Here is a 474,730-nt window from a genome sequence, read left to right on the forward strand (position 1 = left end):
TGGCAAATTCTTATATGAAGAATAATATTATTTGCTTGTTGAAATTTATTTTCTGATATCAATTTTTATTTCTGCAAATACTGACATTATTGTAGATATCAACGGAGTGGCACAGTGGCTCACAACAAAAAGGTTGCTTTTTAAAGTGTTTTAAAACTAATAAACTTTTTTATCGTCTAAAATAATATAGTCATAGATTTTCTGAATATGCCGAGGATGGGTTCCCCCTATTGAGTCTGGTTCCTCTCAAGGTTTGTTCCACAGGAAGCTTTTCCTTGCCACTGTCACCATTGACTTGCTCACTGGGGGTTTTTGAAAGCACTAAATTACTGTTGATGCAAATATGTTGCATCGTATTTTACGGATGCGGTTGATAAACATTTATTACCATCCCACGTCTTCTTCAGCATGTCGCACATGAGCGCCACATTTTTTAGATGTTATGTCAAGATAAAAGTGCTTTAAAACTAATACACTTCTGTATCGTCTAAAATAATATAGTCATACATTTTCTGAATGTGCCAGCCAGAAGAAGATGGGCTTCTCCTGTTGAGTCTGGTTTCTCTCAAGGTTTGTTCCACCGGAAGCTTTTCTTAGCCCTTGTCGCCTTTGGCTTGCTCACTGGAGGTTTCTGAAGGCACTGAATTACTGTCGATGCAAATATGTTGCATCTTATTTTACGTATGCGGTTGATAAACATTCATGACCATCTCACATCTTCTGCAGCATGTCGCACATGAGCACCACATTTTTTAGATGGCATGTCAAGATAAAAGTGTTTTAAAACTAAGACACTTTTGTATAGTCTAAAATAATATAGTCCTAAATTTTCTGAATGTGCCATCCAGAAGAGGATGGGCTCCCCCTGCTGAGTCTGGTTCCTCTCAAGGTTTGTTCTACAGGAAGCTTTTCCTTGCCACTGTCGCCTTTGGCTTGCTCACTGGGGTTTTTTGAAGGCACTAATTTACTGTTGATGCAAATATGTTGCATCTTATTTTACATATGCGGTTGATAAACATCAAGATAAAAGTGTTTTCAAGAGTTCACACTTGGCTGATGATTGATTATAAAGCTAGTTTGGCATTCTGTCCCGGGAGAGAGCCCTGGGCTCATAAGATCCTCGAGCCTGATGCTCCCTCCCGTTTGCAAGTCAAGAGAGGAGTTTGAGCTCAGGTAGATCTCGAGAACTCCCCTGCTGTAGTAGCTAATGAACAGATAGTGATTGCTCTTAAGAGATAACTACTTACCAGGAGCATGTCTCTGGTGCCAATTTGGATTAGTCAATGAACTTTAGTTGCATGTTTTGGATGGTAGGAGGAAACCGGGGAAGCTGGGGGAAACCCACGTGAGAACATGTAAACTCCAAACAGAAACGTCTGCTGGCTTGGTAAGGACTAGAACCAGTGACGTTCTTGCTGTGAGGCAACAGTGCTAACAACTGGGCCACCATGTCATCCATCTAGGAAAGGAGGAGTAGGGGTGGATGAGGGCATTCTTCAAAACGAAGATGCTGTTATATGGAACTTTCGGTATTTATAGTGGCTTAGGAATTGTCTGATAGGTGAATCATGAATTGGATAATGCGGGACCAGTCACAATCAATCATATGTACGTGATCCTCGAAATTATTTTAGAAATAAACTTCACTTAAAACTAATACACTTCTGTATCGTCTAAAATAACATTGTCATAATATTTCTGAATGTGCCGGCCAGAAGAGGATGGGCTCCCCCTGCTGAGTCTGGTTCCTTTTAAGGTTTGTTCCACTGGAAGCTTTTCCTTGCCACTTTGGCTTGCTCACTGGGGGTTTTTGAAGGCACTAATTTACTGTTGATGCAAATACGTTGTATCTTATTTTACGTTTGCGGTTGATAAACATTCATGACCATCTCACATCTTCTGCAGCTTATCGCACATAAGCGCCACATTTTTTAGATGGCGTGCCAAGATAAATGTGTTTTTAAAACTAAAACACTTCTGTTTCATCTAAATTAATTTAGTAAATTTTCTGAATGTGCCGGCCAGAGGAGGATGGGCTCCCTCTGCTGAGTTTGGTTCCTCTCAAGGTTTGTTCCATAGGAAGCTTTTCCTTGCCACTGTCGTCTTTTTTCTTGCTTACTGGAGGTTTTTGAAGGCACTAAATTACTGTTGATGCTAATATGTTACATCTTATTTTACCTATGCGGTTGATAAACATTCATGACCATCTCATGTCTTCTGCAGCATATCGCACATGAGCGCTACATTTCTTAAGATGGCATGTCAAGATAAAAGTGTTTTAAATCTAATACACTTCTGTATCATCTAAAATAATATAGTCATAAATTTTCTGAATGTGCTGGCCAGAAGTGCATGGCTTCCCCTGTTGAGTCTGGTTCCTCGCAAGGTTTGTTCCACTGGAAGCTTTTCCTTGCCACTGTCGCCTTTGGCTTGCTCACTGGGGGGTTTTGAAGGCACTAAATTACTGTCGCTGCAAATATGTTGCATCTAATTTCAGCGGTTGTTTTACATTTAGCTTAGAGACCAAACCGCAAGCTTTACACCATGCTTTTGACCTCGAAATTGTATGTCTTCGGTCGTTAGCAGATAGTGAACTAGATCGCCGTGCACACACCTCACCTGAATGGTGTGTCTTTCATCCCATGCCACGTTTTGCATAAGGCTTTGATGGATGGAGACTTTATTACACCCGAGTCCTCAAAGGCATGACAGGTATCCCCCCAAATACTCACTGGTATTTAATACAGCCCATCGCGACTGGGGATGGCAACTGGCGCATCCGAGATGCGGATCAATGCACCTATCTCCATTTGGGAGCAGTCTTCCGAGCTATGATCCGCACCACCAGCACATCGCCCCAGACCTCTACGCTGCACCCCTAGTGTGAGTAGGCCTACCAGATTGGGACAGAGAGAGGGGACCAAAAAGGATATGGCCTGTGGGGGTGGCTCTGTTCCGCCATCTTTGCTACCACCCCAGTTGGATGGATACTGCAGCTGCTGGGCACTGGGTCTCTCCATGCTGGCAAACCTCCTGCTGGGCGCTGGTTGGGTTGGTCCGAGTGGTCTGGACCTGGGTGTTAGGTAGAGGAGGAGAAAAATGAAAACGGAGGCTGAGGAGGAGGAGGAGCCACAGCCTCTAAAACACACCACCAGATGATCCTCCACAAGCTGGAGGGCCTACTCAAGTGGGATTTGACGCACTCCAATGTTTGAGAGGAAAGGCGGGTGATAAATTGTCCAAGCACCATGGTGTTGATGACCACCTCGATGACCCATCTTTTGTAGGTTGATGGGAGGTGCGGTTGTAGATGTCTGCGCGGTCTGAACCTCCTGGTCAAGTAGCTTCTGGAACAGCTTGCAGTACTTTTTTTGAGCCTCCACAATCATCTGGAACCTCTTCTCTTGCTTGTTGTGAAGTTCCTGAAATGCCTGATGTTGTTCAGTGTGAAGGGCTGCAAGCACCTGGATGACTTCCGCAAATGAGCTGGCAGCTCCTTAATACCGTTTCTTTGGCCCAATTACTGAAAAATGTGTTAATAATCTTTTCCTTATTGGCTCTAATTTTGTGCAGGTTGTTCGACAGCAACCCCCTTGTGGCAAATTCTTTATGAAGAATAATATTATTTACTAGTTGAAATTTATTTTCTGATATCAATTTTTATTTCTGCAAATACTGACATCATTGTTGAGATCAAAGAGGTGGCACGGTGGCTCACAACAAAAAAGGTTGCATTTTAAAGTGTTTTAAAACTACCTCACTGTTGTATATTCTAAAATAATTTTGTCATAAATTTCCTGAATGTGCCAGCCAGAAGAGGATGGGCTCCCCCCTTCTGAGTCTGGTTTCTCACAAGGTTTCTTCCACAGGAAGTTTTTCCTTGCCACTGTCGCCTTTGGCTTGCTCACTGGGGTTTTTAAAAGGCACTGAATTACTGTTGATGCAAATATGTTGCATGTTATTTTACGGATGCGGTTGATAAACATTCATGACCATCTCACGTCTTCTGCAGCATATCATATTAGCTCCCCATTACTTGCACTTTTTTAGAGGACGTGTCAAGATTAAAGTGTTTTAAAACGAATACACTTCTGTATCGTCTAAAATTATATATATATATATATATATATATATATATATATATATATATATATATATATATATATATTTATATAAGGAGAAATTTCGACCCTGAGGCAGTGAAGTGTCTGGGAGAAGATCAATCTTTAACTCCTCACATAATCAGTCACAGAATGCTTGCCTTGTTTAAGGAACGCCAGCACCCGAGAAGCATCCTTAACAAAAGTACGATCAGTATGATCAAAAACTTTAATCATCTCTTCCTTTAAAGCTGAAAAATCTGAACAGCACCAGGCTTGGGATTCCCATACTGTCATGCCCCAGTCACGTGCCTGGTCAGTCAGAAGTAAAATGACAAATCCCTGAAAGCAAAACACCTCCTCACACTCTATAAAGGAATGACACTGAGTGGACTCACCGGTATAAACGGGTGAATTATTGACTCACATCTCTGCAGTGGGTGGACCATATGATGGGGCATGGGTACATTAACATTGAAACAAAAGGATTTTATTTAAAATGTTTAAATAAATGAGCAGAGGCTCGCAACCCAAAAATGAATAGTGAGGTGATTGCTCAATGTGAGTGGATGGCTAAGAAAGCGACCAGTGTTCAAATTGGCAGGCGTGTGATAGAAGTCAGACAGGCAGAATAGAGGTCGATTCATAGATGGATATGGCAGCGGAGGACAAACAAGCTCAGGGTCAGACAGGCCCTGTCAAAGGTAGGTTGCTGGCCATGGCAATCAATCAAAAACTGGGCAGAGAGGAAAAACAGAGTCAAAAACATAAACAAATAAATGATAACAATTGGAACGACTAAGACAAGGTGACTTCGCAAGATAACCTGAATAAAGACTGAATACACAAGCATCTTGAAAGTGGAAAAAGAAGAGCTTAAATGGAAAGAAAATTAGAGGAGACATGTAACTGGCTGAGGTGTGCGGTGTAACTGGCTCAGTAATTGACTCCTGCGGGAGTCGAAGCTTGGGGTAACACTCCTGCAGGAGTCAGAGCTGCCGGGCCAGTTTTTCCTGCCGGGGTCGAGAGCGGGAGGGGGCAGTGGGGACTGGAAGGGGCCGGGGCTGAAAAAGAGCAGAGAAAGCAGAGAAATTTGACGCTGAAAAGGAAGGAAAAATAGGAGGAGGTGGAGAGACTTGACGCTTTGAGGGAGCGGAGCACTCGACACTGAGAGACAGAAATAAAGTGGGGCGGAGAGACTCGGCGCTAAGATGGAGCAGAGCACTCGATGCTGGAACAGGAAGGGGGGGTGGGAGACTCAGACGCTCGAAGGGGAGCAGAGCACTCGACCCCAGAAAGAAAAGTAGGGGCGGAGAGACTTTCTGTATACCTTTAATGAGGAGGTTTGTTTGGGAATTAGATATGGCATCAGAAGGGGCTCCGTAAATCAATTTATGAAAAAATTGCATGCCGCTTAAATGGAGCTTTTGATGGAGCTAACTTCAAATTTCCTTGATATGTGGAGGTATGAGTGAATGAAGTGATGGAGAGGAGGGAAAAATCTGGGAAATGGATTTTATAGAATGAAAATGTTTTAATGAATTCCAAGCTGTGAAGTATGATTGGAGAGTCCTGGAAGCCACGGCTTGAAGAATGAGAGAAATGGAGGTTTCATGGAGTTTATGGAGGGGGTGGTTTATGGCAATATCAGTTCCGAAAAGTGAGGGACAGGGGTTGGATGAGGGTCCGCCTCTGGAGCGAGCTGCCTAAACCTCTGGAAACAGAAACGAGAGAGAGAGTCAGCGATTAGATTTTTAAAACCTGGTACATGTTTAGCAGTTATAATGAGTTGCTTTTTGGCTGCGGTTAGACGTCTTAATAAAGGCACATGAGCGAGGTGGAGTGCGAGTGCCCTTTATTAATGCATTGCAAGGTATAGCTTCGTTATTGCAGTATACTAGAATGCTGGAAGCAGATCATTCGTCGCCCTATAAAATGGCGACCACGATAGGGTATAATTCGAAGAGGGCGGATGAACGTAGATTTTTAGGGGGGTATAAAGCATTTGGGGGGCCAGGGCGCAGCGAACCAGCGTCCTTGGTAAAAACCCCCGAAACCAACGGAGGGGTGGGGGGGTGTCCGTGAATAATGTCGACGGGAGAAGAAATTAGGTCGGAATAGAAAAAGGAACAGCCGTTCCAGTGCTGCAGGAAGGATATCCATGATTTTAATTAGTCTCAGCTGGAGTTAGACAAAAAAATGGGTTCTCCTAGACTGTGGACTGAGCTAGCGAGCTGAAGTAAGTGCGTAATGAATGGGCGTCCTTGAGGAATAATACGCATAGCGAAATTTAGATGCCTGAGAATGGAAAGGAGCTCGCGTTTTTGGCAAACTTGTTTTTCGAGAAAGGCTGCCGAGAGTGAGATGATGCGGTCAATTTTCTCTTTGGGGAGAGATACTTGGAATTTGTTCGAATTTAGGTCAATGCAGGAATTCGATTTTGGTGTCGGGACTGGAGGTTTTCTCGGGGGCGAGGGTATGCCGAGATCTGCGAAGACCTTTTGGGGGGTCGCAAGATGTTTAGCCGGCGGCGCTGACGAAGGGGAAACGATGAGAAAATCATTTAAGAGATAGATGAGGTAAGGGATGTCGTAATTATTTGACAGTATCCAGCATAGGGCTTTGGAAAGCATGTTAAATATTTTAGGGCTGCTTCAGCAGCCGAACGTTAGACGAACTGCAAAATAGAATTTAGAGCGCCACTGGATGCCAAAGAGGTGCCAGAAATTGGGATGAATAGGCATGATTTTGAATGCTGAAGTAATGTCTATTTTAGCGAGCCATGCGTTGCGGCTGGCAATTTTGGTTAAGGTGATGGCTTGGTCTATGTCGTTGTAGAGGAGAGAAAATTCCTCGAACGGAATAAAACTGTTAATACTTGGAAAGTATGAATTATGCGGACATGATAGGTCAATAATTTGCGAGTGGCGATGCCAATTGGGCTAATGCAAAACACGCTAAACGGAGGAGTGGACAAAAGGCCCGATCATAAAGTCATTTTATATTTCTTTTATAATTAGATGGTCTACAATTTTGGGCTCTGCGATAGCGGACTTAAGGTTAGGGCAGACTAGGTTATAAGCTGGGAGAGCTGAGATGCCAGGGTGGAATCTGTGGGTTAGACCTGAAACGAGAAAATCAGAAAAGTTAGAATCAGGATGATTGCGTAGTTCAAAAGACAATTGAAGAACATTTACAGGAGTCGATAAGTAATTTTTACAATTTTTATTTGCTCTAGAGATGGGGCATACGGTGCATGCATGCACGCTCCTACAGTAATTGCAGAGGTGGAGGTATTTGCACGGTTGCCTGAAGTATCTGCCAATATTAAAATTTTGACAGTTTGCATTCGAGAAAGAAGAGGAAAGGAGAGAGGTTATGTTGGAGCTGGGAAGGCGGGGAACATAACTGTTAGATTTAGGTGCTGGACGGCCTGAATCGGAAGGGTAGATAGTGAAAGGGCAGGAAGTGGTTGGGTGCAGACTGGAACGGCAGACCGCACAGGTTAAATTGCGGCAACCTAAAAACATTCTGTTGTGTAAATCGGTGTCGAGGGCTGCCCAGTAAGATCGCTGATTCCACTGGGTGAGTCAAATGGCACTTTTTGCAGAAAAAAGCTTGTGGTAAGTATAGCAATGAGTTCCCCCATAGGAAAGCGCAAGCTCTGCGATAATGGCCATATAGTTATTTAACTCACGCCTCTTATGGGGGAATATGGAACAAATTATTTCTGTGAAGCGTAAGAAGGTGATGTTAAATTTGGCGAGTGATTAAGTACGAGATTGAGTGTTAGCGGGTGGTTTGAGGGGGATTGAAAATTCGCTGCAATCCACCTGTTGCTCTGCCGAGGGGGGTGCGATGGGTGGAAGGAGTGTGTAAAGACCTATGTCTGCACCTGACAGAATCTGATTCCTTGCTGTTTTTGAGACGGGGGGAGGATCCAGCGCTAGAACATTAGGTGGAGGAGGAAGGGGTGTGGTGGAATAGAGAGTGAATGGAGGACGTGCAGTAGAAGGTAGTGAGGGATGCTGGGGTGGAGCGATGCTAGTAAGAAGGGGGGGGGGGTGGATGGGAGTGAAGAAGGGAGAAAGGCTGGAAGAGGGAAAGTTAGCTGGAGGGGGTGGGCCGCTAGAGAAGGAGCTGGGGGGGAGGGTGAGGAGGAAAAAGATTAAGGGGTTTGTAGCCATAGGGGCGTCTTGGTTTTGTGGGGGAATAAATGGGGTGGGGAGAGTGGGACTGGAGGAGAAATTTGAAGGAGGGGCTGGTGGCCAGATAGGAGATCAGGGATTGTCCGTTTGAATGTCTTGGTGGTGAGTGGAAGATAAATGGTGGAATGTGGTCTGTGTTTCCTGGGGGTGATGACTGGATGACGTGCGGCTGGGGGCGTGGCTTCTTGTGACAGTCTTTTGGGTTGCTTATAAAACTGGGTTGCTTGGAGAGAGTTCTGGTGGAGCATACGGGGTGTGACGTGTTTTGGTGTTCCAGGGTTTCCTTTTTTGTGACGTAGGTCTGGGATTTTGTAAGTCAGTGGTGGCGCTGTGCCACAATTCAAGTAGTTCCTTCTTGTTAAGGGAGCGGGGAGCGTTGATGCCAGCGTTGGATAGATGGTCGCGGAGTTCCTGGATGGTTAGGCTTTTGCTTAGATTGAAAGAGGAGACTGAGGAGTAGGAAGAAGCGGGTGAAGTGATGTGCATTCTGGAGGTTGATAGAGAAGGAGATACTGCGTGGCTGGGTGGTCTTGAGGAGAAAGAGCGAGTGAGGCAGGGGCCTCGAGCTGGAGCCTCGGACTCTACTTAGGAGCCTGGCGGGGCTTGGTGGCACTTGGCCGCGGCTGGGTTTTCCTGGAGAGCGGGTCTCTTGGGGATGTTGTGGTCATCGTCCATGGGATTAAGTTGCTGCTTCGATGAAGTAACGGGGTTATGCGAGGTTGCTTCTTCAAGAGGAAGATGACTAAAGGTAAGATGCTTGTTATTTATACTGAGTTAGGAATCTTCTGATTGGTGGTTCGTGCATTAGTTTGACTCGGGGCCAGCCGTGTCAATCATAAGCACGTGATCCTCTCGAAATTAGTTTATAAATAAACTTCACAACGATTAGCTGTGTGAAGCCCGCAAAAATGAAAAAAGATGAGAAAGAAAAAAAAGGGGAGAGAGATCAAACCCTGACACAATCGTGGTTTGTTACACTACTTGAATGTATATTTGGCTCACATTGGAGTGAGATTGTTTTTACACACAATGAAAATGCAATAAAACCAAAATGAATAAACAGCTTTAAAATGTGTTGCCTGTGTGGGCTGTAATTACACGCCCCCTCTCCGCTCATTGGTCAATCAAACCGTGCCGTCATTAGCTGTCAGTGGAATAACAGATATTTGGCAACCTGTGCTTGTCTTAAAATAATATTTATACCATACTTCGCATGTGTAAACCCATCAGTGTTGTCAACTTAGCGACTTTGTTGCTATATTTAGCGACTTTTCAGACCCCCTTAGCAACTTTTTTTTTTTTTACGCGACTAGCGACTTTTTGTGTGTTACTGGAGATTTTTATAGACTTCCATATATCCATACCATACTGTACTGTCCCTACTCTTCTCAACGAGCTACGATTAATGCCATCGGCCCCTCCCTGCCTCAGAGCACTGACAGACGGCCCAGTCCTCGTACAGCAGTCACGCACACCTGCAGCCTGAGAGCAGATCATCTCCCTACGTACCGACGGCAAGTGATTTAGCACTGGGAGTGTGAGGTATTTCCATTGTACAGTCAAACCGATCTGCTTCTCCTTTATTTTAACAAATTAATTTCACAGTTTATTCTTCTCTTATTCACTATCACATATATTTTATTGACAATTTCAGAACGTGTCTGAGTATATTACGTCTGGGAGATTGCTGCAAATTAACTACACATCTATACTGTAACTGTAAACAACAATAAATTTAGTTAAATTGACATGCAAATATAAAGCGTATTGCCAATATAAATACCCCTTTATTAACCATAGGCTGTTATACAAACAGAAACGGTAGAATGTGATGTCAGTAATTTGCAAATTTACCTTGTTGCCTACTTTCAGTATTATCTGTAGAATCCAACTATCATTGTATCAATCGAATCACCAATCGAATACCATTTTAGATGCAGATACTTTGCCACCTATGCAGCATAAAATTGCAATAGAAATCACTTAATAAATTGATATCAGCATATATTATTCTGATTAAATGGTAACTTAAGCTTTAAAGAAAACATTCTTAAGCTGCCTTTCCACTGCACACGACATTTGGACACGACTGTCGTAATACGCTCCCTTGTGGCAGTCGTACAGAATTTTTTGTTTTGTCGTGCACCATGGGAGAGAAGCTGGATTTTCGCTGTGTCCGAAATAAAGGAGTGCAAGAGCGATTACTATCTGTGCCATTAAACCCATAGACTGCTATCAATTTTAGAGGGAATGTGGAGACAACATTTAAAAAAATATATTCTTTTATTACTCATTTATGAATAGAAATGTTTTTTTTATATAAACTTTTTCTGATTCAAAAAATAACGAAAAAACAAGTATTTCTCATTTCGTGTGCACAGATCTGCTTAGAAAACACTGGAATAAATTACATCCTGTCAGCCGGTTGCATACGGTCTAGTTGCAGGAGTTCAATTATTTTAACGGACAGAGATGATCAGAACACCACACAGCTCCCTGACTATTCTCCATTGGAAATGACGGTCTATCGTTTGTCGTGTGCCGTGGAAAGGCGGCTTTAGAGTCCAGAGAAGAAAAAAAAATGAACCTCATCAAAAGCATACTGACATTTGATTGATGTCCAAAAATACACTGTTAAAATATTGTTAATCTCTCTGGCTTTATTATTCCAAGTGTTATTTCATGGATTTTATCTGTTCTTAGCTAAAAAAAAAAGCACTTCCTATGTTATGTCTTAACTATAGGTGTATGCTGCATATTTTTTTTTCTATTTTTGTAAAGTTTTTGTCAGTACTTAAATCACTGAAACGACAGCACTTTTAACTCACCAGTATAGCCTGCATTTCCGAATAATAACCAAAAGATATACCCCAAATTAAAAAGATAAACAATTACTGTGGAAAGACTTGTGCGTCAGTGACATTACCAAAATAATCATAATCTTCCAAAAATCGATCACTTTTCTAGTAATTAAAAGGAAGCATTGCAAAACTGACAAACAGCTGATGACACAATGATTTGAAGTTTAGTCGACCAATCAGCGAAGATGGGCTGTGTAATTCCCGCCCACACAGAGAACAAATGTCCATTCTCACAAGGTGTGTTTGACTTCAAGCAGCGATGTGGAGATCTTAAAGTCAGATCTTAAAGTCTTAAAGTGGAGCATGCCGGTTAGACGTTTTGTCTAGCTTGACGCTGCGCAGACACTACATGACTGTCACATGTGGCATCATGTGGCATCGGGTTTATAAATGGACACATTTCCATTTTTAGTAAATAACAAAATATGAACTCAAATAAGTGTTACAGACTTGTAATATAATAGTCATTCTTGATCACGGCACAAATTATTATTTTAGAAAATCGAAAATAATTTATAAAATAGTTTATATATTTATAAAATAATTTTATCCTGTCAAGCTGTTTATACAGAAATTTAAAAGTAACATTGATATATCTTACTTTGTCTGTGAAATTTCTACTGAAAGTGTAGCTCACTTATTTTTGGGAATGCCCATTTGTTCAATGTTATTGGATTAATGTGAATGCTTTCATTATCCAAAATAATTTAAATCACTTATTTTATTTATAGGCGATGCAGTGGCGCAGTAGGTAGTGCTGTCGCCTCACAGCAAGTTGGCTTCATTCCGTTTGGCGACCACGGATTGATAAAGGGTCTATAAGCCGAGAAGAAAATGAATGAATGAATGAATATTATTTATAAATGATGTTATTCATTTTCTTTTCGGCTTAGTCCCTTTATTAATCTGGGGTCGCCACAGCGCAATGAACCGCCAACTTATCCAGCACATGTTTTATGCATGTTCCGATGCCGTTCCAGCTGCAATCCATCTCTGGGAAAATAAATGATGTTATATATTTAATAATTTTTATGTTATATATTTTATAAAATTTTATATTCATATATATAAATAAATGTAAACTTCTTTATAGCATATTCAAACAAGCTGGAACGGTATTAACATACCATTCAACATTTAGTAGCCTAAAGAGTGGTTTAAACTCCTAGAATTTGTAGTTATCGCTTTGTTTACTAGGTCTATTCATTAATATTTATTTCCTTTTCATATGCCCTCTCGTTTTTTCCTTATTTCTCAAAATATACTTTTTTTAATAGGCTACTTAAATGTAATTAATAATTTTAACTCTTTTGTTGTTGTTGCAATAAATAAATAAATAAATAAATAATTGATCTTGCCATGTGATCTGTCATCATGAAGTGTCTGACCTAATGGCCTCGTTTTCAACTCTGCCCCGCCTGCACTCGGCTAATCTCGTTGATTGCCATGCTTCGTCGAAAGCACCTATTGTTTTGTCTTGTCTGTTTTTTGTTTTGTTTTTTGTGTGTGTATTAATAACATAAAAATGAAAATATGCAATTCAAAAAATTTATCTCAAGCTGTGATTAAAAATAAAGTTGTCCCCCAGAGAAGGGGGGGTGGTGGTGGGTTTGTTTTTTAAAAAAAAGATGTATTTTCACTGTCTTTTCATGTTTCTCAGCGTCTCGTCGATGTGCATTTGTTTAATTCAGAGTATTTCTACACTCTTTTAAAAAAAAAAGTATTTTGTGTGTATAAATGCAAAATCGTATCCGGATCATACATTACGTGTACATTACATTATGATCATACATTAAGTTTGCTTATTCTCTTTATTGATTTTTAAGCTTCTTCTGCTTATAATTGTGAGACATTGGATGATAGATCAGTCATCAGTTCCTTATATGTTTGCATTATTTTTTAATATTTTTTTTTTAATATAATACAGTTTCTTTTACATATAATCAAATATTTTCATTCATTCATCTTCCTCCGGCTTTGTCCCTGATTTATTAGGTGTTGCCACAGTGGAACAAACCAGCAACTACTTTGGCTTATGTTTTAAACAGCAGATGCCCTTCCAGCTACAATCCAGTACTGGGAAACACCCATACAGTCTCATACACACTCATACACTACGGCAAACTTAGTTTATTTAATTTATCTGTAGCGCATGTCTTTGGACTGTGAGGGAAACCGGAGCATCCAGAGAAAACCCATACAAACACAGGGAGAACAAGCAAACTCTACACAGAAATGCCAACTGGGCCAGCCAGGACTTGAACCAGTGACCTTCTTGCTGAAAGGCGACAGTGCTGTCACTGTGCTGCCCCAAATACTGTTCCTTTTTCATCAATGTAAAATTTAACATTTCATCTCAATGTTAAAATAATGCTTCTAAATCATCACATTTACAGATTTACAGATCTTTTCAGTTTCAGGTTTCTTCTCACTTTTGAGAAGAAACAACTTTGTGTTTCTTTCTGTTTTTTTCTTGCTGTCAACGGAGCAGTCTGGCTGAATGACAAAGAAAGCAGATCCTGATTGGTTCTCGTGGGTGTATTCGAAATGCTGATTGGCTCACAGAAAGAACCTAGAGCCAAGCTAGAGTTCAGCATTGTAGATATAACCTTTTTTTGTTTTTTTTTAAATAAAAAGTCTTAAATTGTAAACAACTAATACAAAAAAAAAATCACATAATCTCAATAAGTTGTCATTTAAAAAGAATATGTGAATAATTCAATTTTGACAAAAAAGTCAGCGAGAACCTTATAATTCTAAGGTGGCGATATCTTTATAAACCAAAAATGCCCAAAAGGGCCCGCGGACCAAAGTTAGCCTATGGTAACCTTTGATTTGACACACCATCTGAGAAGAGACGGCGAATGATGGGGCTGGTTTAGAGATTGTCAGTTCAAGTTAAACTTTTATTTGTTTGTCATATTGTTAAGCTGCAATAATTAAATGAAATGTTTCAATTTAAATGCTGTAATTTAGTTTAAAATGAACATACTGTCACCTGACAGAAGACAGTGTAAAGACTTTGAGCAAATCAAGGCAAAGGCAGATTCTGCTTGACTTGTGTATTCAGCATTGAACTCCACTGAGTTTGAAATGTGATTGGTTTTATTGCAATAAGTTATCATTAAAACAGTTGTACTGCATTAGTTAATACGATCCAAAGTGATGTTTTTCTATTTATTTTTAAATATTACTTAAAAAATTAGGAAATTACCCATGACAACTTTAATGTAAAATAGTTTGATATATCTATCTTTGTCCCAGGCTTTAAATTACTGTATTTTTTGGCCCTTCATACGAAAACGTTTGGGCACCCTTGTCATAAACGCTCTTTAAATGCATGTCTGAAAAGCTGAAAATATTCATTCCATAATATTCTGTATCCAGCTCTAAAGTGGAGATAAAGAAGCCGAGCACGGACAAAGAGGAGCAGATCAAATAAACGAACCACAGTTATGAATTTTTTTACAGTATTTAACTGTAAAATGAACTGTATTTTAAAATGTAAAGTTGCATTGTTAAAAAATTACTGTATAGTTTACAGTAAAGATGTACAGAAAATTCTGTAAACACACATACAGCATGGTGCTGTAAATGTGAATATTTTTGTTGTAATTGATTTACAGTAAGTTACTGGCGAATTGCTCCCCGTATTTTTCTGTAAATTCTACAGGAAATTGTTTACAGTGCAGCTTATTTATAATTGACAGGATATCAGTGAACTGCCACAAAAAAAAGACATTTTCATATATGATTTTCTTCTTTATTTGTGTTGTTAGTGGCACTGTTTATTAAAAATCAGAGATCAACAGAATCCATGCTCCTGTGTCTCAAATTCCAGAAATCCATTATGCTGTAATGAGATGTTCTCGGTCTCTGTTAAGACACTGGCTGTATCTGAAATCAGTCTCTATACCTTTACATAGTGCACTTTTTAAGGTAGCTGCTATTTGTTGTAGAGTTCGAAACCACTGTGGACGTTCTGGCGTGCAATCATCAGTCAGGCTCACAATTCACCTCATTAATGAGTCCTATAAAGTTCTAGAAAGTCCTTGGTTTTCAAGATGTCTTTATAAGTCTTAATTTTACTATTGTGACGAAGAGACGATGCCAACCATTGAAGACTTTGAGGACAATACATACACTTAATTCACAAATACACTTCAATGAACATCTACACAATAACATCACTTACAGTATTTACTAAATAACTGCAGGTTAACTATGCTTATGTAATAACATTAACTGTTAAAAGCTATTAGTTAATCAAAGTAATTAGCAACTAATGAAGTTATGGTAAGTAATGGCTTTTCTGATTTTGATTTGCTGTTTACAATATACATGCTACCTCTGGGAGACATTATTAGAAGACACATGATAAGCTTTCACTGCTATGCAGATGAAACTCAATTATATATTTCAAGAAAACCTGATAAGACGTCTGAACTGTCTAAGCTAACAGAGTATATTAAAGATGTTAAAGACTGGATGACCAACAATTTCTTCTCTTAAACACAGACAAAACAGAATTATTACTTATTGGGCCTAAATCTTGTACACAGCAGATCTCACAACTCGACCTGCAATTAGAGGGATACAAAGTTAGCGTTAGCTCTACTATAAAATATCTGGGTGTTATATTAGACAGCAGTTTAACTTTTGAAAATCGTATCTCCCATGTCACAAAAACAGCCTTCTTTCATCTGAGAAATATTGCTAAGTTACAAAGGATGCTATCCATGTCAGATGCAGAAAAGCTAGTTCATGCGTTTATGACTTGTAGGCTGAACTACTGTAATGGTCTGTTTGCTGGTTGCCCAGCATCCGCTATTAATAAACTTCAGTTAGTACAAAATGCAGCTGCCAGAGTTCTTACCAGATCTAGAAAATATGATCATATCACCCCAATTTTATCCTCCTTACACTGGCTGCCTGTTAAGTTTCGTATTGATTACAAAATGTTGCTTCTTACCTATAAAGCTTTAAATAATCTAGCTCCTGTTTAGCCAACCTTCTGTCTCGCTACAATCCGACCCGCTCTTTAAGATCTTAAAACTCAGGGCTTCTGGTAGAATAGGAAATGTCGAGTAAAGGAGGTCGAGCCGTCTCATTTATGGCTCCTAAACTCTGAAATAGCCTTCTTGATAATGTCCGAGGCTCAGACACACTCTCGCAGTTCAAAACTAGACTAAACATATATCTTTTTAGTAAAGCATAAACACAATGCATCGCATAACAATATGATGCAAGAGTGAGCTCCACGCGGGTGAGCCGGCCTGACAATCACTTGTAGGACAGCCTCCTCCTGTCTAAATGCACCAGACATTTTGTTAGAAATACTTATATGCTTCACATGTTTGTTTCTATGTCTGTTTATATAACTGCTATTTTCATTTATAACACTTCATTTTTCAATCCTGTTTAAATACACTATGAACAGCAGCTACGCTAATTATTTTCTTTATTCTCTATTTCCACTTGGGGATACTCCTCCCGAGGCCCCCAGATATTATGCAGCACCCTTGATGTGATCCGAGACCTGTGAAGAAATTATGCCAAGCTCTCTATAATCCTGGGCCAGGCCTTATCCTGAGCTGATGCTATGGTGGTCATGGAGGAGGAGTGGAGTGCATGAGACTGATTCCTGAAAAACCCCAGTGACAGATGAGTCTCTGCATTGATCCTGTGGGCCAGCTTGATCACCCGCCAGTGACCTGCTCACACCTGCAGCTTCTCCACGATGGACGTCCAGCGTTCTCCAGCGTCCGCCTCCTAGACTGCAGCCCTATACAGGAAGTTTGGCCAGAGGAGATATGGTCATGCCCAATGAAGCCTGGTTTCTCTAGGTTTTTTTTTTCTTCACTTCGTCAATTGGTGAAGTTATTTTCCTCGCCACTGGCTTGCTTGGATTGGGACTTGTGGAGCTGCCCATTGATGTATTTGCTCTTTAGTGTTTGAACTTTCAACAGTGAAAATTAAACCACACTGAACTGACCTGAACTGAACTAAACTGAACTTTAACTTTAAAATCTTGACTTTACTAGAACTTATTTGTCAAGCGGCTTTGAGACAATCTACTTTGTTAAAGCGCTAAATAAATAAACATGAATTAAATTGAATAATGCAATAATGTGCACCTTTTGTAAAGCTGTTTTGAAAAAAATAATTATGAAAAGTGCTATTCAAATAATCTTGAACAGAACTGAATTAGTAGACTAACCAAAGGTACATTTGATGTCCATATAGGAAACAGCTAGTATTTGTAACTCAATACTACGATAATACATCACATTTTAAAGAAAACCCTATTGAACAGGATTTGTGTGTCAAGGTAAACACCAAGACTAAGAAAATATAGTGACTGGCAAACTCCTAATAAGTTTCTTCTCACTGAGCTGTCATATTCTGAGCTATTCTTTGTTTAAAAAATGTCTTAATAAAATAAAAAAGGTTTTTGAAAAATGTTGATTTCATGCCGAACATTCAAGTTCATTCAAAAGCAGACCTTTATTAACTTAACATTAATTCAACAGTAGAAGGTTAAATCTTCAGCAGTATATCTGAATCAGGTTTGACCATCAATTAATGTTTTCTTTAATAATAGAAACAGATTCAAGAACACAGTGTTACTGAGAGCTGATGATAAACTGTTAACAGGCAGAATCACTAAAGAAACAAAACTTTATTACAACTTGATCTATTTTTCATCATTGAAATAATATTACTTGATTAGGCTGTTTGAAGATTAGCTCATTAAAAAGCCCTTCACCTGCATTAAATCAGAACTCTGAAAAATGTGTGTGAGAGAAATTACTGCACATGAAATCTGATTAAATCTATTATTTTGTTGTGTAGTTCCATTATAGTCCATAAGTATGAATGTATAATGTTGTGTTTGCTTTTTACTGAAACAAGAAATGGTGTGGTCTATTCACACAATCCATGTTCGTGTTTTATTGAAGTTTAATGAAAGGAATCATGCAACATTTTACACCATTTAAAAATGCTGCTTTTGACTAAGTAACATATCTATATCTTGAAATGCTTTTAATCACATAATAATAACACAATAAAATCGTAAATCATCTATTATTATTATGCCTTTTTAAAAAATGTTATATTTCTTTATACAAAATAAAAAATTAAAACAATTTCATAACATTATAAATGTATAAAACCTTAATAGCGCTTACAAATGCAATGCGCATTAAAACTGTAAGCCCGGACAGGTTGATTGAACTTAATAAATTTATGGAAACTCGTTGCCCTAAAAAAGCTAATTTCATCTTGTTAAATAAACAACACTTTTTTAGTTTATTGTACTTATGATTTCAAATGCATTTAATTAAATATTTAGTTGACTGAAATAAAGGTTTTTAGTACAACACTATTTAAATCTTAGGTACAATAAACCTAAAAGGTGTTGTTTTTTCAACAAAACAAAATTAGCTTTTTTAGGGCAACGAGTTTCCATAAATTTTTTAAGTTCAATCAACCTGTATAGGCTTAATACATAAAATCTTGACCTGAATGTTGTGACAGAAATAATTTAAAATTTAGCCATTCACTATAAATGATTTAATGAAAATACACCTACATTACAAACAAGGACAAAGAATAAAAATTTACTTTACACTTTATTCAAAATCATTTAGGAATATCAATCCGAAACAAGTGACAAAACTAGAAAATGCCTTGTACAACAATTAGTCAATATTTATTGTTATAAATCGTATTAAAACAATTACTTAAAATCTTTTAAACTATTTTTACAAACACATACAAATCATAAACAACCACAGTATTTTATTAAATTGTAACATTATGGAATATTAATACTTGCCAAACACTAAGGCATAGTTTAAATTTTTTTTATCTCACAGTTAGGACAGCAAGCCTGAAGGAATATGCCTTTTCTGTACCTTTTTACATGGCAAGTTGATTTTTTTAACAGCCAGAATCTTACCCTTCAGCGTCTTCTTACCCAAACTTGTTGAATGAAAACAAGGGTATTGTCCATGCACTTTGGGTAGCCTAGGTGTAGTTCATAGGTTAATCCAAAAAGTTACATGGCCTGGGGTATATTGTCCATTTCAACATTCCCCTCCTAGATGATTCCCACTGAGGATGGGTGGAGGCGGAAGGACAGGGGTTGCAGAGCCACATCCTAATTTTCTCGGTTAAGAAATCCAGTGGGCACATGTTGGCATGAGTCTCCATAATCTGAAGCTTACAACAAAAAATAGATAACATAAATAAATCTTAGAGGTGTACATTTTATTTTAATATATATTAATTGTATTGAATGTTTTAGTTCTATGCAAACATAATTGGTTAATTGTATACCCAAATAAATCCAGTATTCAATAATATATAAAATATGAAAATACTACAAAACACTAAATACATTTTTTTGTATACAAGTCATTGCATATTCTACTTATCATTTTAGAGTTTCAAAGGTGTTGATCATTATTCTATTTATTAATGAACTACAATAAGTCATTGTTCAGGGTGATTTATTTATTGTTATTGCTAACATAAATGCACATTAAGAAACATGATACAAAAAACGTATCTAAATATACAAAAACATTTATTAATGATACTTACAAAACATGCTTTGAAGAACTCAGTTGGGTCATCACCAAGAAGTACTGGAAGCACTCAATGGCAACACAGTGAGACCTCTCTTTGACCTGAAGATCTGAATCAGCTGTGGACCGTGATGATCAAGAGACCCATAGAATTCTTGCTTAAGATTCTTCCTAACTATCTGGTTGAATTCTTGATACACCTGTAGTAGTAAAACACACACACACACAAAAATTAATTAACATCAGAGAAATGTCAAAATTGACCAACTGTCAAATTAACATGTTATCATGTTTATCAATGCTGTACTCATTTCATTACAAGTACATTCCTGATATATGCATGGAAATGGCTGGTTCTTGCATAGCTCCCATGTTTAATTCTCTAATGTTTTAATAATAATTCTCTTTTGTCACAAGCAAATGTGCAATACTTACATTTTCATCTCATCCTGGTTGGCCTTGCTTTGATCTTTATAGAATCTGCAGTTACAAAAATATACATTAGATTACTAGCTGACAAAAATATTTACATATTTTGATCTGTTTACTCCAAATTTCTCCCAAACAGATACTGTTAACCAAAAGAATTAGAGCTATTTATTTATGTAGATTTTCATTTTAATAACCTGAAAATGCACTTGCTAAGATCATGTTGATTAGCACGGGGTTACATATCTTTAAAAACTGCTGACTAACATGGATTCCTATTTCTTACATGTGAAGAAAGAGGCAAATCTCAATGTATTCTAGTCTGTTTAATGCTGCACTTACAAAGAAACATTAAAAAAAGCTCAGGTTAATGTTATGCTAAACATCTCTGACGATACATAACCACCACAGAAAAAATAATCAATTTACACAACAGATAACGCGGATGACTCATCGAATACAACATCAATATTAAATTTTACATGTGACGACCTCATAAAGCATGTTTTCACGTACAGTAACTGTAACGTTAAGTTATAATGCGGCGGCCGCGATCGGTTATAACCCTTATAACGTAGCATAAATGAACACGCTAACACAGGCAAAACTTACATTAACTTTTTTACAAATTATATGTTCGATGTCACGATCGCATTACGCTCGTCTTTGCACTTTGCACGTCTTAGAACTGTATATAAATGTGGTAATGGCGGTTGCGATTGACCGGAAAAATAACCTGATCCTAACGTTAGACACAGCTTAATCTTACATGTAGCTTTCTTGTTAACTGTTACATACTTTGTTTATTAAAGGAAAACAATGTATGGGCTGTTTGAGACAAAAATATGAAATTGTACTCACAGTGATCAGCAGCCATTCGAAAATGCGCGCTCACGCTGTATCCACCAGTGACGTCAGTCCAAAGACAAAGAGCCAATCACATTTTCCCTTGCACATCACTACTTTGACAACAGACTAGAATAAGCATTCAATTTAAACATTCCAGTAGAATCAAAAATATCATGCAAATCGTACAAAAAACCAAACAAATTGAGTAACTGAGCAAAAAAAATGGTATTTATGTTTATTGAATCTAGGTATTTTGAATTAATACAACTTTAGGGATAACAGTGGATGTAGCTAACAAGCTAGTCCAGCAAAAACTAGAGCTTAAAATTTAGCTAAATGCAGTATTTAAACATCATAGTTACATAATAAAATGAGTGTGTTTATTAGTTATTTTTGAGAAAAAGAACCACCCATTTCACCAAGCTGGCTATGTCGGTCTGTTCCTAGTTATAAAACCATCATGGGAACTGGGGGCAGTGCAAGTATCCATGGCAACGTCCCATCAGCGGATCGTGTGTTCGACTCTTCGGTTCTCGTTCGGCTAAGCTCGTTGTTGTTAAACAAGTTCTTCTCGGTAGAACAACTTTTTAATAGTCATGGCTTTCTTCGGAATCACGTATCTAGGTTACCAGAACCCCTTCGGGGATAGGATGCTACATTCTACCCGAAACAAATTAAATACGCGAGGTATGGCGACTTTTGTCCGACTGTATTGCAGGCGCTGTCGAAAACCCTGTAGTACATCTGTTTCTATACATTAGTGAAGTCTAGTAGGTTTGTTTTCCCTTTCAGACTCTGCAGACCTGCATCTCGGCAGCCAGAGCAGATATAAGGATCATCTGATCAGCAGACACGCTCAGACTCAGAGGTGTAAGTTAAATAACGCCACATAAACTCTCACATATCAACGGCACATAGCCTAAGTTCCTAGACTCTAACGTTAGCACTTATAACTAACTAGGGCTAGATGGATACTCGTAATTATTCGTTAGATACCTCTAACGTTAGTATTTATTTCAATAGTATCTTGTAAACATTCTATTGTTACTAGAACAAATAAGTAAAAACGTACAAGAAGTCTATATAAAATGTTTTAGTCACAAATAGGAATATGTAAGTACAGTAAAACCCCAATAGTAAATGCTTGAATTTATAGTTGTAGTTTTCTACAACTACTACAATACAATATGGTCTACTGGAGTAAAATCTAAAGTATAGTATTTAATACAGTTTAGCACTTTATTATAGTTATTTCATACTGCAGTATGACGTAGCATTCCTTAACAAAGTGTTGTCAATAGTTTATTACTTTACTATAGTATGTTACTGTTGTATTTTATCATGTGACCAAGTGTCTTTAGGTATCTAAATGGAAAAACATTGTTCATTTAGTTATGTTTGTGTTTGAGAAATGTTCTATCATTAAGTGACATATATAAGCACACTACCCAGCAAACATTGGTCGGACGACGACGTGCTTTCCCCGGCCAAAAGATGTCGCTCCGCGACGGCATCAATTGTGTACTGATGGTCTGAAAGCGACGTGCTTTCCACAGCCAAAATTCGTCGCGACCGCACGGCACCAATGCACAACATGTCCTAAAATGCATTAATATATGCTTGTATACATTTAAACATGTCTATTTATATTGGGGTTGCGTGTATTTACGATTTTATGTACATGTAGTTTAATATATACCATGTCCTGATTAAGTCCACAAATGACGTCCTTTACACGTGCATTTATAGTCCATCATATACCCTTGCTGAAATTATGAAATATTAAAAAGTATTGCACTTACATCTGGGTATACACTTAATATATGTGTGTCCCAAGTGGGTACGTGGACAGATTTCAGGCATCTAAACTCATTAAAAACAGATTTATCTTTATGAAATACAGAAATCCCTTTTATTTACATCTTGTGAACTGACCAATTACATTCATAAAGTGTCCTGTGCGGTGAAAGGATAGTAAAGTCACTGTTTCTAAAACCATAATGCAATTTTATTTATGTTTTGCGCCTTACGCTAACAAATCTCGCGATATCCCGCGGGATTCTAGGGCGCTGTTTTCAAATTTCATTTTCTTCCGGTTTTGTCCAGCACCACGAGAACATGAGGACGCGGCGAAAAGTTGGACAATGATCACAAGACTCCTACCGTGTAAGTACAGTTTGTATTCGTTTAATAACATTATTGAGTTTTACACGAAGGAACTGAAATAAATGATGCACATTGCCAGTAGCGATATTGAGTTGCTTTGATTAGGCTAAAATTAGCCGTTATGCTAAAAGTAAGTCGCGTTTGAGCAATATGTCATGTTATTACAGGAATCTGGCGCAGTTTATCAGGGGTTCCCTACATTGGTCCTCGAAGACAGCTGGTCAACATGTTTTCCAGCATCTCTGCCCATCATCCACCTGCTGTGTGTTCAGTCAGAGCTGAAAATGACCATTTCAGGTGAGTTTGGAGTGGAATGGTGTATAAATAAAACAATTTAATAATGATAATAATGCACGAATTTGTTAGAAAAGCTAACAAAAAGCTATATAGTATCATTCTATTGTAGACATGTCTCCAGCATTAATTACCATACCAGTATTAATGATTTAGTTTAGCCTACATTAATAGGCTGTCATTAACAATAAGAGCAAAACTTATGAGCATGTATATAAAAAAGTTATTTACTTAATATTTTACACTAACATAAAATGGTAAATATATGCATGTAGGTGTTATTAGCTCATGTGGAGATTTAACAGGTAAAGTCTAACCACTTTACATTTAACTGCTCCTGTAAAATAGTTTTTGTACTGTAATTAATTAAACTGCATTAAGGTTCAAATTTGTCTTGCAGGGTGAATAACAGTCAGTCATCTGTCAGACAGAATTCAATACTCTTTCTCCAGGCCAACTGTAAGAATCATATAAGGCTTTGCATTTATTTATTTGCCGTTCATTAAATAATTTCATTATTACCTTTCTCACTATTGTTTTGTTTGTCTGTAGAATTGTCTCCAGTGCAAATGATCCTTTGTCATCCCACTCCCTGAGGACACTCCAGAGTAGGTGAGAAACTTGTTGAATGCTTAAAAGTGTATTTAGGTGTATAATGTGTATGAGTTCACATTTGCAAACCTAGAGCTAGTTTTTATAACTGTGGTGAGTATTGTGATCTTATTACTGCGTATCCTGATAAACGCTTTAGTAAATAATTGCAACTAGAAACGTTAACGTCATCATAAGCCTGATGTTAGCTATTGCTCTGTTACAGTAATTGTCATTGTGGACTCCAGCAGGTCTACATGTTCTGTTAAGAGACTGGATTCTGAGAGCGAGATCCTGTGAAGTGTTCATCAAAGCTGAAGAGAAGAACTGCATCTGTGTAAGTTTGAAATGTGAAAGAATGTGTGTCTCTGTCTGTCTGGATCGCTCTGACTGTGATTTTGGTGTCACATTTAGGTTCAGCAACTGTCTGGAGTTGGTGGATGTTCTGTCTGAGCCTGATTAAAAGATTGATAAACAGGTACATATTTATCTTGCATTGTTTGTGTTTATTTCTGCACAATATTTCAGGAAAATCTGTTTTACTACCCCAGCAATTAACCCCGTATGTTATATTATTTAAACTATCGATTTCATTTATTCATCATTGTACCTCTCCTTATAGACATGCCTAATGTTCAGATGTTTTAAAATGTTTATACAGACTCAGGCTGTCAAGCAGACTAAAAATATTACATTATAATTTTAGTGTAAGCCATGAATGACAGTCTTTGCTTGTCACAAAACTGTGGATATGGGCAGTTGTAAAATGATGAGTAGTAGGGAATGTGTATGTATTGACATTAGATACTGCTCGGCGCATTGCTGTTCATTCACAAAACATGACAGTAATTCTTGATATATTGTATGTTTTTAGTTGTAGGATAATACAAAATCATATTCTCCTCCCTCAGATGCCGTGAAGTGAGTCCAGATGCTACAGACACAGAAAACGATGCCGCAATGGAGGAACACAGCAAGCACCTTCCAGGAAGAGCTGAAGAATATTAGAAATAAAGACTCTAAAATAACATTTCACTTGTGTTGTCCATATTTCTGTGTTGTTGCTTTGTTTATTCTTATTAGATGTGTCTGTTTAACAGTGATGTATATCTGTTACTATATGCACAATAAATAATTTGCTTAATTGTAACACTATTGCATCCTTACATAATGTATTAATTATGATGTACACGTGATTACAATGCTATAAAGACGTTCAGGTATAACTGGTCTGAAATTGGACCTGATTGCATTTCACAGCTTTAAATAATAAGTTAGATTGTTTTATATGTATAATTAGGCTATTAAAACACTTATTATAAAGAAATAACACGTTTTAAAAACGTCCAGAACATGACATATTTCGACGTGCAGGGACCGTGTAGAAAAGACGTGCGATTCACGGCCAGAAGACGTAAAAGACGTCGGTTGGATTTTCATTCTGGCACTACTTTTCAACCAGGACGCAACGTGGCGGAGCGACGTCTTTTCAACGGTAATCGGACGTCCAAATGTTTGCTGGGTATGTAAATTAGCACACTATGTAGGCTACATCATGTTAAATATGCATTTTTAACATTGCGTAAAATCACAATTTACAATCTTTATTTTGCTAACTCTCATTGTTATTCTTAAGGCAAGTAATTAATTCCTGCAGGTTAGTTCACTGAAAAAAAATTGGTTTGTTTTGGTAATCTTCAATCAAGTTTGACCATTTGCTTACGCATTTGAAGTGGCTGTCCTTCTGTTGAAGTCAACCCGAGGCTTTTCATAGCAACTGCATATTAATACCATCTCCTACCATTAGTATGCTATGAGGGAATGATGCAGAAAAAGAAAGCCCTGCCTCAATATAATGTATACTCAATATTTAATTGGAAGTACATCAACATACTGAAATAAAAGTCTCAGCAACTTCTGGTTCACGTTAAGTGTGATTATAAATCATTTACTCTAGATCGATAATTGATAATTGGCAACTTTCTTCATGGTAGTGTGACTAACGAGATTTTGAGTTTGTTTTTCAGCTCCGAAAGACGTGTATCGTGTACCTGTGACAGAAAACCAGCAGTACGGTTGGTGGATTCCCACTGGTGTCGTGAAAAACCAGGAGCCATGGACTCAAACTCGCCACTTCCCACGCAAAAACAGTGAAATGACCAAGTATGAAGAATCATAAACTGTGTCTATGTGTGTGTGTGTGTGTGTCTGTTTGCTAAATTCATATAGGGCTGCACAGAGGAAAAAAAACAGTGTGTCAACTAATGATTAAAGTCTAATGCTTACTTATTTTAATCCATTTCTCAGGTTTGTGAATGAGATGTCAGTGACCAACCCAGACTTCAGTTTGTTTTGAACCTCACTCCATGAAAAAATTTGCGATCACTGTCCCATAATGCCTCCGTACTGCAGTCCATCACTTCGCCTTGCAGAACAGGAAATGCAGTGGACACACAACTGACATTAATGCAAGGGTAACATGTAACTGTACACATTTGTCACTGTGCCATATTGTTTATGTACCAAGCTGCATGTGCTAAATGTTATTCTTTGCACATACCTGTAATATGGCAGTCAAGACTAGTTTTAGTGAATAAATTGAAACCAATTTTGACATTTTTGATTAGAAAGATTTCCTTCTGAGTTAAAGTTCTTTCATTACTATCAGAAAGCAGTTACAGCTGGATGAAATAACTGATCCTGGAACAGATTGTTGTTACCTTAACATTGGTATTTGAATTACAAAGCGGCTCAACTCACCAAATGCATAAAATATTTACTGAGCAATGGTTTGTTAAGTAGACTATCAAAAAATATAGCTTGAAGGGGATAATAATTTTGACCTTAAAATGTTTTTGAAAAAATTAGAAACTGCTTTTATTGTAGCCGAAATCAAACAAATAAGACTTTCTCCAGAAAAAAAAATATTATCAGACATACTGTGAAAACTTCCTTGCTCTGTTAAACATCATTTGGGAAATATTTAAAAAAATAAAAAATAAATAAAAAGGGGGCTAATAATTCAGACTTCTACTGTACATAAAATGTTTCAAATACACCAAAGCATAATTGAAACTGCGATTTAAGACCTGTTCACACCAAGAATGTTACCAACACAATTTTTTTGGTTTTATTGTGTGGTGTTGTGTTTAAATCTTTATTGGGATTGCAAAGATGGAGCAAAAAATTATGCTTTCTGAATTTCAGTTTTTTCACTGGTGTCATTTTTCTAGTTTATTTTGTTATTGAGAGGAAAGAGTGCTAGACATATTTAACAAATGGTAATGATAAAAGTTTACAAAGCGATGTAATACTTTCGAAAATCATGATCGCAACATATCTATATCTATCTATCTATCTATCTATCTATCTATCTATCTATCTATCTATCTATCTATCTATCTATCTATCTATCTATCTATCCATCCATCCATCCATCCATCCATCCATCCATCCATCCACCCATCCGTGTGTGTATATATATATATATATATATATATATATATATATATATATATATATATATATATATATATATATATATATATATACGTCTATGCCTAATATCCGATGGCCAAAAAGTGATTAATTTTTTTGAAATTGTTAAAATATTGGTGTCTGTGATGCAGAAAGTCCAGAGACTGTTGTATGCACCATTATTTTATAGAAAATTCACTTCAATGTGTGATATGACTAAAAACTTTTCATATTTTCTCAATTCAAATGAGTAGTTACTTGGTCCCGGAAACAGTATTCCTTACGTCACAACTTAACAAGCGGAGAGTCCCTTAAAAACAGGATGGATGCTGATTGGCTGTGAATGTTTTGTTTTTTTTTATTCATAAACTGAAAAATAAGTTATGCAAATGATGTATTTGCTGTTGTATTATCAAAATAGTTGTCTATTCTTATAAACTCAAACAATTTTTCCTTGGTGTGAATGGGTTTTTCAATGACACCACAATTAAATAAAATCAATCACAAAAACCAACTAAAACAGATATTTTTTTATTTTTAGAGGGGAAAAGTTTGTCTATATTCAAGAGTCTTTTCTCAACTTTTTCGTTCGTAAAGTTGAAAAGCACGTCCCTTTTCTATATCTTCGGCAGAAGTAAAAACAAGAATGAAACAAAAAAGTAAAAGAAAAGAAAAGACGATCAGGATTTGACACATACTGTCAATGTGAGAGTCAGTAGTACTTAAAATACACTCCTGCTTGTCCAACTGATACCGTCTTTGTTTCCCTCACAACGAGGCTGCGTCCGAAACTGCATACTTCCATACTATACAGTACGCTAAAAATCAGTGTGCGAGCTGAGAAGTATGTCCAAATTCATAGAATTCGAAAATCAGCATGCGAGAAGTACCCGGATGATCTACTGCTTCCGGCGAGATTCTGAAGTGGCATCCCATGCACACTGAGCTATCACATGATGCCCTGCAAGAGAATTCATGAATGGGACTGGTGAAGCAACGCAACTGACAAAGGTAGGTCACGTGACTATGACAAAATGGCAGATGTAATATGTCCGAATTCCATTCATACTGTATAGAAAGTACTTTTCTAACGGCCGAGTAGTATGTTTAAATTCAAATGCAGTACCTACTGAGTAGTAGGCGGTTGCGGACGCAGCCCGTATCTTCATTCATGTACACTTTTATTGCACATACTGGACGGAGATAACAAGGCGCCCTGCTATTGGTACGAACGTGACCAACTGACATGCAGTGACGAAGCTAATACCAAAAGTTTTCAACAAGTGAAAAATATAGCAGGGAAAAAGAAACACTGTGCTTTGGTCATCTTGCAAGCCAATCTACTGAAAGAGTTGGCTGAGTTATAAACATTGCTGCAGTGCGTTGCATCTAAAATGTGACCTGCATAATTTGCAGACTGTGATACAAAGAGGCACTGTCATATACAGAAGTTTGTTAAATTAAGGCAAATGCACTGCATGTGTACTGAAATTCTGTAACTGGCTAACAACTGTTTAATTAAATGCTATGGAAATGTATGGGTTTTATAGACATTTCCCCTTTTTTTTCTTAGGCTGTTTGCACCTGGTATTAAAGTGTGTGTTCGCCAATCTGAACGAAATGACCCACCAAGCACTTTTGTGTTTAATAGATGTCCTGGCTAAAACAAGGCTAAATTTGACCTGTCAATGGAAATCTACACTGTAAAAAATGCTGAGTTCGCTTATTCTAACTTTCTTTTTTTTACTAATTTAGGTGGATTGAACATAAAATAATAAAGATCTCCCCCCCAAAAACTCCAAAATTGTGTTTCAACAAGTAGTTTCAACAAACAGCAAACATAATTTTTTGAGTGGGATGGACGTCTAAATATAATAAAAAATAGATCAGTCATCAAATAGATACCACACGTGTGGTCATTCATTCTTGAGTATTTAATGGCTGGTCTATTGCTAGATGTATAATTTTAGCTAAGATATCTGTTTAGATGTCTATTAGATATCTATTAAACACCAAAAATGCTTATTGGGTAAACACAGGTGTAAACATAGGTGTAGGTGTACCACAGGGTTCGACATTTGCGCATTCCGACAACATTTAATATCGGATCTGGACTACAGATTATTTGCAACTTATATAAATGTGTATTTTGTATGTGTTAAATGCTAGCATTGTCTACATAGAAATCCATTGTCCTTGTAGCTTGCACACATTCTTATATGTTGCATTTTGTTTCCCCCAGTTTTTCTTCGACTACTTTGTTAATTGATGCCCACAAGACATGTTGCCACCTTGTGGATAAACAATTTACTGCGAAAAAATTAAACGTGCAAAAAAACAACAAAATTTTGAATATCTTATACCTGTTTAAATTAAGTATTTTTGGGGCTTAAACTATAGCTGTCCAATTGCACTGAAACAAGGTATTTTTCAACACCCAAATCAAGTAAGCCAGTAAACTAAGGACAAAACATTTTCAGAACTCCCTAACTGGCAGCTAGCTCTCTGCAACTCTCACATGGTCGCCCACTGAAGCTAAGCAGGGCTGTGCCTGGTCAGTACCTGGGGGAGACCACATGGGAAAGCTAGGTTGCTGCCAGAAATGGTGTTAGTGAGACCAGCAGAGGGTGCCCAACCTGCGGTCTGTGTTGGTTCTAACGCCCCAGTATAGTGAAGGGGACTTTATACAGCTCAGTGAGCGCCATCCTTCAGACATTATTTAAAGTGATTCTTTGATGTATGCTCATTTGTTCACTTTACTTATTAGTTTGCTTTTGTTTAGTTAATGTACACTATAAAAACTTGGGGACCAATTGGGGATGCGGAAGTTTTGGGTTTTGATACAGTAATCCAAGTTCAAAAGACCTCAGTGGTCAGTGTGGGACATTTCACTATCCCTTTTCCACAGTGGATGAAAGTGTTCACAAAAGACACATTTGAAAATTTGTTAATACCAAGTCGAAACAATAACGAGTCTCAACTGATCTGGGATCAACTCACTTAAAACGCATGTTAAATCATTAGTTCACCCCAAAAAATTATTATAATTGCTATTATTTACCCACCCTCATGTCGATTCAATGCCCTGAGATATCTTCGAAACATAAAATAAGATATTTTAGATGCAATCCGAGAGCTCCACAGATAGAAAGCGTCCAGAAAGGTACCAAAAACATTGTAAAAACCAGTCCATGTGACTTCAGTGGTTTAATCATTATATTATGAAGCTATAAGAATACTTTTGTGCGCATATTAAACACTGATGTATACCCTAGATCAGGGGTCCATTATACATTCAGCATACCAAAACATATATTTTTGAATCACTATCATTGTTATGCAGTCGCATATAGCCACTTGTGGTATTTACCCCACCTACTGTACATTTAAAGTACTGCAGTATATGTCCGGGTTACTTTCGGTTTCTTTCAGTGTGCGGTCGAAAGTAACGCACATGCAGATTATTTCTGGGGCTGATTTTCTCTATTTTTGATAATATTCAAGGGTCGTTTGATTATATTTAGCTTTATACCACCTGTATTTTGTTGTACAAACACTTCTTCATGGCTTACACATTTTGCTGGTGGTGCAAAATGATCATCTTGTTAATATTCGATTCAAATGGTCTCATTAATAGATTTTTCTAATTTGCATATTAACATTTGTATAAAAGTGCATCAATTACATCAGGTTTCCACTTTTTTGTTGTGCTTAAATGTTAAAGCGACCCTCCTATGAATTGCCAGTCACTGATATGGCCCCCTGTCAATTTAAGTTTGAGACCCCTGCCCTAGATGATTGCACATGATTTCAGTGCATTAAAAGTGTGGGGTATACACCATTGCATTGTACCCTCAAATGTCATAGAAGAGAAGAAACTGTTAAATAAAGTCATCATTTTTGTTGTTTGTGCACACAAACATATTCTCGTAGCTTTATAACATTACAATATATCCACTGATGGCAGCACATGGACTGTTTTGAAGATGCTTTGGTACCTTTCTGGACTATGAACATCTCAGGACTCTTGCTTTCTTTGGAGGATGAGGGAACTCTCAGATTTCATCGAAAATATCTTAATTTGTCTTTGACGATGAACGAGGGTATCAGGGGTGACCATTGACATGACAGCGAGTCATTTTTTGGCTGAACTAACACTTTAATATCAGGTGACAAAGTGGGCAAGCACATTTTAGACCTTGCAAACACCTGTATTTAGCAATGTCCACTTGAAAGCCCATTGAAAATAAAGCAAGGTATAATTAGGGCCTTCCAGAGGTAGTCAAAAAGGCATTTCCCTCATATGGGCGGATGCTTTCCAACACAATAGACCATCGACTCTACAGCTACTATGAAACACATGATCATTACTGAACATGTTGTAAAAAAGTGCACCAAAACAAGTGTTGTACCAAAAGACACTGACCAAAATTGCAGTTGTCATCCACATCCTTTTCAATTGTCTTTTTTCATTTAAAGGAATAGTTCGCCCAAAAATTACAATTCTGTCATCATTTACTTATCCTTCTTCTGCTGAAAAAAAAAAAAAAATCAGCCATTGACCTCCAAAGTATTTCTTGTTCCTACTACTGATGTCATGGCTACTTTCTGCCAACATTCTTCAGAATTTATTGTTTTGTGTTCAACAGAAGAAAAAAAAAGTAAATGGTCAGGTAATTCTCATTTTTGGGTGAACTATGGCTTTGATAGTACTCATGCGCATTCATCCAAAGCTGACGTATAGCATAACCAAGTAAAATGGAAGGACCTTAATGAAATTTGAACACATGCTATGCTAATACCAGGTGAAAACCATAATGCCACTGAAAACACGAATACCATTCATCAGTTCATACGTCACTGACTGCAGTTGATCAGTTTGTACCAACTTGCTTAAACATCTCAATTCGGGTCTTTGTTCCCTCTCCTAAGCTGGAATGGAATCATAATCAAATATATAAGAACAACCAGAATAGGAATTAAAAAAAGAATACAGAGGTGATACAAAACACCCAAACATTAAAACTTCAGGGAATCAAACAAACGAAAATCGTAGAGAAGATACCACAATCAGACATGCTTTTGAGCTGTTTAGTTTGGCAAGAAAGCAGCTAGTCGTATCATAGAAACCTCACAGTGAAAAGAGTTATGCCCCTTCGAGATTACAAAGCACAGTATTCAGTCATAATTTATAGATATATTTCTTTTGTTTTTAAAAAAAAGTCCTTCTAGAATGAATTGGATCTCGATAAACTGTCTTGTACCGTGGTATCCAATATGCCGTGGCTTTTCCCCAGATGCCTCCAAAAAAAAAAACACCTCTTTTTTTTCCTTTTAATTCATTTTGTACCAAAAATACTTCTTTGAAAAAAGAAGAAATGGTTGAAAGAACACAAAACGAAACTGAAGTCTTCTTTGAGGACATGTTGAAGGCCCAGACCTGGTTGTACTTCCAAAAAAAAAAAAAAAAACTTCCACTGAATTTCATTTTTCCATCTAGAATTTCAAGTTCTAAAGGAAAAGCGAGAGTTTAAATTAAATAACTGAGTCCTTCATATAAGCCAATCACCCAGATTGCTGGTCAATCGATCAGTGTTATTTACTTGAAATGATAAAACATCAAAAACACAAGAATAAAAAAAAAAAACGTCAAGGGGTGAGGACGTCAGCATGACAATATTCAAAACTTCCGCAAATCTTTTGACAGCTTTTTTTCTATTAAATACTTTGGTCTTTGGTCAATAGTTCTCGTAATTTATACAGTTACTGTATTCGTACACACAAATATACAAGCGTACGCGTTTATGTACGGTATAAATGTGTATGCGGTTTTTTTTATCTCCACACTTTTCCCAAAGGACTTTTTGCACAAAACAGCAAGATCAAAATAAATAATCAATTCCGAACAGAACATGAGTACCTGTATTTATATTCTCCTGAAATCATAATAATAAAAAAACAAAACTAAAAAAAACTGGAGAAAATGCCTTATGTACAGCGTTTTTCTTCGGCAAATAAAGGCCTTTATTAAATAAACAGACTTTGCATCTTTCAAGCAGCCTGAGGCTTAAAAACAATCGTCCTTCAAGGTGCACAGCCATATCCACGACCGCCACAACTCTCCAATCTGGAGTCTGCTTTGCATTTTTTGTTTTGTTTTTTCAATTATCTTCATTTTTTGTTTTGTTTTTGTCTTCAAGTGATGGCGATGGCTACTTGTTTGTCTTCAGCTTGCCTGGAGAAATCCTCTCCGGGGGAATAGTGGGAAACCAGAGGACTTGTAGTGCACTGCTAACTGTTTGGAGGTCCTTCGTTCAGGAAGTAAGTGGTCATTTCACCCTTGCCCTTCACCTTTATGACCCCTCGACACTCCAGCTGGTAACCTTTACTGTGCAACACCTGGTGTAGATCTGTGGTCACCTGTAGGACATCCAGTAAAAAAAAGTGCTTTTAATCAATAAATTTACATGGACATCAATATTCTGAAAAATAAAATAAATTTTTGACACAGTTATTTTTTATGTGACTAATAAATCCGTGCAAGTAAAAAAAAGTTACGTTTTGGTAATCTTCATCAATTTCTGAGCATTTGCTTTTGCCTTTGGAGTGGAAGACTTTCTCTGATAATGTCAGTTTGACAGCTTCTGCCATAATATTCTTAACCACGCCCCTCTTACCTTTAGTTTGCTATGAGGGAATGATGCGCAAACAGAAAGCCTGTCCCCTATTCAACATTCCATCTCAGACTGCGTTCCAGTCCACTTTTAGACATGACTACAACTCGAACTCCCCTTCCCCTGTTCCCTTTAAGTAGGTATCGCTGCAGCCCGGAGACCTCCAAGTGGGAGGGATTACACCGCAAGACTTAAACCACAAGAAAGTTGGGTTTAGGTGGTGTAGGTGGAGCAGATATTAATAAAACACATCAGGTTACTGTGAGGTTGGGTTTAGGGTTGGGGTAGGTGTAGACATTCATAAAGCACAATATTGGACTCTGTGTCATGTACAAGACATTAAATAAATAGAAAGTCCATGTTTGTACAGCCCACTTGGAGCTTGAAGGCCCACCCACTTGGAGCTCAAGTCCCACCCACCCTTCTTGTTCCCTTGGGAAAATCCCCAACACCATTTTGAAGTGTGTTCCACTTCACCAGGTGAACAAGGGAAACTTACATGGAAATATCCTCAATCCCTTGATTTTGACCAAGGGAGTAAGTCGGCTCCATATGTGATAGTGATGTCACAACAGTGTAGTTCCCAAGTGCTTAAGGGTTTAGGGCAGGGTTACCTAATCCTGTTAGATCTTTTTGGAGATCTACCTTCCTGCAGAGTTCAGCTGCAACCTTGATCAAATGCGCCTGTCTTTAGTTACCAAGTGCTCCTTCAGATCCTATTTAGTTGCTTTAATTGTTTTTGATCAGGGTTGGAGCTAAACTCTCCAGGAAGGTAGATCTCTACTAACAGGATTGGGGATCCCTGGTTTAGGGCATTCCATTTAAATCCATTCAGATGTTCCGCCAGTAGTGGACACTTGCCTAACGTTGTCAATGGTGTACATCGAGGGAACGAGACAGAGGGAGTTTAGTGAGTTAAGGACATAAAATTGGACTGGAATGCAGCCTCAGTGGGAAGTACATCAACATACTGAAATAAAAGACTCAGCAACTTCTGGTTCACACAGACAATGCTCTGAAAAGGAATCTACCATGTAAACAAATCTTTTTGATTACTTTAATCCAGCTCAAGTCATAATTTCGTCAAATCAAATGGATTGTTTAATAATGGATTCTGTTTAAAAATATTTTGTATAATATATAAGGGGATTTTCAGTTCATTTTATTTCAGTTCAGAAATTCAGTTCACAGTTCACCTAAAATGAAAATTCTGTCATCAATTACATGCCCTTTACTTGTTTCAAACTTCTTTTTTTTGGAATTTCTTCTTTTAAAAGGAGGGCTGGAAACCTGTAACCAGTTCCTGTATTTGTTTTTCCTACTATGGAATTCAATGGTTACTGTTTTCAGCTTTCTTCAAAACATCTATTTATATTGTTTTCAACAGAAGAAAGAAATTCATAAAGGTTTGGATTGATTGAGGAAGAGTGAATAGCAAGTAAACTTTCATTTTTGGGTGAACATTCCTTTTAATTTATTTTTTGAGGCTTGTTTCTGTTATGCTGTAAACTTATTTGCTTTTTATATTTTCTAAAGCAGCTTTAAAAAAGAATTAAAATCTGTTTGGCATATAATTAAATGCACTTTTGCTTTCGAAAAATGAAAAAAAGAAACACCTAAAACTGAAAATGGTACATAAAGAAGATGAACTGTATGTCGATGCATACAATTCTGAAGGGTTGGATGGTGTTGATTGGGAACGTAGTGATGTGTGTCAATAATCGTTCTATAACATCTCAACCTGTAACATGACAGGACTATTCTAAAAGCAACACATTTAAACGCCTTTAACATTATTTATCTTATTCAGAATAAGATAAATAGCTTGATTTCGGTTGTTCATGTAAACTGAGCTATTGTGAGACTTTCAACTTTACCTGAATACGGTCTGGGACTCCTGTACTGTCCATCCGACTGGCCACGTTTACTGTGTTTCCCCAAATATCATACTGGGGCTTCCTGGCTCCAATAACACCTGCAACCACTGGCCCGATGTTCAGTCCTGCACACACATACAAACAATCACATTTCATCACTCATATTGGCTTTATAGGATTTTAAAACATGTCCATTATCAATTAATGTTCCAGTCATGAATAATGTTGAATGAATGTTTCTGAATAGTTATGTGTTTGAAAGCAGTTTTTAAACCTTAAATGACACCATGTGTTGCTTTTTATTTCATAAATAATCATTTTAGAAGACATTTCCCAAGGTCATTTTACTGAATGATAATGGTGTCAAATTGTGAAAGAATTAGATGCAAATAAACTTTGACACTACTGTGTGTGTTTTTTTAATGTTTAGTGACATCAGTGCACAGCATAATCACTTTTAAATTTAAATGAAAAAGTTTATTTAATTTCCATTTCATTAAATGATTCACTTACTCATACAATTTCATGTTTCATTGCTAGATGTGTCATTTTTGAAGAACTATTCAGTGGCATCATCATTATCAATTTTTATTTTGTTTTCATTTTTAAAAAGAATTATTTTGTGCCTCATACAGTGTATGTGGAGAAATTAAGAATTGAGCACATCATTTTTTCAGAAAACATATTTCTAAAGGTGCTGTTGACTTGAAATGTTCTCGGATGTTGGTAACAACCAAAGAAATCCATATATGCAAAGAAAACAAATCTAATTAGTTTACAAATGAACTTATGCATAATAAAATGAAATTATGCAGGGAAAAAGTATTGAACACATGAAGAAAGGGAGCTGTAGAATGGCAGTGAAAGCCCAGACAGCAGCTGAAATTTTTTAGTAGTTCTTCAGCAACCCTCTGCCCTTCGCCATTGTACATTAATACAAGCTGCTTCAGTCCAACACCTGCATTAGCAGGATGATGAAGATTAAACCAGGGTGGACATTTCAGGAAGACAATGATCCAAAACACAGCCAAGGAAACTCTCAAACCCTTTCAGAGAAAGAAAATCAAGCTGTAAAATGGCCCAGCCAGTCAGCTGACCCGAATCCAATAGAAAATACAAAATAAAGCTCAGATTTGATAGACGAGACCCACAGAACCATCAAGATTTTTACACTCTGTTAAAGTCTGTGAAAAACTCACATCTGAGCAATGCATGTGACTAGGGCTGGGCCAATAAACGATATATTGAATCATGATAAAATTTATGTCAATGACAATGATAGGCTCTAAACTTTTTTACTCAATATTCCTCTCAGAGCCAATCACACAGCAGAAATGTGTAACAATGGAAATCTAAAAGTGTGTTTATTAGAGATGTACTAAATTTTCGGCCACAGAAAATTTATCGGCAGAAAATGTTATATTATTTAGTGCAGTGTTTCCCAACCCTGTTCCTGAAGGCACACCAACAGTACACATTTTCAACCTCTCCCTAATCAAACACACCTGAATCAACTCAGCAGAACATTAGAAAAGACCCCTAAACCTGACACGAATGGGTCAGATAAGGGAGACATACAAAATATGTACTGTTGGTGTGCCTCCAGGAACAGGGTTGGGAAACACTGATTTAGTGGACCCTCAAATTTTTTGTGGATTCAGTTATTGTTGAGGTACTCGTTTAAATCTGGTAGCATTAACAACTAATGTCAAAATATATATGAATATCCTTCAATATGGATAATTATTATCAATATTGCATTTTTGCCATATCGCCCAGCCCTACATGTGACTTCAATCTCCATATGACAGTGGTCTTTAAGCTGCCATCACCAAAAAAGCCTTTTATACAGTATAAAGTATTAAATATGTTTCAGTAGTTCAGTACGTTCTCTTTTTGTGTCATCTCATTATTACTACACATAAGTATTTTTTCAGGTGCTTTTTTTGTTTTATTTTAATTTTATGTTAATTTTAAGACACACGCATGACCTGTGGTTGCAGCACATGACTTTGATTCAACAGACCAAATCTTTTCAAATTGTCTAGAAGGCGATAATCAGTGGACTCACCAATCTTCATCTGGAAGTTGTTGAAGGAATGCTCGTTGATGTATTTCATCTGTTCGCGGAGGTGCATGGCATAGTCGGCTAGCGCAGTTATATGCGAACGGCCTTCCTTGTCATATGTGGAGTCATTGAGGCCTGATGCGGCCATGTAGGTGCTGCCAATTGTCTTTATTTTCTCCAGCTGCCTGTATTTATCTTCACTGATGATCTGCAGTAGAGGAGAAGACATGTGATGATTTAAGATTATATGTTAGCATTTCAACATTTGGTGTCAGTTAACAAAATAAGTTACACATAAGGCATTCAGGTCTGTTTTGACCTGACATAGCCGTTTTGCTCACTTCTCACTTGTTCCAAACTTTCATGAGTTTCTTTACTCTGTTTTGTTTATTCTATTTTAAACACAAAAGAAGATGTTTAGAAGAGAGCTGGAAATCTGTAACCATTGAGCAGTTAATGGTTAAAGCTTTCTTAAAAGTACAACCAGGCTCATTCTGAAAACGTATCTCTATATACATTTCTGGAGCGCGCCAAATACGACCCAGGAGCTATGTTTTTTGCACTTTTTGTTTTCACAAATCCACCAGAAGCCACTGTGTTCTCTAACGAGTGCCATTCGTGCCTGCTATTCTCGTGTAAATCCACAAGAGGCCGCTGTCAACCTACTGTTTGACTAACTGAATGACTGACCAATCGACTGACCCACCCCGCTCCTTCCCTAAACCCAACCAATTGTATTAATTGACCTGAAATGTATATAGGGCTACGTTTTCAGAATGGAATGTTGTAAAAATACCTTGTTTTGTGTTCAACAGAATAAATAAACTCATAAATGCTTGGAACGACTTGCAGGAGAGTAAAAAGTGAGTAAATTTCCTTTTTTTGGAGTGAACTGTCCCTGTAATTAAGTTCCATCCTTTCCATTTGAGGTTGCTATGAGTAATTCTCAGATTATGTGTTCTTTTATACAGTTGAAGTTATAATTATCAGCCCTCTTGAATTATTAGCTCTCCTGTATATTTTTCCCCAATTCCTGTTTAACAGAAAGAAAACTTTTTCAAAGGATCATTTCTAAACATAATAGTTTTAATAACTCGTTTCTAATAACTGATTTCTTGCCATGGTGACAGTAATTAATATTTTACTAAATATTTTTAGCTTAAAGTGCAATTTAAATGCTTAACTAGTTTAATAAAGTTAACTAGGCATATTAGGGTAATTAGGCAAGTAATAACGATGGTTTGTTCTTTAAAAAACTGAAAACAAATATTGCTCAGAAAATTAACCTTAAAATGCATTTTTAAAAATAAAACGGCTTTTATTCTAGCTGAAATAAAACAAATAAATAAAACTAATAATAATTTTGACTTGCTCAATAAAAAATGCTGATAAAGTTAACTCAAACTTTATATTCATAAACAATCTTTAAAATGTTTTCACATTGGATGCCAATCACACCAAACATGCTTTTTTGTTCTGAGAACGTGAGGTGTGAAAGTGAGGTTTTGTTGACAAGAAAAAAAGAAGTGTGCTTTGCATTTTCTGTCGCTAAATAACGATTGAATCAGCTGCGTATTGTTAACGAGCGTTGCTCTTAGAATTGTAATATTAAATAATATAGTGATAGTCAAGCTTTGTGAAGTCATACGGCTCCGGATAACTCGAAGCGGCGACCACAAGTCTCTCGTCCATTTTTAAATCTCTCTGTAGTCGTCTTGATAACACAAACACTGCTGTCGCCTCAACGGAAACCCTGCCTCTGCTTTCATTTAATTGGAGATTGAAAAAGACCCGACTGATGTAGCATGCTTTTTCTGAGTTAAATTTTTTTAAACTGCAAGCACACGCAAGGCAAGCAGGGTGCATAAGCAGTGTGCAAAACGATAGCACCATAAGTAAATCTTTTTAAAAATGCAATGCAAAAAGCGTGTTCGGCGTGATCAAGGCTTCACCAAGGCTTCAATGTTTACCAAGCACCAAATCAGCATGTTAAAATGACTGAAAATCACGTTTGGAATAGTGATGTTGACGATTCCTCTCTGACATCACAGAAATAAATCACATTTCAAAACAGATTTTTTTTAAAAGAGCGTCTATTATGGGTTTTTTAAACCTATTAGCTTCCATGTAGTGTGTAACACAGCACTAAGTGAATGACAGCATCCAGCTAAGGGTTAAATCTGAAAGTGCACCATGTTTAAAACTATTGATTCTTTAACGAAATAGTCGACTCAAAGTCGAATAAAGGATTCGAGTTGGGTTTGAATCTTTTGCTTTTACTTGAACGCATTGACGTCAATTCGGTACATCACCAAATATGACATGCTGGGTCCGGTAAAACATGAATGCACCTTTCCCTTCAGACACTAGCAAACTCGGGGGATCACAAGACTGATCATGACACTAACATTCACTTAACAGATGGAGATTCGGCTGCGGGGAATAAAGAGTTAAAGTTAATTTTCACAACAACATCACAGTATAGTCAACCTAGTGCTGTGTTTGTTCCTGTAATTGTTCTGATTTTTTTATTCTACACTGCAACGTGAGATTCATTAGCCATTTGCTATTAAAGGAAGAAGCAGCAGAAACTATTATGTATGAGACTTTGACAGGGACGTTGTCAGTAATTGTTACAGTTCAAATGGACCAGTTTCTTCTTCCTCCGGATCATAACATATAAGTGTAATTAAAGTGGTTGCCTCGTTTTGTGTAGTTTGCAAAATATGTGTTTAATTGTGTGTTAGAAGTTGTAAAATCGCTCCTCGCAGCTTGTAATCACATATCTATTATAGATCAGTGCTTGTACTGTATCTCTCAGATTAAATATTTATGGGCTATTGACATATTACATCCAAAACCACGTTGAAAATGTGACGCGTGCTTCTTCATTTACTGATTTAAATGCGTTTGTGAGCTCGTGATCCTCTGCTGTTTGCCTTTGCTAAGGCCACCATCAGCTGTTTCTCACACAAATGGTGCAGTAATTTTCAAAATAGTTCAACTTTTGCCACTGTGTGGATTAATACTGAATGTGTGTCATTGTTATTACTTGGGGTTAGCTTTAAGAGTAGAGTAATATGCTGGTGTTTAACTGCATTGCATTCCTGCATTGGGCTCTCACTTACTCTCTGGCTGCTACTTCATAGCTGTGGTGAGCATTTCTCTCTGTCTCGCACTAAACACAGTCAACCAATCATAACAGGGTGTCATCAGTCCAATCAGCACAGATTAGCATCGGACTAAGGAGGGGTTTGGGAACAAATGAATAGCTGAACTAATCATATTGGACTCGCTGGGGTAATTAGGTAAAAATAAATGCAGATTATAAGACAATGAAAGTGTTTTTGACCTTGAATGCATATCAGCCTGTTGTTGGAGAGCCCAAAACCAAAATATGACCTTTTATAATGCAAAATAGGGGCTCTTTAATTGTTCTGCTACTTATAATAATAATTCATAATATTACTGTTGTGGGTTTATTTGCCCTTTGCGAACACGAGAAAAAAAAAAATCAAACTTGCTCCGAACAGTAGATATAATAGTCAAACAAAGCATTGTTATAACATAAGATCATCTTCAAATATCAATCTCAAGCCTTTCTAACCTCATCGAAGTCAGCGATGATCTCATTGAGGAGCCTTAGACACTCCACTCCCTCGTTGTTGGCCTCCAGCTCCACGTAGAACTCGGAGAAGTTGCTGATGGAGGCGAACATGACAGCCACACACTCGCACGACTGATAATACAGCTCGTCATTTCTCCGCTCCCGGGCCAGAAAGTGCGCAGCCACGTCTTTGGGAAGGATGTTGTGGAGAAGCCGGCGGTTGTAGGCTTGAAGTTCCTCCATCTCCTCCTTCTCTTCTGTGGCCTGTGGAGGAACCGATTAAACAAGATTGCACATTTAAAGAGGGATCCTTTGGTGGCCATTTTACAAGATGTAAAAGTGTGCTATATTTGTGTGTGTCTCTTTAAGGGGGAGCTGAAAATGTCAGTATCCTTATAAAAAATATTCATTTTGGAGTACTTCTCCAACAGTTGTTACGCAAACAACAGAAAATAACACTCAGCGTGAGAAAAACGTCTCGACAGATACGCACCCTAAATGCAAATCTGCTGCTTTCTCCCCTCCCCTTTCCTAAAGAGGGCGGCACCTTTACAGCTCATACCAACATTTCTCCAGGAACAACAAAAAAACATGTGTTTATCAAATATCTACATGTGTTTGAAAGTCAGTTTAAACTCCAAATAAAAAATGTAAAAATCTGGGTAGGTAGACTGAGAAGAAATGTGTGCATTTCGGTTTGTACCAACTGACAAATACAAGGTAATGTCAAAAGTACAGAAAAGAAAAGTTCACATGATGTTGGTTATTTGTGTGAATGTACAGTGTCACTTGAATAAAGTGACAAGACAACACGCACTACTAGGCCGTCTCAGTGGTTAGCACTGAGTGTGGGTTTCTTTCGAGAGCTCCGGGTAAGCTAAATTAGTCGTAGTGTACAGTATCAGTGTGTGAATGCGAAAGTGTATGGGAGTGTATGAGTGGTTCCGGCTGAAAGGGCATCCTCTGTGTAAAACATATGGCGGAATAGTTGGCAATTCATTCCGCTGTGGCGACCCAAGATAAATAAAGCCTCATTCACATTATGAGTGACACATGACTCGCAGCAGTTTATTTCAACAGAGAGAGTGATATCTGCCGACCTCCATCTATACGAGCAACAGCGACCGCTGGTGACCAGGTGAGCGTGTTGAGCGAAGCTACAAAGTTGAGAATCCTTCAAGTACATGCAAATGAAGAGCGACAGCCAATAGCAGCACCAGAAAAGCTCATGTGATCCTCTCTCAGCTCCTTCAGAGGCCGGTTGTATTCTCTGTGCTGTATAGACCTACACAGACCTGCATTTGCAGCAGATCGCCACCCAGAGCTACAGGCAGCTACAAAGCCACTGCTAGTGTGAATGAGGCATAAAGGACTAAGCTGAAAGAAAATGAATGAATGAACACGCTCAACTGAAACAACTCAACTCAAAGTCAATTATTCAAATTCAAGATATTCAAATATATGTTGTTAGGAAAACACAGGAAATAACTTATTTTTTGAATGACTGCATTTTGTATTTAATTCGTGAACCTTTTTCATGCCCAAATAACAACATGACACTAAAGCAGTGGTTCCTAGCTCTTGACTGTTCAGTTTATTCATGTGGCTAATTTGGTGTTGTTGTTTTGGATGTCTTTTTTCTTTCTGACCTCCATGAATTAATATGAGATTAGACTTAATTATGTCAAAGAAGCCGGAGTTCCAAAACACACCCACTGAGAATGTAATTGCCATGGACTCAAATCCGTTTAGAAGCCAAAACGAACTCCCCCAAAAATGTAACTTTGGTCAGCTGTTTCGGACTGCTGAAACAAAATCAAAACGAACTTCGTTTTGGCCGGATTATGTTTGAATATATGTCATTGCTGAGGCCTTAATAGTGTCCCTTAAAATTCAAACATTCTGCATGGTTTCTATGAGCAAACTGTTGCACATTGTTGATATTATTTGTGAGATTCAAGACCTGTGAAAAGATGATGCCAAACATCGAAGACTTCAAGGAAAACACATACAGTTAATACACAAACACACTTCAATATTGACTTAGGCCTTGTTTACACTGTCAGGTCTTGATGCCTAATTCCGATTTGTTGCCTATATGATTTTTTTGCCTGTCTGTTAACACGTTCTTTTAATTGAGACCCATATCTGATTCATGTGTTTACACTTGCCACACAATTTACGATGTCAAGCATGCGTAAAGGTGGGTTTAAGCATCTGCGCCACACTAGCCATGATGGAAGAAATTGTCTTGCTTTTAGCTCAGCGAAATATGCGAAGTTCATCCAACTTTAAAATGATTTTGAGGAGGAGGGAAAGGGTCTTCATCGCAGCTTGGTTTATATTTGGTGTCCTCCACCATTCAAAAGAAATTTCTGGCTACGAGAGAGATCTCAGGTCTGCAAATTGTTGTGGGATTTAAAGAAGAACAGTGGGTTCGAAATTTTAGGATGAGCACACACACACTCTTCCTTTTACTTCATTAAACTTCGCAGAAGTATCACATTATTGCAATTTTTATAAAGTACAAAACAGATAGCCTTGATAAATCCGATCTGCCCGTTTACATGATTTTATTTTATCTCCACATATGAAGGAGGCCTGAAACTGATCTCTGAAAATCCGAATGCATAGATTTTTTTTCATGTTTACATGGTCATAGAACAGATCAGATCTGTGTCACATATGAGCAAAAAAATCGGAATTGGGTCAAATTTAACTGGCAGTGTAAACGAGGCCAGAGACATCACCTATTTGCTATAAAACTGCAGGTTAACTATGTTTATATATTAGAACTTTAACTGTTAAAAGCTATGTTACTAGTTAATTACTTAAAGTTTTTAGTAACTAATAAAGCTATGGTAACTAATAATCTTATCTTTTCAAAAATGTGCACCTTTTGTAAAGCTAAAACAATAATTAGAGTGAAAAGCACTATACAAATAACCTTGAATTGAATTAAATATTATTATCATGCATTAACACCAGCAAAATCAATGCAGTGTAGAGGTTCATTTTTTATGTTAGGCTGGCATTATTCAAATACTGACCTGAAGCTTCCAAAGGAAGTCTAGACGGGCTGTTGACTCCACTTGCTGGGCATGTAGGTACAGTGCTAGTACAAATACAGTGAGGATCACTGGGGTCATGACCTTTAGGGACACTTTAGTCACCCTGAAAGTGCTGCAACAAGAGAGAACAGATCAGCCACACGGATCAATTATTCACATCTCAGCACGATGGATGTAACAGAATACAGCACACAGATACGGTCAAAGATTCAGAAATTAACTTCAAACATTAAAACCAAAATAAAATCAATTAAAATACTATGAAAACAAATTAAAAATATTAAATAATTACATTTATTTATTAATACATACCACTGTTCAGTAGTCGTACTGAAATTGGACCTGTGTGAAAACCATGAAGATTCAATATTTTTTGCATTTGCGAAAACAAACTGAATTGTGAAGCGTAAAAGATGAATGTAGATCTCACCATAGTAGAGTTTCATTGAAAACACTAAAAGAGAAGAGAAAGAACACTTGTTCACATAATTATAAATATGCATAAAAATTCAGTGTTAAAGTGCACATTCACAAGAACTCTTAATATTACAACATTTATTTTATACACAAATATACAAAGAGACACAAAATCAATAAAATGAAAAATAATATAACCAGTGTTGCCAGATAAAGCCGACTTTTTCCAGCCCAAAGCTGTCCAAAACCCGCCCAAACGCACACAAAAAAACAAAAAAAATTGGATTAATATTTTATTTAATTTTAATTTATTTAAATCGAAATTAACCTAGTTATTTTAACTGTCCTGATTTTAACCATACAGTTAGGAATACCAGTAGTCAAAAAAGCACAACATAACCGGATAACATCGAAACACCACCCCCTCTCACCACACACTGCACTTAATGTTGTGTACATTACACTACCTATTAAAGTATGTTTTACTTTCAAAATGGAGTGTAAACTTATTCTATTTGGCGTTTTAAATTCTTTCAAACATAATTGGGTGCTGCTTGTCAAGCAGACAATACTTCTATGTTTGTTCTAGCTATCAATTGCGGACAAAATTATTGATAAGTGTCATGATAAACCGCTGTGAGTTTAACTGCAGGCGCTGTGTGATGCACGTGCATGCGAAGGGGGGTCGGATTTGTCTGGGAAGTCAGATTTTAATACAACTTTTCTTCTCCTCTTCTTGCGAGTGGGCCAGGCCTGGATTGGCTAATCGGCAGGTCCGGATCGGTCTGTTTTTTGGCAGCGAGGGCTGGTGTCCCTAGCTGCCTGCAGTCTCAGCAGTCGAACTTTTTATTCATTAATTAATTAATTTATTATTATTTCATTTTTTTAACCATGGCCTCACTCTTTTTATTCATTATTTTATAGCAGCTTCACTCTTTTTTTTTATTTTCTCGCAGCCCTATGAGCAAAATGCAGCCTGCAGGTTAATGATGACATAATTATTATTCGACTCCAACAGCGGCAAGTTGCTCATCAGCAAAATCATTTAAGAGATACGTGAGAGATGAAAAATGGATATTAAAAATCGCAAAAGGTGGTGCTGAAAAGGCCAGAATTTAAAAAAGATAGCTCTAGAAACTGACCAGGGCAAACTAAGCTGAGTACATTTCTCGTTAAAACCAGCAGCAGCAAGAGTACAGCAACACATGCAGACGATGAAACGGCCAGTGAGTTAATATTAAGCGAGTTAGGAGCAGTGCAAACCAACGATGTCCACAAACCACCGTTTATAACAGTGCAATACTTCGTTTATTCTTTATTTGTGTTTATTTGTGATGTTTAAAAGAATAGTGTTGGAGATTTAGCTACACTTTAAAGAGCCCCTATTATGGGTTTTTGAGAATGACCTTCCATGTAGTGTGTAACACAGCTCTAAGTGAAGTGAAATATCCAGCAAAGGCTTAAATCTGAAAGTAGACAGTGTTTAAAACTATTGATTCATTTATAAAAGAGTCGACCCCTAGTACTTCAAATGAATCATCTTGATAACGAGTCTTTAGCCGTTTCAGCGTGACGTGGATACGATACTTAAGCCCCGCCCACTTGTTGCGAGCGCAAACCCAGGAAAATTGAAACCTGCGGCCCCACCCAACACAGTAGCAAAGAAAAAGAGGCTAGACACGCACTGTAGCAGACGCCAGTTGAATGAAGTCACGTTGTGCTCAGCTGGATATTATTGGAAGTGTGAGGGAAAGTTAGTGTTATTTTCTCTACCCAAAGATAAAGCTGTGAACAGTCAGTGGTTAAGGTTTATTTTTGCAAAAATACCTCAGCATTATAGCCCCGCCTTGTGCTGTTCGAGTGCTTCTGGAATCTACACACAACGGAGGATTCGTCAGCTGTTTGTTAAAGGAAGGATCAGATAAAACTATTAATGTAAGGGATTATGTCAGTACATGGATCATGGACCAGTTTCTTCCTCTATTTCAAAAGTATAAGTAAGTGCAATTAAAATGGTTGCCTCCTTGTTTTCTTTAGCTTGCAAATTATGTATTTAATTTTGTTTTGTTACTTATGACTGCTTGTACTGTATCTGGTTAACTCTTTATATTCTCATATCGCGTCTTAATGCCACGTTGAAAACGCGAGGCGAGTGGCTTTGTTTACGGATTTAAATGCATTTGTGAGCTCACGTTCCACTGCCCTTTGTCATTGCTACTGCCATCGTCAGCTGTTCTTACACACGTGCGGCTTGTCAAGTTTCAAAGTAGTAAAGCTTTTGCTGCTGTGTGGATTAATACTGAATGTGTGTCATGGTTAAGAATAAAGCAATATGCTGGTGTTTTACTGCATACACATAGCTACCAACATCTGTCCCTGAAAATCGGGGAGAAGGTTCGGGGTCAGGTGTTAGAATAAGACCCAGGGCCGGAGCAAGCTGAACTGGCACTCTTGGCGAACAGCGATCATGCCGCCCTCAACCCGAGTGAAAAAGAAAGGGACCAGTTCGCGGATGAAAGTGAGGACCAGGAGGGAGGGGGTGGGTGTCGTGGATGAAAGTGAGGACCAGGGGGTTCGTGGACACCACCCTCACTATTCTGCTGCCCAAGGCGGCTGTCTAGGTCACCCCTTTGGACGCACCGTCCCGGATAACACTGGTGAGAACAGGGTACTGTGTACTATGGTGTTAGTAATTGCTATGAAGCGTGTTTCGGGCGGCCACTGCAATCGAATCCTATACCAATGTTGGCAACCACAGTTGTGTTTCATAGACCGTACCAAAATGCTGAGGACCGGGTGGCGGGTGGTTGAAATTACGGGAGTTTTCCAGGATAAATAACAAAATGGGTGGGTGGCTGGAGATGGGTCTGAAATACGGGAGACTCACACATACACTCTGCACTCTGACTACTTCTATATTGTTGATAAGCTGTGCTGGGCATTTCACACTGTCTCACGCTGAACGCTGTCAGTGTCGACCAATTGCAACAGGCTGTCATTGGTCCAATCAGTGCAGATTAGCTTCGCGCTAAGGGGGGGTTTGGGAACAAATGAATCGCTGAACGATTTATATGGGAGTCACTGGAATAATTAGGTAAAAATAAATGCAGATTATAAGACAATGAAAACGTTTTTTGACCTTGCATGCATATTAGACTGTTGTTGGAGACTCTTACAACCAAAATATGACCCTATTTCATGTATAATAGGGGCTCTTTAATGTTCTCATATTTATGAAACATTTGAAGTTATAAAGCAGCTGTTACCTTAAAAAAGACATGATAGTGTCATTAGAAAATTCAATATATTTAATTTTATTCTTTATTTTAAACATAAAGCTTAATATTTTTTTGTGTTTATTTATTTATTTATTTTTTATTCATTTCAAGGTTTGGATATTTATGAGCACTAATTCTTACAGAAAATAGATTCTGATACTGTTTAACATTACATTGAGTTAACTGTTAAATTTTCACTGTGAAGTACTGAATTGGAAATTATGTTATTTTAATATCTTCAGTTATGAACTGAAGTGGGCCGGTCTAAGGCTTGAGACTCACGCGGTTTGTGCTAGCCACTGGTCGCTACTAACTGAATGGAGTAGGAGCACAGTTATGTTTTGTTAAATAAATTGCATATAAAATTTACATTTCAAAACTCCCCAAATTTTGTCAACTAGCCTGTGCCATTTTTTTTACCCTGCGAAATCAAATTCAAAACCACACACAATTGGGCGGGAAAACACCCAATCAGGCAAAACTGAATATAACCATGTTTCCCACAGGGAACAAGAAATATCATTTTTTTTTAATGTAATTATTACTGATCAGTTTTGTTAATAACTACAGTGTAAACTATAGTATAAAATCTAATTTCAAATACCAATGTCAAAGATGAAATATAGTTTATAAGCATCAAAACAAAGTGTACTACGGCTTTATATAATAAAAAGACATACAGTATATTTTCATACAGTTGAAGTCAGAATTATTAAACCCCCTGAATTATTCGCCCCCCTGTTTATTTAATAACTCATTTCTAATAACTGATTTATTTTATCTTTGCCATGATGACAGTAAATAATATTTGACTAGATATTTTTTAAGACACTTCTATACAGCTTAAAGTGACATTTAAAGGCTTAACTAGGTTATTTAGGTTAACTTGGCAGGTTAGGGTAATTAGTCAAGTTATTAGTTTATATAAGTATAATGATGGTTTGTTCTGTAGACAGTCAAAAAAAATAGCTTAAAGAGGCTAATAATTTTGACTTTAAAATGGTTTTTAAAAATTAAAAACTGCTTTTATTCTAGTCGAAATAAAACAAATAGGACTTTATCCAGAAGAAAAATATTATCAGACATACTGTGAAAATTTCCTTGCTCTGTTAAACATCATTTGGGAAATATTTAAAAAAGAAAAAACAAATCAAAGGGGGGCTAATAATTCTGACTTCAACTGTATATATAAAATATATTTCAACTGTATATATATATCAAATATATTTGCAGCATCATTTACAGAAGACATTCACTAAAATGTCAATGTAATCATACAGTAACTTATATAATAATAATCTTGTCAGCTCAGTTCATATTCAGAAGACTCATTTGATGACTTATTAAAACTCCATTTAAGTATCACTATTAATGCCACAATTTTATATAAAATGATTTGTAAATATCAGTATGTTCAGAAACAAGAATAATATATCTTATCTTAAACCCATTTAAGAGTATTTAAAAGTATTATCACTAATATTATGATACTGCTATTGTAAAATCACAATCGACAGGCCACGGGTCTTCTGAAGTGAAGGCTTTTGTTGCCCTCTAGTGGCTGGCAGTGGTACTCACAGGGCATTGGCAGTGACGAAGAGGTCTGCGTTGTCGAACAGCGCCACCTCTGGCCACTCCACAAGCAGCAGGAAGGTGAGCTGGATGAGCAGCATTAAAGCCAGCTTCCCTATACTACTGATCTGCAGAAACACCGAGCAGGCCAGCAGCGTCAGCAGCACACTGTAGCTGAAATACTGAAAAACAGACAGAAGACAGTGTGTTCATATCCTGCCGGAGTATATCGGTAATGTGTTCAACCAGAAACCAGAAAACTACTATTGCGTATATTAGTGTCTCTGATCACTTTTTCAGTATTGTTAGTTCCAGAAGTGTGTTTCCCAGTTATGGTTATATATATATATATATATATATATATATATATATATATATATATATATATATATATATATATATATATATATATATATATATATATATGTGTGTGTGTGTGTGTGTGTGTGTGTGTGTGTATATATATATATATATGTGTGTGTGTGTGTGTGTTATATTTATAATGTATGTAAATATACACACATACATAAAAATTATACAAAACAACATTATTTTCATAGATATTTAATGTTATATATTTTATAATTTGTATTATATAAATATATATTTTATGTCTAAATATAAACAAACATTCACTTAAATATTTGCACACATATGTGTATTTATATATACTGTACATAATAAATATACCATTACACACACACACACACACACATTTTATCTAACATACATTCATTAATATTCTTTTCAGCTTAGTCCCTTTTTTAATCAGCGGAACGAACCGCCAACTTATCCAGCATATGTTTTACGCAGCGGATGCCCTTCCAGCCGCAACCCAACACTGGGAATCACCCATACACTCTCATTCACACACATACACTATACGGACAATTTAGCTTACCCAATTCACCTATAGCGCATCTCTTTGGACTTGTCGGGGAAACCGGAGCACCCAGAGGAAACCCACGCGAATATAAGGAGAACATGCAAACTCCACACAGAAACGCCAACTGACCCAGCCAGGGCTCGAACCAGTGACCTTCTTGCTGTGAGGCAATTGTGCTGCCCACTGAGCGACTGTGACGCCCCCATATTATGTAACTTATATTAAGTAACTTTCATATTATGTAAATTAAAACAAAATATTTCAAACTTTAATTTTGCATCAAATAAAAGTTAAACATTATGGGCTACAAGGAGAATCACAACATTACATACTTTGATTAGAAGTAAAGAATTTGTCACTTTAGAATGATATGGTTCTATTATTGACATATTCTTATTAAATGACAACTTATTTACATTATGTGATGTGTTTTTATAAGTTATTTACATTTTAAGATTTTTTATTTAAAAAACAAATGTTACATACATACGGTTTGCTATATGGAATGCAAAAACTTTGAAGCTCAATAACTCAAAATCATTCAGAATGAACCTTAATCATTCCGATAGAATCTTATAATTCCAAGGTGATGAATTGTAACTTCTATAAACATTTACAACTGAACTTTTATACAGTTTAATGATTTCACTTTTAGGTAAAAATATAAGTTAACAAAAAAATTGAATTGTTTTCATTCTATTTTATTTACATTTCTTATATTTACATTCATCCTTCCTTAAATTGGGTCTAATTATTTTATTCATTTTTATTTTCTTGAATACAAAATAGTATTTTGTAATTTGTATTTGATAGCGTTGATGAAAATGGCTCAATATTTTGTATCAAAATACTTTAGTGTCTTGTATTTTTGCATTTTTATAATACTTTTTAAGTTGTCAACATGATGACATCATAAAAATGTGGCTTTTAAAAGTGGTGCTTTCTCAGTTATTTGCCAAGGCTTGAGATCAGACTAGAAAAGTGATTAATATTGAAGAAGTTGATCAATGCTTGAAGTAAGGATGGAAATGATGCATAACATATAAACAAAGTAACAGACAAATAGCAGGGGTAGATTTTGTGGCAAGCTAAAATAAGACAAACAATAAAAAGTCTTACAGATACCTACAAAACGTCATTGGCTGTTTCAAATGCCAGCATCTGATCTACAGGTGCTTTGTATAGTTAATTACAAACTTTGGCACAGTTAATCAATATGAAACAAAAATATTTAATAATACTAATGTACAGACTGGTCAAAAACTCTCAACTCAGGTTTTATGACAGCAAAAACAGATAGCTATTTATTTTTTTTTAAATATGTTTTATATTGTGTTTTTTTAGTACAATAGCAAAAAAACAACATGATTTATGGAAATTACTAAAACTGGAGATTTAAGAAGTTTTCAGAAATCATGATTTTACATTGAGTATTGAAGATGTCAATTGCAAAAATTTCGAAACACAAGACTTTTAAGAGATGGTGGCCAGGGGTGTTGCTAGACATAAAGCTCTACTGGGGCACGCACCCCTTTCCTCCCACAAAGAAAAAATAAAAATATAATAATAATAATAATATATGTGTGTGTAATGTTAAGACACAACTGGAGTGATGCTAAGATCATTTAAGAAATCTTTTGCATAAATATTAATTTCACTTGAATGAAATTCTATAGACAATTCAATAAAATACAAAAAAAAAAATGTTTTATAGAATAATCCGTTGTCTTAGACTTGACACATGGCAGAGAATTAGCTTTATTTCAGAATTACCACTCTTAATAAATACACTTGCATATGAAGTAATTCATATCTCAATGCTATTACTGGGGCACGTGCCCCAGTAAATTGGGTCTAGCAACACCCCTGATGGTGGCCATTTTCACAATCAAGAGATATTGTACTACATTTCAGCTCATTATCTGCATTAAATGGTTTTTACAGTGATTAAAGAGATCATCTTCAAGACAGGACTTTCTGTATAAAAATTTGTACAAAATCTAGACTAATTTCAAAGAGAAACACGAGTTACATTTTTATGAATACCTCATCGTGTACAGTAGAGGTGAATAAGGTGTAGAGAAGCTGACTTAAACTTGCTCAGAGAAAAGCTGTTGTTATTAATCATTGCTTCACTAAATAAGTTTAATGGTAAAGGGAGTGATTGAATATGCCTATTGAGGAAGATTTGTGAAGATTTTAAAGTATTTTCAAAATACAAAGTATTTTATTTTGATGCTTGTTGTGGCTGCTGTATATTGTAGTTAATTTTGATACATGTAAAAGAGAGGTATTTGGTATTTTATTTTAAAATACATTTCAATGTATTTTTGCCCATCTCTGGGTGTGACAATAGGTTTCCACAAATAAAATAGTAAAAGCTTTTATAATAGCATCTCTGCAGATGTCACACTTGCTTCAGAATGTTTGTAGTGCATCATTCCTTCACACATATGCACAAAACAAGAATAATGCATGTATTTTATATTTAAATGGTGTTTTTGTGGTTTAATATTCACACGCACTAGTCTATATTGTGATTTGATTATTTGTACAGCACCACTTTTGATTTATTAATACAAACTCTGTGACAGGATCCTGTCTGCATCTTCCATATCACAGAAATCATAGAGCCTTATACTGATGATTATCCCAGCAGATAATCTCTTGATGTCAAAACTACATAAAACACGTCAAAAACCATGTCAAAAATGTTAATTTATTTGATATAAATCGATTCTGTTGATGGCAAAATGACAAGAAAGTTTACATCTAACATTGGCGTCCAAAACACATCACAATTACAGTCCTATCACCAATTTTGACACATTTTTTGACACCAACATTAGATGTCAGTTTAATGTCGTTTTGACATCAAGGCAGTTTACATCCATTTTGTATTTGTAATTTAAAGCTTTCAAATAAATAAAACATTTCTTTTGTTATATGTCTTGGTTATATGGCATCAATATGTAGATGTCAAATAGACATCAAACTTTTGTCGTCAAATCGATTAGCATTTTTGACGTATTCTTTGACATCATGCTTGATTTGATGTCGTTTCAACATCAATGTGCCCACTGGGATCCTTAGTGCCCATAAAGTTTACAAGATGTTAAATAAATGTAGAGAAAATCATTTCCAAGCAAATGACACTTTTCTACAATGGTTTTACCTCAGGAAAGGGGCAGGAGGGAGTGTTGTTGGGACAAATACTCAGGCCATCGGCTACAGATCGAGACATGTTGTGAATGATACAAGGAGTCACCATCTCTGAAGACCAGTTCAACTGCTTTGCTACACAGTCCACCAGCCTCTGCGTATCACAGGAAAACTGCAACACAAAAAAACACACTTAGGGGTCATTCACACAGAACACGCTTTCCATTTAAATGCGCTACTTTTCCTTTATTTTTCTGTGCTTAATGAACATCTTTTGCAGTGTCTCACACATGAGGTTTTTAAAATGCATTGTCAAGTTCAAAGAGTTTCATCTTTTCACGCAGCGCCGCTTATTAATGTCAGTTCTAAAGAAGTGGACCAATCAGAAGAACTCGGGAGGCGGGGCAAGTGTTGTGAGCTTCTGTTTACAGTAGCAAGTTGTCATGACTACTGTTTTATTTGACGTTAACATGTTAACAACATCAACATCTCATGTTTTTAAACGCAAAGATGTGTTCTGTGTGAATGGCTGCCTGGGCTCCAAAATACTTAGGTAAAAAAAATTTAATTAAAGATACAAGCAGTTAAAAGGATTGACAAATTAACTCATTGCACTATTTTTCTGCCATTTTTAAGCCTGATAGGGCCAGACGGAATCTGCGGACGTTTTTTGCTATTTCTGCGCAGAATTTTGTTAAAAATCTGCGGATTTTTACGGAATGATTTTGGGAGTATGACAACTAAAACCTTAATATATGAACTAAAAAGTAATACCTTTTAACTTGTATTTACAATGCAAATCCAATTAGATCCACTGTATTTGGTAAACAAAGCAAGTCTTCTATATAATATATCTACTAAAAGACTGATAATATTATATTGTGAATAAATTATATTAACATTTTTATATTAGTCAATAATATTACTAAAATTATTTAAAAAACTGAATAAATATGAATTTACACACATTTACACAAGTAAATAAACAGAATCAATGATGGGCTAAAAATCTGCGGAATTCTGTGTGCACAGATTCCGTGTGGGCCTACTGATAACTAGGGCCAGACGGAATCTGCGGACATTTATTTCTATTTCTGAAAAAAATGTCTGTGTAATTATTTTTGGAGTATCATAACTAAAACCTTAATATATGAAATAAAAAGTAATACCTTTTCAACTTTTATTTAATGTTTAAAATGCAAATCCAATAAGATCCACTTTATTTGGTAAACAAAGCAAGTCTCTCATCTAATATATCTACAAAAAGACAGAAAATATTACTTCACAAACTGCATTGTACATAAATGGGATGAACATTTTCATATTAGTCAATAATATTACTGTCAATAATTGATTTAAAAACTGAATAAATATAGATTTACACACATTTACTCAAGTAAATAAACAGAATTAATGATGGGCAAAAAATCTGCGTAATTCTGTGGAAAATCTGCAGAATTCTGCGCGCGCAGTTTCCGTGTGGCCCTACTGATATCCCTGGTTATCATTTACCTGGGTTATCCACCCATTTCATACACCCCATGATGCTTCGCAAGAATCATGGGAGCAACTTCTGTTTATTCATTCATTCATTCTCTTTTCGGCTTAGTCCCTTTATTAATGCGGGGTCGCCACAGTGGAATGAACCACCAACTTATCCAGCACATGTTTTACGCAGCAGATGACCTTCCAGCTGCAACCCATCTCTAGGAAACACCCATTCACACTCATACACTACGGACAATTTTGCCTACCCAATTCACCTGTACCGCATGTCTTTGGACTGTGGGGGAAACCAGAGCACCCGGAGGAAACTCACGCGAACATAAGGAGAACATGTAAAATCCACACAGACATGCCAACTGACCCAGCCAAGGCTCAAACCAGCAACCTTCTTGCTGTGAGGTGACAGCACTACCTAATGCGCCACTGCGTCGCCACAACTTCCGCTAAACTGTTAAGAATCAGTGAAATGTTTTTTTTAAAAAGTAATGTAATTGTAAAAAATGTAATGTAATGTAATGTAATGTGTGTATTTATATAGCGCATTTATTATGTATGCCCATACGCCCAAAGCACAATGAGGGGAGTCTCTCCACACCACCACCTGTGTGCAGCATCTAATTGGATGATACGACAGCACAGGACAACAACGCCAGTGCGCTCTCCACACACCAGCTATAAATGGAGTGGAGACACAGTGATAAAGCCACTTCAATGCATGGGAATGGTTGGGAGGCCATGATGGGTAAGGGCCAATGGAGGGAATCTGGCCAGGACATCAGGGTTATACCCCTACTATTTACGAGACGTGCCATCATCATAGAGAGTCAGGACCTTGGTTTAACATCTCATCTGAAAGGCAGCACCCATTACACACTTTACTGGGGCATTAGGACTCACACAGATCGCAGGTTGATGCTCCCTGCTGGCCTCACTAACACCACCGCTAACAGCAACCTAGTTTACCCATGTAGAAGCCCATTCAGGTACTGACTAGTGGTTAGACTCTGGTTAGCTTCAGTGAGTAAACGGTCTTGGGCTGCAGAATGATATGGATGTGGCCGTTAATTGGTCAATCTTGACCAATTAAATGCTATCTAGTATCTGACATGCCCCACCCCTTTCAAGAAGCTACTCATTTGCTCTCAACCACTCTCACTCGCAGAGCTATGATGAAAACGAAGCACAATTGGCTGTTTTTTTTTAAAGAGGAGGGTCTACTCTATGTCCTGCCTTTTCTTTTCTTTTTTTTATTGAGATTATGTTAAACATGAATAAAAATGCCAATTTTTTATTCATGGGACCTTTAATCTCTTGAATTTGCTTATTCATCTAAGACATACCTCTCAACCCTCCCGTTTTTCCCGGGATTCTCCCGTATTAAACAGTTCTATCCCGCTATCCTCCTGTAAAAGTATTTTCCTGTTTTTCTCCCGTATTTTCAGTCTTTCTCTGAAGGGTGGCAAATAAACATTAAAGAGCCGATCCTCCCTATAAGCAACCCATACCGCTGAACCACCAGGGGCCGCCACCTTGCTCTTAAATGCGAATATGTTCTGTGCTTTCACTTTATTTAGGCATGAAAACACTTTGAAATAAATATAAAAATGGCAGGATTCCCTTTCTTTTCATTACAGGTGCCGTAGCCCCTTCATATGCAATTAACAAAACAGTCATATAGTGGTGTGTGACTGTCAGATGCGCTCCATAGTGATAAATAGATGCTGTTTCCTAAACAGATTCGATTTGAAGCGGAGTGAAAGTCTGGGTTTTGGGTGCGTGTTTGAACAGATAAACATAATTAATAATAATAATAATATCTAAAGATGTCGATCTTGGTGGGTTTTTTTTCAAAAACAACTAATTTTGTCCTAAATGAGCATAAAAATTTAGGAAAGCATTCGAAAGCTTTCATTATACTGTTAGATCTGTGCATTTTTAAAGTGACACCTGTTATTTAATGTATTGAAAATAAAAAAATCTAAATAAATAAGAGATTCATTCGTTGCTCTTTAATCAGAATGTGTAAGTTATACAGTGAAGAAACGGCTAATGAGATTTGATAGCTTGATTTTATTTCATTATCATAGCTTTTAATTTTAATAAGTTGAACTGTTTGCTAATGTATTTGCTGCTAATGTATAGTATTTATTTTTTCTTTAGTAAATAATGATAATAAAACATATTACTGACCATTAAACTGTTTATTTACAATGAAACCATTTAAAATTAACATATTTAGTAATCTGGGGAATTTAAAAAAAAAAAAAAAAGGGGGGGGGGGTATTATGGTGAGCATATTCCTTATTTTCACATCCCAATGTTGACAGGTATGATCTAAGAATAGTTTTTCTTTGCTAAAACTTTGCGTTAATAAAATATTCAAACTTATTAATGTCTATGTATCAACTTAAGGCTGATTTATACTTCTGCGTCAAGCGCAGGCTACACACGAGTGGACGCATAGCCCTCGCCTTGGCCGTCAGCAATGCTGACACGCACCTCTCAAAAAATGTAACTACACGTTGCAACGACGCATAGCGCAAGCTCTGTGATTGGTTGGCTTGGTAGCGCTGACGATTGTGAGCAGAGGTGAGAGCCGCGCGAGCCCGATGGAGCGAGTGTTTACAAATGTTGAGTCCCGTGAAGGAGCTCAAGATGGATACTCTTGTTTTGTGTTTACCTTAGGACTAAAGTTGTTGCACGTCTGCCGATTCTATCCTCAAAATGAGTGAATTTGAGCCACTTGTACATTTAAAGTAGCGTTCAGACAAGACAAAACAAAACAAGTATAAATGCATGGCTACGCGCATTGCGTGCGCCGTGGGTCACGCCAATCACTCCACGCAGAAGTATAAACCAGGCTTTACTCGTCAAGTCGCCATACAATAGGTAACATTATATACATCCAGCTGTAGTTATAACAAAGGAACAATCCTGTCAGGATTTATTTTTGCTCAAACAGCTAGGTTGTACGTTTACACTTATTTTTTGCATATAAAAACATCACTTTGGATGTTTGGTGAAATTCTCTGTTCTGTAGATGAAAGACATTCAAAATCATACATGTTTGGAATGACACAACGGTGAGTAAACAATGACAGAATTGTCCTTTAAAGTAACATTTGCGATCATACGGAAAAAATAAGATTGTTAGGCGAAGTGTTAGAAACACTACTGTTGTGTGTGAAGTGTTTTGGCAGCTCTGCGTACCATATTGACAAAGGCAGATATGAAGACGAGGATGATGGTGAAAACTCCCACCAGTGTGCTGTTGGTGCGAGACTGAACAATCTTCTTGGACACAGTCTGCATGGCAGCAGGGAAGAGCTGTGAGACAGAAACATACAGGTCAATCTGAATAAAAGCAAACTATTGTAACACAATGAGGAATAGCATTAGTAGAGCACTTTACCTTCACACAGGAGTAAATGGCACAGATGAAGAGGATGTTGGCAAGAATGATGAAGATACTGATGTAAATTCCCAGCATGACCAGAGTACTGTTGAAAAAACAAGAGGATTCAGACTCATTAACCATTATGTGGTCTTAAGACCCTTTATATTCAGTTTAACCTTAATTTATTTCGTATCCTCAAATGTATTTTGCATGTAGAAATAACCTCATCTTCAACACAAACTCTGCAAATGTGTAGCTTTTCCCTCATCACTGCGCTGTATTTCATCAATGTTCAATCATTGGACTCTACTCGTTTTTTAATAAATTAAAGGTTTATATTTTGTAATGCTAAAGGTGCCTACATAGATGTATAATTGTTTTCAGCAAGACAACATTCATAAAAGTTAAAGCAGCAGATTAAAGCAGGGTGTGTGTTGTAGTATGCATGTGTGAGCCAGTAGTTTTTGTGGTGTAAAAAATGGTTTTATAACTGACAGGTTAAAATTGACCCCTAAGACAATTGTTACCCTGTATGTGTACATCCTTCATGAAAATAGAAAATAGTTATTTTTTTCTAATGTTGGGGTCATTTTAGAAAAAGTCATCAAACTTCAAATGATAATAACTTTATACATTTTTGGGGGGAATATCCTCATCCCTCACCAGTATGCAGCACCTGGATAACGGCAGCCATATTGCGCCAGACCACACACCAGCTGATTGGTGGAGAGGAGACATGAATAAAGCCATGAGCGATGTAGCCAATTATGATAGACATGGTTAGGAGGGCATGATGGACAGAGGCCAGTGGCAAGTTTGGCCAGGATGCCGGGGTTAAACCACTACTCTTTTTCAAAGAACATCATGGTTTTTAAAGACCACAGAGAGTTAGAACCTCGATTTAACGTCTCATCCGAAAGACTGCGCTCACTGAGCAGTATAGAGTCCATCAATATACTTGGGCATTAGGACCCACAAAGACTGCAGGTTGAGCACTGCTCTCACTAACGCCACTTCCGGCAGCAACCTATCTTTCCCATGTGGTCATGTGCAGCCCTTCTTAGCTTCAGTGGGCGACCATGTGAGAGTTGCAGAGAGCTATCTGATTTACTTTTTTCTGCTGTTAAAATAGTGAATCTGCGCACGTAGATTTGTGTAAATACATATTAATTCAGTTTTCATATTCATTTCAATAATAATACTGAACAATATGCAAATGTTTGTACACTTTATGCATAATAAAGTTTGTAAAATAATCTTTTCTTTTAGTAGATATATGAGCCATAAGGCCCGTTCACAGTGGGGCGCATTTTGCTTGCGTTTTCTGTCGCCGTTTAATGCCTCATGACTAAATAAAGGCCGCGATGTGATCGTGCAAAACGCCAGGTGTAAAAACGTCATCTTTAAAGAAACGCCTCATGCTTGTTTTTTTTGTTTTGGCGCGCCGTGTCAAAACCTTCTCTACCAATCAAATTGGCACTTTTGTTCACGTGCACGGAGCTGCTGAAGTAAACAGCACTTGGAGGCGCTCAAGCGCAAAACTGTCAATGCAAGCGCACATTGAAGAAGAAGCCCAGAGGCGATATGAACGTGGAGCTGCTTATTGCTCTGGTGAACAATAATCATTTCTTCATCGCTGGAGCTGGAGCTGCAACCTGAACCATCCATGCTTGTTCGAACTGCCAGTCACTTTACCAACAAGCATGTTAACTTTCTGTTTTCTTCTTCTGTGTTGCAAGCGGATGTCAGAAGCTTAAAGTTATGTAGCACCATCTAACGTCACAGAGTGATTTTGCATACTCTTCTGCTTGACAGTAGTAAAAATCGCTTGGGTTTGAATGTGGAAAAGCGTCTCGAAAAATGCTGACTATAAACGCAAACGAAAAGCGTCCCGGTGTGTACGAGCCTTTACTTTGTTTACCAGAGGATCTAACTGGATTTGCATTTTAAACCTTAAATCAGGGGTAGGAAATCTATAACATAATATTATAGATACTATATAATAAAGTAAAAAACATACGTCCCTAAGTCAGAGTAACGTTTCTGCCTTTGAGGTTCTCATCACTGATAATCATGGTAAAAGGCAAGAAAAGTAGATGCAGAATGTCGCGCTTTTCAAGAAAAATGGACAAGCGGTTATTTTTTTGTTGAAGTCAAAGGCAACCCAGTGTGCCTAATCAGTGGGGATGCACTTAAAGTGATGAAAAAAATCCAATCTCGAGCGTCATTACAACTCTAAGCATGCTAAACTCAATGAACTGCAAGGACAAATGTGCTTGTATAAACTAAACACTCTTTGACAGAGTTTGGGTACCCAACAAGCAGCTTTCACAAAACAGCATTCCGACAGAGAGCATGTTATTTGTACAAGTTTTGGATTACTTTTTGAAAAGTTAAGTGGCCTTGCCACAGAGAAGCAGTTCCAATCATGGCGTTAGAGAGGTTAGTGATATATATATATATATATATATATATATATATATATATATATATATATATATATACAGTATGTTGAATAATTTAGTATGGCCCCTAAACGATGAAACAAAAATGTAAATGGCCCTTGATAGAAAAAAGGTTTCCCACCCCTGGCTTAAATAAATGTTACAAAGATTTTTTTGATGTATTATGCTTTTAGTTACTATACACTCAAAATCATTCCGTTTTATAAAAAAGCAAAAAATGTTCACAGATTTTGTCGGCCTTGCCCATAAGAAAATGGGAGGGTTTGTGTGTGACTGTGTGCACCTGTTCCAATTGTGTTGGGCTGCTTTAAACACTAATTCTTAAAATTTTGTGAATTTTCTAATTTTATGTTCATGGATGCACATTAAAGTTTTAACACATCAAATTCTTTTGGAAAAGCTGTACATTTTTTATTTAGATAACTGAACTGTAAATGTCAAAAAAAAAATACAACATCAGTGTAAGGGTCGAATTAATTATTGGTTCTCATGTAATTCGTACAAAGCTGACTCAAATTTTTCATTTCAATAAAATAAACCTCTATTGAGAAATCTATTCTAATGTGCTTCTAATGTGTTAATTCTGCTGCCTTCGAAGTCATTTTGACTTCTTGTTGTTGTGAGTTATTTGTGGATACGCTAAATAATATATAAATAACTAACTTTTTTGTCATGGATACTAGCAGTTACTATTTGTACACTGCATTAAATCCTATCTGACATTATTTATACTTGGTGTAAGTAGTACTTACCGCTATTTGTGCTTGGTGTAAATAGCATTTTTGTTACATTTGCTTCTCAAACACTTATGAGGGCAGAAACCCTTCTCATACTTGTGTTGTTGAAACAGTCCAGTAATGGAGATCCAAAAAAAGAAAAGCAAACAACTAATAACATCCTTTGGCAGATTCTTAGATGCTGGATCTCAGCTAAATAAAAGAATTTGTGAACTCCTCTTCCTAAAACTACCGTATCTTTCATTCAAAGTACATTTTTATATTGGATTAAGTGAAAAATATGGTTTCTAATTTTAACCTGCTTTATTTTATTCAATCCTAAAAAAAAAAATCACGCTAGGAAAAATTAAAAGCATTTGTATTTTTACTTTAAACCAGCCATTTTCATTTTTCAAATTTAGCTCACATGTTGAAAATAAGTAATTCAGTTAATCTGTGTTCTCTAAAAACAATATTTTACCTTTGAGAGAATGTTTTTTTGTAAATATTTAGATTAATATTTTAATTTTCAACCAAGTCCAAACTATAATTTGAGCAAAGCTGTAACAAATAACAGTACTTTTTTTAGGTTGGTCCAAAGCAAAACTATACTTTGTTGAAAGGGTAAACAAGATAAACTGTGGTCTATATAGTACACAATATGCTTACTTTGTGCGAAAGTAATTTTTTTCTTGACCACAATAACTTCTTTTTTTTAATTTAGGATTTAAAGTTTTAAATTTTAACCAAAGTTATTTTTTAAATTTTAGCTGTCACAAATTACAGTGATTTAAAAAAAAAAAATTAAAGTATAATTTTTTAGTGCAATAATTGATACACTGTTTTACAATAACAAAATTTTGATGTTCTGTGCATTGGTATCCACTATTTCTTGACCAAAATTGGCATTACAGCAGCCAAAGACTTGTCATGTATGTAAGAACTCATAATTTAAACCAAACAAATGCATTGTTTCTTTATTTATTTATTTTTGGATAGACTAGAAGAAAAGTGTTTGATTGAAGAGTTGCCATTTTTACAAATTATTATTATCATTTTTTTTAATGAGATTGGAAGTATTTTAGTTAATTCAGTTGTAGAATGCTTTTGCCCCTGTAAATTAAGAACTTTGTGTTTACAGAACAGGATTAATGACTAAAAGGTGAACTGACAGCTGAATTTAAATACAATGTGTATGTGGCCACAGAAACAAAAGCTAATTTTACAGAGCAACATAAAAGTGACCATACCTTTACATATCCACAAACTTATCCATCATATTTTAGATGTGCATCTGGCATGTGTTTGTATGTGTTTGTCAGTGTATGTACAGTATATGATCATGTGTGTGTGTGTGTGTGTGTGTTTATAACATATGAGCACACAAATGTGCATGATGACATGAGTATGGCACAGGTGTTACAAGGAGAATGTGACTTATGAAGACCATTTTTTCAAAATGCTTATAAATCATTTTTCAGAAAGTATAAATGCACACAGTTTCCTGTGAGGGCTGAGTTTAGGGATAGGACTGTGGTAGAGTGATAGAAAATATGGTTTGCACAGTATAAAACAATGGAAACCTATGGACAATCTTCCACAATTCACAAAACAGACATGTTTGTGTTTGTGTGTGTGTTTGTGAGTGTGTATGCTGATCACTCACTGAGGGAATACGACGATCTGAATAAAAGAGATGAAACAGAAGACCAGAAGTGTACAGGCCACGTAACCACCAAAACGATCATCTACCTTCTTAGCATACTAGAAAACAGACAAGAAAAGATGTCAGAATTGACCAATCTGTGACAAGCATGAATGCTGAATGATATTTTTGATTGCTAAGACCACCCTCAAACAGACATATATATTAAAAATAAATTAAAGGTTCAAGACAACCTGGAGTACTTTTTTGAGATTTTAACAGCTTTAATTGTAGGGAAAATGGATAATTTTTAGCTTTTGTCAGCTAATTTCAACTTCCGGGTTTAAAATCATTATTGGTGCGGGATCAAAATCGATGACGTAGCGTGAATCTGCTAGTGGAGTGATGTTGTGTCAGTTTCTCATTATTATTCATAATGGAGTTTTCTTATCCTATAAGAAGACCCTGCTTCTTAATTATTCATGAGAGCACATGCTTTCCAAAGGAAAGGCAGATCTGCTGGGCTGTGAGTCCAAATGGCTGGGTGAGACCGCGTCCGTGGACGGCACAGATTGTATGTGTTTGCTTCCATGATCCACGCGGTTTGTTGCATGTTTTCCCCCATGATTCTGTCAGGGTCAGGTTTGCAGCAAGCATTTTTGTCAAGAGAGCTGTAAGAAAATTGGAGAATGGTGAACTTTTATCAGTTGAGTTTGTTACCATTCAGACACATCACCTATACCTGTGCTGCTGTGCTCACCATATGTTTAAAATCCTCCAGATTACCGGCAGGGTTAAAGGTTGGAATAGACAGGGCAAGAGACCTGCTGCACTGCTATCCACTGTGTCTGCATTCAGACCCGGGGATTCAGGAGGAGAGAAGTCCTCCTCATTACAGTGTTTATATAAATATGATTACTTTATGATTGATATAACAAATTGGGTTATGTGTATAGAAATTACGAATACAAATGCAGCAGGACATTAAATTACTCACTGTTTATTTATTTGCATTTTAATTTTGTAAACTATAAAATCATGGCTCTCCTCACGGTTTGTGTCTCATTTTGTGAGCCAACTGACAACAGTTGTTTGCTCCCCTTTTTTCCCCCTGCTCTGCCGGCCACGCCTACTTTTCCATCTGCTCGCAGAGCTCCACACCCATCTTAGAGCATTTTTTTAAATTCTGAGGTAGACTTGAACTGAAAAAGGGGGTTTCATGGTCCAACAAGTGAAAATGTAGGTTATTATTTGCAAACAAAAAAGGTGTATGGAGGATAGCTTTCATTTCAACTGATTAAAGTTGTTGCACGTCTGCCAGTTCCTGCCTCTGAATGAGTGAGTCTGAGATACTTGTACAGTAAGTTATCATTACAAGTATTTCCAATGTAAACAAATCACCCGCAAAGACACTCGACACAGAGGAACATAGAAACCCTACTGCTAGCTAGAGTTCCTAAAGTGTTATTGCAGAGCAACACAATCAGAATGCAGAAGTATAAATGCATTGCTACATGCAAGGCATGCGGGTTACAGCAATCACTCGACGCAGAAATATTATTCAGCCTTTAGGTTTAGAGCCAAATTCTTGTGTTAACAACTACCCTGAACTGCCCAACTGAACTGGCTAAAAAGTCTCCAAAGACAACTCCAAAAAGAATTCAATCTTCCACTTTTCTCCATCTTTTGTATTCAAACAAGGAACTGGAGAGTAGGGCTGCATAATCACAGAACAATGATAATCATGATTAATAATGATGAGTATTCCTTTGTTTAGGAACTTTATTCGCATGTGTTTTCTTTTTAATCTTCACAGCCACAAATACAGAAAAAATAAACAGGAACAGAACATGTGCTAGGTGACACGATCACCAGCAATCTAGCCTATGACTACCACAATTTGATGGCATGCGCTATAGGTGAATTGAATAAACTAAATTGGCCGTTGTGTATGAGTGTGTGTGTGAATGTGAGAGTGTAACGGTGTTTCCCAGTACTGGGTTGCAGCTGGAAGGGTATCCGCTGCATAAAACAGTAGTTGGCAGTTTATTCCACTGTGGCGATCCCTGATATATAGGGGACTAAGCCTAAGGAAAATGAATGAATGAAAGTTATACATTTAGCTGTAACAAATTACAGTACTTTTTAGGTTGGCCAAAGCAAAAATATAAGGGTAAAAAAGATTTATCTAAAAGCAAAAAATAATAATAATAACTGTGGTCTATTTAGTAACAAGATTTTTTACTTTGGTGGGAATGTCATTTTTTTCTTGACCACAATATATATTTTTTAAATTTAGGATAAATTACATTTAAACGTTTTAACCAAAGTTAAATTATACTTTGTGAAAAAAACTACAAATTTAGCTGTAACAAATTACAGTAAGTTGGTTCAAAGTATAATATGTAGATCGCTGGAGAACTACACATCTGCCACCACATGAACTACAACTACCATGATGCTGTGCGCCAATCAACAATAATCTGGACACACACACACAGCTGAAACTCGTAATCAATGACTACCTGGACTATAAAGACACCTCTCATTTTCACACACACTGCTGAGTCTTGTTTTCTGTAACATCACAAAGCGTTTCTTTGTCTAGTCTTTCCGTGTTTCGATCCCTGCCTTATTTTAGCATTGATATTGATTCTTTGCCACCTGTACTGACCAGTCGCCTGTGACTTTGACTACGCTTCTAGATTACCTCTATGATAATGTTTATACTCGTTTGACCTTTGCCTGCCTGACCATTTTCTGTTTAATAAACTGCATTTGGATCCTCAACTGCACTAGGGTTGGAAATCAAAATTACTATTTGAATTGGATTTTAAACTGAGGATCAATAAAAATTGAAATCGATGTCAAACCATGTTAAAGGGAAACTTTCTGTGTCTTGTCAACATGACTGGTAAAAGCTTCGGAAAAAAAATAATTGCTTCACAGACACAAGAGACATACCTGCAAACAGCTCGAAATGTGTACTTTTAAACGAGCCAACTCATTTTGCCAACAAATATTTTCTGGTTTAGTAATGCATATGGAAAACATACATGCTTGTGACACAGTACAATCCTTAAAAAACGGCTGATCGTGGTTCACAAATATCGTTATCAAGATAAAAATGTAATTAATCATGCAGCCCTACTGGACGACTCATCTGTCAGGTTCATCAGCTAGAAGATCAGCTCTACTACATAATTCTGGAAAGGGTGTAAAGATCTGGACGGCAAGCTGAAGGACAGCTAGAGTCTGACCTTCTTCTCCAGGCTGGAGGTTTGGAAGGTGAGGAGAAACTTCTTGACGTGGTCTTTGCGGAGCTGGTCAATACTGCGAGCATCAATGGCACGACCCAAAAACTCATCCACCTCATCCTCGGGGTTCAGCGCCTCCTGAGCACCACGGCTGCGTTTGAGAGCAGAACAACAGTTGGAGGAGCCTAATATGATGCATTTACTCCCAGACAAAGACAAGAATAAACAACTCACTTGTCTTTGCTGGAGGTTTCATCAATGCCCTGTGTGAAGAGAAGCAACATATGCAAGTCAGCAATGATCATAAAGATCTGAAATTAGTGTAGGAGGGGAGAAATGAAACAAAAAAATTTTCAGGTAAATATTTTTTTAAAGGATTAGTTCACTCAGAGATGAATATATTATTATTAATAATTAATTTACTCTCGTGTATTCAATGCCCTGGGACCCTGGTTTATCTTCAGACACAAATCCAGAGAGCTCTTGGATTTTATCTAAAGTATTTTAATCTGTGTTCTGAAGGGGATTGAAACAACATCAGAGTGAGTAATTAACAACAGAATTAAAATTTCTATGTGAACTATTAAAAGTGTGGACTTTTCAGGACATACTATACTAGTTGCTATTGCTATACTATTGCTTCTTACATATACAGCTCTAAATAATCTAGCTCCTGTTTATCTAACCAATCTTCTGTCTCGCTACAATCCAACTCGCTCTTTAAGGTCTCAAAACTCAGGGCTTCTGGTAGTACCTAGAATAGCAAAGTCGAGTAAAGGAGGTCGAGCCTTCTCATTTATAGCTCCTAAACTCTGGAATAGCCTTCCTGATAACGTCCGAGGCTCAGACACACTCTCCCAATTTAAAACTAGATTAAAGACTTATCTGTTCAGTAAAGCATACACTTAGTGCACCACTTGGGGGCTTCCACACAGGTTATGCATCTTGTTGATATACACTGTGAACATCAGCTACGCTAATTATTTTCTTTATTCTCCATTTCCACCTGGGGATACTCTTCCCGAGGCCCTCAGACTATGCAGAGTCACTGATTCGATCCAAGACCAACGACGAGATGATCCCAAGGTTTTTATATCCTGGACCTGGCCGAAGCCTGAGCAGCTACTGTGATGGTCATGGAGGAGTGGAGAACATGAGACTGATTCCTGTGACGCTCCAGAGACAGATGAGTCTTCGCTGAGGCCAGCTTCCAGCCTCCGCCACTGAGACTACAGCTCTGCACAAGACGTTTGGCCAGCGGAGAAATTAAAATGGTCGTGCCCAACTGAGCCTGGTTTCTCTCAAGGTTTTTTTTTCTTCACTTCCGCCTTTAGTGAAGTTTTTTTTCCCCTCTCCGCTGTCGCCACTGGCTTGCATGTTTCGGGATCTATAGAGCTGCGCATCGTTGGATTTGCTCTTCAGTATTTGGACTCTCAGTAGTGATTATTAAACCACACTGAACTGAGCTAAACTGAACTAACTTAAACACTACAAACTGAACTACACTGTTCCTATTTACTGTGACCTTTTATGTGAAGCTGCTTTGACACAATCTACATTGTATAAGCGCTATACAAATAAAGGTGAATTGAATTGAATTGAAATAGTTGGCATCTTGCAACTAAATAACTTAATATAATCAAATGTAGGTTAGGCTTCATCCAGTCTACTGGAGCTAGTAACTAGGACTCAGATCAATGTTTGGTGTCTAATTGTTTAGTTTTGTGTAAATCATAGGTCTCAAACTCAATTCCTGGAGGGCCGCAGCTCTGCACAGTTTTGCTCCAACCTTAGTCAAACACAGCTGATCCAACTTATCAAGGTGTTCAAGACTACTAGAGACTATTAAGCAGGTGTGAGATTGAGGCGGTTGAAGCTAAACTGTGAAGAGTTGCGGCCCTCCAGGAATTGAGTTGGAGACCTATGATTTACACAAAACTATACAATTAGACAAAACATTGATCCGTAGTTACTAACTCTAATAAGACGTAAAGCTGACAAAAAGCAAGAAAATAGGCTGGATCAAGCCTAACCTAAAGTACCATTGGTGTAAAGCATCCTGCAATGTAATAAGCAGGATAATGTACATGAAGTTGCATTCGCAAAATAAAGCCCTTTAGTCTTATATAAACCTGATTTGCAGTGTGAAAACCAGCCGGATGTACATTATGCCTTACTTCTTACACAGCTGGAATACTCGATTCTGATTGATCAGTCGTGACATTCATTGATATGTTATTCCGAGACAACCGCTGAATAACATAGGCTCATCCGAATCACCTTGACCATCAGTGAATACGTTCACATCAATATACTTACATCCACATTCATATGTATTTACTCGTCTATCATGCAGTGGTTTTAGACTGTTTGGTGCAGTCCTGTGAATGAATACGTAGTTTAGTATATGTGTTAACCAGCTGGTTTTATTTCTGTCAGTGTTTGTCTGTTGTGAATAATATGCAGAGTAGTGTATACTCCATCGGCTGTTTTGATTTCTGTCAGCTATGTGTTTAATAAAAAAATTTATAAACTATTAAGGCTCAGAAATGGAGAGGTGGACTCTGTTTTTATTAACCTCTGCACTTGAAATAAAACGTTCACTGATTTTTTTTTTTTTTGCAATATCAACAGCATTTTGAATCTATTTGCACTGAATTAGGAATAGAATTGATTTGAGAATCAGAATCGGGAGATCTGAATGGACCTCAGGTTAAAACTCATGTCAGATTGAGCATGGGATGGCTTGCATGGCTCTCACCATCTGTCTGAAGACTTTGGAGTCTTTAGTCCTGGAGAAGGATCTGTCAGGCACCCACCGCGGCACCAGAGCTTCATTAGAGTTGGTCCTCGTGCGCTGCATCTTGGCCATCATGGCCTTCTCGTCTTTCTAAAACAAACAGGGGCACAAGCAATACACAGTGGTCAAGAATCAGATGCATTGATATTAATTTGACTTTCATGTTATGACAGAATATATTTACAAACACTGTATTGTACAGTAATGTAACGCGGTAGAGTATTATACAGTGTGTGCGAGTATTGAAATGATTTTCATGTTATGGCCCATAACCAATAAATCATCATTACAGATTCTGCACTGCAAATAAATAAATGCAATAAATGAGTAAAAACACCTATCAGAAGTAGAGTATTTTGACATGATGCTTTTAATTATATTTAAAGGAATTCTCTACAATGCAACAGAAGTCTTTGCTAAATATAAATAAAAATGGCATTTATGATACCTAATGTTTTCCTGTCAGATTTAACTAAGTCTAACTAGGTAACTAAAATAAAACTAAACTCAAAAGACTAATCAATAACTTGCAAAAAATAAAAACATTTGAAAAATGAGGAATTTTAAATTCATAACTTAAAATGTTTCAAATGAATCCTGCCATTTTCAAAATGATGATGTGCTGTATAACAAATAGCCATTTATTCAATCAATTAAAAACAAAAAGTAATTAAATATTGCTAAATTAATTCAACATTTTCCTTGATGAAAAAAATCTGATCGATATTAAGTTTAGAATATAAATGTTTTGCAGAATAGAAAATATCTATAATAAATAACAAAGTACATAGTCTTAGTACAGTACAGTAGAGAAGTACAGTATTTTGACATAATGCTTGCAATAAGATTTAAAGGAATTTTCATGGTCAGTCTTTGATACAGTAGATATAAGTAAAAGATCATGACACTAAAATTTGTTCCTGTCAGATTTAGTCTATCTAGATAATTAAAAAGAAACTAAACTCAAAAGGCAAACCACATAATTAGAAAAAATATAAATTAAATGTTTGGGATTTAAATTAAGATTTTTTTATGTTACAAAAGATTTAAATAAAATTTTCTAAATTAATTTAATATTTTCTTGATTAATTATATTAAATAGAAAATAATCTGATTTGTATTAAGATTATAAATGTTTTGCATAATAGAAAATTTCTATATTAACAAATAACTAAAAATATAAATAATATTAAAAATGATCAGAAGTACAGTATTTTGACATGATGCTTGTAAATAGATGCAAAGGAGTTTTACAACGGTGCAACAAAACTCGCTTCAAAAGATTTTTCAAAATTAAGATGTGCAGTATAAAAATTTGCTATTTATTTGATCAAATTAAGAAATACTTTTAAATTAAACATTCAATGAAATACTTTCCTGAATTAATTAAATTAAATAAAAAAATCTGATCTGTATTAAGTTTAGAAAATGAATAAATGTTTTGCAGAATAGAAAATATCTACAAGAATATATCCACTGATAGCAGTGACGTGTGTAGTCGGTGGCATTTGAAGAAGGTAAAGGTTAAAGCGCGAGCGTCTTTTAAAATGTTTGATCATGAACTCAATCTGACTGACCCTCTTCTGACTGCAGCCCAGCACGAGGAATGTCTCAATGCTATTCTCCTTCAGGTATGCGTTTCTCTCCCCTCCGAAACCTGGCTCCACCTCATAGTCTCCATTCAGGTACTGTAGAGTGGCTTTAGTGATGTGGATCCTCCTGAGAAATGACAGCAGGGTCAGCTTGTGTGTTTTTGTGAAGAATTATTAGCCCTCCTGGATTATTAGCCCCCCTGTATATTTGTCCCCCAATTTCTTTTTAACACATTTGTAAACATAATAGTTTTAATAACTCATTTCTAATGACTAATTTCTATTATCTTTGCCATGATGACAGTACACAGTATTTTTCAGTATACTAGTATTCAGCTTAAAGTGCCATTTAAAGGCTTAACTAGGTTATTTAGGCATATTGAGGTAATTAGGCAAGCTATTGTATAACAGTGGTTTGTTCTGTAGACTATCGAAAAAATATATATTGCTTAAGGGGGCTAATAATTTTGACCTTAAAATGTTTTTTCAAAAAAATACTTTGCTTTTACTCTAGTCGAAATTAAACAAACAAGACTTTCTCCAGAAGAAAACATGTGATAGGAAATACTGTGAAAATTTCCTTTATTTGGGAAATGTTTGAAAAAGAAAAGAAAAATAAGTCACAGGAGGGCTAATCATTTAACTTCAGCTGTATGAAGTGTGTTTGTAAGCGTACCCAGCTTTGCCTCCAGCCTCCATGTGGTTGGCGAGTGTTACGTCGTTGGACCACACGTCGAATTGCCATTTTCTCAATCCAAGAACACCACAGTGAACGCGGCCGCTGTGAATACCCACCCGCATGTTCACGTTCACCCCCGTCACCTCTCGCACCAGACTACAGCCAAAACAGAAAATATGACACACAAAAATCAGTCATGCTACTATATTTATACAATTATAAAACTTATCAATGATTTATTTAAACTCTAGTTAATTTTAATTCGAAAAAAATATAGAGTTTAATAAATTTTACTTAAATTCTATTTTATTTTAAATTCTAGAAATTTTCATTGTTGCCATGAGATTACATTTTTACATTTTACATTTAGCTTTAAATATAATAATAATAATAATAATAATAATAATAATAATAATAATAATAATTTAAAAACAAATTTAATTTAATATAATTTGAGAATTTTTTATTTGATAAGCCCACATTTTTCATCTAATATCCATATTTTATATCATTTATATTTAGCTTTATTTCAATAAAGTAAATATTTCTTGACTTTGACAGATTGTAATGGTTTTATTTCACTATAACAAACCTGGCAGCAATTATTGGAATTGATAAAAAAGTAGTTATTAATAAAAATTTATTATAAAATAATACTGTTTTGACACTGGCCATTTTAAGAGTTCACACTTAGCTGATGATTGATAATAAAGCTTGTTTGGGACTTTAACCAGAGACATTCTTATTGTGAGGCAACAGTGCTAATCACTGGGCCACCGTGTCGCCCATCTGGAAAGATATTAAGATAAGAAAACTCTGGTTATTTATAGAAAGTTAGGAATCATCTGATTGGTGAATCAATCATGAGCTGATGCGGGACCAGTTGTGATCAATCAGAAGCAAGTGATCCTCTCAAAATTAGTTTATAAATAAACTTCACTTATTTGACTATAAATCTGAATCATTTTCATATCACCTATCTCTTTTTTATAAGCTAATAATAATAATAATAATAATAATAATAATTCTTTACATTTATATAGTGTTTTTCTAGACACTCAAAGCGCTTTACACATTTCTGGGGGATCTCCTCATCCAACCCCAGTGTGCAGCATCCACCTGGATGATGCGATGGCAGCCATATTGCTCCAGACCGCACACCACACACCAGCTGATTGGTATAGAGGAGACACTGTTATTAAGCCAATTATAATATGGGAATGGTAAGGAGGCCATGAGGGACAGAGGCCAGCGGGCAAATTTGTTCTGGATGCCGGGGTTAAACCACTACTCTTTTTCAAAAGACATTCTGGGATATTTTACGACCGCAGAGAGTCAGGACCTCATTTTATAATCTCATCTGAAAGACGGCGCTCACTGGACAGTAAAGAGCCCTCATCAATATAAACTGGGGCATCTGTTGTCTCACTAACACCACTTCCAGCAGCAACCTAGCTTTCTCATGTGGTCTCCCATCCAGATACTGACCGGGCGTAGCTCTGCTTAGCTTTAGTGGGCGACCATGTGAGAGTTGCAGAGAGCTAGCGGCCGGCAAGCAAGCTGTATTTGTATAATAATCTACTGTATTTAACTTCTTTTTTTATTATTATTATTAAAAAAACTAGTTGGTTAGGTAACAATTCTGATATTCAGCCCAGTTTTTAAAATTAAATTAAATTTTATTTCAGCCTTTTAATCAACAAAAGATTTACAGATTTGAATCTTTTAAGTGTCTACTTTAATGTTTCAGATACATTTTATAAACATGAAAGGAAAGAATATGAATCAAATAATATTCCATCATCATTCAACCGAATATATTCATGTTAAAATGAAATGACACACTGTATCTGACATGTACACAAACTATATAAAAGAAAGAGTGAACAGTAAATGTTATTATATTTTATTACTATACAAAAATCTTCTTGTTTGAAGGATAATTGCAAAGAATTCACATTTAAAATAATTAATTTTGAGGAATCTATCAATTCTGCACTGTAATTTTTTGACATATAAACTATTGTTACACTATTAGAGATGTCACTGCCTGTATATCCTGGCAAAATTGTATGATATTATTATTTGTTTTTAGCTAAGAAGAAAGTTATATCAAAGACTATAGAATACACAAGACATGTCACTCGTATAATTCTGAATGGGGAAAAGCGTAACGGTCAATATGGTGAATGAAGCCCCGCCTGTTGGTACAGCAGCCAATCATCGATCGCTATAGACTGACGGAGAAGCTTGGACCAGATGTGTGCTTTTACGACAGTTTTTGTGGTCAACAAACGCTGGAATCTCAGAGAATACTTGCTTCACAGACATAAGAAATATATCCAGATAAATAAATAAACCAAGTTTACTTGGTTTTGTAACCTGTATGAAACGAACACATGGTACAGTCTATCCTGTCAAACACACATCACATGACAGCAACTACTTGTACACCCACAAACTTGTAAACAAAGAGTCGCTGTCATTTCTGGAGGAGATTTGGCATCAAGACCAAGTTGTGAATTACTTCAAAAGAGCAACACGATCAGAAGATCATTATTCAGAGTGCAATAATGTGTAGAACGGCCATAAATGAGGTTGGTGTCGTGATCTCGTTCCTTTCGATCTAGCATTAACTTGGGCAACCTGAAATATGCAGATTTTGTTTGATTCACACGTTTAGAAACTAAACTTATGAGACAATTGTTGCTTAATTATATTGGTGATTACAAAAATGTAATGTAATCGTAAGCTTGGCAAACAGTCTAGGAGAATTTGATGTTTTCCCCAAGAATGCCTGAGCATACTGCCCGAGAGGAGTTTCAAAGATGGTCGCCGAGTGAAATCACTAGCCTTAAGAGGACTTAGGTTATATTTTCCTATCCACTTTCTAATGTTTGATAAAAACCATACTACACTTTTACTGCTGGTTTTAAGGCATGTACATGAACGGACAGCAAAGCGAGACTCACGAAATGGCTTCGATCATGTCGACCCCCATCTCCACACAGCAGTGAGCGTGATCTGCTCTGGGCTCTGGCAAACCAGACACACAGTAATAACAATCCCCTAGAATCTTGATCCGCAAGCAGTGGTTCTCCTGCACACACACACACACACACACACACACACACACACACACACACACACATACACACAAAGAGAGAGAGAGAGAGAAGTTAACTATAAAGCTGGTCAATCTGCAAAGCAAATGATTTGAGCAAACGATTCAGTGACTCGCTTATAATAACAGCTATTTTGTAGGTTCCTGAATGAATTACTGTTTTTAAATCAATCATTTGAGAAAACGATTCAGTGACTCGTTTATAATAACTATCATTCTTTAAGTTCCTGAATGTAATATTGTTTTTAAGCCAATCATTCGAGTAGATGATTCAATGACTCACCCTTAGTCACTTGTAAGGATGCTGAATGAATAAGCGTTTTAAACAAATCAAAATTAATTCAACGACTCACTTATAATGGCCCTGTTACACTTGATATTAAAGAGCCCCTATTATGGGTTTTAAAAAATTACCTTCCATGCAGTGTGTAACACAGCTCTTTGTTTTCAAGTGAAATATCCAGCTAAGGCTTAAATCTGAAAGTGCACCGTGTTTAAAACTATTGATTCATCTATAAAAGAGTCGAATCAGAGTGGTTCGAATGAATTGTTGTGGTAACAAATTTTTAGCCATGTTGGCATGACGTCGATACGGAACTCAAACCCCGCCCATTTGTTGCATGCGCAGACCTGGGAAAATTTAAACCCCCGGCCCCGCCCACAAACACTGTAGAAAGAGAAAGACAAACACTGTAGCAGATCCTGGGTGAATCAAGTTGAATAGACGCTGTGCTCTGAAGTGTGAGGGAAAGTTAGTGTTATTTTCCCTACCCAAAAAGAGGCTGTGAGGAGTCAGTGGTTGACGATTACTTTTGCTAAAATAGCTCTGCATAATAGCCCCAGCCTTGTCATTTTTCTGACGAGTGCTTCATTAATCTGCACCCTTACAATGGGAGATTCATTGGCCATTTGTTAACGGAAAGATCAGGAAAAACTATTGATGTATGGGACTTTGTCAGAGCTTAACAGGAACTTTACAGCACACAGTTCATGGATCAGTTCCTTTCTCTATTTCACAAGTGTAAGTAACTTAAGTGCGATTAAAATGATTGCCTCCTTGTTTTCTCAAGCTTGCAAAATATGTATTTAATTGTGTTTTGTTACTTGTAACTGCTCCACGTGGCTTGTACTATATCTGGTTAACTCTTTATATTCATATATCGCATCTAAAACCACGTTGAAAACACGACGTGTGCAGCTTTATTTACGCAGTTTGTGAGCTCACAATTCCCTGCCGATTGTCATTGCTATGGCCACCGTCAGCTGTTCCTACACTCGTGCTGCAGTCAGGTTTCAGAATAGTTCAGCTTTTGCCACTGTGTGCATTAATACTGAATGTGTGTCACTGTTTTTACTTATGATTAAGAATAGAGCAATATGCTGGTGTTAAACTGCACTGCTTTAATGCACTCCTGCATTGGGTGCACACATACACTCTGCACTCTGACTACTTCAAAATTGTTAATAATCCGTGGTGGCCAATTTTCTCTGTTTAACACTGAACGCAGTTGACCAATCACAATAGACTAGGTCATCAGACCAATCAGCACAGATTAGCATCGCACTAAGGAGGGGTTTGGAAACAAATGAATTGCTGAACAAATCATATGGGAGTTGTTGGGATAATTAGGTAAAAATAAATGCATATTATAAGAGATTGAAAGTGTTTTTTGACATTGCATGCATATCGACTGATGTTGAAGACCCTCAAAACCAAAAGATTACCTTTAATAATGCATAATAGGGGCTCTTTAAGATGTGTGTTTTTTTTTTTATATAAATCCAATCACAAGTGGACAATGCTAAATGCAAGTGTAAATGGGGTCTAAAATATTTGCAAGCAATTTGAGTACTGATCATTCATGCATCACTAAACTGTGACCCTGGCCATCGACTTTTGCTTTTATGCCAAAAGTCATCAGAATATTAAGTAAAGATTATGTTCCAAGAAGAAAATTTATTTATTTTACCATTTATCTTTGTAAATTTAATATAGTACATATATTAAAAACTTGATTAGCTAAGGACTTAATTTGGAACTTTATTTGACCCTTAATTTCTGGCTTTGTGGTCACAAATATAGATTTCATTGCATCACAACAGTGAAAAAATTATTCAGTTTCAATTCAGAGTGATCAAGCTGAAAAATAGTCATTCTTACCGATGCTAGTTTGTCAAAGCGGGCGAAGAGCTCGTTTAGAGTCATGACCAGCTCCTGAGCAGTGCACTGAGATGCCAGACTAGTGAAGCCCTCAATGTCAGCAAACAGAATACTAACACGGAGAGAGAGAGAGATTAAACAAAATTACAAACAAAATTATCTTGTGTACATCGAGTGTTCGAGGAACATTCATCTTTAAACATCTGAGTTTTACCCAGCCTCTGGGTCTGCCGAGAGCACCTTTAGCATAGCTTGGCATAAATCATTGAATCTGATTAGACCATTAGCGCCTCACACAAAGACGTAAAAAAAGAGTTTAGATAATTTCCCTATTTAAAGCTTGACTCATCCATCATTACATCATGTACTAAGACTGACCAAAAATGAAAACTTGCTATTTTCTAAGTTGATATTTCTAGGAGCTATACTCTCATTCCAGCGTAATAATCAATGATCTACAGAAGCTTTATTATAAGTCAAGCTTTATTATTAAATACGTTTCTGAAATTCTTTGAGCTAGGCTAATGGACTAATCTGATCCAAAATAAACCTTTTTGCAAAAAAAGGAGTGTTAAACATTACTAAAAAGATCCTGTATTGAAATGCTTTTATAATATAGAGCAGGAAACAATCTTTCCAATAAAACAAAATTAGTTAATAGAGACACAACATACTTTACAAAGAAAAGTTTTCATTTAAGGTCTGTTGGGTCAATAACCATCTTTTTTAGGGTGGAATAGCTATCTGAGAAATGTGAATCCCTTGAGCTGTTGCATTCACTATGGCTGTGTAGTAGCAGACGCTGTGGAGCACTTTAATTGAATCACGGCTTCATTTCGCTATCTTCTGGGGTTAGCACTAGCCTAGTGACTGATAATTAACTATTCCCTCTCTCACCATCATTAGCTGACCACCTTTCAAAAGAAAAGCCCCACTGCTCCCATTAGCAGCTGCCAGAGCTGAAAGAGTAGAAGAAGCTCAACAGAAAGAGTGAAGATAAGAAAAGAAAGAAACACATAGCAACAAGAAATGATAAAAGCAGATTAGCTTAGCTAAAGGCTAACACTAATAGTCAAAGGTTGCTAATGCTCTTCAACAATAACATGTTTGATTGAGTAGGATACTTATTTACAACTTAAACTTTTTTTTTCTGAGATAAATATCTCAAATGTGGCTAGTAAACGACTAGCAACCACCCAGATGATCATCGCAAATACAAAGCAACCACCCATTAAAGCCTAACAGCATGTACTACTTCAAATCTATCCATTCATCTAGTAACCACATAACAATGAACACATAACAGACCCAAAATACACCACTTAATATTCATATAAACAGCGAATAGTTACATGCTAATAATGATAGCTAAGTATACTTAAACAGTAACGCTAAAAATGCAACATGCATTCAACACTCTAGTAACCACCAGTGAAACAAACACCCTATCACTTGCCTAACACTCCCTAGTCATAGGATAGCAACCACCTAAGCGTGCGTTTCCGAAAACCATCGTTAGCCAATTAAGGTAGCAAGTTGTGTTGTTACAAACATAGTTTGCTGATTTGGCATTTCCCATCGTTTCAGTGAACATTCGCAAACTGTGTTGCAAATTTTAATGCTCGCGACTACAACTCTGGAGCTGTAGTTAGAAACATAGTTCCTGGCTGTGTTCTATTCCCAGTTAGCCCCCCTATGCCCTATTCGTTTAGAACATTCTAACATTTAAATTTGGACTCTAAGGTCATCACTCTTAGGTGTAATTTGCTTTCAAAGTATTTTTACAGTTCAGTTTTAGCGATCTTCATGTTTACAATTGCTTTCCCTTCATAGTGCACTTTTAAAACATTAATGTCACTTTGAACACAGCCGTGGTTCATGACTAAAGCTATAGGTGATCTATTATTTAAAAGCGGAATTTATGTTATGTCTCCAAAAATTATGAAAACAAAAATCATAGCAACAATTAATGCTTTTAATTTATAGTAGGTTATTTATGAAGTATCTGTACTGTATATGACATGGGCCTGTTGGTTAAAACATTTCTGCAGTGGTTTACATGTGTCAAATTGTAAAATTAGACTTTTCAAAAAATAAATAAATAAATAAACAATAGGTGCGTCCCAAATCGCATACTTATGCACTATTCTACGCCATTTTGTAGTATAAATAGTGTAAGTAGTGCATTCACTCTGAAAACACACTGAAAAATAATAAATGCACTTAAATTACCCGGATGATACACTCATTCAGCCGATAAAATGAAGTGTGTAATAATGGACACTTCACGCACTCAACGACCGCAGCTTTGCTCAGGTAGTGGAAGGGGCGGAGCTATCAGGTGCACATGTTGGATTACTTTATTTATTTTGAATTTGTGAAAGAAAAATTCTCCTACGAGAGTGATTATAGCGCCTCCCGATGGTGAATGCGATTCATGGCAGGTATTATTTGGTAGTTTGGTCATTTATTTCACTACTTTGGTAACCGTCAAACTTTATCAGGGAACGGTTTTAATTTGCGATTAGTAAAAAAACACTAGTGTTCCATTTGGGACGACACTACATACATATACTATGCTTTTGAGTAGGGCTGTGCAAATAATCGAAAATCTGATCTCGATTTTGGTTTCTAATGATTATGAAAAATCATTAATCGAGATAAACGATTATTGCATCATATACCACCCCCTTTCCAGTTGTACACATTTGTTGCTCTGCAAAGCTCAGTTCCACGTGAACATTACTAAAAGCATGTGTTGTAATGTAACTTTTGCAGCACGGGACGCGCATTAGTCATTGATGAACATTCGAATCATTCATGTTTAAAATCGTGAACGAGACCGCATGCTTCTGTGTGTGTGTGCGCGCTTGGCCTCAGAGATGAGCGGAGAACACGCATCTAATGCCATCTTAATGTGAGCGCTTTAATGGTCAAATACATGCACATTGTGTCAGAGTGCGGTGTTTAGTAAATATTCATATTAACTAAACATGAATAAACATGAATGTCAGAGCGCGGTGTTTAGTAAATATTCATATTAACCCTCATTTGTGTAATAAACAAACAAGTTGAGAATCAAAAGACATGTGAAACTTAAACCATATCCGAGCCGCACTATTCTTAAAGTGACAGCACGCTATATTCCTGCTGCCGCCTGTTTCTATTATGAATCAAACAACAAATGGAGAAAATCCCTTACTGCTCTTGACTGCAGGACTTTTTTTCTTACAGTGAAGATGCTTAAAGCACAGCTTGTTTCATATTTTTATTCTGTTGCATTTATTTCCCTTTCCTTATTTACAGGAAGGAAAATAACTGTGCATATATACTGTTAAAGTCAGAATTATTAGCCCTCCTGAATTTTTAGCGACCCTTCCCCCCAATTTCTGTTTAATGTAAAGATTTATTTTCAACCCATTTTTAAACATAACAGATTTAATAACTCATTTCTAATAACTGATTTCTTTTATCTTTGCTATGATGTAAAGTACATTATATTTTACTAGATATTTTTCAAGATACTAGTATGTAGCTTAAAGTGACATTCAAAGGCTTAATTAGGGTAATTAGGCAAGTCATTGTATAACAGTAGTTTCTTCTGCAGACAATCAAAAATATATATTGCTTGAAGGGGCTAATAATATTGACCTTAAAATAGGTCTCAAAATATTAAAAACTGCTTGTATTCTGGTTGAAATAAAACAAATAAGCCTTTCTCCAGAGGAAAAAATATTATAGGAAATACTGTTAAAAATTCCTGTTAAACATAATTTGGGAAATATTTATATATATATATATATATATATATATATATATATATATATATATATATATATATATATATATATATATATATATATATATATATATAAATCACAGGAGGGCGAATGATTTTGACTTCAACTGATAATCGTTTTGAATAATCGTGATTACAATTATGACCAAGATAATCGTGATTATGATTTTTCCCATAATCGAGCAGCCCTACTGTTGAGTGTGTAAGTGCATAAGTACAAAAAGTTCAGCCGCGAGTTACGTTGTTCTTTAGGAAACGCACCCCAGAAGGTCTTGGCAACAGTCTAGCAACCAAACAGAACATAGCAACAGCCTAGCCACGTACACATCTATGGATTTTACACTTTCTAGCTGTTTCAGACTTGACGATTTCAAGATTTCAAGATTTGACAACTATTTCAAACTTTCTATCTTGCCAGGCCAATAGAAGAAACCCTTGGCATGGTTTGACATGCGACAGCGATGCTCACCTGACATTGTCGTGCTTCTGTATGTAGATCTTGTGAAACATCATGTCTTCTTTTTTAGCGTTGATGTCAGCCTTCATTTCCATGGCAACATGCCTCGGTAAGACAGACAGCAACAGGCGCTCCTGAAAATTGTAGAGAAGAGAAGAGAAGAGAAGAGAAGAGAAGAGAAGAGAAGAGAAGAGAAGAGAAGAGAAGAGAAGAGAAGAGAAGAGAAGAGAAGAGAAGAGAAGAGAAGAGAAATGAGCAAAACTTTCTACAAGGCACTACTGACATCCTAGCTAACAGGGAACATTCCTATAACTCTTAATAATGTATTTAAAGTCACTGTGAAGTCAAAATAAAGTTTTTAGATGTTTGTATTACTATGTTGGTCTTAAGGATATCTATAAGCTAGTGTGCTCCAAATACAATTCGCATTGTAAGATTTAAACATCCAAAGCTTGCAGTTTGTCACTTCCATCTAAATGATTAAACGATTAGTTTTTGATGTCAACTCATGCTTTAGTTTCTCATTAAATCTACTGACCAATCAAATGCTCTCTAGTAACTGATATGTCCCACCCCTTTCACAACGCTTTTGTGCTTGAGCTCAACCACTCTCACTGGCAGAGCTGTGATAAAATGAAATGCTCTTGGCTGTTTTTGGAGAAGCTTTGTCTTGCCCTGTCTTCATGTTTCCATTCAATTTAGGCCATGCATTGAACAAGCACATTTCAAAGCAATAAAAAAAAAAACTTTAAAGGTTAAAGGCAAAACATTCTTTAAATAAAGGCTGTTGTCATGATTACCAGCGATCTCTAACCACCAGAGGTCGCTGGTAAGCACTCACCCTCACAATAACCTATGGACTACAAATCCACCATTCATGGACTACATTTTCATACATGCACTCCGTTCCACAAACACACATGCTTCCTCATTTTCACTGATTACACTTGCACCAGCTGAGGATTGTCAGAGACTGATTACACACACTATTTAAACATCACACACACTACCTGCCTTTGCTGAATCTTGTTAGCTGTAAAGTGATATTACAACGCATTTCTCCTAGTCTGGTTTCTCCGTGTTTTGATCTTTGCCTGGTTTCCCTTTCTCCTTGTCTGTCGCCTGTCTACCGACCTCTCGCCTGTGTTTGACTATGATTCTGGACTACCTTTATACATCTGTTTGCACCTGTGTTGACCATTGCCTCCCTAACTTTGAATACACCTGCATGTGGATCCTAAACCTCAGTTGTCTCTGTCACTCCCCGTGTTACAGCTGTGGAGCACTCTTACAGCATTGCTAATTTTTAACATACATTAAGACAATGCTAAGAATAAATTATTATTATTTTAAATTTTGATATAAATAAATGGATTGCTTCTCTATGGCCAAACTAAATAAACAAAGAAACAAAATGAATGAAAAATTCTGACCATTCAAATATAGCATCCCAATGATTTAGCATCTCAAAATGATACAGTTGAACATTCTGCTAATTAAGTCACATGACATGCTGTGTTTTTCTGTAGCGCGATTTCTGACAGACTGCCTTTTATTGTGAGTTGCTGAATGCAAATGTAAACATCAATAAAAACAAAGGATCAAATTATGTCAGATGCACAAAAAATCTGAAACATCTCCTCCAGTAAGTTATGATGACATATTCAATTAGATTAAATTAGTTTTTTGTAAATCAATCAAATGGCAACAATGTGCAATACTGGAACGTGCAATATTGCATTGGGTTAGCTAGCTAGCAAAGTCAGCCGTGAACTTTTAACAACATGAAAGCTAGTATTATAATGTTGATTAGTTGTATGTTAATGTCATTTGCATTATGGACAAATTTTAATGGCAGTACTACTTTTGAATAGATATGAATACAGGGAACAGAGTATTAGCGAGTACCATTATGTTCAATGGTAAGTGAAACAAGAAAAGGACAGAACTGGCTCTACCTGCAGGTGAAATTGAGGATGAGATGGGTTTTATTGACCATGAGAATGATGCAGACTGGACATTTGATAGAGACAGTTCAGGTAAGTTAGCTCAGAGGCAGATAAGACAGGCGTAGTATAGTATATAGTCTACTTTATAAGTATTGTTAGCTAGGCAGAATTTAATGTTGCTTTAATTTTTGACTATTAAAAATGTTCTTTCAAAATAACATTCAAAAATAATTCTGAATGATTTTTTCATAAGTTTCAAAATGTCAAAAAACAAACATTCTTAAAATATATGTTTTCGAATGTTGAAATAACGTTTACATTCTAATGATGTGTTCAAATTAATTTACACAACATTAACATTCACATAACCAAAAAAAGGGGCAATGCAGTGGCGCAGTCGGTAGTGCTGTCACCTCACAGCAAGAAGGTCGCTGGTTCGAGCCTCGGCTGGGTCAGTTGGCGTTTCCGTGCGGAGTTTGCATGTTCTACCTGCGTTCGCATGGGTTTCCTCCGGGTGCTCCGGTTTCCCCCACAGTCCAAGACATGTGGTACAAGTTAATTGGGTAGGCTAAATTGTCCATAGTGTATGTGTGTGAATAAGTGTGTATGTGTTTCCCAGTGATGGGTTGCAGCTGGAAGGGCATCCGCTGCGTAAAGCAAAGTTATAAGTTGGCAGTTCATTCCGCTGTGGCGACCCCAGATTAATAAAGGGACTAATCCGAAAAGAAATTGAACGAATGAATGAATAACCAAAAAGAAGCACTCTTGATACATTCGAAATTAAATGTTTTGAATGTATAAAAACATTTTAATAACCTAATTAAGCATTACAAATTTTAACATACATTAAGACAATGCTGAGAATAAATAGTTTAAATATTAAATTTTTAAAATGTTGAAATTAACAAATGGCTTGCTTCTGTATGGCCAACCTAAATAAACAAAGAAACAAAAAAAGTTTCATAGATGATATAAATATAGCACCCCAATGATGTTTTCAAAATGATACAATTGAACATTACGCTAATGTTCACATAAGCAAAAATACTATTGATTTATTTATGGGTGTTGTGAATTTACCATTCTCATGTCTTCAAAATTATGGAATGTTCCCTTATTGTGGAATATTTACATCCCAATACAGTTTTAGTAGCAAAATCTTCAAATGTAATATGTAAAAACTTCAGATGTTCATAAAGTAAAAAAATGTTAATCTAACATTAACATAAAAAGTTGTGAAAGTAAAACATTGCATATTTTAAATGTCAAAATTCAAGTTTAATATTATTGTGATGTTAATAAAAATGACAGAATAGTGTTCACATAACTTTCTTCAATTAAAAAAAATTAAGTTTTATTAAAAAAATTTTAAATAAATGTTTGAATTTTTGACTAGTTACAGCTTCCTTTATAAATTAAAAATGACATTTTTAACATTTTAAAAATAATTAGAAAACAAAAACAAACAAAAAATTGATGTTTTCGAATTATTATTATTATTATTATTATTATTATTATTATTATTATTATTATAGCTCAGGGATGTTCAAGGACAGCATGTCTGTGCACATTCTAAAGATTTTAGATCTGTTTTTGAATAAAGGGTTGGAAATGAATGCTTTTCATCGATTAATCAAAAAATTAATCCACCGATTAATTTATTATTAAAATAATCATTAGTTGCCACCCTAAATCTCATAACATTATAATAAATAAATTTAAAAAAATGTTAATCAATATTTTTAGAACTTGTTTTTGTTGAAAATATGTTCCTAAGCATTTTAAAATATATTCATAGAATAGGCTATTTTTATAGAATTTCATTTTACCTTATGAGACACAACTTTTTGGAAGTTACAGCATGAAACTCACAGGAATGTCATGCAATAGAAATCACCGATTATTACAGGAATTCCATTCAACTAGGACTGTCACACTGTCACTACAAAAATAAAACATTTATAAATTATTTTGATTTAAAAAAACATTATAAATACTACAAATTATGGAAAAAATATCAATAACTTCCTAAAATATGTAAAAAAAAATTGTTGTCCAATGTAACTTGAATAGAGAGGCAGAGAGAGAGAAAGTTTGTAACATTGAATCCACTGAAGGCAAACTGAACCCAAGTGCAGTTTATTTTACAACTGAGCTAATTCAAAACAAACAGAACTAAGCGATGACGTGAATTACACTCGACCTAAACAAACCCGACCAGAAACTATAACAGAAGTCATCAACAGCAAGCTACAGTCAACAAAGCTCAACAAGAGGCATGGCAAACATGAGGGCTATAAATATACATGAGCTAATGGGTTAACGAGGAACACCTGAAAACAATTAAGAGAAGAACAGAAACACGATGAGCACAAAACTGCACAGAAGTCTTGCCCTGCATACAAACATACTTCTCTGTTTTACAGTGTGCAAAAAAAAAAAAAACAGTATGTCCGCAGAGTAGTACATTACAGATTTAAAGGGGACCTATTATGCACAAGTCACTTTTATAAAGGCTTTAAACATAGTTGTGTGGAAACAGTGTGTGCATATAACCAGTTTCTAATGGTAAAAATGTATTACTTTTATTTTTTTATAATCACACTTGATAAAAACAGTCTGCAGAAACACTTTGATTGACATTTTCCATTTGTACGTGTCATCAGAGGGTGAAAGCTCCGCCCATTAATGACAATCTCTCCCTCATTAGCATCGGATGTTAGTCTTGTTTTCCAATCTGCCGCTATGCTGACACACGGGCATTTGTAGCTCTGCGCTCTTTCGAAAAGAGCACAATCTCATTTGAATTTAACATTTGACAGTCACCATAATGGCACGATTAGCATCAAAGCCTAGAAGGGCCAGTTTCAAACAGTTTTAAAACATTCACCTACACACACTACAAACTGAACTACACTGTTCCTATTTACTATGACCTTTTATGTGAAGCTGCCTTGACACAATCTACATTGTACAAGCGCTATACAAATAAAGGTGAATTGAATTGAATTGAATCTAAGGACAACAGAGAGTTATTTTACATCTCATAAGTGGATGACTTCAGGTGAAAGTCATGACTACACCAATACATTGAGATACTAGTAATTTTCCATTCATTCTAGTACTTATTGCATAGCTACTAGTGCTCATTCCTTAAATACCAGTTCTTATTCTTTAGGTACTGGTATTCATTAGATAATCCTTTTTATTTATAGATACTATTAAAATATTATATTGCATATTACTTAGTAACCTGACACAAGTACTTTTTAGTAAGAAGTAAAGTCCCATTCAGAATAGAGGCGTGAGCATCGCTGAAGCAGCAGTGCTGCGAAAATTTCAGCGTTGGGTCTATTTTAGCCACGCTGCTCACGCTCAATTAAAGTGACAGTGCATTGATAATGACCAAAAACACATTGAATGACAGTAAAAAGTAACAATTTTACCCAATAAATGCACCGATAGAATCCACTGATTTTTATAGTCAATCAAATGAACTTAAACGATTAAAAACGGCAACAAATATTTATTTGGGCCCTAACTACAAAACCAAATTCAAAACAATTTTAGTAAGAGATTTGCTTGGTAAGTTGCATTAGTTTGATCATGTATAAATATCACTATAACTATATTGTATCGATATTATTATAACTATAGGCCTACAGTACATCATCCTGACAATCAAAAATATAATGACATGATAACACAGGCGATTGTCCTCCAAGTGCACCTTAAAAGACATGAATGACACTTCTCAGAGGGTGAGAAGCATACAGTTCTTTAGGATCTATACAATTTGTAAAATAAAGAGTTGCAGGTTAAGGAAACAGCATAGGAGGGAATTGCCGCGGGCCTTGGTGCAGATGAAAAGTTTTAATAAAGTGTATTCATAGATAGATAGGAAACTAGATGGAATAGACAGAGATAGATTGATCTCTGCAGCAGCTGCCGATGAGTTGCGTGCTGCAGAAGCAGTCGGTGTGAAAGGCAAATGTCTGCACGCTGCTTCTTTTTTTTCATTTTTCGTGTTACGCTTTCAATGGGCAGTGTGTATTTCGGAGACCCTCCTCCACCCCAGCGGGGTGACTACATATATATTAGGGGACTACATATATATTATGTTTGCAGCAGCATCGTGCTATAGCCTCAGACTGTGTGTTTGTGAATATACTGGCAGTAGCAAGTCTCGGTTCTTGCTCTGCTATAATAATCAAGCAGCGTAACAGATTTATGCCACCAAGACTAAACGCATCAACATTTCCATATACATATTACCATACTAAATCTGAGAGTTTTCATGACAGAATAGTATCTAATGAATAAGTACTAGTATCTTAAAAAGTATTAGTACCTAAATAAATAAAAACAGATACTAGGATGCTGTATATATTTGACAATAGAACTATAGTTCAAATGGCAGCACAACTCTTTGCTTCAGTGGCATAGGGAGCTCAAGCTCAAAAGTTGAAATTGGTGAAAAAGTTGAAATTGGCATTTTCCATGTGGTTTTAGATGCAATATGTGTACAGTCCCTAAAGGTACTGCTGGCAGTGGAAACACAAGCCTGCATCAGGGTGTCCTATACTGAACCATAATGTTAAAGAACTACATTTCATATAGTACACTATATATTCATAGAGAACTATATTTTAAACAGGATTCAATCAGAAGGTTTGAATGAATCTTTGAATGAAAAAAACTGTCATTAAGAAGAGACTGGTTGTTGTCCTTTACTGACCTGCTGTTGGTTTTCTCTCTGCAGGTGCAGTCGGGCCTGGATGTATCCACGTGTCTCCTGAAAGGCCTGTCTCTGAGACACCTCTGCTGGGTAATGTGTGCAGATCCCAATGATGTTGGTGCACAGGAAGATCAACACGTTTGCGCTCAGCTGTGGAGGGAAAACAAAAAACAGATTCAGTGTCAATAGCTATCGTTGTTTTAATGCACATTTTAAAGTATAGCATTAGAAACAAATTATGCAAATGCAGAACAAAAAGATCACTAACACTTAATAAAAAGTACATTTGTGTAAAAAGCTGCTTTTTAACTGACATAGCAAAAAATGTCACTAATGTGACTCATCGACTGCTTTTACTGATCAGTTCCCAGATTATTAAATCGATCAAACAACTTCATCGAAATGTAACTTCACATTTGGGTTTGTTTCTTTAGTATAATAAAAAGGAAATAGTTCAGTAGTAAATACTTTTATTGAAGAACTCCATTGCAAATTTATGTTCTTATAATGGAATCATACAAATAAAACTTTACAATAAAAAATTTAATTGGAGAAATAAAATGTAAACAATAATAATAACAAGACAAAAACAAAATCAATTCAATGGTAAAAACTGATGAAGGCAAAATAAACATACAATCATAGGTTTGTAGACGATAACCCAAGTATCAATCACAAACCTATTTTCTTGCATTTTGGAGGCAAGTCCATATACAAAGTATTAATTGTGAACAATAAATGCAGCACAATGCATGCTTTTTGTTATTTCAGCACATTGAGTACCAACAGCTTGTGCAAGAGCAGCGGCTGAATCTGGGTTTGCAAGCTTACAAAAAAAAACTAGTCATTTTGCCAATCAAATCTGCCCATTGACCTATCAAAACTAGCCTAAAACCAACCCAATGACCAATTAAAACCAACCCAAATGACTAATTAAATCTAGCACAAAACTAACCCAGCTGCCAATCAAACTTAGCCGAATTTTCAATCAAAACAAGCCCAAAGGCTAATCAAAACTAGCCCAAAGCTAGCCCAATGGCCAATCAAACATAGCCCAATGATCAACGTAAAGAAGCCCATAACTATCCCAATGGCAAATCAAAATGAGTCCAATGACCAATCAAAATCAAAACTAGCCTAATGGCTAATAAAAGCAAGTCCAATGACCAATCAAAACTAGCCCAATGGCCAATCAAATCTAGCCTAATGATCAACCTAAACAAGCCCAAACCTAGCACAATGGCCAATCAAAATCAAAGCTAGCCCAATGGCCAATTAAAACAAGTCCAATGACCAATCAAAACCAGCCAAATGCTAGCCCAATGGCCAATCAAATCTAGTCCAAAGATCAACCTAAACAATTAAACAATTAAAACAATGGTCATGCAATGGTCGGCGCAATAGTCTAGTGGTTAGCGCGCTGACATATGGTGCATTAGCACTTCAGGACATCTCGAGTTCGAATCCCGGCTTGAGGACATTTCCCATCCCTAACCCCTCTCTCTCCCACTTCACTTCCTTGTTGAAATACTGTCCTATCCACTTAATAAAGGCAAAAAGGCCTTATAATGAGCAAATCAAAACTAGCCAAATGCTAGCCCAATGGCCAATCAAATCTAGCCCAGTGGTAAACCTAAACAAGCCTAAATCTAGCCAAATGCCAATCAAAATGAGTCCAATGACCAATCAAGATCAAAACTATCTCAAAACTATCCCAATGGCTAATAAAAACAAGTCCAATGACCAATCAAATCTAGCCCAATGATCAACCTAAACAAGCCCCAAACTAACCCATTGGCCAATCAAAATAAAAGTTAGCCCAATGGCCAATTAAAATGAGTTCAATGACCAATCAAAACTTGCCCAATGCTAGCCCAACGGCCAACCAAATCGTGCCAAATGATCAACCTAAACAACCCCAAATCTAGCCCAATGGCAATCAAAATTAGTCTTATGACCAATCAAAATCAAAACTAGCCCAATAGCTAATAATAACAAGTCCAATTACCTATCCAAACTAGCCGAATAGCCAATCAAATCTGGCCCAACGATCAACCTAAACAAGCCCCAAACTAGCCAATCAAAATCTAAACTAGCATAAAACTACCCCAATGGTCAATCAAAATCAAAACTAGCCCAATGACCAATCAACACAAATCCAATGACCAATAAATACTAGCCCAGTGACCAAACAAAACTAACCCAAAACTAGGAAAGCTTTTTCCACAATTAACACACATAACATAAAATGAGACAGACTAAAATATATGAATTGACAACGATCACACAACGAAAACACATTTGAAAATATTTTGTGTAATTTGCACTTGGGAAAATGAAGCCTATATAGTACTTTAGATCTAGAGAGCTGATTGAGACGCACCCCTAGATTTTTTCTAATTTTCAAATGTTATATCTAATGATGACAAGCAGAGCCCAAATAAGCAAAAAGGGGGTTGCTTCTTTTTTTCTGAGATTTCCTTCACATTAGGATGAAAACTCAGCTACTGTTTCTCAGCTGAACCTTTCAACAAAAAACAGCTTTAGCTCAGCGCTTTGGAATCCTGGGACATCTGTCGTCCTCCGCTGCAGTATGGGAAGAAAAGGCCACCTCTGACCCGCAGAGGCTCTTCCTGTGGAGGAGTTTACACTCGGGGAGCCAGAGAGAAGAGCTAAAAATGGAGCCTGAAGCACAGCCAACAGTGTGGCTTCCTCTGGCTGAAGGAGAGCAGGGGCTGATGGAACGGTGATGAGGGTTACTGCAGGTCACATGGTTCACACCAGCACACTGACTGCCAGACACTTGGTGGGCTGTTTCCTAAAAACTCCTTTTAAAATGTATGCTGAATTATTACTTCCGGGTCACTAGGACAGGACATCTATATATTATGTGGCTGCGAGAAAGCGAAAATAACCTGGAAAACATCAAGAAACAGGAGCTTCAACATTTCTGTGCCACATTACTTTTAATTAACAGGTTTTAATAGTTTACGTGCAAACTTATTAAAATTTATATATTTTTTAATTATTAAAATTATTCATACAGTTCAGCTCATTTTATTATTTTTATTAGCCACCCTGACCAATTTACATTTTTTAAACATGGTTTTACATGGTACAGTAATAATAATAAGCCATATAATACATATAATATAAAACGTTTTTCGAGAAATCCATAATGCAATTCGAAAGCACAAATAAACAGAAAATTGTCATTTTGGCTTAAAATGTTTGGTGCATCCCTATTTTGATCAATTTAATGCATTTAAGAATAGAATTCTTTTTAAAAATGAATGAAGGAATAATGACTAATAAATAAAATGCTGACCTCAAACTTTGGAAATAGTGTATTTGCAACAAAATAATAATAAAGACAGTAGTAATAAAAAACACATATAAGTTTGCCCAAATATTTTTTATCGTATGTGTATAAATAAATTAAGAATTAAAATATTTTGAACACTGAAAAAACACTCCTTTAAAATAAAATACCATTACATAAAGAAGGCTTCTTTCTAATATTTTTGTTATTTCACATTAAGACACTACTTGACAAAAGTCGTATCGATCCCAGTTGCAAGAGCAACAAAACTTGACTTCTAGTTGATCATTTGGAAAAGTGTCAGAAGGTAGATTTTTCAGAAGAATCATGTGTTGAACTGCATCCCAATTATCACACGTACTGCAGAAGACCTAGTGGAACCAACATGGACCCAAGATTCTCACAGTTACATTCAGTTTCGAGGTGTGTGAGTGGATGGCAACATCAACAACCTGAGGTATCAAGACATTTGTGCTGCCATTACATTACAAACCACAGAAGAGGGCAAATTCTTCAGCAGGATAGCGCTACTCACACGTCAGCCTCCACATCAAAGTTCCTGAAAGCAAAGAAGGTTAAAGTTCTCCAGCATTGGCCAGCCCAGTCACCAGATATAAATATTATTGAGCATGTCTGGGGTAAGTTTAAGGAGGAGACATTGAAGATGAATCCAAAGAATCTTGATGAACTCTGGGAGTCCTGCAAGAACGCTTTCTTTGACATTCCAGATGACTTTATTAATAAGTTATTTGAGTCATTGCAGAGATGTGTGGATGCAGTCCTCCAAGCTCATGGGAGTCATACACAATATTCATTCTTTCTCCACTACACCAAGACTTTATATTCTATACTCTATTTCTGTTAAGTTCTGCAAAGTCAGACCTTACTATCCTGATTACATAATTCAAAATCAAGACATGATCATATTTTATTTTGGTAAAATAATCATAATCTAGAGCCATTTGCCTCTCATATACGCCATTTCTGATACCAAATGATCAACTAGAAGTAAAATTATTATTTGTTGATCCTAAAACTTGGATAGGCGACAAGACTTTTGTTAGGTAGTGTATATCTGTGACATTAAATAAAAAAGAATCATTATTTAGTCTATAATTTGACATTTTATGTTTGCAGGTTTAAAAAAAGCTATTTACTTTATATACTATTTACTTGCATTCAATATGTTTGACCACATACAGAAAAAAAAGTAAACATAAAAATGAAATAAAATTAATTACAGTCTTGATCAAACTCCTCTTGTCTAAATGATCTACTTTTATATCTAGCTTCAAAATAAACAATAATAGACATCATTTCATATCTCCCTAACTCAATATTTTTGCATTAAGCGATCAGTAATCAGCACTTAGAGAAAAGATGGTCAGTAATCAGTCAAAACCAGTCAATCCACAGGGTAAGTCATGACCATCTGATATTAAGAGCACACTATAAAGGAAAATAATTTCTCAGTTCTACTTTACTGTGTCAAACAGGCCCGTTTATTAGCAGCCGTATTAATCTAATAGGCTCTTATGGCTGACTGGAGTGTTACGAGTCTGAATTTATCTGAAGGGATAGAGATGCACTGTTGTACTGTACACTGCATAAAACAATACACATAAACATAAAACAATAGACTTGACAAACAGCTCTGCATAAGAAATGAGAAATGTGTGTGTGTGTGTGTGTGTGTGTGTGTGTGTGTGTGCGTGTGTGTGTGTGTGTGTGTGTGTGTCTCTGACATTAGGCAGATGGCTGTGAGCTCTGTTTACATTAGACTTTCTGTTCAAGCAAAACCAGGTCTGGTCTTTATGTGTGTGTGTGTGTGTGTGTGTGTGTGTGTGTGTGTGTGTGTGTGTGTGTGTGTGTGTGTGTGTGTGTGTGTGTCACAGAAAAAAAATTATGTATGCTTTTAGTCATGCTCTCTGACCCACACAGCACCTAAATGCACCACATACTGTAAAATGTGTTGTGCTCAAATATAGTGCAATGTGTAAAAGAAAACATGGACTGAGAAATATTTGAAATATTAATATAAAATATTAAAATATTACAAGAAAAGCATAAAATGTTTTTATTATATAAAACTATTAGCAAAAATTTATAAATGTTAAAAACAGGCGGAAATATTGAATAGTGTTTAATATGATATTTAACATTATTTAATACTTTGCAGTTTTTTTGTAGTTATCATTCATGTATATATATAATATATATATATATATATATATATATATATATATATATATATATATATATATATATATATATATATATATATATATATATATATTAGGTGGGCATATATACACTTATTTTGTAATCAAGATTAATCTCACTGTAATCTTGGAATTAATCTACATTAAAATGGTTCATTTGAATTCTGCCGAAGGCATTCAGAATATGTGTGCTACCCAAATAATAAATCTTTGAGAATGAGTTTCTCAAGCCAGGTGGTGCCTTAGACTAGGGGCTCATCTCCTATTTCCAAAATGCATCACAAACTGCTTGAGAAACTGTTCTACTATGAAAATTGGTGATGAAAATAAATTATGTTCAATAAGATGTACTTGTGTTTACTAACTGCTTATTCAGTTAAACATGAATTTTGAACTGTAGGTCTGCATGAGTTCGAAACAGCAATTTTTGATTACCTTAATGCGACTAAAGTCATAACTGAACTAAACAGAAATGGAATTAAGACATGTGGAGTATGCATATATTAGTGGCATTATTGAAGTAAACACTGCAATCTAACTATTACCACCATGTAGGACTTTTTGCCATATTTTCTGACAAGATTCACACACGCGGCGGTCAGTAAAGGACCACTCAGACATACACACACCAACACACACACATCGCGAAATGCAGAAGTTTTTTTCTTTCCATTCGGCGTACGTTGTTAAATTCCATAACACTCTCACCTTACTCCTTTTTTTGCGTCTAATACAACAGTCACGGGGGAATGAATGAAATATTCATGAGTTAAAGTGAAACTGAGATGAGCTAAAGTGAAAGTCACCCAAAATTACAGGAAACTCTTACATGAAAGCACTTCACGTAAACACCTTATTGTCTATTAAGGCAAATAAATAGATTACAGATGTCCATAACGTAGTCAGTAGTGTCTTCGAAGTAAGTGAAAGATCAAGAAGGGCATCCTGCTAATTTGATTCAGAAGGGCACTTGTTTGTCAGACGGCTCACTGGTCAGGTATACATCTGCGCTAAAATATCAAGGTGAAAGTCATCATAGCTTGCGTAGAGTAGACTCAGCGCCCAACCCAACTTTGAGAATAGATTAACGGCGATATTTTTTTTTTATTGCCCGATAAGAGTCTCACATTAACGCAGATACATACATATATATATATATATATATATATATATATATATATATATATATATATATATATATATATATATATATATATATATATGTATATATATATGTATATATATATATATATATATGTATATATATATATATTTATATATATATATATATATATATATATATATATATATATATATATATATATATATATATATATATATATATATATATTAGTGGTGTAACAGATCACAAATCTCACGATTTGGATCATACCATGGTTTTTGAGTCACGAATCGGAAAATTTTTTGCATCAGCAAAAAAGGGAGGAGACAAATGTCATTTGCTTTCCATTTATACAAAAACATTACTGCAAAAACCATTAGTTTTAACAAACAGAACTTAGAACCTGTAATTTTAATAAAAAATACAAATCAACGTTGGTGCCAATAGCCTAGTGGTTAGTGCGTCAACACATAGCACCAAGGTGCTACGGCGACCTGAGTTCGATTCCTGGCTCGAGGTCCTTTGCCGATCCTTCCCCTCTCTGCTCCCCATACTTTCCTGTCTGTAAAATCTCCACTGTCCTATCCCAATAAAGGTGAAAACCCCTAAAAAATTATTATAAAATAAGAACCAAGAAAGAAACAGCTGAAAAAAAGGAAAATATTCAATACGAAATATGTCCTTTGCTATTGTTACTGATAATACTAAATATAGAAATCTAACATATTGTACAACATATCATATTTATTTTTAATGAATGATTCAACAATTCACACATAAAGCTTCATGTTTCATTATAGGTGAATCATTTTTGAAAACCTATTCAGTGACATAATTTTGATGGTTGTTTGTTGCCACCCATTGGTTATACATTGTAATTGCTACAACATTCACCAGCATCAAGTTCCATTAAACCAGGGGTCTCAAACTCAAATTGGCAGGGAGTCAGATTAGTGACTGCTTCCTAGAGTTCTTCCCTAGAGTATCAAACCTCCTTTTTGTTTTTTGTTGTAAATATTGAAGGGGTAGTTTTAATTGCTATAAAAATACTTCAATTTAACAATAGGCATAATAATATAATAATAATATGATAATAATGCATATGAAGAATAATGAGACCATTTGAAGTAAATATTAGCAAAATGATCATATCTACACCACGAGCGTAACAGATAAGCCATGAAGTGTTTGTACAACAAAATACAGGCGGTATAAAACTGATTATAATCAAATGTAGCTTTAGTAAAAACATTTAAATCAGCCCCAGAAATAAACTGCATGAGCATTACTCTCGACTGCACACTGAGAAAAACTGAAAGTAACTTGAATACATAGTGCAGTATTTTAAATGTCCAGTTGGGAGTCAAAACCACAAGTGGCAATATGCGACTGCACAACAATGATAGTGATTCAAAAATGTATGTTTTATTGGGCTGAATCTCGTTATATTTTTAACATCAGTTGCGGGTTGGATGGAGGAGGAGGGGGGCCGCAAATGGCCCGCGGGCTGGCAGTTTGAGACCCCTGCATTAAACAGTGATTTTAATCTTTACCATAAAAATCTGTGTTTATATCTAAACTATAAACTGTTCTCCCAGCACTGCTGTGTTATTTAATTGTTTGAAGCTAACTGAAAAAGTGTAAACTCTGAATCTCTCTCGAACATACACAGATTTGAATGCGCTTCGAAGGATTAATAAACATATGCAAATCATTATCATTTATGTTGGCAGGTTTGAATTGAGATCACAACCTTTTAATGTTTAATTGTGCAGTTTTACACTGAATGCATTAATGCAGGCTAAACAAACAGTGACAGAAAACACCTTAATTAATAGCCTAAGAAAGCACCACAACTTTTTTTCATTGTTATATCGTCATCATTGTATTTCACAGGAAAGCCCAAATGCTTTCATAAACGTGATTTTAATGACGTGGGAGGTGATCTCTCTGCAATTGTTATTAAATGTTGGATTAACCTGCAAGTTCAAAAAAAGTCATTAATACGTGGGTCACATGTGTTCCTAACTGTGGGTTTTGATTCGTACGGATTACGTCATTAAAAATACGGATTATGTGATCCGTTACACCCCTAATATTCAGTTGAAGTCAGAATTATTAGACCCCCTTCAATTTTTTTTTTCTTCTTTAAATATTTCTCAAATTATGTTTACCAGAGCAAGGAAATTTTCACAGTATGTCTGATAATGTTTTTTTATTCTGGGGAAAGTGTTAATTGTTTTATTTCGGCTAGAATAAAATTGTACATTTTTTATGAACCATTTTGAGGTCAATATTATTAGCCCCTTTAAGCTAAATATATTTTTTTGATAGTCTACAGAACAAACCATTGTTAAACAATATATTGACTAATTACCCTGACATGCCTAGTTAACCAAATTAACCTAGTTAATCCTTTAAATGTCACTTTAAGCTGTATAGAAGTGTCTTGAAAAATATCTAGTCAAATATTATTTACTGTCATAATGGCATACACAAAATAAATCAGTTATTAGAAATGAGTTATTAAAACTGTAATGTTTAGAAATGTATTGAAAAAAAAAAAAAAATATATATATATATATATATATATATATATATATATATATTTTGTTCAATCAAGTTGAATCAAGTGAGATTTTCTAGTCTATCTCAACTTAAGCATTTTAAGGTAAACCTTATATAACTAACTTAAAATAACTTACACATGCTTCAAATTTGTTGTCATGACTCATTTTTTACAGTATAGAATGCATTCTATTATTTTAATATATTAACCAACCGCAATATTTTTTTTATTATAATACCACCATTTACATTTATAATTATCAGCCATAACATAAAAATAATGACTTGTTTTCAATTATTATTAATAAATTAATCAATTTCATTTACACCAAGCTAATACTAGTGCATCTCTAATACTGTATATAGACTTCAAAAGCCCTATAATAACAATATCTGACTTATCTGTCACAAATGTTATTTGAATAAAGTTTAATTCAGCTCATTTAAAAATGTTTAATTTAATAATTTACTAAATTAAACTGATTAGAAGTTCTAACAGAAATAAGCAAAACATGCTAACTGTTCTCATTATTGTGACTGAATATTTGCTACCATTCTAGATGGCTATGACCAGTGTGTGTATGTGTGTGTTCATATCACATGGAGTTCCTAATTGCTGGCTCTTCACCAGAGGGCGAGGTCAGTGAGTACACACACACACACACACACGCACACACACACACACACACACACACACACACACACACACACACACACACACACACACACACTTGGCCAGTCTGTTTGCGCAACTTGACACCTCTCTCCTTCACGCTACAGATTTATTAGCAATAACCATCAGAAGCGCTGGAACAGAGAGACACCGTTCAGCTCCTCACTTTCTGTCAATCCTTCCTTCAGTTTCTTTTCCTTTGACTTTCCCTCACAAATCATCCAATAAATATAACTCCCTCACAAGCGTCCTGATCCAGCAGCTTCACATTCGCTGACACCCAGAACATCTCAGTCCATAAAAGCCAATGTTTGGAGATCCTTCTTGTGTCTGCCAGATCTGTCCAGTAAAAGTCAACAAGTGTGCAGAAGCCTTCATAAAAACTTTACTATTTCTTTGAATGTTTACTCACTCCATTCTACAAGTACCATTAATAGAGCATTCATTCTAGTAGTTTTAATGTTCTCTGGTAATGTTATTTGATATAGTTATGAACAATGGACAGTAATCTTCGTAGAATGCTCATGGTGGGTATTAATGTTCTCAAAACGTTCTGGTTTTGTTATATGAACACATTCTACTGGTAATGTTATGTTAATCATATGTAGATACTTGAAAACTACTTAGTGAAAGCGTTGATTCATAAAACGAAGGTTTAGACCAAGTCTGCACAATTACGGTAATGTTCAGATTGACTGCGTTTACATGGACATCAGTAATCTAATTATTTGTCCTAATCTGAATAAGACAATAATATGATTAAGGTGTTTACATGAGTGTTTTACATGTTATAGAACATAGTTTGGTTAACGTCATTACATTACCATTCAATGCTAGTTTACTCACCAAAGACTATCGAACACACAAGACGTATCACTCATATAGTTTTGAATGGGGAAAAGTGTAACGGTCAATATGGTGAATGAAGCCCCGCCTTCTAGTACAGGAGCCAATCATCGATCGCTATAGACTGATGATTCTCCAGGGGAGGGGCTCATACCAGACGTGAGGTTCTGCAGATTTTGTGTTATTCGAACATTCAGAAAGGAAACTAAAGAGTTGTTTAATTTTATTAATGTAAAATTTAATCGTAAGCTTAGCAAGCACTTTTGCAGAATTTGATGTTTCCCCATTCAAACAGAATGCTCAAGCATACTGCCCGAGGGGTGTTTCAAAGATGGCCGCCGAGGGAAATGACTTGCATTAAAGGGACTTTGACGCAACAACAGTTTGTGTCATCATGGCACCATATGTGATTTTATTTTTAATTTTGCGACAAGTTGAACTGCAGTTAATTTCTTATACTATGGGCTCTATTTTAATGATCTAGGCTAGAGCTGTAATTGCGCTATAAAAATTAGGCCCGACAGGGCCCGAGTCCGACAGAATTTGGCCCCAGCCTGACAGTTACATTTTGATTGACAGCTTTATAAAGCCCGAACATGTTTTAAGACCAACATTATTCAAATGTGCTAATAAACATGGCTCTTTTGCCTTTTTTCAAGAATGAGTCATTTATATGTTTTAACAATTTATTCGTAACAAACGTAGGGTATAGGCCACTTGGAAGTTGGAACAAAGAAATAAAATAAGTCCTCTGTAACATCGTAACATCTCAGCACTGCAAATAGGCCTAGGTACATTCACTTAGCCTTTAAATTGGCCAACACACCAATGAAAAGAAGACTTTCTTAACAAATTAAATTAAAATAAATTCTAAATTATGACAGGTACTTGGCAATAACGAAATTAAGATAAAGGCTCTGTGAGATTTGTTTCGCCACTTCTCTTCACAATCTGCATTAAGGCGCAGTGAAGCTGAATAGCCTAATGCCAACATTAGCCTGTATACTTTGTCTACATTATGATTTTATGGTTTAATTAATATGTATTTATAATTTAAAAATACTTTACTTACCAAAATTAGGCTATGTGTTTTTGTGGAGGAACATTATTGAATCCACTGTAAATGACTTTAGCGCAGTCCTGCGCTCAGGATGGTGCATCCAGCAGCACCGAACACCCTTTCACTGCTGCTGCTACTGGCCGAGATGCACAGTTCTGATCTGGCTAATTTTGCAAGTCTTGGGTAGGATTGTTTGTTCATCTTCTACCAGCCAAGAACATCCATTTAATTTTCCATGACAGTGGTTTCAATGTAGCAAGTGACCTCGTCATCTTCCCTGTCAGCTTGCTGTATATACATTGCTGTTTAGTGCTCTACCATAATACGCAGTGTATAAGTGACCACCAAAATACTTTTGCGGCTAGAATGACCATTCTTTTTGGACTGGCGGCTAGCCTGATCGCAGTCAAAATTCGCTCTTTTTGACTTCTCCATCATCATTTGCTTCACCTTTGCAGGGAGGTATTTTAATGTTGTAACAAACGATTTGATTACTTTCTCACGTTAATCGAAATGCATCACATGACTGTTCATTTACTGCGAAAGCCAAGCCTGGCCCAGCCCGACCCTGTCTAAAATGATATAAATTAAATCCTGTTAGGTTCCGCCGGGTCCCGTCGGGTTCGGGCAAAGATCTACAGCTCTAATCTAGGCGCAAAAGCATTAAGGGCGTGTCCGAATCCACTTTTGCTATTTTAAGGACGGATTTTGTCAGTGTAAAAACTGAACGCTTCACTAGCGAGAAAACAATTAAAAAGCCCCCAGAGATGAAGAAGGCATGGAGACAGTGGTTTTTATATTTATGTAGAAAGCAATCATTTTTGTAATATTTTAATCCTTTAATTATTTTTCATTTGTAAAAATATTTGCGTATTGCTGTGCATCCTGCTTGTTTTAAGCAATGTGTAGGCGAGGCGCACAACTAAAGTGCTCTGCGATGGACTTTAGACCTGCTCTCAGCTGGCAAATGGATTTGCTATTTAAACGTGGCGGAAATCAGGAAAATTAAGGTTGCGTTGGTCTGAAAATAGCAACACATTGGGGCAAACATGCGCCTTATTGCGCCGGGTGTATGATAGGGTCCTATGTGTGCAAAAAGGGTCCTATGCGTTTGCATGTTTTCCCTGCATTCTTGTGGGTTTCCTCCGGGTGCTCCGGTTTCCCCCACAGTCCAAAGACATGTGGTACAGGTGAATTGGGTAGGCTAAATTTTCTGTAGTGTATATGTGTGAATGAGTTTGTATGGATGTTTCCAAGAGATGGGTTGCAGCTGGAAGGGCATCCGCTGCATAAAACATGTGCTGGATAAGTTGGCGGTTCATTCCGCTGTGGCGACCCCGGAATAATAAAAGGGACTAAGCCAAAAAGAAAATGAATGAATGAATGAATGAAAATAGCAACGCACCAACAATGCGCCTTAACACACCTCTTTTCTAGACTGAAACACCCATGAGTCCACAAAGTGGCGCAAATGGATTTGCTATTTAAACAACGTAGCGGAAATCAGGAAAATTAAGGTTGCGTTGGTCTGAAAATAGCAACAGGTTGGGGCAAACATGTGCCTTATTGCGCCTTATTGTATGATAGGGTCCTATGTGTGCAAACAGCCGATGTCGGATGGAAATATTCAAGCAACATGCCACCTATGCCATTTCATTCACAAGCTTTTCATTCCTGTCCTCGCAAAACAAGTAAATAACAGAAAAGTACTACAAAAACGTAATAGTTTGATTGCGGTGTTTATATGTCTGTACTGCACATCAATAACACAACATCAAGACAGCTGACAGGCAGCAATATCAAGACAGCCGATCTCAAATGTGATATAACTTTCAAGAGCTATTCAAGAGAATTATGCTTTCAGTTTATTTTGGCCTGAAACCTCTTTGAAAGGAATCAAAAGGACCGCATTTCCTTCATTTGCATTACAACCATGCTTCGTCGTCCTTCCTATACAACCTTCGAATTCCTCAATTCATGTAGCGGTGCGTGACACACGGATGAAACTTTCAAAACGTAGCCCAATGTATACTTCTGGAGATCGCAAATTATGTAGCCAGAGGAACATATTGCTGCATTTCCTCTTTAAAATGAATGCTATGGGGAGGTATGATGCTGTTTCTATTCATGCTTACCAACTGACTGCATACCTCCATATGAACAGCTTTCCTGCTGTTACCAGTTTGTCAGGTAGCTCGACATATGCATCGGCAGACTTGAAGTGCAGAACAGAGTTAACTACGACAACGGGGTTTGAGTACGGTGAAGAACGGTTCCAGAAAGCAGGTGAGACAAAAACAAAAGCTAAAAAATTAAATAAAAAGTTTAAAAAACAGAGGGAGAATGTGGTAAAATCTGAAAACATTTAGGGAAGGGGGTGGGCGGATCAAACTGTGCTTTTTAAAACACTATTGGCTGGGTTTAGGGAAGGAGAAGGAATTGGTCAGTTAGTCAGTCAGTAAATTAGTCAAGCGGGTCACACACCGGATGCGCCACGACATGACGCACACATTACAGTTGGAAGTATAACACATCAGACGCGCACATTCGAATGTTATTTAAAATGAAACTATTCAGATGGCGCTCTGTGGCGTGGCAGAAATATGAACATTGTCGCCGCCAATAGCCAAGTGGTTAAGTGCGCCGACATATGGCACAGTGGTGCTCACGGCAACCCGAGTTCGATTCCCAGCTCGAGGTCTTTTGCCGACCCTTCCCCTCTCTCTGCTCCTAATACTTTCCTGTCTGTAACTTCCATTGTCATTACATTAAAGGTGTACATTACAGGTGAAAAAAGCCCTAAAAAAAAAAAATTGAAATATGAACATTGTCCTGAGTCGTGGCTGGGCAATCCTATTCTAAAATGCATGGCGCATCTGGTGTGCGACCTCTTCAGTCAACAGTGGCCTCTGGTGGATTTACGTGAGAACAGCAGGCGCGAATGGCACTTGTGAGAGAAATTTGTGATCTAAAAAAATGTACACAGTGGCGTCTGGTGGATTTGCGAAAACAAAAACTGCAAAAAAGTAGCTCCCAGGACTGTCCAGAAATGTAAAAGGGGGTACGTAATCAGAATGAGCCTGGGTTGGTCGGACGCGCTCAGTAATGATTAAGACATTGTTCAAATGGGATTTGAAAAGGCACGAAATTGAGATTTAGGTGTGTGCTTAAACAGACAAATACACATAATAATAAGTAAACATGTCCGTTTTGCTGTGTTTTATTTTAAACACAACTAATTTCACCTGATGAGCATAAACAGTTATGAAAGTATTTGAATACTTCTGTTATTTAACGTTAATCAAACAAAAAAAATTTAAATGATAGACTGATTTGCTGCTCTTCACTAAGGCCATGTTTACACTGTCAGGTCTTGATGCCCAATTCCAATTTGTTGCCTATATTAGATCTTTTTGTCTGTCCGTTTACACATTCTTTTAATTGAGACCCATTTCTAATTCATGTGTTTACACTTGTCATACAATTTACGATGTCGTGCATGCGTAAAGGCGGGTTCTGGCATCTGCGCCACACTAGCCATGATGGAAGAAATTGTCTTGCTTTTAGCTCTGCGAAATATGCGAAGTTTGCCTAACTTTAAAATAATTTTGAGGAGGAAGAGAAGGGTAAGGGCAGTCATCGCAGCTTGCGCTTATGGTTTATTTATGGTGTCCACCACCATTCAGAGGAATTTGTAGGTGCGAAAGAGATCTCAGGTCTGGTGGGAACAAATTGTGGCAGGTTTTAATGAGGAGCAGTGGGTTCGAAATTTTAGAATGAGCATGCTTCCTTCTACGTCATTAAACCGCAGAGAAGTCGCAAGTTTAATGACGTACAAAACGGAATGCCTCAGTAAATCTGATCTGCCTTTTAACATGATAGTCGCATTGTCACATATCCGTTTTATATCTGGTTTATTTCCACATTTGAAGGAGGCCTAAAACCAATCTCTGAATAACCGAAGGCATTCGCTTTTTTCGTGTTTACAATTACGGAATTGGGTCACATTTAACTGGAGGTGTAAACAGGGCCTAAATAATTATAGTAACTCTAATCAATATTAAAATTATACCATAGAAAAAAAGTGAATGTTATTTGATAACTTGATTTAATTTCTGTATCTAAGACCATTCATTTTAATAGGCTAAACCTTTTAATGTACTTGCATTGTGTTTCTCATGTATGCCATGTATTCTATTATTTAACATTTCATTTCCCACATATTAAGAACAGTTTCAACTATATTTATTTACAATTAAATTGCTCTTAATTAATAAATTCAGGAGACTTGGATATGTCTGGGGTGGGGTTTTTTCCCCTTATGTGGGGTATACCGTGTTTTACATCCCAATCTTGAAAGGTATGGTCTTTTCCACAAGAAGCAGAGAGAAAAAGAGAGAATATTGTTTTGTGATGTTGATTAGGTTTTGTGTGCAGACCCAAACAGGACACACAGGAGGATGCAAATCATTTTATTTGGACATTCTCATTCATTCATTTTCTTTTCAGCTTTCTTTTCACCACAGCGGAATGAACCGCCATTGGACGTTCTTTTAGAGTTTAAATGTTACCACTTACAGTGACTATTCAAAAAACAACGAAAGCAATATTCCTAAAATGTTCAATCGGATTTCAGACAAATCTGGTGTAGAGAAGTATGAAACTGCTGTATGTGTGTCGGCTTTTTGTTCATTTATTAGTTCAGCACTTCCGGGTATTTGTGATTTTTGTGCCTGTCCTCGTTTCTCTGCCGCTCTGTGTTTATCTACCTGTGGCTGCTCCAGATATTATATAAAGCCATTATGATCATTGCAGATTATGTGCAGCTTTTGCGAGCTCTGCGATGCCACTAGAAGGGGAGGGCTGGACAATACACCATGCAAACCTGTGGAAACATCAAACTACTGTCCTTTGACAAAGACTTCCTTTACATGTGTAGAAAACTGTAGCTCAGAATACCTCATGTTCATTTTGAGGATGAAGTGAGAGGGATGGAAATAAATCCGATGATGGAAAGATGATCTACGATGAACATTCAACTGTACATATTTTACAGTTGACATGAAGTTTTCGGTCACAAATATCTTACTTCATAAAATTTGATGAAAGAGTAATGGAATTCAGCCATATGTTGTCAATTTACCAAGTCAATCCGCCATTATAACATTATATTGTGACTGTTGGTCACTTTTGTCAATATGTATGGTTGCTTTTGTCATTATTGTTATGAATTTGTTGTGCTGTGATGTTACAGTTACTTTTTCAAGATCGAGTCAAAAACAAGCTTAAATCTAATTTTATTAATGTAGCATTTTTTTTCCAGTAACCTTTTTTTCATAAAAGAAAAAAACCATAATTTCTTGTTTCTTTGAGTTGCATTTGGCAAATCATATTTAGGTGATGCAATAATTGAAAGTAAAGTATTTACACTATACTGGAACGGTATTTTTTGTATGCAGATAAACCTTAACATAGTACCGTATGTAACCATCTTTAAAAAACAACTGGGAAACAATATAGCCACATTTTGCAACAAAATAACAAATTATTTGCTATATAATATATAAAGTCAAGCCTAAAATTATTCCAACTCAGGCTCATTCTGATTGCATACCCCTTGTACATTTCTGGAGAGCACCAAATACGTCTCATGAGCTACATTTTTTGCAGTTTTTGTTTTGTGAATCTGCCAGAGGCTGCTGTGTATGCTTTTTGAGGTCTCAAATTTCTCTAGCGAAAGCCATTCACGCCTGCTGTTCTCAGGTAAATCCACCAGAGGCTGCTGTTGACAGACTGACTAACCAACAGTCTGACCCCATCCTCCTCCTTCTCTAAACCAGGAGCGTTGCTAGACCCAATTTACCAGGGCACGTGCCCCAGGAAAAATCGCCAGTGCCCCAGTAAATAGTTTGAGACATGATTTACTTCATATGCATGTTTATTAAGATTGGTAATCCCAGAATAAAAACGTTATTCTCTATGTGCAACCGAACCAACGCTGATAAAAGCAATGTGTTTAATCAAAAGGCAAACTGACGCATCTCTGCATGTGCGTATAGAACCATACCCGCACGCCTCACAAACCGCTCCTGTGAGTTTCAGTTGTTAACATGCAGAAAAAGCACTTGTGAAACCGGTGTAAGAGGTGACGGCATGCAGTGAGTTTTGCAAGTTGAAAAACTGAAGTTTTAATAATACACAGGTGATACTAAGCATGCCTCCTGATAGATTTTTTTGTATAAAGTAAAAAGGAGGAATGACGAGTCAGGGAGGTAAGACTTAATTGCCATGTGTCAAGTCTAAGACAACAGATAATTCTGTAAAACATAATTGTATTCTTTAGAATTGTCTGTAGAATTTCGTTCAAATTAAATTATTGTTCATGCAAAAGATTTCTTAATTTTTTTATTTAATTTTTTTTAGGGGAGGTGCGCCCCAGTAGAGCTTTATGTCTAGCAACACCCCTGCTCTAAACCCAATCAATAGTGTTTTAAAAAGCACAGACTGACCACCAATTGACTGGCTCCCACGTACCTAAACCGACAGTGTTTTGAAAAGCAATCCAGAAAAAGAAAAGCCCACGCGGCAGCCTGATTTTTACCGCATTTTCAGATTTTACCACATTCTCACTCTGTTATTTACTTGTTTATTTTATTTTTTTGGCTTCTGTTTTTGCCTTACCCACTTTCTGAAACTGCTCTTCACCAGACATGAACCTCCTTGTCATGGTCAACTCCTCTCTGCGTCCCAAATCCTCTGACGTATGCGACGAGCCACTGGACTAAATGGTAACAGTGGAAAAGCTGTTCATTTTAAAGACGAAATGCAGCTATTTGTACTTCTGGCAACATAATTCGTGATCTCCAGAAATGTATATGGGGCTACGTTTTCAGAATGAGCCTATGTTAAATTATTCATACTAGGGCTGTGCAATTCATTGAAAATCCGGTTTTGATTTCGTTTTTTGGCTTCTAACGATTATGAAAAAAATTCTTCGAGATAAAAGGATTATTCCATCATATACCGCCGCCTTTCCAGTTGTTCACATTTATTGCTCTGCAAAGCTCAGTTCCATGTGAAAATGACTAAAAGCATGTACTGTAATGCACAGGATGAACATTATTCATTGATGTACATTCGAATCATTCATGTTTTTAAAAGCGCGAAAGAGCACATGCTGTTGTGTGTATGTGCTGAGCCTGAGAAACGAGCAGAGCAGACACATCTAAAGTCATCTCTATGTGAGTGTTTAATGGTCAAATACATGCTAATTTGTGTCAAAACGCAGTGTTTAGCGATTATTCATATTAACCCTTATTTGTATAATAAACTAACGAGTTGAGAATCAAAAGACACATCAAAGTGAAACCATTAATCAGAACTGCACTGTTAGACACGCAGCTGAACACTATTGGTTTACAGAGATACGTTGTTTGCTTGTGCAACAAGCCAGAATGAAAACAAAGGAACCGCCATCTTTTAAATACACAGCTGAGAGATAATATACACCGTAATAATATATACAGTAGGTCAGAGTTCAAAGTGACTATTACCGCCGGTCCTTATACCGCCGCCGTTTGAAATAACTGCTGCTCTGTTTTTAGTGTAGGACCGCAGTTTGTGAAAAAGCCGCCAGGGGGCGCAAAGGGACGGGATGCGAACGGAAAGAAATAGCCTTTACAGCAGCTTTAAATATGCTACTGTACTTGTAAATGATATTAAACAATAGGTCAAAGCATTATAAGTCCTTCATTAATCATTTAAAATTTGTTAACACACTTTATTTTAAACTTTTTAAGTGCATATAATAACGAGCCATGGTCGACCCCAGTTCTAACAAACCTTGTCATCATCTTGATGAACAGCCACAATGCCAAGAATGATCTGCTGTGCCCTGTTGTTGTTTTTCGAGCCTGTCTAAAAGTGCGAGCGGTTTCACTTTGTCTAGAGAGCTCACGATCTCGTCTATATTTGAATTAACAAACTTCTTGAGCTCCTATTAATAACGTGCCTGTCAGAAAGGAACAAACGTGAGAGTGAAGCGTGAAAAAACAAAAGAGAAGCCGGACAAAAACAGCAGCAAATGATGCGTCAGCAACCTAAAACATGAACAAACTGCTATGTTTAACTGTTATAATCACCTTTTGGACTATTATGAACTGGGAATGACGTAATTACTTTCTAAAAAGAGGTTTCATGTGCTGGTGAAAATTACAGACACAGATGAGAGGTTTTCACTGACTGTGGGCTATATTTTGTGTTGTTTTTGAACCCACATAAGGACTAAATGTATGCTGTGTGTAGTTTTTCTGTAATTGGTAACATATCGGAGACTGTAAGGGTCTGTATGTGTTCATTTATGTTACATTTATTTATTTATTTTATATAATCAAAGATGTTACAGTAGGCTATTCCACAATATCATTGATCTGCAGTTATAATCAAATCATGTTCATAGAAAGGTTAGTAATGAACATTTATACAGAGGTATTTATGTGTATAAAGCATCTGTTTTGTGAGAAGTGCTTCTCATATGATATGTGAACAACACGTACAGCTTTACAGTAGACATTTCCGCCAGCGAAAATGATGTCGACTGAAACTTTCTGTCTTACACCACGCCCACCAAAAGAGTACCATTGGTACCCTTTTAGCAGTGGAAATGGAAGCCTTGGACCTTGGACCCATACCAACCCGTACCGTACCGTACTGTACCACTCAGTGTAAACGAGCCATTAAAGTGAAAATTCCTTAAAAGCAAAATTCCTGCTACCGACTGTTTTTATCATTTAAACAACAAAAGGACAAAATTACTAACTGCTCTTGACTGAAGGACTAAGTTTTTTCCTTACAGTGAAGATGCTTAAAGCAGTTTGTTTCATATTTTTATTCTGTTCCTTATTTACAGGTAGGTAAATAACTGTATATATATATATTTGAAGTCAGAATTATTAGCCCCCCTTTGAATTTTTTATTTTTTTTAATATTTTCCAAATGTTGTTTAACAGAGCAAGGAAATTTTCACAGTATGTCTGATAATATTTCTTCTTCTGGAGAAAGTCTTATTTGTTTTATTTTGGCTAGATTAAAAGCAGTATTTAATTTTTAAAAGCCATTTTATGTCAAAATTATTAGCCCCTTTAAGTAATTTTTTTTTGATAGTCTACAGAACAAACCATCGTCATAAAATAACTTGCCTAATTACCCTAACCTGCCTAGTTAACCTAATTAACCTAGTTAAGCCTTTAAATTTCACTTTAAACTGTATAGAAGTGTCTTGAAAAATATCTAGTCAAATATTATTAACTGTCATCATGGCAAAGATAAAATAAATCAGTTTTTAGAAATGAGTTATTAAAACTATTTATGTTTAGAAATGTGTAATCTTCTCTCCCTTAAACAGAAATTTAGGAAAAATTAAACAGGGGGGGCTAATAATTCAGGGGGGCTAATAATTCAGACTTTAACTGTAATCGGTTTTAATAATATTTATCATTGGAAGCGTGTACTGTGGCAGTGGCAACCTATGTTCCTTTTTTGTATATATATTTTTGGATCATTACTATATTGTTCCTAAAAATAAGAGAAAAGAGTGTTATTAAGAAATAATTTATCAGTATTTATTTTTAAGGGGACTAAACAAATGAGATTATTAAGACAAACCAAATCTAACTACACGAGTGGTTAAATGTTGAAATACTGTGTGCAAAAGAAAAACGTATAACAGAGACACATTAGAAAATGCGGGCTCCACACAAATCCTTCATGTTGTCCCAACACAAATCAATTAAGTTAACTTATTCGTTTTACAAATTGAAGTGGATTCAACATAAAACACATAGGTTGTTCCAAAAACAACTTAAGAATTGTGTTGTTTCAACTTATTTTAAATAAGCAGTTTGAACAAGCAGCGAAAGTCTTTTTTAAGTACAGAGCAACAAATTTTTTGAACAAGAAATCTGTAGTTGCCTTGATGAATTTATTGGTTGAATGAGGCATTTTGTATTTGGCAAATGTAAATTAAACTGACCAATTTTGCATTTAATGATACGAAATGAACAACTGAAACAAACAAAAAGTCTTAATAAGAATTTCTTAACAATTCCCTTTATCCAGTGTATTAACGCAGGGGAAGAGTGGTTTATTAAGCAAACTATTGTGAGTGAGTGTCCACCTGAACTGTGATCTTCTACACATGTGAGAGGTTAGAGACTATGTGTTAACTCTGTGGCGCAGCAACTGAGCGGTGGCAATATTTAACACTGAGCTAATGCCTCCGAGACCTCCTGCTGCTGTAGTTCAAAAGCTGGAGAAGTGGAGAAACACAGCTAACCCTAAACTAAACCTAATTGAACTGTAAAACTGATCCTTAAATTTGCATGAAAGCATTATACTGCCATCAATCATGTGTACATAACTGCTTTAAGTCAAGACCCTGCATGCACAAACACAGTTTTTCAGTCGATTTTGAGATTTTTGTGGCTTTTCATGAAGTTAGGATTCCCACTCTTTCATGAACAGCAAATTCAAGGACTTTCTAAAGCACCATTCATTTTAAATCAAGCACCTTTGTAATTCATTCAGTCATGTTCAAAGAACTGTAATCAAATGTGCTGAAATCAATACAGGTAATATACAAATGTGGTTTCTGAAATATTGATAAAATATGCATTATTTGTCAGTGTTACCAGGCTCATTCTGAAAATGTAGCCCTATATACATTTCTGGAGATCGCGATATTGTGTAGCCAGAAGTACGTATGGCTGCATTTCATCTTTAAAACGAACGCTATGGGGTGGTATGGTGGTTACTAGTTTGTCCAGTAGCTCGCCATGTACGTTAGCAGACTTGAGACGCAGAGAGTAGTTGACCACGGGGTTCGAGTTCAAGACAAAAACAAAAGCCAAAAGATTCTGTCAGTCAGTAGACAGCAGCCTCTGGTGGATTTACGCGAGAACAGCTGGTGAGAATGGAATTTGAGAGAGAAATTTGAGACCTCGAAAAGCGTACACAGCGGCCTCTGCTAGATTTGCAAAAACTGCAAAAAAAAAGTAGCTCCTGGGACAAATTTGTGCTTTCTAGAAATGTATATAGCCATATGTTTTCAGAATGAGCCTGGATTGGTTTTTGTATAAATTTATGATTTTTCAATTAAAATGTCTATGTTTTTCATTCTGTTTTTACAGCAGCACAGTACCACTGTTGAAATTATACCATAAACAAGTGCTTTCAAGGACCTATGATAGTATTTAAGTACTTTAATCCAGATTCAAGCACTTTCAAGAAGCGTGGGAACCCGGTACAATGCTTTTTTCTCTTTTACTTTTTTCTCTCTTACTTTTTTAAGTAGCGGTTAACCGATAAAATGCTGTGATCAATATATCGGCCGATATTTTTTAAATATCGGTATCAGCTGATAAATCTTTTTGATTTATATTTCCATATCCTGCATTATTGCTTTTTCTTTCAGATGTGAATCCAGGACCTGAGGAACAGTAAAATTAATATGTGAGGATGCCAAGCAGTCACGACTTTGACTTTCTTTCAGCGACTCCATCCCAAATTCCTCAATGTCTTTCCAAAGACTCGCATGAACTCACCGCCAGGCTGAATATAAACTATAGTCTCAGGCTACAGTCAATTCAATGATGATTATACTGTTAACAAACCTTCATTATATTCTAATTGACCTGCCACTAAATCACGCTAGAATGAAAAGCCAACTGTGTTTGGTCAGTGTGCATCATGTGACTCAAGTGGCCATTTCTGGGCCAGAAAAGCTGCAAAATGGAGCACATGGTCTAGAAAAATGTTCACAGTGAAGCACCAGAATTAAATGGAAATGCAGTTTTGCTTACTGGCAGCGGCTTGCCGTTTTCATCAGAGTATCAATGTCACACATAACAAGATAATAAGTTCCCCTAGTTTGAGAAATGTGTTCGGATTATCTTATCTAAACGTAATGTCCGTCTGCTAATGTTCTGTCAGGAAATGAATGCATCATATTTTCATATGAAATGTTTTTTAATGGAGTGCATGAGGCCATGATCTGGATTGCATAGGAGTCAATGACATGATTCTCTGCTGACTTATTGAAAAATACATGAAAAAAACATATTCGTACACAAGACACCATGTAATAATATATATATATATATATATATATATATATATATATATATATATATATATATATATATATATATATATATATATATATATATATATATATATATATATATAGTTCTTATATATCATTCTTTTAAATTTATAATCAAGAAAAATTATGTAATGAATTTTTATCAAATCAATGCAGACTTAATGATGAGCAAAACATTAGAGACTTCTTTCAAAAACATTAAAAATGTCACTAACCCCAAAACATTGAACAGTATATATCAAAATATTCTCAAAAAACTTAATAGCCATAAAAAATAATGAAAGATTGGAAAATTGCAAAAAAAAGTCATTTCCTCTCAGGGTAATGACTGATAGGACACAGTTTCTCAAGCTACTTCCTGTTTCGGGCAACGACTTCATGGAAGCATCTGGAAGTTTAATTTCTGAATGTCATGTTTTCTGGGACAGAGTTGTGTTTCTTTCCCCATATTTCATTTTTTAGCTTATCTTATCTCTCTGAGTCACACAGAACTAAGTGATGAGACTCCACCACAACTAGTCTTTTATCACACAAACGTTTAGCGAGATTGTCCATAAATAACTGACTAAGCTGTCACAAGTAGAGACATCGATCCAGCACTCAGTTATAGAAGCAAACAATCAATGTATATATTAGACACGTACACAGACACACTATAAACAGACTGTATAATAGCCTTTAGCTAACTAGGCTAACTCAAACAGGCCTTTCTGGTTCTAATTTAAACACAAAAACACACACTGACTACGAGCAGTAGAGCAGGACTAGGTGAACAGGATGTATATTATATCCTGTTCACCTATATTCACCTATATTTTGTGATCACTGAGGTTTAAAATACATTTACAGAACATTTAATAAAATTATAAGCTGATGCTAACCAAAAACATGCAGTGCGCTGGAGAGTGTACTATAAAGCAGAGGGTTTTCAAACTCAGTTGATCATTTCAGACATCAGAGTTTACCTAAACAGTCTGACTGTAAAAGTCAATTGTTAAAATGGCTAGTGAAATCAAAGAAAATTCTTGTGTTTACAAAAGCTGAACATGAATTCCAGTGCAATGCTTCTGTTTCCGCAGGGAAGTATAAAGCTAGCTAACTAACTACTAACTTCATCAATTAATTAATCAGTAAATTTTTTTTTGTAAATTAAAAGCCCCCTAGTCTATAATGAAAATCATCTTTTGTAAGCTGTTTGAACAGAACTGTGTGTAGGTACAGTAGTGTGTCCACAGTCATAGTGGAGTGATCTAACAGGGTATATGTAGAAATCCTAAAGGTAATGTCCTTTAATTTCCTTTAAGGTAATACCTTTTTAAGACTTTTTAAAGACCTTCTCAAAATATTTTAAGACCTCATCACCACTTCAAGTTCCAATCAGTATCAAACCTTTAACAGTTGTTAATAAACAGTTGTAGTTAAATAAATCAAATGTAGCACAACCATGCAACAGAACTCAGATAAGCTCGGAAAAAACAAAGCTTGAAAGAATAAATTACACGGTTGTTTTCAGCAACAGGCTTCGGCCACTGTTTAAACTCGTCTTTCTCCAACCAGGAGTACATAAACTTACATTTTCCCATTTGGCCATCTGTTTCTCTCTATGGTTTCGCTACATGTGGAGAGCGTCACATCACCTTCCCGCGTTCGTCACAAATTACATGACAGATAGGAGCTTGGCCGGACACACCCCAGCCCGAACCAATCGCATGGATCGAGCATGCTATTGTTAATATTCCGAGGAAAATAAATATTTGTATGCTTTTTTGGAGTCAAGCACTTTGGACAATGCTTAAACAAAATTTAAGACCTCGCGATTAAGACTTTTTGATAACTTTTAAGGGCCTTAATTTTCTCATAACTAATTTATCAACATTTAATATTTTTAGAAACCCCGTGGACACCCTGTATAAAGACAATAAGTCTCTTTTTTTATTTCCTGAGGTTAAAATAGGATCCAAATCCCTCTCATTTTGAGGCCCACTGCAACGTGACGTATAAGTGCAGTTTTCCCCACCCATCAAATTGATTGACAGACTTGTGTTAACATGTCTCCATAGTAACGCATATAATCATATCCACAAGAAAGGACATGCGCAAAGCAACTGGGATTAAAAGATCTGTTCAGCTCTCTGTGATCATCAGCACCTCAAGAATGAGTTTCACAAGTTTAAAATGTTTTTAAAACAATGCATGTTTGTAATAAAGACAGTAAAATCACTACGTAATTCATCACCACAGCCGCATAGTGTCAGTCTATTTATAAAAGTAGACGCTTCAATCCCGGTTTGTGGTCTTAAATCAGGATTATTTTGTACATTAACATAACAGATGTCCATACAGCAGTGTACTTACATGTATCCTTTCACATTTGCCATGCAAAAACAGTGCAAAGCTAAATGTGTGCAAATTTTATAAAGATATTGTGTGTGACTCATCGTTGCAGAAAGGCTTGAATTAACTCTAGACTTGTCTGTCACTGTGCTGTTTATCTGTGTGCAGGCTACTCGCATCAGAACAATACAGACAGATCTCTATGGCTCTAACACGCACATGGGAACAGTGGGTAGGAAGAACTAGCTCATTTGTATTAAATGCACAGGCAACAAAAACAGCTACAATGTCGTAACAGCTTAAATTTCCCAGGTTTAAAAAGGTGTAATAATTAATCTGATGTCTGTAAAGCTGAAACATTACAGACACATTCTGGAGACACAAAAGACATATCTTAAATCTTGAAAAAGACGTAAAATAGGTGCTCTTTAAACTAAGATTGTTTTGGTAATACAACAATCTTGATTTTTTGCATTTTTCTCAGAAAGATTTGGCCAGCTCTGATACTGCACTTTAATCACAATCCAAAAACACATAGTTTAGCATGAGTAGTAATTAGATTGTAATATTTCATAATAGCAAAAACAAAATAGTCTGACTTTAGCTTTGTGAAATTATGCTACATAAAAACAAAACAAAAACAGTGGACAAGCTGGATAAAAATGCTATTTCAACATGAAAAACATTTTAAAATATAATTAAAAATGTAATAAAAATGCACAGAATTTTTGTCCACCAAAAATAATTAGCTGAAAATAGAATTTTCGTATTTCGGTCAATATTACTTATACGCGTATACTGTACATATCTTTACACTAACCACACATGCTCTCCAGAAAAGCAAAGTCTAGTCAAATAACACACTTCATTTCACATGTAGAATACCTTTTCCAGCTGCTTACAATAGCTTGCTGCCATGGAAATGCTAGTAAAATGATGCCACTCTTAATAAAACGTGGTTATTTTATTGGCTTGTTTTTCAAAAAAAAGTTAAATGTAAATGTAAAATGTATTACTATATATATATATATATATATATATATATATATATATATATATATATATATATATATATATATATATATATATATATATATATATATATATATAGTAATATATAGTATATATATAGTAATAGAGCTGGTTGGAGCTAAACTATGCAGAGCTGCGACCCTCCAGGAATTGAGTTTGAGACCATTGATCTAAACTTTTCTGAAGACAGTGGGTTTTCCTTATAGATATTTAATGAAACCTCTCGTCTGTAATTTAATACTTCAAAAAAAGGTCACAAGCTTACATAGGGCTGTCAACTGTCAGAACTGTCATAGTGGCATGCAAAACTTCCATTCAATATTTTTTCTACATACAGGTGATGGACCAGCCGACAGCACCACTGCAGGAAAAAGAGCTTATATTCATAAAGTAATTAAAACTCAATTTCCAATGCAGCTGCAAAGGTGAGTCATGTTAGCTTGATTAATGACGACAGCTATAAAAGGGCTCCCACAATTAGCATTGTGTTGCGTGACTGAAACAAAAACTATCAGGTTCAACAGTTGCCCAAATTTCAGAAGAATCACTCACTAAAAATGCTGAATAATTGAAGAAGTCAAGGGGCTAAAACATGTACAAAATATAGGTTACCATGGACACAACAAACTGACATGTATATTTGGCACAAAATAATAAATATGGCACAATCTGTACTTGATATATATCATATATATATATACTCACCGGCCACTTTATTAGTTATAACTTACTATTATCAGGTTGGACCCCCTTTTGCTTACAGAACTGCCTTAATACTTCATGGCATAGATTCAACAAGGTACTGGAAATATTCCTCAGAGATTTTGGTCCATATTGACATGATAGCATCACACAGTTGCAGCAGATTTGTCAGCTGCACATCCATGATGCAAATCTCCCGTTCCACCACATCCTAAAGGTGCTCTACTGGATTGAGACTGGTGACTGTGGAGGCCATTTTAGTACAGTGAACTCATTGTTATGTTCAAGAAACCAGTCTGAGATGATTTACACTTTATGGATTACGTTATCCTGCTGGAAGTAGCCATCAGAATATGGGTACACTGTGGTCATAAAGGGATGGACACGGTCAGCAACAATACTCAGGTAGGTTGTGGCGTTAACATGATGCTCATTTGGTACTAATGGGCCCAAAGTGTGCCAAGAAAATATCCCCACACCATTACACCACCACCACCAGCCTGTACCTTTGACAAGGCAGGATGGATCCATGCACTCATGTTGTTGATGCCAAATTCTGACCCTACCATCTGAATGTCGCAGCAGAAATGGAGACTCATTAGACCAGGCAACATTTTTCCAATCTTCTATTATCTAATTTTGGTGAGCTTGTGTGAAATGTAGCCTCGCTTTCCTGTTCTTAGCTGACAGGAGTGGCACCCGGAGTGGTCTTCTGCTGCTGAAGCCCATCCTCCTCACGGATGGACATGTTCTGCGTTCAGCAGGGCCGGATTAACCAATGGGCATTATGGGCACAGACCCAGGGGCCCTTGCGCACTTGGGGCCCCTGCGAGGGGAGAAAAAAAATGCTGATTTTGGAGTGTCTATTAAGGCTAGGTGTAAATAGCGCACCTCGTGGGAATAAAGTAGTTAAATGATTCACGCCGAGACAATATAACTAAAGAGCGTGGCAAACAGCAGCGTGAGTGGCGTAAAGCACATGGCAACATCTTTTGACGTAGTCAATCATGAACCGGTTTGAATCCAGCGTCTGATGAACACGTTTTTCTTTTTTCCCCCCACTACATATCAGATTTTGCCTACTCTTCATCATGAGAAAGACAAGTAGGAATCAAGTGTGTGTATTATGGAGGACTCAGATTTATAGAACTGGATTGGAGAGATGTTATATCTCAATCATATGCAATACAAGTTTGTAGAAGTTATACATTAAAAATACCCTAAAATATAATATAATATAAGTATATTAATATCCATTCATTTTTACTAGTTGTATTAGTATTTTTATTTAAAAGTGTGCTTTAAATGCTTTAAAAATAAGTTTAATCTTTGGAGACTAGAAATATATGTACTGCATTTCATTTTTTTTTTTAAATGCAGTGGCGCAGTAGGTAGTGCAGTAGCCTCACAGCAAGATGGTTGCTGGTTCGAGCCTCGGCTGGGTCAGTTGGCATTTCTGTGTGGAGTTTGCATGTTCTCCCTGCATTCGCGTGGGTTTCCTCCAGGTGCTCCGGTTTCCCCCACAGTCCAAAGACATGTGGTACAGGTGAATTGGCAAGGCTAAATTGTCTGTAGTGTATGAGTGTGAGTGAGTGTGTATGGATGTTTCCCAGAGATGGGTTGCAGCTGGAAGGGCATCCGCTGCGTAAAACATGTGCTGAATAAGTTGGCGGTTCATTCCGCTGTGGCGACCCCAGATCAATAAAGGGACTAAGCCGAAAAGAAAATGAATATATTAACTTATTTTCTAATTCAACTATGGGAAGCAGCTAGGTAGGGGGCCTACAGGACATTGTGCCCAGGGGCCTCTGAATTCTTAATCTGGGCCTGGCGTTCAGAGATGCTCTTCTGCATACCTCGGTTGTAACAAGTGGTTATTTGAGCTACTGTTGCCTTTCTATCAGTTCGAACCAGTCTGGCCATTCTCCTCTGACCTCTGGCATCAAGACATTTGCGCCCACAGAACTGCCGCTCACTGGATATTTTCTCTTTTTCAGACCATTCTCTGTAAACCCTAGAGATGGTTGTGCATGAAAATCCCAGTAGATCTGCAGTTTCTGAAAAACTCAGACCAGCCTGTCTGGCACCAACAACCATGCCATGTTCAAAATAACTTAAATCACATTTCTTCCCATTCTGATGCTCGGTTTGAACTGCAGCAGATTGTCTTGATCATGTCTACATGCCTAAATGCATTGAGTTGCTGCCATGTGATTGGCTGATTAGAAATTTGCGTTAATGAGCAGTTAAACAGGTGTAACTAATAAAGTGGCCGGTGATTGTACATTTGACATTAACTAAGTGCAATTTAATTAATATCCACTCCATAGATTGTGCCATATTTATTACACAAAGATAATTACACAAAGATAACTATAGTAGCAATATAATCTTGACAATGAAATGTTGAAATGAGGAATGTGGTGAGGTAGAGTATGAAGAGAAACCTCTTCTGAGACATACACACACACAAGCTTAACATTCAGATGGCCATTTCTAATTCCTCATGGTTTATACAGTTTCAGTGAAGCACATGCTTTGTCTTCATTCAAAAAAAATGCACCCCCTCCATCCGCCACCCCCTCAAAAACATGAGCAACAATGTGCAGCATTCATGTTGGTGAGAGAGAGCCACTTTCCCACTGTCCCACCCTCATCTTCCACATCTCAGACTAATGAGCGCCAGCATCACCATTAAACCATTGTTTCAGCAGATCTACACGAAAGCCAGCCTCGCTTTCTTTCACAAGGAAGCAAACAAAGCACAGTTTACACTGGAGTAACATGAGCTGCTTGTACAAGCTTTGCACAAGTTACAGCCTAAACTAGTTGTGTGAGTAAAATGGGAACAAAGTTACAACCTGTCTACATTAAATGACACAGTTTACAACCAAAAAAATGCACACTTTTATTTGTTTATTTACATGACAATTAAATGTGTCTATTACGGGTATGTATAGATCTACATTTATTCATTCATTTTTAGAGGTCGACACAGCGGAATGAACCACCAACTATTCCAGCATAAGTTTTACACAGCGGATGTCCTTCCTGCTGCAACCCAGTACTGAGAAACACCCATACACACACACCCATTCACATGCACACTCACACACTACAGACAATTTAGTTAATCAATTCACCTGTACTGCATATCTTTGGACTGTGGGGGAAATTGGAGCACCCACACCAACACAAGGAGAACGTGCAAACTCCACACAGAAATGTCAACTGGCCCAGGCGGGACTCGAAGCAGCAACCTTCTTGCTGTGAGGTGATAGTTCTAACCGCTGAGCCACCATAAGTTGATTTATTTTCATGTTATAGCCAACAATAGACATCCTAGATAATAGAAATGTATACAATATTAAATAAATGTATGAACAAACAAACAAGTAAATAAACAAACGAATGTTTAACATCAGCTCATACATTATCATAATGCAGGTATTTTCATGTTACAGTAGAAGAAATAACTAATAAATAGAATATAATACTATATCTGTATCTACAGATGTCACCATTTCAATATGTTCCCTCTGCCGCCATTCTTACCGCCACCCAGGGGCGTCGCTAGACCCAATTTATTGGGGCACGTGCCCCAGTAAATATCTCCAGTGCCCCAGTAAATGCACTGAGATATGATTTACTTCATATGTAACTGTATTTATTAAGAGTGGTAATTCCGAAATAAAGGCGTTATTCTCTATGTGCAAACGAACCAACACTGATGAAACCAATGTGTTTAATCAAAAAGCAAACTGACACATCTCCGCGTGTGCGCAGACAACCCGCGTGCCTCTCGCATGCGCTGCTCTTCTGCCGGTTCGAGTCCCGGTAGTTAACATGCGTGCCAAAAAAAGCATGCTACTTGCTTGTCATGCACCGCTCATGCGTTGTAAAACCGGAGTAACAGCCTTTTTTGTTTAGCTAGTCGACAAAACTAAAGTTTAAACAATATGACAGTGATCTTACTAAGCATGCCTCCTGATAGATTTTATTGTATGAAGCAAAGAGGAGGGATGAGGAGTCAGGGAGGTAAAGACTTACCAAATTCTCTGCCATGTCAAGACAACAGATAATTCTATAAAACATCTTTTTTTTTTTTTGTATTTTATTGATTTTTCTATAGAATTCTATAGAATATATATTTATTTATTTATTTAAAAAAAAATTTAGGGGGGGGGGGGTTGCCCCAGTAGAGCTTTATGTCTAGCAACGCCCCTGCCGCCACCGCAGAGATTTTGACCTCTGGGTGGGGCTTTAACCATAGATTTTTAGCTTTGCCTTTCCACAATGCTAGACAGGACGATAGTGTATGTGTACCTTATGTGATGTGATGTTCAATTAAAATCTAATTTTGTTTGTTTAGTAATAAACATGCTTTTACACTATACTGTATGTTTTGGAAAAGATACAATACATGGTGAGATGTAAAGCCCTTGGCTGCGAAAATTAAGCAAATATAAGAATTAAGTTCTTTAGCCTTTATAGTGCCCTGTTAAATTGCGTTGGGGTGAAAAGAATGTTTAGATTTTTTTTAGGACTGCAACAACGAATCGATTAAATCGATAAAAGTCGATTACTAAATGCGTTGGCAAAGAATTTTGTAATCGATTTATCGTGTCGCGCTACGCAGAGATTTTTGATTATTAAAAGAAAAACTTTAATTCAGCAGGGAGCGGAGCAAACGCGGTCTCTCTCGCGGACTGATGCAGATTTCAGCACCTCAAAGACAGGGATGAGGAGGAAGGGAGTTCAACAGCAAAGCAACAGCAAAGTAACAGTAAATCATTACAGAATCCTACTTTTGTTCCATTTTGAAGTGAGGAACGTAAAGTCCCTTGTGCTGGTGTTTACTTGTTATTCAGCTTGACAAGCATGGCAAGTTATCATTAGCTAGTTAACTCATTGCGGAAACTGAAAAATTCAAACTGAGCTTCGGCGCGTTGGCTGGCACTGAGCCAAAGAAAGATGTGTCATATTATCACAATTATGCAGTGTTTTAACCACCTAATGCTTATTTTAGAAATGTACACACAAGTACTAGTAAAACAATGCATTTAGAGTTTGTAAAACACACAAGAAAGGCTATGCAAGTCTAACAATCCATTCAAATATAATTCGCCAATGTGTATTATTCAAATCAGACACACATAGTGAAAGTAACTAAAGTTCAATCTATTCTTTCCTATGTTCACCAGCCACTTACTTGCATGTATTTTAGGAGTAACTAATAAATTTACGCGCTGAATGCATATTCCGTTTTTATGAATGAGGCAAACGCGCGGCCACAAGTAAACATGGAAATGCCCATCTCACGTCATAGATCAATATCATTTATACCACCTTTAAAACCACAATGCACACATTTTTGTGAATTGGAATATCAAGTAGTTGATGACATGATGAGCAAGTGTGTGAATATTCAGAATTTAAATGGAAAAAACAATAAATATACATCTGACATACAGCGCTATTGTGGCTGCTGTCACGTGACAAACATGATGCGTCGCCATGGAAACATTGAGGGTAAACGTTTTAAAATAATGACAAATAATAATAACAAAACTCACTTTCCAGTTCCAGATAGAATATTTTAAACTCACCAGTGAAAGGGTTAATAACAGAAGTAAAGCAGCGGTGGTAGAGTTACTTTGCATTGCAAGACTAAAGACTAAAGACTAAAGACACGTTTTTATTCACTCGCCTTTTTTTGGATCATTCATTTTTCAATCTGTCATCATGTATAGCTCCACTGCAAAAACAGCTTTTCTTACTTAGTAATTTCATCTCATTTTCAGCCCAAAATATCTAAAAAATCTCAAATCAAGACTAGACAAGTGAAAATGGCATGGCAATTTCATGTGTCTAGTATGTATCTTGATTTAAGATTTATTTAATTTTTTTTAGATATTTGGTATGAAAACAGAACAAAACTACTTAGTCTTTTTATTTATTTTTTTATTTATTTTTTGATTATTATTTTAACATCTCAGGGATGAGCTTTTTTGAATAAAGGGTTGGAAATGCTTTTCTTGTTGTTTTTTTTAATCCGATTCATCGATTATCGAAAAAAAAAAAAATAATCGACAGATTAATCGATTATTAAAATACTCGTTAGTTGCAGCCCTACATTTTTTTGACCATCATGGCCTTAAATCTTAAATGTGACCACACTGCAAGATATGAAAACTGACTACAAAATACTATTAAGATTATTGTGCCGGTGGATCACCTGATTGTTATATAACTTGCTTTATCAATAATTTTATATTTATTACAGGCTAGGTTACAAATTTTTGACCAACTGCTAAAACACTCTCATGCACTCAAAGTAGGTTCCCTTTTGCATAGCTATTAGTGGCGGTTATGAATTTAATAAGTGAGCTGCATTTTACTTATCATTGTTCATTTTTCTCTGTATATTTCTCTTTCACATGCATGCAGAGAAAGAAAAACATTCTTGTTTAAAAAAGCGCATTATTTCCACTAATGTATAATAATGCCGGGATGCCTTGTGCTTTGACTGGATATCTAGTCCAAAAGCAAAATTGTTACCTGTTGCACAGCATAGGCTAGCTTATAGTGTGGAAAAAATATAATTCACTACCTGGTCTGCAGTAATCTCTCTCTGGAAAAAAAATCCTCTTATAGCCGGCCTATTTCGGTTTACAGGAATGAATGTTTTTTTATAGTGTATGCTATTCTATCCCCTGTCCTAAACATAGCCAACATAAAAATATAAATATTTAAATTTTCTAAAAGCACATTTTAATGTTTAAGCACTGTTTACTGGCTACATATCTGGGTCATAAATACAGCACACACAAAATAATGCGTCTAATAAAAAATATATAATTTAGGCTCATTATAAATTAGATTATATATATTTATATATTTGTTAAAACCGACATGATTCTTCCCAGCTATTTTCTTTATGTTTGCAGGACGTTATTACAGCCATGAAGGGAATTACTCTCTTTATCAAAAGCCTATTAATAATTACTTACAAACTTTGGTTTCATAAGTGCATACAATATATAATAATAATAATAATAATAATAATAATAATAATAATAATAATAATAATAATAATATTAATAATAGAATTAATAATAGATAATAAAATTTTGCATGTTTATCAGGGTAGGCTATGACATGCAGGGAGTGGATAATTCAATATGCGCAATATGTCTATCTGAATCTCTCCACTTTGCTGTGATGGCTGTGCTGTGTTTAACTGGCAATAGCTTTTAGATTACTAAATGTTTAAAAGCGAAATTGTTACCTGTTGCACAGCCTTTAAAAAACATGTTAAGAATTGAACAGAACATTTATTTAGTGTTAAATACAATAATGTATAATAAATGCATTTTGAATTATTTATAAAAAAAAATTAAGCAATTTATTACATAAACAATTACTGTAGGCTAAGACTGACAAATAAAAGCAGACAAAAGAAAAAAATCTTTTGGTGTGAAAAATGATCTATACTGAACTTTTACTTTATTTTGTCTAAAGTAATCAAATAAACAAAACTAAAATGATCAAATATTACAAATACAGTAATAAAAGTGGACATGCCAATCAGTTAATGTCATGCTTTGACTTTAACAATTAATTAAATGTTGCTTTAAGGTTAAATGAAACACTAGAAAAGACTGAAAGCTTCTTAATTTACTGGAACTCAACACAACACAGTATATAAATGACCCGCACGTCTGTTATCCAGCATTCTACGCAAAAGAAAACAACTTCCATGATAGTAAAGTGCAGAGTCAGAGAAACTCTGGCCTGCTAGTCAACAGATAAGACTGTGTGGTGAAAATATTGACCAAAACAAGCAGCTGGTTTCTGGAGGAAGAGAGAGACTTTCACCTTGACACCACCACAGTATCTGAACTCAAAAGTTCAGTTTATTTCCTCGTGTTCTGCTATGAGTACATCAACTCACACCAGAAAATGCTAAAATTGTAGTTATTCAAATAATAGGATAACATAAGCAGTCAGAATCAACTGCAACATTAGCTACACTGCTAACGGTTAACACATTAGCTATTGTAGGCCCATAGATATTTACATTAGATGTCGCCTACCCTGTTGTTGTCTATTGGAAGGAATGTGTCAATAGAGCTGCCATTTTAGCACAGGGTAGCACAGGGTATACATACACATAAATGCCTATATCTATGATTGGGACATGTTCCTGGGGCCCAGTTAGCTAAATTTTTTAGGAAAATTATAATTTTACATCACTTTTCTACATCAAGGTATTAGTGATCGCACGGGCATTGTCGACAAATAGTTTGTGTTTGTGTGCATGGAAATGTATTATCCTCCCTACCTGTTAAATTTAATATAATCCATGTCCTGAAACACATTCTCCTGCTTTCACTTGTAATTCCAACGAAGGGAGTGAGTCGTTTGAGAATGAGTCTCCGTTTTGAACAACTCGTTCACTTAGCAGACAATAATACAAGTTACTGGCACCACAGCATCTTGTCATATTTCATTTACATTGTTTGCTGATTTTATTCAACAAAACTAGCATAAGCCTAGAATTTGGTGCAAGTTGTTGCTACTTTGCCTTATGGTCAGTGCAGTAAGTGACTGTATCATAATCAATAACATTACTTGTTAAGCACAAAAGTTCATAACATACAAAAAGGAAATCTTACCTATGAAATGTTTTGCCTTTATGCTTTATTTTCTTTGTTTGCTCATTACTACACCCGTACGCAGCGCTAAAGTCCAGCATCTTCACATTGGCTTTAGTCTTGACTAGTGCAGTTGAATGACTTTGGTGCTGGGAGCACTGTACAAATGTGGCGGCGCTATTGACGCATGCTCAGGGTCCGTATGCGATATCTATGCTGTAGGCCTATGTGAAAAAAAACTGGAAAACTTTTAAATGAAAAGGCATCAACTAACTTGCTATATAACACAGGTATTCAGAATCAATTGCAACATTAGCTACACTGCTAACAGCTAACACATTAGCTACTGTAGGCCTAATGTCCATATGAAAAAAACTGGAAAACATTTAAATCCCTGCTGAAAAATCCAGCTTAAACCAGCCTAGGCTGCTTGGCTGGTTTTAGCTGGTTGACCAGCCTGGTTTTAGAGGTTTAGAGGTTTTGGCCATTTTCAGGCTGGTTTCCAGCCATTTTCAGCCTGGTCTTAGCTGGTCAGGCTGGAAAATGACCAGCCTGGTTAAAGCTGGACATAGCTGGTTTTGGCTGGGCTCCCAGCCTGTCTAGGCTGGCCAAGCTGGTTTAAGCTGGCCGTTTTCCAGCCTGACCAGCTAAGACCAAGCTGGAAATAGCTGGAAACCATCCTGGAAATGGCCAAAACCCCTCTAAAACCAGGCTGGTCGACCAGCTAAAACCAACCTACCAGCCAACCAGCCTAGGCTGGTTTAAGCTGGTTTTTTTCAGTAAGGATGAAAAGATGCCAATCTGAAACATCAGCTAACTTGTTAAATAACGCAGGCATTCAAAAACGACTGCAACATTAGCTACACTACTAATGGCTAACACCTTAACTACTGTAGGCCAAATGTCCACTTGAAAAGAACTAGAGACTTTTAAGGTCCAAGTCCAAATCTGAAACATCAGCTAACTTGTATATAAGTATCTTATAGTAGCCTATATGTTAGTTATGCTTAGGCTTTTTAGCGTTTATGTCCAGTGTTGTGTTTGTGATTCATTTAGTACGGTTGTCCAGCGAGACATGACATTTCGTTCCCACACATGTAGTGGAATGACAATAAAGCTTGACTTGACTTGACTGCAACATTAGCTATACTGCTAATATACTGCTAACACATGTAGGCCTATACCAATATGAAAAAAAACGGAGAAATTTTTAAATAAAAATGTCAATCTGAAACATCAACTAACAATTGTTATATAACACAAACATTCAGAATAAATGGCAACATTAGCTAACGGCTAACACATTAGCTACTGTAGGCCTAATGTCCATATGAAAAAACTGAGGGACTTTTAAATAAAAAGATTCAAACCTGAAACATCAGCTAACTTGTTATATGACAATATGAGATTATGTTTGAAGTAATTAGTACTTTTATCACAATATAAATTTTTACGATATTGACATGAGCTGCAAAAAGGGTTATTATAACATATATGCTCACTAGAAAATAAAACAAGCTTTACTTTTTTATTTAATACTTTATTGTTTATACATGTTCAAAGTAAGCAAATGTTTCACGCAAATTAAATTACAAAAAGATTATAAAATACAACAAAAAAGCAACCCTTTATAATGATGTCTCATTAGTAGCCATTAGTTAAAGCGATAATTACTATCAACAGTGATAAAATATAAATAATGCAACACTTAATGAAAAATAAATCATTAATAAAGTATGAAAACACAATTATTAAGCAGATTATAAATGTGTTTATAAGTCAAGAATACAGCACTAGTAGCTGCAGTTATAAACTGCTTACTAACGTTTATTAATGTAAAGTTATTGCTTAGCAGATAATGAATTCACTATATGCTAATGCTTAATGAATGATTTATATTGTGTAGTTATTATGAAGTGTTACCGAAGTAACAATTAGAATTGTATTTTAATTATAATGTTAACAAAGATTAATAAACACTGTATTAATGTATCCTTTATTGTTAAAAACATTAAATAATGTCAACTAATGTTGTGCGGTAGTTATTGTATCATTGTTGTAGGACAGCTAATATGTGAACATGTTTATATGTTTGAATAAACTTATAGCCAATACAAAAATGTAAATATTCTTAAATTCTTAGTAATTTAAAGTGTCCACAATAATCATATCCTACATGGTCATTCATTATCATAATATAATGTAATATTGCCACATGTCTGTAACAAAAAAGCTGAAACAATGATCGTAATCCAAAGAGGATTCAGGATGGACATCACTGGGTCTGTTAGCATCTGCTTAACTCTGTGCTAAAGACACAGATTATTTATTACAGAAGAGAGTATCATATTTACACCAAACCAGGGACTACAGCTCCCAGCATGCCCTGCTCTAGTGCTGCATATCTACGGGCTACATGCCAGATAGATGCAATACTCAATTTAAAGAGACGGTTCACTCACATGTTCCTGGCTAAATTAAATATTCCTAATCTAAAAATATCCCTAATGGACTGAACTAATGACCCAATTTACACTTACTATTAAATTCATGCAATTTTGCAATCTTTACAGTAATATTTTTAGGAAATCATTAGTATTTTGACTACTTTTCTAATCCACACAAGCCAAACATTCCACCATTTAACATGAACTCAAAAGCAGCAAATTACAAACAGAAAGGCTTAGAAACCAGCGATTGTTCCACAGAGAACTGAATTAGGCATTTCTGAGTGATGCAGTCAACATTTACACATCATTCATTTATACTGCTAACATGATTTGTAATTAATAAAAGGTCTGAACTGAGAAATGTAGTTGTGTTTGGTCAGAATACACACACATGCACCCAAGCATGCACACACATGTTTTTTTTAATGTTTCATAAGGACTTCCCACAGAAGTAATGGTTTTTATACTGTACAAACTGCACATTCTATACCTAAACCCAACCCTCACTAAAAACAATAATAATTTTTATATTTTCAAAATACTTTATTCTGGATTATTTATGAGCCATTTTCCTCATGGGGGCACAAAAGATGTTCTAACAAGCTAAATGAATACTGGTAATGCTATACTTCTAGGGACAACAAGTTGAATTCCAAAACCACACATAAACACACACATGTATATGGACAAAGAGAGAGAGCTGAGGGAGGGTGTTGGCTGGAGGAAACAGGAGACTCTATTGTGTTTGTTAGGTTCTGGTGTGTTTTGTGTGTTAATTGGTTTCAGAGAGAGAACAGCGGATCAGGGCTTCAGAAGATGAATGACCACAGCAGAGAGAATGAATGAAACGTATGAAAAAAAAGTGAGAGATATAGTAGGTAGAGCAGAGAAAGCCAGTGTTCTTCTGTCTTCTTTTGTTATTATACACTACCTGACAGAAGTGTTGTTGTTGATCCCAGTTGTAAGAGCAAAAAATAATATCTTGACTTCTAGTTAATCATTTGAAAAAGTGGCAGAAGGTAGATTTTTCAGATGAATCATGTGTTAAATTGCATCCCAATCATCACAAATACTGCGGAAGACCTAATGGAACCCGCATGCACCCAAGATTCTCACAGAAATCAGACAAATTTGGTTAAGGAAAAATCATGGTTTGGGGTTACATTGAGTATGGGAGCGTGTGAGAGATCTGCAGAGTGGATGGCAATATCAACAGCCTGAGGTATCAAGACATTTGTGCTGCCATTACAATAAAATCCACAGGAAAAGGCAAATTCTTCAGCAGGATAGCAGGATCAATCTAAGTTCCTGAAAGCAAAGAAGGTCAAGGGGCTCCAGCATTGGCCAGACCAATCACTAGACATGAACATTATTGAGCATGTCTGGGGTAAGATGAAGGAAGAGGCATTGAATATGAAACCAAAGAAACTTGATGATTTCTGGGAGTTCTGCAAGAACGCTTTCTTTGCCATTCCAGATGACTTTAATAATTAATAAATAAATAAATAAATAAATAAATGACTTTGCCTTTCATATTAGCAACCTCTGATACCAAATCATCAACTTGAAGTCAAGTTATTACTGTATTTATTGTTCCTAAAACTTGGATAGGCGACAAGACTTTTTTCAGGAAGTGTATATCTAGAAAAAACTACAATATAACATCCCTATAATAAATTAAACTGAAATTCAGAGCAAACATCATATTCTTGTTTTGAGACAGAATTGCTGACAATGACACTGCAGAAGCCAAATCTTTACCACTGTTATTAACTAGAAAATAATATTTTATTTGTTTAAGAAATACCTCAGTTTATATATGTAAAATAGTTATCATTAAAGGGATTGTACACCCCCCACCCCCCAAAAAAGAAAATGTCCTTACCATTTACTCACACTCAAGGAGTTTTAGAATGAATTTCTCAGTTCAATGCAAAACAAGATTTTCTGAAAAATGTAGGGAAAAATTGGAAATTTCCTTTCTTGGTAAACTATTCCTTTAAATTGTGTTAGATCAATAACATTAAGATTTATGGATTACTAATGTAACATTTTTTTAATTAGTTACATTACTATTTATTATGTTTTGAAACGTGTATTTACAAGAAAATTCAGTGAGTTTAAGATATTAATTTATTGAATGAATAAATGAATGAATGAATAAATGAAGAAACAAATAAATAAACAAATGAAGGAACACACAAACAAACAAATTCTTTTAGGTAGCACCTTACAGTGTATCTGTGCAAACAAAGTGCTAAACTCACAATAGTTTTGCAAATATCGCCGTTGTTCTGATACATTTTGAGTGTTTCATGTAAGAATATGTGAATATGCAGTATATTTCTCTGGATAGCACCTGTTTAAAAATGTTTTCACAATTACAGGAATGTGAGTTCAGAGCATTAGTGTTATGATCACCAGCAATCTAGCGGCCTCCACTTTAAAGGACTGTTAAAAAGTTCCATCATGCACCTCGCACACAGCTGTTGCTGTTTCAGTTTGATTACACGCACATACACAGCTGGAGAATCGTTATGGACTGATTACAGGGACTTTAAATACAGCGCACACACACACACACACACATCTTTGCTGAGTCTTGTTTTACTATTTGTGACATTACAACGCTTTTTCCCTGCCTTGTTTCACTGTGTTAGACCCTTGCTTTGATTTATTGTTTATTCCTGTCTGCTGCCTGCCTTTTGACCACTCGCCTGTTATTTTGACTACAACTCTGGATTCGCTGTATGTACCTGATATACCTGATATTGCCCCTGTGTTGACCGTTGCTTACCAGACCATTCTTGTTAATAAACCTGCATTTGGATCCACACCTCTTTTGTCAGCCTCCCCATCACATTACAATTAGAAGCTCATTAATCATGAACTCCGGTGAGAGCAGCCTTACCACAGACATTTATTCTGGAAACTGATGTATTTCTCAATAGTAGATAAAAAAAATTATAAAAAGGGGTTTGGTTATTTTAAAGCAACAGTTGGCCTTAATCAACTGTTATTTGTTTAAGAGCAAATAGATTTGACTATATACTTAACTATATATCTATTTGAATATAGATTATTCTATATCGTAACACACAGCCATATCATAATGCAGCCATAACTGAATTGCTTGGCATGTGTTATTGTTGCTTGTATTGTTGTTCAATTAAAGACATTTGTTTTGCTTTATAATTTATAGAATAATACATATGTAACTTTGAGTGGATTATTGAATTTATTTTTATGACAAGTTACATTATAAAGCCAAATAAACCCATAATTAAAACACAATGTTAAGCCACGTCAACGCTAAAAAAAATTAGTTCATCGTGACTTTTGTCAGCATAGAGAAACAAAGATATATATGTATATATATATATATATATATATTACACAAGAAGCACTGCTATTTGGCTGTATATAAACACTGAGTAATACACACAGGTGAAGAGGTCGGAAAAGAGCTGATATAAATTATTTTTATTGTAATTTTTAATGTATTTCCTTAGCAGTGTAAAACTAATATGATAAAAATTAACCTCTCAGCATTATTTTGTCAAGTCATTTTCCCAAAGAAACCGCACAGCTCTCTGATAATCTGCTCTACCTTTCCAAAAGACTCTGGGAAATCATCACTTGTTTTATAGTGTCCCATAGATCATACTGTGAAACTGGTCAGATTTAGATTTAAGGTCGGTCTCTCTAGTTAATCTTCAGTGAGTGTGTCCATGAGCGAGTGTTGGAGGAAACTCTGTCACAATGAAATACTAGACAGGAAGAGAAAGGAAATTCCCCAAAATAAACCAACTCAAAACAGATGGGATTCTGCAGGCTGAAGGTGACAAGAACCAAGACAAAGGGCAGACTTTTTATTATTATAATTATCATCATCATCATTTTCGTCATTATTATTATTATCACATAAATGTTCTCTGCTATGTTTTTAATAATGAGAGTATAATGTCAGCAGACACTGACAAGGGAGTGCGGATACAAACGCAGGTTTATTGATAGTCAGGCAAGTAACGGTCAATATAGGAAAAAACAGATGTATACAGGCAAATCCAGAGATGTGGTCAAAGGCAGGCAGACAACGTAAAACAAACAAAACAAAGCAAAGATCAGTACACGGCAAAGGAACGCGTCGTAATGTTCACTGACAGTATAACAAGGCTCAGCACTGAGATGTGTGTGTGTGTGCTGTATTTAAAGTCCATCTAATTAGTCTTTGAGCAGCTCCCAGCTGTGTGAGTGTAATTAATCGTGATCTGGTACAGGTGTGGGTGTATGGTGCATGACTGGATCTTGTAGTCCATATACCAGCAGATTTATAGTCTGTTAGCGATCTGCACAGGCTGGATCGCTGGTGACCGAGACAAACTGGCTCTTTTGTCTTTTATGTTCAGACATTTAAATTAATTTACATATTTTATGATGACATATTAAGTGCGATTTAAAAAATGTATAACTGTACCACACCACAGACCACAACTAATAATAATAATTACCATTAAATTACAAATTATTTGATGCTGTAATTGTAAACTCAGTTTGGAAATTTCCATGGAATGTTTATATTTAGGTGGCCTGAAGAGTTTTGTTTTACTATATTAATATTACATGAATAACAATAATGGGTGACACAGTGGTGCAGTGGGTAGTCCCCTCACAGCAAGAAGGTTGCTGGTTTGAGCCCTGACTGGGTCAGTTGGCTTTTCTGTGTGGAGTTTGCATGTTCTCCTCCGTGTCTGCATGGGTTTCCTCTGGGTGCTCCAGTTTCCCCCACAAGTCCAAAGACATGTGCTATAGGTGTATTGAATAAGCTAAATTGGCCATTGTGTATGTGTGGGTGTGAATGCAAGAGTGTATGGGTGTTTCTCAGTGCTGGGTTGCGGCTGGAAGGGCATCCACTGCGTAAAACATATGCTGTATAAGTTGGCGGTTCATTCTGCTTTGGCGACCCCTGATAATCAGGGACTAAGCCGAAAGAAAATGAATGAATGAATGAATGAATGAATGAATAAATACAATACAGCCAATACAGTCAATACAGCCCCTTCAAAATACTGTTCATCAAGCACACACACACATGCATGAAGATACGCATGGATATATAGACAGAACAAATAAAAAAAAAACAAGATGCACGCTAATATAAGCCTTAAAACTGGATTTCTGAGTCATCAGCCTTTCCACATCCATGTACTACAATTAATCCGCAGGGGAAAAAAAAAGACTTGCACATGCGGCTTAAAAATAGATTTACGACTGGATGAATTGTTCTATAAATAGGAGCTATCTATAGTTGCGGCATTAACAACACCCAGCTGTAATTCTTGTGGTCAGTTTGAGCTGGTCTGCAAACACACGGCGGGTCTCAGATCATACAGCAGCAGGTTTAATGAGTCACAGAGGAAAGGGGAAATGCCTGTATGCGGTGTCCACAGCGCAGGATAAATTGGCCCCGTATAACAGTATAACGCTGCAGCTTTCTGAGAAAGCTACACGCAGCCCCGCTTCAACCTATTAGAGATAAGTGCAGGTGTCATCAGTGCTCGCTCGTTCTTAAATAAAAAAATTGAATAGATTGACAACAAAGGTCACGGTGAAGAGATTTATGAAGAAAAGCAAGGAAGTGGTTTCTGATGTACTTGACACATCTTTATTGGGAGATTTATCATTGTTTTAACTTCCTTGTAGTTATTCTCACTCTCATTCACTTACTTTCTGGCTTCCTTATCAGCGGTTGCCACAGTGGAATGGTTATGAAAAAGATTTTGTTTTGTAGCTAGTATCAGATTTTTAGATTTGATTGTAAGTGTATTTTAGTAGGGCTGTTAGTATCTAATCAATATAAACATTAGTAGCTTACATTTTTAAGGCATTCTTTTTGTTACTTCTTATGTCATTCACCTTGTTACTTTTTATGAAAATGAATGAAAAACAGCTATTGTCTTCCATGGTAGTTTTTTGTTCCTATGGTTTTTGACTCTTCTAATGCATAATAATAGCATAATATGTTTGCAGATATTCAAGAAACATGCTAAGTGAACATTCTTGTTTATCTGAAAAACAATACTGAAGTCAGATATTCTGCTTTGAAAATCTTCAAGTCTTTGTTTTCGTTCCTTTAACCCATCCAATGCCAGTTTAGCCAATTATATTTCAGCACCCTGGGTTGCCTTGCTGGAAAACCGCGTATTTCATTCATTCAATCATGAAGGCTCTCAAAGTGTGCATCTGTGACCGAAATGCAACCTCCAGTAGACAGTAGCAGCCTCCGAAATGAGATGCAGATTCAGAGCTCCACGTGAGGTGGTTATTAATTAGCAAATAATATAAATATTCTGAACGTAAACATTAGGTGAGCAGGTTACATTGGGAACGTGATGAGATTTGCAGTGATAAGCAATTGGGCTGTTTGCACCAGACGAAACACGACAAAAATTTATATACAGCCATTCAGAAGCACAGAATAGTGCACTTACTGCACTGCAACAAAATGGTAAGGTTTGTAATCTAATTAATACATATTAAACCTCTTTAACAATATTAAATGCACACGCTGACTCACTGATATGTGTTGGCTTGCACTGAGTAACAGCTCTAAAGTTCAATTTCAAATGGTTTATTTTATTTTCAAGATCTGAGGTGAACTATCTGCTGCTGCATTCAGTAGTATGGCAATAAATGTCATGTAAAATGCCATTCAAACTCACATTATTAGCATTTAACACTGAATAAAGCACATGAGGTGTACCTGAGGTGAACATTGTCAGTTTTCTGATGTTCAGCTGCAAGAAATAGAAGCCGTTTCTAAAATTTAAATTTCAGGTGTAGGTTAGGACAAAAACTCATTTTAATATGGAAAATATTCCTTCTATCATGTGTCGTTGCTTTTATTTAGAACGAGACTCAAATCAGCCTTCAATCAGCCTTTATGTTCGATAACCAGGCACACTCCTGTTGGTGTCCTCAATCTGGCAACCTGTGCTTGCATGTGTTTCGAAACAGGAGTGCAACACCTAGTTCAACCACTGGGTGTCAAACTTACTTACTGCACCTTTAACAGAAGAAAAACATTTTTTTTAATTAAATGTGGTTTAGAACCACTTTAGCAAGTTTTAAAATCTTCATTTTTGGTGTAAATATCCCTTTAAATGTACTAACCAGCTACCTGAAAATTTCCAAACACATACCGACCAATGCAAATATGTGTAAAAGATGTCTAATAGACATCTAAACATAGATGTGTTGGCTAAAACAAGGTTAAAGTTGGGCTGTTGGTAAAAATCTAATAGATGTGTAACAACAGCCCAAAAATAGACCAGTCATCAAATACACTGTAAAAATTAAAGGTTCCTGGAGGCACTTTTTGGGGGTTTTCACATTGCCACACCGGCGGAACCCTCTAAAGAACCTCTAGGCACCATTTAAAAAAAAGGGCAGTTCTTTGAGGAACTTCAAGGGTTCCTGGAGGAACCCTTTTATTAACACTGTAAAAATGAAAGGTTCATGGAGGCACTTTTTGGGGTTCTTCACATTGCCACGCTGGCGGAACCCTCTAAAGAACCTCTAGGCACCATTTCAAAAGGAGCAGTTCTCTGAGGAACCCTCTTATTAAGAATGACCAGGAACCACCTTGAGTGCTTTGAAGCACCATTTTTTTAATGCTTGTTTTTCCTATCTCTCTTAATTTATGGTTTGTGCAAACATGTTTAATCACAAATTCAATAGACATCTATCTATCAATCTATACATGTTTATAGATTTTTAAAAAAATACAATCGCATTTTTCATGAATAATTACTTTTATTAATCAATATACATCACAATTACATTCACATAATATGATTAATAATGTAATATACATTTAATGCAAATAATCAAATTTAAATAATGTCTAGTAATAACAGCCAGCAACATCTTCAGCTGTCCACTGCTTCACATTGGAGGTGTCCCTATTAAAGTAAATTAAAAAGTAGTTAACCTGAGAAGTTATGAAAACAAAGGAAATTCACAATATTCCCAGAGCCATTTTTTTTACTTATCAAGACATATTCACAAAAGATATGCAGAACATTTCTGAATAACAAAAGGAAACATCAATAAAATTAGGAATTGTCTTAATTTATATAAAAGGATTTTTTTTTCACTGCTTGCAGAGTGCCCATATACATCAATAAAGGCAAAATCCATAGAATGTAAACCTCTCAAATATCTGAGCACAAGCAGAAATAAGACAACACAAAAGCTGTGTGAAACCACTCCCTCCTTAGTGCACCCCACATATTTTCCCACACATTCACACAGATAATGCACTATAATTTTGAGTGTACTGCATATGCGATATTGTTATTTTATTCAGGTTGTAGTTATCAGCTTTTTTTTTAATTAACCATTAGTTGATTAAAAACACATTAAATAAAAAGAAAATTATATGAGTTAAAAATTTAAATAAATTATGCATGAAGGTCAAATATTGTTTTTGGACTAAATTTAAGCGGCCTTCAAAATACAGAAATTAATATTACAGGGCTCAACAATAAGTTTTTACAATAATACAATGTAAAAACATGTATATACAGTACTTAATAAGTGCATTGTACTATATTATTAATTTAACTTTAAGTACTGTGGTTAAGGTGCCTTAATATAAAGTTGGTCTTGTTTTTTAAAATATATAAATGAAAGTAAAGCAGTCTGTCAAGTTTACATTATTTTGCGAATTGTTTTCTACTTTAATGAAAATATATATTACAAACTCGATTAATGTAACCATTTAGAAGAAAATGCCATGTTTTACTGTAGTTTTTAGAGCTAGGGTGCAGCTATTTTGGAATGTCGCTGTGTCTGACGTCACGGGGTTGGTTCCGTTCCCTCAACTGAAGTGATATTGTGGAAATAATGGACTGAACATGAAGACTGAAAAGCCTAATTTAACAATGCGTGAAGTTGTGGACATGCATCGCAGAGCTGGTACAAATACAAGGAACAGACTTGTGTCTAAAATCTAAACTTTTTTTATATGTTTACTATTTTTCTTTTTTTTTTTAAATACTGTTCATTTGATGTGCTTTGGTCTACTCTCTCACACTGGTACAGCGCTGCCTGGGACGGTGATTTACATTCAGACTAATGCAACGATTACAATAATCTTTCAACATTGAATATGAAGCACGACAAAAACTGTGAAGTGAAAAACGGCACCGATCTTAGTTTGGTTTGAACATGAACAGAAGTGAGGGGCTATATAGTAAAAAGTGAAAGTTCCCGCCTCCATTACGTCAGGTACCAGATCTTGTTAAAGACATTGAGGGCAGTCAGGCATCGTAATACAGAGAGTGGACCAAAGCACATCAATCGATCAGTAATAAAAGAAAAATGTAAAAATGTATAAATGTATTTTTATGTTTCAGACGTACAGTTCAAGTCAGAATTATTAGCACCCTTGTTTATTTTTTTTCCCCTAATTTCCAAATTTTAACACATTTCTAAACATAATAGTTTTAATAACTCATTTGTAATAACTGACTTATTTTATCTTTGCCATGATGACAGTAAATAATATTTACTAGATATTTTTCATAACACTAGTATTCAGCTTAAAGTGATATTTAAAGGCTTAACCAGGTTAATTAGGTTAACTAGGCAGGTTAGGGTAATTAGGCAAGTTATTGTATAACGATGGTTTGTTCTGTAGACTATCAAAAAATATAACTTAAAAGGGCTAATAATTTTGACCTTAAAATGGCTTTAAAAATTTAAAACAGCTTTTATTCTAGCTGAAATAAAACAAATAAGACTTTCCCCAGAAGAAAAAATATTATGAGACATACTGTGAAAATTTCCTTTCTCTGCTAAACATCATTTGGGAAAAATTTAAAAAAAGAAAAAAAAAAAATTCAAAGTGGGGCTAATAATTCTGACTTTAACTGTAAATGTAATGCTTGTATTTGCACCAGCTCTGTGATGCACATAAAAAACTTCATGCATTGTGTTAAATTAGGCTTTCCAGTGTCCGTGTTCAGTCCATTACTTCCACTGTATCTGTTCAGCTGAGGAAACGGAACCAACCTTGTGACATCAGTCAGTGATATTCCAAAATAGCTGCACCCTAGCTCTAAAAATTTAAACTATTGTAAAACATGCTCTTTTCTTCAATAATGGTTACATTAATCGAGTTTGTTTATTATATTTTCACTAAACTGGAAATCAATTTACAAATGAATGTAAACTTGACTGAGTGCTTCACTTCCACTTTAAAGGGACAGTTCACCCAAAAAATTTTATTCTGTCATCATTTACTCAACCTTCACTTGTTCCAATCCTGTTTAAGTTTCTTTCATCTGTTGAACTGAAAACAGAAAACCTATAACCACAATCCATACTTTTGTTATACTGGTTATAATTTATTTTTAACGGTTAAAAATGTTCAGCTTTAATCAAAATATAATCTTTTGCGCTCAACTAAAGAAAGAAAATCCAACAGGTTTGGAACATATTAGAGGTGGGTAAATAATGACAAAATTTTAATTTACTTTAAACCATGTTTATTTGTGAGGTGGTATTAACTAACTCACTACTCTGTAAAAAAAAAAAAACTATAATTTGGTGGACACTTTATAAATACTATTTTAATTGAACAACTATTAATTTTAAATGTATTACCCAAGCATTATGTTGCTTTATCTAATAATAAATATAATTTAATTAAATTCAAGTTCAACGCGGTTTTGTTTTAAACTAACATACTGTAGTCATTTTGTTTAAGCCAGGTTTCAGTAAGACATTAAGATTAGGATTATTAGTGCATTAAGATTGTTGTCTGTTCATTTACAATACGTGCTTTAGGTGCAAGTGGCCTGACGTTTAGAAGACCGAACTTCAAAAAAAAAAAAAAAAAAGTATTTTTACTTATTTGCCATTTTTCTGGTTTGATTTTTAATAGATTTTTTTCTAGAACACATAGTAAATTTAATTCTTGATCTAATAATACGAGGAACAGACAGTTTCTATGGAGTTAGCCAGATATGCATTACTGTGATTAAAGTGGGACGAGCAAAAGTCTACATGGCTAAAATGTGGATTTTCACTCACTGGTCAAAGCATCCTGAAGATGTTTTCTAACAGGAATTCAGCTCCAGTACTGCTGTGGTGCAGCCCATCAGCATGGGCAAGCCTAGGACGATCCTAGAAAAGATTCCAATTGTTAATAAAGAGCAAATTTTGTTCTTCACACTATGTTAATAGCCATTCATTCAGAGCAAAAAGTCTGCTGAACCTTTCATGTCCACAGCAGTAAGTAGAAAGCTGTCCAGAAATGATGATCTGCATTGCAAGTGAAGTGCATCGGACCGTTTCAATCTGGCCCACTGCTACCTGGATTTGATACAGCAAACTTTAAATTTCTAGTCTATATCTGTCACAATGATTTACACCTAATATGGATACATCAGAAACAAGCAAAAGAGAAAATAAGTGAGTGATTTTAGACACTTAAAAGGTTAAAAGTTTCATGTCATTAGTTCAATGTTACCCAGCTGGACAATGATTATCAAATATTGTTTGTTAAATGAAGTATTTTTACATTTATTTCCAATTCAGTTAGTTACTTAAAAAAATACTTGCATTTGAGGTGACTCAAACGGCTGTTTGAGAGAATACTGAACAATTTCAGGGTTTATGTGAATGTTCTGAGAAGGAAAAAAGCAGGCGTTATGTACATTATTTGTGTAAATGAATAAAAGATGTATTGAAGTACATAACTTAGACACAATTTGTCACACAGGTAACTGTTTAAGAAACGCAAATAATAACAAAAGCGTAATATTACTCACAAATATAAGGAAAGAATATTAGATAGCATCGCGGCTAGAAAATAATATAAGCAACCCTGCTCAAGACACTTGCTACACACTGTATATGTAAGGGAAGACAATAAATAAATAAATAAATAAATATATTTGTGGAAAAAAGCGTCTAATAAGTACGAATATATCACATCTGTTTAATTTGAAATTAACGGTCGCTTGCAATGGCTTTCATGGAAGCTTCGTGTTCAATGACAATAAAATATTTCGACATAAATCAATATTTTATATCAAATTATTTATATTTGTGTGAGGTACACGTGTAATTTGAGTGATTATGTACATCCAGCCGATTGTTATTATCGCAAAATAATAATTTTTACCCAATCTTATACAACAGCAATCGCTTCGCGAGACGTTCCTAAAACAGGTTACACGACATAATGATGCGTGTAAGTGTAGATATTTGTGTGCAAATCGTATCTAATTTGTATATTTATTTTGCAAACTTACTCACCTTCCGTGTGTTAGAGATGACAGCAGTCATGAAATGGAGGAAAGGAGCCGTTACAAATCGATATTTGAAAACGCTCCTGCGACCTGCACCTGCGCGTGCACGATGATGCGCGTCCGCGTCATGTTTATATTATTTTGTTAGTTCCGGTTAATATTTATTAATTTTTTTTGGCAACACAATTAATTCCATATCATTAATCCAAGAAACAGATGAAAAAAAAAACATTTATTTCAGAAAAATAAAAATGTACAAAATACTGCATTCATTAGCAAGTTATCTTTGTTGGTTTATCAAAACAAAGTGGAGAAATACTTTTTATTAATAAACCAGAGCCCATAGCCTATATACTTAAGTTTAGTAATATCTTAAATATTTTTCATGAGTGGATTTTTAAAGAACTGTGTTATATAGTTCTATTTTTATAAAAATAACAACAACAACAACAATAATAATAATAATAATAATAATAATAGCTTAATATTTATTATTATTATTGTTAATATTATTATTGCAGCAGTTGTTGTTACTATTATTGTTTTAAATGACAGAAACATTTACAGAAAATTTAATTAGTCCCCTATAATAATTATCATTTTCATAATTGTACAAGCCTGTGCATGTTTTTGTCTCTTTTTTTCCCTCTGTTGTGGCTCATTTGTATTTTATTCTCCAAAATTACTTTTACATTTTCAATTTTTTTCACAATTTCCCAGTCAGCCTCCTAACTGCAATCAAGTTAACATTTCTAATCATTGATATTCTTGTGTTCACAGTGAGTGCCACACAAAAAAGAAAAACAAACACCAAATTTCATATCATTCTAAAAGCACAAATAACTAAGTAAATATTAAGTAAATGAACATCCATCTCATTTTCTGGTCTCCACAATTGTCTATTTAATTATGACACAAAAAAAATCTCTTGGTTCCTTTAAGTGCTAGCTTTTAGATGAGAGATCCACCAGGAACCATTATATAAGTTCATAGATCTTTCAGTAACTCTTTTTTGAAAATTGAGTTCCTCCAATAACTTTCAAAGTGCTTTGAGGTCTTAGTGTAAGGAAACAGTGACTCCAGAACCTCAATATTGACAAAAAAGTGCTTGTAGGATCCCAGTTACTGCAAAAGGGTCCTGCAAGCACTGCAAAGACTGTCAGTGGTTCCTCAAGGAACCCCATTTTGAGAGAAAGAGCTTTGAGGCACTTAAAATACATTTTAAAGTTCCTTGAGTACTCAACAGAGTACTTGAAGCACCTTTACTTTTTACAGTGTAGACAAACAGACAGACTTCACGTGTGTTCTGGGTGCGATTTACAGGGGGGACGGACTCCCTAATTAATGTCCCCTAGAACATTAAAACAAGATGCATGGGGGGTCAGCCCTTTAATTGTAAGAAATAGCTTTCTCTGATCACTGATCTATATTTTAAACATCAATAATTAAAATGTATAATATAAATATACATTTTATCCCCCCATAACGGTTTATACCATTGTGAATGCATAATGCACCAATCGATGCTAGGAAAAATATCATTCAACAGTCTGAAACTGGCAGTTCTAGAGCACCGATAGACATCTGATATTCTAGTCAGACATCTAGTATACATCAGTATTCACAAAACACGTTTCTTGTAGAATAGGTGTTTATTTCTGCATGTAGCCTAAAAAATTACCATACATAATTTGTCTAGTTTGACCTATATTAACCTCTAAAATAGTCACAAAATATTCCTCAAAACACTTAAAACATATATATTTTATTAAACACCACCCCCCCACCCCCAGGTACTAGTATATTATTGGGCTATTGTTCGACATCTATTAGAATTTCACTGATAGCCTGCATTTAGCCATCAATGTTTGGATGTCTCATAGACGTCTTTTAAACACAAAAAATGCAAACTGGGTAAACATGACTCTCAATCATTTTCAAATTGATCCATTTTGGACAGCCTATTAAAAATGATGTTTTCATTTCCTAAAACTGCAGTGTGAATATAAGGCCAAAACGGAGAGAAAAATATGTTTTTGAGAGAAAACGTATTGGTGTGAACATGCCTTTATCTGCTTTTTTGGAGCACAAGTTGGCAGAGATGACACTTAATCAACTTAACCACACCAACAGAGCACTAGTTTAGTTATTAAGCTTATTAATTTTCAATATGCCATACATTTAGCTTTTTAGAATTTAAAACCAATTCCCCTGGTGAAGATCAGCTTGTATTTCCTTGTTTTTGTCCATTATGAAAAAAAGTTTGTTCTCATGGAGAAACATTATAAGCTAACAGCTAGTGTTTGAAGCTTTTTGGTTTGAAGGGAAATGCACGTTCACATGTTACCGGATCCAGAACGTCTCTGAGCCAACTCTTTTTCTAAAAATATCTATATTTTTAAACAAGGTGCACTTTCAGATTTAACCATCAGCTGGATGTTTTCATTCACTTAGAGCTGTGTTACACACTGCATGAAAGGTCATTGTCAAAAACACATAATAGGGGCTCTTTAACTAAGCCTGAGCAAGACTATTAATTCAAATAAAAATCTGTGTTCTCCCCAAACAATGAATTGCTGTTTTTATAGTGTCGGAATAAAATTGAAATAAAAAAAAAAAAGTAAAAAAATTATGTAATAGGGTTCCTAAATTAAAATGTATTTTTTTGTTAAATTCTCAATAAATTGTTGAATTGAATAATAATAATAATAATATCTAATATTTTTTAATCCTGAATAATAAAAATAATCAAATTAATCTAGAAAAATAAAAAGGAAAAAAAGGAATTTCAGTGTTAAGAAGTGTTACATGGCCAACCAAGAATCTTGAAGGCTTAAAAAACATAACTAACAGCATTTTTTGACACGGCCAGTGCGTATCGAAATCCTGAAGAAAAAGAGTGGGTAAAAAAAAACAAAACAAGTTAAGCTGTTTTGACTAGCACAGAAATTAATTTCCACTCTCTTACCTCAGAAAAACAAACAAAAGAGTTTGTGTACAGAAATGACTCACTCCATTATTATCGCCCGTTAGACTTCCATTGTTCACGACTGTCAACACATATTTTGTTTGTTTTCAGAAACACGCAGATGAGTTTAAATCACCTCATGTGTTAATGAGCCCAGAATATTCTGCAACATTTGCAGATTCTCTCTCTTTGAAACAAAAATACTAAAGTCAACCTGGAATAGAAAAAAGGCCAGTCACTTTAACATATGCGGTTGACTTAAGCAAATATTTCAGCTTCCGATAAACGCCACATGCATTCAGCAAACACTGGGAAGTGATGCAAATAACTACTGCAGCCAGATATACAAAGTCAAGTAATCCTCTTTAAAAGATCTGCTGGTCGTTTAAATAACGGATGGAAATGTGTCCTAAGCAAGCGTTCCTTCCGGCAGTAATGGGGCCAAACGTTCTGCTTTGTCTCTCTGATTGTTTATAATGAAATGACCTCCTGCTCACATTCTCTCCCACTACTTTGTACAGTTGAAGTAAATAACTGTGGTCCTACAGTGACCCGCTGGTCAAGACCTCACCCTCATACACCCCGACCTCCTATGTTCCCAAACACACGCGCACACAGAGAGGCTGGAGGAAAGCACAAAGCGTCCCTTGTGTGGGTGACAGCGCTTAACATGATGCTGATATTTTCATGGGAGGAGAGAAAAGGATCCGCTCATTCAGCCTGACCTTCATCCTACCCCGAGGTCCTTACCATTTCACAGACACGCATACGGATGATACATGCTAATGCTAACAAATAGAGCACAAACCAGTGCAACAACTGACAGCTTTGAGTGAATTTATTGGGGGTTTTTTTACAGAACATTCTTTGCTGTAAGAACGTACCTTCTGTCTACAACCCCGCCCACGCCAACCAGATTTAAAGATTTGAGAATGTGCAAACAGATTTAGCCTATGTATAAAGAGGATTATTATCAGAATATAGGAATTCACTTGTTAAAATTGAATTATCTGTAATAATAAAAATAAACATTAATGATAAAAAATTAGGAACACAAATTTTGCCCTAATTTGAATCCATTCAGCTGATCTCCAGGTCTGGCGAGAACAATTTTAGCTTAGCTTAGCATAAATCATTGAATCAGATTAGACCGTTAGCATTGCTCTGAAAATTTTAAAGCAATTTTCCTATTTAACGCTTACCAGCAGGCCTTAAAAATATTACGCAGCACCTGAAAATAGCTCTAGACTTCAGCTAGGTAACTAGATAACAGCGCTGTTATATTGTTAGGCTTGCTGTAGTCAAAGAACGGGAGCAAAGTTCCTTGATTATTATGCTGAAATGGGAGTGTAGTTCCTAGCTGTATCAGCCTAGAAAATAGCAACTGTTCATTTTCCGGTGGTCTTGGTAAACAATGTAACCACAAAGCTTTAAATAGGAAAATTATTCAAACTATTGAATTTTCAGCCTGTTGTTGGAGACCCTCAAAACCAAAATATGCAAAATAGAGATCTTTAAGATCTCCTTGTCTGGTGGGGCCCCTTTTAGCTTAACTTAGCATAGATAATTGAATCAGATTAGACTGTTAGCATCTCCCTCTAAAAATTCTATAATTTAAATTAAGAAATTCGCAAGATAATAATTTTTATTTTTACATGGTGCAAGTGAATGTGCATATATATATATATATATATATTATAATGAACCTAGGATAATGAAAACATAATAATTCTATTTTTAACAGAATGGACTTTAATGTCAAGCTGCACTTGCCTATTCCTTGACTTGCTTACTGATGACTTCTGAATTGTGCTCTATCTGTTTTGCAACAGTCTGCTCATTCAAAAAAATCAGATTCTTTCACAACAGTTAATTGAAACATTTAATGTAAATATGCTTTTTGTAGCTTAACAATGAATCAAACAAATGAAAAGTTACGTTAAATTTAGAAATGACAATGTGTATTAAATGCGTTACCCCCAACATTCTGCCTCACTTGTCAGAGGGCATGGAGGGCCAAATCAAAGGTTATGCATGGGCCCCTAGTTTGGGCACCTCTGCCCTAAACTATTCTTATTAGCTAACCAAGCACAGGCTGCTATGTTTTAGGTTAGTATGTAGCTTGTCAATAAATTCAGTTATCATATATAATTTGTAATATACTTTTTTTAAAAACATAATTAATAAAAGGCTTCAATTAGACCCTGTAATTGGTGATCGTGATCGGTATTGGTATCGGCCGATATGGCTTCAAGTGATCGGTAATCGGTGATCGGCCCCAAAAATCCTGATCGGAGCACCTCTAACATATATTATATATAAAATATACCTCTAACATATAAAATATATACATTTCTTTACACATAAAATAATTAAATAAATCTAGGAAAATTCAAATGAAAAAAATGAAATTTCAGTGTTAAGAAGTGTTAGTGTCTACACACACACACAAACACACACATACACACGCACACGCACACACACACACACACACACACACACACACACACACACACACACACACACACACATGACTGAATGATAAATACTGCAGATAATAGACTGGTAATATTAGAAAGTCAGAGTAATGTTTCTTTTGTTTGCTTGCTTTAATATTAAAAGCATAATACAGAAATTACAACACCGAATATTAGTGTATTGTGTATTAGTGTTAGACAACCCAAGCCATTTTTATAAACTACTGGAACCAATAAGGGTTTATGCAGTGCAACAACAGATGAACAGCATGACCATTGTCCACAAAGCAAGAATGTGGCATAAAATCTGTTTTAGGATAACATTTTCAAACTGTTATAACATTGTTTTCACAATATTTAGTCAATCAGCAGCCTGTCATAATGACTGATTAAGATGATTAATCGGTCAATATATGGACATTTTGAGATTCCAATCAATACAAGTGTTTTCAAAAATCATTTAGTTTCAAAATCCACCGAAAACCTTGTCAACTGATGATGCACGAGAACAATCTGAGTACATGCTGAGGAATACAACATTTATATCCAGCAGTTTTTTTCTACATCTCATCCGCCATCATCCACATCCGATCCAGCACCTCCCAAAACCATCAAAAACCATGCAAATTGGCAAAAACAATGGCACCAAGAGACTTTATAACCTACTTATGCTTAAAATGCTTCAAGATAAACACATCTCTGAAAACCCCATATTGGTTCATTCTAAAATGACTTGTATGACTTGTACAGTTATAGATTAAACACAGCTTGTCAAGCAAGTCAAGTCAATATCATGAAAGCAGAAGCCTTTGCTAGGAGTGTGTGTGCTCTGAAGATGTTAACCAGTCACTGAACACTGCAGTGCCCTATCGATTCAATAAATGAATGGCTACCTCAGCAACAGGTGACCATTTAACAGATAAAATAACACAATTCTCTGACAATAAATCATTATTGGATGATAAAAAGAGTCTTCAAAACAATTGCGAAACTGTTTTTCCCACATAAATACAGCTATGGAAAGAAAATGATAGAATAAAAATTCTCAGGTTCTCTGGATTTACTGAATTCATAGGTACAAGTTTGAGTAAAATGTCAATCAGTTCCTTCAGAAACACAAAAGAGAAAAAATTGCAATTTGTCTATAAAGCTGGGTCTGTAATCTGCTCTGAATCTCCACCATGTGTGTTCACAATCCAGGCTCATTCTGAAAACGTACCCCATATATATCTCTGGAGAGAGTCAAATATGTCCCAGGAGGTACAGTATGTTTTTCTGCAGTTTTTGTTTTCGAATCCACCAGAGGCTGCTGTGTATGCTTTTTGAGATCTCAAATTTCTCAAGCGAGTGCCATTCGCGCCTGCTCTTCGAATCCACCAGAGGCAGCTGTTGACTGACTGTTTGACTGACTGACGGATGACTGATAGACTGACTGAATGACTGACTGACCGACCGATCGACTGACTCACCCTCCTCCTTCCCTAAACCCAACCAATAGTGTTTTCAAAATTACAGATTGACCAGCGCCCACCCACTTCCCTAAACCCAACCAACAGTTTTAAAATGCAATCCAGAAAAGAAAAGCCCTCGCGGCAGCCTGATTTTGACCACATTTTCAGATTTGCCCACATTCTCACCCTGTTATTTACTTATCTATTTTAATTTTGGCTTTTGTTTTTGTCTTACAAGCTTTCTTGAACTGTTCTTCGCCGAACTCGAACCCCATCGTCATGGTCAACTTCTCTCTGAGGCTCAAGTTCGCCAACGTACGCGGTGAGCTACTGGAAAAACTGGTAACAGTGGAAAAGCCGTCCATACGGCTTACATACATAACTGGTAAGTGTGAAATGAAACAGCATCATGACACCCTGTAGCGTTCGTTTTAAAGACAAAATACAGCCATATGTACTTCTGCCTACATAATTCGCAATCTCCAGACCTGTATAAAGCTACGTTTTTAGAATGAGCATATGTTGCGTGTTCAGGACATTTGGAGCCACATTTACTACACAGAACCATAGTTTTCTGCTAAGCTACGCAAAATACCGCATGCGATATCAAATAATCAATTACTTTGCGATATTGACAGCTTTTAGAGTAGGTTTTCTGTGAACTACCTCTGTAGTAAATGTTGCTGATGTTAAAGCTAAAAGCATATCCAAATATCACATATAATGATGTTTTGACCCAAAATAGCTCCTAAAATTGAAATTAGTCCTTCTGAGAAAATGAGGCTGTGCCCAAAATTGCCTACTATTCAGTAGCTACTACATTTGAATTTAAATGTACTACTTGACCATTGGTAAAGTACGTTCTATACAGTATGAATGTAAGTAGTATGACTTGAACTCTGAATTTGTAATGAATTATACTACATCCGCCATTTTGTTATCATTACGATACCTACTCACGTCAGTTTCATTGCTTTCAGCTAAATCCAGCTAAAACCAGCCTGACCAGCCTTGTTTAAGCTGGACATACTGTAGCTGGTTTTGGCTGGTCATCTCCCAGGCTGACAAGCTAAGACCAGGCTGGAAGTGACTGGAATTCAGCCTGGAAATGGCCAAACTCCCTCTAAATCCAGGCTGGTTGACCAGCTAAAACCAGCCAACCATCCTAGGCTGGTTTAAGCTGTTTTTTTCAGTAGGGGGGACTTTGCTAGCAAGCAGTGTTGTGATCACGTGGGCTTTGCATGCTGCTGGATAGAATAGCTGTAACGAGTAGCTGAGTTTAGAGCATTTAGAGTATAGCTGAGTTTAGAGCGCAACGAACTGCTTATATCGGAGATTTTTAACAACAGTCCATATCAATATCGGATCGGGACATCCCTAATAGAATCACCAAGAGGCGACACTCTGTTGTTGTTTGGGAAACAGCCATTTGATGTCGCTAGTGTCACACGGCGGCCATTTTGGAATGAAAATTTCAATAGAACAACAGCATATTATAAGTCTGTAAAATAAACTATTAAAGGTGCTAATGACTGTAATAGTAAGTGTTGTATTGTTGTTTTTAAGGTTGTATTTAAGCTTTAATGCGCTTTTTTTTAAAAATAAATAAAAAAACTAACCAGCTGCTTGCCATCGTGACAGCCAGAAGATCCAATGGACAGCCAATCGCTTTCACTCCAAAATGGCGGAATGACGGGGCTGTTGCTGGGCGCTGCTGTTGCAAAGGAACGTTCTATTGAGTGTCGCCTCTTGGTCATTCTAAGCTCTTTGGTTGTTCTGTGCGACTCACGAGAGAGAGAGAGAGAGAGAGAGAGAGAGAGAGAGAGAGAGAGAGAAAGAGAGAGAGACAGAGAGAGAGAGAGAGAGAGAGAGAGAGAGAGCACTCTCTGGCCTTCTGGAGGAGATTTACTGTAGATCACATCACTGTACTTTCTTCACATGTTGTGCAAGACAATGGCAGCTTTTGCTGTAGAGTATATATAAAATTATGTTGATTTAACATTCAGCCCTAATATTGGTGTCTTTTTTACATCAAGAACTGAAGCAAATAATGCCATTAGTTTTGAGAATAAATCATTGACAAAATCATTTAGGTCATACATATAAAGTAAAATGTTAATGTTTTTATATGTTAATGTCTGATAACATCCAAATTTCAAATAAAAATTATGTCAAATGACAAATGTTTTCATTTGATATGATTGAAAATTAGGGTTATTTCACCAAATATTAATTTCTTGAAGGTGCTGCTTGTAAGTTTCAGATTACATTGTAAACGTGTGTCATAACAACCTGCTACATGGCGAGATTTGCAGTGATAAGCAATTTGGCTGTTTGGACCAAATGAAACACAACATAAATTTACATACAGCCATTCAGAAGCACAGCAACAAAATGGTAAGGTTTATAATCTAATTAATACATATTAAACCTCTTTAACATTATTAAATGCACATGCTGAATCACTGATGTGTTGGCTCAATTTCAAATGGTTTATTTTATTTTCAAGATCTGAGGTGAACTATCTGCTGCTGCTTTCAGTAGTATGGCAATAAATGTCATGTAAAAGGCCATTCAAACTCACATTATTAGCATTTAACACTGAATAAAGCACATGAGGTGTACCTGAGGTGATCATTGTCAGTTTTCTGTTGTTCAGCTGTGAGAAATAGAAGCCATTTCTAAAATATAAATTTCAGGTGTAGATTAGGACAAAAACACCTTTTAATATGGAAAATATTCCTTTTATCCTGTGCTGTCGCTTTTATTTACAACGAGACTCAAATCAGCCTTAAATCAACCTTTAGGGTCGACAGTCAGGCACACTTCTGTTGATGTGGTCAATCTGGCAACCTGCTCTTGCGTGTGTTTTGAACCAGGAGTGCAACCACTGGGTGTCAAACTTACATACTGCAGCTTTAAGTCATCAGAAGTAAAAAAAAAAAAAAAAAGTATTGTGTTCTATAATAAAGAAATTTAATTATGTCTGAAAACATTTGACATTTTCTAAAAACAATGCTCAAAATCACACTATTTCTATTTCAAAGTTGGCAGAAATGTCATGAATCATTTACAGAATAAAACAACACATTTTACTCAAACAAATGACTATAAATTGTAAACCAGAGAAATTTTGTAGTGATCTCTTAATTTTTTTCATAGCTTTATATGTAAAAACCAAATGGCAACTAACAGACACTGGATTCCAAAGCAAGTGAAATATCCATACTAAAGTCTGTCAATAGTATCAATGCAGTAAAGAGCAAGTCAAACAAACTCACAGATGCCAGCACTGTGGGTGGAAGTGTACATATGATCAGGTGACTGAGTGTGGAATCCAACTCTGTTTGCATAATTGACGATCCTCTAAACAGCATGTCTTTACACTTCCAGGCATGAGAAGTTGGACAAAGTATAATATGGACAAGGGAAGTGGTCAAAACAGAGCACTCATTAACACTAGCACTAGGTACTGCATTTGAATTTAAATATGCTACTCGACCATTTGAAAAGTACGTTCTATACTGTATGAATGTGAGTGGTATGAATGGAACTCGGACGTACTACATCCGCCATTTTGTCATCACATGACCTACCCGCAGCAGTTGCGTCACCTTACTCCAATTCATGAATTCTCTCGTAGTGCATCATGGGATAGCATAGTGTCCATTGGATGCGCACTTTACAATCTTGCTGGAAGTAGTACCTCATCCGGGTATTTCTCGCATACTGTTTTTCGAATTCTGTGTGTTCAGACTTACTACTTTGCTCGCATACTGTTTTAGCGTACTACATAGTATGGAAGTATACTATGGACACAGCCTAGAACTACCAAGGTGCCCGTGTTGATGGGTTTTAAATTTTGTAATTTAATAACTTTGTTAAAATAAAACCCACGTCTATAATATCAGACTTTTCTAAATGTGTGTATTTTTGTTTGTTACATTGTTATTTTACTCAAATTACAAAACACAAAGTAGTTTTGAGTACGACTACCTTCAATACCACCAAAATGAACACATACATTTCATCGACTGCCACTTTTTCTGCCACTTTTTCAAATATGTTTGCCTCTGTTACCTAGCAACTTCCTGCTAAAATAAACAAATCTTTTTGATAGCAAAAATATAATTTTAGTTCAGACACATCTTTCAAAACAACATTCAGTGCCACGAAAAAAGCTCTCTGCTTGTAAAAGTGAAAGTGAGGTGCGCAGCTTCGCAAACAGTCTAGTAACTCATACACATTTATAAACTGTACTACCAAAACAATCGTTTTTTTAGGGTAATGACTTAATTACTTAATTTGCAATTAGCGCTTAATTTGTAAATGAATAATTCCTGGAACAAAACCAGATTAACATGATGTCAATAAACAGTGATAGCACAAAAAAAGAGCATCACATTTCTGAATGGTGGGTAATTATTTTGTGCTATATAATGTTATACGTCAGTCATGGATAATAAAAACATGTAGCTACAAACATAAATCGTATGAACAATCACCATTCAGTTCATTTACTATTATTGTAAAATGACAAAAATAATTAAATTGGTCACTCTATCTAATATTCAAAAAGATCCCACAGTTAGCGCTTCGTTCATGTTTTCTGGCTGACTTGAGATTGTTTTGCTTCTGTCTCCTGCTATCCTGATCTATTTGCGCAGTTTCATCTTCACTTTGCCATTATTTATTTTCACTGCTCTCTGCGCGCTGAACAAACACCAACCAATGAGAGTGATTGTAAACATAAGAAAGCCGACTGGCTGAAAATATTGTTGAGGGCCAATAATTAAACGTAACTTAACTTGTGCATGGTAACTACAGTCATGTGTGCACACACACAATCCACAAAGACTTTGCTAGTGCTCCTCCACATTCTGTCTCTCACACGCACATGCGCGCATAGGTATTCCCCACGCACAAGTTAATGCCAGATCCGTTAAAATAAATACCGGAACGCAAAACACGAATATCTGACATTTTCCAGAACAGGATCCAACATAGTCCGGCTCAAATTAAGCACTGGATGAAAGACATTCAAAGCTTAATTCTAATATCTCAAGAGCTGCAAAGTAAATATGACATGACAATATGACGCTATTCTAGTAGAAATACAATTCTGGTAGCTGAACTGAAGTAAAATCATAAACAGATGAAAACTCACAGACACATTCTATATAGACCAACATCTTAAGAAAAGGACTGTAATATGTCACCTTTAAACTAAAGGATTCACAATTTTTCACATACTCACAACTCAACCTTAGTCATCATACTCGAACGTAAAGCCGAAACACAGAGAAATCAGCTTGGTTGACTCACCTGTTTCCAGAGGAACTCATCGTCCTGATTGATCCTCCATGTGGTGAGGAGGTGTATAGTGGACAGCACTCCTCCGCTGAGCACCGCCGCTCTCATCCGCACCGGCAGCAGCGTATAGATAATGTAGATGAAGAAGACGGACCACCAAATCCCCTCTGAGGCACTGCGGGGAGCCACCATTAGCACCCCGAATACCTGCACTATGATTAGCACTCCAATTACCAGATAGCTGACCATCCACATGTAGTCCTGGTGGAAGCCATTTCGATTGCACACCACCATAAGTGCTAAAAACAAGGCCATGGCCACGGACAAAACTGAAGCGTAAACTACGTCTGGTGGGCCATGGATGCAGTGGAAGGTGAGCATGACCCCGCAGACGATCACCAAAACGCCCATTAGCATTGTTAGCGAGCTCTGGTTGAGCCTGAAGAAGTAGCGCTGGTAGAGACGCTCCAGTTTGCGTGACTGGAACTTCTTGGATTGGAAAACACGAACCACCCGCTGCCAGCAGTCGGCAGCCGTCACTGACCCCGTACCACTGGCGGTGTCCTCGCTGGAGCCGTCCCCACCCAAACCATCCCTTTTCCGCCCTTTAACATCGCCATCCTCGAAGCCCAGGTCCACAGATTTAAGCCCCACACCCTCCCCCCCGCTCCCCATTTTGCCGTAGTGGTCTTCCTGCCACCCGCAGCGCATGCCGAAGTTGCCTGTTCCCCCTGGTCCCCCTCCTGGTCCTCCTCCTGGTCCTCCAGACCGAGTGGCCTGAGTGTGGGGCAGCTGGGGAGGAGGCTCCATGGCTTCCACGTCCCGCAGGCAGCTCATGTAGCGTGGGTTGCAGAGAGAGGAGCCAACCTTGCGCTTGGACTTCTTGCCATTGCGCTCGCCCCACGCGGTCTTTCGGTCATCCACTCTGGCCACTAGGAAGCCGTTGATCCAGGACATTCTGTGAGGACATGAGAGAAAAAACTGACAATGATAAACTGACAATATTTTTGATTAAAAAATCTAGTTTGAAAGACATTTTGGGCTCTATCATACACCTGGTGTAATAAGATGTGTTTGACGCAATTTGTTGCTATTTTCAGACCAGCACAACCCTAATTTTCATGTTTTGCGGCACGTTTTTTAAATAGCAAATTCATTTGTGGACTCATGGGTGTGCTGGTCTAAAAAGGAGGTGTTTTAAGGCGCATTGTTGGTGCGTCTTTGAGGAACTGAAATAAACAGCGCAATTAACCAACTAAAAACTGGTCTTAAGTCCAGCACAGAGTACATTAGTTATGAGCCTGTGCAGTTCCAAACGCTAACACATTACTGAATACACACAGGATGTACATCAATACAGGATACAAATAAGGATCAATACAAATAAGGATTAAAATAAAGGATTAAAATGTTACAAAAATGATCATTTACAACATGGATACAAAAACCGCTACCTCGATGCCTTCTTCATGTTGGGGGGGCTTTTTTCAGTTTATTCAAGACAATCTGCATTTGTATAATGTTATTATTATGAGCAGCATTATTTATTATATGCATATTTATATTTGTTTTAATAAAAACAAGTTTAGATTTGTCCATTTGTCTGGTTTCGGAGACGTCTGCATTATCATATGGGGCATAAGAATAGGAAGTGTGTTTGGATATAACTCAGATTTTTATCCACACTTCGTTATTATTGTTCATTTATTAGTTTGCTGGAAATTAGTACTGAATTTAGAAATAGTTTTGAAACAAATCTTCAGTGGAGTGTGCACAACATTGTTTCGTTATTTGCAAAAGTAAAGGAAGTAAAGAGAAATTAAAGAGGTCGAATGGAGGAGGCTTGTTCTTTAGTCTCGCGCTGCAGATGCTCTGTTTAACTGTTTTTACTAAGTCTGCCATGTGAATAGCAAATACGTCACGGCGCGATGCAACTGACTTTTAAAGGGAATGGGAGATGAGACTCTGATTGGTTTAATGCATGTTATGCTCAAAACATACCCATACCTCATTAAGAGAATAATCACAACCCTGTTAGACCATGAGCCGGGGTGCAAAGTGTACTTTTCTGTCCTTAAAATAGCAAAAGTCGATTCGGACACGCTCTTATTGCTTTTGCGCCATGTGCTTTAGACTTTGCGCCTAGATCATTAAAACCTATGGAAGAAGCGCTACTTCTTCCATTTTTTTAATTGGTCTTCATAATATGAATCCATTTTTAAATGTAACTAAAATGAAACCATTAAGTAACTACAATTTAACTATATGTAGCCTTTGAGTATAAACATTTTCTGTATAGCTGCTTAAACCTGATTTAAATAATTAATTTAAAATCCATAACAGGGTTTCTTCGACTTATTTCTTAGCCGCATATTTTAAATAATATGTCAAAACAAGCAGAGCTTAGTTGCATACAGTACAAACATTTTTGTCAACATAACTTAAAAAAACTTCTTTAAAAACTAAATGTATGCACAACAGACTGTTAATATTAGTTATGAATAGTTATATTGACTTTTGAATGTTGAATATTTGACTGATTGAATGTGTGTTGAATCAACTGGGTACCTTTACTTAAACAAAAGAAAAATTAGGACTTTTAAAATGATTTAAGACTTACAAGACAATATTTCAGTGAATTTAAGACTTTTTAAGGCCTAAAATTTTGTTTTTGAAATTAAAGTCATTTTAAGAGCGTGGATACCTTGTTTAAATAGACATTTTAAATAATATTATTAAGTAAAAAGTTATTTTAAGTAAAAGTATGTTTTGTGTGTATTATTAACTAACTCTGTCACAGTCACCAGCAATCTAGCCCATGCAGATCACTGGAGAACTACAAATCTGCCAGCAAAAGAACTACAATATCCAGTCATGCACCACTCACACACCTGACCTAGATTCTGTCTGATTGCAAACACTCACAGCTAAAGCCGCTCATGAACTGATTACATGGACTACAAAGAGAGCACTCACACACACATCTGTGGTAAGTCTTGTTGAACAGTTTTGTGAACATGACGTGGTTTTCTTGCCGTGTTTTTGACCCTCGCCATGTTTGTTTATTTACGTTGCCTGCTGCCTACCAGTACTGACTATCGCCTGTGTATTTGACTACAACTCTGGATTTGCCTACATACATTGCTCCTGATTGTGACCGTTGCTAGCCTGACCATCTCTGTATAATAAACCCTGCATTTGGATCGGCACCTCTGTTGTCAGCGTCCGCTTCAATTTACAAAAACGTAGCACTTTCTGTATAGCTCGATCCTTATATATACTTATTAATATATGAATATTAACATTTTAAATATAATTTTTTATTTGTATTTTTAAAGAAGAGCTTGGAGATTACATTTTAAGAATGCTTATATTTTGATAAAACATGCATTGAATTGCACACATCAACTATTTAAATCCACTTTAAATAAATACATGACCATTTAAATATTCATGCTAAAAATTGAAACAAAAATATAGCTATTTTAAATTGGAATAAAATTTCACAATAATACAGTTTTTACTGTATTTTGATCAAATGTAACTTTGGTGAGCATTCAGAAAACATATAAACTATTTTAATAAACCAATTAAACTTTAATTTTATATAATTTTATACAATAATGGTAGAATGTGTGGATGTAATGTATTATGTGTTCACCTGTGTGGGTTCTGGTCTGCACCCCAGCCCTGATCTTGCCGTCTGAGACACTCATTTAGAGCAGTGGACGAGTGAAAGCAATAATGTAGACTTCAGAAAAGTGACTGATGGCTATCAGGGAGTCCAGTTTGGTTTAGTTACTGTAAACTGGCCTGATGGATCTGATGGTTTGATGTGGATTCTTCAACTGTATCTTCATAACATCTGGATCTGTTGAGGGTAAATCCAAAATAGAGGCAAAATGTCAGATGATCAAACCCAATAATACAATCTGGACAATATTACATATTTTCTTTTTAGTAAAAACAGAAGATTTAAGTAGTATTTTTCTACTTCAGCATCCATTTGTTTGATTAGTAGTTGGTTTTTACACCAAATATTTCCAAATAGTTAAGTATTTAACAGCCTGAAATTACAGTGCACATAAACTAAGTAATAAAACAATCGCCACAATATGAAAAGTACCAGGTAATTTTCCTAAACTGTCACTGTCTTTCTAATCGACTACCACCAGCTCTTAAATCAATACACACTTTACTTCCTTATCAGTAATGATTAACATAAATATGCAAGTTAAATACTTAAGCAAGTTAAGAAGATGCAAAACAGTAGGTGGGCTTCCTCACTGTGTGTTAATGCTCATTTTGAAGTATCGCATGACAAACGAGTGATGAAAATGACTAATTTCGAGTAAAACGGGTTTTTTATGTATGTAAAGGGGTTAATGGGAATAATTGGAGATGGAAACACATTTGATGAATAAACTCTGACCTAGCGAACGTTTCAACCACATGACCATGAGCTTTCTCCATTATGGGTAGTCTAGATAGGATACAGCTGAGGATACTCACATTAATATAGCATAATGTTTGTTACATTGAACAACAATAATTCATATATTTACATTAATGTGATGGTTGGATTTAGGGTTGGGGTAGGGGTAGACTTTATTAATTATTGGGTAAATTTATAAATAATATGAACAATTCTAAATAACTTCTGTCTGCGGCTGTATCCCTTTTAGCAAAAACCTCCATTATGCTTGCCTTGTTGGTTACTAGGTTAACAATACTACAGTTAGCCACTCTAACAACTTGATGGACACCCATCTTGTGCACATTTTAGGACTATTTCTTTTCCTTTTTTCACTTCACTTTAAGATGGAAAGCCATGAAGGCACACAACATCATTAGAGGTTAATATTAGGTTAGATTTAGGTCATGACATCGGGAGACCAAAATTCAATGTCTAGCCAGCGTCTAAGAACAACGTTATTTTGATGTGAAATAACGACGTCAAATTACGTTGATATTTGGTTAATTTTAGGTTGTGTTGGTAAGTGACCAAAATCCAATGTCTGATAGATGTCTGATGATGTTCATTTCCAAACAAAATCCAACGTCCTCACAACGTTGTGGTACGTTGGGGTACAATGTCAATTTAACGTCATGTTGACGTCCTGTGCCTGCAGGGAAACCCTTCTAATAACATTCAGGACTTCACATAATGCTAAAAGTTTTTTTTTTGACCGGACAAGTAAGAAAACTAAGCAAGCACTGAAATTTAGTCAAGAGTGATTCTGATTGTTTTACATTCAGTGTTTTCAGATTTTTTTTGTGATTTTTCGCGATAAAAAAAACAGATTATGCAATTAAAAAAAAAAATCATCAAGCGTTTTTTCTTGTTAACTGCAGGGAAAGAGTTAAACGAAAACATTTGTTGAATTGACTTAATACCAGCCATACATGTAAAGCAAAATAATGTCCTTAAATTCAGTCACGTCCAGCAGCCGTCATCCTTGAACCAATCTCCATGATTGTAAGCTGCTTGCTGTTCTGTCTGTTCCATTGCTCCGTTTGTTAGATGTTTCCCATTTTCTTTTGCAGTCTAAATTGTGTCAAATGCACAAAACGCCCGATTCGCACCACAGGATATCTAATCTTTGCATGTAATGATTGACGATGCAGGTAAGATGTCATTTTTTGAGAGACACTCAAATACATCACGTGGCTGCGTAATAATTGTATGCAACAATTATTTACATTTGTGATTATTTTGTGTTTAAATTAAGAATTTTGTAGCATCGACAAAATTTGTGACTTTTTGTTGATCTTGCGTTTGATTCAGTGATCTAGGATCTAGAATCTAGGGGGTCTGGTTAATGGTGATTTATACAGGATAACTTATTGACAGTGAAATGGTTGAGACTCAAAGTATATTTATATTTATTCTGACACTGATTTTATACAAATGTTCAATAAATGAGTAGCTAAAAATGAAGTGACGCTTGTCAATCATCAACATTTGCTCTGGAAACACTTCCAAAGAAAGAAATTCTCTGTGTTTTTTCTTTCCTAAATGATTTAGTGTTTTAATCAAATCAGTTGAGTCAATGATTCAATGACTCATTCACTGTTGAATGATTCAGCAGTTGGAGGAATCGATTGAAGTAATGACTCAGTATGGTTTTCATTACAGATTTGTGCGAAACATGAAGACTGCAGAATGATGGAGTTTCTATTAAGCATTGATTTCTCCTCTACCAATAAGTCATTCATTCCAAAAATCAAGATGACAAATGCTGGTTGGTTCATGTATGTATTTCACAGCAATGCATTTGATTAAAGGACATGTAGATGTGCTATTAAAGCGTTAGTCAAGAGCCAAGTACAAGAAGACATTTATTCCCACTGCTATTGTTTTAAATAGGATCTTAAAATGAAATGGGTACATCTGAATGTATTTTCGCTTATATATTTTTATTTATTGAATTTGTATTGTTGTGTGTGAGCCTCTGTCTGAAGACAATTTTCTACCCCCCTTTGGGTACAGACATTAAAGTTTGTTTTTAATTAAATTGAATTGAATTGAATTAATGTAGAGGCTAGCCCTTACACTTAAAAGTGGTTTAGAGTATGCAATTTCAAAGAGGGACTGTAGATTCAGAATTTCCAAATGAACTCAAAATTGTGTTGTATTGCAGTTTTACTGAGAAATATTATTTTTTAAATATTTTATTATTTATTTATTATCATTATTTACACATATATATATATATATATATATATATATATATATATATATATATATATATATATATATATATATATATATATATATATATATATATATATATATATATATTTGAAATATCTTGTGTGAAAGTGAATAAACGTATTTCCAATGTGAATTTTTGTGTTTAGAATATATTGTGTTTTCAATTTAGCATTTTAATTTACGCAAGAGGAATTTTAAGGGAATGGGAGACGAGACTCTGATTGGTTTAATGCACGTTATGCTCAAAACACACCCATAACTCATTAAGAGAATAAGTACAACCCTTTTCCATCCTTAAAATAGCAAAAGTGGATTCGGACACGCCCTTAATGGTTTTGCAGCATGCGCTTTAGACTTTGTGCCTAGACCGTTAAAATAGAGCCCTATATGCAGGTTAACTTTGTTTATGCTACTGCCAACCCTTTACACAACTCCTTAACTTTTCTGAATTTGGCTGTAATGATGTCCACATTTTGTGAAGCTGCTTTGTAACAATAATTATTGAATCAACACAATTCTTAAGTTTTTTGGGGGGGACAACTTAATTGTTTTATGTTCAGTCCACTTAAAACAAATAATTTAACTTGATCGATTTGTGTTGGGATAACATTAAGAAATTGTGTGGATTTTTATAAAGTGAATGACCTTTTTTACAATATCGTGCAACCCTAGTTTGTATTGTCTAATATATGTAATGTACACTCTCAGAAAAAAACATGATGGTACAAATAATGTTCCTTGAGAAACAGTTTTGCACCTTTGTAAAAGTTGTACCTTATATGGTACAGACAACTTTTTCATTACAATATCTATGAAAATAAATATTACTGAAAAGGCAAAGTGATTTTATGAATAATTTCTATATTAAAACATGAATCAGCATTTAAAAGCATATGTTTGAAGAAACTCATCAACATAAATTATTAAGTTCTATATTACAATAATACAAAATAGCTGGTAAAACATAAAAGTATAGGTATTGTAAACATTTTAGGCATTTTAAACAAATGTTTGGTAAGCATTTTTGACACCGTTAATATACAAAGTGTCTTGTTACTGTGGTGGTACCTTTGTTGATCAGATTTGTACCTTTGATGAAGGTATTACAAAATTGTATCTGCAGTTTTTACAAACCAAAGGTACATTTTGGTTTCCCGTGGTACAAATCATGTCCTTAAAGATACAAACTGCAATGGTACAAATTAGTTTCTTTGTCTTAAGGTATAATTCTGTCCCATAAAAACGTACTGCCCCAGTGACAAGGGTTTGTACTGTCTTTGGTACAACCTTGTACCATTTTTTCTGAGAGTGTAGTCATCAAGGTATTTTATTTTTTAAATGTAGTATTTTAATGTAGTATAAAAGTATTTCCTCCTCTGCAAATGCTAATAACAACCCTGCAATTAAGGTTTTAATAAACTCTACATATTAACAGTATGACAGCTTAAAGAGATCATTACATGTTCTCTGGAATACTTAATTTGCATTAACCAAATGACTGGCAATCATCAGTCTAATATCTCTGATTAACATAGTTTTATGACTTTGCACGAATCCCCATTGCCAAACTACCCAAAAACTTCTGTCTGACATTGCATAGTGTTGTGTATAATACAGAATTTTAAGCACTGTTCAAATAACAATGAAGCCTCTTCCAGTCTCTGATAATTGTTTGTTTAATCCGAAAGCAGCAGTCCTGGTATATCCAGTCTAATCAGACAATCACAGATTATCAGAGGTAAGACGTGATCATTTTAAACAGATCATCCGGCCGTCAATCACTCAGTCCTGGTTGGCATAAACTGGTGAACACATAAATGAACAATATTTGTACACAAACCAGCAAATTAAAGATATTTGTCTAATGTATTTGTAACTACTAGACTAGCTGGTTATGTTGTAAGGTATTGACATATAGAACCTGTCGCTGTCTGTTTTAGACCTTTACATATTCGCTCATACTCAGTTACAGTTGTTTATTAAAATATTAAAGTAAAAGCATATTTCAAGAATTTCATGAATTTGCTTTGAGCCATGGTTCATGTGTGTAATAATTATATATTAAAGCACTGTAAAAAAAATGTTGGGTTCCACACAATCGATTAGTATTGGGATAACATGAAGAAATTAAGTTAACGTATTAGTTTTTACACATTTATTTAAGTGCAATGAGCACGAAACACTTAAGTTTCCCCCCAAAATTCTCAAGAATTGTGTTGTTTCAGCTCATTTTAAATACCTAGTTTAAACAAACAGCAAACATTATTTTTTGAGTCAGGGTTATTTCACCAAAAATTCATCATTTACTCACCCTTTATGAGACAATTCTACTAGAAATGTATATTTTCACTTCACAAATGTGACAGGGCCTGACCTTAAAGCTTGTCCTCTTCAAAAAAACATCATACAAAAAAAAGCATAAGTTTATACAATTCAATGATAGAAAGCATCTTTGATCAGTGTCAGATTCTCCTATGTCAAATGATGTCACTTCCTCTGAGTCATAGCACACATTTTATGTTAAATTTAAAGGACACCTATGGCGAAACATCTACTTTTCACGCTGTTTGGACAGACATATGTGTAGGTATAATGTACCGTCATATATAAATATTGGGGTGATATAAACACACCCAGTCCTTTATTTCAATTTAGCAACATAAAAACGGTGGACCAATTAGAGCGGTTTTGAAACCGACCGCAACTTGACGTAGGAGTACGGTCCCCCCGCCCACCGAATTGATTGACAACTGCGTATTAACATGTCTCCGAAGTAATGCGTATAATCATAACAAGACAGGACGTGCGCAAAGCAACTGGGAATAAAAGGTCTGTTCAGCTCTCTGTGATCATCAATCATCATCAAACATGATCAAGAGTGAGTTTTACAAGTTTAAAATGTTTTAAAACAGAGCATGTGTGTAATGAATTACAGCCATTTACTTCAGCTTTACTTCATCACCACAGCCGCGCGTCTACAATTATAAATCATGTCAAATTTGTTTCTTTGTCTTAAGGTATAATTCTGTCCCATAAAAACGTACTGCCCCAGTGACAAGGGTTTGTCTTTGGTACAACCTTGCATCATTTTTTCTGAGAGTGTAGTCATCAAGGTATTTTATTTTTTAAATGTAGTATTTTAATGTAGTAAAAAAGTACTTCCTCCTCTGCAAATGCTAATAACAACCCTGCAATTAAGGTTTTAATGGACTCTACATATTAACAGTATGACAGCTTAAAGAGATCATTACATGTTCTCTGGACTACTTAATTTGCATCAACCAAATGACTGCCAAACATCAGTCTAATATCTCTGATTAACACAGTTTTATGACTTTGCACGAATCCCTGTTGCCAAACTATCCAAAAACTTCTGTCTGACATTGCATAGTGTTGTGTATAATACAGAATTTTAAGCACTGTTCAAATAACAATGAAGCCTCTTCCAGTCTCTGATAATTGTTTGTTTAATCCGAAAGCAGCAGTCCTGGTATATCCAGTCTAATCAGACAATCACAGATTATCAGAGGTAAGACGTGATCATTTTAAACGGATCATCCGGCCGTCAATCACTCAGTCCTGGCTGGCATAAACTGGTAAACACATAAATGAACAATATTTGTACACAAACCAGCAAATTAAAGATATTTGTCTAATGTATGTGTAACTATTAGACTAGCTGGTTATGTTGTAAGGTTTCAATTGACAAATTGAACCTGTCGCTGTCTGTTTTAGACCTTTACATATTCACTCGTACTCTACATTTTGTAATTATGGAAAAAATCATCTGAATCAGTTCTTCCGTATGACTCTTCTTTGCATCATGACATTCTAGCATGACAAATAAATTCATGTTTATTCCAGCTTTTATTGGTTTTTGTGGTTGAGTTACAGTTGTTTATTAAAATATTAAAGTAAAAGCATATTTCAAGAGTTTCATGAATTTGCTTTGAGCCATGGTTCATGTGTGTAATAATTATATATTAAAGCACTGTAAAAAAAATGTTGGGTTCCACACAATCGATTAGTATTGGGATAACATGAAGAAATTAAGTTAACGTATTAGTTTTTACACATTTATTTAAGTGCAATGAGCACGAAACACTTAAGTTTCCCCCAAAAATTCTCAAGAATTGTGTTGTTTCAGCTCATTTTAAATACCTAGTTTAAACAAACAGCAAACATTATTTTTTGAGTCAGGGTTATTTCACCAAAAATTCATCATTTACTCACCCTTTATGAGACAATTCTACTAGAAATGTATATTTTCACTTCACAAATGTGACAGGGCCTGACCTTAAAGCTTGTCCTCTTAAAAAAAAACATCATACAAAAAAAGCATAAATTTATACAATTCAATGATAGAAAGCATCTTTGATCAGTGTCAGATTGTCCTATGTCAAATGCTGTCACTTCCTCTGAGTCATAGCACACATTTTATGTTAAATTTAAAGGACACTTATGGCGAAAAATCTACTTTTCAAGCTGTTTGGACAGACATATGTGTAGGTATAATGTACCGTCATATATAAATATTGGGGTGATATAAACACTCCCAGTCCTTTACTTCAATTTAGCAACATAAAAACGGTGGACCAATTTGAGCGGTTTTGAGACCGACGTAGGACGTAGGAGTACGGCCCCCCGCCCACCAAATTGATTGACAGCTGCGTATTAACATGTCTCCGTAGTAATGCATATAATCATAACAAGACAGGACGTGCGCAAAGCAACTGGGAATAAAAGGTCTGTTCAGCTCTCTGTGATCATCAATCATCATTAAACGTGATCAAGAGTGAGTTTTACAAGTTTAAAATGTTTTAAAACAGAGCATGTGTGTAATGAATTACAGCCATTTACTTCAGCTTTACTTCATCACCACAGCCGCGTGTCTACAATTATAAAAGAAGGAGTTTCAATCCAGGTTTGTTGACGTTAAATCATGTTTATTTTGTACATTAACATAACGCATATCCGTACAGCGATGGATTTTAACGTGTATCCTGTCACATTTGCATGCAATAAGAGTGCAAAGCTAAACAAACGTGCTGTGTGTGTGTGTGTGTGTGTGTGTCCATGTTGTGTGTGTGTGTATCTGTGTGTGCGCGTGAACTTTGTAACGACATTGTGTGTGGCTCATCGTTGCAACTCCACAACAAATGCATCAAATACTCATTGGTAAAGTTCTTACTGTAGTATTTCTCACAAACGTTATGTGAGATCTGCTTCCTTTATGTCTGTCTGTTGTCTGACGCACCCGAGGGAGGAGATTGAGGCACGCTGACAGGCACGTGGAAACGGTGGGCGTAAAGGACTAGCCTTAAAGGCGCAGTACACAAAAACCGCTACTTGATGCTCAGTGCTATAAAATAGAAACTTCTGAAAGCTATAATAAATAATCTAATGGGTGTTTTGAGCTGAAACTTTACAGACACATTCTGGAGACACAAAAAAACCCTGAAAAAAGGGTAACGTAGGTGCCCTTTAATGCAAATTTGACAGGGCTGACAGAAACATGGGGACAATTTTAAAATAGTATTTCTTTGTAGAATGTCTTTATAATTTCATGTTTTTAAATCAACTGATGTGAATGATAACAACTTAAATCTGCTATTTCTGTTTTTTAACATAAGAAAACTATTAAAGCTGTAGGTTCATTTGGGCTGAGGACAAGGACAATGACAGGGTTTGTCCATTTCTAAAGTGTTTTTAATGAAGAAAAAAATCTGAGAACCAAATGAATAACATATTCCTTTACAGAACAACTCACAGAAATCAACTATCAGTCCATTTTAGAATTTTTTGGGGATGAAATGCTTTTTATTCACTGTATTTACGTTTTAATTTAAAGGAAAGATAATGTATGTTTCTGGTAGAATGTACTTTACTTATTCCAAAATTGTGTGAGTTTCTTTCTTCTTAACAAAAGCACAAAAGAAGATGTCTTAAAAAATGTGGATTGTTGGCACCCATTAGCTACGTTTCCATTGTCGCGCCTAAAACGAGAAAGCCAGTGTGAACCAGATGCATTTCCACAGTAACTTCCGGGGCCTGATCAGGCCAAAGTGGGCTTCCTTGGGGCCAGGGACCGGCTTTTTTGGCCCACCGAATACCTTGGGTCAAAGCAAGCCAGCTGTGGCTTGAGGCGAAGTAAAAGCAAAGGTGTTTGCCACAGTCTGGTAAAGATGGTCACCATTACACTAGTTTTCCGCTCATGCACGAGTAGGCTATATGCGCAAAAAAATAAGTATAAGGAAAAAAAATTAGCTACTGGAAGATATATTTCATAAAACACCTTATAATTTTTTGTCTTACTATGGAAGTCAATGGAGCAATCATATGTTCAACAGAAGAAAGAAACTCAAACAGGTTTGAAACCAAATGAGGATGAGTAAATGATGAAGCAAGTTTCATTTTTGGGTGAACTATCTCTTCAAATTTACACACGAAAAATGTACGTGACTTGAAAATGTTACAAAAACCATCTTTCACGTTTATTTCACATCATTTTAACACGTCATTAGATGTGACGCTTGTGTTTTTTCTCATTATAACAACACTTGTTTTAGGATCTCTGTTGATCACATTCTGCACTGGTTACTTTTTGCCACACACACAAAAAAATCAGGGTTTACACAATTCCTTCATGCACAAAATTGATTAAGTTAACTTCATAGTTTTTACAAATTTAAGTGGATTGAATATAAAATAATTAAGATGTCCCCAAAATAAGTTAAAAATTGTGTTGTTTCAATTTATATTAAATAAGTAGTTTAAACAAGCAGTAAAAGTATTTTTTGAGTGCTGGTTTTCTACTAAATATGAATATAGTTATGTTAAAGGCCCCAGTATACTTCATACGAAATCAGAAAATGAATTGAAATTATGTAATTCCAGAGTGTGTTCCAAAGCAAACTTTTCGGGAAGTTCATTTAGGCTCCTAAACACATTTAAGCTACCATCGTTCTCTGTCGATTATGATTTTCCGTGGAATTTTTCACTCAATTAGTTAGTCATTTCACTGAGGTCAGACAGGAGAACAACATCCAAAACATCAACACCAAGTTGACAATAAATACATTTGAGGGTCGAGTAGCAGATTTAGCGCTACACGCAAGCGTCATGACCAAGCGGCAACCTCCTGCTCTCCCTCGGGAAGCCAATACAGTAGTAACTGAAACTGCAATTCATCAAAATTCTGCTAGTCCTGGCTCCATAATAGAGCAAATTGCAATTGAGCCCACTGTTAGAATGGCCAACTTTACAACAAAAAAAAAGGTGTTTACAGCCTGGTACAAAGAACGATTTTGGGTCATATAGCTATTATTACCCTCCATGACAATTGTGAAGGGGGTGAATTTTTTATAACTCATCCATTTCCTTTATATTAGGTTATATTAAGTTTGCATAATTAAGGGCGTGGCCACTTGAGTGACAGCTAGGTCTCGCTGGACGCTGTCACTTCACCTCAACTGAATCTGGCAGATTAGCCACTGATCTCAGCATATTCATCGTATTTTTGTTTTGTTTTATGTGGCTTTACACAGTCAGTTTCCTTTTGGACTTATTTCTTACAATTATCAGATGATATGGGATGCTGTGTGCATTTAATTGTGCTCACAAACCATTCACGTGGCCTCCGTTTCCAATGTGAGTAAAGTTATACACTTATATACCATCTCTATAAATGTATTTGTTTTATTTAAGATCATTTATCATTTATATTTTTCTTTAGACCCGTAAAGCACTCCAGAATGTGACAGATTGATTAGCTGTAGGCTAGAACAGTCATCTGAAGCGGTATCATACAGTGTTATGCTGGAGTTCATCAATAGTCTTGCATTTACTAACACACACTATATCTGAAGTGCTTGGAAGTAGTTTGCGTTTTCCTCCTGTAGAAAAACGTCATAAGAACAATGCTTAGTAGCTCAATGTATTACTACAGTGTTTTTGAAAGTCTAAACACTTTATTGATATAGTGTACAGCCAAGCACATGTGGTCAGAACACAAACGAGTCGCAGGTAATAAAGTATCAAGTGTTTCTCCCAAAGTAAAGTCTGTCTGCCAGGTCTAAGCAAAATGCCAGCACGTGTCTGTAGCTCCGCTCACTCTCCGCCTCTTTGCCCTTGTTTGGTATCCTGCCGTGGGTGCGATGACGCCCGAACAAAATGGCGACGGTTGGCCGCGCCTACTTGTAGCTTCTTTTGCAGTGTTCAGAAACCTATGGGTGACGTCATGGATACTACGTCCATATATTTTACAGTCTATGGTCATGACACATTTACAACCCTGCCTACTAGGGCTGCAAAATATATTGTTCCAGCATTAAAATCGCAATGTGCGAATATGCAATAGTCACATCGCGGAACCTGCAATTTTGTCATTATAATTAATCAGGAAACAGTTCAGAACACAAGCAAAGTTTAACCCTACTACAGAGAATTAGGCATGGGACGATAACCATTTTCAAGGTATACCGAGGTTTGGAAAAGTCAAGGTTTTAAAACTGCCAAAAAAAATGTGTTATATCGTTCCTAAGGTATGGGTACGATTTTTTATTTTGTTTTTTGTTAGTTTTTTAGGACAATAGTATCTCGAGCAGAAAATATCTGTTGTAATACCAGAAAAAATGCTGTTTTAAATTGTAAAAAAAATTGTGTTTTTGAAACTAGTGAAGACAGCAGAGGTCAATGATTCGTTTTAATTCTTTAGCAGGACATGTTTACTGCTCCAAATTATTTTAAATATTTCTCAAAATAAAATATATTGTGTTCAAAAGGGGAAAAAGTTTACCCAGACATTTAAAAATAACATATTTTAGAGCAGTAATCACAATACCGTGAAACCATGATATTTATATCCAAGATTGTCATACCGCCAGAATCTTATACCAGCCCATAATGGTTGAATTGTATGAATTGTATTTTTTATTACAATGAAGACTACAAAGCAGGGGTGTCAAACGTATGGCCCACAAATAGGTTTAATCCGGCCATCGAGATGACACTGTCAAGTATCAAAATGAGATTAAATTTTTTAATAAAATAAACTGCTGTTCTAATTGTGTCCACTGGATGGCGGAATCTGTTAATTTCATCCAATCCAAATGCCTGAATCAGCGTCAGTATGACAGCCTTCTCAGAGAGAAAGACCACATCTACTGTATGCCCTGCCGTACCACACTGAGGTGTTCTCACAGGGAAACGTAACTATTTCACGTTTGGTCGGTTTAGTGGCTAATTCGTATCGATTTCAACAAGTACAATCTAGAGTTCAGTCGTACAAAAATGTACGATATAAAAGCACACCCCTAAACCCATCATTGGTGGATAAGCAAATCATACTAAATAGTACGAATGAGATCAGACGAATTCATATGAATTAACCACTAAATCAAAAAGTTACGAATTGCTGTGAGATCGTGTTGCCCTTGGGTCCAGCTTTATGTTTTATGTTGATCATATTAAAACAAAGAAAACAATCTGAAGTTGTTGTTTTTAAGTTATATATACCATGATTTTACCAGTCCGACCCACTTGGGAAAAGATTTTGCTCAATGTGGCCCCTGAGCTAAAATGAGTTTGACACCCCTGCTATACAGAGTTATTTTACACTCTGTTAAATGGTTTGATTACATTACATTGTTATTATACGTTTGACCTCATTATTGTTAGAATATCTAGAATAGCGCTGTCTAATTCATGTGTATGTGTTCTACTGTATTGATTTATGCTTGTATACTTTATAATAAACACACTCCCTACACAATTATCTCAAATGTAAAATTCTGAAGTCTTTCCTTATGGAGTTATTTAAATGAAATGACATTAATATCACATAATATCACACGTAATTTAGCCCAGTATATGAATAAATCCGTTTGTGAACAGATTCATTTACAAGATCCAACCTCTAAATTCGGAATCACATACTACTTACATTATTTATGCCATATATAGCAAGACATGGTAAATGCAGCAGGTGTGTAGCATTCTAGCATGTTGTTCAACAAGTGATTCCCTCACAATCTAAGCATGGCTCATTTGGATGCCATAACACACTAATATAGCCCCGGTTGGAGAATAAAATGACTGAGGGTGGTTCTGGAATTAGCACAGGTGCTCTAGCTTTATCTATACTGACATATGATATATTTTTGTCCTCTCCATTGTTATAATTACATGTCAAGCATCGCAGCCTATATTTGGGCCATCTGACACAGTGTCATAATAAGCTTCTAATTAATGTTGTTCACTTTCTCAAACAATCATTTCGCTCAATGTATCATCAGGAGCAATGTACTTATTTAGTGTTTCCTGTTAATGTGTTTTTGAATCTGAAAGTGCCAGTAGGTTTATTCATTGTGTGAATCACTAAGGGCCAGTTTCTAATTAAATCTATAATAATCACATTGCATGATGAAAATAAACAGCATATTTTAATTATTTTGTGCATCATCCCTATAAACATCTCTGATTGGCCGTTATGCTCGAGAGATCAATGGATGTTTTTGATTGGCTGCTTTACTCATAGCTGCAAAAACAAGTCATTAAAGTCTTTGTGAACCAGACGTTTTATTTCAATATGTTTATGTATTTCCAACTGAAATGGTTGGTATATTGAGTATGGCAGGGTTTTCATTTTTGCGCATTATTCCCCATTAGCAAACTAACAGTTAAGGGGGCGTTGTTGAGGATATTGTTAATGAAGCTGTAAAACTGATCATCAGAGAAGGACCACCACTTCAAATGTGGAAGCAAATGGTCAGACTTTGATTGAAGATTACCAAAACAAACTGTTGTTTTTTCTGTGGATTAACTTACATGAATTAATAGTTCACCTGAAGAATAACAATAGCCCCTTTCACACAGTGATAACGGTAGATATCTGGAAAATTTCCAAAACCACTTTATCGGTAAATTCAAAAAAGCACTATTCACACAGGTAAAGACAGTCTGGAATTTTTCCAGAAAAGACCGTTCACACATCCATTCCAAAATACCGGTAAATTCTGACATCATTAACCAAAAATTTGCTCTAAATGGCTGCGCTTGTATTTTGTAAACATTTGACTACAATACAAATTCTGTGGATGGATAAGTTTTGAGAACAACTTCGATGAAAAACATATGGAGGAACACTTTCACATGTCAAGATGTACATATGTGTGTGTGTGCTGGCGCTCACCGGCTGCTTCACGTGCACACGCGTCAAGCAACTGAAGCATAGCTTGAAGGTGAACAAACAGCGGTTTATCATAAGCATTGTATCAATATTTTTACACAGTTGTCATTAGGAAGAAACATAGAAACATTATCTGACTAACATCTAGCAGCTAAATGTGTCTGGAGAAATATTAAAAGGCTGTTATTTTTCATAAACAGCCCAGATGTGAATGCGTCTGAATGCTCTGATTGGCTGGAGTAGACATCTCACGTCAGCATGTTCAACGCGCTCTTTCCAGCAATTTACCTTCTGCGTTTACACAGCGCAGCATTCGGTCTTGATTATTGACGTGCTTTTGAAAACCCGATCTTTTCAGAAACTGACAAATGTGAGAGTGACACGTGAAAAAGGAGAAGCCGGAAAAAAATGAGCAAATTATTTTTTCAGCAAACGTGAACAAACTGCCATGTTTAACTATTATAATCACCGTTTAGACTATTTTGAACTCGGAATGATGGAATTATTCTCTAACAGAGGCTACATGTCCTGCTGAAAATTAAAGACACAGAAGAGAGGTTTTCACTGACTGTGGGCTATATTTCGTGTTGTTTTTGAACCCATATAAGGACTAAATGTATGTTGTGTGTAGTTTTTCTGTAATTGGTAACAAATCGGAGACTGTAAGGGTCTGTATATGTTCATATATGTTGCATTTATTTATTTAATTTTATATAATCACAGATGTTACAGTAGGCTTTTCCGCACTGTAATTGATCTGCAGTTATAATCAAATCATGTTCATAGAAAGGTTAGTAATGAACATTTATAAACAAGTATTTATGTGTATAAAGCATCTGTTTTGTGACAAGTGCTTCTCATATGATATGTAAACGCAGGGGCGTCACCCTCACTTTTAGAGACAGACCATTTAGAAACAGGTGACTAATAATTATATGAACGTATGATCTCATATAGCCGTCCCCCCCCACTTTTAAAATGTTCGCTACTCCCCTGTGTGAATGCCCCATACAGCTTTACTGTAGACATTTTCTCGAGCGAAAATGACTTTGACTGAAACTTTCTGTCGTACACCATGCTCACCAAAAGAGTACCATTGGTACCTTTTTAGCAGTGGAAACGCAAGCCTGATAAAGGTGACCCGTACCGACCCGTCCCGTACTGTACTGTACCATTCAGTGGAAACAGGCAAATACAGACCTTTCCAGAAAATTGCCGGTAATTTTCCGGAAAGGTCTGTATGTGTGAAAGGGGCTAATGTGTAATGTGCTAGCAAAATAAACATTGTAAATGTTGATTCCACATGGACAAAACTTTGACATTTTCCACAAATGGAGTGTTTATGCTTTACAAAATATACTTGTTTTGTTTCAACTGAGAGTGCGATTGCTTTCATGGTGTTGAGCCTATTCTGTATGTATTAAAGAGATAGTTCATGCCAAAATAAAATTCTGTCATCTTTTACTCACTCTCAGATCTTTCATTCATCTTTGGAAAAGAAATGCAGCCATCATATTAGAGTTTCTGATGAGGTTTGTTCTTGTGTGTAAAGCAGGTATATGGTTGATTTTCTGTTCTATGTCAAGCTGCTTTGACACAATCTACATTGTAAAAATTGCTATAGAAACAAATATGAATTGAATTCCCCTTAGTCGGTCACTCCGAGTTAAGTCATAACGACATATTAGGAGAATCCTCTAATGTTGTTTTGACGTAACATCTCAATTCCCGCCTTCAGGGAATGAGGATTCCATCAATAATTGAGACATATATATTTACTGATCAATATTATTTGTAAATAATAAAAGCCCAAATTAAATCTCTTCATCATATGGAGTGATTGTGTGTCTGGGGAAGACTTGGATTAAACCACTTCCCAGCAGGCACACAACATCATAAGACGTTAATATTAGGTTAAGTCATGACGTCAGGAGACCAAAATTAAAGGTGCAGTAGGTGACTGTCTTCAGAAACATTTTTTGTTGTGCTGGTTGAAAGTCTCTTTCCATTCCAATAGTAAAGATTAAAGTAAATGATCTAAATATATTTATATGTATTTTTATATTTTGGGTAAGGCATAAAACTAAAAATATTTATCCAATTAAATAGTGTCAGACCGACATCTCTCATAATTCCGATAAGTAGCCCAAACTGTCTGTCAGCAAATGCAGATTTGAACTATTGAAGGACTGTGGTTTAGAGATTTATGCTAACAGGTTACCATTGTGGAAGATCGTCTACCCCAACAAACACACAACATTGCCTCAACGTAGCGACCTTCCTACAATGTTGTACCAATCTTGTAAAAAGGTTGAGGATCTACGATGTTGCTGAAGGTTGTCAAAACGGTGTCATAATGTTGCCATTTAAACGGCCGTTGCTTTAGGTTGTGCTTAGGCAGCATAGACGACCACCTGTACAACATTTACTCGTCATCAATGAATCAGTTTAAATTTCAACATACCTTTCGGCATCTCATTCAACAACGACTGAGGAGACGTGAGTATTGCTTTATGTCTTCTTGCTAAATAAGTCATCAGTGGTCATTTGTGTAGTCCTGTTGTGTCAAGCTCTGATCTGTCCTCTCTTGTTCACTGCCTATTCTGACTTGTGGCTGCTGTGGATCCATCTCTGAAACTGGATTCTCCATACTACATCTGGCCTTCGGCTGCGCTCTACGGGCTGCTGTATTCTCTAGTCCAGTACTTCGATACCTAGAGTAAGTAAATTATTTAATGTAATCTAAACCTCATTTTATACTGTTTGCTTACATTTATATCTGTACTGTTTGTATTAAATATTGTGAAGTGTATAATAAAAAAGTTTGATTAAATTCATTTGTGTGGCATTTTTACACTTAAAAGTTTACATTTGAAGTTATTAAATTAAAAGGGAAAAATGAATTAACAATATTTAAAATTATTACTGCTTATCCTGCATTCTGGGCAGTATTGATAAACTGCCAGGAAAAACATTAATACATGTAGTAAGAACGTCATCTCACGGTTGCTGAATGTCACACAACAACGTTGCTACAGCCTTCTCACGTCTTACATTTCTCCGTTGTAACAATGTAGCGAGCACGTAAGTGGTGACTTTGCCTTTGAAAAATGACAATGTTGTACAGACATTGCTACAATGTAGATGTGTTTGTTGGGACTGCACCTTTAAATGTCTAGCCAGCATCTAAGGACAATGTCCTTACAACCATTTTGACATACAATAATGACGCCAAATTATGTTGATATTTAGTTGATTTTAGGTTGCGTTGGAAAGTGACCAAAATCCAACATCTGACAGATGTCATAGTGGTAACGTCCACACAACGTCAAGGTGTAACATGATTAGACGTTGATATTTGGTTGATTTTAGGTTGGACATTGGACACTGACGTCGGCCTGATGTCAACCCGATTTTCATTTCCAGACAAAATGTACAACGTCAATATGACATCATGTTGACGTCCTGTGCCTGCAGCCTACAGGGTTAATTCGTGTGGAATTATTTTCTACTGGACATTTCAATCCGTCAGAGTTTGAGGTAAGTAAACTTTCAATGGAGCAACAGAAATTTTTCAGATATTCTTACAAACACTTTCATTGTGTTCTGAACATGTTTGTATAGCAACATGAGGAGAAAGCAAACGAAGACAGAATTTTCATTTTAAAATTTTCAATTTTCACCCTTTAACTCCCATATAGCCTACTCTCGAGTCATTATTTTAGAAGAGGCCACACTTAAGAGAAGCACTGCACAAATACACACACCGTGGTTGTATCGTACATCCTCTCCTCGCTGGCTCTAGTCTATCGTGCCGTATTCCTCCGGGACGTTTGCACGACATTTCAACAGCCGCTCGCTGATGTTACATAATGCAAATTCAGAGATCACAACGTCGCATCATCCACAACAACACAATCGTTATTAATCTAAACCCCGGTTTCCTCTCACAATAAAAGAGCTGCTTCAATCAGATCACGCTGCCTTATCCTAAAAATATAATAATCCGCGTATTTATGCTAGACAAGCATTGACGCACATATATAAACACACCACCGACTGCTCTCCATTGCCATAACATATGCATGCTGCATAATTTCAGTGCTTCATCGATGGCTCATGTTGCTAGAAGAACTATGCAGCATTTCTCCCATAGGCCGTTTGGAGATGTTTCGTTACATAACACTGACTGTGAGTGTGTGTGTGCGTGTGTGTACCATATTCGCAGCAGTGACCGTGTCGAGGCTGTTACAGTAACAGTGTGCGGATACTTGTGCAACACAGCATGTCACACCCGACCGCCAAGTCTGGGCTATACGGTCCTGTCCTTCACCCGGAGAGCTGAATTATAGCGCGCCACAGGCCGTGAACGTGTCCTTATCTGCGGTGGACATGCTATAGAGATCACACCGTGCAGACATTCCAACGCACCAGTCACCATCGCCTTGTTTTATAGAGGCAAACATCCGATCAGATGGACATCCTTAAAGACTCGCGCATGACATCTATTAACACCGCCGGCTGTTGTTTGGCTTGTTATTTCACATTATTTTCGGGGGAGCGTTCGACCTTTAGAGAAACATAACAGCTAAGATGCGGAGGTTTAATCTTGAATATATATACATCGTTGGTGTGAATGGAGAGAGAGGGGTGTTGCATTTTTTTTCTTCACCATGTCAAAACTCAGGGCTAACGCTGCGTTAAAGCCGTCCACAAGCACGCATACGAATGTCCTCTGTAAAAGGCAAACCGCTTGTATAACGTTTGTCCATTTGTAAGCGGGCGTACATAAAACATGACTGATCACCCAAGAAAAAAGCTCTGACTCACCGTGGACATCTCTGCGTTTCGGGCGCTTCGGCGGCAGCGGCGGCGGCTCGAGAGCGCGCGGTGCTTCGGTAGCTCGGTGTCCTTGTTATCGGTCGGGCGATGTGTTTTATGCAGGCATCGAGGACGAGGGGACAGAGGGCCACAGACGGTGAAGCTCTGCCTTGCTTGTGCTCCCGTCGTTTCCCAGCCTCTCCCCCTTCACACAGACGCGGTGCCAGTCTCAGTCTCCACGCGTCTCAACACTCCCCCTAAAGGCCTGCGAACATGCAGCTCCGCACAGCCAGCTGATTTCACCTGTCCTCCTCCTTCCTCCTCCTCCTCCTCCTCCTCCTCTTGGTGCTTTTCTGCTCTCATGTGGAGAGAAAGAGCCACAAAGGTGGACGTGGAGAATAATTCTAATACACTCAAACAGGTTATCTATCTATCTATCTATCTATCTATCTATCTATCTATCTATCTATCTATCTATCTATCTATCTATCTATCTATCTATCTATCTATCTATCTATCTATCTATCTATCTATCTATCTATCTATCTATCTATCTGTCCCTCCCTCCCTCCCTCCGTCCATCCATCCATCCATCCATCTATCTACTGTATCTATTTATATATCTAACTTATAAATAATAAAAAACTTTAATAAATTAAAGTAAAAAAAAACATTTGTTGTCTTGACTTTTTTACAGTTTATCTATTGAAATTACTTTATCTAACAAAATCTATCATTGACTATTTAAAAACAACTTCATGTACTGTAGTTTGGGAATGTGTTTTTATGCTTATAATTTCTGTCTTATACACTCATGATATGTCCACTCACACCTACTGAAAGAGATTTAAAGTAGTTCACCCAAGAATGAAAATTCTGTCATTATTAACTCATCATCAAGTTGTTTAAACCTTTGAGATCTCTTTTTTCTTCTGCTGAACACAAAAGAAGATATTTTGAAGAATCTTGGAAACCTGTAAGCATCGACTTCCATTGAAAAACAAATATGTTTCCAAAAAAATTAAAAATAAATGAATATATATATATAATAAATGCATTAAATCCAAAGTTCAGTGCTTGTTAACATTAGTTAATGCACTGTGAGTTAACACGAACTAACAATGAATGGCTTTATTTTCATTACCTAATATAAACAATACAGATGAATAAATACTGTAATAAATGTATTTTTCATAATAGTAGATGCATTAGCTATTTACAGTTTTTCTCAGAGGCTTTGGTGCATTTCTCACAACACTATTTACATTTGCACAACAGTTAATGTATTTTTCAAAACAATTAGTCATCTGTGCACATCATAGTAGCAGTTTCTCATTCCTTCCAACAAATTGCAAATGCTTTTGGACATGCATCAATTGCTTTCATACAGCTCTCTGCTGTTTCATAGCATAATCATTTGCTTATGTCATGTCAGTCAAAATTAACTAAACTTGTGAATGCTGAATAGTCATTTTATATAAAACTAATAGTTGGCAAAATCTGTCTAGCTAATTTTATAAACATTTTAAAATCTTTTTTTCCTGAAAATGTCTTCTAAATGGAACAATTTCATGAATGATTTACAGACCTGTGTATGTTGTAGGTTCAGTTCCAATATGTACTGCAATATTGTTTACAGTAGTGCAGAGCTCTACCCAAAGGAAGTTTATGTTTGTTGTAAATATGGGTGAATTTATTCTTTTGCACAATGCTGTGAATAAATTAGATTTGCAAAGAGTAAAAATGTAAAACATATCGCTGGTTCGAGCTTAAGCTGGGTCAGTTGGCGTTTCTGTGTGGAGTTTGCATGTTCTTTGCATGTTCTCCCTGACACTGACACTTTCATTGACATAAATACTTGTTTTTTAGGAATGAGCTATCCTTTTTGAGCAAATGACACGCTTTTGCAGGTTATCAACTAGGTTTTGCAGTTTGTACTAAATGTTTTGAGAAATGCATTAACTGTTGTGCAAATGTAAATAGTGTTGTGAGAAATGCACCAAGGCCACTGAGAAAAACTGTAACTAATGAAACCTTATAGTAAAGTGTCAACAATATTTCACAGTATTACTATGTTATGATCAAATAAACACAGGTTCTGTGACCAAATGATCTAAAAGTGGACTTCTCTGAATTATAACCTGCTGTTATCATTCCAAGTAAGCGATGCCATATCTTTGTTGTCGACAACATCGACTGCAGGTCAAACTGCTGCAGTGACTCAAACTGAATGCCATACTGAATTATGCAACAACTACTGTATATAGCAGTCTCATTTGAGTTCAGCCATTCCCAGTTTACCTAATCAACAAGTTACCTAAGATATAACTCTTCACATAAACAGCTTTTATGGAAGAAATATTATAGAGGCAATGAGGTCTTATCTCACGCATTTGGGAATTGAAGTTGCATACTGTTTGTGCTGAACTATTCTGCTCAGTGGAAACGAGCCATGTGTAGTATCTAATAAATGAGTGCTTGCATCTAATGAATAACTACTAGTATCTTTTAAAAGGTACATAAGGAATAAGTTCTAGGCTTCTAGTAGCTTATGAATACACTGTACAATGGTCCCTCACTAAAACGCTGTTCACCTTTTATGGCCTCGCAGTTTGGCGAATTTTTTTGTGTGCAAGTTGACATGCTATTTCCACAGCTCATTGTGTTCTGTGTCCTGATTAGCTGCAGACCATTCAGCTTCAGACCATTCCGTTCAGTTTGCCAAATTTACGTAAATATTCGATTGCTAGCAGTGTGACTCTGAAGTGCTGTACTGTGTGTTTGCAAGTTTTCTCCCCAACAAACCCCATAATGTCGACGAAACATTCTACACCGTTAAAGGCACCTGTAGTAGCACCCAAAAGGCAGAAGAAGATGCTAACCATCGCACAAAAAGCTGGACTTCTGGACATGCTGAAGAAAGGTAGAAGTAATGTGGTTGTAGGGCGCCAATATGGAAGAAATGAATCTTTGGTTCATTACATTCAGTTTCACAGCCTTAAAACATCTATAATAACAATAAAAAAATAAATAAAGCTGATTAATTCGCAGATTTCGACTATTGCGGGATTTCTTTTAGAATGTAACTCCCGAGATTAACAAGGGATCACTGTAAAAACAAATTCATAAATGGCAGCTGTGGCTGCCAGAATTAAAAATACAGTAGAAACCATAAAATAAATTTCAACATTTTACAGTAAACAACTGTATTCCGTTCATTTATTTTTATTAGATGTAACATAAAACTGTACTACAAATATAAAGATCCATAGTAATGTCAACAAAAAAAGCATAAAAAGTTAAGTGTCATGTAGGGAATTTGGTGAAAGGGATTTTACGGTTATTTACTGTATATATTAAGGAAATTTACTGTTAACCAGGTTATTTATTTTTACTGCAGCATTCAAACATCTTTTATTACCATTGAAATCATGGTCATTTTTTACAGTGTAAGTACTAAAACTTAAGGGAAAAGATACCAGTGGCTAAAATACTAGTGATACTATAGTAAAAAAGACAGTAAAAAAGGCAGTTTTACAGCATAAAGGTTAAAATGGCTTGCCATACAAATCTGTTTCGTTTTTAACACAACACACCCATTGCTTAAGAAGTGCAGGAGGATGTATGTCTTGCAAGCATTAAATGATGTGTCCTGAACACACATTTGGACACAAACGCAAGCGGTTTGTTTCTCATTTGCACAAAAGCTTGGAATGGTTTCTGTCTGCTGTGTTTACACAATTGTAATTCAGTGCTGCTGTTCGCTGGTTGCTGCTTTGCTGCAGACATGAAAAAGGGTAAAGTAAATACAGGATTATTTGTCTAATGCTCAGCTGACAAATAGGTCTGGATAGACTGCCAGATCTCTGCCCTTCATAGGTTCCTCATCGCCTTAAGGTAGGGCTGTGCTCTCTGTGTTATTTAAACCTGCGCTGGCGTTTTTTTGATTCAGACCACAATGGGGAAATACTGTAATCTAGCTCCTGTAATGGTGAATACTTAATGTGATACACCTTTTACAGCTTTTCTGCTTTGGATATAACTGTGTTACTTAACTCTATAAAGCCTAATATATAATCATAATTGACAAAATATGTTTATAAATTGATCCAAATGATAATTCTGTCATCTGAATGAACATTTTCAGAAACTAAAGTGCTTTTTGAAATTAACAGTTGGATGTGCCAAAACTGTCTTTAGTTAAACAAAGAGAAAACTGAACCCATTACATTTGGCAACAGAGATAAAAAACAAAAAAACAAAAAATAAGGTCAAGAATCTTGGCGTTATTCTGGAGTAAGATCTGAGTTTCAGTAGTCATGTCAAAGTAGTTAGTTAATCAGCACACTATCATCTCAAAAACATTGCAAGAATCTGATGCTTTGTTTCCAGTGAAGACTTCGAGAAACTTGTTCATGCTTTTATCACCAGCAGGGTGGATTACTGTAACGGCCTCTTCACGGGCCTTCCCATAAAGACAGTCCGCAGTTACAGCTCATCCAGAATAGTGCGGCCAGGATTCTAACCAGAACCAGAAAATCAGAGCACATCACACCTATCCTCAGGTCTTTACACTGGCTCCCAGAAACATTCAGAATAGATTTTAAAGTATTATTACTTGTCTATAAATCACTAAATGGCCTAGGACCTCAATATATTACAGATGTGCTCACTGAATACAAACCTAACAGATCACTCTATAGAATCATAAAAACTCCAAGAGTTCAGTCAAAGCAAAGTGAATCGGCCTTCAGCTACTACGCCCCTCACTGCTGGAATCAGCTGCCAGAAATGATCAGATGTGCTCCAATATTAGGCACATTCAAATCAAGACTGAAAACACATCTGTTTAGCTGTGCCTTTACTGAATGAGAACTGTGCTACGTCCAACAGATCGCACTATTGTGTCTTTATTTTCCTTTTCATTCTTTTAAAACCTGTTTTAACACATTTTAATCCATTTTTAAAATTTGTTTTTATTTTCTTATTCTTGTCTCTTTTATTCCTGTTTATGTAAAGCACTTTGAATTGCCACTGTGTATGAAATGTGCTATATAAATAAATTTGCCTTGCCTTGACTTGCCTTTTGGTATAATTATAATAGATTCCTGTTTAAAGGGGACCTACTACGCAAAAACACTTTTATAAGGGGTTTAAACACAGTTGTGTGGCAACTGAGTGTGAATTCAGCCAGCCTATAGTGGTAAAAATGTATTAATTGCTATCCTGCTATCAGTTACACATCAATTGTCAACACTGACTGTGTAATTTCACTGTCTCACCATTACTGGCTGTCAGACGAGGTAACATTCACTTGATTGACAGGCTAATTTTGCTTTATTGTGACGGTGTACACAGGAAGGAAGAGCCTATGGACATAACATTGAAAAGAAAGCTTATGTTATAAATCTTAATAATATTTGAACGTCCATATTCATCGAAGCATACTTACTAAACAGAAACTATATATATATATATATATATATATATATATATATATATATATATATATATATATATATATATATATATATATATATATACATGAGCAATATTACATGAGCGTGCGTTGGCTCAAGGCCGCAGGCTGAGTGCCTTAGTGCACCCACCAATGCTGATATACAGCCATTTTGCATTGCTACTCGTGTGATATTGCGTTTATACAATAATTCTACGGCCTAATTGTGTATATAAAAAAGAAAATCAAACACAAACCATTTTGTATGAGAAACTACTTTCTTCCGCTCCTCGTGCACATCTGCAGCTGACGTCAGAACAGCAGAAACCATTGCCAGTTCACAAACATAATTTTAGAGCTATTTAAATGATTCTTTAATGTAACGTCTAAAGTGATGACAAAACAGGTGATTTTTGCTCATATTTTAAGATTATAAGGCTGAATGGCATGAAATGCCATTAATCTACAGAGGTTTTCCAGTATATCACTTTTGCAATTGGGATTTCACAATAATCCCGAAAAAGGAGAGCAAAGCAAACACTACTAGTTTCTGTGGTATAAATACAGCACTACAAAATATAAAAGAAAGAGATTTAAACCTGATGTAAAATTATTAGTTCAGCTGTAGTTTGAAATTTTCAATGAGAAAATGCAGTTTTTCTACTCTAAGGACTTATTATGTGGTCTCTGTCGCCATCTTGTGGCGGCATGTCAACCATCACTTTCTTTGGTCTGACTGATGGATTTGGTCTTTGACATACTGATGGCGACAATGCACTGAATCCGATGATCCGAAATTATAATTATTTTAAATATTTAAATATATATTTAAAATAATTTATAAAATATATTTAATATATAAATAGGCACTATCTTTATGAATAAACTGCATTGTTGCAATCTAAACAACCACATTCTCAACTAAAAAAAGCCTCAAAAGTACATTATGTTGTCCAACAGCAGCAATATTTGTCAAACTGTAGTGTCATCCAATCAGATTCAAGATATACCATATATATATATATATATATATATATATATATATATATATATATATATATATATATATATATATATATATATATATATATATATATATATATATATATATAAAGCTATTAAAGCTATTAAAAATTATTGTAAACCCACAAGGCCTATACTCTATTTAACATTCATACCTATTCTTTATAAAATGCTTTCTTTTTCTTTTCTTTTTTCCTTTTTTTTTGGAGCATTAATAAACAAATAAAAAAGAGACCATGGACATGAACACAACACTTTAGAATAATTCCAGTTATACCAGCTTCACGCAGAACATCAGCATTCACAGCTAATTAAGATTATTTGCTAAAACTAAGACTAAAACTATTGGTCAGAAAACATTTTGTCAAGTGAAATAAAATAAAAAATATTCACAATGAACGAAAGTAATGAACTAGATATGAAACTAACAACAGTCACTAAAAACGAACTGAACTAAAAAAAAAATATCACAAAACCTAATCGTTTTCAGGGACTCTATGATGGAAAGTTTTGATATATACCTCTAGATGGCGCTTTTACACATCAATCAAGCACATGATAATTTACCAAAAACATTTTGAAAATTTCTCATTTCTTGCACTGCCAAAAAAAGTTAAACTACACTTTAAAAAAATCTAATTGATCAATTAGTCATGACAGCATATGTTTTAGCTTATTGTGACTTATTAAACTAAGTTAATCATGTACTAACTTAATTTTATCAATTACGCCAGCTGTTTTCAGTCAGTTTAACATAATATAAGTGCGATGACTCGTTAATCTGATTCAGCTTAAAAATGTAAGGATTTTTTTATAGTATAGGCATGTTTAACTACATATATTATATATTACATATATGCAATACTTAACTTTTTTTAAAGTTGCATTTTTATGGTTTTTGGTTTAGTGTCTTTTCAGACACTATTTTGAGGTTTGCACAAGAGAAAAAGTAATCTGTGCCTACATTAAACTTTGCTCTGGTTGACGCTGGATGTGTTTTATTAGCTTTTTAAATTAGTTTCATTAGAATTACTAAAATTAATCTGAAACAAAATGTTCACAAAAGCGAAACTAATAAAAACATTAATGAAACAAACTAAAACTAAACTGAAATTTAGAGCAAATGTAAAAATAGTATCAAAACTAGTCTAAAATACTAAAACTATAATAACCTTGCTACTTGTTCAGTCATATTGTCAAATGCTTTAGTTGAAAGTTTATGAAAAGGTTATAGCAGTCTATAAGCAATTGTTTCAAAAAAGTTCAGTCAGGTTTCTATCAGGACTCTGGGCTGCCATTTCATTATTTCATTGTTTTCAGCTACAAGGAACTGCTTTACCTTTTTTTCTTTTTTAGTTCATTGTCCTTCATGAAGATTTTGGCTGATTGTTTGATGAACACAGGGAAGAAAACACATATCAAAATATCTAAATGGGAGGAAGTGCTATTGTTCCTAATATTAGGAGCTACAGTATATGTGACTAGCAAGTGTTTAGCAATTCAACAAACGTGAAGTTAACATGGTGACATTTTAAAGTGCAATATTGCTAGTTCATCTTTTTCCTGACATTGAATCCTGCACTTCTTGTGTCTAACAAATAAGCAGTTCCTAAAAATAATAATAATAATAAATTATCATGTTTTCGCATCTACCACATATCATAACATATTATCATCATATCTATCAGCTATCATATATTAATAATGGGTAGGGATTTATAACAAATAAGCAGCATCTACTGATAACTAATAGTAACTAATACTTGTATCTTAAAACAGTAAGTGCTAGTAGTTAATGAATAATGCCTGGTATATTAAAAAATTGCAATAATTAGTAAAGTATAATGCATATGAACTGGCATAAAAAAATGAATGTGCCATACTGTATTGATTTAATAAGTTAAATTGTTCTTCGATATCTAAATAGGTACAGTATGTGTCATCGATAAGGTAAACAAATCTTCAGAAACAGTTTTATATGTGTATTTATATTACCCTATAATATACCTCTAGTATCAGAAGCTCCATATTGACCATATTTGGAACAGTCATGAATATTAATGAGCTTTATGTACTCTGAAAAACGTTGTACTTTTACTTGGCTATGTATGCTTACTTGTAGGTTTAGGGCTAGTACTTTATCTACTGTACATGAAGTGAGATGAGATAATGTTTAATAAAGTCTGTTGCTGTTTTTTCACTTCATTTAAATGATAGTAAGACCTGAGTGATACGATAGGATTCTTAAATCTACATGTGTATGTGTGTGAAATATACGCAGCAAATTTCCCAATAAACATGATCAATTAACAAAAGATACAGTTAAACATAACTTATCCCTCTTTGGGGAATAAATTATATAAATGTAATCTGTATATCCTGCATTTTGTGTCCTGATGCTCATGCGAACAGATGGCTCGTGGAGTCATTGCATAGCAATACAAAGAAAACATACTGGTGTGGCTGATTTCAAAATAAAAGTCACACATACACAGTAAGTTAACACAGCCTGGGGTGTGCATCACCCTCACTTTTAGAGGCAGACCATTCAGAAACAGGTGATTAGGAATGTAAACTTTTGGATTTCATAAAGCTGTCCCACCCAATTTTAAAATGCCCACTACTCCCCTGCACACTGGGACGCTTTTCGTTAGCATTTATCATCAGCATTTTTTAAGATGTTTTTCCACATTTAAACCCAAGCAATTTTCACTGGTGTCGAGCAGAAGAGTATGCAAAATCACTCCTTAGATGACGCTACATAACTTTAAGCTTCTGACACCCGCTTGTAACACAGAAGAAGAAGAGAAAAAAGTTAACACGCTTGTTGTTAAAAGTACTGGCAATTCGAATAAGCATAGATGGTTCAAGTAGCAGCTCCAGCTCTAGCGATGAAGAAATAATTATTGTTCTTCAGTGCAATAAGCAGCTTCACGTCCATATAGCCTCTGGGCATCTCTTCAATGTGAGCTCGTTTTGCGCTTGAGCACCTCCAAGTGCTGTTTACTGTAACTTCAGCAGCTCTGTGCACGTGAACAAAAGTGCCAATCTGATTGGTGGAGAAGGTTTTGACACGGCGTGTCAAAAAAAATGACGTTTTTACGCCTGCCGTTTTGCGTGTTGGTGTGAACAATCACATTGGCGCCCTTTAATTAGACACGAGGCATTAAATGTCGACGAAAAACGTGAGCAAGAAGCGTCCCGATGTAAACGGGCCTTATGGCTCATGGTATGGCCATTTTCATATACTCTTCTCTTATGATACGACTATGCATAGGTATACCCAGATTTTTTTTATAGTGCACCTTTAAAAAGGTGTTAGTTCCTAAAGATTAAGCACAAGTAGCTAGTTAATAACTTAAAAATTATTGTTCGTATGAAAAAAATACTAGTATTTTTAGATTAAATGCTAAAACGGCTTGCCATACCCAATTGATACTGTTAAAAATATATATATAAATGATAAATAATTTTTGCTAAATATATATTTTTGTAAACTTTAGGCTATACACTTTTTAATCAAACGTTTTTCGCATGCACAGCTATTGTGTGAAATTATTTTATTGGTGTTTAATTAGTATGAGTTTGAGATTATTATTTTATTAGTTTTACATTTTATTAAAGAGAAACGTTTGAAGGTAAATGCTTGGAATTTGCACTGTTTTGATATCAGTTTTCCTCTCCCCGGTGCAATGTGTTTAGGGATTATGAAAGTGCTTAAGATCTGCTGTCATACAGTAAATGTCACAATGGCTTTTAGCAATTTAGAGGGTGTGAGTTTATGATGAAAAACCACACCTTGGAGTTTCGATGTAGTTATAGTTACTTATAGATTCCTCCCACTGAGCCAAGTTCTCTTCAGAGCTGTAATTATAAACTTCCCTTAGAATTTTTTTTAACTTCCCATTTCCGTGTTGACATAACTCATAAATCTGCATTGGCCGTAAAACTAGCAAACGATGCTAGAAAAGCCAAAGCACATGTGCTAAAGTAATGCTCGTAAATTTATAGGTAATAATTATGCAATGGCAATGTTGATAGATATAATTATAGATATATTAAGGCACCTTATTATGAAAACACTTCCACGGTCTTGTCCTCGTCTAATTTTTACAGCATTTGCTCCAAAGCCCCGGAAGAGGGCACTATAGTTTACTGCTTTTTCAGAGAAGAATCCCGTAATATGTAGTGTCAGCTGTAGATTATTTACGACCACAATTATGTTTCAGATTCTCCACAGTATCGTTTTCATGTCTCTTTCTACGTGCCTTAAGATAGGGGACTACATTTAAAGCTTATACCAGTGTACAGAAGAGGGTATGTATGAAAGAGTATATCAAAAAGAAAAGAAAAGAGGATAAAACAACTCGGTTGAACTTTTTTCTAGTCAATTTCTTCGTCGATAATTATATATTTTTTAAATACACGTATAGTTTGTTTACATGGTTTTAGGGGCACAGGGGCCTAAAACTAACTTGGATTCTATATGACTAACCAGACTATCTAAACAAACTATTAATAAAATGTTCATTAAATATCCGCATTAGCCAAGTCATTATTTAAAGAAAGACCTAACTGTTAATACACAGAACCAAAACAAGAACAACAACCGGTCAAAACAAAAAGAAATAAGAGTAATAACAAAAGAAAAAAATCTATAGTCAGAGGAAAACAATAAAAACAGAAATATCTAAAAATAAATAAAACTACATTTTGGCAAGCTGATTACTTTTCCTGAATTCTCAGAAAAAGTATACAGAATACTCACAATTTTTTTTACAATTGCAAAAAATGTGCAGTTGGTATATAAAGAAGATAACAATAAATCAAATATGTGAATCTGATTTGTAAATAAAAAATCACTTTAAAAGTATTTATAAATACATTCACTGGCCAATTTATTAGGTACGCCTGTCCAACTCCTCGTTAAAGCAAATTTCTAATCAACCAATCAAATGGCAGCAACTCAATGCAATTAGGCATGTAGACATGGTCAGGATGATCTGCTGCAGTTCAAACCGAGCATCAGAATGGGGGAAAAAAGGTGATTTAAGTGACTTTGAATGTGGCATGGGTGTTGATGCCAGACAGGCTGCTCTGAGTATTTCAGAAACTGCTGATCTACTGGGATTTTCATGCACAACCATCTCTAGGGTTTACAGAGAATTGTTAGAAGAAGAGAAAATATCCAGTGAGCGGCAGTTCTGTTGGGCGCAAATGTCTTGTTGATGCCAGAGGTCAGAGGAGAATGGTCAGACTGGTTCAAGCTGATAGAAATGCAACAGTAACTCAAATAACCACTCGTTACAACCGAGGTATGCAGAAGAGCATCTCTGAACGCATAACACATCCAACCTTGAGGCAGCAGAAGACTACATCAGCAGAAGACCACACCGGGTGCCACTCCTGTCAGCTAAGAACAGGAAACTGAGGCTACAAACCGCACAGGCTCACCAAAATTGGATAATAGAAGATTGGAAAAATGTTGCCTGGTCTGATGAGTCTCGATTTCTTCTGCGACATTTGTATGGTAGGGTCAGAATTTGGCATCAACAACATGAATGCATGGATCCATCCTGCCTTGTATCTACGGTTCCGGCTGGTGCTGGTGGTGGTGTAATGGTGTGGGGAATATTTTCTTAGCACATTTTGGGCCCATTAGTACCAATTGAGCATCGTGTCAAAGCCACAGCCTACCTGAGTATTGTTGCTGACCATGTCCAACCCTTTATGACCACAGTTTACCCATCTTCTGATGGCTACTTCCAGCAGGATAATGTCATTAAGTGTAAATCATCTCAGACTGGTTTCTTGAACATGACAATGAGTTCACTGTACTCAAATGGCCTCCACAGTCACCAGATCACCAGGTTAAATTCCAGCAATCACATCTGCTTATTTACCGTAAATTGTACAAATTTGTAAATTTTATTTTAACATGATTTTTTTTTTCTTATTTGTTAATATATGTGTGAAAGACCAAACTCAGGCGACTCAGTGGTTACCACTGTCACCTTACCAATAGTATCTGGATGCAGCCTTTATGATGCAAGCTGAGATTGCATCACTCAATGGAGTGAGTGACGTCACTGTAACGGGTAGGGTTAGGGTTAGGTGAGCGCATTAAAAAGCATTGGATGCACAGATTGCACTGCACCAGGTCTGCATCCAGACCCCTCTCCACCTTACAGCAAGAAGGTTGAAGGTTCAATCCTTGATGTTTATGTGTGGAGTTAGCATGTTCTTCCCATGTTCGCCTGGGTTTCCTCCGGGTGCTTCGGTTTCCCCCATAGTCCAAAGACAAGCACTATAGGTGAACTAAATAAACTAAATTGGCCATCGTGTATGTGTGTGTGAATGAGTTTCTGTGCAACAGGAAGGGCATGCACTGTGTAAAGCATATGCTGGATAAGTTGGTGGTTCATTGCACTGTGGCGACCCCTGATGAATAAAGTAACTAAGCTGAAGGAAAATGAACGAATGAATAAAAAACCAAACTTAAATTAATTTTGCATAATGCTTTGATTTAAAAGATAATGATGGAATAGATTTTCTATTAATATATATTACAAACAAGGTGGTTATTAAATACATCACCAGTTTTTGAGAAACACAAAGTTGGGTATAATATGGACAAACCCAATGTTTGGGTAAATTACTAATAAATTAACCTAACTGTTCATATTTTACACAAATTTGTGTCGAAATGTCCAATCATGGGCATCACGGTGGTGCTGTGATTGGCAAGAAGGTCACTGGTACATACAAGAAGGTCACCGGTACATACATTAATTAAATAAATTACAATAAATACATAAAACTAAATAAATACAAATAAATTTATTAATTCAACTCAAATTTTAATCAGTTGGGAGAAGGTCGCTGATTCGAGTCCCAGCTGGGCCAGTTATTATTTTTATGTGGAGTTTGCATGTTCTTCCCGTGTTGGCGTGGGTTTCCTCCAGGTGCTCCGGTTTCCCCCAGAGTCCAAAGACATGCGGTGTAAGTGAATTGGATAAACAAAATTGGCCATAGTGTGTGAAAGAGTGTCTATGGGTGTTTCTCAGTACTGGGTTACGGCTGGAAGAGCATCCGCTGCATAAAACATATGCTGGAATAGTTGGCGGTTCTTTCCGCTATGGCAACCCCTAATAAATAAGGGACTAAGCTGAAGGAAAATTGACCTTTGTCATCTGTCTGGTTAACTAAGTCCAAAACCTCTGGGTTATTTTAAAGAAAATGTAGGTCAGACCCTCAAAATTATTTAAAATTTCATTCTTAACCTAACTGTTGGGTTCATCCATATTTGACCCAGATTTGATCGTTTATATATAACATCTGTGTTTATATTCATATTTAAAATATTTATGAATTTATTTTAAATACAGTTGAAGTAGAAATTATATTTTCCAAACAATGTTTAAAGAACAAGTAAAGTTTTCACACTAGTTCATTAATATTTTTGTATTGTACTGTATTTTGTATGGTACTGTATACAGTTCGAAGTAAACTTGTATAACTCCGCAGGTCCTACACCACACAAGCCACTCTGAGCTGAGATCGAACCAGCGACTTTCTGCATGTGAATCGGTTGCTCTACCAAGGAGGCTAAAGACCATGGCCTCTAGCATCGGTCGCTAGAGCACATGTAGAGGTCAGAGGAGTGAGGTTTACCTGCAAAGCACTTCACTAGCTGGCCACCGCTACACTCATCCCCCTAAACCTCACTCCCATCTGGGTCATGGCACCAATTTGTAGCGGACTTCGCCTCTCGCCACAAAGAATTCCTCGACACCACCAGCTCTGGTGGATCACATCTGCAATTTATTAAAGACAGGACAGTGATAATCACCATGTGTGTACGGGGCTTGACATTAACGCCCGTCAACTAGCCAAATGCAGGTAAATTTCAGTTGTGGCAGGTTAGATAACCACACCCAATTTGGCTGGTTAAAAATACATTTTCAATTGTAGTTTTCTTAAAAGCAGGGTTCGACAATGAAGATGCCCATCGAGAAGCAGAAAACAACTGTGACAAAAACAACTGTGTTTGCACAAGCAAAAGAAACAGGTGAATACCGAATGAGAAGATGATCAGGCGCGTGGAGAGGCTCTCAGTGTCTTCAGTGTCATGTGCACAGCTGATGTGATGCGCACAAGTGTTTATGCTTGCGCGCTTCTGTTTCCTTGCGCTAAACAACCTGGAAACGCAACTGATGCAGTCAGTTCCCTTTGAAATAGACTGGACAAAAGGCAATGCTTGAGAGTTTGAGATTCTTTAAAAAAATGTGGAAGCAGCAAAGGTTGCCACTTTCGCTTTAACCCTTATTTGAACAGATTATTAACAGGCCTAACGTTAACCGTGTGCACGTGATCATCCTTTCATTACTGCACAGAGTATGGTTTTTTATCTGCTTCCTTTTACAGTTATTTTTTTAATTCGTGGTTTAATTATCATCCATTGTCATCCAATAGCATTGCTTTAGGAGAATAACTTGCCATTTATGTATAGTGAACTGGTGATCTGGGATCTTTATAACCAGGACAGACTACTGTGCAAATTTATACATGACAATAATCATGGTGATTATTAATGTCAAGCCCATATTAGCCCCCCTGTTTATTTTTCCAAATTTCTGTTTAACAGAGAGAAGATTTTTTTTCAACGCATTAATAAACATAATAGTTTTAATAACTCATTTCTAATAACTGACCTTAAAAAGGTTTTTAAAAAATTAAAAACTGCTATTATTCTTGCCGAAATAAACCAAATAAGACTTTCTCCAAAAGAAAAAAATATTATCAGACATACTGTGAAAATTTCGTTGCTCTGTTAAACATCATTTGGGAAATATAAAAAAAAACTGATTTCAACTGTATATATATATTTTTTCTTTTTTCCCCTCCTTTAAATTGGCTAAAGATATGGAAGGCTAATATACAAAAGACACAGTACAAGAGAGGCAAATAAATAATGCGAGGGAGAGAGAGCGAGAGAGAGAGAGAGAGAGAGAGAGAGAGAGAGAGAGAGAGAGAGAGCGCATGCACAAGAGACAGACCCATTGCATTTGTCCACCTGGATTACTACCTTGATTTACGAAACCCAGCGCGAGGGTATTAATCTACGGCTCCTTGCGAATGCAGTCAAACAGAGGCTTTTTTCTGTTCAACCGTGATACTCCCTTCTTCCTCGGCGGGCATGTGTGTTTCGCATCGCTGTTTCTTCCAGTAAGCACCAATGCATGCATGCACCCGCCTCCCTGCGCTCTCAAATAGATGGTGCAAGTAAAGATGTCCAAATCTTCCGCAGACCCTCTGTCTGGTGTAGAAAGCGCTTCTCAGTCGCACTATTTTCAGGTAAGACTTTTGGGGGGGATTTGTATACGTTGTCGCAAATGGTTAATTTCCTGCTACTTGTTGTTGAGCAGTCGTGCATTAAAGCGCTTCATATATCCGCAGAGCGCTACAGCTATACAATCTGCCCATGTAATAACGCCTTTATCGCGCTTTTAATCAGACGCGCGCAGTTGTTTTTAATGAGGCGAGATGTTGATCAGATGTGTTGATGGTTCTCCATCCGCCAAACTCACAATTCCTGTTTTTTACCCCCCTCCGCCCTGAGATTTCACATCGCAACCGAGGCCTCATCCTTCGGGCCAGGCATCTGTAGACATAGTGTTCATTTAACAGTTCAAACACAGTCAATTACTACTGATTAGTATTGACAAACGTGGTTACAGTCTCATATAATACGCTAATGGTGGACCCTTGTCGGTCAAGGGTCTCACCTGTAGCCAACATCCGTCCATCGGTCACCTGTTCCTGCATGAAATCATAGAGTAAGCTAGTTGCGGTGTTTTTGAACCTGTTAGCTGGTAGGTCTGCGTTAGCTATATTATTTGGTTAAAAACAGCATTATTTGGTCCATAAATCTCATCCGGATAGACCACTTTGGACTGGCATCAACACTGTACCAGCTGGTCATACTGGGGTTCAAGAGGGTTTTTGGGAAATTGTATATGGTCAGCTAGCAAGTTAATCACGTTCCTCAACAGAGCTATATATTAACCTGATTTTATAATACAGTCTCAAGACAGTTTTTACTTGTTTGCCATTTTGGTGAACTGGTGGATAAGTTTTAATCCACTAGCTATGGAGTTAGTCAAGAGGGTTAGCCTTAGATTTTGGATTCAAATTAGACACATTTTGCTGTAACTGACACAAAATAGTTCTGAATGGTCCTAAAGAAAAACATTAAATGACTAGGACAAAGTACTGTCAGAATCTAGGGATTGGTATTGATAAACAAAGTTTAAAAATCCCTCATTTAATTACCTTATGGTAGACCCTTACTGGTCAAAAATCTCACTTGTAGCCAACACCAGTCCATTGGTCACCTGCTCCTGCTTGAAATGCTGTAAACATTTGCTGTACAGTCAGAAACCAGAGATTTGTGTTGATAAAGTTTAAAATTCCCCCATTTAATTGGTTGACCCTTGCTGGTCAAAAGTCTCACTTGTAGCCAACATCAGTCCATCGGCTATCTGTTCCTGCTTGAAATGGCAGATTAAGCATGTTGCATTGTTTTTGAACATGCTAGCTGGTTTCTATACACCTAAATTGGCTATTATTTGTTTAAAAAGAGTAAATATCTGGCCCAAGCTTGTCTGTAGACCACATTGGACTATCATCAACAATGTACCAGCTGGTCATACTGGGGTTCATGAGGGTTTTTTGGAAATGGTATATGGTCAGCTAGCATGTAATCAAAAGTTAATCATGTTCCTCAACACAGCTACCATCTTAACCTGATTTTACAATACAGTCTCAAGACAGTTTGTTAATTTTGACTTATTTGACCATTTTGGTCAACTAGTGGCTTTGCCAACTAGCAGTTAGTCAGGAGGGTTAGCCTTAAATTAGACCAATTTAGCTGTATCTGACACAAAATAGTTCTGAATGGTCTGCAAGAAAAGCATTAGATGACTAAGACAAAGTACAAGTAGAATCAAGGGATTGGTATTAAGAACGTTTAAAAATCCCTCATTTCATTTCCATATGATAGACCCTTACTGGTCAAAAATCTCACTTGTAGCCAACACCAATCCATTGGTCACCTGTTTCTGCTTGAAATGCTGTAAACTTTTGCTGTACAGTTAGAATCCAGGGATTTGTGTTGATAAACAAAGTTTAAAACTCCCCCATTTAATTGGTTGACCCTTGCTGGTCAAAAGTCTCACTTGTAGCCAACATCAATCCATCGGCCATCTGTTCCTGCTTGAAATGCTAGATTAAGCATGTTGCATTGTTTTTGAACATGCTAGCTGGTTTCTATACACCTAAATTTGCTATTATTTGGTTAAAAAGAGTAAATATCTGGTCCAAGCTTGTCTGTAGACCACTTTGAACTGGCTTCAACACTGTACCAGCTGGTCATACTGGGGTTCAGGAGGGTTTTTGGGAAATTGTACTGTACATGGTCTGCTAGTTATCAGCTTGTAATTAATTGCCAACATAAATCATGTTTCACAACACAGTTACCACCTTAACCTGATTTTACTATACAGTTTTTGAATTTATTACTTATTTGTCCATTTTTTTTTTTTTTGCTGAATTGGTGGCTAATTTTTATGAATATTTACCATCTCATTGGTATGAGATTGGCAGACTCATTCAGTCTGCTTAACACCTCAGTGACAGTTATGTTTAGGATTTTTATGCTTTATTTTCTGTAAGTCATGTTTTCATAAATTATTCAAATCAATGAATTTAAATTAAATCACCGCTGTTTTGGACTGTGTTTTCTTTTGAAAATATAGCCACTATTTTAAGATCTTTCCTTAAGAACTAGTCTAACAAACTAGCAGTTAGTCAAGATTTAGTAAGCCTCAGATTTTGTATTCAAATTAGACCAGTTTTGATGTAACTGACACAAACAAAAAATATAAATGCTCCTTAAGAAAAAAAAAATAGATGGAAAGAAAGAGTTTGTTTATCAGTTCAAAACAGTCAGGTATATGGACTAGAATTAATAAATGACATAAAAAATTCTTATACAGCCTTATGCTTGGACCTTCAGTGGTCAAGGGTCTCCCTTGTAGCTAACATCATTCCATCGGTCACCTGTTCCTACTTGAAATACTAAATTAATCTAGTTGCAGTGTTTTCGAACATGCTAGCTGGTTTCTGTAGATCTGAGTTGGCTATTAGTTAGTCCAAAATGTTTATAATCTGGGCCAAGATGGACCGGTAGACCATCTTGGACAGGCAACAATACCAGCTGGTCATACTGGGGTTCAGGAGAGTTTGGGGGAAATTGTGTTCGATCAGTCAGCTAATAACCAGCTTGTACCTTGTATTAATTGCCATGTTAGAGGATTTAACCTAGATATTACAACACACATGTATGACAATTTTTATCTGTTTTACATTTTGGTTTGTGGTGGCTGATCCCTACGCATTTGTACAAGATTATCTGTATGACCTGGCCCAGTTCTTACCTTCCTTCTTTTTAAAAATAACGTCAGCTAAAATACCATACACTTGCACCAGTTTGCACCAGACACTTTCTTACAATCACTCCACATGTCTGTGTATAGATATATAGCATGCCTCACATAGGTGAGTGGGTTTGACAAACCACATGTAGAAACACTCTCTCTCCATATGCACAAGACACTTTACTTAGACACTTTACTGCCTCATTTAGTTTGGTTGAATCGCAACTAGAGTTTGTTTTCCCTATTGGTGTGGTTCGTTTGGGCAGGTGTGAATGTAGCAATCGTAGTGGAGTGCGCACCAAAAGCAGACCAACAAAGTATGAAGAGGTGGTCTCGGTACGCTTTCAAATGAACCCTGAAGCGGTTTGTTTGTGGTGAGAACATGATCCGCACTAGAACAGACCCAACCGCTAAAGTACTGTGCCTTTTTGGACTAATCCAGCTGCCGCAGTCCGATGCACTGTGCATTATGGGATGTGGAGGAAAGATATTTGTTGACAGCGCTTTGCCAACAATTGAGGGAAAAACATTACCTGATGTATCGTTGTTAATATTTCCGGAAGATGACCATGTCGCAGTTTAGCAAAATTATTTCAAGAAGTGACCTCCTGAAGTGACTTGCGATGCACCTTCACCGTTTGCCATGCATTAAAACATTGTTTTCCAGCTGCAGCTGTGCTTCATTCTTGAAATGTATAGTTTGTCTAAAGTGATGTATACAAACCTTATAGTATACTACGAGCAGGGATACAATCAGCCAGCGCAGTTGTCCCTCCATAGTAAAAAGCGTCATTTTGTGTCTGCCGGTTTGTTTACTTGAGGGAATTCCATTGGCATTTTCCCGCACCTTAATTCTGACCAATCGGAAAGCAGTTTAGGAAATACGTTCAGTAACATCTGGCCATTGAGTGGTGTGGATTTTGTCACATGACTGCATTTTGGTTCTTTTCAACTGGTTTGGACCAAAGCAATTAGTGTGGTGTGAAAACGACCCAAAATCCACAGAAAAATGTAAAAGTATTCGGTCTTAGGTTATGTGTACAGTTTTATAGTATAGTTAGATTACTGATATATTAGTTATGTATGTTTATTGTTTATGTAGTGAAACACGAGATTTCGATTTATTGTATGTCTAGCAAAAAGACAATAAAGCTCAACTTGACTTGTTTCGAGATTGTGATGGATTTTCTAACAGCTACAGTGTCTAATACAAATCTCAGAGCATCTTCTTCTGGAAATGATTTTAAAAACTAATCTTAAAAGGATAGTTCACTCAGAAATAAAAGCCTCAGTTCGTTTACTCACCATCTGGCCATATAAGAAGTAGATGGCTTTTTGCTGAGGCTGATGTTTAGGTGCACAGTTTTTATAAGTCTTCACCTTAAGGCCTCAGCACTTGTTTTATGAGGAGCAGAGAGCAACAAAGAGCATCTTATTTTCAAATCATCTTTTATTATTACCGTCTGAGCATTTGTTTTGATGTGCTCGTCTCCTACAGCTTCCACGAAAGTTGCCGAAACGCAAGGGTCGTTTTAAACGTTCAGATGGCAGCACATCTTCTGATACCACCTCCAGCTTTATCAAACGACAGGTAAGAGTCGGCTTTATCCATCAGCGCTTCTGAATTGATCATGTTACCGATGCCAATGTTTTGCCTCTGTCATTATCTGAGTTTGTTTGTGTGATCGTGCATGCTCTTGTTTAGTAGAGCATATAGTGACTTTTTCAGTAGCTGCTGAGGTTGTGTAGTTGGAAGATAGTACTTGCAAAGACTGTGCGCATTGGTTTGGTTTTATCGGCTTGAAACTAGGGCTGTGCGATTAATTAAAATCGAATCGCAATTGCAATTTGAAATGTTGCGATTAGTTAATCGCTAGAGGCTGCAATATAAAATATATATTATGTATTATTTAATTTCCCTTGCCCAGAGCAAATGTGTGTGTAACAGTCTTACTAGCCAATTGAGTGAGCACACTTTGGTTCAGCCCAATCATAATTACACAACCAAACTATGTGGAATGCCCACAATTTTTATTTATTTATTTATTTATTTATTTATTTATTTATTTATTTATTTATTTATTTATTTACTTAACATGGACATCACAATTACACTGGACAACCAAATGCATTTGTTTAAGTGTTTTAGCAAACACCTGTCCACAGGAGGCTTGACAAAATTGGCAAAATGGAAATATAATAAATACATAAACACAACATTATAATTCTTTACATAAAATTACTGAAGGCAAAAGCAAAGGCGACATGATCCAACAAACTAATAGTAGACTACTTGTGAATTCGCTGCAGTTTTGTTTTTAACCACTTTTTAAGAACACTATTAAAAATATTTATATTACTTTCTAATTTTAGGCTAACAGGTAAATCATTCCACAGTTTGGCTCCCTTTACAAAGAAAAGAGATTGACCAAATAAGGTCTTACACTTTGGCACTAGACAGTCACCATTAGCAGTTGCCCGTAAACAGCATTGGAACATGATTATTTAAACATTTAAAAAACAATTTAAGATAATTAAATTTAATAAAACTATCCAAACTAAAAAGGTTTTGTTTAACGGCTTGTGTATATATGTAGTTCAAGAGGCTTGTGACCATGATGTAATGCAATAAGTCAAGTGACAGAATATCATTGTGTGCATGTATAATTTTGCAGTTTGATATACCTTTGATATACCTAAAACGAAAACAGTTTAGACTTGGCTTAACTTTCTTACTTATATTTTTAACATGACTATCAAATTTCAAATTAATATCCAGAGTTATGCCAAGATACAAAAATTCACTTCTTTAATAACTTTCTTTTTAATCAGCACCTCAAATGTATCTCGTACAGGCCTATTTCTTATAGAGAAGCACATAGAAAGTGTTTTCTTGACATTCAATGTTAAATGAGACCGAATTAAAAATGAAATGAAAGAATAAAAAAAGAAAACAAACAGGAAAGCGCTGACAAGTGGGATAATGGCGTCTGCTGCTTCAGAAGCATTAACAGATGAATTAATATCAAAGAAAAACAGCATATCGGTAATTTGGGATTATTCTGGTTTCAAAGTCACAGACACTGAACAAATACAGGGATTTTTTAAGAGCTTTTACAGAATTGTTGCCACGCCTTACAAATTATTTAGCTGAACAAAATTAAATTGTAAATCAAATTGCAATCGCAATATCTGTCAAAAAAAAAATCACAATTAGATATTCTGCCCAAATTGCACAGCCCTACTTGAAACTAATAGCATCCTGGTTGACAACCTAGTTGAGTCGGTTCATCCATTTTATGTAATACATATGATACAATATAATAACAGTATATTTTTATTCTATGAAATAGGATCGCACTTTGCAATGAGGGCCATCACATAACATTAGCTGCTGTAGCGTACAGCAGTGTATTTTGTACATTCATTATTAATTTTCTTTTCGGCTTAGTCCCTTGATTAATCAGGAGTTGCCAAAGCGGAATGAACCGGCAACTTATCCTGCATATGTTTTACGCAGCGGATGCCCTTTCAGCCACAACCCATCACTGAGGAATGTATTTTGTACAGTGTTTGTTCATTTTTGTTAACGTTGTTCATAGTATAATTTAGTTCCATTTCATTACCGTTTATTGTTAAAATCGATGGTTGCATATTTTACTAATGTTAATACATGGAAAATTATTGTAAAATATGACCTAAATTATTATGTTCACAGCAAGAAGGATGCTGGTTCAAGTTGGGCCCGTTGGTTTTTTTGTGTGGCATGTTCTCCTTTGAAATGGTCTTTGAATTGGGTAAACGAAATTGGCTGTAGTGTATGTGTGTGTGTGAATGAGTGTGCATGGGTGTTTCGCAGTATTGGGTTGTGGCTGGAAGGGCATCCGCTGCATAACATATGCTGGAGTAGTTGGTGGTTCATTCCACTGTCACGACCCCTGATAAATAATGGAAATTCGAAGGCAATTAATAACATAATGTTTAATATTTCATAGCATATTTTTATAACATTTATGGTGATGTCAGTAACAAAAACAATTCATGGGAAAAAAATATAATATATAGAATGTTTCAGAATAATTTTGTTAAAATAGATGGTAACGTTTAAATTATTTTTCAAACATGCATTCAGTTACCTTTTAAAGTACTTTAAAAAGAGATTGTAATATGTACATAATTGTAATTGTAATAAATAAATAAAAGTTTTATTAAAATGTATGGTAACTGCAATACATTATTCATAAATTCATATATACTTTTATGCATTCATTCATTCATTTTTCTTTGGCTTAGACCCTTTATTCATCATGGGTCGCCACAGTGGAATGACCCACCAACTAATCCGGCATATGTTTTACACAGCGGATGCCGTTCCAGCTGCAACCCAGTACTGGGAAACACCCATACACACGTATTCACACACATACACTACGGCCACTTTAGTTTATTCTCGCTGTAGGCCTTCTTGCTGTGAGGCGACAGTGCTAACCACTGAGCCACTGTGCCACCTACTTTTATACATACAGTTGAAGTCAGAATTATTACCCCCCCTGAATTATTAGCCCCCCTGAATTTTTTTCCCCCAGATTCTGTTTAACGGAGAGAATATTTTTTCAACACATTTCTAAACAGGATATGTTTTAATAACTCATCTCTAATACCTGATTTATTTTATCTTTGTCATGATGACAGTAAATAATATTTTACTTGATATTTTTCAAGACACTTCTATGCAGCTTAAAATGACATTTAAAGGCTTTACTAGGTTAATTAGTTTAACTAGGCAGGTTAGGGTAATTAGGCAAGTTATTGTATAATGATGGTTTGTTCTGTAGACTATTAAAAAACAATATAGCTTAAAGGGGCTAATAATTTTGACCTTAAAATGGTTTTTAAAAAATTTAAATCTGCTTTTATTGTAGCCAAAATAAAACAAATAAAACTTTTTCCAGAAGAAAAAATATTATATCAGACATACTGTCAAAATGTCCTTGCTCTGTTAAACATCATTTGAGAAATATAAAAAAATAAATAAATCAAAGGGGGTGAATAATTCTGACTTCAACTGTATATATGTAATTCTGATGACTAAATGTCAATTGTTATAATACATTTATTTCAAAATGTTATAATAAATATTAAAGACTTTAATAAATAAAAGAATAAAATAGTTGTTATTGCCTATCACATCTATTGAACTTTACAATATTTTAATTTCTGTCCTTAAAAACAAAATCTAAATAAGAGCATGCTGATTACAATAATTCTGTTGAACATTTTTTTGTTAAATTGATTTATTATTTTCTTTTTATGACAATTACACAATACTTTTTTGTATTTCTGGTGTATTTCATTGTTATGAGGGTAATAAAGGTTGTTGGCAGGTTTTAAACAGCAGGCCTAAGTTTCCTCTTTTTTTTAAAAAACTATGAACTACTGACTGCTGCCTATTAATACTAGAAATGTACACAAACAAGTAATTACAATATCAATATGCAATAATTTTAACAAAAAACTATAATTTTTATTATTATTATTATTATTATTATTGTTATTATTATTGTTGTTGTTGTTGTTGTTGTTAAACCTGTTATTACTAGAAAAAGCCTAAAAGTCTACTTAAAAAAAACAAGCCTCTGCGTCTTTGATTATTATTATTTTTATAGAGTTGTGTATATACTGTCTAAACAACTTATGTAATATGTAAGTTATAAATTAATTGCTGATTATAGTTATAAGAATATAACCTAAAATGTCACGGTTTCATTTACACTGTAATTCAGGACGTGTCCACCAGATGGAGGCAGCTCCTTTACCACTGCAGCATTCTCAAACGTTTTTTAAGCAAATCTTTTGAAAACACCAATAGGAAAAAATGGGTTATGATGAGAAGCGCACTGAATTTTTTTTGGCACGCTTCAACATCTATGTCAGCTTCGTTACATCAATTAATTTCCTCTGTAATGAGTGACCCAAATTCTTCGGTTTGTTCTGCTCTCACTCTTTAAATTGAGCCTGTGAAATGTGACACTCTCAAAAATCTACTCCAAATCCAAAGACAAGTTTATAGGCAAGGTATTAAAGGGCGTAAATGAGGACATTGACTGTCTGGACATTAAGTTTGTCTATGCGTGTGTGGGAAAAAAGGAGACGGCATATTGAGTGGATTGTTCATACTTGTGATCAGGAGGTCATGGCAGTTTCAATTTTCTCCGAAAATATAACAGTTCCTAAAATATTAAAATAATGAAATATTAATGGAACTCATTTGGAGTGGAGGCTGCTGGCGAATGTAAAATTCTCACGTTCCCTTTGTGTTCATAAAACCTATCTTAAAATTAGCACCTGTGACGTACATTATGGGATCCTTACATTTATGAAGGGGATGTGCTGTATTTCATAAAGGGACGGTTAACTTAAAGGGACGGTTAGCTATAAATCATCAAAGGCTACGACAGTTCAATATATTATAGTCATAAAATGTAGCTATTGTTAAAAGGATAGTTCACCTCAAAATGAAAATTTCCCCATCATTTACGTAGTTTCAAACTTTTATGAGTTTCTTTATTCTGTTAAACACAAAATAAGATATTCTGAAGAATGTTGGAAAACAGCAGCTATAGGCCTTTTTCACGGATGGTCAAACGCACATCCTGTAGAGCGATAGTTGCGTATCCATACTTCCAGCTGGAGCAACGGAGTCAGATACAGTTTTCACTACCTCTTTGAAAACTTTGCCAATATTTACCATTTACAGCAGATGTTTATTGTCTTGTGGACTGACATTCTATCGCTCCACACTCTAAACCTAATAAAAGATATACGTTTTTCCACAAATATTGCATTTTTAATTACGAAGGTGGGTGACGATCCATACGTTAGCATGGTTTAGGAAAGGCTGTTTACATTTGCGTGGTATGTACATTTATCATAGCGTATGCTTTTAGTTTTAAACCTTTAAGAGATAGAAGGGAGCTAACATATATAATAAATGTTTAAATACATGAATAATTAGTAAATGTATAATAAATATGCGATGTAATAAATAATTGAGGAGAGGGAACCTGGATCTTTATTATTTCTGTACGTACATGGATGAATATCTTAAGAGAGGGCAACAGGCTTCATTTGACTCATGCACTTTGTAAATGTATAACATGTTAATACTGCTGAAATAAGTCAGTCTAGAATTGTTTGTACATGTTTTTTATTCAATGTATTGTTTTCAAGATTCGTATCCTACATTACATAAAAATACATATGCGTAGGCGTGCGTCTGAGCTCCAGCCAGTGTTGCCAGACGTCCGATAATTATCGTATTCGTATTTGTTGATTGTTTAAGCAATAAAGTTTTGAAAAAGTAGTGCTCAAAAGGAAGGTGAGAAGGACATGGGAGTTTGCCCTTGATGTTCTCATTTTTCCCTATTCAACCCTGCTGAAAAAACAGCTTAAACTGGTTGGCTGGTTGACCAGCCTGGTTTTAGATGGGTTTTGGCCATTTCCAGACTGTTTACCAGCCATTTCCAGCCTGTTCTTAGCTGGTCAGGCTGCAAATGACCAGCTAAAACCACCTTGACCAGCCGGGTTTAAGCTGGACATAGCTGGTTTTGGCTGGGCTCTCAGCCTGGTTAGGCTGGTCAATCTGGTTTTAGCTGGTCATCTTCTAGCCTGTCCAGCTAAGACCAGGCTAGAAATAGCCGGAAACCAGCCTGGAAATGCCCAAAACCCCTCTAAAACCAGCTTACCAGCCTAGGCTGGTTTAAGCAGTTTTTTTTCAGCAGGGAAATGCGTCATGTGACCATGTTTTTCCAAAGTTAATATTATCAAAACAAAGCCACGAAATGGGATCATTACAGATACTGTGAATGGGCTCATGCACACCTCAGAGTATGTTAAAAATTCGGGAGGGTACACCGCTTTCAAGCCAACCAGCACTATGTTGCGGTGAATTACAGCATCTGAGTTGTTCCCCAAAATGAATCCCTCAACATCTGGCAACACACGCAGGACAGCGACTCAGAGTTGGAGTTTGAACTTTCCACTAAGGTATGCGTAGTTTTGTTTTTTTACGTATAATGGTAATTTGTACTTGTCAAAGCGCTATTTGACTAGACAATAGCTGTATACTCTTCGTTTGACTCGTGTATGATAATCTTCCTCCAAATATGATAATTTTGAGGTTCTGGTACGATACTTTGACATTTCCAATATGGCAACACTGGCTCCAGCTGTCACGGGTGCTTTGAGCACAAAACCCCAGAGAGCAATGCACGTCGGACAGTTTTTCAAGGATGTACCGCTAGATCGCTTCTCAAAGTAGTTGTTTAATATAATATTTAATTAATCTTGTCTCCATCTAACGACTCTTCAGTCTTTTGAATCTATCAGGTAACGTGTCACAGTGTCAGTACACTGTTTCAATCTTTCGCTTTCACGCTTGTACTTGGTAATTTTAGCGAAAACCTCAGATACCGTTGTTTGTGCACCTTTTCACCAACCAAGTTTATCGATGTCATTATAATGACACAGATCACTCTGTGTTGTTATGCCAGAGTCCCGTGGAAAAAGTGATTGGCAGGTGGTAATTTGTGTGTAACTTATGTTTATTTATTTATGATTTGGTTATGGGTAAAAAAATGGAAGACATGTGGTTGAAACGGTAGGCTACAAATAAGTAATTCATTATGAATTCATTAATTATTTATAAATAATTAATTCACCGACTCCTACAACGAAGATGCTATCGTCCATCGTGATGTTTCAAGTTAGACACCAAATTGGTCGACATCGTCCAACCCTAGTAGGAGCAAAAATTACTATGGAATGGCTATTTTTTCCCCTCCAACATCCCTCTGTTTACCTTCCTTTGTGTTCAACAAAGGAAAGAAACTCAAACAGGTTTGGAACAAGTGGATGCTGAGTAAATGATTCCTGTCCATTTAAGAATGAAACAGTAGTTTATGGAAGTAAATTGGTTATTTGTACAGCGCTTTTACAATGTAGATTGTGTCAAAGCAGCTTAACATAAAAGTCCTAGTAAATTGAAACTGTGTCGGTCCAGTTTTCAGAGTGGAAGTTCAGTTTAGTTCAGTTCAGTGTGGTTTAATTTTCACTGCAGAAAGTCCAAACACTGAAGAGCAAATCCATCAGTGTGCAGCTCCACAAGTCTCAAACCAAGCAAGTCAGTGGCAGCAGCGGTGAGGAACAAACGTCACCAATTGACGAAAGTGAAGGAAAAATCCTCGACAGAAACCAGGCCCAGTTGGGCACGACCATTTCTTCTCTGGCCAAACTTCTTGTGCAGAGCTGCAGTCTATGCGCCAGAGGCTAGAGAATGCTGTACGTTCATCGTGGAGAAGCTGCAGGAGGGAAAAGTCACCAGCTGGCTTCAGGATCAATGCAAAGGCTTGTCTGTTTTACAGGAATCAGTCTCATGTTCTCCACTCCTCCATGACCACCACAGCAGCTGCTCAGGATACGGCCTGGTCCAGGATTATGAAAACCTTGGGAATAATACAAACAGACTAACAGCACAGATGCCATTCAATTTAGAATGTCTTTTGGGAAGTGTTCCCAGCACCGGTTGACAACTGATAGCTACTTTTGAAGCACTGCTTCATGAAGCTTCAAAACATTTACAAATATTTTTTTTTTCAAATAAGTGGTTCAGAGTGCGCATTAAATTGGCAAGATTTCAGAAAATGGGGTTTTGTTACATTATAACTCTGTGAAAAGAAATTTATTGATTCTCTTTAGCAATTTGGCATCGTACGATGTCTAACTTGAAACATCACGATGGACGATAGCATCTTCATTGTAGGAGTCGGTAAATTAATTATTTATGAATAATTAATGAATTCATAACAAATTAATTATTTGTAGCCTACCGTTTCAACTACCTGACCCGCATGGTCTTGGTTTTACCCATAAACAAATCATAAATAAATAAAAATAAGTTACACACAAATTACCACCTGTCAATCACTTTTTCTGCCAGACTCTGGCATGAATAGGCAGAGTGATCTGTGTTGTTATAATGGCGTCGACAAACTTGGTTGGTAAAAAAGGTGCCCAACCAACAGCAACCAACCAACAGAATCTGAGATTTTCGCTAAGATTACTAAGTACAAGCGTGAATAATAGCTTGATAATGTTATGACTAAAGGCATATGGTCTTGAAGATGTTTTTTGGTACAGTTCTGGACTTTGAACAAGTTTTGAGACCATTGCTGTCTGGGGGGATAAGGGAGCTCTCAGATTTCATCTAACATATCTTATTTTGTGTTCCGAAGTCTCACATTAGGGTAATTAATAAGAGCATTTTAATTTTTGGATGAGCTAACACTTGAGAAAAAAAAATCCAAAGCACATGGTGGAGCCATACCATGAGTGTTTTTAACAAATGTAAGCAAAAACCTTGCATATTTATCAGCCTTTGTGAGCAAGTGCTGCTTTCAGAAGCTTAAAATAAATATGTTTGGTCTTCTTTTTGTGTGTGTGTGTGTGTGTGTGTGTGTGTGTGTGTGTGTGTGTGTGGATCCGTACTTGTGCTTTGTTTTGGTTTGCTGGCTTTGACTTCCAGAAATCTTTGCTCTGTCACGGGTGGGGTTTTTCTTGCTGGATTGTGACTCATCTCTGCAGGAGAAACAGTGGCATTTACCTGCTGCTGTTGAGTGTGTCTATTTCAAGACTCTGTCCCTGCCCATCTGCTTTCTTATGGGATGAAAACACACCCCATGTCAAACGCCTCTTATATGAGGGCGGCGTATAGGGGTTCTCATTTTTACATGGAAATTAATATTGATTATAAGCATGTAGGTGTACGGAACTGTGGGTGTTAAGCCTCACAATGTACACCGTGTTTCTCTCTGGTTTTCTTGTGTTTAGGTGTTGAATCATTTCTTCTTTGGTATATTTATTCACTAGAAAAATGTAAGATTCTTGACTTAAACATGAGGAGTGTTTATGAGATTCTAGCAGCACCATTACTTCTAGCATTAACAAATGCAATGCATTTGATGAAAAATATGTAAGAATCATTGTGTTTCATATCATCGTAATTTAAATAGCAGCTATTTGTTGGTGAGAAAAATTTGATATCACTTAGCAGTTTTATAATGATTTGATTAGCTGTAGTTTAAAATTAGGCTGGGTTTTTCCTCCGCTAGTGGCTTATTATGGTCTCTGTCGCCATTTTGTGGATGGCAATGCATCTCCGAAATTATAAATATTTAAAATAGGCACTATCCTTATTAATAAACTGCATAGTTGCAATCTAAACAACTACATTGTTGCCTAAAAAGGTGTCAAAAGAACATTATGTTGTCCAACAGCTGCAATATTTGTCAAACTGTAGTGAGTTTATTGATCTGCTGCCATTATGTGGTAATACAGAAGGGTGAGTAGGCTGTAGGAGTTCTTATATTGCAGAGAATCACACTGCTATCAGCCAATCAAATTCGAGAACCAGACAGAACTGTTGTATAAATATATATATAAAATCAGCCACACTCCTTCAATCCTTAGTTTGTTGCGAGTTAAGATGAAAGGAGAAGCTCAGAAATAATGCCCTGCCCCAACTTGATATTAGGTGTGTTCTACTTCATGCAGTGCTGCGCAGACTGAAATTTTTTCCGGCTTGACGCTGCGTAGATGCCACGTGATTGTCACATGTGGCATCAAAGTACAGCGACAGTGCTCCGATATCAGATGAGTGATTCAGCTGGTGCAGCATCTGAAGAGCGTCTGCAGGAGCTGCGATTTTGACATCAGTATTACACAATTGACCACGTTCACCGCATGACAACATCCACGTGTGTTTCCGGTTAATATTGGACAACTTCCTTCTCAAATTTCAAAACAAACAATTAACATTTCTGGCATCTTGTACACATCATGCTTATTGCAAGACCCTTCACTGTGTACAGCTTCATATACGATTTAATTGATACATTTTTAGTGAATAACCAAATATCAACTCAAATAAGTCTTAGAGACTTGTAATATAGTCATCATTGATCATGCCTCCCCCATAACGTTTTCTTAACAAATTGAGATAAATAACTATTCTCTCAAATAGTTCTAAAATAATTAATATATTTATAAATTATAGTTTTATCCCGTCAAGCCGTTTATATAGAAATTTAAAAGTAACATTGATATATCTTGCTTTTTCTGTTAAATTTCAACTTAGTGTAGCTCACTTATTTTGGGAATGTCCTTTTGTTCAACCTTTTCGGATTAATGTAATTGGATTAATAAATAAATAAATAAATAAATAAATCATCGATCTCGCCATGTGATCTGTCATCATGCAGCAATGTAGGAGCCCTGAGGTGTCCAACCTGACAACCTCATTTTCAGCTCCGCCCCTGCCCGGCAAATCTCGTTACAGCCGTGGTTCAAGTGGAGCGCGCCATATTCTGTTTCTGCTGGAAATGCATCATCATACTGACTATATATATATATATATATATTTTATGTACTATATAATTATGATATATATTTTATAAATTTCTTGTTCTGATTAATTGCTGAGGCATTTATTACAGTATACGGTATTATCACGATTTTGACCTAAGCTGCAAAAAAGTCACTTTATTTGGTATTAAAACCACAATACTTCATTTATCGCTTTGTTTAGAATTAACAAATGTTTCAACCAAATTAAATAGGAAAAAAGTGAGAAAATGCAGATTTATTACAGGTACTTAATGTTTAATTACTTTAAAACACAACTTATTTTACTCCATTTATGACTTGTAATCAGAATATCACTTGTAATCAATTTTAATAGGTTATTAGGTACTGACAAATAAATGAACATAATGAACCTAATGTTAGTAAAAGCTTTTGTAAATGTTGTTTTCATGGTGAGTTTAAATGAACTAATGTTTACTATTGGAGCCTTATTGCACAGTGTTGATATAAAATAGCTCCATAAATAGTCACAGAATTTTCTATGAATATTTTTTAATGTATGTGAAGCCTAATTAACATGTGAAAATGTCCACAATTTAACTATTAAGCTACCAATGACTGTAAGTCTCCAAACATTTGGAGTTGTTATGAACACCACTGCAAATACATAATGTGAATAATAGATAATTATTTACAGTATTTTAAAGTGCTAACGATATCAATAATTTGCATGTTCATATCACGATATATTGAATATATATATATATATATATATATATATATATATATATATATATATATATATATATATATATATATATATATATATATATATATATATGTATAAATTCCTTTGTTTATTTTATTCTAGTGTTTTACATAATTCTTCAGAAAATAAGTTAAAAAGTAATTTTTCAGGTTTATTAGTGCTTAATAATTATTACGAATGGTTTTTATGAAAATCGACATAAAAATAAGTTGCTGCTCTTTATATTTATGGAAATTGTAATGTGTTTTCCAGAATATTGTATGAATATTTTATTTGAAACGGGATTTATTTGTTTAAATGGCTCTGCTTTCACTTGAATACATGTAACGTGTTGATTTAAACACACATACATGCACACACAGGGGAGGATTTAGTGATGTTAGGGTCCTAAGCAATTCCAGCTATAGAGTCCAAGTCCTGAAATACACCCTTTGTACTTTTTATTTTTTATTTATATTGCTGTTTTTTTATATGACCTCAATCTTCTTTTCGAAGATTTTCATTTTTAATTCATGTAATCTCTACATTTTGAATGATTATTTTTCTTAAAATGAATTTACAACTAAAAATAATATATTTCTTTTAGAAATTTGACTGCTGGACTGCTCCATGATGGATATTTTATTTTGTATTATTATTATTATTATTATTATTATTATTATTATTATTATTATTATTACATAACATTACATTATTATTATTGTATTCCTTTTTATATTAAGCATTTATATGTCACTTTAAGCTGTATAGTAGTGTCTTGAAAAATATCTAGACAAATAATATTTACTGTCGTCATGGCAAAGATAAAATAAATAAGTTATTAGAAATGAGTTATTAAAACTATTATGTTTAGAAATGTGCTGAAAAAAATCTTCTCTCAGCTAAACAGAAACTGGGGGAAAAAAATAAACAGGGGGGCTAATAACTCTGACTTCAACTGTGTATATATATGCGTATATATATATATATATATATATATATATATATATATATATATATATATATATATAAATATAAATATATATATATATATATATATATATATATATATATATATATATATATATATATATATATATATATATATATATATATATATATATATATATATATATATATATATACAGTATATATTACCTAAAACGTACTTCTAAAACGTTTCTTGATCACCAAATCTGCAAATCAGAATGATTTCTGATGGATCATGTGACACTGAAGACAGTGGTAATGATGCTTAAAAATACAGCTTTAAATCACAAAACTAAATAATTTTTTTAAAATATATTAAAATAGAAATTAGTTATTTAAAACAGCAATAATGTTTCACAATAATACAGTTTTTTTTTGGTATTTTTAATCAAATTGATTTACCTAAATTATTTTATTGAGCACCTGTAGCAAAGTGCATGTGGGTGTTAAAATGATTGCATATTGATATTATTATCATTTGTTTATGTATTTTCCAAATAATATCTTCTGAAACCATTATTGTATCACCATGCAACCACTGTAGTTTGAAGTGAAGGAGGACTCTTGATGTGAAGCCTTATATAACATGTGCAGAGAGTCCGTCCGTCCTTCAGCTCATCCCACTCCACAGCTCTTCCGGACACTTCTCTGCTGCTCATTATCTTTCTGACACCTTCCTAAACACACATTGCATAACAAACTCTCAAGTCCTCTCAGGTGCTTCAGTTTGAGCATGCAGAGTACAAATCGGTGTTTGTATTATGATGGGTACATACAGGTAATAGACACATGCTGATCAATCTCTGTTGTCAAAAATTTACAGGAAAAAAAAAGGCTAAATGAAACAGTTGAGTGGTGACACAGTGGCGCAGTGGGGAGCACAATCGCCTCACAGCAAGAAGGTTGTTGGTTCGAGTCACAGCTGGGTCAGTTGGCATTTCTGTGTGGAGTTTGCATGCTCTTCCTTTGTTTGCGTAGGTTTCCTCAGGGTGCTTCGGTAGTGTACGAATATGAATGAGAGTGTATGGGTGTTTCCCAGTGATAGGTTGCAGCTGGAAGGGCATGCACTGTGGACAAGTTAGCGGTTCATTCTGCTGTGGCGACCCCTAATTAATAAAGGGACTAAGCTGAAAAGAAAATGAATGAGAGAATGAATGAATAAACAGTTGAGCTTTATTATTCTTGAATCCATTCAGCCGATCTCTGGGCACTTAGCTTAGCATAAATCATTGAATCGGATTAGACCATTAGCATTTCACTCAAAAAGGACCAAAGATTCCCCGGTTTGATGAAGTCATGTGATTTGAATAAGGGGAGGAGTCTAAGCTGTAACCTAGAGCTGAAGGCCAGATCAACAGTCTGTACATTCAGCAGAATAGAGTTTGATGGAAAGACATGAAAATATAGAAACATTTACACCATTGTTTTTCCTCACTGCCTTTTCTGCTTTTGTTAGATCATTAAAACTGCTGCATCGCAATGTCTGAAGAATACACTGATAAATTACTAAGTATTACCAGTTAAACTCTGCCGTCATCGACTTTCTCTTTAAGATTTAAAGGGAAAGAATTGCACCAGACCTGCTTAAGTGGTTTCGTTTGAAAGTGTAGAATCTATATTTTATGCACATATGCATCACTTTGGTTTTTATTCTACTGTACAAAAGTTATTTACACTTAAATACACAGTATTTTGGATACCCGAGCTTGGTATTGAACATTGGTTCATTTTTATATTTTTCATATGGTTCATATACGACACATGTACAAGTTATAGCTCAATTGAAAGCTCTTGCCGGTGCTCATACGATTCTAGCATTCTTTTTACTGAATTATATTCTCATATCAAACAGTTGTCGAATGAATCGCAGTGTTTCCATGGCGCAGAAGTGAAAAAGTACATTTATGATCAATAAGCAGCTCCAGACAGCACTGACAGATGTCATCTCTTACCTTATGCTGTGCACTTCAGGGCCATTTCTCCTCTGTTTTTGAGGTGATGTGCATAAGTAATCCTTTTATATGTCTGACGTGGTCCAAACACAGTGAATTATGTTTGATCAAACAAAAGAATAGTGAAATATGAAAACAATGACCGGTCCCTGACCTCTCATCAGTTGGAATAGATTAACTTTTGCATAGATTATGGTAGAGACATTTTTCTTTTTTCATATGATTACAGACATGTGCAGGAACCACCAAAATTAATTACAGCAAGCTAGACCACACAGAACCTAAAAGGTACACTTTCAAATTTGAGATTATAAAAAAAATACAAAAACCGCCTCTTTTTTTAGGTGTTTATTATAAAAAGACAACAAATACAGTTATTTTAAACACTTTCAATAGTGTTTTATGAACATTCTAAGGGTTTTCTTTAAAATGATACCAAATTTTTACATATACCCCTCTGCATGTGGATTTGGGAAGCTTTTAAATTTGGGTAGGCAAAATCCAGGTGGAAATCCCAAAATAGCACTAAAGTTTAACTGGTTAATTACTGTCTGGCTGTTCGCTGTTTATTTAATAATGCAAAGGGATCTTGTTGTGGATGATATTGATCAGTGCTCTTTTTTGTACGTGCGCTTGTATGTCATTATAATTCCTCTGTGCTAATATCAAAAAGGAACATGCAGTGCAGTTGCTGTGTTAAAGGGGGTTCAGAGTGTATTTTTAAGGCTTGGTTGTGTTTATAAGATGCAAAGCAATGTGTGCTCATGCTTCATTTGTAAAAAAATCAGGTTAGTTTTTCATATATCTTACTTTGATTATATACAGTTACTTGGCTAAGGTGAAAACGACTCATATTTTCTAGTTCCTGCATAAAGCCCACCCTCAAGAGTCCCTGATTGGTCAACTAACAATGTGCTGTGATTTGTGGATCGGCTCCACGTCACCAGGAAGCATCATGTCTCTACTAGCACGCGCTTTGCCTCTACTGTGTAAATACTGTCAGTCAGAGTAGCTGTGTCAGTGTGAGTCTGAATCAGGCAGAAAATGAAGGGCACAAAGCTGAACCTCATGCCTGCTCTTTAAAATTAAACCTGACGAGTGTCTTTTATATATATTAAAGTTATAAGCATGTGTAAGTAATATGAACCAATTACATATCTTTTCCGAGTTCAGTTTTTGAGATGTAGAGGGCAGGGGAAGCGGCCGCATACAGAGACACTGCAGTGCTGCTGAAGCTTGTGGGTGTTTACAGCGGTTTGACTCATAATTATGAATTTGTAGCTAAATTGTTAGCGGTGCCAAACAGCATTTCCCATAATTTACATCCTTGTTTACATCCTCCCTACAACATATCTTTAACGCTAGACAGTATGCATGTAGTAGATTAATTTTAACAAATAAAACTTACAGGTTGTGGCTTCATCTATTATGCTTCAACAGCTTCATCTATTATGGTTGGAGCTGCTCCTTCTTTGAGGAGTTTTTAGCCGAATCCAGCACTGAACTGGGAGAGATTCTGGAAGCTCTCATTTGTCAAATGCTAGAGCTATATCTTTTTTATAATTCTCTGGAACATAATTAAAATTAAACTGTAAGCTCTTCTCTCTTTGTGTCATGTCCTTTGGAAGACCAAATACAGAAACAGAACAAGTTTTGTGGAAATAGGAGCGTTTGGACAGCATTTTAGCTTTCTCCACTATAACATTACAGCACCTCTGACCACGCCGGTTCGCTGCGCATGGTGTATGCATGTAACCTGAAGTGCTTGTGATCTCATTAACCCGGATGGATTTTTTGTAGTCCTCAAACTTTGTTCACTGTAGTCCTTGCTAAGCTAGCTCTGTAAAAGCCAATGTCTCCCTTTAGACTGAACTTTGAGTATTACATCAGAAATGTTGTTTATGTTCACACATCTACATTACACATAAACTAAAGTTTAAATATGATATCATAGTGGACCACCCCTTTAAAGCATGTTTTATATAGTAATAAGATATTACTATATTCATAGTGGACTAGATTTAAAAGCATTTTCAAAATTTCGTTGAGAAATAGTTCTTTTATGATCCTTTATCCAGAACATAGGGCCCTATCTTTGTGAATTGAAACAAAAAACAACTCATTGTTATTCAGCCATAAAACAGTTTTTGAATTTAAAAAAAATCACATTCATATTATTATTATTATCTGTTCTTGTCAAAATAAGACCTTATTTAATTTTTTGGTTTATTTTATGTTTTATTATTTTATATGTTTGAAAGCTTGACAGAAAATGTAAACTAATAAAACAAATGTAATTGAATATTTTTGATTATTTAGAGTATATATATCTTTTATTTAAAAAAGTGACAAGCTAATTATAGCGTACAGTGTTTCTTAACCACGTTTCTGAAGGACCACCAGCACTGCATGTTTTGGATGTCTCCTTTGTCTGTCACACCCATTACAGGTCTTTCCGTCTCTGCTAATAAACTGATGATCTAAATCAGGTGTGCTTGGTTAAGGAGACATGAGCTGTGTCTCATTTCAGAGGCTGCAGACTTTAAAGGCAAGTCCTTCGAAGTCCACACAGGCTGAACTGAGCATTTTGAAATGAGACGATCTTGCCTACAGAAGACAGATCTCGTCACCAAGCAACCGTAACAGCTGCTGTTAATAAGCGCTGACAAAATTTGTACTGACTTTTTACAGAGTGATTTTAAAACATATTTTAAGCGATCTAAAGGCAAAACAATTTTTACAGAAGCTGGAAATATATTTCCTTTGATTCATATATGTACACATAAAAATGTAAACTGTCTATAAAATCACTCTTAGTAAGACATGCCATACTCTTTTATTTTTTTTAACATGTGTTTAGATATTCAAGTAAAATAAACTTAAAGGGCACCTATGGTAAAAAATCTACTTTTCAAGCTGTTTGGACAGACATTTGTGCATGTATGGTGTATAGACTGTCATATTGGGATTATATAAGCACACCCAGTGCTTTTTTTTTAATTTAACAACATAAAAAATGGTGGACCAATTGGAACAGTTTTCAAACCGACCGCAACTTTACGTAGGAGTGCGGTCCCCCCGTCCACCAATATTGATTGACAGGTGCGTCATTAGATCCTCAGTTTGTTGATTCATGTCCACCATTTTCAGCGTGAGTCGAAGCGATATCACTAAAGGAACACCCTAGCTCTATTTTTAGATGCAAGGCTCATTGGGCTCAACACAAGATCAGTATTCTCCACATTATCGCTCTAATCTGAATTATTGGTTGTATCTTTAGGTTGGTTTGCAAACATGTGTACTTCTCATTGAGTCTACCTTATACTTCAGCCGTTTACTTCAGCCATTTCTCGCGATCCCAGAAGCTCCCTGTGATCTTAACTAGCATGCGTTTTAGAATTCTAAACATAAGTTTCTATCAGGGTACACTCAAGTCGACAACTGGGCGCCGCGGACCGCTGCAGACTTGAAGCGCCGTTGTGTGTACCCTGATAGAAACCTATGTTTAGAATTCTAAAATGCGTGGCGCGACGATTCGGGACACTTCATGTTTCTGCCGTGCCACAGAGAGTGTCTGGGTGTGCCGTGTCGCGGCTTCATGTACAACTGAATGCGGATCCTCTCCTCCTGCTCCTCTCAGTCTGCCTCTGTTGCATACACAGAGCGGGTGAGCTCATGGTTCCGCCCCTTTGTTACATTGGCGGGAAGCCGAAACTAATTTACATGTGAAGCAACACACCCCTAAATCAGCGAACTGTGGACACGTCCCTAACATGACACTTTTTAACACATTATAATAAAAAAATCTGAACTGTGTTTTAAACGGAACTTAAACTGGCACACTCAGAAGAACCATAATATTAATATTAAATCATAAAAAGAGGTAAACTATGTGCCCTTTAATTCATACATTTAAACTGGAGTTTTCTTTTAAAAACGTCATGCCGTTATCAGTGCGCAATGAATCTTGGGACGTTTGAGGCAGCGCACTTCGAGTGCATATTTCGTAGGATGCAGCCTCTGAAATGAGACTCAGCTATGGAAAATGTGCAGTTACTAGTACAGTAACTAAGTAACTTTTACAGTGCTCTTTAATAGTTTGAAAACATTTTTATTTTATTAATTTTAAAGGTTTAGTCATTTTGCTCAGTGTTTTGGTCAGTTTTGTAAGATTCTTTGGGATGTTTATTTAGTTTTATTTGAAATGTTTTAGATTTAACTAAAATAAATACTAAAACTAATAAATAAAAGTTCCACTAAATCAAAACGAGAATTATTTTCAGCAGCCGGTATTTTTAAAATCCCTATGAAAAATACATTAAAGCTTTATTACATGATTACACTAATATGTTATATATTATTATAACTTATATTATGTATTATTATAACAAAACTTAGATTAAGCATCAAAATGCAAAACATTTTACTTTCTCGGTTAACATTTATTTTCTAAAAAAATATTTTGTTTTTTACTTGCACATCAAAATAAGGTCACACTTTATTTTTAAGGTCCATTTGTTAAATTTAAGTTACATTGCATCTACATGCCAACTAATTCTCATTAGATTATAAGTAGACTGTTGGGGTTAGGGCTAGTGTAAGTTTCTTATAATCAAATAAATGTCTGTTGAAGCACAGTATCAACAGATATTAAGCAGACAGTCTATTAATACTCAAATGAACCATCAAAATAAAGTGTTACCCAAATATCTATAATAAAACATAATATAAAAAATATACAGTAACTTGTAAACATTTTCTGTAGTGTTTTAATATACGTAAAAATAAAAACCTAAACATTCATTCATTCATTCATTTTCTTTTTGGCTTAGTCCCTTTATTATTCCGGAGTCACCACAGCGGAATGAACCGCCAACTTATCCAGCACATGTTTTACGTAGTGGATGCCCTTCCAGCTGCAACCCATCTCTGGGAAACATCCATACACACTTATTCTCACTCATACACTACGGACAATTTTAGCCTACCCAATTCACCTGTACCACAGTCTTTGGACTGTGGGGGAAACCGGAGCACCCAGAGGAAACCCACGCGAATGCAGGGAGAACATGCAAACTCCACACAGAAACGCCAACTGACCCAGTCGAGGCTCGAACCAGCAACTGTCTTGCTGTGAGGCGACAGCACTACCGACTGCGCCACTGCGTCTCCCAAAACCTAAACAAACAGACATAAAAAACATATATTTACTTATTTTACCCTGCTAGTTAAGATTTCTAGACAAAATAATTTTAGTGTTTAATACCAACCCTGTAAAACAACTAAATAATTTGAGCGTTCAATAATACCCCTGTAGTAAAGTTTGGACTAAGCCTGTATCTGTATCTGCTGACTAATAATCAGACGGGAATACTCTAAATTTAGGCTGAAGAGCCGTCTTTTATATCCGACAGACACACACACTTCCAGCTCCTCCTGAACACAAACACACACCAACTCACACAATAAAGTCTTCCTCCTGCTCCCTTTTGACAGAAAAAAACTGATGATGGTGGTGTTTTTCGGTCAAATGTGAAGGAAGCATCAGATATTAGTTTCACTGTGAGCGCTGCTGAAATCCATCGCATTAATAATAGATTGCAAATGGCTTCCCTGACAGTTCACAAACGGCCATAACATCGTTAAGGATCACTTAGCAGGAGCACTTTTACCGCTTGTGCCCATAAACACAGAGAGGAGTGATGTGTAGATATTATACGACCGCTTCATTTCTCTGTCTGCCTCGTTTTTGCTTCCCAGTATTGTTTTTTTTTTTTGTATGTGTGTCTTTTGTACAGTATGTCTGTCGTCCAGCATTGTACGCAATAAATCAAAAGCCTTTTAACAACTGCTGCCTTTATGAATACAGGACACTTTGGTGTGCTGAAATGTTTTGATTCATTAATTAGGGCTGTCATTTTAACACGCTAATTATATTTAGAAAATATGGAAAAAGGTAACGTGTTAACTAGGCCTGTCACAATAATCAGTATCGGCTTATGATGTAATACATGGACATGACCTCAATAAATTTTGGCCACTCATATATATCACATATTCATATGTCGCCACAGTGGAATGAACCGCCAACTATTCCAGCATATGTTTTACACAGCGGATGCCCTTCCAGCCGCAACCCAGTACTGGGAAACACCCATACACTCTCACATTCACTCACACTCATACACTACAGCCAATTTAGTTTATTCAATTCACCCATACATACCGCATGTCTTTGTACTGTGGGGGAAACTGGAGCACCCGGAGGAAACCCACGCCAACACGAGACAAACATGCAACCACACAGAAACACCAACTAGTCCAGCTGGGATGGGAACCAGCAACCTTCTTGCTGCGAGGCGACAGTTCTAACCACTGAGATACCATGCCACCCTTAAGATTTTCACTGACTGCAAATTTAGCCTTGTTTTAGCCAACACATCTGTGTTTAGATGTCTATTAGATGTCTTTTAAACATATAAGCTTGGTGTGTCCTAACTGCATTCTTAGGCTTCGTTACTAAACAGATTGTAATCCTTATAAGTTTTGAACAACATAAATATGTATAAATCTTCTTAATGCATTTTGTTTTTGCTTAGAGTTTTGACCTATATAAACATATAGCTAGGAAACGATTTCAAAACAAATCAGGTTTTACATTGTTTAGACAAGATGGCTAGTGGTTTGTTAAACTTCTGTTTACTATAGCTAATATACACTTACTAGCCACTTTATTAGGTACACCTAGGTACCAGAGACTCTTTTCCCTTCAGAACTGCCTTCTTCATGGTATAGATTTAACAAGGTACTGGAAATATTCCCCAGAGATTTTGGTCCATATTGACATGATAGCATCACGCAGTTGTTGCAGATTTGTCGGCTGCACATCCATGATGCGAATCTCCCATTCCACCACACCCCAATGGTGCTCTATTGGATTGAGGTCTGATGACTGTGGAGGCCATTTGAGTACAGTGAACTCATTGTCATGTTCAAGAAACCAGTCTGAGATAGTTCACGCTTTATGAAATTGCGCTTTATCCTGCTGGAAGTAGCAATCAGAAGATGGGTACACTGTGGTCATAAAGGGATGGACATGGTCAGCAACAATACACAGGTAGGCTGTGGCGTTGACACGATGCTCAATTGGTACTAATGGGCCCAAAGTGTGCCAAGAAAATATCCCCCACACCATTACACCACCACCAGCAGCCTGAACTGTTGATCCAAGGCAGGATGGGTCCATGCTTTCATGTTGTTGATGCCAAATTCTGCTCCTACCATCCGAATGTTGCAGCAGAAATGGAGACTCATCAGACCAGTCAACGTTTTTCCAATCTTCTATTGTCCAATTTTTTTATTTTTATTTTTTACTGTGCGAATAGTAGCTTAATTGTAGTCAGTTTCCTGTTCTTAGCTGACAAGAGTGACACCAGGTATGGTCTTATGCTTCTGTAGCCCATCTGCCTCAAGGTTAGATGTGTTGTGCATTCAGAGATGGTCTTCTGCATACCTCGGTTGTAACGAGTGGTTATTTGAGTTACTGTTGCATTTCTATCAGCTGGAACCAGTCTGACCATTCTCCTCTGACCTCTGGGATCAACAAGGCAGTTGCACCAAACTGCCGCTGAATGGATGTTTTCTCTTTTTCTGACCATTCTTAGTAAACCCTAAAGATGGTTGGGCATGAAAATACCAGTAGATCCGCAGTTTATGAAATACTCAGACCAGCCCATCTGGCAACAACAACCATGTCAAGTTCAAAGCCACTTAAATCACATTTCATCCCCATTCTGATGCTCGGTTTAAACTGCAGCAGATCGTCTTGACCATGTCTACATGCCAAAATGTAGAGTTGCTGCCGTGTGATTGGCTGATTAGAAAATTGCGTTAACGAGCAGTTGGACAGATGTACCTAATAAAGTGGCCGGTGAGTGTATAACATGTTTTTTTAATGCTGCCTTTGCAATCAGCAGAATCTATGTGTTGTGTGTGTGTGTGTGTGTGTGTGTGTGTGTGTGTGTGTGTGTGTGTGATGTTTACTGCAGTGAGCTGAGGTGATGTTGTCAGGATCATTCGCTCTCATTTGGCCTATTATGTTACATCTCCACTGCAGAGCTGCCCACAGATGGTGTGTGTGTGTGTGTGTGTGTGTGTGTGCGTGTGTGTGTGTGTGTGTGTGTGTGTGTGTGTGTGTGTGTGTGTGTGTGTGTGCGTGCGTGTGTGTGTGTGTGTGTGTGTGTGTGTGTGTGTGCTCCTGTTTATTTAGTCAGAGTTTGGGGACAAATTTGTTCCCAGAAGTGAGCTAAATAAAATTAAACCTGTCTTTGGGGACTTCCAGGGATGTCCTCAATCGGAAAACACACCAAACATTATTTTTATAATCAGCACATTCATCTTATTTTCTATTGGAAAAATCAAAACATTGTCAACATAAGATAAACGTTACCCCAAGAATGTGTAAGATATGTTATTTTAAAAGTGGGATGTGTGTTTGATACTGTCCATAATAATATTACAATATGAGTCGCCTTAAGATATTGCACCTTAACTTATTACCTCAGCTCACTGAAGTAAACATCACACACAGCACAGAGATTTAGATGTTTGCCAAGTTAGCATCATTACATTAAAATAATGTTGTACACTACTTATTATGTTAGTGTCCAGTTCATGACAACAGACCAGCCCCAGGATCTGCATCCTTCTTTCTCCACATACGAGTTCAGGAGTTCAGAAGCTTTTAATTTACTGGCTGGAACCTCAACCCTAAACCCAACCATCATTGTTATTAAATCTACACCTTCCCCAAACCTAAACCCAACCATCATTGTTATTAAAATCTACACCTTGCCCAAACCTAAACCCAACTATCATTGTTATTAAAATCTACACCTTCCCCAAACCTAAACCCAACCATCATAGTTATCATCGTCTACACCTACCCCAGCACTGAACCCAACCATTATCCTTATTAACGTTTACACCGGCTTGACGGTATCCAAATTTTGATACCATCAATCCTCCTTCCTATTTTACCTCGGTATATGGTATAATGGTGCATAATAAAAAAAATTATGATGTTATGATGTAAGGCGTGGACAGTGTCACTAAACTGTTGGCTTGTGCCTAAACCATTCAGAAACTGAATACCGTATATGCGACCTTGGGTTCGCGGTGACCTATTTGTCTTGTTCGTATTAGAGATCTGCGCGGGACGCTCTATCTCATTCACACACACATAAACCGCATCCACGCAGATGCGCGCATGCTCGCTCGGGGTCGATATTGTTAGACAGTGCGCCCGCTCCCGTTCAAATTACACCAGTTACAGACCACTCTTGCGCTTTATTCAGAAATTTATTCCTGCACCGCAAGAAATCTGGTCGGGTTTCGCGGCTCCCATGGTACAGCAGCGGGAATGCAGACCTCTAGTTCTCATTTACCTTGTCTCCCTTCTCGTTCGGTCAAAAACTGAAATACTGCCAAACTGCAGAGGTTGTGTTCTTTTTCGAAACAGGTCATTTGGTGCGCGACTCGCCATCTTACCTCACCTCTCTCTCTCCTCCACACTGTCTCGTGATGACAATCACGCATAGGCATTTTTAGGCATTAAATAAATTATATTTCATATTTAATACTTGTCTCCTATTTAAGTGCATTGTTTTTTAAGACTGTATAACAGTATTGAAACTGACACCTTTGCTATTTTTAGATCCTACGGTATACCATATTACCGCCCAAGCCTAAAACCTACCCCAACTCTTAACCCAATCATCACAGTTATTAACATCTACACCTACCCCAACTCTTAACCCAACCATCAGTTATTAACATCTACACCTACCCCAATTCTTAACCCAACCATCAGTTATTAATGTCTACACCTACCCCAACACTAAACCCAACCATCATAGTTGTTAACATCTATACCTACCCCAACACTAAACCCAACCATCATAGTTGTTAACGTCTATACCTACCCCAACACTAAACCCAACCATCATAGTTATTAATGTCTATACCTACCACAAACCTAAACACAACCAGCGTTATTAACCTCTGCACCTACCACAACCCTTAACCCAGCCATCCTAGTTATTAACGTAAAGCCTTGAGTTGCAGGGGATTTCATACTTGACGAGCTCACCATTGGACAGTTATTTACAACCACAGAGGGTAACACAGAGTAGGCTAACTGTCATGGCAAAACTAATATAGAAGTCAGCAAGTGGCCAACAACACCTTCAATGGGATCTCGATAACTACAAGTTACGCCTCTAAATTACTACAAGTTAAGCAACTTCATGTTACACCCCTGTCTCGGATTCTATTCTTGCCACCCCATTCCTCGCATCAAGCACTGCAAGTGAGAGACACTTCTGTGCTTTCTTTTAATTATTAATTCTAATTTAATTTCTTTATATGTCATTTATTATATGTATTAATATATTAAAATAGTGACTCATATGATATTAAAAATTGTTATCTATTTTCTGTTAAATTATTGCTTGCTGCATGAGAAAATAAATACATGCACATCTGCATATCATGCGGGTGTGGTTCAATAATATCCAGCTGCAGCCCCGCAGACCCACACACGTTTCAGGCACACACAATCCAGCACACACAATCTAGGCAAACCATAGATGGTTACGACGGATGTTAATGTTATTAACGCCTTCTTGGATATCGTCATCAATATATTTTTATATATATTATTAATAAATATTGTACACCATAAACAAAAGTGTATACTATTTCACAAATATGGCGATCGAGACGGGCGAATGGGGAACATCGTTTCCGATCGCCATTCAGTATAATAGACTGAACAGTTTTCTATCAGTCATCAGTTTAGTTAAAGATAGTTTATCAGTTTATAACTATATTAATTTTAAATTATTAACTATAGCAATTCATTTCAATGTGACACATTATTGTTTGTAATTTTACTACAAAATAATTTTAACTAAGTATTACAACATTAAGATCCTGAATTATTTATTAATCCTACAATTAGACGTCTATTATGTTTTCTTTGTGTGTGTGGATTCGTGAATAAAGTCATAAGTATTTCGTCACCTTGGAATTATAAGGATCTGCGTTCTGAATGATTTTGAGATATTGAGTTTTAAAGTTTTTGCATGCCATATAGCAAACAGTATATTTGACAAAAATGTCAGATAGAACCTTATAATTCTAAGGTGACGGTTTAACTAATTATTTTTATTTACATCATTTGAATTTTAAAACTGCACAGATGTTAAAATAATTGTTATGATATAATAATGAAATAATGACTGAAATGGGAAACCCTAAATTGTTCACAGTCTAATGAATGGCAATCGTAGCATGGGCGGTCTAGATCGGCATATTTCATCACCTTGAAATTATAAGGTTCTATCTGACATTTTTGTCAAAATTGAGTTATTCACATATTCTTATTAAATGACATCTTATTTACATTATGGGATGTCTTTGTATAAGTTGTTTATATTTAAAGACTTTTTATTTAAAAAACAGAAAAGGTTTATCTACAAAGTTGAACTCTAGCTTTGCTCTATAAGGTTCTTTCTGCGAGCCAATCAGCATTTTGAATGCACACACGAGGACCAATCAGGATCAGCTTTCTTTACCATTTTGCCAGACTGCTCCATTGACAGCGGGAAAGACCAGAAAGACAAAATCACACAAAATCAGAGTCGACTTAATAATGCACCACACAAAATTGACAAGTGTGTACATGTGATGATTTAGAAGCTTTTTTTGACATTGAGATGAAATTTGACATTGTTGAAAATGAAATGAATGTTAAAAAAATTCTATATTAAATGTGAAATATTTTTATTGGTTTATATATAGTCAGTGAAACATTTTTTAGGGTTTATTAAACTCATTTGCTCATTGTCTGTTTTCTTTTAGTCTTTAAGTTTAATATTAGGCCTTGAAGGGTAAATACTTAATTTAATCCATAGGGCATATAATTCACTCAATATAATTCAATAATTTATGTAAAGCATAAATTGTTATACATTTTAACATATTAATTAGATGTAATAAAATTGACATCTGCACTGGACAAAATATTTAGCACAGCCTTGTATGCTTAATTTTACCATGAAATAAATGTGATAGAAAGCAAAAATGTAACTTTCTCAAGCATCAACATATTGTTACAACACCAACTTGTAGTAGTAGATCGTACCTGAAACGTGTTTGTGTCTGCAGGTCTGCAACTGGATATATCTTGTGTGGTTCGGGTCGTGGTGTGTATGTCAGACGTGTAGAGTTGGGTACGGAATGATATTAGTGCTGCTGTTGGTGTTCTTTTAATTATTGCGAGTGCGGGTTTACCAAAAAGGACCTGTGCAGCAATCTGCCCCACCCCTCCTGTGACCCATTGTGTGTCTGTGTGTGTATTCAAAGCCAGTGAACAATGGCGTTTTATAATAATAATAAACAAATAAATGATAAAAACTGTGTTAATGCATGATAAAAAAACTGTCTGTGTTAATGAATTATCATGTTAACACTATAATAATGCATTAAATTGCCCAGCACAAACAACTGCATTGTTTAAAATTGAATATCAGCAGCAAAGTGAGACATTTAGATGGAAAATCTTGCTCATCCTAATATGTAATTGAGAAACAGTTGTTGTTTGGGTTGTGCGAGAGCATCTCAAGAGACGTGTCCTTTTTTCATGGGACTTTTGTACTCGTTGGTCTCTGTCTCTCTTTCCGTACCTCTCTCTCTCTCTCTCTTTCCTCTCTTCTCTCCCATGTGTGCTGCTCGCTTTGTTTGAGTCTGTTATTTGGAGCTGACAGAATCAGGGCTGAGTTTCAAATATAGGAGGAAGCTTCGCTATGGCCTCGCCAACCAGAAGAACATCTTCCATCGGCATTGAACTTCCATTCATTTTCTGCTCCACCTTTTCTCACTATACAGTTTCCACCTTTATTATTCCTCCCCAAGCAATGTGGTTTCACACAAGGATGAAGCATTTGCTTATCTTTACATTATTATGCCTCATCTAGGCATTAGTATTTCAGCTGACTCAAAACAATGAGGTATAGTTTGGTAATCTCAAGCACATCTTAGTGTTAAAATATGAGTGTGTCTGATGGATATAATGAAATCTGAGATACAGTGGTGATTACACACTGAGAGGGAGATGATCTATGCGCTGGAAGGGGAAAGGAGAAGCCGGGGGGTGGAGGGGGGATTGTGTGCTATATTTGGTGTTGCAGTGAAAGGAGGAGTGGGTGTGAACCAACTTCATCTGCCATCAGAGTCTTGCTAAGAAAGGGGGTGTAAACATCTGCACACAGCAGAGTTAGGGTTTTAGACGTTGTAGGAAAACGAGGGTGTGTGGATAGGGTTAGGAAGCAAGTCAAGTTCCATTCTTTTCCAAAAAATTGTGCCAATGTCATGATGGAAGCAGATGACCAACCCAATAACCAACATTTAATTTGTAAAGGAAATAATTATTGCAGCTTATTATTGAAGCAAAGCCCTATAAATAATATTGTATACTATGTATATAAGTTATATTACAACAATATAAGTCATGGACCCGAAATTACCCAGTAAGCAGGCATGAGATGATAACCGTTTCAAGGTATACCGCGGTTTAAAAGTCAAGGTTTTCAAACCACCAAAATTTCTGCTATATCGTTCTAAAGGTATGTGTGCGACTTATTATTTACATTTTTAGGGTTCTTCTTCTTCCCTAGAAGTGGCGAAAATTTACGTTTGTTATAGGTTTCGGAAGTGGGTGTGGCAAAATGACTCGACAACGCCACCTATGCACATTTGACGGACTGGCCCCTGAACTACGTTTCACACACGCATACGAAAATTGGCACACACATCAAACATGCCAAAACCTACAAAAAGCGGTCCCTTTCATCGCTGCTTGCATCAACTGTTATTTATGACAACAGTATCTCCAGCAGAAACGATCTTCAAAGATGCTGTTTTAAATTGTAAATAAATCAGTGTTTTTGAAACTACTGAAGACAGCAGAAGTCAGTTATTCATTTGAATTATTTAGCCTGACATGTTTACTGCTCCAAAATAGTTGAATTGTTTCTCAAAATAAAATATATTCTGTTAAAATTGATGAAATTAACAGTTGGATGTGCCAGAACTTTCTTCAGTTAAACAAAGAGAAAACTGAAGTCATTGCGTTTGGGAACAGAGATGAGGTTCTCAAGGTGAAAGTGTACCTTGGCACCAAAGGTCAAACAACAAAAAATAAGGTCAAGAATCTTGGTGTGACTCTGGAGTCAGATCTGAGTTTCAGTTGTCATGTCAAAGCAGTTAGTAAATCAGCACGCTATCATCTCAAAAACATTGCAAGAATTAGCTGCTTTGTTTCCAGTGAAGACTTAGAGAAACTTGTTCATGCTTTTATCAGCAGCAGGGTGGATTACTGTAACGGCCTCCTCACGGCCCTTACCAAAAAGACAGTCAGACAGTTACAGCTTATCCAGAACGCTGCGGCCAGGATTCTGACCAGAACCAGGAAATCAGAGCACATCACACCTGTCCTCAGGTCTTTACACTGGCTCCCAGTTACATTCAGAATAGATTTTAAAGTATTATTACTGTTCTATAAATCACTAAATGGCCTAGGAACTCAATACATTACAGATATGCTCACTGAATACAAACCCAACAGATCACTCAGATCTTTAGGATCATATAAACTAGAAATTCCAAGAGTTCAGTCAAAGCAGGCTGAATCGGCTTTCAGCTACTATGCCCCTCACTGCTGGAATCAGCTTCCAGAAATGATCAGATGTGCTCCAACATTAGGCACATTCAAATCAAGACTGAAAACACATAGAGCAGTATCACAATACCATGAAACCGTGAGGTTTTTATCCAATGTTATCGTACTGTCAGAATCTTAGACCAGCCCATGCCTACTACACCTAACATGCAAATCATTGTGCTAAAGGAATCAATCAAAAAACAAACAATCATAATAATAAAAGAAGTCACCCTAGCGATTATATTTCAGTGTGATAAAATAAGTCAAAAAAACCCAACAACTACATAGTGAATACTTAAAAACAGCCAAACTGAAAAACAGCCAAACAATTTAACCACACCACCACAACATAACAGTGAATATCAGCAGGTGTTTTAATATTACCTTTTTTAAAAAATGAATTGTTTAAAGATTAAATTGTTTGGCTGTTTTTAAGGGCACTGCTAATTAGTTGCTGGAATAATCTGATGAATAATCAAGGTTATCACAATTATAGTGCAGTCATTAATTTTAAAACACTACTAGTTCAGTAAACCAGATGAAAACTCTTTATATTTAAAAGTGTTATTTATTGGTGCTCAGTAACCAATTAATACAGCACATAATAATAATAATAAAAACAAACAATAGTCCACTTCTCTCTTTGGACTTAAAAACAAGTTTAAAAAGTTTTTGACTTTTAACATAAGTAATAATTTTACACTGAAAATAAATAAATACATAAATTATATATAAAAAAAAAAACCCAGCTGCATGTCTCTATTGGAAATAACAAACTTGTGCGTGCAGAAGACTGGATATGTGAACGGCCCTTAGTTAATAGCCTCAGTCTTGTTAAAATCAGCCATTAATCCAGTGTGCCTGCGTATTATATACAAGCTCGGAACTTCAAACTAGCACACAGTTGACATAACTTTGTTTAGTTGCAGCACTTTTGTTCCGTGCAGAAACATGGTGTTGAGAAGCCTTTACGGTTAATTAACCATGACGAATGAAAGCGCGGTTATTAGTGAAATCGTTTAATCATTGCATCCCTACCTAGCAACAATACGTGAATATGATAAAAGTCGAAAAACCCTAGCAAATGCAAAGTATTAAAGTCAAAACCTCCTAACAATGACATATCAAGCACATATACAAATTCTAATAAAACAGTCAGAATACCTCCACAACTGCACTGATGTGATAAATCTCTGTAAAACAGCCTAACAACCACATATTAATGTGCTACAAATATCTGAATATCCCAGCAAGCACATATCAATGTGCTGAAAGTACAACCCAAACACCCCAAAAACCACACAGCAACTAGTTATTACAATTCTAAAGAAACCGACTGAATACCTCAGCAACAACCTAGCAAAGTGTGAAAAGAGCAGCCAAAACCTCATATAAACACACAGAAACCACATAACAGAATTCCAAATGAACAGTCAGAATACCCTAGCAACCACATATCAGTGCATTAAAAAAGTTTTTTAGTGATAGTACAACCAAAACACAGTGATGACTGATCAATATAAAGTACAACAAAAAAATGACAACAGCATAGCAACCACATATCAATGTGCTAAAAAAACTTTCAGAATATCCTAGCAACCAATGTAACAAAATGGTACAAAAATAAAAAATCTAAACACACTACACTGAAAAAAATTATTCAAAGATGATTCCTTGGATTTACTCAATTTTTTTACGTTAAGTGGTTGTAACCAATTTATTTGGGCTGAATTTAAACAAACAAATTAAGTTGAACATTGCTCAATTTAATTTGTTTGTTTGAATTCAACACAAATAAATTGTTTGCAACAGTTTTGCATGCAACACTTTTTTCAGTGTAGCAACCAAAATAAAACCAAAATATAAGTCAAATACCCCTAACAACCACTATAGCAACCACACAAAAATTCTAAAAGAACAGGCAAAATTCCCTAGCAAACAAATACGATGTGATAATACCGTAATGGTCAAATATCAAGGTACCATAGATATTTACATTAGATGTCGCCTACGCTATTGTTGTCTATTGGAAGGAATAAGTCAATAGAGCCACCATTTTAGTACAGGGTAGCATTTTTTTAATTGAATATGGGACCAAAGTGCAGTGGAGAACTGACCATCCGAAGTGATAATATATACACATATATCTGTGATCGGGAGTTTTCTCGGTGGTCAGTATGCAAATATTTTTTTAAATTATGAAAATGACGGAGAGAGCAATTCGTTTGTGAATGAATCTCCGTTATGAACGACTCGTTCTCTTGGCCAACAATAATACAAGTTTCTGGCACTGCAGCATCTTTTTGTCATATTTTATTTACATTGTTTGCTTATTTTATTCAACAAAACTAGCATAAGCCTCTACTTTGCCTTATGATCAATGCAGTAAGTGACTATATTATCATCAATAACGTTGTTTAGCACAAAAGTTTGTGACGTACAAAAACGTAAAAAACGAAATCTTATCTATGAAATGTTCTGCCTTTGTGTTTGTATCAATGTGTACAAATGTGCCAGTGCTATTGACGCATGCTCAGGGTCTGTATGCGGTATCTAGTGTATATATCTATGTCAAGGTGCTAATAGAACTGTCAAATAATAAATCCTAGATAAATCTGAGTGCTAAAAGAACAGTCAAAACACAATTTAGCAACAGTCTACTAATTTGCTGGCAACCGTTTGATTTACAAATACAGTACAAATCTGGATTATTTTGTAAAATTGACCATAGACATTTCATTGAGCAAGCCAATATATCTCCATCAAATTAGTCTCCCTCACCAAAAACACAGTAGTTCTCGAAATACTCCATTATGTATTTGAGGAAGATTAATTGCTCATTTTGGATGAACGCTACACAGTGGCGATGACACACAGCTCACAAAGAAACAGCTGAGTCTGCAGAAATAAGCCTTCTGTTCAGAAGCGGAGAGAGTTAAATATGCTAATGTCTGCACTTTCTCGCCTTTTTCTTCTGTCGGCTGTCATGAATACAGTCGATAAGTGTGTGTGTGTGTGTGTGTGTGTGTGTGTGTGTGCGTGTGTGTGCGTGTGTGTGTGTGTGTGTATGTGTGTGTGTGTGTGTGCTTTACCTCATACCTCATCAATATGGTATTGTTCAAACAAAATGCTAGACTGGGTTGATGGCACACACTTTCATATGCTTTATGGTGAAGTCAAATATTATTTACTGTCATCATGGCAACGATAAAATAAATCCGTTATTAGAAATGAGTTATTAAAACTATTATGTTTAGAAAATGTGTTGAAAAAAATCTTCTCTCTGTTAAACAGAAATTGGGGGTAAATAAACAAGGAGCTAATAATTCAGTGGGGCTAATAAATCTGACTTCAACTGTATATATTGTCAGGCATTTAGAACACAAATTATTTCAAATTATTTGATGAAAAGTGATACATTTTTATATATTTTGTAATGAGAATGGGAGAGAATTAGATTAATCATATTATTGTCTTATTCAGATTAAGGCAGATAATTTGATTACTGACCTCCATGTAAACATTGTCACTGTTACAAATGTTCCAGGTACTTACTAAATTAATCACAACTAATGATGGAAATTACATGCCGCTAACCCTAAGCTGCATTCCAACCCTTATTATTCAGTAGGTACATGTAATTAATTATTATTTCTCAGTAGTTAAATGAATAGTTACACTGTAACAAAGACACCTTAAAGCAACCATTTTATAAAATATGCTAATTTAACAAGAGTTAAACAGTTGAGTTTTATTATTTTTTCGCGCTTGCTGCAGCTGTGGTACGGCAACAAAATTGTTTGATTATTACACCAGAACAAAAGTATTGCTGCGTCATCATAAATAGTATTCATCAATATTCAATAGTATATTCATCATAAATAGTATTAGAAATTAGAGTAGAATTCAAAAATAGAATTGGTATATCCCAAATTGTAGTATGTTGAAAAGAGTGTGCCAAAGGTTCCCGGATGGTCTACTATTTCTGGTAAAAATTCAGTGTACAACCATCTGTACTTTAACCGCTAATTTTCCCCACAGTGCATTGCGCGTTGGACATGAATTCAAGTAGAACTACAAACTCAGGTAAAAATTGTAAACAAACTATAAACATGGCGGACGTGCGAGACCAACCATCAAGTAGAGAAGCTTCGGTAAGGTTGTTTGAATGACTGTTAATTAATATTTAGCCAACTTAAAAATATTTAAATTCGATTTTCCGTCTAATATTTAATCTGGAACGAAAACGTGGAGTTGTATCAAGATATGTTTGGACATTAATTTCTGAATGCATAATTATCCAAACACCTGGGGAGATTTCTCTCCATGAAAGAGACTTCCAGAGTTCATCAAGATTCTTTGGATTCATCTTTAATGCCTCCTCCTTTATCCTTCCCCAGACATGCTCAATAATTTTCATGTCTGGTGACTGGGCTGGCCAATCCTGGAGCACCTTGACTTTCTTTGCTTTCAGGAGCTTAGATGTGGAGGCTGACGTATGAGTAGCGCTATCCTGCTGAAGAATTTGCCCTCTCCTGTGGTTTGTAATGTAATGGGCAGGACAAATGTCTTGATATCCTCAGGCTGTTGATGTTGCCATCCACTCTGCAGATCTCTCACAAGCCCAATACTGAATATAACCCCAAACCATGATTTTGCCTTCACCAAACTTGACTGATATCTGTGAGAATCTTGGGTCCATGCTGGTTCCAACAGGTCTTCTGCAGTATTTGTGATGATTGGGATGCAGTTCAACAGATTCATTGGAAAAATCTACCTTCTGCCACTTTTCCAAATGATCGACTAGAAGTCAAGTTATTATTTGTTGCTCTTACAACTGGGATCGATGACAAGACTTTAGTCAGATGTAGTATGTCCCAAAGCTTGCATACTCTTCTGTTAAACACTCAAAAGTATGTACTTTTCATTTACAAAAAAAAGTACATACTTTTAGGCTGTAGTACAAGTATACAAATTGGGACGCAGCATATATTTCCTAGAGATATCAGCCTGGTAAATGGCAACATTTCATTTTCTGTCAGACTTAGTACACGGTTTAACAACAGAACATTAAAGCTTTAAATAGGAAAATTTCCAGAAAAAGTGGAGTGTAACTCTGTTTTGTTACTTTTTTCTATGTACACACCTCCTAAATTAGCATATTATAGCATTTTGTTTTAATCTATATTTAGAGTGGTCATTCAAAACACTACTATAGTCCATAAATGAAGGCAGTAAGGTTTTCGGGGCAACTTTTGAACATCAAATATGGTTGTTTTAAATACTAATTAAGATAGAAATAAAAGAAAAATGCTGACACGAGTCTTTGGTGTCATGGTGGACACAACTAAAAAGGGTTGTTGTTGGTAATGTTGGTAAGCTTCCAATTTCCAGCCATATTCCCCTAAAGCGTTGTGCTTACTGCAGCTCGGCTAGTCCTGAGGTGCTCATTTTCAACCCTCCCTCCATTTTTTTCTTCTTCTAACAGCTTGTACCGCCTGCTCGCATTTTCATTTGTCTCCCGAGTCTCTCTCTCTCTCGCTCTCTCGGTTTTTCCTCCCTCCCTGCTGTGAGGCTCTGAGGCCAGTCATCATAACCGCTCTGTTTTGGGTGCTGGATCTCGCTGTTTTTGACTAGCATTGAGCACCGGTTGACCGCAGAAAAGTACAAGACCTCAGGAATATGCTTTGAGAGTAGTAGGGTCTCTTACTCGCTCAACTGACAGAATGAGATAACGTTAAAACACACCACTAACCATTGTCCTGACGAAGGTAGGTGGAATTTACCTGGTTGTGGATTCTGCCTTTGGATTGTGGGGTTACTTGTTAATTTGTCAGATCATATATTTGCGAGGGTGTTGGTCTGGATGACTTATGAAATTAGAAATTAGAATTATTGTTATTATTGTAATGTATATGGAAGATGTTGGCTTTGATTTGAAACATAGATTGGGCTGTTATTGGCATATTTGTGTGATTTTGTTTTATTATTTATTGTTGGGCCATTGTTGTGAGCCTTACATGACTGCCTCGGGCTCAACGCTCTAGTGCTGTAGTAATTTGTCACTTTAGAGGCCCTACAGATGAAATTGGAAAGTGTTAGGATGTCAATGCCACATATCCCAATGAATTATCATTATTTGTAGTTTACACACTCCTTGTTTGCCTCATTGGAGTGTGTCTGTTATGTGTTTCTGTGAATAGTTTAAAGCTGGCTGTGCCTGTTAGGACTGTAAAGACCACTGGAAACGCATTTGATGACTCACTGACTATAAGCGTTTTGCTACAGTGGTTGAATGTACAGGAAATAGAAGTGTCTTAAGCTTTTCTTCATCACTAAACACGATTAAATGAATATTTTCCACATGCTATGTGTTAATTCTAAAAGTCATTCAATTTGGCCTAGTAATGTTGTAAAACAGCTTACTGTTCACACAGTGTTTTGTTTGTTATTTTGTGTGTAATCTGACATCTCAGGTTCTTAAACCTCAATATTAAACAGATATTTTGAAGTGGAATGACTTTACATTTTGTCATTAATTAATATGTGCTAATTGTTCAATGAAAGGGGTCATGAACCAGCTTTTAAAATATATATCTGTAGGTAATAAGCTTTTTTCTACCCTGGTTTTGAGGCTCCAGAGGTACTAGTTTTAGTAATAGTCCGCATTTAGGTTTTTAAAGAGGGTGTATGTAGCATAGACACTCAGTGGTTGAACTAGGTATTGCAGTCCATACTCAAAATACAGAATGGGGTTTTTGCACCCTGCCCCTTTTCCTCAGACAGTTTGCCAGATTGTCAACACCAACAGGAATGAGTGTACACTGTAAGCTGCTCAGCTAATGTTTACATTTGTAATAATTGCATTGTTGTGAATTTAAAAGCACCTCATGTGGATTTTTGTAACTGCCTCTGCTTTTGTCCTCCTGAGGCTGCGTTTATGGCCACGTCTGCATATGTTGAGGCAGCCTTAATGACTGAAATGAAATAAGCTGTGTTGTCCCCCAAGGCAACCTGGGGTGCTGAATTATAATTGGGTAAACTAGTAGTGGGTGGAGTTACACAGACCAAAACAAAGGCATAGATATTTTGATTTCCGCAGGTTTCATCAAGTTCAATGTAAGACTTTTTTAAAGACCATTTTCAGACCATTGTGAATGAAATTTTAGACATATACATATAAACACGAATGATTATCTATAATGGCCTGGTTGGGCCAATGGATTATTATAATGATGTTTTGCTTGTCACAAAAAAATTAAATGTAATTATTTCTTGGTGACATACTTTAATGTGTCAAAACAAGAAAACTCTAGTTGTATACACTATTTTCAACATTATATATATATATATATATATATATATATATATATATATATATATATATATATATATATATATATATATATATATATATATATATATATATATATATATATATATATATACAGTGTTGGGAGTAATGCGTTACAAAAGTAATGTATTACAGTAATGTATTACATTTTCCTGTAACGCAGTAGTGTAAGGCATTACTTATACATTTTCAGTAATATTTACTCGGTACATGTTCAGTAACGCGTGCGTTACAACAAACTTTTCGCCCGCAAGACATTACCAAATAAAAAATACCGCAAGTAAGTTCTATTTTCTGTTCGTGGTTAGTGAATATATGCGCGTGTTGTCATTAATATGCCTCTGGCTATTGGAACTTTTTTACTTTGAACGCGGAATGATTTCAGCCTCTGAGCTCGAGGTCCGAGGCTATTGGCTCAGCCCGGTTCACAGTAAGGTCAAGCCCTGACGTGCAGCGGAAGAGCGACAAAATAGATGAGCAGAAGACAGTACATTCGCGAGATGGACGTATGTGCATATGGCGTTATTTCACTGACAACAGTCGTAAGCGCAGTTTTACAAGAGCGCATTCATGTAATTCTTTGTTCGTGGACAACTCGACCGCAATTTTTTTTTCGCAGTCGCATGCACTCAAAACACGGCTGCTCACGTGCGAATGATCTGCTCTGGCTCCGTCAGATGATGCAGACTCACATTTTGTGCCTCATGTGTCCTCTTCTTTTTGTGCTTTTGCTCTCCAGAGATCCTTCTGTTCAATTGGTTATCCCAAGAATGTTGATATGGTTTATATATTGCTACAGTATTTATTAGCAATACACGAAACACTAAAAGGTTATGATAAATTCTATAATAAATACTTGTGTTTTTGAGTGTTAGATATACTGCCTATGTTTTAGGCTAGTATTATTTACAATTTGTTAATGAATGCTTTAGCATACTGTAGTATTAAGAATAGTCAACTGATACAATGAAATACAAAGTGTAGTTTTACTACAGTAAAGTGTGGTGAATTGTAGTATAGTATACCCTATATTGTAAAAAAAAAACTACAGCACTGGGTAATTTGTTTATATTACGCTTGTGTTACCATAGCAACTAGTATTAGCACAACTGATTAATTGAAGTATTTTACTGTAGAACTGTTCAAAACACTGTACATGACAGGGAAAATGTCCTCCACAATCTCATCAGCAATGTGGAAGACAACAGAGACGTGTTCAATTTATTTTAGTTGCCATGATAAAATGGGATTGATAGTGAGATTTATTTGAGGAGTGAATAGTTCAGTAGGCTATAATACCTCATCAAGTTTTCCCCTATTTTTATCGGTTACATTTCTGCTTGCATTCGTTATATTTTTGTTTAAATGTTGTTTTATTTGATTAGTATGGTGCACCTTTTGGATGTTTAATAAATGTTTTTTAAAAATGTATTCTTTGCATTCAACTTCTTTTCTCTGTGTCTTAAGTGTTTGAAACTGGAAATATTTCATCACATAACAAACAACAAAAAAGGTTATAGTGGATTAGATTAAAAAATGTATATGTAAGTCTATTTTAGTATTTTGGTTATTGTTAATAAATAGTGTACAAATATAAATTATATCAAAAAGCATGAAAGGAAGAGGGAACACAAGACACAAATTGTGAGTCTGCATATAATCTCACTGAGCGAGTAGTGTACTGTGAGCGCACAAGAAATTTTGTGTGTGAGCAGTGCATATTTGAGAGAGCATGAGAAAATTTGCACGCGAGCAGCGTATATTTGAGAGCTCACAAGCAGTTTTGTCCACAAAGGAAATCGGTGCACGAGCATTATATTGAGAAAGCTATGTTCATCATGCTCACTTTGTGCATGACAGTTTTGTGTTGTGAACCTGAATTTAAAGTGAATAGAATAATGGCAAGATTAAGAAAAAAATGCATCTCGTCATGGCATTGGAGTTTACATATAGGCCTGTTGTGTCTAATATGAAAATAGCCAAGCTATTCACAGATATTGCCAGATAATCACTTACTTTCAACAGACTTTGATCATTTGTGATTCTGGCTCTTATCCTTTCTTGCATTGTCTTGAGCCTTCACATTGCCAAATATATACTATATTGTTAGTAGCCTGGATAGGTCACCGTCATTCTGCTACATCATATTGGTTTCTACTGGATGTAAAATGCTCTGCAGTACATTTAGTCATTTTAGAATGTTAAGTTCTAATTCTGTAGTTATTTTGGTGAAAGTAACTAAAAAGTAATATAAGAGTAATGTAACATATTACAATTTTGAGACAGTAATATTGTAAGGTAAGGGATTACTTTTAAATCACAGTAATAAGTAATCTGTAATGTATTACAGTTTGGAAGTAACTTGCACAACACTGTATATATATATATATATATATATATATATATATATATATATATATATATATATATATATATATATATATATATATATATATATATATATATATATATATATATATTTAAAGGACAAGTTTAACTTTTTTAGAAGTATCTTTATTGTGGAGGCTATTGCATAAGGTAACATAAAGGGATAAACTTCTCTGTTATTTTCATAAGGAACTGTGTAATTGTTTTTGGTTTTCTCAGATGTTGGCCTAATTGAGTCGCTATACTTGGACAGAGGATAATTAAGACCTGTTTAAAATTATTTAAGACATACAACACAATATTTCAGCGAATTTAAAACTTTTTAAGGCCTAAAATTTTGTTTTTGAAATTTAAGACATTTTAAGACTTTTTAAGACCCCGTGGATACATTGGTAATGCACATTTTCAAAGGAGAATAACATGATACTTTGCTTTTGAATGTGATCAGACTGTAATGTCAAGTTGTCAATGATATAAACAAAACATTCAACAAACGTTTTTTATCGCTGCTTGGTTTACACTGCAAGATGGATCAGCGACAGAGGGTTTCACACTGCATGACATTACAAAAGGAAGAATCGCAGACAACTTTGCCCAAACTTGATCTAAATCTTTTGTTATTAACTACATAATGAGAAAGAAACCTTTAATGGGGTAGAAAATTGACATATTTGCTCACTTGGGTTTGAAGGAAATTAGCAATTTCTCCTCAACTTCATTCTTTTTTGACCCGGTTGTGATATTGCTCAGACACGTCAAACAGACATGGGTGCTCATGCCAATTAAACTGAAAATGAGCGCTTTTGACTTCTCCCGCAACCTCCCGCTGGCCTGCAGATACCCACGCTAGTGGATGCTGCTCTCTCATTGGCTGTAAGTAATCGCTGATGTTGTTTTCAGTCAAAACTCATTTCACACAGCATGATTTGAATTGCTGACAGCACCAGATATTTAGCATGCCAAATATCTCATGGGCATCGGCAAGTCATCGGTGATTCTCTCAGAACGTGTCTTTGATAGTTCACACTGTGTGATTTTTACTTGTGAGAACAAGCACCGAGTTGTCTGCGATTTCTCAAAGACTGTCGGCGAGTCAAAATCGAGGCTAAAATCATGCAGTCTGAACTCGGCACAAGGTGTTTTCAACTGAAAAAAGTGAAAATCGTGACATGTGGTCAAAAATGGTGTCCAAACTCAGAATTTGTGCTCTGCATTTAAACCATCAAGTGTTCACACATACACACACACAACAGTGAACACACATACACTGAACACACACCTGGAGCAGTCCCACCACCAACAATCCCTGCCAGTGTTGTGACTTGAACCTGTAACCTTTCTATCACAAGTCCTAACTATTAGGTAACAAGGATTTTTAATATCTGAAATTTACAGGACATTCTTCAAGTACGATGACCTCTTTTATATCAAACATATCTGTAATTATTTCTTGTAATTAAATATTTGATTACACTGACCATCACCTACCCCTTGATAAACCTCTAAACCAACCCGTACCATTGAACCTTTCTCTGACCTCTACCCAGTCCTTAACCTACCATTACCACTAAGGCTGTGCCTGACCTTAACCTACCTCTAAATCTACCTATAGAGCTGATCTTATCTTAACCAAGGTAGCCATTCATTCATTCATTCATTTTCCTTCAGCTTAGTCCCTTATATCAGTGGTCATCAACCACCGGGCCGTCTGAACGACCTTTTGTTTTAAAAAATCTTTTATTTTGAAAAATGACAGTATTCTCTCGCTTGCATCTCAGTCAGTTGAGCACCCAAATGTAACCCACAAGCAGCAAAATGAGTAAGAAACAGACGGCTTTGGAAAGTTTCTTTGTTTAGGGGAAAAGGCCCAGTGAAGGACCTGCGAACTGCCAAAGAATAGATCTGTAACCCATTTATCAATAAATCAGGTGAATCCAGCATGTCTGTGAAAGAAGATAGAATGCTGGAGATCGCAAATGACCATGGCCTTTTAGGTGCTGTTTGTATATCACGTCTTTTCTAGAGTTCACGCAAGTTCATTATTTCCAATGGAGGTGCGCGGCTTCATGTAAGCAGCATGATGTGCTCACACCTTCCAGACGCACCAAATTGTAGTGGCAATTTTTCTTTAATGAGGCGTTCTCTGTGGTAAAAAAGACAAAGTCTTACCTAGGGTGTCTTTTAAAGTTTTATTTCTTTGCAAAGAAGGTCACAATCATACAGCAACGACAGTTTCTGCAGAGTGAGACACTGAAACAGAGTGCTCGCTCGTTTTTATCTGGTTTCTCAGACGCTGTTTGTATATCACGTCTTTTCTAGAGTTCACGCAAGTTCATTATTTCCAATGGAGGTGCGCGGCTTCATGTAAGCAGCATGATGTGCTCACACCTTCCAGACGCACCCAGTTGAGTGAATCCAGAACTCGAGCCAGCAACCTTCTTGCTGTGAAGTTCTAACCACTAACCCCCAATGTAACCAATATAACCTAATTAACCTAGCCATAAGAAACCCTTAAACCCTACTCATCCAAAATCTTGTTCCCTAACCTCAACCAACTTGTAACTTATTCATGATCTTAACCCACCCGTAAACCCACCAATACTACCCAACCTGTTTCCAATCTTTAAAAATCTCAGACCTAACCAGACCACAAAACTGGACCCTCTGCAACCCTTACCAACATTTATCTCCGCCACTAAACCTGTCCCCAGCCTTAATCAACCCTTAAACGGCTATACCTGTAGAACTAAACTTGTAATTAACTTTCTAACATTCACTAACTATTAAACTGACTGATTCCACGACACTTACACTCCCATACAATTAAAAATCTTTCTATAACTTTCATGATCCTTACACTTACCAGAACCACCAAACCTGTTGCCAATCTCAATCAACCCATAAACCTAGCTGTACCACTGAACCTGCTCATAACTATGTTCCTTCTAAATAACAACACAATGCACTGAAATTGATAGTTGATCCATTTTTCCCCTTTTTGTTAAGAAAAAAAAAACGCCATTTACTTTCAAAGGATTTTTTGTTCCTGTTATGGATGTTAATGGCTGCTTTTTTACAGCCTTCTTTGGAATATCTTGCTTTGTGTTCAACAAAAGAAGATATTAATAAAAGTTTAGAACCACTTGAGTGTAAGGAAATTTTCATTTTTGGATGAGCTATTCCTTTAATCTTGTTTAAGGCGAGTGCCTGCTAGTTAAATACCCCTAATATAAAGTGGGCTTACCATTATACATTACATACCGCATAAATAAAAGCACTTACATCAAATATATGCTTTCCATATAGAACAGAAGCTGTACTTTTAACATTGTATGTCATACTTTTCAGCTTTAAATATACACTGAAGTGTTTTAAAATATATGGCAGGCATTAATTTACTTATGTAAATGATTAAGGTCTGTTTACATTTCATCATGTTTCTTCATTGCAAATATCTGGCCATAAAGGTCAGTCCAAAGGGTTTGGTTTTGGTTCACAGTTCCTCATTATCTTATTTTCATTAAATCTGTCTTAGAATCTTACTGTAGCTGTAATATGTTTGATGATGGATGAGAGTGTTATGACTAGCTAAGCTATGTGTACAGAGCAAGTCATGGGCTATTTCCTATGCTTTTATAATCCTCCAATATGCCAAATAATCTTGGCTCTCCCTGTTGCTTGTCCTGCAGGGTTCAGCCGATTCGTACACGAGCAGACCTTCGGATTCCGACCTGTCAGCGGAGGAGGACCGCGAGGCGTATCGGCGTGAAGCCGAACGCCAGGCCCAGCTGCAGCTCGAGAGAGCCAAGGTTACTCAAGCTCTCCTTTCATGCGCTTTTACTGTTTTGCATTGTGGAAGGAAACAAAGTATCATTTTGAGAGTAGCTTCAGAATTTTAAGTGGTTAATGTCCTGACACCAGCATTTTGTATGATGTATGAAGGTGCTAATGTTAATTATATGGTATACTGTAGTTCAAATTAAGTTCTTTTTCGCTCTTCATTTGAGGGAAAAAAGGGTGAATGATGGTATACAGCAGTGGTTCTCAATCTCGGTCTTGGAGGTCCGCTGTCCTGCAGATTTTAGTTCCAACCCCAACCAGACACACCTGGGCTAGCTAATCAAGCTCTCACTAGGCTTTCTAGAAACATCCTTGAGGTTATGTTGAGGCAAGTTGGAGCTAAAATCTGCTGGATACCTGACCTCCAGGAATGAGTTTGAGAACCCCTTGTAGATAGTGTTCAAACCTTTCGACACCCCTGCGCTGCAGGTTGTAAAGGTGTCGCTCTGATCACATATACACCTGAACACAATGATGATGATGGCTTTGAGAGAAGAACAGTTTCTTAATTATCTGTCAGCTTCATCTAGCCCAGTGGTCGGGAACCTATGGCTCGGGAGCCACTAGTGGCTCTTTGACCAAAATACGTGGCTCTCCTGCTAAATAATATTTTTCAGTAAAAAAAAAGATAACCGTCAGGTAATTAGAAATCAGTTTCCTATTGAAAATACAATTACAGTTCCCTCGTTATTGTAATTTTTGGAGAAAAAAAAGAATAAAATGCGGGTAGATTTCAGCTGTGGCGGGTAAGACAGACACTTCCACTAGCCACTTTGGCTGGTTGAAACGAAATTTCCCAGATAATAATTCTTAAATGCAGGCTTCGACAATAAGGATGGTCCAATATGCATGCAAAGGCGATCTTAGAATTGAGAAGCAACACGACTGACAAAATGAATTGCGTTCGCAACTTCGCGCAAGCAATGCAGGTAGAATACTGAAAGAGAGGATAATCACTTGTGCTAACAGCTGAGGTTATGCACGTGACTGTTTATAACGCGTGCGCGCTCCCGTTTCCTTTCGTGAAGCAACTGTGTCTAGAAACACAACTGATGTGATTGATTCTCTTTCAAATAGACAAAAAGTGATGAACATGCACCCACAGTCTTGCTGCTTTCAAGATTTCCAGAGTTATTGTAAGAGTTATTGTAACTTATTGTAAGCAGCCCTAGTTGCTTTCGCTTTAACCATTCTTTGAACAGATTATTTATGGGTCTAACATTACCCGTGTGTGTGTGATCATCCATTCATTATCACACGGTATGTTTATACCTGCTTTCTTTTGCATTAATATGGTTTAATTATCATTTTTTACAATAACATTGCTTTAAAGGGAGATTAGCTCCCCATTTATGTGTAGTTAACTGGTGATCTGGGACCTTTAGCCAGGACAGATTACTGTGCATATGTTTTGTTAAATAAAAAGTATACTATACAGCTATATTTTGCTTGTTTTGACACATTAAAAATTTGTGGCTAATAAATAATTGATTGTTTGGTGTGGTCGGAGATAAATTTAGTAAAGCCTTCATATTAAGCTCTGAAAATTATGTGAAATGAAAACTAATTATATATATATATATATATATATATATATATATATATATATATATATATATATATATATATATATATATATATATATATATATACTGTATATAAAGTCACGTGGCTCTTTAAGAAAATGCATTTGCAAAAAAAAAAAAACAGAAATAGCTCTTTGCTAAAAAAAAAAGGTTCCTGAACACTGATCTAGCCGGTCGAACAAGAGGTGCCACCACAGTGCACCACATTTTTACATTGTTTTCTATTTGCCGCAGATAGACCTCAAATGGAACAATGTTTAGAACGTTATCATGCTTCTCATCTGGTATGCAACCCCCTTCGAGTCTTTAAAATCTCTCTGTGTGTGATTTGTACAGGTGCGGATATATCTGTACCCAGTCTTATTTATAAGACTTTTAAAGACCTTTTTTTTAAGATTTATTTTTGGCTTTTTTGCCTTTATTACGTGGATAGGACAGTAAAGTGGGAGAATAGACGGGAAATGTCCTCGAGCCAATATTCGAACTCAGGACACCCTAAAGTGCTACTGTATCATATATTGGGCTATTGTACCGACTAAAGACCTTTTTAATACAACACAGAAAGAAATTTAAGACCAACTTTATTTGTCATAATAATTACACTGTTTCAGACTCGATCAAAATCAGACATTATCTCCCGATCAGTACTCAGAATGTGATTTTACAGTTATGTAAACTTGGGATTGCCTGCCGGGTATTTTAAGTTGAGGTGCTATTTGTTTTTATATTTGATTTTTTTATATTTACTGTTGCATTAAAGTCCAAAAGTGAAGAATTTAAGTTATTTATTACTTGATTGTTCATGATACTTCCCAGAAGTGCTCTGTTTGTTAACAGAGTTGTTGAATGTTTAAAAAGGTAAATTAAATAAAAAATAAGGAACATCCACTCTTCTTTATTCTTTTGTTATGTATTATAGAAGAATCAGATTGGGTTTCGATATCACCAGACACTCAAAATCAAATGACTCAGACTTGAGGGCTAAAAAAACCTGATTGGGACATCCCTAATAATAATTGGCCCCTTAAGACATTTTAAGACTAATAAAGAAGAATTTTTGATACTATGATTTAACACTTTTCAAGAATCTGCGGACACCCTGGTACCAGCTCTGCTACTTGACCCTCCCTGATTAGTCATGTTGCTAACTTGTTTTGGATGTCGACTCGTTCCCCTGTCTCACTTCTGTGGAATGAGAAATGATTTGATCATATATCAAAGAAGGTGAAGTTCCAGAGCACACCCACTGATTGTGTACTCGCCATGGACCAATGGTAGCTCAATGCTGTTCAGGAGCCAAAGCAAACCTTTGGGGCAGCTGTTTCAAACCTCTGAAACAAACCTAAAGCGAATTTCCTTTCGGTTGAATTTTGTTTGAAATGACATCGTTTCTGTTAGTTCTTCAATTTAATTTGAAGTATACCAGGGCCTTTAAGTTGCATTTCTTCCAAGGTTTAAAAATGCTTATCTCTGAAGCAAATATAAGCAACAAAGATGTGGTGGTCTTAACTTGCAGCTTTTGCAGAGCTGTTTTAAATGTGATGACATCCCAAATATTAATTGGCTGAGACAGTTTTTAACCCAGGTACATCATGCAAATGGCTTTGGTCATGTGTTGGCACAGGGGACTCTCTCTTTTTTGTGCAAAATTGTAAGGTTGAAGATTGTATGATGAATGATTATATTACAGTGTAAAAAATAAATTGTGGACATTGTGGTGTTTTGTCTGGCAGTCAAAACCTGTAGCATTCGCAGTGAAGACGAATGTGAATTATTGCGGGGCTCTAGATGAGGAATGTCCTGTTCAGGGTGCTGCCATAAACTTTGAAGCCAAAGACTTTCTGCACATTAAAGAGGTGAGCTGGAGTTGGGGTTCAATGCATGCATGGAAGTTTTGCAGTCAGATCCCTTAATACCACAATCATAATAGCACTGAGTATGTTTTTGTATGTGTTTGTGCTGCAGAAGTACAATAATGACTGGTGGATTGGAAGGCTGGTGAAAGAGGGGGCAGACATCAGCTTCATTCCCAGCCCCCTCCGACTGGAGGCCATGAGACTCAAACAGGAGCAGAAACAGCAGAGGTTTCTATTTCTCATTTCTCTCACTCACACTCTCTGCTGAGATTGCACAAAACTAAATCATTTTTCAGAAGATGTATCAGTGTTGGATTGCATTCAGATGGGTAGAAATGTTACATTCATATGCATAGCGTATGAGTTTATTGTACATTTACAATAAAGCGTTTCGCATTTCCTCTGTACTCAGAAGCAGAAAACACCATAGTTGGGTGAACTTCTATAGTGGTGAATAAAAAAAACACAACGTTTAATAAAGAACAACAACAAAAGCATCTCTATTATATTTAAATATTGGTAAAAAGTTATGTTGGACAAAAGACAGAAAGATTGAAACACTCATGCAGCATTATTCAGTTTTGTGTAAAATAATGCCAAGACAATAAAAAAGTATAATTTTATGAATGTACATAAACTTTTTAAAATAGGGATTTAGGGAATATAAATCACATATTATTGAAATCTTCTCTCAATCAGTCAACATTTTGGCATTGGTTTTAGATGGAAAATTATCCACTATTCTCCTCATTATTATACTTTGCCTGGGTAGCAACTAATGATTATTTTTAATAATCAATTAATCTGCCGATTATGTTTTTCGATTAATTGATGAATCGGATAAAAAACCAAAGAAAAGCATTCAATTCCAACCCTTTATTTAAAACTAAAATCTTTAGAAAGTGCATGAACATGTTGTCCTTAAACATCCCTGAGATGTTATAAAAATAAAATAAAATAAAAACTTGGTAGTTTTGTTCTGTTTTCAATCCAAATATCAAAAACATGTTGAATCAGATACATACCAAACAGATGAAATAGCATAAGAAATTATGTCTTGTTTTCTGAAAAAAAAAACCCACCTAAAAATTAATATAAATAAAATAAATAATCTCAAACAGAAGTTTTATTAACTTAATTTTCTCATGACATTTTTCTAGTCTAGTCTTGATTAAAGATTTTTTTAGATATTTGGACTGGAAATGAGATGAAATTACTAAGTAAGAAAAGCTTTTTTGCAGTGAAGCTATACATGACGACAGATTGAAAAATGAAGGATCCAAAAAAGGCAAGTGAATAAAAACATGTCTTTGCACTTTGCATTGCAAGACTAAAGTAACCATACCACCACTGCTTTACTACTGTTATTAACCCTTTCACTGGTGAGTTTAAATGATACCATCTAGAAACCGGGAGTGAGTTTTCTTAGGCGACCATTATTTTAGAACGTTCACCCTTAATGTTTCCGTGGCGACACATCATGTTTGTCAGATGTATCCCTTTTATTATGCTTTTCTGTTTTAATACGAAATATTCACACACTTGCTCATCATGTCATCAACTACCTGATATTCCAATTCACAAAAACAAGTGAGTGAGTGTTTTTTATTGTTTAAAAAATGTATAAATGATCTTGATCATGATCTATGACGTGAGATGGGCATTGCCATGTTTACTTACCATGTTTTACTCATTCATAAAAGCGGAAAACGCAGGATTCAGCACATAAATTCATCAGTTACTCCCAACATACATGCAAGCAAGTGGCTGGCCAGCTGGGAGAGGAATAGACTGAATTTTATTGTTACTTTCACTAAGTGATATAAATAATACACATCAGCAAATTATATGGATTGGATTGTTCGACTTCCATTGACTGTCTTGTGTGTTTTACAAACTCTACATGGATTGTTTTACTAGTACTTGTGTGTATTTACATGTCTAAAACATAAAATAAGCATTGGGTGATTAAAAACACTAAATAATTGTGATAATATGACACGTCTTTCTCTGGCTCAGTGCCAGCCAATGCGCCAAAGCTGAGTAACAAGTAAACATCAGCACCAGGGACATTATGTTTCTCACTTCAAAATGGAACAAGAGTAGGATTCTGTAGTGATTAATCCTGCTTTTCCTCCCTTTCTCCTCATCAAAGACTCCCAACAGGTTTGAGTTTCAGGTGCTTTATCATTGCCGTGGTGCTCCCGTCATCACTTTTGCATATTTGGCCGTAAACACACTTTTTTTGTTTATTTAGTGTGAAATGCTCCCACACCTTGGATGACTAGGGTCGCACTGATTTCTCTGTCTTCACCATATATCTTTCCTTTAACGTTACTTCCGATCATTTTTTCTCCGCCCTGTCTATGAGGCACCGAACTCTGCTGGTATCAGTGCACAAGAGAGGCACACCGCTCCGCGCTCAATTAAAGTTTTTTTAATAATAAAACATCTCCACGTTGCGCGACACGGCGAATCGATTATGAAATTCGTTGGGGGAGTAATCGATTTTAATCGATTCGTAGTTGCAGCTGTAGATAACATACTGATTATGAACCTGCAGTAATAAAAATGTATTCAAAAAGTGCTAGCAATATGATTGCATAAGCAGTGTGAACTTCTGCCTGTAAGAAAGATTTAGCTTATGGGGAAAAAAATCACAAACACTTTCAAAAGAAAAAAAAAGAGTGAAATCACATTACTGTGTGAATCTAAAAAGAATAAAAACTTGTGGAAACTTGTCATCACCATATGTAAAAAGGATGACTTAGTAAAAGGAATAGTTCACCCAAAAATGAAAATTGCCCCATAATTTACTGACCCTGAATGCCATTAGTGTATATGACTTTCTTCTGTCAGATGAACACATTCAGAGTAGTTTTAAATTGTATCCTGTCTGTAAATCCTCCATTCCGTATAATGGTGTTGTATAGTGGCCATTTTTTTAAAGCTTTTAAAAGCACATAAATCTGTCATGAAACTTAGACTCCACCAAGGGGTTAATGCAGGGGTCTCAAACTCCTGGGGGTGGGGGGCTCAAATGGCCCATGGGCCAGCGTTTTGAGACCCCTGGATTAATGCTACATGTCTTATAAAGCAGATCAATGTGGTTTTTTTAACAAAAATATTTCTCATTTTTAAATCGTAACTCAAATCACTGACTTCCGGCAGCTGCTAAATAGCGAATCTCTCCACGTACTTTGTGGGATAAGACATAAGATAGCAAAACGGAATTATATATACATATAATAACGAGCCATGGTCGACCCGGGCTCAAACAAACCTTGTCGTCGTCTTGATAAACAGCCACAAAGCCAAGAAGAAGAGTAGATTTACCCTGTGCCCCATAGTTTTTTACGAGCCAGTCTGAGGCGCAAGAGGTTTCGCTTTCTTCCTTGCGCTCGCGCGTGTCTAACATTATATCTGAAATAACAAACTTCTTGAGCTGATGATAATAACCTGCGCTTGATTATTGATGTGCTTTTGAAACCCGATCCTGTCAGACACTGACAAACGCGAGAGTGAAGCGCGGAAAAGCAAAGGAGAAGCCGGAAAAAAAAGGAGCACATTATTTTTCTGCAAACATGAACAAAATGCCATGTTTAACTATTATCTTCACCTTTTGGACTAATATGAACTGGGAATAATGGAATCACTGTCTAACAGAGGCTACATGTGCTGCTGAAGATTACAGACACAGATGAGAGGTTTTCACTGACTGTGGGCTATATTTTGTGTTGTTTTTGAACCTAAGTGTGGTTTATTTATAAACTAATTTCGAGAGGATCACATGCTTATGATCAACACGGCTGGCTCCTCATTAGCTCTGTAATCTGACCCATTATATGATTACGGAAGCATTATAAATAACTAGAGTTTTTCACTACAGCTATCTTAGTTTTGAAGCTTCCCCCCCTTCCACCCCTACTTCCTCCCGCTTTTTCCGATAGGGCGACACGGTGGCCCAGTGGCTAGCACTGTTGCCTCACAGCAAGAACACTGCTGGTCCAACCTCCTATCGGGTTTCTATGCGGAGTTTACTTGTTCTCCCCGTGTTCGCGTGGGTTTCCCCCGCGTCCCCCGGTTTATTCCTACCGTCCAAAAACATAAACCATAGCCAATCGACTAAACCAAATTATCACCAAAAAACAACCCGGCGACAAGCAGGGGAGTTCTCGAGACCTACCTGAGCTCGAACTCCCCTCTCGCCCTTCTAACGGGAGGGAGCCCCGGGCTCGAGGATATTACGAGCTCAGGGCTCTCTCCCAGGACAGCATGCCAAATACGCTTCATTGATTATCAGCTGAATGTGAACTCTTCAAATACGGGCGAAATGTCCGCTCTGTGTAGTTCTTCTGTAGTTGGTAACATATCGGAGACTGTAAGGTTCTGTATGTGTTTATATATGTTCATTTATTTAGTTATTTAATATAATTACAGACGTTACAGTAGGCTGTTTCGCACTGTCATTGATCTGCAGTTATAATCAACTCATGTTCATAGAAAAGTTAGTAATAAACATTTCTACACAAGTATTTATGTGTATGAAGCATCTGTTTTGTGAGAAGTGCTTTTCATATGATACGGGAATGACCTGTACAGCTTTATTGTAGACATTTCCTCGAGCGAGAATGACGTCGACTGAAACTTTCTGTCATACACCACGCCCACCAAAAGGGTACCCTTGGTAGTGGAAACGCAAGCCTGATAAAGGTGACCCGTACCGACCCGAACCGTACCATACCGTACCAATCAGTGGAAACGAGCCAAAAGTTGTCGACCCGAGTATGTTACAGACTGTACAGGGGGGCTGAAATTACGTGAGTTTTCAGGGGGAAATAACAAAACGGGAGGGTTGCGGGAGATTGGTCTGTAATACGGGAGACTCCCTAAAAAAACGGGATTGTTGGCAGGCATGATCTGAAAGTGTGAACTCGTGAAAGTATAATCTTTGTTAACGTGAGTTAAAGGGATGTTTCACTTTAAAACATTTTTAATTCTGTCATCATTTATTCACCCTCTTGTTGTTAATAATACATAATTCAATGATGACTCTGGTGACATTCAGAGCACTTACCATGCAGTGTCATTTGCTCAGTGACTGTGATGTTTTTTGTCTCTTCAGGAAAAGCGGTAACTCGTCCTCAAGCCTGGGCGATATGGTTTCAGGAGGTTGGAGATCCACACCGCCATCTGCAGGTGAGAGTGAGTATGACAGGGCCTCTGCAGGGGATGTGTGTGGCTGGAAATGCTGCCTTCAAATGAACAAAATATCACTAGGGCTGAACTGAAGATCAGTGAGTTTGTTCTTCCCTTGCTTTTCTTTCTCATTCGTTCCTCCTTTTTTTAGTGTAATGCATGCTCTGTCACGGGCAAATACAGTAGGGTAATGCTTGTAAAAGTTCAGACTACAGTCAAAATATGAGGAATCCTTCTACTGCAATCCTCTAAATGCTGATTCTGATGTGTTCTCTTATTTTCTAAAGCCAAACAGAAGCTAAAGCAGGTAGGTGTGACGATATGGCTCTTGTATTAAAATCTTTGTAGTTGGTCAGTCAGGATTTAATTCACTTGAGCAAATGAAAAGCAAATGATTTTGAAAAGATACTCCTTTTGGCATTTCTGTCATATATACACTCACTGGCCACTTTATTAGGTTCACCTTACTAGTATCGGGTTGGACCCCCTTTTGCCTCCAGAACTGCCTTAATCCTTTGTGGCATAGATTCAACAAGGTACTGTAAATATTCCTCAGAGATTTTGGTCCATGTTGACATGATAGCATCAAAACAGTTGCTGCAGATTTGTCGGCTGCACATCCATGATGCGAATCTCCCGTTCCACCACACCCCAAAGGTGCTGGTGACTGTGGAGGCCATTTGAGTACAGTAACCTCATTGTCATGTTCAAGAATCCAGTCTGAGATGGTTCACGCTTTATGAAATTGCTCTTTATCCTGCTAGAAGTAGCAATCAGAAGATGGGTACACTGTGGTCATAAAGGGATGGACATGGTCAGCAACAATACTCGATGACAATTGACACAATGCTCAGTTGGTATTAATGGGCCCAAAGTGTGCCAAGAAAATATCCCCCACACCAATACACCACCACCAGCCTGAACCATTGATACAAGGCAGGATGGATCCATGCTTTCATGTTTCATGTTTCATGTCGCAGCAGAAATCAAGACTCATCAGACCAGGCAACGTTTTTCCAATCTTCTATTGTCCAATTTTGGTGAGCCTGTGCGAATTGTGTCCTCAGTTTCCTGTTCTTAGCTGACAGGAATGGCACCCAGTGTGGTCTTCTGCTGCTGTAGCCCATCTGCCTCAAGGTTGGGCGTGTTGTGCGTTCAGAGATGCTCTTCTGCATACCTCGGTTATAAAGAGTGGTTATTTGAGTTACTGTTGCTTTTTTAGCTCAAACCAGTCTGGCCATTCTCCTCTGACCTCTGGCATCAACAAGGCATTTGCGCCCACAGAACTGCCACACACTGGATATTTTCTCTTTTTCAGACCATTCTCTCTGTAAGCCCTAGAGATAATTGTGCATGAAAACCCCAGTAGATCAGCAGTTTCTGAAATACTCAATCAGCCCATCTGGCACCAACAACCATGCCACGTTCAAAATCACTTAAATCACCTTTTTTCCCCATTCTGATGCTCGGTTTGAACTGCAGCAGATTGTCTTGATCATGTCTACGTGCCTAAATGCATTAAGTTGCTGCCATGTGATTGAATGATTAGAAATTTGCGTTAACGAGCAGTTGGACAGGTGTACCTAATAAAGTGGCCGGTGTGCGTGTGTGTGTGTGTGTGTGTGCGTGCGTGTGTGTGTGTGTGTGTGTGTGTGTGTGTGTATGTATGTGTATATATATCTATATATATATATTTATATATATATATGAGTGTGTGTGTGCATGTATGTATGTGCATGTGTGTGTGGTGCTAATAAATTATTTTTATTAATATTTTTATGCATATGATTAGTTATGACTAAACATATTTATGCATGGAGATATTTAATTATTATCATATCAAATGATAACTTTTAATTACTTAATGCATTATTGCTGAATAAAAGTGATAATATCAGGGGAAAAATCTTACAAACACAAAACTTTGGAATGGTAGTGAATACTAGAATTAAGTGTTTGTTACCTCCGTTTTAAAAAAAATAGTATGCATAAAACATCTACAATACCAAAAAAATATTCACATTTAGAAAAAAACGGCAGTTCTGAAGGACTATTTTCAACAAACTGAAAACTTTATGCAGTTTGACTGTTAGTTTACAAAATAAATGTTATTTTGGGTGCTTTCGAAAACCAAACTTTTGAAATGTTTGAAAATTACATTATAACCTTTGTCTAAACTTCAAAAATGTAATTTTGTGAAAATTGTATCAGAGATTTTTTTGTCAACGGTTTTGTAAATGTACCATGAGGTCTTTTTTTTTCTTCAACAGTGAGAAAAAAAGCCAGAATTCAGAAATATAAACTTAAAATTGTGAGATAAATAAATTTTCGGAAGGACTTTTTGAGTCGTCTCTGTGATAGCCTTGTATTTTGTAAACTGTAGGAAAGTATCTGACACTACGGTCTCAGAAAATACACATTTTTAACAATAACAGCAGTATGTACTATATCAACCTGTCTGTGCTTTAAGTCAATTATACTATATTTGACTATGTATATACATGATACTTTAATTCTCTTGTCTTTCTCGAATAGACTGAACACATTCCTCCATATGATGTGGTGCCGTCCATGAGGCCTGTGGTTCTGGTAGGACCGTCACTGAAGGGATATGAGGTGAGCGGTAGACATCATATATACAGTACACATCTCTGAAATGCTCTTTAAAACATGTTTTCTCATCTGTCGTGTCTGTTGACAGGTGACAGACATGATGCAGAAAGCTCTGTTTGACTTTCTCAAACATCGCTTTGATGGACGGTGAGTTTTAAAAGACACATTTCTTGTAAGATATGATGAATGCTCTGTTGTTCTTTACTCGCACGTATGCATTTACTATGAAAAGTAATTGTGGAGGGGTTTGCCAACCTCAAACAAGGTTTTTAAATGTCAAAAGTAGTCCATGAAACTATGATTATATTTAATGTTTTCTCTAAGCCATTCCATCGTTTTATTCAAGACACAGACCTATATTTAAATTGTTTGAAATATGGTGGTGGTGTGATTTTTATTGACTATTAATAGACATGCTTCACCCAAAAATGAAACTGGTGTCATTATTCGGTCTAGCAGAAATGTTTTTTTGCTAGCAACCGATGTTGAGCTTTTAAAGAACACACAAAAGTATCACAGATCGATCCTATTAAACTCTGTATCCAAGCCAGCATTTTTTGTTTCAATGAAATCTAATAGACATCTAAATATGGGCATTTTGGCTAAAAGAAGGCTAAAGTTGAGGTGTCTGTGAAAATCTAATAGACGTCCAACACTAGGTAAAAATAGAGCGTTCATCTACTACACAGGATGACTACTATTTTTTTAGACGTCTATTATATTTTTACTATCTGCCCAAATTGAGCCTTTGTTTTAGCCAAGACATCTATGTTTAGATGTCTATTAGATGTCTGTTAAACAAAACATTTCTTGAAGGGAAAACCAGTGTTAATTTTGTTGACGAACAAGTTTCTACCAACTGAAACTAAATAAAAAGTAAATGATGATGACGTCAACTATAATAAAAATATACTGACATTTTTGTTGACTAATAAAAGTATCAACTTATTTACTCTATACAGCTGAGCACCATGTACTTCAACAGCAACTACAACAGTAAAGCTTGCTATAGACTGACATTGCAAAATGGATTTCAAGCCCTTTCAAAAATTTTATTGCATAAATCTGTTCAACAGACTGATTAAAAAGACTAGAAGTTTATATAATTGCAAAGTCCTATATTTTCAGTAGTTACTGTTCTTGCCAACACGTAATTTTACACATTACTTATGGTATAAATAAACAATGTATATCTATATGCATATATTTTTTTTCTGTCTTCAATGGACAAGCTATATTCCATATTTTAATGAGACTGTTTTATTTAATTTTAAGTTAGAATATTTTGTATAAATAAATGTTTACAATATTTTAATTAAATTACACGAAAATTTAACCAAATATATTTTAGTCAACTAAATATAGAGTAGATTTAGTCAACTAGAATCTTATGAAATTTAGTTAACTAAAACTAGACTAAAACTAAAATGATTCAGATGACTAAAATATGACTAAAACTAAAATGGAATTTTAGTCAAAATTAACACTGGGGTAAACTATAGTTTGTTTTTTGGCTGGTCTCTGTGCAAAACTACATGTTCATGAGACTATCTGTTCCACAGTTCACTCTGATTTACAAAAAAAAAGAACATTTATGAGAAATAAAAATCATCTAGAGAAAACTCACAAAATTCATGTGCTTCCTTCTCTTGAGGTATTTTTTGTGCGGTATTCATTGCAATACCAATTAAAAAAAAAAAAAACATAAAATTTTAAAGAAAATAGAGAGGACTAGGTATGCTTTGTAAGCATTAAGGTTTTGATAGTGATGTATTTTCCCACTGGTTAATCAATGTTTGACAATACTGGTAATACTGGTATCACCGGGGTTGGGGCAACTTTAATAGAGTTAACTTGTTAAAAAAAGTTCAGGAGCCTCACTTTTCCTCCTTGACCAATCACCAGCTCCCTAAAACTTATTTATGACAGACCAGCCCTGTAGTACTGTTCATCTCGTTCTCTCAATCGCAGCCTCCCTCCCCCCGTATCCTTGATTCTCATTAATAATCCTATTCCCTCCTATGTAAATCGGGGAGAGGGGGGGTCCTCACTTTTGTCTTGCTTTTCTCTCTGCTGAGGATGAGTGGTTTTACATGAGACACAGTTGTAGTGTTTAGTTTATTTTCAATGAGGGTAATGCAGCAAGCTGTGAAATGGCTGCGCACCATCTGAATCGGCCTGTCATTTACTGATAAATGAAATCCGAGTCCTGCTGCTTATCTGTGATGCAGCATGTTCAGTTTTATATTGTACGGTGTTTGCAACAAAACTAAAGAATTTTTATGACAAAAAAAAAATCTAACAGTGGTGCGCTAAACACTTAACTGGTTATCACACCAAACCAAGTAAGCATTTGCTTTTATGTATTATAATTCTTATTGTGGGCAAATTGAATTGAACTGCAGCCTTCTTGCATAAAGACAATCAGACAATATTTAGACTTTTCATTAAACAATACATTAATTGTAGGTTTGTTTTTACTAGACATGCAAACATGATAATACAGGATGCATCATATTAGATACTTAATCATTATTTAAATTATGAATTATGGTCTGTATTTAATGTTACTGTATCAGTGAGTACAAATAAGACAAATTATTTTTCAAAAAAGACCCCCGCAAAGGCTAAATAATGACCAAATCTTCATTTTGGGTGAACTCTCTCCACTTAAGTGTACTAATATATTGTTACGCTGACAGGATTTCTATAACCCGGGTAACTGCTGACCTTTCATTGGCCAAGAGATCAGTTCTCAACAAGAGGCCCATCATGGAGAGGTCAAACACACGGACCAGTTTGGGTGAGGACATCACATAATAAAGGCATAGTTTTGTACTGAAAAAAGCTCAACTAAAATCCCTATTTGCTGGTCTTGCACACTTATATGATTGTTTTTTTTTTATTTTTTTTTTTTTATTGCTAACGTAAATGATTATCAAACTGGTTACCAGAGGTTGTGAGAGGGCATCTTCCAGAAAAAATGTTGCAAAAAATAAAAACTAGAACAACAATCTGACAAATTATGTATTAAACATTTTCTATCTGTATGTTGTCCGGCTTTATCTTGTGTGTCTGTTTGTGCCCTCAGCGGAGGTACAGAGTGAGATTGAGAGAATATTTGAGTTGGCCAAAACCCTTCAGCTTGTGATTCTGGATGCAGACACCATTAACCATCCAGCACAATTAGCTAAAACCTCTCTAGCACCTATTATTGTATACGTAAAGGTCACGTCTCCAAAGGTGAGGCAAGAAATAAGCTGCTAGTCTTTTCAAGAATATCTCAAAGTACTTAATTATTAAAGCTAACCTACATTCTGTGATACTCATTCTTTCTCTGCTTTGGCAGGTCCTACAGCGGTTGATAAAATCCAGGGGTAAATCACAGAGCAAACACCTCAATGTTCAGATGATGGCCGCAGATAAACTGACTCAGTGTCCCCCTGTAAGTACTTTTACACTTTTTAGTTATTCAGATTTCACTAGATTCAACATTAGTGTTAGTATGGCAAGGCTGTCAGGATCCATTTCAGAAAGATAATTAGATAGTTTTGCCATTGCTCCATAGGCATAAGCTGAAGTTTTTTTTAGGGCTTCCAAAGTATTACATTATAGAATATGCCTTGGTACTTGTAATCTCAAATACTAATATAATATACATTAATCCAAACTGCTTTATTAGGTACACCTTTCAAGTACTGGGTTTGACTTCCCCTTGACTTCAGAACTTCCTTCATTTGAGCATTACATTGTAGAAGGATGAATTTCACAAAGATTTTGATCAATAATGACATTATAGTATCGCACAGTTCCATGATGTGAATTTTCCAGTTCCTATGTTATATTGAGATCTGTTGATTGTGGAGGACATTTGAGCTTAGTGAACTTACTGTCATGCAGAGGAGTGTGGTACAGTGGCCAGGAAGTGCAAAACAACATTACAAAATGTGAAACACTTTTACAAAGCTCGAGCCAATTTTTACATTTTGAAAAACATTTTTACCTATCATAAGACACAATTGCATAGGAAAAAGAATTTTACCAAGGACGAAACAAATTTACATTTCAGAAAAAAATTAACAAGACGCAAAACACTTTTACCAGTCCCAAAACAAATTTACGATTACAGATTTCTTATGGAAAGGGAATGTACCACACACCAGAAGTGACGTGGAAAGTACCACACACCGGGAGTGACGCGGGAAAAAGTGTTGTCGTTGGTGGTGAGCGTGGTAAATTGATGATAATAATTGTGGAACCAACATCACTACTTGCCATACACTTTTATACACATATACACTTATTTAACACACTTTACATGCCAATTTGCACATAACAGCTGCACATATAACGTTGTATATAGTAATAAACATGTACATACACTTGTCAATCTGTATATTTGCACTCACTACTTCTATTTTTTTTTTTTTTATATATTTATTATCTGTTTTTTGTCCTGTCTCTGTAATGCTGTTGCACTGTAGAAGCTCTGTCACGAAAACAAATTCCTCGTATGTGTGAACATACCTGGCAATAAAGCTCTTTCTGATTCTGAAATTCGTGTTGTGGAGTACATGGCGTAAATAAAGTTTATGGTGTAAGATGGTGGACTGCGGTCGCAGGTTGTTTTGCCCGTTTTGTGGCAAACACATGAGTAGCTTAACACGGTTTTGCTTTACGTGTGGTCGGTGTTTGGAATTTATAAAAGATGCGGACCAGATGGAAACACCAGACATACTGCATTAATGTGTTCAATATTTTAACGAGGGCCACTCGTAGGCTGTAATCTTGGACATGATGTCAAGTCTACACGGTGTAAACTGATTGAAGCCAGTGTTACAGGTTAAACTGGTGTCCGTGTTAACTGTTGACCCTTTTTCAGATGTAAACTATTCACATTTGCAGATTGGCAGATTCGTCACTTTTTCACAGCAACAAAACATGCACATACCAAATAAAGATTCCTATTACTGGGTGTCAGTGTCATTATGAGTATTATTGATTTTAATATTTGCGTGGAAGAAAAGTATATAACTAAAATTAATGTAAAGAAATAATTATAATTGACATGTCATCAACAGGGATTTGAACCCAAGTCAAAAGGTTCAGCGCGAGTATCAATCGACCGATCTAACTGAACTATCCAGGACTACACACAAGTTGATGTTGGTTTTGATATCTTTATCAGTCAACAAATGCCGTGCTTTGATTTTTTCAATGTTCTTGCGTTTACATGTTTCTACATACTCTCACTCTGATATTTTCTCAGAATAGCTCTAATATGTTTTAACGCAGTCGGTCAAACCATGATCTTTATAGTTGTAGACTCATGTTAACCTGTGTCTACAAAGTCACACACGAGCTGATATTTTCCGGTGTGTAGTACATTCCACATCCCCTCCGCTGTGTGGTACATTCCCTTTCCGTAAGGAATCTGTAATTGTAAATTTGTTTCGGGACTTGTAAAAGTGTTTTTCCTGTGTAATTGTGTCTTATGATAGGTAAAAACGTTTTTCAAAATGTATATTTGTCTCGAGCTTTATAAAAGTGTTTCACACTTTCTAATATTGTTTTGCACTTCCCGGCCACCGTAGTGTGGACTTGAGTCAATGACCTGGAACTTGGCTCAGACTTGAGTCCCAAATTTGATTAAAGACTTGGGATTTGTGGACTTGTTTGTCTTGACTCAGGACTTAACTGGAGACTTGAATGCAAAGACTTGGGACTTCCCTAACTTTAAATAAGCAGTGACTTGAATTGCTTGATACTTGAAGGCAGAGGCACTGCCAAGTGGAGACAGTACTCGCTGCAGCCTGCTGCTTGATGATGTACTGGACCAGGTTCACTACGTAATGGACGATTGTCGACACCTCCCCCTACCCTAAACCCAACCATCACAGTAGTATGGGCGCTACCTTAGTGGGCAGTACAATGTCGACTATTTATTCACTATGTACTATATACAACACTATGTATTAGATCACGTCATTGTGATTACAGACTGCAGTGAGAACATCCTCCTAAAGGTTTAAGTTTTCAGCACATCATCAACTTTTTGACCACCTCCACATGCTCTGATTTAATTATTTAATTGGCTGAGAATGCAAAGACTTGAGATTCCCTCTTCTTGAAATAAGCAGTGACTTGACTTGCTTGATACTTGAGGGCAGGGGTGTCGCTAAGGTGAGACATTACTCGCTGCAGCCCACATCTTGATGACGTACTGGACCAGGTTCACTACGTTATGGTAGATCACCTACACATGCCCCTACCCTAAATCCAACCGTCACAGTAGGATGGACGTTACCTTGGTGGGTGGTACAATATCTACTACGTATTGGACCTGCTCCAGTAAATCATCGTGATTACAGACTGCAGTGAGAACATTTTGGCTAAGGGAGGGATAGTTAGGACTCTAAGGCTTCTAAGAGCCCACGCACAACCTAAAGGTTTAAGATTCAGCACATCATCAACTTTTTGACCACCTCTAAATGCTCTGATTTAATAATTAAATTGGCTGATTAGATATTGGCTTAATGAACAGTTGAACAGGTGTACATAGTAAAGTGGCTGGTGAATGTGTATCATCATTTAGCTATTCTTCCTCTATATAACCTTTGAACACCGCACATTTTTAAACCTCCCGTTGCCAATCAGTGTGTAATGTGAGCACAGCAGAAACTGAATGCCACCCCAGATAGTCATGCAGTGTGAAAACAACTGTGACCATAGAAAAACATGCAGTGTGAACTCTGCATTAGTGAAGTAAAGATTGCAGGAATAGAAACTACATTTTGCAAGGAAATCTTATTTAGGGCAAATCTGTCTGAATACATGTTTTTTTTTTATTCTGTGTAAATATGAGTCTAACATTGTAAGTCAACTGTTGTAATTTTAAATGCTCGTTCTCCATTCTCACTTGATTGACTGCTATTCAAATGTTTGCTTAGTTCTATACTGAACCAACCTGTTTGCACTGGCCTTGCTACAATTCTAGTGATGTAGACGCTTGCTTTTCCAAATCACATTCTGACAAAAGTCATGTTGCATGTTGTTCCATAGAGCCATTATCCTACCTGTCGCTCAACATCAACTCCCATCACCTGACCATCATCACAAGATATTTTATATAATATCTTCTAATTCCATCCCCCGCATGTCATCTTCTCCTCCACCCTGTCTCCCCATCAGGAGATGTTTGATGTCATTTTGGATGAGAATCAGTTGGAGGACGCCTGCGAACACCTGGCTGAATATTTGGAGGTTTACTGGCGTGCCACTCATCTGCCAGGCACCACCCCTCTCAACCCGCTATTGGAGCAAAATTTGATGACCCCACCCTCTGCAATCTCCAGTCTACAGGTAAGGTGGAAATACTGGTAAGGTGGAGTGTGTTTGTGCTTTATTTATAGATTAAGATTAAGAAGAGGACTATATGTTTGTTCTTTGGCTCTCGAGATGTTCAGTTAACACCCAGCAGACACAGCACCTCAACATGATGTCAGATTGACGTTGTACCCCAATGTCATGGTACGTTGCATTTTGTTTGGAAATGAAAATCGGGTTGGCGTCAGAACCCAACATAAGGCCAGCATCAATGTCCAACCTCAGACAGACATTGCATTTTGGTTACTTTCCAACGCAACTTAAAAACAACAAAATATCAACATCTAATGATGTTAAAGCTTGACGTTGTGTCATTTTGGTTGCCATACCTGACGAATAAATGTCCGTATTTGACATCAATATGACGTTGGTTTAAGATGTTGGCTTGATGTTGGATTTTGGTCACTTTTCAATACAACCTAAAATCAACAGCATTTCATGTCTTTATTGGTCGTCAAAATAACATTGTCCTTAGATGCTGATGACCTAAATCTAACTTAATATTAATGTCTTATGATGTTGTGTCTGCTGGGAAATTAAATGGAAATATAAAATCTATTTTAATTCTGTAATCAGATGCTTAAGGTTAGGAAGTGCATAATACTTGGATTGTAAAATTTAAATTGCAAAAATGTTATAAATGTTTTAAAATTTTAATTCCTATGTACATTCACCGGCCACCTTATTAAATACACCTTACTAATACTGGGTTGGACCCTCTTGTGTCTTCAGAACTGCCTCAATCCTTTGTTTCATAGATTCTACAAAGTACTGGAAATATTCCTCAGAGATTTTGGTCTATATTGACATGATAGAATCGTGCAAAGAAAATATCCCCCACACCATTACACCACCACCATCAACCTGAACTGCAAGAGAAATCAAGACTCATCAGACCAGGCAACGATTTTTCCAATCTTCTATTGTCCAATTTTGGTGAGCCTGTGTGAATTGTAGCCTCAGTTTCCTGTTCTTAGCTAACAGGAGTGGCACCCATCAGTTGGACCCAGTCTGACCATTCTCATCTGACCTCTGGCATCAACAAGGCATTTGCACCCACAGAACTGCGGCTCACTGGATATTTTCTCTTTTTTGGACCATTCTCTGTAAACCCAAGAGATGGTTGTGCGTGAAAATCCCAGTAGATCAGCAGTTTCTGAAATACTCAGACCAGCCCGTCTGGCATCAGCAACCATGCCACGTTCAAAGTCACTTAAATCGTCTTTGTTCTCCATTCTGATGCTCAGTTTGATCTGCAGCAGATCATCTTGGCCATGTCTACATGCCTAAATGCCCTGAGCTGCTGCCATGTGATTGGCTGTTTAGAAATGTGCGTTAATGAGCAGTTGGACAGGTGCACCTAATAAAGTTGCCGGTGACTGTATATATTTTTTACATGTCTGTAAGGGCCTATCCTATAAATCTAAACACTTTGTATCTAATAAAAAAAACTTGAATTTCATTTGTTGCTCTTAGCTTTCAGGAAAAACCAAGTTAAAATGAATTTATTACTCCACACATGCACTTTTTTACATTTTGGTCACACTTTATTTTCATGGTCCATTTGTTAAATTTAAGTTACGTTGCATCTACATGCCAACTAATTCTCATTAGATTATAAGTAGACTGTTTGGTTGGAGTAAGTGTAAGTTGACATGTACTTGCTGAGTTTCTTATAGTCAGTTAAATGTCTGTTTAGCAGCAGTATCAACAGATATTAAGCAGACAGTCTACTAATACCCAAATGGACCATCAAAATAAAGTCTTGCAGCCAACAAGTGTTGTGTATTAAACATTAATAAAAAGAAAATCTGCACTTTTGAATAGGTCCTCAGTTTTTATGCAGACTTGTATTAACTTTTTGTTAATATTTAAATCCAACTATTGGAAACTTTGGAAGCTGGCAACCAATAAGAATTGCAAAGAAATCTAAATCTGAATCAAAACTAAATTCACACAATACCCAACTCTAGTAATTACAGTATGTCTAAGGAAACTTATTGGTAAATTAAATTCCAATTTCCACCAAAATACATCACCATTCTTAATTTAAAAATGCAGATGACTACATTCTTTAAAAGGAACACGGTTTGCAGTCTCATATGCACTGACCTAGTTAGACAAGAAGGAACCAGATGTAGTACAGTATGTGTCTTCATCGATCAGCCAGGAAAGTAGTCCAGAGACTGTGCTAAACATTATCCTTCAGAATATGGATGACATTTCAGCTTTGAGAAATAATCTGATACAGTATGTGTGTGATGTCTGCATTCACCTAATTCAAAATCCATTCTAATGTATTTAAATTACACCGCTGACCGTAAAACCATAGATGTATGGGATTTTATGGAATCATTTTTAGTTTCATAGAAGAAAAGCACTATTTAACTTAAATTTGCAAATATTAATATTTTGGGGACTTTTGGAGCTCCCTGCACAGTACATTAAAATATCTCTGTCCTTTTTGTAATCATTTAATAGAAACACTAATTAGTCAGAGCTACTTTAAATTGAACAATGTTAGTCAAACAACAAAACCAAAAAAAGAAAGAAATTCCCAACCTGAAAGTGGCCATAAAGTTTGTCTGTTATGTCCTTCCCTGTGCTCCATATTGTCACTCTTTGTCAATGTCTTGGGTCCACAGATGCTTGTAATGCTGACATGTTGTAAGTCTCAATCTGTCTGTTCTGTGTTTCATTCATGCCTGACATCTTTGCAGTTCTCTGAAACACAGGAATTAATTGAATGAGCACTTACAAACCTGCGGTGAGTAGGTTGGGATGGTTAATCTGCCTTTTGCATTCAGACGGTAATTCAAGAGCCCTTCCTGATAATTCTTTACATCCTCCAATTCCTTTAACCTCTCCAAATGGAAATAACATCTGGTATCTCTATTGGAAAAGCACCTAAAAATCATATATGGAAATATATGATTTTGTTATGCTGTTGTTGGTGAGCCCATTCATAGTTTTTATGTGTTAATTCCATTTGCAAACCTGAAATTATACAAGCCATAAGATGAATCTGAATGTTCAAGAAAACCCCTCAATTGAGGGTTTGGGCTGTAGGTCTTACAGGGTTATAGTTCACCCAAAAATGAAGAAACAAGAATCTTCTCATCCTCGAGAAGTTCTACAATTTTTAAAAATACATTTTTTCTGTTGAACACAAAACAAGATATTCTGAAGAATGTTGAAAACCAGCAGCCTATGACATCCATAGTAGGAACAAAGAACACTATGAAAGTCAATAGCTGCTGCTTTCCAACATATCTTCCTTTGTGTTAAACACAAAAAAGAAACTTTTCATTTTTGGATGAATTATTCTTTTCAGGGATAGCAATCATTTGTAAAGAGGTAGATCAATTATATTTAATGTGTAAAGTGCATCCCGAAAGTGTTCATAGCGCTTCACTTTTTCAACATTTTTTTATGTTACAGCCTTATTCCTAAAATGGATTAAATGTAATTTCCTCAACATTCTACACACAATACCCCATAATGACAATATGAAAAAAGAGTTTTTGAAATTGTTGCAAATTTATTAAAAATAAAAAAGCTGAAAAATCACATGTACAGAAGTATTCTCAGCCTTTGCTCAATACTTTATTGATGCACTTTTGGCAGCAATAACAGCCTCAAGTCTTTTTGAATATGATGCCACAAGCTTGGCACACCTGTCTTTGGGAATTTTTGCCCATTCCTCTTTGCAATCCCTCTCAAGCTCTATCAAGTTAGATGGGAAGCGACGGTGTACAGCCATTTTCAGATCTCTCAGATGTTCAATAGGATTCAGGTCTGGGCTCTGGCTGGGCTGCTCAAGGACATTTACCAAGTTGTTGTGAAGCCACTGCATTAATATTTTGGCGGTGTGCTTCAGGATGTCTCTGTACATTGCTGCATTCATCTTTCCCTCTATCCTGACTAGTCTTCCAGTTCCTGGTGCTGAAAAACATCCCCACAGCATGATGCTGCCACCACCATGCTTCACTGTAGGGATGGTATTAGCCTGATGATGAGCGATGCCTGGTTTTCACAAAAACTGTAACGCCTTACATTCAATTTTAGTCTCATCAGACCTGAGAATTTAGTTTCTTATGGTCTGAGAGTCCTTCAGATGCCTTTTGGCAAATTCCAGGCAGGGAGTGGCTTCCGTCTGGCCACTCTACCACACAGGCCTGATTGGTGGATTGCTGCACAGATGGTTGTCTTTCTGTGAGGTTCTCCTCTCTCCACAGTAGAATGCTGGAGCTCAGACAGAGTGACGATCGGGTTATTGATCACCTCCCTGACTAAGGCCCTTCTCCCCCGATCACTCAGCTTAGATGGCCGGCCAGCTCAAGGAAGAGTCCTGGTGATTCCAAACATCTTTCACTGACGGATGATGGAGGCCACTGTGCTCATTGGAACTTTCAGAGCAGCAAAAATTTTTCTGTAACCTTCTTTAGCCTTGTGCCTCAAGACAATCCTGTCTCGGAGGTCTATAAACAATTCCTTTGTCTTCCTTTGCTTGGTTTGTGCTTTGACATGCACTGTCAACCCTGGGACCTTATATAGACAGGTGTATGCCTTTTCAAATCATGTCCAATTAACTGTATTTCCCACAGATGAACTCCAATTAAGCTGCTGAAACATCTCAAGAATGATCAGTGGAAACAGAATGTACCTGAGCTCAATTTAGAGCTTCATGGCAAAGGCTGAGAATACTTATGTACATGTGTCTTTTCAGGTTTTTTATTTGTAATAAATTTGCAACTATTTCAAAAAATCTTTTTTCACATTGTCATGATGGGGTTTCATGTGTAGAATTTTGAGGAAATAAATTGTGGAATAACTGAAGTGCTATGAATACTTTCATGATGCACTGTATGCAACAAATCTAATTTTGTTGATAGCGTTTCTAAAGCTGTTTTAGATGTAAGCAGTGTTTCTAAAACTTAGGCAGTGTTTGTATAGGTGAAGGCAGCATTTGTCAAGATGAAGGCAGGATGTCTTAGGGTGAAGTAGCATTTGTAAAGGAGTAGACAGTGCTTCTAGAGGTGTAGTCAGAATTGATGGGGTGGACACAGCACATCTCAAAGTGTAGTCAGTTTTCCAAAGATATAGAGTAAGCAATGTTTGAGAGGGTGCTGTAGGCTGTATGCCTCAAGGTGTTTGCATTGGTTCTGAAGTTAAGCAGCTCTTTTTTCATCTTTAGGTGCTGTTCACATCGCATCTTTTGCGCGCAAGTTCGATATTTCCAATGGAGGCCATGGCTTGCATGTGCACATTGGGAGTGATGCGTAAGGGGTGGGAAGTGCTCACGTTTTCCAGGCACACCTAGTTGAAATCATTTCAACTTTTCAGAATGCTGCTAGTGCACTGCGAGTCACATGACAAGAACTGACCGATCAGCCTCATACTTTGTATGGCATATACAAATTTTGATAGACTAATTACTTCAGACAAACATAGTCCCTACACAATGCAGTGCTTTTGTTTTTCTCCTTGAATAAATATTGTATCAGAGCTGCAGCAATGTTTTGATAGTTTATCATCATCTGAGGAAATGGTTGATGGTCTCCTAGCAATGACAGACAACAAAAGGAATGTAAGCGCAAATTTCATTCAAAATGGAAGAGGTATGCTTGTGCTTTCCACATGCTTTTAGATGTGGTATGTGAATGGCCCTTTAGACAGTATTTTTCAAGCTGAGAAAATGTAAGTGTGTGCAGTGTTTGTAGACATGTAGACAATGTTTCTAAAGGTGCAGTTAGAGGAACTTCTCTCAAGCTGTAGACAGCATATGTAAAGATGTAGGCAATGTTTCTAGAGTGGTATGCAGCCTTTTCATAGTTGTTTGTAAAGGTGTGGACAGTGTTCGTAAATCTGTGGGCATTACATCTTAAGGTGTAGGCAGTGGTTGTTAAGGTGTAGATAGTTTATGTAAAGGTCTAGGCAGAATTTCTAAAGTTTTTAGTTGCATTTCTAAAGTTGTACACAGCTGTTGCAAATTTGTAGCGTTTGTCAGGATGTAGATGTTAGTGTAGGCAGCTTTTCCAAAAGTATGGGCAGTGTTTGAGAGGATGTCGAATGTATGCCTCAAGATGTAAGCAATGGTTCTAAAGACATTGTAAAGATCTAGACAGTTCTTAAGGTGTAAATAGACAGTCTTTGTAAAGTTGTAACCCAAACTTAGTCCTGGAGGGCTGCTGTCCTGTTTAGCTCCAACCCCAATTTGACAGACCTAAAACAATAGAACACGTGTCAACTTAGATCTTAGAGGGCTACAACTTTGCGCAGTTTAACTTTAATCCTAATAAAAACACAGCTGATCAAACTTATTGAGTGCTTCAGATTATTGCTGCGGTCACACTAGAGTTTGAGCTTGCAAAATTCTGTCATACAGCACTGCAAAAAAGGGCTGGGTTTAACAAGTTGATTAGACATTAAAAAGAGACAGATAGGTCCATATTTGGAATTTTTGTACAGAAAGGCGATTTCGCAGATCAGAGTTCATCAAGCTTGAACTTTGCAACGCAGCAACATGCCAACCTTGTCGCATGAGCTTGCGTTTATGGTCTGTCGAGTTTGCATGCATATGAATTGAAGTCTACAGGGCGAAAACCCAGTGTGACCTTGGCTTTATTTGGAACCTAGAGGTAAGTGTGTTTAAGCAGGGTTGGAACTAAACTCTGCAGAGCTGCAGTTTAACACCCCTGTACAAGAAGATTCCAGATACATGTGTTTAGGCTATTTGGAGATAAACTCTGCAGGACATCGGCACAAACTCAATTCCTGGAGGACTGCAGCTCTGCACAGTTTTGCTCCAATCAAACACAGCTGATCTAGTAGTGTTTAGTAGTCTTGAACACCTTGATTAGTTGAATCAGCTGTGATTAGGGTTGGAGCAAAACTGTGCAGAGGTGCAGCCCTCCAGGTGTTGAATTTGAGACCTGTGCTGTAGACAGTTTTTGTAAAAGTGGAGGCAGTGTTTGTATATGTGCACCAAACTTGTTCTTTGAGTCCCAGTGTCTTGCAGAGTTTAGGTCCAACTCTAATAAAACACACCATAACAACCTAATCAATGTCTCACTAGGTATACTTGAAACTTCGAGGCAGGTGTGTTGAGCCAAGTTGGAGCTCTCCAGGGACACCAGCCCTCCAGGCCTGAGATTTTTGACCCCTGGTGTAGACAATGTTTCTAGATTTGTAGGGAATTTTTCTAAACTTGGAAATTGTAAAGACATGAACAATGTTCATGAATCTTTGGGCATTGTATCGTAAGTGTAGGCATTGTTTCTTATGGTGTAAATAGCCAGGGGTACCCAAATTTGGTCCTGGAGGGCAACCTGTTTAGCTTCAAAAACAATTAGACACAGCTAAACCAGCTCTTACTAGTCATATTATAACACGTGTCAAACACCAGGAGGGCTACAGCTCTGCACAGTTTAGCTTTAGCCCTAATTAAACACTCCAGATCAAAATATTTGTGACCTTCAGGTTTAGTTGGAACCTACAGGTAAGTGTGTTGAAGCTAGTAGCATGTAGATGTTGTAGCCAGTTTTTCCAAAATGTATAGGCAGTGTTTGAGAGGCTACATGTTTCAAGCTATAGGCAACAATTTTGAAGGTAGGCAGCTTTACCCTAGCGGCAGACAGTATTTGTAAAGGTGTGGGTAGTGTTTATAAATTTTAATTTAGTCCTTAAGATATAAGCCTATCCTAAGGTATAGGCAATGTTCCTAAAGGCGTAGACCAGGGGTGTCCAAACTCGGTCCTGGAGGGCCGGTTTCCTGCACATTTTAGCTCCAACTTGCCTCAGTACACCTGCAAGGATGTTTCTAAAAAGCTTAGTAAGAGCTCGATTAGCTAGCCCAGGTGTGTCTGATTCTGGTTGGAACTAAACTTTGAAAGACACCAGCCCACCAGGACCAAGTTTGGACACCCCTGGTGTAGACAGTCTGTAAAGTAGGGAATGTTTGTAAAGTAAATGTGCCAAAGTGTTGGCAGTGTTTTGAGAAATGTTTCTAGAATTTGAGAATGTAGCATTTTAAATGTGTTTGCACAGGTGTAGGCTATATCTTTACCTATAGTTATAGGGTGTTGATGGCACATCTCAAGGTGTAGGAATTTCTTTTTAAAGCTTCTTCTTAAGATTCTTTACATTGGAGGTTAGAATTGAACTGGATTATATTCAGCGCAGAAGCCACATGCTTTTCCTGCACTTTTTAGCTGTCCATTTCACTCCTTTTTTAAATGTTTTCTGTCAAATGGTGCAAATGTACATATGGCAGTGCAAACGTTCCATTTGACAAGACCAATTTTTCTGTTGTATTATGCACTTACCCCTCTACACTTTTCACTTAATTTGCTGTTATGAGGGCGAGATGTCATCTAAGACTGCTCTGTTTTTGCACCTTGCTGATTGATATTATCACTATAGAACCTCCATAAGGAGGTTCTGCCTCCATGATGAGTTCACAAAGCAGATACAGCTGCCTGCTTTCCTGTGTTATAAAGAAATGTTGAATTTATGACTTTGGAAAAAAGGCTGTATCTCACCGCACAGACTGATGCTTTGTGAATGTGACAACTTCGTTCTAACTTCCTTTTGAATGCAACCTCCTTGTTTCTGAAACTAACCTAAATCATTTTGCTCCAGAGGAAAATACGTAGCAATCTATAATGCAACAGAGTTTGATCTTAGACCTAGTGCCTACAGGTCTATATACTTAGTCTGAATAGCAGAAATACATTGGACTAACAAGATTGAAATCAAATTCAGATTATAGCAGTTTGAACAGTTAGGACCTAATCACGCAGAATTAATAATTTTGCATTTTTTCAAGAGTACTCTTAAGTGCCTGAAACTGAAAAAAGTCAAAGCACCCAATGACAATTGTGTTGCGTGCTTGTGCACAAGACTTCAAGATTTGAAGATTGCCTAGCAAACATAAAAACTGATCTTCTAAAGCTAAATAAAGTCACAGTGAAGTGCACCTTTTGTTTTCAAACCTAAAAGCACATTCTGTATGATCGGGCACTTAGTCCAGAAGACTAGATAAAAGTCCAAATTTTTGTGTAGTATAAGCAAAGCCATATTTGCCAGTCGCTTTAAATTTCCTTAGACTTGCCTCTTACCTTCACATTTAATCTTATACATTTATACAATCTTAACATGTACACAGGATTTCTTACAGTAAATGAGTCATTTTTCTTTGGAGTAAAACTGAAAGAGAAAGCATGTGACCTCAGTATTGTTCAGAGTGTTCATCTCTCTCTATCTGTCCCAGAACCAGCAGCTGTCGCCTGCCGGGGGTGGAGGGGGAGTGGAGGAGGAGGAGCAGGGAGAGCAGGACAGCCTCATGCCCTCCGACGAGGCCAGTGACTCTCGCTCCCTCCACCGAGGAGGCTCTAGCTCCCTGCACCCCCCAGAGGACGAGGAAGAAGAGGAAGAGGAGGAGGAAGATGATGATTACCAACCCCATCGCCACTCGAACCCCTACCGTGATGTTTACCCACCTAACCGTAACCACCCTGGTGGGATCCACAGTGCTAATGGACACGAGTCACAGGACCGACTACTGCAGCAGCGAGACTCACAGGAAGGACACAACCAACGAAACAACCGTCAGCGCTCGAGAGCCTGGCCGAGAGACAACTACTGACTGGTCAGCTGCAGGAGAGGGTTGAGTTGTGAATTGGGGTGAGGAACTGGAAACGCAGTGTTAGTGGATAAAGGTTGATGAAAAGATCCTGTCGTTTTTAAGCTCATGTGGTCATCATTGTCTTTGGTGGCGCACGGCATTTGCTTTCAAAAGACAGAGCAGCTTTTCTCCATTGAGATCAAATGCATGTTCGTTTTGAAATAATATTTGAGCTTCCTCTGAATACCCTAACCCCACCCAATTCAAGTAGTACTTTATAATCATACGCTCTCCCTGAACCTAATGAGCACAGAGAGCGGTATAGGAAAAGGAAAAGCACTTTTATAGCATGGGACGAAAGACGTTGTAGCATTTTGTTGCATCATTTTTTTTGCTAGCGCGCTTGTAAATGTGAATACTACTCACCTTGTTTTGGTTTAAGCCCTCTTTTGTGGTGTTGCCTGATTGGAGCACTTGATGTTTACATGTGTATCATTCAGGCAACTGACATATGAATGATTACATTCCCTGTCACATTCACAGATGTAGCACACACTGCCGCTTGCAAAAGCACCATGTAAATGCGGTATATGTCAGATAGGAATTCAGGGTTATGCTCTACTTTCGTAGAGTGACTATAGTCTGAGTTTGCACATGAGGTGAATTACATCTTCAGAATGAGAAGAAGCAGTCTATCTTCCTGCATTTCCGCACTGCCGCATAAAGAAAGAACTTAATTAGGTCAGTGTCATCAGTTTCTTTTTCTGGGAAATGAGAAGGACTAAAAATTGGAGTTATTTTATCACCCAACAGTAGATCGGTCTCCAGATTTTTCTATAGAATGTTTTTCTATGTACCAAGTTAGGTGTCCCTTTTAGGATAGTCATATGTGATGCACTGAGAGTTGCAGAAAGGTAGCTCATATATTTTACTTATGAGAGGTAATATAAGAAAATAGAACACTTCATAAGATCTGGCATTTGAGGACAGTAGATCCCACCTTTCATTTAAAGACACATTATTGGCAAAAATGTTCTGATCGGTTTTGTCTAGAACTTGCATAATATGCCGAGTATAGACTGCATGATTTTCAAAGTAGTCATGTCATGGATGTTTTCACACTGCATAACTATCTGGGGTAGCGTTTCGTCGGTGCTGTGTTTACAATGTAGGATGGATCTGCGAAGATGTCCTTCAAAATAGGAAGAAATGCCAACAACTTTGTCCAAACTATGTCTCACAACTGAACACACACGAGAAGTGACATGGAAAAAATGCGAGGTCATGTAATATATCATTCGTTATTAACTACATAATGGAAAAAGAAGGTAGGAAATGTACTTATTTTGCTCACCTGGCTTTTGAAGAGAATGAGCAATTTCTTTTCAACTTTTTTTACTTTTTGACCTGGGTGTGGTATTGCTCCGAGGACACGTCAAACAGACACGGGTGCTCCTGCCAAATTTCCACTAGTTTTCCTCCATTTCCTGAGTCCAAATAAACTGATAATGAGTGCTTTTAACTTCTCCCACAACCTCCTGCTGGCCTGCAGATACCCATACTAGTGGATGCTGCTCTCTCATTGGCTGTAGGTAATCTGCAATATTATTTTCAATCAGAAAACATTTCACACGGCATGATTTGAATCGCCGACAGGTCCAGATATTTAGCACACCAAATATCTCACGAGTGTCTGCGACTCATCATCGCATTGTCTCAGATCGCGTCCTTGATAGTTCATACTGTGTGATTGTTACTCACATGAACAAGCAACGATTTGCCTGTGATTTCAGGCATTTGTCAGCGATTTCTCAAAACATGTCGGCAAGTTAAAATCGGTGCTAAAATCATGCAATCTGAACTCGGCATTAGCGAGTTACAGAAGCCAAATGAACGTTTGTGATACCAAGAACAGACAACTCTTCATGTTTGGAAGCTAATAACTGATATATAGACTAATCATATTTACAATTTATTTGTTCAATTGACCTTGTCAGAGACTGTAAAAATCACTCTGAAAACAAACACAAACAACAATCGCATTTTAAAGATAAGAAAACCCACCTTTGCGTTTTAGCCAATCACCTCATCAGGAAAAGCATTCTGATGTTTTGTTTAGAACCTGCATGAACATTAGCTAGACTAACCTTATGTAAAAAGCAGCTGATGGCAAATTTACATCTTGTTTTTGATTTTTACTTTTAAGTACTGATATAAAATTTTGGCCAAAACCAATAATGTTAACTCTTTATAGCTGAAGGTCGATAACTTTTTCTTTGATATCTTTTCCCAAGGTAACACACAAACTGTAATAGTCCTCTTTTTTTTGTTCAATGGTGTAGAAAAACTTTCAGACTGCCGATATCTTGTCTTCCCTCTTTGCAACTGCTACTTGCTTAATGTCACCAATCAAAACCCTCATGGCCAGCAGCACACTTCAGAAGTGTATCAACTGGCAAAAAAGTCCACAATTTATAAGCCGATAATGTATTTTCTTAAACTTTAAAAATCAGCATTTTTCTGCCGATACCGATATGGTTGCCGATGTATTGTGCATCACTATTTTTTTAAAAGGATGATGAACAGTTATCCCCATTTAAGCGAAAAAGTTGTGCTGCAAACTAGCATTACCAAAATGGCCCTCTGATTGAACTGCCCAAGAAGACTTTGTTGTTACTAAGAAGAATGTGGATCTAGCAAGAAAGTAATCTTCCTCTGTCCTCAATTTCTTGCCACTCTTTTCTCTCCGAGGCTCTGGGTGACAGTTTTTGTGGCCTACTTAAAAACGTCATATTGTTTTTGCTAAACCTTTGCTAATTTAATGACCTTATTGGTGATTATATTAGCACAGACCTACCAAGTTTGTAATGACCAAATGGAAGAAAGTTTCTCCCTTTTCGCATTTTCATGACTCTAGACTCGGATGTTACCTGTAGCAGCTTGGACTAAGGTTTATTCAGTGTAGGAAAATTCAAACTGGCCTTAATACATACCTGTATATCACAGGTGTCAAACCCAGTTCCTGGAGGGCCGCAGCTCTGCACAGTTTAGTTTTAACCCTGATTAAACACACCTGATCATACTAATTAAGTCCTTCAGGCATGTTTGAGACCTACAGGTAAAGATGCGGTCACACTGCACTTTTCTCCAAATAGACTTTCATTCATACGCGAATGCGTCAAACCGAAAACGCAAGGTCGTGCTGCAAGTTTCGCAATTTGCTGCGTTGGAAAGTTCAAGCTTGGTGAACTCTGACCTGCGAAATCGCATCACATGATTGCATGAGACCAATCGAGGATCAAAAAATGACAGAACAGGAATTTAAAACATGGACCAATCGCTTGCTTTTTTTAATGTCTAATCATCTTGTTTAATCCTGCCCATTTTCACAGCGTCGTACAGCAGAATTTCGCACAGACACACTCTAGTGTGACAGCAGCATTAGTGTGAAGCAGTGTTGGAACTAAACTGTGCAGGGCTGGGGCCCTCCAGAAACTGAGTTTGACAGCCCTGCTGTATATCTTTACCACTGCATGTCTCAAATACAATTATTTAGGACTATTTGCACATTAGGGTTGGAACAGGGCCTTTAGAAAACTTATTAGGGTAGAAAAATCTACTCTATTTTTTGGAGAAGGGGTGGGATTGAGTGGGACGGTATTTTAGAATCTGCAACAGAATATTAGTATCGCATCTAAGAATAGGTAGTGTATATATATATTTACTGAATGAAATTTTACCAGATCCTGAATATAATTATTTAGAACGTTACTTTGTATTTATGGATCTGTATGTTTACAAAGTCAGGACTGCTCTCAGTCACAGATTGTCGACGTGAGATGCATTGAAATATATGTAACGTCAGTTGTTGTACGGTTATGTGAAGTCACATAAAGTTGCAGTACACTCTCATGTAGCGCTGTAGTCACTGATTTGAGAAGTTATAATAAAACAGAAATTGCTAATGACTTGGCCTCTAGATTCCAGTACTAAAAATCGCCACACTTAATTTTTCTTAATTACAAATCTTTCTCATTTATATCAATTGTAGGACATACAAGGTAAACTACACAGTTCCTTACAAACATGCACAGAGACTTGAGTGAATGTATAGTTGCATGCCTTAACACTTCTAGTCCTCAGCACTAACATATTGTCCTCTAGGGGGATGGTGCTAAATTGACTGTCCCTCGATTGATTGTGTTGCGTTGATTGTATTGGGTCCGTACACTCCCAGAATGCACTTTCAGAAACATCCCTCCTCACATTAGATTGTAAAGACTTGTGTTATTGACCACAATTGAAGATTGAGCCATCAGTGTCCAGCATAGTCCCCAACATAGTTTGTTAGCACCATAGCTTCATTCTAGAGCATTTTAATCTCTGAAATACAAGAGAAGCAACACTTACTAGTTGCTACTACATTACATTGACGTGGTAAAACCAATAGGCCTGAAATATACTCTACACAAGTGTCTTCATTTGAGTTTTTAAAATGTGAGATCATAATGATCTTTAAACTCTTTCTTTGCCATGTCAGTGATTGGTGTGAAGGAGAAAATGTAGATTAGAAGAAGACAGTAGCTACATTGTCATTACCCTTCAAATTGCACAAACTGAAGTTGCGCATTGAAAATATGCCCATTCGAAACAAATTTAGCAAGTAACAATATATTGCTAAGAAGGTTTTGTGCTTGTGTAATATTGAAAAAAGTTTTATGTCATATGGCCATTTTTAATAATTTTTTGTGTGTTTATTGGTAGAAAATGGCTCTTTTGGGCTTGAGGCAAGAAGAATTCCATTGCACAACTCAAAAAAAGGTTGATCTGCTTATCCAGCAATTCAGAATCGAGTTCCTCTGTGAAATCCCTTTCAATTTGTGTGTTAAAGACAAGTCAGGTATTTACGAGTTGAATGCAAATGAACATCACACCACAATCTCCTTATTCCCCACTGTGTCATTAAGTGGGGAAACCTATGGTAAACTTTCCGAGTTGGTGTGCGCCAGTAAGAAACTTGGCAGAATCACTGATCTATAATAGAGAATAATATACCATTATACATTACCTGACAAAAATCTTGTCGCCTATCCAAGTTTTAGGATCAACAAATAATAACTTCTAGTTGATCATTTGGTATCAGAAGTGGCTTATATGAAAGGCAAAGGCCTCTAGATTATGCTTATTTTACTAAAATAAAATATGATCATGCCTCGATTTTGAATTATTTAATTAGGACAGTAAGGTCTGACTTTACTTAGACAAGTCTTGTCACTTAACAGAAATAATGTACAGTATAGAATATAAAGTCATGCTGCAGTGGGACAAACATTAATATTGCGTATGACTCCCATGAGCTTGGAGGACTGCAAGTCATCTGGAATGGCAAAGAAAGCGTTCATGCAGGACTCCCAGAGTTCATCAAGATTCTTTGGATTCATCTTCAATGTCTCCTCCTTCCTCTTACCCCAGACATGCTCAATTATGTTCATGTCTGGTGACTGGGCTGGCCAATCCTGGAGCACCTTGACCTTCTTTGCTTTCAGGAACTTTGATGTGGATGCTGACGTATGAGTAGCGCTGAAGAATTTGCCGTCTCCTGTGGTTTGTAATGTAATGGGCAGCACAAATGTCTTGATACCTCAGGCTGTCGATGTTGCCATCCAGTCTGCAGATCTCTCGCACGCTCCTATACTGAATGTAACCTCAAACCATGATTTTTTCTTTACCAAACTTAACTGATATCTGTGTGAATCTTGGGTCCATGCGGGTTCCAATAGGTATTTGCAGTATTTGTGATGATTGGGATGCAGTTCAACAGATGATGCATTGGAAAAAATCTCCCTTCTGCCACTTTTCCAAATGATCAACTAGAAGTCAAGTTATTATTTGTTGTTCTTACAACGGGGATCGACGACAAGACTTTTGTCAGGTAGTGTATGTCTTGAGATCAGCAGGTCGAATTCACAGATGCAAAGTCATCCCTTATAGGTTGCCAGTGACAAAACACAACTGATGTGAATTCTTTGCTTTTCATTAGAGTTAACGCACCCTGCTGTATTTTTACGTAATTTATCAAAAGTAGGTACAACACCAACTTGTACCACCCAAAGTGACTTGAAAACACCTGATGTCATTATTACGACTTGTCAACTTGTAAGAAGGAATGTCTCAGGAAGATTTAAAGACAGCATAAAACCTCTAAGAAACCCCTTATAGATGGGCACTGCCAAATTTAAGGGTCTTTTCTTGGCATTAATGCTTGGCTAACACATTTATGCCTCTTTTGTTTAAATAAATGTCTTTAGAAAAAACATATTACCCACCTCTGTCATGATTTTTGGAATGATTTAGCTCTTTTTGAAATCGAACAAATTTCGAAAACATTACCAAAGTTCATGCTAATGGAAACCAGGCTAGCGTATGCTTTGGTGCCCCTAGTGGCATGGAGTGCAATGCAAATCATCTATCTAGAATCATGTTGAGTATGTTTCAGGACTAATGAGTATTTCCATGTCATATTAACCAATATTAACACACATCACGTGCTGATCTCAGGTCATTGGGCAAGTCACTGTATCCTCCCAGGTCTTGCCTTTCTAACATGAGTTTAATTAAACAGATTGTACCGGCCGTTGAGTTTACAGAAAAACCTTGCCGAGAGTCACATGAAATGTACAAGTTCTGGGATGTGGAAGTCAGGGTAAAAGTCCACTTTACCAAATGCCTTGACTGATCCTCTATTTTAGTGTACTGCATCTTTATTTGCTAATTGACATGTCTCACTTTAATCTATTGTTCTATATTTAAAAAAAAAAGAAAATCAGAGCATGACTGAAAAAAAATTCTATGCAAGTGTTGCATGAGATCTGATTGTTTCTTTTGATTGTTTCTGATCTACTTTAGTATTGCATTGATTCTTGTTGTAAGTATTATTCTATTTAGTAAGACGATTCACCCTCTTTTATACTGAGCACAGACAAGGGGCTTCTGTGGCAAGTTCATTTTCGTTCAAAAGCTCCTTTTCAATCTCACGGGCTTCAATACCTCCACTGTTATTTCTTATGTTAATGCTTAACCATCAATGTAATAAAACAATGTTCTAGGTTCGAGTCAAGCTGTATTTACAGAATCTGATGTTGTTGGTTATATCACAGAAAATAAGTTCAGCTCATCCACTGTTTTAATGATACTGAATGCAAAAACATGTATTGAAAGTCAAAAAGCATTGAATGTTTGAAGCATTTTAGAACAAAGAGTAAAATTCAAGTTATAAGTGGCAAAAATACCACTGTATATGAATCTATTTTTCATTAGTTATGATATATATAGTTCAGAAATTATCACACATGCAACACTGACATAATCCTTTCCTATTTTTATATCAGTGTGGATTGATTTTATTCATTAATACTTTCAAGCTTTTCCAAGTTTCTGATTGATTCAGACATTTTGAACAAATCATTTGAATGAATGATTCAGGGAATCGTTCATTACTACAAGTGCTGTGTCCCAATTTGCATACTTTTACTATGTCTTAAAAGTGTGTACTTTTTTGTGAAGAAATAGTACATGATTTTTAGTGTGTAACAGAAAAGGATAGAAGCTTTGGGACAGTATTATTCGAAAAACCGACCAGGCTCAGCCTTGCAGTATACAACGGTATACAACATATTTTGTAGAAATTCTGTCAATTAAACTGCTCAACCAGTCTGTTCTCAAGAGGAAACGTAACCAAAGTTCGTCAGCGAACTGAAGCTTTTAGTTCTATTTACAAATGGGCAATTCCAGCATTATGGAGCCAGTGCGCTCACCACACACAACAGCTATAGGGGGAGTGGAAAGATAATAATAGAGCCAATTCGGTGGATGGGGATGATTGGGAGGCCATGATGAGTAAGGCCCGATGGAGGGAATTTGGCCAGGACACCGGGGTTACACCCCTACTTTTTACAAGAAGTGCCATGGGGTTTTTAATGACCACAGAGAGTCAGGACTTTCGGACGTCTCATCCGAAAGACAGTGCTTACTTACAGTATAGTGTCCCCTTCACTTTACTGGGGCACTAGGACTCACACAGACTGCAGGTTGAGTGCCCCCTGCTGGCCTCATTACCACCACTTCCAACAGCAACCTAGTTTTCCCAGGTGGTCTCCCATTCAGGTGCTGACCAGGCAACGGCACAACCAGCGTGTTCGCAAGAGGAAATGTAACTATATTTTGTCAGTTTAGTGTCTAATTCGTATGAGTTCAGTTGTACAAAAATGTACGATTTTAAAAAGGAGGCATTGCACCCAACCCCACCCCTATATGCGAATTGGGATGCAACAAGAGACTTCTCGTTTTAGTGAAATGTATTTATCCATGACAGGCCTAATTCAGCCAAGACCAACAAAAAAACACACTCAGCTAAAAATCGCTTTATTATAGTCACTGAAAAAAACTAAAAACATCACACACCTCTGAGATCACGGGCGGATTCAACCAACAAGCAAAGTAAACAGCTGCTTGGGGCCCCCAAATAAATACCTAGAATTACAGTTATAAATTCAACTGTATATGTATATTTATATATATATATATATATATATATATATATATATATATATATATATATATATATATATATATATATATATATATATATATATATATAAATATACATATACAGTTGAAGTCAGAATTATTAGCCCCCCTGTTTATTTTTTTCCCCCAGTTTCTGTTTAACTGAGAGAAGATTTTTTTTCAACACATTTCTAAACATGAGTTTTAATAACTCATCTCTAATACCTGATTTATTTTATCTTTGTTATAATGCCAATAAATCATATTTGACTAGATATTTTTCAAGACACTTCTATACAGCTTAAAGTGACATTTAAAGGCTTAACTAGGTTAATTAGATTAACTAGGCAGGTTAGGGTAATTAGGCAAGTTATTGTGTAACGATGGTTTGTTCTGTAGACTATCGAGGAAATATATATCTAAAATGGGCTAATAATTTTGACCTTAAAATAGTGTTTAAAAATAGTGTTTATAAAAACTGGTTTTATTCTAGCTGAAATAAATAAAAATAAGGCTTCAACTGTATATATAACATTGTTTTCTATCGTATTTTGTATGGTGAGATTCTAAAAAAATTTATTTGAACGTAATTATTACATCTGCGCAAATGTGTCCACTCTCAATCATGGACCAGTCCAGCAGTCAAATCAGTAGAGATTTAGTTTTAAAAATCAAATAGTTCATTTACTATTTTTAGTTGTGAATTCATTTTAAGAAATAAATCATTTTAAACAAATCATTTTAAAAGTGTTACAAGATGCTTAACATGTTATTGTTATTGTGCATTAAGATAAAATGTAGAAAAGAAGACCAAGTAAAAAAAATAAATAAAAAAAATTAAGTACAAAAGAAGCATTTTAGAACTTTTTGGCCCATGGCTGAAATTGCTTAGGGCCCCCAAATCACTAAATACACCCGTCTGAGATAAAATGACAAAATACAAAGCTTCACATTTCAGCTTTTAGTACACTAACTAAACTCTATAACAGGGATGGGCAAACTCGATCCTGGAGGGCCGGTGTCCCTGCATAGTTTTGCTCCAACCCAAATCAAACACACCTGCTTGTAGCTTTCTAGTGATCTTAAAGACACTAATTAGGGTGTTCAGGTGTGTTTGATTAGTGTTGGAGCAAAACTCTGCAGGGACACCGGCCCTCGAGGATCAAGTTTGTCCATGCCTGCTCTAGAAGGTGGTTTTTCTTGCATGATTTTTGTGAGATGAGACTTATTTTCTGTGGTGGCAAGTTGACAGAACTCAAATTGTTTTTTAAACCTGGAACACTCCTTGAATATCATTTATCAGGACATGACTTTAAACGCTGAAAAGGTTGCACTGTTATAGTTGAACTGGTATTAAGACAAGTAAAAACAAATGGTTTGTATGTTCCACAGTGCACATGTACAGAAAAAGAAAGAAGAAATATGTACTGTGTGAAATACTGTATGAAATACTGTCAAAGTTTGGTCTAAAAACAAAGTTTGCATGTCCTGATATATGTAAATGTACATAATTAAAAAAAAACTGCATTGTTTTCTAGCGGACCAAAACAGCATCCATAAGAGACACTGAGTTGTTTTTTTTTTTTTTTCTGAGGTATTAAGAAGCACAATTTTTACAATGGGTATAATTTGAGTCCTTTGTCTTCGATTCCGTATGCAATACAAACATGGAAAGAAAACGCCTTAGAACATTAACATTTCCTCTTTTGTGTAAGTAGAGAAAAAGATATTGCACTATTTCTTTTGTTCTTTTTTGATGTCTGCTTTGTTATGCAATAAATGCACTAGATGGAACAATAATTGAAATGGACATTAATTGGTCCTCAGGCGTGATGTAGGTAAACTCTTTCTCTCGCCCCTTCATCTTTCTGACAACATGAAAAATAAAGTTCTGCCTGATGCTGTACATGCTTTCTATTTAAAGAAAATGCCACTAGTTATAATAATAATAAAACAACAACAAAAAAACGAAAACATTTTATGTACTTTTGAAAACTCCAGTCCTGTCTCAGTTGTTTCATCATTGCTCACTTTGTATTTGTCATATTTAGAAATATGCATACACTGCTGTATTTTCCTTCACAGAAGTCAATCATATCTGCATCTATTGGTGTTATTTGATGCTCATCATTCAGAGAATAATTATACAACCAACCAAGTAAAAAATATGAATATATTCTTGATTTTACACTCCTTTCATCTTAAGGACAATAACAAAATCACATTTCTATTGATCTTTTGACTAAAAAATCCAGCAAACTTCAGCTTTAAAAGTCGAATGTAGAAATAATGAAGTATTTATTTAATCAAAAAATCTAAAAATGGTTCATCTGAATATGAAACACATTTATTTTTTACAACAGTTAGTCAAAACAGTAAAGCATTCCAAAAACAGTCAATTAAAACATTGTTTGTATATTGTATATTATGTTTATAGTTTTATCTGCAGATTCTCTCAATAATAATTTATTCTTAAACCACTATACACTCAAAACATTGTTTGCTGTTTGTTCAAGCTACTTATTTAAAATGAGCTGAAACAATCATTCATGAGGTTTTTTCATGACAACTTAATTCAAGTTAAGTTCAATCAACTTAAATATGTAAAAAAAAATAATACATTTTATTCCTTGTGGTTGTCCCAACACAAATCATCCTTGTTTGAAACTTTTTTGACAGTCTATATTACTCAAAACCATGTTTAGAACTTTGGATACACTTTAAAATACGGTTCCATTAGTTAGTGTTAATGTATTTATTAATAAGAACTAAGTATGAACAATACTTGTACATCATTTATGAATCACAGTTCAACATTTACTAATGCCTTATTAAAATCCAATGATGTTCTCGTTAACAAGAACTATCAATGCACTTTAATTTCATTAACTAATGTGAAAGTTTAATAAATACTGTAATAAATGTATTATTCATTGTTGTTCACGTTAGTAAATACGTTATGGAACCTTATTGTAGTAGTGTTACATTTTTAGTAGTCTTATAAACATCTTTGCATGGTAGTCACCATTTAATTTAAACACACACACACATATATATATATATATATATATATATATATATATATATATATATATATATATATATATATATATATATATATATATATATATATATATATATCTATATCAGAGATGTTTCTACACAGATGAGATCTTACAATAGGAAATGTACACTCACTGGCCATTTTAGTAGGTACACCTTACTATTACTGTGTTGCACCCCCTGTTACCTTCAGAACTGCCTTAATCCTTCGTGACATATATTCAACAAGGTACTGGAAATATTCCTCAGAGATTTTGGTCCATATTGACATGATAGCATCACAAAGTTGCTGCAGATTTGTCAGCTGCACGTCAATGATGTGAATCTCCCATTCCACTACATCCCAAAGGTGCTCTATTGGATTGAGTTCTAATGACTGTGGAGGCCATTGAGTACAGTGAACTCATTGTCATGTGCAAGAAACCAGTCTGATAATTCAAGCTTTATGACATGGTGTGTTATCCCACTGGAAGTAGCCAGCAGAAGATGGGTACACGGTGGTCATAAAGGGACAAACATGGTCAGCAACAATACTCAGGTAGGCTGTGGCGTTGACTACGCTCAATTGGTACTAATGGGCCCAAAGTGTGCCAAGAAAATATCCCCCACAGCATTACACCACCAACACCAGCCTGAACAGTTAATACAAGGCAGGATGGATCCATGCTTTCATGTTGTTGACGCCAAATTCTGACCCTACCATCTGAATGTCGCAGCAGAAATCAAGACTCATCAGACCAGGCAATGTTTTTCCAATCTTTTATTGTCTAATTTTGGTGAGCCTGTGCGAATTGTAGCCTCAGTTTCCTGTTCTTAGCTGACAGGAGTGGCACTCAGTGTGGTCTTCTCCTGCTGTAGCCCATCCACTTCAAGGTTGGACATGTGCATTCGGAGATGCTCTTCTGCATACCTTGGTTGTAACGAGTGATTATTTGAGTTACTGTTGCCTTTCTATCAGCTCGAACTAGTCTGGCCATTCTCCTCTGACCTCTGGCATAAAAAAGGCATTTGCACCCACAGAAAGGTTGTTCATGGTATATTTTCTTTTTCTTACCATTCTCTGTAAATCCTAGAGATAGTTGTGCGTGAAAATCGCAGTAGACCAGATTGCTGCCATGTGATTGGTAGAAATCTGGTCTACTGCGATTTTCACGCACAACTATCTCTAGGATAAACTTGCAAGTTTAACGTGAACGATATTAAATTAGTGTAAGAGAAATTGAGACTGCTGCTTTTTACCTCGCTTACAGCTGCTGTTGAAGGAGGCCTATTTGTATGAAACAATTGCACTGATACTAATGTGTAACAGCTTTGTATAAAATAATTTGTTCAGTTACCTGCACAAAAACAGAAGCAACTTGTTCAGTAAAGACACCCCAAATGCACCCATTGGCCGTGCGGGCATCCGCTGCTTTATCAGTGCAGTACAGTTCTCCCGTTGACGCGCATACGCTACTGAACGGACAGTCTGCTTAATAAAGTCGTTAATTTTGTACGCACAAAGTTTTTTTTCGCAGCTTCATATCATTTAAGTTGAACCACTTAAGACACACGATGGATTGTGTTGCCTCTCCACACTTTTTTCTGGGACCCTTGCTGCCTCAAGTTGTGTTTATTTGCTTGTATTGTTGCCGCGGACAACCAATTTGGCGGTACTAGCTTTGTTGCTTCTAGCATTTATTTTAAGTTATTTACATCTTGAATTTAATAAATTATTACTATTATTTTTACTTCTTTCCCACCAAACATTTTACCTGACCCAACTGAATTCAGTCACAGTGCTATCATCAGGAAGGACAGAAAAATAAACCCCAAACTCCACATTAGTCAGTCTAAAGGACTTTATTATTAATCCATACAGAATGAACATTTTTACTCATCCTCAGACTGAAATGCAGTATCTACAGATGCATTCTTGAACTAGTATTGTTTTTACACAATTAAAAAAAGCACAAACATAAATCTCCTGTGTAAAAAAAGAAAAATAAAGAGATGCGCTGTTCTACAGTTTTACATTTGACTATCGGTCCATCTTAACAAAACAAAACCAATGGATTGATTTCTCTCTACTGCAGTTTTATCACAGACATCTCCACCTTGGGGTTGAGCCATAAAGCCAGAATAGCTGGTTAGCCAGTTAAGTTTCAGTTTAGTTTGCACCAATTCTGGGTTTTAGGTAGCTCATCTCATATCAGCTGCTCCATAATACTATGCCAACAAAATTATTTAAGTCAAGCTGCCTTTATGTTACCTAAAACCCAAGAACTGTGCAAACTAACTGGCAACCCAGCTAATCCGGCTTCATGGAACAGACCACTGGATTATCTGTCAGGAAAAGTATAATGTACGATCTCATGATTTACTGGGTTTTTCTGATGAACTTGGATATAGAAAATCTGGAGCAGTGAAACCGCACAAATGTCACAACATGTACAAATGAAAACAAGTAATGTGTGTAAAGGGCGCGGATCAAGCAAAGATGGTCTCCTCTCTCCTCTTCTTGGTGAGGATGGTGCCAGGCTTGTGCTGGGCGTCTGGGTGATTTGCCAGCTCCGGTGGGCAGGTGGACACTGGGCTCTCTAAGATGGCCTGTTTCAGGTCGTAGAACACAGACGAGTCTTCTTTGGTTAGGAAGGTCATCGCCACACCACTCTTTCCAGCACGACCCGTTCGGCCAATACGATGGATATAGTCTGGAGAAAAGAGATCAAGTTACACATTAATCTATAGAATATGAATGGGTGAAGGGACATCTTAAGGAACACTGCACTTTTTACAACTCCTCTAGAGTTAAGTTGATGAGTTTTCCAATTTTTTAACTCATTCAGCTAATCTCCGGGTCTGGTGGAAGCACTTTTAGCTTAGCTTAGCATAGATCCTTGAATCGGATTAGATCTTTAGCATCTCACTCAAAAATGACCAACGAAATTTGATCATTTCCTATTTAAAGCTTGACTCTTCTGTAGTTACATCGTATACTAAGTTTTTGCTGTTTTCTTGGCCGATATGGCTAGGAACTATACTCTCATTCTGGTGAAATAATCATGAGACTTTGCTGTCGTACCATGGCAATGACATGACTTCCATTATTAAAAAAGGGGCGGGGTTAAACAATATGATTAGATATTATTAAAAGTGAGCGATCGCTCTATGTTAAATTTATTATTTTAAATTATCTTCTATTGGTCTCACACAATCATCTGATGTGATTTCGCAGGTAAAAATTCACCAAGCTTGAACTTTCGAATGTAGTGAAAAGCAAAACTTGTCGCACGTGCTTGCATTTCTGGTGTGCCGCATTCGCATGCCTATGAAAGGAAGTCTATGGAGCGAAAAGTGCAAACTATTAAGATTATCTAAAATTAGTTTGACAAATATCTGTATGTTGGAACGGAGGTTAGTTGTTTTTACTTCATTTCTCTCACATTATTAGTGCTGTGTAAGCATCATTTATTTTACATAGATATAAAAATAAATTGAAACTATTGAGTGTTTTATGATATGCTCTAATAAATTTAAACGTTTCTTATGATTTTCCACGTATATATAGACATTACATGAAACATTAGGTCATGAAAATTGACTTGAAAGTACTGGAAAAGTCATGGAATTTTTGTAGCAAAAATGTGTATGAACCCTGTGCATTGAAAGGGGCCTTTTTTTGAATGGTTTACTATTGGCTAACTTGCGTGCCTTGCGTTTTAACTACCAGCTGCGCATCGTGTTTTTGCTGTTGTGCGCTTTGCGCTTGCAGTTGAAAGAATGTCAACTCTGAGCGGAAAAAGCATGTTACATCATTTTTCATCCTCTAATCAAAAGAAGGCAGAGGAGGGGTTTCCGTTGAGGTGACTGCAGTGTTTGTATTGTCAAGACAACTATGGAGATTTTTGATGATGGAGGAGAGTCTTGTGGTTGCTGTTTTGAGTTATCTGGTGCTGTATGACACATAAATATTGAATATCACAATATTATTAAATATTAAAATAATACTAATATTAAAAGCAACACTCGCGCACAATACCCAGCTGATTCAGTCGTTGCCAGAAAGGCACAGCGCACTCTTTTTTTTTTTTTTTTTTTACGGTCAACAAAAAGGCAGTATGATGCACCTCGCGCTTTTAGAATGGAAAATCGCGTTCAGTGTGATCGGCACATCGGTCTGGCACAGCCTGTGTGCAGTCTCATAGCCCTTGTCGTGGCTGACCTCTCGAAATATGTAACTACACGTCACAACGATGCATAGCGCAAGCTCTGTGATTGGTCGGTTTAGAAGAGCCTCAAGCTCCTTTGAGCGAGTGTTTATAAGTGTCGAATCCCGTGGAGGAGCTCCAGATGGAAATTGCTGTTTTGAGTTTACCTTATAATTAAAGTTGTTGCATGTCCGCCAGTTCCCACCTCTGAATAAGTGAGTTTTAGCTACTTGTAGCGTTCAGAAAAAACAAACCACCTGTGAAAAATTTCGACACAGAGGAACATAAAAGCCTACTGCCAGCTAGTGTTTTGGAAGCGTTATTGCAAAGCAACACAAACAGCACGCAGATGTATAAATGTACGGCGACGCACAAGGCAGGTGCCATGAGTGACGACGATTACTCGGCGCAGAAGTATAAATCGGCCTTTAAGATGCTAGTCTCAGCCATAGTTAATCGAGTGTGTGTGCGTATTAGCTTTGGTGTATAAGCTTGGAACTTTAAACTAGCGCACAGTTAGCATTACTTTGTTTAGTTGCAGCAGTTTCGTTCCATGCAACAGAAACGCGGCGTTGAGAAGCCTGTAAGATTATTTAACCGTGACGAATCAAAGCGCTGTTGAAAGTGAAATCAGTTAATTGTTGCATCCCTAATCCTGAACCGTATCTATTTGAACTGGAACACATGGAAGTTAGTTGATTTTCAGGCACTGCGTAATATCATTGCAACTGCTGCAAAGTTTCCTTAGTACTACACCAGAATGAGAGAGTAGTTTTAAACTTTTGTATCAAAGAAAAATTATATTTCAATAATTATCATAATTTTATCATGAACCCCTATTTAAAATATGGAAGAAAAGTTCTGTTTGATGGTTAAAATAGAAAAAAGGAGGATATTGCGCTTTATTTCACATGCAAGATAATTTCGTGTCTTCTATGTGAATCCAATGAAGAGCAAAAAATAAACAAAAACTAAATTATTGAAATGAATTTACTTGATATGTGTCCAATAAAAACCAACAAGGGTCAACAAACATTTCAGTCATGTAGGACCTTTCTCATTGTTCACATTCAATTAAAAAATTTAAAAGATTATATCGCAATAATTACCTTCATCATAGCATCACCCAGCCCTACGTTTAAATATGGAAGAAAAGATGACCACAAGTTCTGCTTCATGGAAAAAGTGACAGAGATGATGTTGAACTCACCCTCGATGTTCTTGGCCATGTCATAGTTGATGACCATGGAGACGTCCTGGATGTCGATTCCTCTGCCTGCCACATCTGTAGCCACCAAGATGTCCTTGGCTCCAGCCTTCAGGTTGGACAGAGCGAACTCTCTCTGTTCCTGACCTTTACCACCGTGAAGTGTGCAAGCATTGTACTGCAGGAGAGGAAAAAAAAGATTGAGTCACTGATTAAGAAAGCAATAAGTCCTGTAAAGCCATGGTTTACAATGAGTTTACAATGACATTTAAGGCAGGGATGTTAAACTCAATTCCTGGAGGTCCGCAGCCCTGCACAGTTTAGTTCCAGCCCTGCTTCAATACACTTACCTGTAGGTCTCAAACAAGAATGAAAGACTTAATTAGTTTGATCAGCTGGGTTTAATTAGGGTTGGAACTAAACTGTGCAGGGCTGCGGCCCTCCAGGAATTGAGTTTGACATCCCTGGTCTAAGAGATGTTGTGCACCAGAGTGCCTAAAACAAGATTTCCTAAGCCGATTTTGATTTCCGATTTTTCGGTAAGTGTGACCTGCCGATTACGATTTTTGCAAATTCCTTCTTTCTATAAATAATATAATTATATATAACAATAATCATAAAAACATATTATTGCACCTAAAGCAACACTAAACATTTTTTTCCTCTGTCTTTGTTTCACAAGATAAACCACATAAAAAAATACTAGAGTAATTTAAAGTCAATAATACAGTGTTTTTGAACCATAATAGTAAAGTACATGAATTAATCTGTTGAAGTAGGTCTATAGTTGCTATGGTAAAACAACAATAGAAACATATGGCTCAATATTTGTCTACAACATAGGGTGTTTTATATTAAAATACACCACAATTTATTGTAGTAAAACCTTTATTACAGTTTATCAGTTCACTATAGTTAATCCTAAAGTTTTCTGGAGCATTCATTAATAAATAGTTGTAACTACTACAATATCTACAGTGTAATACCACAGTAATTACTATAGTTTTGTTCAATAACATTGTAATTACTATAGTATTTTTTCATGTGGGAAGCACACGTTTATGATATCTTGTTATAATATATTTTTATTTAATAATTGTATTTTGCTTAAATAGTTTTATTGCTATATAGACACTTATTTTCTGATTTTGTATCTTGTTCTGGTAAAGCATTTGCTGACAAGTTTGACGTAACTGATGTCTGATGACTCTCTTAAACACAAGAATAACTGATATTGTCTAGCAGAATTTTTACTCGCAGCAAACATTTTGAAAACAGCTTGAAAGACGAACATTTCAAATGACTAACATTTTAAGTTTACATTCGCACAAGGAAACGGCAGCTCTGCTCGGTAGCTCAGTTGCACACCCAGGCGTCTCTGCTGCTAACAGAACGGACTGGCTGAAATCTTTGGCTTGCTATTGATAGAGCTGAACTGTTGCTTGGCAAACATTACACTGTTTGTAAAGTATTTTACGACAACTTCGAATGCAGCTCAACCAATCAGAATCAAGAACTAAAACAATACACTTAAGAATGTACTTCTATACATTCGATTGAACACTATACTCACTCCCATCTTCTCCAGAGATTTAGCAAGCACATCACAACCCTTCTTCTGGTTAACGAAGATGATGATGGGCGGCTCGAAGCCACTTGCCAAAACTTCCAGAAGCTTCTTCCTGTTCGCCACAAGAAAACATGTCGATTAAAAACTGAAGAACATTTTTTGGACAAAGCGCACTTCATTAAAAACTACTCATTTTGACAATATAAGTTAATGTGTGTTCTGACCTCTTTTCACCCTCAGACATGAGGATGACCTTCTGCTCCACCCTCTCGTGGGGTTTGCCTGCGGAGCCGATGTACACCACCGCAGGCCGACGGAGGTAACTTCTGGCCAGACGCTCCACTGCAGGAGGCATAGTGGCCGTAAACATGACCGTCTGAAACACAAGAGGTATAATATATATGATACAATCTGCGATACAAAGACATTTAGGAAAAAGAAATACAAAAGAAAGCAACAGAAAGGACGCTTGAGTATTTATTTTATAATCCGCAATTACACTCACTGGACAATTTATTTCAATTCAAATTTCTAATCAAATAGCCATGTACACGTGGTCAAAATGATCTGCTCAAGCATTAGAACTGGGAAGAAATGGGAGTTCAGTGACTTTGAACTAGGTACGCAGGATATTGGAAAAATCTGATTTCATTTTTCTTTGATGAATATTGAAATTTGAATACAGTTTCACAAACTTGAATGGCACTATTTGATGGTTTTCAGGGGAGTCGTAACAGTATTCAGGTAGAGAAACTGAATAACCACAATGCAAATTAGGTAAATTTACCTACCAATGGGTTAAGTAAAGTGATCTTGTTTTTGCTTTGAAATGTAAATATTTAGACTAAAAACAAGACAAAAATTAAGAAAGAAAAATTTTAAAGAAAAACATTTTTTTTGCATAAATCATATGAATTCTATATAAATACAGTAATTACATACAATTCTGTAGCTCCTGGTCAACTAAGATTGAACATTGCATATCTTGCAATGTGACTATTGCAAATGTGCACATTGCGATAGTGATGCTGTTACAATATACATTCACATGCCACTTTATTAGGTACACCTGTCCAACTGCTTGTTGACGTAAATTTCTAATCAGCCAATCACATGGCAGCAACTCAGTGCATTTAGGCACATAGACATGGTCAAGACGAACTGCTGCAGTTCAAACAGAGCATCAGAATGGGGAAGAAAGGTGATTTAAGTGACTGAGTGGTCTGAGTATTGCAGAAACTGTTGATCTACTGGGATTTTCACGCACAACCATCTCTAAGGTTTACAGAGAATGGGCCGATGGTTCTGTGGGCACAAATGCCTTGTTGATGCCAGACGTCAGAGGAGAATGGAAAGACTGGTTTGAGCTTAATCAAAGACAACAGTAACTCAAATAACCACTCGTTACAACAGAGGTATGCAGAAGAGCATCTCTGAATGCACAACACGTCTAACCTTGAGGCAGATGGGCTACAGCAGCAGAAGAACACACTGGGTTCAGAACAGGTAAGTGAAGCTACAATTCGCACAGGCTCACTAAAATTGGACAACAGAAGAAAACGTTGCCTAGTTAGATGAGTCTAGATTTCTGCTGCGACATTCGGATGGTAGGGTCAGAATTTGGCATCAACAACATGAAAGCATGGATCCATCCTGCCTTGTATAAACTGTTCAGACTGGTGGTGGTGTAATGGTGTGAGGGATATTTTCTTGGCCCATTAGAACCAATTGAGCATCGTGTCAACGCCACAGCCCATCTGAGTATTGTTTCTGACCATGTCCATCCTGTTAAGACCAGTGTAAACATCTTCTGATGGCTACGTCCAGCAGCATAACGCGCCATGTCATAAAACATGAATCATCTCAGACTGGTTTCTTGAACATGACAATAGTTCACTGTACTCAAATGACCTCCACAGTCAACAGACCTCAATCAAATAGAGCACCATTGGGATGTGGTGGAATGAGAGATTCCCATCATGGATGTGCAGCTGACAAATCTGCAGCAACTGTGTGACGCTATCATGTCAATGTGGACCAAAATCTTTGAGGAATTTTTCTAGTTTACAAAAAATTGTTTTTAAAAACAGTAAATATCCAATTATTGGCAGTGAAAACGGCTTGATTTCAGGAGTAAGAGGAGAATAATCACACAAATCTAATCCATGTAAATGTAAGGTATTTCTGAAGCTAAATGGGATTCCAAGCACATTCTAGCTACCCATTAAAGTGGCTAGTGAGTATATATTAAAACGGGGAATTTGAGTTTAAAGGTCCCTTGAAGTTTAAAATACATTTTTTGAGATGTTAGTATCAGTATTGTTAAGTTTTAAGATATGTATAAGCTAGTGTGCTCCAAAACAGTGAAAAAACATTGTATAAAAATGCATATTTCAAAGCACTTCACGGGACCTTTAAAGTAAGATATTACCTTATTTAAACCACAATGACTGCGTTAACTGTTACCTGTCTGTATTTGTGTTTGCCGGACTCAAAGTTCTGCATCATCTTTTCAGGGTCCTCTGCGTCATCCGTGTCTGGTTTCTGATTGGTCACAGGAATGTACTCCAGAATCTTCTGGACGTCGGGTTCGAAACCCATGTCAATCATTCTGTCGGCTTCGTCCAGAACCACATACGTGCATCTGCTCAGGACGAGGTATCGGTTCTCCAACACATCGATCAAACGACCGGGTGTTGCAATGACGATCTGAGAGTGAGAAAGAAAAACATTAGATCTGCAGCTGCAATTCAGTTCCATTTTATTTTTAAATCCTTTCTAAATGTATTTACAATTTTAGTTTTTAATTAAAAGATTTATTACTTTTGTATTTGCCAGTTTTGTGTTAAAGACAAAAAGTGTAGCATAGCTTTAACTTTTTTCCTATATATTATAATGTGTCCTGTTTTAAAAAAAAAAAAAAAGCATGATTATAAAAAAAAAAAAAAAAAAAAAAAAAATATATATATATATATATATATATATATATATATATATACTGTTAAAATTAGACCATGATTTACAAAACACAGCAACTAAAATCGCATTCAGTGTAACAGTATATACTGCAAGCAATTTTGTCAAGCATTTCTAGAACACAAATCATTTGATCATTAAATCATCAAATATTAAAATACTCTAAGGACAACTGTTCCTCAAAATATTAATTTATTGTAATTTTTAAATGTTTTTATAAACCACTATCCTTCAAACCACTGCATCTAACCCAATTTTTATCAAGAAGTTTGTACTCTTTAAAATATATTTAGTATTTGCATTTTTTAATAAAATAATAAATATAATAATTTAAGTTTAATATAATAAATGAATACACATTATTTCTGATATTTTATTGTCATTCATTCATTCTTTTATTTTTTGGCTTAGTCCCTTTATTAATCAGGGGTCGCCACAGCGGAATGAACTGCCAACTTATCCAGCATATGTTTTACACAGCAGATGCCCTTCCAGCTGCAACCCATCACTGGGAAACAACCATACACACTCATTGTCACACATACACTATGGACAATTTAGCATACCCAATTCACCTGTACCGCATGTCTTAGGACTTGTGGGGGAAACTGGAGCACCTGGAGGAAACCCACGCGAACGCGGGGAGAACATGCATACTCCACACAGAAACGCCAACCAACCCAGGCGAGGCTTGAACCAGCGAACTTATTGCTGCGAGGCGACAGCGCTACCTACTGCGCCACCCCCGATGTTTTATTTTCCCAAAAGCTATTTGAAACATTAAAGTAGACATATGTGTATATATATATATATATATATAAAAAAACTTTTGTGAATCAAAGAAACTGAATTTCCTTTTATTAGTCATTGTTCTCTTTTAAAGGCCTGCCCGGTTTTTAGTCAATTTAGTTTTAAGTTATTTTACTGGAGCAAATTAAGCTAAATGAAAATAAATGTTGCTTTGTAAATTAGCTCAAACAATCTTTAATAATAAGTGTTATATTTAATTTCATTCTACAGTTGTAGTTAACTACAATAACCCTGACAACAGCATCAAAAGAACAATCTAATGAATTTTCACTGAATAACAATATAGAACTAAAATGGTGGATGGGATTCACTCTCACCTCACAACCCATCCTGAGTCTGAAGCCCTGATCCTCTCTGGATATTCCACCAATCACAGCTACAGTCCTGATGCCCAACGGTTTGCCAAATTTAATAGTCTCCTCCTCAATCTGCTGCGCCAGCTCACGTGTCGGAGCCAGAATAATGGCATATGGTCCCTGATCAGAGTCCTCAATCCTACAGTCACAAATACAACAGAGTTTTTATATGAGATATGATTCCACAAAATAAGCCAAACTGCAAAAAAAGTGAGTTCTTACCTGTCAATCTTGGGTAGAGTGGTGATCCAGACCAATAAGGGAATAAGGAAGGCGGCGGTTTTACCGCTACCAGTCTCAGCAACACCAATGATGTCACGGTTTTGTAAACCAATAGGAATAGCCTGCCTCTGGATGGGTGTGGGATCCTGGAAAAATATGCAAGAAGCATTTATATAATTGCAGAGCCCATTCAATAGTTTCAGAATTTAGACCAAGGCTACATTCCGGTCCAATTTTTTATGCCCTTCAGTCGCTAACTCACCCTCAGATTACATCACTGATTACAGTGATGTCCACTACTGGCGGAACATCTCAATGGGTTTTAATGGAATGCTCTAAACCATTGAGCACCAGGAAACTACACTGTTGTGACATCACAATCGCATTGCATTCTGGAAAATGTAGGTGCTGGAGTGGACATATGAATTGATATCGAGGGATGGAGGGTATGTCCATGTAAACCTCCTTCATTTACTTAATGAAGTGGAACACACTTTAAAATGGCGGTGGGGATTTCACGCAAGGGAACAAAGGAAGAGAAGTTCCAGAGTGCGTGTTTATAAATGGAGTGGAATGCAGCCTAAATGAAAAAATGACTGACCTTATAGCCACACTTTTCAATGACCTCCAGAATGTGAGGCGGCAGTGAATACTCCTTCCAGTTGCGGATGGGGTTGGGGATCTTCCCTCCTTTGGTGGTGATGCTGTAATCCTCTCTGAAGATTCTCCAATCTCTGTCCGTCATCTCATCCAGCTTCTTCTGAGACCAGTGCCGGTCGTCCCAGCGCTGCTTGGCCTCCTTCTTTCTCACCTTCTTCAACCTCTGTCTGTGAAAAATCAACAAATAAATGCATTACTACATCGCCGAATTGAAAACTCAAATTGCCCTTGATCTTTTGGCGGATAAGAGAACGTTGCACTATAAATCATCCTGTAAGATACACAACTTTCCAGTATAACAATGGGAAAAAACTGCTCAAATTCTAGATCATTGCCACTTTAGCTCCTGTTCGTCACTAGTTTTCATCCAAGGACGTGCAAAACTGGAATATTGCATAAAACATTTCTGTTTCCATCCAAAGAGTCAACAAAATCCACACTTTCTGCTAAACTGGCATCAAACATCCAAAGGATTTGCTGGTTAGGACAAGCCACTGTGGGCCTTTTTTTTCTTATATAATAAACAATTTACTCCTCAGAAGATAAAATGTAATGACGTGCGGTGGCTTCTGGAAGTGTGAAGTGATCTTCGAGAGCGTTAGACGGTTCCGGGAAGTAATAAAACCACTTTTTGATAAACATGCTGAAATTTATTCGACAAATGTGCTTCCATCATTTCAAAGCACTTCACGTTACCTTTAAACAGGGCTTCTTGCAGGTTTCATCAAGTCAAATTTAAGACTTTTTAAGACAATTAATTAGTTCATTATATAATTGTACAATTTAGACTTATAAAGGGTTAAAGTCTAAGGATTTTTTCTAATGGCCCGGTGTTATGTGTAATTGTTTTTAATTTTTTCCCTGATCAGGGAATTTAATTCGGGGAATATGCTGTAAAAATGTCTAACCGCTGCTGTGAATTGCATTTCTTTGCTAAAAAAAGCTTAAACAAAAAAAAATAAGGTTTTATTGAAATGTATTGTTGGTCATTGGATGGATGTCGACCAGATTGAGTAGCTTTACTTGGACAAAGCAAATTTAAGACCTGTTTAAAATGATTTAATACCAACAACATAAGATTTCAGTGAATTTAAGACTTTTTAGTTTTTGAAATTTAAGACGTTTTAAGACTTTTTAATACCCAGCGGACACCCTGTTTAAAATACAAGACTTTTGTTTTGTGTGTTGCACGTTGGTTAATTTGTTATGAAGTGGGTGAGTGTCTTACTCCTCTTGCTCCTTCTCTTCATTGGTCCGCCTCTTCTCCATCAGATCTCCATAGAACCGAGACTGATCTCTCTTCTGCTGCTTGAGGTCTATGCCAGCGATGAAGCCTCGTCCGTACAGATGAACCTGATGCTTTTCTTTATAGCTAAACACATAAACAGAGTCAAACCTTTTCAGCTGCTTTATCACCTGATACACTACAAAAATTTGTACTTCCTAAAGCATCTAAGGCAGTGAAGATCAAATGCAATGTAGTTAAAAGGATACTAAATAATCAAATAAATTTAAGCAGTGCAGTTATTTATGGCGTCTCACATTGGATTGTAGTCGATTGATGTGTCTTCAGACGCGTCCCACTCAAAGACAAACTTCCTGTCGTTCAGATGGCGTGTACGACGCCGCTTCTTCATCCCACCAAGATAACGCTCCTAAAGAGAAAACAATTAATATTGGTTCACCACTCAAAGAGACATAACCACCTAAAGAACTTCAGTGCACAGCAGAAAAAAGATTCTGACTGCAGGATCCATTTGAAAATAATTTTCATAGATTTTACTGAGGCCAAATCTTACTCCCAAACAGATATTTAATAATAATTTACTCAACTCTTAATGCCTTAATGCTTTTTCTACCTGACACATTTTGCTGATTGCCAATCAATGTGAATCTACATCTACGTACAGTTGAATCAGAATTATTAGCCCCCCTTTAAATAATTTTTCTTTTTTAAATATTTCACAAATGATGATTAAGAGAGCAAGGGAAATGGTCAGTCTCTGATTGAAGATTACCAAAACAGTGGATTAACTTACATGAATTAATTGTTCACCTAAAGAATAACAATGTGCTCTAGCAAAATAAACATTGTAAATGTTGTTTCCACATGGACTTTAACACAAAACTTTGAAATTCTCCACAAATAGAGTGTTTGCCAGTTATGCTTCAGAAAATATCCTACTTGTATTACCTCAACTGAGAGTGCTTTCATTGTGTTGGCCCTATTCTGTATGCATGGTTTCTGCTACATTCATTCTTCCGTGGTGGGGCACCACACCAAAATTCATCCCGCTACGGGTACATTACAGCTTCTCATTCAAATCATTCAGTCGTTGTTTTTTTTTAATAGCAGGTGATAATCGCACCAAAATGTATTAAAAGGTAAGTGAATTATAACAGCGCAAACTTTTCTATAATCATAGTAGTTCTGTACGTTATTTGTTTAACCCTTTAAGGTGACATGCTGACTGACTGACTGACTGACAGGTGCGTGAGGCCAGCAAACACAACGTAGCTTTCAGTTAAGATGAACACAGTTTATATAGTTATACTTTATTTATAGATAAAGGTCTATGGTTTTGCCTGCAGTGACTATCTTGCTGGAGTTTATAGCTGTTTCACTTTACTTTAGGGCGCATTATTGCCGCTCTGTAGGTCTATTTGAGACATTCATAAATATTCCTAGCAAATCTAATAAATGTCGGAGACATACCCGTTACATAAATGCACTAAATCGCACTTCAGCAGCGTTTATTTGAGAGCACACAAGAAAATCTGCACTACAACGTACATTTGAGGGGGGCGTGCAAAAAGTTGTTTATAAACAGAGGAAATCGGCGCACAAGCAGAGATCCACATGCTCGTATTACATAAATGTGTTCTCGACTTGTAATACTGCGCTCAAGACATTTGTCATTGAAATAGCGCCATTGGTATTTAATGGATCTGTGTAAAAAGCTGCCGCCACAGCTGGAAAAAATCCTAGAGGAAACACTGGTATGTATTAAAGAGATTGTTCACCCCAAAATAAAATTCTGTCATCATTTACTGACCCTCAGGCAGTGGCGGATCTAGGAATTCCTAAAGGCAGGGGCTAAGGTGGGGCCAGTTTATAGAAGGGGGGGGGGGGGTGCAAGTTCAATTGGTGCTATATATATACTATATGTTTAGAACATATAACTCTTTTTGTCCTATTAAAATACAGTATATACAATTGAAGTCAGAATTATTAGCCTCCCTTTGATTCTTTTCTTTTTTTTATATATTTCCCAAATGATGATTAACAGAGCAAAGACATTTTCACAGTATGTCTGATAATATTTTTTCTTCTAGAGAAAGTCTTATTTGTTTTATTTTGACTAGAATAAAAGCAGTTTTTAATTTTTTAAAAACCATTTTAGGTCAATATTATTAGCCCCTTTAGGCTATATATTTTTCGATAGTCTACAGAACAAACCATTGTTATACAATAACATGCCTAATTACCCTAACCTGCCTAGTTACCCTAATTAACCAAGTTATAAACAGGGGTGCTAATAATTCAGGGGGGCTCATAGTTCTGACTTCAACTGTATGTAACTGTCAATGCTAACATTCTGTGAAATTTCAATGCTGAAAAAGAAAATAAATAGACTATATTGGGTCTAAAATCTAACACACTTTATATGAACTTGTTTGTTAACCTGTTCAACATCACATGATAAATTTGCACTGTGCGTACCAACCATGAAAGGGCGGGAAATAAAGCCACTTTGTTATTTATTTATTTTTTACATAATTTAATTTGATTATTAAACAGTATACACTAGTATACATTCAATATGATATATTGACAAAGCAAGAAAAAAATGACACCAAATAAAGGTGTACATTTGTGTACTTTAAAGTGTGAATGTACTTGCATGGTGGGAGATGGGTAAAGAAATCTATTGGCTTTAGTTTTGCTGGCGGTTTTTCCGCACACTAAAAATTACAATTCAGATAACTATTGTTTAAAACAAGGTTCAAAATGAGTAAAGGCTCTTAAAAACAGATCAACGTAACTGAGACATTTGCCAAAGGGCTTAAACTAATGAGACAAATACTGATCCCCCACATGGAGTGGAGACCGCAGTCTCATCAGCACCTGAGCCAGGAAAACTGTCTCTTTCATCCGACAGATCAGATCCAGCTGCTGTGCAGCCTCCTTGCATGGAACCAGTCAAGGCTATTTTATCTAGAAGATAACTGACCAAGAAAAATATTTAAACAAAGAGACAAACTATATACGAAATTAGTTTAAAAATTTTTTTTTTCCAAGAAAAATATACAAATTATATTTTTGTTTGAGCCCGTCCACTAGGCTACTTAACTGTGTGGGTGAATGATTTTCGGTCAGTGGAAAGTAAGGATTTAACTAATGCTTCACACTTGTATTGTATCACAATCTTCTGTCTTACATTTGCAAATGTTTTAATATGTCATAATTTTAAAGATTACGTTTTGAGCATCTGATTTTTCCTTGCTGATGTGCTTTTATTACATTTAGAATTAAAATTAATTATTAAAATTAAAAAGGAAACGATTTATGTCATAACGAATGCCCTTAAATAATGTAGCCTTTGACAGTAAGCATCAGTGTTTCTTGACATGACTGGGGGAAGGGGGAGGGGCGGTGCTGGATTTGTGCGTACTTTGGAAAGATTCATGAGGGGCCATTCATAGTTTGATTTTTACAAGTACAAATGAAATAACTACCAGTTTGATTATAAATTTCTCATTTTCCAAAATCATTAAATATGCAGTTACAGCAACGGACAACTATAGCTAATTACTTTCCAGCATTGAGCAAATTTCTGCCTTTCTGTTAGCTCCTTCTACAGTCAGAAAGTAGATTTTCATTTTAATTCAGGCTGTTTGGAGATCACAAGCTGGAGTTTTTAAACACTACTGTTAAATTAATCAAAACAAAAGTCTTAGTAGACAATGTTTGCAAGTCAACCAACCATCTAAAATCGTGCCGTTGTTAATGTTTAGTTCGGAACTTTACACCGTTGTTACAATTATTAAAAATTTTACTTTTATCTGGAGTCTCTCCTCCAGCTGAATAAGTGAGGACAGTGTCTACCTTTATGGCTACCAGCTCTTTTCCTTTGTCCTTTTCTTCTCTAATCTTCTGTCGTTCATCATCGTCATCATTCCCATTGTTCTCTCTTTCCATCCGCTCCCTTCTTTCCCGCCGTTCTCGCTCTTGAGGATCCTCTATATTTTAGAGAAAGTAAGATAATAAGATGAAGAGACCAAATAATGCATACAGTAATCATTTAGGAGTGCACTAGCATACAGATGATCTCTATGTGATCCTTTTATTCTTGCACTAGCATATAGAAGGTGTCTGCAGATACTTTCTGATTTTGACTATAACATATTAACATGCACCTTTTGCAAAGCTGTTTTGGAACAATAATTATTGTGAAAAACACTATACAAATTCTCTCACCAAGCATTTTCCTGCCGATATCCTGAAATACTCTTCGCTTCTTCCGCTCTTCATCGAGTTGTCTGCGTCGCTCCTCTGCCACCTGCTCTCTGCGTTTGATGGCCTCTGCTTCTCGCTCTGATTTAGACAAGAACTTGGGCTGTAAAAGGAGAGAAAAGTATGTTTAGGAGAAAACAACAACCATGAAAACTGAGAGCAATAACTTAATATTTATAACAATAAATATCTGAAAATCTCCTGACTTTAGATTCTGCCTCCTCTTCTGCTTTCTTCTTGGCGAGCAGCTCTTCAAGAGAGAGAGGTTGAACCTAAAACACCATAGAAAGAGTGAACATCAAAAAAAGCCACGCAATATGCAGCTTTCATCAAACTAGAAATAGCTTCTTATAGTGCACCTTGTCTTTCTTCTTCTCTGCTTCTTCCTCTTCCTCTTTTTTCACATCTTTTTCCCTCTTTAGTTTCAAATCCTTGGATTTAGGAGAAGCGCTCCTGAGAAGACAAAGAACAAAAGAGTGAAATGCTTACTTTTTATAGGGATATCTTTTTTAAAAAACATTAATTTAAAGATTTGCAATGACAAAACAGTGGCATAACAGTCTCGTGTCATCATATACAATAATATAGCCATCTACAAATTGTATATCGGATAGTAACTCAAATCTTTTATTAAGGGTAAAATTGTCTTTCAATATACATTCTCCAAAAACTTATATTAATATCTATTATATCTGCTGTCATTTGCTCAGGATTATTTTTATACCATTATTTGTTTTTTATTTAGATTTTTTTTATTTATCTATAATCATAACAAAATAAAATCATCATTCAAAGTGTATAATTTCAATAACATATCAAAAATAAATTTACACTCTGCGTTCAAAAAGATAGATACAGAATAGTCAGCATACAGAAATATACACATACAATTTGTTTATTGCTTTAAAACTAATTTCATAACTTATTTAATGAGACAAAAGAATACTAGCATTAGCATTATTAATTTAATACATAACTAATACAATTTAATTAATTAATACATAACATACAAGACAATATGCTTGTGTAAAATAAAATACACTTATTCTGGCCTCTGCTTATTAAAATGTAAAGACTAAATGATTAGGCAAAGCTTTATTATATTCTAAATTAACTTTAATCATCCTTAATCAACCATCTTGCTGTCAAATGAGATGGCGGCTAATTACATATGCTTAAAATGACAATAAGTTATTATTTTGGTGCTCCGCTTTGATCAATAAACAGCTTTTTAATACATGATTAAATAGTTCCTGCTTACTTAAAGGTGCAGTAGGTGATTGTCTTCAGAAAATTTTTTGTTGTGCTGGTTGAAAGTCTCTTCACATTCCAATAGTAATGAATAAAGTAAATGATCTACATGTATTCATATGTATTTTTCAAAAAAAATGTTTATTCAATTAAATATTGTCGGGCCGACATCTCCCATAATTCCAGTAAGTAGCCCAAACTGTGTCAACAAATGTAGAGCTGTGCTTCTGCACATTGTTCATGCAGATCCGCCATTAGCGCGTGCACGCATGGATGCACGCCACAAGTTCATGTACAAACGAGACACATGAGATCACAACGGTAAAATCAAATGCAGAATCAAAACTTTTTAAAATCCTTAATCAATATCGAAGTTACTTTTGCATGTTGGAGGAAGGATGACAACATGGCTAAAGTATTTCTTTTAGACAGGTAATGTTATGTTTTAAAAGTATTTTAGTCACTCAAAGCTGATGTGGATGTTGTTGTTATGAATGAGTTATATGCATGGAAGTGTTGTTCAGCCACTGAAATCTTCTGGCGAACTACTGATGTGATTATTTTGAGTTTCATAAGGGACCTTTTATAGCATTGATAATGTAGATTTTTATTTAATTTTACAACAAAACATAAGTAAATATATATATATATATATATATATAAAGTCTAAACAAGCAATCATAGTTTAACATTTACTAATGCATTAAAAACATCCAAACTCATGCTTGTTAGTTAATACACCATGTGTTAACATTAACTACCAATGAACAACTATATTTTCATTAACTAACGTTAACATTATCATGTACTGTAATAAATGCATCACTCATTTTTCACGTTAGTAAATGCATTAACTTTAATTGACTAACAATAACCTTATTTTAAAGTGTTACCCAAAAAAATATTGTCTGTCAAGGCATTTTTACATATTAAAAACTGTAGAACTTTCATCAGAAAATTTCAACATGTTTCAAAAATTATCCATATATATATATATATATATATATATATATATATATATATATATATATATATATATATATATATATATATATACACACACACATATATATATATATACATATATATACATATATACATATATATACATATATATACATACATATATATATATATATATATATATATATATAAACACACACTGAAATGATCAAGACATGGCACATAAATCAATTGCACCAAACTCTGCTGCGATCCTTATTTTTCATCAACTGAGAAATTTTCAGCATCAAATGCAAGTCAAACCTTGATTTCCTGGAGCGGTCTTTGTCCCGTCTGTCTCTGTCTCTTTCTCTGTCTTTGCGGCTTCTGTCTCTGTCTCTATCTTTGTCTTTCAGACGACGATCTCTAAAAACAGAGAAGAAGAGTCAGTGTTTGGTGATCGTTAGCCTTCATATGAGAAGAGCGGTATATAACTCTATACACACCGGTCTGGAGATTTGGATCTGCTGCGGGAGCGCTTGCGTTCACGGGATCTGTGACGTTTGCGGTCTCGGCCAGGAGATCCTTTACGATCACGCTCTCTGGAGCGAGAGCGACTGCGTTTACGGGACTCTCGCTCCTTCCCAGCAGAGTCAAGATCCTTCTTCTCGGAGTCACCAGCCATCTGGACAAAAAAAGAGAGGAGCAAATGTGTATTATGTTGAGAAAAGGGGATGTGAGATATGTTAATGGTTGCAAAAAATCGTTAAAAAATGAAAAAAAAATTTGACTTTATTGTAAAAATAATAACGATAAAAACTAGGATAGACCCTTTTCACAAGATACTGACTGTTTATGGCATTATCACCATCTTAATTCCTTAATACTTTAAACAAGTTTTTAATTTAAATTGTATCGCCATAAAGCTACTTCATATTATATCATCTTTACATCAAATTACAAAAAAACGACATTACTTATGTGAGGTGTTCCTAATGCAGTGTTTATGGGCAGGACATTGCATTTTATTATTTTTTATTTATTTATTTATTTTTGTTTATTTATTTATTTATGTTTTAATGCCATATCAGCAGCATTGGCTATATTCATGGCAAAAACTATACTAAATATACAATATATAACTAGGGCCAGACAGAATCTGCGGACATTTTTTGCTATTTCTGCGCAGATGTTTGTATAAAATTTTTCGGATTTATGCAGAATGATTTTGGGAGTGTCATAACTATGAACTTCAAATATAAAAAAAAATAATAATACCTTTTTAACTTTTATATAATGTTTACAATGTAAATACAATTAGATCCACTTATTTAGTAAACAAAGAGTCTTTCATTTAATATATCTCACAAAAGACAGAAAATATTTCTTTACAAACTCTATTGTAAATAAATCATATGAACATTTCATGTTTGTCAATAATATTACTGAAATTATTTTAAAAACAGAATAAATATAAATTTAGTAAATTAGTAAATTTAGTAAATTAAGTAAATAAAAAGACTCAATGGGCTAAAAATCTGCGGATTTCTGCATGCGCAGATTCCGTGTGGGTCTATATATAACATACAATCATATCAATTTCTTGACAAACATTCATTGTACAAAATGAAAAAATTACACAAGTAGCTACAACACTGAAAACAGTCATATACTATCTTTTAGTTTGATTAAAGATAAATATTCTACAATTTCTCCAAAAGACATCTTTTCAAACATGCCCCTTAAAATATTTCCTGAATAAAAACGTTCTCTAATCTCATTTATAAATACCCAATCTATTTAAAAATCTGTTAACGACAAAATACTCTTACACAATACACAAATAGGTTTATCTTCACCTTTCAATAAATATGAGTGTGTCAGTCTTGAGTGGCCAATTCTACATCTCGGATGTAGAAATGAACTCACTTCATACAAATTGTTGTTTGGACATAACATTTTAGGGCTGCACAAAAATATTTACACTATGCAATATTGCTGTTACAGCATGGCAATAAAACAGTATAAAATATTTTAATGAGATATTTGAAAGGACACAGTCTTAATTTAAACAACACTTTCAGATTCCTCCTTGTTGCAAGTTTTAATTTGTCCAAATAAAATCTCTTTCAGTTCCCATCGCCATTCCAAACCTGTGATTTTGGTTTTATAGTTTCTTCATGATCAGACTTATGTGCCAATATTCAATAAACTCAACATATTGTGATATTGAACAGACACACTGTTGATATCATGGACACAATAAAATATTGTAAATAATTATTTATTAACTTTTAAAGAGTTTTTTTTATGAATATTCATGTTGTATTTGCAGTGGTGTTCATGAGTGCCAAATCTTAAAGACTTTATTGGAACAGTTCACTTGGTAATTTGGCCTTCTACATGCTGAAATATTGATAAAGAAAACTAAGTGACTACTTATAGGGCTATTACTCATCAACAACTTACAATGCGGTGCCAATAGTTATACTTTTAACAAACTTTTACTTATCTTAGTTGATGTTAATTTTAGTTAATGTCTAAAAAAACATGCAAAAAAATGTCGTAATCTGGTTACAAAGATAATTTTTTATGTTATTAAATATGTTTATAATATATTATTATATGTTCACATTATAGTTCATTAATTTTCTTTTCGGCTAAGTCCCTTTATTAATCAGGGGTTGCCACAGCGGAATGAACCGCCAATTTATCCAGCATATGTTTTACGCAGAGGATGCCCTTCCAGCTGCAACCCATCACCTGGATGTTTTCGCACTCATTCACACACATACACTATGGACAATTTTAGCGTACCCAATTCACCTATAACACATGTCTTTGGGGGAAACCCATGTGGACACAGGGAGAACATGCAAACTCCACACAGAAACGCCAACTGACCCAGCCGAGGCCTGAACCAGCGACCTTCTTGGTGTGAGGCAACAGGGCTACTCACTGCGTCACCACGTCGCCCGTTTATAATATAGTTATTCTATATTATTCTAGTTAGAAGTTATAAACGTTTTATGAAATTCAGATAATAACTAACAAAAATTCAGCTGTGTTTTTCACTTTCTCTCACTGTTGATTTTAATCCATTAAGCAGTGGTGGAATTAAACAAAAATTTCAAATACTCAAATTACTGTTATAGAGTTGCTTTTGTCAGAAATTGTAATTTATTGAGTAGTTTTAAAAATGTGTACTTTTACTTTCCCTTGAGTACAGTTTTAGAGCAGTATCGGTACTTTCACTCCACTACTATCCTTTAACCTGCAGTCACTACTTTATTATTTTCTGTTTTTGAGGATTAGAAAAATCAGTCATGCAATTCCTATCCAATCAAATCTCACATAGAAAGTAAAGTAACCACCTTAACACATGCAGCCTCCTGTTTGGAATCATTAAAAGTGTCCAAGATACTTTACACCATAGGTCTCAAACTCAATTCCTGGAGGAATGATAACTAGCTGATGGAACTAATCAAGGCGGTCAAGACTCTTTTGAACAACTTGATTATTTGGATCAGCTGTGTTTGATTAGGGTTGGAGCAAAACTGTGCAGAGCTGCGGCCCTCCAGGAATCGAGTTTGAGACCTATGTTTTACACGCAATGACCTAGAGACTGTTTAGACCAGGAATATCCAATCTTGGTCCTGGAGGGCTGGTGTCCTGCAGAGTTTAGCTCTAATTTGCTTTAACACACCTGCCATCATGTTTCTAGCATGTCTAGTAAGAGCTTGATTGGCTAGCCCAGGTGTGTCTGATTGGGGTTGGAACACCAATGCTGCGTCCCAATTCGCATACTATCCGTCCTAAATAGTATTTGAAAGTAGAATTAGTATGTCCCAAATCGTAGTATGTTGGAAAGAGTATGCTACAGGTTCCCGTATGGTTTACTATTTCCGATAAAAACTCGAAGTGTAGAAGCATCTATACTCTAACCGCTGATATTGGCCACAATACATTGCGCGTAAGACGTGAATTCGATTCAGAACTACAAACGCATGTGAAAAGTGTAAACAAACTACAAACACGATGCATGCGCGAGACCAATCGTCAAGTAGAGAGGCTTCGGTAAAGATGTTTCGTATGACTGTTAATTAATATCTAGCCCACTGGAACATGTTTTAATTGCGTTTTCTGTGTTATATTTCATCTGCAACAACAATACTGAACTTACATGAAGATGTGTTTGGACATTAACGTCTGAATGCAGAATTATCCAAACACCTGAGGAGATTTCTCTGCATGAAAAACTTGTGAATGAGAGATTAACCTGCTGCTGCTTCTCCAATAAGGTAGGAAATTAAATATGAAAGAAATGTGGATGATGTGTGGATGATTGACAGGGCTCGTAACTAAGCAACACAACGATCTGTTAACGAGGAAGTAGTATGTCCCAAAAGCTTGCATACTCTTCTGTTACACACTCAAAAGTGTGTACTTTTCTTTCACAAATAATGTACATACGTTTAGGGTGTAGGATAAGTAAGCAAATTGGAACGCAGCACAACCCTCCAGGGCCGAGTTTGGACACCCCTGGTTTAGACTGAATGTCACTGATGAGGTGATGACAGATGTTTACAGTATGATGACCGAAATGAACAATAACTAAATGCTCTACAGAATGTTACGTTTACACACACACAAATTACATGCAAACGCATCAACCTTTCCTAGTGTAATACTCACTACTCTTGAGTATATTTACAAGGGCTATTTTATACTCATAATTCTATAATATTTACAACAGATAACTTTAACTCCACTTGCACTACATTTTTGGGCAAGTAATGGTACTTTTATTGAGCATGGTCTTTCAGTATTCTTTCCACCAGTGCCATTAACTAACTTTAACCAATGAGACTTTATTTTAAAGTGTTACCTATCGTGTGTAATAATATAATGTAATAAAATACTTCTGCAATTTTATTTGGATGCAACATTTCTTTTCCTCTAAACGTGTATAAAATAAAGTAATACACCAATGATTTTGTTAGTATACCTATTAAAAGCTCAATATCGCGATAATACCGTATATAAATGATAAAAGCTTCAACATTTAATAGAGACAAGAACATTTGACATCATCATAAGCTTATCGATGATACATTTACAGCTGTTCTTTCATTTAAACTCCATGTTTTGTACAAATAAAATGTTTTTTTGTCAAAGTGCCTTGCCTATTTTGTAAAAGATACAGTAACGTTAATTCCTTCACATTTAGAAGATTACATAATTTCTGAAAACATCACGTATTCGTATTGTTTTCTGAATCTGATGTACATTATGGAAGATTAACTGCCACATATACGATATATACTCTGGAGGTAGATGTCTTTTCTAATACCGCGGTAAATGTATTTAACATTTTTGAATAAGGTGAATATAAAGGGCCTTTTGTATGCCTTAGAGAAAAACATTACTCCTATTTAGTCAAACTGGGTCAAATTTAATCATTAAAACAATGCTAACCACAACAAAACTATAACATTCTATGTGCAATATATCTTGAGACAAATAACTTCACTAACGTTTAATAATCTCGCTGCACCCCGCACTACAGCCAATGAGCACAGCAATGGCCCAATTGAGTCTAAACAGAAGATTATAACGAGTGAAACTAAGTTGTGAACAAACGTTCCGCGGTGTAGTGGATATCAAGAGAGAGGTTTCATGCATTTACTTGCCTTTATTGGTCAAAATGAAGTATCTTGCGAAGCCTGTGCGTTTCACTGAGCCGCCATTATGTTTGGCGTCAACACATGACGTACTTCCGGTAAGGAATTCTGGGACATGTAGTCAAAGACGATTTTTTCAAAAGCCAGGGAAATTCAACAACAACAAAACAGTATAATTGTTGTTGCTGTTCTTTTGTGTTCATACATATATTTTGTGTTGTTGTGGTTCCTGTCTTGTGTTGTACAAACTGTAATAAAAATTCAATGTAAAAAAGCATTGTTATTTGGATCAGGCCTATTATAGCAGTTTTGTGTTAATCATAAAGCCTATTATAAAACTTCAATAGCATCAAAATAAAAATAATAATAAATTGTTATTATTAGCTATTAACAAAAAAAAAAAATCACTATTATAAATTAAATTAATTAATTTAATAAATAAATCCCAAAACAAATAAGAGGATATTATCATAGTATATAAAGGAAAAGTAAAAACATACATAATTTTGGGAAGCCGGATTTTCTTTTAAATTGTGCCTAGTTTACCTTTTAAACAAGGTTAATAATATTTAAAGATAATAATTTACAAATAACTAAAATTGAACCGTGTTGTAAAAAAAATGTTGCTTAGAAAAGGCAAAAATAAGAATCAACTTTAAATAAAATTTCATCACCTAAAAACATCATTATCATCATAATTGTTATTAGGCTAGTATATTATTATTATTATTATTATTATTATTATTATTATTATTATTATTATTATTATTATTATTATTATTATTATTATTATTATTATTATTACTGGGCGACGTGGTGGCGCAGTAGGTAGTGCTGTTGCCTCACAGCAAAAAGATCGCTGGTTCGAGCCGGCTGGGTCAGTTGGCGTTTCTGTGTGGAGTTTGCATGTTCTCCCTGCATTCGCGTGGGTTTCCTCTGGGTGCTCAGGTTTCCCCCACAGTCCAAGGACAAGTCCCCCACAGTTGCAGCTGGAAGGGCATCCGCTGCATAAAACATGTGCTGGATAAGTTGGCGGTTCATTCCGCAGTGGCGACCCCAGATTAATAAAGGGACTAAGCCAAAAAGAAAATGAATGAATGAATGAATGAATTAATGAATTATTATTATTATTATTATTATTATTATTATCATTATTATTATTATTATTATTATTGTTGTTATTATAGTAGTTGTTGTTGTTATTATTAACAACGTCTTTACATTCAAAACATTTAATTTATGATGTAAATAATAGCAAAAATAGCCTATTTAAATATTTTATAAATATTGTCATCAATATTATATTTCATAACTGTAACACAAGGCAATTCAATCATAACTTAATGTTAAAGCAGCTATCATAAAATTATTTATCAATAAGTGGCTCTTTTTTGATTCTCGGTAGCTATAGAAATTAAAAATGTAAAACAGGAAATACATTTGGACCATTTTTTTGTTTACATGCTTCAAAATGGTCTATATAGAAAAAGTAAGAACATAATTTTGGGAAACCAGATTTTCTTTCAATGTGTGCCTAGTTTACCTTTTAAGTAAAGTAATAATAATTTCTAAATGATTGAAATTTAATAGTGTGATAAAAAGGTTGCTTACAAAAAGTAAAAATAACAATCAACACAAATTTCAAGAAAATTGTATCATCTAAAAAGAACATCATCATCATCATCATCATGATCAGTATTATTAGGTTATTATTATTATTAGTATAATATTACTTTCCCAGAGATGGGTAGCGGCTGGAAGGGCATCCATGCTGGATAAGTTGGCGGTTCATTCCACTGTGGTGCCCCTGGATTAATAAAGGGACTAAGACGAAAAGAAAATGAATAAATGAATATTATATTACTATTATTATTATTATTATTATTATTATTGTATTATTATTATTATTATTATTATTATTATTATTATTATTATTATTTACTTTCAAAACATTTGTGTTTATAAATGTATCATTTAAACATTTAAATATTAATATAACCACATAAAATATAAATATGCCTATAGGCGAAAGGTGGGCTATGTTCATATCATGTGAAAGTTAGAGAAAATCACCATGAAAGACGTCTATTGTATAAATTGCTATTCAGGGCTCGGCCACGGGGCAGCGGATCATTTTAACTTGCTTACATTCTGGAAATGTGTGCGCTATAGTGAACCGGCGCACTGTTATTATCACAGCCCATAATAATAGGTTGTATGGCGGCCGGAGGGGGGGCTTCGGCACACCTGAACAGCCCGCTATGGAAGGTGAGCAGGATGAGCGCAGATCGCGGACACGAGCGCCAGAGGAGCGCGCGCATGGAGGCGGAGGTTCGGCTCGGGATGCGCAGTGAGGAGGAGAGGCTCCAGACCTTCCACAATTGGCCCAGCGACGCGGCAGTGAGCCCCGAGGAGCTCGCCCGGGCTGGGTTTCACTATCTGGGCTACGGAGACACGGTGCAGTGCTTCTGCTGCGAGGGCATCCTGAGGCACTGGGTGGATGGAGACACGCCGCGAGGGGAGCACGAGAGGCACTTCCCCACCTGCGGATTGATGAGGGGCAGGGATGTGGGCAATGTCCCGCGGGGCTCCTCTGATTCTGTGGACGGCCAACTGCTGAGTCAGCTCCAGCGCTTGACCATGGACGAGCAGGGCCTGACCGGACAGGCAGTATACCCGGAGATGGAGACGGAGGACAACAGGCGGTCCACCTTCCATAACTGGCCCACAGGAGCAGCAGTGCAGCCCGACACACTGGCACGCGCTGGGTTCTTCTACACAGGTGCGTGGAGACCTTTTCTTTTATTTTGGGAGCGAGGAAATGAAATTAAGATTATTCATATGGTGTTGATTTGGAATAGATGTGAAACTGAGGCGCTTCTGCTTCTTTCTCGCGCAAAGCCACAGTCACGCGCCTGCAGTCACGCGCACTGTGAATGCACGGAATGAGCGAGAGGCCGCGAGCGCAGAGCAGAGCACAGCGCTTTATTCTCAAAGCAATAGTGTTTCTGGTCGCTCCTTATGCAGAAAGTGTGCATTCAGAAATGAATATCACTGTCTGCTCTCAAAGGACAATACAAGTTATTATAATTTATATAGGGATGTTTCATCTAAAAATTACTATTTACTCACTATTTACTTACCATTATGAGGTTCCAAACCTTTATGAGTTTCTTTACAGGACTAATGAAGATATTTTAAAGAATGATGAAAACCTGTCACCCTTCCATAGTAGAAAATAGAAATACTACTTTATGTAAGTCAATGATTACAGGTTTTCAACATGCGATAAATGCAACAATCCAAGGGAAAGGACAGAATTGTGAGATAAAGAGAGAAAATTTGGAGAGGAAAAAAGCCAGAATTCTGATACAAAACTCAGAACATTAAGATATAAAGTACTATTATAAATGTAGTCACGGAAGAAATTCTGAGAAAACATCAGAATTATTATGAGACATGAACTCGATTGTGAGATATTCATTAATAATTGCAAAATATAAAGTTAGAATTGACAGATAAAATAATAGAAATGTGTTATGCAAGGAAAAATATTCTCAGATGTAAACTTTATTGCATGATTTCCCCCCCAAAAAAAAAAAAAAAAAAAAAAAAAATGAGTTGTGTTATAAAAACTATAAACTTAAAGATAAAGTGATTGTTGTCAGATAAAAAAGAATTACGTTTGCTAGAAAGTCAGAATCTTGACGTGGAAAATAGCTAAAATCACAATTATGAGGGGGGAAGTATACATTAAATGGCAATTCACAACTGTGAGTTTCAGATTTAAATTCAAAATTGTGAGATGTAAACTGAGAAAATCTGAACTGTGACAATTTTTTTTCAAGATTCTGTATTTTATTCACATTTATTCATTTAGAAGGCACTTTTTTCCAAAGCGACTTACAAATGTAAATAAAAGAAGCACTTTAAATCATCAGAGAGCAGCATTATATAGATGCAATTACAAGTCTAAGCTAGTTAACATTTTTCTTTCAAACACACACGCACACACACACATAGTGCACATAGTTCAAAGTTCTGAAACTTAAGACAGCATAAACGAAGGATGCACGAAAGTTCCATGATATCGATGTTCATGATATCGAGGATGCACTGATGCAGACTTGAGTGCAAAACTTGCTCAAGAAGTCCCAGAAGTCATTGCGACTGAATAAAGGAGGTGGGAAGCGCAGCATTTTATATAGATTTAATATTCAAGTTTGGAGATATAACTTATTTGTCTCAGGAGTTTCCCTAAATGAGACAGTGAAAAACATTATCATAAAAATCTTAATAGTTTTAGATTTACTTGTTTTGTGCAAAGTTAGTTTTATTTGTTTTGTGCAAAGTATTAGTAAGGCTTTTGTGCATGTTATTTATATTGAAAAGAGAGAAAAAAAACAGTAAATCGAGGTATGAATGCGGTAAATAATTTTTTATTAAAAATGCGTGAAGGTCATGTGACCATTAGGAAGAATGCAGCATCTCATTTCTCAGAAGATGCGTTCTGTATTCTCGCTGTCTCCCAAATTCATTCTTCTGAGGTGACCTGGCAAGAACAGTCTTCACAAGAACGCAAGTCCGTTCTCAGCATTCATGGAACTGAGAAACAGTCTATGTCTGCTACAGGTGGTTTGTGAAGCACTCACCTAAGCACACTCAGAATTGACAGAAAGTATCTTGTGCACATGGAGAGGGAAAGGTTTGTCAATCATCATATATGCAACATGGTCATTTTTAAAAACATTCTTTCAAAAGTTTAGTTATTTTAATAGTCAAAAAAACATACATTCACTAATCAACAGAACTAACTACATATAAACATAGTGCTTTTACATTGTGTGCAAATTAACAAAGACAAAAAAGACAACATGAATAGAATACAAGCAAAATCTGACAGCATCAGCATCGTTTTGTCCATTTACAATTACATTTGGCTTTGGAAGTAATTTATGAAAAGATGCCACATGGCAGTGAACTTGGACCCAGAACCATTTAAATTAAGTCTTATTTTTTCCAAACTAAGGAAATGAAGGCAATGCAGTCCAATTCACTTTTTGACAAATTGTTATTTTCATACACAATACCAAAGACAGCAGGTAAGGGATTTGCTCAAACATCTATTTATTTAGTTATTTTGATAATCTTTTTTATACATATTAAACGATCGCATATGCATTAATATATATATATATATATATATATATATATATATATATATATATATATATATATATATATATATATATATATATATATATATATATATATATATATATATATATATATATATATATATATATATATATATATATATATATATATATATATATATTTATATATATATATACATATATTGTGTATCTTTTTGTGTATTTTTATCTTGTGTATTTTGTACATGGTAAAAATAAGTAAGTGTCTGTCTGCTTCTCAGGTCATGGTGACAACGTGAAGTGTTTCTTCTGTGATGGTGGTTTGAGGAACTGGGAACCAGGTGACGATCCCTGGCAGGAGCATGCCAAATGGTTTCCACAGTAAGGGCCGAATTACTTCTCTTCTATATATATATATTAAATACAGTTGAAGTCAGAATTATTAGTCCACTGAATTATTAGCCCCCCTGTTTATTTTTTTTCCCCAATTTCTGTTAAACGGAGAGAAGATTTTTTTCAACACATTTCTAAACATAATAATTTTAATAACTCATTTCTAATAACTGATTTAATAATTCTGACTTCAACTGTATATAAACAATTATGGCCATTTATTAGGAATAAATATCCATTTTCCTGAAGTAGAATAATACACTTTTTAAACTGCATGAACTGAAATTTGCTGAGGCTTTTAATTCAGTATATTGATGTACTACCAACTAAAACTGAACATTGAGTAGAAGGTGGGGCTTTCATTTTGCACACCATTCCCTCATAGAAATCTTGTCCCAGTTGCTATTTAAGCCCTCAAGTTGTTGTCAACAGAAGGATGGCTACTCCAAATGCGGAAGCAACATGGTCAGACTTTCATTGAAGATTACCAAGACAATATTTTTTTCAGTGGATTAATTTACACAGATTATATATTCACATTAAGATGAATAAAGTGAGCTAGAAAAATAGACATTGTAAATTTTGATTTCACACAGACTTTAAATAAGCTTTAAAACGACCTTTTAACATTATATATTTTTCATTTGGAAGAGAATTTCAGAAATTTTATTATCCTGCAGTGTAATATGAACAATACAATGTTACTAATAAATACTGACTGGGATTATTTTATATTACTAATTTTATATTAAAAAAATGATTAGTTTTTTAGTGCGTTTTCTACTGACTATATTCATTTCCATTGTGTGCTTCCAAAGATGTGAGTATTTGCTGCAATCCAGAGGACAGGAATATGTGCGCAACGTCCAGCAGTCTTTCTTCAACATGAATGGGAGAGGGGTAAGAAATAACGATGTACCTAAACATTAGTTTATGTTTATTTTAATACAGTTATCTTTGTTTATAGTATTGCTATAGGGCTTTAATTGTGTTGTTTTGTTTTAAAGGGTGGATCTCTGTCATCAGCTGCAGGAAACATTACATCAGGTAATACAATTCAGATCTTAAATTTTTTGTATAGGTTATAACACAACTTTTTGACAAATTGTGCCATAATAATAATAAACACAACAAGTATTACTCCAAAATACTGGAAAAAAAAACACTGGAAAAAGATTCATTGGATTTACTATATATATATCAATATATATATATATATATATATATATATATATATATATATATATATATATATATATATATATATATATTGATTATATTACTATATAAAATGTTTTTAAAGTAAGTGGTTGCAAACAATTTATGTAAACTGTATTTAAACAAACAAATTAGATTTAGTAATGTTCGACTTAATTTGTTTGTTTAAATTCAACCCATATAAATTGTTTATTACCTTAAAAAATTTGTAAATCCATACTTTAATTTTCCTTTGGCTTAGTCTCTATTTCATAAGTTGCCACAGCGTTATGAACCGCCAACTATTCCAGCATATGTTTTATGCAGCGGATGCCCTTCCAGTACCAACCCAGTACTGGGAAACACCAATACACGCTCACATTCACACACACACTCACACACTACGGCCAACATAGTTCACCCAATTCACCTATGCTGCATGTCTTTGGACTGTGGGGGAAACTGGAGCACCCGGAGGAAACCCACGCCATCACAGGGAAAACATGCAAACTCCAAACAGAACACCAGCTGGCCCAGCCGGGACTCGAATCAGCGACCTTCCTGCTGTGAAGCAACAGTGCTAACCACTGAGCCACCTGTGCCACCCTTAAGTAAATCCAATGAATTTTTTTTTTCCCAGTGTTGAGCCAAACAACTAGTAATTAATAAACAATTTTAGAAATCTAAAAATTTCTTGCAATAAAATGTGAAGTAAAATCACATAATGCTATCTAACACTTCCTCTTTAGCACCCTCTATGGCCTTTTTGGGGTCCACATGCCCCCATTTGAAAACTCCTGAAATTCCCATAACATTTTTTATTGCTGCGAGCAGTGCTTGTGTTATTTGTATAAACACACTCTTGTGCATGTTTATTACATGACTCTCTGCAATACTAGATTCCGATTGGCAGGTCACAACTTTCATCCCTCAGATAATTCTGAACAATATCCATTGTTCATGTCCATTATCCAAGACATCAGTGTTGTGAATCTCAGCTATATGCTCTGCAGTGAAACAAGCCTAAAATCAGAATTTCCTGTGTTCATTTTCTGGGCTTGGAGCCATGTAATAAGCATCATAATTATATCAGGTTGCATGGTTTTATGTTCCTCGGGAGTTGTTTTTTTTTTTGTCCAGCTATCACAACATACTTTTCACAAAGGCAGAGGACCTTCTCTTCCTCTCTGTCTTCACTAATAGTCTCTTTTCCTGCTAACAGTAATGGTGATCGGTGTTACAGTTTGCAGCTTTACTGTAAATCACTGTCCGCTGTTGGCAAAGAAACATTCCTGAACTTGCTGATTCTTTGCTATCACAGAATAAATGAGGAATGCCTACGGAAACATCTTGCTGTGCATAATACATCATACACACAAGCCTTCTCTACTTGAAACAGCAGATTCGAATTTTATCACTTGATTGAATGGCCGTTATCAGTGGTTATCAGCTGATATATGGGCCAGTAGGGGCCTTCTGCGCCCACTGGTAGGCACAGAACGCTGTTATCATACACATGGTTAATCAGCTATCGATCACATATGGCTGTGGCCAGAAGTTAACGAAAATAATCTATATTATTCATTCCTATTAATTATATTTTATTAACGTCTACCCCTACCCCAACCCTAAACCCGTCACAGTACTGTAAAAACAGATCTGGATCTGGAGCCTTATTAGTATAGCTGATCAACCATGTGGATAGATGATAGCAGCCTTCTGAGCCTACCAGTAGGTACAGAAGGCCCCTACTGGCCCATATCTATCAGCTGATAACCACTGATAATGTCCAATCAATCAAGTGATAACATTCAAAGCAGGTGACTTGAAATAGCAAATTACAACACCCTTAAAGACACCTTTGTCATTTTAAGATTTTAAAGTTCCTCTTTATGCCATTCTAAATGTTTAATATTTAGTTTAGGATGTTTCTTACAATAGGTTTACATTTATTCAATGTCAAAAAGATTATAATTTTGTCTGTTTATACCTGAAATTTAGACGTGTTTTGGTGTTGTCGATCCAACCTGATATCAAATGGTAACACAACTATTTTACATTTAGTCAGTGTAGTTGCTAATACATACATGAGCAAATCATGCTAAATTGTTTGAAAGAGATTGTTCAAGTTCATAAGAATTATCCACTAAATCAAAAAGTTACCAGTTGCTGTGAAATAGCCTTGGTAGATTGGATCACAAGGACGAGGGACACCTATAACAGGTTAGTTCACCCAAAAATGAAAATGATGTTATTACTTGGTCATCGTCATGTTTTTCCAAACCCTTGAGAGTTTCGTTTGTCTTTGGAAGACTCATGTATTTATTTTAGATAAAATCCAATAGCTCCCTTATCCTCCATATACAACAATGATTTTATTCTCATTCAGAGTCTAAAAAAGTACTAAAAAACATCCTCAAAACAGACCATATGACTGTAGTGGTTCAATTGGAATATTATCAAGCTACGGGAATACTTTTGTGTGCACGAAAATATCAAAAATAAAGACTTCCTTCAACAGTGTCTTCTCCTCAGTGTCTGTATAGGGTGCGCCCTCATGTGTTGCACTTGGTCGCCTGCTGACGAATTAATATGGATTAGAGATCTGCACGGGACTGAATTTTTAGTCCCACTCCCATCCATTCCCACCAGGTTTTACTCCGCACTCGACCGCGCCCGCTGTACATTCAGCCTTTGTTCACCCGCTGCCTGACCTGCCCGGTTTTCTACACGACCCGACCGTTCGCGCAAAATTTTGATCTGGTTTCCAAAATCTCACATTAAAATGGAGTACTACCAAAAGAGAGAGATAACAGATAAACGTGTAGGTTGTGCATGGATTGTAGGCTAAATGTCAGTTTTGTTTGCTCCTTTGTGATGAGACATGAGTGCCGCCTTAAACAGTGGTTTGTGGCTGGTGAGGCAACAATTCTTTCAAAGTCAGATTTACAAACATATCCACTCAGTGTATTTGCCAACTACAGCTTGGGTTTCATATATCATATCAGCATTATTTCTATACACATAGCAGGTACATATTGGGCCAAGGAAGAATGTAAAATGTATAGGGATTGAATATGCCTCCCAAAAAAAAAACACCTAGCTGGATGCTACAGAGTCCATAGAACCTATAGCAAGTGGCACACAGCACCACGGCGGATGCATGCGCTCTCTCTCATTCACACATTCTCACTCACTCGCTTGCTCGCTATCTCTCTCTCTCTCTCTCTCTCTCTCGCTCTCTCTCTCTCTCTCTCTCTCTCTCTCTCTCTCTCTCTGGAGCGCTATATTGTATTTATACATTATATCTCGTTCAAATTACACTAGAGTTACCAACCCCTACTGGGTTTTATTTGGAAATTTATTCCCGCGCCGCAAGAAATCTGGTCGGGTCCCGTGGTACAGCCGCGAAAATGCAGACCTCTACCTCGAATGTGCTTGTGAATTTGCTCATGAATTTGCGCCTTATCCTGACACTGAGGAGAATAAACTGTTGAATAAAGTGGTTATTTTTGGTTTATGTGAACACAATAAATAGTCTTGTAGCTTGATAATTTTAATATTGACCCAACATACACTCAAAGCTACTTATTTTATGAGAGCTGTAACAAGACAATTCTTGAGATATAAGTTGGAACAACTAATTGTTTTATGTTCCATCCATAAAATTTGTGAAAACAAACAAGTCAACTTAATTCCTTCATGTTGTCTCAACACAAATCGATTGTGTGGAACCTTGCGATTTTTACTGTGTAAGGCATATGGTCTGTTTTGAGAATAATTGTTTTGCTATTTTTCTGTACTTTAAATGAGTTTGGATCGCGCTGTGAAAATAAGATGATACATAGTCGCTAAAATAAGAGATTTTTTATAAACAGAGATAGATTTGCAGATTGACAGAGAGCAAGTGACAACTGACAAAATGTCACTTTTATCTTTGAAATGTTTCTTTTACATTCACAAACAGCTACATTACACACTATATAAATATTAATATCTACAAAAACCACAACACAGGCACTTTACATGGGTTTACATGGGTTACATGGGTTTTCCTAAAATATCTTATTTGCCGTTTTTAATGTCGCTGTGCTTCAGTGTAAACAATCAACAAAATTGATAATCAAAAAAGGGCATGATTAAAAAACATTATTGTTTCTCAGCTTAATAAGTTGTTATATTTTCTTTTTTTTTGCATTTGCATAATCCTCACCTGCCTCTAAATGCAAACAATTGAAATGAGTTTAATTTCCGACAAAATAATAATTACCTTACTTCTTACATAAGAGCCATTGGAATGTTATTGGCTCGAGACTTTAGGTCTCATTCACTTTCATTGATGTCATTAAAACTGGCATTTTGTAATTCAATTATTTTTATTTATTGTTTTTTCTAATTTTTTATTTATAGTCATGAACACACTTGTTTTTAGAGCAATCAATTCAAGCATTTTCTGCCATTGGTTATTACTGTCATTTCACCCATAGACAACTGAACAGGAAGTTCAAAAACAACCACAGAATAAAGCTTACCTCCACATTGCAGAATAAGGCCACCAAGAGCAATCTAAACAAACTTGGCCAGCTGTCAAATCAAAGGACAGTTACCTTATGGAAAGGAGGGGTTTACAGAGCTTAAGCCACGAATAGATTCAAACAAGCCATTTTAAAAAAATCATTGCAAAATGATTCTATCAAATGCATAATCTGAGAAAATGACAATGTTTTCTGGCCCTAGATGCATTCAAACCTGTGTTAGAAAACTCCAACACAATATTAGGACACTAAAATAACACATTACCTGCACTTTAAGGGATACACAACAACAAAACTATTTTTTTTTTGCTGTTCTTTCAAACTACTTGTTTAAAATTAGCTTAAACATTGCATTTCTTGATTTTTTGGGGGGACAACTTAATTGTTTTATGTTCAATCCACTTAAATTTTGTAAAACATTTAAGTTAATTTAATCGATTTGTGTTGGGACAACATGAAAGAATTGTGTGGAACCCAGCATTTTACACATACGGTGTAGTTCACCCCCCCAAAAATGTATTTGTAATTATTTACTCATCTTTCACTTGTTCAAAATCTGTTTGAGATTCTCTCTTTGTTGAACATGTGTTCTTCAGATATTCTGAAGGATGTTGGAGACCAGCAGCTATTGACTTTCACAGTATTTCTTTTTATTCCTACTATGGAAGTCAATAGCCACTGCTTTCCAACATTCTTCCTTTGTGTTCAACAGAAGAAGAAAAACCACTGTTTAATTTTTGGGTGAACTATCCCTTTAAATACACACATTTAGATTTTACTGATGAGGACATCCTCGCTAGTATTATTTTCCCTCACAAGTGAAGATCACAGTGGTCCTCATGCATGCACTGATGTTCCTGTGTCCCGCTGGCAGAGGTGTTGGGTGGGCAGAGATCAGTGGCGGCACCCATGTTGTCTCCTGTGGTGCAGGCGGTGCTGCAGATGGGCTTCCAGCACTCGCTCGTGGAGAGCCTGGTTCAGTCGCGCTTTCTGCTCACCGGCGCACACTACACCTCCGTCTCTGATCTGGTGACCGATGTCCTGCAGGCCGAGGAGGAGGAGGAGAGGCAGACGGAGGACACCAGACCAGGTGTAGCTCATTCTCTGTTTATTAACCCATTACTCTAACAAAACAAGTATAATGTGTGTTTTTATGATGTATAAAAAATTTTTGTTTAACCGAGCAAGGAATTTTTTACAGTATTTCCTAGGATTTTTTCTTCTGGAGAAAGTCTTTTTTGTTTTATTTCAATTAGGATAAAAGCAGTTTTTATGATGATGATTAATGTTATAGTCATCATCATCAATGCAAGTCATCAGAATTATATATTATCATTGGTTTAATATTTATGATTTGATGAAGTAATACTACTATAACACCTACACTGTAAAATAATCTGTTAATTAACAGGTTCCGTATTTTATAATTCACAAGTATTTTTAATTTATTTACAGATGTGAATTGCATTGTAAGACCTTGATCTCTGCTCCGTTGACTTTTGATGTTGAAAATTCAACTCTTTTATTCACTTTTACTACCATTTTAGGAGTTTGAATTAATATAAAATAGACGAAATGATATTTAGACAAATAAGTCTGTGAAATAACAGAAAACGCACTGGCAGTTTATTACAAGTTTTTTTGTAATAAATAATACAACTCAGATAATATATCACTTTAAAATATTCAAACAGTCACTTTTTCAAACTTTTCAAAGTTAAAAAGAAGAAAGATCAGGGTCTCATAATGCAATTCAACAGCAGAAATAAATAAGGACAAATAAAAATAAAAACACGGATCACAAAATACAGAAAACTGAGAATTTATGCTAATATATTTTATTTTTAGTGTACTACTACTACTACTAACAATAAAAAAATAAAAATAATAATAATATACAAATTTAAATTATTCTTATTATTAATAAAAATGTAGCTTAAAAGAATTATAGTGATATTTTCATTGATTGGATTATTATTAAAATATTTTAAACCAAATATGAGTAATAAACAAATAAAAATAAATGAATCTAACATTTTAAGAATATATTATTCTGCTATATTGTTTATTTTAAAAAGAATTTAAATCAAATGTATTATAATCTGTTTCACCACTAATGCATGGATGTTTATCTCCTCAGAGACTGTGGAGACACAGAGGACACCAAGAACAACAAGAACGACAAGAATGCAGGTCTCAAGCAGGGAGAAAGGTTAATTTGAACATGCTCTCATTGCACTTATAATGTGTGTGTGTGTGTGAGAGTGTGTTTGTGTGAGTGTGTGTTTGCACATGTCTTAATCTTAATTCCTCCATCTAGTAGCCTCGAGATGAACCAGATCATCCAATCGATCATCTCATCAGAGCCAGACCAAGTGAAAATGTCCAAACTCATGTGTCTGTCTGTGTGTTTTCAGCACGTTCAGACCTAAGTCCAGAGGAGCAGCTGAGGCAGCTTCAGGAGGAGAGGACCTGTAAGGTCTGCATGGACAAACTGGTGTCCATGGTCTTCATCCCCTGTGGTCATCTGGTGGTCTGCAGCGACTGCGCCGCCAGTCTGCGTCACTGCCCCATATGCAGAGCGGTCATCCGGGGCAGCGTGAGAGCATTCATGTCCTGAAGAGCAAAAACACACACTCACAAACACAGCAACAGCAGCATCATTAAAAGATTAGTTCACTTCCAGAACGAGCATTTTTTCTGATACTCGTACACTTCACTCATACACTCGTAAAGATCCAATGGATTTGCTCAATTTTTTTATGTAAGCTGCTGCAAACAATTTATTTGAGTCGAATTTAAACAAACTAATTAAATTAAGTAATGTTTAACTTATTTTGTTTGTTTAAATTCAGTTCATATAAATTGTTAGCAATTACTTAACTTAAAAAAGTTTAGTTAATCCAATGAATATTATTTTCAGTGTAAAAGATGTTCATTTTCTTTCTTTCTTCAGTAGAAATGGAATTAAATGGATAGTTCATCCAAAAATGGGCATTCTGTCATTATTTACTCATCCTCCACTTTTTTGTTCTGTTGAACACAAAGAGAGATATTGTGAAGAATGTTGGAGAAAAGGGCTATTGACTTCACTGTATTTTGGACATCAATAGCTGCTTTTTCCAACATTCTTCAGAATATCTTCTTTTGTGTTCTAAAGAAGAAAGAAACTCATAAAGATGTGTTACAAACACTTGAATATGAGTAAATGCTAAGGAAATGTTCATTTTTAGGTGACCTTTCTGTTTAAGAGTTTTGAGAAAAACTTGCAGGATTTTTCTCCATATAATGAACATATGGTTTTTGGTGGTCTGAACTGCGCAGCTTCAAATGGGTGTAAATGACCGCAGTACACTGTAAAACCCAAAAAGTTAAGGTAACACAAACCATTTGAGGAAACCGATTGCAACAAACCATTTAAGTTCAAAAACTCATCCTAATGAGTACTGTGAACTTAATCCATTTGAGTAAAAAAAAGCCATTTAAGCACAGTAAAACCCGATAAATGAAGAGAACTCAAACCAACTGAGTACTGTAAAACCCAATAAGTTAAGGCAACTCAAACAATTTGAGTTAAAAAACTAATCTATATGAGTACTGTAAAAATACACCATTTAGGTTGAAGTAAGGAGGTATTTAATTAACTCAATTTTAATTACTTTCAACGCTGAGTTCAAAATTCTTTTCAAATGTGTAGAATTACTTTCAATAAATTTTGAGTAACTACACTCATTTCACTTGATAAAGTTGACTGTTTTACAGTGTTTTACAGTGTAGAGAAATAAGTGTGTAACCTAGCAAAATAATATATATATATATTTATTATATACATTTTAACCACAAAAGCTCATCTGCCATCTCTTGGATGCAAACGTTTTGGTTAAAAGTTTACAGTAAATACATTTTATTTGCTTTTAAGAAAATGGCTAATTGGTTTGTTAAGATTTTTATTCATAGGTTGCACTGTAAAAAATGCTGGGTTCCACGCAATTCCTTCATGTTCCAACACAAATTCTTACAAATTAACAAATGTGAGTGTATTCAACATAAAACAATTAAGTTGTCCCAAAAAACAATAAAAATGTGCTATTTCTAGTTTAAACAAGCAGCAAAAGTCTTTTTTTGTGTGAGGGACCATTTACAGTGTTTTGAAGCTGCAATTTTTAAGTTCAGGCCACTGAGCACCATTGACATTCATTATATGACACAAAATATAATAATTGAAATAATCATTTCATTAGGGAAGTGAACTAATCCTTTAACAGGGACCTAACTGCTTGGACTTTTAACACTAGAACCACTGGGTGAAATTGACTGTCTCATTGGTATTAAAGGAACACTCCACTTGTTTTGGAAATACAATATACAAATTAGTTGGAAAGGAATTAGTAGACTTAAACAGTTGAGTTTTACTATTTTTGAATCCGTTCAGCTGATCTCTGACGGGACCACTTTTAGCTTAGCCTAGCTTAGCACAGATTGAATTGGATCGGATTAGACCATTAGCATCTCACTCAAAAAATTAAAAAAAGATTTTATCATTTTCCTATTTTAAAGGTTAAATCTTCTGTAGTTATGTGTGATATCATTGCTTTCCTAGCTGTATCAGCCTAGAAAATAGCAACTTTTAATTTTTAATAAGTCTTAGTCAGTCTAAGCAATTCCGGCCATGAAGCCTGAAGATTCTTAAATGCACCTTTTGTACTTTAATTGATTTTTAATTGATTTATTTTGCTGTTTTTATTCTTAAATCACTCAATCTCCTTTTCTACATTTTGTTTTAAATGCAAAATAATAATATCAACATGTAAAGCATCTTGTAAAACTTTTTAAATGATTTGTTTTCTTAAAATGGATTCACAACTAAAAATGATATATAAACTATTTAGTTCTTACAACTAAATCTTTATTTAATTTGACTTCTGGACTGCTCAGTGATTGAGGGTGGGGGACACATTTGCGCATTTGCGATGTGATAAACATTAAATATTATTTTTTTAGACCCTCATCATAGAAAATATAATAGAAAATGATGTTATATACACAGTTGAAGTCAGAATTATTAGCCCCACTGAATTAGTAGCCCTCCTGTTTATTTTTTCCCCAATTTCTGTTTAACAGAGAGAAGATTTTTTTCAACACATTTCTAAACACAATAGTTTTAATAACTCATCTCTAATAACTGATTTATTTTATCCTTGCCATGATGACAGTAAATAATATTTGACTAGATATTTATCAAGACACTTCTATACAGCTTAAAGTGACATTTAAAGGCTTAACTAGGTTAATTAGGTTAACTAGGCAGGTTAGGGTAATTAGACAAGTTATTGTATAATGATGGTTTGTTCTGTAGACTATTGAAAAAGAATTAGCTTAAAGAGGCTAATAATTTTGACAAAAAGGTTTTTAAAAAATTAAAAACTGATTTTATTCTAGCCGAAATAAAACAAATAAGACTTTCTCTAGAAGAAACAATATTATCAGACATACTGTGAAAATTTCCTTGCTCTGTTAAACATCATTTGGGAAATATTTAAAAAAGAAAAAAATTAAAACGGGGGCTAATATTTCTGACTTCAACTGTATTTTTTAGGTATAATTGATACTTCTAGGTATTTATTTGGGGCCCCTCAGATAGCTTATTGGTTAAATCTGCCCCTGTCCTTAGTACATGGTATAACTACAGAAGTGTCAAGCTTTAAATAGGAAATTTATCAAAACTCTTTAAATGAATTTTTTTGAGTGAGATGCTAATGGTCTAATCCGATTCAATGATTTATGCTAAGCTACGCTAAGCTAAAAGTGCTCCAGACCCTGAGTGGATGAATGGATTGAAAAAAAAATTGTAAAACTCAGCTGTTTAACTAGATTTTCAATAAATTAGCAAGTCTATAACCAGAATAAAATCAAGGCATTTATACCTATGAGCACCAACAGGTCAAATGTACATATATAATAACTTTGCGCATTTTCATTTTTGCTAGGCATGCTAGGCATTGTCTTTCACCCACAGAGACAATCAGTTTTATTCTCAACGGATAAAAGAAGGTGATTTGTGGACATTTAATGCCATGAGTGAATGTAAATCTGATGGTTGATATCATGAGTGAGTGTGTGCTGGGTCGACTGATGATAAAAAAAAAATCATGACTCTAGTGAACTCTATTTTGTGAAAACAGTCATATAATACAGACTTTTTTTGAATAAATAAAGGATTATTTTCATGCAGTTCTTTGCTGTGGATTTGTCATCTGAAACATTCAACAAATATGGCTGGAACAATGTGTTTTACGTTTCACAAAAATGTAGGCTGAGGGACATATTTCCAATGAGCATGGATTGGTTTTAGGTATATAACAACACCTGGTGGTTCTAATGTTAAAGATGATTAATATATAATGCAGAACGATAATCAGCTTGGTATTTTTTGATATATGCTATTGAATCTAAAGGGGTCCAAAAGTCGATGTTTTACATATAAAACAGAGTAGAAAAGTATTCGTCACCTTGATTTTTTTTTTTCAAATCAGTGAATACAAACTTCAGAACTCAGACTTCAGCCCAATCGAACATCGAAATCTTGGCCGTTGATTCAACAAGAAGAGAGACTTACTGTGTGACAGAAATCCTCTAAATGCAGATGTGAAAACTTTGTCATGTCATATCCAGCAAGATTTGAGGCTGTTATTAGAAACTGGGTTACGCGTATGAACTCTTATCTGGTTCTTGCTTTGTCTTTGAGGAGTAAAAGCTAAATCTAAACCTTTTTACATAATGCTGCAATATAAAATATGACAAAAGGAAGAGCGAGGAATAATTTGATAAGGCAGTGTATATATGAATACACAACAAATAAATAAATAAATAAGTAAATAAGTAAATATTCCAACACAGGCTTATTGTAAATACATGTTGCAGCCTGTATTTTTTTGAAACCGCAAAAATATAGTTCAACCCTTGTGCTTGTGCTGCAGAGCCCTCGGTTCAAGTCCAGTGAAGCATGGTTTCACAGCAATAGAGATAAAAGTAATGTAAAATCAAGGTAAATCTATGTGGTTGCAGTACAATTTTCTCTTAGATTTGCTTTTGAAAACACCATTGGTTGGGTTTAGGTCAGTGGTTTGCTGGTCTAGATGATCTGTGCGACAAGCCCTGCCTTTTGGAGAATGTGTACAAGAACGACGTGCATCTGAAACACCAAAACCCATTAAGTAACGTATTTTAGATTCGCCAAAGTCTAGACAGCACACTCTAGTGTATTTATCATCTGAAACGTGCCACAAAATGTAACCGGAGCAAAGTGTTTTATGTTTTGCTAAAATGTAAGATGAGGCATGTATTTCCAATGATACTGAGCTGAAATATTCTGGTTTAAATGGGATTTTAAATCAACAAAACCCTGCAAAAATAAAGGATTGCAGTTTTATTGAGAGTATTATCTTTCCAATGTAATTTACTCGTCATCCAAAAATTATTAAAGGAACAGTTCAACCAAAAACTAATACTACCCAATAGTTTACTCACCCTTAAGCCATCCTTAGTGTAAATGGCTTTCTTCTGTCAGATGATTACAGACGGAGCATTTTAAATTTTTACCCTGGCTCTTCCATGCTGTACAATAATGCTGGTGTAGGGTAGTTTCCCTGTTTTAAGCTTCAAAAAAATGCATGAATCCACCAAAAAACAAAACAAAACAAAACAAAAAAAACGCACCCATACACCACCAGGGGTCTTGTGAAGCACACTGGTGTGTTGGAACCAAAAAGAAAATATATTTTAACACATCGACATAAAACCCAATAATAACACACTGATTGGATCCAATTCATATATCATGGAAGAGCTTAAATGTAAAATGTAAAAATGGATAAGGGATTAAATGTAAAAATGTTCATCTGAAAGAAGAAAGTCCTACACACAGAGGATGGCTTGAGGGTAAGTAAATTATGAGGTAATACATTTTTTTTTTTGTCTGAATAATTCCTTTAAATGTGTGTATAATATGTTTGTAATCAGGGGCGAACTTAACCAAAAAGCGAGGTAAGCAGCCGCTTAGGGCCCCAGGAATTAGGGGGCCTGACCAATGCCAAGAAACCTATTTTAATCATATAGCTCTTTTATAAATTTTCTATCGTATGTTGTAAAATCTGTCTATAACCATTAAGATTTTAAAGTTATTACTTCTTTTCAAACCTGGCGGCCCCCCATGAACAATGGAACGTTCCGTCCGTACTGCACATATGTGAGGTGTAAGCACTTCCATCAAAAACACTGCCAGCCAGTGTTGCCAGCTTCGAGACTTTTCAGAACCCCCTATAGCGCCAAATAAAAAAATTTAAAAAATGACAAGCGAATGTTTTTAGGTGTTACTGGAGATTTTTAGAGACTCTCGTGTGTCTGTGCTGTACTGTTCTTTACATAACTCTTCGTAAACAAGCTGTGGATGATGCCTTCAGTTTCTCCTCCACCTCAGAGCACTTCTCTCACACCTGCAGCATTGAGAGCAGATCATTCCTCTGCATATTGTCTGCATAATGTTTTAGCACCGCGAGCGTGAGGTATTTCCCTAGTACAGTCAAACCGATCTGCTTCTCTGTTTTAAATGTAATTTAAATAGACCATTTATTATTTTCTTGCTGTTCAATCACAGAGATTTTAGTGACACCAGTCTGCCAGCGATCAGAGTAGAGACAGGTAAAGTGTGCAAGAGTGAGAATTTGGAATTGCTTAGAGACCCCAAACCACTAAGTCCGCCCCTGTTTGTAATGATTGGCAGGTGCAGCTTGACCAGTGTATTTGGCATTAAACTCCATAATGTTATAAACGGAATTATGTTTTCATGATAATAGGTTGAAAAAAATAATAAAAAATTAATGGATTAGTTAATATGCTTAAAGTAATGTTTTCTATTTATTATTAAATAAATGAGGAAATAATTGATGGAAACCTTGTAATACAGCTTGATAGTTATATTTACTTTGGCCCTTCATTAAAAATTGTAAGAAATTTTCCTAGTGTAAGATTTTCGAAAAAGAAATGTCAACTCCGCTTGCCAGAACAATTTAGAAAAAAACATATGTAAACGTTTACAATTTTTATTATACAATTATACTAATTTTTGTGTAATCTAGAATAGAATAATCCTGTAAATTGTACAGTAATTTACTGTAAGATTTAATGACGTTTTAAATATTTACTCAAAATCAGACAATTTCAATTACATAAAAAAACTCTATTTGCCTCTAAATTGTTATAAATGTGTAAATTACATCACAAAACTGTATTTTTTGACTAAACGTTCGAATGACTTGCCATACAGATTAAAAAAATGATTTTGAATCTTTCATGAATCAGTGATTATAAGTTTATATGTTCCTGTTTGGGCGACGCAGTGGTGCAGTAGGTAGTGCTGTCACCTCACAGCAAGAAGGTCGCTGGTTCGAGCCTAGGCTCCACTGTTGGCGTTTCTGTGTGGAGTTGGAGTTCAGTTGGCGTTTCTGTGTGGAGTTTGCATGTTCTCCCTGCGTTCGCGTGGGTTTCCTTTGGGTGCTCCGGTTTACCCCACAGTCCAAAGACTTGCGGTACAGGTGAATTGTGTAGGCTAAATTGTCTGTAGTGTATGTGTGTGAATGAGTGTGTGTGGATGGGTTGCAGCTGGAAGGGCATCTGCTGCGAAAAAAAATGCTGGATAAGTTGGCGGTTTGTTCCGCTGTGGCGACCCTGGATTAATAAAGGGACTAAGTCGAAAAAAAAAATGAAGGAATAAATGTTCCTGTTTGAGACTGAACACACAAACACAAGTCATATCAGTAAAAGAAAAGCAGATTTTTTTATTAACAAACATGTATTTACACACTGGTCAGCAAATACATCGATGGACAGGCAGTCAATGGAGAACAACGGAGACCAAACACAGGAAAGAGATACAAAAAGTGCTTACAAAAAACACTTGTAAAAAGAGACAGAGCCATAAAGATGAGAAAAAGAGGTGCGATATCATTATTTTGCTCTTATAACATGTATACGCAGCAGACTATCATTTGCTGACCTATATTGAATATCCTAAACTCTACACTCAATTACAAATGTACAGTATGAGTATGTTGGAGAGAGTTACAAAAATGCTTTGTTTCTCCTGGTCTACAGAGTTGAGATGTCTTGCACAGACAGACACTGAACACTAGAGGGCAGGATAAATCCATGGCCAATATGATGGTCTAAGTGAACATTGTACAAGATTACGGCAATCTAATGTTATTATGCTGAAAATGTTAGTTTATTTGCCATTTAATTTGATAAACTAATAGCTAAACATTGTACCAGAACCATTGCTGTGCTTAACCTCATGTTCAACGTGGTTGATTTATGTGAAAGTCAAAGTGAGAAGTTTTGAAAAATGTTCACTGCTCCTTTCCATTCAACAAAAACACACACATTGAAGGTTTTTAGATCTTTTCTTAACACAGCACTTGATGTACTCTTAAAAATAAAGTTTTTTACAGTGATGCAACAGAAGAACCTAGATTTGTAAACTCAAAATCATCTGCAAGACTCATATATACTGCTTGAGAAATGTCTTGATAAAATTAAAGATATAAAAAAGGATAGTTTGACTAAATATGAAACTTTCCTCACGATTAAGTGTTTCTAAACTTTTATGAATTTCATTGTTCTATTGAACACAAAGGAAGATATTCTGAAGAATGTTGTCAATGACATCCGTAAAAGAAACAAAAAATACAATATAAGCCAATGACGGTTTGTCCAAACATTCTTCAGAATATCTTCCTGAAAATCAAACAGATTTGGAACAAGTGGAGGATTAGTAAAGGATGACGGAAAGTTCATTTTTGGGTATACTGTCCCTTTAAGATGGCATTACCACTAAGATAATGTCATAAGAGTTATTTTAGAAATGTATGGAGATCTTATGCCGCGTTTACACCAGATGCGGAAGAAGCGCCAAGCATGAGTGATTTACATGTTAAGTCAATGCAAAGATGCGAATATACATCCTGCGGCGTGCGAAAGAGGCGGCGCAAATGACACGATTCGCCCGAATAACGTGGCGCGAGTTGAGTGTTTTGCACGATTGATGCGCTTAACCTGAAACGCTCAGTTGGAAAATCTAAACTTTAGCTGACATTCGCACCACGTTAACCAATCAGGAGTTTTCTCTTGTAGGGGCATGATTATGACGTATCGCCTGCTGTTGGTGTCCTAAGGAAAAAATCCTCCTTTCGACATCGACAACAGCTCATCAAACTGGGCTCGGCTCAGCTGGAAGCACCGCTGAAAGCCTCCTTCATCCAGGTATAGTTTCTGGAGGAGTTTATGAACTCACAGAGCTGGGTGCACCTCTGAAAGTATCTAGTGGACTCAGACATGGTGCCAAACAAATCTACGCAGTTTATCAGCCTTTCTAAAGCACATAAACACAGCTATTACCTCAACAAAATCCATGTTAGCCATTTAGCAACAAAGCTAGAGTCATCAGGCAGACACAAGCCCTGCTCATCATGCAAATCTGCGTCTGTTGTGAATTGAATTTGATACACGAATGAAGTAGATTTGACGCGCAAATGAAGCAAGTAAACTCAAAAGTTCACGTGTCTATTTACACGCAAATATCGTGATTTATCTGCGCTTGGCGCGTTTGGTGTAAACACAGCATTAAGAAGACAAAACAGCTGTAACTAACCCTGGGTGCAATAGGTGGTGACAAATCTAATGAATGAATCACAGAAACACTTATTTAAGCAATTCATTCAAAACAGCTGATTCATTCAGCAATAAAAGTCTGCTGTGTTGTTTAAAAATGCACAACAGTTCTTTAAATACATCAAATCAAATATGAAATAACATTGTACAACAACTGATAATGATGTTTACAAAATGAATCAGGCAATACTGGCAATTTAGCGATATCCCTGCAAATTTTCGGAAACAAATCCATAGTCCTCTTAATCTAAGACAATATTTATTTAAATGGAGTGGAGTGATTTAATAGATGTTAAGGCTGGGACACACTTAGCCGATAGTCAGTCGTTGGTTCGCATTCGTCAGGCTAGTTGGTTTAGTGAAGGGGTGTCTAAGTCAATTCCTAGAGGGCTGGAGCCCTGCAGTTTAGTTCCAGCCCTGCTTCAACAAACTTATCAATAGGTATCGAACAAGCCTAAAGCACTCAATTGGTTTAATCAGGTGTGTTTAATTAGGGTTGGAACTAAACTGTGCAGAGCTGCGGCTCTCCAGGAACTGAGTTTGACACCTGTGGTTTAGTGTATTCGCCTTCCACCAGGTTAATGTCGGAGCTAGCTGGTCTGATTCAGCATGTAGAATTGACGTAACCTGTCGCTGAATAAGAGTTCTCTGATTGGCCGTTCAGCTACAAATCAAAGCACAAATACAAAAACTGACGTGACGAAACTAAGCAAACACTGCAGGTCAATAGAGAACACAAGGAAGTCAGCTGTCATTTCACAGCATTTCTTAAATATTTGCAAATTATATTATTATCAGAGGTGGCACGGTGGCTCAGTGGTTAGCACTGTCGCCTCACAGCAAGAAGGTCACTGGTTCGAGTTTCTGCTGGGTCAGTTGGCATTTCTGTGTGGAGTCTGCATGTTCTCCCCATGTTTGTGTAGGTTTCCTCCAGGTGCTCTGGTTTCCCCCACAGTCCAATGAAATGTGCATCCGCTGCGTAAAATTTAAGCTGGATTATTTGGTGGTTCATTGCACTGTGGCGACGCTTGATAAGGGACTAAGCTAAAGAAAAACAAATGAATTAATTATTATCAGATTATTATACATATTTACAGGAGTAAACTTCTGTATGGTGAGCGAGGAGAACTTATCTCATGGTTTGTAAATGCTGCTTTGTTTATGGTTTGTATGTGTACAGCACTAGTTTCGGTTTCCCTTTGTGGAATGACAAAAAAGATACTAACACCTGCTTTGTCTTCCGTTTGTATACGTGCAGCACTAGTTTAGGTTTCCATTTGTGGAAAGACAATACACACTGCTGCCCTCTGCAGGGGAGGAAAGATACATCCTCTCACACAGACAGAATGTACAATGTCATTTCAGAAAACCGTCTTCTGTTTAGTGTGCTCATGTGCAGCTTTTGGTCCAGTTGATTTTCATTGTCACTATTTTTTTGGCGTTGGCTTGGTGCGGCCTGGGGTTACAATGTTCATCATGAAAGCACTTCGACCTATACATTTTTTGCATGCTTTATTTAAATGGAAATGTGCAGTGTGAGCATTCTTCAAACGTTCTGCTTTTTCATTTTAGGTGGAAAACGATGCAATATAAGTGATCTATTCCTTAAAACAGCATGATTTTGCCCACTTCCTTTACCATCAGACCAAAAAGCTCCCAATACAATATAAAAGTCCCTTGATATGAAACATCTGGGATCACAAACAAGCAACACAACCACTGCATGAGTAATGTATGAAGATTATATACTGAACTTTGGCCTTCACATCTCATTTTAAAAAGAAACACACAGCCGCTCTCGTCAGAACATGTCAATATCAGTTGTGCTTTGAGGTTTATGTTTCCATCAAACAGTTACAGTAGCTCTGCATCTACAGTGAAGGACATTGACAGACACTCAACCAATGTTCATATTCAATTAAGGACATTTGTTGACTGATATTTGATTACAAGCACCATTCATACCAAAGAACCATTTTTTATGCTACAATTATATCAGCTAGACCTATAAAACAATAATAATGAAACACAATAAAGTGAGGTTATGAAGTAATTGTAGTGGGAGACTAGGAAGCCCAAATAGTTTGTGATCTACAAAAGCATGTTGTGTAATAAATGATGATTATGAGGATTACATATAGTGACGGCATGTACACTCACCCAAAAACATTCATGACTTAAAGGGATAGTTTACCAAAAAATTAAAAAGTCACAAAAGAAGATACTTTGAAGAATGTTGGAAAAAAGCAGCCATTGACATCCATAGTAGAAACGAAAAACACTAAGTCAATGACTGTTTTTTCCAGCATTCTCCAGTATATCTAGAGGAAAGATGATGAAAAGAAGTCATTTTTGGGTGAACTGGATTAGACTAAAAATATCAGAAACACTTTAGAATAAGGTTTCATTAGTTAGTGCTAATGTTAACATACAGTAAGCATTTTTTTTTATTAATGACATCCTTTGTTAGTCACTTAATATATATATATACTGTTGCTCATTACTTTAGTTTATGAATTAGCAATTAAACAATGAATCTTTGATACATGTGAATTTTTTTTTTGATGTATTTACAAATATTTTAAAGCGCCAGAGTTTTGGGTACATAGACTTTCAATGGAAAAACAAGAAAACGATGAGTAAAAAAACTTATGTTGTATAACAAAGATATGCAAAGAATGAATTAATCTTTCAAGATTATTACATGCCGTATGCTCAGTTCAACTTAATTATTGCTGTTAACTAATGTTAATAAAACCTTATTGTAAAGTGTTCCTAAATGATCAAGCAAAGCATCTGCAAACAAATGAATCACTTCATTATGTAAGTGATTTTACAAGTGTGAACTAAACATTTGGTTAAATGTACAGTGCATCCGGAAAGTATTTATAGCGCCTCATTTTTTATGTTACAGCCTTATTGTAAAATGGATTCAATTAATTTATTTCCCCAAAATTCTACACACAATACCCCATAATGACAATGTGAAAAAAGATTTTTTGAAATTGTTGCAAATTTATTAAAAATAACTAAGCTGAAAAATCACATGTACATCAGTATTCACAGCCTTTGCTCAATACTTTGTTGAAGCATCTTTGGCAGCAATTACAGCCTCAAGTCTTTTTGAATATGATGCCACAAGCTTGGCACACCTGTCTTTGGGATTTTTTGCCCATTCCTCTTTGCAGTACCTCTCAAGCTCTATCAGGTTGGATGGGAAGCGACTGTGTACAGCCATTTTCAAATCTCTCCACAGATGTTCAATAGGATTTAGGTCTGGGCTCTGGCTGGGCCACTCAAGGACATTCACTGAGTTGTTGTGAAGTCACTCCATTGATATTTTGATGGTGTGCTTTGGGTCATTGTCCTACTGGAAGATGAACCGTTGCCCCAGTCTGAGGTCAAGAGCAGTCTGAAGCAGGTTTTCATTCAGGATGTCTCTGTACATTGCTGCATTCAGCTTTTCCTCTATCCTAATTAGTCTTCCAGTTCCTGCTGCTGAAAAACATCCCCACAGCATGATGCTGCCACCACTATGCTTCACTGTAGGGATGGTATTAGCCTGGTGATGAGCGGTGCCTGGTTTTCTTCAAATGTAACGCCTGGCATTCACTCCAAAGTGTTCAATTTTAGTCTCATCTGACCAGAGAAGTTTGTTTCTTATGGTCTGAGAGTCCTTCAGATTCTGATTGTCAAATTCCAGGTGGGCAGTGGCTTCTGTCTGGCTACTCTACCTTACAGGCCTGATTGGTGGACTGCTGCACAGATGGTTGTCCTTCTGTAAGGTTCTCCTCTCTCCACAGAAGAACGCTGGAGCTCAGACAGAGTGACCATCGGGTTATTGATCACCTCCTTGACTAAGGCCCTTCTCCACCGATCACTCAGCTTAGTGAGTCCTGGTGGTTCCAAACAAACTTCCACTTACTGATGATGGAGGCCACTGTGCTCATTAGAACTTTCAGAGCAGCAGAAATTTTTCTGTAACCTTCTCCAGCCTTGTGCCTCAAGACAATGCTGTCTCTGAGGTCTACAGAGTATCCTTTGATCTTCATGCTTGGTTTGTGTTTTGACATGCACCGTCAACCCTGTGACCTTTTATATAGACAGGTGTATGCCTTTTCAAATCATGTCCAATCAACTGAATTTACCACAGGTGAACTCCAATGAAGCTGCTGAAACATCTCAAGAATGATCAGTGGAAACAGAATGTACCTGAGCTCAATTTAGAGCTTCATGGCAAAGGCTGTGAATACTTATGTACATGTGACTTTTCAGGTTTTTTATTTTTTTTATATGAATTTGCAAAAAATCTTTCTTTACATTGTCATTATGGGGTTTTGTGTGTAGAATTTTGAGGAAATAAATGAATATAATCCATTTTGGAATAAGGCTGTAACATAAAAAATATGGAAAAAGTTAAGCGCTATGAATACTTTCTGCATGTTCTGTACATTTTCAGTTTTAAGGGATAGTTCACTCAAAAATACAAATGTACTCATTATTACAAAATGAATATGAAAGTTGATGCATGGCTACCGGTTTCCAAAATACTGTTCAACAGAAAAAAATCAAGTCAAACTGTTTTAGAAGAAGTGAAGGGACAGTGAATGATGACAGAATTTTCAGTTTTGGGTGAACTCTCACTTTAAGTGTCTAATTTCACTTTAGATTACAGAACCAAAAAGACTGGCACTAGCTATGTTTCCATCCACATGTTTTTATACACATTTGGAGAAAAAAGAACAATTGATTCGCATAAGATGCACACAAAACTTATTCATAAAAGAGTTTTTTTGTAATAGGATGATGAATAGATGAATAAACGATGGGAATAAATGTATCAAATGAGATTCCCAACCATCAGGCATCTGAACGCAAGATAACATAACAGCATTTCTCAGTCAAATAAAGTTACAGCGGTTTCCCTGGTTGCAGCGACTTACATTTATTATTTATTGCACCAGTTTACAGGGGCTTAATTATTTTGTTCTCAACACATGGAACTGAAACAAAGCTTTATTTGCTAAATATTTTGTGGGATTCCAATTTTTCAAACAAATTAAAGGAAAACTCCACTTTTATTTTGGAAATAGATTTATTTTACAAGTCACCCAAAGTTAAACAGATGAGTTCTACCAGTTTTGAATCCATTCAGCCGATCTCCGAGTCTGGCAGGAGCACTTTTAGCTTAGCTTAGCATAGATCATGGAATCGGATTAGACCATTAGCATCTCATTCAAATATGACTAAAGACTTTTGACAAATTTCCTATTTAAAGCTTCTGTAGTTACATTGTGTACTGAGACCAATGAGAATTTTTCTGGGCTGATATGTCAAGAAACTATGCGCTCATTCTGGCATGATATTCATGGAACTTTGCTGTGGCAGGTGCAATTATATTACTCAGCATCTAAAAAATAAATCTGAATCGAAACGTTCTTGCAATCGTGGTGATGTGAGATGATTCAGAACTGTTTTCAGATGCTGTACAATATCATTGCCCAGGAATATGAGAAAAATTATGAAAACTTTATGAACTTTTTTTACTAGATGCTAATGGTCTAATCTGATTCAATGAATTATGCTAAGCTAAACGTGCTCCCCTGAGACCCAAAGATCATCTGAATGGATTAAAAAAAGGTAAAACTCTGTAACTGTAGAGGAGTTGTAAAATGAGCCTATTTCCAAAAAAGTGGAGTGTTCCTTTAAATTAGGATGGAACCACAGCTAATCCATCCTCACGCCACAACACAAAACGACTTCCAGAAAGCTCTAAGTCTTTCTCAAGTTTATATTTAACACTTCCTTGATTCTATTTTTGACTATCACAAGAAGTCGTCTCACTTTGTTTTATATTTATGCTCCGCGCCCACTTTCCTCCTCTCAGCTCTCTCCGTTTTTATTGTGCAAATTCTGAGTGAAGGTAAACACCACAAAATGACCTCACACACACATACAGAGCTGGAACTCAGTGAACCTCAACATATGAACAAACTCAAAAGCATGGACCACACACACACAAAACCCTTCAAAACACAAGAGCTTTCTGTTTAGATATGCTTTACAGCCACTGTGGAAGAGTGTGTTGAGCGGCTGTGTTTTGTCCAGAGGTGGAAATCAGGGAGCCGCTCCTCCAATTATCTCTAAAGCAGAAAGGGCTGATTGAGACAGTGTTTTAAACAGAGGAACAGAGAGAAACAGAGAGGAGGAATGGCCAAGAGTAGATCCTCTTCATCACACTCGTTCATTTACGAAGACCTGGAAAACACAGAGACAAACATTAACGATCATAGAAGTTAACATCATTGTGGAGCATGTTAGAGTTGATTAGTGGATGCTGACGGTTGATACTGAGAGCTTTTGGAGATGTTCATGTCCTGATATCACTATCATCAGATGCTCCTGCTTGTGTGTTTGTTTAGTTATTGAAAGGAAGGCATGCATATCTGATCTGAGTAATATTTCATTTGTGACCATATCTCTGCTGAGAAATGAGTGCAGTAGTCATGCAAGTGCACACACACACTCTCTTATACACACACTCTCCCTAGTGTGCAAAGACACACACAAACTCCTTCTCATTCATACACACAGGCATGTTCACACAGTATCTCACACTCACAAATGCATGTGTACACACACACAGTCCTGCAAACACACACACACACATACAAACTCACGCACACTTTCTCACATACAAACTCGCATGAATGCACACTCTCTCTCACACACACACGTGAAATGCATGTACTCACATTAATCACACACTTCACTTTCTCTCTCTCTCTCTCACACACACACACACACACACACACACACACACACACACACACACACACACGCACAATATCAATCTTCTCTCTTTCTCTTTCTTACACACACACAAACGCACGCACGCACGCACGCACGCACACACACGGACATACACACAGTGTCTCAAACTCACAATTGCATGTACAAACACACACACACTTTCTGACACACAAACACACACGCCTGCACACACACACAGACATGCATGTACTCTCACATTCACAAACACAAACACACACACACACACACACACAAACACACACACACACACACACACACACACACACACACACACACACACACACACACACACACACACACACACACACACACTTCTCCCTCTTTTTCACACAAAAACACACTCTCTCTAACACACAAACATACAAGTTCTCACACACATTTTCTCACGCACCACACACGCATGTGCACACACACACACACACACGCACTCACACCTGCTGTGTGATTTATTAATCTCCCAGTGACAGTGAACAGTCGAGTGTCTAGAGACAGGACCAGCGCTTCACTCATTTGCTACTCGTCTGATTAAACCGTCATGAAGAATGTCTCAGGGGCAAATCTAATGCGTTTAGCACCTCCATGTGCACATCTTGAAAAAAGGGGCTTCTTCTACACACACTCATTACAGATCCTGCATAATTTAAGGCTTATTGAAATCAGGCCAGAACTGCTCTCAGAGGAACCACTCCGACGAAACCCAGATAAAACACAGAAAGCGGCAGGTAGAACGGTAAAAAAGATCACACCACCATACCAAGAAAACATGAGGAAAATACACACCACCATGTATTATTAAAACTAAACCTCGCTCTGAACTCTTCTAACAAGACGAATACACAAACACACACATTTACACTTCATTAAGCAGGTCTGTTTACAGAAATCTGGCTCGTCTAATGAGGAGAAATCAGACTATTATATCTCAGGAAGATGTTATTGTTTGAGCTGCCGCATAAATATTGACAAAACGAATATTCTGGAAATGCGGCATGGTGGCTCAGTGGTTAGCACTGTCGCCTCACAGCAAGAAGGTCGCTGGTTTGCGGTTCATTCCGCTGTGGTGACCTCTGAAAAATCAAAGACTGATAATGGCGAGGATTTTCTGATGGATGTCCCAGTAACACATATCCTTTCTTATGTCTTTATGATTATTAATAAAATTTAATGTTTAAGGGTGTAGACAATGGCCCAATCCCAATTCTATTTTTGTACCCCTTCAAAATGTACCCCTAAGAAATGAGACAGCACTACAACACCTGCACATATCATCATATATATCATCGATATCTTGCATCATATGAAATCAGACGATCGCGACTGCTGTGGTTATTCCAGCTGTGTTATATTTTGGTTTTTATCTTCAGGAAATGACTCAAGGCATGTATTATGTTATCATAACCATCTAATGTGGCAATGAACTCGTAACTATACAGTGCATTTACACTATTCATCTATGTAAACACAAGAAAACAACATTAACATTATAGCAGACAATATGAAAAGCTCATTCCCAGCCACTAGACTTTTCTGACATGGTATTCGAGTATCTAGTGACAGCGTGTTGTGAGACTGCTATACAGGAGTTATTATGAGGGATTATAGATAGCGAAATATAGCAGATTTTATTTTAGCGTTTTTTTTTTTAAGCATGCAGGTAAAACACGAGCACAGTTATGAATGTATTAAAACATATTCTTGTTTGTTGTAAAAATTCGTAATGATGACAAAAAAATGCTGCTGTTGTAGCTGGTGTATTCTGGGAAATTTACCACTTGGTTTGAAGTGTAGTCCTGAAAAAAAAAATAATAATAACAATAATTATATATATATATATATATATATATATATATATATATATATATATATATATAGCTGTTTGAAGGGGTATCTAGCCCTTCCTCTAAGCCCTACGCCTTAAAGCTAAAGAGAATTGGGAGTAAGGGCTAAGGGGTAGAATTGGGATTGGGCCTATATGATGACCTTAGGCCCAATTCCAATTGTGGGCAAACTCTATCCTGGAGGGCCGGTGTCCTGCACAGTTTAGCTCCAACTCTAATCAAACATATCTGCTTATAGATTTCTAGTGATCTTGAAGACACTGATTAGACCTTCCCCTTAGCCCTTTGTGTGTTCACGTGAAGAGGTAGGGGTGTCCCAATTCTCTTTAGCTTGAAGGCGTAGGGCTAAGGGGAAAGGCTAGATAGCCCTCGAAACGGAGATTGTTCAGGACCACATTCGAAAGCAAGGGCTATGAAAATTTCCCAGAATACACCTTCCACAACAGCAGGATAGCTGTATCCGGAAGTAAGGAGAGGCACAAATGAGTATTTTTTGTCATTATTACGAACTTTGACAACAAACAAACAAACACATTTTAATGCATTCATTACAGAGTTCGTGTTTTACCTGCATGCTTTAAAAAAAAAAAACGCTAAAATAAAAACGGCTAAAATCACTATCTATAATCTATAATAATAACTCCTGTATAGCAGTCCCACAACATTCTGACACTCGATGACACTCAAATACCCTGTCAGAAAAGTCTAATGGCTGGGAATGACATTTTACAGTGTCTGCTATAATGTTAATGTTGTTTTTGGGGTGTTTACAGTACATAGATGAATATGGCCACGGTGTAAATGCGCAGTACGGTTACGATCTTATTGCCACATTAAATCATTATGATAACATGATATCATTTCCTTCAGAGATTTTTTAAAGATAAATACCAATAAAATACTGTAACTGGATTAACTACAGCAGTCGCGATTGTCTCATCTCATATGAAGCAAGAGCTCATGATAACATATGATGACAAGTGCAGGTGTTGTAGTGGTGTCCAACTTCTTACTGTGTGTTCACACCAAAGGTGGCGAGAGCGTCAAATCTCAACACATTGATCTCTTATTTAAAGGGGCCGTTGCAGCATATCATATCAGTTACATTCCCGTATAATACATGCTTTCTAGCGTGAAAATATTGCACACTTTTTTATTAAATTCATTTAACAATGGAAGATCAAGTTGCATGTGATGTGGCTTTGCTCCACTTAATTATCCAATGTGTCTATATGTCTAAATTTATCTGAAGCAGCAATACTGTTTTGTATTGTTGTATGAGATTCACGCTTTTTTAAAGAAAACAAAAATATAACATTAATGCACAGCCGTAACTTTTTTTCGCCAGTAACTTTTTTAATGTATGTTCTTTTAAGAAAACATCGTAAATAATTGGAAATTCTGCGACCGCAATAATCAAACCTCTGGGAACATCTGTGGTCGGAACCAAAGTTTACAGGACTGTGTTCTCTGGACTCTTCTCAAGTGGTGAACTTCTACATTCTGATTGGTTGCAGCCGAACTGCGTCATAGCTCATTACCATAAAGTTGATTTGATTTCAACTCTCCTTGACGCCCACACCGGCGAACACGTGCCATGCTGCTCCTCGCCGTTCATCGCCGCCAGCTCCGATTGAAAATGAATAACTTCCAGCTACTTTGACGCTATTGCCGCTTTCAGTGTGAACATACAGTTAATTTGAAGCCCTTCCCCTTCACAATCTGTTTCAAGGGCCAAAGGGAAGGGACAGGGGTACAAAAATAGAATTGGGATTGGTCCTTAGTGTCATCCAAGCGGCAACCTCCCGCTCTCCCTCGGGAAGCCAATATGGAAGTAACTGAAACTGCAATTCATTAAAATTCCGCTAGTCCTGGCTCCATAACAGAGCAAATTGCAATTGAGCCCACTGTTAGAATGGCCAACTTTACAGCAGAAAAAAAGGTGTTTACAGCCTGGTACAAAGAACGATTTTGGTTCATATAGCTATTATTACTCTCCATGACAACAGTGAGGGGGGTGCAGTTTTTTATAACTCATCCATTTCCTTTATATTAGGTTATATTAAGTTTGCATAATTAAGGGCGTGGCCACTTGAGTGACAGCTAGGTCTCGCTGGTCGCAGTCACTTCACCTCAGCTGAATCCGGCAGATTAGCCACTGATCTCGGCATATTCATCGTATTTTTGTTTTGTTTTATGTGGCTTTACATAGTCAGCTGCCTTTTGGACTTATTTCTTACAATTATCAAATGATATGGGATGCTGTGTGCACTTAATTGTGCTCACAAACCATTCATGTGGCCTCGTTTGCCATGCGAGTAAAGTTATGAACTTGTATACCATCTCTGTAAATGTATTTGTTTTATTGAAGATCATTTATCATTTATATTTTTCTTTAGACCCGTAAAGCACTACAGAATGTGACAGATTGATTAGCTGTAGGTTCTAGAACAGTCATCTGAAGCGTTATCATACAGTGTTATGCTGGAGTTCATCAATAGTCTTGCATTTACTAACACAGACTATATTTGAAGTGTTTGGAAGTAATTTGCGTTTTCCTCCTGTAGAAAAACGTCATAAGAGCAATGCTTAGTGGCTCAATGTATTACTACAGTGTTTTTAAATAGTCTAAACACTATATTGATATAGTGTACAGCCAAGCACATGTGGTCAGAACACAAACGAGTCGCAGGTAATAAAGTATCAAGTGTTTCTCCTTAAGTAAAGTCTGTCTGCCAGGTCTAAGCAAAGTGCCAGCACGTGTCTGTAGCTCCGCTCACTCTCCGCCTCTTTGCCCTTGTTTGGTATCCCGCCGTGGGTGCGATGACGCGCGAACAAAATGGTGACGGTTGGCCGCGCCTACTTGTAGCTTCTTTTGCAGTGTTCAGAAAACTATGGGTGACGTCACGGAAACTACGTCCATATATTTTACAGACTATGGTGTCATCCCACTTCAGAGTAAAACTGGAATAATGTGTGTGTGTTTGCTTTTCTGTATGCCAAATGATTTTTGTTTCCTCAGGATCTACACAGCCAGGTCAGAGGTCATGAAGACCTCTTGAGTGGATCTGGACTCAGTTTCCTGAGTTATTTGCCATTTTAGCTGTTAATCTTTTCAAGTTATTCCTTTGTATGTAAGCTGCTAGCTTGGATGTAGATTATACCGGTGTTTAACCAGTTTTTATAAGACAGCTGAGAGCACACTCAGCCTCGAGTAAGAAACATATTGTACTTTGTGTGTGTGTGTGTGTTCTATTTACTTTTGGATTATTTCACAGGTTTGGGGTCAGCTCTGAAGAGGGATCTGACGTTTGTATGCTTGAGATATTGAGATATCATACACACGCTCATAGACAGTCTATCATGGACAGTCTTTCTAAGTCTATCTGTGCTTTAACACAGTGTTTCTCAACCACGTTCCCGGAGGAGCACCAGCACTGCATGTTTTGGATGTCTCCTTTGTCTGTCACACCCATTACAGCTCTTTCATTCTCAGCAAATAAGCTGATGATGTGAATCAGGTGTGTTTGGTTGAGGAGACATGGAAAATGTGCAGAGATGGTGGTCCTCCAGGAACGTTGTTGAGAAATACTGCTTTAACCAATCAGGTTAAAACCCCTATATGTATGACGCAGTTGATGACGTTATGTAAGAGCATTGTTGATGTTTTGAGATTGTAGGCAGAGTGGCCTACTGTGAACTCATTTGCGAGTGCTGAAACTGGCTTCTGCTAATGAGACTGCAAACTATCTTCAGTAAACTTTCTTTTTAATTGAATCTCTGACTCCAGCTCTTCTTCATCTGTCAGACAGGTCATTTTTTGGGTTAAAACTGTAAATATCGCTACACCAAGCTGAAGGAAAATGAATGAATAAAAAATCTGGAAAGTTGTCCAGATATTGTGCTGCTTTTGGCTGCCAAGATCTGTTCTTTAGTGGTTTCACATGAAGAAAAAAAGTTGGTGTAGTCCTAAAAATGTTAAAAATTAAACATAACCTGAAAACTAATTAATATATTGGTTCTTTTTCAATATTAATCCCAGAGCGCTTGTTCAAATAGTCCACATCTGACAATAACAATACAAAACACTGTTCTTTTAGCTGATATAAAAGCTCCATTATTGTTCGATTTCTTTTTTTTTTTTTTTTTTTTTTAGCTTCAGACGGTTTCGCTAATCCCTCACCGGACAAGATCAGAATGCTTAATGAATGGACTAATTAAGAACTTACACTAATTAAAAGGAAACTAACTTTAATTAATGCTTCAGATAAGGGGCAAGCAGGGACACGTGTAAGAGGATCTGCTTTACTTAACTCGTTATAAGTCTATGTGACTGGATTTACACATGAACACACATACGCTCTGAGTTTCCATGATTTAAAGGGATAGTTCACTCAAAAGTGTAAATTCTATCATTATTCACTCATTCTATACTAACCTGATTGGCTTTCTTTCTTCTGTTGAACAAAGCAAGATATTCTAAAGAATGTTGGAAAGCAGCAGCCATTGACTTTCTTAGTATTTTGTTCCTACTGTGGATTTCAATTGCTGCTGCTTTTCCCCCAACATTCTTTATAATATTTAGTTCTTTGTTCAACAGAAGCAACTAATTCATCTAATAAAGTAATAATTCAGCAACTAATTCAGTTATTAGAAATGAGTTATTAAAACTATTATGTTTAGAAATGTGTTGAAAAAAATCTTCTCTCAGTTAAACAGAAATTGCGGAAAAAAATAAACAGGAGGGCTAACAATTCAGGGGGGCTAATAATTCTAACTTCAACTGTATATATATATATATATATATATATATATATATATATATATATATATATATATATATATATATACACACACATACACAGTGTTTCCTCTAGGATTTTTTTCCAGCTGTGGCTGCAGGCGTTTTAAACATCTACTAACTATCTGTGGCGTTATTTCAATGATAATTTCAAATGTCGTGAGAGCAGTATTTCAAGTCAAGAACGCATTTATGTATTACGAGCATGCAAATCTCTTTGCTTGCGTGCCGATTTCCTCTGTTCACGCACAAAACTTCTTGCACGCCCTCAAATATGCGCTTCTCAAGTGCAGATTTTCTTGTGCGCTCTCAAATAAACACTGCTAAAGTTTGACTTAGTGCGTTTATGTAACAAGTATGTCTTCGACAATTATTAGATTTGTCTCCAATAGACCTACAGAGCGGCATGTCACCTTAAAGGGTTAAACAAATAACGTACAGTACTACTACAATTACAGAAAAGTTCGCGCTGTTATAATTCACTTACCTTTTAACACGTTTTGGTGCGATTATAACCCGCTATTAAAAAACAACAACAGCTGAATGTTTTGAATGAGAAGCTGCAATGTTCAATGTAGTATTTAATATGTCTGAGAAAATCTAAATATGCACATCAGCTCTCAGAACTACATGGAGTAAACAAAAACAAAGACTATTAAATATTACAAAATACACAGTCTTGGTTTTTGTTTACTCCGTGTAGTTCTGAGAGCTGATGTGCATATTTAAATTTTCTCAGACACATCAAGATAAGTGCGCAAAGGTCACTCTCACACACTCACAGACACTCATACACAAACTTTAATTTGCTGTTATACTCTGTTATACAGTAAATTACAGAGAAAAAAAGAAAATCTTATGCTGCAGAAAAGCTAACAATGCATCAAAGGCAATGCCACTGACCATTCACATGTCCAAGACGGTGAAAAAAAATCCAATCTACAATTACTTTTATATTGAAAATACATAATTTTGTGTGTGTTTTCACTAAATTAGTGACATTATTTATGAATTTGGCAGTTAAAGAGTTCTCCTTCTCCTAAAGAGTTCTCCTAAAGAGAAATCCTGTAATTTTTAAAAATGTTTAGTATTTTTGATTAGGTTGATCAAGTTGATTAACAGATTTATGCAAAAGAAATGAAAAAAAAAAAAATTATTCTGATGCATTTTTACAGCAGTTTATTTCAGTGGATGTTGTCATGCCGAACATAACAAAAGATAATGAATTTGAACAGTGCACAAGGGTTAAGGTTTATTCTGAGTTGACAAATTTCCAAAGAAATTTCATGTGTTTACATCTATAATTCTGACAATTTTCTGAGAGCTTTATAATAATTTATAATACTCAAATTTAATATTTATGAAATCATTTCAAGTGTGATGGTGTCCATTAAACTGAGATTTCACTGCTGTGTTGCATGAAGGCTCTCAACAGACATTAATTCATAATTTTAAGATTTACCAGCCTTTTAGCAGGTTAATACCAAAATTGAATAACCAAAATCAACATATTTTTAAGCAAGTTGGCAAGTTCTTATATTTTATTTTATTTAGGTGATCCAAACTCCTTCAAAAAATAATAATAATAACAATAGTATCTTGTACTAGTTTTCCATCAACGCAGGGAATACTTTTTCTGGATCACACACACACACACATACACAAGCACGCACACATCCACACACAAAAAACACAGATACTTACTGAGGCACAGGCTTTAACAGAAGATGAGATGGTTTCTCATTGACATGGTAGAGTGGGAATGGGTCAAATCCACCAATAAAATCAACTGAAAACCAAACAAAAGGTGAAATTAAAGAATGAAAGAAATGAAACGGGACAAAATAAAACCATGAAGAGAACAAATGAAACATGAAATGATCATCACTTGATGTAAATCAAAATCATGAACAGACATCATGCATGACAGAAATATGAAATATTTAGACAACAACACTTCACAGAAATCAAACAATGATTAAACATGTCACAGATTTTAAAAAGTTCCTTACACTAAGATAAAGTAAAGAAACTGTCACTAAATGGAAAACTACAAAGGTTTTAATTGCATCAATCCAAAACAACAACAACAACAACTTGTTTTTTAGTAAAAATGTGTAGAATTGATATAAACATGCACGCACACGCACACACACAGTCTTGAAAAAGATTTCATTTCCATTAGCAGTACAAAATTCTACTGTGATATTTTTCTCTCACATAAACACAAGCACAGCTATCTTTATGTGGATTTCCCTTAGACATAATGATTTTTATACTGTACAAACTGTATAGTTGATCCCCCTACCCCTTAAACCCAACCCTCACAGGAAACAATCTGCAGTTTTACATTTCCAAAATACTTGATTCTTTGTGATTTATAATATATACACATAGGGAGCAAAGAAAAAATCCCCACAAGGTGCAAGGTACACACACACAGAAATGAATAACAGATTTCTAAATGAGTGATTTTGATTATGAGATGTCAGGCCTCATTCACCCCAGTGTGATCGACTCTACACTGAGAACACACACACATACACCATCCCTGCATCATAATTCCAATACCACCAATTTTAAATCAAAATTAATGCACAAGATTAAAACAATATTGTGCAAATGGTGAATGATTTCTGTTGGGAATGTCGAAATATACATCTACACGACACTATTAAGACTGCGAGTTGAAGAGATCAGCTATAAATGATAATTCTGTCATTGTTTAACAATATTCTTTCAAATCCCATATCTATTAACATTTATTGCAAGCAACTTCTGAAAGCTTATTTCCACAGCAAAATAAAAAATGGAAAGGTAAATGACTTTTTGTGTTACCTTTCCAACACAGGTTCAACGTAAATAAGTGCTTCAGCTTACATTGTGAAACATGCAAAAATGTACTTCAACCTACGTTTGACTGCAGTTTTGAGGTTAAAATGAACACTAGGGGGCAGTAGAAGGACAACAACTTTTGTTCCTTTTCACACTAATGATATTCACAGATATTTACAAAATATTATTGATGAAAAAAGGATTATTGTTATGCAGTTCTTTGCTTAACACACACACAAAAAAAATACCACAAAACAATTTAATAGTGTCTATGATTTGTAATCAAAAATGTTTGTCTCACTTCTTTAGCTCCATATGGACAACTTTTCTGGAGTGGTCAGTTTGCTTGATAGCTCACTTGGTACGATGTTGTACTTGTGAAGCAAAGCTCCACAAAAGTAATGTGAAATCAAGGTAAAACTACTAGGTAGCAGTGCAATTTTCTCTTAAGTCTGCTTTTGAAAACACTATTACTTGGATTTAGGGAAGAGTTTTTTTTTAAGATTTATTTTTGGCATTTTTGCCTTTATTTGACAGGACAGTAAAGGCTGATTTATACCTCTGCGTAAGGTCCAGTGCAGCCTTTCTGTGGTCGCATATCCCACAGTGTGGCTGTCGCAGAATCTGATGCACATCTCTCAAAATAATTAACTACACATCGCAATGATGCATAGCGCAAGCTCTGTGATTGGTCGGCTTGGTCGGGGTGTATGATTGGGAAAGGTTCATGAGCCAGGGTTTTTAACTCGGGACACCCAGAGCGCTGCCCACAATATGTTAATGCACTAACGACTAGACTATTGCGCAGACACAGAAAGGGTTTATTCAGTGATTCGCTTGTCTAGGTGATCTGACAAGCCCCAGCTACTCCTGGATGTGTACAAGAAAGACGTGTATATTAAACATACAACAAAACGTTACCCAAGTGACATATTTTGGGTTTTCACAAATGTAGACAGCGCCCTCTAGTGGATTTGTCATCTGAAACATTCAATTAAATGTACCCGGAGAAACATACCTTTAGTGTTTAGTAAAAATGTAGACACAGGTACATATTTCCAGTGAGACTTGGTTGCACACTTTTGACGTTATATGTTATATTGCGAGATATAAAAGTGCCATTTTGATACAAAACTGTTGCATTGTGAGATAAAATACAGAAGTTGGAGAACCATTCAGTATTGTCAGATACATTTTTATCTCACACAGTTCTGATTTTGCTCTGAAAATTCCAAAATTACATCTCACAATTCTGGGTTTGACTTCTTCCTCAGATTTCCATCTCAGAATTCTGACATTTCATTCATTCATTCATTTTCTTTTTGGTCCCTTTATTAATCCGGGTCGCCACAGCGGAATGAACCGCCAACTTATCCAGCACATGTTTTTACGCAGTGGATGCCCTTCCAACTGCAACCCATCTCTGGGAAACATCCATACACACTCACTCACACACTACCGTCAATTTAGCCCTCCCAATTCACCCATAGAGCATGTCTTTGGACTGTGGGGGAAATCGGAGCACCTGGAGGAAACCCACGCAAATGCAGGGAGAACATGCAAACTCCACACAGAAACGCCAACTGACCCAGTCGAGGCTCGAACCAGCGACCTTCTTGCTGTGAGGCGACAGCACTACCTACTGCACCACTGCGTCACCCTCATTTTAGAGCAAACTATTATAATAGTATATTTTATTTACTTGTGGTGTGCCCATTGTAGAGCATATCTCATAGAAAGTGCATTGGGAACATTCTTTAATTGTATCTGGGAATGTGAGGTGGTTAAAATTTTCTGGCAAAATGTAATCGCATTAATCTCCTCAATTATTTTAAAACCAATTCCAGGTAAAATCTAAAATATTCACTTTGGGTTTATTTCCTGTAAGTTTGTCATTGCCAGGGTATCAAACTAAAACGATTGACATGTGTCTTGTTATTGCAAGGCGTTTGATAGCACTTTATTGGAAGAACATAGAAAGTCCATCCATTGACCACTGGCTGAAAGATTTGACATATTACATTGCACTGAATAGAATCACCTGCAGTATAAAGGGCAAATAGGTAATATAAAGACCATAAAACTTGGGATCTGTTTATACAAGCAAATGGCACAACCAAATACCTCTTATGCTACTGGTTAAATGATTGATTTGTGAATATGTGTATTTTTGTATGTGGAATACAGTGTTTTTTATTGCCTTAGCCCAAGTATACCAACACATTTACCTGTTCAGAAGGGGGAGGAGTTACAATGTAAATAAGTGTAATTTCACGTTAAATTTCAGGTTTTTTCAACAATAAAAAAAAAAAAGTGCATTGGGATATGAAGTAAGCTTGCATTTCAGCTATGAACGCACACATTTTTTTTTCAGTTGATCCATATAACCACAACTGAAATCAATCTCAGAAGCAATTCTTCTTCACGTTTACAATACACATACCAAAAACACAGTACAGCAAGCCTGAAAATAGCAGAACTGGTGTGTTTCTCAAAAACAACAGGCTTTCTGAGCTAATAATGTGTCATTAGTGTTCACAGGAGCTTCAGAGATCATGAGCTGTGCTGCTATGTGTGGAATGCTGGAAAAATACACGTAAATAGATGACTTCACACATACTCCAGCAACTGTGAAACACATATACACACTTCCAAATAAAATAGCCACTCATTTCTCAAGATTTTGCTTATTCGTGTGATACGACCCATTACCAATTTTTTGCAATTTTGGTATTTATACAGTAAATACTGTATATGGTCATTCAAAATTACAATGACAAAAAACAGGGTCGCCACAGCGGAATGAACCACCAACTTATCCAGCATATGTTATACACAGCGGATGCCCTTCCAGCTGCAACCAAGTACTGGGAAACACCCATACACTTTCACATTCCCACTCATACACTACGGACAATTTAGTTTATTCAATTCACCTATAACACATGTCTTTGGACTGTGGGGGAAACAGGAGCACCCGGAGGAAACCCACACCAACACGGGGAGAACATGCAAATTCTACACAGAAATGCCAACTGACCCAGCCGGGACTCGAACAAGCGACCTTCTTGCTGTGAGGCAACAGTTCTAACCACTGAGCCTCCATGTTGCTGTGTTAGTACAGATTGTTATTGTATTGTATTAATTAACATTTACATTTAATTTAATTGTAACCAACATGAACTCATGATATGTTAATGTATAATTATGTCATGAATTTACTTGGAGGGGCACATCATCATTAACTCGTGCTTAACTACAAATCAACTCCTGTGTTTAAACTGTTGATGCTGATGTTGACAGAACACTTTTTCTATTGTTATTCAGTGTAAACACACTAGACTGATGAGAATAAGGAGTTCATGAGTAGTTAACAATGTGTTAATGATGACGTGCCCCACCAAATAAGTTCATGATATAATTATACATATCATCATGAGTTCATGATGGTTAAATTAAGCTTAAACTAATGTGGTAATTAATATATTAATTAACAAACAAGCATGTGCTAACAAGTAATTAAGGTAGCCATTATTCACACATGAACTCATGTGGCACATGTTGTAGTTAAAGTTAGGTCAAGATTAGCGCATGCCTCATCATTAGTTCATAATACAGTAATGTTTAGTTTACATATTAACACATCATTATTCATGTACTGTTATTGTAAAGAGTTAGCGATTTATGCATTCTGTTTACAATATACATTTGGATTACATACTCTTAACACAACTTAACTAATTTACTTTATTTGATTGATAAGTGTTAATTAAACATAAATGAAACAAATAAGAACAAGATTTGTGTAATAGTATCAATAAATCCAATGCGTTTTAAATGCTTCTTATTAATTCATCTATTGCGTGGAACAAGCATCAATTTCCCCCCTGAATATTCAGCCTGATCTCACGAGGAAACATTACTATTTTATGTTTTGTCAGTTTAGTGGCCAATTCGTACGAAAATGTAAGATTTTAAAAAGGAGGCGTGGCACCTAACCCCGCCCCTAAACCCAACTGTCATTGGGGTATGAGCAAATTGTACGAAATTGTATGAAGAGACTGTACGAATTAATATTAATTAACCAAATAAATCAAAAAGTTACAAATTGTTGTGAGATCGTGTTGGAATATTAGGTAAACCACTCTCATTTATTAGAATTTAACTGATCTGGCTTTCTCTACAGCTAACTATATTTATATCAATTTCATAAATTTTAACTGATTAAGGCCTAATCCCAATTCTACCCCTTAAGCCGCCTTTCCACTGCACATGACAAACGACAAGCGACAGACCGGATATGATTCATTTCCAATGTAGAGTAGTCCAGGAGCTACATGGAATTCTGATCATCTTCATATGTCGAAAATTCAGATCCGATTTGAGCTGGGCAAACGTTGAAATATTTGAACTCCTGCGACTAAACCATATGCGACCAGCCGACCGGACGTGATGTATTCCAGTGTAGTCCAAGCAGATCCGTGTGTGCGAGATAAGAAATACTAGGGTTTTTTTAATCAGAAAAAAAGTCTCTATCAAAAAAAAAACAACATTTCTATTCATAAATGAGTAATAAAAAAAATATACATATTTTTTTTAATCTTGTCTCCACATTGCCTCCAAAACTTTTAACGGTCTATGAATTTCTAGTATTTATTCATTCATTCAACCATGGTGAACGCACAGAGAATAAAGGCTCTTGCTTTTCCACTCCTTTATTTCAGACACCGTGAGAATCAGCTTCTCTCCCATGGTGCACAACAAAACTGAAAATTCTGTGCGACCACCACAAGGGGGTGTGTTCCAACAGTCGTGTCTGAATGTCATGTGCAGTGAAAAGGCGGCTTTAGCCCTTCCCCTTACTCCTATCCCTTGTTTTGTGTCCCAATTCTCTTTATCTTGAAGGCGTAGGGCTAAGGGAAAGGGCTAGATAGCCCCTCAAACAGAGATTTTTCCACAACCAGGAGTCAGGAGATGCACAAATAAGTACTTTTTTGTCATTTTTACAAATTTTTACAACAAAAAAGCACATGTTTTAATACATTCATAACCGCATTCATGTTTTACCGTCATGCATTTTAAAAAACGCTAAAATAAAAAGCCACTAATAATATAACCACAATCTATAATCCGTAATAATAACTCCTGTACAGCAGTTTCACAACATTGTCACTCGATGACACTCGAACAACCTTTCAGAATAGTCTAGTGGCTGGGAAAGACCTTTTTACAGAGTCTTGTATAATGGTAATGTAGTTTTAGTGTGTTCATAAATGAATATGGCCACTGTGTAAATGCACAGTACAGTTATGAGCTTATTGCCACATTATATCGTCATGATAACATCCCTGCTGAAAAATCCAGCTTAAACCAGCCTAGGCTGTTTGGCTGGTTTTAGCTGGTTGACCAGCCTGGTTTTAGAGGGGTTTTGGCCATTTCCAGGCTGGTTTCCAGCCAATTTCAGCATTGGTTTAAGCTGGACGTAGCTGGTTTTGGGTGGGCTCCCAGCCTGGCTAGGCTGGTCAAGCTGGTTTTAGCTTGTCATTTTCCAGCCTGACCAGCTAAGACCAGGCTGAAAATGGCTGGAAACCAGCATGGAAATGGCCAAAACCTCTCTAAAACCAGGCTGGTCGACCAGCTAATTCCAGCCTAGGCTGGTTTAAGCAGTTTTAAAGGGCCAAGGAGAAGGGGTTAGGGGTACAAAATAGAATTTAAAAAAACAACCGTACATAAAAAAAAAACGAATTCAATAAAATTAAAAGGTTTCAATCATGTTTAAAGTCTGTCATATGTAGTCTTAGCAGTGTGCGCTTGGCCTTGTATCACAGGTAGAGATCACACAGAGCTCATGCAATAAGACGACTCCAGCATACATCAAAAATTCTCTTTGACTATGTTTCTCTCTCTCTGGATAGTGTAACACATTTACATTAGACTAGCTCTCACACTAACATTCAGCACTGCACTATTTTGACCCACTTTCATAAAAAGCAGGGATCTGCTCAGCACTGATAACCACACAGACACTTGCGTCCCACACACACACACACACACACACACACACACACACACACACACACACACACACACACACACACACACACACACACACCCCTGTTCTGATGTGGAGCCAGGTTTTGCCTTTTCTTTGGTGAAGGCAGAAGCTCAGACAGAAATTTGGGTTTAAGATCAATACTCGAGAGACTATACGCGTCCCGACCTGTCCGCTGTTATTAGCTCAGATTCACACCGCAGCCAACTGACTGCTGCTTTTAATGAGCCGGCGACAGCAGTGGGACCTCGACTAATTATGGATGCGAGTCATTTAAAAACCCGAAAGAAAGAGGAGAGAGATTAGAAGGAAGGGCAAACAAGGCAGAGGAAAAATCCAGGGATGAAAATGAAGCCAGATGCATTATTATTCAAATCACCTGAAGAGAGCGAGAGAGAGAGAGAGAGAGAGAGAGAGAGAGAGAGAGAGAGAGAGATGAAGAGATGTATGGCAAGCCATTTTTGTTTTGATGCTACTAGTACTAATTTGTTAAATAATAGTATATATTCATTAAAGGAACACTCCACTTTAGTTGGAAATAGTCTTATTTTACATGTCACCTGGAGGTAAATGGCTGAGTTTTACTATTTTTGAATCCATTTAGCCATACTCCAGGTCTGGCTGGAGCCCTTTTAGCTTAGCATAGACAATTTAATCAGATTAGACTGTTAGCATCCTCACTCAAACATTTAAAAAAGATAAGTGTTTCCATAGTTTTCCTACATAAAACTTGACTGTATGACCAATGAAAAATGAAAAGTTACTATTTTCTAGGCCGATATGGGGGTATACACTCTCATTTTTGCGTAATAATCAAGAAACTTTGCTGCCGTACTGTAGTATTTCACCAAATGATATTACACAGCGCAGTTATCTGGCCGGGGACTATTTTCAAGCGCAACATTTTTCATAATATGATATCGTAATATCATTGCAGGAATTATCTATATTAAGCTAAAAGTGCTCCCGCCAGACCCAGAAACTGGCTGAATGGACTCAAAAATAGTAAAATGACTTGTAAAATGAAATTGACTTTCCGAAAAAAGTGAAGTGCTATTTTAAACTAGTGCTTATTCTTTGGATACTAACAGATTTTTAAAAGATACTGGAACCTATTTATCAGACACCATTTTTTATTTTTTAGATACCATAATACAGTTTTTTTTATTATTGGATACTAGTGTATCTATTATTCTTTAAATACTAGCAACATATATACTACTACTTACTCATTCATACTTATTAATAATTATTAATTAGTTATTAGTATTTATTTCATTACTGACTAGTAACTAGTGTTGACTTTTTTTTAAAAATATTGTCTGCCATTGACACTTACAGTATATGGAGATTAGTCATCAGCTATTCGGCTTTGATTATTTGTATTCTAATTATGACTAGTGAGATGTATCTCACTAGTCATAATTGGAAAACAATTTATATATATATATATATATATATATATATATATATATATATATATATATATATATATATATATATATATATATATATATATATCCTTATAAATTAACTGCACAGTTGCAATCTAAACATTTAGAAATGAAAAAAAAAAGCCTCAAAAGTACATTATGTTGTACAACAGCTGCAATATTTGTCAAACTGTAGCGATTTTATTCCTCCTCTGCTTGTAACTCTGTGGCCGAAATAATACACAAGGGTGAAGAGGCTCTACGAGTGCTGTTATTGCAGAATATTGCACGGCTTTCAGATTCAAAAACCAGACAGAACTGTTATATAAATATATACAAGAACTATTATCTAATGTATAATCACTAGCCATTATTTAATGGGCACTATATTTAATAAATAATGACTAGATTCTATAGTTGATTTTCCACTGCGCTGCTGCTTGGAACCTAAAAAGTCCCCAAAAATTGGGCCACACTAAAGTGGAAAAGCCCCTTTAATAAGAACTAGTGTCCTATCAGCACTAATACAATCTAAAAAGGTATAAGTACTAGTAGCTAATGAATAAGAATTGGTATGTCATTAAAAAGATAGCATCTAGTAGCATGATCCTACTGGTTCATAGAATAAATATGGCTTGCCACATCAAAAAGACAGAAATGGAGTGAGAAAGAGAGAGATAGAAAGAGGAAAACTTCAGAGGCGAGGAAGAGCAGTGGAGAAATTAAATCCTCCACTTCAAATGAGCGTGTAAATGAACCACACACAGCTTTGCATGATAGAAAAAAGACCCACTGGGCTTCTCATACACACACACACACATACGCAGCTCTATACTTTTAATGCCTACATGTTATGAATAACGTAAAATGTGCCTTATCCCACAAATTCAAAAGTTCTCCACAACCCCCACAGGTACCTAAAACTACATTTTCTAGGAGAAATACAGAATCTGAAGCAAAGTTTTTTTTTTAACTGGGTCCATTAAAAGCCCTGTGCGATGGATGATTTTGATGAAAAGTTCTCTCAACATATTTCCATTTTTTTTCTATACCCAAAAGTCTGCAATTTGCATCACAGGCCTGCAAAACCACACTTGACAGTTTGATCCATGGATGAAAGCAACGTAGACACCTTCAAACACTTCCTTCGCAAGCTGTGGAATGGCTGCTTGCTGAAAAATAATTATATAACATAGCGAAATAATAATTTTTAAGATATTCAGAAGCTGAATAAACAATTTAGCATATAATTAGCTACTAAAAGGAGCTAATGCACTATGGAATTTGATAAACAATTCATAGATTACTAAATTATGAAACAGACTGTTTATAAACAGCTGATGGAGTAATTATTAATGAACGGTTTAGTTTTTAACGAGTCACACATTAACTGGTGATTGGTTAAAGGGTCATGAGCCAGAGATTGAAGTGTCTGTCAGGAAAGAAGCAGATGCTGTCATGAATAATTAAGTGAAGCGTCTTCTCATAGGATGAGGACATACTGTCTCATGAATATTTATGAGACACGTCACAAAGTGTGATTGTACAGTACCATGTCACTTCCTGACATCGACACAGTGCAGATTTCAAATCCAGAAGATGAAAATAGTACAAAAACGCTCAAAATTGACATTTAAAATGAACCAATACTTTTTAAGCATTGAAAGGTGCATATTAGTGCACCAGTATTTTAAAGTGCTATTTTTTCAGGTTGTAAACTTTTTATAATAAAATAATAATGTGCAGAAGTAAGACCAATGAAATTTTAAATTTTTATTTTCATTTTAGAGCAGTGGTCACCAATCCCCAGGCTGCGGACCTGTACCAGTCCGTGGATCAATTGGTACCGGGCTGCATTATTTCCATTTTATTTATTATCTGAGTCTGAACAATCTTTTATTTTGAAAAGTCTTTTATTTTGAAAAATGACCGTATTCTCTCAGTTACATCTCGGTCACTTGAGTGCCACAATTTAACCCAGAAGCTAGCAAAATGAGCAAAAAACAGACATCTTTGGAAAGTTTCTTTGCTAAGGAAGGACCCACAAACTTCCAAGGAATGGATCCACAACCAATTTATCAAAGATCAGGTGAATTCAGCATATCTGTTCGAGAAGATCAACTGGTTGAGATCGCAAATAATGGCAGCCATTCACATATTGTGTCTTTTCTGTGTGCAAGTTTGTTATTTTCAATGGAGCCGTGTACATCTTCACAATGCTGCAAGCGCTCCGCGAGTCACAAGACAAGAACTGACCGATCAGCTTCATATTTTGTATGGAATGTACACATTTCAGTAGACTAATTACCTCAGACAAACACTGCAGTGCTTTTTAATTTTCACCATACATAAAATTTGTATCAGAGTTGCAGCAATGTTTTGTCAGCTTGTCATCCTCAGAGAAAACAGTGGATGGTCGCCTAACAAATCCACCCCACCACCCCTGCCCTGGGTCTCGGTAAAATTGTCAAGCGATGCTTCATAATTTCCACTTTAGAATTCCATCAAGAGAACACTGTGTGCATTGATGCTTTCTTATTTTCATAGTGCATTGTTGGACTATTAAGGGAGTAACCGTTTTAGTGCACTGGAAGAATTTTGTTATTGTGACGGCACTTAAAATGGCTGACGTTTTAGCAGTCTACTAGTATACAGACTGCTTTAAAACTAACGCCCACTATGATTTCACACGGTCTTTAAATCTCTCAGGCTATGAAACATCCTCGGAGCGATAAAACTTTCCTCTGCACGCTTGTAATCACTTTGATGTTGGTGAATTTGTGGAGAGCATAGATATAGAGTTCAGTCCAGCACACGTGGCTGCCCATAAAACACACAACGCCTCCTGCTGAGCGATGATGCTGAAAAGTCATCAGAAAACAAAGGCAAACAGGACGCAACTGTAAAAAAGTACAACTGATTATTTCTGCACAGCGCAGTTCGTCCTGCTAGAGAGTTAGACAGCCCGTGGGGAATGTTCAATGTTGGTGGTAAATGAAAGAATGGTATTCCCTACTTTTTTGGAACGGCGAACACATTAATAGTCAGTGGAGGGTTGGTGTTTGACCTGTACAAACAGAAGAGAGGCTTAGCTCATCCCCAGGGCTTCCTCTCCAGCTTAAAGAGCTTGTTAAAGCTTGTTCTGCCAAGAACAAACATCCCACCAAGCAATTTTGTGTTTAATAAACATCTAATAGACCTCTTGGCAAAATAAGAGCTGTCAAATTGACGTCGAAGAATAGCCTCAAAATAGACTCGTCATCAAATCCACAGATTAGGCAGACTACACGTGTGTGTTCATTCATTCCAAGTAGTCGCGTCACAGATGTTTTCACACTGCATGACTATCTGGGGTAGCATTCTGTCGCTGCTGTATTTATACTGTAAGATGGATCGGCATGACTTTACAATAGGAAGAATCATCGACAACTTTGTGACATGGAAACAATGCGAGGTCATGTAGTATATTTTTTGTTATACAAACTACATTATCGCATCTTTGATAGTTCTCAATAGCCACAGTCCACTATCGCGCCTAAAGCGAGCGAGCCAGGGCGAGCCAAGGCCAGTCGCATTTCCACTGTCACTTCTGAGGCCTGATTAAGCCAAAGCGGGGCTTCCTCGGGGCCAGTGGCCGGCCTTTTTCGGCCCGCCAAATACCTTGGGCCAAAGAGGGCCAGCTGGGGCTTCGGGGCGGAGTGAAAGGAGAGGTGGACTTTGCCCGAGTCTGGTAAAGATGGCATGCCGCCATTACACTCATTTTCCGATCGCGCACGAGTACATGCACCAAACAAATAAATAAATAAGGATAAGAAAACACATAGCTGGTCAGTTTAAGATAGGCTATTCCATAAAACATCTTATAAGCTGCGGGTCTTTCTGCTTTTGATCGCTCTTATGTTTCCCTTTTAAATGCAAGTCTGTTGCATAAAATAATAGTTTTAATTTATAAGTGACTTTTCCTTGCTGCGTCCTCCTTGATGTTTCAATAACGCATAATAATCTTTACACCATATTAAAGACACAGCAGACAGTAAAGGCTGTCGAGAGTTTTTTCAAGTTTAAAAGGTGTGTTTGTGCATGATACGTGCGTGTTAGATGCCTGTATGTGTGTGTGATGGACCGGGTGAACGAGCGCTCGCTTGACAGCTCTGTTGGTGCCGTGAGTGGCTTCTTTCTTTTTTAATTTATTTTGGAGATACTACACAATATGAATACAACAGAAATGCAAAAACCTTTACAAATTACGTGTCCACTTTTGTAGGCTCCAAACAATAGTGTCATATCTCGATAAAGTAGCCTAATATTGAAATAATTTAAAGAATTATAAATATTGGATATAATAAAATCACATTAAATAAACCAATATAAAACAAACAAAATCTAGCTATAACAATGTAGGTATAAAATAGATTGTTATAGTTATATAAGCCATATTAAACTTTCATTTTACAAAGGCCTATCTGAAAAAAAGATTTTAGATATTTTCTAAAAACAATGAACACTGGAGGAGGTTTAAAATATTATTTTTAAAGTATTTGGATATGATGATACTAATCAAATCATGCAAACAGAGCATTTTTGGGGTGAGTGGAAGCAGAAATGACCTTTTTTTTCTGTCACCCAGTCCTCCGCTTTACAAACACATCGGGGAAAACTGCAAATAAAAAATGTGTTCTGTGTCATCAAACAAGTGTTTATGTTTTTATATGATAAGGTAAAATATAAAAATGAAATTATAAATGTAGAGCTTTATTTGTGAATAGCTGCTGAGTGCAATGAAATATAGGCTATATTTTATTACTTGCTTTTATGTGATGAAACACTTAAGATCACCGAATAATATGCAACATCCTTAAATAAACGGGAATTAGGCTACCTATTAAGTGTCATACAGCCTAGGGAAAAATTCATATGTTTTAGGTCTCTCCGGAGCATTTGGGCTGAATGTTTGACGACGTCTATCAAAACAAGGATGTTATAAAATACATTTCATACGGAGTTATTATTACTGGATAATTTCTGTGGTGTTATATTATGGATGGGTGCGCTCACTGCGCTGGGTCCCTCCGTTAGTGGCGAGACTTGATGCACGATGCCAACAGTGAGTCGGTAAGTAAATGAATATGATGAATGAGAACACACAGGCCTGTGCGTATAGACATATAATGTAATTATGTACAGTAACCTGTCATTTTTTTGTTTCGGTTGTCTTCATTTTATTCGTTTCGTGATGATGCAATGGTGTGCTTTAACTGCCTGATTCCCGCTGAAGTGGGCGGGTTGTGTGACATTTAATTTGGGGGATGTTCTGAGGGTGGGGTTTGCGTGACGCGCTGCGAGCTACAAGCCTGACAGTGGAAACACGACATGATTTCGGTCTCACTGCTCAACCTCCCGGGCGATTGGCCCGGCCCGATAAAAGCCCTGGCTCACACTGGCCCGACAATGGAAATGCAGCTGCTGTGTGATTGTTACTCACAAGCACCAGTTTGCCTGTGACTTCAGGCATTTGTCGGAAATTTCTCAAAACCTGTCAGCGTCTTAAAATCGGAGCTAAAACTATGCTGTTTGAACTCCGCATTAGACATCTATTAGATTTTCACTGACAGCTCAAATGTAGTCCTGTTTTAACACAAAAACACACATGCATTTATATTTCCCATACAAAAATACAACCCATGCAGGCTCAAAGAAAAAAATGAGTGATGTGTTCTGCAAACTAATATTGTGTTGCTCATTGCACATTTTGAAGTACCAATAAAAGTGCATTCAGTTTCATCGGAAACAAATGAATGTGACATTTTTGTCAGCATCTGCTGAAGCAACCATGATATTTGTAGCTACTACAAAATCTTTGTTTTCTGTGTTTTAATGTGACATGATCTCTTTTGAAACCTTTTGTGATATCATTTAATTGTGACTACATATGCCATGGTCACACATACATGCAAATAAATAAATAAATAAATAAAGGTAGCTTTGTAAAAAAAATGCATCTCTCAAAGAGATTTAGTATGGTAATAAATATGTATATGGTAGGTGTGTAACGGATCACGATTGATCCGTGATTCGTACGGATAAAAACCCATGGTTCGCAACACATGTGACCCGTGGATTAATACATTTTATTTACTTGTAGATTAATCTTAAATTTGTTACTATCGCAGAGAGATCGCCTCTCGCGTCATTCAAATCACATGTATTAAAGCATTTAGGCGTTCCTGTTAAATATAATGATGACAGGAGAAGTTGTGGTAGGTTATGCCGGATGTGGTGGGTTTATTAGGTAATTAAAGCTATTTTCTGTCACAACTTGTTTAGCCTGCATTAATGCAGTCATTGTAAGCTGCACAATTAATCATTAAAAGATCGGGATCTCAACACCCACACAACAAATTATAAATGTTGGTGATTTGCATAGTCTTTTGAGTTAGTTATGACGTTACAAACAGTCAAATACCACAGAAGTACTCAGATAACAGTTTATAGTTTAGCTAAACACTGATTTCTAGTAAAGATTAAAATCACCGTTATATGACACTCAAAAATGAAAGTTGTAGGCAGCAATTACATTGTTTAACCAATAGGTGGCGACAATTAGCCATTAGAAATATGCCACTGAATAATTCTTCAAAAATGACACATCTAGCAATGAAACATGAAGTTTTATGAGTAAACAACTAAATAATTTATTAAAAATGAGACTAAAAATAAATATTGCTGTACAAATAATGTAAGATTTCTACATGAAGTGTTATCAGCAACAGTAGTAATAACAGTGAATTTTTCACAGTAGTGAATACTTTACAGTTTATTTTTATTCAGCTGATTATTTCTTTATTTTATTTTGAATATATGTTCTAAGGTTCTGTATGTTAAAACCAAAAGTTTCTTGCAGTACTGTTTTCATTATAAGTTAAAAGCAAATTACATTTGTCTCCTCCCCTTTTTGGCTGATCCAAAAAATGGTTCGATCCATGCCTAAAAAAACATTATGTGATCTGAACCGTGAGATTTGTGATCTGTTACACCTTTAGTATATGGCAATGTTGATGTGTTTGGTCTTGGTGGCATAAATCTGCTACGCTGCTGCTTTATTATGGCAAATCAAATACTGAGACTTGCTATTGCAAGTATACGCACAGACATGCAGTCTGAGAGTATAACACACTGCTACTGCAGGGCAAACATAACATATGTAACCCGCTTAGCAAACCTAAACACAGGTGGATCTGGGGTTGAGGAAGGTCTCTGAAAACCGTGCTGCACATGCTATTGTAAAACAACGAGACCTTTAAAATGCTGTGGAGCAAGCTCATTGGCTGCTGAAGCGACAGCAATCAATCTCCTGTGCCATGTAGTTAATTACACAAAAGCAGATTAGGTGACCTATTGGCCTGTTTGTATTTTCCTGAAAAAACACCTCATGTGAGCATGTTTTTGCGATATATGAGATATATGGAGTTTTTTTTTGACAATTTTCAATGTCAGCTGGATCACGCTGGATCCGGCACCTTATTTTATTGATCACCCTCCTCAACGGTCTGCTGCTCACTTTCACCTTATTCTGCGACTCCCCAACCCTCTACACTTTTGTCCAAGCCAGACCCCCCCTGCCCCTGTAATTATGATTATGATTATATCAAACTTTTAGTGTTTGTCTGTCTCCAGTGTTCATTTCAGGGAATTTAGCAAAGATGCAAGCAGAAGTAAACGTTTCCAATTAGCCTGGCTTGCAAACATGAAATTGAAAAATGTAGGTTCAATAATATGGACACCATTTTACAAAGTGAGCTAAATAATACATTATTTCTCACAAAAATATCTGAGTAGATCATCTTCCCATGGACCGAACATCACTTTTTGTATCAACTTTTCATAGACTTCAACATTGATAATTCATTTGGTTTAGATATATCCTCACAAAACACAGCTAGGAGGACTCAGAGACATCCTCTCCTGAATGTTCATATAAGAGTATGACCAGATAGACATATTTCATTTTCAACGCTTTTCCTCTTGCACACACTCTTTTTGACTCAGTCGATAAAAAAATAGTTCTCTACAAAACCAGAAATTCTGCAGACAGACAAACAGAAAAAAAGACAGACAAATGGACAGACAGATGGACAGACAGATGGACAGACAGACGAACGGACAGACAGATGGACAGACGGACAAACAGATGGACAAACGGACAGACAGATGGACAGACAGACAGACAGACAGCTGGACAGACAGATGGACGGACTGACAGCTGGACGGGTAGAAAGCCAGACAAACGGACAGACAGATGGACAATCAGATGGACAAACAGACAGACATATGGACAGACAGACGAACGGATGGACAGACAAACAGCCGGACGGGCAGAAAGCCAGACAGACAGATGGACGGACAGACAGACAGATGGACAAACAGACGGACAAAGATGGACAGACATATGGACAGACAGAAGGACGGACGGACAGACAGACAGACAGCTGGACAGGCAGAAAGCCAGACAGACAGACAGACGGACGGACAGACAGCTGGACAGACAGACAAATGGATGAACAAACAGCTGGACGGGCAGAAAGCCAGACAAACAGATGGACAGACGGACGGACAGACAGAGAGACAGACAGACAGAGGGACAGACAGATGGATGGACAGAGAGAACAGACAGAAAGACAGACGGACAGTCGGACAGACAGATGGACAAAAAGACAGACAGACAGACAGACGGACAAAGATGGACAAACTGACAGACATATGGACAGACAAAAGGACATATGGACAGATGGACGGACGGACGGACAGATGGACGGACGGACGGACAGACAGACAGACAGCTGGACAGGAAGAAAGCCAGACAAACAGACAGACAGATGGACAGACGGACGGACAGACAGACAGACAGTGGGACAGACAGATGCATGGACAGAGAGAACAGACAGAAAGACAGACAGATGGATGGAGGACAGAGGGAACAGACAGAAAGACAGACGGACAGTCGGACAGACAGATGGACAAAAAGACAGACAGACAGACAGATAGACAAAAAGACAGACAGACAGACAGACGGACAGACAGATGGATTGAAAGACAGACAAACGGATGGACAGACAGACAGATAGATGGATGGACAGACAGATGGACAGCAAAGCAGGTCGCACCGGATGCGCCGCGACACGGCGCGCACATGACAGTTGGAAGTATCACACACCAGACGCGCACATTCGCATGATATTTAAAATGAAACTATTCAGATGGTGCTCTGTGGCGCGGCAGAAATATGAACAGTGTCCTGAGTCATGGCTGGGCGCCACGGACAGCCGCCGACTTGCAGTGCTGGTGTGTATACCCTGATAGAAACCAATGTTTAGAATTCTGAAATACATGGTGCTGCGTTGCGTGGTTGCTGAGAGGTGCTTCTGGTGTGTGACCCCCTTAAGAAAGCCAGATGGACAGATAGGTGGATGGACAGAGAGAACAGACAGAAAGACAGATGGACGGACAGACAGACACAGAAAGATGAATGGATGGACAAAGAAAACAGACAGACATACAGACAGACAGACAGACAGACAGACAGACGTACAAAAAGACAGACAGACACATGGACAGTCTGAAAGACAGATGGACAGACAGATGGATGGACAAAAAGAACAGACAGAAAGACAGACAGGCAGTTGGACAGACAAAAAGACAGACAGACGGATGGTCGGACAGATAGACAAACACAGAGAGATGAATCGATGGACAAAAAGAACAGACAGACGTACAGACAGCCAGATGGACAAAAAGGCAAGACAGACGGATGGACAGACGGACAAAAAGACAGACAGACAGACAGACGGACGGACAGAAAGACAGACAAATGGATGGACAGACAGACAGACGGATGGACAGACAGGCAGACAGACACACAAACAGACGGACAGTCAGAATAACACATGGACAGACAGACGGATGAGACAGAGAGAACAGAGAGAAATGGATGGACGGACAGATAGACAGACATAGAGAAATGAATAGATGGACAGAGAGAACAGACAGACAGATGGACAAAAAGACAGACAGACAGACAGACAGACAGACAGACAGACAGACAGATAAACAGACAATGAAAGACAGAGAGATGGACAGACAGACTGACATACAAACAGACAGACACTGACAGACAGACAGAGGGATGGACAGACAGACAGACAGACGGCTGGACAAACAGACAGACAGTAAGGCAGATGAACAAACAGACAGACACACAGACAGACAAAGGGAGAGACAGGCAGGCAGGTAGAGACAGACAGACAGAGTGACGGACAGCAGGACAGATAGCCAGAGAGAAAGACAGTGAGACAGATGGACAGACACATACAGGCAGACAGACAGACAAAGAGAAAGACAGTCAGACAGATGGACGGACACACATACGGACAGACAGACAGCCCTGATAGGAGAAGAGAGAGACTCACAGCTGTCCTCCTCCTCTGTGATGACACTGATGACGTAGCAGGCGTAGATGAAGCCCAGCAACTGCAGAGACAAACACAAACCTGTCAGTGTTGACAGACAGACAGACAGAAAGATGGCAAACAGAGTGGAAAAGAAAGGCAGAGCTGCACACAAAAACTTCTAAACAATCTCTCCACCTTTCACTGCCAACTCCTGTCTTCACATGATGTCAGTACACATACTATGAATAGATTTCTATTACTTGCTGTTAAGGTTGTAACTATATATTGTGCTGAAAAAATATTGTCCCAACATATCTCAGTATAAATACAATAAGATATTGTGGTTAGTGAATATACACTCACCGGCCACTTTATTAGGTACAAACTGTCCATACCTTTATTAGGTACAATCAGTCAATCACATGGCAGCAACTCAATGCATTTAGGCATGTGAACATGGTCAAGATGTTCTTCTGCAGTTCAAACTGAGCATCAGAGTGGGGAAGAAAGGTGATTTTAAAGAGACTTTGAATGTGGCATGGTCGTTAGTGCCAGACGGGCTCATCTGAGTATTTCTGAACACTTTAGGCCCATTAGTACCAATTGAGCATCGTGTCAATGGCACAGCCTACCTGAATATTGTTGCTGATCATGTCCATCCCTTTATGACCACAGTGTACTCATCTTCTGATGGCTACTTCCAGCAGTAAACGTGCCATGTCATAAAACATGAATCATCTCAGACTGGTTTCTTGAACATCAAAATGAGTTCACTGTACTCAAATGGCCTCCACAGTCACCAGAACTTAATCCAATAAAGCACTTTTGGGATGTAGTGGAATGGGAGATTCGCATTATTGATGTGCAGCTGACAAATCTGCAGCAACTGCTTGATGCTATGTCAATATGGACCAAAATCTCTAAGGAATATCCAGAATATTTCCTGACTCTCTGTGGTCATTAAAAATCTCATGGCATTTCTCGTAAAAAAGTAGGGTTGTAACCCCAGTGTCCTGGACAAAGTCCCTCAATCGGCCCTTTACGATCATGGCCTCCCAATCATCCCCATCCACCGAATTGGCTCTATTCACTGTCTCTTCACTCCACCAATAACTGGTGTGTGGTGAGCGCACTGTCGCCACTGTCCTGTGACTGCCGTCGCATCATCCAAGTGGATGCTGCACACTGGTGGTGGTGTGGAAAGACCACGATTGTGAAGCGCTTTGAGTGTATGGTCATACACAAATGTGTTATATAAATACACATAACATAACATTACAGTACCTTGATAAATTTCTGCCACAAAGAATTAAGGCAGTTCTGAAGACAAAAGGGGGTCTAACCCAGTACTAGTAAGGTGTACCTAATAAAGTGGCCGGTGAGTGTATATTATGTATAGTTTGGTATTAAATAAACCATGTACAGTGAGCCAATTTACCATGGTGAAAATATATATACATACACAAATGGCTTAAATCTAGTATAAATTTGTTTAGTGATTTGTTTATTAATATAAACATTATAATATCAAATAATATAATATAATATAATATAATATAATATAATATAATATAATATAATATAATATAATATAATATAATATAATATAATATAAATCTTATCAAATGTTTATACAAAATTTATCATTCAGTCTTTTATTTTCTTGTCGGCTTAGTCCCTTCATTAATCCGGGGTCGCCACAGCGGAATGAGCCGCCAACTTATCCAGCATATGTTTTACGCAGCAGATGCCCTTCCAGCTGCAACCCACCTCTGGGAAACATCCATACACTATCATTCACACTCATACACTACGGCCAATTTAGCCTACCCAATTCACCTCTACCGCATGTCTTTGGACTGTGGGGGAAACCGGAGCACCCGGAGGAAACCTACGCGAACGCAGGGAGAACATGCAAACTCCACACAGAAATGCCAACTGACCCAGCTGTGGCTTGAACCAGCGACCTTCTTGCTGTGAGGCGAGAGCACTACCTACTGCGCCACCCACAAAGTTTATCTTAAAAATAAATAATTTTAAAACATTCAATTTTTTTTGCTTAATTTTGTCTTTATTTAAAGTATAGAAACACCTATGGTCGCCAATTTTCTGATATCTTGATTTTTTTATTTATAAGAATTTTTTTATTTTTAACATTTTAAATGATTTGTGGCATCAAATAAGTCTGTAGCATACACTTCTAGATAAGTTACACCGTTAAATTTGTAAAAGTTAGTCATAAGGGTTTGCTGAAATCCCTGACCATAAGTGCGTGCGGAAGGAATGGGAGGTACAGCTAATAAACCATTCACTATAAGACACACATGACCGATAATACATTACTCAAAGAGAGTTTTACAAAGTTCTGTGCCAAGTGAACAGTGAAAATGTGTGTGTGTGTGTGTGTGTGTGTGTGTGTGTGTGTGTGTGTGTGTGTATGACAGGCATATTGATGGGTATGCTAGTGCCACAGAGACAGATGGCACAGCTCTGCATGAAAACACACACAGGGCAAACTCAACTCCCAGTGAGTGGCACTATTCCAAACCTATTAATCTGTCAGTGGGCAAACTGCCCGACACACACCTACATGCATGAAAAAAGGGGGGTTTGCATATGAAAGACAGAAACAGACCTTTAAGAAATTGTAAATGTAAATGCCTGAATGGGAGTCTACAGTATGAGGCCGAAAGACGCTGATGAATCATTTTGTGAATGTTTCTCTCTCTCTCTCTTTATGAAGTTCAACTCACAAATCAGCTTCTGTTACACTGAATGAGTTGTGAAATACCAGTTGCATCAGAAGAAATGTCAACAACCAGACCGCCAACTGCAGGATTAAGCTTGATTTGCATCTACTTTTAACCTTGAATCTGTTTGTGTACATGAAGGTATATTTAAGCTGTTTGACTTTGACCGTGGTAGAGCACTGCATGTTTTGATTGCCACCATGATATTCACAACTAAAGCTGTGCAATATGACGATTTATATATTGTATGGACAAAAAATAAAAGTCTATCGTTTCATATTATGATCTTTTGTTTATTTTGTGGTGTCAAAACTGCTCCATTTATGATACTTTTTCATAATTTATACTATGAAATATATAATATATGATAGTATATTTTGAGTGTTATGAATCATATTATGAACACAATAATACATCCCATTATATGATGCAGATAGAAACATGAATAACAGCATTGTGAAAGTTACAATCTTGAACATATAGCGTTTAAATTTAGCATTTTATTTAGCAATATTTAAATATATATATATATATATATATATATATATATATATATATATATATATATATATATATATATATATATATATATATATATATATATTTTATGTTGTTTTTTTGAAAAGTGTTTTATAGTTTATTAATATTTATTTTATATTTCTACACTCTTAATCTTCCTGTCGTGTTCGGGTCAAATCTAACTGATTTACAACTTAAGACACTCATAAATATTGTGTTTTACATCTGATTGCCTCAAGGCCTTAGGATATCCTCCACACTATGCACTTGTACGTGTAAAAGTCATGATCACCTATTTTACAGAATTTTGAGTGTTCTAATCAACCGTGTGGTTTCCCAGTCAAAAGGTATCCAGACTATATTCAACCATCAAACAGAAAACATCCCCATACACACTACCCCAACTAACTCACTCATTCACATACACATTTCAGACTGAACAAGGTCTTTTGTGGGTACACATGCGTTTCCTGTGCTTATGTGCCGATCCTCCCATGTGATTACCTCCATGACATTATATGGTCATTTTGTAATACATTTTCAGTGCATATTTGTATTTTCACTGCAGCTATTTCATGACTAATTCTATAAATTCATGCTAAACACTAGTTTGAGAATTTGTTTACAGCTAAATAATGCTTTTTGAGCTATTTAAGAGGAGTTAAAAGAGACTGGCCAATTTTGACCGGGAACACTAAAGTACACTAAAGTCTGTTTTTTTGTGTGGACAAAAAGCGTAACCACGAAAGTAGGTTTTTGAAAATACCCTTGTTCATTTGGACAGAGCCTTAAAATTCATTTACAGTGAACAGGTGAACAATTATTCCATCAATGTTAATCCACTGAAAATAATACACTGGTAATCTTCAATCAAAGTTTGAGCATTTGGTTCCACATTTACAGTGGCGATGCTTCTCTGTTGTGGTCAGATTGATGGCTTCAGCCACAATATTCTTAACCATGCACCTTTTACCATTAGTTTGCTATGATGGAATGATGCACAAAAAGAAACCCCACAAACATCAACAAGTACATCTACATACTGATATAAAAGTCCAGTTAATGCAAACTTTTAAGCTCAAGTCTACTGTAAGATTCAAAATCAAGATCATTATAGTCATTAAAAACCATCAGATATTTAAAAGTCAAGTTCCTAAAGCCCAGAGCCTCACAATCACAGGCTCATATTTCTCTGCTACTAAATCTTCTTTCCAGTGCTACAAAGTGATACAGACTGAAGCTGTAATATAAAGAGACAGTTTGGGTTAACAGTGTTTGGTCTGTGTTTCGTGAACAGATCATTGAGGTCAAAGGCTGAAGCAAATGTAGAGAGAGGAGGATTCTGGGTCACAGCCTGCAGATCCCTCAGGGTGTTTCTCACGGGTAGATAATTCAAACGTCAGTCTCTCGGTCTCGTCTCCATAATACCTTTAATTTGATCGGAGTTATATCGAAATTGTTTTTGCAATCATTGTGGAATCTGCCTCGAGCACTAATCCTCATTAAATCTCATTAAAAATATTTAATAGAACTGAAGTAAACTTGGTAAAATGTCTGTCATTGGTACAAATAATATATCTGTAATGTGCTCCCAATTGTAGTACACTGTAAAACCCAAAAAGTTAAGGTAATTCAAACCATTTGAGGAAACCGATTGCAGCAAACCATTTAAGTTCAAAAACTAATCCTAATGAGTACTGTGAACTTGATCTATTTGAGTAAATGAAGCAATTTGAGCAAAGTAAAACCCAATAAATGAAGAGAACTTAAACCAACTGAGTACTGTAAAACCCAATAAGTTTAGGCAACTTAAACCGTTTGAGGAAACCAATTGTTACAAACCATTTGAGTTAACTAATCTACTGTATATGAGTACTGTGAACTTTCTCTATTTAAGTTGAAGTAATGAAGTATTTAATAAACTCATTACCTTCAACACTGAGTTCAAAACTCTTTTCAAATGAGTATAATTAACCACTCATTTCATGTGATAAAGTTGATGGTTGGGTTTTACATGTAGAAGTATACATTTTTAAACTGTTTTGTAGATGATATACAAAGAAATTTCCAACTGTGATGTCAATAGTCAGATAACTAACTTACAAGTGGTTTCCACAAGATTTACACATGGATTTTGTTTTATATATTTTCAACTGATGAGTAAATTGATGTCTGAGGTAAACATAACTCAACAATACTCCTGGTGGAACATACATTACACACTAATTTTGATCACATTTGATTATTTATACAGTATCAAACTGATATATTTACACAGAAATAAATAAATGAGAACCTATGGCTTTGTGACTGTGACAGAGTTTCTGTATTTTAGAGATATAGTTCACCCAAAAATTCTAATTTACTTACTATTTACTCTCCCTCAAGTGGTTTTAACCTTTTATGTGTTTCTTTATTCTTTTGAATACTAATGAAGATGTTTTGAAGAAAGCTGAAAGCATGTAACCAAAATCTTTTTTGTTTTTTCTACTATAGAAGTCAATGTTTACAGGTTTCCAACAATCTTCAAAAATCTTCTTTTGTGTTTAACAAAACTTATAAAGGTTGGAAATAAATGGAAGGGTGGGTAAATAAATACAGAATTTTCATTTTTGGGTGAACTAGCCCTTTAAATTATGTTTACCACGGACATTTTTTACTCATTATTTGAAAACCTTTTATCAAAACATCTGACAAATCTGGACAATATACATTTTTAAGACAAGATCAACAATATTAGCCCGATTTTGTACCCTGACCCACTTGATGTAGGGTAATTTTATCACATTTAATTTTATTTTTAGTAAAAAGTACTTTTAAAAGCAATCTAAAAGTACTTAATTGTGTCATATAAGTGTACTTTTAAAGGTTTCAAATCTCCAGGTTGGAGGAAGGTCCTTGGTTCAAGTATCTTGGGGTATTGTTCACCAGTAAGGGAAGGATGGAACGTGAGATTGACAGGTAGATTGGTGCAGCAGCAGCAGTAATGGCGTCAATGTATCGGTCTGTTGTGGTAAAGAAGGAGCTGAGCCGAAAGGCAAAGCTTTCGATTTACCGGTCAATCTACGTTCCTACTCTCACCTATGGTCATGAGCTTTGGGTCATGACTGAAAGGACAAGATCTCGGATATAAGCGGCCTAAATGAGTTTCCTTCGTAGGGTGGCAGGGCGCACCCTTATAGACAGGGTGAGGAGCTCTGACACCTGGGAGGAGCTCAGAGCCGCTGCTCCTCCACATCAAGAGAAGTCAGCTGAGGTGGCTCAGGATGCCTGTTTCGGATGCCTCATGAACGCCTACCTAGGGAGGTGTTCCAGGCATGTCCCACCGGGAGGAGGCTTCAGGGAAGACCCAGGACACAGTGGAGGGATTATGTCTCTTGGCTGGCCTGGGAACGCCTTGGGATCCCCCCGGAGAAGCTGGAGGAAGTGTCTGGGGAGAGGGAAGTCTGGGGTTCTCTTTTAAGACTGCTGCCGCCGCGACCCAGCCTATTAAGCTTTTGATAGTGATATTATAACTAAGTAATAAGTCCGTTTTCTTATTTAGTGGTGTTTTGTAAGACAATCTGTTAAACTATAAACAAACATAAAACTACACACCTCAAATCAAACATTTGGAGGAAAGATGTGCTCTTATTAAAGGCATAGTTGATGAAAAAAAGTAGTTACAAGTCCTGTTTGAGAAACACAAAAGAAGATATTTTGAGGTATGCTGGAATTCGGTAGTCATTAGCTCCCTTCCTGCTATAGACTGAATATGCTGGCAAACTTTTTTCGAGTGTGTTTAGCAGAGGCCTGATCAGACAGAAGTGCAGTAAAATGTCTGAGATGACAGAAACAGGTCAAGTGAACAGAGCAGCTGCTTGATCTGTCAGTCTCTCACACACTCACACACACCCACAGATTTTTTGCATCACTACTTATATATACTTATTTTATTTTACCAAGCTTAGGTAGATCCTTCGCAGACAACTTCTGTGTTAATTTAATAGTATACACTGTAAAAATATCAGTGATTTCTACGATTAAAAAAAAAGTAAAAAGGCTACAGTAAAATTCTGTCACCTGGTTAACAGTAAGTTTCATTAATATTTACAGTGAATAAATTATACTACACCGGAATTCCCTGCACTTTTTATACTTTTTTTCTAGACATGGTTATGGTTCAATTTTTGTTGTATGTACATTAGAGTTTTAAAGGTTATTGAGTGTCCAGTTTTCTCCAGTAATGATTGATGCAGCAGCAAAGACAGATGTTGGCAAGCGTGGGCATGCTTATTGGATACTTTCTTATCTCAGCCTCAACATAAATTTCACTCAATGTCCAGAGGGATTTAACATAATGTTTCTCCTTGTGGGTGAAAAAATAATGGTAGTAAAGATCAAGATCTACTACCACTAACACTACTACTACTATGACTACTAATACTACTACTACTATTTCTACTAGTAACACTACTACTATTACTACTAATAATAATAATTAAATAAACAATTAACATATCAACTACTACTAATTCTACCACTACTAGTACTACTACTTCTTTTACTAATACTAAAACTAATACCAATAACAGTCATCATCATTTAATAAACAATTTAAAAAATCAATAATAATAAATAACAAACACTCAATCTGGTGTAGGGTGAGAGTGGGCCGCCCCCTCATTCACCCCCAAACACCACCCCTGTGGAGCTAGGAATGACATGCAGAAAAGGGTGGACATAAATACACAGACACACATAAAAAAATGAATTCTTGGACTCAGCACATGAACTGATGTTTGACAGGTTAATTATGCGCCAATGTCACCCCTGCTGTGACACAAATTAGTCCAGCTGATTGAGTGTGTATGGCTGGGTCCACACACACGCACGCGCACACACACACACTGAATCACTTCCCTCTCTTCAGAAACTCTTGAGAAAAGTGCACTAGCAGATCTCAGATTAAACACACTTCTCACAGAAATATTCACAGCCAAACAAACAAACGCCTCAGAGATGTTTGCAGAAATCCACTTATGTGTGTGTGTGTGTGTGTGTGTGTGTGTACATGAGAAGTGATTAGAGCACCACAGGGAGACGCTTTGTAGTTGAACTTTTTTTTTAATCACATTCTCAGACGTATACAGTCTGGATGGCCAAAAAAGTGATAATTATAATATAACGCTGCAGTGTTTGGATGTGAACAGTGTTTTTAGAATGTTTGTTTGGTTGCTGAAGGAAAACAAGCAGGGGTTCTCTTAAGAATTAGGCATTTTTACACATTTAAGGCACTCTAAAACATGTTTAAATATAAAATACTACTAATAATTAATAATCTAGCTTATGATTATTCAAGAAAATGGCAATATTAATCATTATTTATTTTCCTTTAGCTTATTCCCTTTATTCATCAGAGGCTGCCACAACTGCCAACTTATCTATGCCAACACGGGGAGAACATGCAAACTCCACACAGAAATACCAACTGGTGCAGCTGGGACTCGAACGTCCTTGTTGTGAGGTGACAGTGCTAACCACTGAGTTACCATGTCACCCATAATTATTCATAAAAACATCAACAATAATAATTATAATGTAAAAACAACACTATAACAATTATCTTATTATATATATATATATATATATTATTCATTTGATTAATTTAGTAGTATTGTTAAAGTAATAATAAAAAATGTTCTTGTTAATAATAATGCAAATCAATAGCAATAATGTAAATAAATTAGTAATGATAATAAAAACACTAGTGTTGTTAAAGTAATGATAGTAAGTTATTTATAATTTAATTAATAATAATAATAATAATACATTGTTATTATAATTTCTTCTTATAATTATTATTATTATTAATACAAATCACTATAGATAATGAAAATGAATTAGTAATAAGTTTATTATTACAATACAAATAACAACATTTTTTTTGTAAAATATTTATTTAAGAATGATGTAATTTTAAACATTTAAGGCACTTAAAGCATGTTAAAAATAAAAGATTAATTGATACCAATTGATAATTAAGCTTATGTAGAGGTCATTACAGATATATAAAATAATAATAAACATTGTAATAAAAATAATAATAATAATAATTATTATTATTATTATTCATAAAGACAATAATAATAGCAATAACAATGATAACAATAAATTAAAAACAACTCTATAATAATTATTTTAGTCAATTTATTAATTTTAACAAATAGTTTTGTTAAAATAAAATAATAAAAATTTTTAATAAATAACAACAACAACAACAATAATAATAATAGCAATAATTATTATTATAATTATTATTTTTATTATCAACAACAACAAATGCAAATCATTACAATACAAATAATGATTTTGTGTAAATTATTAATTATAATGTATTGTTGTTATATCTAATTGCATTAATAAAGAATTTTATATGATGTTTTAATCACTGGATTGATTTGGTTTTGGATTAATTTGGTTAATTGAAGTGTTTAATATTCTAAATAAAGTGATGTCAGAAATTCTGTGATATTTGTATTAATTTCAACTAGAAAAACAAACACCTTCTTTTGAAATAAGTCAAATGATTCAAAGATGATTCACTGGATTTACTACATTTTTTAGGATAAGGGGTTTAAACAGTTTATTTGGGCTGACAACAAATTAGGATGAACATTACTATATTCAATTTGTTTAAGTTCAGCCCATATTAATTGTTGGCAAAAATTTTGCTGAAATCGTTTTTTTCAGTGTGCTTGCTCTTCAACTTCACTTTATTTTATTATCTAAAAACAGCAACAAGAAGATCAGTCACTGCCAGTGGAGCTGCTGCGTATTTGCTAGATCTGCAATGTTACCCTGAACATCTAAATTACGTGTAAAAAAAAAAAAAAAGTTCTTTGAATTACAGCCTCGTCTTGTGTCAGTCTCTGGGGCAGAGAGCATGATGGGAAGGGAAGAGATGAAGTCCCACGCCATCCTGACAAGATAGTGTTGAGTCTCTATAGCCAAAAACCTTATCTTTACTCTAGCATTTGACTGCAGAGAGAAGAAACTCATGTCTGAGAAAAAGAGACGTGAGATCAGGAATGAACTCATACACAAACACAGTCGGACACACAGAGACATACACACTCACACAGAGTTTACTATTGTAAATAATATTCCGTTTCATGCACAGAATGATTGCTTTGCTTCAAAATACCCCAATGTGCCATCAGGAGCCATAGAAGTTAATTCAGTTTTGCCAATATGTTTTTTTTTTATTCTCAAAGTGCAGACAACCGTTGGCTTGCTTTTTATGAATTACCGATGACCAAAGTTTCAGCTTTAGTTTAATTTCTTTGCAATGTCCTTGATTTTAATGGCCTGAGGATAAGTAATTTATTTTAGGGTAAATTGTCCCTTCAAAGTATGTTGATTATCGAACACATATACAAATACACAGCTGGCCTGAAATTATTCATACCCCTGGCAAATTCTGACAAAGGGCCCTATCATACACCCAGCGCAATAAGGCGTAAGACGTGTTTCCCCGACGTGTTGCTAGTTTTAGATCAACGTAACCTTAATTTTAGTTGTTTAAGTATCAAATCCATTTGTGACACTTTGTGGATTCAAGGCTGTTTCGGTCTAGAAAAGAGGTGTGTTACAGCGCATTGTTGGAGCGTTGCTATTTTGAGGATCTAAAATATACTTTGCATCTGTTTCTTTCAACTGGTTTAAAGTCCAGTGCAGAGCACGTTAGTTGTGCACCTTAATCACTTACACATTGCTTAATACACACAGAATGTACAGCAATACACAAATATCTTTACAAATGAAAAAGAATTCAGTGTTTCCCCTAGATTTACAGTTTGGGGGGTGGGGGTGGATTGGGTGTTCAGGCTCACACTGACACAAGGAGTCATGGTCTTTTAATGACAGCAGTAAATAACTGAACAACTATTTGAACTGTACAATCGTTTGTAAATTATAAATTAACATTTATATTTTTATTATTTTTAACATATAACATTTTTATTCACAAACTGTGCAGCTTTTGTCACTGCAATGTATCTTTATTGGCTTCTGCAAGAACATTTCCTGAGCCTCTTGGTATGGAAAGTCAGAAATGTCTGGCCCATTTATTCTGACATTTATTAAACATGTCTCTTATAAAAATTTTGATGTGAACATGTCATAGCCAGAAGCAGCTTTACAGAAAATAATTCATCCATTCATTTTACTTCAGCTCAGTGCCTTATTTATCAGGGGTAGGCATGTGCCGGTATCACATTTTCATGCTGCGATTAATTGATTGAGCTTTTATCACGGTATACGGTATTATCACGGTATTGTAATTTTACTAGAGAAACAGGTAAAAACACACAAAAAACTTCAGTTTCGTCAACTTAGTAACTTTAATAACTTTTTAATTAACTAAAAGTACTTCAAACATTTAAATACAAATAAATATACATAAAACAATACACAATATAAAAGTAAACTTGAGCAATTATATCAAAGTGAATGTGCAAAAGGAAACCGTCTTCGATCAGCAATCGTGGAATGAACTGCCAACTATTCCAGCATGTTTTATGCAGCAGATGCCTTTCCAGCCACAACCCAATATTAGAAATCACCCCTACACACTCATTCACACACACTCATACACTACAGTCAATTTAGCTTATTCAATAATAAACATAACAAAAACTGCCTGCTAATGCATGGGTAAATCTTCAAAGGGAACAGTGTTACATTTTAACCTCTTTCACCTCATCCTGCTTGCTGTTTCACTATCTAAACAATGAAAACATAATATAAGTCAAATTTGTTTCATTTTGATATTTGATTTACCCTGTCTCTTTTGCAGAATATCAGTTTTAATAACCAATAATGGCCATTATAACAGTATAACGTACATTAAATTTAAACGATAAAGGTAAGCAATCAGTCAATGTGCAGAATCAGTGTATGTGGTTACATAAATTAATATATTAGCTTATCTTTGCACTCAGCCAAAACAGTTAACTGAGAACAAGTGATTCAAAAGACATAAGAATTGTTAGATAGAGACAACAAGATGAATTCAATATCACTTTTAACAACTATAGTGAGATGAGATCATCCAGCAGATGAACTGTCTGACATGCACTGTACTCTCACCTGGGGTTTATGCTTACCCGCTGAACTAGTGGCTGCAGCTCTGGGCAGAGAGTGTGTGGTCACGTGATTTGCGTTTTTTAGCCGTGTGCTAGAATAAACAGAGAACTTTTCAGAATCGCTAAATGAAACGCCGGTGTATTTCTCGCGATTTCTCTGCGCCTCCCTTGCGTTTCTTCTCTCTGACTCTCGACTATTTTGACAAATACACACAGACGACGCACGCTCACACGGAGTCCAAAATAGGAGTTTGTGATTGGGCCAGCCCAATGTCAATACCGAAAAGAGCCAATGGGCTGCAGAGTGTCACATGGACCGGCCCGGTCTGTCTGTCCAGGAAAAAAAGCATCTACTTTCAGAGAGTCACAGATCACAGCAGCGTCAATCAATAAGGCAGAAAAAACGATAGGCTGCTAAGCCTTTTATGGGCCGATCAAATCATAAGACGATGATCAGCCCGGCCCAAAAAGTACGTCGGCCCACCGGGAAAGTGCCCGGTCTGCCAGATGGCAAGTCCGCCCCTGCGTGTGAGGATTATAGTGCGGTGGCAGCGGCGGCGCGCACACAGGGCTTCTACATGTGGGGATTGTTTACATCAGAGTGCGTATCAGTTCTGCGCAGCATATACGCAGTGTTTCTTCAAGCGGTTGATGGAAAATAAGCTAAGGCGCGTCCTAAGAATATAAATTCGGATCTATTATTTTTCACGGTATTTTGAAGTGCCCGCGATAACAATATCGTGCATATTCATTACCGTGATTTATCGCATTACTGAATACCGGCACAAGCCTAATCAGGGGTCACCAAAGCAGAATGAACCACCACAGAAAAATTACAAATAATGCAATTTGGAAACACTGCAAATGATGAAAGATGAAAATTTGTTAAAATGCTCATCTATAAGTCTAATACTTGTTTACTGAAAGGAAATAGACCCAGAAACTACGTCTTATAACAATGAGTGTATTACAAGAAGTTATATTATTAAATATTTATGTCAAAAAAGTTTTATCTAATAATTCCAGCCAGCTTTTAGTGAATTTGAAATAGTCAAAACACAGAACTTTTAGTTATATGTAAAAAGGCCTAAATACATGCAGGACAGTTCAAATAATTTGCTCGTCTCTAACTATTGACAGCCAATAGTATCTGGATGCAGCCTTTATGCGATGCAATGTCAGACACAATAGGTGCGTTCGACATGAAGCACAGCTGTAGCCTATGATCAACGAGATTAGCCGAGCGCAGGCGAGGGTGGAGTTGAAAACGGAGCAGTCAGGCCAGACAGCTGGACACTTTGGGATTCAAATTTGTGGCAGTCATGATGACCGATCACACTGCGTCATCATCATTTTCTTTATTTATAACAAAAGTTTTACACTACAAATAAAACAGAATACAGTCTCTACAAACTATAGTTCGTTTTTAAACAATAAGGAAATTAAAACTTTCCAAAATATATTCCAATATATATCCTAAAATAAATGAGCTAAACTTTCAGTAGGTTTTCCAGAAAGTGCAGGATATATCAATGTCACTTTTAAAACTTGTATATTTTATAAGCATATAAATCATTTTATAATTATTTAATAAAATAGTTCTTTAACTTAATTTGTTAAGAAAGCATTAGGGTGGCACGATCAATGATGATAATTATTTTATTTCAAGTCTGTAAGACTTATTTGAGTTAATATTTAGGTTATTCACTAAAACATATAATTTAAATCGTTCATGGAGCTGAATGCAATAAATAGTCTGTATAAAAAAGGTCGAAAATAAACCTGTGCAAACAAGCTATAGTCTTTATAATCAGATTATTTAACGAAACATGATTACTGCAGTAAAATATTTGTAGTCTTTTAATAAGGATGATGTGTACAAGATAGAGAGGGTATGAAAAGTTAATTGTTTGTTTAGAAACCATTGAATCGGAAGTTGTCCAATAATAAACCTGAAACACATGTGGTTGTTGTCATGCGGTGAACTCGGCCAATCATGTAATATTGGTGTCGTAATCGCAATTCCTGCAGTCGCTCTTCAGATGCTGCACCTCCCGCTCTCCCTCGGGAAGCCAATACGGAAGTAACTGAAACTGCAATTCATCAAAATTCCGCTAGTTCTGGCTCCATAATAGAGCAAATTGCAATTGAGCCCACAGTTAGAATGGCCAACTTTACAGCAGAAAAAAAGGTGTTTACAGCCTGGTACAAAGAACGATTTTGGTTCATATAGCTATTATTACCCTTCATGACAACTGTGAGGGGGTGAATTTTTTTATAACTCATCCATTTCCTTTATATTAGGTTATATAGAGTCTGCATAATTAAGGGCGTGGCCACTTGAGTGACAGCTAGGTCTCGCTGGTCGCCGTCACTTCACCTTAGCTGAATCCGGCAGATTAGCCACTGATCTCAGCATATTCATCGTATTTTTGTTTTGTTTTATGTGGCTTTACACAGTCTGCTGCCTTTTGGACTTATTTCTTACAATTATCAGATGATATGGGATGCTGTGTGCACTTAATTGTGCTCACAAACCATTCACGGGGCTTCCGTTTCCCATGTGAGTAAAGTTATATACTTGTATAAAGTAAAAAGTACAAAGTAAAGTCTGTCTTAGCCAGGTCTAAGCAAAATGCCAGCAGGTGTCTGTAGCTCCGCTGACTCTCTGCCTCTTTGCCCTTGTTTGGTATCCCGCGGTGGGTGCGATGATGCATGAACAAAATGGCGACGGTTGGCCGCGCCTACTTGTAGCTTCTTTTGCAGTGTTCAGAAACCTATGGGTGACGTCACGGACACTACGTCCATATATTTATCATGTCTATGATTTCGATCGATCTGCGCAGCGCTGCATGAAGTCGAATGCACCTAATGCACTCAATGGAGTGAGTGACGTCACTGTGACGTGTAGGGTTTGGGGTGGGGTTAGGTGAGCGCATTAAAAAGCATTGGATGCAGCTTAGATTGCACTGCATCAGGTCTGCATCCAGACCCCTCTCGATCTCTCAATAAGAGAGATAGAGGGATTTGCACTCGCGATATCTTTACTACTCTATTCATTTAACCTAACAAATGTAAAGCTTAGACCCTGACTATGCCTCTCGCTATCTGTTCCCTTGCTCCTTCACTCTCGTCGCCATGATTTCTGGGGTATTTTAATTCATTTAGGGGGATCACGGAGCCACTATGAATTTGCGGAAGACACGCAGAGCTTTCCGGAGAGGTCATAACTAGACACCAGGAATGCGTCCGAAACCGCCTACTTCTCAGTAGGTACTGCATTTAAATTTAAACGTACTACTCGGTCGTTAGAAAAGTATGTTCTATACACTATGAATGTGAAAAGTATGAATGGAATTCGGACGTACTATATCCATCATTTTGTCATGGTCATGTGACCTACCTGCGTCAGTTGTGTCGCTCTGCCATTCATGAATTCGCTCACAGGGTATCATGGGATAGCGCAGCATGCATGGGATGCGCACTTCAGAATCTTGCCGGAAGTAGTAAGTCATCCGGGTACTTCTCGCATACTGATTTTCGAATTCTATGAATTCGGATTTACTACTCGGTTCGCACACTGATTTTAGCGTACTGTATAGTATGGAAGTATGCGGTTTCGGACGCAGCTTAGATCTATGAGATAGTATAGGATGTGCGCGACGTATCTGAAGAGCGGGGAGGAATGCGGCACATATTTGAGGACCGGACCGGAGACGCGCGATTTCCGGGAGATTATCATTTGTTTGCGGGCATACAGGAGTCTCTATGCATTTGCGGGAGACTCTTGGAACTTCCAGGAGACTTGGGATGTCTGCATCTGTATATATTTTAGCTGCTGTGATGAGAGCAAAATGACATGCTGTTGTGTAAATAAAATATTGCACACGGCTGTTTAGCTTGTTTATTAAAAGAAGTTGTGTTCTGGCGCTATATAGATAACACAATTAACGTGCCTTCAAGGGCGGCGGGTACAGCAGTATTATTTATTTTATGAATTTTTATATTTATTTTATTAAAACAAGCTTAGATTTGTCCAACTGTCAGGTTTTGGACTATATGGGGCATAGCATGGGTATTTGGATATAACTCAGTTTTTAGAACACACATGATTATTATTTTTCATTTATTCGTTTGCTGCAAATTAGAACTGAATTTAAAAATAGTTTTGAAACAAATCTTTGTGCTTAACAAACAAAATTAATTACGTAGGTTAATGGATATCTGTGCATACAACACCTTTTCCTTATCCATGAAAAAGAGAAAGTGAAAGTGAAGGCAGATTGGAGGAGGCTCATTCTTTATCCTCACACTGTTTTCTCGCTAGTGAAGCGTTCAGTTTTTCCTCTTACAAAGGAAAACACTTAATGTTTTATTCTCAAAACACACTCATAACTCATTAAGAGAACAAGCTCAACCCTATTAGACCATGCGCCACGGTGCAGAGCATATTTTTCAGTCTTTAAAATAGCAAAAGTGGATTCGGACACGCCTTTAATGCTTTTGCACCTAGTTTGTTAAATAGAGCCCTTAAAAATTGACCAGCAAGTTTTTTTGGGACCCGAATTGACAGGGTTCTCCCAAAAGATAATAGAGCCATCATTGTGGAAGAAAAAAAAAATTCTCAGCTTTTATTAGCCTTTGTACAAAAAAAAGGCATGTCGAAAATTATTCATACCCTTTCCAAACCATTTCAAATAGTCCAAGCTGTTCAGAAGCAGCCTAACTACCCTGATTCATTAGAAACAGCTGTTTTAATTAATTTAACAAGTGAAAAACAGAAGCTCTCTGCTGTTAGTTTGTTAACAGTTATGACTAAGACAAAGGAGCTCAGTGAGGACCTGTGGCTGCGCATTGGTGCCAAGTTCCAGAGGCTACAGTAAAAAGAATTATTTAAAAATTACTAAAAGTGAAGCACTGAAAAATCTCAGCAGGTGTGGTTGAAAGCCAAAAGTGACACCTGCGCTGGCCAGGAGGATAGTGATAGAGGAAAAAAAATCCAAAGATCACCATCAAGGCCATCCTTACGAATCTGGGCCCTGCTGGTGGCAACATCTCAAGGCAGACAGACCAACGGGTACTGTACACCGCTGGGTTCCATAGACATAGACCAAGGGGACACCACTTCTCCAGAAAAGGCATACAAAAGCCTGCTTGGCCTTTGAAAATGCTAAAAAGGCTTCTGGTCTTCTATTTTATGGTAATTGTTTGAATATTATCAATGTCAAGCATACACATAATGCTTTGGGAGGGTGGTTGGCATAAACGAAGAGCAATAGATCAAAATTCTCAACAACAACATCAGGCAGTCTGCAAAGAAACTTGGCCTTGGGCACTAGCGGATATTTCAGCATGACAACAACCCAAAACACACAAAAAAAATGGTGAAGACATTAACATTAACATTTTGCAGTGGCCCAGCCAGTGTCCTGATGTAAATCCAATTGAGAATATGTGGGGGGAGCTAAAGATGAGTATGATGGCGAGGAGACCTTTCCAACTTAAGAGTTGTAGCTCGTTTGATTGCTGTAATAGCCAATAAAGGCTTTTTTATGGGTAATTGATAAGGGTATAAATAATTTTAAATATGCCAGTTTTTCGTTCAAATGTAAATAAAAGCAGAGAAATATTTTTATTCTTATTATCTTTTGGGAGAAAAGTGTCATTTCCAGTGAAAAAAAAAAACTTGCCGGTTGAATAAAACTAAATCAGAATTTGCATAATAATAATAATAATAATAATAATAATAATAATAATAATAATAATAATAATAATAATAATAATAATAATAATATCACATCATATATTATACAACTATAATGTGTCATGCACTTGAATGAGGATAAAGGACAGTGGTGTGTGAAGGGCGGGGTGTGTGTCTGCATGCATGTATGTGTGTGTGTCCCTCATGACTTGCACTGATGGCAGAAACAGATGGTGTGTTTCTCTCACTGCCTCTGGTGTATGTGAGTTAATGGCTCGCTCAGTATTTCTCTTGTCATAATATGCGTGTGTGTGTGTGTGTGTGTGTGTATCACTGTTCTCTACCTGTGCTCTCCTGTGAGGTGAAACTCTCAGAAGTGTGAGATCACTGTTCACTGCAGCACAACTGTTTCACACAATAACAGAGTTCAGAAATCCCACACATATCCTTATAGTCTATCTAGACGAGGGGAACAAAATAGTGAACAATTATCCTTATCATAATAATAGTATATGTAATATCTGTATGACAGAGAGGTGCAATAAACTTCATTTATTATATGTGCCAAGCATTTGTGTGCTGCATGCATAGGTTGTTTATCCAAATTTGACCAATCAGACGTCTTACACCAGCCTCCCCAGTAGGTGCTGTTACACTATTGGCTAGACTGGCACAAAGATGAACCTGATGGTTCATAGCAGAGAGCTGAAAATAAATACTAATGGCAGAAGTGAGAAAAATCACAACATCGAATAAGAATCAGAATACCTGATGAGGTTCAGTCATTTGTAGTGTTTTAAAGTCTTAATGATTGCACCTTGACAGCTACAGTATTTCAAACTAAATAAGATTCAATTAGGTCAGAAAAATATATTCATTCATTTTCTTTTTTGGCTTAGTCCCTTTATTTATCAGGGGTCACCACAGCGGAATGAACCGCCAACTTATCCAGCAAATGTTTTACATAGTGGATGCCCTTCCAGTTGCAACCCATACACTCTTGCATTCAAACCAACACATACACTACGGACAGTTTTAGCTTTTTCAATTCACCTATAGCGTATGTCTTTGGACTGTGGGGGAATATCTATCAATTGTTTTTTAGTATGACATTATGGAAATAAATAAATCAATTAATAATTGAAATGTTTTGTTTAGATTTTTTAGAGTACTGACTGAACTTCTGAGACATTTACTCAGTCCCATTCCCATTCTTCTGAACCTTTTCATATTTCCACATATTGTCAAGACCACAGACTGTGTATTCTGGGCATCGGAGATAAAAATCTGACCCATAAGAAGGATCTCTGCACTCACACTGAAGAAGCCTGTAGAAACTTAACAGTTCACACACAGTAGCAGTGCCGGCCCGTTCAACAGGTAATATAGGCAGGCGTTTCTTGGAGGGCCTCACAAATGCTTCTCTTATACTTAGAGCGTACTCACACTATGTACAGTTGCCTTAAACTGGGCCAAAGCATGCTTGTACCCCCTCCTGTCTCCCCCGACGGCCCGCACTCACATTCATTTGGGCCTGGGCACGCTTACGTCATCGATGATGCGCTGTTCAGTTGAGAGCGCTCTCACTTAGCACAGTGGAGATTTCTTTAGCTATATCGTTTTAGTCGTTTGGAATGCAATGACACGCAGTCAAATATTTTGCCACTTTTGACACTCATAAACCTCATAAAGTCCTCATGCTGCAGGAATTAGGAGGTTTGCTAAAGGTTCAGTTTTCATTCATTAAACAGTAAGAATGATTAATAAATCATTATGAAACAGTCCCGTAAAAGTCATGTCTCGTCTTCAGTTTCGGGCTCAGGCGCACTTTGCACTCACACTACAAGCGTACCGTGCCAAAGCGCAGTAGGTAGTGCTGTCGCCTCACAGCAAGAAGGTTACTGGTTCGAGCCTCGGCTAGGTCGGTTGGCGTTTCTGTGCGGAGTTCCCCCACAGTCCAAAGACATGCAGTACAGGTGAATTGGGTAGGCTAAATGTATGAGTGTATGAGTGTGTTGTTTCCCAGAGATGGGTTGCGGCTGGAAGGGCATCCGCTGTGTAAAACATGTGCTGGATAAGTTGGTGGTTCATTCCGCTGTGGTGACCCCAGATTAATAAAGGGATTAAGCCGAAAAGAAAATGAATGAATGAATGAATGAATAAAAAACATGTTTATAGCCTGGTACAAAAGATGGTTTTGGGTCATATAGCTAATATTACCCTTCATGACAACTGTGAGGGGGGTGAATTTTTTTATAACTCATCCATTTTGTTTTATTAAGTTGGCATAATTAAGGACGTGGCTACTTGAGGGACAGCTAGGTCTCGCTGCTCGCCGTCATGTCATGTCTAATTAGCCACTGATCTCATCATATACATCATATTTTTGTGTTGTTTTATGTGGCTTTACACAGTCAACTGCCTTTTGGAATTATTTCCTACAATTATCTGATAATATGGGATGCTGTGTGCACTTAATTGTGCTCAAACCATGTAAGTTGCCTTCATTTCCCAGGTGAGAGTAATTCTTATATGCTTACATACCATATCTATAACTGTATTTGTTTCATTTAAGATCATTTATCATATATAATTCTCTTTAGACCTGTAATGCACTCAAGAATCTGACAGATTGATTAGCTGTAGGCTACAGAACAGTCATCTGAAACGTTGTCATACAGTGTTGTGCCTGGATTTCCTCAATAGCTTTGCCTTAGACTATATTTGAAGTGTTTGGAAGTAATTCGCGTTTTCCTGCCTTAGAAAAGCATCATAAGAACAATGCTTAGTGACTCAATGTATTACAACTGTGTTTTTAAAAGTCTAAACACTTTATTGATATAGAATACAATCAACCACATGTGCTCAGAACACAAACGAGTCGCAGGTAATGAAGTATTAAGAGTTTCTCCCACAGAAAAGCCTGTCTAAGCGAAATGCTAGCAGGCTTCTGTAGCTCCGCTCACGCTACGCCTCTTTGCCTTTTTTTGGTAACCCCCAGTCGGTGCGATGACACGCGAATAAAATGGTGACGATTGGCCACGCCTACTTGTATCTTCATTTGTGCTCTTCAGAAACCTATGGGTGGTGTCACGAATACTACGTCCATATCTTTTACAGCCTATGATGCACACACACACACAAACACACTTTTCACTGCCATAGATCTGTTCAGCCTCCTCACTATAAAACAATGCACAGGCCTGGAAAGTTTTCCTGTACAATTCTCAAATCTGATTGGCTGAGAGGCATGCAATACAGCACTGTTCCAGTTTCTTCACTCCGCCTGTGGCATGGCAGAGGACTAAACTCACTATAGTTTGGCATATACTGCTGTTGATCAGTCACACTATCGCTTTTTGAGAGGTTTTTAGGTAAGAATGTAGTTGTTTAGACTGCAAATATGTGGTTTATTTAAAAAAGATTTGAAGATTTTGAAAACAAGACTTCCAGTCTGTTTATAACTCAGGTTCCCAGATGAGAGCAGTGCGTTTACCATGAACGGTTATTCTGGAATCTGCTGTGTCTTTATAGTGGTTAAACATTAAATATATTCTGCTTTGAGTATGTTGTGCAGAAATAGATCTGATCTCAATCATCCATTATTTATTCTAGAACAATTATATCTCATTGAGAGCCAAGTTAAGATTTATAGCTTCATATGAATTAAATGGTGTACCAAATCGAGGGCCTATTTTAGGGTTCTTTTATATGAATTGAATTGCATCTTTTTTTTATTGTTGATTGTTTAATATTTGTGTTCAATAAATGATATTTGATAGTATTTTTATTTGATGAAAGAGTTTTTTATTGCAAAATGGTGTAGTGGTGATTGACAGTTTACAGGTATATTCAAATAAAAAATTTTACAATATTATAAATGTATTTTATGTCAGCTTTAATTTGAGGGTATTTACATCCACGTCAGATGAATGGTGCAGAAATTACAACAGTTTGCATATGTGCCTCCCACTTGTTAAGGGACCAAAAGGAAATGGACAGAATAATAATGATAAATAAAACTTTCACTTTTTAATACTTGGTTGCAAATCCTTTGCAGTCAATTACAACCTGAAACCTGAAACACATAGACATCACCAGATGCTGGGTTTCATCCCTGGTGGTGCTCTGCCAGGCCTCTACAGTCAGTAACTGTCTTCAGTTCCTGCTTGTTCTTGAGACATTTTCCCTTCAGTTTTGTCTTCAGCAAGTGAAACGCAAGCTCAATCGGATTCAGGTCAGGTGATTGTCTTGGCCATTGCATAACATTCCACTTCTTTCCCTTCAAAAACTCTTTGGTTGCTTTTGCAGTCTGCTTTGGGTCATTCTCCATCTGTACTGTGAAGCACTGTCTAATAAGTTCTAAAGCATTTGGCTTAATGAAACACTTCAGAATTCATCCTGCTGCTTTTGTCAGCAGTCACACCATCAACAAATACAAGAAAACCAGTTCCATTGATAGCCATACATTCTCACGCCATGATACCACGACCATGCTTCACTGCTTAGGATCATGAGCAGTTCCTTTCCCCTTTCCATACTCTTCTCTTCCCATCACTCTGGTACAAGAGTGACTTTATCTCATCTGTCCATAGGATGTTGTTCCAGCACTGTAAAGGCTTTTTTAGAACTCTAATCTGGCCTTCCTGTTTTTGAGGCTCTTTAGTCATTCACCACAGTTGTTTCAGTGGTGTTCTTGGGTCTTTTTGGTCTTTTTGCTGAGCTCCCTGGTTGGTTCTTTCTTTTTAAGAATGTTCCAAACAGTTGTTTTGGCCACACCTAATGTTTTTGCTATCTCTCTATTGGGTTTGTTTTGTTTTTTCAGCCTAATCATGGCTTTTTTAGCCTAATGATAGTGACAGCTCTTTGGATCTCATCTTGAGAGTTGACAGTAACAGATTCCAAATGCAAATAGCACACTTGAAATGAACTCTGGACCTTTTATCTGCTCATTAAAATTGGGATAATGAGGGAATAACACACACCTGGCCATAGAACAGCTGAGAAAACAATTGTCCAATTACTTTTGGTCCCTTAACAAGTGGGAGGCACATATGCAAACTGTTGTAATTTCTACAGCGTTCACCTGATTTGGATGTGAAAACCCTCAAATTAAAGCTGACAGTCTGCAATTAAAGCAAATCTTGATCGTTTCATTTCAAAACCATTGTGTTGGTATATAGAGCCAAAAATGTTAGAATTGTGTTGATGTCCAAATATTTATGGACCTGACTGTACATAAATAGAAAATAAAACAAAACACATCCCTGAGGAAGGCCAGTATATAACACCACATTCTCAGACTTTTTACCATTTACTAATACATGCTCTGGTCAATCCCGCAAGAAAACTATTGATCCACAAAGTACTTGCTAATCTTTGAATCGCTTCAGAAGAATATCTACATTCACTGTATTAAAGGCGGAGGAGAAATCCAATAACAATATTCTGAATGAAAAACTTAAGTACAAAACACCACTAAGCATAAAGTTTTAAAGCCAAACTAAGATATTGGCATAAAATGTGTTACACAAACACACTTTTCTTTCTATCTTCCTTCACTTCAAATGTAAATGTGTGCAGACTGTACACACTTTTGCTTGCTTGACATTAAATGCATACAAGCACCAAAAAAGATCGAATTACTAAAAAACATTAATTATTTTCCTGAAATACAACAGCAAAAGTACAACTGTTGTACTTTCAATCATAAGCATGTATTAAGAGTGCAAATATTTCAGAAAAGCTCAGTCCACAGCACATTGAAAGTCAACAAAGCAATCCTCTTTTAGAAAATGAGCTCATAGTCCTTCTGCTTCCTGATTATAATCCAGTGAGTTTTCCCAACTAAACCTGGATCTGCGCCAAACCTCAAACTCAAGGGGCCAATCAGCACACCAGCAGAGCTTCAGGACCCACACATGAACACTGCATGCAGGATACACTTTTACAGTGCTGTGGTTTTTAAGGACTGGCCCTTGGCAAAAAAAAAAAAAAAAAAAAAAAAAAAACAGGCAATGATTTTCTATGGTAATGAAAAAGCACCTTTAGGATGGAAGTGTGTCTGGAAAAATTTGTATTATAGCTTGCTATGCAGACACATACATAAAGTAAATGTAAATATAGCATCTGGAGACCACAAAGTATAGTACGAACAGAACTTTTGGAGTATCGAAGGAGTGCTTATTGAGTGTTTTAGCTTTTTTTTACATGCTGTGACATACTTTTCTTGAGTGTTTTTGCATCTTACTTACAGTCAAATCGTCACATATGGACACAATGTTAGGACCCTTTTAAAATACATTTGGCACCCTTTTTAATGTCAACTGTTTATATAAAGCCCAACGTACACTTGTAATATATAACAGGGTACATAACCAGTAATTTTTTAAAAATTACTACATTATTGCCACAGCTCACATCTGTGCTGTTATGGAGGAGGAGGAGGCATCCAGGAGGTTGTTATAGCAGAATAAAGCCCAACACACATATCAGCAGCCCGACACTAAACAGAGAGTTGTATAAGACTAAAAGGCTTTAATCTGTAGGGTTGTCATGATACTGGAATTCGGTACCAAACGATACTAAATTTTGAAAAACGTCCATTTCCTGCTAACATTTGAGCGCTGTTGAGCACGTTCTTAAACAGCGCTGATTTGCCATTGTGCTCCTGCGTTCAACAGAAATGACTGTGATTGGCTGTGAAGGTCATCAGTTCACCGAACTCACCGCTGTTTACTGTGTGTAACCACAGATACAGGAACACTGGATCGTTTTGAAGTCATGTCGATCACCTGGTTTGACTATAAGCTGACATTCGAGCAATCTGCTGATGAATTGCGGCTTTAAAATGCTTCAGTGTCCCTGTATCTGTGGTTACACTCAGTAAACAGCAGTGAGTTTGGTGAACTGATGACCTTCATGGCCAATCACAGTCATTTCTGTTGAGCACGTGAACACAATGGCAAATCAACGGTGTTTAAGAACGAGCTCAACAGCGCTCAAATGTTAGCAGGAATTGGACGTTTTTAAAACTTCAATATTGATTGGTATTGAATTCCAGTATCGTGCAACCCTATTTTTCTGAGAAAACAACCTTCCTGGATGTACTTTATACTGCTTATTACATGGCTACTTGCCATAAAACAAAAATTAAATGAGCAATTCCATGCAAATGTCAACCTTGCCATGAAAAAAAAAGTTTTCACCAAAAGAGCAAAACCCTTTGTCGGTTTTTTGTGTAGGCTGGTGTTTCACAGTAATACAAAAACATTCAAAAACGTCTCTGTCAATGTTTTTTTAACAATTACATTTGATTTACCAAAGTCACACAAGAGCCAATTTCACATCTGTCACATCCATAACAAAGCTTTTTCCTCAAATGCAAAAATGTCAAATAAAATAAAATGAATAATTTTTGTTCTATAGTGAGGCAACTCTTATTTTTTTTATGAGAATTGTTTTTTTGGGGGGCGTTAAGCAGTTTCATTCACAGAATTTCTAGAAAGTATGTTGTAAACTGTAAACTCGCATACTTTTTTGGTCACACCCGTAACGCATGTTTATTCTCCTCGTTTAAAATTTTTTACAGATTGATACTTTTCTGACCCCTTAACTCTGTGGTTGGTAGTTTCAGAAAACATAAACAGATTTTTCAATATAATCTTAACATATACTTTCTAAGTGAGTTAATTTTTTTTTTAAAGATTTTACTGCAAATGTTACATCCATAATTCTGAAATTGCTCAAACACTGTTCTGAGCTGTAATAATTAACACTTCAATAAATGCAAAGCTGACAGAACTGAAAACAGTTGATGGAGTATACACTAACCTGCACATTATTCAGTCACAAGATGGCACCAAACAATCATAAAACACAAAGCTGACAGAAATGAAACTGGCTGGATAAAGCATAGCCAATGTATTACTCATTCACAAGATGGCGACAAACAGTCAAAAAATGCACTCTGGAAATCTGGAATGTTTTTTGATAGCATTTTTTTTTGATGGTCCATTTGAGCATTAGTAGACTGTCTGCTTAATATCTGTTGATACTGCTGCTAAACAGACATTTAACTGACTATAAGAAACTTTGTAAGTACATGTTAACTTACACTAACCCCAACCCCAACCTAACAGTCTACTTATAATCTAATGAGAATTAGCTGGCATGTAGATGCAATGTAATTTAAATTCAACAAGCAGACCATCAAAATAAAGCGTGACCTGTTTTTTTTTAATCAAGTCCTCTAAAACAACTGATTCATTGGATTTACTACATTTTTTAAGAAAACTAGTTGCAAATAATTTAAACGGGCTGAATTTAAACAAACTAAAATTTAGCAGTGTTAAACTTAATTTGTCTAAATTCAGTCCATATAAACTGTTTGCAACCAGTTTTCTTAAAAAAGTAAATTCAATGAATAATTTCTTTTGAGTGTCAATAAGACATCTTTTACATTTTATTTATATTTTTTAAAGATCTCTTCTATATATTCTCTTTGGATATTGCCAAGTCCTTCATGCTAAATGATTATATATGGACTGAACAAAAATTAGACTTGACAAAATGAGTGGGCTTGACAAACCACCTCCTTGCTGACACTTTAACCGACACTCGCATTAGTTTGCACCAGACTCTTTCTTACAATCACTCCATATCTCTAAAAAATTAAATTAAATTAAAAGTAAAAATTCATGAATCACTGCATTTATGAAGTTTGCTTCACACAGGTTTAAGTGGACTTGACAAACTTTTATCTCTCTGACACTTTAACCGACACTTGCACCAGTTTTGCACCAGACACTTTCTTACAATCACTTAATATTTCTACAAAAATCACTGCATTTATGAAGTGTGCTTCGCATAGGTGAGTGGATCTGACAAACTACCTGTAGAAACACTCTTCTCCATTTATAAAAAAAACCCTTCTTACTCTAGCACTTAATTCTCTGAGCACTAACAGTTCCTTTGTATAATTCTTGAGTGTACTGCCTCTTCTTGTTGAATCTCTGACTGCCTCCTCAATTATAAATCGCTTTGGACAAAACCGATGACTAAGTTTACGTTTACACTGTCAGGTCTTGATGCCCAATACCGATTTGTTGCCTATGTCTGATTTTCTTGCCTGTCTATAACACATTCTTTTAATTGAGACCCATATCTGATTCATGCATTTACACTTGCCATGCAATTTACGATGTTGCGCATGCGTAAAGGCGGGCTCTAGAAACGCCACTTCCGCCAAAAACGAGCTAATGACATTGAGTGAATACTTTAGGTACACGTAGTACACCATCAAAAAATAGATTTGCTTCAAATCATCTGAAATCGCAGCAACAGCATATTCAGAAATAAGTTTTTTGGCGAAAGCCGCTAAATGCCACTTGCCTTTGGCAGCTAAAGCCGCTATGTCCCGGGAACCAATCAGAAGGCGCGAAACGAATTATATGTTTTCAATGGAGCAGTCGCTAATACGCCGGCTTTGAGGAGACTGTATTATTCTGCTTTCGATATCGATTTTAAAAGACAAAGTTTGTTAAACTGGATGAGCCTGTCCGACTGTCAGTGAATGGCAAATGAAAATGTCCCTTACCTCAAAACTCTCTGCATTATAAGAAACAGAAAACACACATGCTTTCATAACGTGCTTTTGCACAGCGACACTACTTTGAATGAGTCCGATTTACCTTACATTAAACGGCAATTCCATTTCACGAAAGACAGAGTTAAGATGCCTTTCTTTTATCGCATGTGGATGCTATGAGGATAAACAAGGGATCAAGACCTTGAGTATAGTGAGAATGAATGAATGAATGACAGCTTCTAAAATTGTCTGAGAGGCATGCCCTTTTTGCCCAGTAGGGGAATTAGTATTTGCTAATTTATGCTATTTTATAAAAGATAAATATAATGTATAAAGCTATACATTATTTATATTACTTCATATTACCTTTACATCTGATATGCTTTTTATATTAATGGACAATACACAGATATTGATGTTTCACAATATTTTACACTACATTATTTGAATCTAACAAGCTTAGCTTACAATGTTTGCAATGTTTACATTGCTCTATTAAATCTAAATCCCAAATATCAGAAATGACAACAGAGTTAAGATTTAATTAATGTCAGTTTTAATGTTATTGATTAATGCACTTACTTGACAGATTTCATTCATTCATTTTCCTTCTGCTTAGTCCCAGGTTTATCACAGCGGAATGAACCGCCACTTACTTGACAGATTTATGTATTTTAAATTTCAGGTGGTTTGTGTAATGTGTTTGGTAAAATAATTTCTAATTGCATCTTTAGAGATTTTCAAATAATTACACTCTCTTGTCCCATTAGGTGGATTTAGAGGGTTTTGCATCAAAAGCAGACGTGGATTTAACTGGTTTTGACGCAAAAGAAAATTTACCTTTTTAAAAACCAAAGAATTGTCTAAAGTAACATTTAAAAAAAAGGGTATTTTATTTAGTAGCTAATAACCTAGTCATTACATATAAAATGAAACTCCTGAAACTTATCAAAGGAGCCTGATAGAAAATGCTTGTTTACAAGAAAAGAGGTCTGATGGATTTAGAGCACAGGTGTCAAATCCAGTTCCTGGAGGGCCGCAGCTTTGCACAGTTTAGTTCCAACCCTGCTTCAACACACTTACCTGTAGGTTTCAAACAAGCCCGAAGAACTTAATTAGTTTGATCAGGTGTGTTTAATTAGGGTTAAACCTGAACTGTGCAGAGCTGCGGCTCTCCATGAACTGGATTTGACACCTGTGATTTAGAGGGTTTTGTATCTAAACTCTTCAAATTGTCTTGGTTTTAGCTTTGCTAAATATGTGAAGTTTGCCCAACTTTAAAATAATTTAGAGATAGAGGGAAAGGGCCATCATCTTGTGCCTATGGTTTATATATGGTGTCCTCCACCATTCAGAGGAATTTGTGGGTACGAGAGAGATCTCAGGTCTGGTGGGAGCAAATAGTGGCGACTGACCACTTTCCTCCTCCATGTTTCCTCTGTTGTTGTTTATGTTTACTGCATAGGCGTCTCCACACACGCTCTTCCTTCTTTGTCATTAAACCGCGGAGAAGTACCACATTGTCACAAGTTTAATGACGTACAAAATGGACTGCCTTTATAAATCCAGTCTTTACATGATAGTCACATTGTCACTCATCCGATTTATATTTGATTTATTTCCACATATGAAGGAGGCCTGAAACCAAACTCTGAATAACTGAATGCATGCCACGGTCATAGAACAGATCCGATCTGTGTCACATATGAGCAAAAAAAAAAAAAAAATAAAAAATAAAAAATAAAAAAAAATTCGAAATTGGGTCACATTTAACTGACAGTATAAACGGGATCTAAATTTCACTCTGGAAATCTGGAATGTATTTTTTGACTGAAGTTTAATAGATCTGTGTGTGTTTTTCTTTTTCTTTTAATTCAATCTGTGGGAGGGACGAAGTTCTGCTGTGAATTATAAATGTAAAACGAGTGAGGTGATGTGCGTTTCGTTTGTGGCTTACAGAGATGAGGATCTGGCAGCCGCTGTGCAGCACTTCTATGTACTGGTACTCCAGCAGGCAGCCCATGATGGAGATGTAGGACTGTGTGTCAGCTCCGCGCTCTCCGCTGGCCGGGATCTCTCTTCGGATGCAGCCCGGCCCATGCTCGCTCCACCAGGAGTGATGCGCAGAGATGTTGAAGGTCAGGAGGTCGCTGTCCTGAAACGGGAGAGGGGCGGAGTCAGATTCAACCTCAGTCAATATAAGTGATGAATGACGGAGGGGCTGAGCACTTTAAAGCACGCATGCATAATTAAACAGGGACAACAAAGAAACTGTTTCACAGACACGAGAGAGGGAGGAAAGACACACATTTATAAAAGATGGAGGATGCAAATGTGCTCAGTGTTCATTTGCTCCGATAATATATATTCCCATTTATAAACAAGAGACCTGTTATTCTCCAACATCAAAGTTACACCATGTCCAAAATGCTGATAAATCTCCACATTATTTGGCAAAAAAAAGTGTATAGTTGCGGGAGGAGATCTAGTTAGCATAATTCAATTCATCATATAGCGATTTTACAATGTAGATTGTATCAAAGAAGCTTAACATAGAAGTTCCAGAAAATTGAAACTGTGTTAGTCCAGTTGTCAGAGTTGAAGTTCAGTTTAGTTTAGTTCAGTGTGGTTTAATTTTCACTGCTGAAAGTCCAAACACTGAAGAGCAAATCCATCGATGTGCAACTCCACAAGTCCCAAACCAAGCAAGGCAGTGAGGAACAAACTTCACCAGTTGGTGAAAGTGAAGGATAAAAACCCTCAAGAAAAACCAGGCTCAGTTGGGCATGGCCATTTCTCCTCTGGCCAAACTTCTTGTGTAGAGCTCCAGTCTAAGCACCAGAGGCTGAAGAACGCTGGACGTCCTCCATAACAAGTTGCTAACATGTTCCTACAAATAGTTACCATGTTGATAGCATGTTTCTTTTTTTTTTATATATACTTTTCGGGGTTTTTATCTTTATTGATAGGACAGTGGAGATTTACAGACAGGAAAGTGTGGGGAGCAGAGACGGGAAGTATTGGCAAAGGACCTCGAGCCAGGAATGTAACTTGGGTCGCCGTGAGCACCTGGGCGCTATATGTCAACGCACTAACCACTAGGCTATTGGCGCGAATAATAGCATGTTTCTAAACGAATTTCATATGATCATAGTATCATGTTTTATCACTTAATTAGATTTTTTTAAATTAATTTGAACATTTAGTTATAACTTCACATGCAGTTCTCCACTGTTAATCACAATATTTGAAATGAAAGCAAAACTTTAATAAATTTAATAAGCTACAAAGGTTGTCTGGTCATATTAACAAAATAAATAATAAATAAATAAATAAATAAATAAATAAGAAGTGTGAAAATCTGCATTTTTCCAGGCTCCTGTGTGTAGGTTCAGGCATTTCACGTTTATAGCGATGAATAGGTTGTGTTTGCATTGCCTTTTCAACTGAACAAAAACTGCTTTTGCATCTGATTTGAAAAGATGCCTTTGCATCTGAACTCTTCATATTTGATGCTTGAAAGACATTTCACAGCAAATACCTGCATAAGCAATATTTTAAACCTCAAAAGATATTTTTACATAAATCATATTTTATCCTTTTTAGTACTATATCCCAGTCCTACAATATTTTCAAGATCTTTTCAAATTAAAAACGTTGCACTTCAAATTATTCAGTAAAATAATTGGACATTTGATAATCCTTCCAGTTAATATACTCCTGCCAATAAAGGATGATGTTTTACAATGTTTAAAGTTGAAGTTTATTTATTTTTCACAACAAGGGACAGTGTACATTAATAAACGTTCACCAAGAAAATAATAGTTTTCATTGGCGGTCCCTTTGCCAGATGTTAAAGGCCTATACCAATAAAAATACAATTTCAAACTAAAAACAATACTCAAATAAACAACAGAAAACAACCACAACAACAACATCAAAAAGCCTAGTGTTCACAATGATTATTAGAAAGCCATTTCTTAAAACTATATGTTTTACTAAGTGGAGTAATCAGATCTAGAGTCTCACTGTTCGCTATCTAAATTTTTTTACCTAAAATTTTAAGTGCTTGTTTATATGCAGTGCATCCGGAAAGTTCATAGCGCTTTACTTTTTCCACATTTTTTATGTTACAGCCTTATTCCAAAATAGATTCAATTAATTTATTTCCTCAAAGTTCAACACACAATACCTCATAATGACAATATGAAGAAAGATTTTCTAAAATTGTTGCAAATTTATTAAAAATAAAAAACCTGACAAATCACATGTACATCAGTATTTACAGCCTTTGCTCAATACTTTGTTGATGCACCTTTGGCAGCAATAACAGCCTCAAGTCTTTTTGAATATGATGCCACAAGCTTGGCACACCTGTCTTTGGGAATTTTTGCCTATTCCTCTTTGCAGTACCTCTCAAGCTCTATCAACTTGGATGGGAAAAGACTGTGTACAGCCATTTTCAGATCTCTCCATAGATGCTCAATAGGATTTAGGTCTGGGCTCTGGCTATGCCACTCAAGTACATTCACCGAGTTGTTGTGAAGCCACTCCATTGATATGCTGGCGGTGTGCTTTGGGTCATTGTCCTGATGGAAGATGAACCGAGGTCATGAGCACTCTGAAGCAGGTTTTCATTCAGGATGTCTCTGTACTTTGCTGCATTCATCTTTCCCTCTATCTTGACTAGTCTTTCAGTTCCTGCTGCTGAAAAACATCCCCACAGCATGATGCTGCCACCACCATGCTTTACTGTAGGGATGGTATTACCCTGGTGATGAGCGGTGTCTGGTTTTCTCCAAACGTGGCATTCACTCCAAAGAGTTCAATTTTAATTTCATCAGACCAGAGAATTTTGTTTCTTATGGTCTGAGAGTCCTTCAGATGCCTTTTGGCAATTCCATGCAGGGAGTGGCTTCTGTCTGGCCACTCTACCATACAGGCCTGATTGGTGGATTGCTGCACAGATGGTTGTCCTTCTGTAAGGTTCTCCTCTCTCCACAGAAGAACGCTTGAGCTCAGACAAAGTGACCATTGGGTTATTAATCACCTCCCTGACTAAGGCCCTTCACCCCTGATCACTCAGCTTAGATGGCCGGCCAGCTCTAGGAAGAGTCCTGGTGGTTCCAAATATTTTCCACTTACGGATGATGGAGGCCACTGTGCTCATTAAAACTTTCAGAGGAGCAGAAATTTTTCTGTAACCTTCCCCAGCCTTGTGCCTCGCCACAATCTAGTCTCGGAGGTCTACAGACAATTCCTTTGTCTTCATGCTTGGTTTGTGCTTTGACCTTATATAGACAGGTGTACACCTTTTTAAATCATGTCCAATCAACTGAATTTACCACAGGTGAACTCCAATTAAGCTGCTGAAACATCTCGAGAATGTTCAGTGGAAACAGAATGTACCTGAGCTCAATTTAGAGCTTCACGGCAAAGGCTGAGAATACTTCTGTCCATGTGATTTTTCAGGTTTTTTATTTTCAATAAATTTGCAACAATTGCAAAAAATCTTTTTTCACATTGTCATTATGGGGTATTGTATGTAGAATTTTGAGTAAATAAATGAATTTAATTCATTTTGGAATAAGGCTGTAACATAAAAAAATTTGGAAAAAGTGAAGCGCTATGAATACTTTCTGGATGCACTGAAATAATTCCAGAGGTTTTAAAACTGTAGATTTTGTGTTAGACCAATCTAACTGACAATAATTCATATGAGAGAGGGTGATATAATTTAAATACATTTTTGCAGCCTTATTTGATTTTTATAAGCTAATAATTACATTTCTAATCAACCTAAAATGAACTATATTCAATTTATAAAGGGGTAGCTCATACAAAAACAACAAAAAATACAGAAGAGTCTTGGTCTTGTTTCTTATCCAAACATTTAAAAAATTCTGAAATAGAAGCATTTTATAGACAAGTAAAAATATAGTTTTGTTTTCAGAAATAATAAAAAAATAAGTGGAGCTTTCCTTAAAATAATATGTCAATGGGTTAAGTAAAATAATTTTAAAAATGGTTTAAACCAACTACTTTGCTTTAAAAAATATTTAGCAAGAAAATATTTTTTTTTCCTTTTACAATATAGACTTTATTACATCCATACACATGTCATTTTGTGCCAAAAAGTTCCTCATACACTCACGGACATGAATAAGTCAGATGTAATGGATTCTGTCAGTCCACACAGTTCTCCATCAGCCTGAGATGAATGACACTTGTCAAAAAAGAAAACTTATACCCTTTTCTATGCTTATTAGATAGCAACTCGTCCTTGACCCTTGTCTGACTAATGGAACCATTCGTCCCCTTTATCATCAGCAGGCATTATCATTATCCGCATCACTATATGTCATTGAGGAGGGTGTATGTTGGTGTGTGTTCGGGGAAGGGGGTCGATACAGTCCGTCCTGTCTCATATTTAATCACAGGCACAGTATGAGACTGACAGCCACAGCCCGCGGCCATGCATGAGAGGACAACCCCATCAAAACACCTCCATCAATGACACACTCACAGACAGACAGTTGCAGAAAGCGCACAACCACTTTATATGCTTTCCTCTTGGGCACAAAAAAAATGTGCAGGGAGTTAATATGGTTCTCCATTTTCTGAAAGTACACTGTAAATGCCTTTTTTTTCCTGCCTTAAATTTTTTTGCTGAATCAAATGAACTTTTCTAGTCATCTCAACTGAAAAAAAATCCAGTTTTTTTCCTGGGAATAATATTTCTAAAGGAGTTGAACTTGGAATTGAACCAGATTTTGGCAAACAAAAACCCAAACAATACAAACACAAAAATAAAACAAAACAATAAAAATCTGAAAAATGAGTAACGTGTAATAACAATGAAACGACAAGGAGAAAGTATTGAACTACTGAAATGTATTTAATTATTTATATAAAAGGCTCTTTTTGGTGATGGCAGCTTAAAGATGCCTCTCATATGCAGAGAATCCAACATGGAAACCATTTTTGTTTGTTATTGGCATTGATTGATTTGAAATTTAAATGGCACTTACATGCCTGTGTTTTTATTTCTGCAATAAATATGGCGTTTCGTGATTAATCATGATTATTAATAAAAAAGCGTGATTAATTAGTTAATTTTTTTTAATTATTTGACAGACCTAATATATATATATGTTATAATATAATAATGTTATAATATATATATATGTTATAACAGACACACTGTGACACAGACAGACACATACATATATACATATATACATACATACATACATACATACATATATATATATGATAGACGTGGCTAGACAGACAGACAGACACATTGTGAGACAGACATTTAAATTTAGTATGATAGACATTGCTAGACAGACAATTCAAGATACAATGCGAGACAGACAAATATGACCAACACACTACACAACAGACTAACAGAATCTAATGCCAGACTCTTCCCATCCAATCATAATAGATCTCACAGCAGGGGTGGCCAGTGCAGGCTGATATTATCATCATTATCTGTATGACAGTAGAGACAGCAGTGGGACAGTCAGATTTGGAGGTGTTGTGGCGGGACGTGTAAATGCAGGGCTATGAATAATGGCCCGTTATGAGGAGCAGGTGGCAGAGGGCCGGACTCCAGCATTAACCCGACAGATGGACACACAGCGCTCCCTTACTGCTACATATGGCCAGCAGGAGGACAAGCAGCTAATGGAGAAAACACACACACACACACACACACACACACACATAGAGATATATAAACACATACAGAGACAGAAAAAGAAAGGATCAACACGCTTTCCGAGGGTGCTCATGAATATTCATGTGCTGAGGGTATAGAGGTGAGGGGGTTTTGGGGGAGGGCCATGCCACCTGTGACAGCGCATGGAAATGGAGGAAGTGATGGAGCATGACTGTGTGAGACAGAAGAAATGGATGAAAGAAAAAACATGACAATCAAGGTGGGAGAACACGCAACTAAGCGCTTGGGCATTTAATGAACTGGACACGTTTTCGCTTTCGATTTCCATTTTTCTTTTGTTGTAAATGTCCTAGTCATAAGAAAATTTAAACAGCCCTCTTTTGTTTGAGGCACGAGCGAAATGTAAAAGAAGAAAAAAGTGTTTGTGAATGTTCAAAAGCGCAGAATCACTAAAAATATTTTTGTTTTAATAAAAAATAAATAAATAAACAGGGAATGGGGGAAAAATAAACAGGGGGGCTAATAATTCAGGGGGGCTCATAATTCTGGCTTCAACTGTGTGTGTGTGTGTGTGTGTGTATATTTATATACACACACACACACACACACACACACACACACACACACACACACACACACACACGCACACACACACACACACACACACGCACACACACACACACACACACACACGCACACACACACACACACACACACGCACATACACACACACACACACACACACATACACACACACACACACACACACACACACAGTTGAAGCCAGAATTATGAGCGCCCCCTGAATTATTAGTCCCCCTGTTTATTTTTTCCCCCAATTTCTGTTTAACGGAGAGAATAAAATTTTCAACACATTTCTAAACATAGTTTTAATAACTCATTTCTAATAACTGATTTATTTTATCTTTGCCATGATGACAGTAAATAATGTTTTACTAGATATTTTTCAAGACACTTCTATACAGCTTAAAGTGACATTTAAAGGTTTAACTAGGTTAATTAGGTTAACTAGGCAGGTTAGGGTAATTAGGCAAGTTATTGTATAATGATGGTTTGTTTTGTAGACTATCGAGAAAATATATAGCTTAAAGGGGCTAATAATTTTGACCTTAAATCGATTTGTTTTTATTTAAAACTGCTTTTATTAATATTGCTATTATTTTGTTTTATTATAAAACAAATAAGACTTTCTCCAGAAGAAAAAATATTATCAGACATACTGTGAAAATTTCCTTGCTCTGATAAACGTCATTTGGGAAACATTTTAAAAAGAAAAAAAATAAATAAATCAAAGGGGGGCTAATAATTCTGACTTGAACTGTACATAAATACACATTCACACATTCATTATTACTTTATATTATTACATTTCTCCATAACTAATTTACATCTAAATGTATTTTAAAATGTAATCAATTCCTGGGATTTAAAGCTGAATTTTCAGCCTCATTAGGCATCATGTGACCCTTGACAAATCATTATAATATATAAAATAATAATATCTATCTATCTATCTATCTATCTATCTATCTATCTATCTATCTATCTATCTATCTATCTATCTATCTATCTATCTGTCTGTCTGTCTGTCTGTCTGTCTGTCTGTCTGTCTGTCTGTCTGTCTGTCTGTCTGTCTGTCTGTCTGTCTGTCTGTCTGTCTGTCTGTCTGTCAGACAGACGTTAAACTAAATAAAAATCTACATTAACAATGCTGTAAAAGGTCCCTCATGAAACTAAAAATATGTGGCTGAACAACACTTCTGTGCATATAACTCCTTCATAACAACACAATCTACATCAGTTTTGCGTGACTAAAATAGTTTTAAAACAGAACATTACCTGTCTAAAAGAAATACTTCAGCCATAGTGTGATCCTTTCTCCAGCGTGTAAAAGTAACTCTAATATTGATTAAAAATTTTAAAGATTTAATTCAGCATTTGTTTTTACCGCTCTCTCTCTCTCTCTCATGTGTAGGTGAACACGGCTTGCGTGCGCGCGCAAAAGGCAGATCTGCGTGAATGGGTGCACAGATGTACAAATCCACATTTGTTGACAGACAATTTGGGCTACTTATCGGAATTATGGGAGATGTCGGCCTGACAATTTTTAATTAGATGAACATTTTTTAGTCTTATGGCTTACCCAGAATATAAAAATACATATAAATACATTTAGATCATTTACTTTAATCATTACTATTGGAATGTGAAGAGACTTTCAACCAGCACAACAAAAAAAAGAAGATAATCAACTACTGCGCCTTTAAAAAATCTGACTGGTTAAATGAATGCAGATCCAGGAATACATATTATTTAACAAAAAAAAAAAAAGTTGAGCAACTTTCAGTATTTCTCATTTAAGAATGCTTAGAAAACAATTCCCCCCTTTCTTCTGGTATAATCTCAGCCTTTACTTTGTCCAATACAGCTTAGGACAACAAATGGATAAGATTAAGAAGCTAAATCTGACAAAACAGCAGCTCATGACACATAAACCAGATTTACTCAGTCTGCGCACATCTCCAAGCCCTCCTGTCCAGTCTCTCTCCACCTTCTAAAAGCGGACAAGAGCTTTGCAATCATCTGAGGTCCTGTCCACACTAATACTTTTTCGTTTAAAAACACATATTTTGCTCTTTGTTTTAGCCCTTCGTCCACACTGAGATGGCATTTTTAGAAAACAAAAATATATCTTTTTGAAAACACTGTCCTAAGTGGATTAATCAGAAAAAGCAATTTTTGCGCTGCGGACTATGAAAACAGAGTCTTTAGAAAATTATGACACATTTAGTCATGTGACCGCAGTCATATGACATTGAAAGCAGATGTTTTGGATGCTGCCTGTTTGGAGAGCTTTATTAAAGATTAAAGTCAGTTTGTAAATGCCTTCAAAAGACATCGAATGCTTACTTTGAGCTTTTATTCAGTGGTGGAAGCAGATGATAGTTGCGACATTCAATGTTTCATAGAGACAGAAAGTAAATAACCCCAGGCTGATACGACGCAAGTAAAATCATTTTCCGTATGTCCACATCCACAGTACATGAACGAAAGTGTTTTTTTCAGTCGTTTTAATGTGGATAAGCATTTTTTTGGGAAGGAATTGAAAAGAGTGTGGAAGTCGAGTGTTTAAAATTTATCTGGATTAGTGTAGTAGATGTAGCCTGAGTCCAGCAGGAGTCATTCACAATCACACAGACTGAGAGTAGAATGTGTAAATTATACAGCGAGTTTGTTTCCAACCGATTACACACCAGGGGCTGAGTGTTTGTTTGTGTCCATGACCTGTCAGCACTTGTAGGGAAGCGTATCATGGGATGGGTTAGGGACAAAAGAACTTTCTGCCAATTTATGCATTCTAAAAGATTGATTTCCTCCCTCTAAATCTGTTTTATGTATCAGTTTCTGGTGTGAAATTCTGGGTTCCACACAATTCCTTCAAGTTGTCCCAACATAAATCGAAATCAATTAAGTTAACTTAACCGTTTTTACAAATTTAAGTGGATTGAACATAAAACTATTAAGTTTCCCCCCAAAAAATCTTAAGCATTGTGTTGATTCAACTCATTTTAAATAAGTAGTTTGAACAAGCAGCAGAAGTCATTTTTTTGAGTGTAAATGTAAGATGCTAAGCTGAAGTTGCATAGTAACTTATTTAAATAGAGACTGTGGCAGTCTGTAAAAAGGCCATAAACAGTCCTGTTAAGCTGTAAAACAGGGTTATTAAGATCTCTCTTACCTTTGAAAGACCTCCAACCTCCAGGTAGAAGCAGATAATAAAGACGTTCCAGGCAACCCACAGCGCCGTCCACACTGTATACTGTCAAAAACACAGATACAAGATACATCACTTTCAAATAGCATACGCTTTCAGAAATGACTGCTGAATTATGACACAATGTTAGTGTTTTGCTCAACAAATTTATTGCATTCAGTATTTAGTCAGATTTTATATAAATACATTTATGTTGTATTTTTTGTTTGAGGAAAAAAAAATGTCAAAATATAACAACAAAAAAGGTTTCCTGTAGTTATTTTGCATGTATTAATGCAGTCGAATTGCATTATATGGAGCTGGGGTCACAAACCCTGTTACACACCTGGACCAAGGGTCTATTACCTTTTCACATTTCCAGGTTTCTCAGTAGCGGAAGGCATCATAGTTGGGTAAACTTAGAGTGCAGTGAACGGGAGAGTACAAGTAATGTTTTTACAAACTTACTTGCTGAAATAATAAAAGAAAAACTCCATGATGGTGTTATCAAGACTTTCAGAAAAAAGGAAAACTAGTGTGAGACTGATAATGGCAGCCAGAAGAGAGAATAACGTCAATTTCAGCCCCATAGATGCTGCATTAGAAAGACTCTGCATAAATGGTCATTTGTTTTTTGTAATTTGATGCAAATATGATATAATACATACATAAATGCATTTAAATGTTGATTCGTTTATTTATTTTTTTATCTAAATTAAAAACTTTCAAGGATTTAAGATTATGATGACTGTTAAACGCTTCATAACAGTAAAACAGTAAAAAAAAAAAAAAAAAATCAGAAATGGATCCATTAGAACCTGAAGCAGCACCTGATAATTACAGACTGGTGTGTTTGGTCAGGGTTGCAACTGAAATCTGCAGGAAGGTAGCTCTCCAGTAAAAACAGGGTTGGTGACCCCTGATATGGAGTTTGATCATTGCTTTGACAGCTTTTGCTGTTGAAAAGTTTAGCGAGGTGACTTTTTTTTTGTTGACATTTCTGTCATTAAGACGACGATCAGTGGTGGAAAGAGTATTGAAAAATCATACTCAAGTAAAAGTACCATTAGTTGCCCAAAAATGTAGCACAAGTAGAGTAAACGTATCTGTTGTAAACACTACTCAAAGTATGAGTAAAAAGTAGACCTTTCAAAAGTACTCAAGAGTAGTGAGTATTCTGCTGGGAAAGGTTAATGTGTTGACATGTATTTTGTACATGTGTGTGTAAACGTAACATTCTGTAGACCATTTAGTAATTGTTTAAGGTCATTTCGGTCATCATACAGTAAACATCCGCCATCTTCTCATCGGTGACATGCATCTAAACAGTCTCTGGGTCATTGCACGTAAAGTATCTTCTTGGACACTTTTAACGCTTTCAAAGAGTTTGCTGCATGTCTTAAGGAAGTTCAGTATGATCTGTTTTACTTTCTATGTGAGATTAGATTGGACAGGAATCACAGGACTGATTTTTCGAATCCCCATAGACAAGAAAAAATAATGTAGGACAGCAGTGGAGTAATAGTACCGACACAGTACTAAAAATGTACTCAAGGGAAAGTAAAAGTACACATTTTTAAAACTAGTTTGAGTATTTGCAATTAGTTACTTTACACCACTGGTAACACTTATGGCAAAACATTATGACATACCATCATATAGGGACAGTTCATAAAAAAAAATTTATGAATTAATACAATTTCGCTCAATATTGACTATATCATCATACAGTCACAAACCTGCAAAATAAAAGTTGGCAATGTGAGAAACTGTAAGATTCATGTTATTTTTTATTTTCCCGCATTTATTTATGCTTTTGAATTGCATCATGGGATTCAGAGGAGCTTTCTTCCAACATTTTCCAACCCTGAAAAGTTTTAAAAAGGGATTTATTTCTTTATATATTATTTCAAAGTGCTAACATGTCAATTAAAGTCACTTTGTTAAACTGTAGAGTTAAATTTTCACAATCAAATGTCTACAGAGCAGAGATCAAGCTCCCATAATGCAAATCACAACCGTAAATAAACAGAAAACACTTGCGAATAACAAAATATTGAAACTATAAACAGATATTTTAATCTTTTTTACAGTGTTTAACTAATTTCAGTGTTCGGCACAGTAGACCAAAAAGGTAAACATTTACATATTTAAAGACATTTCTACTAGGATTATTTTCACTCAAAAGACCAAGTAATTCCACCTAATACCATCATCATACCCCTATACCACAACCTCTGAGCACATGTTGTGCTGCGAAGTGCCAAGCACCCATCCAGAACAAGTCAAAACTCAAGCTGTTCCAGAACCAGCATCAGAGCACTTGAAAACGAGATAAACAGAGGTCTAGTACATCCTTCAGAAAAAAACACCCTCTATTCTCCAGATCTGTATCTTCCATTGCTCTGACATCTTTTATGTTGGAACATCATGATTTGAACACCAAGCCTTGTTGTTTTCCCACTCGTTTGTATTTTTGTTTACCACCCTCAAACGCAATCAATTAGGATTTTACAAGCTTATCAATCCCATTTAAATGTTAATCTGAATTAACGCTCCACCCTGAGCCTCCTGGCTATCAGAAAAAGACTCATTTCTGTTACTATCATGAAGCAGACTGTGTTCACAGGGAGTTAAAAGAGAATACAGAAGTTTGTGCGTCATAGGAGTGAAAATGGATATCAGGTTTGCCGTCGGTCCCTTTTCTGAAGAGCAGCTTGAGATGACTTTATAGAGCAATTTTCTCCAAACTGCAAAAGAGCTCTTTCTCCAGACGTGCTCCGCTGGGATTTCCTCTGCCGATATACAAAGATCAGAGGAGCACTTTGTCTGAGGATTTCTTCTATTTTGGAGAGTTTAACTGTGCTTCTCACAAAGTTTTAAATGGAGCAGAGTTGCAAAAGTTCACACGAAAACAACCTCCTTCCAAAGAATTACATTGGTGATACAATAACAAAGGATTCACCCGCCTAGAGAGAGAAGTCAACATTAATGGGGCGTTATTTGATCTTATTTTTGCACTTTTTAAATTCCCTTAGTGCTTAATGTTGCTGTTTGAACATCTAAAGATCTGCAAAGTTTACAAAGCAGTCCAGTGGGAGTTATTGTCTGCAAACTAAACCCTGTTTCTGAACTCGCTTGGATGCTTTGAATGTAGTACTGAGTTTTCTTTTGAGAATCTAGACAACATTATGTCCTGAATATAAATAATTCGTGATAAAAGGGAGGAGCTTGGTTGAGCTGTAGTTAGTAGTGTGTACAAAAGAGTCTGTTTGACGGATTTAATATTACAATACACATGATTTTTGTCCCATCGTTTTACATTCACACACACAACCTACATTGTGTGAAATGTTAACATGACCTATTACGCATTTGAGAATTGATGTAAAAGAACTTGTTAAAGAAAAAAATGAACATTTACTCAATATTTGCTCATCATTAGTGGTTCTAAACTTTTTTTTTTTTTCTAAAAGATTTTTTTTATTTGTTGTTGGAAACAAAAGAAAAACAAATACTATGGATGGCAATGGCTACATGTTTCTAGCTTACTTCAAATGATCTTCCTATGTGTTCAACTAAAGAAAGAAACTCAAATAGGTTTGAAAAAAGTGAAGCGTGAGTATATTTCTTTTAGTTTTGCGTGAACTATCCTTTTAAAGGCGCTGTATATACAATTTTTGACTCTTCTTAAGCATAAAATCACCATAATTTGTTTGCAGATATTTAAGAAACATGCCAAGTGATCATAATAGTGTATATTAAAAACAATGCTGAAGTCAGATATTCTGTTTTGAAAATGCGCATTACGTGTCAGAACGGCTGTCTTTGTTTTGGTTCTTTAAACCTGCCCTATGCCAGTTTAGCCAATTATATTGCTGCACCCCGTGTCGCCTTTGTGGAAAGCAGCACATTTCATTTACTCAGTCAGGAAGGCTCTCATAGTATGCATTCGTGACCAAAATGTGACCTCCAGCGGACAGTAGCAGACTCACATTATTACCATTTAACACTGAATAAAATACATGAGGGGTACCTGAGGTGATCATTGTCAGTTTGTCTTGCTGTTCGGCTGCAAGAAATAGAAGCCGTTTCTAAAATATATATTTCAGGAGTTGGTCCGGACAAAAACTCTTATTAATATGGAAAATATTCCTTCTATCGCATGCCGCTGCTTTTATTTAGAACACGACTCAAATCAGCCTTTAGGCTCAACAGTCAGGCAAACTGCTGTTGGTGTCATCAATCTGGCAACCTGTCCTTGCGTTTGTTTTGAACCAGAAGTGCAATATCTAGTTCAACCACTGGGTGTCAAACTTACATACTGCAGCTTTAAACGTAATACTCAGTGTTATCAGTCCATATTTCTATGTGTGCATTTTCAAAAACAGTATATGAGGAGTTAAAAATGACAAACTAACAATTTTAGCATATTTTCCAGAAAGCAATCACCACCATCTTAGAATACCATACCTTGGAAGTGCAATTTTATAATTTCATTCAGAAATAATGTAAAATAGATGGTAGCCCTATATAATGGATTATACAAAAATTATAATGCTTTGTTTCGTTATTTCATCTTCAGGGGTATTTACAGCTACTGTATATTTCGATTTGTTTGCATCCCATCCCTTTGTGCCCCCTGGTATCATAGGCCCCATTTACACTGTCAGGTCTTGATGCCCAATTCCGATTTGTTGCCTATATCTGATTTTTTTGCCTGTCCATTTACACGTTCTTTTAATTGTGACCCATATCCGTTTAATGTGTTTACACTTGACATACAATTTACGATGTCGTGCATGCGTAAAGGCGGGTAATATGAGCATATAAATCGAAAAAATCAATATGAGCAAAAATCGAAATTGGGTCACATTTAACTGGCAGTGTAAACGGGGCCATAGTCGCAAACTGCTGTTGCACCCAAAAACATTTTCTTAATCACCTAATGCCGGCGCGGTGCCACATGCGGAGGTAATGGTCAAATTGAACCATCACCCACTGTTTTTAGCTAAACTCAGTCTCAAACAAATGCTTTAAATTTAACAAAAATAAAGACAAATACAAGTCTAAAACAGAAATTATAGTAAAGTACATGATTTAAAGATCATGATTTAAAGTAAAACTAGTGGCATGCAGGAATTGTGCTAGGCAAAAATGGAACCTTTCTGCAAGTCCTGCCTGCTTGATAGTGCGCACGTCAGTTTCTGGAAGTTAAAACTCAAATCAAAGTCTGTAATGTGATTTTCCTCATAGCTAGTCGGTCGCTTCATGGCTTATAATGACTTTTTTAGGATCCCTATGGGAAAAAATGAAAGGAAAATTACCCCCGGACTCAACATTCCTATAAAAAGTGGACGGGCAGAAATATACTTTGAAATACAAGACACAGTACGTGATTTAAAAATCAACTAATATTCTGAAAAATACAGCAGTAAGTGCTTTAACAACAATATGAACTTCACATTCCTCGAAAACCCTCAGGTTCAGTCTCCTCAGAGGAATGTTACTGCAATATTAACTAAATTTTAAATGCAATATTATATCCTGGATACTGTATCCAGTACGACTCAAGAATAAATAAACAAGTTAGCAAGAGCGAGGCTTTCCTCAGAACATAATGCCAGTTCACTCTTATATGGTGACTGGTGTAATTTTAACCTGTTGTAAAGGAAAATGAGCCTCTATAACATGACAAAAAAAAAAACAAAAAAAAAAACACAAGCCTGAGCAATACTCCACATCATTCCCATGAGTCTCAAAACCACCAGGCTTGTCTGCCGCTCGTCTGTCTTCAACACTTTTCTCAGGGCTTTGTTCTATTCTTGGCTCCTCAACTTTCTGACACTTTGGTTCACTTGATAGTTCCAGTCGCCGTGCAAATGTTTTGTGTTTGGAATTATCACATTTGAGCGCAATTAGATGTGTAAATAATATGCAGTAGTAATTCAGTGTTAATTAGCTTTTTTTTGCTGTGTACTTCAATTAAAAGGCTTCAGTCTCTTATGCAAATTAGAAGCAAGTCAAATTGTTTAAGACATGTCTTCAACAATTAATTTTATGGGTTGCAATGTTATGTTTTAGGCTATTCTTGTTACTAAAATAGTACACTATGAATGTATAAACATTAAGATCTTGAGTTTGATTCAGAGATGATGCAAGAAGAGATCTAACATGTGCCTAAAAATCAAAGCAATTTATGTTTTATCCCATTTTTCCCCAAAATTATTAGTTTAAACAACACTCATCCATCATATACAGTCATTAACATAATTAGAGAACAGTTTCCTAAATTTACAGGTCACTACTTAATCCTGCTTGAAGTGATCCAAACAGCCGTTTTAAGCATATCTCATAACAATAATAATGCATTTTATTTATACTGCACTTTCCTTACACCCAAAACGCTACATAAGACGTAATACATAAAAAAAAAGAAATGGAAACATCATACAATTGCACAAATAATTGAGTTATACTAAATCTGAAGCACAATATAAGAGAATGAGAGATTTGGAAATGAACACTGATCAAATTGGTGTTAATCTGCACTTGCTGGTAATTTTATTCATTATCTGACTATAATGGCAACTATAATTACAGTTCTCTCTGGCTTTTTGTGCTGTGAGCAGAAGGTTGTCCAGATGAAGGTCAATAAAAAAGCCATAAAAAAAAAAGAGAAGTTAGTTGTTTCAAACCAAATACTGCACCTTTAAAATGTCCCTAACTCACTCAAGTACCGGACATCTATGAAATGAGCACACGAAAGGACAATGTAATGTGTGGAGAATCTCTGTAGTTAATCAATTCAACAATGCAGCTTAAATTGTCCACTGGGTGAAGAAAATTGTGGTCCAAATCTGATTATCATTCTTGTTTTTTTTGCCCATGACTTATATCTTTTTTTCTCATGAACAAACAAACAACATGGAATCTGACTTTAATTTCGAACTTTGCCACATTCATGTGGTATTAGAACATTACGATGACCTGCCAAATAGCTTTAAGGTTTCAGAAACGTAAATTCACATTAGTACTAGAAAAACAAACCATTAATAGTTTGTAAAATGCACACTGATGTGGAAATAGCAAAAATAATCATTAAAAAAAATCTCTTATTACACATCTTATTACACTCAAAAAATGAATTTTACTGCATGTTCAAACTGTATATTTAAATTAAGTTGAAACACAATTTGTAGGGTTTTTTTTGGGACAACTTAATTTTTTATGCTCAGTCCACTTAAATTTCTAAAAACTATTTTGTTAACTTAATCGAATTGTGTCCTTAATCGATATCATAAAACAATAAAGTTGTCCCAACAAAATCTCAAGAACTGTGTTGTTTCAGCTCATTTTAAATACGTAATTTGAATAAGCAAAAATATTGTGACTAAATAACATGTAGGTTAGTGTGTGCTCCATTAAGCCATTTTTGCTTCTGTCAGCTTTGCCTATAATTCAAGAATTAATGAATTACTTCAGCTCAGAACAATGTTTTGTGTCTATTTTTATGTTTTATGGCACATAGCCACAAAATAAAGCCATTTAGTCTACCTCAGTCTACCTCATTTAGTCTACCTTGCAAAGCAATGTTTGCAAGTTAAAAATGTTGAAATAATAAAAGGGCAGCCCAGAGTCCTGATGTAAACCTGATTGAAAAAAAATCTATGTAAACAAAGTCATAGCTATAAGAAACCACTAGTCAGTAAACTGCTTCGTTTTTGTGTTTTCTGCACAAAAATGGGAAAATCTTTTTTTTATTTAAGTGTCTTACTTAAAAAACAAAAACAGAAAAAAACAACAAACAAACATGTTCCGCTACAATGGTATGACCACAACTAAATTTGTAAAAAAAAGTATCAAATCAACATTACATTATTTCAGTGGAAAAAAAACCCATTGTTCTCTAATTTTAATTTCCATTGTATTATGTGTAATGCATTTTCAAGCACAGGGGTATGATAACATCTAAAAAGCTACTGATTATTAAAAATTCCTAAAATAGCTTGCGCCGCATCTCATCAGCTAAAATAAAGGCTTGATAATCCTGTTGAACTTGATGTGAAGCTGCATCATGGACTGACCCAGAGAGGAACTAGAGGGAGCTGGACTCCCTAATCATTTAATTCATGGTAATTAGTTGCAGATTTAGGGGATTAAAATGCCATACAATGTGTCAAAGTATAAGGCCTGTCCAGTGTCTGTGCCAGAGTCCATTATCAGCAAAGCGTTCAGTTCTGCTTCAGAGGCCTGCGGTCTTTGATCAACAGTAAGCAGATTTGCATGAGCCACAAACATTATTTGCATATAAGCATTTCTTTAAAACTGTCCATTATAAAAGGAACAGATCAAAACTGAATTTAAACAATTTTTTAGCTTGCGTGGTTGGAAATAATTCACAAAAACAAAAAATCTAGAACTTGTCTATTTGTCTGTATACTTGTCATTTGTCACAGCAATTAAATCATATTTTGATGAAAACAAAATCTAGCATTTCTTTATTTTTGTAAATTTACAATAAAGACACAATAAAATAAATGTACTGCTTTCTGTGTCATTATTTCATGACCATTATTATTACCTTAAATAAATAAAAACAACTTAACTTTCATTACTAAAATCCTTTAAATTCATACAAATTAACTGCATTCGTATGACATTCTTTATAGTAATGAGATGTAAATGACAACTGACACTTAAAATTTAATACAAAGCATCACTTTCAGGCAGAAATCTTGTTGGTTATTCTTCAGGACAAGGGGAAATTATGAAGTAACAGACATAAATATTAATTTATCTGCCATGTTTTTGCATTATTGTTTTTATTTTTTTAACAGAACAAATTGGTAAAACACATCCAATTAAATTCTCTATAAATAATAACAATAATAAATAAAGAAATAATAACAATAAATAAATAAATAAATAAATAAATAAATAAATAAATAAATAAATAAATAAATTGTTATCATTATTGATAGTAATAATCAAATTAACCTGGAACCTGCCTGGATTTTGCCAACCCAAATAGAAAAGCTTGCCAAATCCACATGCAGAGGTGTAAATGCAAAAATTTGGTATCATTTTAAAGAAAACCCTTTGAATTTTTATAAAGCACTGTTGGAAGTGATTAAAATAATTGTTTATGTTGTCTACGTTATAATAAACCTCTCCAAAAAAAGGCGTTTTTTTTGTAAACATAAATTTGAAAGTGTACCTTTTAGGTTCTGTGTGGTCTAGGTTGCTGTAATTAATTTTGTTGGTTTCCTGCACATGTCAGTATTCATAGGAAAAAAGAAACATGTCTCAATCATAATCTATTCAAAAGTTATTCTATTCCAACTGATGAGAGAACAGAACCACTTATGGGGGTATTGGGTCAGTACGGACCTTTAAAATTTAAAGAATGCGAAAGTAAATGATGTCACAGACCCAGTACCGGAGTTTATCGTAATAGTACGATTGAACTATATTCATAATAAAGTTAACAATTTGTTTTTATTATTATTAGTAGTAGTAATCAAATCTAATATTTATGATTTTTAGACTAAGCAATTAACCATGGAGCTTTCATTTTGGCAAAAACCTTAACAAAATCTCTGGAAAGATGTTTGACACATTTATTGTCAAACACATGCTACAAGCTACTTGTACTATCGCTATACTTGAAAAGACTAAGTACATGAGATTCTTTAACTATGAACTGAGCCACCCTAATGTGCAAATAAATCGTGATATTCACGCGTAAATAGACACATAAATATTTTTAGTTTACTCGCTTCATTTGCGTGTCAAATTCGTTTAATCGTGTGTGAATTTCGCTTCACAATAGATGCAGATTTGCATCATCCGCAGGGCTTCTGTCTGCCTGGTGACTCTAGCTTTGTTGCTAAATGGTTAAAATGGTTTTTAATGGAGAGAGTAGAGGTGCTTTATGTGCTTTAGGAAGGCTGAAAAACAACATAGATTCGTTCGGGGCCTCTGTCTTGAGTCCACTAGATCCTTTCAGAAGTTAGTTCATAAACTCCTCCAGAAACTATACCTGGATGATGGAGGCTTTCAGTGGTGCTTCAGACTGAGCCGAGCCCAGTTTGAGGAGCTGTTGTCTGGTGTCAGTAGGAGGATTTCACCTCGGGGCACCAACAACAGGCACTACGCCAAAATCACGCCCAAACTACAGTAAGCTCCAAACTACAGTAAGATTGGTTAACGCAGCGCGAATGTCCGCTGAAGTTTAGATGTCTATTTGCATGTAAATCACTTGCGCTTGACACTTCCTCCGCGTCTAGTGTGAATGCACCATAAGACACAGATAATGCTTCTCACATCAAAAGATACCGGTGCTTCGCTTTAGATAACATATTTATTTTATTAGAATGCAGTCTTTCAGATATGATACCCCATTTCATAACCCGGGGAACAGTCAAATGATAAGATTCACTTGAACGTAGGGCATACTGGCTTTTAAGCTTATGAAGAAGGGAACATAGGTATGAAGGCACCAGTACCCAGTTTGCACTGCATGTGTGTATAAAGAAAAGACTGTAAAATTGATATTTAATTCATAACTGCTGGAATCACCACAGCTGAATAGTGTCAGTACAATTATATACGTGGATGCTTCAAACACACAACAGAAGTCTCGGTATTTGGATATTAAATCCGGTTTATTTTGTACAGTAGCACAATGGATGTCCATACAGCATTGTATATTAACTGCAAGTAGACGTGCAGAAACACAGCAAAGCTAAACATGTTTGTACTAAGAACTTTGTGACACCATTTGTGCCTGACTCATCGTTGCAGAAAGGCTTGAATAAACACCAGGAATGCATCAAATAATCTTACTTGGTATTTTTGACTAATAAACTGAATCTCTGCATCTCTTTCACTGACTGCTGTTCATCTGACGCTATGCAGCATGAGAAACAGCCATGTGGGAACTTTGGGCGGGGAGAACCAGCTCATTTGCATTTAAAGGCACAGGCAACAAAACTACAATGTAATCTTACTCCAAAATTCACACATTCACTGGGCACTTTATAGACACATTCACCAAAGACTTATCTTACATTTTGTAAAAGGGGTAAAACAGGAGGTCGCCACAGCAGAATGAACTATATGTTCTACGCAGCGGATGCCCTACCAGCTGCAACCCATTACTGGGAAACACTCATACACTCTCACAATCACACACACACACACTCATACACAATGACCAATTTAGCTTATTAAATTCACTCATAGCACATGTCTTTGGATTGTGGAGTAAATTGGAACACCCAGACGAAACCCATGCAAACACAGGAAGAACATGCAAACTCCACAGAGAAACACCAACTTGCTGTGAGGCGATAGAAAATGAGTGTTGGGTTAGGGGTAGGGTGATAGGGTACAATATAAAACAATAAAGAACTATGAAATGTCCCCACAAATCCAAAAATTAAAATGTGTGTGTGTGTGTGTGTTCTTACTGCTCCTAATATGTGTGTGCACACGGTGTTAAATGCAGAAGATGAATGCAGAGAATGGGTCACTATACTTGACAGTCTTGTCACTCCTTTACTTTCACATGTATACGTAAGCACATATACTGTACATCAGACAATAAAAGTGCATTGCATTAAGTTCTCATAAAGTTCATTGCGGTCATCGAGTTATGGTCTGTCATGTGGCCGATATGTCATGATATAAAAGGCAAGGTGCTATGAAAAGGCTATTAATAAATGATTGGACATGACTCAACAACAAATGCTATACACTCTTCTGCAGTCCTCATGTTCATTGAACTTTTGCATATATACAGTATATACATATCAAAAAATTATTATCTACCATGCAAAGTTTTTTATTTTATTTTCAAATATATCCCAAATGAGGTTTTACAGAGCAAGAATTTTTTCACAGTATTTGCTATATTTTTTCTTCTGAAAAACGTCTCATTTGTTTCATTTCAGCTAGAATAAAAGCAGTTTTAAATTTTTTAAAACCCATTTTAAGGTCAATATTATTAGCCCTCTAAACCAATATTTTTTCGATTGTCTACAGAACAAATTATACAATGATTTTTCTAATTACCTTAACCTGCCTGATTGACCTAATTACGCCTTTAAATCACACTTTATACTGAATAGTAGTCATTTAAAAAACATCTAGTAAATAATGTCATCATGTACTATCATCATGGCAAAGATAAAATACATCAGTTATTAGAAATTAGCTATTAAAAATATTATGTTTAGAAATCTGTTAAACAGAAACTTGGGAAAAAACATACAGGGGGGCTAATAATTTAGGAGGACTAATAATTCTGACATGAACTGTATATAGAGTGCTCAGCATAAATGAGAACACTCCTGGTTGTTTGTGTATACGATCACATCGGTGCTCTTTAATTAGTCACTAGGTGTTATAAGTCAGTGAAAAAAAAGCAAAAGGCATCCTGGGTACAGACTTTAAAACTGTATAAAGTGCTCAGGATATACAAATACACCCCTCACAAATCTATCTTTTAAATTCATATTTTTAATAGGAAGCTATACAATATTATATTTGTGCATATACATTAGATTAGTCAGTACTGAAGACAAATCTGAAGCTTATCTAACAAAATAACTTACGATAATGCTCCAAAAACTAGTACACCCAAATTTATTTGTTATAGAAAAATATTAACTACAAATTTTAAAAAGAGGAAGAATCAAGAGAAGCAAAGGAATTGAAAAATTTAGTAGGTAGGTAGGTTAATTTTGTAGGAAGTAATTATTTTTGCAATATTTAGCTTGAATTTAATTGTATTATCTTTCATTTTCTAAATCTATTTGGTGACTAAAATATTAATTTAATAAATATATCTGTTTAATAAATCTTTTTTTTTTTCAAAGACACCAAAATGCATTGCCTATATTCGCTGAGAACTTGAGAAAAATATTTATTTATTTATTCCAACAACAAATTGTTGCATATGAAGCAACAAGAGAAAGTCTACAGTGTGCAGAACTGCATTCCAGATTAAGGTGGGAGGAGCTATGACACTTGACTGACAGAAATTAAGGTCCAGCGGTGTTATGAGGTTTAGGCCCCGTTTACACTAATACGTTTTAGTTTTAAAACTATATTCACTGAGTTTAAAAACGCATACGTTTTGCTACAGTTACGCCATCCGTAACTGGAGTTTTCCACACGTCGCTGGAGTTTTCGAGCGCCGAAAACCGAGCGTTTTGGAAATGCTGAAGAGGCCGTTTACATTTTAAAATGCTGCTGCTCCATGTCAGTGTGGATGGGGGAAATGGAGACATCTGAAAACGGAGTTGTGGCTGATCTGATTGGGGCTTTTACCTCAATATTAAGTAGCCCACACACAGTTTAGTCTTGCATCCTCTCCTTGTAACTTCAGACTTTGCAAGTTTGATATGAAAAACAAATTCCTGAGGTCAAGTCGGGTAAATCTTCAGGAACAGTGTACCTTATAACCTCATTCACATCACCCTGGCTATGCTGTTTCACTTTCTTAACAATAAAATGAAATCATGGTATGAGGAACTGCCTATCTTCATTTTGATATTACCTTAACATACACCAAAATTGTTGAGGTGTCGTCTAGCTACGCATTTATATGATCGTCATCTTCACTGTATGCATATTTATAACAAAAAGGAGCCTATAACATAACTGTCCCATTTCATTTTCATTGAAAACACGAAACATACCCTGTCTCTTTCAATGAAAATCAGTTTAAATAATCAATAATGGCCTTTATAAAAGTATAATATACAATGACTTTATACAATATAGGAAATAAAGGCAAGCAATCAGTCAATATACAGAATGTACATGGTTACATTAATTATTAACTTATTTTTGCGCTCAGCCAAAACACGTTACCTGAGAACAAGTAGATTCAAATGACCAAAGTCAGGGAATATGTCGTTAGATAAAGAAAACAATATGAATTAAATATCACGTTTAACAAATATAGTGAGAATGGATCCAGTGGTAGATTATTGATGAACAGTCCGACGAGCACAGCTCTCTGGGTAGATATGCTGCAGCGCATGCCAGAGTGGGTGTGTGGTCATGTGATGTGCATTTTCAGTGGTGTGGTGTAGACGGAGAGTTGTTCAGAAACACTGGATGAAACGCCAGTGTGGATGCGGATCGTTTTCATTCTACAACATACTAGTGTAAACGGGGCCTTAGTTACAAGCTCTTTATAATACTTCTCAATAGATAAATCTTTGTAAAACCCACAGAGAAATTCAAAGAGTTACCATTTATAGAAGAAAATTTTCAATTTCTGCAGATTCTAATGTAAATATTCAAGTTTCTTTTTCTATTGATAAATTGTGACATAAGCAGTTTTCGTTATAGTCAGATAACAGAATAATAGTAATATAGACAGACAAATAATATAGTAAGATTAAAGAAAAGGATTACTAACCACCACAATGTAGCGAGGTCTGTACTGAATGGTGCCGAACAGGCCCAGGATGACCACTAGGATGTGGAAAAAGTTGGCAAGGATGGGAGCCCACTGATACCCCAAGAAATCGAAGACCTGCCTCTCTAACGCCACCATCTGAAAAAGAGAGAAAGATCATTCAGATGAAGGAGGAAAGTTTAAAGCATGCAGAGACAACTAATTTGCATGATCATATTTTCCCCTTTAGTCTTTGATCATTCTGGTTGGAGGACTATCAAAGGATTTCTGGCACCAGAGACCTCTTTATGTGTCAAACTGAAAACCGCAAAACACTCTCTTGCAGGAACAGAACATCAGTAATGAATCTTTCACATTCAAATCATCTGGGAAATAATGACAGCGCAGTAACATCTGGAGTGCAACATTACACACCTTTCACGTGCACAAAATCTGAAGAGAACTTAATTTTTATTGTCACACATTCAGAGTTAGCGGAAAATATCTGATTAGTTATTCATTTAATCTGCATCCTACAGACTTTTTAATGTACACAGAATTTTTGAAAGTTGTTTAGCACCACCTTTAGACTAATTTGAGATGCACAAAGACAACCAATGATAAACTTCTTTAAATATTCATATCCAGACTGTGCATTCAGTTTAGTTTCAGACTTCAAGCATGCTTAGCACACAGTCAGTGCCATTTACTAACAGTGCAAATAACAATAAAAAGATTTACGCCAAGAAAGTTTACAGCAAATAATAATATTAATAATAGAGAAAGTATAAGGGGGTGGCACGGTGGATCAGTGGTTAGCACTGTCGCCTCAAAGCAAGAAGGCTGCTGGTTCAAGTCCCGGCTGGGTCAGTTGACATTTCTGTGTAGTTTGCATGTTCTCCCCGTGTTTGTATGGGTTTCCTCCGGGTGCTTTGGTTTTCACCACAGTCCAAAGACATGCGGTACAGGTGAATTCAATTCACCTTTATTTGTATAGCGCTTATACAATGTAGATTGTGTCAAAGCAGCTTCACATAAAAGGTCACAGTAAATAGGAACAGTGTAGTTCAGTTTGTAGTGTTTAAGTTCAGTTCAGCTCAGTTCAGTGTGGTTTGAAATCACCACTGAGAGCCCAAACACTGAAGAGCAAAACCAACGATGCGCAGCTCTACAGATCCCGAACCATGCAAGCTAGTGGCGACAGCGGAGAGGGAAAAAAAAAACTTCACTAATGAGCTGAATAAATTGAATAAACAAAATTGGCCGTGGTGTATGTGTGTGAATGTGAGTGTGTTTCCCAACACTGGGTTACAGCTGGAAGGGCATCCGCTGTGTAAAACATGCTGGATAAGTTGGCAGCTCATTCCGTTGTGGGGACCCCTAATAAATAAAGGGACTAAGCCAAAGGAAAATGACTGAATAAATGAATGATAGACAGCATATCACCATAAATGAGCACACTCCATTTTGAAAATGAATATTTTTATCCATTTCTAAGTGATTATATGTAATGTATATATATATATATATATATATATATATGTATATATATATATATGTATATGTATATATATATATGTATATATATATATATATATATGTATATATATATATATATATATATATATATATATATATATATATATATATATATATATATATATATATATATATATATACATACATACATACATACATACATACATACATACATAGATACATACATACATGCATACATACATTACATATATATATATATATACATACATTACATATATATAGATTGTGGTGTATTTGAACCAGCATTTAAATAAATCAAAACAGATTTATTAAGAAGATATATTTATTTTAATAATATTTTAGTCACCGAACATCTTTAGAAACACAAAGATACTACTTTTTTTGTTTTTTATGTTTGTTTAAAAAATGTTTAATATATTTAATATAATATTTAATGTAAGTTCCAGATTTGGCTTCAGTACTGACTAAATGTATATGCACAAATATAATATTGTAAAGCATCCTATTAAAATATTAATATAAAAGATAGATTTGTGTTTGGTGTACTCATACTGTATATGTACATGCTTAGCACTATATTCATGAAAAATTTTAGCAGATTTTTCTATCCTTAATAAACTGACAGGTAAGAAAGAAAAGTAAATATGAAAAGACAGATTGTTTTTTCATTAGTTATTTTCAATTTCATTGTTTTTTCATTTTACAGTAAAATTGCAAGTGTTTCTGCACATTTCAGTACACCGTAAAAATAATTTCACTACATGAACTTACTATATGGTTATGTTTATTATAATTTTTAGATTCAGGGTTAGTTGCATGTAACCATGCATAATCAGACCCCCTAGTTTTTCGTGATTCCGTGATCGCTGCATTCAACACAAAATCAACTAATTCGCAAATTTTAGCGATCCTGCAAAATTCTTAATTAAACGCAAAATAATCTCAAACAGATATTATAACAAATAATCTCATAAAACATCAAATACCAAACCATATAATCAAATTAGATTTATTTCAGTTTGTAATTTATTGTTTTACATGACTTATAGACGTTGCATTATAGACGTTGCACGTTGTGATGTATTTGAGTGTCTTACGAAAAATGACGTCTCCCCTTCGCCATGACTGCAATGAAGCGCAAGTGATTTACATGTGAAGACAAAAGATTGGATTAGGCATCCAATATATATATATATATATATATATATATATATATATATATATATATATATATATATATATATATATATATATATTACCACCACAAAATCATTTTTATTAATTAAATTTTATACATTTTCAATCATTTTTAAATGATTAGCAAAAAAAACAACATAAATCACAAAATAAATCGTGAAAAACTAGGGGGTCTGGCATAATGCATTGTTATAACTAAGGAAACCACATTTAAAAAGTGAACCATGACATTTTTTTTTATGGTAAAGTTACACCAAATCCCTCGTCCTTTATTCCAACTTTATACAGTACATTGTCAGTCATTTTTGCCTTACTGAACACTGTTAATACATAAAAAATATTATTAACTTGTTAAAATACTGCACAAAACCTTCCTGCAACATTCTGGGAACATTCTTTAATGGCTATAAAAACAAAACCTAAAGAAAAATTGTCCTAAAAAGTAAAAAGAAAAAAAAATCTAAAGTGAATGATACTTGAATGTGAACATTTTGTGCTCATCATGTGCTATGTTAGTAATTAACAATATAACCCTTGCGAACCAACAAACAATTACTTTTAAATAAGAGAAAACCAACAATAATAGTGAAACCTCATTTTAAGAGATTCAGAAGAGCAATACTTGATTCACAAGCTCAGTAATAAATCATGCTTTTGCATTAATGACTGTCTCCTAAGAGAACTCTCTTTACCTGGTGCTAAAGCAGAGCCTCTGAACGAGACCGAAACACTTGTTTTATCACCAAGCGTCTCAAAGTGGCTCTTTAAACTGCTCACACGTCAGACAGCTTGTTTTATCATCCTAGCATGCATTTACTCAAGAGTGTATTTACATAGTGCACTAATCTGCGCAGCACAATGGTGGCGAGGTGCAGAGAGAGAGACGTGCTGAAACATGACATTTAATGAGAATGAATGGAGGTGTGCTCGACTGCTGCCTGCTGTGAGATGATGAAAGAGGAGAAGAGGTGGAACTGCTAGCAAAAGCAACAAATGCTGCGAGAAATTGTGATGAAATGGAAACGGTGTTGAGATAATTAAACCAGCCTGTTTTACATGTTCACGGAGCTGCACTGAGAATGTGTAAGGTATAAGAGTCATAAATGCCAATTAAATGTCAAACAGAAGGGATTGAGAATAAAATACTGCTGATCTCATTCACTGTATAATAAAATGTTGACTCAACTTAAAATTGTAAGGCAACTTTCTGCACAGTTTTTTTTTTGTTTTTGTTTTTGTTTTTGAGTTGACTAAACTTTTAACCCGGGTACTGCACTTGGCTCGATTTAAGTTGACTCAACTTAAGTTGCTTTACAATTTTAAGCTGAGTTAACTTTTTAACAGTGTTCTACCAGTGCAAAGTGAACACCTAAAAGGTTTTTTATTGCTGTTGAGCAGTATAGAGTCCACATCAATATACTCGGATTGTAGGACTCACACAGTGCTCCCTGCTGGCCTCACTAACACCACTTCTGGCAGCAACCTAGCTTTCCCATGTTGGTCTTCCATATAGGTACTGACCGGGCGCAGCCCCGCTTCGCTTCAGTGGGTGACCATTTGAAAGTTGCAGAGAGCTAGCTGCCAACTAAAGACACTAAACACTAAACATGCTAACACTAATTAAAACCCATTTATTTTGCCATTTGAAGGATTTCTTATCTTTATGAATGTTAAGGACATGCGTTGAAATCATTCGTAATGCTTGTTAAAACGCAAATTCAACCAGCAAGTACATAAAAAATAAATAAAAAAACCAGCCAAAGTGGTGCAGAATGATCAAAACAGACACAGAGGCCTGAGACACCATTCGGAATAAGCAATTTAATAAATAAACCCGAAAGCCTTGGATTCTGCATTTAGAAACTTGTCCGCTTCTATTTACTTCCCGTCTGTCCTGCTGACATTTCGGAGCTAAATGCCAAGAAACACAGCATCCAGTCTGACAAAGACCAGCACCCCATACAAGCGGTGGTGCCAGGGGATTGTGGGACTGTGGCACATCACAGAGCTGGCAGACGCAATTAAGCATCTGCCATGATGGCTTGATCAGAGCTGAACATCTTGGACAATGTGTGAAACAGACAGCAGGAGTAGATGACACACACACACGCACACACACACACACACACACACACACACACACACACACACACGCACACACACACACACGATGTGACAGGAAAAGAACGGGAGTGGGTGATGGATGAGGAGAGAATGAGCACAGATGAGTGGAAGAAAAGGGAAAACAATGAGGGAGATGAAGTGATGAGGAAACAGACGGGTGCGGACACAATTGAAAGCAAGTGATAAATGACAAAGGGAGAGAATAAAGAAGATGAGTAGTGAAAAGACTGATTAAATGGACGTTTGTCTCCTTAAAATCAGTGACTTCATGTGGAAAGTGATGACATGTTGAGTAAAATTCATTTATTTTCTTTCAGCTTAGTCCCTTATTCATCAAGGGTCGCCACAGCGGAATGAACCACCAACTATTCTAGCATATGTTTTATGCAGCAGATGTCCTTCCAGGCTCAACCTAGTACTGGGAAACACTCATTGACACATCCTCCTACTCTATGGCCAATTTCGTTTACCCAATTCACCTATAGTGCATGTCTTTGGACTGTGGGGGAAACTACGCAAACATGGGGAGACCATGCAAACTCTACACAGAAATGCCAACTGGCCCACCAGGGACTCGAACCAGTGACCATCTTGGTGTAAGGCGACAGTGCTAACCACTGAGCTACCGTGCTGCCGTGTTGTAAAATGTATACTGTAAATATGTAGCAGTTCTGTTTAATCGGTGATAAAAAAAATACTAGCATAGACTGCAAAAATAAATAGTTTTAATGTCTTTCACAACAAAGAATTGGGGTCTCGTCCAGGATACTGCAGCACATTCTTCTACCAAATAGTTTTTCAGCCATTCAAAAAAATAAAACATTACTAATGTAACATGTAGAACTTCTATTTAATCAATAGTAGAGGAAAAATACTAGCAATGAATGAACGAATGAAGATTAGAATTTTAGAGATTAGATCATTAGAATCAGTGACTGCATGAGGAAAGTTCATAGAAACAAAAGACCTATCGCCACTGTACAAATAAAGGTGCCAGAAAGAAACAGAAAGTTTTTTTTGTTTGTTTGTTTTTTTAAAGGGATGCCATGAAAGAACAGTTCCTCAAAAGCTACTAGCTCTTCACAGACCCATTTTTGCATTGATATATCTCTTGTTCAAATACACTATGAACAGTGGCTATGCTAATTATTTTCTTTGTTCTTTATTTCCGCCTGGAGGTATCCCAAGTCCTCTAAAGATTGTGCAGCGCCACTGATGTGATCCAAGACCTGAGGAGAGATGATGCAAACCATAGAGGACTTCTAGAGGTATCCATAATCCTAGACCAGGCCGTATCCTGAGCAGATGGTGTGGCGTTCATGAATGAGTGGAGAGCATGAGACTGAGTACTGAAAGACACAAGTGACAGACGAGTCTCCCAACTGATCATGTGGGCCAGTCTGAACACCCACTGATGAACTGAGCCTGGTTTCTCTTGAGTTTTTTTTCCTTCACTTTTGTTAATTGGTGAAGTTTGTTCCTCGCCACTGTTTTGCTTGGTTTGAGACTTGTGGAGCTGCGCACTGATGGATTTGCTCTTCAGTGTTTAGACTTTCAGCAGTGAAAATTAAACTAAACTGAACTAAACTGAACTTAACTCTGAAAACTGGACTGACACAGTTTCAATTTACTAGAACTTCTATGTTAAGCTGCTTTGACACAATCTAAGCACTTTAGAAATAAAGATGAATTGAGGCAACTGAATTCATAGCGCAAGAAACTTTAACAAACTAAAATAACCTTTTCCATGATTAAGGAATTTTTGTGAGATCAAAAAGGTCCATGTATGTTAAAGGTTCTTCATGGAACCATCAATGTCAATAAACCATTATTTTAAACTTTGTTTACATTTAGTAATCAGCACAAATGAAAAAAAAAAACATTGAACCTGCCTTAAAATGCCAAGAAAATACACTATTTCTCCAAAAGCTACATTTAATTTCATGTCAACTGGTTTCCACTATTGCTCTACTTAAATTTAAACCAGAGAAGTACTGAATATTGACTACAATCCAACCAGTTTTGCCAACCTAGTGACAAATCTAGCAACCTTTTTTTGGTGTTACTGGAGAATTTTATAGACTCTCATGTGCCTGTACTGTACCATTCCTATTCTTTTCAACGAGCTGCGGGTGATGCGTCAGCCCCTCCCCGTCCCAGAGCATTCACAAGTGTCCCAGTCCTCGTATAGCAGTCTCTTATACCTGCAGCCTGAGAGCAGATTGTTCCTCTGGACACCAACAGCAAATAATTAGAAACCGCGAGCGTGAGATTTTTTTCTTGCAACGAAACAGTCAAACCGATATGCATTTCCTTTCTTTTAAAATTAACTATTTATTTCTCAGAGTTTATTACGTCTGAGAGACTACTGCAAATTCATTATACATCTATACTGATATACTGTATTCAAACAGCAGTACATTTAATTAAATTGACATGCATCTATAAAGAGTAGTGCAAATATAAACTCCTTTATTAACCATAGACTGTGAACAAAAACTGCTGGACACGATGACGTTAGTAATATTAAAATTGACAAATGATGAAATCTAGCGACCTTTAGGCACAATCCCAATTCTATTTTTGAACCCCTTCCCCTTGGCCCTTCAATCAGAGTGTGAAGGGGAAGGGCTTCAAAATTTACCCCTAAAAAATGGGACTGCACAACACTACAGCACCTGCAAATGTCATCATATGTCATCGCGATCTTTTGCTTCATATGAGATCAGATGATCGCGACCTGCTGTAGTCATTCCAGTTGTGTTATTTTATTGGTATTTATCTTCAGGAAATCACTGAAGGCAACGATATCATGTTATCATAATGATATAATGTGGCAATAAGCTTGTAACTGTACTGTGCATTTACACAGTGGCCATATTCATCTATGTAAACACACGAAAACAACATTAACATTATAGCAGACACTGTAAAAGCTCATTCCCAGCCACTAGACTTTCTGACAGGGTATTTGAGTGTCATCAAGTGTCAGAATGTTGTGGGACTGCTATACAGGAGTTATTATTATAGATTATAGATAGTGAGTTTAGCCGTTTTTGTTTTAGCTGGGTTTTTTTTTTAAACATGACAGTAAAACACATACTCTGTTATGAATGTATTAAAACATATGCTTGTTTGTTGTAAAAATTTCTAATAATGACAAATAAAAAAAATTTGTGGATCTCCTGACTTGCAGACATGCTGCCGTTGTGGCTGGTGTATTCTGGGAAATTTTCTAGCCTTTCCCCTTAGCCCTATGCCTTCAAGCTAAAGAGAATTGGGACACCCCTACGCCTTCACAGGAACGCGCAAAACGAGGGTTAGGGGTAAGGGGAAGGGCTAAAGGGTAGAATTGGGATTGGGCCTTAGCGGCTTTGAGCAAAGCTTAGTGTTTTTTCATTGAAATAAGTTGGCAACACTGAATCCAACTTCAGGACTCACAAGCTAATGGCGACCAATTTCTAGCAGAAAAAAGAGAGGCCAAATAACCTTTAATGACGCACAAGAGGATAAAATAAAACATACACACACACACACAAAATCAGATGAGCAGAAATCATTGTTTGAGTAGCCTGTCATTGGTCAGTGCTGGAATTAGGCAGATCAGACATGTTGGCAGGTGTTGTTATTGTGCTTGTTGAGTTTTGGCTTCAGTGTTTGAATGTCATTTCTGTCCCGGCTGCACAGAAAAGAGTGTGTTGGACTGGGTTTTGGGGTTGTCTTGGTGTATGAGCTGATTAATAGGAGAAAATGTGGTCAGGTCTGCTGGGACTGAGGGTACAGAATAGATCTCAAACTAATTGAGTCGTCAGACTGAAGATATTCAGGCAGGGCTTTTTTTTTTCTTTTCACTGCAAAATCAAGATATGAAGACGCTAATGACAGTGAGTCCACAGACCTAAAGGATCAATTCACCGATATTCATCCAGCTTTGTATTGTGTATGTAAATGAAACTTTTTATGAGAGTAGTTTTTTTTAAACTACTTTAGGAGAGTATAAATGGACAAAAATAATGGGCAGTCCTAAATTTAGGATTCCAAAAGGTAAGCTCTAAAAATATTCCACAAAGCTTTTTAGAGGTAAATATTCACTCACCGGCCACTTTATTAGATGCACCTTACTAGTAGCGGATTGGACCCCTTTTGAACTGATTAAGAAGATTCAACAAGGTACTAAAAATATTCCTCAGAGATCTTGGTCCATATTGACATGATAGCATCATGCAGTTGCTGCAGATTTGTCGGCTGCACATCCATGATGCGAATATCCCATTCCACCACATCCCAAAGGTGCTCTATTGGATTAAAATTTAGTGACTGTGGAGACCAGTCTGAGATGATTTGTGCTTTATGACAGAGTGCACAGGTACACAGTGGTCATAAAGGGATGGACATGGTCAGCAAATACTCAGGTAGGCTGTGGCGTTGACATGATGCTCAATTGCTACTAATAGGCCCGAAGTATGCCAGAAAATATCCTCCACACCAGGGGTCAGAAACCTTTTTTCAACAAAGAGCCATTTCTGATTTTTATTTTCTTAAAGAGCCATGTGACACACATATATATATATATATATATATATATATATATATATATATATACACATATATATATATATATATATATATATATATATATATATATATATATATATATATATATATATATATATATATATATATATATATATATATATATAAAATGTTGGTAGCATAATCTGATAGATAAATTGTCAGGACACCGGAACATGACGTTACTCAGTGGTTACAGTGAAAAAACCATGAAACATCACTATTCAGTTTACTAACACCACTGACATTCAGTTCACTTCACTATTATGTGCCAGGCGAAAATGACTCACTCCATCTAATCTTCAAGATAAGCCCAGTTACCTCTTTCGGCATGTTTTCTGGCTGAATTCAGATCGCTTTGGGTCTGTCTCCTGATTCATTTACGCAGTTTCATTCTCTCTTGATCAGGCTCATAATCAGGTTTAACGTACTAGTGTTTAAAATATATAAATGCTTGACTGCCTCTGGCATTTTGAAAACACGGTTATTATTTAGGTAGGCCACTGTGCCATTCTTCACTGTGCGCGAAACCATAATCACCAAGCAATGAGAGTAATTGTACATGTAAGCAAGCTGATTGGTCAAAAATGACCACCTTAATGTGTGCATGCACGCACGCACGCATGCACACAAAAAAAACAAACAAACATGCAGGTAACTAATTCAACACTCACCAGTTAATGCCGGATCAATTAAAATAAATACCGGAATGCAAAACACGAATATCTGACATTTCCTGGAGCAAAATCCAGCTCAAATAAGGCACTGCCGCAAACAGTTCATTTGCTTACTTAACACACAGGACTTATTCGCCATCTGTGAAGGGTTTCCTTTACCTCATGATCTTCAATAAGGCAAGCACAAGCAGAACTCGCAGCATTCAAACTGACTGCATCAAAACCAAGATGCCCCTGTCCAAACTCCCGTCCTGCCCCTGCTGTTTTTGTCCAGTTTGCACTTTATGCTGGAGCTTACACGCCTTCTTTAGGCTTTCGCTCGGCTGGTACTTGGTCACAAAGGCTGCATAGTGGGTATCAAAATGTCTCTTAACATTTGATTTTTTACCAGAGGAAATGCGTTTTGTTCAAATCAGACAGAGCAGAGCACCAGAGATTTCAATAAAAGCAAATGTTTCTGCCCACTCATTTTGAAACTTTCGATATTACTCAGGATTATATACCATAGAAGCGTATGTTTATTCACAGCGGCGCACACACGCATTGATAGCAACGTCAAGCTTTTATTTTTTTATTTTTTCTCCAAAAAAATTACAATAATGAGGGAACTGTAATTGTATTTTCAATAGGAAATTTCTAGTTATCTGACAGTTATTTATTTTTTTACTGAAAAATATTATTTAAGAGAGCCACGTATTTTGGTCAAAGAGCCACTTGTGGCTCGCAAGCCATAGGTTCCCGACCACCGCTCCACACCATTATCAGCCTGATCCGTTGATACAAGGCAGGTGGATCCATGCTTTCATGTTGTTGACACCAAATTCTGACCCTCCCATCCGAATGTCACTGCAGAAATCAAGACTCAGACGGGCAACATTTTCCAATCTTCTGTTGTCCAAATTTAGTGAGCCTGTGTAAATTGTAGCCTCGGTTTCCTGTTCTTAGCTGACAGAAGTGGCACTCGGTGTGATCTTTTGCTGCTGTAGCCCATCTGCCTCAAGGTTGGATGTGTTGTGCATTCAGAGATGCTCTTCTGCATACCTCAGTTGTAACAAGTGGTTATTTGAGTTACTCTTGCCTTTCTATCAGCTGGAACCAGTCTGGCCATTCTCCTCTGACCTCTGACATCAACAAGGCATTTGCGCCCACAGAATTGCCGCTCACTGGATATTTTCTCTTCTTCGGACCATTCTCTGTAAATCCTAGCGATGCTTGCGTGTAAAAAACCCAGTAGATCAGCAGTTTTTTAAATACTCAGACCAGCCTGTCTAGCACCATCCACCATGTCTCGTTCAAAGTCACTTAAATCACCTTTATTCCCCATTTTGATACTCTGTTTGAACTGCAGCAGATCATCTTGACCATGTCGACATGCCTAAATGTATTGAGTTGCTGCCATGTGATAGGCTGATTAGAAAATTACATTAACAAGCAGTTGGACAGGTGTACCTAACAAAGTGGCCGGTAAATGTAGATCAAGTTAAACATACCAATCCTGATACAGAGGACTGCAATTTATGACTGTAGTAAAGCATACATTTGACTTTGTTGTTAACACATCTAACCGACTTTAATTGCTGAACAGAAACATCTAGAAAGTGTGAGAAGTAATAAAAGGCGAGAGATGGCTTGTTTGCAGCAAACAGCTAATGATGAAGGAGGAGAAGGCTCTTTCACTTGTGGGACTCATTATCACGTGCAGGAATGGAGGAATGCTTTTAGAGGCTGAAAGATGAAGCGGAGGTTCCTGGCAAAGTATTCTGATCTCCATCATATCGCATTCACTCCCGCTCCTTAAACCAGCCATTTCCCCTAGATTAGCTTCAGCTAGTCCACAAATCAACTTGTGTAATGCACCTTTTTTGTCCCTGATCGATTACCACGAGGCCGTGCTCCGCTGCGGTAATCATCTGTTTAAATCGCAGCAAATCCCATAAAGTGTGTGTGTAATCCTTCAAATCATTCGGAGATGATGTTTGCGGGAGTGTTAACGAAGGTGGAGTTGGGAATAAAGTCCAATATAAGAACGTAAAAAAAGTTTTCCATCTCTCCAAAACCTAAGTAACAATAAAAAGAGTCATTGTTCACTGCTAATAAATCCGTACAGCTGCTTAGTAAACACAGGGGAGAAAAATCCTGTTATATAAGCTATTATAGGCCTACTTTGCGAAACAGTTTTCCATCTACAACAAATACTTTAACTGCTCAGCAAGCTACATTTCCTAGAAGCCTTTTTTGGCTAAATGGATACTTGTCAACAAGGATGCATTAAACTATTTAAAAGTCATCTCAAATACATTTATAATCTTACAAAAGACTTCATTTCAAACTAGATGAGTAAAGTTTGATGTGAAACTTTAATTTAGAACTGACAAATCTTATTAAGTTACTTTAAAAAGGCAAAAGTTTTAATGTTGCCTTTAGAGAAAGTTACTAGCATTCATTTAGCATCCCTGCTTAACACAATGCTAAAGAATTGACATTGTTAAAGCATGAGTAAGCACGTTTTCCAACTTTTAAGGTCTCTGACTTGTTTTAACACATGGCTAACAGCCATTATAATTGAAAAATAGCATATTTGACACTATGCTAACATGAATTAACACAATAAAAAGAATTAACATGAACTCAGCATGTTTTTAGCATGTTAACATCTTATGTAGGCTACTGTATACGCCTATGTTAATACATGATAAGCAATTTGCAAACATTTGAACTCTAGTATGCTACATTTTAGATGGATGGAGTGAACATGTCTCTAGCATGATTTAACATATGGATAGCACATGTTTTAAACAAGTTAGCATGTTTAACATGACTAATATATTAATTTATGTTGTTAGTATTTTTAGCACATTTAAATTTTTGACATCTTTTAACATGTTCTATGCATGCTAGCATACCATATTTAGCATGTTTCTAACATATTTAACATTCATATTGCATGAATTGCCATGCAGCTATCTTGTTAGCATATTGCTAACATGAATTTGCATGTCTTTTTGTTTGGTCAACTGAAGAAACAATGTTCATAAACATTGCATTCAGAACTGTATCCTCGAAAAAAACATGTTACAGTTTCCACAAAAAAAAAAAAAATAAGCAGTACAATGGTTTTAAACAACAATAATAAACTCAGTTAAAAAGAATTTAATGAGATTTCTGCTGGATCATGTGACTCTGAGGTCTGTAGTTATGATCGCAGAAATAAAAGACATTTTAAAATGCATCACAATATATATATATTGTGTATATATAATATATTTTTTATGACATTTTATTTTATTTTACTTTATTTTAATCTAATAAATACCTTTATGACCTGAACACACTTTTAAAAAATATTTACTGCATCCAATATTTGAAATCTAATCAAAACAAATTTTTTTACAATGCTATCATGTAATTGCATATTGCTTCATTTGAATCCAGATGAAAAATATTTAAAAAGTGCATTAAAACATAGCCTACTGTGCAAACAAAGCTATTCAGAGAGACACGCATGCAAACACACCCCAGTGTTTGTGAATGATAGTGAGGGTGTGATTTCCAGAGCATGACCCGTGACGGCATCCATCTCTCCATGCAGTCCCTTCTCCCTCTTCCTCTGACCCACATCAGAGAGATCAACCAAACCCTTAGGGAGGTCAGCACTTTTTTTTGCCCCATCCTTTCTACTGATAAAGTGGTGGCTGTTTTCCATTCCTGATAACAAGACTGCTGTACAAACACCACATAGATGAAAGCTCAACCACAACACAGAAATAATTGCCTTTCCATGACCCTGCCTTTTGCCGTCATTTATTTTTTTCTTCTATAGCTGGAAATCCATCAATAGCACAAGAAACACGGTTGAGGAAAAAAAAAAACAGGTTACACTTTTATTTTAAAGGGCACCGATTTAACCCCTTTTTCAAGATTTAAGTCTTTTGTGTCTACAGAAGGTGTCTGTAAGGTTTCAGCTCAAAAAAACCCATTAGATTATTTATTATACCTTTTAGAATGTTGGAATTTTCTGCTCTGAACACTATGTGGCTGCTTTTGTGGCCTGTGCCTTTAATGCTAGTTCTCCCCGCCCACCATTTCTCTGTGCCTCAATCTCCACCTTGGCTGCGTCAGAAAAAGAGACAGACATAAAGGAAGCAGATCTTACGAAACGTTTTTGAGAAATACTACAGTAAGAAACTTCCCAATGATTATTTGATGTATTTGTTGTGGAGTTAATTCAAGCCTTTCTGCAATGATGAGTAACACACAATGCCGTTACAAAGTTCACACACATACACACGTGTACAAACGTGACAGGATACAGGTTGTTGGATATATTGCTGTATGGATATCCATTATGTTAATGTACAAAATAAACCTGATTTAACGTCCACAAACCGAGACTGAAGAGTCTTCTTTTATAATTGTACTATAAAAGAAGGTGATGAAGTAATTCATTACACACATGCACTGTTTTAAAAACGTTTTAAACTAGTAAAACTTACTCTTGATCACATTTAATGATGATTAATGATCACAGAGAGCTGAACAGATCTTTTAATCCCGGTTGCTTTGCGCACGCCCTCTCTTGTTGATATGATTGTACGCATTACTACAGAGACATGTTAATACGCGGCTGTCAATTAATTCGGTAGGAAGGGTAACCGCACTCCTATGTTACATTGCGGTCGCCTCAAAATGTGAGGGATTTAGATCCTTTTTTAATGCCATGAAATATTTAAAAAAAAGGATTTGTAGGCTTTATATCACCCCAATATGACAGTGGACATGCTACACCTACACACAGTTATGTTCAAACAGCTTACAAAAGATGACTTTCATCATAGGTGCCCTTTAAGGTATACAGTGTAACTATTCATTTAACTATTGAGTAATATTAATTAGTTACACTTACTATATGGTTAAGGGTTAGAATGTGGGTTGTTTAGGGTTAGTTACATGTAATTATGCATAAGTATTTGTGTGTACTACAGTAACTGCATGGAACATGTGTAACTGCCCTTAAATTACCTTAAATTCATCTTAAATTAAAGAGTTAGATAAAAAAACCACAACACTAGTTTTTGAAGGAATGTTTTTTTTTAAACAATCTCCAATATTTAACAGAGGATTTAATTGACTGTAGTGGTCAAATGTCAAACGTCAAAAAGTTGTCCAAAATAAGAAGTTCTATTATACAGTATAAATATTATGTGTGTGTGAATAATGTGTGCAATAGGTGCTCAATCTTCACTGGCCGATGGCGGCCATGTTTAATGAAACATGCCATTGACTTCATAGCCATGGTGGCACTTTGGACAAAGTCCTTACATGCCAAATTTCAAGTAAATTGGACTAATGATTATGCATATACGCAGTTTCTTTCTATTTTTTATTTTAAATGGCAACCATGTGGCCAAACTACTACTTGTTTACTGTTACCTCAGACTGAGATCATATACAATATCATTCTTTATATTCAAGTACAACATTTGGGTATTACGTCACAAAAGTGAATTTAAATATTAAACGTTTTGATATTCAGACTACAGCTTCAGTCCAAATCAGGTGGAAAACCTATTAGTTTACAAATGTGAATTGCTATTATGTTTTAGCACATTGCTAACACGTTTTGGCATGTTGCTCTGATGCTTTAATACATTTCAAGGATGTTTTAATACATTGCTAGTATGATTTAATATGTTGCTACCATCACATTAAAGCATGCAGCTATGTCAGCATGTATAAACCTTACATTATTATAAATGGTGTAATAAAGTTGTTTTCACATGAGGTGATTGATGCATGAAATTCAGATGGAGGTTATGAAGTGATTCTTCTACACAGGAATCACTATCAGAATGTCAAAATGTTTCTGTTTTATGTTGTTCATAATTGTTTAAATCAGCCAAAAAAAGTAATGCCAAACAGCTTTTATAGACTAAAGTTTTTTAGTCTATAAAAAGTTTTTGCTCATAAAGGGGGGAAAGTTCAAGAAACTGGCTGAAAAACAGAAGAAAAGGCTGCATGTAATAAACATTTAATCAATACATCCATGTGTACGCGATAATTCCTTGACAGCACCAATAAAGATTAACATAAAATCAGCTAAAATAAGATAAAAATCTGATGCAAGCATCACCACACTTACGTTATACAAAATCCAGGGGAATATAATTAACGTACTCTGTCATGTAATCACTGCAGTGAAATCTGTCTTGTTTTGCAATTATCCAAGTCTTTACAGGCATTTTGGCAGAATAAACAACCGTAGCATTAACATTGAGATGCGCAGCAGCTGTGAATGCTTGATGATGTTAAGTTCATCGACCAAACAAACAACAGAAATGCCCTTGCAAGCAAAACTAGATGGTTATTATTGTGGAGCACTGTTTCGCCCTTACAAAAATAAATAAATAATAATGTAGACTATGCCTCCATGCTTTTGTAATGCTTTCATCTGTTATTTTGAAAAAACTATAGTAATTTATAATAAACATGTTTTTGCATGATAGTGTATAATTATAGTTTCGAAAACTGAAGCCTATTGAATAATTTGTTTATTTTTACAGTCGTGTCGTACCACAGCAACAATATAATTATTACGAGTTCAAGTAATTATCTATAGTTCAATTCAAGTAATTATCTATAGTATGCTCTCAAGTACTCTAGAATTTACTTTACTGCCTCAATGACAGGCAAATATATTTTAGTTTCAGTAGAAAACTCAGCCCTTGTCATGATATAAGGATCATGCTCAACATATATGTAGTTATTTTCTAGTCATATCTCCTTTGAAATATGGTATAAATCGCAAAAATACGGACTTTCCTCTATGTCTCCCATTTAGTTTTTTACTTCCTGCCCTCCATCTGAATTTCGCGCATCACCAAAATCATGTAATTGCACACAACCTATAACACATTTCAAATTGCCAAAACAGAGCACATAAAAGAAATTGTTTGAAATTAATAAAGTTGTTTGTTGTTTATGTTGTTCACAGGGTCTCTGTAGGTATTTCTGGACTGGAATAAGAGGCACTATACAGCGGTAGAGCATAGCTTTTTGTTTTTTATATCACAATAACTATTAGACGCCTTTAAGAAGCAAAAAAAGCATCAGAATATCAAGTGGTGTTTTAATTTATACAATGATAGATAGTGTGTTCTCATCTACTAGATCTCTGGGAATTACTTCAAACGCAAAGAAAAACTACAAAGTTCATTTTTAACTTCACATGCAGTCCATGATAACGCTAGAAAACTATTGTAACATTCCCTTTGAAGCTAAATGCTATGATAGCAATTTTTTCCCCAAGCCACAGCAAAACTGCAACAGCTGCCAGGATATTTTTCATCAAAGTGTGTTGTAATTAAGCCCCTTTGGCATTCATCATTGTAAAATCCATCATAATTCGCCTTTATTTGCAGTAATTAACTGCTCCAATCACAGTCAGCTGTCCGGTTGATAAAGCCGTTAATTAGAACATCACAACAAGTGATTACAGCTTGTACAACACAGTCAGCAGCTTTTCAGACAGAGAATTCAGTTCAGACCTGTGAACTCTGAGCCCAACAATAAAAACAACGTCTCTGCGCTGAGGGATTTTGCATATGAAAGATTTATGCATATATTCGGAAACAGAAACATGGTGCAGTCTTTTTTTTTTTTTTTTTGCTTTAAAGGAGGCCTATTATGCCCCTCTTTTACATGATGTAAAATAAGGCTCTGATGTTCCTAGAGTGTGTATGTAAAGTTTCAGCTCAAAATATCACACAAATATTTTGTAACTCTTTGAAACTGCCCCTTTTAGGTTTTGACCCAAATTGAGCGGTTTTATGTCGCTTTCAATTCAAATGAGATATAATTAGCTATAAATGCCTGTGTGTCAGCATAGTGACAGATTCAAATCTCTAATGATGGACAGCTGCTTCTCACTTAGGGCTGTCTATGCTAATGAGGGAGAGATCATCACTAATGGGCGGAGCTTCCCCCTCTAATGACACATACAAAGGGAGAATGTTAACCAAAGTGTTTCTACAGACTGCTTTTATAAAGTGTGATTATAAAATTAATTAATTTTTACTATTATGGTATGGCTATATTTACACACTGTTGCCACACAACTGTGTTTAAACCCCTAATAAAATGATTTTTGTGAAATAGGTTCCCTTTAAGTGAAGCCATTTATCAATGCTATGCATTGCATATACTGAGCCAGAGCGCATGGAGGATTTACATTTCAGAGTTCACTGACCTTGGGTGGGGTCAGCAGGAAATCAATGAAGATCTGAACGAGCTGAAATGATAATGGGTCTGCATCTGGAGATGTTCACAGGCTGTTTAGTCTCACATGAATGTCAGGTCTCTGATGGTCTAGTCCATCATGCAGCTTATTTTAGCCAGGACCTGCCCATTCATACATGAAGAGACCCGTCTGATTGGCACCTAAAGGCTGATTCATACCAAAAACAAAGCTATATACACTTGTTAAGACTGATGTCACAGTCTAAACACTCTATCAGATGCCAAAAGTGAACACCACATAAAAATAATATGCACTCATAGTGTGCTGTAATACATGAAAATCTTAATTGCTATGTTTATAGTCATCTCTAGTCTCTGATGATCAGACAGTGATTCCTCCTTGATAAACTGACATCATCATGAACAGCATGACTTTGTAAAAGATTTGCTTTAATGTGTGACATTATTAAACAGTGGTAATGAACAACTCTTCAGAAATCATTTCATTTTAACTACAACGAGTCATTTTTCTACTCTCCCAATTCCCTAAAAATCACAGAGAGCTGAACAAAGGTTTTAGACTCCAAATTCAAATGTTTTTTTCTAGGACAGGGTGCCTAAACCTTTTCCATCCCTAATTAAAAGACACCCCAAACAGCTAATCGAGGTCTAAATACTAGAGTGGAAAGCATCACTGTACACAAAAACATAGGCAGAATTTGGAGGCAGTATTTGTGCATGGAGACACCTCACAAAATCTATTTCAGACAGGTTTCTGACATAGCATAGTGATTTTATAATATACAACAAAACAGAGGGAACTCTGGTGATGACTTAAAAATATTTACACAATATTAAACGTCTAATACTAAACTTCTCACTGGAATTGACATGAAAAAGAGACAAAGTTGATCAAAAAGGTACATGTATTGCTCATTAACTCGAAGCAGCATGGTTTGGTAAAGTACAATAGTTATAGTACACATTTATCTCCATTTCCACTGTCAGAACTAGATCTAGTTTCACAAATTGTGTCTAAAAGCAGGTGAAAAGCGAGAGCGCGTGGATTCCTTCACCCTTTTCAATGTGCTTTACGCTCATGCTCTCCTAGCATTACTCATAACTAGAATTAAAAAACACTGCAAAGTTTGGGTGCGCTGTGTTTGTCTGAGGTATTTAGTCTGCCATTATTACAGAAATGTGTACATTCCATATAAAGTGTGAAGCAGATTGGCTCGCAGCTTACTGGAAAGTTTAAATGTTTTCAAAATGCGAGAGCGTCATGTGCACGCTGCTTGCACACCTTGTGCATGTAGCTGCTTCTTTGGATGCACAAGCCGTGCGCCTCGATTGGAAATAACCCTTTTATTTTTTTGGCAATCCTACACATTTTTATTAAACTATAGCGCTTCAAACCAAAACTTCATGCCAGATTTTTTTTTTATTGTTATTAACAAGTGTTCATTACCATTTTATCGGCCCAGTCCTAGTGTGAACCATCAAAATACTGACTCAAACCACTTTTTTGGGGAATTGTAACCTTTGCTTAAGGCTGATTTATACTACTGTGTCAAGCGCATGCATATGTTCAGGCGCAGCCTTCACGTGGTCGCATAGCCCTTGCTGTGGCTGATGTCGACACTTACGTGCACCTCTCAAAAATGTAATGCAAGTTCTGTGATTGGTCGGCTTGGTAGCTGTGGCCAGTGTGGGCGGGATTGAAAGCCACGCGTACCTGTAGGAGTGAGTGTTTACAAGTGTCGAGTCTCGTGACGCAGCTCTAGATGGAAACTGTTGTTTTGTGTTTACCTTATGATTAAAGTTGTTGCATGTCCGCCGGTTCCTGCCTCAAAATGAGCGAGTTTGAACCACGTTCAGAGAAAAAAAAGGCACCAGAGAAGAAACTAAACACAGAGGAACATTAAAACCTGCTGCCAGCTAGTGCTTTAGAAGTGGTATTGCAAAGCAACACAAATAGCATGCAGAAGTATAAATGCACAATTATGCGCAAGGCAGGCGTCCTGGGTCATGCCAATCACTTGACGCAGAAGTATAAATCAGCCTTTAAGAGTACCTAGCACAACAGTAAAGCAAAAGGGTGGAGCTTGTCCCTCTGCTGAATGCTATTGGTTTACAAAGAATTTTCCCTTGCGCTTTCAACAACCCAGGAGAACAACAACAATAACACAGAAAGCTGCATTTCTCAAGATCAGCACAGCTGAAACACGACACCAATATAATACAATGACTGCATGTAGAAATGCACGATGGTCGACCATGGTTTATCACATGCAATTTATTGTTTAGCCCTGCTTCTAAATGTATTTTCTCTCTCTATTTCCATGCACTTGTTGCACATCTATATTTGAAATAACAGACTTGTGTGCAAAGCACACAATAGGTGAATGACACATATGGTTTACCTCTTCAAGCGAGAATGACATCAAATCACAACTTTCTGCCACACCAACCATCTAGAAGAGTACTGTTAACAATGGAAACACAAGGTTGATAAAAGGTGACCGATACTGAATTATACTGTTCTAAACAGTACTGTACCACTTAGTGAAAACAAGGCATTACACACGCCAAATCACCACCAAGCACCACACTCAGATGGAATCTTCATTGTTAGCTCAACTGCCAGAAATGAAAAGTACAGGTTTGTGGGATTTCAAAGTCAGTAAAGGACACAATTATGCTTCCTTCAAAAATAGATCAGATAAAGACATCCCAGGAGACAACAAGTGAAGCTAGATTAGGATTGAGAAATTCATTGATGCCTTCCTACTTATGAATGCATCCTTCGAGGGCAATATTTTCCAGATTTCTGATCAAAGCAAACCTTTTGAAAACAGTCCTGTAACCTTTAACCTAAAACCATGACGGCTAAAGCTAAATCTGTCAGAAAGTCAATGGTCATCAAGGATGTAACTTAATTGGATATGAAAAGGTACTTGCTTATTTCCAGTGGTAGAGCTAAAGACTTTTACATCTCCCAAATTCAGAGCATTTCTGTTCAGACTTACTAAAAACTACCAGATGAGAATGTTGAAACTAGTTGGAGGTAAAATCTACATTGCCCTCCAAGAGCAGGATTGGACTCCCTTGAATGAATAATGACGTTTTCCAGCAGTTTAAGATTACAAGAAGGTATTAATCTTAAAATGCATTGATTTTAATATTCTCATTCATCATCATCATCATCCCTCCACTTAACTACAGGCCCCTCCTGCTCGTGTTCCACATTAAAACCACATCCCTCACAATGTCTTGATTTCTGCATAATTTTGGGGTGTTGCTATAGGAACCACTCCATTGGACAGCTAATAGAAGATGCTTATGTGGAGATACAGAGCTCTCTGGTCTCTTTTCAGATTTATAATTGGTCCTTCAACAGTAAAGGTGAGGCGAGGAGGAGCAGAAAGTCAGCGCACCCCTCCCTCTGTCCCGCTCCAGGCCTCAGGCGCATATGATAAATCACACTTTCCAATCAATAATTCACACATGTTCAAGGAGGGGGAGGAGGTCAAAGAGACAATTACAGAAAGAGGAGAGCATGTGGAGAAGGAACATTGATTGGGGGGCTTTAAGTCTGAGCTTTTATTTATTTCCTCTCTATTTAGGGTTTTAAGGAAACCCCTAAACCACTCTTTCCATAGGCATTTGGAGAGAAACAAACGTCATGACTGCTTACAAAGTAGTGCGTCTAAAGCAAAGTGTACCTACTTTATTAGATACAACTTGCTAGTTCCACTTTTGCTTTCACAACAATTTTTTGATAGAAGAAATTTGACATGGTTCTAGATTTTGGTCTATATTGACATGACAGGATCACAGTTTTGGCTGATTTGTCGGCTGCACATCCATAGTGCAATTCTACCAATCCTATATATTCAAAAGGTGCTCTAATAGGTTCAGATCTGGTGACTGTCAAGACCATTTGAGATAGTACTCTATGAATACTCAGACAGGATGTTGCATTTGAACAACGTTAAATTGGTATGAAAATGTGCCATGAAAATAAAGCAGACACCACTACACCATCACCAGCCTACACTAACATTTAAAGGTTGCAGCAAAAATCAAGACTCATCTGATCAGGCAACATTTTTCCAGTCTTCTGTTAAAGTTTTTGGTATGAATTATAGTCTATTGTTCTTAAGACCCCAATATACTTCAAATAAATCAAAGAACACACTAATAAGAAGCCATATTAAACAAATTCAGGCGGAAATGAATTTGTTTTTGAGTTACTTTTGACAGTTCAAAACAGCTCACCAAAGAGAACCAACTGGGAGAGTTGATTTTGGCTACTATAATACACCTTTGAGCTACAAGATGTCCATGGCGATTATGCAATCGGTGAATGTGTTCTAGAGCTCCATCTTCTTTGATCCAACTTTCTTCTTCCTGGCTCATTCCATGGAGATAAACACTATCCAAATGGGCTGGCACATGTTCTATCTTGCAGGCCATCCACAGTCCAATCTTGAATGTTTCTGCTACACTATGTGACTCCACAAGAAAGCACTCAGTGTCAAGGCTGATCTCTCCATATAGTGCAAATCAGTGACTTGTGCATTTTAGCATGTTTCACACATGGTGACACCCTTTTAAAAAGATTGTCAAAGCATGTGACGGACATTCTGAAGTATGAAACTTGCCATCATTTTTTCTGTTTTTGTTAAGTGGATGGGCATAATACCTACAATGCCTGTTCTTTGCCATTAAATAGATCAATGCTTTTACCATATCGTCATCTTAGAATTATAAGGTTCTATCTGACATTTTTGTCAAAATTGAGTTATTGACATATTCTTAATAAATGACAACTTATGGACATTATGGAATGTTTTTTTGATAAGTTGTTTACATTTTAAGACTTTTTATTTAAAAAACAAATGTTACACACATACTGTTCGCTATGGTATGCAAAAACTTTGAAGCTTAATATCTCAAAATCATTCAGAACGCAGATAGAACCTTATAATTCCAAGGTGACGATATGATTAAGAAACTGTACTTCTCTCACAACCAACATGACTGTTGTGTTTAGTGAATATGCAAAAGCACTGCAATATAAACTCACCAGCCACTTTTTCAGGTACACCTTACTCGTACCGGGCTGGAGTAACTTTGCCTTCAGAACTGCCTTAATGCTTTATGGCATAGATTCAACAAGGTACTGGAAATATTCCTCAAAAATTTTGGTCCATATTGACATGATAGCATCACACAGTCCTCCAGTTCAACCACATCCCAAAGGTGCTCTATTGGATTGAGATCTGGTGACTGTGAAGGCCATTTGAGTACACTAAACTCATTTTGATGTTTAAGAAACCAGTCTAAAATGATTCATGCTTTATGACATGACGTGTTATCCTGCTGAAAGTAGCCATAAAAAATGGCCACACTTTAGTCATAAAGGAATGGACATGGTCAGCAACAATACTCAGGTAGGCTGTGGCATGGACACAATGCTCAATTGGTACTAATGGGCCCAAAGTGTGCCAAGAAAATATCCCCCACACCATTACACCACCACCACCAGCCTGAACCGTTGATGCAAGGCAGGATGGATCCATGCTTTCATGTTGTTGACACCAAATTCCCTACCATCCGAATGTTGCAGCAGAAATCGAGACTCATCAGACCAGGCAACATTTTTCCAATCTTGTATTGTCCCATTTTGATCAGCCAGTGTCAATTGTAGCCTCAGCTTCTTGTTCTTAGCTGACAGGTGTGGCACTCTGTTTGGTCTTCTGCTGTCCTTAAGGTAGGACGTGTTGTGCATTCAGAGATGCTCTTCTGTATACCTCGGTTGTAATGAGTGGTTATTTGAGTTACTGTTGCTTATTCAGCTCAAACCAGTCTGGCCATTCTCCTCTGATCTCTGCCATCAACAAGGCATTTGCACCCACAGAACTGCCGCTCACTGGATATTTTCTCTTTTTCTGACCATTCTCTGTAAACCCTAGAGATGGTTGTGCATGAATATCTCAGTAGAGCAGCAGTTTCTGAAATACACAGACCAGCACATCTGGCACCAACAACCATGTCATGTTCAAAGTCACTTAAATCACATTTCTTCCCCATTCTGATGCTCGGTTTGAACTGCAGCAGATCGATTTGACTATGTCTACATGGAAAAATGCATTGATTTGCTGGCATGTGATTGGCTGATTAGAAATTTGCGGTAACGAGAAGAACAGGTGTACCTAATAAAGTGGCCGGTGAGTGTACATTTACATTAATCTACACCTGCCTCCTGCAGCACAAGGGTGCTGAAATTTTAAGAGCTGTGAGAGAGGAGCGAGCCCGTTGAGTAAAAGTGTTGAGAAGGAACTCCGGATGGATACTTTTGTTTTGTGATTTCTTCATAAATAAAGTTGTTGCACATCTGTCGGTTCCTGCCTCCGAACAAGCAAGCTTTAGCTACTTGTACAGTAAGGTAGCATTACAGCTATGTTTTGTTTAAACAAACTCGACACAAAGGAACATTGAAACCCCACTGCCAGATAGGGTTTCAAAAGTGTTATTGCCAGAGCAACACAAACAGAATGCAGAAGTATAAATGCATGGCTATTTGCAAGGCATGTGCTGTAGGTTACGGTTATCACTCGACGCAGGAATATAATTCAGCCTTTTCAAACTTCTTTTTACCTCTAAAGGAATAAAAAAATGGTTTGAAGTATTTCAGCACCTTTAGCTAACAGGAGTAATACTGTTGAGCTCTTCTGCTTCAGGGATTGAAGTATAACTCTGGCATTGAGAAAGATAATAAATGACAGCCTATTAATTAGTTTGGAAAGAGTTTTCCATTCATGCAAAGCTAACCACTCGATTTTCTAATAGACGATCACAGATATTCCAGTTACAGCATCAAAGTGTGTTTTTAAAGTAGATACATTACCCCCGTCAGCTCGTTTTCTTCATACCCACTTCTTTAGAGTATCATATGATCAGTCACCTTTCCCCTCAGAGATATTGATCAGTATCTGGCTGAATCACTAACCTGCTGTTGCGCTCAATATTAGGGGCTTCAGGTTTTTAAGAGTGCGGTCTATAGTCATCCTCAAGGAATCAATCGACCCCATTCAGGAACAGCTTGTTGTGGACTCAGCAAACAGGTGGTCCAAATCATTGTCATGACAGGGTAATGATTCAAAAAGACAAGATGCACCACTCAAGCTATCCCTGTTAGCTTAGCCCCAATGAATTATTGACAATCCAGGCAGAACTAATTTGATTCTTTTACCAAAGACAAGGTGTGCAGCTGCTGATATCAGATACACTTTTTTGGGGGAAATGGGCTCACCTAGAGTTAAAGCCTTGAGTTTTACCATCATTAAATCCAGTCAGCCACTCTATGTATCTGGCTGGAGCACTTTTAGCTTAGCTTCCCTACTGAAAAATCCAGCTTAAACCAGCCTAGGCTGGTTGGCTGGTTTTAGCTGGTCGACCAGCCAGGAAATGGCCAAAACCCCTCTAAAACCAGGCTGGTCAACCAGCTAAAACCAGCCAACCAGCCTAGGCTGGATCATTGAGTTGAATTGGGCCAAAAACTTCAAGAGTTTAGGTCATTTCCCTATTTAAAGCTTATCTAAAATTCTTTGAAACTCAACATGGACAGAACAGATCATTTTTATTGGCACCCCAGCGCTTACCAGCAATATTTCGACCAGTTTCTCCTGTGAGATTGCTGGTTCTCACATTAAAACATCTACTTCTGTCAAAAATGTAGGTGTAATCTTCGACTTTCAGTCTCACAATAAATCTGTTAATAAATCTGCTTTCTTTCATTTACGTCGCATTGCCCAACTACGTCCCTTCATCAGTAGCAAGGATGCTGAGACTGTCGTCCATGCATTTGTCTCTTCACGCATTGACTACTGTAATGCCCTTTTCATTGGTCTGCCTGCCAGCCTCATCTCCAGATTACAGTTTATTCAAAACTCTGCGGCTAGAACGCTCACTCATACCAAACGTTCCACTCATATAACCCCAATCTTGTACGACCTCCGTAGGCTCCCAGTTGCATACCGCATTAAATTCAAACTTCTGCTCCTTGCGTTGAGATCCTTAAATGGCCTAGCTCTCTCGTATCTTTTCAACATGCTTGTCCCCTACATCCCTACTCACTTATTACGTTCGTCTGACTCCGGCCTTCTGGCTGTCCATCGGTACCACCTCTCTTCAATAGGAGCAGATCATTTAGTGTTATTGCACCCAAACTCTGGAACTCCCTACCACGTTCACTCCGTTCGGTTATTAATATCTCAGAATTCAAATCTTTACTTAAAACTCACTTATTTTCTGAATGATTCACCTCTGATCTGACAAACTGACCACTTCATTTGATTCACCTGCACTCTGCTTATTTGTCTCTTAGGTCTTGTTTTGTATTTTCAGTCATATTTGACTTCCTGTATGTACCTAATTTTGTCTCTACTTATGTCTGCTTGTACGATATCTTTTTGTTACATTCTTTGTAAAGTGTCCTTGAGCTCTGGAAAGGCGCTATATAAATACCATTTATTATTATTGCTATTATTATTAAACTTTTTGTTTTAAATTTCTGACCAAGAGGCTAATGGTTTAATCCGATTCAATGATTTATGCAAGCATAAAGAGCATAAAACTGACTATTTTCTTATTTTTCTATGTCGTTGAATTATCCTTTTAGGATATTATGAAAAATGTGTCCATTTGAAGCTCTTGGACATTAGTTGTTGTGCGGTGCTAAAAAAAATGCCTGAGGTACTGGTATTTCAGTTTACATATAGCACATTTAGCACATTTAGCATAACTGAGTACACCCCGTTTTGAAAATGAATATTTTTATCCATTTCTCAATAAATATAGGCAATGTATTTTGGTGCATTTAAACAAAACTGTATTAAACAGATATATTTGTTAAAAAAAAAAAATTCAGTCACCAAACATATTTAGAAATTGAAAGATAATAGAATTAAATTCACGCGAAATCCTACAAAAAAAAAAAAATTACAACGTACAAATTTAAAATGTTTATTTTTTCCTCTTTTTAAATTTGTATTTTACATTTTTCTATAACATATAAATTCAGGTGTACTAGTTTTTGGACCATTATCGTAAGTTATTTTGTTAGATAAGCTCCAGATTTGGCTTCAGTACTGACTAATCTAATGTATATGCACAAATATTATATTGTATAGCTCAGTGTTTCCCAACCCTGTTCCTGGAGGCACACCAACAGTACATATTTTGGATGTCTCCCTTTTCTGACCCATTAACTTCAGGTGTTGGAATCTCTTCTGATTCAGGTGTGTTTGATTAGGGAGAGGTTGAAAATGTGGACTGTTGGTGTGCCTTCAGGAACAGGGTTGGGAAACACTGGTATAGCTTCCTATTAAAATATGACCTGTAATATGTGTTTTTGTTAGTTTGTTATCAATTCAGCATTTTTTGTAGTTGTTTTATTTTAAAAAAAATTAATTAATGTTTATCTTTATGTTTTAATACATTAATTAAAGTTAATCTACATTAATATCATCCAAATGCCTACATGGGGCATATTCTCCAACACTCAGCAGGTACTCTGGGCTACACCAAAGCAATAGAAAGAAGTGTGCTGTGCCTCATTCTGCTGTCTCATTCTGATTTATTCCACTAATTACACTTAATAATAGCCTGAATGCATTACTAAAAAGTTGGTAATTCACAGTGAGTGAGAGGGAGAAAAGAGGGGGTGGCGTCTTTTGTTTTATAAATATTCATCCACTTGTCTGGCTGGGGGATGCACATTGGGTGTTGCGCTGAATGGATGAATCATATGCAAATCGGCTGATAAACAGAGCCGCACATCTCTGTGCTCATTTGTCTGGGAGATAGAGGCTGCCGCCGGGTCTCGTAAAACCACCGGGCGTTTCCATCTCCCCTAGCTGTCATGAAATAGCCAACAGGGGCAAATTAACCTTTACAGGAGGGCAAAAGGTTCCATCAACATAACCAGTGAACCCCTGAAGCCCCTTAATGACACCTCTCGAGCAAATTAAACCACAAATTACCCCGTCCTCGCTGTTTTTTCTGCCCTCCCGTGAGGGTCTTTGACTTTCTAGAGTCAGCTGGTACATGTTTCTGTGGCTTTTAGTTTCCAAAGGGAGTGCTGTTTGTTTAGATAATCTGCTTCTCAGTGGGGGTTAAGAGTAAAAAACACATGACATGTCAACTTTTCTTGTTTTTTTAGATTGACCAAGAGGAAAGGCATACTGAAGGGACTTTTTTACATGCATGTGTGTACATTAAAAAAACTCACTACAGGTTAAAGAAATGTATTACTTCGCCTGCCTGAAATATTTGATTGTGACTGGTCAGTTGCAACATTCCAAGATATGTTTTTCTGAGATTACAACCTCTGAATAACAAAAGCTCATCCAGGAACTTCTAATCATCTGCACAATCAGTGGATACGTTCACATCTATATTATTTACTTGTGTCTCTGCCTTGTTTTTGAGTGTTTAATGTCATCTTGTGACATTAGTGTATGCTTTATCAGCTCCACCAGCCATTGTCATATCTGTCAGCTTTGCCTTAAATTAAAGAATTAGTAATCTAGTATGCCTCCGAACACTCGAAAACATGTGTATATACTGTTTGGATCACAACACACAGTTCAGAACGCACATGACCCGCAGATTAATAACTTTATTTGAACTTGTAGGTTAATCCAACATTTATAACGATTGCAGAGAGATCACCTCCTGCATCATTCAAATCATGTGTATGAAAGCCTTTTGGCTTCGATGTACAATATAATGATAACGGAAAAAGTTGTGGTGGGACCTACCTAAATGCTTTCTGAGGTTATTAAGGTGTTTTCTGTCAATGTTTGTTTAGCCTGCGTTAATGCATTCAGCGTAAAGCTGCACAATTAAACATTAAAAGATCGTGATCTCGATTCAAACCAGTGCAACATGAATGATAAATGATAATGAGGTGCATATGTTTATTAATCCTTCAAAGTGCTGCATTTAAGTCTGATCAAAAGAGATTCCATTTTTTATACTTTTCAGTGAGTTACAAACAATTAAATAACACAGAAGTACTGGGAAAACAGTTCATAGTTCAGACATAAACACTGATGTTTATCAGATGTTTTTAAAGATTAAAATCACAGTTTAATGGAACTTGATGCTGGTGAATGTTGTAGCAATTATATTGTATAACCAATGGGTGGCGACAAACAACCATCAAAATTATGTCACTGAATAGGTTTTCAAAAATGTAAATGTGTTCAAAAAAAAGTAATGTGTGAAATGTTGACTCATTAATTGAAAATAAATATGTACAAGATGTTAGATTTTTATATTTAGCATTATCAGCAACAGTAGCAAAGACCATTTTTCCTATTGAATATTTTCCTTTTTTTTTTTTTTTTTTTTTTTTTTTCCTTTTTAATTAAAATGACAGGTTTTAAGTTCTGTTTGTTAAACTAATGGTTTTTGCAGTAATGGTTTTGTGTAAATGGAAAAAAAATTGATATTTGCCTCCCTTTTATGCTGATCCGAAAAATTGTGACTCAAAAACCGTATTGTGATCCAGACTGTGAGATTTGTGATCCGTTACACCACTAGCATACACACGACTTTGTTCTTAAACTTGTTCTTCAGTAAGTGAATTAGAAAAAGAGTTGAAAAAAAAAGAGTTTTCAAAGAGTTTATGCATGCACAAAGTTAGTAATTTACATAATACTCACCCAAACCAGCTCCTTCCCCAAAAGCACTTGTCCAGTGAAAATCATAAGATGTAAAATTATGAATTAGGACAATTATGGCCATGAAACAAAATAAGAAGAACTTTAAAAAGCCCTTATTATGCATTAAAAAAGGTCATATTTTGGTTTTGCGGGTCTCCAACAACAGGCTGATATGCATGCAAGGTCAAAAAACACTTTCATTGTCTTATAATACGCATTTATTTTTACCTAATTATCACAAAGACTCCCATTATTTGTTTCCAAACCCCTCCTTAGCACAATGCTAATCTGCACTGATTGGTCCCAGTCTGTTGTGACTGGTCGACTGCATTCAGCATGAGACAGAGACAAGTACCCACCACGGCTTATCAACAATTTTGAAGTAGTCAGAGTGCAGAGTGTATGTGTGAGCCCAATGCAGGAGTCCATTAAAGCAGTGCAGTTTAACACCACCATATTGCTCTATTCTTAACCACAAGTAATAACAATGACACACATTCAGTAATAATGCACACAGTGGCAAAAGTTGAACTATTTTGAAACTTGACCGCCGCACGTGTGTAGGAAAAGCCGACGTTGCCCATAGCAATGACAAACAGCATAGGATCGGGAGTTCACAAACGCATTTAAATCCATAAACAAAGCAGTACGCGCCACATTTTCAACGTGGTTTTAGACGCAATATATGAATATAAAGAGTTAACCAGATATACTACAAGCCGCGTGGAGCAGTTACAAGTAATAAAACACAATTAAATACATAATTCGCAAGCTAGAGAAAACAGGGAAGCAACAATTTAAATCACACTTAAGTTACTTACACTTGTGAAATGGAGGAAGAAACTGGTCCACTGTAAAGTTCGTCAAGCACTGACAAAGTCCCATACATCAATAGTCTTTTCTGATCCTTCCTTTAACAAACAGCCAATGAATCTCCCATTGTAAGCGTGCAGATTGCTGAAGCACTCGTCAGAAAAATGACAAAAACACAGCACAAGGCTGGGGCTATAATGCTGAGGTATTTTAGCAAAAATAAACATCAACCACTGACTCTTCACAGCCTCATCTTTTTGTAGGGAAAATAACACTAACTTTCTCTCACACTTCAGAGCTCAGCGTCTTCACAACATGATTCAACTGGGATCTGCTACAGTGTTTGCCGGGGGTTTCAATTATCCCAGGTCTGCATGCGCAACAAATGGGCGGGGCTTGAGTTCTGTATCAGCATCGTGCTGACACGGCTAAAAATTCGTTACCTCTGCGATTCATTTGAACCACTCTGAGTCGGCTCTTTTAAAGATTAATTAATAGTTTTAAACACGGTGCACTTTCAGATTTAAGCCTTAGCTGGATAGTTCAATTCACTTAGAGCCGTGTTACACACTACATGGAAGGTCATTTTCAAAAACCCATAATAGGGGCTCTTGAACGTAAGGAAGGTTTTGATGTTGAATGTGGAGCATGCTTTCAGTTCTGACACACTGCATTTTTGAAGATTTTAGAAAAGACTCTTTTCAAAAGAGCAGAGCAATGTGCGTTTTATGATGCTACATAACCACTGTGTCAACGATCTTAAAGCTCTGGGGCCTCATGTACGAAGACTTGCATTGAAATCATACTAAAACATTGCATACGCACAAAGCTGTAAATGTGCATACGCAGTAAAAAATTCTGATGTATGAAATACTGCGTACGTGGAATCCCATGCATATTCTCTTTGTACATCCGAATTAACGTGAAACTGAGCGCACGTGCACAAGCACAAAACCCCTCCCTGCCTCCTCCCCCCTACGAATTTGCTAATGACTGTACTTTGGCAAAACCAAACAAAAAAGCAATGGCAAAAGCAAGCAAAAAGAGAAACTTTGAACAGAATGTGAATTGGAGGTGCTCCTATCAGAGGTAGACCAGAGAAAAACTGTTATTTGCAAGTTTGTCCTCCGGAATTAATAGCAAAAGAAAAAAATAGAGTGAGAGAGGTTAGCTGACGCGGTTAACGCAGTTGGATCTGAACAACGCACTGAGTGAATTAAAAAAAGAAATGGTCCGATGTAAAGGTGTAAAATTTTGTAGTGTCTGTAGTAGCGCGAGTAGCGTAGCTCGTAAAGCGCATGGCAACATGTTTTGACACGTTCGATCATGGACTCGGTTCGAACTAAGTGTCTGATTTCTGATTCTGATTCTTCTTTTTTCCCCCACTACATATCAGATTTTGCCTATTCTTCATCACGAGGAAGACAAGTAGGAATCATTAATAAGTTTGTGTATTATGTTAAGCGCATTTGAGTGTCACATATTATTTGCACATTATTATTGAATGGAAATGTTTCTGATTCATCCAAATTTGTCTTCAGATGGTGCCTTTATTGCAATGTGCGTGCAGTCGATCGTTACGATTACATTGGGAAAACCGGCGATCGCTGCAAATTGCGCTTTAAAGTTTGGCTGGTCAACTGCATGGTATGGAAACTTTATTTACCTGCTAGACATGCGGATGATCCCGTCCCATACAGCTGCCATTGCACGGCTCAAAGATACTTTGTAGTGTGCAATTTAACATAATTGCCTCTAGGAGTTGCCAGTGGAAAAAAACACACACAAGAAATGCACGTACGCCAGACATGAAGTTGGCGTGAACCAATGCACATTCTCACGTTCATTTCATCGTTAGTAAATCCAAACGTGAGCGTGAAATCTGCCGTACGCAACGTTTTTGTACGTACGCAGAGTTGATACATGAGGTCCCAGGTGCTTTTTCTGCAGTGTTGACTTTTTGCACAATGTAAAAATGTCAGTTAGATCAAATGAAAGCGAGATGCATGCAGGGCACATGAACAGTGCGCAAAACACTTGATGCCTATAGAAAACCATTTCAAAAAGGCACCTCTCACCGCGAAAAAACACCTTCAGTGCAATTGAGGACTGAACAACCATTCATCACTCTCAGGAAACATATCTGAATGCCCTCTAAAGACGCAGTCACAGTTGCCATGCCTGCAAACACAAGGTGAGACAATAATCATCCTTTATATAAGGATAATTATTATATGTAATATATATTTGTAATGTGTAGTTACTTTTTATCCACCCTGTAAATAACAATTATACATAGGGTTCTTTATACATGTTTATAAGACCTTGGGTGTACATAATTATTGTGCAAATGTGTGATCAGTTGAATTACTTAAATTATTTTGTACATTCACAATAAAATTTAGTTTGAAAGTTTGGATGAATCATGATTTTTTCATCAAAATTTTTTCAACAAAAAGTTGTGCATAGGCATGTTTAGTGAATGAGACCCCCTATTTTATGTCTATTGTTTATGTTTTGTGGCAAGTAGTCATGTAAAAAGCAGGATAATGTCAATCCAGACATGTTTTAGCAGAATAAAGCCCTTTCATATTTTTATTTTTTTTTTTTAAATGAAATTAGCATGCCGTTGGCTGAATTGAAATGGACAGAACGCCACACTGAAATGCTTTCAATGGACCCTCAACAGCACTACTAAATCTTGAGAGCAACAGAGCAAACCACTGCAATTACCAAATGCATGAAGGCCATGACACACCAAACCAACAGTCGCTGAACTGTTTGGGTTTTGTTCCGCACCATTGACTCCATTTGGACCTCTGTCTGTAGCTTTTCATATGACTGAGTGTGTTAAATCGGCAACAACGCCCGGTTGGTGTGAAAGATCACTCTGATTGGCAGTTCAGCTTAGCGGTGCACTAGAAGTATACCAAAATGTTAAGCGAGTAATTCTCTTCCAGTTCCCCATTTTGAAAGAAGAATATAAACTTCAGCTTCCAGCTGGAATGGAGAGTTATTTCCTCTAAAGCTGGCACAAAACACACATTCTAGCTGATTGTTTTGGATTGCATCTCTGTAATGTCTAAAATCTCTATGCAACTATTATTTTTTCAAAGACTGGAGGTTTGAAGAACATGCATTTGCAACCATGTAATACTGCCTTGTTAAGCTTTCAGCTTGTTTAACAAGACTTGACTGCAGTGCTTTACCAGGCGAGCCTTTTCTTTAATCATAAATTAATTTTGGCTGCAAGGTCATCCGCTGTGTAAAACATATGCTGGAAAAGTTGGAGATTTATTCCACTGGGATGACCCCTGATAAAAAAAAAGGGACTAAGACGAAGGAAAATGAATGAATGAATGAATAAATCAGCAATCTTTGGTCAAATGAAGTCAGTAATGCCATAAAGAGAGTCTGAACGCTAAACATTCAATAGCTATATGTTTAAAAAGGAAATAAAATACGAGCAAGAACCTCAGAAATCACATGTGGTGCGCTCAACATTCAGTCCTCATATCTGACTTGTGTGCGTTTACGGGTCAGAAGTCAGAGAGTAGCCTCCTCCTGACCTCATTACCGTAACTCTCTAAACCGGTCTCTCTCTGTTCTGCCATAAAGAGGTCAAAGCCACAGCCATACATTATCCACAGTCCATCAGCCACTTTCTCTATTCAGTGGCTGTCAAACACACACCATTAAGTGTGTCTTACTTCCTTAGTCACCAGCGTGTACAACGCCGCAATTACAACCCGACTTTCTCTGACTGATTAGTCCTCCTTTTCTGGCTCACTTTAAAGTGTCTCTTCATTTCTGTCCTAGTTTGTTTCGTGTCTTAAGAAGGGAGACACTGTAGGGGACATTTATTGCATTAGGCAGTGTGTTTGTGTTTGCATTTTACACGTAATCTCTATCACTTACTTACTTATAGGATTAGTTCACACGAAAATGAAATTTACCATGCTGTGCCCTAGATGGAAGTAAGGTTTAAAGGGGGGAAGAGTGTAACAGAGGTCAGCTAGTTGGAGCTGCTCAAGCAAACCTCAATCTTCTGGCCTCAAGAGGCACGTTAGTGATTGATGCTAGAGGCTGTGGTCTTTAACATCCTTGTTTGTGTGTTGACCTACAATGATGGAAACACCTAATTTAATCCTGCTCATAGTAGAATGGGTAACATTGGTGTTAATAAGTATCATAACCAGAATAAGTGTACTTTTTTTTTTTTTACAATATCATGTTTTATATAATTTGGTATCGATAATCATTTAATATTTTGTAACAATACCTTTAGTAAAATTAAGATTTTTAACCACTTTATTTTAATTTACCAACATTGGTAAGGCAAATAGTTTTAATAGTCAAAAACAAAAATATTTAAACTAAATATCTCTTCATAATAAAATACACATAAGAGTAAAAGAGACTCTTAAACTTGATAAATAAAATGGTATAAAGTGTGTTCAATGGTAAAGTTAGATCATCATCTGTAAGGTGTCATTAATAATGATTAAAAACCTCAAACTCTGTAAACAAAACTAATTATGAGAATCAATTCTGAACTTTCAAGTAAAGAAACCAACCATCATTATTTAAATACATGCTGAACATTACAGCTAGTAGCTGGGACGCACAACAACAACAAAAAAAAACCAAAAAGCTGCTCTAGTGACCTGAACACATCCTTTTTATTTACTATCTCCTCACTGCTGCTATACACACTCTTTTTACCATGTTGTTATTCTGACCTGAAGTGACAAGCGCGTGGTTTCTTTGACCATTTACAATGGGCTTTGCGCTCGCACTCCCTTGGCATCTCTCGTAACTAGGTGACCATCAACCATTTTCACAGTGGATGACAAACGGACAAATCATTGCTGCAGCAAGTTTATAGAAAAAAGTAAAAAGCACTGCAGTGTTTGGGTGTGCCGTGTTCGTCTCAGGTAATTCGTCTGCCGTTATTACTGAAATATGTTCATTCCATAGAAAGCGGGAAAGCAGATAGGTTAGTTCCACTTGCATGAATCACAGTGCGCTTGCAGCATTCAGAAAAGTTCAGATGTTTTTCAACTAGGTGTACCTGGAAAATGCATGTGTGTCACGTGCACATCACTTCCATTGGAAAATACAAACCTATACCCTAAGCTTATTGGCATTCCTTCCAAGGTACACGCTCAGCAGCCACATTTTTATAAAACTATAGCCTTCATACAAAACTTTTTTATCATTGACAGTAGCTACGATTCCATCCACCTATTTGTATGCACATTTTGTATATGCACATAAAAAAACGGTTGACGGAAACGCCAAGATGCCTCATAAATTTAGAAAATGTGCTTAAAAAAACGTATGTGCATAACTGAGTGAGATAAACTTTTTATTCGATAAAAGATATAAACTATGATACTTTTACTGAACAAATTCCAGTATGCGCATTAAAAAAAGTCCTGTGATTGTGTTATAAGAGATCCTTCAAATGTGTGTGAATGGACAAACCAGCAGGTTGAGCACATTGTAAAACATCTGAAATGTTGTTTTTGTCATTCTAAAACATCTTAACCATTTCAGTATTAGTGTTATGTTATTATTAATCACCTCGAGAATCAAAAGTGTCTGTGCTCCGTGTCTCATGCCTTCACCGCGCATTCACTGCGTGTCAGGATTGCCTTCTGAGGCGCAAGTCATTTATTAAATGAAAAAAAGATTCACGCAGCTTCTCCTACGGCAGCAAATTTTGTCTTTACTGTTGATATTTGGCACCATTTAATCAGGATGTCACGATTTTGTGTCTTTGACTCATTGGATGAAATCTGCTGCTTTATTCACACATCTTTTGTGATAATCCAGTTTTGTGCAACTGCACACATCTAGTTCCAAAGACTAGAATACACAAGACAAGTCACTAGAATAGTTTTGAATGGGGAAAAATGCAATTGTCAATATGGATGCTCTAGCAAACGAAGCCCGGCTTCTAGTAAAGAAGCCATCATTGATTGCTGTAGATTGATGATTCACTGTGGGACGGGCTTGATACAGACGTGTGTTTACACAATAGTTTCTGCAGTTTCATTGTCATGAACTCCATAGAGTCAGCAACTACACTGGAATCTCAGCGAATACTTGCCTAATGCTTTGTTCACACCAGACGCGGAACGCGCATATAAAACGTGCTCTCGCTTCATTCGCGCATCAAACCCCGCTTCATTTGCGTGTCAAATTCACCTCAGAACAGATGCGGATTCGCGAGACGGACAGGGCTTCTCTCTGCCCGGTGACTTTAGCTTCGTTGCTAAATGGCTAACATGGATTTTATTGAGAAAATAAGTGTTTATGTGCTTTATGAATGCTGAAAAACAGCGTTGACACGTTTAGGGCCATGTCTGAGTCCACTAGATCCTTTCAGAGGTGCACCCAGCTCTGTGAGCTCATAAACGCCTCCAGAAACTCGAGCCCAGTTTGATGAACTGTTGTCGATGTCGGCTGAAGGATTTCCCCCGGAACACCAACAACAGGCTATATGTCACAATCACGCCCCCACAAGAGCAAGCTCCTGTCCTGATTGGTTAACGCGGCGCGAATGTCCGCTGAAGTTCAGATTTTCAAACTTGAGCAATTCACGCGTTAAGCACATGATACGTGCAAAACGCTGAATTCGCGCCGCGCCATTCACACAATTCACGTCATTTGCACTGCAGGATGTCTATTCGCGCGTTTGCATTGACTTAACAGGTAAATCACTCACGCTTGACGCTTCTTCCACGTCTGGTGTGAACACAGCATTACAGACATGAGAAATATAGCTACATAAAGACTACACAAAAAAATCATATATCTACACAAAAAAATTATTTAAAGGGACCAATTACACATGAAAACAAATGCCAGTATGACATCTGATTGTGTCCTCCAGAAACAGAATAAAGGAGGTTGGTTTTCTGAAATAATTTCCTTAGGGTGCACATTGGCTTGAGTAACCTGAAATAATGCAGATTTATGTCTTGATTCAAATCTTCAGAAACAATTTGAAGCTGATGTTGAATTTCAATTATTCTAAATCTGAAACTGAATCATAAGCTTGGTAAACAGATTTAAAGAATTTGATGTTTTCCAATTCAAATAAATAATAGAAGCGTTTGAAAGATGGCCACAGAGTAAAATCACTTCCCTTAAAGGAGCTTTGATAGTTATGCTTGTGTCATGATGGGAACAAGGTTTGGGGGTTAGACTGGAAACCTCCCTTCCCAGGCCACAAGAACCATACTAGTGACTACGGTAAAATCTGTGGCCTGCATTTCATGCTGGAAATGGAAGCTGAATCATGACCAGAGTAAATACGTACAACCTATGATGGTTAAACTGCTGTCATGACATGTATAGATAAACAATAGGCTCTATGCACAGCTAGAGTTTTAAAGCCAACAATAAACTTCCGGTGAAATTTTAATGTGAGTATTTTCAATTTCACAAGGTTGTTTTTACAGCATCGATCTTGTAATGTAATTACAATACATTCAGTTAAACAGACTTAAGCATTAATTTAGTTGCTGAAGCATAAAACAAGATGAAAGACCGTGTGACCACTAGCGCCATCAGTAGCAACAGGCTATCTCAGAAATTCCATTGAAAATACTGGGGTAAGATAAACTGTCATATTTTAAAGACATGCCGGGGGGAATGGAATTTAATCCAGTGCTTCTTGTCCGATCTGAGTCCCATTTCATATCGTATATATCTAACAGGCAGTGAAGATTGCTGATTTTAAAAAAAAAAAATCTGATCTTAAACGTGATAATTTTGTAATGGAAAGACAGTTCGGAAGCTCTTGGGCTGCCTGGCTGAAAATTAAAAGTCTGTGTGCATAAAGCCCATTGTGGTGGGGTTAGCGGGGGATGGAGGGTAGTAAAAGGTGTGCATACCTGATATCTCTTGCTTAACAATTGTACACTTACAACTGATGCTTAAGGCTACAGCCTTTAAAAGCTTTGCAAAAGCACTTGCATTGCTATTCTGGTGTCATGACACAGAAGGGAATGAGGTTTGGAGGGACTGTGAACCTTCTCTTCTTAAACTTCAAGTAGACTGTGAACTGGACTTTAGCATCCTTTGTGAACATGAACACCCACTACACAACAAATGCAGCTTTGAATTCTGCTTTGAGCAGTGTTAGAATAATAGAGTCAGTGGATACTGCTCAGAGGAAAGCAAATGGAACTGGAGGGGTTACATTTGCTTTGACCTGGATGGATGTGACATTCTGGGGGCTGAGTGTAACGGAGATCAGCTAATAGATGCTAGGCAGCGTTCCTTGTTAATGTGCCCATCTTACATTCCTAGAGACACTGGTTTGAGTCCCATTTGGATCCGTGAGAGTAGAAACTACAAGGTTTACAATATTGATCTAACCATAAATATGGGACCAAAAGAATACCATAATCACTATCATAATAGAAGTCCACATAATTAATAAGACCTTCTTGGCCATTCTTCAAAATTTTGTCTTTTGTGTTCTTCTGAAGTCAGTCGGCCATGCTTGTTTGTAAAGAGAGCATCATTCTTTAGTGAATTATTCCTTTGGATAAAAAAAAATTCTAGCTGCTTGTTAACAAAAGGAGGAATTTTTAATCAGTAAAACCTCATTATAGGCTTTGCCTGGATACAGATTAAATTCTTCCCAGGTTAACCATAAACCCCTACTCAGACCAGTCATGCAAGAGAAGTGGTAATGAAAGATGGTTCATTGAGGAGAACATCTGAAAATTACAATAACCTTGATAACTGTCCATTTCCTTCCAAACATAGCGTCTATGTGGAGAATGCTTGTTAGAAAAAGGCAGATTAACTCACCACCAGGGAGTGTTTAAACCAGCTGCTGACAGTTTCATGCGCCTTTAAACAAACTCCCCATCTATTACTGCTAGAACAGAGATACGGCGGAGGAACCAAACCAGATGTTCCTCAGGATCTACAAAGGGTACATTACAAAACTGTTTATGTGTGTGTATATGTCTACCCCTGCCTCCCATGCTCCTGTGTTTGTTCCTCTCCTTCCCCTATCTTGCACACAAACAGGTGTGTCCACTTCTCACGAACAACTTCAAATCAATATGGAATCATCTCAGAACAAGGGGGTGTGGAAGTGAGGAGCCTTGACGTGAAAATTTTGCCACCATGACACAATAAAACATTGGTATGTGATTGCTAAGATATCTTTTATAGTCGTTTATTATATTGCAGGGCTGAGCAGGATAGTTTGCTGATTAGACTCTGATTAGAATATAATATGATTTTCTGGTTGGGAATGCACAGATGTAAAGAAAGTGAGATGGAAAACACATACTGCTTTCTTATTGTTCAAATTATAGAATGCATGATTCATGGAAATTAATTCAAGATTGAGATTCAACAAAGCTGCAATTCTCATCATCTCAAACACAGCTTTGCGATCAGTAGTAAAATTCCTCCAAAAGCCAGAGGGCGCTCTCATACAGAAACAATCTGCACACCGCAACCATTCAGTCATTCATTCTCCTTCAGCTTAGTCCCTTATTTATCAGGGGTTGCCAGACTGGAATGAACCCTTAACTATTCCGCCATGTGTTTTACGCAGCAGATGCCCTTCCAGCCGCAACCCAGTTTCTAAAAACAGCTATACACTCTCAAACTTATACACTATGACCAATTTTGTTTACCCAATTCACTTTTAGCGCATGACTTTGAACTGCGGGGGAAACCACATAGAAATAACAACTGGTCCAGCCCTGGACTCGAACCAGCAACCTTCTTGCTGTGAGGCGACAGTGCTAACCACTAAACCACTGTGCCATCTATCACCACAAATATGACGCAAACACTCAAAACCAAACAGAGCAGAGGACTTAACTGCTTTTATTTACTCAATGTAAGAAATAAACACAAGCCTATGGAACCATCTTACATAATAATTGATTTCAAACACTTGACTGAAGTTACAAGGCAAGTTAGAAGTAAAAACGTGTTATTACACGAAGTATTTTCACATCCTTTCAAATGAACTAGCAACACAAAGCTTGTCCAGTAAATGAATGGTCATGTGATGCATTATGATTAGCAAGAGAAAGTAATCAAATCGTTTGTTGCAATATCAAAACCCATCCCTGCAAATGTGAAACAAATGATGACGGAAAAGTCAAAAAGAGCTAATTTTGTGGAGCTGGAAAATTTACAGCAAGCTGACAGAGAAAATGACGAGGTCACTCGCAACATTGAAACCGCTGTCATGGAAAATGAAATGGATGTTCTTAGCTGGTGGAAGATGAACAAACAATCCTACCCAAAACTTTTAAAATTAGCCAGATCAGTATGCATTCTGGCCAGTTGCAGCAGCAGTGAAAGGTTGTTTAGTGCTGCTGGACGCAGCATCAATCAGTGCAAGACCGCGCTAAAGCCATCTACAGTGGATTCAAAAATTGTTCCTCCACAAAAACACGCTTACAAAGCCTTATCTTGGTGAGTAAAGGATTTTCAAATTATAACTAAATATTAAATTCTAAATGCATAATGTAGACAGAGTATATGTTCGCATTATTCTTTTATTATTCAGCTTCACCGTCACCTTAAGGCCGGATTGTGAAGAGAAGTGGAGTAACAAATCCTGCAGAGCCTTTATCTTAATTTCGTTATTGCCAAATACCCGTCAAAATTTAGAATTTATTTAAACTATTTAATTTGTTAAAACAGACTTATTTTTATTGGTGTGTTGGCCAATTTAATGGCTAAGTGTATGTACCTAGGCCTATTTAGATTGCTGAGATCTTACAGAGGACTTATTTTATTTCTTTGTTCAAACTTCTAAGTGACCTATACGCAGACACATTAGGCCCTGGGGCTACAAAAAATTAAACATTTTTTCACCTCACAAAAGTGTATATACATTTAGTTAGACTAAAGCCTGGTTTATACTTCTGCGTCAAGTAATTGGCGTGACCCACAGCGCATGCAATGCGCGTAGCTGTGCATTTATACTTCTGCAGGCTGTTTGTGTTCCTCTGCAACACTACTTCTGTTCCTCTGTGTTGAGTTTCTTCGCTGGTGTTTTGTTTTTTCTGAACATTTCCTTACTGTACAAGTGGCTCAAACTCACTCATTTGAGGCCGGAATCGGCGGTTGTGGAACAACATTAATCATAAGGTAAACACAGCAATGGCCGCAGTAAGGGCTATGCGACCACGCATAGACTGCAGCGTATCATACCTGCGTTTGACACAGAAGTATAAATCAGCCTTTACTGTAAAGCATAATCGAGTGTATTTACTTAAGATAGATATTGCTTGTGTAAGCTATTTGATTTGTTCGCGCACTGTCTCTGTTATTTTGTGTGATGTATGGGTGCGTGCCTGTTTGTGTACAGCTGCAACCGCCGCTCAGCCAAGACATTGCTTCAGTTATGAGTCCATTTTGCATGATTCCGCCTATCCCAGCTTCTGTTACTACATATACAAGTTAATCAATGTTGAAGACTGTTTGAATTAAAAATGTTTTGTTCCACTACGAGCTTGGTTAACCTACCTTTGACTGGACGGTTCTCATGGTAGTGCAGAAATAAGGGACTGTCCTGGAAAACATTGGGACATCTGATTACCCTTATGAGTGACTAAAACAGGGCTATTCAATATTCTAATTGGGCTACAGCCACTCTGAGTCCCAGTTTAGCACTGGCATCACTGTTTTTGAACAGCAGCGAACCGAAAGGTATACTTCACATTATCAATGAGAGAAAGCATAACGCAAAGAGGCGTTTACCGCATCATATCGCAAATGAATTCTTCAGCCAGTCAAGAGCCCCCTTCTTCTGTGGGCTCTGGGGCTTTAGCCCCACCTAGCCCTTACGTTAATCCAGCTCTCCCTATACATTTGTTGTGAATAAATTGAGTTAAAACACATATAAAAGGCTTGTCGAACTTTTATGGCCCGATTACAGCTCTAGTAAACACTGCTCCATCTGAAGTTTTGGAAATTTACTACTGATTACAGAGCTGGCTTTACTGCCAAAACGCGCATGAATATCACCTGCAATCAATCCCCCAGCCCTAGTCAAGCTTGTGGGTTCGATTCCCAGAGAAAGAACAACTGATTAACTGTACCTTCAATGCTATTCAAGTTGATCTGGATACAAATGTCTGCTTAAAGCATAGAAACGAATGTATAAGCAAATCTTTTCTTCCATATTATGACTTCACCCAAGTCCAACAGATTATCCTCCATAATTAATAATAAAAGACTTTTAGTCCGTAAAAAACATCTGTAACATTGAATTTTCTAACATCTTTCCACTGAGAACAACACATGTGGGAACAGGAGTAACCGGCAGACTCCTTCAGCAAAGTCTGTGACATCAAGATAATAAGATCTCATAGCAAGACAGAGAGCAGAACTACATCAAAGCCCAGGAATGTTTTCCCCCCCGAGGTGGCTAAAATGAAAGGAAGACGGACCCTGTCAAGCTCAGGAAGGCCAGAAGGTCTGACAGTAGCTGAGTGTGTGTGACGTGCAAACATGCATGTGGGCCGAGGTGTATTACACGCCTGTCTTTAGGGGGCAAGTGTCAGCAGCTTTTTATTGCGCTTGTCAGTGACGCTTATGGGAAGAACTGGCAGCATTACACAATGGGCGCCACAGGTACCACAGAAAGAAAATAAACGGCTACTTCACAGCTTCACATTTGAATGAAGTGTAATCAATCTTCTGCAGCAGTTTACCGTTTGTAGGCGTGCAATGACTCTTTGCATTGTCGTGGATCAGTTTAGATGTTGAGGCTGGGATTGTGAATGGGGGAGGCTTACTGAAACAATGCAAAAAGCAGCTGCAAGACTCTCTGTATGGAAATGAGGATGAAGCCACTCACTGCAGAACCATGATGGCGGAGATTCAAGTCAATATAACATTTCACTGACAAACAACTTCTACAAACACTTAAGCTAGGATGGAGTATCCGATGAAGCGAATCGAGCTGCAATAAAGATTAAGCGACAATTAGAGTATAATAGCTTCTTGGAGAGACGAACATCTCTCTCTTTGACAGGAACATGGGTAGCTCTAACTAATGACTAACCACTGAAAGCCCCTGCCAACTCTATATCTAAAGTGTAAACAGATCAATTTAGTGTAGAGGGGCAAAGCAGGCGGTCTGCATGGAGCCCCTGCTAGGCACTTTGACATACTAAACTATTGTTCAAAAGCATGTAAACACAATATCCTCTGTGTCAACATAGGGTGTACTCACACTAGGCACAGTTGTCTTGAACAAAAGAGAAACGCTCTCACTCCTTATAATGGAGGTTGCTTTAGTTATTATGTTTTATTTTAAATTGTTTGATATGCAGTGACACACAGTCAAAACTGTTGCTGAACAGACCCACCACTTTTGATGCTAATAAATGTTCATAAAAGTCATTGTGCTGCAGGTATTAGGAGGTTTGCTGAAGGTGCAGCTGTTATGTAGTAACAGTGAAGGGTTTGCGTTAGAGCTGCACAATTCTGGCTAAAATGAGAATCGCGATTTTTTTTTTTGCTTAAAATAAAGATCACGATTTTCTCACGATTGTGTAGATGGAAAATAAAGCTTAATATGAGTCTGCAATTATTATTGTTTTTTCTCAAACATATGGTAAAACACCAATAATGGTATTATGTGTAGGTCTACTGGTTTCTTTAAATAATTCTATTCTACTTACAATAATTCTGATGTTGAATGATGTTTGAGATATAGGCCTATGCTTGCAATCTATCATTGACAACATTATTAGACCATTTAATTCACTGGTAAAAATCAACATTATATAGGTTAGAGTAGTTATACTGACACTGTAAACATTTATTTTCATGCACAATTCTGTGTTCGCTATGAAAGAAAGAACATATCAAATGCTTGTCGCAATCACAACTCTAAAATGCGATATAATCATTTAAATGATGTGCACGTTTTCGGTTTCATTTTCACTGCTAAGTGCTGTTCATACTTCACGCGCAGCTCTCAAACGATCACTCTGTGCCACAAACTGAATATTATTTACAACTTTATTACCTGTTACTCACAGTTTATGCAGGTTCTATTCACTAAAGTAGACGCGCGCGCGTCTATCATTAAGTAGGGTGCGCGCCCGCCCTCTCTGTGGTAACAGCTCACGGTCAGCAGCTCACGTCATGTGTGATTTCCCGGCCGCGAATACAGCATCATGAAGACAAAATTAGATTTTTAGGTGAATTATACTTTATAAATACAGTATGTGACTCTTTCAACATCATTTGGAGGTGTCCATGTTGCTGAGCAATGAATGTGAAACAATGAAAAGACTCGTGCAGCCGCCTTTGCTTCTCTCCTAAACTTGAAAATATGATTGGCAGAATCGTAGAAGTGCTGGATTAAGATCGTCTAGGGGGTCAAATCGAGATCGCGATCTTTTTTCGATTAATTGTGCAGCTCTAGTTTGCGTCTTCAATAAATTATGACAGTTGCCGTTAGAATGTAAGAATAGGTAATAAATCCATATGAAACAGTCCCTTAAAAGTGACGTCGGGTCTTCGGTTTTGTGCTCAGACATGCTTTGCACTCACACTTCAAGCGTATCATGCCAAAGTCCAACCGAACCACACTCTGGCACACCTCTTCCAACCGAGCCAAGGCCAGCCATCTAAACTGTGCCTGGGCCCGATTCAGTGGACTCACACTTGTCAAGTGAACTGGAAAAATGGGGGTCAAACGTGGTTTGGATAGCCTAGTGTGAGTACACCCTTAGTCAGATGTTTATGGAAACTTCATCCTGATGGTCGTCATAGTATTTTTCATCTGTTATGAGTTCACGGCAGCAAAGGCTTAGCAGGTTTTTTTTTTCTGTATATTAATAATTCCTTACATTTTATATAGCACTTTTCTGGACACTCAAAGAGCTTTACACATTTTGGGGGGAATCTCCTCATCCACAACCAGTGTGCAGCCTCCACCTTGATGACACGATGGCAGTCATATTGCGCCATATTTTTGAAGAATTTAAATTACATTTTAATATTTTTTGGCTTTTAAAGGACTACTTCCCTAAAAAATAAAAACGGTACTCACTATACTCATTATGTACTTACTCACACTCAAGTGATTATAAACCTTTTTTAATTAGCACAAATTTATGTTTTCAATTGTTTACATTCACTATTGTCTCACAAAAACAACAAAATCAAAAGAGTTTGCATGTCAACGGCCTCAAAAATACAAGCAGCTTAAACACATTAAAATGTATTTTTGGTTAAGATCCTTGTCATGTAAACCTACCACAAAGCATCGGAGAAGTCTAGAAAACATATGACCACATATTGGTCAATTTCATCAAAAGATTGCGCTTTGATATCATGTTTATAAATTATGTTGTCAAAAGTCAAGGTGGATCAATAAATTAGCAATATTAGAAAAGCAAAATTCAATTAATCTATGTGTGATAAGAAATTTATGGTCTTACGATGACAATTCAAAAGATGTTTTGAAGTTTCAATTTGAATTCTAGCTTTTAAATTGGCTTTTTTTTTTGCCCATTTAAGATTTGCATTTTATAGTGTTCTTTAAAATATAGATAACCATACAAACATTATTTCTCAGTTTACTGATAAATATTATTACTATTATACAGTATTGTTAACATGTTTTGCATCTGACTATATTGACAAACTGAATGAACACATCTCCAAACACAATTAATCTGAAACATTATTTTGAACTTTAATTTCACAACCCTGTATTCAGTGTTGTCCCTGTACTCAGAAAAATCCCAATGTAACAGTGCAATGCGAAAAGTTGTCTGAAGCTACATTTACTGCAAAAGCACTCAACTAGTCATAAAAGTGTCTTTTACAACTCTGGGTTCTTTCATGAAGGGCAACAACTACTTAAACACGTTCCGTCTTAACTCAAACCGAGACAAAAGAGTTCAAGCATACTCAATATTGAATGCTGGCTGGGTATTGAGCATAAATACAAACAACAACAAAGCGTCAGACAGACGTATAAACAGACACTCGCACACATAGTGAAAACTCATAATTATGCACATTAATCGGAAAGCCAAACTCACCAACTGAAACGTGCACAGAAATATAAGGGTGCACCGTCCGCTGCAGCAGCCCATTGTGTTAAAGGGAGATAATGAGATCCTGAATATATGAGTCTTTCAGCATAAAGTCCTAAACAAACACAGTGAAGCGCGTCAGTCTCTGTCCGACACAAAGCACCTCCGTTCCCATTGTTTCCAGCGGCGGCGCTCAGTGAAACACGCGTGGAAGTGTGAACGCGAACACGGGCGGCGGGAGGAGCGTGTGTGTGTGTGTGTATGTGTGTGAGAAAGAGAGACACGGGTGTGTGTGAGCGAAGTGTGAAGCAAGAGGCAGAAGAGAGACGATGAAGAGGGTAAGAGGGGCGGGGGTAAGTATAAGCAGAGGGGTATGGCGAGTGGATAGTGCCACTTCTCAGCCTCACATGGAGAAGGAGAAGGAGCAGTCGACCCTAACGTCGCCGCCTCAACGTGTCGAATTTTGAATAGGAGTGAATGGGAGGGCAGACGTCAAGGTAGCGGCGACGACACGGCGACGTCATATAAAAACCATTTTAGGCGGCGACGTAGCGGCGACGCACATAAGAAAATTGCAGAAAAAATTGACGTGTATGATACGTCTTAACTAAGTATGCCGCCTCACATGACGTCTCCTAAGCACGACGTCTCCTAAGCACGCCGCCTCACACGACGTCTCCTAAGCACGACGTCTCCTAAGTACACCGCCTCACACGACGTCTCCTAAGCACGCCGCCTCACATCGCGTGTCCAAAAAAAGCTTTACTTTACCAAATAAAGCATTACTTAATGCCTGAAAACAATATCTATGTTCATATCATAGTTTATTAATCCAAAAAGTTGTGATTGATTATAAAAAACACCCAACTTCTCTTTAATGGCTGGTTTGTAAACAATGCAATACATCATTTAGTGTTAAAAAATTAAATCATTAACAAAGTATGAAATTATTAAGCATATTATACATGTGTTTTTACGTTAAACGGTATTTGTAGTTTAAACTGCTTATAATGTATATTCATGTAAAGTTAATGCTTAAATGATACTCTATTTGCTGATGCTTAATAGCTAATTAGTGTGTAGTTATTATTATAAAGTGTTACCAAATTAGTAGCCTATTAAATTGCAGGAATATTTTATAACACATGATAATGAAGAAACATAACATAATAGGGCCAGTTAAGCCAGGCTTATGGTTTAGCTGCATTGGATATATGTGAAGGTCAATTTCATGTTCTTAACCACCTGAGATCGCTGTATACATAAATTATACACGAGCAAATGATGTCTTGAAATGGCTTATTATGTGTCAACAAATGAGTGTCTACACTCATTAAAGGATCATTTTCTAGTCTACTTTAAGGCTTTGTTATGCAGCTTTCAAGGCAAGACAAGTTTATTTTAATAATACAACTTTTAAAATAGTCATTTAAAGTGCTTTACATAAACAAGAATAGCCTAAAAGAAGCAAGTAAAAAACACAAAAACGACAAAAATATCTAAATTATTAAAAACAGATTAAATTGTGTTCCATTTGAATGTATCACTTTCAGAATGATACAGAAATCTGCATTCTGACCATGAGAATTCAAAGTAAAAAAGGCAAAATAATTTTTTTGGGTGTTGTAATATTACAATGCATTGTTGTTAATTGGTGTATATCAAGATGTAGGCTAATTTCAATATAAACAGTAATCAACAATTTATTACTTCATGTGGGCAGCTTCAACTAATATGTTATTCTATTGTTTAGTCTTATAATTTATGGTTTAAATATAAAATGCAATATACAATTTGTAGAATATTTTAAAATATATTTAAAATGACAGGTATTTTGATAATATCATGTGTATTATTATGTGAATTATTGTTTTTGTTGTAATTATTATACAGTATGACTAATTTCTACACTTTTGTATTATCAAAACTCGCATCAAGTCAAGTATTAGACAAGTGATGTTGTCCTTCCCAGCTTAGTGTATTTAAATGAAAAAGAGGAGGACCTCCAGGAGTACAATGTATGTGTCTAAAAACATTTCAGATGTTTATGGTTTTCATAAGGCATTTAAAATGTTTGTATTTGTTTAAAACAAAAATACAGCTCAAACACTCATTTGTTATATACCTGTTTTTTATACTATACCAAAGAATTAATAGTGTCATGTAGGGGTGGGCGATATGACCTAAAATTAATATCAGGGTATTTTTCATCTTTTGAACGGTGACGGTATAATATCATTGTATTACTTTCAATAGCAAAATAATATACATCTCAAGGAAGAACGGACAAAAGAAAGTCTCACTTCTATCGCTCTTTAAAAGTTTTGGTTTGGTTCATTGTAAATGCTCAGTCTCGTTATGAGCTGATCTTCATTTCTCTGTGTTGGTGGAATAAAGCAGGCGAGTCAGCCGCACCAATTTATGAGCAGACAGAGCAGGATTCTCATGATGACCACCGGCACAATTCCGCTCTTTGTTATGAGCTGTAGTTTCAGTGTAAACTTAGTAAAGGTGAGTTTCTTTGGCGATGATGTCTACAGTATTAGACTTTATATTTAGCGGACATTTGCGCTGAACACGCGGTGAATGCAACGCATCGAGATTCGGGCACCTTCTCCGATAACACTCGATTGATCTCAGCTGGCGGATCAACATTTACCTCATGTCATGATCGCTGTCATCTGCGCCATTATTATTATTATAACTTTAGGTGAGGTTTCAGGATTGTATAGAAAAACAGAATAAACTAAATAAAAGGAACAAAAGGCCTGCCCTATGTATTTTCCACTTAAATTACAAATTTAGATTACAAAACGAAAACACTGAATCCTTTTTATAACCAGCATAGGCTGTTTTTATTTTAAGCTTATTTTAATAAAGCAGACCTACTAACTCAAATCAATCGCTCCACAGAAAATAAGCATTTTTAACGCACCGCTGTAATTTCTATATATCCCAGTCCCTTTATCAACATTTTTAATACAAATCATTATTTTAAAGATTATGACTTGAGAATATGATTTTACCTCAGCGCTGCACTTTTCTCCTTCGCCCTCGCGCTGAGTTCAGGTGATGGAGTGTTGTGAAGTAGTTAAACTCTCCTCAGTTTAATTTACAGTGTCAAACTGGCACAGGAATATCAGTATATTAATATTGGCTTTGCTAAAAGGCTAGTCAAATGTGGGTCTTTTTTTACTGAAGCTATAAACAGACGCGCATGCTGCAACCGGTGATGAGTCAACAATCGCATATATTTGACTTATTTAAAGTAGGCTATAGGCTATAGCATATAATAATTTTGTGTAAAGACATTTATAAAAAATGTAGCTAATATATCACAGGGGTTTGTATAGCAACTACAGTGGAGCATTAATTAAATCCTTTTTTCCCGTGGAGCGAAACAAACACACAGTTGTGTAGCGGATGGAGACGCACAAAAATATACAATTCAGATATTTTCGTCGGCAGAAAAATATTCTTTGAACGAATTTTGTTTTGTACAATTTGTATCTTAGTTTTTGTCGGTCAGTTATTTACAAAATAAACAAGAATAACTAATAAACTTTGAGGTGAAGCGATGTGCCTCAGGGTCCGCTATATGCCGCGGCCAAAACACAAACTGGTCTGTTAAATAATCGTAATATAAATAAAATAAAAGTGAAATATTCAGTTTCGAATATGGAATCTTTGTTAACTGTATGATCAAAATTAAAAGAGCAGCCTATTCGAAATATTAGAAACTGAATATTTCACTTTTATTTTATTTATATTACGATTGTATTTAGTTTGTGTTTTAGCCGCGGCATATAGCGGACCCTGAGGCACATCGCTTCACCTCAAAGTTTATTAGTTATTCTTGTTTATTTTGTAAATAACTGACCGACAAAAACTAAGATACAAATTGTACAAAACAAAATTCGTTCAAAGAATATTTTTCTGCCGACGAAAATATCTGAATTGTATATTTTTGTGCGTCTCCATCCGCTACACAACTGTGTGTTTGTTTCGCTCCACGGAAAAAAAAGATTTAATTAATGCTCCACTGTAATTGCTATACAAACCCCTGTGATATATTAGATACATTTTTTATAAATGTCTTTACACAAAATTTTTATATGCTATAGCCTATAGCCTACTTTAAATAAGTCAAATATATGCGATTGTTGACTCATCACCGTGGTCGCAGCATGCGCGTCTGTTTATAGCTTCTGTAAAAAAAGACCCACATTTGATTAGACTTTTAGCAAAGCCAATATTAATATACTGATATTCCTGTGCCAGTTTGACACTGTAAATTGAACTGAGGAGAGTTTAACTACTTCACAACACTCCGTCACCTGAACTCAGTGGGAGGGAGAAGGAGAAAAGTGCAGCGCTGAGGTAAAATCATATTCTCAAGTCATATTCTTTAAAATAATGACTTGTTAAAAATGTTGATAAAGGGACTGGGATATATAGAAATTACAGCGGTGCGTTAAAAATGCTTATTTTTATATATCTATCTGCGCGGTTAACCGACATACCGCATGATTTCTTCCATTACTGTCACAGCCCTAATTCAGACACACAAATGCTCCCAAATATATTATGAGGGCGCATAGATTAAATTTCGGGCGCTCATGCGACCAAAATGGTTGTAATTTCGAGCCCTGTAGTATAAGGACATGTATTCAGACCACAACTGAATGTTTGAAGAAAATTGAATGCCTTATTATTTAGAATTAGCTATTATTGATGTAAATGCAGCCGTTCAAGGCGCATAATTGATTTATACCGGTATTGACGGTATTAGAAAATCCATGTCGTGGCGCAATGTCACACAGGTGATGACTATGACACCGGTATACCGCCCACCCCTAGTGTCATGTATATTTTAGTCCAATACATTTTTTTAACAACATCCTGTTCATTCTTTCATTTAAGGTTTCTTTACGTGTGAGAAAGAGATTGCAAAGAAAATTGCTGTCTGGAGGGATAAATTTAACGATAGACTTGTAAGATTTGTAAGTCATGGCTGGCTTGGTAAATCTGGTTAGAACCTGTACATTTTTTGACTCACAAGGCTTAGAACCTCACTGATTAAAAACATGAGACACAAATACCATTGCTAAACACACTGCATTGACTGGATCATTGTGTTTTTTATTTTGCGACTAAATTTACAGTTTTTTTAATCAATACACAAAGTGCTGTCAAATTTTGTTTAATATGTGATTATTATCGTAAAAGAAAGTTTGCGCAGATCTGTGCAAACAAATCTATAAATGTTATACAGATTTGTTTAACAAATAATCTATAAAAAAATTTTATTTATGGAACACATGAATATAATGTTTTTTACCAATAAAAACAATTGAGCTTTTTTTTCAGAATAAATATATTACATTTATTGGCTAATTTTCTTTTAACAGTAGTTTCCATTACTTGCTCCACAGCCTTTGCATTCCTTTTTTTTTTTTTTACACAATACATTTGATGAACACACAAATAAAAAAAATCACAATATCTAATGATATTCAGCGTGGCACAAGTATCATTTTCATAGTTTGTGTGGCTCTGTTTACCAAATGCATTTAAGTCAATAGTATCTGGAAGCAGCCTTGATGATGCAAGCTGAGATTGCATCGTCTCAGTGATGCAATGTCAGACACAATGTACTCAATGGAGCTAGTGACATCAATGTGAGGGGTGGGGTTAAGTGAGCCCATTAAAAAGCATTGGATGCATCTCTAACGTTAAAAAAGACTGTTTACCGGTAGTCTTCTTCCCCGGGCTGTCGCCAGGAAGATGTAGACACTAGTCGCAGACAGATTTATGTGGCCAAATGAAACTTTTTACAAAGCATAGCTATACGACCACAGAAAATGCATAGTACAACAATTTCTTAGAAAATGTGTATTCGTTAAATCCAGAGTAGATCCAGTTGTCTAAAATCATATGAAATTTGACTAAAACTAGACAAAAGTAGCCTAAAACGATTCACATGACTAAATATGTCAGAAGTAATGTTTTGTCTTCTATAAGGCTAAACTAAATCAAAATATAAAATAACATAGTCAAAATATAACACATCCTGTGCTGAAAACGCACATTGATTAGTTAACAAGTATAATACAGTATTATTTATCATTTATGCATTATAATATTATGAACTAGGGCTGCAGCTCAGAAACAGTTATATTTACCATAATTTAAGATTTTTCATTCATTTAAAGTTTTTATGTATAGTGCTTTTCACAATAATTTACGTCACATAAACATATAACCTAGTGCTTCTAAAAATGCTGCCTGTGTATTATACAACAATGTGTGTGTGTATATATAGCCTGTGTGTGTATCTTGTCCACAAAGTCCGTTTTTTACGCATCACCTCTCAGGTCCTCGTAGGGTTGACATTATCCCGGCTTGGATCAAGTGGCACTCCACGATCTCTACAGGCCTTCGGATGGGTATCTCATGGAGGAATAGCTGTTAATTTTTTTGTTTGAACAGGAGATATGTCAATGTGACATGTATCCCTTATACAATTAACTCATGTGATGCATTATATGCTTTACTGATAAATAAGTCCTTATAATCTAGTGTCCAACGTGAATCTTTTCATGTGGAAATGTGAATTGATTTACAAAAAAATAATCAGAGCATTTCTCAGCAACAAATTTGAGCATTTTATGGTTTTGGGTTTATTTTTTTTAGTTAGTCTGTGGACGTAACGTGCCATATAACAGCTTTTACACAATACATTATACAGTTGGCCTATATATTTTTTTAAATATGCAAAAGGCTATACCCCCTATTGAACTTCTTTTAAGGGCCAAGTATTTTCGCACATTTCACGGTCAGAATGACTCAAGAAATCAACATAAACATAACATAAAGGAATTATACATCTCAGAATAATATAATGATAACTTGTTCGAGCTAAACTTAAAACCACGTTTATAGTGATGGTGAATTATATGAAATAATAAATATAAATTGGTAGTAAAACAACAACCTAAGGTTACTTTATTATTTGGCGTCACATGACACTTATGTCGGGAAATGCTTATTACACGTTTGTTGAGGCGACGTCAGTGTCAGACGTGTTTGAGGCGGTGTGCTTATCACACGTTTGATGGGGCGACATTAGTGTCAGATGTGTATGAGGCGACGTGCTTATCACACGACTGCTGAGGCGACGTAACCCTCTCAGACGTAAAAGTACACGACTGTCTCCTTCGTTCGGTTATCCGTGGCACTATCCACTCGCCATAGAGGGGTGTATGTAAATCACAAATGTGTTGTTCACACACATACGTGCGCGCACAAACTGAGTGTAGACTATAAGAAAACAAACCACCGGTGCGAGCTGTGTGTTTTCAAACCCTAAAGCGGAGGAAATTGCCCATGGGAATCACAGCATTCCCGAAAATTTAAATTTACACTAAGCATGGAATGTTTGTCTGGATTATGGCCCCACAGTGGGATCAGTCAGCTGGCTGGACAGCTGAGAGGTGCCCTAACCCCTCTAAAACCAGTCTAATCAGGCTGGGAGAACAGATAAGACCAGCAAACAAGATTTTAAGCAAACATTTGAAACTTAGCAGACACTATCGAGGGAAATCAGCAAGGAATGACAAGAAGTATAAGAATAATAGTGATGATTAATCGCGTGAGTTATTTTCTTGCAATACTGAGCTCACAATACTCACACTTCTTAACTTTTTTGTGGGACTCTTGCTAGAAATAATGTGCTAATGTCAAGATATACAGTTAAAGAAAATGATTAGCCCTCCTGTGAAATTTTGATAATTTTAGATATTTCCCAATTGTTGATTATAACGGAGAGAATATTTTTAAACATTTTTTTGTAACATAATATAGTTTTAATAACTAATTTCCCAGGTAGCAAAGAATTCTGGCCCAGATTTGGCATAAAGCTGGCACAGCAGGTATTTATTTGGTACTGGCGTACAGCATGTGTGCCAAACATGGCCCGGGTTTGGCAGAGGTGGCACTGTCTTTAAGGCGGCACACAACTTGGGCCAGATGTCAAATGTAGTATTTGGCCTAGATGTTAAAAATCAATATGTGGGCCACGTAAGTTTGGCCTGTCTTGTCCCACATTTAAATTATTTTTGAGTAAAGAAAAAGATTTTACCAATCAGGTCGCTTCGAAAAAAAAAGCATGCCCATAGTGTGCCTAAAGACCAATGCTTCATGGGTTTATCAATTTAATTGCAGTCGTGAGACTTGGCCCAGATATGGTCCATGTTTGGCCCTTGTCTGGAAGCCAGACTTGGTCCAGTCATGTACTGTAATTCACTGTGGCATGTGGGCCAAGCAAAAACTGATTGTGTGGGAGTATTGAACTCAGTGTTGAAGGTAACAAGTTTATTAAGTGGTTAAGTATGTGTTGATTGACCAGTAATAATATACAGCTATAGTTTTGTGTTTCTCTTTAGTGATTCTGCTTGTTAACAGCAGGTGCTCATCATTAATGCTCAATCAACACTTTTAATTATCTCATTACTTCAACTTAAATGGAGTGAGTTCACAGTACTGATATAGATAAGTTTTTTTTTAACTCAAATGGTTTGTAGCAATCGATTTCCTCAAACAGTTTGAGTTGCCTTAACTTATTGAGTTTAATAGTACTCAGTTGGTTTGAGTTCTCTTCATTCATTGGGTTTTACTGTGCTCAAATTGCTTTGTTTTCTCAAATGGATTAAGTTCACAGTACTTATTAGAATTATTTTTTGAACTTAAATGGTTTGTTGCAATCGGTTTCCTCAAATGGTTTGAGTTAACTTAACCTATTGGGTTTTACAGTGTAATATTGACCTTAATTTTTTATAAAGATTTAAACACATTAAAGATTAAAAGCTACTTTTATTCCAACCAAACTAAAAAATTTTATTTTTTTAAAAATCCCCTGAAGAAAACACATTATAGGAAAACTGTGAAAATGTCCTTGCGCTGTTTAACATTACTTGTGAGAAATATTTGGAAAAGAATACAAATTTCACAGAAGAGGTTATTATGATGTCAACTCTAATTAAAATACACCTAATATCATACTTTTTACAAACTCAAAACATCTCAATTTTATATTTTTTAAATACTTTTTTTTTAACTTTCTACGGTTATGTATTGTATTGTATTGATTTTTACACTACTTAAATTCTGCTATAGTGTCTTCTTGCAATTCTGAATTTATTCTTTTCCCAGATCTGAGTTTAAGTCAGAGAGGAAAAAAGTCAAGTGGGAAAAAATTAAGTAAAAACAAATATAAATTTCCTTTTTATTTTTTTGCATTTGCTGTTTATATTTCTGACTTAATTCTGACATAATTCTAACTCGATATTGCAATTCTGACTTATTTTTTTCCACAATTCTGAATTTAAATCTTGCAATGCTAACAAAATAGGTCTGAATTGTGTGATATTATGACAGAATTGTGTATGACAATTATGACAATGTGTCACATTACCTGCATTTGCTCTGAAAAAAAGTTAGAATCATGATATATAAACTCAGAATTGAATGAAAAAACATAAGAATCCCAAAATATGAACTCAGAATTGCAAGAAATAAGTCAGAATTGAAAAATACCCTACAGACAATAACTCAGTTTCCAATATGTGATCGAAAAGTTCCATGTTAAAGATTCTTCATTACACCATTGACACCAGTAACTAACCTTTATGTGCATTCTAATTTGGAAAAAAAAAAAAAAATAAATCATATGATCATATTTTATCATTATATATTTTTATTGATTTATTTGACCTCCGGTTTCCCCCACAGTCCAAAGACATGCGCTAAAGGTGAATTGGGTAAACAAAATTGGCCGTAGTGTATGTGTGTGAATGAGTGTGTATGGATGTTTCCCAGTACTGGGTTGCAGCTGGAGGGGCATCCGCTGTGTAAAACATATGCTGGATAAGTTGGTGGTTCATTCCGCTGTGGCGACCCCTGATGAATAAGGGACTAGGCTGAAGGAAAATGAATGAATCAATGATTTATTTAACAAAGATGGCAAACGTTATTATCAGATCAACAATTATGCAGTTACAATGCAGTAATGCAGTTACAATAACAACAAGGTTAAAATACATCTTGAATATTGGAATGTTTAAATATATACTTTATGTTTTTTCACAAACTTTAGACAGATCATTTTACATATAATCTCCAGCTTCATCTGCTTCCAAGTAGTTTTATCTGCATAGTCACTGGTGTCCGACCAATGACTGTGTCCGACTCAAAAAAGCTTATAATCAAATCCAAAGCGCCATCTGCGGGTCGGGACTCAAAACTACACCTCACTTGAACAGGTTTGAAAACGAGAACGTTAATGGCTTCATGGAATAATTAAATTATCTCCAAACCAACCTACACACAATTAGTTTTTTCACTTTGCCTTTTAGGGGATAGTTCACCCAACAATTTAAATTTTTCAAAATTAAATTCCCCACCCCCCACCTTCCATATTGACAAAGTACTGAATTTGGCCCCATGTGAGCTCATTTGTCCCATTTTTTTTATAGAAATTGAGTAAAATAACTGCAAAAAGCTTTACTTTTTGAGAAAAAAGAAGCACCCCATTCAATAGGCTGGCTATGGGCCTGACCAACTGAAACTGAATATTGAATAAGGGCTTAGCTTTCATTTGCATTATTCCCTCATAGCAAACTAACGATAAAATGGGCGCAGTTAAGAATATTGTGGCTGATGTCATCAAACTGAAGTCAGCAAAGAAGGTCTGCCACTCCAAATCAAAAGCTAATGGTCAGACTTACACAAATTAATTGTTCAGCTAAAGAATAACAGTATGTGTAAGCAAAATAAACATTGTAAATTTAGATTTCACAGATTTTAACATAAAACAAAACAAAACTGTTTTTCAGTTTTTAACAAAGTCAATCAACTACGCTACCTGACAAAAGTCTTGTCACCCATCCAAATTTTAGGATCAACAATTAATAACTCGACTCCTAGTAGATCGTTTGGTATCAGAAATGGCTTGTATGAAAGACAAAGGCCTCTAGATTACGCTTATTTTACCAAAATAAAAAATGATCATGCCTTGATTTTTAATTATTTAATTAGAACTGTGGCTTTGCTTAGACAAAAGTCTTGTCACTTAATAGAAATAATGTACAGTATAGAATATAAAGTCATGGTGCAGTGGAAAAAGATTTAATATTGTGTGACTCCCATGAGCTTGGAGGACTGCATCCATACATCTCTGCAATGACTTAAATAAATTTTTAAGTCATCTGGAATGGCAAAGAAGGCATTCTTGCTGGATTCCCAGAGGTCATCAAGATTCTTTGGATTCATCTTCAATGCCTCCTCCATCTTACCCCAGACATGCTCAATAATGTTCATATCTGGTGACTGGCCTGGCCAATCCTGGAGCACCTTGACCTTCTTTGCTTTCAGGAACTTTGATGTGGAGGCTGAAGTATGAGAAGGAGCGCTATCCTGCTGAAGAATTTGACCTCTCCTGTGGTTTGTAATTTAATGGGCTGCAGATCTCTTGCATGCCCCCTTACTAAATCTAACCCCAAACCATGATTTTTCCTTCACCAAACTTGACTGATTTCTTTGACAATCTTGGGTACATGCGGGTTCCAATAGGTCTTCTGCAGTATTTGTGATGATTGGGATGCAGTTCAACAGATGATTCAGCAAAAAATCTACCTTCTGCCACTTTTCCAAATGATCAACTTGAAATCAAGTTATTATTTGTTGCTCTAACAACTTAGGGAAGGTAAGTTGTAGTGTATGTGGAATATGGTGGGCAGTGTTGGGGAAAATACTTTAGAAAGTAATGCATTACAATATTGAGTTACTCCCCAAAAAAGTAAGTAGTTGCATTACTTAGTTACTTTTTATGGTAATCCATTACTTTTGAGTTACTTTTCTTTTAAATAGAGGAGTTCTGCAATTAACATATTAATTTTAATTCAGCAATTTATATTTTAAAAGCAAATTAACTAAACTAAAAAGTAACACATTACATTTTTCAAAAAGTAACTCAAATATTATTACTCAATTTTGAAAAGTAATGGGTAGCTTTACTTGTTACTTAGAAAAGTTATATTTTTACATAACTCATAACTATTATATTAACTTGTAATGTGTTACCCCCAACACTGATGGTGGGAAATAATAGTTGGTTTTAGCCTATATTCATGTATCTTGCCTTAAAGTTTTTAATAGGTTTTTTTGAGACATTTTTTTCTGTGTTGAATTTTATACAAAATCTGCATATTAAGAGGAATGATTTTGAGTGTACTGTAAAAAGTAATTTGTTAGGTTTACTTAATTGAATTATGCAAACTCGTTGCCTTTATTTAATTAAGTAAGAGCTTTATCACATCATGTACTATTTACTAATGTAGAAAAAGTAAGTCTTACTTCTACTGAGTCACATTTAGGTCAATTAAGTTATAATAACTCGCCTGAAACTGTTCTGGAATCAGGGGCGTAGCGGACAATTTAAAAGTGCGGGGTACGGCTGTAGGAGATCATATGTTCATATAATTATTAATCATCTGTTTCTAAATGGTCTGTCTCTAAAAGTGAGGGGGGCGGATCCCCCCCGGTTGCTACGCCCCTGTCTGGAATGATGCTAGTAAGTTTACTTAAACTATAGGCTTAATTATGCATATTTAAATTGTATGGTAACTAGTAAAAAACCACAAGTGTCGGTTAGTTACAAAAAACTTAATAAATTAAACACTAAATAATACACTTTCACTTTTATTTCAGGTTTACAATGCAAATCCAACTGTTTGGTAAAATAAATGAAACAATGTTGAGCTGAAATAAATGGGCGGTTAGCTGTGGGCACACACACACATTCCCTATCACTTACATTGTGTACAGTAATTATTTGAGAGACATAAAATGCTCAACGCATACTGATACATATTGATAACTCATCTCCCTACAGCTATATTCCTCTCATACTTTGCCCTTCATTGTCAGATCCATATTTATCGACAATTTACAATAAATAAGGACTTCCATCGTTGCAGGGTATCACGCATACATACCAAATACAATACAGATATTAATATTGAGTCTGATGTTAATGATATCAGTATTTGAGGCTTGCTCTTTTCATGACAGCTGTGTTTGTGTGTGTGTGTGTGTGTGTGTGTGTGTGTGTGTGTGTGTGTGTGTGTGTGTGTGTGTGTGTGTGTGTCTGCGCTGATCCATTATAGAAGAGGCTTTAAAAGCTACTCGTGCTCTCTGAACATGAGGAAGACTGATGAATCTTTTACAGCTTCAGCCTGTACTGCCATGAAGCACTTCACTTCTCATTA

The 474,730-nt window shown here is 36.4% G+C and overlaps 6 protein-coding genes and 3 long non-coding RNA genes across 10 annotated transcripts; 4 read left to right on the top strand and 5 right to left on the bottom strand.

Moving 5' to 3' along the window:
* Nucleotides 1–18,940: 18,940 nt before the first annotated feature.
* On the bottom strand, nucleotides 18,941–20,246 carry LOC130217827 (uncharacterized). The gene is made up of 3 exons (XR_008835906.1): nucleotides 20,202–20,246; nucleotides 19,783–19,966; nucleotides 18,941–19,398 (listed from the first exon to the last, which is right to left on the bottom strand). It is a non-coding gene; the product is annotated as an uncharacterized LOC130217827 (long non-coding RNA).
* Nucleotides 20,247–21,566: 1,320 nt separating this feature from the next.
* LOC130217354 (testis-expressed protein 49-like) lies at nucleotides 21,567–26,709 on the top strand. The gene is made up of 4 exons (XM_056449452.1): nucleotides 21,567–21,731; nucleotides 21,837–21,914; nucleotides 26,123–26,258; nucleotides 26,403–26,709. Exons 1-4 carry the CDS (start codon nucleotides 21,641–21,643, stop codon nucleotides 26,449–26,451), a joined length of 354 nt encoding a protein of 117 aa, XP_056305427.1. The 5' UTR covers nucleotides 21,567–21,640; the 3' UTR covers nucleotides 26,452–26,709.
* LOC130217356 (uncharacterized) lies at nucleotides 23,115–25,245 on the top strand. Of its 2 annotated transcripts, none has more exons than XR_008835865.1 (7): nucleotides 23,115–23,210; nucleotides 23,378–23,507; nucleotides 23,905–23,963; nucleotides 24,057–24,116; nucleotides 24,322–24,432; nucleotides 24,510–24,573; nucleotides 25,007–25,245. It is a non-coding gene; the product is annotated as an uncharacterized LOC130217356 (long non-coding RNA). The 2 variants fall into 2 exon arrangements; XR_008835864.1 differs by having other exon boundaries at nucleotides 24,344–24,432.
* Nucleotides 26,710–28,087: 1,378 nt separating the features above from the next.
* adcy6a (adenylate cyclase 6a) lies at nucleotides 28,088–175,116 on the bottom strand. Its single transcript, XM_056448653.1, has 24 exons — nucleotides 174,893–175,116; nucleotides 155,818–156,027; nucleotides 152,169–153,114; nucleotides 88,470–88,619; nucleotides 81,795–81,916; nucleotides 77,527–77,638; nucleotides 75,214–75,341; nucleotides 72,239–72,397; nucleotides 71,548–71,689; nucleotides 69,932–70,060; nucleotides 67,405–67,433; nucleotides 67,174–67,321; nucleotides 63,935–64,032; nucleotides 59,103–59,190; nucleotides 58,901–59,017; nucleotides 54,198–54,356; nucleotides 50,143–50,318; nucleotides 45,300–45,323; nucleotides 45,182–45,211; nucleotides 44,849–44,981; nucleotides 41,799–42,062; nucleotides 38,195–38,399; nucleotides 36,124–36,248; nucleotides 28,088–33,992 (listed from the first exon to the last, which is right to left on the bottom strand). The coding sequence occupies exons 3-24, from the start codon at nucleotides 153,111–153,113 to the stop codon at nucleotides 33,864–33,866; spliced, it is 3,612 nt and encodes a 1,203-aa protein (XP_056304628.1). The 5' UTR covers nucleotide 153,114; nucleotides 155,818–156,027; nucleotides 174,893–175,116; the 3' UTR covers nucleotides 28,088–33,863.
* On the bottom strand, nucleotides 135,528–139,072 carry LOC130216786 (uncharacterized). The gene is made up of 3 exons (XR_008835830.1): nucleotides 138,909–139,072; nucleotides 138,725–138,817; nucleotides 135,528–135,585 (listed from the first exon to the last, which is right to left on the bottom strand). It is a non-coding gene; the product is annotated as an uncharacterized LOC130216786 (long non-coding RNA).
* A 15,524-nt stretch (nucleotides 175,117–190,640) lies between the features above and the next one.
* cacnb3a (calcium channel, voltage-dependent, beta 3a) lies at nucleotides 190,641–274,593 on the top strand. Its single transcript, XM_056449309.1, has 14 exons — nucleotides 190,641–190,721; nucleotides 195,363–195,455; nucleotides 238,191–238,310; nucleotides 241,661–241,783; nucleotides 241,893–242,011; nucleotides 246,909–246,988; nucleotides 247,270–247,289; nucleotides 249,518–249,598; nucleotides 249,684–249,742; nucleotides 252,298–252,398; nucleotides 252,687–252,838; nucleotides 252,945–253,040; nucleotides 256,787–256,957; nucleotides 266,256–274,593. Exons 1-14 carry the CDS (start codon nucleotides 190,641–190,643, stop codon nucleotides 266,628–266,630), a joined length of 1,671 nt encoding a protein of 556 aa, XP_056305284.1. The 3' UTR covers nucleotides 266,631–274,593.
* Nucleotides 274,594–280,060: 5,467 nt separating this feature from the next.
* On the bottom strand, nucleotides 280,061–303,710 carry ddx23 (DEAD (Asp-Glu-Ala-Asp) box polypeptide 23). Its single transcript, XM_056449510.1, has 17 exons — nucleotides 303,633–303,710; nucleotides 298,446–298,624; nucleotides 298,264–298,365; nucleotides 296,106–296,199; nucleotides 295,953–296,018; nucleotides 295,711–295,849; nucleotides 295,339–295,472; nucleotides 291,771–291,883; nucleotides 291,457–291,600; nucleotides 290,170–290,395; nucleotides 289,569–289,714; nucleotides 289,308–289,485; nucleotides 287,671–287,913; nucleotides 285,429–285,580; nucleotides 285,208–285,316; nucleotides 283,638–283,812; nucleotides 280,061–280,930 (listed from the first exon to the last, which is right to left on the bottom strand). Exons 2-17 carry the CDS (start codon nucleotides 298,622–298,624, stop codon nucleotides 280,707–280,709), a joined length of 2,424 nt encoding a protein of 807 aa, XP_056305485.1. The 5' UTR covers nucleotides 303,633–303,710; the 3' UTR covers nucleotides 280,061–280,706.
* Nucleotides 303,711–305,840: 2,130 nt separating this feature from the next.
* On the top strand, nucleotides 305,841–317,690 carry birc7 (baculoviral IAP repeat containing 7). The gene is made up of 7 exons (XM_056449514.1): nucleotides 305,841–306,405; nucleotides 309,061–309,160; nucleotides 309,991–310,072; nucleotides 310,180–310,219; nucleotides 315,779–315,994; nucleotides 317,045–317,116; nucleotides 317,322–317,690. The coding sequence occupies exons 1-7, from the start codon at nucleotides 305,841–305,843 to the stop codon at nucleotides 317,522–317,524; spliced, it is 1,278 nt and encodes a 425-aa protein (XP_056305489.1). The 3' UTR covers nucleotides 317,525–317,690.
* A 13,867-nt stretch (nucleotides 317,691–331,557) lies between these two features.
* Nucleotides 331,558–461,933, bottom strand: nkain4 (sodium/potassium transporting ATPase interacting 4). Its single transcript, XM_056448772.1, has 7 exons — nucleotides 461,409–461,933; nucleotides 414,465–414,602; nucleotides 400,007–400,087; nucleotides 390,514–390,711; nucleotides 360,885–360,945; nucleotides 341,806–341,890; nucleotides 331,558–332,886 (listed from the first exon to the last, which is right to left on the bottom strand). The coding sequence occupies exons 1-7, from the start codon at nucleotides 461,460–461,462 to the stop codon at nucleotides 332,877–332,879; spliced, it is 627 nt and encodes a 208-aa protein (XP_056304747.1). The 5' UTR covers nucleotides 461,463–461,933; the 3' UTR covers nucleotides 331,558–332,876.
* Between the last annotated feature and the right edge of the window lie 12,797 nt (nucleotides 461,934–474,730).

The sequence above is a fragment of the Danio aesculapii genome, chromosome 23 (assembly GCF_903798145.1).
Source record: "Danio aesculapii chromosome 23, fDanAes4.1, whole genome shotgun sequence".
NCBI lineage: Eukaryota > Metazoa > Chordata > Actinopteri > Cypriniformes > Danionidae > Danio > Danio aesculapii.

Coding starts and splice junctions, on each gene's coding strand:
- LOC130217354 (XM_056449452.1), top strand. CDS start 21,641: ATGGCTTTCTTCGGAATCACGTATCTAGGTTACCAGAACCCCTTCGGG. Junction 21,732..21,836: donor AAACAAATTAAATACGCGAG/GTATGGCGACTT, acceptor TTTCCCTTTCAG/ACTCTGCAGACCTGCATCTC. Junction 21,915..26,122: donor ACACGCTCAGACTCAGAGGT/GTAAGTTAAATA, acceptor TTTGTTTTTCAG/CTCCGAAAGACGTGTATCGT.
- adcy6a (XM_056448653.1), bottom strand. CDS start 153,113: ATGTCCTGGATCAACGGCTTCCTAGTGGCCAGAGTGGATGACCGAAAG. Junction 59,018..59,102: donor CCATTTACTCCTGTGTGAAG/GTAAAGTGCTCT, acceptor TCTGTCTCACAG/CTCTTCCCTGCTGCCATGCA. Junction 42,063..44,848: donor ACTTCCTTTGGAAGCTTCAG/GTCAGTATTTGA, acceptor GTTCCTCCACAG/GCCACAGAAGAGAAGGAGGA.
- cacnb3a (XM_056449309.1), top strand. CDS start 190,641: ATGGTGCAAGTAAAGATGTCCAAATCTTCCGCAGACCCTCTGTCTGGT. Junction 190,722..195,362: donor CTCAGTCGCACTATTTTCAG/GTAAGACTTTTG, acceptor CGTCTCCTACAG/CTTCCACGAAAGTTGCCGAA. Junction 246,989..247,269: donor ACCGCCATCTGCAGGTGAGA/GTGAGTATGACA, acceptor TATTTTCTAAAG/CCAAACAGAAGCTAAAGCAG.
- ddx23 (XM_056449510.1), bottom strand. CDS start 298,624: ATGGCTGGTGACTCCGAGAAGAAGGATCTTGACTCTGCTGGGAAGGAG. Junction 296,200..298,263: donor GACCGCTCCAGGAAATCAAG/GTTTGACTTGCA, acceptor TTGTCTTCTCAG/GAGCGCTTCTCCTAAATCCA. Junction 287,914..289,307: donor GACTCAGGATGGGTTGTGAG/GTGAGAGTGAAT, acceptor TCTCACTCTCAG/ATCGTCATTGCAACACCCGG.
- birc7 (XM_056449514.1), top strand. CDS start 305,841: ATGGCGGCCGGAGGGGGGGCTTCGGCACACCTGAACAGCCCGCTATGG. Junction 306,406..309,060: donor CGCTGGGTTCTTCTACACAG/GTGCGTGGAGAC, acceptor TCTGCTTCTCAG/GTCATGGTGACAACGTGAAG. Junction 310,073..310,179: donor TCAACATGAATGGGAGAGGG/GTAAGAAATAAC, acceptor TTTGTTTTAAAG/GGTGGATCTCTGTCATCAGC.
- nkain4 (XM_056448772.1), bottom strand. CDS start 461,462: ATGGGCTGCTGCAGCGGACGGTGCACCCTTATATTTCTGTGCACGTTT. Junction 390,712..400,006: donor AGGTTGGAGGTCTTTCAAAG/GTAAGAGAGATC, acceptor CTCCCGTTTCAG/GACAGCGACCTCCTGACCTT. Junction 360,946..390,513: donor GCTGCCAGATCCTCATCTCT/GTAAGCCACAAA, acceptor TTGTCTCTGCAG/TTGCTGGGCTTCATCTACGC.